This window comes from Lineus longissimus, chromosome 9 (assembly GCF_910592395.1).
Source record: "Lineus longissimus chromosome 9, tnLinLong1.2, whole genome shotgun sequence".
NCBI classification, from domain to species: domain Eukaryota; kingdom Metazoa; phylum Nemertea; class Pilidiophora; order Heteronemertea; family Lineidae; genus Lineus; species Lineus longissimus.
The window spans coordinates 3,596,085-4,118,988 of NC_088316.1; the positions used below are offsets into that span (position 1 = coordinate 3,596,085).

Consider the following 522,904-nt stretch of genomic DNA (forward strand, 5'->3'; position numbering starts at 1 on the left):
CTCAATGCTGTTGACAGTATTTGTGGAGGAGACTGCCAGTCACATACAGACATCACCCGAGGAAGAAAACTCCCTGAAAGACTACACCAAAGCAAACACCTATCTCAAAGGACCCTGTCCAATTCATCCCACTCAACAGCAATGTAGATAGATTACAGCAGCAGTCACAACCACAAGTGAAAATTTCCGCAATGAAATCTTTACAACGAACACCACTTTCAACATACTGTCGTTTTATGTCCTCTCAAAGATGAAATTTACAGCAGTGTCATTTTCAAACTCAAACCTACATTGTTACAATATAATGTCTTTTCAAAAAACATAACACAAATATAAATGCTGTTCGTTAACCTTAACATGTGTTCGTTAACCTTTAACAGACTGAACATAGGTACATTCTACTTCTCTGCTTTAGGAAGCAAATTTAGCAGCTCCTACTATAAGAAGTGAGAAGAACTTTATCAATACACGTCAGAAAGTATTAAGTACCAAAAGGAAAGTGTCCCTAAAATGCCAATTTTTCAAGCCAAACTTAAGCACATGTACAGGGCAAAAATTGTCTTCCACACAGTGATTTCTCAATAGCAGTGAATGCACTCATAGTTTTCAAAACTTTACACAAATTTTGCTCTCATAGAAATTCAAATTTATATAGCTGAAGACTTTATACAGAGTTAGAGAGACTTCAATGTGCCGGTGATTACAAGAAAGCCGCAAAAAACAACATTTTAAGATATTTGATAATATAGTTTTGAAATTTCTAATGCGAGTTTGTGATGCACAAACTACTGCCCACTCGGTCCTGTCCTTTCCTTTCCTTTCTGCACCCAAAGCAGCTCACTTAGAAGTTTACTACGTATGAGCAAAAAAGCAGGTCCCAATTAGGGACACCACAGTCATATGAAACAGTATAGCTTTTGAAAAGGCTGTCCACTGTCCAGCAATTTGGACCTATTTCAGACTACTCCACGGACAGGGTAAACCCAAGTTTGAAGAAATTTGAAAACTTGTGACAAGAATATGTGAGACCATATTCAAGAATGTAGAGAAGTTATTCTACATGTATACAGTGAAGTTTAGTGGAATATAAATGCTATGTGTGAGAGCACATTTTCTTAAAGTAAAGTTGCATTTTTATCACAGATCCAAAAGTTCTTACAATGGCAAAGCGGTACAGATACAGACATACACATTGGTAAAGACACTTAGCATATTATTTGGAACAAGTTGAAGTTTCCAGATTGTGACACATTGTTTTTTTATTCAATCCAATCAAAAGTTTTCAACAACATCTCTCAAACGAACTACACACAATTCAAATGTCTTGATCAGACATTGGGTGATATGAATAAGGCCTAGCAAATGCTTTTATCTAAAACTCCATGTACATTTACACTGGGCCTTTCTGTACAAAACTGAAGTAAAAGCAATTGCTAGACTTTATTCATATCACCCAAGGTCTCCATGCGTTCCACAGTGCATTGTTTCAATCTTTCAAACAGGAAATCATGTACACATCAGTTACTCGATAGTCCTCAACCCTTTCGCTGCGGGTGACGTGCATAAAACGTCATGAAGATGGCTCTCATGATGTGCATGTCCCACAAAAGTGTTAATCTACCAGCTCTTGGTCGCACCCTTTCTTAACATAACCGCACCCGGGTATCAAACAGGACTTTCAAACCGATAGTATAGAGGCGACACTTTTGAATAGTTTGGCCGGTTCCGATATTAGTAAGTGGTACTGGTATCCACTGTCAGCTGACAGCACAAGATGGGCCAGGCCAAAAATTGGTGCCACACTCACAGCGAAAGGGTTAACAGGTTTACAAAGACGCATCCAATTTAACAAACACAAAAACTTCTTGGAAGAACAGAAGTGTAGGCCTGATAATTTACATGCAAGATTCCGCTAGCGGGAAATCATATCACAGGAATTAATTGTAATGTTACTGTCAAAGATGAGCAACAATAGGAATTTGCAAAAAATTAAGTTGCTAGTTTATTTGTTTACAATTGCACATGCATACCATTTGCCATAATGCTCATTTCTACAATTTCACTTTTCGAAATGATGTCTTAAAATTCAGTAAACCACTTTTTCGCGAGCCTAATTGGTTTTATTATTGGAAAATACACCCAATCGTGGAAATAACTGGAAGCAAAATATGGAAAGGATGTTTCCGTGAAGCTGCAAAAATAAAGGTATTTACAGAGTAGACTGGTAATTTCTACGAGGCAATCAGCTCACTACATACAGATTTTGTCATAAAGCCCGAGTACTTGTTTTAAGCCATTGTACAAAAGTTAGTGAGAGGTTTAGCACATTAAGCATACATACATGTCAGAGAAAAACTGAAGTCGGATGATAACCTACAATTGTAGTCGATTTCAGACTATAAGCCCAGAACTTCAACTTTTACAAAGAAATCACTTCTGCAATGAACCGTACTTAGGTGGGATGGATGTACATTTCACAGTACAAATGGTTCATTTATTGAAATATCCTTTTAAAACGCGATAACCACTCCTAGTCCAAAGCATCTTATTTCCAAACGCGTTGAGTGCCAGCGACGAGTATACTCGTATTTGTAAATTCCTTCCGGTGACCGACTACCGAGTATATTCGTAGTACCGGTACCACAATGCATCGACTGGACTTAAAATCTAACATTGGCACCTGGGGCTGGAATTCACATATCGGACTAGCACTCAGCTTGTTAAGAGGAGAAAAGCAGGGCAAAGAACCCAACACAAATTCAAATCCCTAAAAGAGATATTGACAACAAACAGTGAAGGTGAACAAATGAACTATCTACAAACAAACTTGGAATGAATAGAGCGACATTATTTTTTACACACAAATATCTGGTATTCACAACGTTTTTTCTAACTGCCTCATCTAAATTCAACCAGTTCAGAGAGGAAACTCTTGCAAAATCTGCAAGAAGTAGAAACTGAATATCAGCTGTATGATTTGATATAGCAGGATGAATTTTCAAATTGGTCATTTTCAACAGCTATTTTGTAAACTCCACCATTAACCATAAACTGATTGAGAAATGTCAAACACTGACAGAAAGCTTTTGATGAAAACAATTTTGCGACTCTGCGAAAGTACATTTGACCCTAAAACCCATTTAGAAATGTCAAAGAAATTTATCTGACACCAACTGATTACTAAATTTTGGATGGAAAATATTTTGTAGAACTGCAAATGTACTCCAAATTGAAACTCAGCCAGTACCAGAATCCTTAAACCCCTTAAGAAATGTAAGCTTCTCATAATGTAAAAGAGAAGGACTTTTATAGTTGTTTTATATACCACTAGAGATGTCAGTGGTGGAGATTATCACTTTCAGAGTACGACAACGCCAACCACTTTTCAACGATGTTATTTGTTCCCCGGCATCATTCGCAGCAATGCTTTAATGCTAGGCACTGCGTCATTAGAAGGGTATTTCAGTCACCCACAGCATGCGTAGTGACACACCCCACTGACATATCAGTCCACTGCAATGAAGTTCATTAGGGGTACAGTAGTGAAGTGTTCACACCACAGTCAGTTATATCTATCTAGGCGTCAGCCGAGTTTGCCAACGGTTCTGGTTCTTTGAGATGGAGGGGGTCCCCAGCCAGCTCGGTGTCCGTGATGGTGAGGGCTGCGGCACGTGCTGAATTATCCTCATCTTCCTCCTCCATCTTCTTCTCAATCATCTCCTGAAATCAGACAAACAAACAAATGTAAGCTTCAAGCAAATACATTGGAACCTCCCTTAGCGGACACCTCTCTATTTAGGACAACCTCTCTATTTAAAGGACACTAGTTTTGATCCCAAATGGGTAGTTTAGATTCAATTTGACCTCTCTAATCAGGACACCTCTCTATTAAGGACAGCATTTTTCAGTCATGAGTCCTTAATAGAGAGGTTGTACTGTACAGTGGAACCTCCCTTAGCAGACACCTCTCTATTAAGGAGAGCACTTTTCAGTCATGAGTCCTTAATAGAGGTTGTACTGTACAGTGGAACCTCCCTTAGCAGACACCTCTCTATTAAGGACAGCACTTTTCAGTCCCGAGTCCATAATAGAGAGGTTGTACTGTAAGGGGAACCTCCCTTAGCAGACAACTCTCTATTAAGGACAGCACTTTTCAGTCCTGAGTCCTTAATAGAGAGGTTGTACTGTATTCTAACATTCTTTCCTTAGACCCAATCTGTCCTCTTTTCTCCAGTGGCTAATTGAGGTGTGTGAAAGGACTCCAACCAAAGAACTAACTTGGTCTACTGAGGAGATTGAGGCGTAATAGGTTACTGTCATATAATGAGTACAATTGGTCACCAACAGCAACGAAAATAATTTGAACTTTTCTTCCATAATTTGTTCAGTTATTGTAGTGACAATTGTATGACGTAATATCGAAAGGTATATACACGCATTTTACAGAGAATATTAATAAAAGACCACTCCGCACAAATCTTTTGAAATAACAAGGCAAGGGAGATGTATTCTGGCTCACAACTTTCTAATTTTACACCCTGAACCTTCTTGCCACACCTAATTAGTTTTGTTAATACACGATTGAAGAAGACAATGGTTACCTGGTTAACAGTTAGTTTACTTGGAAGATCATCAATACCTATCTCTTCTACATCATCATCATCAACAACCTACAACAGAACAAGGTCACTTTAGCTCCGGCCATTCTTGGAATAACATTTCTCTAGTTTATAGCTGGGTGGTTGGTTGACGCAGGAGGAGAAATGGTTGGTTGAAGCAAGAGGATGATGCACTGGCGCCCTCCTCAGTCACATTAAGACCACTGCCGCTGCGCTCTTATTGTCATATGCACAAATTGAGATGGAAGTCTTAATGGGTAGGAATGGGAAGATTTCCCTACTCTTTATAGCAAATGATGCGCTGAAAGCATTTTCACAACTCCCATATTTCTGGAATATTCCTGTTTCAGCTCTTGACACGAATTAACAACTTCGTCAATCAAAGTGAAATGGTTCAAAAATGAAATGAAATCGACACTCACCTCGCCGTTGACGTGCACATTCTCCTGCGCCTCCTGTTCATCCACATCCTTCTCATCGTCCTTATTGTCGTCTGCCTTCTTCTCCGTGGCGCCATCTACCTGCTGCTCTGGCTCCTCCTCTGCCTCCAACTCGCGAGACACGGCCGTCTCGGACGGGTCAGCGATACTACCGAGAGATTCGTCGGTCATGTTTTCATCATCCTCGTCGCTACCAATTCTGAAAGGTATCAAAAGGTCGAATTTCACAACTTAGCAACGCTGACAGAGGCATAAAAATCTCTGGGTTTTCACTTTCTTCACATATCTACCTGGTATTAAATGGGCAGTCCAGTTATAACTCCACTTGAGAGTTGAAAACTCCCCTACCACTCAACTTGGGCAACACGGACAAAAGCCTGAAAAAACTCTGGGTTTCACTTTCTTCACATATCTATCTGGTAAATGGGCAGTTCAGTTATAACTCCACTTGAGAGTTGAAAACTCCCCTACTACTCAACTTGGGCAACACGGACAAAGGCCTGTAAAAATCTCTGGGTTTTCACTTTCTTCACATATCTACCTGGTAAATGGGCAGTCCAGTTATAACTCCACTTTAGAGTTGAAAACTCCCCTACGACTCAACTTGGGCAACACGGACAAAGGCCTAAAAAAACTCTGGGTTTTCACTTTCTTCACATATCTACCTTGTAAATGGGCAGTCCAGTTTAACTCCACTTGAGAGTTGAAAACTCCCCTATTACTCAACTTGGGCAACACGGACAAAGGCCTGAAAAATCTCTTGCTATCTTATTTCTTCACAAATCTACCTGGAACTAAAATGGTCAATCCAGTTGACTCAACTTGAGAGGCGAAAATCCCCTTCATTGTATTTAATGTGGGCGTCACTGACAAAGACATAAACAGGTTGCTCAGCACGAATGAAAAGTCCGAGTCCAATTTTTCTTCACAGACCTACCGGGTAAACGGTTTTGTTTCACTCATGGCCAGTTCCACCTTCATCATGGAGGAGTTGCGGTCACTGTCTTCATCTCTCTCGTTCACCACCTCAACTACACCTGCAAACTCGTCATCACGCATCTGGAACAGAACAGGTAAATTCAAAGGTTGAAATGTTACTTAGCCTGCTGGAACTCAGTGGGTCTCCACATGGCATTGCATAAAACCGACTCTGAAGCATGATTTATTGAGCCCAAATCTCACTTAGCCTGCTGGAACTCAGTGGGGCTCTACATGGCATTGCCCATGACTGACTCTGAAGCATGATTTCTTGAGCCCAAATCTCACTTACCCTGCCTGAACTCAGTGGGGCTCCACATGGCATTGCATATGACTGACTCTAAAGCATGATTTCTTAGGCCCAAATCTCACTTAGCCTGCTGGAACTCAGTGGGGCTCTACATGGCATTGCACATGACTGACCCTAAAGCATGATTTCTTGAGCCCAAATGTAATAGCCTGCTGGAACTCAGTGGGGCTCCATATGGCATTGCACATGACTGACTCTGAAGCATGATTTCTTAAGCCCAAATGTCACTTAGCCTGCTGTACTCAATGAGATTGTTTCAAGTCAAGTTCACAACTAACCTTTCCAAGTTCCTCTTCCTCCCGATTGGAAGCTCGCGTGGCCTCTTCAATGTTCTCAGCTTCATCATCGCTTTCATCACCATCATCGCCAGAGTCTGATTTCTCCGTCGTCTCGTATTCCAGACGGACCTCCGAACCATCGTCTATCTCACCATCTTCTCGGCCATCCAAGGTGCTGACCTCAGTGCCAGAAGTTACCGAGTCCTGCACGAACATTAGATAGGATTGAATGATGGCAATGATTTTAAGATACGTGAGAGTGTTCCGCAGCCGAAACAAAGGTCTGTTTGCAGAGTGGTTGGGTCTCATTATACTCTTGTTGAAACCTTAATCCATGGAGGACACACTGGATTGCCGGTTTTACTTTCGCAAACAAAACATCAGCTGTCCTTAACAGGTATTTACAATTGGATCGTGTTATTTATAGTGTGGTAAGGCTTGCTACGGCATCATTCTCGGCAATGAAAAATTGCATGATGGATCGTAGTGCAATGCATCATGACATCATGAGACCTTTATAGTTTATTGTATAATATTTCTACAGGGTGGCCCAGAATTATTTTCCCTCACAAAATGGATACACAACAGAATTCTATTGTGGAAGGGAAGATAATTCTGGGCCAACCTGTAGTTACACATCATTCTACTGACCTGTCTCCACTTGGCCAGCATTCTCTGCGTGGACAAGGCTGGGTCATCAAGATCTTGCATCAGACGGAAGAATGCCAGCTCGTTGAAAAGAACCTCTGACATGTCGACGAGAAGGTCTTCACCACACTCGTTGAGTCTACAGAAGAATGAAACGGCCAAGTGAGTATTTCTGCGACAAAATAATAACTGAATTGATCAAAGACTATTAAGCACGTAGACTCCAGCAACAAGGCCGGTCATGGGATCAAGGCTAGATGGTCGTGATATCAGTTCGGTCACATCGGTTTGGATGGAACTAAAATCTTGGATATAAATTCATGTTATACAGTGGAACCTCCCATCACGGACACCTCTCTATTGCGGACACCTCTCTATTAAGGACAACATCTCTATTAAGGACACTAGTTTTGGTCCCAAATTGGTTGTTTCCATTCAATTTGACCTCTCTAATCAGGACACCTCTCTATTAAGGACAGCACAGCACAGCATGTGGGTGTCCTTAATAGAGAGGTTCTACTGTACATGTACACGAATATAAAACGATCGCAAAAGTTTACAGTAAATAACCTGTGACGAAGTTGCATTTCATGCCCGGGCGTGAATTTTGAACTTGCCAGTAGTCTCTGTTTATGAACTTACTTTCTTCCCTCAAACTTTGCAAGCGAGTCCTGGATCAACGTGCCCAACTGCTTGTGGAAGAAGCGCACAAACTCCTGTCCCTCGTCGCCCTGTTTGGTGAGGTCAAGGACGATCTGCCTGATGTAGCCGAGGAGCTGAGGCGAGCAGACGGTGTTCATGTGCTCCTTGAGGATGGGGATGACCTCGGTCATGATGGCCTTGATCTGCTGGTCGAGCTGATGGGTGTCGATGCGAGGGTACTGCAGAGAAATAAAGGTGTTAAGGTTCGGTGACAATTTCTTAACATCAGTGTAGAAAGATGACTGACAGATGTGAGCTAGAAATATGTCTGACAGATGTGAGCTAGAAACATAGCTGACAGCTGTGAGCTAGAAATATGTCTGACAGCTGTGAGCTAGAAATATGTCCGACAGACGTGAGCTAGAAATATGACTGACAGATGTGAGCTAGAAATATGACTGACAGATGTGAGCTAGAAAGAGGCTTGATAGATGTGAGCTAGAAAGATGGTTGACAGATGTGAGCTATTGAAACAGCTGACAGATGTGAGCTATAGAGATTATTGACAGAAGTAAGCAAGAAATATGATTGACAGATGTGGGCTAGAGAGAATATGTCAAATCTAAAGCTAAATAACAGGGAGGTTTGGTGGATGTCTGACTGCTATTTCTTGCTTCGTTTTACATCAAATAAAGTGGAGTGTTGTACAGTATGCATTTTTTTACAAAACATTGCAAGGGGCAAACCTTGACCAAAAGCAAGCAAAGAGATTGGTCATTATGAACTCACATGGACCTCGGAAGCAGAGCTCTCACTGCCTTGATCTTGGGCCGAGCTGCTCATGGCCTCAGCAGCATCTTTCTGGGTGGACTTTGTCTTTGTGGCCTGGGGGCTCGCTCCGTCTGGGTCCTTCCCACCGGCCAGGGCCAACTTGCGCTCGTATTCGCGCATACGCTGCATAGCCTGGAAGAAGATAAACACTTGTAAAGAGCAGTTTATTAGCGGCAGTACACATCAGTCTTTACCTGGAGATCTGTTTGAACAGCACTGCCTTCCTGACGAGACATTCTATTTAACTTTTGAGTCTGAATCCTTTCACTAACAGTGTCAAGTAAACCTATTTCTCTCTGAAGCTGGCCTTACTCGAGTTGATTTATGTAATATCTGGCAATGAGGCGCTTATTACCACATTAGATTAGACAAGTCGAGGTGAGAACAGCTGGAGGGAAGCGTTGCACATTAGACATGAGACAGAGCATACCATAGATAGTTTACTGGTTAATGTTGCAAAGCCCATTCACACACCAGTGATAGTAGCATTTTGTGGATCTCGAGAATCAGCTTCCCAACTGACCGAGAATCTGACCTTAATCTGATGTAGGCCACCTCTGCAAGTTGGAAGGCCTGCTGACTTCTCTGCAAGCTGGGGGACTGATTCTCTGCAGTGATCACTGAGTTACTGGTATTAAAATTCAACTAGATTATCAGGCAAATGAAAAGAAATTTCAAAACAAATGCCAGAGCGGGGCACTGAAAACCACTTAGGTGAACAAGAAGAAACTAAATGGCAGACACAAGCAATGAAACCCACAAACGTAAATGATTGTGAAAAAACCAACAGAAACATTGCCGTCATTTCAGTGTGACGAAAAGAAAGACATCTTCCTTCATCCTATAACATGTATAATGACATGTATAAGACAGCATAAATGAAGAACACAGTGTCCATTTGAATGACTATACATGTCATGGGCCACAACAGACTTGCCCAAATCTCTCCTCAAAGAAATTTAACTAAGAGCAGCGTAATACACTTAGAAACACCTCTTAGTTTCACCAGTCACTCACAACAGATCAGGACTATTGTACAGTGGAACCTCCCTTAGCGGACACCTCTCTATTAAGGACAACCTCTCAATTAAGGACACTAGGTTTGGTCCCAAATTGGTGGTTTCCATTCAATTTGACCTCTCTAATCAAGACATCTCTCCATTAAGGACAGCACTTGTCATTCTTGAGGGTGTCCTTAATAGAGAGGTTCCACTGTATCTGGAAATCTATCCTCGTACTAGTACCGTCACTACATTGGACACCGTGTGATGCAGGCGAGTGCAAAAATCGGGGTACGAAACAAAATTGGAATTTAACTGAATAGGAAATCAGAATCAGAGAGTATACTGAGAACTGATGTGGACAGTTTTTCAACAATCTTGAAAAAACAACAATCTGTGAAAACAGACCACTTACTTTATCTAAATGTATGACAGTGTCGCCAAGGGAATCTTGTGCGAACGGATTTTCCCAACCAGTGGTGGACGTGGGGGTCGACAACGAACTGACACTGTTGACATTTTCTATGTAATCATATTGGTCTTCTTGGAGGGAATCGGACTGTTGTGATAGATCAGCTTTCCGCTCACGGGAAACATTGATTCCGTTCATTTTCAAAAAACCTTGAGCCTGGAAAATACATGAGTGTAACGTCAGGCTCGTTGGAAGGGAGAGGATCGTGTATTTTAACGTGCTGAGAAAATAATTTGGATGAAAGGAGACCGTAGTTTGAATGTCATTCAGACTTGTAACCGTAGACCAACGGAGTATGAGCTACAGTATCCGAGTCATTGACAGGAAAGTTGATTGGGGGGGGGGGGGGGGGGGGTAACTGGTTGCAGGGAGGGGGGTCATTTTTGTCAATTTTGCTGACAAGATGACCTGCTCAAATGCAATTCCACAGAAACATTTGCGAGGTAAGGTTAAGTGGTACAATTATCCACAGTACAATCATACCTTTTGAGTGCAGAAAACACCTGGTAGCACACATTTAATGCACACAGAGGTTATAATTGTATCAATGTTATAATTGTACCACCTTTACCTTGTACTTTAAAACATTATTTGCAGACTAAGCTATTGTCAAGAGATCAGGAATGGACAAGATATTATTTGGAGGCCATACAGACCAAAGGTGACAATATCATTCCAGTATTTCTGGATTGGCAAAATTGGAGACACCCTTGTTTCACCTAATAAAACAACTGACTGCAATTCCCGCAAAATGATTTCTAAAGCAAACTTATTCAGTACCGGTGTGCAAGGGATAGTAGTCCTAGGGCTGATAGTCCGTGTAACAATAGCCCGCATTGCTAAATGTTTTGGTTAGGGTTAGCGGTACAATAGATCATGCTGCTTAATTGGTCAAATACAATGCTACCGGACTATGACTCCAGGGGGACTATATCCGCTGTCACACCGGTACGAAAAAAACAAGTTATGTCAATCTCTTCTAAAGCATTTATAACTACCAAAATGTAAACACATCTCCTTCCAGTGAAGCAAGGATGGATGGTGATTTTGAAGTGAATTCTTTCTATTTTTGTGATGATGCATCTATTTCTGGTTGTGGCGGGTCTCACTGTGTTACACCAAGGCCATTGACAGGTAAAATAGGCCTTTGCACAGGTGCCCTTCAACAGGCTTAAACACGCTGACACAGTGTATTCTAACTACGCATGCTTTCACTTCAACAAATCCAAACTGAAAATGCAGAATACTGTGGACCTGTAACTTTGAGTAATTCGCTCAACTCAAGCCTGTATTAAGCTGTGAAAGACAATGAACATACAGATTTTTCGTTTGCGAGCAAAGTTTTGAGCATAGCCCATTCTATGCCATGTTGAAAATCACCATTCACCTTTGCACAGAGTACAGGAAGACAGACAAACAGCTAAGAGGAGTTAAAGATTAGGGAGGATTTCATGAAAAGCACACAGATTATTGAAGCCAAAGAAAATCAAGTGTAATTTGTGAATTTGTTTGAAGAAGTGGGATGTTTCGGACGAGAATTCAAAATATCTACCAACTCTAAAAATTGGATCAGACACTACAATGACTTTTTTTTAAATTCAATGACCAAAGACTAACACGGTTTAGCTCTCGGGGTAACAAAATAACTTTCTAACGGGCTAGAAGCGCGGAGAATGTTTAGAGACATACCATATTGTCCTGGTCGTCCTCAGACGTCATTAGGCTTTCACTAGGTGTCTGTTCAGAGCCGGTGTAACCGGTTGTATTGAGCCAAATAGGACGGGGCTGTAAGACGCAAAGTGCAACCGAGATGAACAATGGACAACCGGCCATTTTTTACGTTACCAGTGCCATTTGCTCAAATTCACTCAAGGCTATTACTTAAAGGGAACTGAAACCGCCAAGCCAGTTCGTATGACCTCGTTTTCATTTTCCCGCGTATCGGGTGATCAGAACGAGGCATGAATGAAACATGGCGCCTAGCTGTCAATCATTGAGTGACGTCACTACTATGGAATTTACTACGAAAACTCATGAATGAAAGATCGTATGACTCACGTGATTCTCACATGATTCTCAATAATAACAAATTGAACTGCGCATGCTCGGGCACTGGGGGCGGAGCTACAAATCTGAACTCGAATAGGAAGTTGGAAGTTTGACTTTCTCCGGCGGTGAAAGTCGAAAAGTTGAATAAATCGCTCGGCGGTTCCAGTTCCCTTTAATTAGGCTGGTTTTATAGCTTTAGCATATCAAGTGTCACTTTTCACTCGTCACTTGACATGAAGAATGGAGAAGTCATTTCCAAACAGCAAGCTGCATGTTGTCTTACTATCAGTTTCAGAATTCCATCTCAGTAGATGGGGGAGATGGCTCCAGGTATTAGCAAATGAAAGTAACTAAAAGATGAAGCAGTTTAATTAATCTGATTGATGTGAAGCTGAGAAAGAGTGAAGCGTTATTGTTTTGTCATTTGAGACAACAGAGTTAAGGTAGACCAGTCAAAAGAAATTTAGAATAGATGAGAGGGAGAGTGGCATCACCACCAAGTGGAATCAAAACAACCTCTCGAAAGTGTCTCCCACCTCTCAGAGTCAATTCCAACCACCTCACCGAGTCAAGGCTAACCACCTCGCCAAGCAATTCAAGCCCCAGACTGAAGACCACCTCTAAACAATGGTTTTGACTGTACATCCAAGTCTGAACGGAAAGTTGCGCGTACGAGTGAAATCAAAGCACTAATCCCAACTTTTTTTCATTCAGATGTTGACTAGAGATGGAGTATCAGTTTGAAAGACAGAACACGGCTCCTTGGGTGTCCTGGCATAGCCTTGCCACAGTGAGGAAGCTGTAAGTCATATGTACATGGACCGCCTGTACGAGGGCCCAGTTATGAGATGGCCTACAATATGAGGCTGGGTTTCCTCTGAAAGGTGGTTGGCCTTGACTCGGAGAGGTGGAAGACTCTCAGAGAGGTGGCTGCTGATTCAACAGGGCGATCACTATAGTGAAATATAAACAGCAAAGCTGTGCACCTACTACCATACAATATTTTGATCATTTTGATACCAACAAGGATTTCGAGTTTTTTTATGATGATAGGATTGATACAAAATAGGCATACTAGGCGATAAAATATGTACACAGTAGAGGTCAGAAGAAACTCCACGCATAGTGTTCCGCATTAAACTCATCGGAGTACAGGACAACTTTTTGGAAGGGACGGAACAATTCTGGCGATCACAAAACAGAACCACCACAAGAACCTGGTCAAAACTTTTATGAATAATTGGCACATACAATGCCTATTCCATAACACAAGCCTCATTTGAACACATCAATCATCCATCCCAGAGCATAAGCTAAGAAACTGGAAATACTCAATTTCCTCAACTCTTGCCAATTTTTTATCTGGTTAGGAGTCATAATCTCAATCAAAAGGATGGATTTTTTAAATGTTTTGTTATGAAATTGGTTAGTGATCTTTAGAGAGTTGAAGCCAATCTACACAACAACTACACTCAGGTTACGATGAAGACATCTGGGAAACTTCCCCTACCAAAACACTTACGGCCTGCACAGAATCTGCATCCATGCTGTCGTCAGTAAGAAACCTCGTCACCAGGTCCTGAATCGAGTACAGCGCCCTCTGGCGGAGATAATCTGAACTCAACATTTGCAATTCACGGAATATCTCGATGAGGAAGTGTGGACGATTTTCGTTCTGGGAAATCAGTGTGGCGACTTCAGAGTAAATGGTCTCTCGGAGAGCCTCGAAGAGGGAGAGGTTACTGGGGACATCGGAATCACTGAAAGAAACAGACAGGAAAATGCCATTCCCCACAAATAACATTCAATCAAAAAAAAACTTTTAACGATTTCTTCAACGATCATATGAAGTAACAGACCACAGGCTGTTTTCTTTTATGCTGTGGCACATCTTTCCAACAGATCTCCTTTGCCGCAAAATTACTTCCCAATGATCATTTCTAGGTCAATTATGCAAGAATCAGCCGACTATACTACTTACAGGTCTCCAAATACTCTTCCCTTGGACTTCTTCTCCAAGAGCTTTGCCAGCGACATCCTTTCCCCTCCAGGGACACTCGACACGACACTCGACTGGCTGGCATTATCATGGAACGCTGTGCCGCAGATCTGCGAGCTCAGGCCTGGACGATATAAATCAGCAGGTGTGCCTGTCGCAGCGTTAGCAGTGGTGGGGGTGCGTTTTTTACTGGACAACTTGGCCATGGCTGCTGCTCGGCCACTCGAGGGTCCGGAGGGAAATTTTCTGCCTATCACAGCCGAGTCTTTTTCTTCGGTTTTCTTAATCTTATTTTCAACTCTAGCAGGTTTCTTGGGCCTTTAATGATAGAGGTACAAAGAAATGAGCATACTTGCATATGAGGAAATGAAAGAGTACCATGACAATAACTGATCGATATTTTTTTGGTGGATGCAATGAGCAAACCAAAATTTGATGGGGCTGATGTGAGATGAGGTGCTTCGGCAACAAATGATGGAGGGAACGTGTTTTGGCCTGAAGTCCCACCAGGGATGAAGAGCCCAAGTGAGCAATGAGCCAACCCCTGTTCGGGGACTAGACATTGGTAAAGTCTATTTAAAATGAGATTCTAGTGATCTGTGTTACACTCCTTGCTATAGTTAGTACTCATCAAGGTGAGCAAACTTTCTACATGTTCCCTTATCCAACTTACTTCTTTTTTGAATTGAGTATTTCCTCCAAGTTCAACTTGGGGACATCTTCGTCTGGTATGGTTGGTTTCACCGGGTATCTTTTAAACTTGTCACCTGTGTCAGTCCCTTTGCTCAGTGCCTTCTTGTTCCCTGACGTGTTGACCCAGATTTCCCGCCCGCCTTCCTGACTGGAGCTGGTATTGCGGGCACCTTCTGCCCCCAAACCGAACCCAGTCGGGAAAACTGGACTCAAACTAAAACCAGGGGTATGCTGTGCAAACATCTGGGTTTGAGAAGTAGGTGATGGGTAGGATGGGCTGGGCATACGGAATGGATTTCGTAACGAATGGCTTGCATACGGATTACGGAAATCTTCATCATTTTGTTCACGATTGCTACGGGTAGAGTCAGCTGGTTGGAGAAGCGCGGCCATTTGCTGTTGGAGCTGCATCATCTCGATGTGTTGCTGGTACATCTGCTGTTGGCACTGCTGCAGGGAGAACTGGAGTTGCTGCTGGTTCAACTGCGACACGGGGTCATAATACGGAGCGCGGTATGGACTGCCTGCAGTCAACACACCGGGGGTATTGAGTCCACCACTTTGGACCACTTGATTCAGGGCTTGCTGATCGCGGAGCAAAGAATGACACAACGCTGTGGTCGTCTCAAGCTGTCTCTGCAGACCACTTAATAATTCAATATTTCCTTCCTCGCGTACGATATCTTCTGGAGAGCGATAATTCTCCTGCCGGAGCTTTCGTTCCTGCTTGCCAACCTTTCCAACAGGCCTGGACCAAGACTTCACACCAGGGGCCGGTTTGGCTCCCTTTGGCAGTGAAGTGCCTGAACCCCAGGCATTAAACCTCGGCTTGACGCGCCCATCCAAGTTGTCAGGCTTTCCCTTCTTTCCCTTAGCTCTGGCTCCCAAGCTCTCAATGACCGGGGGTCGGACGCACGGGCCTTGCGTACCGAGTTCATCCTCATTGATGATATACGTCTCGTGCTCCGAGTTGTCATCCTCCTCCTCTTCCTCCTCCACCTGGATGATGCCGTCACTCGGGTATGCATCATCTTCCTCAGACGTCGTCGAGCTATCCGTATCATCGTCGTCATTGTTGCGTTTCTTCTTGTTTCTTTCCTCAACCTCTTCCAGATTCTCGGTCGTCGATCCACCCCACGTGGCTGCAGTCGTAAAATCGGCACTCATCGTTCTGAAACAATACATGAACAAATTTAAAAGACTATTCAAACGTTTTAGGAAAGAAGTGAGATAAAGCAAAAACAGATTAATCCAGAGATCTTGTCTCCCTAACCCCAACTGGCCATAATCTAATTAGAGATGATTAATTTTAGATGTTCTTGAACAGTACAATCTTAAACCACATGATGTAAACTGTAAACACTTTGCAGGCAATACATTGTAAATTTCTTGGGAAAAAAATATTTGCAATCAGCCAAACACAAATTGGCAGAACACTAATATGAATAGTCACAAACATTATCAGATTAGTTTCAGACTACTGTGTTTAACACTGAGAACTCATAAGGTATCTGAGGATTTTCCATATCTAGCCAATTGAAGAATTACCTACCCAAACGGATCTGATCTGTTCGAGTATGAAATATTATCACTCTGATTATCCTGGTTCTTATTGTAAACCTTCTTGATGCGACCCTTCTTCATGATCGCCTCGAGTTCTCGTTTCTTTTGGCGTAATTCCTCACGCAAGATACGCTGCCTCCTCATCTTGTCGTACAGATCGTCGTTGGTGAAGACCTCCGGCGGTTCCTGGAACGTTACCGGCTGCTTCACGCGGCCGCCGTTACCGCTACCGTTACTACCGCTGGCGTTACCGTTCTGCACCGGCTTGCTCTGCGGAAGGACCTCTTCCATCTGTAGTCAACGAGATTGTCATTAGGTTGGGAGACAGCTTGAGAAGTCTACTTCTTATTGACAGGAGACAACTTAACACATCCAACATCGCCAACATCCGAGTAAGAAAGCTTGTCATAAAAGTTAGCTCTTCTGTTCATTATTGGTATCCAATGCCAGCACATGGTGCCGCCTGCCAAAAATGGCAGTCGCAGCAAATGGGACAAATGGTACAGAGAAACTCCTCATTCACCAATTTGATTCGTCTGATCAAAAAGCTGACAAAAAACTACCTACCCCTTCGACGTCTGGGAACTGCTCATACAGCTTCTGTAATTGGTTTTGTATTCCCAGGAGTCTCTGTCGCTCATAGAGGAGATTATTCAGTTCGCTCTTCTGCTCGTCGACCCTGGCGTTGTACACGCTCTTCCGCATCTGTTCCGTCACCTCTCCCTCGCTCGCCATGTAGCTGGTGTCTTGCTTGTCCTCGGACAGCGATGTGTCCCCATCGACGCTCGCGACTAACTCCGCGATATCTTCTGGACGCACGGTCTGCGGCGAGGTTTGAACGGCGTTTACGAGCTGCTGGAGACGCCTTAGTCGGCCTTTGGCATCTTTCAATTTCCTGAAATTGAAATTAATCTCGATTTTTTAATCCCATTTTGACTCAATGAAAACAGGAATCACTATCAAGTCAGCTTTTTAAGTACGCAATCCAAAGCATGTATTGTTAGTGTCTGTATTCAACCACTGACTCCTACCACTTTACCAAATAGAAGAGAGATTACCGTTGGTAATAAAATATTTGACAAAAAAATCTAACAGAGCTACCATGAGGGCAATCAGGAACTGTTCTCTTTCCTCAGCATTTTTACCCAAATATTTGCACTTTTTAGTATTTTGCAACTGACCTTCAGTACTGCCAATGGATTATTGAAACAAATATTGGTGGCTTTCAGACTAATCACAAATTTCAAGACTAAATACTAGAAGAACTGACGGGTTGTCGTCCCTAATCCAAAACCCCAAGTCTGCTCTTAAAAGGATGGGATAAAACACTGGAACATCACTTCTTCCCCAAAAAACTTTAGTCCAAACAAATTCTGATGAAGAAATAAACTCTTGAATTCTCACTTGACTTTCGCCTGTATTTCTGGATCCTCCCCCCACGGCCCGAGACTCATCTGCGACTCGGTTTCCGTTTCCGTCTCCTCTGTCGTCTGCTCCGACTCCTGCCCGTCATCCTCTTCGTCATCCTCCGTGGCGCCCTCCTCCTCGACCTTCTGCGCGTACAACATACGGGCCAAGGCCTGGTCCTCTTTGAACGCCTTCAGGTTGCGCATGAGTTCAGGGTCCTCGTAGTCGCTGAACGCCGGCAGCGAGGACTGGTCCTCTCCATCTTGTTCGTGGATGAACTGAGTCCCAGACTCGTAATACTGAACTAAATCTTTGAGGTGGCCGAGACGTCCTCGTACTTCCTCAAGTTTCCTGCAATTATGGCAAAAACGAATACAGTTGAACCTCCCTTAGCGGACACCTCTCTAAAAGGGAAAACCTCTCCAATAAGGACACTAATTCTGGTCTAAAATTGGTTGTTTCCATTCAATTTGACCTCTCTAATCAGGACACCTCTCTATTAAGGACAGCACTTGTCAGTCCCAAGGGTATCCTTAATAGAGAGGTTTCACTGTATATGGATATCTTTGTTTACAAAATGACATCATTCTAATGTCATATAAAATGTTTTTGTCCCACGCATCCGGGAACCTAACACTCCTAAACAACGAAGGGCAACGTGATGTAACAATTTCAAAAAGTCTCGATCTTTTCACATCATCCGGACAAACACAATTTTTGCGCTCCAAACTTTTCTTACTTGAGTTTTGATCTCGCGTCCAACATCTCCAGAACATCATTCGCATCACCTATGGTCCCATCGGCGAGATCAGCAGCTGCAGCAGACTGTTCCATCCTCATCATCGACGATGTCACGCTGCCACTGTCCTTGTTGGAATCGAGATCTGTGAAAGTAACATGGACTCGTATCATCATCATCTTTGATACCATCATCGGAACCCTATTGGAGTTTTGCACTAGACACTCAGGTACAAGGGACTGCAGTGTTTAGCCTCATCCGACAGAACCTCATTAATTAACCTAAAATTGAGCCTCACGATTGTTGTGTACAGTAGAACCAGGAATTCAAGTTCCTTGAAAGCAATGCTGGCTCATCCAGAAATGCAATCCAGGTGGTAGCCAGCACTGTTAAAGTGATACTATGATGTAATTTACAACTTTGCGGAAATACGTCCGTTTTTAAGTGTTGATCACAAATGTAAAGCTCAAATTTTCCATTTTTGATTAGATTTATTATAAAATCGCTGAATGTGAACCACCGCCACCGCGAAAATGTTCGTGTTGTGACATCATCAACGAAAACGGCATCGAAGCGAGCCGTCCGGGCGGGATTAAACCATCAATTTCTAGAAAATGTGCATTTCGATTCGAAAACCTTACCGATTTATGAGAAAGTGACGTAGTCATTTGTCAAAAACAGCTAAAACATTAGATGGTGAAATTTGACACGAGTTACCCTTTAACCACAAGGCTATGAACTCCTTCACCCCATCAGGTAATGATTTTCATAGGTTTTGATGGTGGGGCAAATTCAAATGTTTTAAAGAACTTCGATCAGTACTTAGCACCATTATTAATTTACCATTATTAATCTGCATACACCTCTGCTGTCGAATGTTGTGCAGCTCCGAGAGGAGAGTGTCCATGCTGTCCTTCTTCTCTTGAAGGTCGTTCAGTTTGTTCTGAAGCATCTGTTTCTTTCGGTCGGCCTGTTCGACCATGATGGCGTGCGAGTCGGCCGCGGCAGTGGCTCCCTCTTTTTCTGCTTCTTTCTCCTCCTTTAAAAAGAATTATCATTTTAATAAGACAATGATACCATCTTTTATAACCACACAAATCTTTCAATCAATCAAATTGTCATGGCGCAACAATCTACGCAAAAGAGTCCTGTTCAAATGAGCCTCCTATACTTTATATGTCTTTTGCATCATTTTTAAAAGTATTTTCTAAGATCTTTCAATCAATCAAATTGTCATGGCACAACAATCTACCCAAAAGAGTCCTGTTCAAATGGGCCTCCTATACTTTAATCATCTTTTGGGTTTTTTAAAGTATTTTCTAAGATCTTTCAATCAATCAAATGGTCATGGCGCAACAATCTACCCAATAAAGTCCTGTTCAAACAAGTCCTCCTATACTTTATATGTCTTTTGGGTTTTTTTAAAGTATTTTTCCGAGATCTTTCAATCATTCAAATTGTCATGGCACAACAATCTACCCAAAAGAGTCCTGTTCAAACTATACTTTTATCTTTTGTATTTTTCAAAGTATTTTCAAAGAAATTTCTGTTTTCTTTTGTCAGTTCAACATACCTGGTCCCTCTTTGGATAATTCTGATAGATATTTTTCAGATAGTCCAGCTTCTGCCTGAGTTCCTTCAATTCCCTTGGCACGACTTCCAGATTATTATTGCTCTCATCCGACTCCTCCTGATCAGAAATCGGGGCATTCGCCGCAGCAGCCACATCGATCGGGTCGTCGCCGCCGGTCGATTCGTCATCCAACGCCTCAACATCGACCTCGGCATTCCGCTGCGCCTGCAACAACTCAACCTGTCTCCCTTGGAGGTCGCGTAACTGTCTCTGCTGGCCCAACATATTCCTCAACAGGTCACGCTGCTGGCGTAACGCTTCTAATTCGCTGTTCTTTTCATCGATTGCCGCCCGTGCCTCTGACGTCAGGATGTCCCAGTGTGACGTCTGCTGGGCCTCCATGGCTTCGATTTCGAGTTTCTTCCTCTCGACCAAACCAAGAGGAGCATTGGAACCCTGAAGAACGCAATGACAAATAATCAAACAAAACGACAAAAGAATGACATGGTTATGCGTGGACATTTTTAAATAATTATAGCTTGGTTTAAGAAATTGACACCGAATGGGAGGTTTTGGTTATTTCACCAAACTGCAAGGGTGGACAGGGTTTCCGCCAGAGGGGGGATGGGGGGGATTCATCCCCCCTAAAATATTTCAAGGGGGGGATATCCCCCCCTTAATTTTGAGCACTAAAGTTTGTTTTACTGTCAAATGAGTAATTTTCATGATTTGATTGATATGTAAAATAAGAGCATTTGGAGCCAATTGTAGCGGTTTTAGCGCCAAAAAACGTCTCAGGAGGGGTCATATACCCTTTTTAAGAAAAAAAAATTTTAGAAAAAATTTTTTTTTTGCTCCCCTCAAATATCATCCTGGCGGAAACCCTGGTGGAGCTAAAATGTAGACCTAAGCCGAGGTGTTGCCGTGCTTTTGGTCTGCATGATCTATATGGTCATGTGCCTTATGACCAAAGGGGAGTAACCACAGAACTGTCTGTGTCAGTGCATATGTTCTTTGGACAGCCACGTCAACTAACTTTTTCCAGTACAGAAGGCAGACAGATTAGTTTGATAAAATAAATTCGATATTTATGCATAAATAGTTGTGAAATCACCACCAAAGTCAACTTTTCGTTGATTAAACCACTCCGAAGGATATAAAGTAGAAGAGATGTTTTAGGAATTTTTTGAATCTGCAGTGAAAGTAAGTGCAGAACCTTTCTTTGTAAGCTTTGTGCTGCTAATTCAGTCAAAAAATGCTCAGATCAATAGGGACCAAGGACTACTAATCCCTAATCATTCTAATCCACTTGTAAAGTGAGATTACAACCAGTAGAATAAACCGTACCAATTTGTGACCTGTGACTACAAATGGCAGAACTCTAGCACATTCAAATGACTGAAGAAGATGCAAGAAGCTTGCAGGAAAGCTTTTCGTAAAAGAAACTCTACAGATGCCATAAATTCCAAAAACAAATCAACAACTTTATATTGTTATCAAGGATCTGAAAGTGCCTTTCAAAGACACTCGAAGGAAAATATTTCAAGACATTCATAACAGAAAACCATGCAGCAAATAAACGATCAACGCATGCATAAGAATTCAGACGGAAAGGAATAAAGCCCAAAAAAAACTAAAAGGAAACTAAAGGGCGGATACATATTTATACAGTCTAGGTGAGCAGAGTTCTCCACTATGATTTGTCCAGGCGCAGCACCAGATCAGAATCATTTTATCCACTTGAGCACCGTTTCATAGAGTTGGTAATGGTTTCACCGTCAGAGCAGCCGGACAGATTCATAGAGTTGGTACAAAGGGTTTCACTGTTAGATCACCCGGACAGATACAGAGTTGGTATGGTTTCACTGTTAAAGCACCCGGACAGCTTCAGAGTTGGTATGGTTTTCAGTTCATTGTTCAGAGTATCCGGACAGATTCATAGAGTTGGTATTAATATCATTGTTAGAGCACCCGGAAAGATATTGCTGCCGACCCGGACAAAACTGAAGTGAATTCTCAATTGTGTCAAACTATGGCTGAAGCACCCGGCCAAAAGAAATTGTTGTGGAGAACACTGATGATGTGTTTCTGTGTTGGAATCAATCAAGTCATGACACCCAGCAGAGCCAGTTACATGCTAAACAGAAAATGGCAGAATCCCAAAGCCAAGGGTCAAGATTCGAAATATTCGTCGCTGTGCCTAATGACTGATATGAGCAACATGCAACTTCATGTTGGGACAGAACACCGATAGAATTTTTAAAAGCATGTTTGATTCCAGCAGAGAGCTCCTAATCAAGTTTCTGAGAGAACATGTTACATGTTACCATCAAGAATAAATAAAGACTTCTGTCTTTATGAATTCTTGATAGCACATCATAAACCGTGGTAGTTCCGAATGAATTTGACCGCGTAATATGCCGATGGTTATACCAAATATTCTGACGTTGTCTTAGGAAAATTTGCCGCATTTTCTGTATCCAATGCAATGAAGTCACACTGTCAGTATTCTCCACAGGGTTTTCTCAAGGTAGGATGGTACACTTGATATTCAAGAAGTTTTGCCAGGGTGCAGCTCACGAGGTTGGGTGGTCAGCAGTTTAAGGTAGGGTGACCCTATAGAACCCTTTACAAAATTCTAGAGCAAGGTAGGGTAGCTCTTCCCTGGTTGGGTGGGCCGTCTGGACAAATAGCCTTGTGGAGAACCTGACTGTAATGGAAACTGGAAATTTTTGCCTTTTTATTTCACATACTGCAAAAATTTATACATGCATAGGCTATTAGCTGCAATTCAGCAAGTTAGCATGTAACTGTCCCCGCTGGGTGCATTCACAGGAATAAAGAGAACTACCTCTTGATCTAAGCCAGTACTCTCAAAATCGGAGATAATGCTCATGGGCGGTTCTTCATCAGAATAGTCTCCAAGGCTCCCCTCAATCCGCGGCCGGGAATTGGCATTGAACGTCAAGTTCTATTAGGAGAGACATGAAGACCATCAAAATTATTGCGTTAGTGATTCAGTTAAATAGAGTGGAACCTCCCTTAGCAGACACCTCTCTATTAAGGACACCCTCTCCATTAAGGACACTTTGGTCCCAAATTGGTTGTTTCCTTTCAATTTGACCCCTCTAATCAGGACACCTTCCTATTAAGGACAGCACTCGTCAGTCCATGGGTCCATAATAGTGACATGCGCCTGGTTTCACTGCGATGAGTCACATATTGTTTCAAAATCAATGTCGCACCCCACCTTTTCAGATTTCTAGCTGAAACACTATGCAAGGCTTTTGGCTATAAATACATACAATGAGATACCCATTTGTCAGAAACGAGCAGTTAATTTCAAGTGTCAGTGTGCATGTTGGAAAAAAATTGGAATTGTCCTGACGTGAGGATTTTAAAACGTTATAATTCTATAAAAACCTTAGCCATACATTGTAAGCTTACACTGAATAAATTCCAAAACATGCAAAATGGAGGAGTCTTATAACACAGACAACACTCAGGCCCATACACGTGAGAAACACAATTTTTTAAGCAGCACAACTGAGGCATTCAGTCACGGACCAAAAAAGGAAATCTTTCCATGCACAACTGGGTCTATGATTAAGCTTTGTGGAAATCCTAGGAGAAAAACAGCACAACAGAAAAATGTGAAAGCTCGAATTAACTCCATGGAACCATAGATATCAAACTTTCATCCTCTTTTGCAGTTCCAGGTGAAGTTTAATCCAACGTACCAGGCGACGAGCATATCTCAATCTGACTGACAGCCTCAACTTAGACAGTCCAGAAAATTACATAGGCTGACAGTTACCTGACCTTAGGTTTTGAACAGGTTATGTAAGGTAGGGAGGAAGAATATTTTGGAAAACAGGTCCGAATTTTAAGAAAATTTTCCCCAAAAGAACAGATTTTTGTGAAAAAACATTTAGGTCCAAGGGTTTCAGCCAGCCAGGTAACTGCAAACCAACATAATTTCAAGGATGGCCTGGGCCTTGCCTTACCGTTGTAGCTTCTGAGACCTCTGACTGGGCGTCCACGCCGATATCGACCGATTCCGAGTCGTCTTCTTCTCTCGTCTCCATGGCAGCTGCTGCATCGTCCATTTCCATCTGACTCGACTGAAAGTAGAGATGACCGTTCGTCAAATGCAGACACGGCTAAGGCAATCATGTAAATAAATTTTAATCAGATATTCTCGGAAGTAATCATATTCATACGTGTTAGAGATTTCAAAAGTGACACCAAACGGACAATATTCAAGTTCTATACCGACATTAGACAACAACCCGTTACCACAAACTGAGGACTGCCAACCTCTAAAATGTCCCTTTCAAGTGGATTTTGGAGTATTTTCAGCCAAATTGTCTCAACTTTGAAGCATTTCAGTGATTTTTATCAAAATTCGAAGTGACTTCTTATGCATTTCTCTTTGCAAAATCCAGGAGTCGAGGAGTATTTTTTCATTTATGTTAATCAAAAGAGTATCAATACTCCTAAAGTGAATTCGTTTGCGAGTCTGTGACATACATATACAGTGCAACCTCTCTATTGCGGACACCCATGGGACTGGGCGTTAAATGACTTAGAAAAAAATCGGGACTGAACGAACATGTCCGTAATGCGGAGGTGTCCACCTGACAGAGGTGTCCGCAAGGGGAGGTTCTACTGTAGTAAACTAAATACACAGGACTAGGAGAGAAAACAGACAAAGCAGGTATGAAGACAGATATCAAGGAATTCGATTAACAAAAGAGGAGATTGTAACTATCAAAATATTGTGAGAGATGTGAATGTAAGAAATAATGTAAAGATATAACAAGACATAACTTTAACTTTAAAGATTTACTGGGGTTTTTTTTGAAAGTTACAGGTTTTTGAGACAGAAATGACATACCAGCACCAGAACTTAACAATACAGAAATGGATGAAACAGAAAAGAAATGAATGGACTAGTGCAAAGAAGGAGCTCGGATCTAAGTAAATCCCTTAGTTGTGAGCCCTCACATTAGCTAAGCAGATGAAACTACAGTAGAACCTCTCTATTAAGGACAACTTCAGTGGCTGGACTGACATTGACAAGTACTGAGAGGTGTCCTGATCAGAGAGGTCAAATTGAATGGTGACGACCAATTTGGGATGAAAACCAGAGTCCTTTATAGAGAGGGTGTCCTTTTTAGAGAGGTATCCGCTTTAAGGAGGTTCCACTGTATATGTACAATGTACATGTAAGCAAAGCCAAAAGAAGCAGCCAAGCCTAAAGCATGAAATTGAGAGAAAATAAAAGATGGGTTTTCAGGTCCGTGCATATTTTCTTCCCTGGTCGAGCATGCGACGATGACATACCAGCATTTGCTCCAACAAGCTCACGTATCCACCCTCCTGCTCTTTCAGGTGCTCTAACAAACCATTTAGTTTCTTAAGCTGCTCCTTTTTTGCACGCTACAGACGCGGTGAGAGAGAAAGAGTAGGATTATTACTTGGCGGCAGTTTGGATTAGCGACATGTTTTCACGCCGTATGATCGGCAATGCTGGGGAGGATTTGATTCAACAACACATCGCCAGGTTTTGCTCTGAACCGTACGTTGTCTCAAAACATTGAAAGACAAATCGTGAAGGACACTGCTAGTGCTCCAACAAATGAACTCAAAGTACCCACTTCGACCAGATTGCCACACTTTCTAGCAGAAACTAAAAATATTGAATGAATGAATGAAATTATATTTTGTATAGCGCCTTTCCCACTGAATACATAGTTCAAAAGCGCTTACACTCCGGAAGAGGAAAGTTTTCAAGTTTTTTTGGAAGGTGATGGAGTCAGTTTCTTTCCTCAGGTCATGGCCTAGCGAGTTCCACATTCGAGGGGCATGCACTGAGAATATTGGGCACCAGTCATAGGCTAACTTTTGTAGAATCAGGTACAAAAGTTGCTATTTAAAATATAATAGCCATTCCCAAAAAAATTGAGATAGTTGTGGTAAATTGAAGCTGTCGGTACCCCAGATCTGAACACTTTAAACGTTTCATTGAAAACACCCCCAAATTTAATGAAATGTAATAACATGTCACATGACAATGTCACAGGTCACTTTTGATGCGAGAATCCTTCGAGGAATACCAAAAATGTTAGATTTACTCGAAAAAACCTGAAGTGGATTAGTGGCCGGTTGCATCTGAACGCTTCATTTCTACTTTTGATGTGTGGTGATCTGGATGCATTGAGTATTTAATCGAGATCGGCTGTTATCGGAGCAGTATCATCGAAGATTTTGTCATCTGTATTAAGAGAAAACGAGGTCATTCAGAGAAAACCCTGGAGAAAGTTGAGGAACAAAATCTGCGTTAAGCACAGCTGATCATACAGGGTGATACAAGTATAAGGTTAGATATATCAGACAATAAACATAACATAATTCAACAGTGCGGCAGAGCGTGGCTCTAACAAGCGTCATCTACCAACGAGGTATGGAACTAACCGATATTTTCAACAAAAAATCCATGTAATTCCTCTCCTGATCCTTTAACTGATCAATAACCTGTGTTATTTTATCAGCCTGATCTTCAATGCTCTGCGAAAACAAAAGAGACAAACGGACTGTTCAAAAGTACACAAGGCATGATTTTGAAGCTGGGAGGATTCATCCATCATGTCCATGGGTAATGGAGCCCATTGGTCTTGCTAAATAAGGCCACTAGATTAACAGAATTTTGCAGTGGACACATTCACTCAGTGCAAAACATATAAAAGCTCAATGTACAATTTAGAACTTTAAATTCTTCCAGTATCTTTCCCATTTTTTAATTTTCCGTGAGATTTTTTCACGAGACCATGTTTGAATCTACCTATCATCACAGATTAACAGAGCCCTAAAAAAGCCAATGGTACACATTTGACCAGAAACAGGCCTTAAACAATTGTGGGCTTTCACGGCAAATGTGCAAGTGCGCTCATATTGCAATTTTGTGGGACTACTTTTCATCCGTGACTGCTAATCAACCACAGCATACCGCAGATGCTAGCTACTTACAGAATCACCGGATGCCGACAGTAACGACTGCTTCATATTCGAGGCCTGCTTGATGTAACCGCGGATTTGCATCAACCGTCCGACGATGTGGTTGCTATCAGGCTGGAATGAGAACAATACGATGTCAGTGTTCTCTGCAGGGTCTGTGACTGAATGGTCTGGCGGATCTACGAAATTTGACGAAATCTTTCACGCACGTGGTGCACGTGGCGAAAAAATCGAAATTTTTCTTCAAGGTTCTTTTTTATTCACATCTCTTGACTTTGGTGAACTTTTAAAGCATTTTTCATGTCTTTAGACGCAAAATGGAGCTGTTGGAAGTAGACTTTATAGGAGTCCATGGGTCATAAAAAAAAATTCAAAAAACCCAACTTTTTTTTTCTTAGGCGCATGGCCAGGCGGCCCACCAGACCATTAAGGCTAGTGGAGAACCCTGGATTTAATGCTAACACAGTTTGGACATAACAGGCATCATGCGATCTGAACATCATGCGAAGCTCAGTAACAAGCTACAAGCTCATTTTTCTGATGACCTGAAGTTTTTTTCTCTTATTTCGATTAACTTGAAAGTTTTCTCCAAACAGCCGTAGCCCTAAAAGTGGTTTCAAGCCTACCTCTCCCTCTCCTAGATTTACATTCCTATTGTCACGTCTCTGCTCATCCATCGGCCGATTATCACGTCGGGGTCCGGACGTGTCCTGGTGTGTGTAGTTTGCAGGACGGTCTCGACGGCTGGGCATGTGGCGTTCATTGTTCCGCTCACCCTCGTTACTCACCTAGAATCAAATGAGAAAAAAATTAGGAAAATAGTTTGGTATCCGTCACCTCATCTCTAAGACTGCTCGGTGCTGTTCAGGGCAAAATGGCCTGGCTGAAGACAAGACCAAACAGTGTTGGGTGGAGGCCAACCGAGGACTATAGCCAAGTTCGACAGGCCTTGTCTCTTCGAAAATGAAGGCACTCAACAGATTTCTCAAGGCCCTTTTTAGACCCTTTCATAAACAATTTCATCAATGAGATGCAAGAGCCAACTATGTGGCTTTACCTGCTGTAAACAGAATTCAGTCAAACTGGAATTCAACAGGATTTTTAGGAACAATTCTAGATTACTTAAAGTTAAAATTTCAAGGTGCTCAATTTTTCTGAGCTCGGTGCTAAAAAGTGAGCACTCGAATTTGAGTTAAGGACCAGAGTAAAAATGAGCTCGCATAAAAGGCTAAGCCTGGATCAGGTTTTTGTTTACCTATGATAAAATTGAGCAAGATGAAGAATTTGACGCAGTAATTGACTGAACTCCTAAGAGTAAGAAACTTTTACATTCTAGTGTAAGGCATTTTATTCAATAAATTAAGGTGAGTCACTAGGCTTCACTCGCACTCACAGTTCAGCAAGATTTACCCAGCATCAAATCACTACCAAATTACATGTATTAGCCCGAATACACGTTAATTGGCTAATCAGCACAAAAAATTTAAGTCTTGCCACAACTAAACAAGCTTGATTACTGAAAATTAGATTAACCCAGATCAATCATCTCTAATTTCCTACATGAGGAGAATAAATAAGCGGAACATAAAGAGCAGGTTTCGATTCACAGAAATTATCATCACCTAAGTTTTTATAACAGACTCCGGGAATGCATTTGACCCCATTCATTAAAGTCTAGTAATAAAAAGATTTGCAACTCTAGAAATTGGACTGACTGGTATATACCTGTCAACTTTCTTGAGAAATTCGTGGGAGGCTCATACCCTAGTTGTTAAAACACCGCTGGCTACCACACAATAGTATTCTGGATGAACCGGCGTGGCTTTCATTTCAAGGAACTATAAAATTCCTGGCTCTTTAGAACAAGTTTCCAGCTCTTTCAAGGGATAAATTAATGAGAGTCAGTCGGACAAGACTAAAAGCTGTGGTCCCTTGTACCTGAGCCTCTATGTCAGGGCAAGTAGAAGATCTCACACAGGTGTATAGCCTATAGTCGACCCCATACCTCCGGCAAAAATCCAATAGGGTTACGACGCCAGTAATGACGATGATGATGATGATGATGATGATGATAATGAAGAGATGCTGCACTTTTTTTTCATACTTCAACTTGCACTTGCCCCTAGTAACCAGTCCCAAGTTGAAACGGACTAAGAAGTTGTGGCACCAACAACCCAACCTTTCGTCAACAACAATTAACACAAACCTCATCTTGATCACTGAAGTTCAGCTGTGTTTTCAGTTTTTCCAGTGCCACTCTCTGCGACGCGGGAGTATTAGCCGTCATCTTTGTCCGCGGGAATGTCGACGGGGTCCTGTGTCGATGATGGCGGTGGTCTGAACGGTCGGGTGACTCGTGCAACAACGACTGGCCCTTTTCTTTTTCCTTGTCCCGTTCTTTTTCGGGATTTTCTTTTTTGATTCGTTTGCTGCTGTCGAACATACTGCTCGGTCTCCAGTCAGAGAAATCCTGTTATTTAGAAATCAGAACTTTAGTCGCGCAATTCAGCACATGAACCGAACAGGAAGCTCTACCTCTAAACATGAACCAGGAACTATGGAAAATGACGACCTAAAGCAGAAATTTTTCCCTTATACAGTAGAACCTCTCTATTAAGGACACCCTCGGGACTGACAAGTGCTGTCCTTTATAGAGAGGTGTCCTGATTAGAGTGGTCAAATTGAATAGAAACAACCAATTTGGGACCAAAACTAGTGTCCTTAATAGATAGGTGTCCGCTAATAGAGGTTCTACTGTACCTCTAAACAAAACATGAACCAGGAACTAAGGAAAGTGACGACCCAAAGCAAAAAATTTTCCCACAAAAGCAAACTGTATTTGGCACATCTCTGTGGTATTTTGAACTTGTTAAACTTGACCCATTTCAGGTTTCAAAATCCCTAGAACCTCCTGATTTATTAAGCGCACCCTCAGGACTGATGCTGTCCTTGGAAAACTACAATATCCAATAACTTCAAAATGTTACCCAGTTGTTTGGCCTGTCCTCCTGAAGACTTGGTGCACTCCTGACACTGGTCCTGTCTTCACTGACATTGTCTGCCAAGTTGCTCTGTCTAACTTTGTAGGCCCCCTTGCCTCTCTTCCTCGGTTCCGACATGGCAGCTCGGCCCCCACTTGCCATCTTTCACAGCCTGAAATCATAAAATACACAGTCTATTGAAAAGTTGTCGCCGATGAATAACTAGAGAATAATTACAGTAGAACCTCTCTATTAAGGACACCCTCGGGACTGACAAGTGCTGTCCCTAATAGAGGTGTGTCCTGATTAGAGAGGTCAATTGAATAGAAACAACCAATTTGGGACCAAAACAGTGTCCTTAATAGAGAGCTTGTCCTTAATAGAGAGATTGTCCTTAATAGAGAGGTTGTCCTTAATAGAGGTGTCCGCTAATAGAGGTTCTACTGTTGTACATGTTTGTTATGTATTCTGGGTTCTCCACTGGGTTTTCTCAAGGTAGGGCGGTACCCTTGATTGTTGATATATTCAAGAAGTTTTCTCAGTGTGCTGTGCAACAAAGGTAGGGGAGCCAGCAATTTGAGGTAGGGTGGTCCAATTGAATAGCCTTTACGAAAATCTAGAGCAAGGTAGGGCGGCTCTTCAAAGGTAGGGTGGTAAGTTAAAGTTGCCAAGGTGGGGTGGGCCGCCTTTACAAATGGCCTTGTGGAGAACACTGGTATTGTACAGCCTCGCACAGACTGACAGCAACTTGGGGCTTTCGACTACTTTATTACAACTTTACAGCAGGCTGTGGGGGGTGCCTGTCACACCTTGGTGCAAAAACCTTTCAAAACTGCATGTACCGAACACGCTGCAACCCCGACCTGGACATATTCGTGGAGTTGGTTAAGATTTTAGTGTCCGAGCATCCGTACAGATTTTGCCACCAACATTGACGGACAACCCTGAAATCAAATCAAAATCGTATGCCTCCACTTGACTAGGCTACAGCACCCAGGCCTAAAAATTGTTGTGGAAAACACTTGATATGGAAAGGAGACCCTCCACATCGTGAAGTGCTCCTTTCATTTCAAAATGTTAGGGCTATCAACTTCCACCACTTATTAAGTATCAGTAAGTATAGTATCAATAAGTATAGTACAGTAGAACCTCTCTATTAAGGCCCCCCCCTGGGACTGACAAGTGCTGTCCTTTATAGAGAGGTGTCCTGATTAGAGAGGTCAAATTGAATAGAAACAACCAATTTGGGACCATAACTAGTGTCCATAATAGAGAGGTGTCCGCTAATAGAGGTTCTACTGTATTACATGTACAAGTAGTGCCAGTATTTTCAATTAATCAATCTAGCACGTCAGCCTACACGCATGATCAACAACAAGGGTTCCAAACGGAATCCAAACAGTTTGTGACGCCAAGAAACTTCCCCTATAGATCTATAGCACTGTTTGCTCTCTTCTCATGCATATTTAAATTGCCATGGCAACTGTAAACAATCCCCGGAACAGTCTTCCATGTGACCGCTAGCTCTACTGCTAGTTTCATTTGATAAGAAGGTGAAAATCAATATTTTCTTCTGAAGGCATGGCATTGAATCTTGTGTTTCAGCTGCAAATCTGAAAGGCAGGGCAGAAAAGGGCACAGCCAAAAAAAGGCAGAGTGCAGCTTTGAATGGAACTTTGCCAACTTGTGAAAAAAGCCCGAGCAAAGAGATAAAATTGGAAAAGGAAGGATGCTGTACCCTGGTCAGACTCTTTCGCTCAAGTTGTGAAACACCAATTGTTTGATTTTTGCAAAGAAGGCATCCTAACACCCTGCATGGCCAAGGTAATATTGGATATTGCAGCATTTCCAGGCTCAGAGGATAATTCATTTTGCAATAATTCCAAAACCAACCGGATCCTGGATCCGGTTTTTGATCCTTCTTCTACATGCAACTAAGGGGTGGGTGCCTTGAACACATATCATAGACATCAGGTGAAAAGGCACACTATAAATTCGTATGTTACATGTTATGTTTGAAGACCTGTCAGGAAACAGTATAGGGCCTTTATCAAGGCAAGTCCACTCCAATGATATTTTCACCACTAAAGTAAATTCCCAGTCCCACCGAGTCTAGAGTTATGACTTTCCTACTGCACGATTGGTGGACCTATCAAGTTCCTGAACATCATTTTCTACCCAAACACTAGGGACACTACTGTATGACATGGGTCATAATAACGCCCACAGGAATCCATTCAGCCTCACTCAAAGATAAAAAACAATACACCACAGAATCCACATATACATGTGCATGAACCTTTTACAAATTGATGTAGTCAATGTCAGTTATTTTACAAGATTATCCAGTTCCACTGCCAACACTCAGTCACACTCAAAAAGCTCAGCAAATACGACAATCAATCTTCTTCTTTAACTTACTAAAATTAGAATCTTTTTACAAAAGATGCTGGATCAATGACCGCTACTGCTTGTCAGGGCAACAATGATGTATGTCAACAATCACATGACATTTGGCTAGGTCAGAATCAAATGATGCGGCACGATAGTATTTGTACAAAGGGGCAAAGTCCACTCCAGTCTCCACTCCAGTGTCATCACAAGAATCAGTGAAGTTGAGTTGACTATTCAAAAGTCTCACGAACACACAAGAGAGAGTGAGACCTTGTAACACAATCAAGAGATTCCGTCTCTGTGATCTCACCTGTGACCTAGATTCTGCCTGTGCAACCAACAAATTAATGTCTGCAACCAAGTTAATTGTGTTGGAAGGCAAGACTGTGATCTGATTCTGGCCTGTGCAACCAAACTTTGGCTTTCTAGAGTACACTTTCATCCCTGTTTGTTGAAGAATCAAGACAATTCAATAACTAGTATAATCTCCTTACTCTACTAAAAAGAAATTACCCTTGGCTAAGGTAACTGTAAGGTATTTGTAGGGTATTGGAGGGTAAATGAGGGGGTAATTTGGCCCTGTCCAATTTACAGTACCTTAGCCAAGGGTAAATTTTTTTAGTACTAGGGAAATGCTCTCATGAAATACATAAGTAAGCACTTCTATCGTCATCACCATTTCACTCAACATTGTACTAGCCCTTAGCTTCTTTGCCAACAGACTTTGTCAGGTCAGTACAACAAGTCATGGAATTGCCATGTCTGTGTGTGGATGCCATCTGAGCGTTTCTTCCAAAAATTTTGAAGGCCAGGGATTTGGGAAATTAGCAGAGAAAAAAGCAGGGTGAAGATGGAAAAAGGGCAGGAAATAGAATTTTAGAAGAGCCCTTCTAACATTATACATTTCTCATTCTCAGTCTTAACCCACAAACAAAGTCTTCATCATGATATTGATATAGAGACAGAATTTATAAACTTGCACACCCCAGGCCCAAAGAAGAAGTGCCTGCACCCAAAACCAAAGAAAAAGTGACAGTCCGTTCCTTTTCCCTTGGGCTTTGGTCATCAATCATCTGTGCCATCACCACTTGACTCTCACTCATCCATAAAATAGCATTATGATCATCGACCATCTAATCAATGAACAGACTATCATCATCGACCAAGGACATGAAGGAAGATAATCATTTTATAATTTATCATGTTGGCCTGACACTGACACTGACAGTGACACCGACGACCACTTTTTCACTCCAGACCAAGGTATAACTATAAAGTCATTGTCAATGCCGCTTGGCTCTTGCTCTATTTATTTATTTTTCATCATAATCAATAAAAATAATCAATCTCAATGACAACGAATGATTGTCAAACATCAAACGAGGCCGACTCATGCGACTGAGACCAAGTCACGACATGAGTGCTGACTGCTCATCTTCGACTTAGGGCTAAGTCTTGGCTTTTTTTTAATTTTAGAAATGGCAGTTCTGCTCGTGGCAGTAGCGAGTAGGCCTACTTCCTATCATATCACAGTCACATTGGTAGACATCAATATCCCGACCCTTGGCCTTGGCTCCCAGTCCCATCCCTTCAACCTGAACTGCCCCCTCAGCCTGGACTTCATTATCTGATCTTTTCATGCTTTGGCTTTTTTCATTCCAATGCACACATAGTCTATAGGCATATAGGCCTACACATGCAACGAAGGATGCACATACTCAGGCCATAAATCATGAAATCGCATCACATTTTTCATTTTCGGGACGAATTTTGCTACAAAACTCAGCAAATCCGAGAGCAACAGAATATTTTTACAGCTTTACCTACACGTTAATTGACTCTAATGAATGCACACTGCTTTAACGAGCGTCGGTCTATCAAAAACGAGCAATCACAGCACAAATCACGAAAACTTGTCAAAAATCGAGGAATTCGATAGACTTGGCAGCCATATTGAAGCGCTGCGTATCGATATAAAAATAAGAGGAAAAATAGTGCTACACTAAAATACTACCCTACTAATCAAATGATCTTACATATGGCTTATTGGTACGTAAAAGTAATGTTAAGTAGGTTATATAATTTTTTCTCTTAGGTTTCACAAATTGCATAAGAAAAAACGAAAGTTAAAAAAGAATTTGACAGTGAGTGATTCGGTCGTCAAAAGTCCCGCGCTGATCGAAGTACCATTGGGTCGGACTAGGTGGCAGCAGCGCATGAGACGAAATAAGGACATTGTCACAACCAGTTCCTCTTGTCGCAACCTGATTTGTCCCAGCTGATTTATCATGCATAGTCAACAAGAAGGCTCTGGCAGCCCAATCATTTGCAGTGTTGTAAAAATCATTACATCATAATCAACAAGGACGATCAGATTGTGACTCATGATTGTCCTTCCTCATCACCTGCCTGTAAATTGATGTCCATCAGTTGTGGTGAAATTGCCAAAAGAGTGTGCGACTGTGAAATATATGGGCTACATAATATAAAATATATTTTTAATCTTTTTAGACTGTTATTGGAGAGATAGCTAGCACACCAGATCAACATTTATCAAGACAATTTGTGTCCATCCTCATGATAGGGCTCAGTAATGTTGATCTGACAACCTACCTCCCTGTTAAGAGCTCAGGTTGTGGTCACTTAAAAGGCCTACGCCGTTCGTTAAAAATTTTGAATTTGTAATTGAATTTGAAAATGTCGAATTGCGAAAACACATACTAAATATAAATTTAAACATTGCCGTTGTGTAGACTGATGTACAAATACTATGAATTCAAAGTCTAAACAGATTTGTATTCACAATAACTGCACTACGGCATTGTGTATTAGTGGATTTCTATTTAGGACCACAAGTAATTACGAACGGCATACCCCTTTATGCAAGTATCAATTTGTTTCTTGTACCCCCCCTCCTCAAGGGTAGTTAAGCTATCACCACTAATCTTTGCCGATGCTTGAGTAGTATTTATTTTTCCTTTAGTGAAAATTTGGCGAAGCTGGAAAGAATAAGGATGCTAATGTGTCGATGTCTTGTCGAACATACAGCCTTACCCAGTAAAATTAGTTCGGTTACTTTATATGACGGTGATAACTGATATATTGTTGATGGTGATTTCTTGACGAAAGAAAAAGTAGCATTGGTGAAAAAAGGGTGATGCTTGAGCCTTAAGATGTCGTTATAGGGTGATAAGGTGGCGTACCCTTGAGGAGGGGGGGTACAAGACACGAATTGACACTTGCATTAAGAGGACTACTTTCCATATAACAAAACAAAGTAGCTAATAACACGTCTTACATCACTAATCAAGCTTTATTTAAACCATCATATTAGCTTAAGCTATAGACAAAGTTATGGCACACTTGCGACAAGTACGGACTAGCACTTACATACAAGATCCCAAATTTCAGCATCGTTTGAAATTTTTTACCAAGAATATTGTACATTTAGCTCTAGAAACCACATACAAGTTAGTACACTTCCAGTAATAAAATGTGCGTAGTGGTCAGTCTTCTGGAGGCCTGGGACTACTCCAAATACAACAATATATTATGAACAACTCCCCAGCAATTTCAATTCTGCACCGTGCATCACAACCAAAATTAAGGACAACAAGAAGTATGTTTATACTGTGTAGACGATATTTCGTCAGTTTAAGTGCACATGTACCAAAGGACTTTTTATATGTGTCATTAAGCCAATGTGAAAAGGACGCACCAAAACTGGCTAAAAAGCGTCTACACAGTATATTGTACTGGGGTCTTACAGTTGCACCAAAAGTATTTGCACACGTTGTCATTGTGTTATAATGATATAAAGGTAACACCAGGACCACTCCGACTGTTTCTCCCATGCCTCTTGACTACACTTATTCATCATACCAGAGTGAGAGTTTCTTCGATTTGGTCAAGTGCGTCAATATCATCAATAAAGTGAGGTGCAAATTCAAGACACACAACAACCTATACTAAGTGTGGAAATGAAAGTTCCCTATCATACATGTGGGGAAAGTTCCCTATCACACATGTGGGGAAAGTTCCCTATCACACATGTGGGGAAAGTTCCCTATCATACATGTGGGGAAAGTTCCCTATCACACATGTGGGGAAAGTTCCCTATCATACATGTGGGGAAAGTTCCCTATCATACATGTGGGGAAAGTTCCCTATCACACATGCGGGGAAAGTTCCCTATCACACATGCAGGGAAAGTTCCCTATCATACATGTGGGGAAAGTTCCCTATCATACATGTGGGGAAAGTTCCCTATCATACATGTGGGGAAAGTTCCCTATCACACATGCGGGGAAAGTTCCCTATCACACATGCAGGGAAAGTTCCCTATCATACATGTGGAGAAAGTTCCCTATCATACATGTGGGGAAAGTTCCCTATCATACATGTGGGGAAAGTTCCCTATCATACATGTGGAGAAAGTTCCCTATCATACATGTGGGGAAAGTTCCCTATCATACATGAAGGGAAAGTTCCCTATCATACATGTGGGGAAAGTTCCCTATCATACATGTGGGGAAAGTTCCCTATCATACATGTGGAGAAAGTTCCCTATCATACATGTGGGGAAAGTTCCCTATCATACATGAAGGGAAAGTTCCCTATCATACATGTGGGGAAAGTTCCCTATCACACATGTGGGGAAAGTTCCCTATCACACATGTGGGGAAAGTTCCCTATCACGCATGTGGAGAAAGTTCTCTATCATACATGTGGGGAAAGTTCCCTATCACACATGCGGGGAAAGTTCCCTATCACACATGTGGGGAAAGTTCCCTATCACACATGTGGGGAAAGTTCCCTATCACGCATGTGGAGAAAGTTCCCTATCATACATGTGGGGAAAGTTCCCTATCACACATGCGGGGAAAGTTCCCTATCACACATGTGGGGAAAGTTCCCTATCACACATGTGGGGAAAGTTCCCTATCACACATGTGGGGAAAGTTCCCTATCACACATGTAGGGAGAGCATATACAAAGTAGACACTGGAGTACAAAACATAGGAGTATTAATGTAAACCAAAGAAGAGAATGACCAGGTCAATCTCATTCAAAGAGATCCGGTCGTGGCACAAGTCTTTATTCAGACTAGCTGAACATGGTAAAATAACTAAATTGGTGATTGCTTCTTATGCACCTCATTGGCAACATAATCAACTACCTGAGGGGAAATCGAAACAGCTAACATTTATCAATGCAAGGTTATTCCCGCCTTTGGTTTTAACCAGGCCGTTCAAAACTCCCCATTTTTATAAGCATTTTGCTAATGAATGTACAACTGGTATTAAGGTAAAGTGATACAATTTAGATCTGGTACAATTATAGTCTTCGCGTGCATTGATGTGCAATAACAGCTCTTTTCAACACTGCAGGCCAGGGGCTGTTCAGTCAAGCAATCACTTATGAAATAGTTCCAATGATTGCACCAACTGTTCACTTTGAATCAAATATGCCTCATGAGTCATACAGGTCACAAGAAAATTTCTTTCTGGTACTAAGAAAACGGTGCTGTGTTATAGCCCAGCCAATCAGATAATGTCTACTGTGCCTAATCCTCAGCAGCGTCTGCCTAGAGCACAGGCACTAGGATTCGTCATATCGTCAAGGGTAAAAGACAACACCTTTTAAACAGCTGTCAGCCTACATGTAAACAAGTACAGTAGAACCTCTCTATTGAGGACACCCTCGGGACTGACAAGTACTGTCCTTAATAGAGAGGTGTCCTGATTAGAGAGGTCAAATTGAATGGAAACCACCAGTTTGGGTCCAAACCTAGTGTCCTTAATTGAGAGGTTGTCCTTAATTGAGAGGTTGTCCTTAATAGAGAGGTGTCCGCTAAGGGAGGTTCCACTGTACTTTGTCAGTCCCAAATAAGAAATGACTGTACTTTTATGAGATTCTTGTGTTGTACGATGGCTAGCTTGGCCAATAACTGCAGATACAGTCGATTTCAAAATCCAAAAATGAAGGAACAGTATTATCAACCGTAATGGTATCAACCTCCAGGGAAAAAAGGGTCAACAAAAATCAAAAAGGGAAACCAAAATCCCATCCCTAGCTGGTACCTTACAATATACAGTAGAACCTCTCTATTAAGGACACCCTCGGGACTGACAAGTGCTGTCCTTAATAGAGAGGTGTCCTGATTAGAGAGGTCAAATTGAATGGAAACACCCAATTTGGGACCAAAACCAGTGTCCTTTATAGAGAGGATGTCCTTAACAGAGAGGTGTCTGCTAAGGGAGGTTCTACTGTAGTTTGATATCACAGAAATTGGTTGTGTGCCTTTTCCAGAGGGTCATTTGCTTACACAATACAGTAAAACCAAAAATGAAGGAACAGTATTATCAACCGTAATGGTTTTCAACCTCCAGGGAAAAAAGGGTCAACAAAAATCAAAAAGGGGAACCAGGATCCCATCCCTAGCTGGTACCTTACAATATACAGTAGAACCTCTCTATTAAGGACACCCTCGGGACTGACAAGTGCTGTCCTTAATAGAGAGGTGTCCTGATTAGAGAGGTCAAATTGAATGGAAACACCCAATTTGGGACCAAAACCAGTGTCCTTTATAGAGAGGATGTCCTTAACAGAGAGGTGTCTGCTAAGGGAGGTTCTACTGTAGTTTGATATCACAGAAATTGGTTGTGTGCCTTTTCCAGAGGGTCATTTGCTTACACAATACAGTAAAACCGCTCTAATAAGGACACCCCAGGGACTGATAACAAGTGTTGTCCAAACAACAAGTGTTGTCCTTAATAGAGAGGTGTCCTGATTAGAGGGGCCCAATTGAATGGAAGCAGTCAACTTGGGACAAAACCTAGTGTCCTTTATAGAGAGGGTGTCCTTGATAAAGAGGGAGGTCCACTTAGGGAGGTTCCACCGTATAAGGAGTCTTTATTTTGATATCGACAATATCTGAATACATTTAAGCAAGCCTTAAATTATTAAGCTGTAACATGCAAAACACTTCTTTGAAATTCCAACTCGACAAAAAAAGCTAAACATCATTAGTATAACAATCCCTCTAATTCACATTAACATTAACATATATTATCTATGGAACCAACTGAACCTCTGAATATAACATGTTTGTGGTATATTATGGTGATTTAAATATTCCTCTGTTAGACACATAGGGCCAAATTCATCAAGGGCGTTAAGCTTAAAACAGCGTTTAACTACTGAATAGACATATTCTGGTCCTTCATGTAAATCTTCACAGAATATGAATAGGCCCTGAAACTGATTAGAGAGAAGTTGCACACGTCTAACCCTTAAACGCCCTTTATGAATTTGGCCATTAAAGTTTCCGCAGACAAGAAATTCTGTAAGTGACGACAGGAGTCCAAGCAATGCAATTACGCAATTCTGTCAATCCAGAAATATTTACGTGCCCTTTATTGTCAGTTTTCAGGTTTAGATGATCTTTGAGCAGGGAAGTATAGAAAAAGTATACTATATGAGAACTATTAGTATCATGATTATCATCATGAATCCACAATTATGTGGCCACGATAATAAAAAGTTACTGAAGTTATGTCACAGGTTTTTCAAAATGCTAAATTTCGTGTTACAGGGTTTTCAAAACACATAATTTTGCAAAAAACGCAAATTCAAATGGCTGCAAATATTTCTGAGTAAACAGTAATCTGACCTGGATAGTATACATTCAGGATAGGGGCACATTTGAATGACACTAGACTATAAAGCGGCCAAGCCAATTATTTTATCCGTTTAGCGGGCCCTCCCTCATTGATTTTGCCATTTTGGGAATAAAAATAAAATTGAGTTTTAAGACATTTTTATTTTTAAAATACATGTTCATGCCTAATAATGCTGCAGGCATAATGGCACCCATAAAAAAATTGACCAAAAAAGCAATCAGATTATTTTTAGAAGCAAATTCTAAAACGGGCAGCATGAATGAGATTGAGATACAGTGTCCTTTAGAAAAAAATACATCGATTTTTTTCAAGTTTTAATTTCATTCTTCCCCTGATGACAGTTTGACTAAAAATGTGAAATGATTTTATACAGGGGAAATACCTTGGATTATCTAACTACTGGGAGAAAAATTATCCATTATTCATCACCTATCAAAAAGAGTCTTTCTATTATCAACGATGTTTTACGGCCAAGTTTTATTTTCATTTTTATTCCTCAACCTACAAACCATTTTCGGCAAATCTGTCCGCTATTCAGAGAAAATAATCGGTGTAGCCTTATGCAGTAGCGCGTCAACAGATTATTCCAACAGCCTACTCGCTCAGTTCCTTCTTGCCCTTCTGGCCCTTTTTATTGTCGGGAAATTGCTGACTCATCGGCGTCAATCCCAGAAGGAGGCTGTGACGTTCGTACTGCTTCGACGCACGGAACTGCAAATCGGTACCATGGAAACGATCCAAAATGCCTAAAACACCAAAGTTGTTTGTGAATCTGAAATAGACAGTATAGTATTCTCATCAGTATTATGATATTCTCATCAGGGTGATAATCTCTTCATTCTAATCATTATCATGATGTTCTCATCCGTATCATGATATTCTCATCAGTAATATAATATTCTCATCAGTAATATAATATTCTCATCAGTAATATAATATTCTCATCAGTACTATATTATTCTTATCAGTATTATAATATTCTCATCAGGGTGAAAAACCTCTTCATCAGTATTATGATATTCTCATCAGGGTGATTATCTCTTCATTCTAATCATTATCATGATGTTCTCATCCGTATCATGATATTCTCATCAGTAATATAATATTTTCATCAGTAATATAATATTCTCATCAGTAATATAATATTCTCATCAGTAATATAATATTCTCATCAGTAATATAATATTCTCATCAGTAATATAATATTCTCATCAGTAATATAATATTCTCATCAGTAATATAATATTATCATCAGTAATATAATATTATCATCAGTAATATGATATTATCATCAGTAATATAATATTCTCATCAGTACTATAATATTTTCATCAGTAATATAATATTCTCATCAGTAATGTAATATTCTCATCAGTAATATAATATTCTCATCAGTAATGCATGTATAATATTCTCATCAGTACTATAATATTCTCATCAGTATTATGATATTCTCATCAGGGTGAAAAACCTCTTCATCAGTATTATGATATTCTAATCAGTATTATGATGTTCTCATCCACTTTTTGGCTTATGAGACACTCTTAACTTCCAAACTCCTATCTCTAATGCCTGGCGAGAAGGCAGTTTGTACCCTATATTTAACTAGCTGGCGGCTAACCAACCGGCCGCATCGGAAAGAGGTTATCAGCGGGCCTTGAACCTTCGACCTTCTGTTCACGAGGCTGACACCTTAACCACTAGGCCATCGAGATCGGTAGATGTAGCTTACTTGAGATGATGAAAATCGTGTGCCTCTGGTGACGGGAGCAGCGGGAAGTGGTACCCGGAATGAGCGACAGTCGTGGAGAGTAGCGCCACGGAGAACCAGAGCCAAGCCGTCCCGATGTGCGAACCGAGGAGGAACGGTCCGAGCATTGGTGGGAAGAGATTGCTGAGGACGTGTTCGATCGGATGAGCGTAGATCGAGATGAAGCCAATCGGCGCGGTCCACTCGTGGTGAATTTTGTGAATGTGTTTGTAAAGTCGTGGGTGGTGGAGCATTCTGGAAGAAAAGAGAATAAAGAATTACAGTGGAACCTCTCATAGCGGACACCTCTCTACCAAGGACGCCCTCTCTATTAAGGACACTGCATCTGGTCCCAAATTAGTCATTTCCATTCAAATCGACCTCTGTTATCAGGACATCTCTCAATTAAAGACAGCACATACCAGGGTGTCCTTTTAGAGAGGTTCTACTGTAGTTATAATCAGTTTCATGTATTATCCATAGATTGGTGAAAACAGAAGAATCAGATCAAATACACTGTTACAGAAATTCCATATATGTCACGTCGTAAGCTGGTGTAACATGTTCATGTCCTGAAGGTTTATTGGGTAAGATACACGATGAATGATATGATTTGAAGCAGGCGTGTGCATGAGTTACGTCACACTAGCCCATTGACGTTACAATACACATATGGCTGACGGACACCAGCTGGTGTTCACACTCACCTGTGACTGTAATAGAAAGTAAACTCCTCGACCACGCTGCAGAAGCCTATCTCAAAAAGCACCCATTGGAACGTTGGGAGGTCGTCGCCCCGGTACGGAACGCCGCGCCACTCGTATGCCTTGTACATGAAGACGATGAATGGCGTGCTGACCACAATGATGTTGAATAAAATTTGAATGACAGCACGCCGGAATTTCTTACGATCCATCTGAAAATAAGTGGACATCATTAGTTAAAGATATCAGTATTTGTATTATTAAAGAGATCCAGTCATGGCACAAGTCTTTATTTAGACTAACAGAACGTGGTAAAAATGACTAAATTGGCCGACTTCTTATGCAACTCATTGGCTACCTAATCACCTACCTATGGAGAACTCGAAACTGTTAACATATCAATGGAATCTTATTCCCACCTTAGGTTTTAACCGGGCCGTTCAAAACTCCCCATTTTTATAAGCGTTTTGCTATAGGTTTCCTTTAACTACATGCTGTAAACTGGGTTACGTTGTGTTCATCTGTGACCGTGGTAAACACAACAAAATTTCTTCACATATGGGAAATGGGTTCGTCACCGGGCCTGCTACTGGGTTCGTCAACGGGCCCGCTATCCATGGTACTAAATTGGTGTGGCCTTACCGGAACATTCTGGTCCTCTTGTACTTTATACCTCAACAGAAAGGCGGGTTTTCCCGTCAGGTCGAGAAATACGAGAAACGAGTTGCCCAAGACGAATACGCCATTGGTAACGATCAAAGTACCTGAAAAAAAAGGGCCAAAAACGTAAAAAACTTTTCATTGTATAACCCTTTCACTGCCAATTGCGACTGGTGGAACAAAGTTGTGTCAAGCTGTGTCACAGTGCGCCAACTGCAAGTGCAGCCCCTGACATTTTTGGAAAATGACCGAACTTCCATTGTTGGCTTATATAAAACGGCCAATTGTATTAGATGGCGTGGTGGAGCATAACCAAACTGATCCATACAAGTGTAGTTCTAATAGTATACACATATTTTTTTCAATATCTGGGAAAAAATTCAGTCTGAAGACACAAAAAAAACTATTCTTTGATGATTAGCATGTCTTGCTGTTGTTGGGATATTCTCGATTCACGATTTTATGTCATTTCTCAAATTTGACACCAATTTAACAAAACAGATTCCATGCACTACTCCAGCAATTTTCTATGATTTTTTCATTGTAGAGCGCATGAAATATCAAAAATGAAAAATTGGGCCAGCACAGCACGACTCATGAATTGGGCCAGTGAACGGATTAATTACATACTCATGAACTGTATTTACTCCCTTCCGACTATGAACACCGTGCCACTTCAGTTGGCCGCTACCGGGTAATTTGAGTGATCGGCCCAGTGATTCCTTTTCCGGCCAGGGAGCAGTGTCAGTACTGTCACAAGCATCGCATATTTCTCTCCACAAGGCCAGGAGCCCTGGTTGCATCTCATTCATTGACTCAAAGTGACAAACCCAAGGTCACGCACAATGAGTCTGTGTCACGGTCAAGTCCTGAATACACGAGTAATACATACCAAGAATGAAAAGCGCTGCATTGTTTTCGAGAAACCAGTTGATGTAGAGTGATTCCCAGTGTCTTACCCAGAAATCAGCCGACGCACCCCAGAATCTCTGCATGTGCCTGAAAAGACGTAACATCAGAAAGCCTGTTCATTCACGAGAAATCTACCATGTTTAAAATCAACTGCTACTGCTGAATCGGTTGCCTTGTTTGTTGGGTGGCAGATTGTGAATAGATAGTTTATGATCCTTGAGGAAGACATTCTGCCCCCAGGGATGTTTAAGGTTGACATTTCCAGCTGGCCTCGGCCTGTAAACTTTCTCGATTTTTTATCAGTCTAAGAATAGAAATTTTGCATGAGAAAACTCTCAGAGCAAATAAAGAAGGAATTTGAAATGAATATAGCAAGTCTACACCAGATTAAAATTGTTTTTTTTCAAGTAAGATAGTGACCTATGCCCAAGTAGTGACCATTGCCATAGCAACCTCCTAGACCCAAAGAGATGTGGTTATTCAGAATACCAAAACACTGTAGTACAGAGTGTCACTGTTTACAGTGCATGAAGCACTGTGCCACGTTATGGTGGCAGCGGAGGCAATCAAAGCCACTTTTGGCAGATGCAAAATAGCGAAGCAGTCAAAATCACATTTCAGTGTGGTGTTTTGAAATACAGTGGAACCTCCCTCAGTGGACACCTCACTATAAAGGACAACCTCTCTATAAAGGACACTAGTTTTCGTCCCAAATTGGTTCTTTCCATTCAATTTGACCTCTCTAATCAGGACATCTCTCTATCAAGGACAGCTCTTGTCAGTCCCGAGAGTGGCCTTTATAGGTTCTACTGTAGAAATCAATGATGCTTCACTGTCGGTATCGGTCATCTCACCAACCACTTCACATGTTGAGCTGACATTTCACCCAAAATCATGTCTTCAACCTCGATTTTGGCCTAAATTTAGCTCCACCTATGCAGTGTTTGGTGAAATGAAACTTCCAGTTTGGGCTCAGTTCAGTCTCAATTCTTTAAACCGAAGACCAGCACAGCAGCTAAGGCAAGTATGCCAAAAAGGATGGCAGAGCAACAAAAAAAACCAAAATAATCTGAAATAATGCTGCTTTTCTTGAGCTCTGTGACACGTTTTCAACTTTGAACAAGGCTACTAACCGAACAGCACGAATGCCATAAGTGTGTTTAACTTGAAGGTAACTGAAAAAAATCATGAATAAAAAAGGTTTTTCCAGCCAGTTAAAAAAGCAATGCTCTTCCTTTGATGAAAATTTTTCAAGCCTAGATGAATTATTGAGGCCTGTTAAAAAAGTGTTATTTGAATATTGCAAGCTCTACATGAACATGAATATTATTGCCCTAATTGTTATATTTCCTATTTTCTAAATTCTACATATCTATGGAGTTGGTCAGCTTGTTGCCTGATGTCAAGTAATTCCAAGTAATTTGTCATTCTAAATCTAAGTAAAATACATTCCCAGTTGAATTCATTGCTTTGCAATTAAACTAAATTGACTTGACATTGAAATCAAGGATGCGGCAGTGCTCAGGGCAAAAAAATGAAAATCGTTCCAAGTGAAAATACTGTTCTTAGAATAGAAATACCCTTGAAACTGATATTAAAAATTCAAAGTTCTGATGAGAGCTGGAGACATAGATCTTTTCCTGTCTGCTGTCAAATTCTAACACTTTTCAAGAGAGAATGGAAATCCTCCAATATAGTAGAACCTCTCTATTAAGGACACCCTTCGGACTGACAAGTGCTGTCCTTAATAGAGAGGTGTCCTGATTAATAGAGAAGTGAAACTGAATGGAAACAACCAATTTGGGAGTGGGACCGAACCTAGTGTCCTTAATAAAGAGGTTGGAGAGGTGTCCGCTAAGGGAGGTTCCACTGTTATTGGAAATGTCACATCCACTCATGAATTACCTACCATATAACGGAGTTCCTGACAGCAGCAAAAACAATGAGAGCAGATCCAACAATCCATGCTGTTTTCTTCACTAGCTCCAACAGCTTGGTTGGCTTGTCTCCAACAACTGGCTGCCCCACCACTGGTGTCGCCACAGGAGATTCTTCAGAACTCCTCATCCTGCGAACCTTTGGGATGAAAAAGATTGCAAATATAAAGGACGTTACTAAAAAACAAGTCAATTCCACCATTCTTTATGTCTTCTTCACCAGTTGTAACAGCTCGATTGGTTGGCTTGTCCGTCACAACTTCTAAAGTCATCAATCAATCAAGAGAGCTTGCCGGACCGGGCCAGATGTTTAACCTCCTCCAGCTCTATAGACTTTCAAAGTACATGGTGCTTAGCTCAAGTAGGCTTTGAAGTGTTTTACATAACAACTGCACCTTCTGTTGACTTATTGATCAGGGCCATATTTAGTGCGGATGGGGGATGGGGCCGTTGCAGAGTTAAATGTGTTTTTCATGAAGGTGATCTCCCCCCCCCCCCACCCCGTGGATTAAAAAAAAGTCAAATATGACCCTCCATATTTATTCAAGCCAAGGTCTTATAATACTGATTCAAGCCAAGGTCTTGAACCAGATGACACTTGACAATGCACAATCATAGGCCATCCCCCCCCCCCACCCTGTCGTATTTACCTATTTCCCATTTGAGAGGTACATGTGAACTTTAATTGAAGTATTAGGGTATTGAATGGGCCAATAGGCAACCTGGACCACATTGGGTGCAAATTAATCAGAATTTAATTAGAGTCGAGCTCTCACAGAGTCTGACTGACTTGACTCTCACTTGAATGAAAACTTGACAATTATAGTGCACTGTTCACGCTGTCATCAATGAAAGATTCCAGGTGTTACCAAATCTTTTACATGAAGCACACAAATCATGCGGTATGCCCTGCCAATTTTTTTGCGTGCAATTTATAACACTAACAGCTGCATATATAGGCAGGCGCAGATCCAAGGGGGTTTGGGGTTCCAAACCCTGACTCCTCCCCACAGCAACACAAAATTTTCGAAACATGTATCATCAAGATTGGCCTGATACCTAAATCAAAATTGTAGATATAAGAATTTTCTTATGGAAGATCCCATACTCCCGCAACCGCATACCAATGTCCAGATTCTTGACCCCTGAGAACATGTGTGACCTAAGCCTACCTGTAAGCAGCGCTTGTGAATAAATGAAAAAATCTGTTACAATTTCTTTGATTCGAGGCCAAGGCGCTGGTACTGTTTGACATTACAGGGCCTATGAATGACTTTGGAAGGATGCCAATTTGGCCAATGTACAAAGTTGATCATGATGTACAGCGTACATCTACCAAACAGCAGGGTCCTATCAAATGACACTCACTGTCTCAAGTGGGAGTACTTTAGAACCGACTCAGTCAAGTGGGAGTCCTTTAGAACCGATCAATCGAGTAGCCTTGCCCCATTGTCAGATTAATGTGTGGGCGTGCCTCAATTTCATTTCTGGCACGAATTGGGGGAGCGATATTTTTCATTTTGTAAGCTTTTTCTAACGAACGCAGCCTCAGGCTAATATAGGCTTAGGCCATCTGTCATTCTGTCTTCTTCTTCTACTACTCTACTTCATTTTAGGTTGTGGCAGTTTGACTGTTTGCCCATGCATGGAGGGAAGGGTAAACGTGTTTTAAAAGTCGATGTAATGTCCAATTAACAATTAACGTGCGGTAAAGAGTTCGTAAAGACGTAAGTGGTGCTGGGGATATCATTGACGCTTCTTCTCGTAAACTATTCGCTCGTCTGACAAGTCCCGAGTGTGCGCCTTTTTGTTTAGGCCCTGCCGCCAGTGGATGTGAAAAGGACCATCCATGCTGTCATCCGCTCTTAACTCAGTAGACAGTATAACTGAGTGTGGGAGCATCATCGCCACTCAGCATCGTTCAATAATGAAGGCAGTGCATGCATGTATTTTCATGTTTGTCAACGTGTGTGTGGTGGGATTTTTATGTATGCCTAGCCCTAATATTATAGTAAGCTGCCTAGGATCTTCTGTCTGCATTGTCACCGTTTGAAAGCTAAATATAGATAGATATAGCGAAGAAGCCACAGCCGAATAAGACAGAGGCCTTAGTTTTACCTTAACACTTCTTGAAATATGATTTGAGTATATTCGAGCAGAAATGGTTTCACAACAGTCATGTATGTTTCTAGGCAAGGGTTTGTTTTGATTGCGATTTGTTACATCCTCGATGTGCACATCGAGGAATGTCGGAGGAGTTCTACGAGTAATAACAGGTGACGCCACTATCGTTCATGACGCAGGAAATACGAATAGGTTTTTAAGGAAAAGAATGCCCCTTCCGTGAGATTTGCTACTTTTACGGAAGGGGGTCCTGGGCGGGGGAGAGGGGTCCTAGCAGCCGCCTTTGGTCTTCTGGCCAGCATGAGTCATACTGGTGATAAACCATTCTTAATATCATCTGAGACTGAGTGATGGTGATAAACCACACAATGGGAACTCAAGTTAATGTGGTTATCTGAGGGATGTGGATTCATACTAGTGATAAGCCATTCTTAATGTGATCATATAAGACTGAGGGAAGGTGATAAACCACCCAATGAGAACTCAAGTTAATGTGGTTATCTGAGTGATGTGGATTCATACTGTTCATAGCATGCATTCAATGGGAACTAGAGCAGGATTCATACTGGTGATAAATCATTCAATGGGAACTCAAGTTTATGCGATCATCTGAGGGATCTGGATTCATGCTGGTGATAAACCATCCAATGGGAACTCAAGTTAATGCGATCATCTGAGGGATCTGGATTCATGCTGGTGATAAACCATCCAATGGGAACTCAAGTTAATGCGATCATCTGAGGGATCTGGATTCATGCTGGTGATAAACCATCCAATGGGAACTCAAGTTAATGTGGTCATCTGAGGGATGGATTCAAACTGGAGATAAACCATTCAATGTGATCGCAAATTATTTCAATCAACAGAGTATCAGTAATGATGGATTTTCATCACTGAGATGACCACATTGACTTGAGTTTATCCCCACAGAGATTTGAGGCAAAACGTACTAATTACAAGAAATTGAAAATAGGAGGTGTGGAATTTTTAATTTCTTGTAGTTAGCACGTTTTGCCTCAAATCCCTGTGCATGCATAGGCCTATCCCTTAGCATATGACCACATCCAGTCACTTAAGTTTACATTGAATGGTTTATCACCAGTATGAACCCTGGCTAACAGAAGCCCAACCCCCCACCCCCCCCCCCCCCCCCGGCCTCACTTCACTGATCCTACAGGGGGGCATGCCGTCATTCGTATTTCCCGCGTAAGGAACGTATGAACTAATGCATGGTAGCGTCACCTGTTATAACTGGAAAGAACTCCGACATCCCTCGATGTGTACTTTGAGGAGGATGTAACAAATCGCGATCTGTCTGCACTGAATTTTGTTCCCGATTTTTCCCGATTAAAACCTTTTAACACAATTATGACATGTAATTGGTTCCTGTCACTTGCAGGGGCAGTGACATTGGTAAAGATGCTATTAATACCCGCCTAGTAAGCGAACCAAACATCTGTTTTTATTGTCGTAATGATAGTTTATCCAACATTTTCTGAACAGTGAAGAAGTCATGTACATTTCAGTGTACATTTCCATGTACAATTTCAATATCCCTCCTCCTATACTATCCTGTAACATTATCACCAGATACCCACCAGCACCTCTTAGTCTTGACCCTCTATTTCAAATCGTGGCCTAATCATAATCTAATGATTGCATTTCCTATTCCAGTTTTAAGGGTAGGCAATACGTGTAGTACTATAACTGGCAAAGCGAGGATAGGGCATAGGCCCTTTGCCAGACAGATACGCCGGTATACCACCTAGGGTCGGACCAACAAACCTTCTTTCAATAGATCTTCATTGTAAAAGATGCCAGACAATAGCTCGAGAGGCATTGTCCCCATAGGGCTTCTGACGTGGTCTGAGTGTGGGCATTTGTTTTGTTTGGGCTGTGATTTGTCTTTGTTGAAAAGGCCTATCTAGTTAAGAATATGGTGGCTGGATTAACACGGCCGACATCACCAGACGAGCCAGATTTGAACCGTCACACTTTATGATGAGTGACCAGGGTCAATAGGCACCAGCCTCCAACTCATTCTAAGCTCAAATTTGTATTTGTCTGACTTGACTCTCTTCATTATGTAATAACGTTTCTACTTTCAGTCATTCTACTGATTTTGAAGTACACAGGAACTGGTTGGCCATCACGCACAGTTTGCCATTGTCAAAATGGTACAATGAGGTATGATGTGATCTTTGTCAGCCATGTACATTGGTCTGTCTATAGGGCATTTGCTATTACCCGCGAGCCAATTTTCGAATGTAGTCTTATTACACGTACATACTGATACTCTATCCAAGTCATTGTTTCATGACAGGAGGAAATTGTAAAGCTGCTGCACAAATACACTCTGTTTATTTCTATTAATTTCAGGCCACCTCAGAATGGACTTTGGACTACCCTCCCTTCTTTGCATATTTCGAACGCTTCCTGTCCATATTTGCTGGATGGTTTGACCCGAATATGTTGGTGATACAAAAGGAAGCATATGACAGTCCTGCCACTGTCTTTTTCCAAAGGCTGTCTGTCATTGTGGCAGACATATTGTTCATGTATGGAGTCAAGCAGTGAGTAAACTAAATGTACATGAGCATGAACTTTAAAAATGAAATTTGGGTATCAGAACTTTTTTAAAGGGGGACTATAGGCAGGAGGAGAGGGGCTAATTTAGCCATATTCAAGTGACTAGTATACACAGTACGGGCCTTTGTCATGTCAGATCCCACACTAAATATATCCCTCATACAAGCATGAATCATTTTGACCCACTGTGAGGTGTGAGAGACCACTATTGGCGGCATTGTGTAACTTTATCTTGCCTGCTTAGCTGCTGCCTCTATTATTCCTTTAAAGATCCAAGTATTCAAGGTAACTTCTGATGAAATCTTATAGGTTTTGGGTGAGTTGATCATGAACTGAATAGTTTAAGAATCGCTAAAGTAAAGGGCAGTTGTGTTATACTCTGTTCGTTCTTTGCCTCGCAAAATGTTGGGGCTTTTATGATTCTAAAGGTTTACTCTTTCTCTTGCCACATTTCGCTGACAATCATTGTACATTTCACACCATTTTCGTTAATCTAGGTTATGTGAGCAAGTTGTCAAGTACAACAAGCCTTTGGAGGTGAAAGACTTCGCCAGTCACCCGTCGTTCATCCTTGCTGTGCTTCTTGTGGGGAATTTCGGACTTTTGCTTGTCGATCGTATCCTTTAGAAAATGTTTCAGAATCTCCAGATAGTTCTTTCTGGGTGTTGATTTCAGCAACAAAGACGTCAATTTTTTTTCTGCGTTAACTTCAGTCCTGTTGCGGATATAAAGCAGCTTGTCATTTCAGGGTTAAATTCAAATTCAAATTCAAATTCAAAATAAGTTTATTTACCGTAAATCATGTAATGATACATAATGAATAGGCGAAGTCAAATAAACTTGTGCAGGTGCGAAAACTACACTATTGTGCAGACAAATACATGAAGTAGAACATAATGCAAAATGGATACTTTTTAAAAAATTTTAAAATTTTAAAATTTTAAAACCTAAAATTTTTAATTTATGCTGTGATCCCCACATTTTTTCCTCAACATTGATGTCTGCGGGCCAGAATTTCTGTTGTAAATCCTGATGCAGGGGACAGAGTATTGTAGGATGTGGTCTGGTGTCTGCACTGCACAGCAACGAAGTAAAAATGTATATTTGAAGCTACTGACGCTGGCTTTTATTGAAGTGATTTACAATTGTGTCATGTCTCTTTAAAACAGCTCTGATATTTTCATAATTTCAAGTTTATCTTTAACAAAAGCCAGATATTCATTTCCAGTATAATGGTTTTCTTTTTGGAATGCAACTGTTATCCATAGTCAACATTTGGCAGGTAAGTAGTCTCAAATGAAGTAAAACAGTTATGAAATCAGGTGGTAATTGTGGGCTATGTCATGTGGTATCTAAAAATGAACACGGTACACGGGAAATTTGGGCCGTGACTGAGTCTTGTAATGTCAAAAACTGGTGTGACGTTGCAGACGGTTACCACCTGAGTTGAGCTTTGAAAGGTTACGACGCCGGTAATACTGATACTGATACTGATACTGAAATGTAGCACCTCGAATAATCAAATTCTGGGTTTTTAGAATATCATTTGTTTTGCTTTCAGGGTAATGACCCGTGGGGTGCATTTTGGTTTGCCACACTGCTGAACTTCAAGCACATTTACTTGTACGTTGCCCCAGCCTACTTCATCTATTTACTTCGGTGCTACTGTTTCAGACAATCATATAAAGGTGAGAATTATCATTTTTTTAAGTCGAAAACATTTGTTGAATTCCTTTGAATATGGAACCCCGTAGCATTCATGTACTCATTTAAAGGTAACACACTTGCAATCCATGGATCATAGGTTCAAATTTCAGTTTGTTTGCTGTTTTTCCCTTCACTGGTCAAGTTCAAATTCAAGTGTGATAATTATTATAACCTTGAAAAAAACAAATCCGTGATTGTTACTTTCAGATGCCAGTGTCATGTGGACTTCCTTGTCTATTTCTCGGCTTTTTCTCCTGGGTGTGATAGTCGTCACAATATTTGGTGTTTCATTCGGACCCTTTGTTGTAAGTACAGCAGAACCTTCCTTAGCGGACACCTCTCTATAAAGGACACCCAATCTACTGAGGACACTAGTTTTGGTCCCAAATTGATTGCTTCCATTCAATTTGACCTATCTTACCACGACACCTTTCTATTAGACAGTCCTGAGGGTGTCCTTAATAGAGAGGTTCTGCTGTATGTGGCATTCGCTGGCTGTACATTTTAATGAGGTAGTAATCCATTAAATCAGTTGGGACATGCAGACTGTCATGTATTCAGGGTTTATTAGGAGGTTTGTTGTAAGACAAGATTAGCAATCAAGGGGTTAAATGACGACGATGAATCAACAACGTCTCCAAGATCCGTGCTGTTCTTAAGATCTCATCTGCTGGCTCTGTTAGCTTATTGCAGTAAAGCGTCCTGTGTGACGTCATTTGAAATAATCGACAGAATACCCAACGTCATCAGCAGTTATTGTTACAAATTGTTGAAAATTATATCAGATCAGTATGGTTGTCTTTTTCAATTTGATCTCGATGAATTGAAATGTAAGTTTGACTGTGTGGTTATATTTATTTTGATATTTTCTTTGTACTCAGTTCCAGATGGAGCAAGTCCTGTCCAGACTTTTCCCGTTCAAGCGAGGACTGTGCCATGCCTACTGGGCTCCAAACTTCTGGGCTCTCTACAACTTTATTGATAAGGCTGCTGCCATAGCGGGTAAGTAGGACTGTGCCATGCCTACTGGGCTCCAAACTTCTGGGCTCTCTTCAACTTTATTGATAAGGCTGCTGCCATAGTGGGTAAGTAGGGCTGTGCCATGCCTACTGGGCTCCAAACTTCTGGGCTCTCTACAACTTTATTGATAAGGCTGCTGCCATAGCGGGTAAGTAGGACTGTGCCATGCCTACTGGGCTCCAAAATTGACAAGAACTTTTAAACAGGAAATGAGAAGGTACATTTTTTCCGCCTGAGAAAATGTCCTTTAATAGCTTGACCGCAGCGATGCTTTGTTATAGCAATCTGTTCCTAGAGATACAGTATGGTTTTGAAAATGTCTTTGAACATGGAGAGCCAATACAACATTCCTTGAATTAAAAAGGGGACAACACCATACATGTACTTGTTTTTTCAGCTATAAAAGCTGGACTCCTCACTCGCGACTCCATCGCAGTTGGTACAATGACTGGAGGATTGGTTCAGGAATTCCAGCACACAGTACTTCCGTCCATAGGTCCGGCGGTCACATTTGTTCTGTCTGTGTTATCTATATTGGTAAGTTTAATGAAGTTCTGTTTGGACATGGAAATCTTAATCCATTTCCTTGGAGAGCCTGACATGACTTAACACAAAACGAATAATCTTGTTGCAGCAGCCATTTTTAAAACTTTTATCGAAATTGGAAACTCTTCAATGTCGCCACCTATACTATTAGGATGAAACAAATTCACCCCGAGTGCATTTGACGTGTTTAGAGAGGATGCGACGACCAAGTGCTGGTGAATTGATATTTTAGAATGGCTTGACGTGCCGTGCACGTCACCCACTTGGTATGGGACCATGTACATGACATGCCATGTACATCATCCGCTGACCATGTACATTACATCTGCACTGAAAGGGGGAAATACAGCCTTACCATTCTCTTTATTTCAGCCGTGCCTATATCACTTATGGCGATACCCAAATGGACCCCTAGGCTTCCTGCGGTGTTTGACACTCTGTGCGCTAGGATCGTTCATGTTCGGTTGGCACGTCCATGAAAAAGCTATTCTCATGGTTACCATTCCACTCAGGTGAGTCTTGCTAGTATTCTATAAATAAATTCAAAATGAGGTAAATATCTAAATGACATTGGACATCTTCATAGTTATTCTTGAAGGCATCATATCTGCCAGCAAGGATTGATTAAATCTATGGATCTAGGTTATACCTGTTGCCAGTGATAAAAAAAGGGCACTTTGGCAATTGGCCTAATTCAAGCCCTGTACAAAGTGAGCAACGGTTTTAGCCTAGCTTTCCAGAGTCTCGGTCTTGATGAAGAAAATGTTAAAGAAAAGCATTAGAGAGACTTGACAGTTCACTGCCAATCCCCCAAAAAGGTCCTCAGCCTCACCTTGATTGACGAAAGAAGAGGCATTTTTCATGAGAGCCAAAAAGGGGGTGAATGCTTAAGTCAAGCCATAGCAATTTGCACAAGATAAAATCTCATGATTACCATCAGAATCGATGATTCAGCGATTCTCAGTTTTTGCAGTGATTTCTGTTTATCACACATGACACTAGATGTCACCAGTATTCCACGTCAAACAATTTGCTGCACCTCGCAATGAATTTTCTTCTGTTTCAGCATCCTAGCCATCTTGAATAAGGAAGAAGCTAATGTGTTCCTACTTCTCTCCAGCACAGGCCATTTCTCCTTATTCCCTTTGATATACACCACAGCAGGTATGTTACAAGATCCACACCAGATATGTTACTAGTTCTACAGCAGATATGTTAGAAGTTTGACAGCAGATATGTTACTTGTTTCACAGAAGATATGCTACCAGTTCCACAGCAGATACGTTACAAGTGCCTTAGTAGATATGTTAAAATTCCACAGCAGATATGTTACGAGTGCCTTAGTACATAGGTTAAAATTCCACAGCAGATATGTCGCAAGTTTCAGAGCAGATATGTTACAATTTCCACAGCAGATATGTTACCCACTGCATGTTACAAGCTTTACAGCAAATATGTTAAAATTATTCAAGTTTCACAGCAGATATGTTACAATTTCCACGGCAGATATGTCACAAGTTCCACTGCATGTTACAAGCTTTACAGCAGATATGTTAAAATGATTCAAGTTTCACAGCAGATATGTTACAATTTCCACAGCAGATACATGTATGTCACAAGTTCCACTGCATGTTACAAGCTTTACAGCAGTTATGTTACAATGATTCAAGTTCCACAGCAAATATGTCACAGGTTCTACTGCAGATATGTTAAAGTTCCACAGCAGATATGTTGAAGATATTGATATTGGGTTGCTTGTGGAGGGACAGCTTCTGAACAATAAGCCATGGGGGTGCTCGGAGGCCACCCCACTATTATCAACATTCAGCTCAACTGATAATATTGCACAGCAATATCTTTTGTAAGAACATCTTTTGTATAAATTATACTTCTTTCTCTTTTCAGAAACTCCAATAAAAGTGGGTCTGATGCTGCTCTATACAATATTTGCATTTTACACGCTTGGGACTTATCATAGGTGAGTTGATGCTTTCCGCTATTGGAATGTTTTGGGACATTTTTCCATGCACAGCATGTCTGACTAACTTCCGGAGAGGTGATTCATAACTACTGATATGACTGACTTCTTGCAACTTGTTATTATAGTGAATGATCATTTTAGTTTTGATAGCTAGATAAACAATGTTATTTATCGATTCCTGTTTTGCACTTTAAAAAAAATTTCAACATGTTGAAGGTTGTGACTTTATCCGAGGCTGTCTGTCGTCCTGATTGTGACTTTGTCTCTATTGTCTAACAAAGGACAAAAAACATTCATTTCATGGTATCTGTTTCACTAAATCGCTCTGTTTCATTTCAGATCCAAATCATTGTTCCCTCTTCCACTACTTTCCTGCATCGAGTCTCTCTACATCCTTGGACTAATTCCAGTCTACATCAACTGCAACATCGTTTACAGCCTCCTCGGACTAGCGGAGAAACTACCATTTCTACCCCTGATGATTACATCTGTGTACTGTTCTATAGGTGTTATATATTCGTGGTTAAAACTTTATTGGATTGTGCTCAACTCTGGGAAACCTTCCGCCGAGAAGAAAAGGATAACATACTTAGGTGATAAAAGCAAATAAGCACAAAGCAAATATAAACTTTTCTTCCCAGTCTTGTAGCTGTGCTATTTAAGCTAATTGTTTTCGCTCAGAGTTATTTTTTCAGCACGGTCAGAAATGTGGTAAATTTCTTCCTGTTTGGCTGCATTGAGGTAAAAGACATATACAGTGGAACCTCCTCAAAGCGGACGCCTCTCTAAGGAGGACATCCTCTCTATTGGAGACCGTGGTTTTGGGGTCAAATCAGTGTTTCTATACAATGTGTCCTCTGTATTCAGGACACCTCCCTAATAAGGACAGCATTTGTCCATCCCAATGGTGTTTTAATAGAGAGGTTCTACTGTTGGTTGAACGTCTTTTCATGCCAAAATATTTATAGTACTCTAAATCGTGAGAGAGCAGTCACTTGGAAGAAATATCCTGCCCACACAGTCAGAACTAGTGCAAAAATATTCTACAAACCGTTTAGTCGAGAGTTTTATCACTGCCATTGACTTTGTGTTTATATTTTTCTTCATGAAAATAGTGTAGCCTCATATTTTGGTAAAAATAAAAACTTTCTAACAAATTGGTGTTTTTTGTCACTTCCATGTTTCATTACTAGCTTTTCTGGGAGATGGTCTCAACACCTGGCCTTGTCTCAAAATACCTGCTGGAAGTATGGCTCCCATTCCTTTTGAGCGATTTGTGGCTTAGGCTATGCCCTTGTTCTTCCATTGCACATTTTGTCTTCAATGGGTGTGACAGGACAGCAGTTGTGATGATATCAGATGGTTGTGCCCTTGTCGGTGATTGTGTCTCTGGCCACTTTATTGTAGGTAGGCTGTGACGTAAGCCCTGCAGCTGAACTGGAAAGGTTGTGGATTTAGGGCTACGATTCTGCCATGGTGTCTCCTGGTTCTGACCATAAACTAGCAATCTCCCTCAAACTGCATGCTGAACTTCCAGGGCTATTGCCTCCGTTACCTCCGCCCATATTAGACACGCGGTGTCAGTAAAGCTTATCAATGTCAATACATTGAGGGTCAAGATATCAAACTGTAAACATGTCTCCTACTCAGGATAGGAAGAGAATTGATGATGATTATAACAGCTGCCTTGATTGTTTGGAGACTGTGACCCAGCTCACGAATTGGTTGTCTCGCTGTTACCGTGTAAATGGTCTTTCAAGGGGCTGTGGTCACAACTGGTTTGGGGACCAATATGATTTTACTCTTTTCTTCTCTCTGGACCAATCCAGAGATCAGGCTTTTTTACTCCTACGCCATTTCGACAGGCGGAGTACAGTTTATTGAATACCATCGGTTATGCCAGGATGCTCTTGACCATTGTCGTTGACAATTGCTCCGACATTTTTGCCTTAGAAGCGGTTGTGTGAAGTCGACGTCTCCCAACTCAACTGGCTGTGACTATGTCCTCGGCCCTATAATCCGTACTGAGGCATGTAAATCTAGTCCTGGTGTGACGGGCAGCTGTCACGTTGAGTCATCTCACCAACATGACAGAATCCCCCCGCTCTCACTTTCAGTGGAATATCGAGACGATTTTTTTATTTTTCATTTATCGTCACAACAGGGGTCACGTTGAGTTGATTCGGGGGCGGTATCATTTTCGCCCCGACAAAATATTTGCGTGGCGCGGGGATAACGACCTTTATGTGAACTCGTGTTCAGAGACAGCCATCTGAGTTTAGGTAGCCTCCAGAAGTTTTTCCTACAACTGGCCGCCAAAATTCCCGCCTCCGATTCGAAACATCCTCAGATCGAGTTGCCCGCCTCCGCTCAGGGACTGGGCAAAGAACCATGGCCGGGTGTTGTCGTTTGCCTCAGGTTCCCGCTTGTGAAAAACCGTGCCCACCATAAAGTTCTTGAGTTTTCCCCAATTTTGTTCATTCTCCAGACAAAGCTTGTTTGTGACATACTAAGCATCTCATTGTACAGTATGTGTCCTTGCCGCAACTAATATGTGTGTTCTATTTGGCACAGTCATCACGGATGTGCTCTACATCCATGTTAATCATGATTAGTAATCGAAATAAAAAAGTGACAAAAAATTCAAAAACAAATCGCTCAAGCTAGAAAGGACTTGCCTCTTGTCTCTGTCTGATACGCTCCTGGATACATTCATCTCGACCACCATCGTTTTCGCAGCTTTATCAAGACATACCCCGGCAACTTTTGAAGGGGTTATAAGACCACTCGTTCAGGATGGGATACATCAGGCACTACGGACGCAGTGGATCGGCCTCGTCCCTCTCCCTACCCGTTACGATGCTGATGGAGGGATAAAAAATGGATGATGATTGGTCGCCTACCCTTGGGAGTTTAGTCTCTGAGTGGTGTCTGAGAATAGGCGCCCTATCAATGATCACACCCCGAAAAAGTGGGAAATAGGTTTCTGTCAAAAAGCGTCGCCGGAAAATAGGCCTAACACCCCCTCCCCCGAATCACAAGTTGAAGTTAAGTTATTTCTGTGGGATTGATATTAGTTCCTTGTTTCCAATTTATCCATTTTACGTACAATTTGATGTTTGAAGTTACTGAACTGTCATCCTGAGATACAGGTTTTTGATTTTACACCTACATCGTATACAAATATCGAGAGGCGGCCGGAGTATATTTAAAACCACTGATTACGTCAGAATTCTGAACTGTTGAGTCTGGTGGTCCTTTATAAACTGTTAAGACACATCACTTCATCTTCACTTTTGTAAATACATGTATAAGATCTTCATTCAACCATATAAACAGTCTATTCCTGTCAACGGACTATAGTAGGCCTATATATACTAAGCTTTAAAATGCAAACATTTAACAAGCCATAATTCAACTTTGCTTGTCATGCCTGGAAGTTCCCATTATTGCATCAACTCAGCCAGCTGTCACTTATCAATTTAGTCGTGTCACCACTCTATATGGCCTCTCACGACAGTTCACCTTTAAATATATTCAAATCAATACCACTTCGGGAATATTCGAGAATCACGGAGATTACCGAACACTGTATTTTCATGACGTCAACACCATAAATAGCATATTCTGATCACATGGCTCTGACGTCTAAGGTGTTGATCAACATACTCATGCGCTGAATCAGAGTGACAGTGCACGATTGAACGTTCAGACCTTTCATAAGAACAGAATAATCTAGCGTGTTGGCTTGCGAAATATTTCAGTATAAAACCTCTCAGTAGTTTGGACAGAGAGCACAACACATTTTTTGATTGTTGAAAATACATCAAAATGTCATTCACAGTGAAAGCGTACCTATACCTCGGCAAGACGGGTCATTCGGATACCGAGATCCGCAGATTTTCGTGGGAGACCAACGGCACCTTCAGCGTCCTTCAAGGAAAGGTCGCGCAGGTTTTCCCGACTCTGGAGCAATCGAACGCCAAGTTCACCTTATTTTGGAAAGGTAGGTTTATTCTTATTTCATAAACTATTCTTGCCAGTAAATTCTCAAAGCAACACATGTCTGGAATGGGACGGTCATGTCAGTGGCGGACCCAGAAATTTGGGGGCGCGCGCATCCACAGCCAGAGATATATCTGGTCGGTGAAACATGGGAGGATTGATAAATAAGAAGCATTTGCTTCTTTGTTGAGAGATGCCCGACAAAAATGCGGGGAAGGGGGGGGGGGTGCCTCGTGCGCAACCCCCTAAATCAGCCACTGTGGGGTCATCGGCTAGGAAGTAACTCATCGATTTATAACAGGAACATCGCAAAAGCAGATGTTGAAGAGCTCTTCATTAGGCCTATATACATGAAGAGCTATATTGATTTTCTTAAACAGAGAATTTTTGTATTGTCGTCATAATTACAAATACAATGTAGATGACTACACAATATGCTTTCATGAGTATAGGCTACCTGGTGTATGTCGTGATATAGTGTACAGTCATAACGTAGCCATGAAAACAAACAAATTTGCTGTGCCTTTCCGATAGCGCTTTAGGGCCTACTGTCTTTCGCTAAAATCAGTCTATCAAATTACATTGTTAAAAAAGCTGGTGGAACTTGCATGTAATAGTGAAACAAACAGGGTTAGTAAATTGAGGCGGCAAGGTTATTTAGCGTCAATTAGATATTTTACGATGCGCACAGCACGAGGCCAGTTTGAACAACAAACTTTATCCCGCCACTTATGGAGCGTTCTGATTGGTCCAGTTTCGCGCGCTTTTCGGCTGTCGCGTTGGGCTGCGACTCATTCTCCAAAGCAACGATAATATTCAACATAATATTAGTTTTGGGGTCGTTTCCTTTGTCTAGCAGTGCGTATAGAATTAGAAGTGCGTGGTCAGATGCAAGGACCGAATTATGTCACGACTGTACACCAGGCATGTGACCTTGCATATCATAATAATTGACGGGTCGTTTTCTTTCCAGATGCCGAAGGAGATCACATCGCCTTCTCCAGTGATGAAGAGTTAAAAGAAGCCCTGAGGAATGCCGAGAATAACATCTTCAAGATCTACATCGCCGGTAAGTGTGATGGAGTATTCCAACTTTCATCAAAACGTAATCCTGCACCTCATGGTTTTAGCCCATTTAACCGTAGCAGCAGGGGTGCAAAAGCCTTCGTGGTCAAAATGTGTTTTCTGAGAAACTTTTGTTTCGTTTTATCGCCGTGGCGTTCTAAAAGCTTTACTACTCCTTTCGTTCGAATAGAATATAAAAAATTATGTACTACGCACTGAATATTTATAAATTTCAACAATGCGGTTGTGTAGATGCAATTACAAAAAAATTACTTTAAATTCCAAGTTTCAGCAAGTTTGCATGCATGATAACCTTAGTTCCAAAGTGTTAGGGAGTTCAAGACTGCCTTTTCTTTTAAAGAAATTGAATTTTATAAGATCATGCAGCATTGACGCCAGTGGCGGCGTGATACGGTTGGGTAGGTCTATACATCAACCTCTACGTCCTGAAACCCCACTCCCAGGTTGTCCCTTTAATTCGCCGTAAATATTTTCGCCAACCTGTTGAAACTTGATAGGTCTTCCCAGGACTAACCACACCTATCAGCTTATTACTATAGATAACAATGCAACATGATGCATTTTTACCTCAAGCGCAAAACGAAACCATGGAAACCGACTTTTATTTCTGACATCCTTTATATGTTAAACTCCGGTAAACCAAGAAGAAATACAATAGGTTATAGATTATCGATTCATCACGAGATCAGTGTACAATTAAGTGTGATCGATTTTGAAATATTGTGTGTTGTTTGCGAATTTGACACATTATCATTGACTGGTGGGTTATCGTTAACAACGGGTGCAACCACATCACATGCCCTGGTATAGCTGTGTGTTAGAAACTGGAGGTTGCGGGTTCGTGCTAGACGGATGCGAATTCCTCCTCTCATCCATTAATCAATTTATCGTCCTTTTATCCTTTGATGTCATGTTTTTCTTGGGGTTCTATTGCAAAAACTTCTCTGAGCCAGCTCGAAGAAAATGCTGTGAAGAATTAACTACATCATTTTATTAAAAAAATAGTCCGAAAAATAGAAATGCAATTAGGCCTACATGTATACACAATGCCGTAGTGCAGTCATCATGCATACACCTTTACTGTCAACTTGATATACATCTGTCTACACAAAAACAATATTGAAATTCATATTCAATACGTATATTAGTGACGAAATTGGAAATTTTCAGATTCAATTACAAATTTAAAACTTTTAACCAACGTGGGACTCTTATATCTGCACAAAGTTGCACGAACTAAAATTAGTTCGTCTAATATAGAATCCTTTGTCATCAGGATATTTAATCCTAGGACATTTATAACCGTTACACTGCGGTACTCTGATGGCTTTTTTCCGGAGAATGGGCTTGTCGTAAAAACATGATTTTAACATCTGGTTTTACCCTCTCATCCCCTCGTGTCATTTCAGCGGGCAAGGGCACTCAGCCATCGTCAACCTCGGGCAAGAAAGGTGATGGCAACGCCACCAGCGAGGAGACTAAAGAGGAGACCGATGACGGTCCTCACCATCCCCACATCGTCTGCGACGGATGCGAGGGCTCCGTCAGGGGAGTCCGCTTCAAATGCAAAGTCTGCCCGGACTACGACTTGTGCAGGAAGTGCAAACGCCAAGGAAAACATCCCGAACATCCGATGACAGCTATCAGAAAACCCATGCCGCATCCCTGGGCTGGCGTCTTCGTCAACGGGCGCCACTTCGGCGGCCCGTGCAGTGGTGGATCACCCCATTTTGGTCCCCCGCCGCCGTTCTGCCCTCCTCCGCCATGCGGTCCCGAGGGCGCAGGCGGGCCAGGCTGCCATGGGCCACAGATGCCCGGCTTCACCGGCACTCCACCAAATTTCAATGGACCATGGGGCCGTTTCTTTCGGAGACAGATGAGGAAGTTCTGGCGGGAGCAAGGTAAACAACAGGAAAAGGGAGCAGACGGTAAAACAGCAGACGAGAAGGAACCGAATGAGGAAGAGGAGGAAGACGACGTGGAATGTTCTCCCGAAGAATATCTTCAAAATGTCGGCGAGCAAGTTGCGGCCATGCTGGACCCACTTGGTAAGTTTAGTTTCCCGTTTTAATCAAGTGGTGTAGCAGTAGAATGTATCTCATGACATAAAGTCAAGCGACAGCAGCAATTGATGTGTTTCTGTCAGATTATTTCTTCCGCAATGCAAATAAACAGGCATAAGGAGTTGCGCATATGAGTAGGCCTACTCAAGTTAGGATGGACGGCTCAGTGACATCTATACACCATCTTTTGGTGGGTGGTCGCATTATTTTGATGTTTACAATCTTTTCTTCCCAGGTATTGACGTGCAAGTTGATGTTGAACACGCCACGGCCAAGCCCCAGACCTGCGGGAAAGGCGGAAAGTGTGGTCGCGGCAACCCCATGGATGCAGGGCAGGGGGTAGGTACTATTATAGTGATTTTATCAATCTCTCAGTGCACATCGGGCACGTGGACACCTTGCCAAGTGTTTAAGGTTGGGTATATTTATAAAGAAAGAAGATGTGAAAGGTCTGAAGAGTGAATCTTTGATTGCCAACACCACGGCCAAATTGTCCGTTGCCCTTTGAGCCAGTACAGTTCACACTCCGACGCAGTGGATCGGACTCGTCCCTCTCTCGGCGCTAATATACTTTTTTGTGTTTTGAGATTCGACTAATAATTGTACCTGTCGAAACATTTCGTACAGACGAAGGCACACATCTTCAGCAGCTGCTAACATGAAGTTTACTTATTTCTCAATCTCATTTCTTTGCAGGGCTCCAGCCACAGCAACAGCGATGAGAATGAATGGACCCTTGTCACACCGGATGCGTCTGCTCCCCAAGAGGAGGATGAGGACGAGGAGCCGTCTCACAATGGCATTCCCCTTCTCGGTAAGTAGCTGTACGGAAAACCATCCTCGAGCTGACTCTAAATCGTCCATCCCACAGTTGAAAAGGGAGTATTTCGTACGCAGAATATTTTTGGGTTAACCAGCAGTCGTACTTTGAGACGTTAATTGTTTTTCGGAATTAGATGTACATCTTTTGTTGAGAAGACTAGTTTGTGGTAAATAGTGAATTTATCATACACTCTCAGAAATAACGGTTTTTTAGGTTTTTAAAAACCTTTTCGGTTAGTTTTTCAGAAGCATAACAACTTTCTTAGCAATACTCTAAAGATTTTTCGAAAGGTCCATCACACCAAAAATGATGATAAATGTTCTGATCCGTTATCATTCCAGAACCCAAGATCGCCCACGCCCTGAATCAGATGAAGGCCATGGGCTTCTCCGACGACGGTGGCTGGCTGAGTCGCCTGTTGATCGCCAAGGACGGCGACATCGGACAAGTCCTTGATGCCCTGAAGCCCTCACTCAACGCCCAGAACATGATGGGCGATCACGTGGCTTAGGATGAGGATCGACCCCTGGCGGAGGCACTCGGAACTATAGATGTCCGTTCCCTTCAGACAGCTTTAGACTGTGAAAACTCGCAGAGACGGGGACTTGATCTTGAGAGCAAAATACTTCGGATTATATCAACTCGACTACATCATTGTTTGATTAACCTTGACTTTTTGTGATAGACGTTTTTATGATATGAATGTGAAACAGCATTAATAATACTTTACATTAGAATCCCCCGATTTAAAGGGGGACTATAGGCAGGAGCAAGGGGGTCAGAGAGAGAGGCTAATATGCACAGTAAGAGGACAGGGCCGTGCTGATTCAGCATACTTATAGTCCTCCTACAAGCGTGAATATAAGTTTGATGTACTACCAGATGGGTGAGACCCCTATTGGGGACTTTGTGTAACTTAAAATAGCCTACATAGCTCCTGCTATAGATACCCTTTAACGGGCCGTTCTGAACACATGCACCATATATCCCACTTTCTCTCGATGAATATGCTATACATGTATAAGCCAATTGTTTTTCTATGTTTTTTTTTAAAATTCTGTTCTTACCGAACGACGAACCTCACAATATTTTCTCTCAAATTAAGATGTTTTCGATAATGTTGCCATGGTAACTAAACAAAACTTGTGTTTATATCTTCGAGTGATTAATAAGTATATCATTATGTCCGAGTGCCTCCATGTACAATAGTTCGTGACTTAATTACAAAATGACATACATGTATAACTAATTAAAATAGCACTACTTTTATTTACAAGATAATGGTTTGGAATATCCGAATATGGAACACTGGGATTATGTGGTGATAATTATCAAAATTGTCTGTAACACTGTGAATAACAGCCTATTAGACTTATGTGTGCAAAAGTGCATGTATTTCCTTGAGAGTGGTAAATGAATAAAATAATATTATTTAACATTATTCGTTATATTGTCGATTGTGTTACGTCATGTAAACATGTATTGTGTAGAAACAACCCAGTCCAAGGTCTGTTTCAAAAGCGCAAAATTCACGTTATCCCCTACTGTCAAGTTAAGTATCCTTAAAGCTGAACTGCATGCACAAAACCAGAGCGTCCCATGCGGCAATAGTAAGAAATTCAAACTATCGAAATGTCCTTCTGAATACGGCCTGAAACATGATAGACATCCAATGCTTCGATGCGCTTGATTTCACAAACCAGCAAGCCACAGGACGATGAGGACAGTCTCGGAGAATTATGGAAGAGAAAAAAAAATCAGAATCTTCTCCAGGGATTCGAACCCGGTAACTCGGGCTCAGAATACGAACGCTCTAACCGTCTGAGCTGGGGGGGGGGGGGGGCTTTCTTGTGAACAGCTGCCAGCAAATATATCTTATATGAATGGCGATTCTGCTTTATTTTTGATCAAGTACATGTAATAGAAGAAGATACCAAGACAAAGGTGAACATTCCTAAGAGAAAACGTAGACTCCGCATACATAATCACGCACAAAAAATGACTTTCTTCCTGCAGTTGTCCACTGGAAGCCGCTCAAAGATGTTGAACAATGATTACACACAAATGTTTGCACATTCTATAAAGGCGTACAAAACGACAGGCATTTCAAGCAGACCAGTGGTCTTGAGGATAAGAGTGTTGGCAAATAAAACCAGAGGTCTCGAGTTCGAGTCCCGATTAGAGGACCTTTTTATTTTTTTTCCTTCCAGAATTCTCTGCGAAGGTCCACATCGTCCCACGGCTTGCTGGTTTGTGAAATCAAGCGCATCGAAGCATTGGAGGTCCATCGTGTTTCAGGCCGTATTCAGAAGGGCCTTTCGGTCGTTTGAATTTCTTACTATTGCCGCATGGGGTGCTCTGGTTTTGTGCATGCAGTTCAGCCTTAAAGCGGATGGTTCGAATACACATTCCCGAGTAAGGCCGAAGCCGAGTACTCGGGATTGTTCGTGATGTGCATTTGTATCTTATACTGGAAACACCCGCTACCAGTGCACGAATCGAAGCGAGGCATTCTCTACATATTTTGTAAATCATACAAAGAACTATGGTTGGAAACCTCTATTAAAAATAACCTGTGGTGGCATTCGGCGAATCGAAAGAAAAAAGCTATTTTGTTAAATCGATAAGACTCGCCGATAAAGCGTTCACGGTTTATTTAGCATATATATGATCAGTTGCCACAGTAACGAACTGTTTGCCAATTTCTCACAATTTTTTCAAAACAAACAGAGACTTAAAATTTGCTGATATACATCAAATAATTTATAACAACGCGCAACGATTTCGTATTGATTTTAAGGATTTTTATATTTGGAATTCAACAAAACGCACCAAGTAATTACGAAGTTATCATATTGTGTGAATGTTCTATTACCCTGGGACTCTGCAGTGAACCTTGCCAAAGGGCTTAGTATCGCAATAGTCTTTGGAAAAAAGCGCAGCACAATATGCCTCAATTCTATTCGTATCACGACAATGTAACCTTTGAAGTTGTGTCTGTAAATTATATTATGTATTGCTGAACCTAATTCAACATAAAATGACTTGGAGTTTTTGAAAATTGCTTTTCCAATTCTAATACCAGTAGCTAGATATTGTTTACACCCAAAATTCAAATATACTTATTTAGAACCCTATGTTTTACATTTAAATTCAAAATTTTAACAGTGAGGAAAAGGTTGACATTTTAAAAACCATTGAGACATAATATTCATAAGCTGTGAAAGTAGTGAATGCCATATAGACAAGGGCAGCTCCATCGCCGGAAAATTCACAAATTTGGATAGTTGGCGGCCGGAATGCGGCCGCGATGATCAGAATCACGACGTTATCTACCTTGCCACAACTGGATTTGCCGCCACGATACGCAAGAAAGGAGTTTTGAAATTCTCTACCACGAGCATCTCTGTCGACGAGGGACGTTTTCTTCTACACTTGACGTTAGACGCGCTTATTGAACTGTTTTTCAATCATGATCAGGGGCGGTCCAAGACTCAGGGAAGGCACCCGGCCCTCCCTTCTCAAAATTGATGGTCATATTTAGGGAGATACCATCCTGAGATCAGGCTTTTTCTACTCCTACTGCGTCATATACAAAATATCGACAGGCGGAGTATGTTGAAAACCACTGGTTATGCCAGGATGGGGAGATAAATGCGCTTATATGGATTTCTACTATAGCTTTAACTACCCGCCTCTATTATCTATAATATCATTCAATCATTCAATCATGTGAGAAGTGAGTTGTTTACCAGTAAAAGTCAAAATCGATGCAGATTTGAAATTTCCTGAATTAATATTGATTTCAACTGCACAATTTGTAACACAATGCCTGTATAATCGCCGAGTGCCGTGAATATATGTTCCAGTCATATTTGCGTCATGGCGGTTGTTGCCATGGCAACGGATGCATAGGGCCTCTTAATCGGAAAAGGCCAAAAGGTATGATTTGAGCAAGTCTGTATACCAGCATTTGCCACCTGCTCGACCCCCTAACTCTTGCCTTTAGTCCCCCTGTTTGTAGGGGTGCTAACTTGATAAAATAAGAAATTAAAATAACACGTGCATGTATATATCTTAACCTTCGTGTTAATATCCAATGCATAAATTGTACATGTTAGTTTGAACATATAAATAAAAAAGTTTATTTACAAGAGACGTATCGTCTGTTCGAGGTAAATGATCAAAACTGCAGTCATTATCATTGTCATTATCATTGTCATTATTATCGTGCTATTATCATTGTCATTATCATGTCATTATCGTCATTAGCGCTCCTCAACTAGCAAAGGAACGTTTCGTCGGCGTTTTGGCTAATAGGGTGTTTTAGCAAATCCCCGCAACGCCAAGGTGAACGCCCATCCCATTAACCTCCTGCATTATAACTATGTTGAAGAATAGGATAGGCATTCGCGTTGACGTTTCGGGAACTTTGCGAAAACTCCCTATTATACAAGTGCTCTTTTCACCAGTCAAATTTTACACCATCCATGAATACTGAGGGCCAGTTGTGTGCTCCTCCTGTACATATTATTACCGAAGGGAGGTATACCGAGTGAAAGCCCTGAAGCCAGCTCAGGGCGAGGTCTACACAATGATGTGGCCGTGCCGATGTATCGGCGTTGTGCGTAAAAGGAGGAGAAAGGAGTAGACTTTAGGATTGACGTTCACCGCCGGTAAGTCGGCATACTTTTAGCTAGTAAAACGTTCCTATCCTTTTAACAGGCGGAGACTGAATCAGCATCAGATGCAGGTCAGGACAGTGTCATTGACGCTTCGCCTAATTGTGGACACAAAAACCACCCGTCTTAACTTCATTCAAGCGGACTATCCCTTCGGATGAACCCCTTGCTCTTGTCCAACACGAATGACTCGGTGTAACCAGCCTCTGCGTAAAGTTCCTTGCACTCGAGGTCAATTAGCCTGAGCTCGTATACGCTCATGCCCTTCCAGGCGTTAGCGGTGGCGGACCCGTTGGCGCGGGTCAGGCCGAAAGCTCCTCCAATATCGGCGTCAGCTTGAACCATCTGCGTCAAAGACTCCTCCATATTTTGCGGCATATCTTCGGCCATCAGCTCATAGATTTCCCTGGCCGCCTGGCCAGGGTTTTCGGCCATATTTTCATAACGCAACGTGAGGAAGTTCTTTGTAAACATTTTCTCCAGGCGTCGACGGATGCGAATGTCATATAACATTGAGGTGCACAGATGTCGCGCCTCTTCGCTAAGTTTTTCCGAGCGCATGTATTTTAAACTTAATCTGGAGCGAAGAATTCCCCGGGGGTCGCGCAATAAATGAACGACTAGAATACTAGGATACTTGATCAACAAGTCTACAACTGTCTCCATACTCGTTCGAATTATCTTGGCAACTCGAATAACACTCCTGTCGCAACGGAATTGAACTTCCGGAATGCACTGCTTCATGATAGTCCAAAGCTTCTCAGTACACATGCGCAACCGGTTCAATCTGTCCAAATCGTACCCAGTTCCAGTGACATTATTGTGCAAAACCTCGTTCAACTTTTGTCGACAGAGATGCGCCTCTTTTGTCGTATACTCAGCGGAGAGATTGGGACAAAATTCTGTTTCCAGTTCGTCACAGGTGATTGCAAGTTTTATGCCACTCGCTTGGTAGTTGAAACACTGGTTATAATTCTTCAGGGATTCCGAGGCATGTATGTACCCATGGCGTCCTAAAGTCTTCATGCTCAGTTGGGACAGCTCGCACCTCATGACGTGCGCGATCTCGGCCGTCAACGCGTCGCTCTCGTACTGTGGGATATGTCTAGAAAAGGGAAAAAAGAGGACAACGTATATTAATTGTATTGCTTTGTCAAAGCACCTTTGCACTATGCACCTTCTGCACCAGATTTTATACATCTTTTCGTATGAAATAAACATACTAGTATATATAATTGTATCCAGGAGGGATACATATTGGTAATGATTCGTTTGTATATACTCAGAAAATATTGTGTGCAGGCCTATTGCTCGTTCATGTTAAAGTTTTCTACGTGTTTTCTATGGGTTTTTTTGTGATTCAGTGATCGTTCGATGATTTTTCTGTTGATTCCGATATCGCCACGCGCCTGTTCTACATCCGGGACCTCTGGGTGTAAATGGGGTTCTGTGTTGGCAGAGGGAACATCGTTCGTTATGCTTGGAGAATGGTAACGCATATCAAACATACTCTACTTCGCACTAACCTGATAGATCCGTTTCTCCAGATACTGTACTGAATTGGCAGAGTTTCCACGCCCAGTTTCGGCTCGCCGTACAGATCTCTGATAGGCCCCTTGAGCGGCTCAAACCAGTAGAAAGAGGCCGGGTGTTTGGAGATGATCTTGCCGGCAAAGCTCGAACCTCCCCTGAAAGGAAACTAGCACTGAATCAAACAAGTCCCCCTTACTGTGCATTTTCGTCATCTGCAGATCCAGACCCCCCTATTTATCGTGCTCCTGCAGATGAGATTTGAAATTGAATGAACAGGACGAAACATGAGATGAATATTCATGACTATACAGGGGCGAAGCTAGCTTTTGATCGGGGGGGGGGAGGGGGCAAAATGACACTTTTTGATAATTTTCGGTCAAAATCACAGCGACTGTGCCCCCCTCCCCCCCCTCCCCCCCCCCCCCCCCCCCAACCCAGCTATACGCCAATGCATTCTTCCTCACCTCTGGTAGCCGAATACCAGTAATGGTATCGCGGACGTCATCATGTCTTTGGTACCGTGCGCCTGGATGTATTCTCGGGCGCCTTGCAGCTTCTTCTCCACACGTATGAGCTCTGGGTGTCTCTCCAGCTGGAATGTGCAAGAATTTTTGCATGAATGTTAGTTTTTTATGACTGAAATGGCTTCCAGTAGTACGGTGGCTGTAAAAGGCCACGCAAAATCATTTTTTTAGAATGCCCGAATTTATTTTTTATAACTCGAGCGCTCGACTTATAACTCGAGCGCTCGACTTATATCTCGAGCGCTCGACTTATATCTCGAGCGCTCGACTTACGTAAAGGTCACGCAAAATCTTTTTTAGAATGCCCGAGTTTATTTTTCATAACTCGAGCGCTCGAGTTATGAAAAATAAACTAAAAAAGATTTTGCGTGACCTTTACGTAAGTCGAGCGCTCGAGATATAAGTCGAGCGCTCGAGATATAAGTCGAGCGCTCGAGATATAAGTCGAGCGCTCGAGTTATAAAAAATAAATTCGGGCATTCTAAAAAAAAGATTTTGCGTGGCCTTTTACAGCCACCGTAGTAAAAGGCCACGCAAAATATTTTTTTTAGAATGCCCGAATTTATTTTTTATAACTCGAGCGCTCGACTTATAACTCGAGCGCTCGACTTATATCTCGAGCGCTCGACTTACGTAAAGGTCACGCAAAATCTTTTTTAGTTTATTTTTCATAACTCGAGCGCTCGAGTTATGAAAAATAAACTCGGGCATTCTAAAAAAGATTTTGCGTGACCTTTACGTAAGTCGAGCGCTCGAGATATAAGTCGAGCGCTCGAGATATAAGTCGAGCGCTCGAGATATAAGTCGAGCGCTCGAGTTATAAGTCGAGCGCTCGAGTTATAAAAAATAAATTCGGGCATTCTAAAAAAAAGATTTTGCGTGGCCTTTTACAGCCACCGTACATTTCCAAAACTGCATCGCAACAATCATTATAAGAGATCAGCATTGTGTGATAGGCCTATATACATATGGCGGCGCATGGTGTCAAACAGGGCTATTATCCTCCTGGCACAAATTGTCCCTTTAATTCAAGCATCAAAATACTTTGATAAACCGAAAAGAGCATTAAATCAGAAAATATCAAACGATACGGGGCCGTTACAGCCTACTCAACATTTGAGACAATCCTAAAGTCACCTGCGAGTTTCTTACACATGACCTCGACCTTGAACAAGGTCACTGATGAAACTTGAAGACTGATGACTTACATTCTAGTGGCAGTGAATTAGGTCAAAAGTTCGGAATAGTAATTATTACAAGCAGTCGATGAAAAACGACTGCGGAGGAGTGTAATTTCTTACCATTGCTCTCCAGTTAAAAGTTGCCGATGGGGCCTCAGCACTTTTGGCGTCGCCTGAAACAAAACGTGAACTGAAAACTGAGTGGTGGAATATTTTTCCCGCCCAACCAGGATGTACCCATGGAAAGCCGGATGTAGCGATGTAGCTTTATGGCCGAGTGTTTGAAAATCGAGAAGCGGAGTGTATCGAAAACGCTGTTTATGCGAGGATGGTTGCTCATAGGTACACTCCGGCTGCAGTGGACTGGCATCATAATGACGAATGAAATGGAATGCATAGGAGCATAGGAGTCGACACACGGGCAGATTCCCTCTTTAAATTCGTAGTCAAGATTACTGAAATAGGCCGCTCTATCTTCTCACTGAAACTGAGAAGGGCGACACTCCGTTCAAGTCGGGAAGTTTGTCGTTTACGTTAAATATCTTAACCACCCTATGCATCGATATTTACCTGTGACGGTGTTGCTGCGAATGTAGTAGAAGTAAGACTGAAGAAAGACGTTGAAGATGGCCACAGATACCAGAAACCATTTCAGCTTACCGCCACGCAATAACACGGAGCTGAAAAGGAAAGGATGCACAATGTGATTATTGTAAATGCTGTCAGGTGCCGTCACTGCTTTACGTTAGGAGCTCCTGTCACGATGCACAATCACATTACTGTACAGGTCGTCAGGAGCCGTCACGGCTTTAAGTTGGCAGCCACTTTTATGGCTACTGATAGTTGTTAGTTGAAAATTGTCGGTAATTTAGGTATTTCTAGGCCTGATTACGGTCAATAGTTCAACTCCCCATGCCCCAAGTTCATGAAACGGTTCATGGTATGAATGGGCGAGCTTCTCTCTGTTGGCAAGATGTAGGACATAGTATTCAGCATGACCCATTTCCATCCGGGTACGATATAAAGATCAGTTATGATATAGAATCCAACGTCTTCTGTCAAGTTTGTTCTCGTGTATACCGGTGTAGAAGTTTAAAATGTCCTAGGATAGAATGCCCGGGATACAAAGGATTCTATTATGCGCTTCAATCTCTGAGCTATTGACGGTCAGGGTCCGGCTCTATAGAACCTTATTGCAGAATGCAATAGGGCCGGACACTTTTTTTTCAGGGGGGCATTTGTTACTGTTACACCGGACTCACAACTTGGGAAGAAAGGACAACCCGCAATTTACGACAAAACTGCACACATTATTAGGCAAGCAGCTTTGCCTTACACTCCGGACGCAGTGGATTGACCTCATCTCTAGCTCTAAGAGTGATATAAAGGAAGACGAATTCGCTGCCTCGGAAGTTGCTCCGCGCCGCCAAAGGCCCACGACCTTTACAAACATTTCAGAATGAGTTTTGGTGTCATCTTACAGAGTTTTATTTTATCTTCAATGTGGTTCTACATGATAACATGGTATAAACAGCTAATAGCAATGATTATACGGTTATTTTAGGGAATACTGGAAAATCGGTCGGGAAACAATGCGTTGCATTTCGATGGTGGGTTCCCGAGGAGTAGTAACTACATTTTCAGAAAAACGAGAAAATCGGTCAAGAACCGTTGTGACCTTCTTTGCAAGTCGAGACCGGTGTAATAGTTTTAAACGTCCTCGGATAGGGGCGAGGGATCGCTTTCAACATCTCAGGTTTGCATTGAAGGTCATCATGGTCATTGATCTTTATACGACCATACAATCATGTCGGCCAACTTTTTCCAGGGATTACATTTATGACCACCACACCACTAACCTAACTGCATTGATATAAACAAGTTTGCTACTTACATGTACCGGCCTAGTCCTTCGCGTGCCATCTTACTGCAGGACAGATGTCACAACGCCATTGTGGACGGAAAATCAAGTCCAAACAATATTTCTAAAACTATGTTAATAGGCCGAGGTTGTTAGCAATAAAAAAGTGGGCCGACAAAAAGAAAAATACGCAATACATGGATTTTGTCCATACTAGTTAAAAGCATTATGAATGGCGAAGGTCCCATTGTATGATTTATGTCACGAAGTTAAATCTTATTGAGTAACGTGCCTTTTGTTGACCCTATAAACTGCTCTCCCTTAGATTTTCCAGTGGATTTGCTGAGCTTTACTATACAAAAATAAGCAATAATACGGCGCTCGTGCCGGAGGGGGGGGGGGGTCAGTGATTACATAGAGATGTTTAGACAACAGACACAGAATCGAATGATCATGTTTTAGCACGGAAAAGAGATCTTTAGAAACAGAGAAACGATCGAATCATCATGTGTCAGCATTAACTCTTTCATTCCCCAAAATGTGGACATTTTGGGTCGTTTTCACCACCAAAAATCTCACAAACATAATTGGGATACACTCATCAAAGTTCTTCAAAACCTTAATCTTTCCCCCCTCAGTTTCAATAAAACAGCAGTAATAAGTAGGTGCATATTGGGATTATTTTCTAAATATTTTGAAGAGAGGTATTTTGGCCAATTTTCACCATTTTTCACCCTAAATGAGGAGTGGCACTCTCAGTCGAAAGGCCAGAGAAATCATACTCGTAAAACACGCTAGAGTAGCTAGAGACACCTGGTGTCGTCTTGAGGAACTGAAAATACCTTAACCATTTGGAGTTGAATAGAGAGAGGTTTTGAAACAGGCCGAAGAACGAATGATCAGCATCAGATTGCAAATAGGGAGGTTTCGAAGCAGACAGAGGAACGTATGATATTACGTTAGCATAGAGAGGTTGAGAAACAGACAGAGATTGATCATGTGTAAGCCTTAAATAGAGAGGTTTTGAAACATCTGTATGCACACATCCTGGTATCCAACACTGGCGACAGCGCAACCAATGGGACAGTATTATCATTACAATAGACAGGTTTAGAAACGGACAGATTAACGTTTGTGTCGGTTTATAGAGTAGAGAGGCTCAGAAACATCTATTCATTTTTGTACCAATCTCTGGACTCACCCACTCTTTCTGCATTTCTTTGCATTGAAAGGGATTCCAATTCCATGATTATTTTTCATCTCAAATCAATCCTTCGAGGACAAAGTCACAACCAGAATGCAGGATAAGACCACTTCAGATTAAACCATGTTAATCATTGTAATAAATAGTAAATCCAATTCCAATTCCATGATAATTATTCATCCAAAACCAGTCATTTGAGCTGAGGACAAAGTCACAACCAGAATGCAGGATAAGACCACTTCAGATTAAACCATGTTAATCATTGTAATAAATAGTAAATCCAATTCCAATTCCATGATAATTATTCATCCAAAACCAGTCATTTGAGCTGAGGACAAAGTCACAACCAGAATGCAGGATAAGACCACTTCAGATTAAACCATGTTAATCATTGTAATAAATAGTAAATCCAATTCCAATTCCATGATAATTATTCATCCAAAACCAGTCATTTGAGCTAGGGACAAAGTCACAACCAGAATGCAGGATAAGACCACTTCAGATTAAACCATGTTATTCTTGGTAATAAATAGTAACTCCAATTCCAATTCCATGATAATTATTCATCCAAAATCAGTCCTTTGAGCTGAGGACAAAGTCACAACCAGAATGCAGGATAAGACCACTTCAGATTAAACCGTGTTATTCTTGGTAATAAATAGTAACTCCAATTCCAATTCCATGATAATTATTCATCCAAAATCAGTCCTTTGAGCTGAGGACAAAGTCACAACCAGAATGCAGGATAAGACCATTTCAGATGAATCATGTTATGAGTAATAGTAACTCCAATTCCAATAATTGTTCATCCCTAATCAGTCCTTCGAGGACAAAGTCACAACCAGAATGCAGGATAAGACCACTTCAGATGAATCATGTTATGAGTAATAGTAACTCCAATTCCAATAATTTTTCATCCCTAATCAGTCCTTCGAGGACAAAGTCACAACCAGAATGCAGGATAAGACCACTTCAGATGAATCATGTTATAAGTAATAGTAACTCCAATTCCAATAATGCTTCATCCCTAATCAGTCCTTCGAGGACAAAGTCACAACCAGAATGCAGGATAAGACCACTTCAGATGAATCATGTTATGAGTAATAGTAACTCCAATTCCAATAATTTTTCATCCCTAATCAGTCCTTCGAGCTGAGGACAAAGTCACAACCAGAATGCAGGATAAGATCACTTCAGATGAATCATGTTATGAGTAATAGTAACTCCAATTCCAATAATTTTTCATCCCTAATCAGTCCTTCGAGCTGAGAACAAAGTCACAACCAGAATGCAGGATAAGACCACTTCAGATGAATCATGTTATGAGTAGAAGTAATGCCAGAGTAGCATATATCCAGTAGGAAAACCATAAACATCTCAAACTGGAAACAAAGTCACAACCAAAATAGAGGGACAAGTTCACTTTAAAGTAAACTAGGGAGGCTGAAACAGCAACTATTTACTGATCCTTATGCCTATATTGATAAAATTCTGTTGAAAATGGACAAACTTGGTGTACATTTCGATCCGTATTCGTATAAGTATCCGTGATAAAGTCACTGATCTCAACTTCCATACTGCCCAGCACCTACACTCCAAAGTAGTGCTTTAAGTCTATAGAGATGACAGAGTCAGTGAGGGAAGACTAGAATGCTGCCACTGCCTTGTGAGTGTATCCAACATCATGAACAATACTATCTCTATCATGATTATTTGTGCTATTGTAAAATGTAATATAAATGTAGTTATGAAAAAAATATAACAGAATAACAATATTAACAACAAAAATAATGATTTATTCATCCCATGGTCACCACTCATAGCTTAACCTATTTACATGATTGAGCTGCCAATGTAACAAAGATTTACAGTAATAATGCACATTAGAAAGAACAATAATGATTACACCAAACAACATAGACCACCAGCAGAATTACCAAAAAGTGGAGCAGTATCTGAATCACAGTATTAACATCAGAGTATTTTATCATTAAGGCGTCTGTCCACCTGTCATGTGCCTGATATTTGGACAGACCTGAAGTGCTGCGTCCATCTTCACTCCCTTTTCAGTTGTGCGCAGACGCATTTCCTGTAGAGAATCTTTTAATAGCACAAAGACCTGCAGTGCAGTGTTAGGCCGAAGTTACATAGACCTCATTCGTTCATTTTACCACGAGTCACTTTCCGGGTTTTTCTTTCATTCCTCGGTGAATGCACGCCACAAGGCCGTGCATTCACAGGGGAAAGAAAGCAAAAGGGGCAAATGAGTCCTGGGAAATGAACGAATGAGGTCTATGTAACTTCGGCCTTATAGGCCCATTCCTCGAACTACAGTAGAACCTCTCTATTAAGGACACCCTTGGGACTGACAAGTGATGTCCTTAATAGAGAGGTGTCCTGATTAGAGAGGTCAAATTGAATGGAAACAACCAGTTTGGGACCAAAACTGGTGTCCTTAATAGAGAGGTTGTCCTTAATAGAGAGGTGTCCACTAAGAGAGGTTCTACTGTACAAAAACCAGTTTTTGATATCAGTGACTAGACGGCCAATTGAGACGGTTTTAGCAAAAGCCATGAAATGGATCTTCAAAACTACTGCCAATGTAATCATCACTCAAGAATGTAAAGGGCTAATGCCCCAGCAATAATTGCACAGCTAATACTCATTGAAAATATCTCATAGAACCTCTCTATTAAGGACACCCTCGGGACTGACAAGTGCTGTCCTTAATAGAGAGGTGTCCTGATTAGAGAGGTCAAATTGAATGGAAACAACCAATGTGGGACCAAAACTAGTGTCCTTAATAGAGAGGTTGTCCTTAATAGAGAGATGTCCGCTAACAGAGGTTCCACTGTATCTCATAACAAGAGGCCCAAGGGCCTGGCGCTCAGCTGAGTTGTTGCTGCGTTGTTCGTATATATTACATTACTCGTCAAACTCTACTAAACTAAGGATTCAAAGCCTAAGGATATTAGCTTCTGGATGTGTAACAGTGAATTACGGTAGACTGGCGCAATCTACTTCAAGCAAGCTCCACCCTTGCAATGTGTGCGCAAACAGATAACCTAACCTATATTGGACCATCAATTCTACACACAGCAACATGATTCAACCTCAGCTGTTACCATGATGATGATGATGATGATCCTTTTCGCAAATTGGTCGTCTTCTGTCTTTCTTCCATACTTCAGTGCCACCGGATGTAGTCTGCCCTTGTGGAGGGATCCTTTCAGCACCGGGACACAAGAATCCATGCGAATTGAATCACATGGAGAGACTAGCCCAATCACCCGCTTTTGGCTGGGTAGAAATGGGTAAATCTCGCAGACTGGACCTTAAACTCTACTGCCGACGTGTGAGGCCGGTCTGACAGATGAGTAAGTGGGGTCCACCTAATGCAGAAGGCACCAGTTTCCCTAACTAAAAGGGTAACATTAACAAAATGCTCTACCCAACTCTATTATTGCCTAAAGGCCTGTGTACACTAGTAAAATATTAGCAACATTTTTACATTTCCAGTTGCAACAAATGTTGCAAAAATGTTGCGTAGTGTGTACAGAGCAAAACGCGTCTTACAACATGTTGTAAAATTGTTGCAAATTAAATGCAATGCAATTCTTTGTTGCATGTTGTAAAAATGTTGCAAACTCTTCAGCCAATCAGAAATAGGATTTGCGTCATGTGATCTACCGGAGTTCATGTGACTTGAACAAGAAGCAGGTATAGCAACTCTCAAGTGAGTGTCTTGCTTCGTAGGGTGATGAAACCTTTTCTAGAAGTTTTTGTGTGACGGCTTGTCAGTCAGCCGCAACTCCTTTAGGCTGCGTATCCATAGGCTGTTCCGTGCCCTGCACAACATTCCCTTTTTACCGCCTGGCGTGCCACACGGACAATGAACCTTCGTTGGTGTTATTGATCGTTCCCATAGGTTATGCCGTGTCACATTGCGGGCATATATGCACTGTGGATTGGGAATATAGGCCCATATTGGGATTGAACATGTCCATTCTTTTGCGAGTGAACAACACGGAAGCAATGTCTGAGGCGAAATTAATTCAAGAGGTTCATCAACGGGAACTACTCTGGGATCCCGAAACTGATGATTATCAGAACCTGTAATTTGTTGCTTAAAAGTCAGGTTTTATATACATGTACATGTCAATTTGATGTTGCAAGTGAAAATACAAGTTACTTGTATTTTCATTTTCAATATTCATAAGAAATTGTCTTCTGAAATAATGACAGCGTGCGGATAAACGCGATTGACCGCTGCGAAATGAGGACTACAAAGGCCTACATGACCAAAAAGGAATATCCAATGGAGACTCAGGGCATAGTGCCAGGTCACAAGGCTGTTACGCCATAACGCCACACTACACAAGGGCATACCCTATGGATACGCGGCCTTAACAGGCAGTGGTATGCCCCATCATCCACCCTCATTTTGATCCAGGGCCTGGTCCATATTCTCTTTGGTTATTTCGCCGCCTCTTCCGTCTCTCAACAATGACAGCTAAAATTGCTGCAGAAGCACTCAAAACACATCTTCTCTCCTTGGAATCATCCATTTTCCCTCCAAAATACCTATTTCCCTTTGTTCCCACTAAAAAGTTTGCAACAATTTACCAACATGTTGTAAAAATGTTGCTAATTTGTTGCAATTTTGTTGCTAGTGAACACAGGGCCTTGAAGGGCTTGTTGCAAAATTGTTGTAAAAATGTTGGTAAAATGTTGGTAAAATGTTGGTAAAATGTTGGTAAAATGTTGGTAAAATGTTGGTAAAATGTTGGTAAAATGTTGGTAAAATGTTGCTAATATTTTACTAGTGTACACCCTGCTTAAGTCAAGTGAAACTCTTAACAAACCTTAGCAGAATGCCACCATTGAAATGTTGATAATAATGATAGCAAGTAAAAACTTTAAACAGATAGACTTGATTTTTTTAACCAACTGCCACATGCGGTTTTCTTTATTTAGTAAATTTTGAGGTAAGTATTACAGAATGAAATACTTGAATACTAGAATTGCCTGGCTCTTCTGATGATTGCACTGGTGAACACCGAAGTCGATGGGATGTGCAAAGTCATAGCTCGATCCTCTCTCTTGGTCATCTTTGAGATGTAGTCACCAAATAATGTTCAAATGCAGCTGCAGATCATTCCTGTCCTGCAAAACATGATGAGGAGATAACATTTTAATTTTGATAGAATAGGTAAGCTAGCCAAGTTTTATATCAAATACAAGGCCAACAACAACTGATAAGGCGCTAGGGCCGAATGATCAAGGAAGTTCATTGATATGATTGGGAATACATTGTGATAAGAGTGATGAATCGGCCCCGTTTGAAGCATTGTGCTATGTACAGTGTGCAAGTGTCAGTGTGTATCATATCGCATTTACTGTTTGTTGACATTTCAAATCGCTGGCGTCGATCCTCAATTACACTGTTTATGTACATTGGCAACCTTACCCGATGATATCAGAACGATGTTTATTATTGTCTTGTTTATTCACATTAGTTCTGCTATGTGACAAGAGTTATTTGTTGAGAAATCCATGATTTAAAGCCGGACTTTGACATCGTTTCTCACACCAACCAAGCTGCATTTCGCAGATCGTTTTTCAACGATCGTCGACGAACTATTTCAAATTAATCACATCCAATTAAACAATCCAAGCCTTCCCTAATGTCATCAACATGCAATAACACAAGCAGCCAAATATTATCGCCTATGAAATTGTGAATTTAATGAGAACTTACCTCTGAATTGACAGAACGCGATCTATTCCATAGCATGGTCTCCTTACGTCTGAACTGCGCAGACTCGAGACGTGACGTTCGCTGCATGTGTGATTGGACGTGGGATAACTCGCGCGAAATTTAAAATGCTCTTCTTGGGGGTGCTCACTAAATTGCGCCAGTAACACCACCTGGTGAGAAATTCATGAACTACGCCTATTGATAATGAAAGAGAAAGCTTTGCTCTATAAAACTAGATTTGATTCATGATCCCCAACTGAGAAATCAGCTGCTGGAAAAGTTTTTGGAAAATTTCGCTTGGTGCCACCTAGTGGCCAAACCGCTCATCCTGCCGGACCCACATTTGGTCTATTCAGGAGTCCTGAAGGGTCTCAACGCCTCAGAGGGAAAATCTATCGCCTATCCGCCATAGTTTTGAAACGTGCCTGTTTAACGGACAGACAGACAGACAGACAGACAGACAGACAGACAGACAGACAGACAGACGGACACTCATTCTACCATTTACTCATATGAATAGCTCAGCTTTTCAGCTGAGCTAAAAAATACAACTCAATACTATTTTGAATAAAAATAAATGATTATCTGATAACAAAAATTGCAACACAGGCAGTTGAAAATCCTATCAGATTGTCATGTTCTGCTCATGTTAAAGGGACACTATAGACAGTTGCTAGGTAGGCAAGATAAAGTTATACAAAGTCGCCAATAAGGGTCTCTCACATCTCACAGTACATGTACGTCAAAACTACTCACCCTTGTACAATGAATATATTCAGTGCTGAATCTAACATGACCCCATACCCTTACTGTGCATATGAGTCACCCGAAGATGGCCAATTGAACCCCGCTGCTCAAGAAAGTCAAGTGCACTGCAGTCATGAAGTGACTTTCATCGCAGCACGAGCAATAAACATCGCGTCAATGCACACAAGGCATGCACAGAAGCACTTTTTAGATCTTCAACATGTAAAATACATAGTTTTCTAAAAATTCATATACATGACAGCACAGCTGAACCATGTTGGAATTTTTCCCAGAGAATTTTGATATGTGAACATATAATTTCAGCTAATACTACAGGAGGGAAATTTCCAACAACAATTTTGCATAGAATGATCAATATGTTAAAACTATCTACAAACCACCAATTGCTGGTGATATAAAGTTTTGATACAAAGTCAACTTGCAAAAATACAAAAGTCAAAAAAATTCATAACTTTGTACAGTGTGTATGTACAAGCTTGTAAATATAGTACAAAGTTATTGTAATACTGTGATGAATATTGAACATTAATCAAATTGCACGGCCGCAAAACCTATCTTGGAGTAAGATGTAGAACATTCCCAACACTGCCATGGAATACTGATCGCATAAATCGCATGGCCACAAGATCTACATTTCTGAGTATGATCAAATAGAACATTCCGAAAACTGCAATGTAATATTGACCATTTTACTGGCAATATCCCAAGTTGTATCGCTCATATCTTTTGTGAGAGTGAAAATCCCTGATCGGTTGGTCTCAAAAAAGGCACTTCGTTTCTGTACGATTAGTTTAAATATGGCTCCTCCAGCAGACGTCATGACAAAAGTCGTACTTCCACCTATCATATCCCTGTGTCTTTTGCGCTTACACCTATGAATTGTCGTGTCTAAATAGACCCGTGTGTCAAATCCCCGTGTCTATTAGCCCCATCGAGCTCGATGGGGCTAATCAGGGGCTAATTTAGACCCGTGTTCAACACGGGTTTTTTGATAGGTGGAATCTGAATAGACACGGCAATTGCAAGTTCTACGATCCGGCGACAGATGGCGCGGTGTAGTTGCCTCGGTATTGCGCATGCGAAATTCCCCTCCAACGGAAAAGAAACACAGGAGAGCTCCCTACCTACAGCGCACTTGTCGCCGGGGCTATTAACCATTATCTAACACCACTGATAGGTGTAAGTGCGCCCCGGGTTTTTTGACACACGGCGAAGACACGGGTCTTGAAAAAACACGGAGTTTTATGATAGGTGGAACTACGACTATAGCTTTGACCAACGGAGCCCACCGCAGGTGAAAATGGCGACAAAATGAACTGGAATGTCAGTCTTTGAAGCAGCTTCTATTCTTTATGTGGGTTCGAAGGTGGCTCCTCTGTGTAAACGCTGACCCACAATTTTCACAAGGGTATGGCCGTAATCCGTCATGGACACGCATGTGGGCCGTCCGCGAGGTCGAATGAGCAAACCGTTTCCCACAAATTTCACATTCGTACTTTTTCTCGCCCGTGTGTATCAACATGTGACTTTTCAAGGTCGAATAGCCTTTGAAGGTCGCATCGCATAGTTCGCACGCATAATTGCGTTCATCTGAATGGACTTTTTCGTGGCTTTTCAAAGCCGCATTGGTTTTAAACCGATTTGAGCAAATTTTGCACTCGTGCGGCCTGTCCTCAGAATGCACCACCCGCACGTGCGTCATCATCTTGCACTTGTCCTTATACGGTCTCTGACACACCGGACAGCTGTACGGATGTTCGCCGGTGTGGCAACGTATATGTAGCATCAATACACGCTTATGATTAAAGCCCTTGTGGCATATCTCGCACTCGAAGAGTGACTTTCCAGTGTGTTTTGTCAGGTGGCGATCCAACTGAATCTGGAGACAAAAGCTCTCCTCGCACTGGTCGCATCGGAATCTCCTCCTGCCATCCGGGTGGATTTTTTTCATGTGAAGCTCATAATTATGCACATTCTTAAAGCTCTTTCTACACAGCGTACAAACAGGACCCTCAGATTCGTTATGCGCACGAAACAAATGCTTCACCAAGTCGCCCTTCTGATTGAACTGTTGCCCGCAATGCTTGCACGGATTCTGCTCGACCTTGGTATGGCTACGGATGTGAATTTTAAGAGACTGACCTCGCGCAAATTCCTTATTACAATGGGGACAAATGTACGTTTTAGCACACGAGCTGAACAGCATGTGTTTATCAAGGCGTTCTTTCGTAAGGAGAACCTGATTACACCGTCCGCACTTGTGCTTGCCCTTGTTATGTGTCAACATATGCTTCCTGAGAGCCTCTTCCGTCCGGTACAAAGCTCCGCAATTCTTGCAATCAAACGGTCTACGCTTATGAGTTTCCATGTGCCTTCTAACATCACTCAGAATGTGAAATCGCTTGTCGCATTTTTCACATTTCAGTAACCGATCATTGGGGTCAATATGGCTACGTCTGTGCGTGTCGAGATGACCTTTGGTCTTGAACACCTTCGGACACATTTCACATTCGAAACGCTCCTTCCCTGAACTGTGCTGAGTTGCCTTGTGACCATTCAGACCACTTCTACTGGAAAACTCCTTCGAGCATATTTTGCACTTAAAATTCTCTGTCCGATGCACTTCCCGTAAATGACTTGCCAAGGAGCTCTTTGTGACATAAACCTTATCGCATGCCTCACAAGCGAAAGTCTCCCCACTACCATGTTCCATCCGTAAATGCGCATGATAATTTTTCAACCCGACAAACTGTTTCGGACACTTTTCACAAGTGAAAGTTTTAGCGTCTGAGTGCTTCACTGCCACGTGTTGCTTCAAAGCCACTCTCTGTGAAAATTTCATCCCGCAGGTCTCGCAGGTATACTTAGGCGCGGCGTGGTATTCACAATGATGTCTCAGACCATTTCTCGTATTAAACCGTTTGCTACACTCCTTGCACTGAAACAGCCTCTTGTTCTCATGAACCAGAAGATGATTCTGTAATACGCAACTCTCGTAAAAGCGCTTTTGACATACTTCACACTCATATCTGGGTTTTCCTTTATGGCGCTCCATGTGAATATTAAAACTACCGATGTGACGGAATTTTTTATCGCAGATTTTACAGTGATGTTTTTCCTCCTCATGAAGAAGCATATGAGACTTCAGACTCGAATCCGATTTACAAATCTTGTTACAAACACGACACTGCACGCTATTCGACGCCGGACTGTGTGTTCTGCGATGAATTATCGCATTACGCCGGTCGTGAAATCTTTTATGGCAGACATCACACTCAATAGTCGGAGGCCCATGTGTGGTCATATGCTTTTTTAAATCCACTTCAACCTTGTATGTCTTTTTACAAAGACCACACTCGTGTGGTCGATCTGTTTTATGACGTTCAATATGAGTCTTGAGCTGACTATTGGACGCAAACTTTCTACTACAAATTGTGCACTGAAATCGAAGCTCTTTAAAGTTTTCCTCGTGTGTGGTCCTGTGCGCATCGTAATGTTTTTTATGCTTGAATCTTGAAAAACATATTTCGCATTGAAAATTGAGCACGTTTGAGTGGCCAATCCTATGAACCTTCAACTCATACTGTCGTTTAAATACCTTTGGACAATCAGGGCATTGAAATCTTGCATTGATTCCATTCTTGTTGACATGTGAGCTGAGTTGATTCCCCTGCGAGCTGTTCAATGTTTCTACTTTCACTTGCGGATCATGCCGCCCTTTTTCTAACTCATCGCCACCTCCACACCACCCTTCTACCTTTTGGCAGTCACCGGCATGCGAGGCTCTACCACTTTCATGCTTTACCAAATCATGATCTTTCCTTTGCGAGCTTTTAGTTGGCCAGTCCCATTTTGTTTCTCGTGAGCCCTCATTTCTGTTTTCCAAGACACCACTCTGACTACTATTAGTTCCTTTTTCAACCTTGATATTTGACAAACATGTAGTGTCACAATCGTTTCGATGTGAGTCACTATCTTTCTGATGCGAGTCACAACCTTTCCTATGTGAGTCACCATGTTTCCGATGCGAGTCACAATTGTTCCGATGTGAGTCACAATCTTTCCCATGCGAGTCACAATCTTTCCGATGTGAGTCACAATCTTTCCCATGCGAGTCTCCATCTTTCCCGTGCGAGTCAAAATCTTTCCCATGGGATTCACTCTGAGCGTCTTCACCATCATCTTTCTTCTCATCTTGTTCATCGAACTGTAGTTTTTCAATTTTCTTCAAACTCGCCCCAAATTCATTAACCACCATTTTCACAGGAGTGAGATTCGTACAGACATTCTCATTCTGAGATGACTCCATTTCTGATTCTGAAGATGATGAGTCATTGTCATTATCCTTATCAGATTTGACCTCACTGTCAGTACCTTCATCATTGTCAGATTCACTCTTCCTGTCCTTCTCGAGTTTTTTTATGTGGCGCTCCATATGAGTTTTATAACCAATAAAAAGAAGGAATTTCCGATTACATATTTCACACTGATATTTCTTCTCCTCGTGCAGCAGCATATGATTGTCTAAAGAACGCAAGGCACAAATCTTATCGCACACATCACATTTAACGCTATTCGACTCCGGGCTATGCGTAGCGCGGTGAAGCATTGCAGTGCGTCGATAATAAAATCTCTTCTGACAAATATCGCATTCGATTGTCGGTGGTCGATGTATCTTCATATGCCTCATGAGATCCTCTGCCACCTTATACCTTTTAAGACAAAGACAACACTCATGAAGCCACTCATTTGTATGTCTTTTAAAATGCGCATTGAGTCGACTTCTTGACGGATATTTTCTTGGACAAATTGTGCACTGAAATCGACACTCTTTGGTTCCTTCCTCGTGTGTGGTCTTGTGTGAATCATAGTGTTTCTTATGCCTGAATCTTGCAAAACATATCTCGCACTGAAAGTTGAACACATCGGAGTGGCCAATCCTGTGTACATTCAGGTCGTGCTGTCGTTTAAAGATCTTCGGACAATCAGGGCATTGAAAACTTGGAACAATTTCATTCTGGGCGATTTTCACAGGGGTCACCGTTGAATAACCTGTCTCCTTCGGAGATGATCTGGTGACTCCTTTTTCCGATGCAGAAGATGATGAATCACTGTCAACATCTTTATGAGATTCAGTTTCTGTATTTTGGTCCTCCACAGCTTCAGATTCAGCATTGCTTTCCACGGCCTCTGATTCAGCACTTCTATTCACAGCCTCGGATTCAACATTGCTTTCCAAAGCCTCAGATTCAGCATTGCTGTCGACAGCCTCAGATTCAGCATTGCTATCCACAGCCTCGGATTCAACATTGCTTTCCACAGCCTCAGATTCAGCATTGCTGTCGACAGCCTCAGATTCAGCATTGCTATCCACAGCCTCTGATTCAATATTGCTTCCCATGATGGCATCAGAGTCAGCATTGCTATCTGCATCTGCGTTGTTGTCAGATTCACAGACCTTATCAGATTCGTCCTCATGAGTTTTATCAAAGTCATTTTCATCAATGTCCTTATTCATCGCACTCTCATTAGATGACCTATCCCTATCGGATGCCGTCTCATTATCTGTGTCTTCATTCCAGTCAGATTCAGCCTCTTTCGTTTTCCCTTCCCCATCAGAATCACCCTCAATTGAAGAAACATCTGAAAATCGGAGAGAAAAAACCGATCCATCCACCTCATAGGAACTTCCACTCAAGATGGCATTTTCATCACATTGAACATAGGACGGGATCCCCCTCCCAAGATGACTACCGGCTTCATATTCAGATCCCGTCTCATCTTCTGAAGATGTCTGACTGCCATCATCACGTTCTTTATCATCATTGGAGATGGCAACTGTTTTCTTTTGGGTGGGGCCAAAGCTTTCTTGGGTTTGGGAAGTGTGGCCTTCTGAACCAGATTCAGAGTTAGCTTCAGACGTCCGACTTCTTGTTTTTGCATCCCTGGTGATGACAATCGTTTCTTTTCCCTCAAAAACTGAGTCTTTCCCTGAAGAAGACAATCTCCTACTTGAATTATCATGGCTACCCAGCTGTTCATTGTAACTACATGTAGGGACAACTGTTTCTTTTCCCTCAAATGTTGAGTCTTCACCTGAAGAAGACAATCTCCTACGTGAATTACTATGGCTACCCCGCTGTTCACTGAAGTTTGAGACATCAGGGCTACCCCTCTCATTTTGAGTAACAGAAGCAATCAGTTCTGATGCCGAGTCGCTCATCCCTGCAGTCACTTTTTCAACCTCACCACAATCATTTTCCGATACTTCCTGGTCAGATGTGCTTTTACTCGTACTAGAAATACTCCAGATGCTTTCTTCCACGCTGAGATCTTCATACGAACTCCCACTATAAATACCGTTCTCATAATCAGGGACATCAGAATTCTTCTCAGGCGTGTCACTATCCACATCTTCCTGATCCGAAACACTACTCCATATAATTCCCTCTTCATCAGGAACTTCAAAAGAGCTCCCACTATAAACACCAGCATTGTAATCCGGGATGTCGTCGTTTTCGATCGGAGTGCTCTCAACCCATTTCTCAGTGCTACGGAGACTATCTTTCAATGAAACAGGTCGATTTAAATTTTGTCCAACACCCTCGGCACCTGAAAGGACAGACTCTTCATCATCCCCATCAGTGCCTGAGTTGCTGCTTTCATGCGAACCGCTCCTCCGTTTGATAATGCCGATGATTTGGATGAGCTCTTGAATATCGCATTCCTCCTCTCCATTAGATGAATTGCTGGCAGAGTTGATACGTCCACCGTTCCGGATCTGTGCGAGGCTTTCTGCAGAGATGTCATTTCTCCCAACAGAGACAGAATTGCCAGAGGCCTCCTCTCTGGCATCCAAGGTATTACGATTGTCGGAACTTGGTTCTTTTTCAACTCGGCTTCCAGGAATCATTTCATTCTCACAGCATGAAGCTTCACCTTCATCTTTCCCAACTGCTAGAAGAGGTTGCTCCTCCCTGCCATCAAATACCTTCTCAGCATCATCAAGTCTTTCTCCAACTGCTGGAAGAGGTCGCTCCTCCCTGCCCTCAGATACCTTCTCAGCATCATCAAGTCTTCCTCCAACTGCTGGAAGAGGTTGCTTATCCCTACCATCAGATACCTTCCCAGCATCATCAAGCCTTCCTCCAAAAGATTTTAGTCCTACTGGCAGTGATTCATCAGAACTGGAACTTTCGTCTGAAATGTTTTCCTCATTTCCAACAACTGGTAACTGCATGATTTCTCGGCAATCAAGTGTCCTATCCTCTTCAAAAAAATCTGATGCACCACTCAAAACTGTCGCCTTGGAAACCTTTTCATCCTTATTCTTGGCGATGGCCGGATGCACCTTTGAATCTCTCTTCATCATAGAATCAGTTCTCTCCTCACTTCGAGGAGTAACATGCCTAAACCTGTCCTCTCTCCCCGTCGATACGCGACTCCCGGAACTTTCTGAGCCTTTGACATCACTCTGACTACACTTTGTAAGCCTACTGTAAGACCCAGCGCTGGGACGTTTACAAGTTTGACGTGTTCCACTGCCCCGCTGATCCGATGCTACCACTATGCTGTCCCCATCAATCCTCCTCGTCTTTGTAAATTTCTTCTTCCGCACAGAAAGAGCTACCTCCGATTCCAAGGCTTCCATAAAGCCACCTGATTCCTTCAGAGCCGGTGGCTGGAGTGCTGTTTTCATAATCTTGGTCTTCAATACGAGACTCTGGTCTTTCAAGGACCTGCTCGGTCCAACAATGGAAGCTTTCCCATTTGAGGACCCCCTGGCAGGTTTAGTGCCAGAATATTTCTCATTTTGTGACCTATTAAATTTAGCAGTAGCAGACTTCTCATCTGAGGACAAACTCATCTCAGCAGCAGACTTTTCATTTGAAGACCCGCTATGCTTTGCGGCAACAGACATCTTATCTAAGCACCTATTAGTACTAGTGGCAGAAGACTTCTCATCTGAGGGCAAACTCGTCTGAGCAGTGGATGACTTTTCATTGGAAGACCTGACAGGCTTTGCAGCAGAAGACATCTCATCAGAGGACAAACCAGGCTTAGCAACTGACGACTTTTTGTTTGAAGATCCACCAGGCTTAGCAGCAGAATATTTCTCATAAGAGGACTTGGAAGACTTTGGAGATGAACCTACTCCTGTAGGTCTAACATCTTTCAAAGACACATCCGATTTCTCTGTCAATGATTTCCGACTTGAACCATGTCCAGATTTCCCGATGTGTTCAGATGAAATAACATCACCACTCCTCATGTCCAACAGACTTTTAGAGGACTGATCTGACTCATTTCCTGCATTACACTTTACAGGGTTTTTTCCTTTTGAAGACATTTGGCCACATTCAGTAGAACAACTCTTTTTAGGGCTTTTATCAGACACCTGGCCACCACTTGCAGAGCTTGCATTTTCCTTTCTGCAATCTTTATCACCATCTTGTAATGAAGACACCGACAACTTTCGATTACGATCATCATTTTGTGCTCCATTGCGATGCGGTGAACAGCCCTTCATCTCCGGACCATCTCCATCTTCCTTCTCTTGTCTCCTCTCCACAGACCGCGACTTCATTCTAACTTGCAACTTTTCAATAACTTTTGGGCTCAACCTTCTCAAAACAACCACCAGTTGAGCATCTACCTTTTTAACAGAACAAGACGACCCTCCTTTGGAATCAGAATCAGCATTTGATTTCCCAGGGGAAGTCTGAACTCTCTGCTCCTTAGCATTCGAGGCCTTGCATGAATTGCTATCCCCAGTTCTGTGAGGAAAAGATCTGAGTTGGTCATCTTCAGAACCTGATCGTTCGCCCAACGAAGAAAAACGAACGCGGTCAATATTTTCCCCATTTTCAAACAATGGGGCATCACTATCCTTTCTAAACTCATCCAACTTTGACTCAAGTGGTGAGACACCGATAACTGGATCAGTTGCTCTCGAAACTACAATCCTAGCATCTTGGTTTCTGGATATCATTCTGTTACTTGATTTGTTCTCAGCATCTTGGTTTCCTGATATCCTTCTATTACTTGATATGTTCTCAGCATCTTGGTTTCCTGATATCCTTCTATCACTTGATATGTTCTCAGCATCTTGGTTTCCTGATATCATTCTGTTTCTTGATTTGTTCTCAGCATCTTGGTTTCCTGATATCCATCTATTACTTGATATGTTCTCAGTGTTACCAGCGTTCGACAATACCAATCCGATTCTGCTGCCTGCGTCCTCCCGACTTTCTGATTTTCTTGATGCAGGACTTTTACCTGATATGTGTTTAGCACGACCAGCTTTGGACGTTACCAATACAGTCTTGCTGCTTGTGTTTTTCGGTCCAGCAGACTGTGCCAACGCATCACTTTTAGGACTCGATAAGCTTGCGTTGATACCTACATCAGAAGACACCAATCCAACCTTGCTCACACAATTTGGCGATCTATTTGATTTGCTAGGTGTGGTTTTCTGACTGGTACTTTTACTTATTGCAAGTTTATTGCTACCAGTTCCAGGCGATTCTAATTCAATTTTGTCGGTGGCATTAGCCCGACCAGTGCCGACACTGGTGCCTTTCCTGTCTAGATTTACTTGGGCAGTACTTTGACTCGATCTGCTTAAATTGCCACTTGTTACAGTTCCATCAGAAGCATTACTGGTACCGCTGAATCTCTTGTTTCCGACACCAGAGGGCTTTTTTCTCAAAAACCCAGCAAATTCAATGGCCTGACAAAAACTAGCATCATCTTTTAGTTCGCTGAAGACCATTTTGGTTAAGCTTTCCTTCTGAGTCTTGGAGGTGCCGCTTGTCCTTTCAGCACTTTTAAGTCCTTCTGATTTTGGCATTGGACTTTTACTAGATGTGGCGGCATTGCTACCAGTGTTGGGTGACACTGCGCCTGCTTTTGCGTCTGCTTTGCTACCAGCTTTAAGTAACACTGCGCCTGCTTTGCTACCAGCTTTAGGTAACACTGCACCTGCTTTACTACCAGATTTTGGCAACACTGCGCCTGTCTTGCTACCAGCTTTAGGTAACACTGTGCCTGCTTTGCTACCAGCTTTGGGTGACGATGTGCCTGCTTTGCTACCAGCTTTGGGTGACGATGTGCCTGTCTTGCTACCAGCTTTGGGCAACACTGTGCCTGTCTTACTACCAGCTTTTGGCAACACTGTGCTTGTCTTGCTACCAGCTTTTGGCAACACTGTGCCTGTCTTACTACCAGCTTTGGGCAACACTGCGCCGGTCTTGCTACAAGCTTTGGGTGACACCAATCCTGTTTTGCTTACAGTGTCCTGCAGTCCATTTGATTTGACTTGTATGGTATCTTTACTTCCATTTGATATACTTCCTAAAACAGTACCTCCAGATTGCTCTAATCCGGCTTTCCCAACAGTTTTTGCTTCACCATCTAGTTTCCTCGGAACCGCACTTTCAGTTGGAATGCCGTTATTGCTACATGTATTAGCTCTAGGTTCCACCAATCCAACTTTGCTGACGCTGTCTGCTTTTCCATTTGGTAGGCCTTTTATAGGAATGACACTGTTGCCTGAACTACTTTTCATGCCATCGCCACCACCATCTGAGGCGCTACTCATTCGTCTATCCCGGACACCAGAGGGCGTCTTTCTGATGAAGTCAGCAATTCCATTTGCCACACTTGATATGTGTGCATTGTCACTGCCATCCGATGCATTACTAGTTCTTCTATCCCGGACACCAGAGGGTGTCCTTCTGATGAAGTCAGCAAATCCATCTGCCACACTTGATGTGCGTGCATTGTCACTGCCATCCGATGCATTACTAGTTCTTCTATCCCGGACACCAGAGGACGTCTTTCTGATGAAGTCAGCAATTCCATTTGCCACACTTGATGTGCGTGCATTGTCACTGCTATCTGATGTGTTACTCGTTCTTCTATCCCGGACACCAGGGGGCGTCTTTCTGATGAAGTCAGCAATACCATTTGCCACACTTGATGTGTGTGCAATGTCACTGCCATCTGATGTGTTACTAGTTCTTCTATTCTGGACACCAGGGGGTGTCTTTCTGATGAAGTCAGCAATTCCATCTGCCACACTTGATGAGCTTGCAATGTCACTGCCATCTGATGTGTTACTAGTTCTTCTATTCTGGACACCAGGGGGCGTCTTTCTGATGAAGTCAGCAATACCATTTGCCACACTTGATGTGTGTGCATTGTCACTGCCATCTGATGTGTTACTCATTCTTCTATCCCGGACACCAGAGGGCGTCTTTCTGATGAAGTCAGCAATTCCATCTGCCACACTTGATGTGCGTGCATTGTCACTGCTATCTGACGTGTCACTCGTTCTTCTATCCCGGACACCAGAGGGCGTCTTTCTGATGAAGTCAGCAATTCCATTTGCCACACTTGATATGCGTGCATTGTCACTGCCATCCGATGCATTACTAGTTCTTCTATTCTGGACACCAGGGGGCACTTTTCTGATAAAGTCAGCAATTTCATTTGCCTGACAAGATCTGTCATCATCATTTTGTCTGTCAAAAACTATCCTTGTAAAACTTTCCTTACAGTTTTTATCTCTCACTGTACTAGACGTCATTGTGTCAAGTGCATCCTTTGCTGTAGTTTTTGAAAAGTTTTCCAATGATTCCCCAGGTATCTCATTTTCTTTGCCAGAATTTGCACTGCATGTTGAAAGGTCAGAATTTTCCCTCCTGATACCAACTGGAACGTAATCTGCTGAAGAACTTCTCCCTGAGCCACGAATCTCACTTTCATTCCACGAATTCGCACGGTTAGAGAAAAGGCTAGCGTCTTGTTCCTGGATATCAGAGATGTCTACTGAAGCTGTTCGGTTGACAGAGTCACCTGCTGCGGCTGGAACTTTTCTTGTTGAAGTCGGTGTCATCTGACCGGAAGACACCATCTTTGGCAAAACATTCCTGGTATCCATGTCAGCATTTTCTTTCGGAACAACTGCTACAGAACAGTCCGCTGATGCAATTAGACGGCTCAAGTTAAGCTTTGACTGAACTGATGAAACTTCTTTGACCGGACTTGTTTCCTTCAAAACTACAATCCGAGTATCTTGTAAGGCAGTTGGAAGTGTCGTAGCAGACGAAATCATTTTATCCAGAGCAGACGTCTCCTGAACCCTCGGCAAAGTTTCTATTGCCTCAGAGTTGTTTTTCCTCACATGGATTTCTGTTACTTCTCCGCTTTTCCTCTTGTTTGCGATATCTCTTTCAATCAGTTCAGCCACTGTTTCAATACTACACATCGCAAGCAGACGTTCATGACAACTACTGTAAAAAGTTTCTGCACTTCTTCTCCTTTTCTGCAAGGTTTTCCGCAGAGAAGTACTAAATTTTCTTGGAGAAGTACTAGGTTTTTTTGGAGAAGTACTAGGTTTTCTTGGAGAAGTACTAGGTTTTCTTGGAGAAGTACTAGGTTTTCTTGGAGAAGTACTAGGTTTTCTTGGAGAAGTACTAGGTTTTCTTGGAGAAGTACTAGGTTTTCTGGGAGAAGTACTAGGTTTCCTGGGAGAAGTACTAGGTTTTCTGGGAGAAGTACTAGGTTTCCCAGGAGAAGTACTTGATTTCAGTAACTGTTCCAAAAAGCCCGGGTCATCCTTAATATGAGGTTGAACAGTGGCTTTGTGCTGTACACCATTTGATGATTTTGACTCATCAGACTTGTCAACAGCCTTATCACTGGTATCCGACGAACTTAGCTTTTCCTTGGTTTTTTCCGATGCCTCCTTTTCTGCTTGTGTCCCTGCCACGTCTTCTTCATGTTCTTTAGAAGGTGCCACTGGCTCAGCGTCTTTGCAAAATGCAACTCGCACAGCTCCATCAGAAGGTGCCTTGAGATCAGATTCTTCAACAGGTGACATCGGTTCAGCATCTTGTACAGACCCCTCCATTTCTTTCAACGCTGCTAATCCAACTGCCTCATCAACAGTTCCCACTGCTTCTACGACACGAACCAGCAGAAAAGCTTCTTCCTCAGAGAGCTTGGTTTCTTCATCAGCAATGGAATCACCTTCTTCGGTAGGTGCCAGCAGGTCAGCCTCTTCAACTGGTGCCGCCAGTTCAGATGTTTCTATTGGTGCTACAAGCTCAGCTTCTTCGGACAGTACCAAAAACCCTTCTTCTTCACTGCCTCCAGGTGACGCAAGGTCAGCCTTCTTGGCAGACGTCACCAAGTCAGCATCTTCGCCATGCACCACTGGCTGAGCTTCTTTAATTGACGTCTGCCTCACAACAAGATGATGTTTTAACCTTTCAATCTGCTGAGATGTCAATGCTTTCTGCTCACAGCTTCTTGTCCTTCGTCTCCTCTTGGACGGATTTGAACGTTTTTCTCGCATGGAAGCAAATCTGCTGAAAACTCTGGCTTGTTGACTTGACGTAGGCCTACCACTGACATTGCAAGTTCTATTATTTTCGCTAGAAGCAGTTTCTTCCTCAAAACTTTTAGACCTTCCTCTTAGTTTGTACGGAACTGTCAGTTTTCCTGGCAAAGAAAGTCTGTCAGGAATTCTAGATGTTGGACTGGGAGTAGGCCCACTTGTTCCACTGTCGTCAGAACTTTCGTCATCTTTGCTCATGACAAACCTGGATTCAGAGGTATTCCCTGAGAAACTAGCACTTCTGACTCGTCTCAATGTTGACGAAGCATTCTGGTTCCTAGAAGCAATGAGAGGATTCGAGTTGGTTCTTCGGGCCCTTTTCTTGCAACGCACTGGAGGTGTCTCAACAGCTTTGGCAGCCAAGTCGACTCCTCCTGTCATATTTCTTTTCTGAACTACACTACCTGAACATCCGCTTTTGTCGCCTGTCGACTTTCTCATCTTAAGAGGAATAAGAGGTAGACTTGCATCCATATTCACTTCTCTAGTACGCCTCTTACTTTGAAACCTGCCCGAGTCAGGTCTGTGGGAACATGGCTTTCTGACAGCACCTGAACACTTCCTACTATCCCTTGCCACATGCCTTGTTTCAGATTTGTTTGACGCTTCTTCAAAGTGTTCCCTGGCAGCAGACAATTCCTTCCTTTGGCACTCGGAGCCTTTTCTGTGCGACTTATTTCTGCAGGCTTTCTTTGAGGAATCTCTCCTAAAATTGCCCAACAACTCTGCATCATTAGACTCTGAAATATCTGCCTCTTCCATCTGCTCATCTGCCTCTGTCGTCTGCTCATCGGTCTCTGTCGTCTGCTCATCAGAATCTGTTGTTTGCTCATCAATGTCCGACGTCTGCTCATAAGCACGATCTGGCAACACCATAACACCCGCATCCGGAACTAGAAAATTCCTCAATGACTGGTTATCATCCGATTCAACAGTTTGTTCTTTTGAATCTTCTGATGACACGTCACCCTCCGATTCTAAAGTCTGCCCACCGTCTGAGATCCAATCATCCGATTCCTCAGCCTCCTCTTCGTCATCATTCTCAGACGTCATGGATGTATCATCCTCAACATATTTCACTGGCTTACGCCCCTTTTTACAGAGTCTAGCAAAAGCCACAGAGGTAAATCCAAACACTCGCACTTTAGGCACATCACTATGTTCTTCCACAATGTGGTAGTCGAGCATCCAAGGGTTCCTGTAACTATGACCCCTGCAAAATATACAAGTAACAGGACTAGGGGTATCTTCCCCCAAAGACAACAGTGTTTCTTCAGGTGTATCATAATAAATAATAGTACTTTGGTTTGACTCACTGGACGGAGAGGGCAAATCAATTCGATTTAGGACGACCGCACAATCTGCCAAGTTGACCTCACTGCTCGACATTTCTTTCAAACCATCACTTGCAGAGTCCGCTTGAACCGATTTCTTATGACCTTGTTCGTCAGCAAGCTTTGACGACTTCCCTTTAGGAGATTGCTTTGCCACATTCGAAGATGCATCCACAGATCTATTAGTAGCATTGCCACCTCCTCTTGATAGGGGAGAATTTCCCGAGGTAGTTTTGCCATCGTGTTTCACCTTCTTGCGTGATTTCCTACCGAGTTTAAATGCCTCGTGAATAAACTCCCCAATCAACTCCTTGTCTTTATCAGGGTGCTCATCCTCGATGTGGTTCTGGAGTAACCACGCACTACCATAACGCGCACCAACGCAAAAAATACACGGGATGGAGCTAGGACTAATTTCTTCGCTAGCGCTATCATGCGGTCTCTTCTGTGGTGTGACAAATGCAAATTCAGAGTCTTCAGTGTCGATATTCTCTCCGTTTTCCACATTAGCATTCTCCAAAGCTTCATCAACAACTTCCAGGGTTTCTTCAAACAGAACCTCAGGTCCATTCACGACCTCGGCTGACTCAGAATGAGCATTATTTTGAGGAGATTCGGCCAGCTTAGAGGCGAAAGTGTTCATATTTTCCTGCGATATGTCAACATCATCAATCTTTTTCTGCATGTTGCCACCGACTTCACTCTCTTCCTGCATGTTCTCACCAGCTTGAGGGTTTTTCTGAACTTCTTCACAGATTTCAGACTTTTTCGGCAATTTGTCATCAATTGCAGTCTTTTCCTGAATGTCTTCACCAATTTCAATCTCTTCCAGAAATTCATCACAGACTTCCGTTTTCACCTGCACAACTCCTATATCACCATGTAAGGTCGTTTTCTCATCAACTTCAGTCCATTTCTGGGTTTCCTCACCTAATGATATCTTTCTCCGAGATTGCTCACTGACTACACCAACATTCTGAGCTTTCTGGACAACTTGATATCTTTCCTTGACTTTATCAACAACATTAACCATTTTCTGCACGTTATCACCCATTTCAATTTCAGTCCTTTGCTGGGCTTTTTCATCAAATGCACTCGTTTGCTCACATTGTTCACTAACCTCAATCTTTATTTGCACTTTTTCACTGATGACAGTTTTTTCCTGGATTTGCGTTCCATTTCCGGTCTTCTTTCTCGATCTTGGTTCCGGAGCTACTTTTGCTACCTTAGACAGCATCAACTTATGAACTCTCTGATACGCTGACAATCTAAAGTTATCAAATGAAACCTTAGCCTTGGTCGGCTGACCAGATTTATCATTGGAACCAGGCAGTGATGAGGATACAACTGCACTAGAACTTTGCTGCACACTTCCAGTTTTCCCTGAAGCAATTTCAGAACCCGAGCTTTCCTTTTCTGAAGTATCCACTGGCAACTGTAAATTTGTCGTAGGATGATCTTTGACTGGTTTGCCGACTAGTTTACGCACGGTATCCATACTCTCACTCCTTATGACTAGTTTAGAAGGACTAGGTAACTGCTCTTTCGTCTTGTCGCCATTTTCACTCTCTCGCAAAGAATTCTCCACAACCCCCACAAGTGGCAACGTTGAATTGCCCAAAAGTGCACTTTGATTGAAACCAACATTTTTACCTGGACTCTGAGTAGCGGACTGATTATCAGTCGAACACACAGGACTAATACTGCAAGACACAACCATTGTTTCCGAAGAAGGTGCTAAATCAGACAACTGGATGTTGCTGCCAGCATGAGAATTAACCTGAACACACTTATACTTAGCCTTTAAAAACGAATCACAGAGTTTTGAATTGGAAATGACCTGATTGGTTATAACGCCTTGATCTTGTATATCCTTGGAGATATCCGCCCCCAATTCCTCAAACTCAGGCACTGTCTCATTGGCCTTGGTACTCGAATACGTATCAGCAGGCTCACTTATGTCAAAAAACGTAGGCAAGATACTGCTATCACTGCTGGTATCACAAGACGAAGAAGCGTCTTGGCAAAATGGACGATCTAGATCACAGTCACTGGTACGTAGTTCTTCACTTGGGGTCAACAGCTCATGGGTACAGATTGATTGTAAATTGTGCTGTTGCGTTACCTGGAGTTCGTGAGGTAGAGCCGTTGGAAGATCGTTATGAGATTCTAGAAGATTTTGACTCTTGAGACTGGATAGACGTGGGACATTTTGGGGCACCGGGATATGGCTTTCTCCTAAAATTTTATCTGAAGGCTGGTCTGGAATGAAGAAAGGAAAGACGTGAAAAGAAACTTATAAACAAAGCAATCTCTTCTCTGAACAACAGAAGTGAACAGATACCAATGCTAAATGGAACCTGAGCAGACACTAGTGCTCTTCAAATAAGAGGACCATAGTCTGCCCAAAACTCAATTCGATCCCAATTCCCTACAGTACATGTTTAAGCCTGTCCGGGTCATCCTAAACAGTGCCCACCAGGTTTAGGTCAAGTCTAAAGTAATCAAAATAAAATCTAATGGTCATAAACGAAATAAGCAGGACATTTCCACATTTCCTGACAATTTTTTGTGTAAGAAGAGAGAGCTGTTGTCTAAAATGTACAAGCATCCACCAGCCCAACTTCTCAATTTGCAGTTTAGAAATTTAGGAAATGAGCCTTCAATTCACTATTGGTTCAATACATGTGACCCGTTCTAGCAAAATCAGTCGCATGTCGCACATAAGATGAGCCTAGATGACACCAGAAGATAATAGAAGAAATTGATGTCATCAGATTGAATCACAAAAGGCAGACGATAGTGAAATGAAGAAACAGTCATTTCAACCTGCCAAGCTCAGAGCGACATGTGACTGGTTTTGCTGGAACGGGTCGCACATTGTCTCAAAGAGTACCGGTACTTCAAACCCCGACTGACAATTACGAATCTCACGGGGACAACACTGCCGATTTCATAACCGGGACAAGAAAACGATCCCAATACAGCGTGTACTGCTTTCCTTAACATCCTTCTAAATATTCTTCTCCCCTCGAGTCTAAAGGAATTACTATACCAAATCTTACCTTCCTCTCCTACATGTTTCATCCTCTCCTTCTTGGTTAGTTGTCGGTGCTTCAGTTGATAACTATCATCTATATCCATAGGCAATTCACTGTTAGTCGAAGTCCGTTCGGGGCCAAACTGAGCGGGATGACGTTCGGCGATTCGATCTTCGCTACATCTTATAACTGCAACATGATCAACTAAAACTGCAGCACTCTTATGCACAGTAGGAGTAGCCATTTTCTCAGCAGCCTCAGGATTCGAATCCCCAGAAAGATTCAAATCATTTTCACTTGGAGTGAGAGAGTCTCCATTAAGAAGAAGATGAGTATTTCTCAGTTCATTATGGAACAAGTCACCACAACTCTCCTCGGACTTGGACGGAGAGTACGAATCTAAAACGACCCAACGAGGTGAATCGTTTATCCGTTTGTCTCCAAAAATATTCACCTCGCTGGTAGCGTCAATGCTGTCGTCACCACTTGATACTTGTTCATTGAATTTGACCGACTGTTTGGCGCAGTTGTCTCTGGCGGTATGGGCAATCTCCATACTTTTCACCCTGTTGCCACATGTAATGATACTGCTTAGGTCAATTGGGATGTTGTCCGGTTGGCTGGGCATAAGTTGGCCAACATTATCGCCAATGTCACCGTCAAAATGTTTCGTGGAAAGACTACCACATGCAGGAATATTGTGCAATGAAGATGAATCATATTTTGCCTCAGTCTTGTCAGCACTGCAGGCTATAACACTAGGAGCAACAATAAAACAGTCTTGATCAGCATTATCCCCATGATCAGTGCAAACGACACCCAATAAGCCATCCCTGACAATTTCACGTCCATGTCCATCTTCTTTATGGTTAGCTGCACTGTCAAGTCTTTGGGTAGCACTGCTGCCAATACGATGTGAAGGCACTTCAAATGAGACAGTTCTATCACGAGGTTGATCAATGTTACTTCTCCATCTATTATGGCCGGCTTTCAAACCAGGCCCATGTGCCCACCTTGGAGATTCATTATGTCCTTTTTTTATTTCACTGCCTCGGTGGAGGCAACCTGAAAATATAACAGGTATCAGTTGGTATGAGCATAAATGTACCAGGCTGGTACACTCATTTGCTAGAGAGGGTGACTATCTTTGACAGCGTAGGTTTCCTCCGGGGACTCCAGTTTCCTCCTACTTAAAATCGCCCCATATTATTTCAAAAAAAGAATGCCCTAGCTGACGTTCAACTCGCAACTCCGTATTTCAAATTGAAAATCAAATTGCTCTTGGCAATATTTAAGATGATGTCAGGGGAAGTGAGGTAATTTCCTCTCGCTAATGTGCAATATCACAAAACTGTAGCCAATGTGTTGCGTTACATCAACCCTATTCTGAATGTACTCACCACCTGATTCCGAGCTGGCCAACTCTGCTTTTGAGAAGCGGTCATCGTCACCCATGCTGTACAACGACAACCATTCTTACCATCAGACATTCTAGAGTGTCCCGAGCGTTCTGAGTAAACTTTGTAACCGGTCTGAAACATAGAAAAGGACTCATTTTTACAACAATTAAAAATTATATTTCAATTAGTTATTGAACAGTGTTTTCGATGCCTCCGGATTTAAATGCGTATGATCTATCGGGATTTTATGTGGTAATCAGCATTCATTTCCTGGATGTTCAGCGCCCAAAACATCACTTTGACATGGACGGTGGAAATTGTCTATCAAGTTCGTCGAAATATGAATGTAAATTGGATTAATGGGTAGGCCTAGGCCTACTGGGACCAGTACAGTACATATGAAACCGGTACACCACGATGGCACAGGAGATAGAACTACTGTAACTGAATCCGTTCAACATGGTCATGGACTTGGCCTATGCCGCACACTAACTTGGCTGTAGGTTGTATGTGGAAGACTGTCACTCTCAATGAATGCATGATTCCACATATGACATGTAGTGATGTACTGTAGTGTACATGTATAGTACTGTAGACTGTAGTGCTATACTATTACTAGCACGCCTAAGTAGTATACTATTGGTAATTTTTCTGTCAAAATTTGTCTTATTCCGACATACATTTTGGGTAATCCGACTCAAAGATTCGTTGAAATATAGTTGATTGTTATCTTCTACAGCTAGCACGCTAGAAATTAGGTTTCTTTTGGGTAAGTTACTGTCAATTGGTGATGATAAAGTGCAAAAGTTTTAACTTTCCTCAACAATTTTCGTGTTTCGCTAGATGGCGATAGTTAATTGGGAATTCCCAAAGCCTCGTCCTAGGTAAAAGCAAATTTTTTACCTCAGTTACAATAGACAAAAAATTTTTCATTAACCTTAATAAATAAATAAATTTGTATATCAATAAATATATTTTATGATGTTATTTGTATAGATATTTATTTATATACATGTTTTTGACCTGAAATGTTAACCATTTGCTGCAAACTTGATTTCTTTTTTAATACAAAATTTTACAGTCAGCTGAAACTAGAGTAAATTGTGGCCTTGCCTCGTCACCAGGAAAACTGGGAAATACCTGCGGAGTGTTGTTGCTAGCGACGTATTTTTAGCAGGTGCGTGCCAAAAAAATGTCATATATCTCAGATAACGCATCGGAGGTGGATCCCGAATTAAGGGGCAGTGTTGACTTTAATTTCTTTGACTCACCTGAAAAGGTTGATACGTCCGAAAAAATGACAAACGGCGGTGGAAACCGTGATGAAAACTCGGTTGGGAACGGTGTTGTTGATAAACAACATGGCGGACAAGGTGATCACAAAAATGACGGCCACAGACACAGACGACGTGACAGTCGCAGTGATGATGATTACAGTGACGACAGTTTTTCTGACTCCGGTTCATGCACATCTGGCTGCAGTCAGAGGAGTGTGTCAGATAGTAGGTCGCGATCAAGATCACGCTCTTCATCCCCAAGCCCAAGACACAAAAACATTTTAGATGCCAAAGCTGCTGCTGAGCCTGATGCAGATGAGCTGGGATCCCATCATTCACGGTCGCGACATAGCAGCTACAGCTCCAGAAGTCGCTCACGATCGCGATCGTCTTCTTACGACAACAACTCGAGGACAAGGTCATCTCAGTATTCGCAGTCGAAGGAATCGTTAAAGATAGAATTGCCTGATGCTGATGGCAATAGTGATAACGACAAGAAAAAGGCTCGTCTCAGAAGTTATTCCGGCTCCGAGTCTGATGATAGTGACATGACAGATGTATCGCCTTTGAATTCGCGAGAGCCAAGCCCAAGTGCTTCACCAAGACAAGCGGTTCACGGCTCGAGTAAGGAGCACAGATCTCATGGGGGTAGACCACCTCGCTCGCCGATGTATAAAGAAAAAGGTCAGAGGCGAGGAATCGGGGAGACGAGCACGATTGACAGGGAAGACATTGACTTTGATTTACTCATGCAGGCAGTAATAGAAATGGATAAAGATCGAATGCGCTCTGGTCCCAGTGGGAAAAAAGTCATGTTTATTCCTCCTCACATACGGAAGAAGATTGAGAAGAATTACTCCTTTGCCAGCGATAAAATATCGGATATTGATCGAGAGAATCAGAGACTTCTCCAGGAGATTATGCGCCAAAATCAGGGAAGGGGAACAAGGGGCTCAGGGAATGAGCCAACTAGGAATCAGAGAATGAGCCACTCTGCGGTCAACAGGCGTCGAGAACAGAGAAGAGTTGAGGAAGAAAACTTGGTAAGAATTTTACTTGTAAGATATTTTATGCAGGAATGAAACATTTCTGGCTTTTGGAGATATTCTGTTACTCCCCTCCTAAAACGGGCTTAATTGTTGATAGAAGAAATTACTTCTGCAGATGTCCAAAGGCTTTACTTTTAAAAATCTCATGACAGGGCTGATCATGCGATATCAAGCTGAAGTGCAGTAAGAGCGCTGGCCTCGTGGACAAGCGATCATGTTGGGTACAACTCAGTCCCAGCTGAGATGCTCCTTGACACTGTTTCCCCATTGGTCATGTTCTAATGTTCACTTGAAACATAGCTCCTCTTTTCTCGGCTGCTGAATCCCTGACAAATTTCCAAAAAAACGGTCATCACTAAGAAAAAGGTTCTATGGCTAAAACCCTTACCAAATTTCTCCTTGAAGCGTTTTCAAGGGAATCTGCTCTCATGGTCTTTGACTTTGTAACCCCAGAAAGCTTTTTGTTGAGACGGGGATAATAGTAATCCCATGAAATGAAAGCACTTGTGAACGAACCACAATCTCAATCAATGTTAGCATGCACAGATTACGTACATGTCCACCATTCACTCTTGTATCAAAGAGTTTGCATGTGTTGTTTTAGTCATGAATCTTACATTTTAGTCGCGTCCAAGTTCATCGAGCATCAATAGGAGAAAACAAATGCAAAAGATTGAAAGTGAAAATCTGGTAGGCAGTAGAGCTATCACAAGTTGTTCTAAAATCACTACACGCTTTTTAAAATGCATTAATTTCGATGAGTGCTTATTGTTTATTTATTATGGTGCCAGACACTTTTGTGTTTTATGACCACACTATGACTTTTTTAAATGTAACTAGTATTTGTAACATTATAAAATGTCAGTTTTTGTTGGCCTGATAAATGGCACTGGATCTGTACGCGAGTAGAAAAAAGTTTGACTTCGCTACATATTAGTTAAATTATAGACAAAAAGGACAAACAGGGGTCCTGTTAACACCCGAAATGTGTTTTTTTGACCCTTCAAAATTTAAAAGACCCTCAAAAGATGATGTTGCACCCATTTGAAATCCAACTTTGTGAGGATCACACAGAAGACCGTGACATAAATGACAAGTTTTGAGTCTGAGGGAGTTGCCAGGACCATGAAGAAGTAATTGAAAAAGGCTATGAAGGTTGAAAGCTTTCTAATTGTTGAGGAATTAGCGTGACTTCTTTTTCGAAGTGTCTTTTTTAGAGTTAAACAAAAATCATGTGATCATGATGTACTAATGTCTGTCCTCTTTTGTGCACTATACTATAGTGGAGCCAAATTTATTGCAATAAAACTCTTTCCTCTGTAATTTCATGACTTATGAGTCAATTGAAACTGTAACATCTTCATGCATTGCAAACACTGTAGGGTTAACAAAGCTTCATAATAATATCAACAACTTTGAATTGACAAAAAATCGCAAAAGTTAACTCAAATCACAGACATTTTTCTTGTACCTATAATATAGTTTCAGTGACCGCACTCATGTTACTTGTCATGGTAACTGAAAAACAAAAGCTGCTAGTTTCAGGGCATTGTGAATGCCTTTCAAATATAACATGCACTTGGTCATGTCGCTACTGGTAAAAACAACAGGTGGTTGTCTGATCAGTTGCGGCTACCTGTCATATGCCTGTCATGTCTGCTTCGAAAATCCGATCACCGCCAGAATGGCTGGCGTGTAAATGATAATGATATTGAAAATACTGTGTAATTATGATTTATTCCGACACTAGTGACGGGGTCTCATGTTGCTGGTATTCCGATAATGATATTGAAAATACTGTGGAATTATGATTTATTCTGACACTAGTGACGGGGTCTCATTTTGCTGGTATTCCAATAATATATATATTGATGTGGAGTGACAATGACTTGCCATGGGTAGTCCATGACATCATAGAAGGGTGCCTAAATTGGCAACATTCTCCACCTCTCGTTGATCACATTACTGACCCTGGCCTAAAACTGATGGTGATTTGCTGGATGTGGCGGCAAATTCTTCTTTCAATTAAAATGGCTCTTTTAATGTAATCTTTCCAAGCAACTTGGTAATGATTGAAAACAGTCACAATCACAGCATCTGATGTGCACTCTTGTTGGCGGAAATTAACTCATATAAATGTCCAATCATTTATGTGATGAGTAATTTTAAAATACTCGTTTCAGTCAATTCAAGAAAATCAAGCCACAATAAAAGAGATTGCTTAAAATCCTTAAATCATTTTGGAAATCAAAGCTACATGTGAAATATTTTTGTTTTTCCAGAAAATCCTCAATCGTCTACAGCAGGTAAAGCCGTCCAAGGGATTGTCACGCAACGACCAGATAAAAGATTACACGCGGCAGGTGACGTACGGTGTACCAATGACAGGATCGCCAAGTCGCAGACCAACCAGTGGTTATGCTCGTAGCACAAGCAATTCATCCTGGGATGGTGATGAAGGAGCGCAGAGTTTGGTCAGTTATGAATCAAGTCCCAGCCAGAAAGTCCGTCCAATCAGTGCTAAAGTTCGGCCGCAGAGCGGCAGAGTACGACCGCAGAGTGGAAAAATGAATCGGCCAATCAGTGCCAAGGTTCGGGCAAGTCAGCGTCCTGACTGGGACGACCGGTGGTAAACTCTCGATCTTAGCAGAGAGTAAAACAAAACACTACATATCGTCATTAAAACCCATCCTGAGGAAATCGGGGGTTGATGTTCACTTCTCACTTTGTTCTCCCGCCCTGCACACAGGCCAGAGACATTCGCCCTCATTTTGTGAAGCACAGACGTACATCACCTTTGAGACGGCATCCGAGATTTAACTGCCAACCTTGTTCCCAGTACCATACTTCTATTGATTTGTTTGAATAGATATCGCACTCTGAAATCTTAGAATCGAGGTTGCATTGCGCACCTTGAAGGAGACAGTGCTTTTTTTTCCGTCAGCATGATAAAACAATCTGTGAAAATGTGAGTTTGGATATTATTGCTAAAAACGTTGTTGAAGTCCTAGACTCAAATGTAAGCAAGCATTGATTGGCCAGCGCAATTACACATACTTTTGCCTTGGCACTTCGACAAATGAGGTTGAATTTCGCGGGGGTTTTTTGTGTAGGGCTGGAGAAGCGATTTCCTCAGGATGTCATAACCATGACATTGCCTTATCCAGAGTCTGAATGTGATTGCTAAATTGTAGGCCATGCCACATCGAATCTCGGTTCTTCTTTATTTATTCTGTTAATATGATGTCAAGCTTGCTCATTTCAACTTCATGGGGTCAAACTCCACAATTATCAATTGCTTAGAGACTAGGATTTCTTGGTAATATATATCAGGGCGGCTGCTTCCGATATATTCGTTATTAGCACTAGCAGTCTTAACATGACAATGCATGATGTCTAGAAACACATTCCAAGTCAGGCTTGATAATAGAGACTTTTGGCAAGTTAAAAATTCCTATTTCATATTCCTATCGATTTTACATATGCACAATGTTGATGGGTGAAATGAAAATGATTCTTTCATGTAACTTCTGAGGAATTTTCGTGTTGTTAACATGTAAATCGGTGTCCCTATCTCATATCACGTATCAAGATTGTGCAAGATGTGAAAACACCATACGTGACAACAATTTGGATATACGTGATATGAAATTCATTTCTTGAATCACCCGCCCAAAAGTTACATATCAAATACAATAGAGTACTCGAATTATTTGGACACAGTGACTCCACTTTCAAAGATCCGACAAAATTTTGCTTGTCCGAGTTACCACCCGTGTCTTTTGTTGTTCTACAAAATACACTTTTGAGCTAAAAAAACGAATGTGTCATTTTTGTTCGGTGTGACACAATAGTATTATGGCAACTACTCTAAAGCTAAAACTTAAACCTACAAGTATAGCGTAGGTTGTTACATGCTTTCATATTTTCCAAGCTGGGATTAAGAGCTTATGAGATTTGTTAAGATTAATTCCTTCTGAAAAGGCCTATAAAAGGCCTATGAATCAGGTTGCTACAGGCTTCAGATTTTTTTATGCTGTGATTAAAAAGTTTAGATTGGTTTATCTGGTCTTTGGGTCGTACAGACAACAATTGTCAATCGTTGCCAAATTTTTCTAAGGATTAAGTCAAGAATAAGATCAGCATTTTGTAAAGTTCATTGTCAAGTTTTATTTCATGACAAAGATTAGGAAACATAAATTTTTCGACTCGTTCATAAGACCAAAGATTTTCTTTTGTGAGTAATTTTCTTTTCTGGTTGAAATAGCTAATCTGGAAATAACTTTAAAAAGGCCTGAGGGAAATGGTTTCTGGTGATGTCAAGTAAAGTCTATCACAAAAAATTGTGGTAGAATTTACTTGTTCATGGGCGTTTTATTTTAGCGATGATGATTCGCATGACAGCTTTCAGTGGCCTCTTTCTGATAGTATCATTAAAGGCCTACGCCGTTCGTTAAAAATGTTGAATTTGTAATTGAATTTAAAAATGTCCAATTGCGAAAATACATACTAAATATAAATTTCAACATTACCGTTGTGTAGACTGATATTCAAATACTATGAATACCAAGTTTAAACAAATTTGTATTCACAATAACTGCACTACGGCATTGTGTGTTAGTGGATTTCTATTTAACTGGACCACACGTAATTACAAACGACGTTCCCCTTTAAGGATAGCTTTTTTGTAATAAATTGTCCCTGACTAAGAATTTGTTGACAATAATTTTTATGCCGGCAACATGCTGCGTGTTGTGTCCAAGCAATACACATGTAGGGTTCAGTTCAATCTCATTCTGTAATGTTAGCACAAGAAAAAACATCTTTGTATTGAGTGTGTGAGCACGTGTCTGACCACTGTTAATATTAGTACTTGTTGGGTGGCGAATACATAATCATTTCAGTTTGTTTAGGAACGACAAACTTCGATGTATTGAGGGTAATAAATACCAAGTTCAATGGGTGAGCAGAATATTTTTTTAGACTGACATGAAAATGTTGGACTTGATCGAAATCTCACGACTGATCACACAGCTCGTACTAAATACCAACAAATTTTTGCCTGTGTTATTTTTCTCCATGCCGACTTATCGGCGATGAATATCAGTCCTAAAGTCTCCTCAGACATACGCACAACGACGGTGGATCGGCATGTTTTTCTCAAGGATTGGCAAATATCTGAGATTAGTGAAGAAAAAAAATCACCAAAAAAAATTTTGGGTCGGAAAATCAAAAGAAATCTTAATCTGCCATAATAAAAATTGTGAAAATTTAAGTTTTCTCAGAAAATTTGCGAATTGCCGACGTTATGTTGGAATATGGAGTCACAGTGTCAAAATAGTCTAGTCCGCTAGGCATGTGAACTGGTAGGCCAACTTGTTGCTGGCTGTGCCTAATTGTTGCCATTATTGTCTTTCTTTATCACCAAAATCTTTCGGACAATTGTCCATTGATATGTACTTCTCAAATCGTCCACAGAATATCTCTGACCGACATTTTTTTGTACATGTATATAAACTCATGAACTGTTTATGTTACCAATAGAAGTAACATGCATTGATATTGCAGGCCATCTCGCATGATGTGAAATTGTCATCTTTCTGAAGAAACCACGCTCGAGTGATTTTAAAAGTATATTTAGAATGACAATGGTCTGGCACATGTTTTGTCTGGGAAGTGTCTGAATTCATGGTTTTGTAGAGCTTCATATTAATTGGTTATGCTTGGGGCACTCATAATACCAGTAGACCAAATTATTAGCTTCCTTAAGGCCTGCGCTTTATGGCCAAATTTTGGTTGACCTAAAAAAACATTGGATTGGGTTCGAAAGGTTCTCAGCTTTTGGAAATGGGCTGTGGTGCTTTGATCCCCCCCCCCTTTCGCTCTTGACATAGAATCTGGTCAATTCACTAAACAACACACTTCAGTAAGTACATTCCACTGTGCTCTGTCAGAGTAGTAAATTCAACCTAAAAATCCTTGATACAAGTCTTTAATAACCAGACTGATTTCCTCTAGTATCGTTGCCAGGCAACTGACCCATTGGTTCAGTATCAATGCCAAGGGAATGTTATTGGAAAATCTCAATATACAATAGTGGTAAAATATTTTGGTCGTGTCACATGTGACAACTGTTGTTTTCTTGTCAATGGTGATTCTATTGAGGTTTCCGTTACAACATCCGTGCATGTGGGTCAATAAATGTCTGGTGATTGCAGTGAGCCACCTTCTCCCTCAGAGCCTGCTGTACAACATTTGCATCAGTGCAATAATCGTCTCATTAATTCGTCTCATTAATTCGTCTCATTAATCCTGGGTGTGACTGCTTTATTGTGGACCTTTGATGATGCAGTTCATCCCATAAAAAATGTTAACCCTCTTTTCTCTCGGGTGTTTCAAATGCCCTCCAATGATCTGCTCATTGATGGAGCCAAGATGACGTGTGGTTGTCAAGTGAGGGAAATATAGTCATCCCTGTCAAAATCTTTGTCAAGCAAAGTACATGTACCAAGGCATGTGATTAGATTCCGGAAGTAAAGCAGTATATTTCCTTGGGCCATCTGGCAATATTCCCAAGCAAATGCATAATGGGTTGTTATTAAATGATCTGAGTTTACAGAGGCATGGTAACTGATTGGTCCCACGTGCATATATAATGTACAGAGGTGTGTTGATAATTATGTGTAAATAAATTAGAAATGAATATCGCAAACCCTCCAGTTTGAGAAATGGTCTGCTGTGAACTGGGTGTACCCTGCGTCCTGGGTACTGACTGACACTGTGAATGATTAAATTTTCGCTCCTACATTTTTTGTGATTTTGTGAAAATTACGAGGTTTATACAGCATTTTGCCAAATCGGTTTTTGTGGAAAACTTAATAGCCGTCCTCAAATTGAATTATTTTTCCTTCCTCAACTATTAGTGATACTAAACTTTTCTGAGATTCTGTTGTAAAGACCGTCCAATCTGATGTTATGGTGACGGTCTTATTAATTAAAGATGAAACTTTTGAAGGACTCCACGAAATGTACTTAGAGTGAGATGTTCTTTCATTTTGATACTAGTGCATTAAAATTTGGTGGGGTATTACACCTATGAGCCCTTTCTCTGGAAACAGAAAATCTGGTTTTGCCTGAGATGGACATATGTTCCAAATTTGACTGCTCTTGTACAATAATAATAGAAGTTGTTCCTCAGGTACCCTTATTTATGAATTTGATTCTATCATTTTGTGTCCTTGATAATTGAATCTCCAATTCTATTTCTCGATTGCATACTGTAAATAATCAGCGTAATCTGTACATTATTCCTATTCTGAGCCTAGATATGCGTTAAAATCTTCATGTACAGGTGCGACACACTTCTGGTATCCTCCTTGATGAAAGATATTGTTTGAAGAATCTGAGTGAATAAAAATATATAAACCTATCCATGCAATATTTGTGCCTTTGCAATTTTTCTTTGCTCCATACTTTTCATTTGATTTTGGATAAGAGATTGGCATTTCAGTGTCTGTATTGTGTGGAATAAATGGCTGGTAAAACAAGCAGTGAGGTAAGTGTCCCAGCTAGGACAAGAACTAAAACGATTGTCCTTTGCCATCCCTCCCAACAAGTTGTGATCATTTTAAGGAACTACAGATTCTCAATGGGACGCAAGACACATTGATTAGCCTTCCGAACAGAACCCTTCATTGTGGTCTGCCTCAATCTTTCACTGTAGTGTCACTGTCAACTTCTATTATTCGTACAAAGACGGTTCTTGTTGGTTGTATCAATTCCATCCAAGATAACCAACAATACCCCCTCCCCTCCTGTTGGTCCATTGATTTAGGACAGCCGCACTCAGTGCAGCGAAAAAATAAAGCTTGTAGGCAAGAGAGGACACATCATCTACTATCAATTGGCCAGCACAACCAGTATTAAATGACATCACTCTTTTGCCTTCACCACATTTGGGAGCCATTTTCATGATGCAACAATAATGGAGAGCACCCTAGCCTAGTGGTTAACACCGCTGGCTACCACGCAAGAGGGCCCAGGTTTGATCCCAGGGAGAACCCATGCAGGACTGTCTGTGTATTTCTGGGTGAGAGGGTGTGGCTTGCAAGGAACTAACATTCCTGACTTTTCAAAACACAATGTATGAATATTTGAGGGTCTGTCAGATGATGACATAAGCTGTCATCCGTTGTACCTGAGGGTCTATGTATTAAGTAGAGGAACCCACAAAGGTGGACAGTAGCCTATGGTGGACTCTGCCTCTGGCGATGCCCGGGAATGGTATTGTGGGACATCACATGATGCCAAAGTGTCCTACTCGAGAGTGGATCACACAAGACCTGATGATCTGCCATCTGTTGAGCTCTGTAAGAACTAAGACAGCTCAGAAGCAGTGCAGGCCCGACACATTGAAAACATAGTTGCCAGAGCAAAGAAAGAAAATTTAGTCTATTGCCTGATCAGCTCAGTGATTTTATCACCGGTTCACTGATCCACCCGCTTACTGCTCATCCAATCACTGGACCATCTGCTCATTGATGCAAAGACGCACGATGTCACAACATCAGCAAAGTTTCCTAGCCGGCGCCTTCGACATCGTGGGTTAAAGTCCTTGTCGGTGCACGTTTGAATGTGATAAGGAAGAGTGACACTCAGCAAAGGGATCCTCTGGGGATTACGGTTCCCTCCTACATTCCATTACAAATCACTCAGCATTCTTTATAGAGCTATTAATGCCCTTGTTGACCCTCAGCTCTGAACTCAATATTCTCAGAATGATAATCTAAACACACCGTTACATTAAAGCACGCCTGCCGATTTGTGAAAAATCAACACAAATATCCTGAATCATTTATAATAAATTTTATTTGATTCACTTTTTACAGGTATCACAATATTTTAGATGAACACACACCCTACTAGAAAAGTACAATACATACAAGACTATTCACATATGACTGAGGCCAGACATTTTTCATTCCTTGGGTCACAAGAAACTGAAAAGATTACATTTCCTGCCAGTAATACTGTCTAGAAAATTCGAACTCACAAAACTGACTTAGGTGGAAAATGACTCTCTACAAACAAAAACATTTGATCTTAATCCTGTTTTATTCAAATCTTGCCAGGAGTTCAGTCTTTCCCATCCTGACAATATCAGGCCATTTCACTCGATACATACTTACACCCTCAATGGAAACATGCGTCAGGAGAAGTCGGGTTGTAGGCCCTGTTTGCATGAGGATGAGTCTTTCCTGGCCCAAGAGCAATTTTCATCAGAGTAGAAACTGAAGGGGCAAGTCAGTCGGTTAATTGCTTTGTAGTGCAGAAGCATTGTCTTTGATGCATTCAAGGATAGGACCCTCCTCGGCACTGGGATAATATGTTTACGTTCACACATCCCTGTGATCACTCGTGCCGCAACCTTCCGCAGTTTATCAAGCATATTTTCACCGGCACCAGCAAGCAGGCCATTACAATAATCCAATCTGGACATGTTACAGTTAATGTACAATGTAAACCATTGGAAAGCAAAGCTAAACAGGACTGTAGATTAGTAAATACACATGCCAATGCACTGTACCATGTTTTCATCTCAGTTAACAGAACTGCGTAATCGACCTTTACATAATGGGAAAATCTAAAAATCTGAGTGCAGAAGACGTCACATCACGTCCAAACAATGTTACCCAAATGTTCAGTGCAGCTGGGAAAATTTCTCACTCATCGTCAACACAATCAATGTCAAATGAATGACTGGTCAACATTGATACAATTTTTTCTCCAAATTAATTTCAATACTTGAATGTTTCCTATATATGTGGGAAAATCTTATCCCAATCTGTCAGTTATTTATAAATAAATGATTGTATATTCATGGTATTAAAGACTTCAGTGGCTCCTTTATTGGTATCTTAGAAATTCTGTGATTTCACCCTTTCAGCGTAACTGGTGGTAACAAAATATTCCAGACACTCGTGATAATAAGATCATATACAAACTCTATAGAAATCACCTACCCTAGCTATACATACATGTAGTCATAATATACAAATATATACAAGAAAAATTATATTCAAAGTATTTGTACCATTTCTGCTTGAAGTCCAATCATATACTGGGACCTCACTCAAATCAATCACCTCTTCATCTGTGAACATTCCAGACTAAAACTCCCATAGAAATATTTCCCCAACAGAACTTTCGCGGCTGTGATGGTATCACAAGTTTTAGCTTTAGAAATGAAAACCTGTGTGATGCAAGTGCTTTAACACCACTGGGGTAAGTACACCCCGTAGCTAGGCTATCTGACATAAACTGTTTATGTCTCTACATTAGCGTTAGCTCAGCTATGCTCATCTCCATCAGTAAACTCCATTTACAATAGTAGCGTTAGCAGTTGACGCTAACGTTGTTGCTAACGTCAACTGAGGAACCAGGGCAAGGGCACGAGTGGTTCAAAACAACTTCTGTCACTTACGTGGGCGTTAACTTTCTGTAGTGTTGGCCTTAAAGGGGTACGCCGTTTGTAATTACTGGTGGTCCAGGAAAATAGAAAAGCATTTATACACAATGCCTTAGTGCAGTTTATATTATGCATACTAATATGCTGAAACTTGGTAGTCATAGTATTTGTGTATCTGTCTACGCAACGGTAATGCTGAAATTTACATTAAGTATGTACTTAGGCAATTGGGAATTTTCAAATTCAATTACAAATTTCAAATTTTTTACAGACAGAGTTGGCCTTTAACGTAACCTGTGGCGATAAAGTCTAATGAACTTAATAACTGAGGAGTTAACGCCAAACAGAGTTACATGTACTGTCAAAATTTGTTTCGAGCAATTAGACCCTGGTTACGTAGGAGTTGAATTGCATACTGTGGGGCTTTGAACTAAAATATAACTCAGGTATACAAAGCTGTCAACACATTTAATTGAGGTACACTACACTTGCAAATGCATGTAACTAAATTCAGTCACAATCAATGTCAGTGATGAGTTACTGAGCTCCCATAACATGAATTAGAATTACCAGAACTGACAATACAGTGGAACCTCCCTTAGCGGACACCTCTCTATTAAGGAGAACCTCTCTATTATGGACACTAGGTTTGGTCCAGAATTGGTTGTTTCCATTGAATTTGACCTCTCTAATCAGGGCACCTCTCTATTAAGGACAGCACTTGTCAGTCCCGAGGGTGTCCTTAATAGAGAGGTTCAACTGTATATACAAATTTGAGGTACATGTACAGTAGAATCACCCTTAGTGGACACCTCTATTAACACATGACATCCTTTTTATGAAGGACACTTGTTTCGTTCTGAGAGTGACATTGGTAGAGTATGCTACCTGATGCCTCTGACAGCAGTTTAGATCAAGATAACCATGGCCCAAAAACTTCATGCAAAAATTAACAAATGTACTAACAACTGTAATACTTATACATGTTATCAAGTAGTGCCATGATGTTTCTATGTGTCTCCCCTACTGAAAGGGCCAGCAAAATTTGGCATAGGAGACACTCTTTACTTCCAAACTCCTATCCAGTTTGTACCCTATATCTAACTTCCTGGTGTCTAACCAACCGGCCGCAACGGTATGACTCATCCCAGGGCTTCAAACCCTAACTTAAATCTCGTCAGCAAATGCAATATTTAATCTATCACCAAGTGAAAATTAGCAAATTGGCAAAATTTTAGTGTCGCGTAGAAATTTTTACAGTTTACAACACTACATCAGCCAAACCTTAATACCAGGCGTGAAAAAAAGATATCTAATACACTTGGACAAAACGACGCGCTACTGCAGGTAGGCCCGGATGTCAAAGTCTGGCATCATAGACTTTTGTGCGTGCAGAAGGTGTTTTGCAAATCACTATCACATACGCATTACCGTTCATATAAATAGTACATGAGTGTCAAAAATACACCGTCGCAGCTGGTGAATCCAACCTGATTTTTCAGCCTCGTTTGGATAGGAACAAGGTTGTCCAATGTCGGAGATATTCACTGCGCCAACGTTGACGAGGCGGTCAGAAGATGTTCAGTGATTACCATACTTTTTTGATAACGGAGCCTGAAACAATAATCAAGGCAAATTAGCACTAATTAATACATTAATGAATTTACTCATCAGTATATATAAATATTTATAAATAATAATGGAATATTTTTTGAAGAAAACACTACGCCAGAATGCAGAATATACTGGTATTAGAGATTAAGGCAAGCACAGGTTGTTTCCCTTCTTTAAAGTCTATTTCTCACTACTTTCCCTGAAAATTTATAACAAACTGGGAAGTCATTTTGCAAAATCGGATATACACTTACATAACTACTAAAACTAGTTTTCTTTCCTTGCAGCGTTTTATCTTCTAGCATTTGCCATGAGGACTCTTTCTGGCGATCCTGAAAGAAAAAATCATGAAGTTATGTCAAGGGCGTTTTGCAAAAGTGGTCATCACTAAAATTTGGGCAACACCAAGTTTTTTCAATGCTGATTTTGAAGAAATGTGACAATTTTTACATAAAGAGTAGAAACAAAGAATTTCCCTTAGTGTCACATGCTCTCCAAGCTTTCAAATCGCTCTCTTACTTTGACTTGGATTCCAGCTATCACAAGGTCATCTCGGATTTCATCACAGGCTTGTAAGAGGACGTCGCGTTCCTGTCTGGCGATGCCCGGCGACTGGCGCGACGGATGCACGCTAGGGTCTGCACCCGGTACCTGTTCATCTGCAAATCACAGTAATTAGTAGAAAGAGGTGTCGATTTCAGAATCAGTCTTTGAAATGGCAAACTATATGCTGTATTCTTTCACCTTGTACATGTACACTTGATATTCAAGTAGGCCTACCTACATTGATGCACACTTACATTAAGTAGGTAAATTGATTCACACCTGCAAATATTGGGTCTAGTGGCCAAGGGGCTCCCTCCCAAGACTCGGGGAAATGCCCCATGTTTATGTTCATGTTCAAAAAACTTCTCAGTGGGGGAAGGTGGGTGGGGGGGGGGGGGTAACTTGCCCTAGTTTCTGAAGAATTATTTTTTCTTCTATTTCCCCCTAATTCTAGCAGAATATCTGGATATAAACACTGGTACACACCTGCGCCCTCCACAACACCGACTTCTTTCAAAGGCTTGGCAGACTGGCCCTGTTGTAACGCATGTAGTCGAACCTTCCTCCGAAAGCTCACAATGCTATCGAGCACCTGTGTCAACTGCTGCTCAGCTTCGGTACCGGTCAGAGTCTTTCTGCCGCTGAACTGGATGCCCAGAAGGTCCAGGAGGCTGTCCACGTAGGTCATCATGGCACCTATTACCCCTGGACTTCTGACGCTCACATCACCTTGCTGTAATGAAAGGACGGAGAAATGGGGGTAAATTTCACAAGAAAACCATTGGTCAGACAGGGGAGTCCTAGTAGTGCATAAAGTGCATTGCATTAGTACTACTGGTACAGGTGACCCCCTATTGGGCAGTACCCATTCACTCATTCCCTGGGTACCGACGTCACCCGTTTTAACTCACCTTACTTTTTCTGCCCAGCTCTATGTTACCCCTCCGTACCAACTCCATGACGATGTCCATTGCTCGAGGCGTATCAAAGTCATCCGCAATTGCATTCTTGAACTTCTTTTTCGTCTCCATCAGACTGGAAGGAAAAAATAGCAAGCCTAATTAAATTCATTGATTGTAACTCGATCAAATGCTGAAATCAAACCTCTGTTACCAGGTAGTTCCTTTCATGAACATTTGACACCCTCTGAAATACCTCACCTCCAATTAATTATTACCTCCCTGTCAGTGACTTCATACACACACTTCTTTTAAATACTTCCCACTCTTTAAATCAGAAATTTTACGAGCGATTCATTGAGTGAAATTTGCAGAATGCCAACAGCAGACACCAGTGTACGTCCTACAAGACTGTCCCCTTCATTATGAGCTACGAGAGAAATTCTGGCCTACAGATACCCATGTCGAAGAAAAATGGTGAGGTACACAACAGGAGCTGGAAACGACAAGCGGCTTTATCTCTGCGACAGAACTGAAGTTATACTTAAGGCAGGTTCACGGGATCTGCCCGACATGTTACAAGTCTGTGGAACGTGTGACCCTTACCTCTCCCAAAGATATGCTTCATTGATCGGTTTGACATCCAGTCTTCCGCGGACGTAGGCATCAGCGAGTTCTAAGAAAGCAGCCAATTGCCTTTGCATACTGACGGCTTTCCTCATTGATTCGTCATGGTATTCCATTCCTGTTGGGACGAATTGTGAAATGATAACTACAACAGAACCTCTCTATTAAGGACACCCTCAGGACTGACAAGTGCTGTCCTTAATAGAGAGGTGTCCTGATTAGAGAGGTCAAATTGAATGGAAACAGCCTATTTGAGACCAAAACTAGTGTCGTTAATAGAGAAGTTGTCCTGAATAGGGAGGTGTCCGCTAAGGGAGGTTTTACTGTATATGCTTTGGTGCCCTTGAAATCACATTCTTTACGAGGCAAGCCTTTCTTGATTAATTCCCATTCAATGTTTGCCCTTTTTAACAAAACGAGCAAAAGCGCCCTTTTTCTCAGCCTAAAATTACTGCACCCTTTTGAAGCGTATTTTGAGGCCTGGGTCATGGGATCTGATAAAAAATACTTTGAACTCACTATTCCTGTAATGCGCCAAAAGGCAAAATATCCGGAACTGGTTTGCCGTGTACTTCTCCAACATATCCGTCACAGAAATGTAATTTTTCAACGACTTTGACATCTTCTCAACGTCATTTTTTAAATGTAAGTGCCCGCAGTGTAACCAATAGTTTGTCCACTGGCTGCAGCAGTAGTAGGCCTGGGTCTGCGCTAACTCATTCTCGTGATGAGGGAAGCGAAGGTCGTCGCCGCCCGAGTGGATGTCTAATTGCGGTCCATACATCGTACTGAAGGAGAAGAAAATGAGAGTTGTTTATGTACATAGTTCTTGTTTCAATGGAAACAACAGAACAGATTTTACAGAAAACTATTACTATTAGATTTGACAAGTACATGTATGTACACTTTAGGTTTTAGCTTATTATCATTGTTAAGTACATGTCATATTGCAGGGGTCTCAAATACACTGTTCAGTGTGTGTGCAACTGAATTAAGGGGAGCCCAAATGAGGGGGGGGGGCAAATTACAATGGTTTTTTTGGCAATTTGAGTGGCCAAATATGCTGCTAAACACTTTTGAATCACACTAGACGCACAATAATGCAAATGAGGCTAATTTTTAAAACGATAAAACGAGCCTAAACGAAGGAAAGCAGGGCATGTCCCAAGTGTTGTAACAGAGAGGCTTGTATGCTTCTATTATGAAGCTTTTAAAAAATTGGCAACAGAAAAATATGAAAGAGGAAAAATGTACCTTGCCATCGTCGAACACTCGATGTGCCACCCAGGACGGCCTCGTCCTTTACCCCAAGGAGATGCCCACCATGGTTCGCCAGGTTTCGCTGCCTTCCACAGGGCAAAGTCACGTGGGTTCCTCTTCTCTCTATCAGCTACAAGGGAAACAATTATAACATATTTAACATTGTTGTGTACACCCTCAAGGTCAATTTACATCAGGTTCACACACCGGCAATGTTTATTTCTACTCACTTGAAGCACAGAAAAAAATGTATGCAGACAGTGTCAGCCTTTAAGGAACAAGTATTTAATGTTTACTGTATCACGAATGACTTTTAATTCAATCCTTGCAGTCTATTCAAATTAAATCAATTGTTCTTCTCACCTGTCAAGCGTATTTCTGTTTCCATGCTATGAGTCCACAACTTGCCATATCGACCATACTTTGAGACATCAAAATATACGCTACCTGAAATGAACAAATCAAGTCAATTCAGTATTAACCCTTTCCATGCGGCTGGCAAGATATCCTCGCCCGAGAAGATATTCTTGCCTGACGCTATCGACACCATCTTGTGGCAAAATTTGCCATGCTGTTTTCAATTCTAGTGCATCCTCCTACAGCAGGCCTTTGTAACGTTCCTAAAAAATGCACTCGACCAAAGCCCTGCTGAAATAGGCCTGATTTGGTGAGATTGCTTGGCCATTACGTCAAATATGCATCACTGTCCGATCCTGGCCTTCAATTGGAACATGAACCATGCAGCACAAAATTGAGCAGATCGATTGGTTCAATCACTTACCACTTTCGGTCACATATCCAAAGCCATTACTGACTATCTGTTGTACATAAGAGATTATCTGAGGAATGTGTTCTGTTACCCGCACCATGGCAAGCGGAGGCTGGACTTTGAGCAACGCCATATCACGGCTGAATTCTGCCTCGTACTGCCTGGCGATCATATTGTAGTCCATATTCATCTGGAGAGAAATGATATTAAATGTATAAGGCGAGGATGAATATGAATATGAATAGAGCCCGGAGCAAAATGAGTGAACATTCATGTGAAAATGCTGTCATTGGAACATCAATAATTTGTAAAATATGCCTCCGAGATGGTTATTTTTGGTCTGATTTCAAAAATTCAAATTTCTAAGGAGAGCGTAGGCAAAGCTCTTTCCATTTCAACTGTCAAATTTTGAGGCCTTAGATCAAGGGGAAATAAGTGTAAATCCTCCAAAAATTGAAAATATCACATCCCTGTTAATGATGTTGGCATAATACTCTCCACAAATCAACTTATCCCTGTTGAAACTTCTCAGAAGACCAATTGGGGACAAATGAAAAAGTAACTATAAGAATACAAGTCCATGAAATCTCTGATGATAAGAATAATTTGAATTTCTTAGTCATGACAATACTGTTTATTCCAAATTATTGCCAGCGTCATTCTACATTACTTTACCTCTCTTGCCCTTGCAATAATCTTGTCATCAATGTCCGTCACACCCATCGTCATGATCACATCGATGTTAAAGAATCCAGAGAGAATTCTTCGCAGGACGTCAAAGCGGACGTAACAACTGAAATCAAAGATAAGCACATTAGAAAATGCCTCCTAAGCTAGACCCTGAATGTCAGCAGAAATGCCAGTTATGTTTTGACAAAAACAGAGAAACAAGAGGCCCAACAGCCAGGAACTCAGCTGATTTACATGGGTACAAAACATTGAAAGTACCTGGTAGGTCTCTTTCAACCTCAATTTTGTTTTCAACATATTGATTTCCCATACTTTTCATGTTAGACATCATAAAAACTGCAGGGGCAGTCCCAACTGGTTCTGTCGTGTCTATAATCATACAAGTAAAAAGATAAATGACATGTAATGACCCACTGCTGAACTACAGTGGAACCTCCCTTAGCGGACACCTCTCTGTCAAGGACACCCTCTTTTCTATATTAGGCCACTAGTTATGGTTCCAAATTGGTTGTTTCAATTCAATTTGACCTCTCTAATCAGGACACCTCTCTATAAGGACAGCACCAGTCCTGAGCGTGTCCTCAGTAGAGAGGTTCTATTGTATAAGTTCTGTTATCCCACTTCAAAAAACTGTTACATACAGATGCAGACATCAACAACATTATAAACATTGCATTTGACACTCATTGAAGACTAGATCTCAATGGCCCACTTGAGCAAAAGTGCATTTGACTCTTTTGAGTGACGGCATTACTGATAGTAAGTTTGTTGACATCCTGTTTAAATATTTGCGATCAAAACTTTCTGATGACATTGACCCACCACTGCACCAGGCATGAGTCAAGAAATATTCATTTTTAAAAATGCAACCTTAACTTTCAATGAACAATGAGGAGCTTTATTACTTACTACTTCACCGTTCATTGCACAACAGATTTCCAGTCTATGTCAATTTCACCTCCAAAGGGTTCTGTAAATATTGGTTCGTGAGCTATGACTGCCACCTTTTGGCAAATAAAGTTCCTCATTATAACAGATATCCAAACCAGTTTTGACTAAAGCAGTATGGTGCTGCTCCCCAATTTCGAGTCATCCCCAATTTCGCGAAAACCCGTTTTTTCCCGTTTTCTCGCGCGTCACTTCGTTTCCAGAGAAGAAATTTTCTGATTTTTGATTTTCATTTCGTTCCGCAAAGAAAGCGCCCAAAATGCGTCCTAAACAGGCAAGCAATTCTCTAATTACGTTCAAAACACTGGGTCAATACCTAGGATCATGCACACGACACAGAAACACAACAATCAGTCGCGCATGCGCAATACCCGCGAAAATGGGGGAGCCGCTTCGGATTTGTTTTGGTCTGCATCGATCTTTCAGTGAGCGATTTCAAGATTAATTCACGCTTAAAACATCCACGCAGCACCCCAGATATTTCGTTATTGATCTCAAATTTCGTAATAAATAAGCTTTTGCGTGTATGGAATCGCTGGAAGCTAGTAAATCTGCACTTAGTGATAAGACCCGCGAAAACTGGCTCCTACATGATACAATGTAACTTATTTGCTGTCCATCTTTATCGTTCATGCCCTGCCACTCATACCTACCTAGCATGACCCAAGTGAGCACAATCATAAACAGTCGGACCACATATGTACCTGAAAGCAAAAAAACAACCTGTTGTATCAACTTGAAACTGGAAATTATAATTATACGGTATGTTCAATGGCATGAATGTTTGACCCAATAGTCACAATATGATTTTTAATTTCAGGGCGATTTTTAAGTAGAACTAGAAGGACATTCTACTAATGCTGCACGATATTGCACCGCCACGTTGTGAAAAGATTTGCATTTATATCGCCATTTTTTGATGGGAATTAACGTCATGACGAAAATGGCGGTATAACCAATTTGAATTAAGTCAAAGAAGTGCAAGAGGCAAGACAAGAGCTGATCACAGCCTTGCACTACCATGGTAAGTGAGGATAGGCTCTGTTATCATGAAACTTCAATTGGTAATGAAAGGGAGACATCTCTATACTGCAGTAGAGGCATTTCTATTATAAATGTTAGCAGACAGCTTTTTCGGTGTCAAGGTCACTTGCTCTGCAAACAGTATGGAAAAAGCCACTAATAAAAAGCCATTTGCCACACAATGATCAGAGATACAGACCAAAGAAATGTTTGCACATCATCAAATGACATCTTATGTACATAATGAGAACTTACAAAAGCAAGCATATAGCCAAAAAGCATTAAAAACAGGAAATTTGAGCAAAGTGATTTTTGCTGGTTTTCAGTAAAATGCGACCCCGGAAAACGAAACCGTACCAAGTTGCGATTCTTCCTTTTGGCAAGATAAATGGATCTTTTCGCTTCGTAAGACTATTATACATCTTTATTCCAGTGTTATGACCTTGTGGCTTTATCCACTCAGAAGGATGTTTGTGTCGTTCCGTTTGTTTTGAGAATCTAGCGTTAGTTTTCCAGTTAACATCATTCGGCGAGGCACCAATTTCCTTGTGTTCTGGTTCTGGTTTTATAACAACCGTCCTGGCGAAGTGTCTTGATCGAAATGATAAGTTTGGACGGGCTAAAAGAAGAGAAAGGCACTTTCGACAGGGGGATTCCACCCTGAACATGATTGCAATCTTTTAAAACTCGACTCCCATACGGTTTATATCACAATATATGAACAGACTCCCCTAGAACTCATTGATAATCTTCACATCTCGAAATCGTGCAATTCAGGTTCTCCCCATTTTGACCTGTGACCTATTTCGAAAACGAGGCGGGGATTCCCCTGCCCTGCATTCAACACTGGAGAGGGAAAAATCCCTGTCTGGACAAAAATATTACTCCTGAATTTACCGAATTTCTTCCCTAATTTGGTTGAAGATTTTAACAAAAAGTCATGAATACGTTGAAGATGACTATGCTGAATCACGCAGCAGTTGAAGCACTGTGTTCAGCCTCGTATCTTGAGAATTTTTTGGATTGTTTGGACTCGCTTCCAGATGACCTGCAGAGAAATGTTTCCCAGATGAGGGAACTGGATGTCCAGTACAACGGTACGCGGCATGTCCGAAAACTCGCCCTGTTTCGCCAACTAAATGTTAGGAATTGTTATTTCAAAGAGTGCCGCGACTATTCCTAAGTTAAAGGAGAATATTGTGGTTAAAATATGAGAGGAATTTAGCAAGAGAACAAGCCACATTTTCCTTGTTCAATAGAGTGGTTTTGTTGGCCCAATGCCAGGCAAAAGGCAGCAGCAGAAAAACTAAGTTGGTTACTTTAGGGTAGCAGTTAAAGTGAATTTCGTTTGAGCTTACAGTGGCAGTACCTGTCTTTCAATTTCATCTTTGCCATAAATGCCTATACTCTGTTTTGTGTCACTGAGTATTGAGTAAAAACATTGGCCTCCTTGAATTTACTTGCAGACCTTTTGAAAGACATCGAACACTATCGCGACAATTACAAGAAGGAGGCAGATGCTGTGATGAAGAAAAGGACGTTGCATCAGATTCAAAGGGCGCTACTGAAGTGTCAAGAACTGGGTGATGAGAAACTTCAAGTCGTCTCGCAGATTATTGAAAACATTGAAAACCGTAGTCGCCAATTGGAACAAGATCTGGAAAACTTGGGTGAGGCATTATACCACCATACAGTAGAACCTCTCTATTATTAAGGACACCCTCGGGACTGACAAGTGCTGTCTTTAATAGAGGGGTGTCCTGATTAGAGAGGTCAAATTGAATGGAAACAACCAATTTGGGACTGAAGCTAGTGTCCTTAAGAGAGAGGTTGTCCTTAATAAAGAGGTGTCCGCTAAGGGAGATTCCACTGTATTTGGTAAATTAACTATGATGTGGAGATAGTGTCACTACTTTAAAGTAGAGACATCCGCAAATGGAGGTTCCACTGTACTCTGAAAAATAGTGCACAATATCATGATATTTTTAGAGTAAGGTTTAAAGGGCCAACTTTGGCATGAGATATGTTGGTTTTTTGTACAAACACGGCTTCCATTCCAGCAGGACCACAACTTCTCCAAACAGGATTAATGAAAACTCTTTGAACTGTAATACAATGCACTAGAACGGGGTGTAACCTTATGCCCGCCTGAAACTCGCAAGCCATGCCCAAAACTGCCTCCCAAGACTGGTGAACATCGTTATCAGATAACGGCATCAGTGTAGTACCACCAGTGGCGGCGCATGGTGTCAAGTTGGCAAATTATCCTCCTGGCCAGGTAAATCCCACGCCCAAGTTGTCCCTTTAAAACAAGAGAAGTCCCAACTAAATTATCGTATTTTCTTATAGACCCTGCAGCAAATAAAGATATAGCAGAGCCGCAAGAGAAACACGAGAAAGAAGTCAAAGAAACTACGCCAGTCGTAGTACCCCCAGTTACTACGCCCATCGCGACGCACGTTGCAGCCGTGAAAGCGGTAAAAGAAGTCGTTGACAAGCAGGAGAGGCCTGGACACAAGCGCCAGAGACGCCAGAGGACACATCATGATAGTGTAGCGAAAGAGGAAGAGAAAAAGACGAGCAAGGTAAGTTTTGAGTAAGATTTTTCATGGAGGATGAGGAATTTTTCCGATTTTCGGAGGATTTTATATTTTCCCTCCTAAGAAGGGCTTCATTTGGCAGCTGAAATGGAATATATCTATGCCTCAACTCTCCACAGAAATTTTTCAATTTTCTAAAAAATTTTTTTGCCGTAAAGAACCATTTTAGAGGCATGGTTCAAGTTCAAATTCAAATTCTTAGTCAGATGATGAACTTCATAGCTTCGTTGTTCGAAGATTTTTGAATTCTCTGTTCAAACATTGATAATTTTGTTCTGAGCTTAACTTTCTTAAAGGATGCGAATGGCAGTTGATGGTTATTGTTAAAATTTAATTTTCTTAAAGGATGAGAAGGTTTATTGTTGAATTTAATTTTCTTAAAGGATGAGAAGGACAAGCCAAAGAAAAAGAAGAAAAGGAAAACGAAGAAGGAAAAAGAAGGCGGTCAGTCTCCAACGGAAGTGCCAATCGATCCTGATGAACCAACATACTGCCTTTGTGAACAGGTAAGTCTGCACCTCATCCTCGCATGTCAGGTTTATCAATCTCGTCTCTGAGGGTCTACCTGGGAACAAGATTTGGGGACATTATAGTCCCTCTCATATCTTCATCGTCGCGGTATTGAAAGATAGTCATATCGCCAACGTTTTAGAATCAAGGCCAAAAAAGTAGATTTTGGTGCCAGTGACATCTGAATCTTAAAATCCAATCTTAAAATCGATTTGACGCTATGTTGTCTCTCAACAGACGGCGCTTTTCCTATGCTCAGCATGCATCATGACGACATTGTACATCGTCAACAATGACATAAAAAAGCGGTGGTTTTCCTTTCCAATCATTCAGATTGTTTTCTTCAATTAATTGATGCGACCACTGGAAGAACTTGCCCAAAGAGTGGCCAAATTTATGTAAACGTCAGTCGACCCTCAGCTCTTAAGTCAATGGTTTTTTCAGCAGCAAAGATTTTCTCAGAATGCAAAAAGTTCTGTTTACTACTTAGATTACAAACAGTGACAATGCAATATGTCTGTTTGTTTCAGGTGTCTTACGGTGAGATGATAGGATGCGACAATGACAACTGCCCAATCGAATGGTTCCATTTCAACTGCGTGGGACTCACAAACAAACCAAAAGGTAGATGGTACTGCCCTAAATGTCGTGGTGATCGACCGAATATGAAGCGACCTGACTTGAAGTGATCAGTGACACTGGCATTTAACTTTAGGCCACACCAAGTTTAAAGTTGTTTGGAGAGTGGGCCAATTTTCTATGAGTATTGAATTGGTGTGGCCTTTGGGGTGACATTTTTGGTTGTTTTCAATATGGTTGCAAAGATCTTCTCATATTGCATTTAGCTGGTGCACCTGGATTGTGCTTCAACTGGTGCCAAGGATGTGACGTAATGTCTTGGGAACGAGATTATTTGTGCCTCGGCCCCTGGTACTTGGTTTATCAAGTGTAGATTACTAATTACTTGTGTCAATCACATTGAAATGTTGGAGTAAATCCGATGGAAGGTCGTGAGATGGCAGTGGCTGTCAGTTTTCTGTGGGTGTCGAAGGTTTGTTAGACCATGTTTCGGGCACCTCATTGTGTCTATAACGAATTCCATCATAAAATCTATGATGTTGTTTCAACAATAGAATCTATGACGGGCCATCATAGAATCTGTGACAGGCCATTAGAGAATCTATGACAGGCCATTATAGAATCTATGACAGGCCATCATAGAATCTATGCTGGGCCATCATAGAATCTATGACAGGCCATTATAGAATCTCTGACAGGCCATCATAGAATATGATGACGGGCCATCATTGAATCTATGCTGGACCATCATAGAATCTATAACAGGCCATTGATGGGCCATCATAGAATCTATGACAGGCCACCATAGAATCTATGACAGGCCACCATAGAATCTATGACAGGCCATTGATGGGCCATCCTAGAATCTATGACGGGTCATCATGGAATCTATGACGGGCCATTATAGAATCTCTGATGATTGATGTCCGACATAGATTCTATGTTGGAAACTTTTGCCTGTGTAATCGATCTGATGTACTTTGTAACAGGATTTCTTTGTTAACATTGCATTTTCAATTCAATATTAAAATTTGATTAGGCGAAAAATAAAGATTCGCATTGCAATTCCCTCTGTGAGGGTTAAGTTACATAAATATTCTCTCTTTTGTTTAAAAGTATGGTAAGTGGTCAAATTAGGTTCTGTCTCACAAATAACACTGCCATATAGTTTGTCGTAAATTTTTGCTAGAAGTGAAATTTAGAGTTGTTCAGATGGAACAGTTCCTCTTTAATGCGGGAGACCTTGTTCAGCGCAATGCTGGGAGGTCTTCTATTTTAAGTCCTATACTCTCTTCATTTAGTCTTCACCCTGGCGAATCCTTTCCTAACCGTGCCGAGAACCAAGCAGGCCTTCGAACTTGCCGAACTGGCCTGTCCTGGCGAAAGAAACGAGTCTTTCGGTAATGTTAAAAAAACCATATTGTTGGAGTCTTTTCAAAGAAATGGTGTTGTGTTCATCAGGTAATACGGTTGGTGAAGTGTGATTTGCATCACATTATATAGAGAGAACAATGCGTTGAATATTCGTCCTCTTGATAGCAAACCCCAGGGGAGGGGAGGGGGTCACTCCCACAGAAGGGGTGCTTGCTATGCACATCACCTGCAGCAAGGGCTGGTAAAAATCAAACTTCAAAGAGATTTTATCAACAACTTGTGCTCAGGAGCCAAGAACATAAAGTAAAAGACTAAATGAATGGAAGAATAGCTTTATCAATGATAATTTTGGTTTCACGTGTTGGAACGGTTACAATTTTCATTTTGATCTGAGGATTATTTTTAGGAATTTCTTCTAGATTGTCCGAAAAGTGGGATCGGAAGTTTTGTACATATTGATTATGTATCTCAAAATGAGTCAAATATATTTAAATATTATATGATTTGGTGTCCGTATTTGATTTCATTTTGTACTGCATTGTGACACACCTGGGTTGCACTGTAGCAATGGTTGGCATGTAGAAGACATAGCACCACGTTTTGCCGGCAGAGGTCTTTACTTTTCATCTCGACATGGATGGCGTGATCACATCAGTAATATCTGAGCAAGACTTCAGACCCTGTCCAATTGTCGAAGAAGGTCTACGTTTCAATACTATTACGGCCATGTGGATCTTTGAGGAATTTTAGGCCCGTGTTTACTGACCTTTGGTAAAATTTGGTCGATATTCAAGAGGAAAAGTTGATATCCAAATCTTCAAAGTAGATTATGGTAGATGAGCATAGCCTTGACCCTCAGGTTTTGGACTCCACTCTGCTGCCTTTGACAACGTGGGCTACAATACCTCAAAAAGTTTAGAATGGAGCTTCCTCCTAGGATGTCCTATATGGCCAATTCACCTCCCGCTGAATCACACCCAACCTCTCCTGATGTCCCCAGTCCGGAGTTGGCCAATTCACCTCCCGTTGAATCACACCCAACCTCTCCTGACGTCTCCAGTCCGAAGTTGGCCAATTCACCTCCCGTTGAATCACATCCAACCTCTCCTGACGTCTCCAGTCCGAAGTTGGCTTGTTCACTTCCATTGAATCACACCCAACCTCTCCTCATGTCCTTTCCCCGTTCTGAAGTTGGCCCATTCACCCCTTACTGAATAACACCCAGCCTCTCCTGACGTCTTCGTTCCGAAGTTGGCCCATTCACTTCCCATTGAATCACACCTAATCTCTCCTGACGTCCTGTCTCCATTCCGGAGTTGACCCATTCTCCTCCCATTGAATCACACCCAACCTCTCCTGACGTCCTGTCCCCATTCCTAAGTTGGCCCATTCACCTCCCATTGAATCACACCAAACCTATCCTGACGTCCTGTCCCCTTTCCGGAGTTGGCCCATTCGTCTCCGATTGAATCACACCCAACCTCTCCTGACGTCCCCATTCCAGAGTTGGCGCCCATTCACCTCCCATTGAATCACACCTAATCTCTCCTGACGTCCTTTCCCCATTCTGGAGTTGGCCCTTTCACCTCCCATTGAATAACACCCAGCCTCTCCTCACGTCCTCGTTCCGAAGTTGGCCCATTCACCTCCCATTGAATAACACCCAGCCTCTCCTGACGTCCCAATTCCGGAGTTCGCTCATTCACCTCCTATTGAATAACACCCGACCTCTCCTGACGTCCCCATTCCGGAGTTGGCGCCCATTCACCTCCCATTGAATCACACCCAACCTCTCCTGACGTCCCCATTCCGGAGTTGGCCCATTCACCTCCCATCGAATCACACCCAACCTTTCCTGATGTCCTTTCCCCGCTCCGGAGTCGGCCCATTCACCTCCCATTGAATCACACCCAGTCTCTTCTGATGTCCTTTCCCCATTCTGGAGTTGGCCCTTTCACCTCCCATTTAAAAACGCCCAGCCTCTCCTGACGTCCTCGTTCCGAAGTTGACCTATTCACCTCCCATTGAATCACACCCAACCTCTCCCGACGTCCCCAATCAGGAGTCGGTCCATACTCCCATTGAATCCCATGCTGACCAAGCAAACCCTTCATTTTTTAATTGATTATAAATATGATTAAGGATGAGCACTTCGAATTGGCATCCCCCAGCGATCCATTAACATTCACTTTGTTTCAAAGGTGTGACTCACTAAAATTTTTCAAAGTATAATCATGATAATTACAATAAATAACATTTGAGGAGTGCACCAAATTGAGTAATAACATAAAGAAATAAGCGTCAAGGCATCACTATCATATTTATTCATTTATGATACGCCAAAACAGTCTTAACGAGCAGCTTTGCTCGCTCGGCTTTTCTGTGCAATTTGATGGACTAGCATCCTGACCAGGAGGAGTGATACTCGTAGTTGCTTGATGCTACAGAAACCGGGATGAGCTTTGGCTCTGATCATGATGAGCCGTTCGGCGGAACCAACAAAGGTTTTTTTCAGCCTCTGAGTGTATGGCGGGACGGCGGCCCAATCAGTTTCACTGTGGCTACTAAAACAATACTCCAGCCGAATGCAATGCCAGCACAAAATCCTTTTCGCCGAAGTAGTCATGGGCTACCGTTTTAGTTCGACACAAAAAAACCAAAAAATTAACATTCGGTCGATGAGGCCACTGAGTCTGAACGAACAATTTTTGGCTGGCTTTGCTACGATTGCTCGTGAGGCTCTCTATTTTTCGGATAACTATTCACAGTAGATCCCTGAACGACGGACCCAAATGTGGAAATCTACATTACCCTCAAGTGAGCGCTACTAGTATACATGTATGGTTATTTTCTATATAGATAAAAATTCTCCGATCGTTCGTGGCAATGCAAATGCTGGTGTAAATGTAATTTATATCCGGTTGCCACTTCTGATTTTCAGGTTTGGATCATTTCGTGCTGTCCCGAAGGTTTATTAATGGATACGAACGCAAATTGTGAGTTATGACAAGCACTTTGTAATTGGGGGTCATAAATATGATTCCACGGGATTCTAATGCCAAGATTAAAAACCAACAAATTTTGTCACAAATTGCACTTGAAATTCATTTAGTCTATAGTATAGTCCTTTCATAAATGTTTTGTCCGAATCCTTGGAGGCTCTCGCTGGCGAAGCGCGAACTTCCGGGCAGCCAGAATTTCTTAGACTCGTCCCCTCGGCAGCCCGCGTCATCCTAATTTGGTCTCCTTGTGAGAACGAGGCCGGTCCACTGCGTCCGGAGTGTAGAATTTCCTAGATACATGTACTTTGCACACAACCAGGTTTTCTTATATCAGTATCATGGTAAAGAAATAATTCTTTTGTATGTATCTATGTACATTGACGCTGTGTATCAATTTTGACATTTTCCGCACTGTACGGTTTATGAACTCGACCAAGTTGGTTGAAAAGCTCAGGTTATTAGTTTTTGTATCCATCTACGCATGTGCAAATTATGAGAATTATGAGAAATATTCAGAAAAAAGGCCTTTACAGGGGAACCTCAAAATGACGATTTGGCTACACTGAAGACCTTTTTTTTTTTAGAATGCTGAAGCAAATCCTGTTTGGTTTTGAGGCAAAGAGCAATAAAAACCAAACTTCAAAGAAATCTGACCAGAACTTCGCCCTCCTGCAAAGCCTCAAACGATGTGGACATCTATTTACGGACGGACTATATGACATGTCGCATTTGAAAGCAATCTCAAGAGAACTATACTGTGTTCAGTTTTGGTCATTTTCTTCCTCGGATAACCGCGCCGGATACATTTAGCTTGGCTTAACAGTATCAACATATCGCAATTTATTTGTTCTCCACCTCACTGGCCGGAAACCACCCAGACGACAAAGCTCTGGGGGCACCGTGACGGCGGACTAACCGCTGATTTCTTCACCGAAAACGGACTGACATATTAGCGTGCATCTAAAGAATTCCGAACGCGGAAGAGGAATATGGATGCTGAGTGAGACATGCCTACACGCAGAAGCAGAGGAAAGGTTACCGTTCGCATTCCGCGCTTTCGCAATAAGTTTTTTGGATCCGTATTTTCTTTAGACAATCTCCTGTAGATCTTGTTATAACCAACACATTCAATTGCTCTACATATTGTAGAGCAATTGGCAATCGTTCGAGAAATGACCTACTAGGGTACAAGTGAAGAAGCCTGTACGCCTTTCCATGCCCCTCCCCCCAAGTATGTCCTTCACGGAACATTTGCAGATTAGAAAGGCTTTCGATCATTGGACAATACTACAAGTGCATTTTCTCACCAACTTATTGTGAGTGGTTCTTTTGGAATGGCTTTCGGTGAAGCTGGATAACTGCCTCCGATTGGATAATCCTCCATGACGTCGTTCGAATAGCCTATTTATTGGCTCATTTCTAACCAATCCCAGTGAAGCAGAATTGCATTTCTTCTGACTGGACTATATCAACCGGACATCTTCTTTCTGCTTTGGAAAATCAATATTTGTTGAGAATGGGCGAAAATGACGGAAGAATTTTAGATGACGTTCCGGATCCGGAACATGACGACGCTATCCATGATTGGCAGCTGTCACTTCTCCACGCTATAAAGAGGCGAGATATAGCATTTCTGAAAACTTTAATTGAGAATTTCCCAGGCGATTCAAACGTCTCTGAACTACTGAATAAACCAATCATTACTAAATGTAATAAAGCTGCGGAACATGAAATTTGCGTTTGCGGAAGTGGTGAAAGACGGGCAGATTGCTGCTTCCGGTTTTCTCTACCAATAATTCTTGCGGCTTTGCATGCGGAGGCAGACTTCGTGGAATACCTTTATATGAAAGGGGCTGACATTTACGCGAAGGAGATTCACGGTGAAGGTGCCCTTCACGCAATTTGCTGGGCTGCGGCTTATAAGCCATCGAGGGAGAGTAAGCTTTGCGAGGTATTTTCACGTCTCTTGGAATTCGCCGGGGAAAATAAAAAAGAATTTCTTTTCGCGGAGGACAAGAGGGGACTCCGGCCATTGGAGCTATCGGCAGAACTCGGAGCATTCAAACTCTTAAAGAAAATCATCGAAACTGAAGGCGTCTATAAATTCGTTAAAGGTGAGTCCCCTATTGGTCAAAGAGTGTTTTATGAACTTTCCGAATATGACCCTTCGGGATCAGACTCCAGGTGCCAAATCATGCCCCTTCAATTCTTACGCCGGATGGTCTTCAACGATTTGACGAAAGAGCATTCTCTGGATATTTTCGAGGGCCAGCCATTCAAGGAATGGGTGCGGCATTCATTTCGGAGCTATTCATGGCTAATTTGTGTGCATTTTGTCCTCACTGTCATCGCCATCGTAACCTTTACAATGTGTGACGAAGTTGGCCACCATACTACTTGTTCCCGTATCAGAAACACCACATCCTCGTACCTCACCTCTGGCACCAAATGGAGGTTGTTCTATTCTTCAATTGCAATCGAGTTTGTAATAACAGTGTTCATGATTGCTTTCAGGCTACGGGGGTTACGCATAGGCCACATGCAACACGGACAAAAACGTCTGCTGCGGCCAAGAACTTTAGGTGGAACGAAGACAAGAATAGCTTCGGATGAGATGTTCTTCGTTTTGTTTTTCACAAGATTATCATTTTCTGCAATTTACGCATTACTAACGTACTTTTTAGTCGATTGGAAGCACGGTGATGTTGGTCAAGTGATGCTCGTATTCAGACTTGTCATTCAGATATTGCTGTGGTGGGGCCTGCTCTATTATATTCAACTTCTTCCCGGCATTGGACACCTTGTCATCGGAGCATTCAGGTGTCTCGCCGTCTTTGTGTACTTCATCATAGTATTCACGCTATTCTTCACAGCAATGGCAGAAGGTGTTCAAACCGTTGCCTCTTACTATTGCATGGACGAACTGGGATCCATGAACAGTGGCTACTCCACATTCTTGATCATGCTAAACATGGTCGACACGCATGATCTGACACAGCGCCACCAAGCGCCGCCCTTTCCATTCATTTTCATGCACGTTCAAATCGTTTTCGTGTTGGTTATTCTTTTGTTGAATTTCCTGATCGCCCTTCTTGCGGAAGAGGTGGGGAAGATTGAAAACCACAAAAACGTAATCCAGGCCATTACCAAACTTAACGTGTCACTCCACTTCATGGTCATCTGCGAAGGCGTACGTAGTTTCGTCCCAGCCAGGTTGAAGCGAAACCGCAGACATTACGTGATTGAATGTGACGAGTGCACAGTTTAGAATGGCTCGGAAATATACATCTTAACCTCTCTGTACATGTATCAACGTGTGAAAATTATCCCGTCAAATTATCTACCATATACATGTACCCCTCTTCAAAGTTAATTCGTGGCACGTCACAAGCTTCCAAGTAATAATGAAAGCGCTTTTCACTATCCTTCTGTCTCAAAGCGCTTTAATTACACACATTTACCAAGCCTATCGAGAAACCTTTCTGGAAAACCATGGGTAGTCACACAATCTAGCGCACGAAAGGACATTTCAGGCCAGTTGAGAGTGACAAAGTGGCACCGGGCGGGTATCGAAACCGGGACCTCCTGAGACAGTTTTAATATGTCAGGGATTCAACTTGTCTTCGGCCCGTTACGGCCCATATGGAATTAGTTTTGAGAGTTTATATTCGACTATTGAAAGCGGTGGATTCCTTCGCGGGAGGGATTCATACTGGAGATAAACCGTTCAGCGTGGCCTCTTGTGATTGTGGCCAGCTGAGGGATTCATATTGAAGATAAACCATCCAGTGTGGCCTCTTTTTATTGTGGTCATTTGAGGAAGGGGTTCACACTGGAGATGAACCTACTTCCCTCTAACCGGGCTGCCCCATCAAGGAATTTCTAGCGGCACTCCATGTGCGTATCTATTTAGTGCCCCCATGATCAAAAGCTGATCATTAATAATCTCCTTACACAAAAGTTCATGATACAATGTATCTCTGTGGACAAGCGTATAGTGCTACATATACAGACAATGGGTGATATGAATAAAGACTAGCAAATGCTTTTACTCCGGTTTTGTACAGGAAGGCCTAGTGTAAATGTACATGGAGATTTAGATAAAAGCATTTGCTAGTCTTTATTCATATCACCCATTAAGAACAGTCCATCGTCACATTCTGTGTTAATCATTGATAGCAGTTGAGACAGATATTGTCCCATCCGGCCTTCCACAAGTGTTCAATCTCATAAAGAGAACAAGGAAAATATGATGTGCTTCACGACCAGGAAATCAGAGATAGATATTTCCCTATCTGGCCATTCCACTGGTGTCAAATTTTGTATCCATCCCAATCTATTGCCAAGGACAATGATGGGGACAAAGTCACAACCAGAATGTAGCGGAAAGTACCCTATTCAACTCTCATCCCGCAGCTTGTCCCTTTTCTCAAGGAGTTGAGGGGGCTATGCTGGGGCCAGGTCACAACAAGAAGAAAGGGATAAGGACATAGCATTTCGTAGCTTGTGCCCCCCCCCTCAAGGGGGGAGGACTGAGGACAATGCTTGGGTCTAGGTGTCTAATCCTTGAGGAGAGGGGGATACAAGCTGCAAATTCTTCCGCTTCACACCACACCCTCTGGTCGGCTGTGCTCCACTTCGCAAAACAAACAACACGAGTTTAATATAATCATGATTTTATTTTCTTCTTTTGATTAGTCATTAAATAGCCTTGATCAGTTTAGTCAAGGCTTGTAAATATAAAGAGGGAGAAAAGGGGGTACCTGTCCTGACATCCGGTTATAAACAATGCCATATCCAGACTTTTTTGGATAGCATTTTGGTGATCTGGATAAGATATTCAAGGGAAAAACCGGAATTCTGTTCGTCATACTTTGGAAATATCTTTTCCCAATCGCACTTTTATCCGATTCCTCGTCAATTTCTTCTTTATCCCGAATCCCGATTGTCATTTTTGAGCAATCCCGGTGTCCCCAAAAAGACCATTCCCCCTACAAACTGTACAACAATAACTTTCCTTGTTCATCATACAGAGAATGATTTGCACAGAAACAGTAGAGATAGCAGGCTTGCCCTTAAAGGGAGACCGATTAATGACAGACACTAGTAGACAGCAATCTTGCCCTTAAAGGGAGACCCATTAATGACAGACACTAGTAGACAGCAATCTTGCCCTTAAAGGGAGACCCATTAATGACAGACACCATTAGTGGTCAGGCTTGCCCTTAAAAACGTTGAAGAGGCTGAGTTTTAAGTGTAATTCGCCAATATGAGATCCTTGCCTGCCTGTCAATTCACCTTCCTCCAATTCAAAAGTGTTAAAGAGTTTGACATGATAAAACAAACATACATCAAATATCTTATATACAAGCATCAAAAACAGTTTCTTTTGATTATAGCTATTACATGTACATTTAATATATTATTATCCTGTATAAGTCGTGCATAACCACAGAGTTGGATCAGGCATCTGAAGAGTGATATAGCCATATAAAAAGGAGGCCCCTCCAGCTTAAGTCAGAAAAGGAAATAGCCGTCCTAGTCCAACACTAGGCAGATTGCTCCATCCCTCAAGTCATTTCTTTAGATTTATGCAACAGTCAATGGAAACTGTGTCCTGCCCCTCCTCAAGAATGTAGCTGTGTTTCACCTTTGCATATGAATATTAGGTGAAGAAGATTAACACAAGATTCGACATACATACTGTTTTGCAAACATTCAATGTATAATTCACTTTCTGAAGCCAAACATTTCTTCAAGATTCACTTTTAGCAGTTACGTTAAATAAAGACCAGAGCTTAGATTAGGAATATTTGGCAAGATCCACCATCAGACCAGCTTGAGGAGGGGGGCAAGGTTCAAATTGACCAGTGCATGAACAAGCCAGCAGGATATGCTTACAATTTTAACCCAAACTTGCTCTTCTCAATTTTGAGCAGAGCAAAGACTAACAAGAGGCTCAAGGGCCTGGTGCCCAGCTGAAATACATGGGTACAGTGTACAAAACTTGGAAAGTACCTGGAAGGTCTCATTCAACCTCAATTTTGTTTTATATTCCCCCCCCCCCACATCTCCTAACCGATTGGGGTTATTACTGGCCATCTACAAACAGCTGGAGACTTGACTAAAAGAAGAGTTGCAACCATAATTAAACATCACAGCTTTCTGCTGAACACAAGAATAAAATTTGGGAAAAAAAGGATATCACACGTTGCATTCACTCCATAAGGGAAACGTTTCCTCCAATATTCCTCCATTCAAGTCCACAATTTCCATCTTATACTCTTCCGTGCCAAATCATCTATTTCTGTGAAATCATTAAGTCAAAGTTAGTTTGATCAGATCAAAATAACAGATGTACAATTATGGCATAAATACTTCATTTGGTTATCATCAGATGACTAGCATATATTCCTGAACTTTGGGAGTACAATGTCATTTAGATTATTTAAAAGAAGTTATCCATTTGTACTTAGAAACCTTATAAACCTGAAAGGACAATGCTATTTTGAGAAAACACATTAATCATTGACAGTTTCTGCTGGTACCAGGTACCATTAGTGTCTGATCAGCACTTTCTGAGGTACCATTAGATAATGACACATTAATTTTCTGCAGTTTTCTCTCAATAGCCTAGTCTTTTATAAAGCGGTCAAACTCATTTACTATTTCTCAGACACACTTGTATTTTGGTATGTTACTTCCAGCTACTGCCTCATGGTTACAGGCCGTATTCAGTGTGGTAAAACTAGCATAGGAGACTGTAATTTGTTAAGAAATAATATTTGAAATAAATTTAGCATATTCATACACACAACAATAGCATCATTATCACAGAGCGTACATGATTTTGTCAAATAAATAGCCCAACTGAGATCATGAAAGTGGTCTTCCCCGCTTTAAAATCACATTCAAAATCCACTTTTGTGGCCTGTTATGTGATCAAAAAGAGACAAGGCCTCTCTGCATATAGGCATTTCTTGTTGTGTTTTTCAATTTGATACTCGATTTCCATAGGCAGTGGAAATAAGCCAAGAGTTCAACTGAATAATTATGAATATGTTATTTTAATGAACACCTCCAATGCCTGTGGTCAAAGTGCAAATTGTGGCACAAATATGGATGTGGATATAATTATATATCCCTTGAAATACCTACATCTTTTTTTTTGTATGATGACACCCACAATCAGTACAGTGAGGGGATGTTCTCAGGGGATGGATGTGGATATACATGTATCCCTTGAAATATCTGCAGCTACACTTCGGTTTTTTTGTATGATGACACCCACAATCAGTACAGTGAGGGAATGTTCTCAGGGGATGGATGTGGATATACATGTATCCCTTGAAATATCTGCAGCTACACTTCAGTTTTTTTGTATGACGATGCCCACAATCAGTCCAGAGAGGGAAAGTTCTCAGGGGAAGACCACTTTAACTTGAGTTCCCGAGTTTCTCTTAAAATCAAACCTACAACTTTTTTATACCTGAACATCGAAAGTGATGCCGTCCTAAAAATCTCTTCACCACTCCCCCTACCCTTGGAATGGGAGTGTTCCCATTACACCTCTCTCCCTACCCGTGAATGGGAGTGTTCATATTCTTTAACCATACAATGTATGTTAACACTTTGGTGTTCTGAAACGAATACCGAAAAGATACATGACATGATGGAAAATTAAGGGATTTTGGAAAACGGAGAACGTCTCTGAATATCACAAGCTGAAACGTCTTTATGACGACAAATCATCGATCGTCTAACCCCTTTAAACTTTTCATCAACGAACTTAGAACGCCGGCTAAACTAGTCGCCTGCCTCATCAGAACCTTCATACCCGGATCACTCATAGTTTTCCCGACCGCCATATCCGCCGCGTTTAAGGTTGCGCGATACGCCTCCATAACTTCACGTATTCGCTGACCAAGAAGTTCGATGTGTTGTGCGTTTGTCATGACGTTAACTGTAGCTTGCGCATAGTTGACAATCTTAGTCAAGGTGTGCATGCTAGAGTTAACATTCTCGACTAACTTCTCTCGTGTTTGCGTGGTGCTCGACACAAGCAGTTTCGAGTCAGTCACGAATTGTCTCGATTCAAAAACAAGCGACTCCTTGAAGAATTTGAACTGCTCCGGCTGAGGTTTAGAAAGTGGCCGCACGTTCCCTAAGGTTGCATCGATTTCCAACACCAATGAATCAACGTCCTGATTCGCCTGATCGAAACTTTCATCGCCCTCGTAGTTACGATCGAGAATCTCCCTAACTAACGGGTTCGTTTTCAATTTGAGAAATGGCAGTGTCTGATTGGACGACGTATTATCCGATGAATTTGAAAAGTCCAAAGAGCGACTCATTTGCGATTGGGACAAATTTGGAATGTTTAAACCGCCAGTGAGATTACTGAGAGATGCGGAATCGATTGTCCGATTCAAATTTGTTTCTGGTATTTCTGCGTTGAGCGACGTGGAAGAACCTTGATTGGACTGTGCAAGACGGAGTTGGGGGCTTTCTCGCGGTGACGAGACGGCGCTGGAGGTGCTCTGGGACATTCGAGACGAGGAACGACTATCCGTTGTGGAGACATCACGGTTGTTTTCACTGATGCTATCGGACTCACTCGGGGTGAGAGAGTGTCGTATTACTCTCATGGGGCCGGGCTTCTTCATGGAATCTCGTGGCTGAATTAGCAAAGATTTAGAGTTTGAGCTAGTCATACATGCAAAAATTGTCTTAAAGGGGTAATTGGTGAATACTGGTGGTGCAGGAAATAGAAATGCAGTTATAAACAATGCCGTAGTGCAGTTATTATGCATACAAATTTGCTGAAATTTGGTACTTAAAGAGTATTTGTATAACCCTCTACATATTTGCATTGTCGAAATTAGTATCCAGTATGTTCTCACAAAAATTTTCAAATTTAATTACAGGCATTTAACTTTATTCCAACTATGAAATCCACCCCAAGACCTATTGTACTATGGTTCTATCTAGGATTGGCATGAAACTGCATTAGACGTTCTTGGAACCTGGCACCGACTTTTACCTCCTCATAATGCGAAGCTTCTCACTCTTTAAAAGTTCTAATGATCGACATGATTCTAAATCTGTTTGAATCTTACCTGCGAAGAAGCGGATGAACCAACGGGTTTCAGAGCATTTCGAATCTGCGGGACACTCCCCAAACTCCCTCTAGGTGAGGCTGTATGTCCGTCTCTAACAGCAGGAGGACTGAGCGACCTCTGCACGTCCAAGGAGCTGCTCCGCTTGTGACCGGGTTGATCCTTTGGCTGGTTCTGGGTCAGGGAGGTAGGTGGTGTAACGGTAAGAGCATCTGACGAGGGACTGTGCCGACTGATCCTCTGTCCAAAGGAGGACTTCAGCGGCTGGCTGGTTATCTTATCAGAGCTTTGAGCACGTAATAAAACTTTCTCCGCATCCGAACAACCCTGAGGTAGTACTGAGAGCGGGAAGGAGGAACGGCGCTTCGGACTGTTTAGAGACGCACTCCGTTTCACGCGAGGCTTAGGGATAGGTTTTTCTGGATCACTGTTCACGGAACTCATCGAGTCTGTCCGTTTGATAAGAATACTTTTCAGCGGTTTGGGAATTTCGGTTTCTGAGGTATCTTTGGTGCTATCCTGATTCGTTTTATCACAAGTGTACTTGGCAAGATCAAGTTTACCGGAAGTTGGCATGACCTGTTGCGACATCAAAGTACGATGCTTCCCACCGGTTTGAAATGAACTTGACCTTTGGATGAAGGTCAACTTAGGCGGTAATCCATCTGATCGTTTTTGAACCACACGGTCAAGGGAAGATGGTCTCTTTGAATCGACGATGATCGGGTGTGCGCGTTCATCCCGGAGAGACGCCCTTCTTGTTACAGCTGAACCGCCACTCCCAGAGCCATGTTTATACGGCAAAGTCTCACTTGCAGCCTCCCGGCTACTCTGGACCTGTTGCACCCAGTTGTCAGCGTACGACATAGGCCCTGTTTTGTCAATTATCACAACTTCTTTATCCGGAACAGGCTTGTTTACAATGACCACCTTTTTTTCGTTATCGAGACCAGAGGCCACCGAGGATGTCCTCAATGGCGGAGGGGGGCGGTCTGTTAAACTGCGTCCAATATCACTCTCGATTTCCTGCAGTAAACTTGTATCACTGTGAGCCTTCACAAGGTTTTTATCAATATCCCTCTTAAGTTCATGATCAGAATGTGAAAACGTCCTTGCATCCTCTTTTGAAAACAACTTCTTATAATCCTCAACGGTTTTTTTCACAGGACTTCGTGCAGTCGAATCACTTTCTGATGAAGCTTGCCTTATGAACGGTTCCCTTACAACAGATTTCGAGACCGGAGACCCTGGCCCGCCAGAGGAAGATCGGGACGCACTTCCAGGAACAGAAGTCACCACAAAGACAGTGTTGAGTGGAGACCCAGCCCCACTACTCGATGAACTCATCGTCAATGCGTTATCGACTCCGCCTGTAACCTCATCACTTGAACTCGGAGGCGGAGGTATAACCAACGAAGCAATCTCATCGTCCAAAGACCTCATGTCCCCAACCTCCAATACCTCCATGTCTAAACTATTCGAAACAACCGTACTACTTGTTTCAAACGAACGTTCCTCCGGTGAAACGTCCTCCAATGTTATCAAAGAAATATCCTTAGGCGGTGGAGGGACCGTCAGTTTGGCAATTAACGCATCGATATCTGTCTCTGGTTGAGGTTTCGGTTGCAAGGATAATGACACTTCCGACTGCCCTGATAAGAAATCGTTGATTGTGCCGGATAGTTCGATATTTTCTGATGAGATAGTCTCGTTCCCAGAATCGGTTTCGCTGTCCCCTGGTTCTTTCTCCGGTTCCCGCGCAGCTGAAATGTAAATTTATAGCTTGTTATAAGCTAGATTTGATAAAGTTGGTCTGAAAAGCTAATGATGTGATGTAGCATAGCTGATGTGTATTCAAGAGTTTACATCGGAACTTCTCGCTGCCAAACTTGTAGGCCTACTAGGCGTTATGCCAAATCAAAATAGCTGCCTTTTGTGACAACGTTTCGTAGGCAGAGGAAGGATGCTTTCTTCATGATGAATTCGTTGATCACATTAGATAATGATAAAAAAATTCCCACTATAAGAGAAAAGTGACAGTGTGAATCTTATGTCGCTCGCCTTTGGAAATGAATTGTTCATTTCTAAAGTGATACGTCACAACTGTCAACATGAACTGAATGAAACCAAGCTTCGAAGGAGAACACCGCTGTCTTCAGCAGGTCTGTGTTCCAATACCCAAGTGACAACATGAACTATATGTAAACCAAGCTTCGAAGGAGAACATCAATGTCTTCAGCAGGTCTGCATTCCAATGCCCAAGTGACAACATGAACTATATGTAAACCAAGCTTCGAAGGAGAACACCAATGTCTTCAGCAGGCCTTCATTCCAATACCCAAGTGACAACATGGACTATATGTAAACCAAGCTTCGAAGGAGAACACCAATGTCTTCAGCAGGCCTTCATTCCAATGCCCAAGTGACAACATGAACTATATGTAAACCAACCGACAACACAAACTATATGTAAACCAAGCTTCGAAGGAGAACACCATTGTCGTCAGCAGGCCTGTGTTCCAATGCCCAAGTGATAACATGAACTATATGTAAACAGAGCTTCGAAGGAGAACACCAATGTCTTGAGCAGGTCTGCATTCCAATGCCCAAGTGACAACATGAACTATATGTAAACCAACTGACAACATGAGCTATATGTAAACCAAGCCCCGTCTTCCGACGCCAAGGATACTCACCAGCTACTTCGCCCATAGATGTCGCCACCAACACCTCTTCCTTTGTAGCTTCCTCTTCATCCGTGAACCCCGGAGGTGGAATACTGGCTGCCTCGGTGAAGTCAATGAGACGCTCCTGGTCCGGTGTCTTCGGGGGTGGGATTAAGGTCAGATCTGAAATAAAGATGCAAAATATCAGGGTATTGTAGACACTATAATAAAATTCATTTGTTAGAGCAAAAATGTTACTTTCAGTTTTGAGGTCATCCTTAGAACTGAATAAGGAAGCCTTCTTGACCTCTGTACCTTCAAAGATTTCGCTCCAAAGATAGGATTGGTCTCCAATTGAAAGGAGTGAAAGCATTGTTAATTTCGGTGTGAGATCTGAGTTGAAGGTGGATGAAAACCTTCCCTGGATGGTCTACATGTTTTTTTCAATGTGTTGGCAAGACAGTTTTAGACATGCGGTCTTGCAAGATTCTCCTAGGCCTAGGGGTAAACCCTACATAAAACAACAATCATACCAATGAGATCAGCCTCCACGTAGAGCCCTCCTTCTGATATAACCTTCTTCTTGAATGTATCATCCAGCTGGTCAAGTTGATCCGGGCTGTGGAGACCAAAGCTGGCCGCAATCTTCTTGAAGTCCCGCTCTGTTCGTGGAAGTTGGTCAGGACTGTGAAGGCCAAAGCTGTGGGGACGTTGAAGATCTGAAAGAAAAATCATGAAATCATTTCATAAAATGAATCTTTTTTTCTTCAAAGAATGGTAAAGACCGGCCATGTGATTCATAGAAACCAAACATTGCGTCAAATGCTGTCAAAAGTCTGGCATTGTTTTTTAGAATGATAGGCAAGAATGACAATGTCCAATCTAATTCAAAAATAAAACATTGGAGACAGGGCTGTCTGTCTCAAAGGATATAACCTCTCAGCTCAGAGGAAAAATATATAACTGGTTTGCAACTTAGGGTTCACCATAGGCACCACTAATGAAATCACAAACTTCCTTAAAAATTAATCAATGTTGACATCTCTTGCTTCTCACCAATACTTTCTCTATTCTTTTCTTTATATTTCATAACATTTCTTAATTTTTCTCCTCATGCAGGCATGCTTTGATTTTTATGTTTACGTTGCCATTACTGTATATATCTGTATTGTTAAATTTTGTTTCTATGCCTAATAATGGGCTAATAATGCATTGCGTCAGCCCTGGGCTTGTATCTTTCTGTAACCTGTAAATACTTTAGTTAATAAATCAAAATTATGTCTAAAAAAAAAATAGGCACCACTATTTTGGCTAGAATTTGAAATCCTAGAGCATTTAGAACCATTTTAAACCGAAGTGAATGCTGGTTTTAAGGGTGGGAGTAAGTTCTTTCTTTCCTGAGAACAGACTCTCACCGTTGTAATTGGCATTCACTTCATTCTGGAAGAGTTCTTATTGCTTTGAGATTTCAAGTTCTAGCCAAAATGGTGGTGCCTATTGGTCAACTCATAACAAGAACAGGTAATTGCTTCATCGGGTTATGGAAGTGGTACACAATTAGCACTCACCAGCATGTAGAGGGTTCAAGGATGTGGGCGCCAAATTCAAAGACTCCAATCGTTTCTTAGACGGGCTGTCCGTCGGCGTACTGTAACTGTCCGTGTCATCACTTTCCGAGTGCAGGTAGCCAGGGACTGACGTCAGGTCCTTAGCATCTAAACGATACATGTACGTCTCTTTGTCCGGCTGCAGTAGCGGATCACTCTCCCCATCCATCAGCTCACTAGCAGTCTCAGACTCCGTATCAGAAATATCATCCCGGCTATCAAGATGATTTTTATACTCCTTATGATTGTCTTTGTAATTAAAACCATTGACATCGGTGAAGTCAGTTCTGACGTCACTTTCAATACTTCTGGCCTCGTTTTGAAGACGATGCAAAGTTGATGAGCTACTCATTGAATCGTTGTCAGTATTTGAATCAGTTTTTTCACTATTGTTTATTTCTTGTGCCACGATTGTTCGATGTTTTTGGGCGTTGTCATAATTATTGACGGCAGCCATAATCTCATTGGCAAGATTGTCCTTGTTTTGGTCACATGGCGGAGAATTGGCGTTGAGGACACCTGTCGTCACGATTCCTACGCCGCACGTAATGGCGTCGGTGACCTCAAGGTGAACGGAACGAGTTGAGATGCCTAATTTGAACTGTTCGCCCTGTAAAGAATGAAGGACGTAGATTACATTCTGATCAACATGATGCGGTGACGAACAAGGATTTTGAAGAAACTGAGGACTGAATCTCTCCATCAACACCTTGGGTGCCCAGCAGTTCATGAGAGGTAGTAATCAACTGTCTATCACCCCATACATCCTTATTATGTGCACTAAGTCTGAACTTAAGGGGAGTGATAGTCATATTTACCACTTTCTCCCCAGGTTCCAGAGAGCCTGGATAGACTGCCACTGTCGATTGGAGCCCCCTGTTGGATGTTGTTGGGCACCGAACACTGGTTCTTGTAAGGGAGATCTAAGCCATTAGGCACCCAAGGTGTTGAATTAAGAGCTTAAAATGCTCCTTAAAGACATGAGGGAGCTACAGAGTTTAAACCTAATATATATCCTCATCATCAGAATAATGTTGATCAAACCCAATGAAAAAACTACAGATACATAATTACTAAAAGATGTTGAATTGTTCACCTGGTCAGGCGAAACAAAGAGAATTTTCCAAAATATACAACATCAGGTTTTAACGATGAATCCTTTGGAAACAAGATGGAGAATATTAGTTAAAGAACACTATTAGACAAGTTGCAAAGATTTCAAGGCTCTTTTATACAAAAAGCCACCATTCTTAGTCTTATCATCAGACATGCTGTAAATTCTCTTTTAACATTGCCTCTCAGCCTCAAAGCACGCTAAAATCAGAACCCATGCTTCAATAACTGTGACTCTCACTCAAATGTTATTCTTGGACTTCAAGACATGCATCATTGCTTCAGTGCAGAATAGACAGAAAAGCTTTCAGATTTTACTATTTGCTGTGAGGGAAGTGTAGATTTGGAAGATATCTGAGAGCTGATTATCTCACAAAATTTAGTGTAATAGTCAAAGTTAACAGCAATCTTTTAGGGGGTCATGCCCAACAATGAAAAATCCATAAATTCGAAACAGTCATTAGCATATTTTCCCTTGCAAGCATTGTTACCATGTAACCAAGGCTTTTAGAATGAATCATTCCCACTATTGAAGAAGAAGCAGACGTTAGCTGATAAACGACATCACATAATTTTATTTTTTCCAAGCTATCTCAGAATTCCGACTTTTCATATCAGAATTCCGGCTTTTTATCTCATAATTTTATTTTCCAAATTTTTCTTTAATTTTTCAGATAAATTCAAAAATATAAAATTACATGCTATCCCGGCCACTGTAGAAGCAAGAATATTTTGTGCGAATGAAAGATATATTTGCTGCATTTCAGCCATGCTTTGGCCATTCCAAAAGTTGCTACAGAACATGGCATACTGCACCCCCTCCCAAACCAGCTGCATGAAGTTTTATCTGAAACATTTCTAGATGTTCCCAATGGCTAAACAAAATGTCCCAATGGATAAACAAAATTTCCCCTTGTATAAACAAAATGTCCCGATAGATAAACAAAATGTCCCAATGGATAAACAAAGTCCCAATGGATAAACAAATGTCCCAATGGATAAACAAATGTCCCAATGGATAAACAAAATGTTCCCATGGATAAACAAAATGTCCCCATGGATAAACAAAATGTCCCAATGGATAAATGTAATGTCCCAATAGATAAATGTAATGTCCCAATGGAAAAACAAATGTCCCAATGGATAAACAAATGTCCCAATGGATAAACAAAATGTCCCAATGGATAAACAAGATGTCCTAATGGATAGACAAAATGGTTGCAAACCTCCATGCGATTAATGCATACCACTCAGAGAATCTTATCGGATGCTAAATAATTGCCTGAACACATCAAGTTCTATACTTGCTGAACCACCACAGCACACCAAGTTCCCTAGCACACCGAGTTTCCCAACACGCCGTGGATCTAATCTTGATCTTGTGTATTCAAGGTGGGCATTCCAACTTAGTGTGCAGCATGTCCTGGATAGTGCCTGGCAGAGGCCTGGGAAAACGTGTGCATTACAAGGAAAAAAACCTCTTTTCGGGACAAGCCAGCTTGGCACGTTGGGAGGCCTGTCTGATTCTCGGCAAGCTGGGGGAACGCAGGGTGTGAACTGCATGCAATACCAGTACAGTTCGGCAACCACACTTGATGTGTTCGGGCCTTAAACAAGGCTTACAGCTATAATGGCTCCCCCTCTCGTCAGATAAAGAAAACCTAGATATAGACAGACCGCATCCATGCCTTAATTTCAAAGGAAATCTATGAGTGACCAGGCTTGTCTTCAATTGGAATGCCCAAAGAGACTAAATTGGGCTTAGCTAATTTCTTCTCTAATATAAGGACCACACAAATGCAATGGTGCGACCTGTGTCTATAATCGCTCTTATGTGCGACAAAATATCTCTCATCTGCGGGTAAAACTGGTAATCGCTAAGTTTGATATTGATCAGAGGTTGCAGCAATCACAGATTCTTGCTACAGGTGCCTGCAATGACCATCGCAAACAAGTAATTTTTGTCGCAGACGACCATGATCGCAGGTTTTCGGGCCGATTTTGTCGCTTGTGTGCACATGCCATTGATTTGAAGAAAAATTTGAAAATCTAAACAAAACAAGTTTTGAACTTGGCAAGATTTTAGTAAGAAATCTATCTTTTGGCATTCCAACTGAAGACCAAGTCCGAGTACGAAAACCTAGCAAATAGAGCACCCGCGAGCCGATAATATTACAAGGGTTACCATGGGTTGGGTTAAATGAATGAACTTTCGGAGGAGATGGTAACTAGTTCCTGGGGGGTTAAAAGAATTATCTTTACAATGAAGTAGGTGACACCAATAGATTTTGCATTTTACGAGAGATTTTTTCCATTACCCGGACATATCATCCGATGAAATTTTACCAATAGATGTCATTTTAGTGGTATTAAATCCCGGGGGGGGGGGGGGGTCACTCCTCAAAGACTGTGTAGCACATCATATGTACAAAAGATCGTTGCCAAGGGGGTGTTTTTTTGATCACATTGGCGGGTCTTACGAAGGCACAATAAGCCCCTCATTTCACCCTGACCATGCAAAAGCTCACAGAAATTAATGAAGACACACAGGTCCATCATTAGATGTAGCAATTCCAGGTTTGTGTAACGTAATTCAATCGAAAGTGATTCACAAGGGAGTATTCCTCATCCAAGGCAGGGTGATTGTTTTTGCGTGCCACAACAGTTAGGTGCCAATCAGGTTTATTAGGCCAGTGACGCTGTGTTCAGCCGGAGCCTGGCACTCTAACCACTATGACCGCTAAATTTCCGAGCAAGAATTGTATCAAATGCTGCCCTCTTCAAAATGTTGAATCGAAAGTTGACCGCTCACCTTAATTCCTAATTCTTCCTTAATCTTTGATATGTAATCCAGATTATCATGGTAATCTGGTGGCCCCTTTGATAAGTCGATTAACCTATCGTTTTCCTTCCCAACGCCATTTTCCTCCGCGTCTGGGTTGACGATGTGCGCGTCGTCGTCAGTCACGTAACTCCATTTGTCCGGGATGACGTTATGCTTAGCGTGGTAGGGTGGAACTGAAAGGTAACAAACTTTTCCTTTAACACATGAAACCCTAAAAACCCCTTTTCAGAATCTATCAGAGATAGCTCAATATGCTTTTTTGCAATAGAAAACCTGCGAGAAAAAAAATTCGGCCATTTTGAAAAGGCCCTTTTCATAGGCAACATATGTTTACCGCGGCATAAAAGTAAAAATATACAACCTTATTCAAGCAATTTACTTGGAGTTGTCCATGTCTTTCAATGTTGATGATATTTTGAATGCTTTTTGGTGATGATTTGGTTTGAAACATGACTTTTATGTCATGGTGAACTTACGCTACCTGTGAAAAGGCCTTTTCAAAATGGCCGAAATTTATTTCGCAAATGGTCTATAGGTTCCCTAAAACCAGAGCTTGCTGAATCACCAGATGAAATTATAACTATGCCCCCTAGCTGTTTTTTTTCTGGTTGAAAAGTGTCAAAAAGTGACAAAAACGACCCCCTTTTCAGCACTCCCAGGTCAGAAGTGCTTTCCTGCTGGTTCTAATGCATCAAATGAATCAGTTCCTTCATCACCCTGAAGATGGCATTTGTGTTGTTTTAACCATTTAAGCTTTCAGAGAACTATATGATAAGAACTAAGTTTCAACATTACGAGGGAAATTTCTGTTGAAAGGTAACACTTCAGATTGCAAAATTTGCGTCTGTGTTTCATTTTCGCAGATTTTGCGAATAACCTAGCACCAAGTTCATAACCCAATATATTTCTATCTCAAAATCATTTCACTTACTGTGTTCCTTCTGCATTGAATCAAAACTTCCCGGGACGACCACGAATATATTCCTATTTTTGTCGGCAAAGAGCTTATAATATCCTTCCACGAGCGCCATGAAATCCTGAATGTCTGTGTTCATCATCAACAGAGTTGTCTGTCGCTGAAAAAGAATAAGGCGTAAACGTTGAATTAGGAACTTGGGTTGCCAAGCAAGAGAAACATAAAACAATGATGAACGAATTTACCTGACTGTGACTCGTCCCGTGTCAACTGTATCTGTCGATGATGAACTTACCTGATTTTGTGACTCATCCCATGTCAACTGTATCTGTCGATGATGAATTTACCTGATTTTGTTACTCGTCCTGTGTCAACTGTATCTGTTGATGATGAATTTACCTGATTTTGTGACTCGTCCAGTGTAAACTGTATCTGTCGATGATGAATTTACCTGATTTTGTTACTCGTCCAGTGTCAACTGTATCTGTTGATGATGAATTTACCTGACTTTGTGACTTGTCCAGTGTCAACTGTATCCGTTGATGATGAATTTACCTGATTTTGTGACTCATCCCGTGTCAACTGTATCTGTCGATGATGAATTTACCTGATTTTGTGACTCGTCCAGTGTAAACTGTATCTGTTGATGATGAACTTACCTGATTTTGTGACTGGTCCAGTGTAATCTGTATCTGTCGATGATGAATTTACCTGATTTTGTGACTCGTCCCGTGTCAACTGTATCTGTCGATGATGAATTTACCTGATTTTGTTACTCGTCCTGTGTCAACTGTATATGTCGATGATGAATTAACCTGATTTTGTGATCGTCTAGTGTCAACTGTATCTGTTGATGATGAATTTACCTGATTTTGTGACTCGTCTCGTGTCAACTGTATCTGTCGATGATGAATTTACCTGATTTTGTTACTCGTCCTGTGTCAACTGTATCTGTCGATGATGAATTAACCTGATTTTGTGATCGTCTAGTGTCAACTGTATCTGTTGATGATGAATTTACCTGATTTTGTGACTCGTCCCGTGTCAACTGTATCTGTCGATGATGAATTTACCTGATTTTGTGACACGTCCCGTGTCAACTGTATCTGTGGATGATGAATTTACCTGATTTTGTGATCGTCTAGTGTCAACTGTATCTGTTGATGATGAATTTACCTGATTTTGTGATCGTCTAGTGTCAACTGTATCTGTCGATGATGAATTTACCTGATTTTGTGACACGTCCCGTGTCAACTGTATCTGTCGATGATGAACTTACCTGATTTTGTGACTCGTCCCGTGTCAACTGTATCTGTCGATGATGAACTTACCTGATTTTGTGACTCGTCCAGTGTCAACTGTATCTGTTGATGATGAATTTACCTGACTTTGTGACTTGTCCAGTGTCAACTGTATCCGTTGATGATGAATTTACCTGATTTTGTGACTCATCCCGTGTCAACTGTATCTGTCGATGATGAATTTACCTGATTTTGTGACTGGTCCAGTGTAATCTGTATCTGTCGATGATGAATTTACCTGATTTTGTGACTCGTCCCGTGTCAACTGTATCTGTCGATGATGAATTTACCTGATTTTGTTACTCGTCCTGTGTCAACTGTATCTGTCGATGATGAATTAACCTGATTTTGTGATCGTCTAGTGTCAACTGTATCTGTTGATGATGAATTTACCTGATTTTGTGACTCGTCCCGTGTCAACTGTATCTGTCGATGATGAATTTACCTGATTTTGTGATCGTCTAGTGTCAACTGTATCTGTTGATGATGAATTTACCTGATTTTGTGACTCGTCCTGTGTCAACTGTATCTGTCGATGATGAATTTACCTGATTTTGTGATCGTCTAGTGTCAACTGTATCTGTCGATGATGAATTTACCTGATTTTGTGACACGTCCCGTGTCAACTGTATCTGTCGATGATGAATTTACCTGATTTTGTGACTCGTCCCGTGTCAACTGTATCTGTCGATGATGAACTTACCTGATTTTGTGACTCGTCCCGTGTCAACTGTATCTGTCGATGATGAACTTACCTGATTTTGTGACTCGTCCCGTGTCAACTGTATCTGTCGATGATGAATTTACCTGATTTTGAGTCTCATCCTGTGTAACTTGTATCTGTTGATGATGAACTTACCTGATTTTGTGACTTCTACAGTTTAATTTGTATCTGTTGATGATGAACTTACCTGATTTTGTGACTTCTACAGTGTAATCTGTATCTGTTGATGATGAACTTACCTGATTTTGTGACTCGTCTAGTGTAATTTGTATCTGTTGATGATGAACTTACCTGATTTTGTGACTCGTCTAGTGTAATCTGCACCTGTTGCATAGAATCACTCTCTTTACTTATCACGATGCTGTCGATATCTTCAAACTGAGCTATCAATGCCAACTGAAACAAAGAAAATAGAGGAATCATTTAAATACTTTAAGACCGTTACCATGGACAACTTATTCCCAGGGAATATTCCTTTGACTGTGAATCAACCTATGGCACAATAGGCCCATTATTCCTTTCAATGACAACCTGATTGTCGTTTATCACCGTGGGCCAACTTCGACCCTGATTTTGGAAAAATAACTGGACAACTTCCTTGGCTTTGAGTTCACTGCTAATCAAAGTAGATGGCATGGTAGAGCATGATAGAAGTTCTAACACATCTTGTTTCTTGATTTCTGAGAGAAAGTCGTGTTTGAAGACAGGAAATATCTAATTTTTTTGATAGTTTGCACTTCTTCTTTTGACTCAAAACTAGACTCACACAAAACTAGGATTGACACAAAGAAATCTAACAGAAATCTATCAAAAATACAAAAATAGCATAATACACTTCTTTACTCTCTGTATAGGGCAGAACTAGAGAAGCCTTAAAATACACACAGTTTGTCAGTCTGACCGATTTTGATTGAGTAGTATTTCAGGTAGCTTTCAGGGTCCAGGAGGTTTATTTCAAACAATAGAGTGCACTTAGAGTGAACGTGTTTGATATAAGATAAGATTTAGCAAGTTTTAGGCACAAAAAACTGAAGTTTTACTATCTGAATCACAAAACAAATAACATTTCATTCCTGACATGTTATAAAATAGGGTGGGGCAAGCTGGGCAAGGTGGAACTTGAGCATTGCCTATTGTGGACTGGGGTAAGCTGGGCAAGGTGGAATTTGGGCATTGCCTATTGTGGACAGGGGTAATTAAGCTGGGCAAGGTGGAATTTGAGCATTGCCTATTGTGGACTGGGGTAAGCTGGGCAAGATGGAATTTGAGCATTGCCTATTGTGGACTGGGGTAAGCTGGGCAACATGAGATATGAGCAAATCTTGGGTAAGCATAGGACCTGGTATTTATGAAGTTAGTATGACCTGCTACTGGTATTCATAAAGTTAGTATGTGGCATGGTTTAGGACCTGGTATTCATAAAGTTAATATGGGGCATGGTATAGGATCTGGTATTCGAAAGGTTAGCATATGACATGGTGTAGGACCCTGGTATTCATAAAGTTAATATATTGCGTAAAGTTGGACCTTGTATTCATCAAGTTAGTATGAGGCATGATGTACTCTATGGAGCTTAGACAGATAGACTACTTACACCATGCAGAAAGTCAGAATATAACACCTCCCTGATCTGAAATGATGCCGTCACCACAAAATGAGCTAGAAATTCGATTTAAAAAAAAAAGACATAACAGCCAATCTTTTTTAGCCAGCTACAGCCAATAAATAACCATATGCGTACAACACCACTGATTAACAGTTCGTAATTAGCAAAACCATGACAACTGTAACTTTGGGTTTTTGCCGATTTTCTTTGAAAACTTATTTAAGGTCGCGCACCTGTCATAAAATGTCTAGTAAAGGTTGAACACAAAATAGCCCCTTCAACAAATGTGATTTCCCTTATGGTGGCTGGGAAGGTTAAGATCTTTTTGAAATGTTGAGAAAAAATTTCTTCCCCATATTTGAATAAGATTAGTAGTGTTATCAATTTCGGTTTTACTAAAGTTGCGGGGAAGTGTTGATTTGAATTCAAGCTCAATAATAGCTGGGAAGACATGACAGCATTTACTACTATTTTCTATATCTTACAGACAGCATTTACTACTATTTTCTATATCTTACAGACAGCTTTTACTACTATTTTCTATATGAATTGAATGAATTGAATGAATGAATGAATGAATGAATTGAAAAACTTATATTGGGCGCCTTTCCGTGGTCCACCACGCTCAAGGCGCCACCCCCCCTAAATAGTCCTCAAACAAGGTAGTTTTGAGTTGCCTCTTAAATGATGTTTCTGGTAGAGCCCTGACGGAAACAGGAAGTTTGTTCCACAGGTATGGGCCACAGCATGAGAAGCTGCGGTCACCATACCTGGACTTACTTCTTTTGATTTTAAGCGCCTTGAACGTGGTGGACCTCGTACAGCCGCTTGTCGCCACCAGCAAATCTGACAGGTACATCGGACCCCCACTGCTCACTACTGTCTTGTGTACAAGAGTCAGAATTTTGTAAACGACTCTTGCCTTGACAGGAAGCCAATGGAGCTCGCGGAGCAGTGGGGTGATGCTGTCAAATTTCCTGCGGCGACAAACAAGCCTAGCAGCGGAATTTAGCACACGTTGCAAAGGAGCCAGGGTCTTATCTGGTAGACCATAGAGTATGGCATTGTTAGTGTCTAGTCGGGAGACAACCAATGCGTGCACAAGCCTTACTACTGAGTGACGATCTAGGTATTTCCTTATCCTCCCAATTTTGTAGAGGCTGGCATAGGCAGCTTTGCATCATGACCGCCAGACCCCGTTAGCGAAAGATGAGCAAAATAGGTGGAATGCCTCTCAGCTGGATGTTTATAATAGGTCAGATAAGCTGATTGATTGCACTCCAAGGCCTTCCTCCTAGACATCTGCTATTGCACTACAGACACCACCTGCTGTGTTAGGTTTACCTGTCTTACTGGGTTCATTACACTTGGTGCAATATGGGTATGTGGATTATATCGAATGCACTCAATGTGTTGCTGAATTCGTGCCATGAATTGTTATATAATGTTATATAATGATGAGTCATGGATTGGTCAAGGAACAGTTGCTTCAATGATTGTGATGCAGAGAAGCAGTGTATGCTTCTGCATTGGTTTCTATCTGATGTCCATGAAATTTTCGTTCAAAGTCACTCTACAAACCCTTGGCAGATTTGAAGCAATATTCCTGTTTGTCACTGTTACAATACACCTTGGGATTTCACCCCAGACTGACCATAAAATTCCTAGGCCAAGGTCTGCATGGTCTGTGTGTTAACAGAACAGGTAAAGATGAAACAGCATGCTTCATGCTAAACTGGACATTGCAGGATAGGCAGTATATCCACACCTGATGCATTGCAATTTTTTTAGCTTAAGTTGAAATTGGACGGATAGTTCTGACCTGGCTACAGGGAGTCTGTGTCAGTAAGTAGGCCACGCAATAGCATACATTATATAGGTCGCAGGGATGTGTACTATTTTCAAGTTAGGTCGAGATAGAGGCAAGGCTCCTCTCCTAAGAGTAAGGGTGGGGGTGGTCAAATTCGGATGGATAACAGTGAGCCCAGGGTAATCTAGTTGTACCCCATTCTGTCCCACCGCTTTGCACACGATCGCTCTTCGCAGGGCGGAACAATATATTGTTTAAAGCCTTCAAGGCCCCTACATCATTATTGTTTACAGGCCTAACTTAAAAAGCAAGGTACATGTTTTAACCAGTCTGATGAAACACTATGAAAAAAAAAAAATGTTTTTTTCACATAGGCCTACTATAAACAAACAGTCCGAAAAAGCAGTTACATCCTGCACCATGATCAACTACAATATTGCAATATAGAAACAAGCATCCGACAGGACCAATCAGGTCTTCATCTGAAGCATTGCCATTAGGCCTACATTGAGTACACTCTGATTTTGTCAGATGATGTGCCACTTACAGGCAGGAGTAACGATAACAAATTCTGTAACACCTGCTGTGGTAGGTCAGCCAGACATGCCATAGGAGATTAGGCTAGATTGCGCTAATCTCTGATCACGCCTGATTACCCTAATAACAACATCATCGGGCAATTCAAAGAGAAACTCCAACCTCACGGCCTCAAGGCATTTGCCTTTGCAGCCTGAGGTTCGCTTTTTAACCTTCGCTAACGGGATCTGGCTGTAATGTGTCATTTTCACTTGAGTCTGCATAGTCATTCCCTCATCGAGCCACACTCCCAGGTCCTTAACGCATTCAGATTTTGGAATCTGAACTCCGCTGATACTGATACTGGGAATGGATCCCTGTCGACGCGTTGACACAAAATTGACCATGTCCGTTTTTGGGGCATTAAGACAGAGCCAATTTGTTGACAGCCAAGACTGGATATGGCCTATTCCACCCTCCGTGGAGGCAACCATGGCGCTACACTGGGCGTTGTCACCACATCGAGCAGAAGTCAACAACTGATTATCATCAGCGTACAATTGATATGGAATGCATGCTCTATTCATGACGTCTCCCAATGGAATTGTATATATCGTGAAAAGTACTGGGCCCAACACAGACCCTTGCGGCACTCCATACTCCAGTGACACAGCATATATTACAGACAGCTTTTACTACTATTTTCTATATCTTACAGACAGCTTTTACTACTATTTTCTATATCTTACAGACAGCTTTTACTACTATTTTGCTATATCTTACAGACAGCTTTTACTACTATTTTTCTATATCTTACAGAAATGTGTCAGCAGGATTGTTATTTGTCAATTCAAAAGCAGATTTCTAGTAAGCTGAAGCATGGCAAAAATATCTTTTGCAGTTCACCATTTTCGTTTTTATCCTGTTCTGTCAAAGGATGTATGCAGGCATGCAAACAGCCAACTGGCACATTTTAGGGAGAAATTCGGATTTTTCTTTTTTAAATATAGGGATTTTTAGGGATAAAAAGCAACAGTCTTTTAAAAACAGATTATCGGAAATTAAAAAGAAGGCCGCGGCTATTCTTACGACGATCCCTAATGCATTTTACATACAAACTACTGGTTATTCTTACAACGATCATTTTCACCTTTTTGGGCCTTAATCCTAACCCTGACGCTCACCCTGACCCTAACACTTACTCCTAGCGCCAACCCTAACCCTAACCCTTCCTTTACACAAGTCTTATCTCCCTAGATCCTCAGTTTAATCTCTGAAATCGCATAAATCCTAAGTTACGACTAGTCGTAAGAATAGCCACTTTGTAAAAAGAAACTATTCAGTTAATTCCAGCATATATTTGAGCTCCATCTTCATGGTTTTTGGGGAAACAATCAATACCTCCGGTTTGGTATCAGTTCCTCAAACTATAGATATGGTTAAGCAACACAGTGATAGATGGCGACACCATGGACTTCGACTAAACCGTTCAAATAATCAGATCTCTCCCAAATGAAAGCGACATCATCTGGCATGCCTACACATGTTACATATTTTCCTTCAACACAACTTTTTTCATTTCACAACTTACAGCGTTTGTTTTAATACTGGTCACGACACTTATTCCACACTTCGGCCCGACTAGCACCATCGCTTCAGTTTTTCTCTCCTGAAAAAAGGAAATGGACATTATTTGTAGGAAGCAGGTAGAAGTATTTTTACATTTAAAAATGTCATTGGCTCATTGGCTTCTTGGGAGAAATCGTTGCTCTCCAGCGAAGAAGGGGAGCATGCCTCGTGCGACACCCCAAAACCGGCAGAGGGTAGCAAGAATCTCCAATGTCCACCTTTAAGAAACACCCCAATAATTCTGTTCCTCTCGTTAAAATATGGTTGTCTGTCCTGAAGATTGGCTACTTTTTGGTCTATCATATCGTCCCAAAAAGACCATTTCCCCCTATCTTTTTTTAGATGCAGCAATTCATATCGTAAAGCAGAATAGGCACTTTGGCCTACTGCAGTGGCAGATCTAAAAATTCATATGTTGTATGGAGAGGGGAGTCACAGCACCAATCAGGCATTTCCATGCATGGTGCCAAAGATTTCTGGGCATCAGAAGTAGTTATCAGCTTGTTGCAGAGAGGTGCCCCGAAAAATCATTGCTGTTGACCAAAAAGGGGAGCATGCCTTATGCCTCAACCCCCTAAATCCCCCACTTTACTTTTCTCTACGAAGTTATACGGATGAAAAGAGATTTATTAACCCTCTTACCACCAATGTGACCATAAAGCACCGTCCTCCAAAACTCCTTAGCTCTCCGACTATCTTCATATAGTGCAGTTTGGCCTGTAGTTCAGTCAACTGTTTTTGTCCTGGGGCGAGGTTGTGGTTCATTTTGACGTAATGGCCAATCATCTTGCGGAGATCTTTTCCCTTCATGCTCTCGATTAGAGAGTGCGAGACGAACTTATCCAGGCCACAGTCTTTTCTGAAAATTGGGATAATCAGTCAATTAATTGACCCGTCAACCAACAAACTGTCAATCAAACAATCAATCAATCAAAGAAAGAAAGAAAGAAAGAAAGACATCTTTTCAGCGAAAAAACTAAAGATCTAACAACAAATTTGGACCACAAAGAGTCTTCAAAGTTTGTTGACGCTATGCATGTTTATATCAACGCTGCACTGTTAAACATAATACATGCCAAGTTGCATCACACTGGCATGTGGACTCCAATACAGGCTCGTTTCAATAGAGGCTGATTTCCAGTGGGACCACCTTTGAATAAAATGTACCGGTGGCATGTGGACTCCAATACAGGCTCGTTTCAATAGAGGCTGATTTCCAGTGGGACCACCTTTGAATAAAATGTACCGGTGGCATGTGGACTCCAATACAGGCTCGTTTCAATAGAGGCTGATTTCCAGTGGGACCACCTTTGAATAAAATGTACCGGTGGCATGTGGACTCCAATACAGGCTCGTTTCAACAGAGGCTGATTTCCAGAGGGACCACCTTTGAATAAAATGTACAGGTGGACTGGCCCTTTAACAAAATATCAACTTACTCGATGCTTTTAATCGATAATTTCCCCGTAATGTTTTTACTAAGCGCGTGCTGCTGTATATGAAGAGCCGCAAGTCGAAGTGCGACGTCATATTTCAATTCCGAGGCAAAGCGTTCGTGGACTACATCATTGCAACACTGGAAGGGAAACGGTTCGAATAAATATTGGATCATGGAGCCACACGCAAAATGAAGAGAACATAGCTCTTTAGCCTCCCCCCATTACATAGAATGAGGGAGTATACAGTACAAGTATACTCAGGAGACCCTCTAAACTTGGAAGGAAGGCGAATTTTACTTACCCCCTTTCCACAGAATTTTCATTTCCCCAAAGGAAGGGAAAATACTAATTTCACCAATGATGATATTGACTACATCCGACATGCTGTTTAAATTTGGTTTTGATTGTGAATTTTCGAGAATGGCAAAACAATGCTCAGGAAAATTTTACTGTACCTGTCGGTAGAAATATTCAAATCCTGTTGTGTCCTTGTTAACCAGGTCGTAGGCGTCCTTTGGAACGAACGCCACCCTGAACAGACATTTGAAATGCTGGGCACCAGGACGTGACGCAATCTGAAAGTGAAGTACGAAAACAATTTACGCTATAGCATTCCGCGAAGATGACGTCACTGCAGCTGCTGCCCTCTATTTCTCCATCGCTGAATTACAGGCGATGTCGGACAAACATGCGGTTTCGTAATGGATTCAGGCTTTTTAACTAGGGCAGTAATATGCCTAGATTCAATCTGGCACATGTCCGAGTGTTGGAAATACTACATAATTGTTCTGAATATTTCTCTCTCTGACTCTATGGTATCATTCATGCTAAAAACAATGCAGGGTCAAAGATAATTGACTTTGAAATAAGCTCAAATGCGTAGAAATTAGTGTCGATGTCCGACTGTCACGTGACTAAAACGTCATCAATATCTTATGCAAATGACCTTGTGAGCTATAAATAGTAACTTCGCGGAATGCTATTGGGCAAAACATCCTTGAAAATGTTCTCAAAGGGTTAAGTTTGTCAACTAAATTGGAGCACGTTGGCAAGTAGGACTGCTTACCTCTGATAATGTCTCATCCTCCTTGAGAATGTTCATCTTGCCGTGAGAGGGCGACCTCATGTCTTGTAGCACCAGTGCAAAATGCTCAATACACACAATACTCAGTTTCTCTTGGAGAGAGTACAGCACATCCTGAAAGAATCAAAGGCAGAATTTGAGAGAGACTGATAAACATCTATCGTTTCTGTAATCGATGTTGTCCATCACCAGCAAATGTAGAATTTCGCGTGGGTGTCGGGGATTGAGGGTTCTAAGGGTCAAGTCCATGTTTCTCAGAAACATTTGACCAGGAGGAATACAGCACTTAGACAGGTTTTTTTTCAGTACGTAGAGGGTTGCTTGATTACCCAAGAGGTCCTCCAATTATTATTGTATAACAAGAATATTTCTCAAAAAGTTGAGATTTTAAATACAGTGGAACCTCTCTGTTAAGGACACCCTCGGGACTGACAAGTGCTGTCCTTAATAGAGAGGTGTCCTGATTGGAGATGTCAAATTGAATGGAAACAACCAATTTGGGACCAAAACTAGTGTCCTTAATAGAGAGGTTGTCCTTAATAGAGAGGTGTCCACTAAGGGAGGTTCCTGCACTTACCTTAACAGTTGTTTTACTATCATACTTGAAAGACTTGGTTTGTCCGTTTTCTAAGAAAACCTTGAGGACATTTGGCATAAATGGGACATAACTCTCGTTGTTGGACGGCTGGAAGAAAATTATAAGGAGGCGTTTAGCTGAGGAATATCTGACATGGTCGGTCCCCTAGACGTGCAGTTTTTCAGGCCGACTGGTACATTAATGTGCTCGAGGCACTCACAAATCTATTGAAGTGGGCTACTATACCACTGCTTCCTGTTCCAGTTTTTCAAGCTGCGACCTGTTCCATTGGACTTGTTCGAACAAACTGCCCCCAGCCCTTCGAGCAGAGACAAACTTGGAAAAATTCAAGACACAGTTGAAGACGCTGCTGTTGAGGAGAGAGGAAGGGTGCTTTGAGTGTTGTATTTACCCTGGAAAGGCCACACATAAATGATAATTATGACTATGACTATGACTATGACTTTGACCAGACTGACTATGACTATGACTATTATTATCATGATTATTACTTTCATCGCCTACTTACATGAGTGAGGATCTTGTCACCGTTAACCGTGACGGATTCGGCAAATCGGACTCTGGAGGGGTTGGACTTTAACTTGGCTTTCTTGGCGGCTGTCAGAATGGCAGATTTTCTGTTGGACTGAAAAACAAAACAGAACAATTTCTCATGAAAACATTTCAAGAATGTTTCTGTTTCATTTGATTCCAAACCAATCTTGACGAGCCGTAGTGTTAAGAATTTGGAGATCATCTTGAGAATTGATTGTGAGTTAAACAATCGCATTTAGCCCCAATATATTGATCCTCATGGTCCTTCAAAATTGGCAGAAATCTTACCAAATATGTCATCACAGAAAACAGTAGGGTGTCCACCTTAAAGGGAGTCTGTAGGCAGGAGCGAGGCCAAATATGTCATCACAGAAAACGGTAGGGTGTCCACCTTAAAGGGAGTCTGTAGGCAGGAGCGAGGCCAAATGTGTCATCACAGAAAACAATAGGGACTGTCCACCTTAAAGGGAGTCTGTAGGCAGGAGCGAGGCCAAATATGTCATCACAGAAAACAGTAGGGTGTCCACCTTAAAGGGAGTCTGTAGGCAGGAGCGAGGTCAAATGTGTCATCACAGAAAACAGTAGGGTGTCCACCTTAAAGGGAGTCTGTAGGCAGGAGCGAGGTCAAATGTGTCATCACAGAAAACAATAGGGACTGTCCACCTTAAAGGGAGTCTGTAGGCAGGAGCGAGGTCAAATGTGTCATCACAGAAAACAATAGGGACTGTCCACCTTAAAGGGAGTCTGTAGGCAGGAGCGAGGTCAAATGTGTCATCACAGAAAACAATAGGGTGTCCACCTTAAAGGGAGTCTATAGGCCTGAGCGAGGTCAGTCAGATTGAGTTACACAAGGTTGCTGATAGGTGTTTCTCTGATATCAGTCACATACATCAAAACCATTCACCTTGTACTAGGAATATATTCAATGCTTAATTAGATATGACCCAGTCCCCTATATAAACATTGCATTGTCACCTGAACGAATTTAACCCCACATGACCAATTCGACCCAATAGCTCCTGCTGAAAGTCCCCCATTTTGTATTCCGCAGAGTTGCCTTAAGCCATTCTAACTTCATACCAATACTTACATTGTCAGCAAAAGGTTGGCACACTGTCAGGTTGATGGACTCTTTGCAAGATCTGAAAGGAGAGACACATACATCATCATCAATCATCATCAGGTTACAGCTCTCAGCCGATATTTGCTCCTTCCATTTCAAACTGACGAAAACATCATCGTCCAACAACCCGGGCATGCACTCTGCAATGACAGCATAGTCTTGTGGAGCATCTGGTCGGAGACTGAAAACAATGTAGAAAAGGATCTTCGCTGTTTGTTAAAGATTTGAAATTGTAACTGAATTTGAAAATTTGCCTCAAGGCCTAAAGGCCTAGGCCATTCATTAATAAGTTTAACTTTTCAACTGAATTTCAAAATTTCCAATATTGCGTAAATCTGTGCTAGATATAAATTTCATTATCAGGCAGCTGATCAAAACAAGTGACACGGCAAAAGTCCTTCGAGAAGTTATAATAATGAGGGACACAAAAGATTACACATTATTTGATAGAAACAAACTAACATGTATGATTAACTGGCTGTGTACTGTGTAATCAACATGTAGCCTTTCATAGTTTGAACATCGCACCAACATCTACATTCCCGCACTGCACCTATATTTTCTTTCAAATTGTACCTATAATTATGTACGAATAAATAAAAAAATTTAAATAAAAAAAAAATTTTAAAAAAATTGTTGTGTAGACAGTAGGGCCTATACAAATAACAAGAATACCAAGTTTCAGCAAATTCACATGCATAAGAACTGCACTAATGAGACCACCAGTAATTACGAATGCCGCACCCCTTTTTGACATTCTGGATAAAAGCATAGTCGAATTGGGGAACTTTGAGGGGGTTATCTGAATCAGCTACAACTCGCAACTGGACTTGCTTTACTGGTTGAGAAGATGGTAGGACTGCCCAGGCCTCGAACCCAGGACCTTCCAATAACACGTCGGATGGTCTTTCACTACGCAAAGCTGCACCCACATACATTGGGGGACAAAACCATATCCTCAAATCTACCTTATTGATTCAAAGATACGAAAACCAGTCCATTCAAAATATAATTTGAAATTTCCAAAACGTGTATGAGATTCCATTACAAATCTACATCAAACATGTCGAATCCGCAGATGAAATATATCCTTGTAATGATGTACGAATCCTACACATCAGAACCAATCAAAGATCATTTCTGATATCCATTCCACTTCATCTTAGGTGTGACAGAATTGCACATGACAACAGACGGTATCTGGGCTGGCAAAACACTTCAGCAGTGTACCAGGTTTTCCACGGCCTCATGGAATTGATGGAACGGACAGAATATGATGGAACATAAAACCATCCCTAAAACAGTCGATAAGATGTTTTCCAGTTCAAGGGTGGACCAGCAGGAGATACTGACATGAGGTCAGTGGAGAGGGGACGAGAGATATACATCTTAGTTGGGTTTTTGTAACGTTCCACCATATTCCATTCATTCCGTTCATTCTGTCAATTTGATGAAGCCACTTTTCACCTCTCCACAAAGTTATGTACATTCAATGCACATATGACAAGCTCAAAGCTTGGTGGAGTCAGGTTTTACGGAAACATGCAAATATCATCAGAAATCACATCACAGAAGTTGTCGTATGCGATGAAATTTCTTGCGCGGGTAATCTGATTCCTGTTTTAGACCAACCCATGTCATATCAATTCCACGTTTCTGCCTTCGATAAAAAAATGTCTGGCGCTAAAATGATGAATTACTGGAATGTATCACTTACATGTTCGAGCGAATGCACTTTGATTTCATATTGATTGAATTGGGGAGCGAGACTTGTGTAAGATTCGATGAAGGACAGAGAGGATAGAGAATAACATAGCCGACACGTTTTGTTTTTCTTATTTTTCGTTTTTATTAGTTCTGAGCAGTTCAGAATCAATGTTTACTTAAACAGCCTCGTTTCCACTGCTGAGTAGAATTGGGGTTATCAAACACCAGCGCTAAAAACATCATCATCGATTATGTTGTAGTTCCAGCTCATGGCTCCAGGCAGAACGTAGCCAATGCATCAAACCACACAGAGAAGATCACTGCACGGAGGGCTCACTTGGAACAGTTGTGATTCCAGTGCATTAACACAAATTGGAAAATAACAATATCCTCTGAAGCAATTGCCTGCACCAATGAATAATTCAGCAAATCACCAAAGATGAAGATACCGACACTTTTTAGACTACTTGAAATTTCAGTCACGGATAAGTCCTTTCTGGTTGAAAACATATCAAACCTGATTCGCAATGATAGAAAATTACATCAGTATCATTTGAAGCGTACACAAGCTTATACATAATTCACTGCTTCAGAAGAATTTGAGGAATGAATGAATACGTGACAAGGCAGCAGGCGGAAGAGTTGCGTCTGCTCAAAAACTGTCATAAAGTCAGTGCAGGAATATCATACAGAGCTATAATGCATCATTCAGTGCTTCAGAAGAATTCAAGGAATGAATGAAACTGTGAGAAGCGGCAGAAGGTAGACTTGTCGTCTGCTAAAAGATTATTGTAAGCCAGCAAACGGTAGTGTTATATTGTCTGCTCAAAAACTGTCACGAAGTTGGAGCAGAAATATTATTTCAGACCTATAGAATTCAAGGAATGAATGTAACTGTGAGAAGTCGCAGAAGGTAGAGTTGTCGTCTGCTAAAAGATTATTGTAAGCCAGCAGACGGCAGTGTTGTTGTCTGCTAAAAAACTGTCACGAATTCGGAGCAGAAATATTACTCGGACCTTAGAATTCAAGGAATGAATGAAAATGTGACAAGCTGACAATAGGGCTGTCACCTGCTCCAAAATTGTTGTCAAGACAGAACAAGAATACTATAGCAAGCATATATACATAATTCACAGCTTCAGAAGACAAGTGTTATTGAAGGGGTTGAAAAGGAAGTCTGGAATTCCCCCAGGCATTTACATTGTCATCAGCAACTGTCACAACAATTACGGTATAAAACTTTTAAAATCGCCGTTGAGAGAAAATGGATGTGTTTCACTGGTGGGATTTTTCTCGCAAGAAAACAGCCAAAGGCAGTTTGTTTCCTAAAAGGATTGTTAATTCAGTTCCACAAATCAGACCTGCCGATTTCGATTTAAACAAAATTATGAAAATCCTGTCGTAAAAGAAGAGTAGAATAACATAGGATTAAAGGACGGACTCCATTCGTTGAATATTTGAAAATTTAACTCGAATTTGAAAATTTCTTACTCTGTGAATATGCACTGAATATACATTTAAACAATGCAATTGTGTAGAAGATGTACAAACACTAAGTTCAACACCTACTTTCACAAAGGGAAATTCTCCACTCTTTCCTTTTTCTATCTAGATAGAGCTGGGTACAAACTGCATCTCTGTACAAACTGCGTCTCTTTTTAACCTACACAAAGCAGAACTCATTTAACCAGTCCATTCACGACAAAAGCATTTATTTTTTCAAAACTCGTCCTCGCCAGAAAATGTTCGTTAATGGCATCTAACAAATTGCATTAAACTTTATAGTAGCAGACTTCTAAGCGCTGAAATTTACATGATGTTAATTACACCGTTTGTAAAAACGTCAGCACTCCTCTAGAGCATAACGAATAAAGAGATCTCTTTGAAGTAATAATGATAATTGCTCGAGGCTGTTCCCAAATACTGCTGCGCTGCATGAATGCTATTTCATGATGTGAAAGTGTGGCTCGTTGGAGAGCAGTTGTGCCCTCTGTTGGTGACCATTGGAATCAGGATTTTGTGAGAAAGCCAATTGCTGTAAACGGGATGTAAGCATCATAACTATCAGTATGTTAGATACCGACAAGAACCAGGTTGTTAAAGGGCTACACTGTTCGTTAAAAATTAGAAAGTTGTAATTGAATTTGAAAATTTCTAATTGCGTAAATATGCACTTTATATGAACTTCAACATTGCGATTGTGTAGACAGATCTAGGAATACTATTAATACCACGTTCTAGCAAAGTGGTATGCTTAATAACTGCACTGCGGCATTGTGTATAACTGCTTCCTAGTTTCCTGACCCACCAGTAAATACGAACAGTGTACCCCATTCAGGTTTGAAGTCCCTTTTAAGTTCACGTAACACTATACACACAGTCACTCTATGAGCAACAGCAACAGCCATTGGAAGCAGCACCCACTAAAATTCATTTAAATTCCTTGAAATAGATCCAACAGCAAAAGTCTGGACAGGAATATTTCAAAACATCTTCTGGAGTTGTAGCGATGATCACTCTCTGCCCTTTCAACAACTGAGGCGAGCACCAAACTCATCCTGAGATCAGGTTTTTGCTATACTCCTACCTCAAATCGGGAGGTGGAGTATATTGAAAATCTCGGGTTACGTCAGGATGGCAAAAACTCTATTTTGCGATAACGCTGAGAATTAGAGGAGCATTTCAAAATTCCTATTCTTAGCTCTTAAGTAATATCTCGTGATCACTCAATGAATGATACTCTGTAGTTTAAGCTACTGCTTGACATCAAAGGCCAAGCTACTCGACAAAATTTAAGTGGTGACAAATTTGGAATTGCATGAAATTTCCTTGATTTTGAAAATTTCTGTTTCTATATGGTGCAAACTGACGTGTGAAGGTACATTTTTCGGGGGGGGGGGGGAATATTTTGAATGTAAAAAAATTTCATTTTAGACCTATATTCCTTGTCGACACTATTTAAGAATTTACCCACACAGTGTAACCTTCATGGATACTTATCCTGATAATGAAGCGGCAGCATCATTGCCATAACCAGCGATCCCATACCAGATTGGATCAGATTAGGGGACAAATGCTACGATAGGCATCATCTGGATGACACTGATGTCTTCATGGGAATGATATGATACAGAATCAGTCGACCAGGCCATAATTTGAGTTGTCAGGAGTGGCTTGGGAGCCTTGATCGTAATAATGCCCGATGTCATTGCATCGGTATGGAGATGACCAGCCAATTCACCAATATGCGATTTCTGCATGTAAACCCAGAAAATAAGTTGTGCCAATTTTATTTGGCGGTTTCGTGAAACATTTTTATGTGCGAGTTAACCAGCCACAAAGTGTCAAACATACTATGGATCATACTGAAGAAACATGCCAACATTCCAACGAACATGTCAACATTCCAACGAACATGTCAGCATTCCAACAAACATGTCAGCATTCCAACAAACACATCAACATTCCAAACACATCAACATTTAAAACATGTCAACATTCCCTCAAACATGTCAACATTCCAACAAACACATCAACATTCCAACAAACACATTAACATTCCAACAAACACATCAACATTCAAACATTCCAACAAACACATCAACATTCCAACAAACACATCAACATTCCAACAAACACATCCACATTTAAAACACGTCAATATTCCCTCAAACATGTCAACACTCCAACAAACACATCAACATTCCAAACACATCAACATTTCAACAAACACATCAACATTCCAAACACATTAACATTTCGACAAACACATCAACATTCAAAACCCATTAACATTCCAAACATATCAACATTCCAAACATGTCAACATTCCTATATTATCAGACCAGCTCGTCTGAGGCATGGATTAACACCAGACTATCAAACCATTACTCATTGCACTATCCTAATACATTTTGACAGCAATCCCTAAGATATTCATCAGTTTCCCCACTTCAGTTCTGTTATCTTAATTTTCATCAAATTACGAAGCTGACAGCCTGATTTAACCAATCAGAACCGATCAGAATTTCAATAAAGTTTAATTAAGATGTGAAGTGCTATCGCAAGAAAGCACATCGCAAATTATGAACGATGAGACAACAAATTTCTAAGTAAACAATGTCATTCATCAATTATACAAACAGGAAGATTGCAAAATTCATGTAAATTTCTAGTTCATCTGACAGATGAAGCCACAGAGGGTAAATAATTGTCATCTTTTCAGACAGTCAAGGTGCGGGCCACCCTAGAAATATCAAATATAAAAAATTATGCGACACGAGTGTGAAATTGTGCATGTAGTGAAGGGTTAAAAACCAATTCCACTTTTCCCACTTTCGTTGCCTTGGCAGCAGAACAACAGGTAAAATTAACCGCTGGTTTGGCTGGCCTCTTTTGTTGATTCCTCAGCCCCCAACCAGCAGCACTAGCAGGTAATTTTGATAACCAAATACCCACTGGAGCCAAGTGCAGTTTTGCCTCTGCGGGGTCCAAAGCTGTGGAATCGGTCCTTTCAAAATGATGTCAACTCACCGTATGAGATCAATCACGTATTCCCGCGGTGCCTTTTTCACATCCTCGCCATTTATCTCGCAGATCTGATCACCGGGAAGGAGCTTTTCTTCGCTAGGACCACCTGCAAAGAATGAAATACGAGAATGGTACCGGGAAATAAGAATTGGCAATCGGACATTTTTATTTCGATGGGTTCAATGGCAGCTAAAAGGGTAAAGAATTGAAACTGGCAGTGATAACAGGGGAGTTAAAACGAATGGAAGCGTGAACCAGGTGAAAAGGGCCAGCAGTGCAATGGAAAAACACACTTAAAAGTGTTGGCAATGGGAGTGAGATTTAAACCCAGTGACGAAAATTTTCAAATGCCTCACCAATTTTTCATTTCATGGTCGATGAACTAATTCCAATTCTCACCTAATTCCTGAAAGTGGTGACAAGAACCATGAAATCAAATTTGCATTGCCTAACCTTGCCGATATTCTTCTGAAACTCGCACTGGCAAAATTTCATACGACCCAGCCCATGGACACGAAAGACAGAAATTTGATCTGCGGATGCTTCTCAAACTTCAAGCCTAATACGGCCACACAACAACCTTCGTAACAAAGGTCTATTGATTCTCCCCATGTCATCCTTCTTCGACATAAAACCAAGACACACCACCTGATCCCCTTCCTGACAAAAATGTCAAAGTTAATGCCAGGGACGAGACAAGAAGGTCGCTGGTCCAAGGATCAAGGTTCTTCTTTGATGTTTGACCTTCCTCTGCCGATGTTCTTCACCGAAGTCACCACCCTCTGTGATCATCAAAAGACAGTTAGGTTTCACAAGTCGACTCGGAACCAGGGTTCCCAACTGAAGTGAAAAATCTACCCGAGTTGCCAAACTCCTCCAGCAGTATGGTGGCACTGTTACGCACTCAACTCCGCTGACCCTCGATGCTTCAAGGGTTGATCTCCGGTCAATTGTACAGTGGCTTGGAAAGGCCATCATCTTTTTTTATTTCTGAATTGATTTTTTATTACTCGAGTGCTCGACTTATCTTCTTCTTCTTAGCGTTTGATTTACTATCTATGGCTATTCAACACAACCAGGCCTATGTCTCTTATAAACCAGGCCTATGTCTCTTGATCCTCCCTCGATCCCCAGAGCTTGGTCTCCAATGATACACTGTATGGCCATGTGGCCAATCTCTCAGAGTGGGCAATTCTGGAGTACATGCTCAACTAATAAAAAACAAACAAAACCAAACATCAATTTTATAAAAGTCTAAAATCCCATGCTATTGTCAATTTCAATGCCTCGCCATTTGAGCACCATCAGCATTTATATATTGGCTTCTCTGTTATCAGAACAGCCATTCCTTAGCTTGAACTTCCTGTTGGAAAAGCTGAAATTTACATTCAGCAAACGAGATTTGATCACCTCAATATAAAAGGAAAAGGTTTTACGAAATCAAGTACGAAGTTAACCTTTTAAAAGTCTCAAATCGCATTCTATTGTCGATTTCAATGCCTTACCATTCCTGCGCCCTTGGTAGCTTTCCCCAACCTTTTAAAAGTCTCAAATCTCGCTCTTTGTCGATTTCAATGCCCCACCAGTCGTGCGCCCCTAGAAGCTTATCCCACGGGCTCCCAGTATTATCATCTGCCCCATTCAACAACCTGTAACGTGAGGCGGTGTATCTCGTCTATCTTGTGGCATATTGAGTGAGCTTCCTGAGGGACCCCGACAGGAAATGCATCCTGCGTAGGGCATCAATCACCGGGAGATCCAGACAACGTTACGACGTCTTTTAATAATTCATGTTTCGAAAGAGACAGCCAGATTCCTAGTCTCGCGTTCACCAAACAGAGCCGTTCAGATTTTGATCCGAGAACGACGTGATTTTTTCCTCTTATTGACGTCATCAAGTCAAGTTCATTGTTTTCTATTATTGTTTCGAGACATACCAGACAATACAAACATACCTGTTCATGGCATTTCTGACAACAATCAACACAATATTTGTCTGCAAAATGCCACCTTGTTCTAGTTCTCATTCTTGAATCAAAATCTGAATGTGTCCATCTTTTGGGTGAAATCGAAAAATACAAGTCAGGGAAACTATCTACAGTTATGTGTTTTTAGTGGGTTACTATAGAGACCCAGTAGCACCAATGCAACTTAGGCCAATTTTTTGGTGCATATCAATCATTTCAATACAATTGGACTCATACTTTTCAGTCATGAATTTTCCAAGTCATGTTCAATTTTGAATTTTTGAACGTACAGAGTACTGTAGGCCATTAAGGAAGAAATGATTTTATCGATGATTCTAGAAGGCCATTTATTTTCCCGTGGAACATCCCATAATAAAGTGTTCCTATCATATCACCATCGTTCCGGTTGTTCATAACGACTTCCTCGAAATGTCCCTTGTAGTCATATCCGTCATGGTGGCTTCCATTAAAGAAAGATTGCACGCAGCAGTGTTCAAACTGCAACCAATATGTACACAAATCTTGTCGTATTCTGCTGGGAGACCAGTGGCATAGTGGTTAGAGCGCGGGGCGCATAGTCAAGAGATCATTGGTTCGACTCTTGGAAGGATCACTGCTTTTTCATCTTTGTTGTCTTGAGCAGGACACCCAATCTTGCAATAGACTCTACCTCTCGCCAGAGACCGAGTTTCAAGGCCATTTAACCCAATTGGCCCCAAACCGTAGTGGCATGTAAAAACACTCATCCTGCCCTGGTGGAGGAATACTCCCTGGATAATAACATTTCAAAGTGCAGATCGGCGCTGATGAAAAATGAGACAAGTCCTTCTGTATTGATCAAATGCAGTAATGGATATCAGTGTCATTTCTAATATTACCAATGATGGTCAGATATTTTCCTTCTTGGTTTCAATGGCATAATTTATCAAGTAGCTGTCTATTCCTTGGGACAGCCTTTCTTTAGTCGATTGCGCCCACAGCAAGGCGACATTGATGCATATAATAGGGCCATCAGTTGCCGGTCCCCCAGGGAAACATTAGGCATGATTTGGTATGTTCGATATGATCGACTTGTCAGATGGGCATTTGGTTATCTGTTGCTATATAAGGAAGAGGAGATAGTTTGAGGAATTTCTCCATTTGGTGTGCCTGCAGGGGGGGGGGTGATGCAAGTTGAGGAATGCCCTCTTAAACTAAACTTGTGTCACAAAACCACCAGTCGGTTCACCATCCATCTACCCAGAATCATTGCCAGACTGTCTTCTGTCAAGTCAAACTGCGCTGAATCACTCATGCCCAAGTGTCCAGCCATATTTTACCATGTGACAAGGAAAATGGCATCGAATGGTCGCCTATCAATTCCAAACACCCCCGCGGGTCTCATAATGACTATGGACATGGCCTGCAGGAGATAAATGTGGTCATTTTGCCAAACAGATAAACGAATAGGTCTTGAATTGGCTATTTTGGAAAATTTACATTTTTCAACTCAAGAGAGTTTATGGCCATCTCTCCCTAACATCACCAGTGTGATTGTAGTCTGGTTTATTTAGAACTCTGATAAGAGTGCCCGAGAGGCCAGAACAGCTCAAGTAACAGAAAAATCTTTGAAAAATACTAATATCTAATGGTGTAATGGCCCAATGAATCGGCTAGGGGGGGCACAGTCATTTGTGCAACTTTCAGGGCTCATAAGGGGGTCGAATTTTATACAAGAAACACAGCTAACGAGGTGAAACAATAAAAGCAAGACCAATCACGTCTAGCACGATCCATAATTGAGCGATTTAAATTGCATGCGATGATAATTGCTCTTCTGCTATTGACTAGAATCTGCAATTGCAGAAAGCTGCAATCAACATCCAACTCCGCAATGACCACGCTTAACACGCTTGTCCGGCCAATTTGGAAGAAACACGAGTATTTTGTTGAAGTTAGTTGTGGTAAAGTTAGAGTAGACGATCTGAATCTTTCATATCTTTCCCGAAAACATCCTCATTAAATTCCTTGTAGAAACATTATTTTCACAGCCATTATCAGGATATTTTTTGAGAGAAATCAATACCAAACCCAAAATGGAATCACTTTACATAAAAAAGTTAAAGTTTGGTTTCTTATATCAAAGTACTTTTACATTAACAATGAAGTTTTTCAGAACTTTCCTGTAAAAAGATTTCTCTACAACTTTAATTTTAGAAACACATTAACATTTATACCACTGTTGGATTTTTAAAGTTCTGATATGAATTAGTGACAAAAGACGAAATATCGAATGCAATCGTTTATCGTGAATTTGAAGCGCTCTCTGGGGAAGCTGGTTCTAAATTTGATCCATCACCAAATAGATGAGATCGCCTCATGTTTCAGGACGTCAGAGGGAGGCAATGACAACCAACCACCCAAGAGATCTGTTGACAATATTTGACGGCAAATACAAGTCGCTAATGCTGGCTCATACAGAGAAAGATTGAAAGATGAAAAATCAGGCTGCGTTGACTTGGCTCAAATTCCAATCAAGGCAACTGGATTTTGGAACCCAGTCAAGGCAGCTGGATTTTTCTCCAGTTATTGAGGTGTTTTGTTTTAAAGGGGTATGCCATTTGTTCACATACATTTACTGTTGGTTCAACTATATCTATTTTCTGGGTTTTTTTCAGGAGGTGACACCAATAGTCAGTCATAAAGCACACTATATGCCCCACAATGTCTGACTTAATACAGCTGGTGTGTGTATCAATTTTCCCCAACCACTGCATGTAAATTTAGAGCATGTGTGCACTGAGTTTGTCATTAGAAAATACTACAATAATGTACACATAGGTGTAGTGTTTCAATTATCGTGAATCTGTCAAAAACTGTATCTGGCGCTGACACAGCAGTGTCATTATAATGGAAAGAAGATATTCTGCAAAAATTTCTTTCAGCAAAATATTTCAGCTGTCAAAAGACAAAAATTGCCAACTCTCACAGTCTCCGTGTAAGGGTGTTGGCATTTGGATTCAAGTTTCACATTTGCTCACATTCTTGGTTTGTCTATAGAAATGTTGTATCAGAATGTTCTTCAGAAATATCACAAATATCTTAGGTCAGTGGATAGAGTATGTAGGAAGAATCACGTAAAGGTTACTGGAGGACTTTCCCTTGTGGAATTCTCAAGGGAGGTTGATTCAAATTCAATCGACTCAGGTTTCAGGCCGTTGATGGGAGTCGATGACAATATACAACCCAAGAGACAATACTAATACTACCAAAGTAGTCCCCGCGTTCGGTGTGACACAACTTTGAAAGGCACTCAGTCAAGCTTTATAAAGTCACATGTGCAAAAATGATCTTTGCTATAACGAAAGGCATTGCCACTTTGACAGGCATTCTAAAACTTTATCTTAAAGTCACCTATGCCAAAATGATCTTCACTATTTCGAATAAAACTTCAAATTATTCAAAGCATCTGTATTTTTCATGACAAATTGCTTCAGGTTTTAACATTGCTGCTGTGTACACTGATTTACAAATACTATCATACCAAGTTTCAGCAAATTTGCATGCATGATAACTACACTACAGCATTGTGTATAACTGCATTTCTATTTTCCTGACCTGCTTGTAAATACCAATGGCGTACCCCTTTAAATAATGTCCTCAAAATAACCACAGTATTGGTTACTGGGTTCTTGCACGCATGCTATCAATTTAACAAAGAAAGAACAAGGGGACCCTTTAAGGGCCGCACTCCACTTCACTCTAATCAAAGTAAATTTGATATTCCCAACAAGTATGTTCAGCTGTCGAATCAGATTAACAACAAAATAAACCTTGTTAGTTCAGTTTCATCAAATTTCCAACAAGACAGCTTTGCCTAATGAGCCTCCTAGAAACGTACAAACATGGGATCAGGGTTCCCTTCAATTATGGTAGACTCGTGATTGGTATGTCTGCATCTGCTACATGTAACCTTTAATATTGGTACATTCGTGTGTGTTTCAAGGTTACATGTAATGGTATGTCTAGGTCTGCTACAGGAGATTCCCTTCACTATTGGTAGACTCGTGTGTCTTTCAAGGTTGCGTGTATTGGTATGTCCGGGTCTGCTACAGGAGATTCCCTTCAATATTGGTAGACTTGTGTGTCTTTCAAGGTTATGTGTATTGGTATGTGTGGGTCTGCTACAAGAGATTCCCTTCAATATTGGTAGACTCGTGTGTCTTTCAAGGTTGCGTGTATTGGTATGTCAGGGTCTGCTACAAGAGATTCCCTTCAATATTGGTAGACTTGTGTGTCTTTCAAGGTTGCGTGTATTGGTATGTCTGGGTCTGCTACAGGAGATTCCCTTCAATATTGGTAGACTCGTGTGTCTTTCAAGGTTGCGTGTATTGGTATGTGTGGGTCTGCTACAAGAGATTCCCTTCACTATTGGTAGACTCGTGTGTCTTTCAAGGTTGCGTGTATTGGTATGTGTGGGTCTGCTACAAGAGATTCCCTTCACTATTGGTAGACTCGTGTGTCTTTCAAGGTTGCGTGTATTGGTATGTGTGGGTCTGCTACAAGAGATTCCCTTCACTATTGGTAGACTCTTGTGTCTTTCAAGGTTGTGTGTATTGGTATGTCTGGGTCTGCTACAGGAGATTCCCTTCAATATTGGTAGACTCTTGTGTCTTTCAAGGTTGCTTGTATTGGTATGTCTGGGTCTGCTACAGGAGATTCCCTTCAATATTGGTAGACTCGTGTGTCTTTCAAGGTTGCGTGTATTGGTATGATTGGGTCTGCTACAGGAGATTCCCTTCAATATTGGTAGACTCGTGTGTCTTTCAAGGTTGCGTGTATTGGTATGTCTGTGTCTGCTACAAGAGATTCCCTTCAATATTGGTAGACTCGTGTGTCTTTCAAGGTTGCGTGTATTGGTATGTCTGGGTCTGCTACAAGAGATTCCCTTCAATATTGGTAGACTCGTGTGTCTTTCAAGGTTGCGTGTATTGGTATGTCTGGGTCTGCTACAAGAGATTCCCTTCAATATTGGTAGACTCGTGTGTCTTTCAAGGTTGCGTGTATTGGTATGTCTGGGTCTGCTACAAGAGATTCCCTTCAATATTGGTAGACTCGTGTGTCTTTCAAGGTTATGTGTATTGGTATGTCTAAGTCTGCTACAAGAGATTCCCTTCAATATTGGTAGACTCGTGTGTCTTTCAAGGTTATGTGTATTGGTATGTCTAAGTCTGCTACAAGAGATTCCTTTCAATATTGGTAGACTCGTGTGTCTTTCAAGGTTATGTGTATTGGTATGTCTAAGTCTGCTACAAGAGATTCCCTTCAATATTGGTAGACTCGTGTGTCTTTCAAGGTTGCGTGTATTGGTATGTATGGGTCTGCTACAAGAGATTCCCTTCAATATTGGTAGACTCTTGTGTCTTTCAAGGTTGCTTGTATTGGTATGTCTGGGTCTGCTACAGGAGATTCCCTTCAATATTGGTAGACTCGTGTGTCTTTCAAGGTTGCGTGTATTGGTATGTATGGGTCTGCTACAAGAGATTCCCTTCAATATTGGTAGACTCGTGTGTCTTTCAAGGTTGCGTGTATTGGTATGTGTGGGTCTGCTACAGGAGATTCCCTTCAATATTGGTAGACTCGTGTGTCTTTCAAGGTTGCGTGTATTGGTATGTCTGGGTCTGCTACAGGAGATTCCCTTCAATATTGGTAGACTCGTGTGTCTTTCAAGGTTGCGTGTATTGGTATGTCTGGGTCTGCTACAGGAGATTCCCTTCAATATCGATAGACTCGTGTGGAAAAAACATCACGTCATTCTCATTCTCAGATTAAAATCTGAACCTCAGTCTGACAGTCGTGCCCACGTCACTCCAAAAACACAACCCACTACTTGATAAGCAACCCAGTACCCACACTAACGCAGTTCCGATGATTGGATCATGGGAATATCCCATGATGAAAAGCCTAACGAGCTAATTAACTAAGACGAGCCTATTTGGATCAAACGATATATCATCCTGTCGATGCATTGCTATTCAAAACATTACGAATGGCTGAATGTCTGTAGAGTAAACATTGCAACTTGCCAATGGTATAGGGCGAGGCCTTGCTGCGCTGTGTCTGCAGTGAGAAATAGTCCAGTCATTTTAGGGAACTGTTATGTTCACGAGTAAGACAAAATTGTCATCCAGTGATGAATGCTTGTAAAGTTAACATGGTGTAGTAGGAAGTGGTGGATTAAGGGGGCAGATAAGGCAAGTGCCCCCTTTTTCTTTGGGAATAACGATTTTTCCGGGCACCCCTCCCAAGAAGTCAATGACTTCTTCTAATTTTAGCTCTCAGATGCCCAGAAAACTCAACATTTTTCTGGAGGATGAGCCGATGAAGTTACTGCCCTCACTCCTAAGAGCAGATCATCTAGGCCCTGGATGGGGCTGCGCTTCCCATCTCTTTCTAAAATTTCTGAACCCACCACTGGTAGTACAGGAACTTAGTCTACTCTGAGCTGCAATAATTTCGCAAGCATTTCATTTTCATCGAAAAAATCATGAAAATTTATTACTTGATGGGAAAAACGAGGAAATTTTATATTCTGCTGAAGTAAAAATTTCTAAAATATTTCTAAATTTTTACGAATCTCATATTAGGAGGCCGGAAAATTTGGCAGTTTGCAATATATACAAACATTCCAAATAGCTACAGAACAAAAAAATAATAAGCAGACAAGCTGGCATGATTGCTGTAAATCCACCCTCCATGTTTCCTAGATTTCATCGGGCCGACGAGGACGGATCTATCACACTCGATCACCCTTATCTTACAGTCGGCATATTGTGATTAAAGGATGACACCACTCGGCCCCACGGTTGGTGCACAACCAGCTTCTGGGTATGTTATGATCGATTGAAGGTAAAACATTCGGAGATATGTCGGGTGGTTGGTTGTGGGCTTAGAGATATGAAGTTCGGTTTGTATTCGATGATATGATAGTGTTGACATAAATTGCTAGCCTATCCCTTCTCAGTGATCCCATTTATGCAATGATGTGTATCCCTGGAGGGTCAAGCAGAGCTAACCTAGGCAACGGATGACAACAGGAGGGCAGTGGCACGGTGGAAGGGCATCTGACTTTTGACCTGGGGGTCGTTAGACTCTTTCACCAGTCTCCTCCATTCACTCATCACAGAGACTTGTACTTGACGGCAATTCACTCGTCATGAACTCGATTTGGGGAAGCTTCCTCGACCCTCTGTTGCGCGGTGGATGGGGTCGAGGTTACCTGGACTAGGGGAGGGGGTTGTGGGTTTTCGAGGCCCTAGCCAGTGCAGCTCAAAAAATTCTCAACTGCGCAGGTTTTTTGTTCAAAGTGAATAAAACGATTGTTGGCTTATGGTGAAGGAGAGAGAGGAGGGGACCCAGAATAACATTCCAGCAGAAAACGCTTTTCAAAAATCTGATAGTGAATTGCTCCTAATATAACCCAAGTGATTTCCTTTTTCCAAATCTGCAGCCCATCGTACTACAAACGAATCAAACGCTTTGAGAAAACTGCCTCGCATCATCTTATCACGTCTCTGAGTCATAAAAACGTAAATTATCCGCCAGCTATCGCAACGCTACAACTTTCGTAACAAAAATCTCGATAATACAAGCTGTCTTGCATTAATGGCATAGTCATGTCGCATCCTACTCGAAACAAATCTCGGCTTTTGAGAACACTATCCCGCGTAATTTTTACCAATTGGCTCGTCAAAAATGGCTAATTAGCCTGCAGATATTGCAACATTGCCAATTTTTTTTCAGGCGAGAATGAATGGTGTCATTCGTTTGTCACATAATCACCCTGGATAATCAATTTTCCAGCTTGCCGAGAATCAGACTCGCCGTCCAACTTGCCGAGCTGGCCTGTCCTGGGAGATGAGAAAGTTTCTCAATAAAGTTGGGAAACTGTTGTTCAAGGAATCAATACCGAGCTGGTAGTCCTCAGTTGACCACTTGGGAAGAGTGAAAATTCAGACCAAAACCTGAGCACACTATGACTCTGATGGCACCGATCTAGGATCGGTTCTGAATATTCCATTCAAGCTACACTTCAGGTTATTCAATGCCAATTCAACATGTTTAAATATGCTAGAATATGTGCTGGTGGCACCAAGTTGGTCAAAATGTCATGTGCCAGCTTAAAGGGACAATATAGGCAGCAGCAAGATAAAGTTACCCGAAGTCGTCAATAGGGGTCTCTCACATCTCACAGTACATCGAAATTATTCACGCTAGTGCGAGGAATATACTTAGTGCTGCATCTGACATGACCCAGGGCTCTTACTGTGTATATTAGTCATCTAAAGATGGTCAAATTAGCCCCTCTGCTCCTGCCTAAAGTCCCCCTTTAACATCTGTTTTGATTTTGTACCACTTAATCAACCAGTTTAAGATCGGTAAAACTAGAGTTTATACTTGAACAAATCATACCAAAATAATGAGTCACTAAAAAAATCTTACTTTCTGTGACAAAACGGACAATGACCGGCTTTTCACTTCCGGCAACAAATCCGAAGCCTAGTTGAGGATCTCGGGTTAGCTCGACTTCCCGCGGCTGTGGCGTCTCAACGTTCTCACCCTCGTCCCTAGGATCATCGATGGTCGTTATGCGGGTCACATGACTGGAATGAGAGAATCGAGAAAATGGTTAGATCAAAGGAATGTAATTCAGATGTTGGGAGGCAGATTTGGTGTTTACACCACTTGACTGCAAACAAATTTGATGTCTGCAGCTACAATTAATTGTCCGTTATACTCATAATGTAGATTCCTAAAATCCAAAATACCGTATACAATGTAAATATGTGTTCGCAACTATAAAGTGCTGCGAAAACCACAAAACATCTTTATACACCGCAAAAACGAGGCTTCGCAGAATGAAAATCAGTTTAATAGAGGAACTGCTTCAGAAGTATGAAACATGCAGGGACAATGATGGAGGAAAATATGGCGGAACAAATTTACTGATTTCCATCGGGCCGAAATTTGTCTGGTATATGTAGTTGTTTCCAAGACTTTCTCTCAAGCATGGCCTTTCATTCTTTCTCTCCTGAGCTAGCGATCATTGATCCCTGCGAAAACATACTTTATTGACTCATGTGCAAGAGCATTTATCTGCGAACATATTGCCCTGACCGGTAAATACACCCACCCAATTCAAGTGGCCTAGTGGTCAAGGTGTCCACTTCGTGAACGGGAAGTCAAAGGTGCGAGGCCAGGTTCATGTTTACGTCTAAAAGAGTCGTAGTGTCAATTTCCTTTACTGTTCAGGAGAGGGAAATAAAAAAGTAGTGGTGCCTTCAAATTTTTCGTTTATTTGAACAAGGAAGGAAATCTCACAATCCTGGTGCACAGGGGAAAACCAGCATTTTTGTGTCCGGTGTTCGAAGAGTTAAGTCACATCACCAATTCTATCCTGTGTCGCTAAACAAGAAACATGGCTACATACATATTCCTTAGTCTTATCGCTGTTTGCCAGACTTGGCAAGAGAATCCATTATATGAATACAGTAGAACCTCCCTATTAAGGACACCCACAGGACTGACAACTGCTACCCTTAATCGAGAGGTGTCCTGCTTAGAGAGGTGAAGGTGAATGGAAACAACCCATTTGGGACCAAAACTGGTGTCCTTTATGGAGAGGTTGTCCTTAATAGAGAGGTGTCTGCTAAGGGAGGTTCCACTGTACTTATAACATGTCTGGGGCTGGTGTTCTTATCACTGTCTTCAAGATCGAGATTTAAGAGATAAATCAAGCTCCGGGATGGAATAGGAATGTAGTAGAACCTCTCTATCACATACAACCTTGTGACTGACAAATGCTGTCCTTAATAGAGAGGTGTCCTGAATATGCACTCCAGATAGCACTGAACTTCAAGGCCAATACAAATGTTTTTTTGGTGCAACGCAACGTGTCGATGATATAAAACGAAGCCATTTTGGAAAATTAATGTTCAGAACTCAATACAGTAACATGTACATCAAACAAACTGTAATGCCTCTAACAGGCAAAGTAATTAATTCCAGCATCGCAGGGATTCATATTTTAACAGAAATAGTAATTATTTCTGCGTGCAGAGCAGTAACAAATTGAGTTGAGAGCTGAGCGTCAACAAGGACGCTATTAGCTCTGCAATGGATATTGGGTGATTTGAAATGAAATGAAGAAGGAAACAGGAGACCCCGAAGGAAACCTACAATGTCGAAGAGAATCCTCTCCATCATATGAGATGTGCACGGACCGGGATTCCGAATAGATGATGGCAGGAGTGACAGGTGCGGATGTTCACTTCAATCACAAGTCTTTAAAGCTGTCATTCATTTGAAATCTGTCATTCTGTCCAACACAAAAACTACTTTGTGTTGTCAGGCTAGAAGGGGTTAAAACATTGATGTCTGTTCTATCGCATAATGAAGTACTCCGCGATAGCTAGACACAATTTTCAAAGATTTCAGTTAAACGAAATTAATTCAAACATGAGAAGAAATTAGGCCAACTTCCCTACCTTATAAATGTTTTTAAAGAAAACTTGATTAATAATCAATCAAACCAATAAATAATTAATTTTTACCTCTGTGTAAGATTAAGCCAACTCATGTCGGCCGTGAAATTTCAAAATGTATCTTCATTCTGATGCTACGCACCGTGGTAAATTGTAATTTGCTGAAGCAGCCGCGCAGTGATTAATTCATAAACCCAGTCGCCAGGGAAATTTTCCTACCTTTTGAAGAATTGCCATATTTATCAACTGACAAGCTTATTAATACCGTAAACTGACACAATTTCACGGGAATTTTATTTTCGCGGTTTTCACAAGTAATCTCAATTCAAAAAATAAAAGATGCGAAAATATTATTGGTGGAAACACTTCACAATCTGCCAAAAAACTTGGTGAAAGATTTTGATAAATAAACATGTCAATGGTTCCTGGCTGTTTCATTTGATTTCTGACAAATATTCAAATGTTTGATTATGTAGACTGGCTTGAAGTTGGTTTAAACCAACCAAGCTGTTTCTCAGCTCATCAAGTTTAGTTTTTTTCACAAAGCGCTACCTATAGGCCAAACTGTAGTTTGAAACATGCCAAAAAGCAATCCTATCCGAGGTATTTGGGTGGATACCCTGATCATAAAATGTCATCGTGATAGCTAGAAAATTGCTCTGGTTAGTGTGATTGAAACCAACCAAGAACATAATGCCCCCAATTCAACTTTGTTGAACAGGGTTTAATAAAATCAGAATGCCACGTCACGCCATGAGCCAACAAGTTCCCTGTCAATCAGTTTCCTTTCAACGGATATTTCAAAAACACCGGCTGACGGGTGACGCATATTTTTCTGTCTGAATGATTTGGACCATGGTGATGCGACTGAAACAGTTCCAATAGAAAACTTAATGAGGCTGATTAGTGACGTGTTTGGACACAAACAGCTGGATTGGTTTTCCGAATTTTCAGCAGAGCGACTAATGAAATTCCGATCAAGTAAAATATTGCGAGAAACCAAGCTTCTCAGAAGTGTGTGTGTGATCAGAATAAACTTCTTCTTCAGCACTTGATCTTGACATTTGTTGGAGGCATTAATCTCCAGGGAGTACTCCTCCTCCATCCAAAGCAGGATGAGCGTTTTTAACATGCAACTATGTTTAGGCACCAATTGGGATTATTATATGAGAAGGGTGGACAAAAAACTACCGATGTGCACTTTCATTCTTTTTCCAAACAGTGTCAGAAGCTCTTGTGAAATCTTCTCACCCAGAACATTTGGCCGTATGTCAATCTTTTCTCTTCAGTTAATGACAAATTGAATTTCACTTTAATTTACTGCAGCTAGCAGTTGCGAGGCTGCGTTGAAATAGGTTCTTTGTATTCCACTCAGTCACAAAACGCTGCTGCTTAATCAGCCAGCTTTTCCCTGAAGGTGAAAAATCTTGCTTTGAATGTCAGCACGCCACTTGATCAGTTCCTTTTTACTGCTTGTTTTGTAATTTAATGGTGTCTAGCATTTTCAAAAGATTCATTTCCTAACTTCTTTTGTATAAATTGTGAAAATACCCCATTGGCTTGCGAGGTGATCCTCAGAACGGCATCAAGATAGGTTCACCCTTCGAAATCACCCGCAATCTCTCCAATCATCCTGAACCTCTCCAAATCATGGCCAACCACCTCTCTGAGCAAATCAAGCCGTAACCTTAAGACCACCTCTAAACAAGGGTCTCGTTTGGTCCGTGTATCTAACTGACAGGTTTCTCACTGTGACCAGGAGACAAGTGATACAAAGCCAATACCAAAATCACGGCCTTCCAGCAACATGGACAATGCTCCATGCAAATCAACTCTAGTCATTCATCCTGCTCAAACACGTTCTGACTTTCAAGGAGCTGACCTCGTTTAGAATCTCTCTAAATTACTTCCTCACACAATGGGCCAAATCACCCACAGGAAAAAATCATTTGGAATTGAATTATTGAAATATCCTGCAGGAGGAAATGAAATGACAGAAATGATGGGTCCAGTCAATCTAAGTTGTGTTGTGACAGAAGTCATTGGGTCCGAGTCAATTTGAGTTGTGTTGTGTCAAATGGTCAATGTGTAGAGGTATTTTTGCTTGGGTAGGATTGGCACGCGGGATTGACGTGACACATCAAGGAATTATCTCGATCACAACTTTTTGTAGGTATAACTTCTCCGCATTTGACCATGTTTGAAGAGGAAAACTAGAATCTCTTGTGGTGTTCAGCAGAAAAAAATACAAGATGACTGCTGTATTGGCAATGTTTGAAGAGGGAAACTAGAATCATTTGTAGTTCTGAGCACATAATACAAGATGGCTGCTGCAGGAGCCATGTTTGAAAAAGGAAATTTGAACCATATGTGCAGTTAGGTTTTCTCCAATATCAACAAATGTCTTTTATGGACAAAATATGACCTACATCCTGCACATCTGTATGTAACTGTGAAGAATGAATTTTGAAGCATTACTTTTCCCAATTTGCAGATATGCACCCTCAAATGCGCGAATTCAAGAAGCAGACATTTCAACTTTAACCATTTCGGTGTGGTAGACAGATATCTAGGTTCGACTTGCAATGACGCAAGCTCTGATAGGCCAAATTTCAATGTGATGTTATCATGAAGCAATGTACTATAACTCGAGAGATGCAGTTCAAGGTGTATGTCATTGCCACGATTGATGCTGGAATGAAACGGCCAGGGGCCATTGTGCTCACCGTAAGTATTTTTAGTAGACAGTTACAGAAAGTGCTACAGTATGTAGGCCTCTCATAATTTATACATGCATCTGTGACCAGTTCAGAGCCGGCCCTGGCCAAGTGGTGAATCCGAGACTTGTGGTTCCAAGCTTGTAGAGTCTAGGTGAAAATAATAGTGAAGAAACGTGCCTCTCCATGACAATGGTGAATATATTTTTAACTTTGACCTCAGTGACCCTGACAGGTAGGTCAAATAACAAACCAGGGTGATATGTGATGTAGACACATCCACCTGACCAAAACAATTTCATCACTCGTTACACTACAGCAATCGGCAAAAAACGATTTCCAAGATGGCCGCCTAATTAAATCTATGGCACCAAATAAATCAAAAAATGAAGAAAATGTAAGATAGAACTCAGAAAAGAAAAAAGGAAAAGATGAAAAATAAAAATATTTTTGGCTGTCCTTGACCGGGGTTTGAACTCACGACCTTTGGATTGCCACAATACGAGGAAAAACCCACAAAACATGCAATTTCGGCAATATTTGAATTCCGATCTGGCTGAAACTTGGCATACAAATAGTGGCTTCTTAGATGCATCATTACACAAAATTAAAACTCTTTACATTGAACAACGACAAAACGTACCAAGAACGGTAAAGTTTTCAACTTTGACCTCTGTGAACTTGAAAGGTGGGTCAAATCAAAAACCCGTAAGATATGTGATGTATCCTTGCTGGGAGTACCTACCATGAAACTTTTATCAAAAACAAATCAGTAATAAGCGAGAAATCACACTTTTTGAGTTTTGAGTTTGGGCCCCCTGGTGGCCAAGTCAATAATCAGGCCGAACCAAAATTCAGTGTAAAAGGTCAACTGACCTAGGGGGTCATTTGTTCAAAGTTTCAAGTTCATAACTGTTGCGGTTGAGAAACGTGCCATAGTTACACTCAAACGGCAAATTTACGCCATTTGACCTCTGCGACCTTAAAAAGTAGGTCAAATCCAAAAAATTGTGCAACATCTGAGGTAACCTTGCTAGGGGTCCCTGCCATAAAAATTTCATCAAAAACAATTTGCTAATAAGCAGGCTATTGCACTTCTTACTTTTTCTGTTTTGGCCCCCTGGTGGCAAAGTCAAGAATCAGATCAGGCTGAAATTCAGCACCATAGGTTATCTGATATAGGGGGTTATATGTACCAAATTTCAAGCTCATAGCTTTGGTGGTTGAGAAACGTGCCATAGTTACACTCAAACGGCCAATTCACGCCATTTGACCTCTGCGACCTTGAAAAGTAGATCAAATTAAAAACCCGTAAGATATATGATGTATCCTTGCTATGAGTACCTACCACAAAAGTTTTATCGAAAACAAGTCACTAATAAGCGAGATATCACACTTTTTAGATATCCACATTTGGCCCCCTGGTGGCCAAGTAGAGAATTAGATCAGACAGAAATTTAGTGTCACGGGTTATCTGACCTAGGGGGTCATGTGTACAAAGTTTTAAGTTCATAGGCCTAGCGGTTAAAAAACGTGCCACTGTTTTTGAACTAGGATACGACGGACGACGACGACGACGACGACGACGACGACGGACGACGACGGACGACGACGGACGACGGACACTGCGGTATCGTATAGACTCCCCTACGGTGAGCCAAAAAGCCCAGCAGACCAAATAACGTCATGAAATGTCTCAAAGTAAACTAGTTATGTGAAAATTGGCAGTTTTCCGTATGAGAAATGTAATTATAAACCATTAGCATTCAGCGACCTTCTTAGCATTCAACCCACACTCCCTTTCGGTATTGGTAATTTTCCTAGACTCCTTTTTCTGCTCAGATAACGGCCAATAAGCACCATAACGTACAAAGGTGTTGCGAAGACGGACATAAAGGCAGGTTTATATGACATCGGGGCCCTCGTTAGAAGACTCTTAGAAGGCAATACCAGTATATCAATAACATACTGTACCAGTCCCGATATTTTTTCGTTCTCGTTGCCTCTTTGATGAGAGTTTCCTGCCCTTTAGCCGATTTGCAGGGAATTTGAGGGAGATCTGTGGAATAATAGGGTGCCAAAATCATAAACCAAAGGTCATGGGTTGGACTTCTGTAAGTACCACAAAACTGAGTCAACATTTTATTGAGAAAGACACTCAACCTGCAGTTTCTTCTATCAACCAAGAAAAAAAATTTCAACGTTAATTTTTGACAGATTACATGTACGAACTTTCTTTCCCCACTTATTTCCACAATTTCGATTCATGGTGATTTACAAAATCTGGTAAAATAAAATGCCCACAAAAATATGGTGGTTTACCGTGTCAAAAGGGGGGGATGTAAAGTCAACTGATAACTTTTTACTTTGGCGAAATATTTTTTAGAAACCTCCAGTTTTTTGGTAAAATAGGTAGATGTCGCCAGAACTCTGGAATTTGAAGATAAGAAGAAATTCTACTCACTTTATGTAATAGGGTTTGCCACCCTTGTCTGTCGCTTCCTCCCAGCCATAGGGCAGACCATTACTGGCATCCCAGTGGTCCGAGGGGGGCACCCAGTGGCTGGTTTGGGTGTGGTGGCTAGAACGATAGGAAAAGAAGGAGAAATTAGCAAGGTATTTCAAGATTCCCAAAAGTTATGAAGAAGGCGCTGTTGTTGTCACGCTGAAAAGGAACTTTGCATGATCAGCATTTTTGTCCGAGGATGATATCTTGGACATGCTGCAGGTAACTAAGCAGTATGTTGTTGATGTCACACATTCACATGAAGTATTTCTGGCATCCCCTACCAGATCGTTTCCAAGAGGTAAATGGTTTGCAAATCATGCTAAGGTATAGTTCGACCAAAACGTTGAGGATATGAAAAATAGCCTTTCAAATCCAACAAAACCTTTTTTCCTAACAGCGAACATCCCCAATTTATTGATTAACACGATTAACCAATTCCGGAAAGGTAAACAAGAAACCAAGTATTTGGCTCGATATATCTTTATGAAAATGTTTGCCGAAGATATTGCTCGAGGTCCTATCCCAACCTAATCAAGAATGCCTTTATCATTTTTATGGTCGGGAGATAAATCTTTCCTAGGAGGAGTGCTGCTCAAAACACAAAATTCTGATGGTTGCCAGAAATGTTTTCTATTGCCACATAAGCCTACAGCTGTACAGTGGACAATACTTCAACAACAGAAGACACAAATAGTTTTAGATTGATACAAACAGACGTTGTGTAAAATATCGGGTGTCCAAAAAAACTGTCAAACTCTTTGACTTGTAATTATTATTGTTAGTGCCACCAAATTTTGGGAAATTTCTAAGGGACCAGTATAAAGTAATTGTGAGCAAGCTCAAAAAATATCTATAACATTGAAATGATTTGAGATATTACTAGTCAAAAGCGTAACTTTTTTGTTCCTGGACACCCAATTATATGAGAATAAAGACTAACCAAAAAATGTTTGTTAAAAAATTGAAATTGATTTGAAAAATTTCAATGGCGTAACTTTCTAAATATAGATTTCAACATTGCTATTGTGTAGACAGCTTTACAAATACTGTATGTACCGAGTTTCACCAAAGTTGCTTGCATGATGACTGCACTACAGCATTGTGTATTTTCCTTACCCACAACGGCGTAACCCTTTTTAACATGTTTACAGAATTACACTCTAACGTCTGATTGTGTGGAGAACAGCCCTCAGCAAAAACCAACCTTGAGTAGTGTCGTCTCAATATTTATTCCGATCATATATTTGGTTGTCCTTGGGTAATAAGATGAAAGCTATTTTGCTCACATGCTATCGCTAAAAGCAATAAGCGATGTTTCTCTTATAAGGATTCCACGTTTTTCATACCGAGTAGCATAAAGCTTCATATCACATAAGTTTACAGGCCTGTAATTAGCAAGGGGGAGCACCAGCCACCCCAGACATTGTCAAAAGACATGTTTCCGTGCAGGTTGGGCCCTTTTGAAACAAAAAGGCAAAAACAGCCCTGGTTTGAACAGAGTATCATCACTGACGTTGGATCAGACGGTATCTTTTCTTGAATGTACATTGGCTATTAAAATAATAAGGCCTCCCTTATTTTGATGTCTTGAACCCCACGGGACAGTTAACCGGCCTTGGGAATCCACTTTACATTCCAAACAAACCACTGAGCTGCTGTTCAGGTGCATTTATGAGTGGTGCCTTATGGAGAAAGATTGCTGCTAATACCATGTAGTTCAGAACAAAAGGAATCAAGTCAAACATCCCCTTTATGAAGGACACCTCTTGATTATGGACACCAGTGCGAAGTCCCATTCTGAAAATATCCCGAGGCTTTTCCCGAATTCTTTGTTCTGACAACAGGTGTGCTATGGCAAGGCACCAAGACTGATACATACAAGTCCTTGGCAGTCTACCTAAATAAGTACCGTAAATGTTTTCTCACAAAATCTAGCCGTATTTTTCTAAGGGATCTGCCGACGAGGAAATGCAAAGGACTAAAGGAGGAAAACTGATGACGTGTAGTGTACCTTTGGATAAGAAAATACTGCATAGTGTCATATTTGGCGAGCGTTTTTTTGGCCGATTTTGCGAACCTACTAGTTTTTCGAAAACATAAATTGCAAATAATTCTTTTTTAATCGTAAAAAAACAAAGAAATTTTGTTATTCACCAAAATAAAAGGGCACTAAGGAGCTCTACACATAATGTAGAGAGTGTAGGAGGCAAAACGCTCTGTAGGGGGCAAAATGACACTTTTTGAAAATTTTCGGCCAAAATTATGGTCAAAAACACATTCTTGTTGATCCCTAGAGGGCACTTTCACCCTGTCCCTCCCTCGCCCCCTGGGGGTTTAACCATCCTCTCTGCGGCCAAAGAAACCTGTCAGCTTTTTTCACATCAAGGTTCATTGCGGTGCGCTTTTGACAGAGGATTCCAGCGAGACTAAATTTTCGTCGATAAGTTCAACCTAATCTTAAATCAGGCAGAAAGGTTAGGCTAATTCTTAGCTGATCAGAACACACGCATGTCGGACTAAATGTCGCGCAGCATGTCGGACTAAATGTCACGCATCAATGTCCATCAACGATGGTAATTACTCCTCAATGGAAAGTGTGGGATGAGCCTGTCAAGCTGAAACAATTGTTGATCAGATGACTTGTAATTATACGCTGCTAATTAGTAGAGTTAACGAATGGACGTGACGAGTATGTGAGGAGATAGATCAGGAAAGGCTAAAGGTGGCAGGTAGTCTGTCAAAGCCTGTCCCATGGTGCAGATAGCGGACTGGGGTAAAGGAAAAAACTTCCCTATTGGTCATGTTGGATATGGATGGATGCCAGTTCACAAGTTGTCTTTGAATGTATTTGGAGAATGTATTCATGAATTGCAGTAGAACCTCTATATCACGGACAATCTTGAGACTGACAACTATCGTCCTTAATAGAGAGGTGTCCTTTTCACAGAGGTCAACTTGGGACCAGATGTGTTGTCCTTAAGAAAGAGGCTGTCCTTAATAGAGAGGTGTCCACTAAGGGAGATTCCACTGTAGTGTTACATACACTAACATCAAAGGAAATAACCAAGAGGCCCATAGTATGATTTCAGTCAAGTTTTAAAGTCACCACCAAAGACTTTATTAACATATCAAATTCCACTCAAGAAGAACTAGGAACGATGTACAAATATATGAATGAATTACACAACTTTATATCAAGTAAAAGTGGCGACAAGGCAGAAATTCCGGCGTATTTCGGCCTCAGAAGAACCAAGATTCCATTGCAATTATAAATGCACTGTCCAATTACTCTAGACTCACTGATCTAAGACCAGTTGGTTACTACAACAATGACGCAAACGCCTAACTGGAACATAGAAACAAGACCAACGAATGACCCTCTGCTTCCAACCCACTGTCTATCCAATCTTCAAACACTTTTAAACGGCATAAATTGACCATGAGTTATATGGTTATATCTAAATATCTAAATAGCATTTACTGAATATTCAGAAATAGTCTTAGATCTGTGACACTAGAGTATATACATGCCGTTCCCACAAAGGTCAGCTGTCACTTGAAATGGAAAAATCTCAACTATGTAATGCATCAGTGGACTCTAAATGAAAAGTCACCAGATTTGCATGGTTGGATAACATTAATTAAACTGTCATTGGCCAACATCAAAGGAGTGCTGTTCACTTTTAACACACTCTGGTGTTTTTAAAAGATAGGTAACTTCTTCTTCTTCTTCCTCTTCTGTGTTGAGACGTCGACATAACGTAACCTTTGTATCATATCCTCAGGTCATGTGCCTTGACAAAATCGGCTGTTTGCTGGAGGTCCGTGGCGGTTAATAATAATAATAATAATAATAAAAGAATTTATATAGCGCCGCTTTAAATTAAATTGTCAGCGGCGCTTTACATTATATACATAGATATAAAACAATTTAACCATAAAACACATTGAATAAAACACTATCTAGTGGAAATATAGGTTAAAAAGGTGGGTCTTTAAACATTTTTTAAAAGTTGCCATTGTTTTGGACAATCTAATTTTTTCTAGCACTTTGTTCCAGAGCTGTGGGGCGCTGACACTGTACGCCCTATCTCCGGCTGTTTTCTTCTTGGACTTACAGTGAGTAAGTCTCGGTGCCGCTCCTGCCCTGGTTGTTCTCTGGGTCGAAAGAAGCGGCAGCCGAAGATAGGCAGGGCCACCGTCATACACAGCTCTGTAAGCAAAGGTTAAAAGTTTAAATTGAGTTCTAGCATGAACTGGTAGCCAGCCGGTTCCCCAAAGCTTAGTCATTGAATAAAACACTATCTAGTGGAAATATAGGTTAAAAAGGTGGATCTTTAAACATTTTTTAAAAGTTGCCATTGTTTTGGACAATCTAATTTTTTCTAGCACTTTGTTCCAGAGCTGTGGGGTGCTGACACTGTACGCCCTATCTCCGGCTGTTTTCTTCTTGGACTTACAGTGAGTAAGTCTCGGTGCCGCTCCTGCCCTGGTTGTTCACTGGGTCGAAAGAAGCGGCAGCCGAAGATAGGCATGGCCACCGTCATACACAGCTCTGTAAGCAAAGGTTAAAAGTTTAAATTGAGTTCTAGCATGAACTGGTAGCCAGCCGGTTCCCCAAAGCTTAGTCTTCAGTGAGTCAGATCCAAAAGTATTGTCTTCTTTTCATCAGGGGACAATCCTGCAGAATGTGCCGAGGCGTTTGGTTGCCAAGTCCACATTGGATGGAGCCATAATTGTAACAATTAATAGTGCTCCTTTGAGGGGTCATCACAGGATGCAGAGACCTACGAGAGAATATCAAACCCAGTGATAACTGGTATTAACCGCAGATGAGAGATCTTTCTGACGCCTCCGTAGCAGCGATTATAATCACAAAGAGCTAAGACTGAAATTGCTTGCTGGTGGTGCTTTACATGTACCTACTATTTATGTGGATAAGTATATGTTATCATTCAACCAGACATGCTTCAAGCCGTGTATAAAGTTCACCCCACAAAAAAAAGTCAAATTATCAGATATTCCATTGATATGAAAAGACCGACACTGATTTGCCCTAACTATTTATTCTCATTTTTTCATTCATACTGTCAGGGAGTTCAACCAAGTAATATGATAATTATACACACTTTTCAACTCTATGATGAGGCCAGTTAAGTTGGTGTCTTGGTTCTTGTCAACAACCAAATTCAATTTTCAGCCTGAACCAAAACAGATCATTACTTTTACATAACTTAATTTTTTACAAAATTCATTATTTTGTGGATGAAATGAAGACAGATGAAATTTGAAGTAAAACCCTCACCAATTTCCTGAAAGTGACCGACAAAAACCATGAAATCTAATTGCATTGGCCTTACATGTATATCAATAGGTTGATCATAAACTAATATGTACATGTATATCATTTCAAAGGTTGCCATTCATACAATATCCTTACACAAATGACAAGAAATTGTTGCTTCAGTTGAATGACTGAGCAGAAAATGATTGAGGAGCACTCCTTCGGTGTCAAATTGGTATTCTTATGCATTTTTCTTTCTTCATATTGAGAGGGAGTTGAGTGAAATTATCAAATTTCACTGTTCCACACAGCCAAAAGTTCATTTTCAGGCAACATACTGTACACCGCCAAATTTTTGTGGGCCTTTTATTTCCCGGAATTTTCAAATAATCTGGATTTGAAGAAAATTGGTTTTGATATGAAAAATCGAATAAGATATTGAAGTTTACATACGGAAATTTTTTCGTAAATTTTTGCAAATCCTTAAAGTTATATAAAGCAGCGAAATTTTTTTCTATATGAAAAATTGAATAAGATTTCGTAATCTGCCTACTGAAGTTCACAAAAGAAAATTTTTCGTAAATTTTTGCAAATCCTTAAAGATATATAAAGCAGCAAAAAAAATTTTTATATGAAAAATTGAATAAGATTTCATAATCGGCCTATTGAAGTTCACAAAAGAAAATTTTTTGTAAATTTTTGCAAATCCTTTAAGTTATAAAGGAGCAAAAATGTTGCGGTTTACAGCACCCATGTAATACATGTAGCAAAAATTCATAAAGTCTTTATGAATTCTTGGTAATAGGAAACTATTCTGGTTCACCCCATACATGCTTTTTTTCCCTTCCTGATTTTGTGTAACATCTAGTCTGGTGAATGGAGAAATGATGTATTTTGATCAGCACATCACATAAAATGTCAGAGTATCATTTGCTACTAGTATTTCCAATTTCTCAATATAAAGCAAGAATGATTTTTTATACAGTTGGAAACAATAGCCAATAGACAATATCGTATGTATACTGTATATAAACTATTTATCTTCATGTTTACTAAGGCCATGCCAATTTAAGACCTAGGACACTAGACGTGGAGGCAAATTTGTCTTCGATGGAGGAAAGGATCAAAACAAAAATCTCACAAGACCCTACAACTTATTGATGCAAACAATAGCTGCGCTTACACCACGAAATATTGGTGGACCAATTGCACGTACACCACCACATTGCTGCGACAAATTGGTTCGGCAATCCATTGCCGATACAAATTGCCGGGCGAATTTGTCCCATCAAGCTTGATGGTCCAAATTCGCCCGGCTTGTTAAAAGCTCGGCTTTGTCGTGGTGTACGCGCAAATGGATCGGCAATTAGCTAGTTAGATAGTTCGGCTCCAGGCGGCGCTTTCGAAATGGCGCTTTCTGCTTATTGTTTGCGCGCCATCTGTTGCCGGATTTTATAACTAGCTGCAGCGGTGGTGTACGCGCTTGGTGGATTTTCGATGGTGCAGCATTGGTTCGCGAACCAAGATTGGTGGTCCATTTTCAGGTGGTGTACGCGCGGCTTCTATCATGTCAGCACACTGGACTTTCGTTGACACTATCAAATTTCTATATTTAGAGTTAATTAAGGCATCAACTGTAGGTCATACCACAGATGATTTGAAGCTATCAGTTTTTATTTGACAAATGAAACTTAAGCAAGACAGGCTTTTCTATACATTTCATGTCGACAGATGACTTTTTGTCCTTTGAAAACAACTTTTTTTCCATTTTGTTAGTGGGTCCGCTATCCAAGGTAAAATATTGCTTTGGCCTATGTCCAATATCGATGACAGAATCCTAAAGCAAAGTCCTATACATTAGGTATCAAGTGTACGTTTGTTCCACTGTTCCTTGTTCCTTGTTCCATTATCTTTGTCTGGTAACACAAAACCTTGCATGACATTTATTCCCTCTTTCCAAGCCCAGTATCAAACGCTGATCAACATATGACAGGTCTTCATATCAATGCCATAATCCAATTTCTTATTGCGCACTTGGACAGTCCAAAACCAGCAGACACGGAATAGATAGATAGACATGGTCGTGGGGTACTAAGGCATCAAAAGACACTGTTGAAACAGTGGCCAACATTCAGTTGACAGAAACAGGTCCAAAATCAATTTATATGTCAGAAAAAGATGGTTTAAGTTTACCACGGTTGGTCGTCTGTTATCAATTCAATTTATTGCACAACTATCAAAGGATACAGACAGTATGGCAGTACACACATGAAAAAATACAATACACACAAAGACAGTCAAAAAACCAAAAAAACATGTATATGGCTGTTAAAAATATCATACAGCCATAATGAATTGTTAAAACATAGTTTTTGCTCCTGAAGAGCTGTTTGTCTTTCTTCAAAGGCTCAGATGGGCAGCACAAAGATGCTGTTATATTGCTTACAGAGAGAGAGTGGTCACCATTCAGTATCAAATTTCTAATCTCCATGACGTCTGTTTCCAACAAGGCCTACTTGATTGACAGAAAAAGGGCCAACAGTAATTTGTCTGTCAGAAAAAGATGTTTTAAACTTACCCATGTTACCATGGGTAGGATGAGGGGCTGCTTCTGTTGTCTGCAAAGCTGCACAAAGATGTCATTAGATCGCTTAGAGAGAGAGAGTGTCCTACATTCAGTATCAAATTTCCCATCGTCATGACGTCGGTTTCCAACGAGACCCGCTTGATTGACAGAAACAGGACAGCATTGGAAACTAAATCAGTCCATTAGATGAATAATACGATCTGATTTGCGTTATTCGATTTATGGGACATATGTCACCGCCGAGCTAGCGATATGCATCAGCAGCCTGTGGAGAGAGATAGGACGGAAGTCTGCAATTAGTTTGGCATGATCGACAGCCGATTCTGTAAGCTGTCAAATTTTCGCGAGCGATTTATTTTTGTGACTGGACTGTCAAACGCAAACTTAAAAAGAGTGAAATTTCCAACTCTAATGCATAATAAATTTTGGCATCAAAGCAATATTTGCTCCTGTTGCCAAGTGAGGTTTGTGAATTTGCCGATTTTTAGCGTCGCGAAAATTTCAAATGTCAAGGTTTACAGTAATGGGATAGGATAAGATTGGATGGAGACAGTAAAAAAAAGGAAATCTTCACGGCCATTAAAGTTTGTGGTTTTGTGAAATCACTTTTTGGCTCAATTTTGATTTAGTGCTTTGAGAACATTGTGACAGTAAGTTCCATAATGTTTTTTTGGAGGCATTTATCAGTTTCGCGAATTGTGCTAGTCATAAAAAAACGTAAAAGTAACCCGCAAACTTACAGCATACTACCATTTTGATTACTATCAATTTAAAATTATGAAAGAAAAAACTCCAATGCAACTCTTTTAAACAACTTAAAAACTATTCGAATCAGATCAGATCTGATGTGAGTGATAGCAGTTTCTCTGAACGATTTAGAAGAAGCTTAAAATCTGGGTAAGATTGAATTTTTACATGATTTTGAAAAAGACTATCTTTTTAACAAACCAAGCAAGGAACGGTTTGTGGAACGAATGATAACAGTTGCATTTTACATAAAATCAAATCTAGCATCCTCGAAAACCGGGGGGGGGGGGAGGGGGTGGATAGGTGCACGATTGATGCACGCCCGCCCCCCTTAAAAGTCTTTGAAATTGACCATGAATTTTAAGAAAACAGCAGGAATTTTGATGAGAAATCGAGTGCACGCCCTCTCTTTTTGTGGCTCCTGTATTCGCCCCAGCCACACACCATCTATACAGGTTTCGGAGAGTCAGAAAGCAAAGTCCCAGCTCCCGCATCGCTCCGAACATCTCTTCTCAAGCAATACCAGCCTAATGACAGATAAGTGGGTATCAAATGGATGCTGAGCCATTAGAGGAAGGGTATTCATTTCACTCGCATTCTGTTCAAAAACCGTCAATTTAAAGGGCGTACTCAACAAATGGAGAGGGGGGCATACGCAGCATTACCCAGCGTCATTAGTGCCAAAACCTGAAGCAAAGTGGCAATAATTAGATGAGATTAATCAAAATAATCCCTTCCAAGGTCTCTCAATTATCTGTTTTGAATAGAGTGCTCATGAGATGGAAATAACCAGCTTTCTCTAGTTGTTCTATTGAGATGTCACTTTAAAGGGCATACTGTAAACATGAAAATGTCTGTGTGCATTTTATTTTGAATTTTTCTGATATGGTTCAGTCCTCTTCTTCATATCAGAAAAATTAAGGAAGTTTCAACTGGGATTGCCAATCCCAGTTGAAACTTCCTTAATGAACACCTACATATGTATGTTAGCAGGACACCTACAGGATTTTGGTCCCAAGTAGGTCGTTTCTATACAAGTTGACCCCTATAATAAGGACCCCACCCTTTTCAGGACAGCAGAGATGTTCTAATGTACAGTAGCCATTTCAAAGTGGAGATGTACTAATGTACAGTTGCCACTTCAAAGTGGAGATGTTCTAATGTACAGTAGCCATTTCAAAGTGGAGATGTTCTAATGTACAGTAGCCATTTCAAAGTGGAGATGTTCTAATGTACAGTTGCCATTTCAAAGTGGAGATGTTCTAATGTACAGTTGCCATTTCAAAGTGGAGATGTTCTAATGTACAGTAGCCATTTCAAAGTGGAGATGTTCTAATGTACAGTTGCCATTTCAAAGTGGAGATGTTCTAATGTACAGTAGCCATTTCAAAGTGGAGATGTTCTAATGTACAGTAGCCATTTCAAAGTGGAGATGTTCTAATGTACAGTTGCCATTTCAAAGATGTAACATCAGCTTTCTGCTCTTAGACATTGTGGTTGGGGGGAGAGGCCTTGAAGTTAGGAAAAAGCTGGAGGATGAAGATACTCCAGAAATACTGTTTCCCCAATGTCACCCAACAGGTGAGGAATTGAATCTTCATCTTGAACCAAGACATGGCATCGCAGATCTTTACAGGCCACATCTATCACATTGTACTTTCTTGTGCCAGAGGTAAATAGAAATAAACATTGTCGCAGTGCATTTATTTTTGAAAAACGATGAAAAATACATACTCTGGGCCCCAGCTGTTTGCCCTCCTAAACTTGTTCTGAAACTTGAGCATATTCATCCACACATCTCAGAAAAATCTGAATAACATCCGCCAGTAAATCCTGAGTGTATCCCAAATTTTCAAAAAGTGCCAAGTTGCAGCAAAACTTCCACGTAAAGTATCAACCAGCCAAATAACAAAATGAGACTGTAAAAGTTCAAAAAATGGCACAAATGTTAACACAGAATGCTCAAGCTCGGACACCAAGCTGTATTCCTGGAGTGTCACCAAAAATGCCCAGAATGTGCCTGTCCGTTTGTGCTTAACAGTTTCATTAGCCCATCCATACATGTTCTTTAAGTGCCCTGAATATATGAATACATGAATAAAACCCAGGTACAACTTTACAATGCTCGGACACCTCTAAGCCTAAGTCTGTTTTGGTCTGTCATTGAGGAATTAAGTCCTCTGAGCTTTTTATTAGAATTGGCATTCCTGCGGTGCTGCAGTGAGGCGTACTGCAGGGCCAGATGTCCCCCCACCAGCTTTCCCTTTATTTGAAACAATTCGGCCTAGTTAATTAATGTGACAATTAGGCCCTCCTGATCACAATTCAAACTGGTCTAAGAAAGTGAGTGTGGGTGTGACTGCATAGTCGTGTATCCAGGACTAGGCTGTTCGAAATCACGTTAGCTTTAACGGCGCCGTTAAGTCTTAACGTGAAAATGCTAATGGGATTAACTGAAAGAGATAACATCCATAAGGATATTTAACGCAACCGTTAAGGATGACGTGACTTTTGTGCTTTTGAACAACCGGGCCCAGCTGGTGATTGGTGATTATTTAAAAAGTTCCTAGTTTGGCTTGCACAGCACCCGGGAAGGGGGGGGGGTCACTCCCAAAGAGGGGTATCCAGCTTCAATCAACACCTTTTTTTGCAGGGTGAGAAGTACATGTATTAATTTGCAAGTTAGTGGGCAGTTTTTGCTGGCCTAACAAGCTTTTCCTTGGTGCCAATGTTGTGTTTTTAGTTCAGATCAATGCAGCACAATGTTGGTTTGGCAATTCCATGGGGTTTTGCAGGCAAATCTCCACTGAATGGGGGCTCAAGTCTTCCTACGTGGGGGCCTGCTGCTTTGATAGAAGGAGAAATAACCACGCCTTTTTCTTGGACACTGATGTGCATATCAATGTCTATGGAAGTTATCCCTCCCCCTCCACGGGTACAGCACCCAATAATTCTGAAATGAGAGGGAAAATGTCCTGCCACGTATTATAAATATCCGGCCACAAATTATTATCTTCTCTTTAAATTCTCTAAATTGGGGTTCAATCTTGTCCAAATGTTCAAAAGAACTCTCAATGTATCGAACTCACACTTGAGTCTAAGTGAGATTTCAATACATTGAAGAACTAGTATAGTCCTCCATGTGAAACACCACAAGTTGTCATTACAGATTAGAATGGTCAGATTAGGGACATCGAATACGCAGTAGTCAAAACCATTCCGGATTTCACCTCACCCAAAAGTAAACAATTTATTCCTGCCTACATAAAAAGTCTAGGAAGGTCTAAAATCGAGTAATCTCAAATATTCTATGTTATTTGCGATTACCAAATCAGCATACAACTTAAGTGTATGATTCAACAGTGGTGTGTTGTTTTACCAGATAACAAGGCCTGCCAAACTATAAACTGAATGAGGACCCAAACAACACTGTGGTCTACAAAATACTGTCACAATTTGATATATGCAACTTATAGTGGAACCTCCCTAAGGGGACACCTCTGTGGCAGGACCCTGATCAAGGACACAGATTTTGACCTCACGTTGGAAAAATTTCATTCAATTTGACATCTCTATTCAGGACACCTCCCTAAGGAGAGAATTTTTGTCTGTCCCAAGGGTGTCCCTAATAGAAAGGTTCTACTGCAGTAGATCATCCTAATCTTAATGCTGTTAAGAAACTTAAGGTTACTGTAAAAGATAACATGAATTTTGTGACATGCTGATTGCATTTTTTTAGTATAGTCTTCCAGTGTCAGAACCAGGGAAGTGTGGGGTACTTCTAATACTGACCACCAACTTATGGATTATCAATTAGTCTTCTGTGGGCTATTTCGTTTTTCCTGCGTACAACTTAAGATGAAAGTGTAAGACCTTTTAAATCCATGTCTATAAGCCTATTACAATCGAAATAATCCATAACTTGAGTTTGGCATTATTTAAACAGTGGGGCGTCCTTCAAAGGCAAAGACATAATAATTATACTAGCAGGTATATACCCATTTTCTCTCAAGTGCAATAGTGATGATTCAATTCAACTAAGATGTGTTTAACTGTACAAGATGTACAGCAAATACATGCATAATCTGGTTTTTTCTTTGATGAGATTGAATTTTAGATTGGTCGAGATTGAGATCCACGATAGGAAAGGGATTGTCCAAATTTGATCTAATTATCTTGCACGCCAACTACAACAAAAAATATCACACATTTCCACAGATTTTAAGTTCAAGTTGAGGTGAAAATGTTTCACCACTTCTCAGCATAGGTGCTAATTTTTTTCCCAAAGGGAAGAATTTTGTTGTAAATTAAGTTTAACAGCGGCTAATAAATTCTTCATGACACAACCTGGTTTCATTCCATTTTAATTGGTAGACCACACCAAGTAATTAGAGCTTGTGTCCCAAAAGGGCTTGAAGAAAGTCTGCCAGATAACTCGGCGTTGATGCGGGGTCAAAGACGTCGACGAGATTGTTTGGAAGAAGTCAACAAATCTGCTTCTGATAGTAGCAGTGCTTCCTGGCACAGAAGATCACAGCTGCAATCGCCGACTCCAACTGCCACTCAAAAATCAGTGCACGGCTAATATAAAAAAATGTTGATACTTGCAGTTCGTGATTGGCGACTTAACACCGACAGTAAAATCAGCTCGTCAGCATGAGCATACTACACAAAAAAGTAATCGGCAAAAGGCGGCAAATATTCTCATAGCATGCTGCCACCATTAAAAAAAAAATCTGAATATGATTTAGTTATCCTTGTTATCATCCTTTTATTGTTACCGCCTGTCTATTCACAAATTAAAATGGATGATCTCTCCAGAGAATTTGTTGAATTTGTTTTCATCCACTACCTAGCTTGGAATCCATCATTCTGATGGAATATTCATTAGCCACTAGTTCCTACCGTCCCATAGGCCTTTTCGAAGAAGATGAATCAGTGCCAAAACAAATCAAATGTGCACACTCTGAACACATCAAAAGGCCGACTTTGGACAACAGCCACGGTGACCCTTTTGTTCTAGGTGAAACACATGACAGCACCCCAACAAACTTCTTCGAAAAGGTCGATTAATGCCAAAATCCACATGGAATTTATGTCTGATTGATATACCCTATCCTCTGGGTGTACTCGCAAACAAGGGCTTGTTGGATATGTTGCCGAGTCAAAATTTGAATATGTAGCATAGTTTCACCGATCTATGCAATTCTAACCATATATTTTCAACATAGTCATTCGATGCCGGCCTTTTCAAATGAGATAGTTTGGGAGCTGACCAGACTTGCGCTTCACCTGGAAAAAAGGGTCAAAGTGGCTTAAAGTGATACTATGATGTGATTTACAACTTTGCGGAAATACGTCAGTTTTTAATTGTTGATCACAAATGTAAAGCTCAAATTTTCCATTTTTGATTAGATTTATTATAAAATCGCTGAATGTAAACCACCGCGTCCGCGAAAATGTTCATGTTGTGACGTCATCAACGAAAACGGCATCGAAGCGAGCCGTCCGGGCGGGATTAAACCATCAATTTCTAGAAAATGTGCATTTCGATTCGAAAACCTTACCGATTTATGAGAAAGTGACGTAGTCATTTGTCAAAAACAGCTAAAGCATTATATGGTGAAATTTGACACAAGTTACCCTTTAAGGCATTGCCGAAGTATTCTGAGGCCTTATGAGGGTGCACATTTGTTTTGTTTTTTTGGCCCTGGTTTGTCTTTGTTGAAAAGGCCCATTCAACATGCTCAGCAGGAGAGACAGTGGGTTGACACCAAATCATCCACTGGTCATGACACCATGTTCTTCTAGCTTTTGTTTCAATAGCATTCCGCGAAGTTACTATTTATAGCTCACAAGGTCATTTGCATAAGATATTGATGACGCTTTAGTCACGTGACAGTCGGACATCGACACTTATTTCTACGCATTTGAGCTTATTTCAAAGTCAATTATCTTTGACCCTGCATTGTTTTTAGCATGAATGATAGCATAGAGTCAGAGAGAGAAATATTCAGAACAATTATGGCGTATTTCCAACACTCGGACATGTGCCAGATTGAATCTAACTGCCCTAGTCAGAAAGCCTGAATCCATTACGAAACCGCATGTTTGTCCGACATTCCCTGTAATTCAGCGATGGGGAAATAGAGGGCAGCAGCTGCAGTGACGTCATCTTCGCGGAATGCTATTGTTTAGTAATCAATCAACCAGTCCTAGATCGGTTAAACTAGAGTAGGCAACTTTCACCGCTCTGTGAAATCAAAAATAAGGTCATGCTGGACTATGACGTCATGCCCACAGGACAACTTGGTGTCACCAATAAATGAACTGAGAAATAACGGTGTCTTACCTTTCGCCAACAGAAAGATCTATATAATCATCATTGAGGTCAAAATCCATGGTAACGGCCTTAGCTAATTAACTCCAAAATCAAAATCCATGGTTACAACATAAGCTTATTAATTCCAAAATATTTGTGAGCGCTTCTCCGAACATCCCACAATGATGAGTGAAAAGGAAAAGATATTATTCCATTTTTAGACGTGTCAGGTATCCAGCATTAAGAAAGTGTCCACAGATATATTGAAGTAAAAGCTGGGCAACATTCCCAAACCATGATACATAGCTTTCCCTGGTCTTCACTATGTGAGCGTTTTTATATTTGAATTCCATAGAAAAATAATCATTTGCCATCAAATAAGTATTTTCTGCCTTATTTTGCTTAAACAGAATTCACCACACATTGACATTCCTGACGATGGGCAGTAGGCCCATAGGTCTTGCTAAGGTAAGGCCTAAGTGACAACTGCACTTCAGTAGGAACTACCAAAAAAATGCTTAGTTGAAGTCCATTAAATGCACCCTATTGGGTAGAGCACATACTTATACTAGGCCTTCCCTTAACTTCTCTGTCGTATGAATAGGAACATTACTTGTACAATATGTATGATTATGCATAACCGGAATCACTCGGGCCTATGGAAGGCATGTTGGGGACAGGTCAAAATGAGCTAAAACTTGACAAAGCATGGTGAAGAATAGGCCTAGGTATGATCAAATACAATGTTTACAATGATATAGAACTGATTTAAAGACCTCTCACTCTTGTAGGTCAACAGGCCATATATTTTGATTATGTGAATGAAGGTAATGGGATGTAAGAAGTGGTTTTGATATGATAAAGGGTCCTTGATTATATTGACTCAAACAGCTAATGAATTTTGGAGGTCAAGAAGCATTTTTCTGATGACTGAACTAAAGAAATAAAGTGACAGGTAAATTTGATTAGCCTGAATTCCCACAATAAAACCAGAGACTTCTGACATCGTTTAATTAGTTTGTCCGGACTTACCCTATGCTGTACAGTAAAAAAATTTAAACTCGTAACTGAATTTGAAAATTTCTTGTTGCGTAAATATGTACTGAATATGAATTTCGACATTGTCATGGTGTAGACCAATATACAAATTCTATATCTACCAAGTTTCAGCTCATTTGCATGATAAATTCACGACCATCTTGCATAACCAGTGGTTTTCAATACTCTGCCACTTGCTCTTTCAAACCCCTGGTAGCATTGGGTATAACTGCACTTTTATTTTCAAGTATATATGAACGGCGCACACCTTAAAGCGAACTGGAACCGCCAAGCCAGTTCGTATGACCTCGTTTTCATTTCCTGCGTATCGGGTGATCAGAACGAGGCATGAATGAAACATGGCGCCTAGCTGTCAATCATTCAGTGACGTCACTTCTATGGAATTTACTACGAAAATTCATGAATGAAAGATCGCATGACTCACGTGATTCTCACATGATTCTCAATAATAACAAATTGATCTGCGCATGCTAGGGCACTGGGGGCGGAGCTACAAATCTGAACTCGAATAGGAAGTTGGAAGTTTGACTTTCTCGGGCGGTGAAAGTCGAAAAGTTGAATAAATCGCTCAGCGGTTCCAGTTCGCTTTAATGGAGACTATAGGAAGGAGCAGGGGGATCAAATTGGCCATCTTCAGGTGACTAATATACATAGTAAGGGCGCTAGGTCATGTTGACATCAGTGAATAAAGAGGTGTCCTCAATAGAGAGGTTATAAATTGAATGGAAACAACCACGTCTGGACCAAAACTAGTGTTCTAATAGAGAGGGTGTCCTCAATAGAGAGGTTAAATTGAATGGAAACAACCACGTCTGGACCAAAACTAGTGTTCTAATAGAGAGGGTGTCCTCAATAGAGAGGTTAAATTGAATGGAAACAACCACTTCTGGACCAAAACTAGTGTTCTAATAGAGAGGGTGTCCTAAATAGAGAGGTGTCTGCTAAGGGAGGTTCCACTATAGTATAGTTACATCATTACCACATCAGCCAAGCCATGAGGCCAACAAACTGAAGTGCTTCCCAACTCCCTCTTAAGCACGGTTCGTTACCTCTTGCGACATGTTTCCCCCTCGTGGCTGCGCGCTCATTAGCGTAATTTTTCACAATCATCGCAACAATCTAATATCGCGCATCGCCTAATTGCTCTCTGCAAGAATCTCCACTGACCACAAGTGCTTCCAAACTTCTACCGGCCGTCGTAATCGTTAATTTTGGTGTGAAAAATGTGCCGTCGTCTCGGTAATGCACTGCCAATCAATGAATTAATCGATAAATGAAACGGCCAGGGGCCATTGTGCTCACCGTATACATCTTTTAGTAGGCAGGATCATGCTTAGTTTAGAGGTGAATATGGTGAACACAATCAGGCATGAAGACTTTTTTTAGATGTGTATTGATGTCAAGTAATAAGACAGGGCAGTATATATAAGTTTATGATCCAACCAATAATTGTCTATGACATCAACAAGATCAATATCGTGTGATTGCTAAGAGTCCCTGCAATAAAAAATTCATCGAAAAAAAGTCATTAATAAGCGAGATATTGCATGTCCTACTTTTTCAGTTTTGACTCCCTGGTGGCCAAATCAAGAATCAGATCAGGCCAAAATTCGGTGTCAGAGATTATCTGATGTAGGGGGTTACATGTACCAACTTTCAAGTTCATAGCTTCAGCAGTTAAGAAACGTGCCATAGTTACACTCTAATGGCCAATTTACGCCATTTGACCTCTGTGACCTAGAAAAGGAGGTCAAATCCAAAAATCGTAGGACATGTGGTGTATCCTTGCTAGAAGTCCCTGCCATAAAAATTTTATCGAAAACAATTCACTCAAATAAGCAAGATATTGCACTTCTTCCTTTTTCCATTATGGCCCCCTGGTGGCCGAATAAAGAATCAGATCAGGCCAAAATTCGGCATCAAAGGTTATCTGATGTAGGGGGTTATATGCACCAAGTTTCAAGTTCATAGCTTTACTGGTTAAGAAACGTGCCATAGTTTACACTCGTGCCATAGTTTACACTCTAACGGCCAATTTACGCCATATGACCTCTGTGACCTTGAAAAGTAGGTCAAATTGAAAACCCGTAAGACATGTGATGTATTCTTCCTAAGAGTACCTACCATAAAAATTTTATCGAAAACAAGTCACTTATAAGCGAGATATCACACTTTTCAGATATCCACTTTTGGCCCCCTGGTGGCAAAGTTGAGAATCAGATCAAACTGAAATTCAGCACCAGAGGCTATGTGATATAGGGGGTTATATGTACCAAGTTTCAAGTTCATAGCTTTAGTGGTTAAGAAACGTGCCATAGTTTACACTCTAACGGCCAATTTACGCCATATGACCTCTGTGACCTTGAAAAGTAGGTCAAATTGAAAACCCGTAAGACATGTGATGTATTCTTCCTAAGAGTACCTACCATAAAAATTTTATCGAAAACAAGTCACTTATAAGCGAGATATCACACTTTTTAGATATCCACTTTTGGCCCCCTGGTGGCAAAGTGGAGAATCAGATCAAACCAAAATTCAGCACCAGAGGCTATGTGATATAGGGGGTTATATGTACCAAGTTTCAAGTTCATAGCTTTAGTGGTTAAGAAACGTGCCATAGTTTACACTCTAATGGCCAATTTACGCCATATGACCTCTGTGACCTTGAAAACAAGGTCAAATTAAAAACCCGTATAATATAAAATGTATATTTGCTATGAGTACCTACAACAAAAGTTTTATCGAAAACAAGTCACTAATAAGCGAGATATCACACTTTTTAGATATCGACATTTGGCCCCCTGGTGGCCAAACAGAGAATCAGATCGGACCGAAAATCAGTGTCAGAGGTCAGCTGACCTAGGGCATTCTGTGTACAAAGTTTCAAGTTCATAGCCCTAGCAGTTAAGAAACGTGCCACTGTTAGGATACGACGACGACGACGACGACGACGACGACGACGACGACGACGACGACGACGACGACGACGACGACGGACACAGCGCTATCGTATAGACTCCCCTTACGGTGAGCCAAAAATTATTATGAAATTTATTGGGTACTGGGAAATACTTTTTGTTAATGTGTTGATAATTAGTCACGGTCTATCGCTGTGAATGGATGCAACGTTAAAAGGATATGGCGAATAAACTACCTGCAGTGGAATCACCCTTTGGGGACACCTGTCTATTGAGGACAATTTCTCTAATACAAGCAACACATCTGGTCCCATATTGGTCGTTTCCATTGAATCAGATATCTTTCATTCGGACACCTCTCTATTAAGGACAGCATTTCTCCATACCAAAGGTTTCCTTATAGAGACTCTACTTGTTAAATCAGCAGTTCTTTGGAAGCTTCGAATAAGACTGTGCATGCATTAGAGATTTTTATTCAGACCACGCCAGGTTTTGATTGGAGCGGCAAATATATGAGGTTTTAAATAGCAGCTCATATCTATTGGTCTCCTTTCCAACAAATGGGGCGGTGTCAGTTTCGGCGGAAGATGGGTTTTGTTGGCGATGTAATTGCGTCTGGCGAAATGGGTGAAGTAACTCGTCAGGAGAGCAAGAACAGCATACTGATTTTCCTCGAAACTATCAACCGCAGATCTGGGGGCCAATCGAAGTTTGGCAAAGTTGGCGCATATGGACAATTAAATGAAGAAGCAGTCACAGCAACAGCCAATTTCCTCCTCAGGTACTAGCACAAGCCCCTTTAAATTTGCTGGGTTGGGGAGGGGGCGCAGTGTGGTATTGAAAGGCAAGGACCACTGAAAAGATCATCACCTCAAGGACAAATACCCCTGATTGGTAATCAAATCTCCCCGACATGTCGTGATAATTCCACGGAGGAACTGACACGTGCCATGCAACATGTCTCTACCACGCTGATCAAATAAGTCCAGGAAATGAAGGGTATTTATATATAATTCAACAGTTGCCCTGGAAATGACCTTTGACTTTGTTGATCCAGATGGAGGCGGGAGGCACTTAGTTCGAAATTACCAAACAAAGCGGTTATTGATTCAGGGTTTGATAATCATTACAAACAGTACTACAGTTACAACTAGTTTTCAGTATTGACCTGGCAGAGCCTGAGCAATCTATCCAAATGGTAGTACACACCACGTACCTCCATTACCAATATTAGCCCAACGAATTACACCTCTCATCTCTCTTCTGATCCCCTATCCTATGTCGCAAGAGTGTGATTTTCCACCGTAATAAGTATTGCCAGCAAATTATGAGAGACTCGGTGAGAATACTAAACACCTGCCCATGAGAGATATGTGTAATTTGCTTGACCAATACTTTCACACCAGTGCTACTAATCACTTTGGTATGATTCAGGAGACCGTTGAAATTACTCTTTTGGTCAGAAAAACTGACGATTGTCGTATGAGAGGCCCCGAGCAACTGATCAAACTACTTTTTCTGGTAAGTACTTGACTTGACTACAAAGCTTGTGTATTGAATAAACTTGGAATCATTGCTATAACCATAGGGGTGCAGCTAGTCGAGGGGGGAAGCCCCGAAGTCACCTAAAAGTTTGTTTTTGACCGCGATTTTGGCTGATAAATTTCAAAAAGTCTCAATTTGCACACGTCACACACCTCGAGATCCCATTGCCTCCCCAAGACCAGAAAATTAGCTACGCCTCTGAAGAAAGTTAGAATGGCAAACCAATGTTAGAATGACAAATTACTCTCTCCCTCCCTTCCTCACTGGTCCTCCCACCCTATGTCACCAGAGTGTGATTTTCCGCCGCAACGAGCAATGCCACCAATTTATCACCAAGAATACTAAACACCTGCTCCTCGGGAATATGCGTAATCTGCTTGACCATACAGCTTTCACACAAGTACCACTGACCACTTTGTCATGATTTGTGAGAATTACGGCTTGGCAATGACTCTGGAAACGTCAGCGCCTGTCGCCTCTGAGGTCCCGGGTTGGATTCCTGGTCGGTCTCGGTACACTCATGTGATAGAGAGGGCGACTCTCTTCGACAGTATAGGTTTCCTCCGGGGTCTCCGGTTTCCTCCTACTTACATTACAATCACCAGATATCGTTTATAGAGCTATCATGTCCTCGTTGATGCTCAGCTCTCAACTCACTATTCAAAGCATCACTCACACTGCACTACGTTTCAATTCAGCATTTGTTTCGCAAATAAATAAAAATTGCAAAAAATATTTTTTATTGGAAGAACCAAAAATCATATTTTTGAAAAGAAATTTTCGTAAATGGCAAAAATACGACAGTGCAAAAATTTAGCAGTTGACAGTAGTATTCTGTGCTTTTTCCAGTTTTTATACCCTAATGGTTTTGTGATTAGTAGGCGCACCGCAGTCATCATTTATGGGTGACCTGTGGTCTGCAGATTCCCCTAGCGATCAACACTTGTTGACATAGCAACCATGTGTTTGCAGGTGATAAATGACATCTATTGTGGGCAGTCAGGTATGGCAGCTTGATGGTCGATGGAATGAGAAGTTGGTTTTTCAGAAGTGATGACGTGCAATGATAGTGCCAGACACATATTTTATTTAGGTGAACTCAACAGATTTTTCTGTGCAAGGGTTAATTTTGTAACGCTGTTTGTTTTCATTGTATTTATTGGTGGCTCCAATGAGTGCAGTTGTTATGCATGCAAATTTGCTGAAACTTGGTATTCATACTAGTTGTATATCTGCCAACACAACAACAATGCTGACATTCATATTTAGTGCGTATTTACATATTTGAAATCTTTTCAAATTCGAGTTCAGTTTTCAAATCTATGAACGGACGTAGCAGGCCTTTAATGTACAGAGCAATTTTAGCTCAAGAGCATACTTTCACATAGGCTAGCTCTGCCACCTGAGCACAAATCTTAGCCCCAAAGAGCTCCATACATGTATCGATCCCTACAACACAGATAAGCTTAGAAAACTTCTATAATTTCCACACACTCCCCTCTCAGCTCTCACCACAAAGCCGGCCACGTTATTGACAGCATCTCTTCTTAGCTCTCACCGCAAGCCCAAGCTGATCAATTCACGAAACTAATCCTCTTCATTCTATCCCCCCATTGTCTCGTTGGGGCGTCTAACTCATCAATCCCATGATCCACTCGAAGAAATCGAATTCTCCGTCAATTGAGAAGAAATCGCTACAAACCCCGTCAGCCGTGTCTTGAACGGATAATTCCAGAAACTTCATTGACTATTTTTACGGTCGGTTTGTCTTTATTGGCCAAAAGGTCAAAGCAGTTTTCCACATTTTTCAGTTTTTGTCGCAGTTATGACCTTGTAAATTTTTAACTGGTGACAACTATTTATTGTATACAATTGTGACCTGCTCTTGCAAGATTATGGGCTTGGTCCGCGCCCATCGGGATATATGCCAATAGGGATGGAAACTCTTCCAAATGGATGGTGCCCATAAGGCTATTTTATTTGTTGTCATTTAAAGATGCTCAAAAAAATTTGAACGTCATCAAAATCCATTCACTTATTTCTTTTTTCGTCATATTTCTGATTGGTAGCGTCAGTAATCCTTCGAAAAATATCACAATATGGCTATAATTAGCTGTTGCAGTAACCCGAGGCATATAACCTGAGCTATAACTGTAAACCCTTGCGAGCGAGCCCCCTTTAGTCTCCTTCATTAGTTTATCAATAGGCATCCGTATTATCACTAACAAGCAAAGAAAAAACTACTTTTTTGTTGTACTGCTTGGAAATATGATTTGGAGAAAAAGAGGAAAAGTGAAGAAAAAAGGTCTTCTAAAATATTTAAGTAAGCCTATAAGTAATATGAACTTCACGTGCGGTCTTGGGGTAAATTTAGACTACCCGTAATTGAAAAGAGGCAAATTTGTCAACTTTTAGCTTTGCTCACATTTAATCAGTTGACAGCACTCTTTTGTAGTTTTAAGTTGACTTGAAGTTTACTAGCTCAAAGCAAATCAGAGAGCTGAATTAAATTTGCATTTCAAAATGACTTCACACATACGGTTAAGTTGTTACAACTATAGCCGTGGTACAATTATGGCCTCTGTGTGCATCAATGTGTACTGCCAGCTGTTTTATATACATAGGGACTATAATTGTATCTTGGCTATAATTGTAACACTTTACCTTTACTTACATGCATGTGTGTGTATGTGTACATCTACCTAAATTCTTATTTCACACACTAAGCACGTACACCCAGTCACCTCGAAAATCATGAGCAGCCCGATATCATAATCCGCTTCAGAGATAAATCAAGCTCACATCCTCAGTGTCATGGTAATGAAATCGTTGCAATGTAAGGCGGGGTCTGCGGACAGAGTAGACCGGCAAATATCCTGTGAGTGATTCCTGACGAGGCCACAAAAGAAGATGAACGGACGAACTGATTGATGGAGCTTTGATGTTGACAATACAAGGGCAATGATGCGGGCAGTAAACATTTCAGTTACTGCGATGATTGCAAGCAAACTTGGTTCCGAAGGCGCTAGATCCACCAGGGCTCAGTGGAGAGTGATAGTGCATCACTAGCAAACCTAATTGCCAATGGTCAAAATTGACCTGGTAGCAAAACAAATTGCCTGTAGTCACAATTGACCTAGTATAAACCTAATGGCCTGTAGTCACAATTAACCTAGTAGCAAACCTAACTGCCTTTAGTCACAATTGGCCTAGTTGCAGATCTAACTGCCAGTGGTTGCAATTGACAAAGTAGCAAACTGCCTGTAGTCACAATAAATCCTTTATCCAACCCAATTGCCAACAGTCATAATTAACCTAGAATCAAACATTATTGCACATAGTCACAATTAACCTAGTATCAAATATAATTGCCCCCAGTCACAATTAGCCAAGTATCAAACCGAATTGCCCCAAGTCACAATTGACCTGGTAGCAAACCTAATTGCCCAAAGTCACAATTGACCTATTGGACAGGCTGCTACCCAATCATCAAAATTACTTTAAACCACCAAATTTTCATGAACGTTTTATTTTCACAGACCTTGCCGATTACCTAAATTCACAAGAAAAAAAACATAAAAAATAATTTTTATTTGAAAAAGGGAAATAAATTTTTAATCTGGCAAAATAAAAACGGTGACTACTTTCCCCCGCAATGGCAAAATTAATAAGGCGTCACCAATATTGTGGTTTACTGCATCTAGGTGGAGTTTGGAAGTTTTCCTTAACTACTCTAACTTTCTGAACATTCCGTCCATCTTATTACAAACTCCAACAATAATTACCTTATTGTCAGAAAGGCTCTCAAGGAAATTCTGTTAGTCACTAACGAACTAATCTAATTAATCACTTGTTGACAGGAGTGACTAATTGAGTTCCTCAGTCTTGTTTTAACACTTTCCCTCCACAGGCCAGACCACTCTGACCAATCGTAACCCACAATGAACCTTAAGGAGGTGCCAAAAAGATCTACACCAAGAGTACTAAAGAATATCAAATATAACATCTGTTTGAATATACAGTAGACCATCCCCTAGCGGACACCTCTCCTTTGAGGACACCCTCTGTATTAGGGACACTGCATTTGATCCAAAATTGGTAAATTCAATTGAATTCGACTTCTGTAATCAGGACACCTTTCAATTAAGGACATTTGTCAGTCCCAAAGGTGTCCTAGATAGAAAGGTTCTGATGCATATCATCAAGGGTTTAAGACAAATTTGGGCTCTCCTTTTGAAAAATTACAAGATTTTTTATATCTCACTTCCTAGTTCTTGGTCTTTACTAATTCTTAATCATGATATCGTGGAAATGACTGACAAACTGGGTAACCATTATTTGAAGTTGCATCCCTGTTGATGAATTGGCGTTAGCAGTATAAACACTGGCGTTCAATCCTAACGCTACTTCTGTGTATCAAATTTACTGAAGGAGATAACGCTTAGTTGAGCTAATGCTGGCATTTGTCTCTGATGCCAATTGAGCAACTTTGGTCAATCAAACTGCAAATTTTTGAAAATGTACCTTTAAGATTTAATAACGACAGCTCTAATTATTTTTCAGCAGCATTATTGTCTTTATTTCTCATTAGGGGAGAAATATGACATCTTAGATCAATTTTCATTTTTCAAATTGCAAGCATTTGTTAAGTACACTTCAGATCAAGTAGCTACAACTTGCAATACATCTAGGAACGACCGTGTGTATAACATGTACTAGAAGGAATGTCCAACTGAGAGTGGAATCGACTTGAGATAATAAGGCAATAACTGTCATTTTGAGAGGAAATAATAAGCCTTGTAAGAGGAGAATACATCAGAATAATGAACAACATATTGTCCCTTAAATCATGGTTTGGAAAGTGAGATGGCTTTGCCGCTAAAGCTCAACACCAACTAGCGATTTGAATCGCTCTGACCATTGATTACAATCGCTTCGACCTGTGATTATAATCGCTGCTATGTGTGTCAAAAAGATCTCTCTTCTGCGGGTACAACAGGTAATCGACACAACCTATTCTCCGAGGTGATCCAAGTGCATCTTATACCTTGTAATCAATATTCTGCTCGCCAACTCAGAACTATTGAGTAGTGCACGTCCCCCAGCTAGCAACACGTCAACCGCTCAATGGTACATGCCCGCGGTAGTTTAGCAACTCCTCGTCTTGCCTCAAGAACAGCGTAAAAAGGTCGCCTTTTCCCGATAATTATCAGGTTTCATATCGTGACACGATCTCAAGGAGAGAAATTGCGTATGCCAATCTCGCGGCAGCGATGAAAAAACTTTAACTAACATGGCCAATTACTTAACGACCCTTCACTGTACTTGTCCTGACAGGATTTCATATCAGGTGTTTGTGATATCGGGCTTTTAAAAAAGGAAAACTTTTATCACATTATTTTTGGCAGTTGTGAGAGATACACGTAATTTGCAAGAAGAGAATTTGCCAGATCAGAAAATGATACCCTTTTTCAATAGCTTCTTATGCAATGATGACGGAACATTTTTGCATCGAACTTTTAAAAAACATATTTTCAAACATTCTACTCTCCGATGGATATATCATTTTTGGTCACCAATATTTCCCAATTTTTTTTATATTAACCCTTCTAATACGCCAGTGTTAAAGCCCAGTACAACACCGGTACCATTTTTGATTCACGAGGTTGACTATAAAGTCGAATTCCAGACATCATAGCAATTCTGATCAAATCTCTACAGGCTCAATGAGTATGACAAATCAGTTCAAAAACATATTCAATGCTTCACTTGGAATAATGATGGCAAGTAAAGTGTCAATTCTGAAGAGAAATTGCATCGTTAGTACGCGAAAGCTGTCTATGTCGATTTATATCCTTTGAATCAGTTCTGAAGAGGCAAAATATGAACTGCACCTGCAAGACTCCAAGTTCATTTCATCTGAAGACTAAAAGATATGAATAAGGAAGCAAAAGTACAGTCCAAATCACAATTGACATCCCTTACATCGCATCAGTGGTGCGCTATATTGACACGCTACCTAGCATGTAGGTCACGCGTAATATACACGCAAACTTTGCAATACGTAGAGCAATAAATGTGCCAGTGACGCAGAACTCAACGCACAACTTGCGCGTACCTGATGCAAAGCAGAAGGGATGTCAACTATGACTTGTACTGTACAGCATCTACCTAGTGTTAGGTTTCAAGTTCTGACAATAGGGGGCCTTTTGGAAGACAACTCAGCTTCTTTAAAGGTTATTGCCAAAAAGGAATAAGGCAAGATTGGTTGTTGCTCGATTCTTGGCTCTACCGTATTTGAGACAAACTTTGGTACATATTTCTCCTCGAATGGCCGGGCTGCAGCGACAGTGGAGAACAGCCTGCAAGCACGCTGGAAGTTTAAGAGTCTACTCAGGGTATAACCTCCGTAAGTGCCTAGTGAAAGGCCCTGTGAACTCAGGATGTTGAGCTTATAGCTAAATACAGAAAGAACAGTCAAGTCAGACAATTTCTTATTTCCGTCCTTTCTTATCGAATAAACGCCAGCGAAAATCATCGTAAAAGACTAGCTGCTGGTTTTTTGTATGATATATTGGTCATAGCATTATAGGAGAACAGAGTCGGCAAATTGCTTTCCCCGTTTTTATGAAAATAAGCCATTTCGTTGATAAAAATGGACGACTCTAAATAAAACATTACGCTTTTTTACGTCTTGATGATTAACAAAATGATATATTGGACCTGGCGTTAACGGAAGCTCAAGCAACTTGGCAATTATTTCCCATCTGTTCATTTTTGTCAATTACATCATCTGATGGTGAAAGGGCATTTTTCATTTCAAATCTAATCATTTCAAGACTGTGACAAAACTCGTTAGTCCATTTGATAAATTGCGCCCCAAGAGTGCTATTACACGAAATGGACATGTTTCAGCAAGAAAATAATACAATTTTAATACCACATGTAGGATCTGAATTAAAGTTTTGATGCTGTTTAATTTGAAAAGTGCAACATGTTTATTTTGACACCTAGTATATATATGTAAAGTCATCACCAGATACAGGTCAATAATATCTTAACCTAATGTGTCAAAAAAAGAATGTGCAGCTCAACGACAATTGTTGGCTACTATGACACTTTAAGAACTTTAATACGAGATGTTCCCCGATGCTTTTTGGTTGGCTAAGGCTTCTTATACATACACTTTCCCAAAAGTGACAGACTTGCAACGTCATGCATTTGGTAATGCATCATTGAACACTGCATCATGACACCAGCTGACTAGTATCCATCTACCGCAGCAGACGTCACTGCACGACGGATCAGATTACCGCACAACCGTAATGAAATGGTTAACATAGAGACGCTCCAACGTAAGCTGCTAATGAGAGTTGACAGGAAACAATGCATCATGGGGGATCTGGCATTAGCGATGGAAGGAAACGGTGATAATGGAAACGATGCTTGAAAGACGCACGGGGAGATTGAAGTCAAGTATTTGCCGATATGTCTACTTGGGGGGCCTCTTTCTTGTTGCAATAACTTTAGTGAATGCTCATTTGAAGATTGAGAATGCAAACCTTGCCAGAAGCGTGCTAGGAGAGAGGAGACTAATACTTTCCAACACCTCCACTAGGGGTCTCTTTCTTGCTGCAAAGACTCCCATAGATATGGCCTATAGTTTAAGGAATTGATACCGAACAGGAGGTAGTTGTCTCGCCGAAACTGCCAGGTTGGAGCTAAAATGTAGACCAAAAGCGAGGTGTTTCAATGTTGAAGCCCACAGAGATCCTTGTGAAATCCTAACACAAAACTGAATACAATCCTAGCACAAAATGTTATCAGAATTTTTTACCTGGGTAAAACTTTTAGAAACCCAGGATATTCAAATTCTTAAAGTCTTTCTTTGATGCCAATACCTTCCGATAACTGATAGCGATAGGTAGTGTCATTTGAATCGATAATCCCGGCGACATTTACGGTAAAATAATGGCCATCTGGCTCGGCCTGTCAGACAAAGTGGCCCATTACCTAAGATGATGAGAAAAGAATACATCAAAAGTGAAGCCGCGAGCCAAATGGATCAGTCCTCCTTAAAGGCAGAAAGCAGTTGATCTCAACTTTGAAGAAGTAAAGTACAGAAATTAGCTGGTCAGAAACTGTGACATTAACGGACCTCATAGCAATCGATAAAAATATCATCTGAGCTACTAGCTAAAGACAACTTTGGACCAATAGGCCATGTTCATGACCATCATACTCTACCAAGGAAGCGCCTCAAGCCCAGGTTAATCCAGCACCTGTAGACCCCCATTAGCATTTCCAATATCATTTGCTCCACTGCCTTAGGTTGTTTTATATCACAGCCCATCAACAGACACAATGAGAAAACCACATTAGACTGAGTAGATGAGGTCACTGGCGCCAATTTCCTTAACCTCGTGGAACCCATTACCTGAATACAAAACCCATTTTTCTTGTAATGACCAAATGTTGGTTACCGGGTTCTTGCAGTGACCTTTACCTATACCCTATCAAGGACGTAGCTAGCTTTTTGGTGGGGGGGGGGGCAAAGGATCTCAAGGGGGCAAAAATGACACTTCTTAAAATTTTTCGTCCAAAATCACGGTCAAAAACACATTTTGTGACTTCTTGGGGGCATTACTTGCTCCCCTGCCCCCTGGCTACGCTCATGCCTATGTATTAATATTGCTGTCTCCACTAATCCAATGGAGGCGGACCTTGCAGCCTCTCAGTCTAAGCTAGCTAGCTACCTTAGCCCATTGTCGCAGACATAAGTCACAATATAGAAGGGTTATTATTATCCTCTTAAGGCCATTTCACCGCAATGTCTCAAAACCTGACTTACTGACTCGACGACAATATCCCATCATCTCTGTCTCATCGTGAAATCGCATTAGGGAAAACCTCATAAACCTTAAAGGATTTGGGGAAAATATCCCCAGAGTTCAGGCCGGTCAGCTACATTTCTCACATACATCTGAAATTCTAAATTGCTGCACAAACAAGCAATTTATCTAGCTACGACCTGAAATTTAAATCACATGCAACAACAAATGCTTTTTCGCTTTGGTTTAACCCGCAGACAAGACGAGGGACCCTTTCGTCGCAAAGCAGCAATTATAGCAGGCAACTGCAATTTATCCAATCAGAGGGTGCATTCCAGCCACAACCGTTATGTTTTTATGGCTCTGTCGCAGGTCAAAGCGACTAAAATCCCTCGTCTGAGCGGTGCTTAACTCACAGATCGCCAGGTATTGTCGCCAGGTAATGTCATGTTGTGGGAGGTTATTGCCCCTTTATGGCCATCATATCAATCTGATGTCTCTAAACCACTTCTGCTGGCTAGACAACAATGCCTTCTCTGCTGAACAAAACACTAATTAACCTTTTCATTTCTGGAAAGTACATACTGTCAACCCCTAAATTTTCGACCTCTTTATTTTTGCAACTCTGTTCAATGATTCAATTTAAATAGTATATAAGTCTCACAGTTTTCATTTAAATTCTCGCAATCGTGCTTGCTTTGCCAAACAACTCTGTTTTCTAGACCAGTATTGGCAATAAACTTTCAATCACATGGCAAATCGAGTGTCGCAAGATGTCACGGATGACAGGTCTGAAGAAGGTAACGATGTCTGACAAGGTAACAATATCTGAAGTCACTGTGATGTCATGCAACACTCCATTTGTCAGATGATCAGAAGTTTATTGGCACTGAAAATACTGACTTGACTGATGGCAAAGGAACATATAATATCTTCTCACTTTTTTCGAAAGTGGCAAATTGGGCCTGGAAGCATTACATTCTGAAACTATATTAGGTACATGTATATGCCAGAGTTGATTTAGTTAATGGCAACATCACTGGGATGCAACATGAGTACCACACCAAAAGCTTGTGAAGATGTCTTACTCGGCACTCACTCAACATAGAGGTCATGCTTTGAACGTTTGACAGCAAATGGATATAAAATATCTCCCCACTTTTTTTGGGAAGAGGGGAGATAAAAAGCAGCAAAATGTTGCTATTAGAAGAGGAAAGGACCCGAAGACATATCTTACCGCATTACCTATGTCACAGTAGATTAGGTAATGGCAACATCACTGGGAAGCTATGGGGCGTACCACGTCAAAAGCTAGAGCAGACGTCTCGTTCAGAATAGTGGTCGTGATTTGAAGTGATGTCACCTTGGGACCATTTCATGCTTACTCTTACCACTGAGAACACACCAATTGATACCTTGGATAGCGGGCTTACCTACCACCTGAGGCCACACCAAACTAATAGCTTGGATAGCGCTCACAATCCAAACTGGTGTAAGTAAGTGTACTGTACAACAAGGTGACATATTCCCAATTGCGAGGCAGCAAGCTGCAATTTCTACTCAGTAAATCAAGCGCATTTGAAGTTTCCAATGACACTGACTCCTAATCCCCTTTAGTCTTGCCCATCTGCATGGCCAATGGAACACCATTAGAGTAAGACAGAATGCCATAATTGTTCAAGGTGAGACCTTGCCTTAAGTGAGAGTAACCATGGATTTCTACGAAGTGCTAAGTGCGCAGATCTCATTTCATATAAGACATATCACTCAGGGTGGTAATCCGCTTTAGCTCTGCCCATTTGCAGCCCATTTTCCTCCAGAGGAAGTAATCTAGAGCTAGGAGGAATATATTGACTTGTTTTAGACGGTGACCTGGCCTAACTATTATTAGCCTGGGAATTCTAAGTGTGTGGATCACTTTCATTCTCCCACTTCAGGATAATGGCTTGGTTTGCTGAGTGCCATGGCCAGAGCCTCCAGTGCACCAGCGCTTTGAATACTGTGCTCTATCTGCCCATTACGGGATAAGGGTCGAGTCTTACCACGCACTGGAATAATATGGTAATAAAGGTAGTCTTATTCTACCTGTTCATAGGTTCTGGACGGCAAGACCAAACTGCGAAGATGGAGGCTAACCTGAAGCAGCCCACAAACGAGTGATTTTAGTTGCATCGATCTGTGACAGAGCCATGTCAACATGATGAGTAACTGCAATTTAACCAATCGGAGGCCGCATGCCAGCCACAATCATCATTGTCATGGTTCCGTTGCAAGTCGCAGCAACTAAATTGCTAATTTGCCCGCAGCATTAAAGGCTGCATCCCAAGCTGTCACATCATGATGAACAAGTATATATTGTCAAATGCAAAGACGTATCAAGTACATGTACTTGCAAGCTTACACTGGCAAGGACAGTGCTTTTCGTTGGCCAGCTAGGCATCTTCTAGAATGACATGTTTTTGCAATGGCTCATTGGGAATGAACGACTGGGCCTTTTTCAACATGGATTTCACCAGGCAAACATAAGGAATGATTGCTTTTTGACAACATTACTCAACTTCAAAACTACCAAGAATATTATTTTACACCCTGTAATAGAGATGCTTGTTAGAACTCGCCTCTTCATATGCAACCAGCTGGAAGGTGTGATCAAACATATCTTTGAAGTGGCTGCTCAGTACTCTCACTGTATCCCTCAGACATGTCCAGTGAAGCTACCATTGGCAAATTCACTATGACATGGCTGATAGATCAAGAAGAAATCCAAATAGTCCCAGGCAGGGCAGATCAAGGTACATAAACTTTACTAAGTCACCACACTGAAACAAGATAGTGTGATACCACCTGTCGATAGGATCTGAACGCCAAGATCAAACTGTGGAGAAGGAGGCCAACCCAAAGTGATGTTGATGTTACTGCAAAAGCAAAGAAGCTTACAGAAATCTAGTAATGATTTCCCTGCTAGACCTCGCCTGTCCCTGAAACCTACTGTGAGTGTGTGTGATCACGTCTGTCTTTGAGGTGGCTGTTTCTCTCACTGCACCCTTCAGACATGTCAGTGAAGCTACCATTAGCAAATTCACTATGACATGGCTGATAGATCGAAAGGAAATCCAAATGAGCCCCTGGTGGGGGTGGAGCAAGGACTTGAAAAGACAGCAATGTTGATATTTGTGTCAAAGCATAGAATTGTACCAAGTTCTTGTAACAATGGCCTTGTTAGACGTTGCCAGTCGCTGCTACTATAAATGGTACCCTCAGACATGTCCAGTGAAGCTACCATTAGCTAACTTACTCAGAGGACATGGCTTCTTGATAGATCAAGAAGAAATTGTAATGGCCCCCAGGGAGGGCACATCCAGGCCCAACATTACTATTCAGAAACAGACTTCGATTGGTGACACAAGAGTTATCCGAGAGAAACAAATTAAATTTCCCTCGAAAAAGTGGCATAAAATTGCCTTAACTTGCAATCATTTTTTGTTTCCGATCAAGTGCACACAATAATGACGTGATGTGTTCCATCACACCGGTTTGAATTTAAAACCGGTTGTTGCATCGTTGGTTACGGAGCGTTTGAAATATTTTTAACATCACAGAAATCCTTCATTGAATTTTACACTTCATTCATTCGAATTTGTGATTTAGCGGTAAGAAGTTCATCTACCAAGGAAGCGCCTCAAGCCCAGGTTAATCCAGCACCTGTAGACCCCCATTAGCATTTCCAATATCATTTGCTCCACTGCCTTAGGTTGTTTTATATCACAGCCCATCAACAGACACAATGAGAAAACCACATTAGACTGAGTAGATGAGGTCACTGGCGCCAATTTCCTTAACCTCGTGGAACCCATTACCTGAATACAAAACCCATTTTTCTTGTAATGACCAAATGTTGGTTACCGGGTTCTTGCAGTGACCTTTACCTATACCCTATCAAGGACGTAGCTAGCTTTTTGGTGGGGGGGGGGGCAAAGGATCTCAAGGGGGCAAAAATGACACTTCTTAAAATTTTTCGTCCAAAATCACGGTCAAAAACACATTTTGTGACTTCTTGGGGGCATTACTTGCTCCCCTGCCCCCTGGCTACGCTCATGCCTATGTATTAATATTGCTGTCTCCACTAATCCAATGGAGGCGGACCTTGCAGCCTCTCAGTCTAAGCTAGCTAGCTACCTTAGCCCATTGTCGCAGACATAAGTCACAATATAGAAGGGTTATTATTATCCTCTTAAGGCCATTTCACCGCAATGTCTCAAAACCTGACTTACTGACTCGACGACAATATCCCATCATCTCTGTCTCATCGTGAAATCGCATTAGGGAAAACCTCATAAACCTTAAAGGATTTGGGGAAAATATCCCCAGAGTTCAGGCCGGTCAGCTACATTTCTCACATACATCTGAAATTCTAAATTGCTGCACAAACAAGCAATTTATCTAGCTACGACCTGAAATTTAAATCACATGCAACAACAAATGCTTTTTCGCTTTGGTTTAACCCGCAGACAAGACGAGGGACCCTTTCGTCGCAAAGCAGCAATTATAGCAGGCAACTGCAATTTATCCAATCAGAGGGTGCATTCCAGCCACAACCGTTATGTTTTTATGGCTCTGTCGCAGGTCAAAGCGACTAAAATCCCTCGTCTGAGCGGTGCTTAACTCACAGATCGCCAGGTATTGTCGCCAGGTAATGTCATGTTGTGGGAGGTTATTGCCCCTTTATGGCCATCATATCAATCTGATGTCTCTAAACCACTTCTGCTGGCTAGACAACAATGCCTTCTCTGCTGAACAAAACACTAATTAACCTTTTCATTTCTGGAAAGTACATACTGTCAACCCCTAAATTTTCGACCTCTTTATTTTTGCAACTCTGTTCAATGATTCAATTTAAATAGTATATAAGTCTCACAGTTTTCATTTAAATTCTCGCAATCGTGCTTGCTTTGCCAAACAACTCTGTTTTCTAGACCAGTATTGGCAATAAACTTTCAATCACATGGCAAATCGAGTGTCGCAAGATGTCACGGATGACAGGTCTGAAGAAGGTAACGATGTCTGACAAGGTAACAATATCTGAAGTCACTGTGATGTCATGCAACACTCCATTTGTCAGATGATCAGAAGTTTATTGGCACTGAAAATACTGACTTGACTGATGGCAAAGGAACATATAATATCTTCTCACTTTTTTCGAAAGTGGCAAATTGGGCCTGGAAGCATTACATTCTGAAACTATATTAGGTACATGTATATGCCAGAGTTGATTTAGTTAATGGCAACATCACTGGGATGCAACATGAGTACCACACCAAAAGCTTGTGAAGATGTCTTACTCGGCACTCACTCAACATAGAGGTCATGCTTTGAACGTTTGACAGCAAATGGATATAAAATATCTCCCCACTTTTTTTGGGAAGAGGGGAGATAAAAAGCAGCAAAATGTTGCTATTAGAAGAGGAAAGGACCCGAAGACATATCTTACCGCATTACCTATGTCACAGTAGATTAGGTAATGGCAACATCACTGGGAAGCTATGGGGCGTACCACGTCAAAAGCTAGAGCAGACGTCTCGTTCAGAATAGTGGTCGTGATTTGAAGTGATGTCACCTTGGGACCATTTCATGCTTACTCTTACCACTGAGAACACACCAATTGATACCTTGGATAGCGGGCTTACCTACCACCTGAGGCCACACCAAACTAATAGCTTGGATAGCGCTCACAATCCAAACTGGTGTAAGTAAGTGTACTGTACAACAAGGTGACATATTCCCAATTGCGAGGCAGCAAGCTGCAATTTCTACTCAGTAAATCAAGCGCATTTGAAGTTTCCAATGACACTGACTCCTAATCCCCTTTAGTCTTGCCCATCTGCATGGCCAATGGAACACCATTAGAGTAAGACAGAATGCCATAATTGTTCAAGGTGAGACCTTGCCTTAAGTGAGAGTAACCATGGATTTCTACGAAGTGCTAAGTGCGCAGATCTCATTTCATATAAGACATATCACTCAGGGTGGTAATCCGCTTTAGCTCTGCCCATTTGCAGCCCATTTTCCTCCAGAGGAAGTAATCTAGAGCTAGGAGGAATATATTGACTTGTTTTAGACGGTGACCTGGCCTAACTATTATTAGCCTGGGAATTCTAAGTGTGTGGATCACTTTCATTCTCCCACTTCAGGATAATGGCTTGGTTTGCTGAGTGCCATGGCCAGAGCCTCCAGTGCACCAGCGCTTTGAATACTGTGCTCTATCTGCCCATTACGGGATAAGGGTCGAGTCTTACCACGCACTGGAATAATATGGTAATAAAGGTAGTCTTATTCTACCTGTTCATAGGTTCTGGACGGCAAGACCAAACTGCGAAGATGGAGGCTAACCTGAAGCAGCCCACAAACGAGTGATTTTAGTTGCATCGATCTGTGACAGAGCCATGTCAACATGATGAGTAACTGCAATTTAACCAATCGGAGGCCGCATGCCAGCCACAATCATCATTGTCATGGTTCCGTTGCAAGTCGCAGCAACTAAATTGCTAATTTGCCCGCAGCATTAAAGGCTGCATCCCAAGCTGTCACATCATGATGAACAAGTATATATTGTCAAATGCAAAGACGTATCAAGTACATGTACTTGCAAGCTTACACTGGCAAGGACAGTGCTTTTCGTTGGCCAGCTAGGCATCTTCTAGAATGACATGTTTTTGCAATGGCTCATTGGGAATGAACGACTGGGCCTTTTTCAACATGGATTTCACCAGGCAAACATAAGGAATGATTGCTTTTTGACAACATTACTCAACTTCAAAACTACCAAGAATATTATTTTACACCCTGTAATAGAGATGCTTGTTAGAACTCGCCTCTTCATATGCAACCAGCTGGAAGGTGTGATCAAACATATCTTTGAAGTGGCTGCTCAGTACTCTCACTGTATCCCTCAGACATGTCCAGTGAAGCTACCATTGGCAAATTCACTATGACATGGCTGATAGATCAAGAAGAAATCCAAATAGTCCCAGGCAGGGCAGATCAAGGTACATAAACTTTACTAAGTCACCACACTGAAACAAGATAGTGTGATACCACCTGTCGATAGGATCTGAACGCCAAGATCAAACTGTGGAGAAGGAGGCCAACCCAAAGTGATGTTGATGTTACTGCAAAAGCAAAGAAGCTTACAGAAATCTAGTAATGATTTCCCTGCTAGACCTCGCCTGTCCCTGAAACCTACTGTGAGTGTGTGTGATCACGTCTGTCTTTGAGGTGGCTGTTTCTCTCACTGCACCCTTCAGACATGTCAGTGAAGCTACCATTAGCAAATTCACTATGACATGGCTGATAGATCGAAAGGAAATCCAAATGAGCCCCTGGTGGGGGTGGAGCAAGGACTTGAAAAGACAGCAATGTTGATATTTGTGTCAAAGCATAGAATTGTACCAAGTTCTTGTAACAATGGCCTTGTTAGACGTTGCCAGTCGCTGCTACTATAAATGGTACCCTCAGACATGTCCAGTGAAGCTACCATTAGCTAACTTACTCAGAGGACATGGCTTCTTGATAGATCAAGAAGAAATTGTAATGGCCCCCAGGGAGGGCACATCCAGGCCCAACATTACTATTCAGAAACAGACTTCGATTGGTGACACAAGAGTTATCCGAGAGAAACAAATTAAATTTCCCTCGAAAAAGTGGCATAAAATTGCCTTAACTTGCAATCATTTTTTGTTTCCGATCAAGTGCACACAATAATGACGTGATGTGTTCCATCACACCGGTTTGAATTTAAAACCGGTTGTTGCATCGTTGGTTACGGAGCGTTTGAAATATTTTTAACATCACAGAAATCCTTCATTGAATTTTACACTTCATTCATTCGAATTTGTGATTTAGCGGTAAGAAGTTCATCCATCTGATGCGACATGATATAGGGGCCGAGTCATGAGATATGGGCTGTCAGGGTAGGGTGGCACATTGGATAAGGCCTATCGTAGCACATAATCAGTTTGGGTTTGCATGGTGCACCACCAACCACACAAAATATGGAACTAAAATACCTTCATTGAAGCTTGTCTTTTTTAGGATATACTAAACAGTCTGGAAGCAGTGACAGAGAAATAACACCATCTCGAAACCTTGATTTGTAATGCAAAAGCATTGTTGATATTTCTTTTCCATTCATACTTACACAACAGGGAATTTTCAAATTCAAGAATATTTGTTAAATCTTTGAACAAACAGGCCATGTATAACCCTCTTTCTACCAAACTCCTTATTGATTGGCTATCGAATTTTCTCAAAAGATATTCCTCGAAGTTGCAATACGGAAAGTGCAACTACCCCAAATTGCTGCACATAGTTAACCCATCTTGGCTCTACGCGGATGTGTATTATGTCATCTGTTCTTTCCTACTTATGCCATCATTTTGAGGCTGAGTTTGCTTATGGCTGTGATAAGTTTAGTCTCATGGGCATAGACGATTGAACCTAACTTAGTAGCATGGATAGGAAGAGCTTCTGCAGCCTTTGGGCAGCTTCAGATAATATGGAAGAGCAAAACCAGCATCAGGATGAAGGTTCGCATCTACAACTCGGTAGTAATCTCAGCCCTGCTGTATGGATCTGAAACACTCGGGCAACCACTCGGGTAGATGGAGACGATTAGACGCCTTTGACTCTCGATGCCTCCGTAGGATTCTGTGGTTCCACCGGACAAGGAACACAGTATATCCGAGCCAGGACTTGACAACCACCTGTTTCTCTGCTCCTGCAAAAGAGGGGAGAGGTGGTTTGGCCATGTATGCCGAATGGCACCAACCAGACTACCAAGAGCAGCTAGTGATGGACTGGGATCCGAGTATGATGGGTGCGACACGAAGAAGGGGGAGACAACGGATGAGGTGGATGGAAGCAGTCGAGAGCGACGCAAGACCATCAGCGTGGATGGTGACCTGTGGGTGCTGGCGACCAACCGATTAAGATGGAGCCAAATGATTGCACTGATGATGACCTAGGTCGCAACGTTGCGGAAAGTGAGTCAGTAAGTAGCCAGGGGTTAAGCCACACATCATAAGGTATCATTAAACTGAATAATTGAAATGTGCGATAGATCCCACTCTTGTTAAAATATTCCATGAACACCCATTAAAAGTGTCGACATTACCATACCATTTGATCATGGCAAAAACCTGCCAATTTCACATCATTTCAACTTTTCAAAACCTGCCGCAGGGAAAACGCCACACGCAGAAACCGCTGTAATAGACGCGTATCATTTCAAACCTTTGAACTGCTAATTTGATTTAAATAGAAGAAGAGAGTATTCTGATCAAGGGGTGAGCTTCTGAGCCGCGGGAAATCATCGTCCAGGTTTATGCTGCACTAACCTGTTCAGTACCTCTGGTTTGGACGTCTGTTTTCAAGAAATTAGTTTGAGTTTTGCACCATAGTGATTGTAAAATGTGACCCGTCACAGCAAAACCAGGCGCATGTCGCTCTGAGCGTGGCAGGTTGAGACGGACTGTTTGTTCATTTCTCTATTGTCTGCCTTTTGCGAAATATGAGCACTTTAATTTCTTCCATTATCTCTTGGTGTCATTTGGATCATCTTCTGTGCGACATGCGCCTGGTTTTGATTTGACGGGTCACAAATATATTGCCATCACTAGTTGATGAGTGTTAACTGTTGGTGGGTTCAGCACATCATTGTTGATTATGTGGCTCTAAAAATGCTAAATTTAAAGAATGCCAAAGATGCCATGTCACCAAAATGTGAAATGAAATGGTTGCAAATATATCCAGGTTTACCATACATCTTCAAGTAAAGATTAGCCCCTTTCACAGCATGAATATATCCCCATCACCTGCAAGTGACATGCACAGCACATCATGCCCTTCTATTTTTGGATTCCAATTCATCAGCACTCAGCCACGGCCTCTTTAAACATGCCAAACACACTCTGGAAACATTAGTTTGATCCAAACACAATAGATGGCAAAATTTTTGAACATTATATGCCTTTTCAGATAAAAGTAAGCAATGTTCAGCATTGGCTTTCACTAGTTGGTGCCAGTGTAAAAGAAATGAAAGTCCCCCGGAATCTAAGTCAGGTCCTTTTGTTAAAGTGAATAGAGTCGTCGAGTTCCTTTGTTGAAGATTATGTAGCTAACCCTAACCAAACCATTAACCACATTCGTTGACAATACACAGCTATTGTATGGGGTACTGCATTCCTAGGACGTCCATTCCTTTTACACCGGCCCAAAAAAAGACTACAACAAAAGCGTTAGAAACTTGGAATGCAAGAATGAAGACTTTATCGAGCAAATTTCGATCCGTTGCGAGCATTTGCCCAAATCTGACGAAGGTATTGTAGAGATTATCAATGGCTGTTTACTTCCGATAAAAGCAATCTGACAATACTCGTCACCTCGGCATTGATTTCCAATGACTGCCTGAAGCATGAGAAACGTTTCCCAATACAAGGCCAAGGGCAGATCAAAGACTCAGAGAAAGAGGGGGTCAGTCACCCTCACTTCTCAGGACTTTATGGTCAAATTCAAAGATTTTTCAGAAATGATTAAGGGGACAGGGCCGAGATTACCCCCTTGAATCTGCCTCTCAAGGCTGGCAAACATCCAGGTCAGTATCATACAAGGCCTGCATGACTTCAGCGTTTAAATGTGGTAGAGAATCTCAAGAGCCACTGACTTGAAGGTGAAAACACTACCTATATTTGAAATCCTTGTGACCCCGAACCAAAATCAATCTTAAATCCTCTAAAACATGGGGTGATGAGTAGAGAAAGTGAAGCTTTTAGAAACTTTAAAAGCAGTAATTTATCAAAATACAGGATTTCATAACTAATCTCACTGAAATTTCAAATGCTGATGAATAACAACTACTCACTGCCACAACTATTTACTGCTCATTCAATTCATTTTCGGTAAACTTTCCAGCATTCATGAATAGAGATTTGCCAGACAGGGTTCCTTTGTGATCAATAATGATCATTGATACCATTAATTGATACAGCAGACAAACATATCTATTACTGCCTCCAAGCAATGCTTTAGTGTCAAGCTAGTTTCCGTATCTGATAAACCAGTCAACCCAGACTGCAACAGGTTGGAACTGCACCTAGGAACCCTGAGGTCTACCAGTATAGTGATCATACCCAACAGATTTGCCAGACATAAATCCTTTGTGAATTATTATCCATGATAATAATTGACAGGGCAGACAGACATATCTAATAAGGCCTCCAAACAAGACCTTAGAGTCAACCTAGTTCCTGTATTTTCCTGAAGGCTTTGACATGACAGAAGCGACACTTAGGCGCATCCGATAAACCAAACCCGGATATCACCGGCTGCAACTGGTAGGCACTGCACTGAGGAACCCGGGGTCTACCGGTATAGTTATTCAAAGCCTAAATGTTTGCAAGACAGATTTCCTTTGTGAATGATGATCTATGATAGTAATTGATACAGAAATATCTGATAACATCCCCAAGCAAGTCTTTTGTATGTCCGATGTTAACAACAGACGGTATTTTCCTCTTGGCTTCTGCTAGCAGTTTATAAGTGGCAAGATTCACCTCCTTATACCAGCAGATTTGCTATGGGCAGCACTGTCTACCTGATCAGATATTCTATTTATAAATCCACTCAGTTGATTTCAGGGCCCTAAGCAGTGCTTAAGCAACCAGCGTCTCTTTTTATATGGAGTCAGAGGCAAACCAGGTAACCTATGTAATTCTAGCTTTAAGATCGGTGCTCAAAAGGAAGTAAGTGGTTATATACTGCCTCTACTGAACTGCTCCTCCTGCCTAAAATAGTACTGGGGATGACGAGGGAAGGACGTAGCCCCTTTAAGCCATTCGACGTCACCAAAAATCAAAAATCAATCTGAGTCGTCACAACATGACGATTGTGATGAGGTTGCGTGAGTGGTAAAGTGAATTGGCTAAAATAGTTCTCATCAAAATAAACTTGCATTTCGATACTTCTGCAATCTTTTCTGCATGTATTGTCTTTACATGAATGTTTGTAGCTGATTTCATCGTTGCCAATGGCGAATATGCACTGGAGTTTGAGTCGATTCTCTTCAAGAATCGATTCGAAGTTGCGAGTGATATACCAGCTGTGTGGTCAGAATTCTGAAATTTTGAAAAGTATATTAGTGCATTCGTTTTTCACGACAGCAATTACTTTGGACACTTCGGGCAATATTTTTGTGCATCAAGCTACAAATTGCAGGTCTGCCGGCAATGCCTTCGAATGCAATATCCCGTAGGCTACTGGTAAGCAAAAAATGTCAAGACCACAAAATAAATGGGGTGATGTGGCTGTCCATTAGTGTCAAAGACACCGCAAAGACTGTCATAATCTGTCTGCTACTATGCTGTGGGTGGTGTTGCTGATGTCTTCCAGCCGAGGTGCAATATCTCATCCTCAGAGATTTAAATAAGGCTACACCAAATTAACGCCTTGGATAGCGAACCCACTTAGAAATCTATTCCCTAATTTGGAAAAGGTGTTTTTATTCATAACACCCACTGATTAGCATCTAAAGTCACCTTTTGACACAAATTAAAACAAAATATAAAGAAAACCCCTCTTGCTTGGGTTTGATTTGTCAAACTGATAGTACAAATCATCTGTGGTGTGACCTAGATACCATAACTAGGTCATGATAGAGAAATTTGACAGTATCAACTGAAGTCAAATGTGCTGACATGGTGTTGTTCACAATACCTTGCCAATTATAAAGTCTTGTGATGAGTTTTTAATTTTAATTTTTCGCTTCCTCCAGCAAAGAATAGTTGTCTCCTTGCCTGCCATCCAAGGTATTAAATTGGTGTGGCCTAACAACTGAATGGTTTCCTAATGGTCAAGGCTTTGCTTTGTCACTAAAGGCAATGGGTTAGATAATTCACTGAAATGTTTTCTTGTGGCTTCTGCTAATAATCTTCACTGCACGGTTCTTCTATCTGACCCTTTCAGTAATCATCGACAAACGCTAGCTACTTTCTGCTTCAATGCCAGACCACATGGTCATCAGAGCTTGCTTCAATAACACCAGCTCTTTGACTTGGCAACCAACCCAGACCCATGGATCATCCACATTTACGGCATCCTGAAATTCACTTCTGCATCCTTTACAAAACCTCAGAAAAAGCACTAAGTACCCTTTTAACCAGGGGTTTGAAATATCCAAAGACAGAGTGTATTGAAAACCGCTCAGTTATTCAAGGATGCATTTAGGGGAGATTGGTGGCATAGTTAGCTCATAACCAGGATGTCGAGGGTTCGACACTCGGAGGTATCTCCCTGTTTTGTCTTCGTGTCCTTTAAACAATGCACTTAACCAACTTGCTTCTCTCCAGGTATACTCCCCAGGGAGTCAAGAACAACATGACAATGTTTTTTAAAACGTAGTAATTTCAGGAATGGGTCATTTAATATACCTGTAAGTATAAAAGACCCAGACTCTTTATTCCCGATGGCAAATACTTGAACCAATTTGACTTAGACAAATTGGAACCATGAACTCTGGCAAAATGCTCTTGGGAACATTAGCAAAATACTCCCAAGCAATTTCTCAACTTCATTTGGGGAATCAACTTTGAAATTTCATTGTAATGGCAATGCGACACCCCTTGAAATCGAGACCCTTGAAAATCTAGCACATGCCTGTGGTCATCCGCACATCTCCGGTCATCGATTAGCTCCTTAGCTCTGGTCAGTTCACTTTGCTAAAAGCTACGGTATCCCTCCGTTCCTTCTTGGTATCAAAAGGCAGTCACTTTGACATCTGAGCTGGCTATCCCCAGAGGGCATTTAAATGGCAGCCTTTCTGCCCTTCCCTTTGAGGGAAAGGCACTTGTGGTGACAGAAAGTTGACTCTGCCCCAAGGAGGAAATCGGAAGTTCGTACAAAGACAGTGCTACTGGTATGTTCACAACTTCTGGAAAGTGGGTTGGTAAGCTAAGCCCAGAGCGCTCACAATGATCTGGACAAATGCTATAAGAGGGTGTAATCATACATTGCTGGATTGTAATCTCCATGTCTTTTCATGCCAACTTATCGGTGAAGGATGGATATACGCACAACGACGGTAGATCGGCATGTGTCTTTTCAAAAAGGACATATGCATGGACTATTGCCTCCATCCTTAAGGTCTTTACGCCATATTAGGGTGTAATATTATAATTGCTAGATGGGAATCTCCATGTATTTTTAAAAAGGACATGCACCCTTTAGTCTCAATCTGTGCAAATTAATTACACGCTCGCGCTATTAAGCAGCGACGGGAGTCAATATTGGCAGCAAGAATATATCAAGCAGGGTCGTTATTGGGTTGAACTGCCGTAACTGCAGGGTATGAGAGATTATCAATGGAAAATTGGTTTGCATACGCACAAAGATGCCAAAGAGCTTGTGGCTTTATGGGGAAATCACGTTCATTTTAAACATTTGTATTCATCTGCGTCCAATTATTACCACATCTTCTGTGAAGAAATGTAATCGTTGTTTACGTTTAACGCAAATGAGCAAATTGTGAATGGGTGTAGAAGCCCTGAACAGTCGGGCTAGGATTCCTGAATGGTTGTTGCCAAAACAAGATATTTTACCTGGACATACACCTCCAAATTTTGACTTCTTCAACTCAGAGGCGCATTGATGCAAGAAAACGCTTTAGTCTCCAACTATCTCTTAAAATGGTGCTTGTGTTGTTCTTAAGCATTGTTAAGCTAAAGCTGGTATAGAAGGGATAACCTGCTGGAAAAGTCTTGTAAATCAAACAATTTTTTTCTGCAAGCTGCTGTTGATTCTTCTGAAAACCCTGAGCTTTGCCAGGAAATTTCATGACGGCTGCCTGCAGAGAGTCACAAAGTTTTCCACCTGGATGGGAAATTGAAATGTCAACAGAACCAACTCTCTTCTGTTTTCATTTGGATTTTGTATCCCTAAAGAAATCATCCACTGACTTAATGTTTTGAGAAGGTGATGAAAGGGTATTCTGAGACAGGGGCTATGACTTTTTTGCTAGTTGAGAATGGTACTGACTTAAACGGGATTTTGTACGAGCAACGTTTCGGTCTCCTTTTTACTCCTTCTCAGGTGGTGAAAATGAATCTTCTAAGTTCCTGTTCAAAGGTCTGGCGCAGAGCAGTCAGCTCAATTTGGCCTGATGAACACCTAGCTTCAGCCGAGGTGATGCTGCATATAGAATCTCAACTACAATTACACAAGAACCCAGCAGACCAACTGAAACCAAATGAAGTTGTGTCAGGTTGACAAGGTGAAGTGTTTACACTGTGTCAACCACTAGTCTAAACCGTGACACACAAAATACACCTAACTCAATACCAATATTACAACCATCTGACAAATATCCAGCAAGTCAACAAAGTAAATTCTCAAATAATCCATGATGCGTGGTGGTTATGTTTTAAAATATTGATCAACACTGTGAACCATATCAGCAGGGAAAGCATTCTCGGCAAACATACGTTTTTCAAATGCACGGAATCCCTGGAGTGCATTTAAACTTTTAGTGAAGCCATGACGATATCTTGCAAGGGAAACTTCTTCTGCAAGTTCTGTTTGCCTCGCAAACAAGTGATCTGAATCACCGCAACATGCAATCTTTATTACATGCAACAGAAATGATGTGTTTGTGGCGCTCTCGGTCAATCCCAGGTGCCTGGGACAAGAATCGGTCATACATGTAGCAGCGATCTGTAATCGATATCGAACACAGCAATTACGGTTTTACCAACAGAGGAGAGATCTTCTTGTCGCAAATAGCAATGATTACAGTCGTAGGTCGCGTTGATTTAAATCACTGGTTTGTGTTGCACTTTAACGTCAGAAAACCCTAGAGTACATTTTAACTTTTTTGAAACCATGACTAGCTGTTGCTCAATGATGCTTTCAGAATTTTCTTCCACGAGTTCCCGATGGAAGTAGAATGAAAGCTAAAATAAAACTAAATTCTACAATTGCTTTTGACACATATCAAAAATGTGTGGCATAATGTTTTGATGATAAATATGTAAGACATCACATGTTAATCACTGGCCTTGGAGGCACGCATTTTGCGGTGTTTTTTTCTGATGCATGCGCTAGGTTGAAGAGTGTGCCCAGGGGCAGAGACGAAAGAGTGTTTTCACGGCCAGCCATGTTGGAGGGCAGAACTATGATTAGTCTTGCCAAACTTAACTGAATCAAATGCTGTCATGGTCATTCGGGCTTGCTTTCTTTTGCCTGTCCCTCCAGCATCGCAGGTGAACATGTCGCGTGAAATCACTCTATTGGACCTTGTTCAGTAGCAAGAGGGTTAACAACTGAAATGTATTTTCCACCACCCATTTAAGGCCAGCTGCCCACACCAACAGTATTCGATTAACATTGACACAATCAGACCTAATAAAAACCTGAATGAATGCCCTCACCACAGGAAGCACCCAAACTCCAATTTCAATATTGAATTCGTAACCAATGTTTAATATGGTGGTCTGGCAATATTTGCATCCAGCGACGTGATTAAGTCCAATAATTGTACTAGAATGACCTATAGTCCATTTCAGTTAGACAAAGAAAATGTACTTCCGTCTAGAAAACCTCAAATAACTGGGAAAAGTTGTCAGTATTTCGCTTCTAATGGCTCATTCCTGGTCATGCTTTGTCTAATTCAAGCAAATTAAGTATCTTTAATTACTTTGAACATTTGTGATTTCAGATGAAATCGAAGATTTTTTCAACTTCTACACCTTTTGTGCGTAATAACAAAAAATCTAAGTGCAGTTTCTCACGAAATAGACTGTAGCATAAAATGTTTGAAGAGACCTGATTAAATTTTTTTTCCCTTCCATTTTTCCATCAGCCAATATAACATAACCAGTTCTTTTTAATTCAATTTCATTTTCTTCTGTCAACCTCTTTCTAAAAGACTGCAACCACAAAGTATGGTACGTTTGAATCTAATTTTGATTTTTTTGTGCTGGAATTGTCATAGGATAAAATGATGTTCAGTACTCATTCCGCTGTCTGGGTGACTCAAAACTGCTTAGATTTAACTCCTGCCTTAGGCTTTTACCCTGCCGTTCAAAACTCCCCATCTCTATAAGCATTTTGTGACAGGTTTCCTTTAACATTAATTATTGCCCATATGAAAATACAAGCATTGCTTTTAGACTGGTCTGGCAAGCTTCACCGATCATTTCACCTAAATGTTTTGTCTAGGTGTCAATATCAAGTGCTAACAAAAGGTGTGTTTTTAAACAAGTTCCTTCTTCCTCTGCCTCTGCCTTAATTGAAAAGTGCTGTTTTTACTCGGGGAGGGCACTTTAATGCACCCTTCAATTCACTTTTCGACTGGTCTGGCATGCTTTGTTGATTATTTTCATTTAGTGCTACCATTCAGGGAATTTTCTTCTGTTCCAATCAGCAGGCACTCATTTTACTCAGGGAGGGTCAAAGTGTCCACTGTGTACAAGAGTGTCATAAGAAGACCCTACTATACCAACAGGAAGAACAGTCCAAAGGCCTGATTCTTTGTTGTATGGGTTGGACATGAGCACATTTTAATGCCAATGGGGTATGGGTGATTGAAAAAATATCCAATGAAACGCCCTGCATAACAAAAGAATATGATCAATAGATTCTACTACCGGGAAATATAGCTTGGCGTGTCTGTACACAGTGGTGTCCGCCAGGGTTAGGTACATCATTATGGCAACAATCAGAATGGAGACATGGCCATTGGGAAACATGGCCAAGATGAACTTACAGGATCAGCCGTACGCAGTAGAGAGAAAAACAGTAACTCTTAAGAGCAGCAGACCTTTTTTGTCAAAGCATGAATGATCAGAAACGAATCACCTTTTTTCATCTTCCTTTCTTAAACGTTCATATCCCAGCAACCTTTCAACAACAAATATTCATTATAACCATTATTGACCCAAGTTACCAAGCAGCGGGAAGGAATTCCATTTTAGTCCATATTCATTGCCATTATTTCCACATTGTGTATACAACTGACTGCAACTAGCATAACAATATTCACTGTCAGAACGTGAATTGGTCATGAGAGATTTGAAATTCATTAGCAGGATTGATATTAGACATGTTTATTTGTTAGTTGCATGACAGTGCCATGGAGTTTTGATCGAAAATTACTGGACTATGTTTCCTGTTTAATTTTTCTCCATTAATGTGGACTGATGGTATTTAAGAACATTGAACATGAATCGTAAATGCTTGTATATCTGTATTGTTTGAATACATTGTTTCAAATTGATCCCGATGGCCCACTGGTACCGTTAAGGCGTTTGTTTCGTGAATGGAAGGGCAAAGGCTCAGCCAAATTGATATACGGCGCAGCCGGATGGTAGGCCATCGGAAGTTAAATAGAGGGTACAAAATGCCATCACACCAGGCGGATAGCAGTAATAGAGAGAAGTATGAAAGTAAAGCCCAACCTCCCCAATTCCTACATCTCCACTGTAGGAATTTATCTCAGTCATGAGATGACCCCGATAAACATTCTCCAATCGATTATATTTGTAGTTGCGATCAAAATCGGTTAACTGTTTACCATTATAATCAGATTCATTTGCATGCAGTCTTTATGATTCTGACCACAACAATAGTACCAATATGTCCCCTGCCTCCGTAGCAACCAAGCAACTGACACAAAGTCGTTCCTCCATCGATCCATTCATTCTTCTCCATCAAAGATGCACAAGCTGTCGGATAAAGACATTTATCATTGTCAGGCCACAAAAATTTAATACCTTGGATAGTGGGCCCACCTATGAAACATTTCTGGACCGCTCACTTTGGTTTTTTTATAATCTGTACAAATCATTTCTTGGCCAATGTTGATCAAACCACACCTTTTTTTTGTAACCTCCATCTCTGAATATCCTTTTATTTTTGCAAATAATCATGAAAATAAATGAAAATGAAAAAAACCGGTATGCGAAAAAGTTCTGTTCCCATTTTAACAACAACATGTAATTCATTTCAAAAAACAATGGCACTGCATCCAAAACAAGCCTAAAATGGCAATTTGTCGCTATTTCCCTTCAAATGGTTCATTCTTATGGTCATGCTTTGTCCGATTCTGACAAAGAAAGCATTTTTAGAAAGATTAGCCTTCAAAGTTTTAGATGATTTTTCAAATATTTCATATTCCGTGCAAAAATCATCAAAAATCGGAGTGCCAATTCTTCGTGAAATGGAGTACGGTTAATAATTCAATAATGCAGTCACATGTTTTCCAGACACCCTATAGCTCAGAATCGTAGGGTTGTTGGAGCCTGAACAAGGCCACTGATGCGAAAGAAATCATCCACGTATTGTAATGTATCTTGCGATATCTTTCACAATAATATCATAGACATTCTGTCAGAACATCATGACAGGCACGGCATTGTTGGACAGCGGAAGAAATTTACCTGAAGGGTGCTGTGCTCAGAACATGACAGTGAGACAAAAGTGTGACATGTTTTAGGAGGGGGCTTCTTATACATGTCCTTTGAGCAAAAAGAAGAGGTTTCGCACACTGTAGGACAGAAAACCAGAACCCAAAGAGCTGCTAGTAGCCTAGGGTTCTCTCGATTCTTTCCAACCGGTAGCCTTTTCTGCTCCTGTGCTAAGAGAGGCAATGACAGGTTAAGAGAGTTGCCCAAGGACACAAAACCAGTTTTTGATTATAGTGAAAATATTGAACCAATGACATTTGTGTCATGTGCCCAACACCTTTATTATTACTCCACACAAAGAGATTTCACATGTTTCAACCAGTTATATTATATGACTGGTCTTCTCCTTAGTCAACACTTTCACTTGTACGAAGGTCAAGAAGGCCTCCTATTTTAACAATGAAGGCACAGGCATGATATTTTCCTTAATAAATCCAGGTTAAAGGTCTCATGTCATGTTATTCCTCCGTCACCCCTACAAGTGACATGTTTGATACGTATAAATCCGATGATCGCCAGAGCTTAAAACAGATCATCGGAGCGGAATTCAGATCAGCGATGTGAAAGTTAGAAGTCACGTATCATGTGATACAGCTTTAGCTCTCAATAAAATTGTATATATTGTTAGAGGAACCAGTCGGAATGCATTCACTGGACTCAAATTTTAAAATGTCAGTTGGTTTTGGTGGATCAGGCAGCATTGGATGGTTCGAGTAGGAGTTCCAGGGGTACTGTGAATTGAAAAGAAGGTGCATTGTCATGTTTTGTTTTACAAAACAGTCCTCTAAATCTGGAAGAACAAAAAATTTGTGAACATGGCGAATGCTCATATATGAAGACTTGACAAAATTTCTTCTAATAATGGTAAGATGTAACATTTCCATTGCAGAAACTGAGCACTAAACAAGTTTTTCATTTTGATATAGACAGTATCCATCGCAATCAGGTCAAAGATTCTGTTACTTTCCGCTTCCTTACATGGGAAGAATCTGCAACAAAAAAAATGGTCACAGTCTGGGGAAATCACCATTTGGTGTGTCTGAGCTCGGGGCTGTTGAAGCTTGAACAAGAAGCATCAGTGTGGAAGGACGGGCCATGACGATACAGTGTAACCAAGACACCATCGCTATATCCTGCCCTTGAGTCGCGGACCTGCTGAAGCTTGGCAAAAGAGCACCGATGTGAAGGAATGGAATCATTGAATGCCTTTGAGAACATGAATAGCTTTTGAGCAAGCATACCACAACTTGGCTATAGATAAGCATTAATGAGATGACCACCATTTGTAACAGGGAGAATAAGACCCATTGTAGCTTGAAGAAAAGACCATGCCGAAGGATGGGACTGGTCCACGGCGAGTTGCATGACACCATTAAGCACCAATGACACAACCAGATATAGCCTGGCAAAAAAACCAATGAGGTAAAAGAAAGATCTAATGGAATGCCATCAGAGACACAATGGAAATATCTGCAGTAATTTGTGTACGAATAGAAGATGGACTGTTTTTAGTACATTAACTTATTCCTGAACGCCTCTGGTAATTGCATTCTTGTAAGCAGATTCTTTTTTCATAAACACAATGCGTTATTGAATAAACCTCATTAGGGGTTGGCCATAGACACCACCATACTGGCCATAACTTAAAATCCCAAAGCAATAAGACCTCCTTCAAAATGACGTCAATGCTAATTTCAAAGTTGGGAGGCTGTTCTCTGGAAAACAAAGAACAGACTCCCACCCTTGAAATTGCGTGGCATTTACTTCATTTTTAAAGAAGTCCAATTGCTTAAAACATGCATTTACTTTGTTTTGAATGAGTTCTAATTGCTTAAGGATTTCAAGCTCTAGCCAAAATGTTGGTGCCTTGGTCAATCCTTGATTGGCCATCAGCTTTCATTTTGCCTTGAATGTCTCTTCATCATAAAGCATTAGCCAACAGAATAGCAAAATTATCACGTTTAGTCGACAAGCTGATATTTATGATATTTGTTGGTTTTTTCGAACGAAACCGGCTTCCAGTAGGATCATGACTTCTCCAAGCAGGACAACTTACAGATCATTAAACTGCAATAAACAATGCACTAGAACAAGATATAACCATAAGCCTGCTTGAAATTCACAAGCCATGTTCAAAACTGGCTTGAAACACCGGCGAAAATCTGTATCAGAGATTAGCATTAGTGTGATACTACGAGTGACGGGGCATGGTGGCAAGCAGGGGAATTATCCACCTGGCCAGTCAAATCCAAAGCCCATTAAGTTGTCTGTCCCTTTAGTAGCAGTAACATGAGCTGCGCGTACACCACGAAATATTGGTGGACCAATTGCACGTACACCACCACATTGCTGCGACAAATTGGTTCGGCAATCCATTGCCGATACAAATTGCCAGGCGAATTTGTCCCATCAAGCTTGATGGTCCAAATTGGCTTGTTAAAAGCTCGGCTTTGTCGTGGTGTACGCGCTAATGGATCGGCAATTAGCTAATTAGATGGTTTGGCGACAGGCGGCGCTTTCGAAATGGCACTTTCTGCTTATTGTTTGCGCACCATCTGTTGCCGGATTTTATAACTAGCTGCAGCGCTGGTGTACGCGCTTGGTGGATTTTCGATGGTGCGGCATTGGTTCGCGAACCAAGATTGGTGGTCCATTTTCAGGTGGTGTACGTGCGGCTATTGACTCTAAAGCCTTACTCAAATAAGGCTTACTCAAATAAGGCTTTACCTACGAGTTGTCTATCAACTGTATCATCTAATGTCTGACAATGTTGAACTTGGCAAGGTATAGTTTCACTCTAAGCCTTATTAGATTTGACAAGGAGAAGAGCAAAGAAAACAAAGGCAGATTATTAAGCTCTTTATCTTATTAATAACATCAAAGTTAGCGTAAGTACCAGCTGTGTCGCACCTGTCTGGCCCAATTACCATGGATACCGTTCAAACGACACTACAGTTAGAACCTACGCATTTTCCGATCTCTTTTCTTGACAATGCGATAATTTCAGAAAAAATATAATTGTCACTACATGTATTTTTTGGGCTTATTACAAATATCTTTCGAATTTTAGAATTTAAAATTATTTATTTGTGCTTTTTAGTTTTGAGACTTTATGTTAACTGCACAATTCACGAAAACAGAATGCCCACGAAATTATAGCTGGTTGCAGCATGTCGGGTAATTGAGACCTAGTGAGATGTTAGGAGGGAAGGGTTGTGAGGAGAACGCCAAGGGTCAAACATGCAGAATTTAGTTGACCGTGTTGATCGAATTCCACGCACTGGTGGTTGGTCAGTCCGTCACAGACCGTTATTATGTGACATTCACTTATAAAGCATTGCCGTTGGTTGGTCTTGCCAGAGTCATGGTCATCAACGACTGTGTGGAAGTTGCAACTAACTGATGTTGACTAAAAACTGTAAAATGATGTACAGTCTGGGCCTATATTGCGTGTGAGGCTTGAAACCACCTAGAACAGGCTACCATGCAGAACACAAAGGAAAATGACTGCAAAGTTCAAAGCTTTAGAGTTCAACTGTTTCATCACCATTTACATGTAGCTGAAAATTGCAAAGGACACCAAGACTCTCCGTTATCGGAAGAGCTACGAAACCCTCCAACATCTGTCCTAGGTAAATACAACATCCAATACAAACACTCCAACAAAGTACACCAAATTAGTTCTCAAGGAATTCACTCAGACAGATCAAAGTGGGCTAATGATGAGATGCTGATTGATTTGTATTGAGGAGGGTCACGAGGGGAAATGAAAACGAGAGGAGACAGTACACCAAACGCTGGAACACAAAAATCATATGAAATTGACACAGGATGTTGGTACTAATTGCCCAACTAATTGCCTTTTCCTTGGTTTTGTGAAGGAAAACATTGATTATTCCTTGTTGTTGTACCAGTGTTGTGTGGTTTTATTTATCAAGGTCCATTATTTCTTTCTTAAAGGGGTACGTCGTTTGTTCACATATATTTACTGTTGGGCCAACTATATCTTTTTTCAATTTTTAATGGAAGGTGGTACCCATCATTCCAATAGTCAGTCATAAACCATGATATACAGGCATGCTCGAGTGTTATTTGTATACAATTAGTGCGTGTATCAATTTTCCCCACTACTGCATGTTAGCTATGTGTATGAATGTGGTCAATATGTCATATGTATAAGAATACTAGAAGATTGGTGTATTGTTTTAATCATTGCAAATCTGAAAGGAATGACTTTTATTTTTTGCAAATTAAAATTCTTCGTGAAAATGAAATGCTCCCTTAATATTGGCGGTTTACAGTAACTTTATAAATCACATAAAAACACTCGTGTACAATTAACTACAATCCATTATCAATACATCACTATAATTGTCTTTTCACATCACCAGTAAATTAAATCAATGACGGCGTCGTGGACATTTGCGATAAATGGAATCGACCAATCATAGCAGGTGACCTGGACGACAGGTCAGTCTCGATCAATTAATCTGGGCAAGATCTGCGTCACACTCAACTTGAGTATGAACCGAGTTATGAAATAGACGAGTATGTACTGTGCATTTTAGAGAGTGAATGAAATCAACAAGTACTGTTTCATGATCTTTTTGGCGGATTATGCAAATCTTTATCCTTATTTCAATAGTAATTTTTCACAATTTTTGTACATGCGAAATTGATATTATTTGCGAAATCCACAAAAAAAACCATCAGATAATTTGTTGGTTACAGTGTTCTGTTCATCAGTGGCACAAAAAAGGCAATAGGTGTATTTGACTGACTTTTCAGAAATGTCTGTATTCAACTGACATCTCGGAAGTGGGAGTATTCGACTGACCTATCAGAAGTTAGTGTATTCAACTGACCTCTTGGAAGTTAGTGTATTCAACTGACCTCTAGGAAGTGAGTGTATTCAACTGACCTCTCAGAAGTAAGTGTATTCAACTGACCTCTAAGACGTGGGTGTATTCAACTGATCTCTCAGAAGTGGGTGTATTCAACTGACCTCTCAGAAGTAAGTGTATTCAACTGACCTCTAGGACGTGGGTGTATTCAACTGATCTCTCAGAAGTAAGTGTATTCAACTGACCTCTAGGAAGTGAGTGTATTCAACTGATCTCTCAGAAGTAAGTGTATTCAACTGACCTCTAGGACGTGGGTGTATTCAACTGATCTCTCAGAAGTGGGTGTATTCAACTGACCTCTCAGAAGTAAGTGTATTCAACTGACCTCTAAGACGTGGGTGTATTCAACTGACCTCTAAGACGTGGGTGTATTCAACTGACCTCTAAGACGTGGGTGTATTCAACTGACCTCTAAGACGTGGGTGTATTCAACTGACCTCTCGGAATCGGGTGTATTCAACTGACATGTCAGAAGTGTTTCTAAAAATTCTTTAGGTCCATCAACGGAAAAATTACAAAATGCCTCCAAATTGACACTATCCCTCATCTTCATATCACACTTACCTAAAATGAAAAGAAGGGGGAAAAGTGTAAGCAAAAATGTTAGAAATGCAAGAAAAATGTAAGAAATGTTAGTAAAACACGTTAAAATGAAATGGTCCAGGGACCATGTGCGACAAGACCAAACAAGAGGCGCTAAGATGCTGAAAATTTTGGAACGTAATGATAGGTACATAATCTAAAAGAGGGTCCCTAGATATATGTCCTCACAAGTTTAGAACCTTCTAGCTCAAATAGAAACGAAACGTGCCACCTATCGGTGATTTATTGAAATTTGACCTTTATGACCTTGAAAAGTAGGTCAAATCAAAAACCTGGGCGATTTGTCATTCAACCTTAATAGATACACCCACCATAAAAATTTCATCACTTTACGTACAACCATTAGCTCTAAAAAGGCAAAAAACCAATTTGCAAGTTGCCACCTGGAAGCCAGAAAGTAGGTCATATCGCGAAAAAGAAAACGTCTACATGGGCATATTGCCCAAAGCTACCATCACACCAAGTTTTAGCCATCTAGCCCTAGAGGTGATGAAACGTGCTCCGCAAACGGACGATGACGGACAGTGGATGCCACGGTATTGTATATGCTCCCCAGAGGTGAGCGAAAAACCTGTCTGTTAATGTCAGAAAAACTATCAGCATACATCTTTGTATAAAAAATGTTAGCAGAAATCAAACAGAGCAAATGGAATTGTCAGAAACATAAGGCAATCGTGAAAAACCATGACCAAACATGTCCCATCATCCTAATGGCAGGAGGATGTTTGTGAAATGACAGAGTTTCACAGCAAAAATGGACCAGAAAGACTGGAATTACGAGAAACGAAAAGCCGATATGGAAAAAAAAAAATGATGACAACACTTTGTAATTTTGTTCTCAGTAGGATGGCCAGATAAAAGGGCCATTAGGGTTAATCCTCAATCAAAAAGTTACGTTGGATCCACACCTTTTCTTGAATAAAAACAATTGAGAAAGTTTGCAAAAATGGACCTGGCAACAAATGAATAAATTTTTATCAAAATGTCTGGAAAAATACGCCCTATTTGTGTAAACAACTTGTGCGTTGCAGCGAAGCAAAGTGCTGACAAAAAAGACTGCTGCACTGGAAGGGGGTTAGCAAAAATGGACCAGATAGTGTAGAATTATAAGAAACATAAGCCGGTGAAGAAAAATCATCAACACATCTGGCATGTTTTTATCAAAGAGATGGTCAGATGAAAGGATTTTCGAAAAAATGCCGCAACTAGAGTTTTATTCTTGTTCTACATTTTCCATTGAAAATGGTGCGACAGAAGAAAACTCATCCTCCTGTTACTTTGATGTTTCTTTCTGCGAAAATCTTAAAAGCAATAGTGCCATTGCAGTAATGGCATTCTGTGTCTTCATCTTCTCCCGTGTTTGCCCTTCAGCTGGAGGCACATGGCCACAAGAGCACGTCGCGAAGGTCACTAAAAACCTTTATAAAAGGACCAATGGCATTATTACCAAGTTGTTAGCTGCCCAGTCACCTTACACTCCACGGTAGTGGTTCGCATTATAAAATTGCGCAGAAATTGAATAATTCAAAATCCGAATGAATTATCACGCTTTCCCTGGTTTCAATCCCCCCCTCCATGCAGTGAGCACCATCCTAGAAGGTGCTTGATAACCCGGCTTCTGCGACTACATGTACAACCGAAATGACGTTGTGGTCATGTTATCGAGGTGACGTTAAGTTAGACTTCGGCAATTGTGTATAAATGTGGAATCCCTTTGAAGAGGTTCAAAGCAATACTGTATAAATGTGGAATCCTTTGAACATATTGAATGAAGAGGTTCAAAGCAATACTGTATAAATGTGGAATCCTTTGAACATGTTGAATGAAGAGGTTCAAAGCAATACTGTATAAATGTGGAGTCCCTTGGAAGATGTTTAAAGCAATCCTGTATAAATGTGGAGTCCCTTTGAAGATGTTTAAAGCAATACTGTATAAATGTGGAATCCCTTTGAAGAGGTTCAAAGCAATACTGTATAAATGTGGAATCCTTTGAACATGTTGAATGAAGAGGTTCAAAGCAATACTGTATAAATGTGGAGTCCCTTGGAAGATGTTTAAAGCAATCCTGTATAAATGTGGAGTCCCTTGGAAGATGTTTAAAGCAATACTGTATAAATGTGGAGTCCTTTGGAAGATGTTTAACACTTTCAGCGCCCAGCCATATTTAGCGTACTTCCCCCAGGGGCCAAGGTTACGCCCCTTTTTACCCTTTTTCAAAATTATGAAAACAATAGAAGGAATAAAGATAATTACATGAAATTTTCTGTGTTGGTTCTTCTTTGTTAGATCTCTTTACAATGCTAATTTGGAATGATAGTCAGCAAAGCACTTGATTTTGCACAATGGTACCCCACACATAGAACAGTAATATCTGGTGTCTTTCCGAATACCCACTTTTTGGCATACTCTCGGCTACATCTGCCCCCGTCATCAATCTTCGACCCGCCATTGCGCCTATTCGAATGCAGACAATCTTGGCTATAAATAGCACATTGGCTGAACATCATACTATCACTTCAAGCGCTGTATAGTTAAATTGTTTTCCCCTATACTGCGCTGCTAGTCGCCTCGAAGACAAAGCGGGAAATTTAAAAACGCGACGTAATATTACGTCGGATGGCTCAACCGTGTGAACTTGCAAGACGTAAAATTACGTCAGATGGCGCTGAAAGTGTTAAAGCAATACTGTATAAATGTGGAGTCCTTTGGAAGATGTTTAAAGCAATACTATATAAATGTGGAGTCCATTGGAAGATGTTTAAAGCAATACTGTATAAATGTGGAGTCCCTTGGAAGATGTTTAAAGCAACTGTGTATAAATATGGAGTCCATTGGAAGATGTTTAAAGCAACTGTGTATAAATGTGGAGTCCTTTGGAAGATGTTAAAGCAATACTGTATAAATATGGAGTCCATTGGAAGATGTTTAAAGCAACTGTGTATAAATATGGAGTCCATTGGAAGATGTTTAAAGCAATACTGTATAAATATGGAGTCTATGGAAGATGTTTAAAGCAATACTGTATAAATGTGGAGTCCTTTGGAAGATGTTTAAAGCAATACTGTATAAATGTGGAGTCCCTTGGAAGATGTTTAAAGCAATACTGTATAAATGTGGAGTCCTTTGGAAGATGTTTAAAGCAATACTGTATAAATGTGGAGTCCCTTGGAAGATGTTTAAAGCAATACTGTATAAATGTGGAGTCCCTTGGAAGATGTTTAAAGCAATACTGTATAAATGTGAAGTCCATTGGAAGATGTTTAAAGCAATACTGTATAAATGTGCAGTCCATTGGAAGATGTTTAAAGCAATACTGTATAAATGTGGAGTCCTTTGGAAGATGTTTAAAGCAATACTGTATAAATGTGGAGTCCATTGGAAGATGTTTAAAGCAATACTGTATAAATGGGGAGTCCCGTGGAAGATGTTTAAAGCAATACTATATAAATGTGGAGTCCTTTGGAAGATGTTTAAAGCAATACTGTATAAATGGGGAGTCCCGTGGAAGATGTTTAAAGCAATACTATATAAATGTGCAGTCCTTTGGACGAGGGGATGCATGAATCTACCTACCTTTTAAATTCTGGTTCGACTTGGACAAGCCTCGGACGCCGTTTCGGAGACAGACAATTACACGCGGATGCATTTGCGTGCCTATTGCCCATAGTGATATTGTGTAATCCAAATCAGTAACAGTGCCATTGTATTCCAATGCAAAACTTAATGTTTGCTATTGAATTCAAGAGAATCATTCTCATGTCCTCACAAATGTCGACGTATCCTTATAAATCAGGAGAAGTTTATATTCCAGCATTTATATTCATCACAGAGCACTAGACAACCGAGAAAGTGTAATTGACAAGATCATCTGCCTGTTATCGAAACACTAGTATCTCATAAAAAGGGGAGACCATAAAGAATCTTGGTTTTCCACCTACATATTCTGTTCCATCTCCAAAACTCGGAGCCATTTGAAACTCAAAAATCCAGGCTTAGGATTTACATGTCCAATGTCCAATTGAGAATGAACAACATTGCAGAGAGGGGCCAGAGGGGGTTTGAAAGCCGATGTCTGAGACGCATCCAAAAGCATAGATGGCTATTGTCCACATGATGCCATAAAACCTGAAGTTACCTGATACAATTTAGGGAACCGTTTCCGAATAATTATGCAGCATCCAAACCATTGATATCTTGCTCTTAATCCTCCCTCCTTTTTCATTCAAATCAGACCACAAATGAAAACGAAACCATTGATGCCAGATGTCCCCAGAGAAGCCATCAAAACTCTTATCACTTGCTACAATTCAGGAAACTATATCTCTGAACTTTCTTGGAGCATTCAAAACCATTGATACCTTAGTCTAAATTCTATCTCCTTTTTTGTTTGAATTCGATCACAAAAGAAAACGAAACCATTGATGCACGATGTTAGCACAGAAGTCATAAAAGCTGTTATCACTTGAAACTATTCGGAAAAACTATGCAGCATCCAAAACCATTGATACCTCTCTCTTTTTCATTTGAATAAAATCACAAAGAAAACCAAACCACCGATGCCAGCTGTCCGCACAGAAGCCATAAAACCACTTATCTGCTGATACAATTCAGGGAGCCGTCTCGGGACAATTACGCCGCATCTATCATCCTGTGGCTTATCAGGAATAGTATTCTAATGATTCAAGATAAAACATCCCAATATTTCATCGAGAAACGTAAATGTCAATTTTTTTACTCTGATAATTTTTTTTATAAAATGTTCATGTGTGGGTATTTGTCTGTACTGTTTTCTCTACATTGCCTGGTTCTGCATGGTTTTAGTTCGAGGCTGGGTAATACAACAGTCAACAACCATCTAGAAATAGCTCACTGGAATATCGTTGAGCTTTTTATAGATTGACAAAAAATGACGGAGCTGATTTTCAATGTGGAGTTAATTATTGCTTTGCAGTTGAAAAAAAGCGATTGGTGTGTCCTGGGACGGAATACATCACTCTACACTGCAGGCATCTGTATCACTCTTAAAATGCAGGAATAAAGTGATTTTATGCTTACATTTAGTAAAGGGGTTTCCCATTTTGTTACTTCACCACTAAAGAGGTTCCCCATACTGTTACATGATTTTGACCAATTATGAATTTTGCCCTCGCCGATTTAGGCAAATTGACCACCATGCAAGTTGTTTCATGGGGGCGATTTTATCAAAATTTGCACGGATAACCCTTTGATAAGACAGTAGAACGATGAGAATGTAGGCCTTGTATAAAGACAATAGACTGTGTATTGGACTAGGCCTGAATTCTTTTAATGGTGAGGTGAGGGAGAAAATTTGGTAATGCGATAAGGTTGTGTTTGTGAAAAGTATGATACGCAGAATAATGCTTGAATCAAATTGCTTGGAGCTTTGTAGGTTAGGTTTTTTAACACGCAAAATAGGTACACAGAAGAAGAATTGGTGTGAAAAAGTACTGTTTGCTCACTGATGCCTGACCCACGACAGCAGTGTAGTCAGGATCCCAAACTATTCTATCATGTCTGTACATAAACTGTTGCATCGATACTTTCGGCACACACCGTACATTTAGTAATAAGTGATTTGTCCTGTACTATCACAGTCCAATGATTGATTTTTTTCTTTGCGATGGCTCAAAACAAGGATGCGCGATATTTGCGAAATAATTGATGATTTACCCGGCACGAGATCGAAGGCGGGGATTGATTAAAGTTAATGTGTGCAGTCTATGCTTGGTGTGTAGTTACAGAGATGATCTGTTTTTATTCCCAATCAACATTTCTGCTCAGATTAGTTTTGCTACACAGGCAAAATATGCAAATGTCAGATCGACATCATTCTGATGTTATTCCACGCATAACATTTGGACATTATTCTTGCAAGATATCAATGTGACGACATTTCAAATGTTTTCAGTTTTTGTTATTTTAAGTTCCTTTTTGTTTGAGATATTAGTGAGGGCAACAAAGGAAAATTGGAAGAAAAGTTTAATTGTGTGCCATGACTTTAAGGGAAAATCAGAGACGCTCTAAAGAGCTCAAGAAAATAAGTCGACCATGTTGACAACGAACGTCCCCAACTATTTGCAAAAATTATAAATTGTAAAAATTATCCCAATTCATGGAACAACTACAGCTGGAATGCTGACTCGCAAAGAAAATCGCTGATACAAAATCTGTCATACAGATCCAAAAATCAACAAACTCTCATAATAAAATCCAAAGAAATTATTGAAAGAAACATCGAAAAATCACTCGAAAACTCCTAAATGTCCTCAATTATCTGAACAAACAGTAAAAATCTAACATTGGCAGTCACAATAGAACACAGAACTCAATCTGAGAACTTAACGAGCCCATCCGAATCACAAGGTAAGAATTTCAGCAAAAACTCAAACTCTCGCAAAATGCAAACAAACCACAGAGAATTATCCTACAAATGTTGCGATTTATCCCAAGAACGCTTGCAGAAAAACATCACACACACTCCTCTGATGAATTAAACATTGGTACTATGGTGTTAGCAGTAGGACTCGCAGCGCTTAATCACACTGTCTTTCCCAACGATCGGTGCTGCCATCACGCTATGCTAGCGGTTACGTCGTGCTATCGTAGCATAGCATGTCACTTCGATGATTAGTTGGTATTAATCCTCATCGTCGCTTGCTCCAAGAGTCACATATCGGAGGAGGAACATGGGGTATAAATATATCTGTGCGTGATAAAGGTCTAGTCCCTCTGTCATGTCTGGTGATCACTATTTTTGATTAATTTAGTTTTCTCGCATTTATTCAAGAAATCATATTACATACTGTACAAGCAGCAAGAGTAACAACTATATACAGTGGAACCTCCCTTAACGGACACCTCTCTAATAAGGACAACCTCTCTATTAAGGACACGAGTTTTGGTCCCAAATTGGTAGTTTTCATTCAATTTGATCTATCAGGGCACCTCTCTATCAAGGACAGCACTTGTCAGTTCCAAAGGTGTCCTTAATAGAGAATTTTTACTATAGTTTACTTGATAAAAAACGATTGTTATTTTCTGGCGATCATATCTGTTTTTAATTCTGAGTGACAACAAATCACTCTATTGACTTCATACAAAGCTTTGGTTAGGTTACACACAGAGTTTCCATCAAGCTACACATGAGCTTCCATTAGGCTATAGAGCTTAATACAATAGGTTACATACAGAGCTTTCATTAGGGTACATATGAGCTTACAATAGGCTACAGATAGAGCTTCCATTCAGCCTTATACAGAGCTTCAATTAGGCTACACAGGGAGCTTCAATTAGGCTACACATACTCCATTCAGCTTTATTGAGAGCTTCCATTTGGCTATACACAGATCTTCTATTCAGCTTCACACAAAGCTTTCATTTAAGGCTACTTAAACAGCTTCCATACGTTTTCATTTGTAGAGCCCCTGTAAGTCCGTGGACCTCCCAAGTAACCCTCTTAACTCTTTCACTGTGGGTGACGTGCACAGCACATCATGTACATTGTTGTATATCATAGGCCTATATGTGACATCCACAGCACGTCATGCCCTTCCAAATTCACCGACACCGACACCGACATTCACCCCTCTAAACACGCCAAACACACTCGGGATCACGAGTTTCATCCTAATTGTAAAGATTGCGACACTTTTGAATAGTTTCGACCGTCCCGACAAATGTCAGATCTACTATTCATATTGGTATCGACTGTTAGCACCTGGTGGTGCTGGCTAAAAAATGGCTGCCACAGCATAAGGGTAGATACACAGTGATCGTCTACCTCCAATCCATTTTCTCCTCGCATTGTCACACAGCTAAAATGAACCAGTTGACATCCATCACAAAATCAATACTTTCTAGAGGCATGGACAACCAGTATGAAATATTCATAATTTTCAACAAGTTGATTGCTCTGAACTGACAAAGTAGTGTTGACACTGCTGCAAGCGTTGTTAGAATTTTACACATTTAAGAATTTAAATTATTCAAATGCAATTAATATTCGGTAGCTTCTGGAAGTTTCAGACAGCTCTCAATTGAACAGTACTGTACACTAAACAATTTCCGCCTCTTTTATATTTTTGCGATAAGCAAAATTTGTGACCTCGTGAGTCGCGATGCAGAGATCTTCTTTTTGATTAAATGGCTTAGACGAGCTGCTCAATCAGTGCTACAGGGATCAGTGGTACAGTGGCAGGCCCAAAACAAGTAATGATGTTGTTTCCTTGCTAGGAGCATCTACAATAACTTTTTTATTGAAAAGGAGTTAATAAGGGAGACATCACATATTTTATGTTTTCACTTTTGGCCCCTGATGGCCAGGTGGAGAAACAAATCTGACTGAAATTCAGTGTAAGAGGTCATCTGACCAAGGGGTTCACGCGGACACTGTGGTATTGTTAAGACTCTGCTACCGTGAGCCAAAACGTCATGGGTTTATACTGTTACAGTTAAGGATGTCAGGATGTCTTGGAGTAACATGTCTTTGGAGTAATATGTCATTGGACTATGTCGTTTCATATCCTGACACTTAGTTAACACCAGCCAATCCTTTCTCTGCAAGTCGAGATTTGGGGATATTGCCTGATGTTGAGAATCCCAAGTGGCCAGTCACAGATGCAGTGCCTATAGCCACTTAATATGCCGATCACATATAGGGCCCCTATTGGATTTTTTACAATATGATGTTCTTTGAGCCATGTTGTTATACATTGCTTATAGTGAGTGTGCATATAAGGCCAGACCAAATAAATCGTTTGTTTGCTGTAACATTACCCAACCTCTCAAGATAGGGCTTGTTACAAATCTAAGAGGTAGGCCAATGAATGCGGACAAATATTTTTACCTGGTTTATTTGCAAGAAATAATAGTTTGGTTGGTGTATAATGTTGGACAATGTTGGAAGTGGGTCAGCATGTCGGAGGGTGTCAACTTGAATAAAATTTTGCACTGGCTAACCCCAATAAAATCTTTGGATTCAGGGCTGCTTTTTGATGTCGGTCAGGTTGGCAAACAGACAAATCATTTGGTCGGGCCTAAAGCGACTGTTCTGTCAAGCATCTGGCAATTTTACGAGCAATACTTCATGTGAAATCTTCATCAAGAACGTATCAGATGACATCAAGGGCAATAACGTTTGCATCTGACTATCTGAGGAGAAAAAAACCCATGTAAAAACTCGTAAAAACAATGTTATCACAAACATAAGTGACAGTTAATATTATACTGTTTTATCTTCTATTGTATATTACGTTGGAAACTATTATATTTCACGATTGGGGAGCAGGGCTTTTCAATTTCTATGGACTGCCTGCTTGGGCCAACAGACCCTTCTTTTTGTTTTTGGTGTTTTTGTCTTGTTTTTGTTTTCCCAAATACATTTTAACCACCAAACACATTGTGAATAAAAATGAAAGTTTTTTCAACCTCAAAATCTCACTTCTTAGTTCTGAGTATAGCTTACACTTGCTAAAGTGGGTTTAGGGTCTTCACAATCTGTTAAAAAAAAGCCCCATCCTGAATACAACAGATACTTCCGGCATGCATTTTTTGCCTCTCCCACATTATCAATTTTTCAGAATCTTGCTTAAAGATGGATGTCCATCCTTCGAATCATTGCCATTTTTTGTTCTAACATTCTCCTATCATTTCCCTTTGGGGAGGCAAAGGCATATGAAACTAATCATAGCCATTGCTCCTCATGATCAAAGAGTGAAATTTTGTTTATTAATCATTTTGATAATATTCTGTCTGAGCGTTAGCTAGCTTATACGATAACCATCCTTTGTGATCATGTTTGCATCATTCCCCGGTGAGCATTCTGGCCCCATTCACAACCCTGATTAGGAAATAAAAGCAGCTGGTCTCCAATCTCCGCAAAAGCCAGAGTTGTTTAGTTTGAGCAGGATGAACTAATCTGATAATTCTGACCAATTCAATGGAAGTCAGGATGGGATGAGGCACTGGCTGTGTGAAGAGAGAGAGAGAGAGAGGGCAATTCAATGGAAGTCAGGATGGGATGAGGCACTGGCTGTGTGAAGAGAGAGAGAGAGAGAGGGCAATTCAATGGAAGTCAGGATGGGATGAGGCACTGGCTGTGTGAAGAGAGAGAGAGAGGGCAATTCAATGGAAGTCAGGATGGGATGAGGCACTGGCTGTGTGAAGAGAGAGAGAGAGGGCAATTCAATGGAAGTCAGGATGGGATGAGGCACTGGCTGTGTGAAGAGAGAGAGAGAGGGCAATTCAACAGATGCCAGGATGGGGTTGAGCACTGGCTGGGTGATGAACCCATACAGAGAGCGGGCAATTCAATGGATGCCAGGATGGGAGTATAAAAATCACTGGCTGTGTGAAGTATGCGTCACAACCAATGGATGCCAGGATGGGAGTATAAAAATCACTGGCTTTGTGAAGAATGTGTCACAATCAATGGATGCCAGGATGGGAGTATTAAGCACTGGCTGTGTGAAGAATGTGTCACAACCAATGGATGCCAGGATGGGAGTAAAAAGCACTGGCTGTGTGAAGAATGTGTCACAACCAATGGATGCCAGGATGGGAGTAAAAAGCACTGGCTGTGTGAAGAATGTGTCACAACCAATGGATGCCAGGATGGGAGTAAAAAGCACTGGCTGTGTGAAGAATGTGTCACAACCAATGGATGCCAGGATGGGAGTATTAAGCACTGGCTGTGTGAAGAATGTGTCACAACCCGAATGGATGCCAGGATGGGGTTGAGCATTAAGCACTGGCTAATAGCGATGCTAAAAATGTTACTGTTTGAAGAGGACAGCAACTCCAAAGGTGCCAAAAGATGTCCTATGCCTTTAGACTGCTCAAAGACAAACAACCACTTCACTTTCCGAATTTTTTCTCACCAACCCATTCTCGTTCTTACTACTGGCTCGAAGTTCCACTAAGGCAAGTGAATAATACTTTCTCGGTTACCATGGCGATGTCACAATACACAGAGGATTAAGGCGCTGCCATTAGAGGGTAATGCTAAAATTGAAACTTGAGCAATAACGGGCGCACACAAGCAAAGGTTTTGTACATTTGGTCATTTTTCTATGATTATGTAATCATGCATCATGAGACAAAATTGCAAGATTCCCCTCTCTAACATGTCTAAAGCACCTCGCAAGCAAGAGTTTTTTATCACCATGACCAGTGATAATATCTCTGCCATGACGGGCATGAGCGAAAAAACATTGTAGGTCAATGGGTAAAACAGTTCTTCCAGACCTGTGTATCACCAGCAATAACTGATCCTTGTTGCCAGCATCTGTAACAACCATCGATATGTCGAATGCGACAATTATTGCAGGTCCCTGCAACAAAAAATTCTCGATGTGGTGCACTTCAGGCTCTACATCAAAGGAGTCTTACTGCATGATAACAGCCAACTGTTTATCGACTCGTTTTTTTGATTTAACTTTCAAAAACACAATGGTTTCTTAACTTGAGTTCTTAACTTTCACTGGTTTATCAACACAAAGAAATCAGAAGAAACTGCAAGATTTGTCATAATTTTTTTTAAACTTTCAAAATTTTTTGAAGTCAAGATGAAAGTTTGATTCTGAACTTTTATGAAACATGACACTTTGATGGTTGTTGTTGTCTCAAAGCTTTCTGTAACATTATCAGCAAAAGTTTTCAGACTGAATCTATTGTTTTTTTGTGCTTGCATTTTATTTCCCAGTGAAAATTAAGCAGGAAGTTTGAAAGTTGCGGAAGAAAAGAGGTACTTAGTATAAAATAAGAAACAATCTTAAAGCAACAAGTAAATGCAAAATCTGAAAATAATTTTTTCCCAAACATACTTCATTAGGCCACGAAAATAAAGAGATATTACAGTATTTTCCCATTCCCAAATCTTCTCTTCAAATGTATTAATTACGAAGATGAGTATGACAATTTCTCCTGAGTTGTTTGAAGCATCCAATTTCCGTCTTATTATTAGATTCATATTGCAGAGCTAAGAATAAAAGGAACAGACAGTTTCGAATAAATTGTTGGCACTTCAAGTTACATTATAAATATTCACATATGTCATGTCATTCAGATGAAAAAGAGGCCACACAAAATAATGGCCTCTCAATTACATCATTTGGGACCCTGCTTTCCTTAATTTGGGCTTATTTTACTGTCAGTAATTTCATCAACCGCATAAAAATTGGTCCTTTGTCATCTTTAGCTTTATTGGCATAATCATGATACATGTAACTTGATTTGTGATGTCATTTCAATTCAAAGTGTCAGGAGCAGATTCGACCATTTTAACCTCTAGAAAACGCAGTGGTGGGTCGAAAACAAAAACAAACAAAACTATTTTTTGTAATTTTGACCACCTTTTATTCGGACACTTTCATAATTTGGCAGCAAATATACTGTTAAATGGTGTGTATTTAATGTAATTGAGAGGCCTGATTCAAAAGGATGATCTCATAGAAATTTTATCCCTCAGACAATAATTTTTTGAAATTTCAGCTTTATGTATAAAAGGGTTAACAGTGCAATGGATGTGGAACAGTACCCTCTTAGTCTTATTTCTTGAAGATAATGCCAAACATTTTTTATCAGTTTTTAGCAATCTCCAATATCCTGTTTTCCCATATTACACAGAAAGTACTTTTTCCGCAGCAAAAAGATCTGAAACATATAATTGTTTCTTTTTTCTATTGGATGAACGTCTCAAATGTCCGCCTGAGTTTATTGGTTCCCTATCCGTTGGGTCCAATCATCTAAAAGACGCATTGCCGGCTTGATATCAGCCAAGTGTTTTTTTGCGTTTGTACATGTTGTATCGTGCATGGCCTGGGGCTTCTACAAAAACATCTGACGTGACAAGGATTTTTTACCCATTTCTCATACGATGAACGCCAAGTTGGCAGTTTCTGCAATCTCTTGTTTTGAGGTGGAAGTATGTTGTAACCCTAATACTCTAAATCCACAATTCTTTTTGGTGTGTTAATTTGGGGGATTTGGCCAAAAAATATTGTTCACGAAAATAAAAATCTTATGAATTTATAATTTGATTGAAAAAACCTTCCAGAAGTTTCACAGTCCCCTAAAATAAAAATTGTAAAAATTTCATATTTTCTGATGAAACGCAAAACAATTAAATATGTGAATATCATTTTCTGGTTCACAGTATCTCTCTTGTTTTCACTTTTATGGACTCTTAGAAATAAAGATTTTTGAGCTTACAATGTATAAAAACATGAAAAAAACCTTTTGCGGTTTTTCAGCAAACACGTCTATGCACCTCTTAGAGGTTTTTCTGGAAAATAAGCATGTGAAATACCACAATGTCTTTTTTCATTTCCCAACAGTTGTTAAATTCTTCAGTTCTAACCAAGGAGACTCCTGAGGAAAACACTGCCCTGATTAAACCAAGTTTCACAGTTGACATCTTCAGTGCGGATTATATGCTAAAAGGGGCAGTCAGACTTTTAAGCGAACACCTCAGCCTTCAGAAGTTAGTTATTTGCAAATTCATTGAAAAGCCCAAAACCCAGCAGTAGCAAATGGGTAAACAAGTACTACCCTGTGCTACATGTACATACAACTTTCCTCCACATGCCCCCTCAAAGCCGCCTCCAAACCCACTTGATGAGGCAGCACGCATCACAGACGGCTCTTAATTAGCAATCAAAATCTGCTTTAACGAGGCGTGAGATTGAGGTGCCATATTGCCAGAACGCAACCGCTGCGCCATATAGATTAAAATTGATTTCGCATCCGATCAAGTTATTTGAAAATACCGCAAGGGATTGTGGCCATGATGGGACCAATTAGATTACTTGTGTCAAAAGAGGGAAACAAGAGGCTGAAGGGCCTGGGGCTCAGCTGAAATATTCTCCAAACCAGTTATGGTACCAGTATAATGGACAAGATGGTGGCAAAACTATGAGTGAAATGTGACTGACCAAACGCAATCCCATTTGAGGCATTTGGATTTCGAAGTAACAAGATCATAAAGTTTATTGCACTACTTAATGGTCATTACATATGGAATGTAATGATCAAAAATCATGAAGTTAGCAGACTGATGCACCTATAAAATGAAATTCCAAAATAGCTGAGGTAAAAAATTGCTCAGATTTGAACACCCTTTTAGTCATTAATCAAAATATTACAGTTACACTAGGTTCGTCAAACTAAGGCGAGGCTAATTTTCATTCTGAGAATAAGCATGATAAGACTGACTTTTCCATTGAATCCTTCTTTTATACCTGTAAGAATCTTGATTACCTTTCTTCATACTGGATGGATTAGATGTCAATCACAGCTTTGGAAACACAATCAACTGAGAAGAATTTTCATAGGATATCGATGATAATCATTCTCATTCTCGGAGCAACATTGGAAAATTTGTAACTTATGAAATATTAATGAATTCGTAATGAAAAGACAACGGGGGGGGGGGGGGGGGGGGGGTTACTGAATCAATCAAAAACGAGTAGAGCACATGCCAAAAGATATGCCAAAATGACGCATTAGAGTGATTCTGTGGAAGGCCTCATTTTGCGAACTTTTTTTTCTTCAAATTTCCCCGAACAACCTATATTTGCAAACAAGTGAGAAAAAAATTGTAATTGACAAAGATCTCAAGAAAAAAAGGGAAATTTTTGAGTTCGTCATAACTAAGGAAGGCACAAAATGGTTTAGAGTAGAACAATTGGATACCCTTTTTGCAAAAAGGAAAGAACCATACCCTGCTAAATGTCATTTCCTTCATGACCATATTCCCACATCACACCCTCGCGCGCCACCTCACCTCACCTCACACGCACCACCGCCTTCCGAGACCATCACATCTTGTTCAAGTCTTTGAAATATTAATTACCAATGTGGCCGACTTTGATGTGACTCGTGTCTAATCATGCAGATCAGTGGGTAAACAAGCCGTATAACTTGCTTTGAGACAGAGACACTTCGTAATTGGGTTGTCTGGCAACGTATTTTCCAACTAACACGGACAATATATATGTATATATGCGTATGTTTATTCGTACAAAGTACAATAAATACATGCTAAGTGCATGGTGAAAACGCAGTGCGTTGACAACAATTATAGAGCCACAATTATTTACAATAAATTCAAATTTCTAGCTAGCTACGAACAGGTAAATTAATGAAAAGATATGAATTTTAGCACATTCGACATGAGGCACTCCGGCGGTAGACTCCCATCAACCAAGGAAATCACCTAAGATGTACATAGATATTCCAATATCTCATTTATCTCCTCGATTGCTGGGAATCCACCACCCGAATCCCTCATGTGGAGCAACTCCTGAAAATATAACTTATTCTGCACTACTTCGTCGTAAGCCAAGGCCAGGGCTTATAAAGAAATGTCTTCTAGGGCCATCACTGAGGCTTAAGCGACTACTACACACCATATACACCGCCAAGTTTTGCCGGCATTTTATTTTTTCTTTATTTGAGCAGTGGAAAACAGAAGATAATCCGCCAGAACAATAATCGAGAAACTTGCATTTTTTCTGAAATTTTCGAAGAAGAAGATAATCTGCCCAAAAAAATTGTGAAACTTGTATTTTTTCTGAAACAATCGTGTTTTTATCACTAAAGTGGAACCTCCATTTAATGGACACCTCTCTATTAAGGACACCTTCTCTATTAAGGGCAACCTCTCTAATAATGACACTAGTTCTGGTCTCGAATTAATCCATTCCATTCAACTTGACCTCTCTAATCAGAACATCTCTTTATTATGGCCAGTCCCAAAGATGTCCTTAATAGAGTGGTTTGACTGTAGATGAATATTTCATAAATCATTGGGGTATTCCAATACTGCTCTGAAGGGAGAATTCTTTGACCAAATATTTGACATTCTGTCAGAAATCCAATCCAGTAGTGCAAACTGTGATGGTAATACAGTATTCTAACAATATTACAGAACAATATTCCGCCCCCTCTGGTAAGAAGAAGTGTTCCTCATTCTAGAACATTATTAGCTCTTAAAAGAATATTGGGGAATTTGTAAGATGCCAGTAATGTAGGAGGAAACTGGCGACTCCACAGGAAACCTACGTTGTCAGTAGAGGTCAACTCTCTATCACATGAAGACGTACACAAACCAGGTGTTGACAAGTCAATCGTTTTCTTTTATTGTTTCTACATGTAGGCATACCAGACATAAATGAAATGGCCAGGGCCATTGTGCTCACCTCATGTGGAGGAAAGATGGATAAAGAGCATGGTCTTGTGTCATGAAGTGTTAGGTTTGATGTAGGTCCAAGCAATTACAATTTCCCCAAAATGGCCAATTTACAGTACATTCGACCTCTGTGACCTTGAAAAGTAGGTCAAATCAAAGAAGACCCGGGTGACACATTGAATAGTTGTTAGAATTAGATGAACCTATGATATAAAATTGGTGCCAATCGGGCAAGTCATTACTAGGAATAATGGCATTTTGAAGAATTTAGGATTTGGCCCCCTCCCTGGAGGCCAAACGGCAAATCAGATCGCACCAAACTTCGGTACCTGAGATCACCTGACCAAGGGGTACATGTGTACTTAATTTGTGATCAATAGTCATTGCAGTTAAGAAACATGCCATAGTTACGGCCTGACGGCGAATTTACGCCATTTGACCTCTGTGACCTTGACAAGAAGGTCAAATTAAAAATCTGTGTGACATATACTGTATGGTGGTTAGATGTACCCATGATATCAAATTGGTGGCAATCGGGCAAGAAGTTAAGGAATAATCACATTTTTAAGGTTTTTGGATTTTGCCCCCTGGTGGTCAAGTGGTGAATCATATTGGACCAAACTTTGGTCCCTGAGATCACCTGACTAAGGGGTAAATGTGTACCAAGTTTGGTATCAATAGTCATTGCAGTTTAGAAACGTGCCATCGTTACATCCTAACGGCTAATTTACACCATTTGACCTCTGTGACCTTGAAAAGGAGGTCAAATCAAAAACCCGGAGGATATATGATGCACCTTTGCTAGAAGTACCTACCATATTTTTTTCAAAATTTCCCGACTACTTTTAAGGGAGATATTGCATATTTTCACTTTTAACGTTTGGCCCCCTGGTGGCCAAACCATGAAACGAATCGGACCGAAACTTGGTCTCCCAAGTGTCATTACATAAGGGTACATGTGTACCAAGTTTCAACTCAATAGCTCTAACAGTTACGAAACGTGCCCTGCTAACGGACGACGGACGACGACGACGACGACGACGACGACGACGACGACGACGACGACGACGGACGACGGACGCCACGGTATGGGATAAGCTCACCTCTGCTAAGAGGTGAGCTAAAAACACACTGTTTATTCACATTTTTAAAAAAACAGGCGATGTGATATCCATCGTCAAAATGCCCCCTCAATCTCGTTCTCGGATAAAAATCGGAACCTCTCTACAGGGTGGCCCAGAATTAATTTCCTTTGGACAATAGAATTCTATTGTGTATCCATTGTGTGAGGGAAAATAATACTGGGCCACCCCGTAATGTCAAAGACTTGGTCAACTCTTCTTCTCTTTTGTGGTGACAAGTATTGACAAGAGCTCAATTGATTATTTCTATCTTTGAACTCCCTGGTTGCGGCCATCGATGATCAGGGAATTTTCCATTGATGATCAGGAAATTTTCCATCAACGATCACAGAATTTTCCATCAATGATCAGGGAATTTTTGTAATCGCCAGTGGCTAGATTAATTAGACATGCCTTTTAAAGTCAATATTCTGGTCATCTTTGATGTGAGGAGTGGTTTGAAAGTGTGACGAGTTGACAAGAAGTGGAACTGGAATCATTGCAGTTTTCTCATCAGCTGACCTGAACACCAAGCTGTGTACTTCTATGATTTGGGATTTGATTACTGCTGGATAGATGATGAAGCTGATGAAGATTTATGCTGAGTGTCAGAACTCCATCTACACAGACCAACCACACTTTCATTCAGTCACATTTTAACTTGGTACAGCATTGCCATCTATTTGTAGGGCTGTCAACATGTTCTGTGTAGCTATCGTAATGTTTGACGCAACTCCATCTATACTGTGACCAACCTACGCATTTGGTACAGATCCCGACTAATCTTTAACATGGTGTTACTCCATCTATACTGCCGGGGCCGACCTATTCATTCAGGTCTAAACTAAGTCTCGATTTCCCTACTTAATATTACACATGGCCCAACTCCATCTATACAGATCTGCAAAATTCATTTCTTCGATGTCAAACATGTGTCTAAGGAATGGATCAATAGGATAACTATAGATGGTGACACAGAAAGGTACTGGGTGTCTCACAGGACAACATGGTTCGCAATCCTGGATAAAGAAGGCATGGAAATTATTATTCTGAATCGGTCACCAGAACTATTTTTAAACAATCGATACAATATTTATAGATTGAGCTACGGAAAAGCATAATATTTTACGGATGAAATTCATCTTGGGCAGTCTGATCGATAGGTGGTGCTCTCGTTCTCCCTAATTGCATCAACGGAATTGACTTGGGATGCTTAGGCTGCAAAGAAGCTCTCCTAGAATTCTTTGAAGTCATAGTTAAAGGGAATTTATAGGCAGGAGCTAGGGGGTCAAATTGGTAGTCGTGATGTGACTAGTATGCACAGTTAGCTAGGGTCTGGGTAGTAATTGATTCGGCGACAATTATATTCATCAGACAAGCATGAATAGTTTCAATGTACTGTGAGACAGGAGAGACCCCTATCACCAACTTTGTGTAACTTGATTTGACCTACCTGGCTCCTGCCTATAGCCTCCTTTTACAATTGGGATCACCAATCCTACATCAACAACCGTAGAGGCTATCATCAAATGTTACACTTTAACCCTGGCTACAGAGACAGCCAGAGATAAACCACTTTGTCTCCGCTTTTAATGTAAATAAATCAATATGTCACTCAACTGGCTTTAAAATTCTCTTGGAATCAAAGATGAGCTTAACTTCGGTTGAGCAAGGTCACCTTTGACGAGGATTACAGAAATGTTGTTGGTGTACCCAGCTTCACCCTGGCGAATCAGCACCACATTTCCTGAGGGTATTCCTCTCTTCGAGTTAGGAAATGTCATCCATAGCCTAGAGCTTACCTTGCAAACCCACAGAAAATGATACAATTTTTCATCGAGATCACTCAAGAGTCAGATTGCTCAAAAGTATTAACATTTGGTGAGCCAATAAAAACAGCATTGATCTCCCAGAATAAGAAAGAATATAAGTATTTGTCAAGAAGAGGGCGAGGCATTTGAAACCGGACTCCATAGTCCAATGTCCAAGTAGGCCTGGGGGGGGGGCTTTGGCAGGAGATGAGGGGGGGGGCAAATTGGTTGTCTTCAGGGCATTAGAAGGCACAGTTAAGGGACCAGCATGTGTCAGATTCAGCAATAATCATACTCCCGTGCAACAGTGAATCGTATCAAGGTTCTGCGAGAGGACTGACTCCTATTGGCGACAGCGTAGCTTAATCTGATCTACCCTGTTCGTACCTATAGTCTCCCTTTAAGACCCAACATCAATTGACCTACGTTAGGCCATCAATCTTAAAGGATTGTGTCATCACCGGCAATGAAGTAATGCGGTAATCTCCATACCAGTATAGAATATGATAGAATACACATTTATTGACATCAGGATGAGGTGTGAGGACGAAAATGAACCAATTAACTCCTCGCCCAATGAATCACGCGAAAACGATAGAGACGCCCTAATGTCATTTCTCTATTGATTAATTTCAGTAAGCTATGATAGATGACACACACCTGCGCTGTGCGACAAGATAAGTAGTTTCTGATACACATTATTTCCCCATTAGCATTGTCTTATTGGCAAGAAAGAATGAAAGATACATTTGCGAGCAATAATTTCGAACCCAATTAGTTCATTCGTTGGGATGATGTCTTATATTTGCAAGGACACATTTCAACAGATTTGGTTGAGATGGATGGGGGGCGGGAGGGGTGAATTTCTAGATAAAACATTTGAATAATGCAGTCTTATTTCTAATAGATTATTTTCCCATTTTGATCATCTTGCAATGCCTAATTGCAACAACAGATTTTGCTCAAACATCTCAAATGTTTGAATTTAGAGTGGCTGATCCAGAAATAAGGAAATGGGGGAGATTCGTGCCAAATAGGTATTTCAGGGCATCAGAGAGTTTAACTTATATTAGAAGACATAAGTATATTTGATTCTTGTTGAGAGATATCCTCAAAATCATTACTGGACAAATTGTTTGGGTGGCCACCTCATTACCCCCCTAAAGCCCGCTACACACGAGGGATTTCTCACCAACTTAGTTGGAATTTTAATTCATAACAGGAATCGGCCAACTCAAATATTTCGTGTGTTTGCAACGCAGACCAGGTAACTGATACTTTGCCGGATTGGTTGGAGTTGCTGGCTGCACTACCAACTTGTTCTATTTCTCGATGGCATCTTTTGTTTATATAAGGAATTTTTTGTTTATATAAGGAGTGTGCGGGTAGAAATGTCCCGTGTGATTCAGTCAACAACATAGTTGGGCCATATTTTGACTCTTTATCACCAGATTAGTATTTAGAAAGATGCAAATGAGCCCCGAAAGCAGGCTTAAGCCCTCTTCACATGAGGGATTTCCCACCAACTTAGTTGGTTTTAAAATTAAGAACAGGTGCACAGGTGACTGGAAGTTGGCCCAACTATGTTGTTGACTGAATCACACGGGAAATTTCTCCCCCACACTCCTTATATAAACAAAAAATTCCTTATATAAACAAAAGATGCCATCAAGAAATAGAACAAGCCGGTAGTGCAGCCAGCAACTCCAACCAATCTGGCAAAGTATCAGTTTATACCTGGTCTGCGTTGCAAACACACAAAAGATTTGAGTTGGCCGATTTCTGTTATGAATTAAAATTCCAACTAAGTTGGTGAGAAATCCCTCGTGTGTAGCAGGCTTTATACATATCCGGCAGCTGCAGAATCTTGCATCATTTTGAGAAGAGAAGGTCGATGGTGAAGATGGATCCCTCACATGCCTCAGTCCAAGATATACTAAAAATGATTGAATTAATTCAAGCTCGGCCAGGGATATGGGATTGCACCATCAGAGATTACAGAAACAAGTATCTCAAAACTGAATTAATAATTGAGGTCGCAAATGAAATGGGAGAAGGATGGACAGGCAAGTAAACACATTTTTCTATATCTCTATTTGACTATATGTGACCCGTCACAGCAAAACCAGGCGCATGTCGCACAGAAGATGAGCCTAAATGACACCAGGAGATAATGGAAGAAATTGGTGTGCTCATATTTCACAAAAGGCAGACAATAGAGAATTGAACAAACAGTCCGTCTCAACCTGCCAAGCTGAGAGCGACATGCGCCTGGTTTTGCTATGACGGGTCACATATTTTTATTTAATTACAGCATTACATAGAATAAGAACCCTACTTGTCAACACGTGTTGTACATGGCATGTCCGTTTTTTTACTAACACAATCAAATGATTAGCACTTAATCATACTAAAGTATGGTAGGATGGAGACATCCCCAACCCTAGCTACAACCTCATTTGGTTCTCTTTCTTCTGACTCACTAATTTATTTTCAGATGAGTTTGTCAAAACCAAATTCTCTAACCTGAGAACCTACTACACGAGGGAAAAGAACAAAGTAATCCAGTTTAAAAGAAGTGGATCCGGAACAGGTCAACTTTTCAAGTCCAAATGGCCATTCTACGATGCCCTTGATGCCTTTCTGAGGCCATCTACAACACCAAAGAGGACTATCTCAAATCTAGTATGTGTCAATATTCTATGAATTTTCATGATGTATCCTGATACTGCCTCAATCTTCCTCAAAGTCTTCTATCATACTGGGTTCTTCTTCATCAGTTTCTTCGGGATATGATCCAACTGCATGTTGCCACTGCCATGGGACCTGCCCATTGGTTACAAAGTAATCCATGTATTCTTCTCTTATCTCCCGTGCGGAGAGTGTCGTTCTATTCCCATTGGCTTGTGGGATGTCTTCAAAGGTATGGAGGTGGGCCGTCTCCCTCCATTCTCCAGGAACAACTGCGTGGTTGTCATCCTCATAATCTATCTGACCAGGGCATGCATACCCCTCTGATTTCTCGCACAAGAAATTGTGGAGTGCACAAGTAGCCAAGACAAGATTCCCTGCTTTTTCTGGCTGTACGAGTATAGATCCTTGGAAGATTTGAAATCGATGGGCCATTATCCCAAAGGCGTTTTCACTGATCCTTCTTGCACGAGACAGCCTGTAGTTGAATAGTCTTCTTTCGTCATTGAGGCCTTTACCTGGGAAGGGCTTCATGATGTTTTTCTTCAAGGGAAAGGCTTCATCACCAACAATCACAAATGGTACCTCCTCGGTTCTTTGGGGGAGTGGCCGAGGATTGGGAAGTCCTAATGAATCATTTTCAATTCCCGCATTTAGACTGCATTCACGGAAAACACCGCCATCACACGTCCATTGCATCCAACGTCTATGTAAGAAAAGCGGTAGTTCGAATCAACAACTGCCATAAGAACAATGCTGTGCTGGCCCTTGTAATTATAGTAGTAGCTCCGACTATTAAGTGGTGCTCTGAGGACAACATGCTTCCCATCCATGGCCCCTATGCAATTCGGAAAGTCCCAGGAATCACTGAAACCTTGCGCCACCTGCCTCCATTCCTCTGGGGTTGATGGAACCTGAAAAGAGATAATGTAAAATACGATGCATCAATTAAACTAAAATTCTTTTTTTCAGGATACAGACGTGGTAGATTTAGATGAGGGTGAACCCAATACAGCTGATCAGCCTGGATCAGGTCAACCACACACAACTGATGGCGATATCTCTACAGCAAGGAAGTCTACTCCTCCTACTTGCCGAAAGAGAAAGCGTAACTCTAAACAGGAAGATGATGTTATGATGGCAGCCTTGCAGTATTTGAAAGAACCACCTCCTACCCCCAGTGCACCTCCACAAACCGCACCCGAGGAGTTAGATGGTGATAGTTTATTCGGAATGACAATGAAGAATCTAAGCAAGAAGATCAAGGAGGGTAGATCGAAAGATATGCTAAAGCTTAAAGTACAGCAAATGTTCATTGAAGCACAGGTTGAGGAGGATGATATTCCATTACCAAATTTTCCTTATAGAAGGCAAGGTAGGCCTAGCAGCGCCAATTTTGCACCCTATCCGTACACACCAAGTTCAATGAATCGGGCTTCACCAGTCCCTTCAAATATTTCAAGTACCGGTAGTGATGGCAGGGGCAGCAATCGACCCTAATTTGATATGACAAAGTATATGAAAAATTTCTCATTGATATGAAATGTGCACTTAGAATACTAGTAGATTAGATTTATACTTTAGGAATCAGAATAGAGGTTTATCAATAACCCTATATATAAGGTTAAAAATCAACCATTTACGTACTTGCAAATAGTCATCCTTGAGACACTCATAAATAGCTTTGCACACATCTGGGACTACTTCACCAATGAAAACCAGAGGTTCTTGTAGGTTCCACCTAAAATATAAAATGTAAAATGTAGCAAAATGTAAGTTGTAGATTATAGAATAGATTAAGATTCATAATAAAATATGCACATTCTTTCAATAGAAATCTTACTTATTTTCTTTGAAATTCAAGGAGCAGATAAGAATCAAACTCAAAATGTAATTTACCCTGTGAAAGAAACCGAAGTGTCAAGGCCAGTCGTTCTCCTGCTGATATACTGTCCCTCATGTTGGTGTCATGACGAGAAATGAGAGGGGTAATCTTTCCTAACAGCTCGTAGAAGAAGTCGGGAGTCATCCTGATGTAAGCCTTGAAGTCCTCTTCGTCTTCTTCGCAGAGTTCCATGAAGAGAGTCCCATAGGCGCCAAGGCTGTACCTTCTCATAATCCACGGTTTTGCCCAAAACCTCCTATTATCCCATCGATTTCTCCTTTTCCTCTTTTCACTGATAAATTTTACAATAATCATAGATAAAATCTTCTTTTTCTTCCTCTCATTGTACACACCAAAATCATTGGCAGCCATGTTTCTAGATCTAAGATTTCCCCGCCAGAAATAATAGATATTTGCACTCAGCCTTGACCAAGGTTTTGGCCTAAAAATAGTGCAGATTGCTGCGATTATGTCTTTCGTGTGAGTGGGTGAACGACTCTCAACTTCCAGTCACCTGTGCACCTGTTCTTAATTTTAAAACCAACTAAGTTGGTGAGAAATCCCTCGTGTGAAGCGGGCTTAAACCTACCACTATTTTAGGGTGGCCTTTGATACCTGCAAATCCAGCAATTAGAACATCAATCCTATCTCCAAGATGGGCATATCAGTTAAACCTCATAAACAACATACATGAACTTACCTGGAAAGAAGAACAGGGAAAAACTCATAAAACATGATTTCTGAGAAGAATTCGTTTCAGTCCTGAAAGGGTTAATACAAAACAAAAGACGACAAATTAGCCTTGGTCAAGCAATCCAGCAATCATTGTCAACAATCACCATGGGTTCAGATGACCCCAGCGAAGAAGCCCCAAGGGCTAAGACAGTAATACAACTCGGCCAGTGAGTGCCAGGGGACAGCTAATGGCTTGGGCATGATGTCAGAGCCATGATAACCAATGATCGCTAGTCTGGCCAATAACTATGATGTTGTTCCTTGCTTTGTGACAATGAATACAGTTATCGACTTGGCAGGAAAAAGGTAGCGGGGGTTTTGCGTGAGGAAATATAATTATCACCTCTGTGGTCGAGGTGAAAGGATATAAATGAAGGTCTCTGATGTGAAATAGACAATAAGGTGTCTTCAAAGCCAACCCATCCAAGTCCAGTGAATGGTCACGTCAATAGGTTTACTAATGGTACAATAGGTTTTTCCAATGGTACCAAAATAATGGTCATGTCCATAGGTTTACTGATGGTACCATGTGAATGCTCATCGAGAGCTTTCCAGATAATAGTCATGTGAATAGGTTTACTAATGGTACCATCAGAATCCGCTCATTGAGAGCCTTCCAAATAATGGTCATGTCAATAAGTTATTCAACAAATGAGCTATTCAACAAATGGAAGGCCTAAAAGTCCTATAAAAATAAGATGGCCATGCATAGGCTATTCGGGGCCTATGGTGGGCAATTCAAGCAGGGACAGAACCAGGTCATCAAATATAGTTTTGCATTCCAGCGCAAGGAGGCTCATTTGACACACGAACTAAAACATCAACTCTATTGAGACTTCCAGTCATTATTTGATGAGCAAATTGCTTTCCGTATCGAGAATACTGATCAATTATTTCTTTAACGTTGCTGAATATTGAGCAATGTTTTCCAACATTGCAGAAATAACAGAACAGGCGGTGTAGAACGAGAAGAGAAGTCTTTAATTATGGAAAGAAAGTATCGACAAAATGCAGGGACATTTGCTTTTACAAACTTTACAGTTCAGCACATATTGGGGTTACCGGACTTTTGACTAAGTCTTTGGGCTGGGGAGAAGTCTGTCGCAAGTTACTCATGTATCTCACAAGTGCATGGGGTCTTCATCCTGCCCTCTGGTAGGCACAAGTAGTTACTTCGAATCTCGAGTTGTCGTATTTAAGTCTTTGTCTGCAATCACCATTTTTGTTCTCATCCACAATTCATGCCAAAAACAACCCCCCTTCAAACTATAAATCAATGCACAGGTGGAATCTGCAATAATGATAAATGGTTATAGCAAAGGGTTGTTTTCCGATATCGTTAATGGGCCTGATTCATCCATTTGGCCTGAGCGCATCAACTAGTGGCAGGTGCATACGTCATCTGTAACAATACAAAGCCCTTCTCAATATTTCAAAGGACTTCACCATTATTGGCATAACTGAAAGCCATCTGCCTTTGACAAGAAACGTATCTTCCAAATCAATTATACAGTTTTCCGATGACCACTGTCCCATCCCTTACGATCTTCAATAACCTTCTCTCCGGCCCTATTATCATAGTTTCCTGGCATCTTAAGTCACTTCTATAAGCATTGAAAGTAATGGCAAGATGTCTGCACATGACACATGAGAGATTTTCCTGAAGCAATTATTCGGTAGTACAGGGATTTCCCTATTATAGACCTTTCAAACACCTTAACAGAATAGACTACAAGAATCTGCTCGATGTGAGTGTGGAACTGGACCCCAGACTCTGGGTCCCCAAGCTACAGACATGCTCTTTAACATGCTTAAAGGACTAGACAGCATCTCCGTCAGTTTGTTCTTCTTCTGTTTCATTAGTGCATGTAAGCTTTTTTTCTGAAAATATTCCATGTTTTCTTATTTTGTTTGAACTTTCAGAGAAAAAGAACCAGGCAAATGAATGAATTCCCACCGACCGAGTGCACCCCAGGTCAAATTCTTGCTGCGATCACCAATTCTTGTTGCAGCCACCTGTAATGACCATTGCAAACAAGCTATTTTTGTTGTGAACATGATCACTGGTTGTTGATTGCGGAGTGCTTTAGTGAACAAACTTGGATATTGACTAAAAATACATTGATCACCACGAACTAAGCACTTGCCAATATAGCCAATGGGACTATGACACACCACAAATTACTGACCTGTATAATGTGGAATGGAAATGGAAAAACAATCATTCATTTTTCTCTCGAACATTTGCCACATTTTATCTAGAGCCAAAAATCATGATGGGTTTTCGAGGCGATCGGTCATAATATCACAGAATTCATGGCCGAGGAACTGTTGTGGTAATATTCATGAGAGAATGGTTCACTGTGATAAGCCGCGAGAGTGAATGGAGTAAATACTAATATCAGAAACTCCTTTATTACTTTCGTGATTAATAACAAGTTGATGCATATGACAATGTCAACTATGCAAATGTCCTCAATAAGATACATTTCAGATGATTTGGTTGAATAGTAGTTGAACCTCCCTTTGCAGACACCTCTTTTAGCAGGACATCATCTCTATTAAGGACAGAGATTTTGGTTCAAAATTTGTCATTTCCATTCAATTTGACCTCTGTATTCAGGACACCTCTCTTTTGAGGACAGCATTGTTAGTCCGAACGGTGTCCTTAATAGAGAGATTCTGCCGTAAATATGTAACATGTAAGGTTTTCTCAATGTATTATCATGATTATGCCTCTGCAGCACTTGTATTTTGCCAAAAGGTATGCAAAACTTGCAACCAGTTGTTTTGACAGCGAAGAAACATGTGCACAATTCAGGATTTTTTTCAAAAGTGCGGTGGCATTCCTTCCTTAGATGTTTTCTGTAAAGAGTAGTTTGTATTCAGAGCTTATCTATTAACAGTTGTATTTAAAAAGCAGAAGTCATGTTAACGCATCTGAGTGGGTGTGGAATTTTAATCAAGAGTTTCTGACCTGAAGCGTTCCCAGATTAAAATTTCAAATATCTGAATTCGTTGCTTCTAAGGAGGGAGGCTTCTATGAACTTATGCCACTGACAGCGCTAATCATCTTGCACTGTTAAAGAGCTTGAAGGGAATATCTCTTGCTTAATACCATGTAAGGTAGAATAAGGTAATTGTAGCCCCTGCATTGTTTGATGCATGGGGATAACAATCAATATTATAGGCAGGGGCTACAATTAAACCGTGGCTACAATTACCCCATTCTACCTTATGTCTATTTTACTCAGCTCGGTTGCTATAAATGTGTGTATGAATGAAACGGTCTCAAATTGCTGCACAACTTATTACTATGTATTAGCTGTGGCACTGAGAATACCACAAGAGCTTATTTTTATCGACAGTCTCTGCCCGTCAATCCAAATCTGACAATAGGGGGACCCACTGTATTTAGAAAACTGGAGTCAGAATAGAGTTTAAAAAGTTAAATGAAATCCACCGAATTCCCTTCTCCCACCCAGAACTTTTATGAAATAAAACAACAAGTTCCTCTTCAAGAGTCAAAGCACTGCAAGCATTGTAAATTGTAGCCAGCAATGTCATCTGAACTCGCCATATCTTCAAGCCGCTCAGCCCCGCCATAATGGAGTAATTTCCTGATCTATTGAATGCTCCGGAATTTATTTTTCTTAAAGGATCAGAACTGTAATGATCAAAAGAAATCAATGTACTTTATTGCTACTTTTTCCCGGTACTTCTATAAAGCGAAACATTTGACCTTCACCTTACGATTTCTTCAAGCCTCACAGCAAAGAAAACAGAGCTCAATATTCATGGAGGCAACGTGATGCAATTGCCTTTCTTCTCCAGGAAGGCAAAGTTTTCTTCCTCAATTTCCATTAGCAGTACGTTCTTTTTCCCAAAACAGGAAAAGTGCCCCTTTCAAAGACATTATCATGCCCTTTTGCAACATACCTAATTGAGCTCTGGTGGTAATTTTTGAGCCCAGATAATGCTCTGGGATAGGTAAAACCACTGACAAGAAAGTGTTTCATCTCAATGTCACCAACAAATCGCTACAAAAACCAACATGACCTTACTCAAGCCATTCTTGCGACCTCGACCTTACGATTTCTTCAAGCCTCGCAGCACTGACATAATGGGGTAATTTCCTGTTCTAATGAATGCCCCAGGATGTATTTAAATGGCACGAGAAAGAAACCAACGGTGATACACTCGGGCTCGCGTGAGCCAGTGGTTGGCTTGGCGCAGATGATGGCCATGACGGGTGTAAACGGATTACTTGTCGTCTGAAAGCAATCATGGTATAAGTGGGCAAGGATATTCTGCTCCATGCCCACATCATCAATTTGGTGGGTTTCTTTCTCTCAGCATCATGATACACTCGTTATGACGACATGTAAAGTAAGATTATCCTGCAACTCTGTGATTTCGTTTAAAGGGGAACGCCGTTTGTAATTACTGGTGCTGTGGTGGTGCAGGAAATAGAAATGCAGTTATACACAATGCCGTAGTGCAGTTATCATGCATACGAATTTGCTGAAACTTAGTATTTATAGTATTTCTACATCTGTCTTCACAACGGCAATACTGAAATTTATATCTATTACCTATTTACATTATTTACTATGTACACAATTGGAAAGTTTCAAATTCAATTAGAAATTTCAAATTTTTAAGGAACAGCGGGAATTGATTCCGACTCATCTTCCAGTTAATCAAATTACAGTTATCTATTCGCATTTTCCACATCACTGAATTGGAAAAAAATCTCAGAATCGATGAATAAATCTTTATTAACAGGACTCCTTTAAATTCTTATCCGGACATGTGCCAAAGGGGAAAATTATGAAATCATATTCCAAGCCGAAGGCTATCGTTCCTGACTTGGAATATGACATAATGATTTCCGGCTGCATGCACACTTCCAATTACATGTACTATGTTCAGATATTTGTCTACCAGTATCAAGGGTGATTCATCTATGTGGAACTGTTCTCCTTGGCTAGAGATGGCTATTCTTCGGTCTCAAGTGTGTTGGAATTGTAATAATGTAAACCTCTAAATATCCCAGGTGATTTATTTTCACAAATGACCGAGACTGAATGTTGTTCATTGGATAAGGAGTAAGTTAATAAGTAAGGAAATTTCATAATCTGCAAAAATAAAAATTGTAAAATTGTAAAAATGTTGGATGTTGGATGTTTTTCAGAAATTTTTGTGAAGAGCAAAAAAATTTCAGAAAATCTTGCAGTTAACAGTTTTCACTTCATATAAAAGTGCTATTACTTTTTACGTTGTTGCAGAGTGCTTATGCATGATATAACAATCACACAATGCACTGATTAAAATGACTTTCTTAAGATATCTAACACAAAACTCACAAGAACAATACAAATGACCCCAGATAAAATACTCGCCATGATCTACGGCCACAGTTGGCCATAATATCAAAGATGAGATCAGATCTACGTGGCTTTGTTTCCATGACGATTAGCTTGTTCTAGCTGACATCTTGCGTTCATAAAGCAGCTAACACTCAGGTGACAGGCCTCGAAGGGGGATGACATATAGAGTGTGACTTCGACACCCAATTTTTATTGCCTGGCTGGTAATCTTACCTCATCATCGCATTTATCTCACAGCAACATCCCAACGGCACAGGCTTTTAAGAAGATGTGTAACACAGTCATGGTCATGCAGATGGAAGATTTAATGATTCGTACATCTCGACATACATTGTATTCTTTCATTCGACTAACTGACCACCAGACTGTGTGCGCAGGTTCTCGTGGTGATAGGTTAACAATGATCTAAACCATACATGTACACCAGTGTGACTGACGACGTAGCACAGTTTCTTTGCAATTATTCATTGGCTGTTGATGAGAGAAAAACCAAGCTTTTTGATTGCCAACAAATAGCACCCTTCATTGGCTACAGTATCACGAACGATACGAGACAGAACCGACAACAGTTGTAATGAGTAGAGAGGTAATTAATGACCAAAACCACGATTTATACCACTACGTGACTGTGTTAAACATCTACTTGGTAATTATTCACTGGGGAGTCTGGTTGTGGATGTGACAACACAAAGTGAATGAACAACCAAAAGAGCTACTCTAGTTTCACTGATGTAAGACCATTTCTGAATAATCAGAATATTATGCGAATGGTTGGCCATTCAACATGTTCAATATGGTTAGAAAATGAGTTGGCACCACCAAGTTGGCTGATGGTCAAAACGTCATATTCTGGCTTGGCCTTTGATAAGTTTGAGGAGATTTCCCAGTGAAGTAGTCTTAGATTGGTGAAACTAGAGTCTATTGGGAAACACTATGCCTGTTTTAAGGGGGTGAAAAGTAAAAAACATATACTTAAAGACTAGCGTTCTGTTCCCACAGAGGATTGTTTTTTCTTTATAACTTGCACCCATATTTTGAGAAATATGCAATGTATGCAGTTTTCTACAGATAACGTAATTCATCAAAACATCACAACAAATGGTGCTTGCACCTTTGCATCCACAACCATTGATTTAATAGTCACCTTGTGACAAGAGTACTTTTCATCTTGTCTTATTTTCCTTGCCTATTTCACATAGGCTGGGCTCACCCAAGATGTTATGCTTGAGGTCTCACTTAACAGAAACAGCATAAAGACATGACAACCAAATGGCACATGCACTTAAAGGGTCCACAACATCAGATTTGATAGCTGCCCTGTGGCGAGAATGCTACTTTAGCTGTTTCTGTCTACCCTTTCCGAGACACTCATTCTGATTATGGACTCACTCAACCATGTCAACTGAGGCATTCTGATTAAGATCTCACTCAAACGAGATGGCGTCAAGACGAACACTTCCTATGTCACAAAAAAGTATCATCTAAAATGCTTTTAGCGAGATTGCACTGATACGAATTCCTTTTCTTTCTGCGTCTTTTAATGATAAAGAAATTTTTGATAGATTAATCAAATCAAGGAAATTGGGCTTCGTCATCAATTTTTAGTTTTGCTTAATCTTCAACAGGATTCAAACATGACTGCTCATAAGGCATCTGTCCAGAGCTGTAGGGATCAAGACAAACAATGTGCAAGGAGCTGTTCATTTATTAAATATGCACAGTTTTCAGATTTTTCAGTCCCCCCCCCCCCCACCCCCTTGTACGCATGGGGACACGTACTGCCCAGGTACAATTTTATATACAAACACGATGAATTAAACAATCTTTAGTCAATATTGTTGTCAGCAGTCAATCGACTGTTTATACTCTAACCTGAACATCTTATATTTTTTGATACTTTGTGACATCTTAAGTGAATAAATTTATTCAATAATCTTTTCAACCCCTCCTCTTACCTGTGTGCACACGTCTGCAAAACAGACCTCAAATTTTAAAGTTTTACTGAATGTCTAAGCAACTTTACTTCCTAATTTGTAAAAGTTAATTTATGTTAAAACTTGCTCATCATTAGGAAACAACCATGCGATTATTTAGGGGCTAAGCAGACCCTTGTACCCACTATCAGGATAAGCCCCAACATGGTAATAAGAAGACGAAACATTGTCTTGTTTACTCAGTGTTCTGGTAAAAAATATAAAAATGGCCACCATATTTATTCAATGGCCACTATATTTATTGCTGCTATCCCACCGTTTTCTTATTCATGATCCAAGCAACGACAATAAACTCTACTATATGGGAAGATCAATGCGCCAAAAATGCATACCAAACGCAAACCTTGTAGCAAATTGGAATAAGTGACCAAGCTTACGAATCACAAACATAGCAAATGGCAAACATGCTCGCTCTCTTGGAAAGCTATCTATTAAAGTGCCTTGATTTATCACAACTTCGGCCATATTCATCTATCTTCATTTTTCAAGGAAGAGATATTTACGAGTAAACAAGGATGACTCTGAGTTCACAGACGACTGTGAGCCGCAAAATCTTTGCCCGTTTTTTTAAAACTTCTGTGATGATGATGTCGAAAAACAATATACCAGGGTAATTATCATCATTTTCATTTTGCAGACTATAAAATTAACATTGATTTTCCAATCAAAAAATATTTGTTGCCGATTTGTTTCTCGTGAATGAAGGTTTTTCGCAAAATCCGCGAAAATTAAACACCCATGAAAATTACTGTACACAACTCACACTACCCAGGTTCAGCCAATCTTTGCATAATGTCGGTGTGGCATGATGATCTTACTAATTCTCAATTTGAATACGGAAATTCTCGACTTGAATTATCAGCTAGTGCCAGATGTACACTTTTAAGCCTAATGCACAATAAATTTTCTGATGATGGGGAAATAGCCAGAATGAAAATAGAAGCTCAAAACTCACATGGGGCAAAAATCACAAAATTATTAGAATCGTGAAAAATAAAGGGGTTTTATACAGGATATTAAAGTTTGAGTATGCAGATGTGCTGCACAATATTAGGATGTACTGTACCTTCAAAGTATCTTTGTAATCACTACACTTTCAACGTTTGATGTGGATTTTAGGTAATTTTAGAAAAGCCATGTTTAGACACAACTTACTTGGTGCAAATAGAAATAGACATTCAAACACTACTTCATAAATAGAATAATGTTTATCAAGGATGAAAAGTTTCAGCTCATTCATAACTTTTGTCAAGCGACAATGAATAAAGCTTCATGTTATTGTGAACAATCAGGACTCCTTGATCCTACTCTTTGGTGCCGTCTTCAGAGATTAACCAATCATAAGGGTGCATGTCAGTCCTTTTCTTCATCAATGCGATGAACAATAGGTGAGGATATCCCAACCCGTGATTACGTGATGGTTGCTTTCAACGCCTTATTCGTAACTGACAGGGACCAGTGATTCAACATTGACAATAAGGCTGCAGTATATCTGGGAATATGGCTTGGAGAAACCTACCAGTCTTGAAAGGCAGTGATATTCTTGCGCGATTGTTTGAAAATGATCCAATTGGCAATTTCGACTCTAACCGCGTATCTATGTGGTCAGGGAAATTTGCCTAGCTGCTCTGATCAATTCTCGAAAGGAACTCCAAGTTTGTAAAGAACCTATCAAGTGAACATGATCTAACTGGTGATTTCGACGTAACTTTTAAATGTCTGGTCAAGGAAATTAGCAAAGTTACTCTGAACAACTTCCACGATGAACTCCACATCTGTACATGGTCTAAGTCAGCAGGAGGACTTTTCCTTCATAAAATCTATCTTACTCGCCCTAACGAAGTACCTTTGGACTATCCCGGTTGTCCTGGGTGTTCCCGGGAACATCCTGACGATCTTGGTGGCAAGACAAAAGCACAATCGTAAGATGTCTCCCTGTGTCTACATGACTGCGATGGCAGTGTCAGACACGGCTTTCTTACTTGATGTTACTTGGTACTACTCCCTTTTTTACCAAGGACACCTTGATGCTATCACAGATGTTAAAGCAAGGAAATTAATCATAGAGTGAGTAGAAATAAGACTAAAGCAAAATTCACCAATTTCCAGTTCAGCCAATCTGGTGGCCGAGTGGCAAAATCTTCTTAAAGGACCGTTGGCATTTGGATTTATTACCAAGCTCTCGGCTGCTGAGTCACCTTCCGTTTACGGTTGCAGTTCCAATCCAACCACAAAATGGAAAAATTTAAAAACTGACGAAATCATCATGCTTTTTCGGTTTTATTAATCTCAACTGGACCCAAGTCAGGCCTCTAGTATGCAGAGATAATTTTTGTGTGGATTGATGCACTGCGACGCTCTGCATGGAAACAAAAATCTACACGACGCGTCACGCTGTTGGCGTTTGATTACCCCGCTTCTGCAACGACAATGGAAATGACATTGCGTCATAATAGCAGGGTGGTGGGCAATGTCCAAACTCAGAGTGCACTCACGTGTCGGGAAATGTCTTTTCCTTTGTGCATGCCAACAACAAGTATCGCGTTCAATTTCTATTCTAAAAACACCTCAAATTGAATTTTACCTTTCATACTATAATCTATCTTAAAACTGCGATATCATTTCTCTAGGTTTCATATATTCATCATGTTTACCTTGGCCAAAATATCAGGCCTGTACTTGGCCGCGATGTCCGTAGACCGGCTCATTGCCGTGAGATTTCCCATGGCCGCAATTAGACTCTGCACCACCAAGAGGGCAAAGGTCACGGTACTCCTGATTACCATTCCCATCGTCTTGATCAATATTCACATCTTCTTCGTTTTTAAATATGTGGAGGACCTCAATTCAGGTAGGTGAGCAAAGAGAAGAACAAGAGCTCAAACGGAATTATTATTACTAGTGTTGCGAGTTGATATTGACAGAACTTGAGAATTTTAGGTCAGCCTACAGTGACATTCCGTTCAAGTGAACTTTTTATTGCAGTTTGATGATTTTTAAGTAAGTAAATAAATAAGTAGGTCTACATAGTGTCTTGTATAGTACCCATTCGAAGCCTCCTGCTCACAGGCCCTTTCACAAAAAGTACGCTGCAAAGAGCAGGGTCTTCGGCCCGGTCTTAAAACTGGTCCGTGACATAACCATTCTCATGCACTGGAGAGTCAAACGAGTTCAACATTTTGCCAGCGTGGCCTGGAAATCCTAACTCCAAATGTGACCAGTCTTTAATATGGAACAACAATCTGCCCCTGGTCTTGAGACATTAAACTTCTGCCAAACAGCCAGGTGCCATTTCCTTCCTCAAGACTTGTATGCCAACCCTACCTAAAGAAGTCAAAGTCCTCCTGGAAAACCAACATATCTCACGTCCAAGTTGTCAATTTAAACATTTCAATCTTATTTCAAGTTTTTTTGTTCTTCCAGGAGTGCGCATAATTTTGTACGACGACTCTGTATCAGGAGCAGTTGAAAAGGTCTTCTCGACGTATATGGTCATCGTTGGAACAGGCTTACCATTTTCTATCATACTCGGGGCGAACCTTCTTATAATAATAACCGTGAAGAGAGCGTCGTTTGAAAGAGCTAAGCTCAACTCAAACACGTCAAGGGCAGAAAAAGAAGAAAGAAACCAACAACACCTTACAATTTTGTTACTTTTCATCAGCTTTGCCTACGTCGTCACTACACTTCCGTATCGTCTGTATGATCCTATATTAAAATTACCACAAATCAAAGCGATATATGACATGACTCAGCAATATTGGAAACTTCGTTACACCCTCGGAATCTTCTTCACAGCAAACCTTTGGTTTTATAATTACGCAGTGAATTTTTACCTCTACTGCATTGGAGGGGGAAAACGGTACAGAGATGATACAAAGGCTGTGATTGGTCAGCTATTTCCATGTTGCAAATGAAGATTTTTAGCCCAAAATGCAATATCCTTTTCCGTTTTCTTGTTGCACAAGGATCTAAGTCTATATGACCTATCCGACAGACAGGTCAACCAATATCAGACAACCTTTCAAAGAAATATAAAACCACAAACTTGATAGTAAGTCTCGATCGTGGTACCTTTGGACTATTCAAGTCGCCTGGGTGTTCCTGGTAACATCTTCACGATCTTAGTGGCAAGACATAACTTGTAGTCGGAGACCAGTTGCTCCAACAGTAATGTTGATGAAAATGTCAAGCCTTGCAACCTTTATTCTTTCAGCAACTCGGACTGAGAGTAGTATGGCGCTGCTAACCGGTCAAACTGTATATTCAATCGCGGTTCCCAGTAGGACTGCTGCTAATCCTGTCTATTGTGTCTTCTGGCAGGGACAACCGAAATAGGCTACAGACAGGCTACAGGCTTCAGACAGACACGAAATGCCACTATGGCTGCAGCTAGCCAGACGACAGGACTTGACAAGTATGAAAACGTTTTCAATGGTCATGAAAATGTCAAGCCAATAAACCTCCAGCCAAATATATTGTGTGGCAAATATCATTGAATGGTTAAAGGCGTAACAGCAGACAATTAATGGCAGACAGGCAAAACCATTTACAGACAGGGGAGTCCTAGCAGTACATGTAGTGCATTGCATTAGTACTACTGGTACAGGTGACCTCCTATAGGGCAGTACCCATTCACTCTTCCCTGGGAAAGGAGGTTACCTGCAGTTATAGTACTCCACTTCACACTGTTCTGAGAATAATGCCATTTTTGTGTTTCTTCTCAGTGACCAATGACACCAACTATTCAAGCAATGGAAAAATCAATATCAATGCTAATTCACCATTTATTCTTCCAAATATCAAGAAATGTCAACATGTACATGTTCAAATTGTCTTTATGACATGGAAGACAATGTCAGTCTGAGTACTGAACCAAGATATGGGGTGAAAACATCAAAGTCTAGTTTATTGAGAGGTAATATCGTTTTCGTGATATTTTGAAGAATTACTGCCAAACCAGCATTGATATAAAAATTTCGCTTTAACACCTATCAGATTATGTATCTATCATCAATATCCCACATTTTCAGCGTTATTTCATGCACAGTTTGCGGATGTAGACCACTTTAAAAATGCAGTTTTGTCCTTGCAATCATGCATAAGCTGATTATATGCATACAAATTTCAAATATTTAACAAGCGGCGTAGGCCTTAAGATAAGATTCTCGGCAAGCTGGGGAAGAACATTTTCCGATCCATGAAATTACCAACTAAAACTCCCATAGCACGACTTAGAAGGAATCAGCAATGACTATTACTTAGGAAACAGCTATTATTGAAATTAGCTTCTTTGAGGTCTTGCGGCATGTTTCTCAAATGAATTTAATTTGAATTGCAATCACTGCGTCTCCAGCAGTTATATTTAATATGAAAATCAGATGCGATACCAGTGACGGGTGCATTGGGGAGTAAGAAGATCTAATGTGATAAAGAAGAAATATTTTACGAGACAATGTTACTGGACCGAGACCTGGAAGTCAGTTGATCTTTATCAAATCTTATGACATAAATTGGATGATTTGTAATGCAATGCAAAGCAGGAGAAAGCAGAGACAATGGAAACCTGAACTGTCAATGACTAGGGTGGATGCAAGACTTCAAGAGAGAGGGGCACAGGGCTCTATTTTCATGACTTGATAAGTCCTATTACTAGTCTTGAGACACCCAAGCACATCATTGTCACTATTTCTATCTTGTTTAGGCTAACAGGCATGTAGTCTGTTTAATCCCCTGTATTTTTGTCAGTTGTGATGTCAACTTGGTTTGAGATTTGACCTCATTTTGGCAAACGATGCGCCTTTTTGACCATCATGAGAGACTTTCACCACCTCTCTTATTATGCCTATCGTGGTGTTCTTTCTCATCCCGTTTGTTTTACCAACCAGAATGTTTTATATGGCGCCAAACGAAGAACTTGGCACCCTGAATTCCACTTGTTAAAAGCACATATCAATTGACAATAAACTTCTGAACAAATTACGATATCTTTTCACATGTTTCTGACCATTGAGCACTGAATTTTACATCATAACATTTTTTAAAGGCATGTCAGAGAAAATGTGAATTTGGCAATTCTTTGAGAACCTGTCAGCCAGAAAATTTACATTACCTCTCTTTCTTGAAGCTGTTGAATGTATATCGTATTTCTAACAAAATGACCAAAATGATACCTCATTTATCACTGAAATCACAAAGCAGAAATCCTGTATTTCATATGCCATTCTAGGGCAGATCATCTGCATGAATAAGAGGGGTTTTAGGACCTCATTAAAGTACTGTTTCCTTAAGCTTAAAGAAATTTGCATAGCAACCAAGGCAATCAACAAAAGCACACATCCATCGGCAACAAGCCCCTAAACAAATTACTAAATAATTTCATGCGTTTCTGAGCAAAAGACACAGAAATTGCATTAGCTGATTTTTTTAGGAAAAAAATTAGAAATTCTCGTTTCTTTGATAATGTGTTTGTGCAAAGAATTGAATTTCCATCACAGACGGATTTTTTTTCTTCTGAAAACAATGCAATGCCTCAATAATGGGGAGGAGGATTTCAGACATGAAATTTTCAAAATGCCACTAATAATAGTCAACAACACCCATGTCTGATTATATGTTTGTTTTTCCCAATTTTTGCTGCTCAGAAAATTCTTCAAACAGGTCAAAGGAAGCAATGAAACGGCCAGGGGCCATTGTACTCACCGTCTAGATATTTGGTGGTTAGGAATTGAACATCCTGGTTAAGAAACATTCCACATGACTGTTTAGTATATAGGTCAAACCAAAGTCAGTATGACAGGTGATGTATCGTTGCTTGAAGTACTTACCATAAAAATATCATCGATAACAAGTCATTAATAAGCGAGATATTGCACTTCTTACCTTTTTTAGCTTTGGCCTCCTGGTGGCCAAGTCAAGAATCAGATTAGATCAACATTCAGTATCCGAGGTAACAGACATGACAAGTCATGTGTACCAAATTTCAAGTTCATAGCTTTAGCAGTTAAGAAACGTGCCATAGTTACACTCAAACGGCCAATTTATGCCATTTGACCTCTGTGACCTTGAAAAGTAGGTCAAATCAAAGATCCATATGATATGTGATGTATACTTGCTAGGAGAACCTACCACAAAATATTTTATCGAAAATGAGTCTGTGATAAGAGGGATATCACACTTTTTAGGTTTCCACTTCTGGCCCCCTTATGGCCAAGGCAAGAATCAGACCAGACCAAAATTTGGTCTCTGAGATCATTTGACCTAGCCGTACATATGTACAAGATTTCAAGTCCGTAATCCCCGGTGGTGACAAAACGTGCCGCTATTACCAAACAGTGATCCCAATAGCGAACTTTGACCTCTGAGTGTGACCTTGAAAAGTATGTCAAATCAAAAACATGGGGTATATTTTAAGCCCCCTTATGAGATGCATCTACGGTAAAAATTTCATGGTTCTAGCTAGCAGCGTTCATAAGATATAACCAAAAATAGGTTTTCAAAGAGCGCCACCTATATGGCAGACAAGCAGTCAAATTGTGCTAATTTTCATTTTGAAAGAAGGTCTTGCCTTGGGGTACCCACACACCAATTATGAACCTTCTAGGTCAAGGGTTAAGAAACATGCCACTCTTTTGTCAAAAGTTAACGACAGAATTAGACGACAGATGCTACGGTATTGTAAAAGCTCCCCTAACGGTGAGATAATAAAGACATTGGCTCTCGTAAATCATACACTTTCTGTAAATTTCAAATTATTAAACATTCAAACTTTTCAAAGGGATAATCTTTTCCTAATGTTAAATGTGTCGATCAAACTTAAAATGCCAAGTTGAATTTATATCCGTGTAAAATTCCTAAACCAATAGAATTTGATGGTGAAATGACGTTTCATGTGCTGCTTTAATTTACTATTGACAGAGATCAAATTGCTCAACTCTGACGGAAGTTTCAGGTAAATAACATCCTGGCAATTTGAGTTGCCATGGTAACATGCCAATAAACCAATAAGTTACAGCGTACATTACTTTTGGTCAGAATTTAATCTTCCTTATACCGGAGGCAAAGTCTACTGAAACGCTTTTCAATATTGGATGAGAGTCCTTAAAAAGTATCTTCGACATTTTAAAGACAGAGAGAACGGAAGGATTTTCTCTTGAAATATTTCTTTATACAGGGTGTGTCAAATAGAATCGAAGCTAAGAAGTTATAACTGTAACTGATTGCACTTTTGTTGAATCTAACCTGCCTTTGGACGAATCTGCCATATAAAGTGATTGGCCTTTTATTGAAATGATCTGCAGTTTGGTGAATCTGCCATAAAATTCGATTGCCCTTTCGTTGAATTGATCTAAATTTTGATGAATCTGCCAAACTACTTGATTGCCCTTGTGTTGTGTGTTTGTGCTCATAAATACATTGTCAAGATTTCAACAGATAAGATGGCAGCCAATATGGATTTGATGCGGTGACCTACTTTTACAGATATCACTTTCACAAGTGCTCTTACTAGATTTCAACACGTAACGGGCCAGCAATCTTTGACTTTGACACAGCGAACCACATTTCGATAGGATTCTCACTGGTGCCTATATGTACCCACGCACCAAATTTGCAGTTGATACGTTGCTCAATTACTTCAGACAAAGGCAGTAGTCACAAAATTATTAAATCTTGGCCCTTGGGTGCTATCTTCAAATTAAATCTAATATTGATTGTGGTGAAATTGGCATGACTGATGCGCCTTTGATTTCATTTGAAAGATAGTCAATATCCACAGCTGAATTTTATCTATTTTTCTCATCCAGTTATATTCTTGGGATAAGATCTGGGCCTTGGTTGAGGATGTTGGCAGTAAAGTCCATGATTGCCCCTGCTAACAGATCCGATCTCTTCCCGTCCTGCAACCTCGGGTGATCTCCGAGATCCGTGGACAAATGTTTCCTGTATATCCCCAGGTATCGCCTGGAGACCTACGGTGGCAGGAGCTTCCTTGTCGAAGCAGTGCGACTTTGAAATGAGCTTGGTGTTGACATTCAAGATGCCAATATTGCTGCCATTTTCAGGCTGGGCTAAAACCCCACCTATTCAGACAATGTTTTTGAACCGCATCAGAGATATTTTTATATTTTGCATCACTCATATGTAAATGTAAATTCAATTTTATCCAGGACCCTGTTCGGCAGGAATAAAATTTACCATGAGTCTCCAGTTCCAATTGGCAATCCAAATAATGACAGCTTTAAGCTACAGTCAACCTGGAAAATCAGCGCCATATTTCCCGAGGCCATTCCTTGGTGCGGCTCAGTTTGAGGATTTCTCATGTATGTACATGCAGTGCCCACCTGAGATCAACCTGTAAAAGAACAAAGCAGTAAATGACTCTTGGATTGATCGTACCTTAACAACATTACTTAAGTGTTTCTTGTTTAATCAGATGAACCTCTTTTGTCTACATTTCATCTGCAATTCTTATACTAATCAAAATTCGACAGACTCCAAAATCAAAACTGCTGACAATACATTGCCACCAAGCAAGTCACTGTCCTCATCCAAAGCAGAATCTGATGCGCCATACACAATAATCAACCGCTGGATATTGACTATCTTTCAAACCAGCGGAACAATCAAATGCACATCAATCATGCTTCATCAGCTCATAGACACAGATTCCAATTTCACTGGAAGTCAGTGAAATGTTGATTTCGGTGAATAAATTGAGACCAGGGGTGTGCAGTATATCGTAAACTGTGATTCATTTTTGACAATTTGCTAAACTTTCTGACAAAATTCTACTTTTGATGGTCTTCATTTTGATGGATTAGGAAATTGCTATTGGTTTTTCCAATCAAAAACATATTATTGCGATTTTAATTTCTATGGATCTTGGTTAACCCTTTCGTCGCTACTGCAAAATTTGGCAGTGTATAGTACTTCTGTCCCACATCTGGTATAGACAGTCCCAAGGGTGTCCTTGATCGAGAGGTTCAGGCCAATAACCAGGGTAGCAAGACCTTCTCAATTACAAAGGAAAACTGGTATGCTTCTGTAACAGAGGAAAAACACCAAGGCCCTGCCGGGGATTGAACCTAGAACTTCTGGCGTACAAGGCCATCACTCTACCGTCTGAGCTAAAGGCAATTTCCCTCTAGCCTGGGCTAGTAGGAATGATGCCACCACTACATTTTAATACAAAAAAATCCTTAATACAAATGTCTGAAAACTGCCGGCTTCGGTCAATGGATTGGGAAAACCTGTAGCTTAGACATGTTGGAATCAGACTCTGACGCTAGGAAGCAAAGTACATGTTCAACTAATTGTTTCATAAAAATTCTATTCAGGCTATTAGCAAGAGACTCCTCATTTCAAAGAGACCCTTTACTAAAGGAAAACTGAGATGCTTGAAAAAAGCAGAGTTTCAATCAAGAAGTCTGTATACTGCCAAATTGGGCGAAGGGAGATGATGACTAACATGGTGGATAAACATCATGGGCGTCAGCATCACTTTTACAATGGAAGAACAACCCCCTACATATGATAACAACACCGAGGCGAAACAATGGTGATCCTTCTGCGAGTTGAACCCACGACCTCCTGATTATGAGCCTGGCACTACATACATAGGACTGATCTTACGTGAAAGAAGTTAAATGCCTGAAACTTGCTGTGTTACTCATGTAACAAGATCATCTTCTCCATATTAACAAAAAAAGCTTTGATCAGCCACGTGTCGTCGTAGTCGCCAGGCATATCAGGTTTTCTTGTTGTGATTTTTCCCACAACAGGCAGATTCATATGAAGTCAAGGGGATCTACATCCGCAACATTTTGGCCCTTCAACTGCTTCGCTTCCGCAGGGTTTTTGAGGTGTACTGTACCCCTGGCATGCACCCGGTAAAGAACGGGTGGCCTGGATCCCAGTTTTGCTTAGGAAATGTTTCATTGTAAAAGAGCTAGGGTTACCCAATCTTGAGACGAGGTGTGCATTGGGTTGAGTGCAGTGCTACCATCTCATTTTTTCAGGTTTAACCAAGGAAAGAATTATAGAAATAGAACTTGGGGAAAATTTGGCAGTACAGATTACTGCCAGTAGTACGCAGTGAACGGACCCGGTATACACTGGGTGCGGCTGCGAAAGAGTTAATGTATTGCCTCAGATATCTCTGGTAATTTCTTACCGTGGGTTCCAATTATTAATCCACAGACGCGGGTATATCGCAGGTGGCCATTTCTCCCACTTCCTAAGGCGCAGGTGCATAAGTACATCATACCTGGGTTATAAATGCTTTTCCATTTATAATTCATATAGACCATTAGCAGAGAGTGGAGCACAAATGTTGTCCAGCTAAATGCCTTCTGATAGCAATAATCATAAAAGCCTCCAGGAAATCATTGAATAGTTTAGTCGCAGAAAACGATACGTGCCACAGCCAACATTTTGGATTTAACCACACCATGGCAATGCCAATAAAATGACTGATCTGTCCTGCGAATTTCACAGCATTTGGGTTGACAATAAGACTGTTATGATAGAAAATGGCCGAAATATTCCAATTCATTTTCAGTTCAATTCCAATATTTGAAGCCCTTTTTCTCAAATTGGCAAAAACGGATATATCTCATTTAATTAAAAGCCTCGTCATGTTGTGTAGGGTAAAAGATTTCCAAGATGGCCACCCGCCAAATTTAAAAAAATTAAGAAAATGTAATATACAAGTGAAAAGGAAAAAAAAATTTTTTGCCCTGAAGTGGGATCAACCCCACAACCTTCGGAGTCACACCAGAGCGGGAAATTCAAATCAAGTAAAAACTAGGTCAACTCAGATTTTTGCTCAGTAACGCTAACTGGCAGTTTCAATCAAAACTATTCCAATTCTATATCCAAACCTACCTGCATGCATACTTCCTCAACTTTATTTCAAGCCTCTATCTATTGGAATAAAGCGCCAAAAAGTTTTTTTGTGATTTATAACTTTGGCCCCCTGGTGAGAAGATTTTAAGTCAAACTGTGCTACATTTTCTGTCGGGCAATTTCTTTGCTGTTCTTCCTCACGGCCAGATTTGAAGTTCGTAGGTCTTACTGTAACAAAACGTGCACCATGTTGACGGATGGAGGGACAGACACCAGATTTGAAGTTCGTAGGTCTTATGGTCACAAAACGTGCCCCATGTTGACGGATGGACGGACAGAAGTACCTAGGTCTTATGGTTACAAAACATGCACCCATGTTGACGGATGGAGGGACAGACACCAGATTTGAAGTATCTAGGTCTTACGGTTATAAAACGTGCAGCCATGTTGACGGTTGGAGGGACAGACGCCAGATTTGAAGTATCTAGGTCTTATGGTCACAAAACGTGCCCCATGTTGACGGATGGACGGACAGAAGTACCTAGGTCTTATGGTTACAAAATGTGCAGCCATGTTGAGAGATGGAGGGACAGACACCAGATTTGAAGTATCTAGGTCTTATGGTCACAAAACGTGCCCCATGTTGACGGATGGAAGGACAGACACCATTCTAAATAGTTATTTTACCAACTTTGCTGACTTTGTCAGCTGAGCTCAAAATGTCAAATTCAATTTTAAATTTCATATTTTGATATATTCTAAATTTTGATATAATTTTAAATTCCATATTTTGATATACATATTTGATTGAAGGCCATTGACTTTAAACAAAACTGACCTTTAAACGCCACACCACAATGAAAATGTTACCCAAAGAAACCCAAGTGCCAACACCTACCTTTACAGCCACTGCAGCCAATAAATGCCATCGTCCTTCATCAGTTCATCCATTGTTACATGCTACTCTCTAGCCGTAAAGATTGCTCCAAGGATGTGCAACGTCATTATTGTGTTTGTTTAGTCTCACAAACGGCGTATCATCCGCTTAATGGACATTGGTGACATGTTCATTATTTTGTTTTATTGGTGATCGAGCTTTCTTTGTCGTGTAAGTAGATTCCATGTTCTGGGGCAACCAAATGAGCCACGCTCATCTGGTCGTACACTGATCTTCAAAAATATAAGGACAGTAGCGATTTTTGCTCTGAGCTTAATACCATTGTCCGTTAGCATAGCACATTGCGTAACCACTTGGGTGATGGATTTACTATTTGTATGCATGTAACACAAGGGAATATTTGATTGAAGAATGAATTTCGGTCTGATCCGATTCTTGATCTGGCCAACATAGATGTACCATAAAATGTTGGTGATATTCTGGCCATTTGTTAACAAGCTTGAGCATTTTCTGGGTTTTTTAAAAACATTTTGCCCCCTGTTGAAACTTCAAAGGCCAATGCCCTGCATTTAATATTGGTGATTTGTAAATTGAATTTGAAAATTTCCAATTGCATAAATAAGCCATTGTGTTGACAGATATAAAAATACTGTATCCACCAAGTTTCAGCTTAGTTGCACCACAGCATTGTGTAAAACTGCATTTCTATTCCCCTGAACCACCAGAAATTATGAACGGAGTACCTGCAAGGCCATGGGGGTTTCAAGATACGAAGGCCACTGGTTACACTTAGCATTAGTGACCTTGAACTGCGAGCGGAGATGATCTCCCATCAGCCCAGAGGCAAGCCCTATCAGCACTGTCATCAAGCAAGTCAGGCGTGACGCATCAGCCCCAAGGCAAGCATATTCTTTCCTTGCAGCACTATGTCAAAACTGTCTTCAGTAAGCTCTGTTTCAAACAAAAATGTTCAAATTTACTCTATATTTAAAGGGGTATGCCATTCATATTTAATTGTTGGTCAGCAATATAGATATGTAGTTATACACCATGCCTTAGTGCAGTTATCATGCAGGCAACTTGGCTGAGACTTGGTGCCTACTTCAAACTAAACTAAACTACCTACTAAACTTCCCGCAAAAAAAGTTCCTCCTCAACCAGATAAGTGACTCTGGTAACGAAAATTATGTCTACTGCTCTTAACGGAAATGATAGTTCATGAGTTGCCTCCTAGGTGGCAGGACTGAAGAAAGCAAGCTAGGCCACCTGGGAGTGAAAAGATGAACTAAAATAATAACTCTCAGCATTTGATATTCTCAGTTCATTGTGGGAATTGTATATTTGATTTGTGATGTTGTTACCTAATTCATCATGATAAGAGCATCTTTACTCCCCCCCCCCCAAAATGCTGTCACAAATGATTGCTTTTTGGATTTGGCCAAATGCCTCCTATAATAATTGTCTTGGTTTTTTATCAATTTTGCAAAACACCTACCTTAATGGACCACAAACTCATCTTTAAATCAACTTACCTAGAATGATAAATAGAGGCATATTAAACAATACAGCCATGTGAAATAACAATATAGGAAACATTTTGAACAGAGACCTCAAAACATGCAAAGAGAGACCTAATGTTAAAGACCTTAGCTCATAAAATAGACATTGCCCCAGAGCAATTATCATGCACAAATTCACAGAAACTTGGCAATTATCGTATTTTTATATCAGTCTACACAATGACATTGTTGACATTCAAATTAAGTATACTCTTACAGAATTAGAAATTTTCAAATTCAAGTACAATTTTTGAACCAAAGAGTCGACCTTTAAATATATATCAGTAACCCATATTTCTTGGACCGAGAAGAACTTTTAAATACCATACCCTGGCAGCCCTACTGTAATAAGGGACTTATCCTTCGCAGGTGAAAATCTAAACAATGTTCTTTTAAAGGAAATCAATCTAAGTGTTTTACTCTCCTTCTCAGTTGAAATATTTTTAGAGTTTGTCCATGCGTTTGACTGTTGGTGCACAAGAAAAGGGCGGATTCAATCTAAGTGTTTTTCTCTCCTTCTCAGTTGAAATATTTTTAGAGTTTGTCCATGCGTTTGACTGTTGGTGCACAAGAAAAGGGCGGATTCAATCTGAGTGTTTTTCGCTCCTTCTCAGTTGAAATATTTTTAGAGTTTGTCCATGCGTTTGACTGTTGGTGCACAAGAAAAAGGCGGATTCAGAAGTCTGAAAAAGAAGTAGCATAAAGAGGAAGAGAGACTGCCAAGGCGTTTTTTTCAGATTTCTGAAATTCACAACTCATTGACTGATCAAGGGTTGATATCGATGAATTGAACTGCTCCTTTTTAAAGGGAGTGAGATGAAGAGTCAAATGCGAACCAAGAATCTTGATAAGTCAGGATGAAAATTCAATGTCAATTTCAGTTTTAAGTAAAAAGGGGTGAGCGCCTGGCGCAGCATTCCTGACAGAGTTCCTGCTGGTTTAGATCCGATGACGATTAACAGAAAAAGGTTCTTTAACGTTTTTGATTGATGATTTATTATAAAACACGTTCTGCAAAAACAAATATACAAACATGAGGCAATGAAACGCATACGGTATTGTGAATGCACATTACAAACGAATCAAAGAGAAATCGAAAGGAAAGTAATCATACCTAAGAGTGCGATTTTCATGTTATAATGGAAACAGGACTGACGTCTGCGAATGATTCTAAAAAATGGCGTTAACCCAACCGAAATACGGAACGTAAATAACAACAAAGACGGCGACGTGATGACGTATCAAAGGAAATGACGTAATACAAAAGGGCGGGGAAAAGAATCCCCAAAAATGTACAAAGTATTCAAAACACCTGCATTAATAATGACTACGGAACTATAAAGGCACTTTGAGATAATCAGTGATAGTGTTAAGCATGTGAACAAAAAGGATGAATAATCTTTTGTTATAAAACAAAGAATAAGCAGAACATAAGTTTTCCATAAGTTGAAAGAAGGAAAAAAGTTGCAGTTTGCATTATAAAGACAATTTCAAAGACTCCACGATGACTGTTTTGAATGCGAGCTTTTAAGAACGAAATGAAAAAATAGCCATTAAAGATGAAACACACAATCATTCTTCCTTTTGAACTTTCTAGCAGAGAAAGAAACTATGAAATCAGATAACATCAATCATGTTCTATCTACACCTGGAGAAGTAGGTTCCCAACTTATTGAGCTGACCAGCCAGATAACATCAAATCATGTAGGATCCTGTGCTATCTTTACTTGGAGAAGTAGTTTCCAAACTTAGCTAGCTGGTCAGAGAGCTACATCAAATCATGTAGGATCCTGTGCTATCTTTACCTTGAGTAGTACTTTCCCAACTTAGCGAGCTGACCAGCCAGATAGAAATGAGGTGACGTGCCAAAATAAATTTTGTTTTAAAGTTCTCAAATCGTAAAACTAAAGCAACTACAGTAATCTAATATCTTGGCCTATAAACTGACTAAACATGAGCATTTAAGGACAAAATCCCCAATAAAGGACAAAATCTCCAATAAAGACCTGGCTTACACAGATTGTAATCGTATCCCCTTGTCTTGAATCCTGTGATCATGTCGCTTTACTAATTGACACCAAGTCATTCGCGGAACGATCTGATTACAATCGGTAGACGATATACTGCCTAGCCCCCGAGGACAATCGACGTGATTGTTATTAAGCAGCGGTGCGATGTCGTCTAATGTTCGTTCCCTATCACATCTGGTACCTATTGCCGCTAAATGGTTTCCTGATGCACATAACCAGTGCATTATCAGATATACTGAAGACTCTGTCCATCAATACTGATAGTGATCAATCGGGCGAGGTTCTTCAATGTGCGAGTTGTCGCAAAATCGGGCAATAGCTCGAAAATTGGGTGCAGCTTCATCAACAGGACAATGGGGTGCAGCTTCATCAACAGGACAATGAGGTGCAGCTTCATCAACAGGACAATGAGGTGCAACTTCATCAACAGGACAATGGGGTGCAGCTTCATCAACAGGACAATGGGGTGCAGCTTCATCAACAGGACAATGGGGTGCAGCTTCATCAACAGGACAATGAGGTGCAACTTCATCAACAGGACAATGAGGTGCAGTTTCATCAACAGGACAATGGGGTGCAGCTTCATCAATATGGCAATGGGGTGCAGCTTCATCAACAGGACAATGGGTGCAGCTTCATCAACAGGACAATGCAGCTTCATCAACAGGACAATGGAGTGCAGCTTCATCAACAGGACAGTGGGGTGCAGCTTAATCAACAGGACAGTGGGGTGCAGCTTCATCAACAGAATAAGGTGCAACTTCATCAACAGGACAATGAGGTGCAGCTTCATCAACAGGACAATGAGGTGCAGCTTCATCAACAGGACAATGGGGTGCAGCTTAATCAACAGGACAGTGGGGTGCAGCTTCATCAACAGGACAATGCAGCGTCATCAACAAGACAATGGGGTGCAGCTTCATCAACTTGACAATGAGGTGCAGCTTCATCAACAGGACAATGGGGTGCAGCTTAATCAACAGGACAGTGGGGTGCAGCTTCATCAACAGGATGAGGTGCAGCTTCATCAACAGGACAATGGGGTGCAGCTTCATCAACAAGACAATGGGGTGCAGTTTCATCAACAGGACAATGAGGTGCAGTTTCATCAACAGGACAATGAGGTGCAGTTTCATCAACAGGACAATGAGGTGCAGCTTCATCAACTTGACAATGAGGTGCAGCTTCATCAATTTGACAATGGGGTGCAGCTTCATCAACAGGACAGTGGGGTGCAGCTTCATCAACAGTATGAGGTGCAGCTCCATCAACAGGACAATGGGGTGCAGTTTCATCAACAGGACAAAGAGGTGCAGCTTCATCAACTTGACAATGAGGTGCAGCTTCATCAATTTGACAATGGGGTGCAGCTTCATCAACAGGACAATGGGGTGCAGTTTCATCAACAGTATGAGGTGCAGCTCCATCAACAGGACAATGAGGTGCAGCGTCATCAACAGTATGAGGTGCAGCTTCATCAACAGGACAATGGGGTGCAGCGTCATCAACAGGACAATGGGGTGCAGCGTCATCAACAGGACAATGGGGTGCAGCTTCATCAACAGGACAATGGGTGCAGCTTCTTCAACAGGAAGCATCAGAGTGACATCTTCTAATGTATGTTCCCCATCACATCTAGTACCCATTGCCGCTAAATGATTTTCTGATGCACATAACCAGTGCAATATCTGATATACTGAAGATTCTGCAGATCAATACTGATAGTGATCAGTTGAGCGAGGTTCTTAAATTTGCGAGTTGTGGCCGAATCGAGCTATTGTCTGCAAATTGATGAGCGATAGCACAGCTTGATCAACAACCAATAGGTATACATATGATTGAGATAGTTCAACTTCAACATGGCTAACGTGACAACGGGCTAACGTGGCTAAATCTACATTATTAAATCAAATAACAGTGGTTATGACTCGGACATGAGTGGCGCAGTCAAATCGGCGGGTGTGAGGGGCAAAATAGCCCGATCCTGCGACAACTCACACATTTGGGGGACTTGCCCGACTGGTGGACAGCAAATAAGCATGCATAACAATGGTCCTTTTGCATCGTGTATTTCTTTTTTCCTGTGCCACAAGTTAACACAGTAGAACCTCTCTATTAAGGACACCCATGGGACTGACCTAGACTATCCTTAATAGAGAGGTGTCCTGATTATAAAGGTCAATTTAAATGGAAATGACAGGTTTGGGACCAACACCAGCGTCCTTACAAGAGAGGGTTTCCTTAATAGAGAGGAGTCCGCTAAGGGAGGTTCCAGTGTACAATAAACACAAACGGCATACCCCTTTAAGGCAACCAACCAGCTCTTGGTCCAGGTCAAAGCATTCGCAACAGAAGGTTCATGCTTGGAAGCAAAAGTAGAAGAGACATTTTTACGCCAATGAGCGCAATAACGCCAAGGCTGAACGAATCTATTCAGAGGCTGCCATGGAGTCGATTTCTTGGCGATACGAGCAGAAAAAGTCAACGAGACTGTAACATGCAATGTACCTTTGGGAAACGCATCCAGGATCTTTAATTAAAGCAGATTTTTTTTCTTTGGGGTGTTTTTCAAAGCTTTGAAATTTACCTCCATTCAGGGGTTGACAGACTCTGATAAAGGTGTCAGCGGTTAATTAAGCTTTTGATAAACTCACGACTGAAATTAAACCTATCTGGCTGTACCACCTGATACATGTCAACCTTTTAGAGATCCAAATATACAACAAACTCATTATTTCAATAAAGGCTGGTAGCAAGCTCTTTGGTCATGGGGGGTTGACAATAAACCTCTTCTGTCCATGACCATCTGAAAATCAGCCAAAATCTGCAAGAACAACGTTTTTAGTGACCCTTGGAGAGGATTTGCTTCCCCTTCTAAGTGTTTTTTTACTGTAAACGGTGAAATGTTTGCAAAGCTAAGAGATGGCGAATTTGCTCATTTTCAATAGACCAGAGACCGTAAATTGCATTACTGGCCAAAATTCAATGTTTATTGCATTACAGTTGAAATTTGCATACCTTTTCACTTCATGTCTGACAGTGCATTAAAAATGAAGCGCTGGTCAAGATTTTATGCATTTATTTTCTGACACATAACATCTAATTAGCAATAATTCCTCCAAACAAGAGGCCCAAGGGCCTGGCGCTCAGCTGAGTTAATATCATTAATATCTTCCCGGTGTTTAGTTCATTATGCATGAAAATGGCATGCTCCATGGTATTTAATATCCTTTTGCGTTCACTACGGTACCAATGTTTTTGGTTGACATAATTATGCCACTGTTCATTCCTCAATCCTGACCACAATTCGGGTGAAATCATCGTATGAAAATATTTACCGAAACATGAAGTTTATGCCATGAATGAGGATACTCATTGTCATAGCCTCGTTTACAAGTACGAAGTATTTTCCCGCGAATATTCAAAACTGCTCGGCTCCTTGCCAGTTAAATAACACGTGACTATACACAAAATAGAAAACTTTGATGGAAATTGTAAATCATTTTTTTATCTATCAGGGGAAACAAGCTGATGATGATCAAATAAATCATTCATGAGAAATCGTTTTGTTGCTGAAGCTTGCATGACGAAGTTAATGCTAAACCTTTTCTTGTGCTCTACTGCGCCACCGTAGTTTTCTATTTAGACCAGCGATGACGTCATTTCTGGTGATTCCCTACGTTGTCCAATGAGCGCTTTTTAAAATGTGCCATTTGGTATTGTACAGTATGCAATGTATTTTTTCAGCGCTGCCAGTTGCCGAAGAGAATGCCGTAGCTCCCTCAATTTCCAATCAATTTTTATGGGAGTGACATTATTGTATTGCTTAGAATGTCTACTTTTTACTCTTGAAAGAATCGTAGAACTAAAACATAATAGGCGAACAGAATCATGCCGATTCACTGCACATACTGTGGGAATTCTCCACTTCAAAATACATCGGCGATGTCATCGCGAACAGAGCATGCACTTCCGATATCGTTTTCACAGAAATGTCGCCAAATATTCAAGAACTAATTTCTGAATTTAGTCCCTAAAGACCTTATGACTACCACTGAAACGAACTAGTGATAATATCGCCTACCAGACTACTTTTTAAGCAGAAAATTGGGTACTTGAGTGTCATTGAGCTCCAAGATTATTGCACATAGCGTAAACAACATGCCGCCATTTTGTCTCCGCTTCGGTATTTCGTACGCCGCTTATAATGCACCTTCTCAATTAAAACCAACATAATAAGGCCTTACATCGTTGATTGAATAGGAACACCACACAAAACACAATAAAGTGGGGGTACAATCGATTACGAAGCTGAAGTGAACAGTGATTTATTCCTGGAGCTACTGCTTTTGTTGTGTAGCTGCCATGTTTTGAGAACTGGCAAATAGGAGACTACATTGATGGCTGACGTCATCGGGCGGGAATTTGAATCGGCAGAAATAATTAAAAGGCAGGTAGCGCCCTCTCCTGTTAAAATTTTGAACTTTTTCTCAATAAAATAGATTTTCAAGAATTTTATCTTAATATTAGAGCATATTTCGACTAATTCTGCTGCTCCTAGGCCGATATAGGCCAGTTTCCTTCATGCACTCTCGCTCGCAGGAAGTAGGTCGAATGGCGACAAATTTTGTTTTGAAAGTAGAGTTTGACCAGAAGTATCCAGAAATGCAAAATTGAAGTCTCTAGGTCTTACGGTTACAAAATGTGCACCATGGGTTTAACGGACGGATGGATGGATGGATGGATGGATGGATGGATGGATGGATGGATGGATGGATGGATGGACAGACGGACGCCACTGAACAACTTATTTGACAAGCTCGGCTGACTTAGTCAGCTGAGCTAATAAAAAACTGGAGCAGAAAACACCATCTCCCAGAACACACATTTTGTCGACTAATGCTACTGCTCTGATAGAAGAAACACGATAAATTTTTCATGCAACATAATAAGATTATGTGTTAACGCAATGGAACTCAAAAGAATACCTTTGATGTTAAGCAAGCGTTATTGAAAATGACAGACTTCTATTTCCGTCATTTTTCAAATTTATCAGCGCTTCAACGAAGGTATGTCATTTTAGTGATTGATACTGTCATTCTCGATTGATTTCCAAATGATGCAGCGAGAGAAATCAACCAACAGTTTGTTTTTCACACATAAGGCGTTTTTTTACTAAGTACCTTCTTATTTCATATCCTCCAGAAAAATTCCTAAAAATTAGCTATATTTCAACATGAATTTTGTAGTATTACTCGTCAGTAAATGGATAACTCCATGACTGAGCAGAAGTTTGGCTCCGAACATCGGCTCAAGTAGAACGATGTTTTGATTCAGCATTTTCAGGTCAGATGAGATGTAAATTGTGGGCGTCCACGGGCGTTTGAAGGGAAAAGCTGTGGGTGTCCACAGGCATTTTGGAGGGCTAAAGGGTTAAACATGATTAACCCTAAATAAGTGGTTCTGACTTTCGTTGGATCTATTGTTTATTTTGCACCATAAAAAGAATATGCTGCTGCTGCTGAAATTTTGTTGCGTAGCAAAAGCGTCTGACCACTTAATGGTTAAGTTTATTCATCTTGAAGTGAATTTTCCACCAATACATTACTTGCAGATTCCCTCGCAGACGTCTGACTATCTGGTCGGTCAATCTGCGTCATATCGTATCGGGTTTTCTTCAATCTTGAAAACTTATTGATATTGCATTTCTAAATTTAGTTCCTTTGATGTGCAAGTCAATAGTCATTTCCTTGCGAGGAATTTCCACGCATCATTTAAATGAAGATTTGTGATATTTCATCAAGAATCTGCATAATTAAAAAAAAATCTTGTATGCTTTTTGTAAATCGACAAAATCATAGATATTTGAAGATCAGAGTGGCTATTAAGTCATTCCGAAATATCTTAGCTGACAGTACCCAAGATCTGAAAACCAAACTGTTTCATTACAAGATCAAGTCAGAAGGTACCCACTTTTGTTGGTCTCAAGTCAAAAGAAAAGCAACTTTTGTTCTAGTTGCCATCCAAATGCTAGGCAGAGATATATACTGTTTACTTCTGAATTAGGAGTCTAGTAGGACAGCAGGCTGTGGAATCAGTAATGGAGTTTGTTAGATTCATCCAGCTGGGTAAGCGGCCTGAAATCGTCAACCATCAGCAGTTGGGTTTATCTTAATTGATTCATCATCTGCAGGGAAATAGCCAGGAATACAAATGAAGCTATTGTCAATTTGCTCAAATCAGGCCCCATCAGGTATCGTCTACAATCTCCAAATGCTATGGATAGATACCTCTGGAGATCCTTATTAGTACGCCAGGAAAACTGACAGGAATCAGCAACATTTGGAGTGGGATTGATCTTGATTGAATCACCTGCGGGAATAGCCAAGAATACAAATGAAGCTGCTGCAAATTTGCTCAAACCTGGTCCTTTCAGGTAGTGTCTTCCAACTTCTAATGCTACAGATAGATTACTCTGGATATCCTTATTAGTAAGCGAGGAACAGCAACACTTGGAGTGGGGTTAATCATTGAATCACCTGCAGGGAAACAGCCAAGAATGCAAATGAAGCTGTAGTCAATTTGCTCAACAGGCCCTTTCAGGTACTATCTTCAATATCCCAATGCAACGGTTGGACTTCTGGACATTCTAATTAATAAGCCAGAAAAAACGACTGGAACCAGCAACATTTGGAGTGGGGTTAATCTTCCTCAATCCACATGCAGAGGAGGGGGGGATAGCTAAGAATGAAGCTATAGTCAATTTGTTAAAAACTAGCCCCACCAGGTATTGCCTTCGAACTTCAAATGCTAAGACTAAATGTAGCTATTCAAATGACAACTGGTCACAAGTTGACTGGCTGGTGCCGGATGGCCAGTTTACCTTTTCAATCTCAGCCACGTTGTGACCAAATCCGATATTGTCTTCTGCATCCGGAGCAGGTGATTTATTGACAATCATCGTTGATAGAACTGTCACAATATCCCCTTGATAATAAATATTCATAGTATTTGTGTCGTCCATCGATCATGTTCAGGTATCGTAACGAGGTAGGACATGTCGCGGAGATATATCAGGCTGACTACCTTGACAATTCTTGATCACAACTGGTTTTTACGTGCTACGCAAACAAGTGATTTCTGTTGCTGCAACCTGCAACGTAGTCATGACAACACAACAATTAATTGTGATTTAACTTACTTGGCACATTTAACTTACAATCATTGTGTTGTCATGGTAACGTTGCAGATTGCAGTGATAAAAATCGCTTGTTGGTTCAGGAGCTTTGAGTCTGATGTTTTGACTCAGCTGGTAGCTTGTTCCAAAGTAAATCCAGTAACCAAATGACCTGCCACATTCCTGCAGTGGCAATCGGTCACTTTGTCTCCCATCATTTTCATCACCCATTATTTTTATGTGACATGCTGCCATTAAAATGAGGCAGCAGCAACATACATGAACCAATCAGAATTGCCAGATTGGTTCAATTACACCAAAGCATCACCCCAATCACTGCAGCAGTGCCATGTCAATGGTCAGAAACACCTCTGAGGGAAAAGTAAGCTTTGATCCCGGGCATTCACAATTTCACTTCAAAAAAAAAAATTTACGTTGTGTCCTGCCATTCTGTTTCGAATTTTTTCCAAAAATGAAAAGGCGCAAAATTTTTGCAGGTTACAGGATGAAATAGTAAAGAGTTCAAATTGGATTGCATCCAAAACATCGCATGCGCCATAATCCCATGGCCTTCTTCCAGTTCTATATCCATTTTCAGTAAATCGTGTTTTCCACGTTATCCTATCCAGACAGTCTAATTAGCATCATCCTACATGTTGCACCTGCAAATTACATTGGAAACTTCACAGATTTTAATGAAAAATTGAAAGAAGCTATGTTTTTGCTCATTACCAGCACTTCACATTTTGTAGTTGACAACCTTTTTATTTGAAGTGAAAGACGTCACTGCAAAGACTAAAAGATATCGTGTTCACTGCTAAAGTTTTTTGGTTAATGCAGTCTACCGTTGAAATTTTCACACTTTTGAAGTTTGACAAGTTTGACAGTGAATTCTTTAAAAAACGAATGGTTTTACAAAGCGTTTATGTTCATTTAATGCTTCACTTAGTGTTAGTGTTACATGAAGTGTTACATGAAGAATGGAAGACAAGCATATAATTTCAAAATACATAGATTTTGTTGTCAGTTTTCATTCACTTTTTTCCACATTTTATGCCTCTACGTCTTCTTACTGTACTATGCCATGCTAGAAATCACAGTCATACAATCAAAGCTGTGTGACAGTAAATACAGACTACAGTAAAAAGTTCATTTTCTATATATCATATGCCACTATTCACAAGTAGGACTTTTTACCTCGAATCCTTGCTAATTTCATTCCGAAATAAAAGACCAAATCGTGCTTTGTGTCATGATGACATAACGTAACTAAGACTTAGTAATGACATCGCTTGAGCTCACCATAACATGACCATGACCTTTCAGCAACTGCAGAAGAACAGTGTAGAAAAAAACGGCAATATTTTTTCCAACATGAACGATGCAACAAGAGCCAGTAAGATATTTGCTCAGCCAATGATGATTACCTATGAGATGTCACCATCCAAAATCAATAGACCAACATGATAGGATCCCAGGTAACAAAGATTTGACGTGAAAATCTTTAGATACTTTTTAACAAGATATCTTGGTTGCCTCATCTTGAGGCGTGTGGAAGCAGTTGATTATCGGTGTTCACCCTCATGTAATGGAACCTCTGCCTTGTCATTCAGAGATCTCCTGGTAATTTCTTTCTCATGAAATGGAGAATGCTGACCTCGTCTTGCTTTTCATGGTCTTCTTTGTGACCAGGATGTCAGATTGAGATGGACGACAATCATGCCGGTGATGTGACCGGAATCGTACATCATTATCTCCAGATAATGATACTCGTTTGTTTTGCAGGCACTCTATGATATGTTCGGAGGAGTACTGCGACCTTTACCAAATGAACAGATTATACTGAGTGTTTCAAGAAAAATTATACACTTTATAAACAGCTGTGAATTGTTTAGTTTTGGACAGCTGGTAAATCTGGCAGGTGCCTTCACGGAAATCCATTGCCCGATTTTAATACTGGGTGTCCCAAAATAAACAATACTGCAGTCAATTTTTAACTAATTTATAATTTTTTCACACACTCTGTATAGTAAATACTGCATGATTCGGATGAGAATAAAAGGTTGGAACGCTGTCATGCCTGAAGTTATATATCCGGATATCTTGAAAGTCTTCTGGGTTACTGTTGGCAACAAAATTTTCATGCCGTTTCCTATTCTGTGATTTGCAAAAATTTCTGAAAAAACAAAATTTTCACGATTTTTATTTAGGCAGAATACAAAATTTACTTCAGTTATTCCAATAAAGAGATATCTTTCATGATTTTCATTTTTCGCAAATCTTGGTTATTTGCAGGATCCGCAAAAGAATAAATACCTGGACAATTTTTCTGCTTACAGTATCAAAATATGGATTTTACAAATGCATACATAATCTCTAAGCTTTAAGGCAGCATTTACTTTAAGTTTTGTCAATTTTTTTTGCTACCTTATATTTTTTAATTTCAACTCCAACGTTATGAACCAGCAAGACACCAACATCATCGCATAGCAATCTAAAACCTGTGTATCTTAGCATAGCCACCAGCAGTCTAAAGAAACCTAGCGTATCACAGTTAAAAAATTGCTAAAATTCCCTCAAGTGCTTTCCACATCATGGCAACCTCGGTTCTCCGGCTATAAAGAAACCTTTGATCTTTTAATGTCGGTGAAGTTGTTTCTGTCACAGGCAGCTGCCCACTTCGTGATTGGGTTTGGATGGCATCCTAACCTTTGCAGCGCTAGGGGGCGCCACTCAGATGCCGGCTTCTCGATTCGGAGGAGGTGGTGCGCTACACCCTTGAAGCATTAGGGGGCGTTGTACAGATCTACTTCTTCCTAGTGACTTTGTCTTCGGCCAGACGTAGAATCCAAGCAAGCTACTCGATTATTCGTGCCAAGTTTCTCGATTTGTGGAGTTCTTTGATTGCCCTGGCACCACACCGAGCACCAGGAAACTTAGGCTTTACATCTCTAGAAAAACTCTAAAGAGCAAGTATTTTTAGCTCCTTGAAAGCCACACCGGTTCCTCAAGAAATAGAATCAAGTGTTCTGCCCGCGATTGAACCGTGGCCCTAATGAGTTGTAGCCAGGAGTGTCAATTACTTGGCTATGATGCTCCTCCTAGTCAAAAATAAATAGAGACTTATCTTTCCAAACATTGGACCCTGTTCCTGATTTGTTGTCAGCTCTAACATATCCTTGACATGCTCCCGAATAGCTCATGTCGTTTCATCTTTGTATCCTAGTCACTGTGTAATGACAACTTGCTTCCTGCATGCTTTCAGGGCTAATCAGTTTCCTGAAACCGATTTTAAAAATATTCTAAATAGGATAGTGTTGCTTCCTGGAATGCATAAATGCAGGCACACACTCATTACAATTTATTCATTTTTTATTATTTTGACATGTTTGATATGGAAAGAAGATTTTAAAAACGTTGTGAAAAACCAACATGACTTTGAACTTTGTTAACAGTATCAACAAGAAACCAGTAAGATGTTTTTACACCAACATAGTTTAAGTATGTATTATGCCTTCAGGTATACATGAATACCATGCGATATATTGAGAAATTTATTCGCAAAGTCAGGTTACTGTTTGAAAACCACCTGCAGAAGGAATCTTATAACTATATTTTCTTCTATTTCCATTACTCAGGTTTGCTGCTTACTTAATATAACATAGCACATAGCACAATGGCAAAATATGATAAGAAACACAGATTTTTGCTTTTCTGTTATTATTTTGACATGGAAGAAAATAACTTGTTCTGCATGTGAAAGCTGTAAATTTTCATTAAAATTGCCCGATTTGATCTTAACATCTTATTCTTAAGACAACTTGGTTAGAATGCTTCAATAAATAAACATTAGGTAGACTGACAAAGCCCCTTCCTTTACAAGAGGGATGGGAATGGGCCATCCTCCAAACAGCTATCCTGAAAACAGATCAACATGCGGGCAATGCATAGCTAAATACATTACAAAGCCGGGCCTCCGTCTGCGCAGAAGGCTGGTGTAGGGTTAGAATTCCAGGCCCTTTCGACCACACCAGCTGACGTTAATGTGAGCTCATTTCGTCAGCCTTGCGCACTATTAAAGCATTAGGGGAAACTGAAAAGTCCAGGGGCAGATTCAAAAAGGTATTCAATAAATACTGGGTCAACTGAAGTCTACTGAAGAGGTCTGCACCAAGTGAAAGATTTCAGCAGCGACCAAGTGACTTACTTGTCATTAACAACCATGCCCTGAAGGTTTTCTGCATTTTAGCACTTTTATTTTTATTCTTGACACATGAGCGGCAGAAGCAAGATGTTGTCGCTATCTGGTACCTGCCGCTTCCAGCTATACCAAAAGAAGAAGAAAATGATGAAGACAAGGGTAATGTCATCCATTAGACAAATATTTTTTATTTGTTGGATTACGAATCCCCCTGGGGTCATTTTCCGGAGAGTGGAAAAAAAGTCCTGACAACCGTTTATGACACACTTTTCTCCCTGACCATAAATTAGAAAGAAATGAAAATACAGTTTTCCCGACGACCAATTTCAACCAATTTTTTGAATGTCCTTGTATGATCTGAGGCTAATATTGATAAATAATAAGCATGTTTTTATTTCATTTCCCCTGCCCCACAAAGATTTGGAATCTGATGGAATTTTTTTAATTCCGACCCCACATAGGTTTTGAGATTGAAGAAATATATTTTTGTTTTCAATTTTTTTATTCTCGTCCCACCCACATAGGTTTTGGATCTGAAGTTTCGTAATCCAACTTATTAAAAAAGTGCGGCCTTACCACCGAGAACCTTACTTTCCATCATTTGATTCCATCAAGAATGCATTCAAAGATAGCATCACTGTATGAAAACTGATGCAGAAAGATACCGTCGTCATGCACATTATCAGCCACAAGCAAACACCTTCGGGCAACTGTAAATCACGAAATAAGAAATGAAACAGAAACGTGATCATTCCACCTGAGGCTTAATCATATGAAAATAGTTATCATCTGCCATGTTCATCAAATAGAGATATGCAATGTGGAACCTCCCTTTAATAGCAGACACCACTGTCAGCAGGAGACTTTCTCTATTAGGCATAGTGATTTTGGTCCCAAATAGGTCAGTGATATTAAATGTAGGTTACACATGTAACCTCTGTAATCAGGACACGCCTCCATTAGAGACAACATTTGTCAGTCCTAGGAGTGTCCTTAATGGAGAGGTTCTACTGTATTTAAATCATTTATAGTCAAAGTTAAGTAAAACATCTTCTTAACATTTCAAGGCAGAATAGTATAAGAAGCTGCAGTAGAGACTTCTCAAAACGAAGTGGTTGTTTCCACGACCAGAGATCACCAACCTACATATAACATTAAACGTAGAATCAGTGTTCTCCACAAGGCCATTATCAGGGCGTCCCAACCTATCTTGATAGCTTACCACCCTACCTTGCTCTAGAATTTTGTAAATGATTCTATAGGGCCACCCTACATGAAATTGCTGGCCACCCTTCTTTTTGTTGCACACTGGCTTCTTGATGATATCAAGGGACATTCAAGGGTACCACCCTACCTTGAGAAAACCTCGCAGAGAACCCTGGCCAATATTGGAGCTTGCTTCACGAAAGGCATTAGGCATAAGTAAAGACATTGTATTTCATACTCCATAAATATCAGTATCATTTTATAACATACTAGCAATGTCGTATAGGACAGAAACATGTAGTTTTCTCTCTCGAAAAGTCTGCCGCAAAACTAACTGTAAATAGATGGCCAACCGACACTAAAAGATCAGTATATGATATTTACTTTAAAGTAACTAATAGTAATAGATGCCAAAGCAACACTCAAAACTGAGCACATAACATTTACATAACATAGACTTCTATATTCCATGAATACGATTCCAAAAGTGACATTTGGATCGTGGATGCAACTCGGTTATATGCGCTCGGTTTTTAAATCTGGTCAGGTAAACAACCCCAGCCTTCTCAAAACCACATCCAAAAATAGAATCACTGAAAATGCAATTGTTGCAGAAACGCATTGGGGCACATAACAGTACCAGCTAAGAGCAAAATACAAAGAAATAGACAATAACATGGATAAGGAGAAAATGCTTTGTTAAAAACATAAACAATGAAAATGTCACCTATTAGTGGGTACAACGTACACCGTTGGTATACAGATGGTCCAGGAAAAAAGAAATGCAGTTATACACAATGCCATAGTGCAGTTATCATGCATACGTTTTTACTGAAATCTGGTAATTACAGTACAGTAGAAGCTCCCTTTTATTAAAGGACACCCTCGGGGCCGACTAGTGCTGTCCTTAACAGAGAGGCATTCTGATTAGAGAGGTCAAATTGAATGGAAACAACCAATTTGGGACCAAAACTACTGTCCTTAATAGAGAGGTGTCTGCTAAAGTTTTAAGGTCGAGTACTTATTTTCCCTCAGTTATGTCTCAATCATCAATATTTCCATTCTCGAGCGAAAAAGGATCATACGACTTCCACTCACTGACAAGAACAAACACATTTCATAACTAAAGAGCTGGTGTAACTCGTCGGACACATGCAGCTTCCATTTCCCTAATCAAGATAGCGGAAATATTTTGACGACATGGTACTTCTGTGCTACATGAAAACACTTTTAGCCTGACGCTCCGAGAGATGGATACGCGTCAATGGGCATCACCTCTTATTGTCAACATGAGGTAAATTTGCAAAATCTAAGTCACAGAGGACCTTTGCAGGTAGAATGGTGCATCATGCTGTGGTTAAGATGTCACTTTCAAAGAATTACTGCAACATATTCGTTGCAGAAACAAAACTGGGTTATGATATCAGCTGGTATAAGAGCACAAAATGAGAAACAGAAGTAGAAAATATTGGATTTGTTTGACACAAAAATAATGTAAATGTCATCCAATACGACGCCGTATTTTTCCTCCGTTATGTCGAAGTCATCAATCCTTCCATTCTCCGGGCCAAACTAGATCATTAAACTTCCCCTCCGCACTCGACAAGAACATTCATACTGACTGAGCCATACTGATGTTATTCCGAGACGACATGCAGATTCCATTTCCTTATCAAGCGAACGGAGATATTTCGACGATATGATACTAGTGTACTACATGGAAACACTTTTAGTCCGACGCTCATGGTGTTTTTACATCACTTCACCTGAGGACAGACTATGTGACATTTGGTATTGTCTGTCACTGTTGACAAGGAGATACATTCTCTTATTTGTAGAAGACATTGTCTTGGTAATGATAACATCTCAGGACTTCACACTTTGAAAGGTTTATGCCTCATTTGAATGACAAAGCAAAGTGGGGGGTAAGAGCCTTGCTTAAGGACAAGGAGATGAAGTATAGTGTCAAACTACAAAATTAAACATGTTAAAGGCCTACGATGTTCTTTAAAGATTTTCAATTCGCTATTGACATTGAAATAGCCAATAGTCTAAATACGTACTAAATATAAATTTCAGCATTGCAATTTTTGTAGACAGATACGCAAATACTATAAATATCAAGTTTCAGCAAATTTGTATGCACAATAACTGCACTATGGCATTGTGTATAACTGCATTTCTATTTTCTTGAACCACCAGTAAGAACAAACAGTGTACCCCTTTCAGATAATAAGCCAAAACACTTTAACTTCACCATTTAGCACCCTCTTTAGCAAGAGCAAACAGCGATGTTGAGCAATGGAACAAACCAATTTCCTATCCTGTTGACAAAACTTCAATCTGGATGATTAAAATAATTGATTCTGCCATCAACATGTTCAAAGTTACTCTATCCCTCCGAAATTTAATGACTGCAGTGTCATTTCCGATTTCAATCTTTCGAGCACGATCTACGTCATTTGGAAGTCTTATCTATCTGCTGGATCTTCAATCTGAGATTAAAATATTGTAAACCATGAAATTTTCGCAATCAAATTATCCGCGCAAACTTACAAAGCCTGTGACAAAGCCTGTGGGTTTTTCAGTGAAGTGTGAAACCCTTAGATGCTTTCAGAATCTAAAAAACCATTAGATTTTTGTTTTGTTGAAAAACCTATACAGGGTGGCATATTTGTGATGGCTAAAAAAGGTTTTCAAAAGCTCAAACTCAAAATTTCTTGAGAGGAAACTCATTACCTGTATTTCTTTAAACTGACACCGTCCCTTTTCCATTTTTCCCAAATTAAAACAATTTTGCCTACCTACCCGATCTGTCTCGAAATCCAGAGTCGGGTAATTGCATACCAGCATAATTTTATGGGCAGCCTGAGGATTTACCATTCAGAAAATAGTCACCCATAAGGCAAATGTTTTCAAATGTCAAGAGTCACTATCACATCTTCTTGTCTCATTTGCCTCTAACCCTAACAAACAACATCTCTTTATTCCAAACCGCTGCCTTTCTATTGGTAATCCGTGAGATAATTATCCGCAATAAAATATCTGTAAAACCTGTTACTATCGAACCAGATTAGGTTACATCGGGCAATTCAGTGCACTAGACTAGTTTACATGCACAAAACTGCTTCTAAATTTCAGATACGTGGTCTCAGTCACAATTTATGGATGTATCTTCCATTATGAAATAATATTTTATTAAAACATGAATTTCTTCCGCATAAAACATGTATGTAAAAGGGAAATATAGATGAAGTTTCAGTTCAATAGTCAAAATCATGTGGTCTCAGGGGTCAATTTAATCTGCCATTGCCGTTGTCAATCGATGCGTCAAGAATTCTCCAAAACGACCCCCAAAACTTCAAACCCTGAAATTATCACTCCCAGAGATAACATGGATAATATCTGTTTCACCCAGAATTCTTACATAGGTACATGTAGTGGCATTTCGGAATGAGATTGCAAATTGCCAATGTTGCATTTGGTTTGTCATGTCAAGGAGAGACCAGAAAAGTACTGTTTAACTCTGTTTTCAGGATTGTACACACCAACAATCAGCTTTTTGGTCTAAAAGGAGTCAGTACTAATTTGCAGTGCTGGAGGGGATATCAGGTTTCATCAACTGACTACTCAAGCGACTAAACATCCACCAGGCTCACCGAGATAACGGCCATTTCACCCCTGACTGCTCTGTGGAGGCATCTTTGTAATGAGACTGTCGATGGTCGGTGCCCATGATGCATTATAGGCATTGTTTTCAATAATGTAAGCAGCATTTGGTATCGTGTGAAGAAAAGGTGAGAAAGAACCTAAGGACTACCTGGCTCAACAGCAAAAGGTCAACTTCATTCATTTACAAATGTATACATTACTGCTACTACCGTTTGCCTCGTTTTCATGTACACACCAACAACCGTCCTTTTGGTCTAAAATGAGTCAGCACTTGGCTTGCAATGCTGGAGGGAAGATATCACGTTGTTGATCAACTGACCTCTCAGGCAACTTGATATCACCGCTTGGTGTGATAACAGCCGTTTCACCCAGTATCACACTGTGGTGGCATTTTGGAATGAGACTGGATTGCCAACGACCACGATGCTTTCGGGCAACGTTTCCTCAAAACAAGTCAGCATTTGGTTTCCCGTAAGGGACGGACGGTATCATAGTTGATTAACTGTTCAGGCAAATGGTATCCTCGACAACTCACTAAGATAACAGCCAATACAGCCTGGATTTCCTCTGTGGCGGTATTTGGGAATGCGACTCTGTATTCAACAGTCATTATGCAATTATCTTGGAAACTGTCATTACGTTTACCGACCCTTGAAGATAAAACCATTTGTACCGCTCTAAAAGCCTTTCAGAGCGGTGGTACGAATTATCAAGATTTTGTCTTATAATCCTCAGATAAAAAAATGACGGAGAGCTCATACCCGATTATAATGCTCGACTGTCTGTTCAGGGATTAGGCTCACGGAACAGTAGGCCCAATCTTGGGAGAACCTGAATTCGAATTTGGTTCTTTGGGGCCTGTCAACGTAATGGTCTTCTAGCTACTGTTACCTAAATGTACCAAGGGTGTATAGTACCCCCAGGTATATGGCACGGCTTAACCCGCCGGCCATGAGGGAATTCCTTTATGGCCCAGTGGTTGGCACGTTGGCCCCAGAGTGGAAGTTAAGCAACGTTGAGCGCGGTCAACCTTTGGATCGGTGACCGGCGCGTCTGGCAGACCTTCCCACGCGATGCGAGCTCTGGATTTGTAGTTCGGTACTGAGATGCATGAAGCGCTAAGTTAAGGATCGCGGACGATCCATCTCTGTCCGAAGGGGGGAATGATATATAGTACCCCCAGGTATATGGCACGGCTTAACCCGCCGGCCATGAGGGAATTCCTTTATGGCCCAGTGGTTGGCGCGTTGGCCCCAGAGTGGAAGTTAAGCAGCATTAAGCACGGTCAACCTTCGGATCGGTGACTGGCGCGTACAATACAAAGGGTTAATCTCATTCACGAGAACCTCTATAGGGTTTGGCTCCATTGTACACATCAGCAATCACCAGCAATCGTTTTTTGGTATAAAACGAATTAGCATTTGGTTTGCTGTGCCGGAGGGAAGGCATCATGGTTGATCAACTGACCTCACAGGTGACTAACAATCTGCAGCCACTCGCCAAGATAGTTGCCATTTCAAACCGGATTGCCTCTGTGGTGCATTTGGGAATATGACTCTATCCACGAGTATTCAACAGGCATTATGAAATTATCCTAGAAACAGTCTTCTATCTTGGGAGAACCAATTCTCAGGGCTGACTGTTATCTACCAACATGACCAAGGGTTAATTTCATTCATGAAAGCCTCCATAGAGTTTGACTCCTTGTCGCAATTGTACACATCAGCAATCACCAGCAATCACCAGCAATCGTCCTTTTGGTCGAAAGCGAGTTAGCGTTTGGTTTACCGTGCCAGTGGGAATGCATCATGGTTTGTCAATTGACCTTTTAGGCAATTAAAAATCTGCAGCCGCTCGCCAAGATAGTTGCCATTTCAAACCGGATTGCCTCTGTGGTGCATCTGGGAATGCGACTCAGTATTCAACAGTCATTATGAAATTATCTTGGAAACAGACTTCTGGCTAGGGAGAACCACTTCTCGGGTCTGACTGTTACCTACCAAGGGTTAATTTCATTCACGAGAGCCTCCATAGAGTTTGACTCCATTGTCGCAATTGTACACATCAGCAATCACCAGCAATCGTCCTTTTGGTCTAAAGTGAGTTAGCATTTGGTTTGCTGTGCCGGAGGGAAGGCATCACGGTTCATCAACTGACCTCTCAGGCGACTAAATATCTGCAGCCGCTCGCCGAGATAACAGCCGTTTCACCCCAGAATGCCTCTGCAGCAGAATTTTCGAATGAGATTGTGGATGATACATTGGTGAAGAAATGAGCACAAGAAATTGGTGTTCAACACCGTCAATAAATATATAATTGGGATTGTCAAAATTATTGGGGATGGTAAACCGCCATATTTTTATGGGTGTTTTATTTTCACGGATATCCTGAATAACCTAATTTTCATTGAAAAAAAGAAAGTATAATCCATTAAATAATGTTCTTTAAAAAACTTCTGAATGTTTCAAATGAATTTTGGCAAAAGTAAAACGGCATGAAAGTTTGGTGCTTTACAGTATTAAAACCACAAATTTGGGTATTATGAGCGTATCAAATCCTCTAGTTCCCTCTTTATCCAATTATCCCGACTCCCCATCATTCATAGCCACTACACTCAGCCTCCATTTAAACCAACTGCTGCACTTAAACTAAGCGGAGTCCGTTAAATATGAGCATTTTTGCATTTCGTCTTGTTTTTAATGATTCCGATCAAATCCGCTAATATCCACTCAGCGTCAGCCAAGCTACCCAGGACTCCTTGTATCCTCGTTATTCACAGTAAGAATCACTCCGCCTCCAATCGCAGCGCAAAAAGACAACCATTATGTAAATCAGAGCTTGTATAGCAGCAATAATCACACATCTGAGCACCAATCTAGTGACAATCATCTCCTACGTGGCATTTTTTATCACAAACGGAACATTTCTTCACGGAAAGGAATACAAAAGTAATATTGACAATGCTCTGGTATAAAATTGGTAGTCGCCTTTTCATTTGCTGACAACATGCCGACTCAGCATTTTTCCGAAGTGATGTGTTATGACAACAGAATGACTCGGAAGTTTGTGACAGCAAATTGCTGTGGCATCTGATACCAGTGAGTGGCTCAGGGAGCGATCAAGGAGGATACCGCGGTGACGTCACATCACGTGATCCCGACCCATATTAGTGATCGCTATGGCCAATCAGAATCAGTCTACTGACAGCACCAGCACTGAACACATCTCCATGTCTCACTGTCTGGTGCGCTCCTGTACACAAAAACACCAATAGACATGAAATATTGCAATACCTAGTGTGGATTCTTCCTGTGTAAAATAAAATTTACAGAGCAGATTAACTTCCATGAATAAAAAAGGACGTTTGGCGTGGCCAAAGTGCGGAAATAATGTCTCCGCTAAAATACACTACGAAATACACTAGGCAATACACTACGCAATATACAGTAGAGATGCAGTTGAGTTTGTTATTGTTTTGACTTAGAAGCCCGCCCATATCATAATATATTCATGTATTCATGAAGTATGAACTCATTTCTGTCCCATACAACTCTAAGAACAGTCAATTTCTCCTTAAATCATCACCGAAACCGCGATATCCGCAGGAAGATTTCGTTCTAGTGTCCGAAAATGCATGATCTTACAGGGGCGCTAACTCGACAAATAGAGGGGATCTATGGGGATCTATGCGAGTTTTAGGTATTACAGGTCTCGAACTTGTAAAATCTGTAAACATGCCTCCACATCCCATTATGATAATGAAGAGATTGCCCCATATCTGGGAGACTGTTTTGAAACCATCGCTAATTTTGGAAGATCGGTGCCGGCTATTTGGTTTAAAAAACCTTATTTTTCCCCATCAAAACAGCACTTTTCATTATTCAAATGATAGCTTATTGTCTGAAGACTTATTTCATAGCAGAAAAGTACTAATAACTCTGACTTGATGCGAAATATCTAACTTTTTTGATGACTTGATTTTCCCTTGGCCGTGGATCGAGTTTGTTTACAATATGCAGCGCCATCTTGGAAAAGCCGTGACGTCACCGCGGTATCCTCCTTGGGGAGCGATACATGTTTTGCAATTTGATGCTATCTGCGGGAAATCTAGGGCATCTTGTTTCACTTTATGAGCATTTTGTGGTGCAAAAAGGAACCGAATTGATTTGGGCTTGAAAAAACTGGGGAGATATTGTATTACCATTCATCATCATTCCATCCATATGTCAGTCCAGAGCATGCTCCGCACAAAACAGTGAACTCTTCACTGTCTCCATTTTCCGCTTACACAGTGGACAGTTCACAGTTGGCCAGATGCTTTCGCCGTCTATTATCCGCTTCTTGAACTAACAACGAGTGGGCCCATACGTGAGACAAAAAGTTACCAGATTGTGACTCGTGGCTGAGAATGATAGGACCCTGACCCCTGATCACTGCCAAACTTTATATGTGAGACAAAAAGTTACCTGATTGTGACTTACGGCTGGGAATGATGGGACCCCGACCCATGACCACTGCCAAACTTTATATGTGAGACAAAAAGTTACCAGATTGTGACTCGTGGCTGTGAATGATTGGACCCCGACCCATGATCACCTCGTGGCTGGGAATGATAGGACCCTGAACCATGATCACTGCCAAACTTCATATGTGAGACAAAAAGTTACCAGATTGTGACTCGTGGCTGTAAATGATAGGACCCCGACCCATGATCACTGCCAAACTTCATACGTGAGACAAAAAGTTACCAGATTGTGACTCGTGGCTGTTAATGATAGGACCCAGAACCATGATCACTGCCAAACTTCAATTCTGAGACAAAAAGTTACCAGATTGTGACTCGTGGCTGTGAATGATAGGACCCCGACCCATGATCACTGCCAAACTTCATACGTGAGACAGAAAGTTACCAGATTGTGACTCGCGGCTGGGAATGATAGGACCCCGACCCATAATCATTGCCAAAATTCATACTTGAGACAAAAATTTACCAGATTGTGACTGGCGGCTGGGAATGACAGGACCTAACCGCCCCAACCCCTCATACTCCTGGCACATAGGGGAAAAAGGTCTCTTATTGTGACATGTTGTTGGAAATGATACCACCTGTAGCCGCCCATCCTCACTGCTAAAATGAAATAAAAGAGTCAAAATTTCAAGTTTTGTCTATTCGGCTACAGTCAAAAACTATATATAGAACAAATTAAAAACACGTGGTCATTCAACAATATTCCAGATTATCATATCTCATTAGTATGTGAGCCAATCACGTCGCGTCATTCACGACCACGTGCCATGCGATAATTTTGACTATTCCACGGCATTATTCCACGGCTGACGTCATCGATGACGCGATATTGCAAATGGCGGCCATTAAGATTTCGACGAAATCGGCGATAAAAAACAGCATATTTACGGCGTTTTAAGCCAGGAAGTTGCACAGTGATACTGTCAGGGTCTTGAATTACACCCACAAAGTAGGTAGGTTGCATTGGGTGGGACAGTGTTACATCCACGAACAGAAAGTACAAGGCATTCAAGTTGGGCCTGGACTCGCTTCAAACAAACATCATCTGCTAATGTAAACACACACTGTCTACAGTACATAATGTACACGTCTTGGCTCCATACATGATTTGCGTATATCCGCCGATTAAAAATCACTTTGACAGTGGTTTGGGTCGCTGTGCAAAACCTGATGGGCCGATTTCTTCAAGGTTTGGTTTAAAGTATGAGGTATCATAAAATACTCGCAAAGCCTCGTGAAATAATTTTTTACCTGACAAATAATTTTGACTATTCTATGGCTTGACATGCAATATTTATATAATATTCAATGGTATTCTTCGTTGCGCAGAGAATGTGCGCAAAAGCAAACACACAGTAGAACGTTCACTGTTTAATGCGATATCGACAACAGTGAAATGCTCTACTGTTGTATAGTAGAGAGTACGTTGGTCAGTCAGGGTGCATGTTTCCCAACCCTTCATCTGTTGACTTGAAACTAATAGTATGCCAGACCCCCTAGGTCAGTTGACCTCTGACAGCAAATTTGTTCTGATGTGATTCTAGGCTTGGCCACTAGGGGGCCAAACCTGAAAACCTAAAAAGTGCAACATTTTGCTTTTTAATGAGTTATTCCTTTCTATGAGTTGGTAGTCGGTAGGTTGAAGAAGTGAAAGAGTTAAATCCCACTGTGGTGAAATATACAACCAACAAAATGTACGTCACCAAGTCAACCAGCGATCATGATCATCGTGTCCTGAGACCATTACAATCAAAGCATGTCGACAATCTTTGATCTGTTTTCATATTACCTGTCTGAGAACTGCCTTTATTACCTGCAAGAAGGCTTTGACTATTGGAAATTTCTCTGGTAGTGGTCTTATGGTTCGAATTTCTCCGATACCATATGAATCATATATATTCCTGTACTGCTCTTGCATCCCGTACAAGCCTGGGCTTCACATACTTCAGGAATAACACTGTACTGGCGGGTCTCTGGGCTTAACTCAAACTAAAATGTAGACCCAAACCCGAGATGCGTTTAGGTTTAAGAATCTCATCTCCCTTCAAAGAGTCTTGATTCTAGTACAGAGACCCATGCCGTGTATATTTCAATTCTTTCACACCTCCTTAATCTTCAAAGGTGAAAGCCATTTGTGTTTATTGTGTTTCTTGGGGAACAGGTAAATAGAAATGAACATTGACATAATGAAGTTATTATTATTCATACAAATTCGCAAACACAGCATCTAATATGCTTAAAGTATTTGTATAATATCAATTAAAAGAAAATCGAGACTACTGCAGTCAAAATTAGAAACGACATATTGACAATCTCATCAATAACAGCTATTTGACCAGGTAGCTCATTTTGTATAGCGTATTCCTCAGACACCAACATGACTAATGAGAACGTGATCGCACCCCAGTCAGGAGCAAACACTTTTTAAAAAACATGTTGTGACTTCAGTGATTTTAAGTCGAAAACGTAAAAAACTTCAAACCCTGCGGCAGTGAAAGGGGTAAAGAATAAACACACAACATTAAACTACATATGAAGGGTACTTAAAATTAAAATTCCTTTTCCTACACCAACCAACTTCAAAGAAAATCCTATCTTGACTAATCTCCATTTTTGAAAGACAACCCATCAACTCAAACTAATATTCCGTTCTGATCTAATCCTTAAGTGGCGCTTTGACAAACATGTTTGATCTCTTAAATTGCCAATGCTGGGCACAGAATCCAACCTCGGTCACAAAGGTGACACATACACAGTGAACCATTTCTTATAAGAAGAGGGAATGGTTTTTATCCGGATAGCCCAAATGTTTCTGTCATGATGTGTGAAACAGGAAAAAATTGTTGAGAAAATTGGGACCGAAAGAATTGCATAATTCATGAGAAAAAATTTGTTAACAGAAAGAATCGCAAAAATATAAAGGCAGGGAAATTTGGTGTTTTACAGTATTTTGTTGCTAGAAACTGAATCACGTAGGAGGGGGAAAAGGGGGTACCTGTCCCAGCATCCCATTATAAAACAAGAGGCCCAAGGGCCTGGCGCTCAGCTGAGTTAATATCATTAATATCTTCCCGGTGTTTAGTTCATTATGCATGAAAATGGCATGCTCCATGGTATTTGATATCCTTTTGCGTTCACTACGGTACCAATGTTTTTGGTTGACATAATTATGCCACTGTTGGAACATTCTCATGGTTTATGGTATGCACCTGTTGATGGGCCATATGAATAAAAACTAGCATAAGCTTTTACTCCAGATTTTGAAGTATTTAGTATGCTTCAAAAATTGGAATAGTTTAGTTCTTGTGAAAGCAAAGGATTTTTAGAAATCAGTATTTGCTACCAAAACAAGTAAATGCTAGACTACATATGAACGAAAATGTAGGATGAACCTTTTACTTGGTAGTATAAATGTATTTTCTTGGAACCATGTAGCCTTTAAAAGTCGAAGTGAATGGTTGGTTGTTCCTCTTTGCCGGACTGCATTCACATTTTGTTTGGTGGACATGTCATGCAAGAATTGGTCAAACCATACATCCATTTATGGAGAATCAGAGTGCATGGATTCCGAGTCATTAAAAATGTCTAAAGAATTATTCTTGGGTCATGAAGGGAAACCTGCGTTGTTTAGTATGAAAGTGAAAAATATGACAGAGTTAAGAAAATTATGTTTTATTGAACAATAGTAAGTTTTGATTGTCTGCTTGGCTCCTTGCCAGTTAAATAACATGTGACTATACACAAAATAGAAAACTTTGGTGGAAATTGTAAATCATTTTTTTATCTATCAGGGGAAACAAGCTGATGATGATCAAGTAAATCATTCATGAGAAATCGTTTTGTTGCTGAAGCTTGCATGACGAAGTTAATGCTAAACCTTTTCTTGTGCTCTACTGCGCCACCGTAGTTTTCTATTTAGACCAGCGATGACGTCATTTCTGGTGATTCCCTACGCTATTTGGTATTGTACAGTATGCAATGTATTTTTTCAGCGCTGTCAGTTGCCGAAGAGAGTGCCGTAGCTCCCTCAATTTCCAATCAATTTTTATGGGAGTGACATTATTGTATTGCTTAGAATGTCTACTTTTTACTCATGAAAGAATCGTAGAACTAAAACTTAATAGGCGAACAGAATCATGCCGATTCACTGCACATACTGTGGGAATTCTCCACTTCAAAATACATCGGTGATGTCATCGCGAATAACAGAGCATGCACTTCCGATATCGTTTTCACAGAAATGTGGCCAAATTTTCAAGAACTAATTTCTGAAAGTAGTCCCTAAAGACCTTACGACTACCACTGAAACGAACTGGTGATAATATCGCCTACCAGACTACCATCGTCATCGAGCTGAGTGTCATTGAGCTCCAAGATTATTGCACATGGATCGAGTAAACAACATGCCGCCATTTTGTCTCCGCTTCGGTATTTCGTAGGCCGCTAAAATGCACCTTCTCAATTAAAACCAACATAATAAGGCCTCACATCGTTGATTGAATAGGAACACCACACAAAACACAATAAAGTGGGGGTACAATCGATTACGAAGCTGAAGTGAACAGTGATTTATTCCTGGAGCTACTAGTACTGCTGCTTTTTTGTGTTGCTGCCATGTTTTGAGAACTGGCAAATGGGAGACTTCATTGATGGCTGACGTCATCGGGCGGGAATTTGAATCAGCAGAAATAATTAAAAGGCAGGTAGCGCCCTCTCCTGTTAAAATTTTGAACTTTTTCTCAATAAAATAGTTTTTCAAGAATTTTATCTTAATATTAAAGCATATTTCGACTAATTCTGCTGCTCCTAGGCCGATATAGGCCAGTTTCCTTCATGCGCTCTCGCTCGCAGGAAGTAGGTCGAATGGCGACAAATTTTGTTTTGAAAGTAGAGTTTGACCAGAAGTATCCAGAAATGCAAAATTGAAGTCTCTAGGTCTTACGGTTACAAAATGTGCACCATGGGTTTAACGGACGGACGGACGGACGGACGGACGGACGGACGGACGGACGGACGGACGGACGGACGGACGGACGGACGGACGGACGGACGGACGGACGGACGGACGGACGGACGGACGCCACTGAGCAGCTTGTTTGACAAGCTCAGCTGACTTTGTCAGCTGAGCTAAAAAGGGCACCATTTCAAACCCGGCTTTTTCTAATCTAGGCATCTTTCCCAAAAATACCAGCCATTTTGGTCTATCACGGTGTTCCAAAAAAGACCACTCCCCTCGCATAGATCACAAACCAAGTCACCGACCTGACAATAAAACACAAATGGTCATGCAAATATTCCATCGCAGTCCACTCGAACTCAAGTTAGCTTTGATCACTAAGACCCAGCGCTTTTATTCCTGTCGTTAACCCTGGCAGCAACCACTTGAAGCACCGAGCAAAACATCACACAGAAAATCGATCTCGGCACGAGTCAATTTTCGTGAGACGTTTTTAACAACATGCCTTGAGCCTGATGGGGTCTTCACCGATCTGTAAGCGCCACTTATCGCAATTTTAAGAGTTGAGGGTGCTACTTGGGAGGCAGTAGACCCGTAGGAGCGAGCTATAAAAAAATAATGGCAAGTGAGATGGGATCCTTTTACCAAAGTAATGACACAGGACTGATGGGTGTGAGACAAGGCTAGCATTTCAGAAGATTTGGATTTTGATTTTGGTAATCTCCCTGGGATTGGACCCCGACCCCATTCCGTGGTGGTCAGCAGTGTTAACCACTAGGCTATGTCACTCCTCATCATTACCACAGAATCGAGAGTTTTTGTGATGGTCTTTATCAATCACAGAAGAACACTACACTCCCTGAGCAGACGCTGGAGTGAACTGACCCTTGAATCATAATGTCAATACCAGAGCACCAGACCATAGAATGGGATGTGCCCTGCCAGCCAAAGAACTGATCGGACGGTACACAAATTCTCAATCAGCGTTGCTCCGACGTGAAGATGGATTTCTTGGCTCGGCTGGTTGCTGTTCCTCTACGATATCATCTGAAGTTGTCCCAAAAGGTTCATCAAACATGGTAAATGGATTTACAGAGGAAAGCCATAATTTGAAATCATTTCCCACATGCTTTATGAGCCATGAAAAACAGATTAAGAAATGTAGACCTTTGCCCTGATCTAAAGTCTACGCACAGGGTACTGCCGACGCGGAAAACACACTAACCACAAAGCTCTGTGGCTCTGTGGTGGAACTCCCTATATTTTTGTCACAGATGCAGCATCCACGCAAAACAAAAAATGACATCCTCATGAGCGCCCAGGAAGACCTAAGGGAGCCTATCAATATGATCAACTTGCTTGCACTCTACTTCTCAAGGAAGCTGACCAGACGTAACCGACACAGACTCTCAATCAAGTTTGCTTTCATTGATTTCTTGGCTTGGTTGAATGCTGCTTCCCTACAATAACATCAGGGTCATCCCAGAAGGTTCATCAGACAATTCCCCAGCCAGAACATGGATGATTGATTTGCAGCAAAGACCACACTGTTCTATAGTTCATACTGGATCACATTGTGATGCCAGCCCTGTTGCAAAAAGAGCCACAAAGATTCCTGCCCTCTGCTCCGATATCACGAAATCTTCTCATTATTTGTCTGTCATCAATTACAGCACACAACAAGGAATTGCATCTCAAGGAAGGAAGCCCAAGAGATCTAATGAAACTGTTCTTTGTCTGATGTGATGTCAACATGATGTGCTCCGCTTGCCAAGGAAAACAAAGATTCTCAATCAGAGTCTCTCGGCCATGTTGGATGGATTTCTTGCCTTGGTTGAATGCCATTACACTCATGGTTGTCCCGGTAGGTAGATTCCAAATGGCTACAGCAACGATTCTCCTGCATCTAGATGCACCTATACAAGAACTCCAAGGAAGACCAAAAGGAGCTCATCAACTTGTTGTTTGCTTGATGTGATGTCAACTGGATGGCCTCTGCTTGCTAAGGAAGACCCTGATTGTCAATCAGTGTCTCTTGCCCATGCTGGAAGGATTTCTTGGCTTGGTTGAATGCCATTGCACTTAGGGTTGTCACGGTTGACAGGTTCCAAATGACTGCAGCAACAATTTTCCTACATCTAGATGCACCTATACAAGAACTCCAAGGAAGACAAAAAGGAGCTCATCAACTTGTTGTTTGTTTGATGTGATGTCTACCGGATGTCCTCTGCTTGCTAAGGAAGACCATGATTGTCAATCAGTGTCTCTTGCCCATGCTGGAAGGATTTCTTGGCTTGGTTGAATGCCATTGCACTTAGGGTTGTCACGGTTGACAGGTTCCAAATGACTGCAGCAACAATTTTCCTACATCTAGATGCACCTATACAAGAACTCCAAGGAAGACCAAACGAAGCTCATCAACTTATTGTTTGTTTCATGTGATGTCAACTGGATGTCCTCTGCTTGCCAAGGAAGACCATGATTGTCAATCAGTGTCTCTTGCCCATGCTGGAAGGATTTCTTGGCTTGGTTGAATACCAATGCACTTAGGGTTGTCACGGTTGGTAGATTCCAAATGGCTGCAGCAATGATTCTCCTGCATCTAGATGCACCTATACAAGAACTCCAAGGAAGACAAAAAGGAGCTCATCAACTTGTTGTTTGTTTGATGTGATGTCTACCGGATGTCCTCTGCTTGTTAAGGAAGACCATGATTGTCAATCAGTGTCTCTTGCCCATGCTGGAAGGATTTCTTGGCTTGGTTGAATGCAATTGCACTTAGGGTTGTCACAGTTGACAGGTTCCAAATGACTGCAGCAACAATTTTCCTATATCTAGATGCACCTATACAAGAACTCCAAGGAAGACAAAAAGGAGCTCATCAACTTGTTGTTTGTTTGATGTGATGTCAACTGGATGTCCTCTGCTTGCTGAGGGAGACCCTGATTGTCAATCAGTGTCTCTTGCCCATGCTGGAAGGATTTCTTGGCTTGGTTGAATGCCAATGCACTTAGGGTTGTCACAGTTGACAGGTTCCAAATGACTGCAGCAACAATTTTCCTACATCTAGATGCACCTATACAAGAAGTCCAAGGAAGACCAAACGAAGCTCATCAACTTGTTTGTGCTTTGCCTGACAAGAAAGCTGATCAGATGCAACCGGATCAGATTCTCGATAAGTGTCTCTTTTATCGATTTCTTGACTCGGTTGAATGCTGCTTCTATACAATAACATCAGGGTCATCCCAGTAGGTTCATCAAACATTTCCCCATTTGGAACATGGATGACGGATTTGCAGATGCACGCCAAACCACACAACCAAGTTCTGCTGGATCTACAGATAATGCCAGCCCGTTCACAATAATCTGGCACAAGAAATCCAGCCCTCCAGTATCATGCAATCCTCTCGTTACTTTGTCTTAGTCACAATTTACAGCAACACAACAAGGAACTGCATCTCCAGGAAGGAGGACACAAGAGATCTAATCAAATCGTTGCTTGTTTGATGTGATATCTACAGGATGTTCGCTGCTTGCCAAGGAAGCTGATCAAATGCGACCGAAATCTTTGTCTTTGATATATTTGACAGATTTCTTGGCTTGGTTGAAAGCTATTTGTTTGTTATCACATCTGAAACAGCGGAGGGTTAGCTACAAGCGGACTGCATAGGTGTTAGTCTAGTGGTTAACACTGCTTGCTATCGTGCAATTGTGGAGGAATTGTGTTTTGGCCTTGTATGTCCCAATAGGGATGAAGACCCAAAAAAAAATCATCTGCGGTTAAAACCAGAAACCGCTGCATTTGATATTGATTGAAGGTCACAGCGTTTATTTTCCAATGGGTGATTTTTGTTGCAGGTTGCAACGACAAACACGGCAGGTCTGTGGGGAGCATTAGCCTTGTACGCAGTGTTCCTTAACCAACCAAATTAGAATTCAGCCATGGTTTACTCATTAGTGTAATCCGAGGAAATGTCACCGCTAATATGAGCTAATTTACTCAATCGAGACTATTGTCATGGAGATGGTGGTTGGTAGAATTCACGAATGCTGGCCAAGACTACATGGGTAAGATAGGTTTGAAGACGTCTGCCAATAGTTGTGGTGTGACTATGATTCTCCTTGTTTGTCAATAGAGCTGACTGTAGCCAACCTGTTAAAACATTTTTAGGATAAATACTGAACTGATGATTCAAGCTGAGAGTTTAATAGCAGATATCATCAACATTTTGACAAATTGGAGAGCTGTCAAGATGAATGTCAATAATATTTTAAAAGGAACAACTTGGGCAAGGTATATTTTTGCCCAGGAGGATACCTGGCCCCTATGTGTAGTATTACACTAATGCTCTTCCCCAAAAACGATTTCTGCTACTGTTGTGAGGCAGTTTTGGAAATGGCTTGTGAATTTCATGCGTGATTTGTTTCCTGATATATTAAGATTGTAATGAACTGTGCACGGAGGAGGAGGAAATCTCTCTTACCTTCCTTATCTACGCATTAGGACCAAACTTTAGCCAAAGCCCATGGGGCATCAATCGAAGAGATTGACCAGTGCCAAAGGGAAATACCAAAGCAATCTAATAGCAATAATCATCAATACTTCTCGATCTTGATGAAGCCAATTCGCACCCAGCGCTGCCGGAGGTATTTCCGATTACCCCTTGATGATGGCAACAGCCATCGGCCTGTCTGCCAACTGACTAACACACGTTACAAGGCCAAGAACAGTGAGTGCTCACTCAGTGTGTGATTTGAAGCCTCTTGAAATGTATTTTCCCCTTTTTTAACAGATTTAGAGAAATTTCCCAAGTGCTTCTCAAACGGTGTGGCCAATTCACAACAACATGTTACACCCTTTGATGTATTTCTCTTTTTCTCTTCTTCTTTTTTTCATATACTGGGAAGGGGTCTGTTACATCATACTGACCATAATGCCCAGGGCCTTTCAGCCAGGAGGGGGAATCCATGCAAGCTATTCATGTTAGAATTTAGAAACTCCTGCTTTCTACTGAAAGGTTTCAGGATACGCTGTGGTTAAAGAGTAAAGTTGGATGATGACCTCTACCACATTTGCAAAAATTGGGAAAATATTAGGCTTGCGGAAATAAAGGGGTCAGTGGTCAAAACCAACTGCTTAATAAATCCAAATGGCTCAACTCTGGAAGTTAATTAGGCTAGTTTGTGACCCTATCTCAATCTGTAAATCCCCTCCGCCTAGCCCATAATTCAACTCATTTAATCAACAGCAGTTTCAAGCCAATCGGCTCCCCGAAGAAGAGATAAGATGGTCTGGAATGGCGACATTTGTCTGTAATGAACCTACTGATGATCCGCTTGGGACTTATTATACGGATAATCAATTTCGAATCAGCAGTGCGGAATAACAAAGCTCAAACATTAGGACCACGTAAAGCGAAATAGCAAATGACTTCTGAAGTACCCAAGCAGCCAAAATATCTGGCCATAAACAGAGGCAAAAGTGTCCATGCATGGTTCATATGGATGGATCTATGATGATTATCAATATACCATGCTTTACACACGGGTCCCATCATAGATTCTATGGCCCATGGTAGATCCACCGATGGCCCAATGAGGGTGGGTCCCATCATAGATTCTATGGCCCTGGTAGATCCATTGTTGGCCCAATGAGGGTGGGTCCCATCATAGATTCTATGGCCCTGGTAGATCCATTGTTGGCCCAATGAGGGTGGGTCCCATCATAGATTCTATGGCCCTGGTAGATCCATTGTTGGCCAAATGAGGGTGGGTCCCATCATAGATTCTATGGCCCATGGTAGATTCATTGTTGGCCCAATGAGGGTGGGTCCCATCATAGATTCTATGGCCCATGGTAGATCCACCGATGGCCCAATGAGGGTGGGTCCCATCATAGATTCTATGGCCCTGGTAGATCCATTGTTGGCCCAATGAGGGTGGGTCCCATCATAGATTCTATGGCCCTGGTAGATCCATTGTTGGCCCAATGAGGGTGGGTCCCATCATAGATTCTATGGCCCTGGTAGATCCATTGTTGGCCAAATGAGGGTGGGTCCCATCATAGATTCTATGACCCATGGTAGATCCACTGATGGCCCAATGAGGGTGGGTCCCATCATAGATTCTATGGCCCATGGTAGATCCATTGTTGGCCCAATGAGGGTGGGTCCCATCATAGATTCTATGGCCCATGGTAGATCCATTGTTGGCCCAATGAGGGTGGGTCCCATCATAGATTCTATGGCCCATGGTAGATTCATTGTTGGCCCAATGAGGGTGGGTCCCATCATAGATTCTATGGCCCATGGTAGATCCACTGTTGGCCCAATGACGGTTGGTCCCATCATAGATTCTATGGCCCATGGTAGATCCACTGATGGCCCAATGGCGGTGGGTCCCATAAACCTATGTAGCAAAGTACAAACCCATTTGAGTGACAGATCAAAGATGAGTCCATGGTAGATACGACCATGGGTTCCATGCATGGATCTATGATGGGGATTCTCCATTATCTATCCATGAATTGGTCGATGGATTGAACGTTGATGATTGAAACACAATCAAACGTCATGTTCTCGTGCCTCTGCACAGTTTGCACCAACAAAAATCATTCGTTAGTGCCAAAGGAGCAGCCAATGAGAATCAAGAATCCACAATTTGTATTTTTCAACCATGTTTGAATACTTAATGCGGAGAAGAAATCAACAGAGCTCACCAAATTATTCTTGATCCCCAATTGCCCTACACGTTACCAAATACAGTGCAACTCCGACAACTTCAATCACAGCCAACCAAATTGTCTAATTCTACTGTTTTATCGCCTGAAGCTTTCGCGCCACTCAATCACTATCGCTGCTTTATCTCACAATTGTATCGATTCATCAGCTAGCGAAAAAGCCCGAGGGACTACTCAGAGATCTCTGCAGACATTCCGTCATTTCTTTAGGACGTCTTGCTGATTGTCGATAGCACTTATTTCGGCTTTATTTACTCAACCAATTCTCCAGGTCTCCTTGAAGCAATTGGATGAGGGGATTCTAGAATTGGAAACGAGATTCTGTATTCTTAGCAGCATTGTTGGATTCAATGGTAAGGAGCTCTGCTGGGACTGATCGAATTACCATGAAGAAGAAAACCAGCAATGGGAGTTCGAACTGTAGTGTTAGGTCTAGTCACCTAGATTGTTGGTCTATCAGCTATGAAGCTCCTCCTTGCAGCAATTGGATGAGAGGATTTGGAATTGGAAAAGAGATGTCTGTATCCTTAGTGCCAACGTTGCTCGGAAAGACGCTCTGAATGACCATGAGGTAAGCCCACAAAGCAAGCAATAGGGGAACTGTTGTCTTAGGTCACCTGCATTGTCTGCCTTTCCGCTATGGAGCAATGGCACATTTCAGTCTTCAGACTTCAGATATCAGACTGTAAACACCACTTCCTCCCATAATACTCCACAAAATAGCTCATAAAGCCTGTCGCGTTTCGTCAAAGACATGGTCGGATCATCCCTAAGGAAACAAAGCAAATAATGAGAGGCATAAAAATAAACAAACAGAATAGTTCGCCAAGAGAAACTTCAGCAGACGTCATAAAAAACAATATTCATCGAGATGTTTTTGAAAGCATCAGGACTGCATTGACAATGCTTAATGTATTTGGATGGCAGAATCCCCCCCCCCCCCCCCGGCAGTTATGTTTAGGAATCAACTTATTTTATTCGTGCATACGTCATTGGTGAAATCGACTCCCTATTATTTTCTTTAAATCCTGTCTGAACCATTGATATCGTGATACCTATTCATGACAGCTTAGCATTCTCCTCTTCTCCGTCTGATAAAATCTCCTCATTAAAACCTCACCTAGCAACCTTAAGCCTTAAAGGGGTATGCTGTTTGTATTTAATCATTTAAGCAGGAAAATAGAAATGCTGTTAACGCCGTACTGCATCATGCAGGTTTTTTTGCTGAAAGCATTTGTATACAGTCCAAATCACAATTGACACCCATCCTGCTTTACGTAAGTGACGCCCAACATACGCACAAGTCGCGCACCAGTGATGCGCTTATCTCACAATGTTTTGCATCAATTAAATTGACCTACGCGTGACTTATGCACGACCTATGTGCTGGTTAGTGCGTCAATGACAAGATTTATGGGATGTCATTTGTGATTTGGACAGTAACTGTCTACTCAACAATAATGTTGAAATTTTAATTCAAAAACGTATTTACACAATTGGAAATTTTCAAATTCAATTAAAAATTTCTTATAAACAGTGTAAGGCATTTAAGTGGTGTTGGAATTAGGCGTTTAATTCTAAAACACCTTTATTGCAATGGTACATGTATATGTAACCCTGTTCTTCCTCCCTCTCCCCCCTTGCTGGCAAAAACCCTGCAGGTAGGCTATCAACACCTTATATTATTGTCATTAATAAATCCCAGTGAATCACTGATAGCGTGACAACTATTCTTGCCATGTCTGATAAATCTTCTCATTTTCCCCTCATTAAGTCTCGTTCGCCAACCTTGAGCCGTGTGGCGTTGGGTTTAACGACGTGTAATTGACGGTGCTTGACAAAAATCTGTCGTCAGAATTGCTGGAATGATAATGGAGATTGACATTGAAGTTGAAATCCAGTTTTATCGAGTTTGTTCTCATATATTGCAAACAAAGGGGGTACATAACACCTTCTTCATGCCAAGGCTGGTACTACATGTACGCATACCTCTAACCCCACCCCCAAGTGATAAATTTGTGATTTGGAAATTAACACACAGCCGGATTGCAATCACAACGTCGGCAAAAATCCCATTCACACCTGGTTTGAGAGAAGCAAGCAGAGTTAAGTGCCTTGCTTGAGGACACAAAGACAAACCAGCATTGATTCTCCCGCGTGTCGAACCTACGACCTCCTGAATATGAGCTTGGCGCACTAACCACTATGCCACGGCTCTCTAGTGCGTGGGCTGTCAGAGTGCCACAGCGAAAACCACAGCACCTCTGAGGTCTCCGGGTCGATTCCCAGTTGGTCCTGGTCTAGTCATGTGATGGAGAGGACGACTCTCATCGTCAGTGTAGCCCTTGAAATTTCCGCGGGGTTTCCGTTTTCCTCCTACTTTACATTATAAATTGCCAAATATTGCTTTTATGTTATGGAGCTTATCATGATCTAGTTGATGCTCAGCTCAGAATCCAATATTTTATCTCCAATACATTATCAACACAACATTAAACCAACTCCACACAGCTCAATGTTGTCAGCCTGTGAGGCTTAATGAGGGAAAAATAAGCAGATTTATCAGGCTATCACGAAGGTGTAGCTGTCAGGTAAAGAATAGAGTTGTCAGTGGTCCAATCAGTCAGCAAGATTTAAAGCACCTCCTCGACTAACAGCTCTGGATGGTAAGGAAATCATTTTCTCCAATGAAATATTATAGTAAGAAAACCAATTTAAGTCGCCCATATTTTTAACGTGACATTTTAAAAACCAACACTACACAGCACAAGGTTGGCGGGCATGACTTACTGACATGACTGAGGGAAAAATGAGACAATTTATCAGGCAGGAAGAAACTGGCTGTCATGAAAATAGTGAAGCTGTCACTGTATCAATTAATTATCAAGTAAATATACCTGCATCGTTGACTATTTCAGCAATGGCGAATTATGAAAATAGAATATTAGGTTAAAGGGAGACTATAGGCAGGAGGAGAGGGGCTAATTTGGCCATCTTCAGGTGACTAGTATACACAGTAAGGGCCCTTGGTCATATCAGACGTAGCACTAAATATATCCCTCGTACAAGCGCGAATCATTTCGACCTATACTGTGAGATGTGAGAGAACCCTATTGGTGGCTTTGTGTAACTTTATCTTGCCTGCCTAGCTGTTGCCGATAGTGTCCCTTTAACATCAACTGCAAAGAGGATATATCGAGGAACGTAATGGCGGCAGCATCAGGAAATGCAACGCAGCCACATCACTTGTGAAATCTGGTGCCATATTTTCTGATGCTAAAATAAACGGTACTTGTGATCCAAAGTCGCAATTACACGAACCCATAAAATAAAGTGCCTGCAAGTATTTCCTGGTTATGGTATGCCCCCGTGGGATTGCAGAAGATGATGGAGCTGGCCTGCTCACAACACTTGACCAGATTCTTTCTTTTGTATTTGGATCCGCCACCCCATGGTAACAAACTCTCTAGACTCGACTCCTAGGTTTCCAAAGAAATTTTATGAAGGAGTCTTTTGTGGTGAGCACTTGTCAGAAGCCATCTAAATACTGCTATACTGTGTAAATATTCAGGTATAAATATAGTTATCACTACAGCATCAGGACATATCTATTTCGATTTGATATATATACATTTTTTTTCAGTTCTGTGATTTTTCTGATACTATGGTGGTAGTATAGTGGCTTATGTGTCTCCTTCAGCGGTCATGAGGTTCCAGATTCAAATCCTTTACCTCACATCCCTTATTCCAGCCAAGTGTACAAATGGGTAGAGATTGGAAATATCCAAATGAGGAATGAGATTATTCCTGTCCATTTTGTGAGTTTTTCTCAAAAGATTTTCCCAGAGCAAATCAACAGACATCCTCCACCTCTTGGTCTGTACTCCCTTTAAATATAGCCGGTGTATATCTGATAAGACGCAAAAACCTTGGTGGTCAACTGATCATTTATTCGCGGCGATTCTCATGGCTATGGCTAAGCTAATAAGACGAAACCACCCAAACTAATTACCAGTAAGCGCCCATATCATGTGTGCACTTGTCAGAGGCCACCTAAAAGCCTTATTAATCCCCCACCACTTAGCCAACACCACCAATCATGGCCTCGCACGCTGTATCAGAAATGGATCATTTGTACTTTGATTGTGTGTGGCTAACCTCACGCTCGACAAAAATGACCATGTATCACTAGGAGACGGCCAAAGAATAATATTTATTCTGCCGAGAAACATTGTTGTCTCTGTGCTTTGTCAGATGTGCAAACTGCTAAAGCAATTTGCTTCTCATATTTCGTCCGACTGACTGGCAGTATTGATCAGTTTTCTACATTTACCTTAGCAGAATAAAACAGACTTTTGACCCAGTGTTGACAAGGCTTCAACCGTCTGAGCATATATTGCTATCATCATGCCAAGTTTCAGCCAGTGATTACAAACATACTCCTAACGGACGATCGATGACAGTCGATGGACACCAACGTATAGTATTTAGGATCCCATCCAGGTGAGCTAATAAGATTAAACATGCAAGTTCCTACATTGATCAAATACAAACACTTTCAATGAATCAACCCACACCAACTATAAACATAAGATCAAACATGTAATCCCTTTCATTGAATCAACCTATTTAAACCAACATAAGATGAAAACATGTAAACCCATTCACAGAATCGGCCAATTCAAACTAACATAAGATCAAACATATAAACCCATTCACTGAATCGGCCCATTCAAACTAACATAAGATCAAACATGTAAACACTTTCATTGAACAAACCTATTCAAAGATAAAAAGAAAAAAACATGTAAACCCATTCACAGAATCGGCCCATTCGAACTAACATAAGATCAAACATGTAAACTCGTCACTGAATCGGCCCATTCAAACTAACATAACATCAAACATGTAAACACTTTCACTGAATCGGCCCATTCAAACTGACATAAGATCAAACATGTAAACCTATTTACAGAATCGGCCCATTCAAACTGACATTAGATTAAAACATGTAAACCTATTCACAGAATCGGCCCATTCAAACTGATATAAGATCAAACATGTAAACCTATTCACAGAATCGGCCCATTCAAACTAACATAAGATCAAACATGTAAATCTATTCACAGAATCGGCCCATTCAAACTAACATAAGATCAAACATGTAACCTATTCACAGAATCGGCCCATTCAAACTAACATAAGATCAAACATGTAAACCTATTCACAGAATCAGCCAATTCAAACTAACATAACATCAAACATGTAAACACTTTCACTGAATCGGCCCATTCGAACTAACATAAGATGAAACATGTAAACCCTTTCATTGAACAAACCTATTCAAACTAACATAAGATTAAAACATGTAAACCTATTCACAGAATCGGCCAATTCAAACGAACATAACATCAAACATGTAAACACTTTCACTGAATCGGCCCATTCAAACTAACATAAGACGAAACATGTAAACACTTTCACTGAATCGGCCCATTCAAACTAACATAAGATCAAACATGTAAACACTTTCACTGAATCAGCCCATTCAAACTAATATTCATAACACGCAAGGCCTTCCAATGAATCGATGCACTGCCATTCACAGAAAACAAATTGCATTATTTCCAAATCGATTGTATGATTACCCAAGCAAAAGCATTTCACACTATACGTCGAGTAGCCCGTAAAAGCAAAATCTAATTTTCCCAGACGTAATTTGATACTTATTCCAATATCCAAGCACTTTCTTGATGTTTTTGCTTTACAATTTCTATGGATAAATCTTTTCACATCAGTGAGTCCAGTTACTCTTAGCAATATCGTAAACATGAAGGAGCTTTGTTAAACAAGGAGAAGGCAGATTATGTTTGTTAATTCTCTTCTTGTTTCATAACTTGCACTTAACTATTCTTCAAGAATAGTTTGACATTTTTCCTACTTTGTTTCAACTCTCAGATACGGTGCTCCAAAAGGGCATCCTGGGACCAGGTTTTCGACTCCTTCGTATTTTAGTGCAGTCGGGATAACAACCAATGAAAAGGCGTGCTTGGATGACGATGCTGCAACATATGATTGCGGCGCTATGATTGGGCACTTTTTTTCTACCGCTACAATCTGTCTGAAGGGTATGGATTTCACCAGGGGTTTGAAATATCAACAGGCGGAGTATATTGAAAACCACTGGTTATGCCAGGATGCAAAAGGGGGGCAATGTCATGTTGAGGCAACATAGGAGTACTTTGTGAATTTTTAAAACTACAATATCATAATCTAAGCAGCAGAGAACGTCCATCAACTCAGAAATGCTTGTAGATCCTTTGGTTCATTTGCTTCAAAAGAAAGTCAGAATTATTCATACTGTATGAGGACAATGACAGCAGAATGATCAACGAGGTTTATTGCATTCCTGCGAGAGCAGTATAGCATCTTATGAAATTCTCCATGCAAGGTGTAACCATGCAGAAAACCAAGGCCATCTTTAATACCCTACCCTGCTGCAGTATGAAAATCTCCTCTCAAATTGTGATGATCAGGCGTATACCAGACACAGCAAAGGTCATTGCATTCAAAGTAAGACAACACTTCATCTGAGGTATCTTTTGGAAAAGCAATATTGATGATGTGAAGTTGGAAGGTTTTGCACAAGAAATTCTGGACACTCACTTCAAAAGACTTGAAAACTGTCAATATTTCCTGAAAGCGACGACAGCAGAAAGATCAAGGAGGTTTGCTACGTTCCCGGGAAAGCAGTACAGCATTTCATGAAATTCTCCGCGCCAGGTGTAACTGCGCGCAATGTAAGTCCCATTGCTCCAGAGGAAATTAAGCATCCAAACAAGGACATGTCAGTTGAATGTTCAGTCAGACTGCTTGAAAAGTAGCCCATTCGTGAGTTCCAAATGCAGAACTTGACATTATTTCTGATGTACTGTCGATCAAAATTCGACGTCTGCCCCTAATTTGCAATAAGCCAATCAGAAGACTCCATTTTAGAGTTAGTTTTAGCCCACAAATTCTGCTTATCCGAATTGGCGAATGAAAGCAACATTTGAAAACCATTTATGCAAGAATTGGACACGCTGCGGAAATCCCCTAAAGGAGCACGACGTTAGCCCAAAATCTCCATAATTCATGGAGGTAAGCGTTACAGGAATAACTAATTAGGTTTGAGGCTCCATCATCTAGGAAGCCGAGCAGTTTTGGTTGACCTGGAAAGACCGGAGCCCCGAACTGGTAATGTAACTTGCCACAGTGCATAAAGAAGAGACTATTTGAAAGAGAATGCTTATCAATGAAACCGCTATCCTCAGCCCGGAGCATCGCTTGCTTAACTTGTCCAGAATCATGCGTATTCACAAGCCATGCCTTGGACCGACTCAGTGGTCTGCCCTGCACAAAGAGCTGGGATATCTAGATATAAGGCAAATCTGGGGGCAAAGCATGCTATTGAAGAATATCATTACCAGATGAACACAGTGTTTATCGAACAACACCAATTTTCCAACTACCTTTCAAAGTTCAAGACAGCTGACCACAGTGAGTTGAAAGGGCTGCCTGACTTGTCCAGATTTGCCTGACTTGTCCAGATTTGCTTCTCCAGGGTAATCCGTTTCAGGCAAAGAATCCCTTCACAGACAGTTTCAGAGGTTCAAACTCGGATAATTCCAGGCAAATCTTAGAAATTTTTGACCAATTTGAGATATGATTGATGGACAAAACTGACTATCTTGAGAAAAATTATCGATTGGACTCAATGGCCTTTTGACCTCGGCAAATAAGGCTATAACTTGTCACTCCTTAAGGACTAATGTGAACTCTAGTACACTTATGAACACTTCATGGAGCAAATGACAGCTTGTTGAATGAGGTATGAGATTTCAGGCCACAGGGGAAAAGCAGCACTCACAACCTTGTTCTGACAAGGTACTGGCCAGCAATAGGCGTACACAATAGTGCACACCGATCAATCTCTCTGACAGCACACCAAGTGTCAGTGACAGGTTGACACACACAAATTTCTTATTTGTTTCCTCTTGTTCTTTTTCTGCGTTCGCTCTGCACTCGGCGGTGTTATTCTCCACGGAGTGTTCCTCCTCCAAGGTTGGATGAGCGTGCGATAAAGCTGATAAAATGACAGCAGGTCCAACACGTTAAAATCAAAACCCAAGGAAAATAGAGCGCATGGTGCGAATGCTCTGGAATCTGCAAATATGATTCTGTCCACCCGATCTCACATGTTAGTTCTAAAGAAGGACTGAGAAAACATCACACAGGGCTGAAATTTCTTGAACATAAAACACCGATAGAGTCATCAATCAGTTTGAGCACCACCATGGGAAGGAGTGTCAGCCCAGGCATAACATTGTGCACAAGGGACTTCTACTTATTTGAACTTAGACACTTTTTTCTGCTTTAATCATGTTAAAAATAAATTTTCTTCCTTTAGAAGTTGTTCTCTATCTGACAGATGGTCTTGAAGGCAAGTACTCTACTAGGAACAACTTGGTCTCTGTGCACATTTTTAAAAAGTTTTCTATACTGTTAGGGAATTTCGGCCTTACATACTATCAATACTTCGTCCAGTTTGATCGAGGGACTGGCACAATATTGCTCAGGACTCCTGCTGAGCTGCAAAGGTCTGACACTGTAGGGCTCCCAAAAAGCCGCAATTGGAAAATGGGTGAAGAACTTGTCTTTGCAAAACATGGAATTTGTACATGATAAAAATGGAATTCGGTGATTTTAAAGTTTCAAAAATCAGATTAAATTGGGTTTTCAGCATTTATTCATAGAATTTGCAAGCTTGTCAAGCTTTTCCTCTGAAAAGGTATGATGAGTTATGCTTAGCACTCCGTCCATTTATCTTAGACCTTATGGACTTGGCTGCAACAAAGTCTATATAGCCTCATCCCAGTAGGTCCAGGTCTAATCAACTTCCCCCAACAGGAACGTCGAGTTACACTTGGCATGAAGAACGTGAATGACAAATCGCCAATGATAAGCACTTCGCATGACCCCAAGCAATTATTTGATCGACTGCTGGCTCGGAGGTGATTGTAAATGAAAAACTTATTACACACATCGCTGGCAATAGCGGCAGAGCACGATCGATACACAGGAAACAGCATTTGATGAGGCACAGGAGATCAATGAGAGTATTTTGAAAAACACATGTTATGTGGTCATTGATTAGCGCGGTGGCTGAAATAGATTAGATTTTATAACTTGAGAGGGCGATGCGATACATCATCCGACAGCGATGGTTATTGTTGGAGCCGCATTTCTGACAGCTTCAATATTCACATCGATACACTCATCAGTCACTGTTGACACTGGAATAATTCAGAATATTAACGATTTCGCGTAATCACTTTTTCAAGCTTTCACTGCGGTATCAATCTGTCCATCAAATGCTTGTTGACCTAATTATTTTTTAAGCTAAAAACATAAAAAACTTTCATGGTTTAAGAAAATCGATACAACCAATTTGTTATATTGTTTTGTTAATCAGCTATTTCCACAAAACGAACAAATCAAAAATAACATGCGCTGGAAATTTGCATTATCCAAAGGCCAGACAATGTTGAGTAGTCACTTTGAAAAGAAAGCAATGTTGAGTAGTCACTTTGAAAGGAAAGCAATGCTGAGTAGTCACTTTGAAAGGAAAGCAATGTTGAGTAGTCACTTTGAAAGGAAAGCAATGTTGAGTAGTCACTTTGAAAGGAAAGCAATGCTGAGTAGTCACTTTGAAAGGAAAGCAGCAATGTTGAGTAGTCACTTTGAAAGGAGAGCAATGTTGAGTAGTCACTTTGAAAGGAGAGCAATGTTGAGTAGTCACTTTGAAAGGAAAGCAATGCTGAGTAGTCACTTTGAAAGGAAAGCAATATTCAGCAGTCACTTTGAAAGGAAAGCAATGTTGAGTAGTCACTTTGAAAGGAAAGCAATGCTGAGTAGTCACTTTGAAAGGAAAGCAATGTTGAGTAGTCACTTTGAAAGGAAAGCAATGTTGAGTAGTCACTTTGAAAGGAAAGCAATGCTGAGTAGTCACTTTGAAAGGAAAGCAGCAATGTTGAGTAGTCACTTTGAAAGGAGAGCAATGTTGAGTAGTCACTTTGAAAGGAGAGCAATGCTGAGTAGTCACTTTGAAAGGAAAGCAGCAATGTTGAGTAGTCACTTTGAAAGGAGAGCAATGTTGAGTAGTCACTTTGAAAGGAAAGCAATGTTGAGTAGTCACTTTGAAAGGAAAGCAATACTGAGTAGTCACTTTGAAAGGAAAGCAATGTTGAGTAGTCACTTTGAAAGGAAAGCAATATTCAGCAGTCACTTTGAAAGCGAAGCAATATTCAGCAGTCACTTTGAAAGCAAAACAATGTTGTTAGTTTGTTTAGTGTTATCAGAAGAGTAGCGGCACTTGATGATACACACTCTTCCCTCCAACATTTCGAGCAAAACATGTTGTCCACTCTTTGTCAAGCTGTCAGTTCTTATCTGGTTGGCGATCAACCAGCTGTTCCTCACAGGGGCACGTTTGCACTCTCACCTCTGGTAGTCTCCTTCCTTGCATCGTCCAAGTGCTTTCTTCCCCCTCCTCACGCTCATGGATTCCTCTGCTAATGGCCTCTGCGACATCAGCAGCCATAGTTTCAAGTTGGCAAAAGGGGTGGCTTTCCCCACAATTAACAATCAGCTTTCTCATTGTAACGAATTCCAGCATGACCTGGGACGTATATCAGTTCCATCTGAGCAGGACTGTGTCTTAGCAAAGGGAACCAGTCCTTCTTAATAAGACCCCTCTGGAGTTTGGCAGCAAGGCCGACCGAATCTTAGTGAGGATTTGCAAATTTGCCTACTTTTAATCTACCTGAACATTACTCTGACAACCAAAGAGCATCCGATCTCCCCTCACCCTCCCCCACCCCCACCTTATATTACGTGCAGACAAGTTGCTCATTATCTCCCTGTCACTCATCAGTGGGTATTGATTACCATTGCATGTGCTCCTCGGTAAACATCATCTCAATCAATTACCCAGTCCACCATAACCTGGTCAAGTCACCAATACATTTGCAAACATTTTTACACAAAATGTACACAAAATTGTATCAAACTTCTGGTGGATCTTAACCAAGATTACAATCCACCCTTACTTGACTGATATCAACACAACATTTACTGACATTTGTACACAATATACAGTAAATTCTTTCTAACTCTGGATGAAACAGAACTTAGCCAGTTCTTATAGCCTATCTGAGCTGATTAATTGTGTCCTTTCCGTGAGATTCCCGATGATATATCGGTTAATGCACGCCTGCTTGATTCATAAGTCAGTGAGTCTAATTGGCATAATCGTGTTCATTACACTTATTATACACTCATTTAGTTTGCCCTGGGCCATTGTTTAATGGCACCAATTAATTGGAGGGCGAGAATGCAATTTATTATTGCAGCAATCCATTCGTCAAATTGTACAATAGATGCAATGTAAGAATGACAGAACAACATTCAGAAAGATCTGTGTAGGTATTTCAACAGTTACATCAGGTTTTCTGTTAAAACCTGATCGAGAAGTCTTCATTTTGCCCTGAAGTGGGATCAGACCCACAACCTTCGGAGCCACGCCAGAGCGGGAAATTCAAATCAAGTTAAAACTAGGTCAACGCAGATTTTTGCTAAGTTATGCCAACTGGGTAGTATCAATCAAAAATATAAAAACTTACCTTCATACAGACTTCCTCAACTTTATTTCAAGTCTCTATTTATTGGAATAAAGCGATAAAAAGCCGTCTTTGTAATTTACGCCGTTGGCCCCCTGGTGAGAAGAATTTAATTCGAGCTGTGCTAAATTTTCTGTCAGGGGCATTTCCTTTGCTGTTCTTCCTCACGGCCAGATTTGATGGTCGTACGGTTACAAAACATGCACCCATGTTGACGGATAGAGGGACAGACACCAGATTTGAAGTGCCTAGGTCTTACGGTAACAAAACTTGCAGCCATATTGACGGATGGAGGGACAGACACCAGATTTGAAGTGCCTAGGTCTTACGGTTACAAAACGTGCCCCATGTTGACGGATAGAGGGACAGACACCAGATTTGAAGTGCCTAGGTCTTACGGTAACAAAACTTGCAGCCATGTTGACGGATAGAGGGACAGACACCAGATTTGAAGTGCCTAGGTCTTATGGTAACAAAACGTGCAGCCATATTGACGGATGGAGGGACAGACACCAGATTTGAAGTGCCTAGGTCTTACGGTTACAAAACATTCACCCATGTTGACGGATAGAGGGACAGACACCAGATTTGAAGTGCCTAGGTCTTACGGTTGCAAAATACACCCATGTTGACGGATGGAGGGACAGACACCAGATTAGAAGTGCCTAGGTCTTATGGTTACAAAACGTGCCCCATGTTGACAGATGGAGGGACAGACGCCATTCTGAATAGTTATTTTACCAGCTCTGCTGACTTTCGTCAAACACTTGCCTACAAACACCAAACGCAAAACTATGCATGGTCAGAAAACAACACAGCTTCCAAATATTCAAAGGTTTTGTTGTAGCAAGAAACACTAGTTCAGGATGTAATAAAATATTGGTTCGGAGGGCAACTTGTATGAAGTATCCTGGGGGAAACTGGCCACCTTAGCCCTGGTGGTGGTAGGCAACCAGTCAAGGAGAGAAAACTCTGATATCAAACCGGGTAGTCTCGGCTCGTCAGCTGGGAAATGGCAACGAGACTAGGAGACGAAAACTCCAAAATAAACCTGACCGAAGATGGAGTGTACCGGTCATACTGGCATCCAACCGGCTGCACATGCAACAACAGTTTAAATACAGGCCACTTTGTTTCGTTGTGGCGTCAGACCTATGGTTTGCTAACAGGATTCCGCAACAGAATTGAACGCAGAAGAAGAAGATGAAGAGTTTGAAATACGTCTATTCCGATGCATGGATAGCATCGTCCATTGGTCGTGCTGATGAACAAATAAAGTAGAGAAATGGTGACGATATATATTTCTCTTTATTTTTAACTCAGTGATATTTTCACAAACCTGACATCTTTATATGAACTGACATGACTGATAAAAAAACCCAACCAACTGCAGAATATTGATAAAAGAGAAGCTGCTGGTAGAATTAACTATGTCTACAACCACCAATGCAAAACCATGTTTGGTGAGAAAACATCACTTCCATCCAAGCTATTAACTCTTTTATTGGCCTTTTGCCACTCTGGTTGAATAGCTGGGGTGCAATATTTTAAAGTGATGCATGTTTTAAAGAAGATAGAGTATGGCGTATTTACTCTGACTGCTCTGCTCGAACAGAGGCAAGCTTCAGGCTAAAATGACGAACCTGCCATTGCTTCTGACAATGAGCAAACTTGGTGGATGCTGAGGATGATACATTCAAGTAGATAACTGTGTAAGACGCTATCTAGCCAGTTGAAGGGGGCCTGTTATAAAGGCCTATTAGTGCAATAGGGCTATGTGAAAGAGCTGCACCAAAATAGGCTGAATAGCGTCTCCAAAGTAACTTCGGACTTACGTTGCTGGCTTAGGATGAATATTTAATGCCCTTGTCCGTTAAGGCTGCATATCTATAGACATCACTTGTGGCTTTTTTTTACCTGTTCTGTGTTCATGCGTGACCTTGTGATGCGCCTCATACCTTGTTCGGCTTCTTGGACACTCCCAATGGTTGTACCACTAACCAGGCAACATGCTTTGGAGACAAAGCAAACTGCAACACCACAGGTTCTTAAGGGTACTGCAAAAAAACTAAAACCATGCAATTGAAAGGGTTGAGTTGACCACTAACCAATTTCAGCTACATACCACTAACCACCCCCTAACAACACAAGATCATCAGCGGCAGAAATAGACATGATATTACAAAGTCAGAAACCGTTCCCATCCCTAACCAATAACATTGCACCCTAAAAGGATTGAGCAATCTTTGACAGGTCGACCGTTAATGCATGAAGTGACCGTGTGTTGACATCCCGTAGTCAATAATCGTGCAGGAATCAGATCAAGTCGAATCAAAGATGGCGGATAATATCATCTGGTGGAGAGCGATGTTCAATCGATGCAGTATCCGTGCAAAGAAGCATCAAGAATAAATACTCTAGTTTCACCTATCTAAGACCAGTTGGTTTATTAGTAGCGGTTACTATGAAATCGAAACAAAGTCCAAGCTGGAAAATGACGTCATGAGCATGCGACAATAACTACCTTAAATTCAAGTGCTTATATAAAGACGTCCATTGCATTTCAAAATGTCTGTCTCGTTCAAAAAAACTTTCATCCCTCTCAGCACATGGTGGTTGTTGCCGATAAACATGAGCCAATTTGAAATACTGATTCACATCAATGACAGGCCCCTGAGGGACTACACTTAATGACTGTATTTAGGGGAAACAAATTGACAGTGAATTGGCCTCTAATCCTGCCAGAAGCAAGAAACCGTCATTCAAATGCATAGTTTAACCTACACTCTTAAAAACAAAGGCTTTTGAGCTTTTGAAAAAGCCAACACAAATATGCACCCCAAAAGTGTTTTATCCGGCAGGGAAATCAAACACCTTCTGAATTTTTTTCACACGTTAAAAAGTATTCAGCGGTTTTCAATTTTCTGAAATTTTGTTTTCCAGATTTAAAAAAAGCTGTCCTGTATTAACCGAGGAATCTTTACTAACACCTACAAATGTACCATCTTAACTCTTTGACGTTAATCTACGTTCTGAAAAGTCATCTTTTGACTGCCAGAGACGTAGATTTACATTATACTTTCAGTTGTAGGTAAGAGGACATTAGATGGCTCCCTAATAGATCAGCCAAGTGATCTTGGCCAATGAGAGTCATGCTGGAGGAACTACAGATAAGGGATGGGTTAGACATTAGCAGAGACAACCAGTCAAAAAGTTTCAAATAATGCAAAGCGGTGTCGTCAAGTTTTGTTAAAGTCATATTTTCCGTGTTTCATGGACTTAAAAATGCCTTTTTAAAACAGGTTTTTGAACCATCTGGGGTAATTAGGTTTTAAATGACAGAAGGAGGTCTTATGGATTCCTGAAGGAAAATATTTTTTTCTTCTTTTGAACATGGCAGCCCCTAGGTGGCGTGTCACTGTCTTTAAACACGTCTTCCTGACACATTGAAAACAGACAACTAAAGGAAGAAACTGCTGCCTGATGCAAAGTAGGGCAGTCGGCCTTCACCCATATCAATCCTATTTCTACTTGAGGAATTCCAACAGCAGTGCACAACACCTGCCCTAAAGTGTCGAGTTAACGTTGGTGAGTTAAAATGATATGGTGAATTTCATTACTGTTTCATCGCTGTACATACATCCATTATCATCTGATAGCGCCAAGTAAAAAATCAATTAGGCAGCCAGAATATTGCCAATGAAGTAAAGCACCTGATGAATAAAAGAGTTAAATATTCGAAAATGCACGCGTGAAGCAACGCATTTATCATGTTTATACAATGTAGTATGGTTGATGTGTCACGTTAGTCTGTGCTCGGTATGTTCTCAGGATAGCGAGTGGTTGATCATATCAGATTTCAATTTTGATAGACTACGGGTTTTGAATTTCTATTCTAAACCTAGCCATCATACACACATCAGGGTTGACATGTGAGTGAAAAAACATTAACTTTTTCATTTCATAAAGTCATCATTGCAAATCGTTTTTGACAAAACATTATTTTGCTTTTTTATCAGCTCAGTTAGAACGAAACTGCCATTTCAAAAAAATGCACTGCAAACCTTCTCAATATTTTAGGTCCGTTTGTGACAGGAAAGCAGTGTCATACATGGCATAGGCTGAGCTCACAATCAGGAAGTAGCGGGATTGACTCTCGAAAGGATCGGCACCGTTAAATTTGTATCCTTGCTTCTCTTCATCCAGGAAAAGCTACACACTGGCAGAAAAATGTGGTAGTCAGTCCTCAGCGCCGCGCAAAGCAGCAGTTTGCAGTTACTCTGAGGGAGTTTATCGGCCAAAAGCTGTAGATAGGTGACATTGAGAAGCACTTTGGGTAATGTTGGACAAAGTGCTTTTAAAATCATCCTAATTATCATATGTTGCAACAGTTGGGGCTTAGAAAATTTCTTGATTTTCTTCCGTCATGACCATTGATTGATAGAAAATACTGCGCCATGGGTTCAACTGTACTTAACACACTTTGCCATCCTCCTGATACTAAACAATACCCTATAATTAGCGCAGGTGATGTGAATGGCGGGTGGAGTTGATCGATGCATTTTATTTTTTCACCAACAGCCAGTACAGCTATGACATGTACTTTATTTACAGTAATACCTCTAACCTGATGATATACTGTAAACTGCAAAAATTTTGTAACCGTAACATTTGGCAAATTTGCCCAATTTCACTTGGAGATAGACTAAATATTGCATTTGTTGGCGAAATTTAATCGAAAAATTTAATTTGAAATTTAAATTTGAAATTTAATTCTAAATTTAATTCTAAATTTAATTTGAAATTTAATTTGAAATTTGATTTAATTTTACACACAAATGTGACTCGCTCTACCAAAACTAGGCGCTTGTCGCATCTGAACTCGACAGGTTGATATGGACTTGTTGTTCATTTCCCTATTGTAGACCTATCAGTTTGTAATAGATTTTCACAAAAGGTCTACAATAGGGAAATGAACAACAAGTCCGTATCAACCTGTCAAGTTCAGATGCAACAAGCGCCTAGTTTTGTTAGAGCGGGTCACAAATGGTCTTACGGCCTTCTAAATATGCCTTAACTGAGCCGTTATGAAAAGCTCTATCAATATGAAAATTAAGAATACAAAATACAGCAAAATCAAGTTGCTTGGGATTTGAACCACAGACCTTTAGATTGTCGGTCAAATGCTCTACTGATAGATACATCGAGGTTCCTCGATTCTCTGTACAAGTGTGAACTGTAATATGATCGAATCATGTGATGAACATTCAGAGGTAGATTTATGTGTTAGGCAATCAGGTTCGTCCCTCACATATGAAAGACCGGTTCTTCTGAATATGATTCATGCCATTACTATGCTCGTCTACACCTTGAATAAAGCAGCATGCTCAGAAGAATTTACAAATCAGCCACCTCTATTAGCGAGATACTGAGTGGAGAGCTTGCTTTACCTGTAGGCAGAGCCCAGCAGAAATCGTGTTTTGTTTTCAAAGTGGGCACTCTTTTTTTTCAAATATTTAGGATGGGTATCACGAATAGTTTCTGGAAAGGAGACCTGGGAAAGCCTACACCAGCTACACACATGACGTGCCTTTCAATGTACAATGTAATTTCTTTGCCTATGGTGGGGACATGTTTTTTTCTTGCCATAAATGGCCTAATTCGGTAGGGACATATTGTCAATTGAAGTTTTAAATCAGAATTTGAAAGATTAAAATATGTGTCTGAAATTGCTATCTTTACCAGGAGGCAACACGTTTTGGGCTTTCAGACACTACTTGATGGGATTTAGGAGCAGAGATAAGTAGGTACAGTGCTTTTTGGCACTTGACAGTTATGATCAAGAATCTGACAATAAAACCAAATGCAGTGGAACTTCCCATAGCAGACACCTCTCTATTAAGGACAACCTCTCACTTGAGGACACTAGCTTTGGTCCCAAATTGGTGGTTTCCATCCTAAACAGGACACCTCTTTATTAAGGACAGCACTTGTCAGTCCCGAGGGCGTCCTTAATAGAGAGGTTCTACTGTACCCCACTTTCCAATAATGCACTAAGGGTGTCCTTAATAGAGAGGTTCTACTGTATCCCACTTTCCAATAATGCACTAAACTGGCCTTGCCAAGAATGTCAAAATGAACATAAAATGGAAATTTTAAGAAAAAAACTGAGTTCAAATTAGTTATTTTAGAAATAACTACTCATTAAAAGCAAGAAAATGATGCAAAAATATATTTTAGCTTACTTTATATAAAAGATCCTCCCAGCCGAAGTGACGCGTGCTTCCCATCCATCTGGTAGTCCTGTATTCAGACTGGTGACACCGATATCACTTCCTGCCATGATGTCTATGCGTAATCCACATAATCCGACTCATGTTACAGAAAGTATAGCATACCGGTAATCATTTCATATCCAAATATGAAGTATCAATTATGACCCAGTCGGTCGAACGCACTCCACTTATTCATAAATGTATTCCTCTGTGATTTTCCTGCAAGTACAAAATACAAATTGGGGTAATTTCTTCCCAATTAAAAACCCTAGAAAAAAAGACAGTGTAACCGTGGCATTTCCGTGAGCATTTTCTTTTCTCAATTTTTATGAATGCACCATCAGACGCAAACTTCAACGCAAACAAAAGCACTCACTTCAAGTCTATCACCGAGTGAAAAATCGAAAAGTCCTGGGGACATTGTGCTCACCTGGGAATGATTTAGTGGTACCGGTAGATGGAATGAGACATGTTAAACTGACTTTTTAATATGACAAAATGTGGCACCATCAATGACACTTTTAGAGTTTGACCTCTGTGGAATTGATAACTAGGTCAAAATTGACCGAAATTAGGTCAACTTGTACAGTTGAGGAGCACACATTTTGGATGTTTTCCTCGTGAGGCATCCATTCTCCCGGGCCTCAAGAAGCACTATCCAGGGCAGTCTGCTCGGTAAGTTGGAATACCTGAAAAGATTCTCGGCAATCTGGGGAATTAATTCTACTGTTCATACCAACAGACATGTCAGATCCTTGAAAAAAATCACTTTGGCATTTGATCAATGTTGCTGATACAAACATCATTACTTTTTATCAGTGTCACGACTACTATTGGATATTTTTGCGCAAACTCTGGTAAAAGGATAAGGAGAAAAAGTCATTCATCGGCATGAATGACATGACTGAAGAGATCACATTGTCACACAGGATCGGAAAATCATCATCAAAGGTAACGGCCGCTTAAAAAACTTTCGTGACCTTTGCAGTGATGGCATTTGGCCATGTTGGATCATGCAGATCAGATGGTCGATCGGATGGACATGGAAAGGGAAGGCGTCACCAAAAAGCATGAAGAAATCATTTTGAGTCGAAATGCCATTTGATTAGCAAAAGTAAACAATATTTTGAGATATACAAAAGGTCTTATGACGTAGGCATTAAGAAGTTGACTTTCACATGTTACAGTCAAACAGCTTAGGCCTTTAAAAGGGTACACTGTTCGTAATTACTGGTGGTCCAGTTAAATAGAAATCCACTAAATACACAATGCCGTAGTGCAGTTATTGTGAATACAAATTTGTTTAAACTTGGTATTCATAGTATTTGTATATCAGACTTCATATGGCAATGTTGATATTTATATTTAGTACGTATTTCCGCAATTGGACATTTTAAATTCAATTACAAATTCAACATTTTTAATGAACGGCGTAGGCCTTTAATGGTGTGGTGACATCAGGTGAACCATGCACGAATGACAACATACGTCTATCCCATCTATCTCGTCAACAAAGAATAAATTGATCGATGTCAACCCCCGCTTGCACTGACAATGTCGGTTTATGAACGTGAGCCACATGAGAATTACATTTTCCGGTAGTCAATTAATTAACTTGATGACATTTATCCCGTTAACCCTGTTGGATCATGAAGATGGATGTAAAAGGGCCTCTTATTTAGTATGTATGCAACGAAAGGGGGGAGCATTTTGTAAATTTGAGGCCGATTTTGTACTAGAGGTAGAGCATTAAGGGGGGGGGATTAAAAAGGTGATTTGTGTTTTTTATTCGCCATGACATGTCATATCAGTATCCCCATAGAAAAAGTAACTGGGATCCCGCTGGGACCTAATCGGGATCCCAGTCTTGTCCCGTTAGGAATTATGGTCGGGATTATTTTGGGATATGATCCGGGATCCCACTCACTTATGAACTGGGATCGCAGGTGGGATCCCATTGATATCCCAGTGGGATCCCACCAGGACATTTTTTCTATGGGGTACGTATGAAAAAGATGAGTTATTTACGGTTTCGACATTTTTCTCTCAAATCTTGATAAAGGGAGAGGATAAGCAATGACTATCTTGTTATCACGACGATCTTGATGTTTTTTTTGGGGGGGGGATTCTTGCGCAGTTTTTTGCTTCGTACGACATTTTGTGAGACCTGGGCCATTTCAATCGCACACAGACCTGGCTGCAATAAGCCATTCAAGATACTCTAAACCACAAAATTTTTGCGAGCGTTTTATTTCTGCAGATTTCACAAATATATTTAAATTTGCAAAACAAAAAAAAACGCAATAAAAAGTATTTCGATTGGAAAAAGCGACAGAAATTTGTAATCCGCTAAACAAAGAATCCTCAATATTTTAATTTTTTGTTTGTGAACTGCAGAAAAATAAAATGGCGCAATACTTAGGTAGTTATCAAAATGTTCATGAGCTAAAAGTTAAATTTGTTAATCCAGTTGACTCGGCACTTGGCAGCCAGGCACTGGCACAGGCCCAGATCTACCCTGTGATTAGCATTCGCCGCATACATGTACAACTGACTCATAGCGTCTACGGGCTTTATCGATTAGCTGAAATATTTTAGACAACAGATGGGTAGGGTACGTCACTCCCCCTGTTCAAGGAGCTCAAGTGATTATGGGTGCACATTTATGCGAGCACTTCAATTGTCTAGTCCTACTTGTGCTACGAACGTAAACTACACGTTTGCCTTCTCTACATGTACTGCAGAGAAATCACTCTACAGATCCGCAGAAATTGACTAAGAACCGTATCAAAGGAAACCTATAGCCAACGCTTATAATAATGGGGAGTTTTGAATGGTCCAATTAAAACCTAAGGCGGGAATAAGCTTCCATTGATAAATTTTTGCAGTTTCCAGTTCCCCTCAGGTAGTTGATTATGTAGCCAATGAGCTGCATAAGAAGTAAACACCAATTTAGTTATTTTACCACATAAAGACTTGTGCCACGCATGGATCTCTTTAAGGTTTAAAGTTAAAGTTTTGGGTTTATAGTCTGATATCAACTATGATTGGTTATAATATCATCCCACTTTTAACCCCGGCCTGTCCTGAAACCTTTCAGTAGACCACAGATGAGCTGCTCAACCAGCGCTACAACCTGAGCATTTCTGACCGGTACCCATTTATACACCTGGGTGCAGAGAGGCAAGTAAGACCACGAGACCTGCCTACAGTCTCACGCCGACAGTGGGGATCGAACCCGGAATCTCTTGACTGCCAGTCAAGAGTCCCAGCCACTACACGAGAGCGGCGCCTACGTCATGACAAACACATCACAATCATTGCGTCCTATTACTGGACCGGCGCTGGGGTGAGCACCGGATCTTGCACCATAAAGCGCATACCCAGTCTCGCGCCAGGCCCCAGTAACAACGGAGTCAAGTAGTCGCCAAAAAACTTAAAATAGAACATGAATTTGAAGGTTTCCAATTGTTTTTATCTGTTTTTAGATTTCAACAAGACTGTCATGTGGACTGATTACTATGATGCCCAGTTCCAAATTTTAACTTGCATGATAACTGCACTAGGGCAAGATCTAAAATTTCTACCTGTCCCACAAAAAATGAATTGACAGGAATGAGCATGGATGGCGTAGACCTTAGTTTAAAAGCACAGATGATACAAATTAATGCCAAGAATGATTGGAACAAAAATGTATGACTGTTGTATGACATAGAGTAGCTTTCTGCCGACTAAATCAGCTATAAAAAGTTTTGTAACCATAACTGTTTGTTGATATTCTGATGACCTAATTTAGGTGTTATTGGTAATCACAAGAAATTATTCTGATTGATTTCTGAACATATTGATGAGTTTTTGCCAGTTCCACTGTGGGAGAGGCTGATCCAAGATAACATTGCTGCAAAGAGGGCAGGGACAACTTTCACATTTGAAAATTGCAGGAGAGCTCTGTTTATCACTGTGAGGGGCTGAATCACTATCCATCATGTCCATATGAGACAATAAATGCCACCAATGAATATTCATAGGTTGGAGGTTCCAGGCCTATCAATTAGACGCGAGTATGTTTTTAACTATCAAGTACATATTTGGAGAGATATTGAAGAAAATATTTGCTGTGGCAAGTCTACAGATATAAAGAAATTATTTGATGAAAAAAATTAATTTTGAATTTTGCTAATTTGGCAAGAGCAGTGTTTTGAGATTTTTCTGCCAGTTGGCTGAAAAGAGTGGAAATATCAATTTGTCCATTATCAAAAAATTTCCGTGGTCAACTACCAGTTTACTTTTCACCATTTACTTGCCCGACTGTCCGGAATATCATATCAAAATTTCAGATCCACTACCCCACACAGTATTTGATGCGTCGCGGTCAGACATGGACAATTTAACTGTTAAAAGGCTTAAAAAACAATGGTGATCTTGTCTCATACATTACATCTCTTTCCATGAGGAGTGATAACTGCTCCCCAACTTGCCCCAATGAATGATTGTAAATGGGAGTGATGGGGCTTTAGTGCATGTAATAGGATAAACATGTTTCTTTTATGCTCAGCATAATATTATTAAGTTCAGCATAAACACAAGCCATTTGTCAGCAAAATCTAACCTCATAACATCGTAGCCCCGCTATCAAGAACACCCCTAGGACTGACAAATGGTACCCTTAAATCGTGAGAGGTGTCATGATTACTGAGGTCATATTCAATGGAAATTACTAATTTGGGACCAAAGTGGTTTCCTTTGGGAAGAGTGTCCTATCAAAATAGGCTTTGCACTCAAACAATATACTGTATAAATCCACTAGGACACCCTCGGGACTGACAAGTGTTATCCTTCATAGAGAGGTGATTAGAGAGATCAAATTGAATGGAAACAACTACAGTAGAACCTCTCTATTAAGGACACCCTCGGTACTGACAAGTGCTGTCCTTAATAGAGGTGTCCTGATTAGAGAGGTCAAATTGAATGGAAACAATCAATTTGGGACCAAAACTAGTGTCCTTAATAGAGAGGTTGTCCTTAATAGAGAGGTTGTTCTTGATAGAGAGGTATCCGCTGACAGAGGTTCTACAGTAATTTGGGACCAAAACTATTGTCCTGAATTGTCAAAAGAGGTTGTCCTTGATAGAGAGGTTGTCCTTGATAGAGAGGTATCCGCTGACAGAGGTTCTACAGTAATTTGGGACCAAAACTATTGTCCTGAATTGTCAATAGAGGTTGTCCTTAATAGAGAGGTTGTCCTTGATAGAGAGGTGTCTACTTAGGCAGACTCTAAGTGCTGTACTCATGTCAATCAGTTTGACAGCCTTTTAAAAACCACACTGACATGACTGACAGGGCAGAATCCTAGCAGTCGTGTTGTCTTATAACTTTGTTCAATTAATTTCACCACTCGACTCCATGAAGCACTGTACATTCTCTAATTAGATCACCAATAACTGAAGTGATTTGAACTACTATATGTTACAGTTGTAAAAACTGATGCCTGGAGCAATGAGAGCCCAATTTATTCTATTCCGAGGGTTCTATCAACAATTTCATTGCATGACATTTTACAAGTTACATGCAAGTACAGTAGAACCTCTCTATTAAGGACACCCTCTGGACTGACAAGTGCTGTCCTTAATAGAGAGGTGTCCTGATTAGAGAGGTCAAATTGCCATGGAAACACCCAATTTGGGACCAAAAAAGTGTCCTTAATAGAGAGGTTGTTCTTAATATAATAGAGAGGTTGTTCTTAATAGATAGGTTGTCCTTAATAGAGGTGTCCTCTGAGGGAGGTTCCACTGTATGCACTTGGTTTTAGAACACATCACGATTTGTGCAAGAAAGGTTTATTGTTCAAACATATGGTGTAGACAGTGATATAAAACACAACATAATAGACTGTTGTGTGCATGTATTTCAGTTCGCAATAAAACCATGATTTACTGGTGAAAAACACAAATTCTCTGAAATTAGTTTACCTGCCAGAAAATAGAACATGAGGAGGCATTGGAAAATTGTCATCATCAGGTTTTGAGCTTCACTTTTAATTGTGTTTTTCTGCTGCTCTGACCCTGTCCACAAGTCTTGATGATAATTAGTGAGAGAAAAAAAATATGTAAAAAATATGTGTTATGTAAAAGAGATCGACTGTTTTGGTGCAGGCTCAAAATTAGGTGAGGGCCGTGACAAGAACCATGACATCATCATTTAGTGGCCTCACTGCCTCCTGATTTCACTTTATGTACAGTAGAACCTCTGTTTTAAGGACACCCTCGAGACTGACAAATGTACTCAATAGAGAGGTGTCCTGAATAGAGAGGTGAAATTGAAGGGAAACAAGCAATTTGGGACCAAAATTAGTAGCCTTATTAGAGGAGTTGTCCTTAATAGAGAGGTGTCCACTAAGGGAGGTTCCACTCTACTAAAAGTAAAGATGGCTTGGCCAGCCAACATTACTACCGTTTAAAATCATGCTTTTACTTTTAGGTCAAGGATTTTAGAATAGGTATATCATGAGGTTTCCTAATGAAACCTTTTCCCGTTATATGTGATGTACATAGCCTTTAAAAATACTAGTGTGGTTCAGCTCGAGTAAATTGGTATAGTAAAAGACCAGTAAATAGGCTAATGGAAACTTATAGTGAAGATGTAAATCAATAAATGCATGAAGAACAATAAAAAAATGTTCTGTCATTGTCAACAGGAAAAGTCAATCAATAAGTACAAAGGATCTGTGACTTTGATACAAAAACTTCCTCAAGTCACCTCAATAAAATACAACTGTATGATGGAGAGCAGAAAGGTCAACTTGACTCACGCTCGGACCATTTTTTTAATGTAACTTGCAGTATTTAGTGGAACATCCCTTAGCGAGAACCTCTCTAATAAGGACACCCTCTCTATTAAGGACACTAGTTTTGGTCCCAAGTTGGTTGTTTCTATTCTTTTGAATCTCTAATCTGGACACCTCTCTAGTTTAAAGGACAGTACTTTCTACTTATGTGACAGTCCCAAGGGTGTCCTTAGTAGAGAGGTTCTACTCTACATGTACAGTAGAACCTCCCTTAGCAGACACACTCTGTTAAGGACAACCTCTCTACTAAGGACACTAGTTTTGGTTCCAAATTGGTTGTTTCCATTTAATTTGACCTCTGTAATCAGGACACCTCCCTGAAAAGGACAGCATATGCCAGTCCAAGGGTGTCCTTTGTAGGGAAGTTCTACTGTATACTCTCATCTCTGCATCTGTGTCATAAAAAGTACCTGCACTAGAAAAATTAGAATTGGCTCTCTGCGTATTCTTCTTTCAAAAAACAACACAAGACAGCAAGAGTAATTCATAAAGTGATGGAGGCCCTATTCCACAGATTTATCAAGACACTAGTTAAACTCTTTTTTAAACAAATCCAAATCACCATAGGCTAGGCTACTAAACTATTCACAATATGCAAAACTCCTAATCATTGTTCAACAAAGACAATTAGTATAAGCCACCCCCTGGGCCGCGCCACCCCCATCAAAATCGAATTTACTTTCCCTAACAGTTCGCTAATCCAATCTTGTTCGAATATGCTCATACCACACCGGATGACTGCACAGCACGTGGCCATATGCAAATAAGTAACGGAGTTCACAAATCTTGAGCCGTCAAAATTAATTAAAATGAAACAAACATTACGAAAACATAACGCACAGACAACACGAATCGCAGAAATATGAAACATACCAAGAACTTTTAATCCTCGTAAAGAAAACAAATATCCAATGTTCATGTTACGAGAAATAAGACGTATTTGTGAATCTCATATCGCCGCGAAATGCGACCAATGCTGGATTTATTGCGGTCTACTTCCCACTTTCGGTGACGTCATCGTGGTGGTCACGTGGTACACAAGTCTATGGTAGATTTTCATTTCTGATTTCCTGGTTTTGATAAAATTCGTCGAAATAATAACACTTTAGAAGTAAATTATTTAGAATTTATACGTTATGTCGATAGAGCTGTACTTTGTGCGTATTCGTACCAAGTTTTATAGCGATCGGATGAATAGTGATTGAAATATCTACGTTTTACTTCCAGAAAATTTCCCAATCCGGATTTTGGTGTGTGGATTTTTCCTGGGACTTGGGTGTTTTTCTGGAGTCTGGCCAAGTGACTTCGTTGAACCATTTTCCTTTGCCCTGCAGCGGAATAATCACGCCCTCCTGGTTCTATGAGGATGTCTGATCCTTCCCAAATCAACATGTATAGTGTTCCATTGTCGAGTGACAGTGATTCAGGTGAGTTCTCACGATGTGGTTACAGCGGCAGCGTAACCGGTATTGTCCAATAAATAATACTGTCATAACAACCAGTGTTCCTTTCCATTCACCTTCCACCTGGGTGCAAGATGTGTATTGTTATGGTCAAATCCAAGTATTGTGACAAACTTAATCTTTAAGTTTGCTGCTGGCCTCTTCTGCTTGATATAAAAAGAGGTTTGTATGGAAAGGACAAAACTTGGTCATGACAGTGACTCATCAACTTGTCTTAATGTTAATTTAGTCACTGCTACACAGGTAATGGCTCCTTGGCAATAACACTATTGCAGTTTGATGTTGATATTACAGATCTCGATGGCCTAGTGGTTAAGGCGCCCGCCTCGTGAACGGAAGGTCGAAGGTTCGAGGCCTGCTGGTAACCTCTTTCCGATGCGGCCGGTTGGTTAGCCGCCAGCTTGTTAAATATAGGGTACAAACTGCCTTCTCGCCAGGCGCCTGGCATTAGAGATAGGAGTTTGGAAGCAAAGAGCGTCTCATAAGCCAATAAGCTGGCTGGCCCTTTCATTAGGGGTGACACTATAATAAACAAACTTTACTTTTATAATCGTTCTTCCTCTTTCCAGATGCTCTGGCGCATAATGACTTATCACAAACGAATCAGAATGACACGAATCTCAACCACACCATAACACATAGTGAGTAGGAATTGTGCAGTGGTCAACGTGAACCTGTACAGTAGATCCTCTGTATTAAGGACACCCTGGGGACTGACAAGTACCATCTATTGGAGAGGTCAAATTGAATGGAAACTACCACTTTGGGACCAAAACTAGTGTCCTTAGTAGAGAGGTTGTCCTTGATAAAGAGGTGTCCCTTAGTGAACACCTCTGTTAGAAGGATATCCTCTCCAATAGCGACAATAATAATCTAAGTTAAGGAATCTTCGGGTGGCTTTCTTGAATGAGAAATGTTTTGGCCTTTCTGAAGTTCAAGATTCTTAATCATGTTAATGTATGTTTTCTTGGTATGATTCCTCTCTCCAGCTCTTCAAGTTGGGCAAAAAGTCCACTCGGCGCATTATGCAGGTACATTTTCTGTGGGGACTGATCCATGAGGTTTACTGTAATTCGATTCTGGCTAAAATAAAGGATTGAACCCTACTGACTATTATCGTTTATTTCAGGTTTAGATCCTGATGCAAACCCAGATGATGAAGAGGAAAAGCAGAGGCTGATTACACAAGTCATGGAGTTGCAAAATACTCTGGATGGTGAGTTTGCTGAAAGCTGGAAACAAAAGTTTTTTAAGTCTATAGTAGAACCTCTCTTTTATGGACATCCTTGGTACTGACAAGTGCAGTCCTTAATAGGGAGGTGTCCTGATTAGAGAGGTCAAATTGAACGGATTCACCCAATTTGGTACCAAAACTAGTGTCCTTATTAGAGAGGGTGTCCTTAATAGAGAGGGTGTCCCTAGAGAGGGTGTCCCTAGAGAGGGTGTCCTTGATAGAGAGGGTGTCCTTAATAGAGAGGGTGTCCTTAATAGAGAGGTGTCCCCTAAGAGAGGTTCCACTGTATATGCTAAGCTATTTCAGCCTTGATGTAATCAATTGAGAAATCCTAAACTTTACCTTATTCATTTCTCCAGATTTATCACAACGGGTGGATTCTGTCAAGGAGGAAAACCTGAAACTCAAGTCAGAAAACCAGGTGCTTGGCCAGTATATTGAGAATTTAATGGCGGCTAGTAGCGTATTCCAGTCGACCAGTCCAAAGACGAAAAAGAAGTAGGTACTTGAGGTAAAGGGTATCGGTTCTTCTACTATTAAGCATGCTTGGACAGCTTCAGTCTTGATGTACAGCATGGATATTATAAATGTTGTATTCACACGGGCAATGTCAACAGAAATGTATCTGTTTCCCAACCAACTTCCTAATTTACTGAGAAACATGTTGTTTCCCAACTTACAGAGACAAATGTGTACTGTTTCCCAACTTACTGAGAAACCGGTTGCTTCCCAACTTACTTAGACACATGTGTATCTGTTTCCCAACTTAACGAGAAATGTGCTTCCAGTTCCCAACTAAGGGACTTTGCATCAGTTTCCCAACTGACTGAGAAAACAGGTGCATATGATGTAGGCCTCCCAACTTCCTAAGCAGGAAAGCGAGGGACAATTCTTAAGTGTTCTAACAAAAATGGAAATAAGGCAGATCTCTCCAGGATGATCACGGCTGGCCTGCTGCCTCTACTTTAGATATTTAGCATGCTTTGCACATTGTTTTGTATAACTAGTAGCATAATGTTTTGATATTGTCTGTAGATTTTAGCATGTGTAGCTCTTTATTTAGCATGTTTAGCCGATTATTTTCAGAGAGTATCGCTCACTAAGTTGGACTCCAGGCTTGGATTCCTACGCGCGTTCAGTATTGGGTGGAAACCTCATGGCAGCCATACCCGAGAACAAACCTGAGTAATGGTTTATACATGTGGCATAAACATAACAACCTCTGGAAGTGGGCCTCCTCTTTCGGTGTTCTCTACAAGGCCATTTGTCAGGGCGGCCTACTTGGAAACTTACCACCCTACCTTGCTCTCGAATTTTGTAAAGCCAAGGATCTCTGTATGGCCTGGCTACCCTACCCTACACTGGCAAAACTTCTTGAATATCAAAAGTACCACCCTACCTCGTTAAAACCCTGTGGAGAACCCTGCTCTCTGTACAAGGCAATACCTTTAGGAAGTGGTAATTGAAATGTCGTCTGCTTTGAAAACTTGGGTTGGAATCCTACTGATTTCCATGTCGCGTATAATAATGCCTCTACTCGCTCTCGGAAGTGGTTGTTGAAATGAAATTCTTTCATTTCGTTGCTCTGGGCACTCTTACTTCCCTGCAGGCTTGTTATAGTTGCTGTGTTTTCTGGAAAATAATGCTTCTCAGTTATACTGCTGTAGGAGGGAAACTTGTTGGATGATTGGAACGGTCAAAATCTGTGCTTTTTTTCTGTGTATGCAATGGTCTAAATATCTTCAGCTTCTTTTTGCTTTGGTGTTGTGTATTTCAGCTGTTGCATGATGAAATCCTGTGACAATACTTCGAACTAGGGATCATTTTCCAACTTAATTTGAATCCTTGCTGCCCAATGGAGAGACCTTGAAGATGACGTCATAAACCCCCCCCCCCCCCCCCACATTTTGGAAGTCAAATGTAGCTCAATGCTCCACTCGTGCACTTTGTTGTCAGCTCAACAGTAGCAGACGTGACGTGCGGTGACGTCAATTATGACGTTAACTATGACGTCACCACACTTGGTACACTTTGTCGGCAACATCAGGGACATGGATCAACATCAAAATTCTGTAGATAATGATGGCCATTGGGGGAAGTTAACATGGGATCACTGTTAATATTTGAAAGTGACCAAGATTCCAACAGTTTCTAAACTGACTGAATGTTGTTTAAAGTTGAACTATCAGCAATACACCATCAGTGGAAGTCAATAAATTATTCATACTTTATTAGTCATTAATACATTTATTTAGAGGAAGGGGTGATATCAAATATCCTGACAGTTATTTTTTGGAACTGACCATGAACCTTGCATTCATTTTAAACATCTTGTTTAAAAAATATTTTTATAATTTCAGATCTTCGGGGAAGAAAAAGACGGATAAATAGTTGAAAGTTTTCAAGGACTCTGAAGATTGCTTCCTGTGACGTTGTAATGGACAATTTATTACCGGTTATGGCATTTAGTTGCATTTTATCACGGTCAAGTTCTTAATGTTGAGATGCTTGTGGCTCAGTGTTATGCAGATGAATCAGCTGAACAGATATAGACAGTGTGATGAATCAAATTGATATTTCTGGTTACAGGCTGCAATAGACTTGCCGGAATCCTTGGTGACAGGTGAAATTGAGAGTTAAAAGGAAGTGAAAGGAGTATATTGATGGCTTAGTAAGGATTTTCAGTCTCTCAGTTTTCTCTTGTCAGTTTCTTTCCAACTGCCCTATTCTCAGTTTGTTGTCAAGTGAATAAATGACAGAGTCGATCACATGTACAGCACATGAAACATGTCAAGGGAAAGGTGTGCCTAAAATTTGTCAAACAAAGGAATCTGATGATACTGTAGACCATTTTTGGCAACCCTGTAACCTACATATTAATTTGATTCCCTCATTGGTTTAGAAAAGTGCACAGTACCATCATGCCAACTTAACTTAAAACAAGCGAGCCAAAAGACTCTGTTGTGGACCTGGTCCTGCCATTTACGTTGCTTCTACAACATAAATATTGGGCAGCTCCCCTGACATTTTTACGTGTTTTCCTAAAATTTGCGTAGGTCTGTGCCATCCTGTAGCCTTTCGAGTTTACTGGCATAACAGTTTGTCTGGTGCAAATCAAACTAAATAGTCACAGGTTCAAATCGATTTTGTGCCAAATGAATTGTAAGCAATTAGTTAATTAATGAGGTTGTTAATTTGTCTGTGTGATGGTACTGTGCATTCGTGACTTAAAACTTTAGAGCAAAATTGCTCCTGGAAAACCAGGAAATTAATCTTCTGGACATGAAAAGGGATTCACAGACGGAAGGACCATGGAACGATTTGTAAATGTACTACATGTAGCCAGACATTGGACAAGTTCATTGGATTTTTCTGGAATATTTGCCGTAGTTAAAGGATTTGCCTTAGTTAAAGGCAGACTGGGACCACCATTGGTTTAATACTCTATCTAGTCAATATAAGTTGACGTATCATTAGCTTCATTGTGATAATTTTTTTGTGCGGCACAGCTTTTTTTTCAAAGTTTGAAAATGTGCTGGTCGTATGTATCACTGGTGTACAGGCTTACTTGTTGGCATTTGCTGATTTGTGTAAATGTAGCTTACTTAAAACACACAATTGCTCACACCATATCAAGAATAAACTTTATTGCATGTACATGTAACTCTGGAAAGTGACCACCAGTAACATGCTAGGCCAAGCGCCGTCAAGAATCGAAGTTGACCACCCTGTCATCTTTTGGTGAGTTGAAAGCAGACCGTTGACTCGGACATTATCAAAAGCTCTGTAAACAATAATGGGGGAGTTTGATCTATTGCGGGGAAAATATTGGAGCCCCAGAAATTGCCTATGCTACTGAAAATTTGCCCACTCTATCACACACCTTTTCAAAACAATATTGGAGGTCTCTCGCTAGATTGAAGTATTTTATTTGAGCTTTAAAATTGTTTTAATACCGTAACACTTTTAGCCTTCCTACTTCTCTTTCGCCAGAAGCATTTTCTGTATATCAGCTTTTGTTTTGATAATAGTATTTATGGATATACATATAAGCTATAGTCAAGTTTGAATAATGTTTTGTAAATAAGGAATTTTTAAGTTATTTGTAAAATGCGTGATGACTTTAATACTGGTCGTGTACGTAAATCCTAAAATCTTCTCCTTTGAAGGAGGCAGAGAGGCACAATGTCAGCAGATCACCATGGTAAAAGGTTGCATATTTGACCAATTATTAGCAGTGCTGTGAGCCAATTGCTGCAGGATACATTGGATGAAAAGATCTGGTTCATAAAAAGGACAATCCCCAACATTACATGTAGCTCACAATGTCTCGAAATGTGTATTCATTACTAGTATCAAGAATTGATTGATGACTAGTCTTCATTAATTCTTGCTAGTATTTAGGAGTCAGTGTGCCAGTTTGGTTTATCACAGGATGTGAAAATAATTGAGACCTTATTTTCCCGGTAAACAGAGAATTGGGGTGTTCATAGCATAATACAATGTCAATCCAACAAAATCGCTTCATGATAGGTTGCTGGAATCTGTGAAATCATGTCTGATTTTAAAATCTACACCCCAAATTTCTATTTCTCAATCTATTTGCACTCTCTGTTGTCCTTTTTGGTGCAACTCTATCAGTGAAGTCAGTTTATCACTTGTCTATTCAACTTATCAGTGTACATTTCAGCTGCAGTGTCACTTTGATCTATGTAATGCTTTCCATTTACCAATAAATGTCTGTATGTCTACAAAAAAGAATTTTTCATTGTTAAGTTCATCGTTTATTTCACCATGCTGGCCTAAGGTGGCCGTCCAGGAGAGTTGATCCAGTGATCTCCACAGCTTGGTATTCAGTCCTGCCTCATCTCACCACACCTTTTGCTGTTTGGCTTAGAAGTTTGGGCAATCCTGCAGTGAGCTGTAGTTGGATGGAGTTACTGCATGTACATGTGCAGTGGCCAAGTGCTGTGTTCATCACGTCAAGTCCTGGCCTAAGGTGGCTGTCCAGGAGAGTTGATCCAGTGATCTCCACAGCTTGGTCTTCAGTCCTGCCTCATCTCACCACACCTTTTGCTGTTTGGCTTAGAAGTTTGGGCAATCCTGCAGTGAGCAGTAATTGGATGGAGTTATGGCTCAGTGCTGTGTTCATCACGTCAAGTCTCTTTAAGTGGACTCCTAGATGACATATCCGTTATAAGGTGATAAATGATCATTGCCTCCCTCACCTCTGGGGGGGTCGGATGTGATCCAGCTGAGAGTCGTAAATGCCTTGTGCCTGTTAAAGTCATTGCGATCTCTTCAATAGTGACCTTCCTTCTCTGTGGAAAAGGGAGACATCTGATGCTCCCTTTGTTTTTGAGGGTGTCGCCTCCCTCTTGGTGTCCATGAACATCCAACTTGGGATTGTATCTACCTTGTGCTTGTTGAAGTCCTTGTAATCCTTCCTCTTCAGTAGTGCCTTTTTGCTTCTCGGTAGGAAATGGGGAGACATTTCGTGCTCTCTTTGTTTGCAAGGGAGTCACCTCTCTAATTTTGTGGAATTCAACAGTGCCCTTGAATCCACTAAAATACGAATTCATCATCATCATCATAATCGGCGTCAAACCGGATTTGGATTTTTGCCAGATAGTCCACTATAGGCTACTGTCTACCAGTGTTTACCTGCCCTGGTATCAACACCCAGATACAAGGGCCCACAGCTTTTAGTCTCATCCAACAGAACCTCATTGGGTGATATGGATATGAATAGACTAGCAAATGCTTTTATCTAAAACTCCATGTACAATTACACTAGGCCTTTCTGTACAACATTGAAGTAAAAGCATTTGCTAGACTTTATGCATATGAGCCATTAATTCATCTCATATTGAGCCTCAAACTTGTGAAGAGCCAGAAATTTTAGTTCCAGACACGTCAGTTCGTCCTGGAATACAATCCTGGGTTCTCCCCGGGCCCTATGGTGTGGCAGCTCGCATGTGCAGTATTTCCCCATAGGCTGTGAGTCTCTCATGCTGTGACAGTTTGCTCAGGCAGTGTTTCAGAGTCCTGTCCTGGTGTTGCTTAATGTGAGGGCTTTGATGGTGGACACATCAGGGAAAAAAGCACAAAACAGGTGATGAAATTCAAGACAATATTCTCTTTTGTAAAATACAGTTTAATGGTGGTGAATTTGATTATACATCATTTTGTAATATTCCATACAAAACATGCGACAAAGATGATGGCAGACTAATATCTGAACAAATTAAGATACTTCTGAGAAATGCTAAAAATGTTTGATTTCTTGGAGACCAAAGAAAACTCCAGTATTCTTGAAACAAAAATTGCCTTTACTCCAAAAGGTCCATTGTCAAGTGAGTGACAGTAACCATGATTGTAATTAAGAGGATTCAATGGGTGATTTCAAAGTTGGTTTTGGTTTTAGTGTTGGGTGTTAGTGTCAGTTTTATTCTTAATTTCTACCCCTAAAAACTTATGTCTGGATAAGACCAATTCGAGGTTTTAGTTTAACACCAACACCTGGTTTTATCTAAACACCTAAAACCTGGGCTGAAACTAAGAAGAAGTTTTATTCTGCAGGTAAAACTAACACCAAGATGGACAGAGATAAAACCTTGGAAAAACCAAACATGCTGTTGTTGTCGTTGTTACTGTTGTTTCCCTATTGTAACCGCTTCCGATCTATATAAATTTGGTCATCTTCTTTCACGCCCATCATCATTCCCATCAGCGTTCAAAATACCAGCAAATACTTCTTGAAATGGTACGAACAACATGATTTTTTTTCCCTAACACCAACACCAACTTTGAAATCCACTTGGTGTTAATGCCTAAGGTGTTAGTTTTATTGGTAATACAAATGCACTACAAATCTTCCAAATATAACACCGAGCTGGGATTAAGATCAGACCTTGGTGTTCCAATTGGTTTCAGTGTGAAACTAAAACCTAATTTGAAATAGGATAATGCTAAATCTGAGTGTCAAAACTAACACCAGAACTGATTTCATTTCTGGTGTTGTGGAGAGTTTTAGTTTTAGTCCCGGTGTTAGTTTTTGACACTAAAACCATCCCTTAGTTTTAAGCTAAAACCGGACATAATGCTAAAACCAACAAACACCGACTTTGAAATAGGATGAAACTAAAACCCGCTTCATTTCAATGTTGGCTTAATCAAGGGTTTTAGTGTTCCATTTAGTTTTAAAACTAAATCTAAAAACTGACTTTGAAATCACCCATTGTCAGACCCTGAAAAACTTTGTCACATTGTACCAAAACCAATCTTAAACATAGGCAGACCCCAAGCCAACACATATTTGATAAATCATGCTGGTCTTACTATTCTAGTTAACCATGTTGACTCACTTGTACAAAACATTCCTTGGACTCGTCGAAGACAAAACCCAGAGATAAGCAACTGATGAGATACAGATATCGGAAAGCTGGTTTGGTACAATTGTTTCCCACTGACTTCCCTCCACCACGGGCACTTTGCCTTTACCAACAACTCAAGATTACAAATTCAAGGGATTCCAGTCATGCCATCCAAGTGTTTGCAAAACTAACTACATGTGTGTGTCCAAAGATGGTCAATACATTCTACATGATTTACATATGTAGAAAGATCAATTTGGATCTTGCAAAAGATAGAAATATGCCTTTTACACAAGTACCCCTCAACTGCCTCAACTGTGTTGACACAGTATGGATAACCAAGCCACTTGCCTGTATGTTTTTTGAGTCGTACATACAATGTTTTTTAGAATTTACAAATATACATTTGAATAAATAGAAATAATGTCCTAAAGTTTACTATGGGCACATACTGAACAAGTCATCCTATAGATAAAGCTTTTGTGTTTACAATCACCAAAGTATTTATTGGCATAGGTGCATCAATAGCACACACAACATGTACAACAACGTTTCATCTTCAGACGCAAAGGAACACAACGTGTAGATTATGTTATGACAAAACTATTATTTTCCAGTAAAAGTTGCATTTCCTTTTAGATTAATGTGCCAGAAAAACATAAAGAAAAGAAAACGTCACCCGGATATTTCGATGGTACGGTTTGAGAAGTTGAGTGCATAACGGATTTGACCTATGAAGACGATCTCCTTCAAAGAAAACACTGCGTTGCGCTCAACTGCCTTCTTTGAAGGAGATGGGCATTATAGGCATATATACGCGTTAGATTTCTCAAACCGTACTAGCGTCATATCCAGGACCGAAGGGACGTATGTTGCCGGAGGGACACAACCTGTTGGGTTTACTTTCCAAAGGGAGATGCAGAAAAGATCGAATTCCACATTGTTGGCCGGACTCTTTCGACCACTCAAAGAATACTGTGAACCCTTTATATCTGTAGCCCTAAACGTTCATGAAAACATCGTTTTCAGATTTTAGCCTCATTTATTTCTGTGAATGGATATATCTTCCAAATGATAAAACCATTAAGGTAAAACATTTTTGCACTCCGAAAGTTTGCGATTGCACCTTGTCATGCAAAAATGGTAAAAACATTATGCTTGTAAAAATAAAGGGTTTACAGTAGCAATGACTTCAAAAGCTCCTTCTCCCCCTGTTGCAATTTGAAACGAGTCTTGAAAACTCTCTTCACCTCCACTGCTCTCCCTAACAGCTTCCATTTTCAGACAATTCGGCACTTCTGAGCCTCACACAAGCTTTACCAATAAGATGACTAAGATGATTATCAATTTGTAAGTCCTAATTCTCCACGATTCTTCATAAGTGGTGACCCACGCGATCTCTTGGAATTAGTCGTAGTTCAGTTCCGTGCTTGAGAAAAACATTACCTGAAAAAATTAAGCAACGCTCGTATAAAGGCCAAACAGAATAAATATCTTGTTTCTTGTCACAGTCCAAAAAGTAATTGAGGGTAGGACGGTCAAGATAACGTTTTAATTTATTCATGATTATATCATTTTGGTTTGTGGTTCTCTAGAATGTACAATGCATTCAGCCTACCGAGAGCTAGTTCAAGCAGCAGGGCTGCTGTGAGGTTTGAAGTCAAAAGCATATTCAGTCATTTGGAATATTTATATCAGTACTCCAGCTAAGTTATATGTGAGTGTGGTTCCTGCCTCCTCCACATATATATACTTAGTTGTCTTTGTATTTGGAGCCACTGTGTTTTTTTGAGGTGATAAATGGAATCAGAGGGTACCTTTACATAGAAAATGAATTGAATTTGGACTAAGTATTTTTTCAATTCTTTTCCCCAGCGTTTCCAGGTGGGAAACCAAAATGGTCTACCAGTTCAACCCTTTTTAGCCACTATATCCCTGTAGAATAGATTTGAAAAGTCATCTCGCAAAGACCTACCTGCACTTTGTGCTGGGTTAATTCCTATTCCATCATTAGTTATGATTGCACTTGTTGCTGGAGGAACTTTAAACTGAAAGAAAGTAAAGGTATTGTCTGATAACAAAAAGAAAGAAAAGTATGGTTAGATAACTGGCTTCTTATTTTAAATCTGACAGCCATACGCCACTGAATTTATTTCCTTTGGCTATTCATAATGAATGTAATGATCAAAAGGATTGCAGAATTTCTGCCCTATTCATTCATCTTTCACACTGGGAGGGCCACATTCATCATAGCCAGACTGTATTTGTTTGGCCAGGGTTATAGTGATAGTTATACACACCTCTTCTGCTGCAAACTTGAGAACTGCAGTAAATGGGGTTGACTCTGGAACACTTAGCCTGAAAAGTTGAGAAAAAGTTTTCAAATAGCCAAACATATTTGTGCAATATTGTCATGCAGCACTTTGAGATGCGTCTAAATTTAACAAATCCAGTAGACCAACTCATGTTTCTCATTACTTTTACCTTGGACTTCAGTCCTATTCAATCAAAGGACTATGAAGAGCCATGAGGCGTCGATGGACTTCAGTCCTATTCAGAGGACTATGAAGAGCCATGAGGAGTCGATGGACTTCAGTCCTATTCAAAGGACTATGAAGAGCCATGAGGAGTCGATGGACTTCTGTCCTATTCAAAGGACTATGAAGAGCCATGAGGAGTCGATGGACTTCTGTCCTATTCAAAGGACTATGAAGAGCCATGAGGAGTCGATGGACCTCAGTCCTATTCAAAGGACTATGAAGAGCCATGAGGAGTCGATGGACTTCAGTCCTATTCAAAGGACTATGAAGAGCCATGAGGAGTCGATGGACTTCTGTCCTATTCAAAGGACTATGAAGAGCCATGAGGAGTCGATGGACTTCTGTCCTATTCAAAGGACTATGAAGAGCCATGAGGAGTCCATGCTGAAACCAGACCATTTTGCTGGACCATTCCACAACCATGGCCACGGCCATGTGACTGTCCCGCATCCGACCAGTCCATGACCACCATGGCATGCATGCATGGTTGGCATCATCATCTGGCCTAAAACCTCAGCCCAGCAAAACACATCTGGTTGATTAACGGTAACATTAACAACAGCATACGTGTGACATGTCATGTGTAATAACATACATATATCACTGCATGAAGAAGTCACACGTATGCACAGAGACACAGAGACAGAGAGACAGAGTCAGAGAGACAGAGACAGAGAGACACTCGGACATAGTCAAGAGTGAGAATCAGAACTCACACTTTGTATGGTAGTTTTGGATCCGACGTCAGAGTGATCTTGAACGTACATTTGGACGCCCCACTTTTTGCCCTGAAATAGAATACATCATGATCAACAAATGGAAGGCATCAAATGAGAAGTTAAAATTACAAATCAAGCAAAAACAGCGAACATACTGAGCCATCTTTTCAGAAATTTTGCCACACGGAAACCGGAAGCACTTGACTGCCACCAGCGGCGAAGAGCGTAACCGTCTGAGAAAATAAACCAGCTGGAAGAGTAGGTCGCGAAATTAACCAGCTCGAAGAGTCGAATGGCAAGAGATCGTCTCAAAATTAACCAGCTCGAAGAGTCGAATGGAAAGATAACCAGCCTGAAAAAGTAAAACCGTGCGACAGTTTCAATTGATCACTTAGCTCATCATGTGCTGCTATGATACACATTTACTGATTTAGCTGTTTGCTGCAGCTGTACTCTAGTTAGTCAGGGATTTGAGAGAAAAAGTTAATTAGGGCAACAAATAATCCTCTTTTTGGCAAGAAGAACTAGGGCCTACCAATGCATGATTTTATTGTGGTACATGTGTTGGTATTTCTTCTCATTCTGGCAATGTTTTTAAAAGCTCTCTTGCCTACTAAACACTAAGTGCCTCAAATCCCTGTGAACATGAAGTCAGTGCCATACCGCAGCCGCAATCAGTCCTTGCAGCTCCCAATGCTAGTATCCTTATATTACACTGCTAGACCCATAAAGCATGCATAGTTACCCTTTATCTTTATATATCATACACTTTATGTCTCCAAAGCCACTTCCCCTTTAAATCGTCTAAATATCACAAATTTCAGTTCCATATATCACCACCAGGCGGCCTGTCACCAATTGTTCTCTTTATTTCTGATAACGTTGCATTCATTGATTGATAAGCGGACAAAGGTATTACAAAGTGAGTGTTCCTATATTTGATGTGTACAGAAAGTATGTGTTGTTTATAAAGGTATGTCTATTTAAGAGAAATAGGTTGTAGGCCTATTAATTGATGAAGTTTCATTTACTGAGCCGGTTTTGAATTTGATGCGGGCCATCTATATCATCAGTGTGTATTGTATGTGAATACATTGTATAGCGTAATGCACAATGTCCAATGTGCACAGCTTTCGCTATCGCATGCTGCTGCATAAGAAATGCGTGTGTAAAATTGGCTATGGTTTCAAGTTCATAATTGATGATGGATCAATGGATTCTTCATGCATTGATACAGGAGGTGGGAGAATGTATTGTAAATTCCCTGGACAGCCAGCGCAGTTCAGTCACAGCGGTTTTGCCGGGGACGCCACAACCACGTAGCAAATTTTTAAGAGGAAAGTTATTCCAATATGACCCCGCCCTGCACCATCTCCAGATCCCATAGCTTGGGGCAGGGGGAGTGTCCCCTCTGTGGTCATCAAAAAACTTGTTTTTTACTCTGAATTTGGCAAATTTGACCCCTGGATTTGCCAACAAAATTTTGACCTCCTTCTATCTTGGGGATAGTGTATCGTGAATGCCTCCTAGAAGCCCCCCTCCCCCCCCCCGACAATTCCCCCCAGTTAATTGTCCCCCAGTAAAATTGCTTGACTTGTGATAAATACCCTAAGGTCAGCCTCATTACCTACCATCATGACCAGGTTGAACATTCCCGCGATCCGGCTGGTAATCATTTCCGGCCTGTATTCTGTCGTTGTTTTTTATTGCAGACTAAAAGTCCCAAATCGTTCCAGCCCAGTCTGTTCCGTCAATTCGATAAGGCCCAATGCGGTTCATATTGCTTGGGATGAGATTTATTGAATGCGGAGGATGCAATTCAATGATGCAAAACTGAGCGTCCATCAGCGTCCAAAATCTGCGTTAAGGTTTTACCAACTAGCTATGACTATGTATGATGGATTCTGTGAAACTCAAGAGTCAAAGATTCTTTGAATCAATGTGGAGAACTGATCATTCACCACCATGAAATGTATAATTCATAAAAGGAAGATCTCATGAAATTTTTCTTAGGGCAATTTGACTGGGGGCAATTTTACAGGGGGGGGGACAATTGTCCATGCAGAAATTGTCCTAGAACCATTAAGGACAGCCTTGGGTCTAGCTTGGGAGGTGTCCTGACTAAAGAGGTCAATTTGTATAGGAATTACCAATTTAGAATTTTAGGACTAAACTCACTGTCCCTAAACAAGAGGCTGACCTGCTAACAGAAGTTCCACTATCGCTGAATCAAACACAACCTAGGTACTTTTTCAAATGTGCATATCAGTCAAATCCTGCCTCCTCCATCAGACTCGTCAATGGACACTGCTAGCCTACCTGATCTCTCCAAGCAGAACTCCCAACGACCTTCAAATATGCTATTAAGCACCAAATCACCTTGCTAGCCTGTCATTGCGCTATTATCCCTTATTATAGTAATGCTTTGATTGCCAATACTACACTTTAAAGCTGTGTTCACACTTGCGTTTTAATACGAATTGAATACGAATTAAAACCTGAATTCGTATTAACTGTTCAGACTGAAATCGTTTTGGAATGATGCCAAATCGGTTTATCGAAAACGGTTCCAGCACCGTATTGAATTCGCATCAGAATTCGGATCGCCCGATACGCATTTGGTGTGAACAACTCAATGCGCATTAACAAGGCTGCCCTCCTGTGCGCATGCGCATTATTATGGGCCCCAGACCACACAGTCTGGGGACCATATTGATATTGCTGGAATTCTGCATTCTATCTGTTACCAAACTTTAGTGTGAGTGTTCTCTGAAACAGCTGAACAAACCAAAAATCTTTCACCCCAAACCCACCAAGCATACCCCCATCCAAGGGACGTCACTAAAGACTTTTCAAAATTTCGGCTCATTTTGATGTTATTGACGCTTTTATGCTGAGATTCGTCTGATCGTCTTCTCCCAACATGCCGAAGTCGCAATTCAATCTGACATGCGCTGTGACATGCGCAGAGGCGAGACGCTGATACATTAGCATAAGCTCCGCCCCGTCATAATGACGTCATTATTCTCAGGAGTTGGTCGAGCGATGGGACGATGGAGGTATTATAAAGAAACCCAATTCGATTCATGGACTATCGCAAAACGATTTTTCAAAACTCAGAATATTTCGATGCTTTAGATGCGTTTTTATGACTCCAGCTCCTCCCTCTCTGGGAGCTGGAGTTAGTATTGTTTTCGCTCAGGTTTCTCGTCCAATCACGTGACCTCTCCAACACTCGATAATGCACTCTTTTCGTCCACGTTTTAGGCCAATCTTCGGCATGAACATGAAATCTAATAAGCGCAGTACTTAAATCAGATGTTTCTCTCGCCTTGAAAACATTCCTGGGTAAAATCCATTGAGATTAGCCGAGTTAATCTACTTTTTCCATGATTAAAATCTCTGCCGCTGAATTCTATAAATAGAAACTATTAACATCGCGGCAGTGTGGTTCCCATTGTGCGCCCTCCCACTTCACACCATGTCTGCAAGTTTTACGGAGAGGGAGGGCGTGCGGTAAGAAGAATGGCCAAAATGACGTCACGTTTTCCTGGCAATGCCTCTTGCCGGACCAGTCAAGCATTGGGAAAGCATCTTTAATTCTCAATGCTATTTCAATTTCATCTCAAACATGTCTTTTTACAGACCCACCCCTTACACAGACAATGGGTAACATCAAGTCTTCTGTTTTCAAAGTGTTGGAGAAAGTGTTTTAGGCCTACCTCAGTAGCTGAACTGATAAAACACTGTCCAAGATCAGCAAAGCAGCAACTGAGAATGGTGTCAACAATGTTTTTAACAGAAACAAGCCTCAAACACTTTCCCCAACACTTTCAAACCCAAGACTTTACCTCACCCAGTGAGTGATGCACTCTGAACTATACTTACCAAGAACTGTCTCCACCCTCATTCTCTGGCTAGGATAATGTAATCCATACAACAGTTTACTATCGCTAGGATAACCCAATGCTCCCTCCATCCAATACTCGGGGGCCCATTTAATTTGCTGTTAAGCAGATTTCTCAATCTAGTGTTATTTCCGTTCTAGCACATGGAGAACACATGATCTGTCATTTCGTTGTCAATAGTGCATGTAGTGTCAGATTTCTTCCGTTCGTTCTCCTAATGGCCAATAGGCGGCGATACCGGTTAATGCGCATTGGCATGTTGTGTGTGAACACCCCAATTAATGCGAATTAACATTGATTCGTATTCCGGGGCATGTATTCCGGAATGCGCATTCAATACGTATTCAGTGTGAACGCAGCTTAAGAGAGATGTCCATAAACTGGGTCGTTCATCAGCACTTATGAGAGTTTCCCTTCAAGAAATTTGTCAAGACTTGATACGATTACAATTATTTTATTTGCACAACTATCACCAGTACAGACACCTTATATATTACACAATATGATAGAAACATTACCAGTACAGACACCTTATATATTACACAATATGATAGAAACATTACCAGTACAGACACATTATATATTACACAATATGATAGAAACATTACCAGTACAGACACATTATATATTACACAATATGATAGAAACATTACCAGTACAGACACCTTATATATTACCCAAATATGATAGAAACATTACCAGTACAGACACCTTAGATATTACCCAAATATGATAGAAACATTACCAGTACAGACACCTTATATATTACCCAAATATGATAGAAACATTACCAGTACAGACACCTTATATATTACCCAAATATGATAGAAACATTACCAGTACAGACACCTTATATATTACCCAAATATGATAGAAACATTACCAGTACAGACACCTTATATATTACCCAAATATGATAGAAACATTACCAGTACAGACACCTTATATATTACCCAAATATGATAGAAACATTACCTAAAAAACATTTACTGAGTGATAAAATCACGTTGGTTTGTAAAAGATTATATTGCCATTGCCCCTAAAGATCTGTTCGGCTTTCACCAAAGGCCCTGGAGATCAAAATATCAGTCCTAAAATAAAATCTCGAAATATTAAAATAATATGTGGCTGTTTACCCAAAATATTGCCTGTCTGGCATCCATCAGTCATGTTGTCAGTCAGAATCTGCCTCTGTCATTTCTGGCCTACTCAATCAGCCTATCTGATCCTACTCTGACCAGATTCCAACATCCTTTTAATATTCTATAGATGACAAAATCTCGTGGCTGGCCTATCATTCCCCTATTATCCCTTGTAGTAGTGGCATTTAGGGGTCTTGTTTTTGAGTGGCAATACTTGTATGCACTTAGAAACTCTTCCGTGACCAGGTTGTTAGAAGCTTATAGTGGTATAAATGTAAATTGGTTGAGGAAATTGCTGTTTAGAATTACCGAATGTTACAGGAGGGGAGCAATGTACACTTTCAGGGAGGGAAGAGTGCAGGGGAGATTGGTTATACAGTGTGGCCCAAATCATCAGAACCTTGTCCAAAAGAGAACCAAAGCATCGGAACCCAGTCTAAAAGATGCCCAAAGCTTCAGAACCCTGTCGAAAAGAGGCCTCAAGGTTCATAACCCCATCCAAAAGATGTGGCAGTTGTTGCAGAGGTTGACAGATTGTTGCTTTTTCAGTTTTCCAGTCAAATCTGAAATAAATAGAAGACCTGCATGCTATTGTTTGTCAGTTTATGTTTGAGTATCCATGACTTGGGATCTGGACATTGTAAAACCACAATTTGCAATTCACTACGCGCTAAAGAACGCGTGGCGTTGACTCACTTTCGTTCAACCACGGGAAGTAAACTCGCAAAAAATCCTGCCAACTTCTGAGCCGTCAAGTCCTAGGGGAATAAGATGATCTTCTTTGAAGTCAGAGGCCACTAAAGTGGTATCTAAAAACTGTTCAAAGTTGCCTAAGGTCTACAGGGATGCTTGATGAAGCATGGTAAGCTTTGGGATGGCATTTCTGATGGAGTTGCATTTGTATTACAAAAACAGTGTACTATTAGGCTGGGGTTCTTCATCATTGGTGTTTTTTCTCTCAAACATGTGAGGGCAATGCTGTTTGGACAGGAGTGACATTTGGGTAAGAAAATGTACCTGCATAATGCGCCGAGTGTACTTTTTGCCCAACTTGAAGAGCTAGAGAGAGGAATCATACCAAGAAAACATACATTAACATGATTATTATTTAAGAATCTTGAACTTCAGAAAGGCCAAAACATTTCTCACTCAAGAAAGCCACCCCAAGATTCCTTAACTTAGATTATTATTGTCGCTATTATACACTCGCAAAGCCTCGTCCGCCATGACATTTCTGAGTCCAGCAAAATTCCATATTGGACGACCTTAAACATCCACTATTTGCTATATTATGCAACCAAATGTCTTGGCAAAGAAATCAATCCAAAGGAAAATAATGAAACAATTTGTTTTTAATGAAATATACTATAAACTTCATTTTTATTGGATTAAAACCTTTTAGGATCCGTTACGACATTTTTTTGGATCCGTTATTGCTTTTTTGGATCCGATACGATGTGATGACTTGAAATCACATGATGTGAATCGAGTTTACGCTATTGGCCAAGAATATTTGGTAGCATAATATTGGAGAGGGTATCCTTCTAACAGAGGTGTTCACTAAGGGACACCTCTTTATTAATGACAACCTCTCTACTACGGACACTAGTTTTGGTCCCTAAATGGTGTTTTCCATTCAATTTGACCTTTCTAATCAGGACACCTCTATTAAGGACAGCACTTGTCAGTACCGAGGGTGTCCTTAATAGAGAGGTTCTACTGTAGTTGTTTCCATTCAATTTGATCTCTCCAATCACCTCGCTATAAAGGATAACACTAGTCAGTCCCGAGGGTGTCCTAGTGAGGTTTATACAGTATATTGTTTGAGTGCAAAGCCTATTTTGATAGGACACTCTTCCCAAAGGAAACCACTTTGGTACCAAGGACAGCACTAGTCAGTCCGGAGGGTGTCCTTAATAGAGAGGTTCTACTGTACTAATAACTAGAATAGCCTGAGCCATCTAGTGTGTGCACCTCGTCTCCAACGATCGGCGGCGAGAACGTGCACAAACAAATACTGGTCTCTTCTTCTATAGTCATAACATGAGGGTCATGCTTATCCATCACCATCATAGTCCCTTTAACATCTTCATCTCTCCCGTACGTGTGCTCCGCCCGGTCGTCATCCCAGACGTATTTACCCACGCCCCCAATGTAGTATGCACTTTCCAGTAGGTTCTTGTACTCCAAATAAGACTGTTTATTGGGATATCCAAGGGTGTTGGAAATAGCCACAGAATAGCCATCTTTCTTTACTAGAAATCGCCTGCTTTCTCCGTTTCCCCACGCCACGTTCAGGTCAGAGGCAATGACTTCTTTCAAAGATTTGTGGACGTATCTCGGCCTTGAGGTGTTCCCTGTGGCTGGGCAGTACACGACCATCAACCTCACTGGCTCTAACACAGTAATGGAACAAGTGGTATATCCTGAATAAAGAACGATTACAAAATAAAGAATAAAGGATAAAGAAAGAATGAAGAGTATTGAAAGAATAATGAAAATCAAGGATACTGGAAGATTTACGAATAAAGGAGTAATCGTCTCTGTCGCCAACACCGCAATGGAAGAAAAAGAAAAAAGAATGAAGAAAGTACAGTAGAACCTCCCTTAGCGGACATCTCTCTATTAAGGGCACTAGTTTGGGTCCCAAATTGGTCATTTGTATTCAATTTGACCTCCCTAATCAGGACACCTCTCTATTAAGGACAGCACTTGCCAGTCCCGAGGGTGTCCTTTATAGATTGGTTCTGTAAGTAATAAAGAATAAAGAAAGAATATGTAATCAGGAATCAGGAATAAGATGACCCATTACATAAAGACTATAGTTGCTTTTAATACACGAGGACGGTTCTAGCCCTCCTCACCTCGAGCCACTTGAAGCCGGATCACCTGTAACTGACTTTGCGCTGTCTACACGGAGACGGATCAAATCGCCGGCCCCAGGTCAGTTCAGGCCACTTAAACCACTAACCTGTCGCATGGTGGCGCGTGTTTTCATGAACTGCTATATACCGCACTACTCGATTTTAGTACCGTGCGCAAAGTGACTCGAAGCCAGATCGGTTCTACACGAGAGATTAAGCGTCTTGAAGTGGCTCCAACCCGCCTCAAGTGACTCGAGACTGCAGTGCTAACGCGCCTCGGGTCAGGTCACTTGGAGACGGTTCTGATTTTGTTCTACACGGTAAAAATTATCCTGACCCGCCTCGAGCTGGCTCAAAGCCGGTTCCAACTGTCCTCGTGTAGAAAGGCCTTATGTCTGTTGACTGTGCTTTAAGAGAGACTGGCATCATGCCTAGTCTCTGGCATCATGCCTAGTCTCTCTTAAAGCACAGTCAACAGACACCACTATACCCCCTCGCCGAAAGGTAGTGCACTGAAAATGACTGCATCACACTGCTTTTGACTGAAACCCCCACTGCATATGACTGTCTTAGGCATATCATTTTTTCTTAATGTTTTAAAACCACTGATTTTGACTGAAAGACCACTGCAAAGCACTGCCACTTGCATATCATTATGAACGACGTATTTCAAAAACACTGCCTATAGGGCCGTTTAGACGACAGAAAAAAGGCCCGATGAGATCCGATCGAATCCGAATGCGGTCTAAATTTCCCTGGTGTAAACGCAAACCGATCGGGTCTCATGTGGTCCCATCGGGTCTTCAAGTGGTCCACCTCTTTTGCTTGTTCCATCGGGGCTAATCCGGATCAAATTTGGTCGTCTCTACGCGATCGGGCCTAATGCGGTCTCATCTGGACTAATTTTTTTACCTACACGCATGAGTATTGGATATGGTACTTCGGCAATACTTCCTTTCATTATAAACACGTGTATTTTCGTGGGAATTAATGTCCTTTTGATTGTCAGTTTTATAGTATTTTCTCTTGGCTTATTTTCATTATTCCAGTATGGTGAAGGATAAGTTCACGGACACGGTTGTTTTCGATCTCATACATATTTGGAGTGATCAATCCATTCAGCGGAAGCTAGACAGCAGCTACCATAAGAATGAGCTTGCCTAGTACCATTATAACCCGCATTGTGGCGCTAAATCGGTGATGCCACCGCGACATCCTGCGGATTATTGGTGGAGCCAAAAGAAATTAGTCCACATCAGTCCTCATTGCTGTTAGCGTCTAAATGGGTACATTAAAATGAGACCACATCCGGTCTGGAATGGGGTTCGATTGGATCGGATCGGAATGCGGTCTTATGCGGTCTTTTTGGAAAGTGTCTAAACGGCCCTTACGACTGAAAGACCACTGATTTCCACTTCTCCAACTCTGATCGAAACCCGTGGCATTTTCAACATGACTGAAAACCACTGCTTTATGACTGTTGAGATTAAGACTTGATGGCAGTGTAAAGCAGTGGAAATTGCAGTCAAATTCAGTGTTAAATATCACCCATAATGCAACCTGAGACAGGAAGCTAGTAAGGCTGAAAGGGTGGATGTCGTCCTGGGTGCCGACAAATGGTACCCAGGTTCGAGATCGACTGGACAATAAGCACCCTGGGTGCCATTACACTAGACAAACAGCACCCAGCTTCTTTTTGCCTGGCTTACGGATCTTAGGGACGAGGACGTTTCTTGCAATCTCGTTTTATTTCGCGCCGTGGTAATTGCGGCATTAGCAGTGCGCGAAATAAAAAGAACAGATAAACAGAAAAAAATGCGTTTAGGCCTATGGGTTCTTTATCTCTCTAATGAGATGGAATTGATGAAAGAAAGGTTTTTAGAGCGCGGTATCATGACACGTGACCTCCGTGATCGTGGGGCCAACCTCGTTGTAGGTATAGAAAAGTGTAGAAGAAGAAGCTGGGTGCTGTTTGTCTTGTGTAATGGCACCCAGGGTGCTTATTGTCCAGTCGATCTCGAACCTGGATACCATTTGTCGGCACCCAGGACGACATCCACCCTTTCAGCGCTAGTAAGTTTGAATTTGATAGTCAAACATGGTAACCGGAAAAACGCCGACCGACCGACCGAGCGACTGACGGACTGACCTGCGAACCTACCGTCATATACAGTATCCCTTTCGCTTTCTATAGCACATGTATCTGTGTAGTGCCCAGCGCAATGGACGTGATGGAGTCCGACGTGTCTGACAGCAGCATCTCCAGTCAATTATACCGGGAAAACGAGCCCACGCGGTAATGAACTGATAACGATACTCTAAAGATATGCTTTGTCTACATGGTCAGTGGATATAAAAACATGATTTGGGCCTAATCTATGCACTGTAGTTTTTCTACTCGAGTGTCTCGACCGATGCAATGCATGAACTGCAACGCGCAATATGCATTTGTTGTCATTTGAACAGCGCACGTGCGCTTGTTTACAATTTTATTTCACATGACCTGCTGCTGTCCGACACGTCGGACTCCATCATGTCCATTGCGCTGGGCACTACACAGATACATGTGCTATAGAGAAGCGAAAGGGATACTGCATATGACGGTAGGTTGGCAGGTCAGTCAGTCGGTCGGTCGGTCGGTCGGTCGGCGTTTTTCCGGTTACCGTCAAACATTCAAGAAATCATGGTAGCTCTTCATATTTCTCGATATTTACCCGAATTTCAATATGAGAAGAGGGGAGTTTTAGTCAGTTTGAATTGGAACACATAAGGAGCCAAATAAATGCAAAAAGGGTAATTTAGACAGACACTGAAGTTGTATTTTCAGCAAATCAAGAAGGCTGTAGGCCCTATAGGTGTTGTAATGTATGCATACACCGGCAGGCAGAAAATGCATGCTGCATACCGTCTGCAGACTGGGGGTTTTCTCATGAGTCAATAGAATCTAAGGTTTGGAATTAGGGGACCATATCAGTAGTTGCTTTGCGCCAACTTTTTTTCAAAGTTTGTTTTCTTATACATGTATTTGAATTACCTGTGAATCATCTTGCAGGAAGATTATTTTTGGGTGTGCATGACAGATGACGTACTTAATACAGAACATGTATATTGTATCCGCCTGTTGTGCCTCGTGCGCCTGGTTGATTGACCGGCAAGGTTGGGTTCGTTTCAAAGGGAGAATTTCATGATAAAAAGTGCTGAATGACATGGGTAAATATAATTAAAGATAACAGAATGAAGAAACCCAGGGAACAGAAAACCATTGTATATCAAACACCCACCTTGACAGTTCTCCTCTGTCTCTTGATGTTAAGTGAAAATACCGGCCTCTTTGACATTCTAAACAGGTGTTGTTAGGCCAAATAAAAAATGTTTTCAGGCAAATGTTTATTACTACAGTCCTGGTCACAAGATACATCCTAGCTGATTAGCATCATGTAGGCCCTACGTGCTAAATCCGTGCGAGTCACACATACATGTAGCGTGCCAGTGGATGCACTTGGTTCACAGTTAAAGGAATTTAGGCCTACACCCCAACTCGTGGTGTATCGCAAAGCCTGTTTGCACAACGGCCTAGATAATCTTTGTTCTTCCGTTTGGCATATACCTGAAATGGCCTCTTATTTTTTAGTGTGAAAATCACATGGCAACTGTTGAGATGGTCCCCTAATTCCAGATCTTAATTTTAATACAGAAGTTGGCTGAAAGCGACTGCTGATATGGTCCCCTAATTCCAGACCTTAGATTCTATTGACTCATGAGAAAACCCCCAGTCTGCAGCCGGTATGCAGCATGCATTTTCTGCCCACCGATGCATACACTGCAAGATATCTGCATGTATCTGCATGCATCTGCTGTAGGCCCTATAGGTGTTGTAATGTATGCATACACTGCAAGATATCTGCATGGGAGCTGCAGTCAACAGCTGATGTTGTGGGCAACAATACACTCACACTCAGAAACCACAAACTCCCACCCCTTCCTGCTACCTTAATACTTCTGGGGGCTAAACTTTAGAATTACCGATCGGATGTTCTTCCGCACTATATAAGTTGTGAATCGGTTTAAAAGAGATGGTTGCGCGTAGCATGTTGCATGTTGACTTACTTATTCATTATTCCGTATTCATTCGCGCCTTGGACCTATACTTCCGATCGGGAATTCTAAAGTCGTTCCCTTCTGGGTACTAAATGGGGGCTTACTGGACTTTGCGCAACGAAACGAAACGAGCGAAATGGGGGAGCGACTATTATGTTTTACCCCGGTACTCTAGCCTGAAAATTTGTTCGGACCTCGATCGAAGATGGTACGACAAACAATTAATTAATCAAACCCTTATGAGGTTCATTCATTTGAAGTAGAGAGGGTAACGTACATTGTGCTTGCATGCATTGCAGAGAACGACTTTTGAGTGATGACCCACACCCACCCAGGCAGCTGAGACACATGTCTTGTTGGACATGCCTACCGATTTTTACTAAATAAAAGCATAACTTCATCACACTTTTCGGGGTTGAAAATGTACTCAAGTAAATTACCAAAATTACATGCCAAATTCGCACATGACCTGTTATTTCTCAAAGCTTGGAAGCTCAAATGTCTGAATGTAATGTATGCGCGTAATGTATACTCTCAGCAAGCGAATAGTTGTGATCGTCAGTTTTTGATACGAATCGTTTCCTGTATGGCCGTTACAAGCCATTGTCTGAATATGGTGTGAACCTGTTTACCGTTCAATGCTGCTCCTTGTGACGCTGTACCCGCAAATGTTCAATGAAAAAAATGCTGGATAATGACTTACACGGCTTGTTCGCATCGTAAACATAGTGGTATTCGGGTAAACTGAATTGGGTTTGGCCTAATTTTACAACGATTACTCCCCATGTAACCATGATCTAGGATGGACAGGCTGTGTATGATGAATAGGAAAAGTCACCTAGGGACCGTTGCGTAGAATACGTTTTTGGCGAAATATTGCGCAAAGTCCAGTAAGCCCTAAATGGGGACCTGTTAGCAAAAAAAAAAAGGCTTCGGTTTGATAAATCACTCCCATGAGCCGATTTTGGACAATTCTGGATGGACTAGTGGTTAACCCTTTAGCTCCTAGAGATTTTATTTTTAAATACCGTGGTTCCTTAGAGCATTTTCACAAAAAATGACATGTATTCGTTTTTAGCTCAGCTGACAAGCTGAGCTATTCATATGAGTAAATGGTAGAATGAATGTCCGTCTGTCTGTCTGTCTGTCTGTCTGTCTGTCCGTTAAACAGGCACGTTTCAAAACTATGGCGGATAGGCGATAGATTTTCCCTATAAGCCATTTAGACCCTTCAGGACTCCTGAATAGACCAAGTGTGGGTCCGGCAGGATTAACAGTTTGGCCACCAGGGGGCAAAAAGCCTAAATCACAAAACAATTTTTTGGCGCTTTATTCAAGCAGATAGAAGCTTGAAATAAAGTTGAAAAGGACCGCATGCATGTAGGTCTTGAAACTACTAAGAGTAGTTTTGATTGATACTACCAGTTGGCGTTACTGAGCCAAAATCTGTGTTGACCTAGTTTAAGCTTGATTTGAATTTCCCGCTCTTGTATGACTCTGAAGGTTGTGGGTTCCAATCCCACTTCGGGTCAATTTTTTTTTTTTTTTAATTTTTACTTTTTTCACTTGTAAATACATTTTCTTTACTTTTTTGAATAATTTGGTGGGCGGCCATCTTGGTTTTTTTTTTCTATTTTAAAGCCTTTGCTGTATCCAGAGTGACATGAATTTTATGGTTGGTGTACAATAAGCCTCCTTTACATGATATCACATGGGCTTTCTATTTGACCTACTTTTCAAGGTCAGCCTGGCTCAGGCACTTAGATTTGACTAATAAGTGGCATATTTGTCACCATTTAAAAGTCTTTTTACTTTGGTATGTTTGCCTGATATATTGACAAAACTGAGGTTGAAAGAGATCTATCGGGTACTTTCCATGTTCATATATTTCAGCTGAGCGCCAGGCCCTTGGGCCTCTTGTTTGGAAAAAGAGATAGAAAAACTAAAAGATAATGTATACTACAAGTTGTGTTTATTTTGTTCTATGGAAGGTCCTCTACACATCTGAGGGTTTTTTTCACAAAAATGGTCATAGAAGTCGGTCAAATAATATTTCAAATCATGTCTCCTGGACGCCCAGATCCGCCCGACCACGTGTACCCCCACGCAGACGACAAAAAGACGCTAAAATAATCACAGCATGGACCATGTACATCATAGCAGTGTTTCAACACATAAACCAATGATCAATGCACGTAGCAGTGCTGCAATACATCTACTATGTAGTGCTTAGTGGTTTTGCAAGTGACCCTTATAGGCCCTTTTCCAGACCCCCTCCTTCCTCAATTCCTCCTCCAATATCTAAGTCTGGACCTCCAAAGTCATCAACACAACTATCTGAATTGTCGCTGTCTAAATCCAGCTGCTGTAACACATCGTCGACTCCAAAATAAGCCATTGTCCTGCCACACAATAGCTCCACAATGGCGTGATTTGCAAAATGTCAACAAACCTTGGTCCCAAACTTCAACTGAAAATTACACACTATCGATACACAGCAACATGATAAAAACTTGCATGCATTCAATGCAGTATACTTCCTGGTACCTGAAAATGAGGTTGGTCTCACTCCACAGTTCCCATGTATTTTTCCATTTATGATTTATGGGGTCGGGTGGTTGTGGGCATCCAGTGAGAAACGGGCAGGGCGGTTCCGGGGGTCTAGGAGCTAAAGGGTTAAGGCGCCCACCTTGTAACTGGAAGGTCGAAGGTTCGAGGCCTGCTGGTCACCTCCTTCCAATGCAGCCGGTTGGTTAGCCGCCAGCTAGTTAAATATAGGGTACAAACGGCCTTCTCGCCAGGCATTAGAGATAGGAGTTTGTAAGTATAAAGAGTGTCTCATAACCCGAAAGCTGGCTGGCCCTTTCATTAGGGGTGACACTAATTAATTATATTATTATAATAAACAAAAACTTCACGTACCAGGCATTGCCAAGAAGTCATCGGCTTCAAGCTTTCTGGCAGATTCACCTTCGAACTCGACGGATATTTTCCCAGCTATACAGTAGTAGATGTGATCCGTGTTTTCGAATGCAGGTGCGAGTTTCCCCTTGTAGTGTTCAGGCAGCCTGATCTCGTAGATGATGTGGCCCATCCCATCTTCTAAAGGCACCAGGCAGTACCCTTCCATCCCCGATGACCCCACGGGAGACGGCTGGAGCGTGGAAATCGTTCGAACCTTCATGATAACTATATTTGGCAGAATGGTGTTAAAAATTAATGTGTTTGCGACTGACCACTGCAAAATTGCAAACAGGTATTTTCACAGCCCCTAGCTGTACCCTATCAAGTTGCCTAAGTTTTTCATAATAATCTGGCATTTCATTTGCAACAGCCTGCTATATATTATAGGGGACAGTCATTTGGTAATATCACTATTAACAACACTTGTTTTGTTTCCATTCATTTGGACCTGTATAATCAGGACACCTCTCTTTAAGGACAGCACTTATCAGGTCCAAGGGTATCCTTAATAGGGAGGTTCTACTGTATGATCACCTGAGAGTTTGTGTGCTAGTGGGTAGAGTAACCATTTAGGAATTTGCATTTTTGTGACACCACTTAATTCTGCATTCGAGCAGGTCCAATTGGGTGTTGTTGGTCATTGATCAAACTCTAACCAGACCACTGCACCCACAGAACTTCAAACAATACGGGATGCATTATTATTGTGGTCTCTGAGTTTTATTGGTGAATTAACTCTTTACATGCGCTAGCCACCGCTGGTCGGCGCAAAAAACTGTCGTAAGAATAGCCACTTTGAAAAACTTACGCTGTTCTCCCAGGAAAGCGACTACAAGCTACTCCAAATTTAATGTATCGTAATTTCTTATTGGCTGGCTCCATGGTGACCCTATTTGAATGGCCAATAAGAGATAAGCGTCTATTTTCTATTCAGGTCACTCCGTTCTAACTTAGTATTCATGAGGCATGAATAATAACAATGTAATTTAGTATTCATGAGGCATGAATAATAACAATGTATTGGTGGGGTTCCCGGAACCTGGAAGTTGACCTCGTCGGCCATTTTTGAATGTTTCTTTAATCTTTTTTTTTGATCGACGTGCCGCATTGTTCGGGACCAGCTGGGTTTATTTATGATGGATTTATTTGATTCGAGCTCCGGATCAGAATTTGAAGGTTTTGCAGATTCAGATATCAATGTTTCGGTAGGAAGTGATGATAGTGACTGGGACTTAGATTTTTGGCTCACCGTAGGGGAGTCTATGTAATACTGCAGTGTCCGTCGTCCGTCATCTGTCGTCCGTCGTCGTATCCTATTTCAGAAACAGTGGCACGTTTCTTAACCCCTAAAGCTATGAACTTTAAACTTTGAGCAAATGACCCCCTAGGTCAGATGACCTTTGTTACTGAATTTCGGTCCGATCTGATTCTTCACCTGGCCACCAGGGGGCTAAAACCAAAAACTTAAAAAGTGCGATAAATCGTTTATTACTGATTTGTTTTTGCTAAAATTTTTATGGTGCGTACCCCTAGCAAGGATACATTACATATCATACGGGTTTTTGATTTGACCTACTTGTCAAGGTCACAGAGGTCAAACTCTAAAATTTCACCGATAGTGGCACGTTTTGTCTTTATTCGTCCTATAGTCCTTAAATTTGGTATGTAGACACCTGTTACGTAGCTCTACATGTTGACAAAAAATCAGGTCAATGTGGCGTAGTTTTCAAGGTCACAGAGGTCAAATGGTGTGAATTGGCCGTTTGTGTGTAAATATGGCACGTTTCTTAACCACTAAAGCTATGAACTTTAAACTTGGTACACATGACCCCCTAGGTCAGATAACCAGTGACACTGATTTTTGGTCCGGTCTGATTCTTAACTTGGCCACCAGGGGGCCAAAACCAAAAATTTGAATAGTGCCATATCTCGCTTATTACTGATTAGTTTTTGGTAAAAATTTTATGGTAGATACTCTTAGCAAGAATACATCACATATGATACGGGTTTTTGATTTGACGTACTTGTCAAGGTCACAGAGGTCAAATGGTGTAAATTGGCCATTTGAGCGTAACTGTGGAACGTTTGTTAACCCCTAAGGCTATGAACTTGAGACTTTGTATAAAGGACCCCCTAGGTCAGCTGACCTGTGACCCTGAATTTCAATCCGGTCTGATTCTCGACTTGGCCACCAGGGGGCCAAAAGTGAAAACCTAGAAAGTGTGATATCTCGCTTATTAGTGATTCGCTTTCAATAACATTTTTATGGTAGGTTCTCCTAGCAAGGATACATCACATATCATATGAGTTTTTGATCTGACCTGCTTTTCAAGGTCACAGAGGTCAAATGGCGTAAATTGGTCGTTTGATTGTAACTATGGCACGTTTCTTAACCACTAAAGCTATGAACTTGAAATTTGGTACACGACTCCCTACGTCATGTAACCTCAGACACCGAATTTCGATCTGATCTGGTACTCAACTTTGCCACCAGGAGGCCAAAACTAAAGTAGGTAAAAAGTGCAATATCTCGTTTATTAGTGACTTTTTTTGATGATATTCTTATGGTACTTACTCCAAGCAACGATACATCACATGTCATACCGACTTTGGTTTGATCTATATACTATACATGTACAATGTTTCTTAACCTGGATGAATTCCAAAGCACCAAATATCTATACGGTGAGCACAATGGCCCCTGGCCGTTTCATTATTATAAACATTTTGTGTCGGATGAGGACGATAGCGACAGTGATTTCTCTGGCTTTCCTTTACGGCGATTTGTAGAAAAAAAATTTCTCTCCAAGTTTGCAGGCCTTGTTCTCAGTTACTTTTCGTTAGAATTCAAAATAAATCACATGAGTTTATGCAGAATTTAATTCTTAGTTACTCCCCAAAATTTTAGCCCTGTACTATGAACAGCAACGGAGATATCACTTATGTAAACACTACCTGAAATACGGCCGCGTCAGTGACGCGCTCCCGGGAAACTATATCAGAATGATGACGCTGTGTATTCAGGACTTTGACGCTATGACGCACGCGGGTCTAGCGTATGTAAAGAGTTAAACCTGTTTTTGGCCCATCCCCTGATGTGCCAAGTATTATGTGTGTATGGGGGAGGAGGACTACGTTGTTATATTGTCAAATTGTTCTTAAAAATTCATGATACAAAGTTCACATTCAATATTATACAATAGAACCTCCCTCAGCGGACACCTCTCTATTAAGGACACTAGTTTTGGTCCCAAATTAGGTGTTTCCATTTAATTTGACATCTCTAATCAGGACACCTCTCTATTAAGGATAGCACTTGTCAGTCCCCAGAGTGTCCTTAATAGAGAGGTTCTACTGTAGTTGTACCCATCTTCACAATATTGTTAGCCTGACCAATCAAAGTAAAACAAGAAATCTGCAAAACTTCTTCTCAAATCAGCAGTGATATATGAACTGACCCACTTTGGATTATCAATGTTCAACCAACTAGTCGGAGCCAGGTTACCCACCTGATATCAAGAGAGTTGTTCTTAAATGTAAAGTAAAAGATGAATTTACAAAGGTTTCAACACTTACCTTGAAAGATTCAATGGTTAAAGTTACAATCTCAGATCGGAAATGATGCAGTTCGATCGCGTTCTACTGTATTATATCATTGTTAGCATGTCAAAGTAGGCCTATTCTAAAAAGTGTCTTCTCAACAGAAGTGCTGGGTTTAATAGCATGCACAAATGAACACATCTCACATATGATCTAGCCTGGTCTATAGAAACTACTTCTATTATGATACTAGCATTGTACCCGTGGCGCAGGCAGGTTCAAATGGGCTATACCTTGAATAGATTGAATTGCAATGAAAATCGAATGCAATATCAAAGGAGCAATATCGAATTAAAATTACAAATTAAACCAACCATTTGTCCACAGACTTGGACCTAGCTGTGGCGTGCTGTATGCGTGCATATAAAAGTATATCAATTGGTCCGATAGAGATGATGAGGCAATGTCAATATGCCTCGTTCCTTAGTCAGCAATATGCTCCTTTTTATACGGAGAAGAAGGAGAACCCAGATAGGCCTTCACATGTCGGCCTCCAAATGGCTCGAACCAATTATTCACTATCACTACTATAACTTTAAAATGCGTGCTCCTCCTACATGTAGCATGATCTAGGGCAAGGCACTTAGTCGACAGGCAAGCTAGAAGTTCAGCACCGTGAGCAGCTCCTTGATAAGTCCATGCCAAGTTCAGAGTGCCTCTTCAGATACATCAAGTATTGAAAGCTGTGGTGAGTGCATAAACTGACCATGGTAACCTTCATTTGAAAATCCCTTTATAATCAAGGGCTAGCATTGGCTAACACAGCACCCATAAACAATAGCCCACCAATTTGACCCCAGCTCCTCACTGCGGGAAAACCCAAGTCCAGCAACCAAAAGTACCAAAAATACATTTTTGTTTACATTTGAACTGCACACATGCGTTTGTTTACAATTTCTTTCCCCACAAAATCTCGAAGATCAGGTGACCTGCAATCGTGGATTGAAAATAACATTAACCTTGGTTCAAAAACAGGTACAGGCTGTTCCAATCATCCCCCTACAGCCAGCTGTTCAACAGGTAGTGTTAGTCACCCCACAGGGAGTGCAGGTAATTGATTAATCCCCTGCATAACTAAACGGCAATGGCTTGGCTTCTGCGAGTGGTGAGGAGAATTGACAGTGTCCGATTAAAAAACCCTCATTACTGCTCCGCTGAAGTAAATTTCCGAAAATAAACATAACGTTGCATCAGGATAACATATCACCTGCAAACGTGCAAAATTTCGAGACGAAACTCTACCCCCAAATGGCACTTTATAGTATTATGATATATTATGATATAGATATGATATGTTTGAGGCCAACTAATCTGATGAACATGAAAACTACACCAAAAGATGTACTGTGACTATCATTTTGTTAGGACCAGTTACTTGACCTAATGGTCCACACATTAATAATATAAGCAACAGATCCCTGCTATTTACTCAAAGCTTAATAAAGACTTGTTAGTGGTTAAGAAACGAAACCGAATAGGGCCTTTCCAAAGGAGACTCAAATGACTATTATTATATTGGGCTTCTGTGAAGAACTTTACTTTGTCCACAATTACAATAATAAAATTCCAGTTTATTCACAAACTCCACTCAAAAGTTTCTTCGTCATTTTAAATGCTCACTGTGGTCAAGGTAATGAAGAGCAGAGCAGCTCGTATCTACTAAGTCTTTAAGCTAAGGTCAGTAAAAAACAAACCTAAAAGAAATCTGTTCTGTAGTTGGTGCAATCTACTTACTCTTTAAGCTAAGGTCAGTAAAAAACAAACCTAAAAGGAATCTGTTCAGTAGTTGGTGCAATCTACTTACTCTTTAAGCTAAGGTCAGTAAAAGGCAAACCTAAAAGAAATCTGTTCAGTAGTGGGTGCAATCTACTTACTCTTTAAGCTAAGGTCAGTAAAAAACAAACCTAAAAGAAATCTGTTCAGTAATTGGTGCAATCTACTTACTCTTTAAGCTAAGGTCAGTAAAAAACAAACCTAAAAGAAATCTGTTCAGTAGTTGGTGCAATCTACTTACTCTTTAAGATAAGCTCAGTAAAAAACAAACCTAAACGAAATCTGTTCAGTAGTGGGTGCAATCTACTTACTCTTTAAGCTAAGGTCAGTAAAAAACAAACCTAAAAGAAATCTGTTCAGTAGTTGGTGCAATCTACTTACTCTTTAAGCTAAGGTCAGTAAAAAACAAACCTAAAAGAAATCTGTTCAGTAGTGGGTGCAATCTACTTACTCTTTAAGCTAAGGTCAGTAAAAGGCAAACCTAAAAGAAATCTGTTCAGTAGTGGGTGCAATCTACTTACTCTTTAAGCTAAGGTCAGTAAAAAACAAACCTAAAAGAAATCTGTTCAGTAGTTGGTGCAATCTACTTACTCTTTAAGCTAAGGTCAGTAAAAAACAAACCTAAAAGGAATCTGTTCAGTAGTGGGTGCAGTCTACTAACTCTTTAAGCTAAAGTCAGTAAAAAACAAACCTAAAAGAAATCTGTTCAGTAGTGGGTGTGGCCCCGAACAATACTGATTAAACATTTACAAATTGACCACAGTCAGGTTTAGTTTGACAAACATTTTCTCCCAATCAGCGAACCAATGCGACAGTTCCAGCCAGATAAATCTATGAAGCCAACACATATTCCAGCTCTCGTTTATATGCCAATCGCATTCAAAATTCCAATTTGCATAATTCAATGGAGAATTCCCTTGTGGGTGTGAGAGGATCGTTGGGGCAAAGGATGACATGATGGACGTCTTAGTTGTGTGTTTGATCAATTTGATTGCGATGCTGGACATTACTCTGACATATCCCATCAGAAGAGCCAAGATTGTTCGATTTTCCAAGCATCTATTATCTATTCGTGAAAGATGTGTCGGACCCATCTTCAGGCATAGCCAGTGTCAGCTCGACATAAAATGCTTCTGATATTGTAAACCATAACATTTTCAAGGGCGTGTTTTATTTCACAAGTTTTGAAAATAATAAAATATTTTTATTGGATAAACTAAAACAAAATTCATCATAATCCGCCAATATGAAAATCATGAGAAAATCTGTTCTCTTTAATTTTCCTGAATTTCAAAATTCAGTAAATCCTTGGTACCATGCACCGCTAAATATACAGGAGTACTTATGGGCTTAAAATTGGTAGTCTTTAAGTGACTAGTATGCACATTTATCAGATTGGGGGCCTGGTTGTGTTCAAATCAGCTATACTTTCATTCATCATACAAGCTTAAATAGTTTCGATGTACTTTGAGATAGAAGACACCCCCTATTGGGGACTTTGTGTAACTTAATCTAACCTACTAATCTCCTGCCTGTAGTCTCCCTTTAAAAAACTCACTCCTAGCAGTCAAGACCCAAAGGATCACATCTGGCCTGGTGAGAAAATCACATTGGCATCTGAGGTAATGCACCAGCCAACAATTCCCTCTCCTGGGAGTCAATTCTTTCCGGTAATAATTTAGATGGATTCAGCATGGTCCATCGTTTCCGGTGACTCTATCACAGTATTAGCCTGCCTCAATAGATCCGTGCTACCATGGTGACATGAAGCTTAGCATGCGGTTTGATGCTGTTGCTCTGCTTTGTTTCATTAGCTATCGTAGCCATGATGTTTTCTGGTGAAAGAGACAACACCACCATTAGATTCCTAATGCATTACGCAATTGACTTGACAATGTTTGACCACACTTGACATATATCAGTATCAGTGATGTTTTCTGGTAGACACAACACCACCATTTAGAGTCCTAATGCATTACGCTATTGACTTGACAATGTTTGACCACACTTGACATATATCAGTATCAGTATTACGATATGGTAAACCTATTTGATTTTGCTTGAGGTATGTTGTCCACTTTAGGCTACAGTCCACCTATTGGTGGGATATTTTACTTGCCCTGCCATGGACACTCAGGTACGGTGGTCACAGCTTTTAGTCTCATCGATAGACTCTCATAAAAACATCTCGTATTGAGCCTCAAACTTGCTGTATAGAGCAAGGAATTTTTGTTCCTTGAAAATGAAAGACGTGCTGGTTCATCATCTTTACAGGTGTACACAAGGCAACTCTGTGTGGACTAGAGAGAGTAGTATGCACTGTCACTTTGACGTTGGCGAAAGAAAAGGAGCAGACTTTCCAGCAAAATAGAAGTGGAACCCCTAAGCAGACACCTCTATTAAGGACACTTGTTTTGGTCCCAAATTGATTGTTTCCATTCCATTTGACATCTAATCAGGACACCTCTCCATTAAGGACAGCACTAGTCAGTCGCGAGGCATCTTCTTGCAAACAGGGCCTACAACACGACTTCTCCTTACACATGTTTCCGTGGGAGTAAGTATGTAACGAGTGAAATGGCCTGATATTGTCAGGATGTTCCCGAGGATGTCCTTAATAGGGAGGTTCTACTGTGCACTCAAAAACCTTATGAATGAGGAAAAAAATTGATATTCAAATCCAGTCAGTCTTTGGTCATTGGCCTATCTTCCGGGAAGTCATTTCCGATCTATGACGAGTGTCCCCAAATTGAACCTTTCTCATTTCCGACTCCTGTATGTTTTGTGGCAGAGTCGCTCATTCCACTAAAATAATAATTAGCGATCTCATGCGTAGAATATGTAAGTGATAGTGTCATCGCCAAATTGGACTTCGGGGGAAACTTAAGGAGCGTTGGGCTTGAACCTGATCGAAATTTATATTACATTGGATGAAATATCTACATTTATCAATGTCAAACCTGGCGATTAATGTTTATACCCGCAGATGAGATATCTTTTTGATGCGCATCTTTTTGTTGCATCAGCACCAGTGTGAAGTGTTGGACGCTAGCCACATTGGAGTTTTTGCTCATTCTCTCAAAATGAAAAAAAATGACTCATAGCCTTGACCTTCTTGCACTTTGACCTTGACCTGTTCTTGCACTTTGACCCTGACCTGTCCTTCTCTGTTGTGGTAAAGCTGACCTTGACCTAACTCCCTGAGTGAGCTTAAAGGACCAGTGGCATTATCAAGGCCATTATAACCAAGCTGTTGCCCTACATTACAGTTTCCATCATTAAATCACCAAAAATACAGAAAAGTCCAAAATCTGGCTGAATTATCATGCTATTCAGTCCCGACTAGACCATGTGCAGCAATCGTCTTTGTATGGGTCGATGCATTTACGACGCGCTGCGTGGAGACTAGATTCTTCACCATGATGACACTTCCAGAAATATAGGTTAGTAATGAAACAGGGTGAAACAAATGAAACAAATTCATTGAGGGAATAATACTGGTACTTCTTTAAGCTCCATTTTCTTATGTACCTATTGAGGTAATGGGGGCTGACTGTTGACCACCTATTGTCTCTAGTTTCCCTATTACATGTACTATCGCCCCAACGGGAGCATTATGGAGATCAGATCCAATCTCACTCCATCTGGGAGCAAATACCTGAACAAACTGCCCAATATTTGAACCCACTAAACATCAGATGACCTATTCTTCACAATGTGTGACAGCGATCTGCCACGCTGATGATGGCCATCTCTCGGGTGTCGCGCCATTTAATGGTAGAGGGCTTAGTGCGTGTTGTGACTGCTGGATTAGTTTGAAAGGAGAGCTAATGGTAAGGCATTACTGAGTGGTCTTGCAGCTTGGGACTAAAGTGTAATTGTGGGTGTGTAAGCGCACTTTGAGGTCAGTGCATCGTAGTTAGCATGCCGACCAGGTTCAGTGGGGATATAGGTTAACTCTTTTTCTACATGCATCTAACTGAGACAGTTACTGGCAGATTGGTAGTCGGATTGGTTTCATATTACTGTGGGATTGGGTGGCGCTGGGTAGGTGCCTTGCAATTTTCAGCCTGATTTGATATCCAAGATGGCCGCCAGGCGGCCATCTTGGATTTTGCAATTGTAACTGCTGAAAGAGTCGCCCAACGTCTTCAATTTACTGTGGCATGATTGGTTAAGTGAGAGAGGTCCACTGAAATGGCCATGACCAGTCACTTTAACAGAGGTACCTGATGAGTAATAACTTCAGAATCACTCCATTTCAAATTTGGTGCACTTTCGGTGGGATTAGCCACGCCTTTTTATGCCCTTGTTGTAGTTTGGCATACTTCTCAATACTGGAGGCCTGAATATTCAAAGAAAGCCTCCTGGTATTGTACAAAATAAAGTGCTTTACTTGTTCCCGGTATGAAAAGTTTGTAAAAATAATTTTTAGGGCGTCCAGAGTCTGAAGTTACAAATAATGAACATCAGAATTACTGACGCCCTCTGTTATTACCCAGAAAAGTTTTCTCAACAAAATTACGTAGTACGTCATCAGATCTAGTCATATTCTACTTAAAACGTCATCATCCTTTGTGTACTAGTTTGTCCAGGGCGCGCGTCCAGGGCACAGGGTACACCGTGCAAAAGGCCATGAGGTACGGCAGGTATCTCGGAAGTGAGGACAAGGGGAGTGCGGGATGTTGCAATAATTTGTAAGGCATCTATTTGGTGCTACAAGATATTCGCCATCGCTAAATGACAGTTGTAGTTGTGATTTGCACTCACAATTATGCTATGGGTGGTTAAAAGTCCCCAATTCTAATATCGCGCTCTCGTTCATATCATTTCCGAACACCCTGGATGTGCCCTGCCATGCCGTTCCTTCAGCTGTCAGGCATTGGCTGTCACGTACATGTACAAATTTGGCTGATTGTTTCGATTCATTTCTGGTTAAAAGGTAAGTTAAATAGCGATTTGTTCGCCCCAACACGGTCAAGTACACTAATTATGTCTTTTAGAACATGCTGATACTACTCATTCGCCGTTATTGTATGGAAATAAGCCTATGTGCATGATATTTTGTTGGCCACTGATGCAGTGCCGTGATGCTGGGCCGCCGGCTACTCCACGCTCAAAGACGTCGCCTAGTGTGCATGGCAAAGCATGGTGTGCATTTGTACACATACTTCAAGGGCAGGTACGGATTCTGCAGGAATGCAGGCCGTCCAACACCCTGATTGATAGCCAAAGCAAATGTACGGATTCTGCAGGAATGCAGGCCGTCCAACACCCTGATTGATAGCCAAAGCAAATGTGATGATGTTTATTTAATTTTGAATTGTGGGAAATTCATGGAACTGAGATAGATTCCCCAGTGCCAGGTCCGTTGGAACTCGACAACCCAGGGCCAGGTCCAGTCTCAATATTGAGTGTAAACATACCAAGATGCAGTTCGCGTAAAGTACTGGGAAAAGCAAGTGTACTCGCCTTCTAGAGTGTTATTTCCCAAGATTCACTGCGCCGACAGCACGTGAAATACCAGGTATACTCGATCGTGTTATCGAGTTGTCATTAAACTTAAAGAACACCTGTGGTGCTAATCATGCATCTGGCTGATCGAGTTTAGCAACATGTCCATGGTATTTTCATCACGAAGAAATATGCATCCATAGGGTCATGGAGACATTCAAACTATGTCGCTGTCAGCTGGATTGATGCTGGGTGCAAATATGATGAGCAAACTTTGTTTGAAGGATATTGAATACTACTAGAACTATGTCACTATCTGTAAAAAGTAAGATCTGATGAGCAAACTATGTCACTCTCTGAAATGATGCTGCGTGCATATCTGTTTATAGATTACAATTCAGTGAGGATGTCAACATTATATAACAAACACTCATTACTCTTTCAGCGCTGCCCGGAAACAGTATACAGTTCGTCAATAGATTTACCCAAATTAACAAACGGTAAGTATCTTGCATCGTCACAGTGCTACTGCATACGACACTGTCACAGATCCTGCAATAGGAATAGTAGCAGGACATGCAAACTATGTCGCTATCAGCTGGATAGATGCTGGGGGGAAATATGATGTGCAAACTATGTTGAAGGACATTGAATACTAGAACTATGTCACTATCTGTAAAAAGTGTAATGATGCTGAGTACAAATCTGATGTGCAAACTATGTCACCCTCAGAAATGATGATGCGCGCAAATCTGAGATATAGATTCAGTGCGGATATAGATTCAGTGCGGATGTCAACATTTTCTAACAAACATTCATTACCATTACAGCGCTGCCAAGAAACAGTATACAGTTCGTCAAAAGATTTACCCAAATTAGCAAACGGTAAGTATCTTGCAACGTCACAGTGCTGGGAATAGTAGCCTTGTAAGCAACTGGTACCCTAAAACCTTTCACACAGACGTTCTATCACCATGTACAACAAATAATCATCCACTTCATTCCACAAGACTGTCCCACTAATAAAAAGACTTACCACAGAGTACCATATTAATCCTGCTATGCTTATTTCAGAACAAATGGCAGAACAAACTTTGGCTGAAGTCAGCCCTCAGAAGACCGGGCCAATCCGTGTACGTATCCTCACACCAACAAAAAAGGCACGAACTGCAGCTGGTGCTCCATATTATCGTGCAACCATAAAGGACAATACATCAACCCGTAAGTTGCTGGTCTGGGGGAGTGCAGCAGAACAATTTGAACGCAAATTTAGTGAAGGTAACGATTATGTTATCACTAATTATCATCCGCAAGTGCCCAAAAAGCCACAGTACAATTCAGACCCAGTGGAGATACTGTTGACACAAAGCAGTGATGTGCAGCCATCCACTGAACTCCTCAACCTGCAAAAAGTGAAACCAGTAACATTGAAAGCAGCCATGGCCCTGCCACCTGACACCGTGGTAAACCTGTTGGTCAGTGTGGTCCACCCAATGACAGTGGAGCAAGTCAAAGGGAAGGACATGCGTGAATGCCGTGTAACAGACACCTCTGGCCAGGTGACCAAGTTGACACTGTGGGCAGCAGATGCCCAGCGCGCCATCATTAAAGGGTCCATAATCCAATTGACAGACGCAAAAACCAAAGATTACCGCAAAGAGTTCTCCATCGCCACGACAAGGTCTACCGTGGTTGTGATGGACGATGATATCCCTGATGAAGCAGCAGCACCTCTCAAGGACTACATGGACACGGCAGAAGATCCTACCGATGAGGACCCAGTTACTATTGATACACCAATGGACACAATGGAAGATGTCATCAATGGAGACGCACGAGAGTACAAAGTCGAAAACGCAAATGTTGCCTTCGTGTCATTGGATCGTCCGTTTTACATGGGGTGTGGAACTGCCAGATGTAACAAGAAAGTGACCGTCGTAGGCAGTTATGTTAATTGTGACAACCATGGCCTTCATGGCAACCCTGAACCAAAGTACATGATTTCGATCAAATTGGAGGATGGTACAGCACAAGGCCATGGTATCTGGATAAAGCTGTTTGACCAGCACGCCACAGCAATTCTCAAAATGCCGGCACCAGAGTTCAGTCGACTATCCAACGAAGATCAGCGCTTCAAACTCATAATGTTGCAGGGCAAGACGATCGATGCTACCATCTTGAAAAGCATCGGTGAACGCACCAATTACACCTTCAGGAAGGTTCAACTGGTGTAACATTTAAGTAAGGCCCTCAAACTTATAATGAATCTCATCATCACTGATCACAGCTGATGCAAGCTGATAACCAACATTAACATTTATATCTGTTTGTTGCTGTTGCATTGCCTGAACTGACAACATCACACCAAGTTGAGATTATAATACAACAGACTTAGAGATAGAAAGACACTTAAACCACAGGATAAAACTATATCAAGGTGAAATTGACACTCTTAACAGATAACATATCCCGTTCTGTCATAAGTTTTCCATTAGTATCAGTGGCAGTGCTAAAAGTAAAAGGAGTATTCATTTCACTCTGACAGATTCACACAACTAAATAATCACCCATGAATAAATTTATATATGTCATTTTCCAGGACCACCACCTCCTATTGGACTGCCCAACGACTACCAACAATGCTACCGCAACGCCATCATACAGAGCCTACGTCAGACCCACGAAATTGCAGCACTGCTTGAAGACTCTTCATCGCAATACACAGACACGCTAAAACGTCTACTCGTGGCAACAGATCCACGACAGCTGCACCAACAAGTCCAGATGATTGACATCATCACTAACGCTGCATCTGCCTTCAAACCCTCTGAACAACATGACTCTGAAGAATATTTATCTCATTTCTTGCAGCATGCTCTCAGCCAAAACATGACGCTGACCAGTTTATTCCCTGTCATCATATCGTTCAACCATGTATGTTGTAAATGCCACTCATCCACCCAACACAATGAAACAGATCAACTGCTGCGAATATCACAGACAATAGGCACCGTATCATCATATATTCATTCCAACAACTCCGAAATCATTCATCACACCTGCACCAAATGCCACGCATCATCAGCCACAAAAACCATTGGCAATATGTCTACCTCACGCATCCTAATAATACAACGCAAACTCCATCATCTGCCATCCAGCAACACTATTGTGCCAACGTTTCAGGTTGAACCCACTTTGCACCTGACAAATACCACATACCAACTGTATGCTACAGTAGTGCACACAGGTCCCAACATGAACAGCGGCCATTACACTGCAAACGTATGCCACAACAATCATTGGTACACAATAAATGACAGCCAAACACAAGAAACTACATTACACACTGTCCAGCAGCAACCACCATACCTCCTGTTCTATCGCCGGTGCATGTCCAGCACCACACCACCTACAGCATTGGACTCAATATCACTGCACCCTCCTAGAACTGGCAAAACCACGCACACACCTACCAGTACCATCACTCCAGACACTAACCACAAGGCACCCCGATCCAAGACCACAGAGCATGCCCAAGCAACGGTGATCAAAGAATCGATACCATCTGGCTGTGCAACACGTCCTATCCGCTCTACTGGTACTGCACCCACCACATCGCCCATGCTTCATGATGATGCATCGCCACAGCCAACATCACAACGACGGACCAACCACCCAAACAGAACAACACAAAAGCGCCAACCACCGTCCACAGCTGTCAGATCAAACACACCACTATTGCCGTCCACGATCAACCACCATCCAAGTAATGCGCCCCCAACCTGTGAAACAATTCCCAATGGACCAACGTGCAAGCGATCAGTGCCAACTCCGCCGCCAAGAATGGGCATAACAAAGGCAGAAGGAACAGCCATCCTTGATGCTCTCAAATCAACCACAACAAACCAACAGCGCACATACAAAACATTGAACGCTATGTACCCAGGCCTCACCCGATATAGATACAACAAACTCCTATCTGCCACCAAACAGCAACCACAGAGCACCCCAAACCCACAAGATCATAATAGCTGCACAACCAACTCTGACAACAGCATCAACACCATGAACACATCAGCAACCAATACCATTGACAAAAATATCTGTGAAGCACTGCGAACGCATTCAGCAAACCAGACAACCTACCGCATCCTCAGAGAGGCATACCCAACATTGACATATCACCACTTTAAAAAACTCAAATCACAAATACAAACACCCGCCCCACCAAATCATCACGCCGCCCAATTTCGAGACAAAATCACAACACAACACCACAAAATATGCACCATTTGCCGTGTCATCAAACACCACAAAAACGGGTCAAAAACACGCAATAAAGCAGTGATCACATTTGCCCACCAACATCACCTCACATCAGATACCAAGCCATGGATATGTTTCCGTTGCATAGCACCACTCAAAGACAGCAAAATACCTGCCAATTCATGGACAAACATGACTTCTGGCCCTGTCCCAACAGTGTTAGCATCCCTCAACCTCATGGAAAAACGCTTGATATCGCAAGTCCATCCATTCATCACCATATGTGCACTACCATATGGCCAGCTGTCAGCAAAAGGCCAGATCATCAACTTCCCTGTTGATAACCAAGACATTTACAAAGCCCTACCACGACCACTAGCCCACAGCAACATCATATATGTCTCACAGAACCGTGCCCACCAAACACACACCACTATTTACCCTGTCAACAAAACAAATGTCTTCAACGCACTCCAATACCTACAACAGCACCATCCACTGTATAAGGACATCACCATTTGCCGTGACACTGCTGATGACACAGAAACAGCGCCTGACAGCGACAACAACCTTGCAGATGCTCTGATTACTGAATCATCAGTCGTACCTCAGCATCGCACCATTCCACTCCTAGATGTTAAAAAATATATATCAGAAAATCTGAAAGACCCATATTACAACATACCTAGCATTACATCTTCTCCACTTAGTATCTTCACAGCTACAGACTTGGAGGCACAAGCATTCCCATGGTTATTCACTTCAGGAGCATCCAGCTGGCACAAAGGTCATGCCCTATCAATAACGGACTACATACAGACCCGCCTAAACACTCATGCATCACCCTTTGCAACAGACATTCCATACATTTTCTGGATGCTCAATAATTTTGAACAACATAAACTACAATCGGCAATATCCATTGCTGTGAGAAAACACTCTAACAGCAGTTACAGACAAACAACGGTACAGCAATTACAACAGAATACAACAGACAAACGATTCCTCCACAACAGCTGGTCATTCCTCAAACAAATACGTGGCACCAACCCCTATTGGTATGCTACAAAACTAGACCTGTTAACCCTTTACCACAACTTAGGCCCACCAACATTCTTCCTCACTCTATCAGCAAATGACATGGGCTGGGATGATATGATAGATGCTATCATTCAATTCAACCCCAACTGTATGATTCCGGTGCCCACGGTATCTGAATTGACAAAATCCCAACGCCAGACCCTGATAATCAACAATCCAGTACCTGCTGTCCATCATTTCTGCTTCCGTTGGCACCAATTGCTGCATAATGTCATTCTCGGCCCCCAACAACCATTAGGTCATGTGCAAGATTATTTCTGGCGCCTGGAGTTTCAGTTACGTGGCGTACCTCACGTCCACAGCCTCTTCTGGATCACAGATGCACCTAACCTCCTTACCACCAAAGGGATACATGATGCCCCTGCATTCATTGACAAATACATATCATGCCAGTTACCAGCAGAAGAAACAGACCCTGTACTTCACCATCTCGTCAAATCCCTACAAGCACATAATCACACCCCAACCTGCACCAAAAAGTGCCCAAAAAACCAGTGTACCTGTCGATTCAATTTCCCCCAACCCATCACAGATGATACAATCATAAAAAATCCCTCAGACCCAACAAAACATAAACATTTCTACAACTTGAAAAGAAGATCTCATGAAACCATGATCAATGCATATAATCCCACAATCCTTTGCACATGGGAGGCAAATATGGATATACAAATGGTTGGGGCCGCTGTTCCAGCAGCATACTACATCACAACATACATTTGCAAACCAGAGAGCGGTGATTTAGCGAAACAAATCAAAGCAGCCACAGCATCATTATCAGCACAGACACAGCCATCTGAACACAAGATCCTACGGGTCATTGGCAACAAAGTTCTCAACAACAGACAAATTAGTGCACAAGAGGCAGTCACGCGCCTAGGAGGCCACCACATGAAAGGCGCATCACGTGTAGTCATTCACATCAATACCTCCCGTCCACGAGACAAAATCTCAATACTAAAACCTGCCGCTGAGCTAACTGATCTCAATGCTAATGACACAAATATTTTTGTACAAGACATCATAGACCACTACACTAAAAGGCCACACACTACTGCATTCCACAACATGACCTTATTCCAATTTGCAGCCCAATATCAATACTACAAAACCAACCCTCCAAAAGGTGCCATTTGTTTACAACACAACGCTGGTTACATACATAAACGCACCAAGAATGCTTGCATCAAAACTCATACCAAAACAATCGAACAAGATGGCGACGACTACTATTATAAGATCCTACTGCTACATGTACCCTTCCACTGCCCCCAAGAACAACTCATCCCATCAGGCAAAACAGCATATGAAACACTCGGCACACAACAACAACAGGTACAAATGGCTGACTTGCATGATCATTTCTTACACGAAGTACAAACGGCCCTGGACGTCATAGAAAACCTTGACATAGATGCCGTGCTACCCATAATAAACCACACCACAGCACCAGCCACAACTGCCACCATTCTTGACATCACAGACGAGCCCACCACACGCGTACAGCCAGACTACACAGTCTATCAGAATGATATTCACGACATTGATATTGAGAGTAATAACTCACCAGACCCAATTACTGACAACATAACACTTACAGATATCCAGACACAGCTCCCGCAAGAACAGTACTTACATCTGATGAAGCATCTTGGTGATGAACAAACACACATGATACAACTACTCGCACAATACACCAAAGAACTGCATGCATACCACACCAAACTGTCGCCAAAAAAACCACCACCCCTGCGCCTCTTCATCACTGGTGGCGCTGGCACAGGCAAAAGTCACACTATCACTGCTTGCACACAATACCTCCTACGATCATCACCACAGTCACTACCAATCCTCACAGCACCCACAGGTGTGGCAGCATACAACATCAATGGCATCACATTACACAAAGCTCTCAACCTTCCCGTCGAACACCACAAGTCGGCCAATTACCAACCACTCAAAGGGGAAAAATTAGCAGACCTGCGCAAACTGTGGAAAAATATCCACTACCTCATTATTGACGAGATTAGCATGGTCTCCATCAAAACATTCACAATCATACACCAACGCCTCACAGAAATCTTCGCAACAGACAACACTGATCAACTCTTCGCCGGCATCTCAATCCTAGCATTCGGCGACTTCTTCCAGCTAAAACCAGTCATGGGTAAATACATCTTTGCAACCCCAACACCGGACACCACCATACACTTGTGGAAAGATGTCTTCACACTACTGGAACTACAAACAAATTACAGGCAGGCCAGCGATCAGTCCTACGCACAACTCCTAAACAGATTCCGCTTAGGCCTCCACACCACACACGACATGCAAACTTTACATGAGCGCCTTCTCACCCCTGCTGCCCTGAACCAACCACCATTTCATACAGCAATCCGCTTGTACCCCACCAACAAACAGTGCCACCAACACAACCAAGCCAAGATATCAGAACAACACCATCAACATACACTGCATGCCACTGACAGCATCACCAATAACTGTACACCACCAAAAACCTTGCAAGAATTACTACCTACAGATGAACGTGATTGCGCTGCACTCGTACACACTCTGGTACTTGCGCCTGGTGCACCTGTCATGCTGATCAGAAATGTTGATACAACCGCAGGCCTAGTCAATGGTGCAACAGGTACTGTCACAGAAATCATACCCAATACAAACATCAATAACAGCACAGTCCTCATCACTTTCCACAAACAACAAATAGGCAACAAGTACAAAACCTCCACAAAACACCCAAACGCCATACCAATCCAACCAATCACTGCAACATTCTATGGCAAATACAACACAACCATCAACAGAACTCAATTCCCATTAAAGCTGTGCTACGCAACTACCATCCATAAAATGCAAGGCACATCTTTAGACTCAGCAGTCCTTGACCTAGGACCCAAAATGTTTACATCAGGCATGGCATACGTTGCACTATCCCGTGTGCGCAACATGAGTGGTCTAGCCATAACACACATACAAAAGAAATCACCAGGTTTCGCTGCATCCAAATCTGCACTTCAAGAAATGAAGCGCCTGCGTCAAACAACAACATTACGCTGATGCCACTATTTTGCAACCTCCAATAATGGGCAGACAATTACAACATGTCGTGACACAGACCCGTGAAAAAATCGCTTAAGCCACAGACAATAACCTGCCTAATAATCTAATTAGCACAAAAACCAAGAGGTATGAAACAATATGTCAATAACCTTGTAAATACGTTCAACAACAATTGCCGGTATCATCACCCATGGGATCGTACCAAGATACTTACACGGCCTCTCTATAATCATTTAACCATTGCCCTCGTCATCCATCCATTTGGCACCTATACTTAGCAACTTTTACTATTCACCTGCACCTTCTCTTCCCATCATTGTCAACTTGTATATATTGCCAATCATCATTCTTTACAATAACTGCACATCAGAACAAATCAACGAGTGCACGTCAATATCCATGAAAATTAACTGCACGCCTTAAAAGAGCAATAATCCTTGACTCGCTAGTAACAGTGCAATGCCAAAAATTATTGAGGCAAAGTCCACATAGCTAGAACTTGCTACAACTCACATACTATTATTACTGTTGATTCTGTTCGCCATCAAATTAGTCTTCCAACAAAATATTTACTGCCAATTCTGTCTGTATGTAATTACTTGCAATTAATGATATGCTGCTGATTCTGTTCTTTTGTAATAAAGGTCAATATATTTCTACAAAACATCATCCTCCACTCTCTTCATTCATCATCAGACAGTCACAGTGTTTCGCCACATGTCATCCACCAACTCCCAGACTAACGGACCATCTCAAAAGTATCATGACGCCCACGGCATTTGGCAACATCAACCCAAGGAAGAACCAGCAAAAGTTGATAACCAAGGACGCATGCAACATTCAAAAGGACAAGCAGGAAGAACGACTTCAGTTTGCCATAAATCTGTTCTACCCAGAACAAAATCCTGGTGAAATGATCTGAAGCACTCGCCACTATGATAATGGACAGAAAAGATACTTTGACTAGTTCATCTGTCTATCCCCTACTGAAAAGGGTTGGTCCCTCTACCTGTCTTTGTATGGAAACCCTGACACATTTGGGGAACAACCACATATTACACTGGCCCAACTGAAAATGACCAAAGCGTTCACAGGGATACGCTGGCGATTATAAGATTATGACCAAACAACCAACCAGGGCCTTACCAATTAAAATATCTGCAGATTGCTTAAAAAGCAAGACTCTAATCTTCTGTATACAGAACTAATACCCAATCACACCACGCCCTGTGTTTTTTAAAACACTTTTCTTGTTTCAAATGTTTCTTTTCAATAGCGTGGGCAGAAAATAACAGTGTGTTATCATTAAAATATTTAATCCCCAATATATCATACCCTTGAGCCGTTTTGTGACCAGTATTCACCAGACAAAGCCTTAATCCTTTGCTCTCATGTGCATGTGTGTACTAATCTATCTGATAATCTGCTATTTTTCTGCCAGACTGTCTTTTGTGGGCGGTATCTGTAGTACTTAAGCAGATATTATTTGATGATATACTCTGGGGACATATTCAGCCACTTAGATTCTTTGACATGCTCTAACTTCATCGATCTAAGACCGGTTGATTTATTACTATGAATTCGAAACAAAGGTCCAGCTGGGACATGGCATCATGGCCATCGGACAACTAGTCATGTCTATCTAAACTGAACATGTTAAATGGCATCGAAGGACCATATGGATAATTTCTGATCTACAATATGATAAATATTGTCATAGACTTATGGATAGTCCGTCGACCAGGACAAATTGCGATGGATGACAGCATTGGTCAGCAGAACAGGACTGTCCATCTTAGAATTGATTGAGAATGCATCAACTCTTACCAGACCTCTTACAGTCCAAATCACAATTGTCATCCCTACATTCACGTCATTGACGCGCTACCGAGCACGTAGTTAGCGCGTAACTCGCACGTAGGTCGCACGTAATTAGCGCTAAACATGAGAGATAAGCGTGTCACTGGTGCGTCATTGGCACGCAACTCGCGCATACGTTTTGTGTCGATGACGCGAACCAGGATGGATGTCATTTTTGATTTGGACTGTAGATACAGAACAATCAACGACTAGGACCTAATTGCCTCGGGCAGACTCCCAAAAGTAACTTATCAATGTAATCCAATGGCGACTAATCCTAGCCATCTATCGGACTGCTGCGGCTGATGAATTGCGCAGCGGATGGGACTAGATTAGCTTTCACATTGATCCTGGCTCATCAATCTTTTGTGCCTCTGAGCGCTGAAACAAACCGCACTCGCCGATCTCTGCTGTTTCTGTAATCAAGATTTGTGATGAAATTTCTGGCTCATTTCACCTTACCTAATTGGATAGAAGGGAAGTTTTTAAAAAGTTGTGAAAACTTTCATTCTTTTGGCTGATTTGATTGGTTGGACACAGGCGCCAGTGAATCTGCCTTTAAAAATGTGGCAGTCTACAGTAAGCTTCTTTTCTCGGCTATTGGTGTATTAGTGGTGTATTAGATTAGATTTGTTCTGTCAAAAAATGGTAAATTATCAAACAAGAAAAATTTTTGGTTTTTGAATCCCCTTCAAACCTAGGTGTTCAATCTTAAGCACCTCCGAGAAAAGGAGAAAACCTTCCACGCTGATCTGGTATAACCGTAATCAAGAATCAGGATGAAATTTCTGACAGGATTCACCTTTTTAGACTGGTTAATGAGAAAATACTCTAGTTTCGCCGCTACAAGACCACTTGATTTAATTACTTAGAAATCAACGAAAAGGTCAAACCGGAACATGGCATCGTAAATTCCTAACTTCTCTGCTGGGCCAAGTTGAATTCGTTATCAGTGCACAGAGAAACTAAATGTATGATGCACAGTAGTACATGGGCAATATGCGCCTGCCTAAAGACAGTAAAGTCATGTGACTGTGCCAAAATTGGTAAACGTCGAACACTCTCACAAAAATAGGTTACTAATAAAACAAGAAAAGGACAAATCCAAATCCATTAGGGAAATAAGACTTGTATTTCTTTGAGAAGTTTGTGACCGTGCATCCACAAAAATAACACTAGTAAAATTTCACGGCAAACAGTTGTTGATGAATGTTCTCCAAATGTTAATCTGTCTCTGCCCCGGGTCTCCATGCGTAATGGAGGCGCCTTTTGACTGAGTTGCTTCATCTTTCTAATAATCCATATTTCATGAGGCGATGTGATCCACATATCTCTATGCTAAGCATGCTTCTGAATAAATATTCAATAGCAGTTGACCTGACGGGGTGAGCTGAACTTGGGGGACTGCAGAGGCTGTGTCTAGCGGGGGAAGTGGGTGCGGCTACACCTTAGAAAGAGAAAATGGAAGAAGGGTTTTCTGACAATTGACGAAACCCTAAAGGTCTTTGAGTTTGTTAAAACCTCTGCGTGATTTTATTTCCCTGAAAAACCTCTACGGGGTGCTTATCTGTGTTGGCTAAAAACCCTAACAGTTTTTTTCAAAAGCTCGCGTGTGTACTGCTCTCCTGGCAGCTTCAAAGACAAGTTTTTCATGCAGGTAAGTACAAAAAAAAGGGGCAGAGAGCAAACTGCCCAGCTTTACCTCGATCCTGAATACAGCTCTGGTGATCCATGCGATGTCTTGCAAGGGACAAAGTAGGAGGAAACCAGAAACCCCACAGAAACTTACCCAGTCAAAAGTTGCCCCTTCCATCCTCGTGCGGAAGGGGACCAGTCAAGAAAGGAACCCCACAGCCTCTGGGTAGACAGGTATAGAAAAATCCTTGAGGTAGTTGTAAATAATGGCATTTGATAAACAGAAACTACCATTACAAAATGTTTGTCACCCATTTGAGAGAAAAAAGGTGATCTATATTGCTGCAATTATCGACAACATAACAATTTTCTCAAGATCTAATCTTCTCTCTTACCCAAGATCATCGCAACACGACATCTCCATGCAGACATTTACCAATAAACATCTCCGTTCGATCTTTCAGATGGAAACCCTGCGTCGCTGCCTGGTTAGGTGAGCTCATTGCTACAGCAGACGAGAGTTGGCTTTCATGTCAGTAACACTGATAGAAGTGTGGTCTGTTGGATTAACTGGCCTGAAGACACAAGGAATGCTGGACTCATAACAATTCTAAAGGTAAGCTGATTTATTTGATATTCTTAAACTTTTCTAGGCAAAGTGATTCGATTTGATTTTGATATTATCATGTTTCATGCAGAATTTCCTGAACGATTTTCACTTAAACGTCTCTTGGATGGTGTAAAAGACGAGTTTTAAAAATGGAGTTGATAGCTTAGTGCAGTTTTTGTGGAAGATATTTTTGTAATGTAAAAATATTGGAACTCTTCAATTTGAAAGGTTAGCTGATTTTGTTAGATATTCTTTAGCTTTTGGAGGATTTTGTGATTTTATTTTCATATCATCATGTTTCATGCAGAATTTCCTGAACAATTTCCACTCAAACATCTACAGTTACTTCATAATGGTTCAAAATAGGGAATTTTAAAAAGCGTTTGATAGCTCAGTAGAGTCTTTGTAGAAGATTTGTTTGTGATGTTAAAAATATTACACTCTTCAAGGTAACATATTAATTTCAATTTATGTCATTACACATGTTACATGTACATTTTATGTCAAATTCTTTCAACTAGATGAAGATCTAGTAGATGATGTTTCAGTTTCAGTTTCTTTCTATTCTAGAAAGGGGATCTTTTTTTCTCGTGGGCTCAATTTAAAAGAATTGGGGATCTTAAATCTTTGATTGTTGTTTGATATAAAATGAGTTTCTTGTGGTTAAAATGTCAGTGTAAGAATTGGATATTTGCAAGAATAAATAAAGTCTTTATGCATTCTTGTTGTTATTGATCATTGGCAGGATATGGTGTGTTTTATTGAATATTTTCTTTCAAAATCGATAGGTTTTGGACACTGAGTTTGATGACTACTCAAAACATGAACACAACTTGCAGTGACCTGCAATAGTTATCACATGTGACAAAAGTATCTAGTTTGCAGGGGTCATTGGAGATGTCTGCAACAAGAATCGGTCGTCACTTCGACCGCTCATCACAGCAATAATTATTGCAACAGCGATAATCATTGAAGTCGCGGTGATAAAAATCTGGTGTTTGCGTGTCACTGGACCATAGGAGCATTGCTAGAAACTGGTGAATTCCGCCTGTCAAACCCAGATATCAGTCTGACTGTCATGCCCTGTAGCAATGTATAAACAACTTCCATATCTAAGATTTCTGCCTCCTACAGATTTTTTAATCTCCGGTTCTTATTTTTCACATTCAGCATGTTCAGCTTATTAATTTCATTTCTGAGCTTTAAAAAATTATTAAGTATTGATCTTTTCTAGCTGCTTTGAAGATGTTGTATTGTATCGGGATAATGTCAGTGACAGATATGATTTCGTGTATGTTTTTGGTTGAAGTTGGATGCAAGCTGTTGATCATTATTTGGTAAGCACATGTGTCATGACCTTAACATCTCGCAGAGGAGAGATTTGTGTGTCACAGCGCCCTGCGAAAATTACCACTGCGATAAGCGACAAAAAGATTGCTTGTCTGTAGGCAAAGCCGGTCATTGCTGGGATAAATATCGTGAATGACAGAAGTATCTACTTTGCGAGAGTCATTGTGCTGTGACGGCTCATCAGTGCAATAATTATTGCAAGTTGCAAGTGCACCAACTGCTGCGTTGAAACATATTTTGTCTCTTAAATTTATTTGGCCTGGAGTCTGACAACTGAGATTAAATTGTCGCCGATGAGATAATGATCGAGACAATTCTCACAGCTTTGAATAAGCCGCCCATCTCAATTCCATAATTGATTTTATTAATTAGTTTCATTAGATGTTCGAAATGGCTGTCAGATTTCCGAGCCCTGCTGTCATGACTGTTAATCCATTTCATAGTAGGAGTGTTTGAAGTTTCAGATTTGGTGCCATGCTTCGTACCCTTTTTAGAGAAAAAAATTTTTAAACTTTATCACGCAAGTTTTTTCATATTTAATCTACATCTTTCTAATATTTAAAGGGACTCTGATGTCTCCGCAAAATTGGTGCATGATAATTTGCCTCCCGACTTCTAGGGTTGCCAGAATCTTATGCAGTGTACTTAATACAGCAGACTATTGATATATTGGATATTAACACTTTAAAAATTTAGACAATGGCAAAATGTACTGCCGGTACCTGTCTGTTTTGGCAGAAACATTGCGACCAATCTTGCTTTGCAGTTCCTTCAAAATTAACTGGATGGAACTAATGCACTTGGAGTGCCACGATTACCAATCAACCACTTATTGAATGTTCCGTGTTGCGTTCCTCAATTGTACCAATAAGGTCAAAAAAGGATGCAATTTGACTGAAAGAAAACACTCATTGCTTATGAACATGATAAAAACATGACTTATGGTTTTCTGAAGTATCTTGTCTATCAGTGGAAAGTGAGCAGTTATATTTGCTCCGGAGTAGGCACACCACTCACCTCACCCATTTAGCCATAGGGTTCTGCCAGTGGAGTCAACTAGCAGGATATTAATCTCGGCCAAAATAGAAAGCCAAGCCGACTTGAGAATATACAACATTCTAGATTGGCTTTTCTATCACTCGTGATACAGATACATTAGGGCTATAAATTGGAAGAAATCCTAGATCGAGTTTCATCTGGCGTTGAGAGAAATTAAGCCGTGGTACTGAATTCAAAATATCCAATGCCCCGCGGCAAATTTCCCGCGATTGAGAGATCGGATATCTTAAATGACAGCCATCCAACTAAAGGTGGATGAAAGAAAACATCCACGAGGGATCGTCTTCAGAATTGAATTACGGAGATGAGCACAACGAAATGACAGGTATTGAATTTAAGAAATGGCTGAAGGTGTCTGGTGATTGTGGATTTAAAGGGTGAGAAATTTTAAAGCCAGGGTTGAGATAAATACTTAGATGGATAAAAAAGGCAGTCACCACCTGACTTCAACCCTACATTTCCTTATCTTACAACCCTATTCTCATTTTCAACTCGGCTGGGTGAGCTTATGTCGTCAGTCTTGTCCGTCGTCTGCCGTCCGTCGGGCCGTGGGTCTGTCGGGCCGTCCATCCATCCTCATTTTACCTGAACAAGATCAAAATGACAAGACCCAAACCATACATTTCCAGACTTCACCAACCTAACGACAAGAGCCAATCCAGTGTATTTCCTCATTTTACCTGAACAAGATCAAAATGACAAGACCCAAACCATACATTTCCAGACTTTACCAACCTTACGACAAGAGCCAATCCAGTGTATTTCCTCATTTTACCTGAACAAGATCAAAATTATAAGACCCAAACCATACATTTCCAGACTTTACCAACCTAACGACAAGAACCAATCCAGTTATTTCCTCATTTTACCTGAACAAGATCAAAATTACAAGACCCAAACCATACATTTCCAGACTTCACCAACCTAACAACAAGAGCCAATCCAGTGTATTTCCTCATTTTACCTGAACAAGATCAAAATGACAAGACCCAAACCATACATTTCCAGACTTCACCAACCTAACAACAAGAGCCAATCCAGTGTATTTCCTCATTTTACCTGTACCAGATCAAAATTACAAGACCCAAACCATACATTTCCAGACTTCACCAACCTAACGACAAGAGCCAATCCAGTGTATTTCCTCATTTTACCTGTACAAGATCAAAATGACAAGACCCAAACCATACATTTCCAGACTTTACCAACCTTACGACAAGAGCCAATCCAGTGTATTTCCTCATTTTACCTGAACAAGATCAAAATTATAAGACCCAAACCATACATTTCCAGACTTTACCAACCTAACGACAAGAGCCAATCCAGTGTATTTCCTCATTTTACCTAAACAAGATCAAAATTACAAGACCCAAACCATACATTTCCAGACTTTACCAACCTAACGACAAGAGCCAATCCAGTGTATTTCCTCATTTTACCTGAACAAGATCAAAATGACAAGACCCAAACCATACATTTCCAGACTTTACCAACCTAACGACAAGAGCCAATCCAGTGTATTTCCTCATTTTAACCTGAACAAGATCAAAATTACAAGACCCAAACCATACATTTCCAGACTTCACCAACCTAACGACAAGAGTCAATCCAGTGTATTTCCTCATTTTACCTGAACAAGATCAAAATTACAAGACCCAAACTATACATTTCCAGACTTCACCAACCTAACGACAAGAGCCAATCCAGTGTATTTCCTCATTTTACCTGAACAAGATCAGAATTACGAGACCCAAACCATATATTTCCAGACTTTACCAACCTAACGACAAGAGCCAATCCAGTGTATTTCCTCATTTTACCTGAACAAGATCAGAATTACGAGATCTAAACCCTTCATTTCTTCACTTTACAACCCTAAACCTTGAGAGCTAACCAATGTATTACATCCTAATCCAAAGAGTGCATCTTTGTTTCTGTTTTTGCATGAATGATTGATCTGTTTTTTCAGTATAATCGACTCCACACAGAGGATGAGTAATGGTGCGGAAGATTCACTGAAGTCAATTTTGCTGATTTGTTGCTGGGCGATTGATTATTAACCATTTCTCTACCAGACTTTTGTGACTCGTCACAGCTGAACCAGCTGCATGTTGCTCTAAGCTTGGCAGGTAGAGACTGACTGGTTGTTCATTTCACTGTTAGTCTACCTTTTTGAAAATCAGGAAATATGCACAAGACTTGCACATTTGCATTATCTGGATGACCCATCCTCAAACATGTCAAACTGATTGATCTGTCTCAAGGGTTGTCCAGCTCACAGATCTGATAATCCAGTGGACAGCTACAAGTCCATTACCATGTTTGTCTTATGAGTAACAATATATTTGGAGAACACTGACTTGTGTCTATGGGTGATATGAATAGAAACTAGTATATGCTTTAACTTCAATTTTATCCAGGAAGGCCCAGTGTAAATGTACATGGAGTTTTAGATAAAAGCATTTGCTAGTCTTTATTCATATCACCCATGTCTTTTCAGTCTTTCCAAGATATTTCTTGCAGTTTTCTCATTTTAAGAACTGGCCAAGAGAGATCATCCTTTGTACCTTCTGCAAAACATGTTCTCGACAGCTAGTCCATTGACTGTCCTTTGATTGCCAGTTCATTAGACTTCTTTTTCCCTTCCTCTTACTAACTTATTGGAATCAAGGTCCTTTCTATATGTACACAGTCAATAAATACGCACATGACTTGCATATTTGCCTAATCAGGTTCAACCATCCTCAAACTGATTGATCCATCTCAAGGGTTGTCCAGCAGATAGATCTGATTATCCTGTGGATGGCTACAAGTCCAGTACCATGTTCGTGTTATAAGTAACAAAGTCTTGGGAGAACACCTGTGTCCATATGTCTCATCAGTCTTCAAAGATATTTCATACAGTCGAGTGGCGTAGAGTCCAGTGTCAGTTGCACTTTCTGCCATAACATGTTGTCAACTGCTAGTCCCTTCACTGTCATGTGATTGTCAGCTCATTTGATTTCCTTTTCCCTTTCTCTTACTAACTTATTGGAATCAATGTCCTTTCTATAGATACACAGCCAGTAAATACCCACGAGAGTTGTATATTTGCCTTATCTGGTTGAACCATCTCAGACTAATTGATCTGTCTCAAGGGTTGTCCAGCGCGTATAGATCTGATTATCCAGCTGCTGCATTTGTCTTATTAGTAACAACGCATTTGAAGCATAATCCTGTTATTTTCACTCTACCAACTATCCTTTATTCTGTGGAGACGTTCTCACAGTACATTGATGTGGAAAACTGGCCAGGTTCAAACGGGTTTCTTTAAAGTGGTCATTCGCTTGAGCTTTTTGCCAAATATTTGCATTCTTTCTTCTGAATCTTTTTCGTCCAGCGGGGCCGATTTTTCTTCCTCGAGAGACATTCTGGCTGCTTATTGATATGGGCAACTGGTCGCACTCAGTCATTCCTTTGAACTATTTGAAAAGCATTTTTGCCAAGTCCTGAGCCTTGTTTGTCTTACAGGAAAAGCTTTTTCTTCCCTGGGAGACATTCTGGTAGCTGATCGATGTGGGCAAATGGTCCACAGTCAGAGTAGTCATTCCGTTGAACTGTTTGAAAGACTTATTCTTGACCTTTTAATTTTTATTTGACATCCTAACACAACCTCGATTGCTCTAAAAATCAGTAAAAAATACAGCCGTAAAAACAGCACCTTGTTTTATCAGCAGCAGTCTCAACCTTTCAATTGTGATGTGGTTGGTGCATGGAGTTGCACATGTTCTGTTGGATTAGATGAAACAATGTAATGGCAGAAAATAGTTTTCAACCGGTTTTTTAGCAGACATTTTAATTGTTGGTGTATTGGAATTGAAATTAACACCACATTGGCGGGTCACGGTATTTCGAGATCTCGATTTATATCAGAGACCTGCCAGTGCAGTGTTTATTTCTTAAACCCATTGGTAGGCCATTACTATCTGTCAGTCTGTATCATTCTAGCTGAGCATCCAGTATTACCCTTTGGAAAAAAATTCCTGCTCTCCATTGATCTTGAGAACTCGGGCAGAGACAAACTGGATATTGGTCATCTGAATTTTTTCCAAATATTTACATTGGCTAATAACATATCGGGAATCTTTCATCTGATTTATTCTTTGGGGAGGCGCTGTCAGTACAGTGATGTTGATAACTGGCCTAGTTCAAAGCAGTCGTTAATCATAACTTCCTGCCAGACAGTTCCGTTATCTCCGTGACCATCAGACTATTATGTTCTCCTCCCCCACCCCACCCCCCCCCCCCCCCCACTGCATGATGAAGAGGGTAAAAGCTGCTACTGACATTTTTTTCCTCTCTCCCGAATCCTGATAGTTATTTTTGGACAATCCTGGAATACTGTAAAGACCTTTCCCCTCTTCTATAGCTATGGCTTTCCTCTTTCTACCATTATTGGTGTCGATATTTGTTCCTTGTACGCTGAGTTATCAAGGACTAGCAAGGTTCCCCACGTTTGTTCTGATTGATCTCTCATGGGCTATAAGTCTTGTATCAGATTACCCGGTGGATACAAGTTGAGGGCCATGTTTGTCATATTGCTATGAACAATTATCTAAGATGTTGTCAAGAGATACTGTGTCATGATTGGAGGTGGCACTTCTGTCTATGCTTGTCTATCACCGGAGCGTGATTTTCAGAGGATTTTGGGGATTTTCCAATTTTTAGCTTCGTGATCATTTCACATTACATGATAACTAACTTTCAATTCATGTTATCAAAAATTTATAAGGCGAGCTTATTTTTGATGTTATCTCTAACTTCAAATCACAGCATTGTAGAACATTATTCCAATCGTCTAGTTGCTTTGATGCCAGTCCAGAATGATGGGAACTGCATTAGTTACAGTATACTGGCATGGTTATTGCTTTGCGTGGACGCTGAGTTTCTCCCTCTGGTGTCCTCTGTCTTCTGTGGTTGGGCTTTTTGTAAGGATTCCTCTACCATAAGGTAGACTGCCTGTCAGTGCTTTCACTTACTTAATTAATTACTTACTTAGTCCTCCTTTTGCACATAAGTCTTCAATCTTCTGTCTCCACCCACCTGGGTTGGCAGCCTGTCTGTGGATGTTTCCCCAGGTCAGACCAGACTGCCTCATGTCCATTTTTTCTGTTTGGCACAGGTGAGGGCAGGTCAGGACTTTCAGCTCTTCAAATTTGTCTGCCAAAGTTAAGGAGTGACATCTACCCGATTTGTTTTTCGGTGTGTTCCAGCTTATAGATTCGTTTCCTAGGAGGCCAATCTCTCCCTCCCCCGGCTTGCTTAGCAGTCCACGCACACTTCTATCAAACATTTGTCAAAGCCGCCTGGTAATACGGTGGTTAGATCACAGTTTGTTAGCTTGGAGAAAAACAGCGTAAATGATGTCCGAGCTAATGGAACATGCTTTGGATGGTCCAGTTTCGTGTTGGAAATGGGATATTCTTTTAGGGTTGGTGTGTCATCATGTGAGAAAGCACGCAAAGTGCTGAATCAAAGGTAAAACCTAGGAGACTTTGCTTTTGTGACCGTTGGTTGCTTTGCGCTGTTATGGTTGGGCAGCATGCATTTGGTTTTGCGTGCCTCAGTGTTTGACCAAGGAGAGGTGTCCACCTACACACAGTTGCCTATTTGACAACTTGCCCTTTATCGCTCCACAAACGAGTAATTTCTGTCACTACAACTCAGCAAAGACAATATGGTGATTGATTTCGATATAAAATAGTCAGCGAAGAAATGAATTAAAGGTAAATCCCTGGAGACTTTGCTTTTGTGAGCTTTGGTTGCTAAGCGTTTCATGGTACGGCGCAGGTAACAGTGATAGAAATTTAGTGGGTTTTTTTACTTTTATTTGATCGAAAATGACTTGTATGCACATTTGTCTTTAGTACACCAACCTCCACAACTTCTGTAAGTGGGCAGCCATGCAGATTTATTGGTTTCATATTCTAAAATAGAACTCGAATAAAACCCCATTAGCCAGCAAGAAAAATTAAGAACTAATCAAGTTTTAAAAAGAGTCTTCCTCTAATTGGCAATTCTATCATCAACACTTCTCCAAATTCTGGTTCTCAAAGTTTTCATTACTCGCAAATGCATCGCCAATAGCAAAAATCTTTTTTAGCATTCACAGCAATGTTTACAGAAGAAACCAGTTAATTGATTAACTTCTTCAGATTGCTTGGTTGAGAATGTTGCATGCCACAACAATTCCTCAGACATGTTAGAGGAATGACGTGCGCCATACTAAATCAGAATAAAGCGGCCCTGTTGTGACACAGGAATCTAACCAGCGCTATAAATGAAATGTTTTGCCAAAAATACTGCCAAATTTTCTATGCCAGACATGATATTGGCTGTATATCTGATTTAGAGTGTTTGATCAGTTGATAGAATACATCTTGAATTATGATAAATGGTAATTCAATTCAAATTCAGTTATACTATTCCACCATCTGATCTGGTGTCCTCAAAACTGCTCAGATTTATGAATGAGAACGTATTCCCTTTGGTTTTTATCAGGCCATTCTAAACTCATTATTTTTATAAGTATTTCATGACAGGTTTTCTTTCAATCCTGGTTTAAGATGATTAGTCCTTGAATTATATCAACTTCCTTTGCTCATTTTTAAAAGTGTATAGGTGTGGAATGAGTGAAGCGAAATACTGTGCCCAGATTGGAAAACCTAAGTCGTTGATTGGCAAACATTTTTAAGAATTTGACCAATTCCAACCAGAAACGGCTTGCGAAGGAATTAAATCAGAATAGGTTACAACAAACATACTATGCATCCCAGCCTGTAGAGGTCTTTCAGAATAATAAAACCCCCCAAAATCTTTTTGAACTGGTGAAAAACCTCCAAGGTTCAATTGCTCAAAAACCCTTATCTCTAAGACTCTAGCTTCTAGCAGGACCTTGTCCCCTGACGTTCTACTTCAGCTAGTTAGTTGCTTTGATCTGTGGGGAGATGATCAGACCTGCCTGGAGATATATCCGCCTAATCACATTTGTTCAGATTGTTAACTGTGCTGCCTGCTGCAGTCTCTTGGGTGTTGATTACAGCAGAGCTGGTCACTGTTGTTGAAAATGTCACCTGAGAGAACTGAGGTTATTGTGGGTCAGCGATTGGTATCTATGATCATGTTTTGATGTGTATGGTGACTTCTATGTTTATAAAAAGGCTGATAACATGGCAGGGAGTGCCAGTGCTCTCAAGAGACTGTGACCTGAGAGCAGCCAATGTTGTAAACGCCTGCCTGGCCAAGAACGAGAGTGAGACACCGACTTGGTCCATGGCAAGATTGCTAGAGAAGGTCAACAGGGGAGATGGTGCAAGTGTACTTCTACAGGGAGAGATAACCACAAACTGCCTGGCCAAGAACAAGAGCGAGACACCAACTTGGTCCATGGCAGGATTGCTAGAGAAGGAGGTCAACAGGGCTGATGGTGCAAGTGTACTTCTACAGGGAGAGATAGCCACAAACTGCCTGGCCAAGAACAAGAGCAAGACACCGACTTGGTCCATGGCAGGATTGCTAGAGAAGGAGGTCAACAGGGCTGATGGTGCAAGTGTACTTCTACGGGGAGAGATAGCCACAAACTGCCTGGCCAAGAACAAGAGCGAGACACCAACTTGGTCCATGGCAAGATTGCTAGAGAAGGAGGTCAACAGGGGAGATGGTGCAAGTGTACTTCTACGGGGAGAGATAGCCACAAACTGCCTGGCCAAGAACAAGAGCGAGACACCAACTTGGTCCATGGCAAGATTGCTAGAGAAGGTCAACAGGGGAGATGGTGCAAGTGTACTTCTACGGGGAGAGATAGCCACAAACTGCCTGGCCAAGAACAAGAGCAAGACACCGACTTGGTCCATGGCAGGATTGCTAGAGAAGGAGGTCAACAGGGGAGATGGTGCTAGTGTACTTCTACGGGGAGAGCAGACGGGTATCAACTCAAATAAAAGATTGGTACGATCACCAGTAGTGGGGTCAGAACTCTTTTGACATGCTCAGGGAAGAGGGCTGGCGTGGATGCCAGAGCCACTACTCATCTTACACCTGGACAAGAACTAGAACAGAACAACACCATATAAAGTAGATTATCTAAACAGGTAGATGAATCCGCTATTCCAATTCTTTTATTGCAGAGTGTCCTCTAAAGTAGAGTAAAAGGAGTTGCCCATGATCATAAACATCTTTCTTCGTTTGAAATCGATTGAGTAGAAATGGCAGACTATTTGAAGCCTCGGCAAAATCCCTTGGAGATATGATACTATCATTATGTCTACTCAATTAGAACTGATCTTTCCAGTAGAGCCCTTGGTGATTTTGTGCTCAGTACTTCAAATTCTTGATTAGTCTGCTTGTGATTACTGGAAGAAGTTTTGGTGATTGAAGTTTGATATCATGAATGTTTGACTCCTTGATGAGGTGACATTTGAATGGAAGCCTGACCTTTTCCTTGCAATTTGACCCTCTTCTGGCCTCTGGCCATCTTGAAAATCCTTTTTTGGTTGGATACTGTTGGCCCTGTTGATAATTGATAAGGGGACATTCAGATGTGGGTGTGGCCTGCCAGAGCCCTCCCGATAGGTCAAACACATTTGATCTAACTAATGGTAGACCCCATGATGAGGTGACATTTGAATAAGAGCTTTTATATCAGAGCCTTCCCTCCAGTTGAGTGATAAGTTAAGTGATAAACTGATAAGTATTGAATATACTTTGATGAATCTGACACATTAGCCGCACGTACACCACCTGAAAATGGACCACCAATCTTGGTTCGCGAACCAATGCCGCACCATCGAAAATCCACCAAGTGCGTACACCAGCCCTGCAGCTAGTTATAAAATCCGGCTACAGATGGCGCGCAAACAATAAGCAGAAAGCGCCATTTCGAAAACGCCGCCTGGAGCCGAACCATCCAACTAGCTAATTGCCGATCCATTTGCGCGTACACCACGACAAAGCCGAGCTTTTAACAAGCCGGGCGAATTTGGACCATCAAGCTTGGTGGGACAAATTCGCCCGGCAATTTTTATCGGCAATGGATTGCCGAACCAATTTGTCGCGGCAATGTGGTGGTGTACGTGCAATTGGTCCACCAATATTTCGTGGTGTAAGCGCAGCTATTGTGAGAGTGACCTGCGAGAAGGCTCCCTGGTGATAGATCATGTTTGATCTAACAACTGCAGGTCTCCTTAATGAGGGGACATGCTGATGTGAGTGACCTGCCACAACACTCCCTATAAGACGATACACTTTTAATCTTTGATGAGTTGACATCCTTATATGAATGTGACCTGCCAGAACCCACCCCCACACCCTTTTAAATCCTTCTACTTTGATCTGACTGCTGTTGAATTCCTCGATGAGGTGACATTCATATGTGAGCGTGACCTGCCGAGACCCCCCAAGCAGATCCATCAAACTAATTTGAAAGCGCCAAGAGTGTCACCTCAACATGAATGTTTTCACACAGAAGCGTGACTTTTGAATCTAACCTGGAAATACCCTCCTTGTAGATCTACTGAGCTCATTTGAAAGCGCTGACGAACATCATCTCGCCATTGATGATCCTACGATATTATCGATGGTCAATGTGTCTCATCTGATTATTGATATTTACATGGCCAGGGATGTGTAGAGTTATTTGATTTGCAATCTCGAGGGTGTGCAATCAGCGCTTCAATCATTCTGTCGATTGTGTTGGGACTGGCCGGGGTGGCAGACGTGCAGCAGACGTGCAATGTTTACTATTGCATACAGCTTTCAACATTTGACCTTATTACATTCGGTAAGTTACAGTTGGATGAGGCTGGATTTACAACATCCTTCCCAAATCTGCCTCAGCCTCCTTTGTCAGTTTCTTGACAGTTGTATCGTCTCTATCGATTAAATGACACAGAGGAGAACATTCTTGATTGCGTGAGATTTCCTTTCTTCGGTATCCACGCAACTTCTTGCCGTACTTCTCTATTGGCATTCTCTGGAACATTTGTGTGTCATGTTGAAGTGATCCTAACAACATTGACCTGTCTTAAAGGAAACCTGAAGTGAAGCGCTTATATAAACAATAAGGTTTGGATGGCCCAGTTAATCCTTTGGCAGGAATTAGTTCTCATTCAAAAATTGGAGCAGTTTCGAGGACCACAGACAGTGGCCGAGTACTCAACTTAATTTTCATCCCTTGAAAAGCACCTCTACTCATGTTTTGTATCAAGGAATCTAAGTAAAACCATTAGCCAAGATTCCTGCTGGCAGTATTAGTTACATAACATTATGGATGAAATGTTATGTTACATAGCATCATGAATAAAAGGTTATACGTTACATAACATTGTGAATGAAATGTTATGTTATAAATACTACTTTTTGATGCCAGCCAGGATCTTGGCTGATGGTCTGATTTTGATTGTTTGATAAACTTCATTTTGAATATAAAGTGGAACCTCCCTTAGCGAAACACCTCTCTATTAAGGACAACCTTTCTGTTAAGGACACTAGTTTTTGTCCCAAATTGGTTGTTTCCATTCAATTTGACTTCTCTTTTAAGGACAGCACTTGTCAGTCGAGAGGGTGTCCTTAATAGAGAGGTTCTACTGTACCTGAATGGTGATACTATTCATGGGATTAAAATGAAGCTGAGTAAATCATATAGTGCTGGTTATGTTCTTATGTCTGTATAATGGCAGGGCCTCTTTAATACTGTTCTTCAATACTTATCATGAAACTACTCAACAATGTCTTGTGGATACTCTCTTGTTGCCATGACTATGATTAAGATAAATGTACTGAATGACGAAGATCAGTTAGGTTTTTTGTGTGCTACATGGAAGGCTTTCCCAAGAACATCAAGAGATTTGTTCAGATACGAAAACTTTTTTCTGAAAACATGCTCTCAGAACTACTTGGCAGGCAATCATGTGGGTAATACCAGAAATGCATAAGCGAGCGTAGCAATGTTTTAGCAAGGACTAGGATCAAGACGAATGTTGAGTAAAACCTCTCTATTAAGGACACTCTTTGGACTGACAAATGCTGTCCTTACAAGGGAGGTGTTTACAGAGGTTAAATTGTATAGAAATGACCAATTTGGGACAAAATTACTGTCCCTAATAGAGAGGTTGTCTTAGGCTTTCTCAAGAACATCGAAAGATGTGTTCAAAAAGGCCTACTAACCTTTTGCTAGAAAATACTTTCTGTTAACTGGCAAATTTTGATGTTCGTTGATTGGAAAAGCTGAAAGAGAACTTTTCTAATCTGCCAAAATAAAAATTGTGTTAAAAATATTTTCCCAAATATTTGGCCCATAGAAATAGGTGGAAGAATGTTATGGTTTGCAGTAATTGTTGTTTTTTTGTGGTATACATAGAGTATGTAACGCAAGAACCTAGAAATATTTGTTCAGATACAGATACAAAAATATGTTGCTCATCAGAATGTTCATCTTGAAAAACTCAACTACAGCTTATAACTCTCTGAACTTGCGGCCACCAGAACATATTGTGAACAAGTTTTCACCAACGCATGGCACTTATGACGATAAAGAAGAAATATGTTTTCCTACATCAAAGGATTAATGAGGAACAAGCGCCATTAGTTCGTGTCCTGGGATTGGCTGTTTGTGTGTTTGCAGACAGACAACGGCAAAGTGATCTATATCTGTGTTTTTTCGTGTGATTTACTTTTTGTAAGTGATCTGTATCTGTGTTTTTTCATGTGATTTACTTTTTGTTGTATGGTCTGGATGTTGTATCACTTGATTAAAAGTTGTACCACCATTCAAATATTCCCCAAAGGTGTTTTTCTTGAAACGACTGTTAGCAGGATCTTGCAGCCACCCCATCGCTGAAGGTCATTAGTGAGGTTTCATGATCTTATTCCGAGAACCAATAAATGATAATTTTTCACATTTAGTTGACCAGATACAGTTCAATGTATAAAGTCTTTTGACAAGTGGAGACAGCGATGTAAACAGTCCGTCAAAACACTGAAAACCGTGAAAAACCGTCTGTCCCGTTCTGCAGAATCACGGTCGGGAATGCGAAACCCATTTCTATATATCTATTAACAAGAAAGGGAACAAGAACCATTCTCAGTTAATTGGTTTCGGAACAGGATAGCGAAACCTCACTATTGTTAGGATTACTTCGTCAGATCTGATGAGAGATGTTGATAACCAGTCTAGGACCTGTCTTAGGAAGTTTTGAAACCAATTAAAAGCATGCATTGATCGACACTTTCCCAATAGATTGATGGAAAGATTGGTCCCATGTCTTTGATTTTTATGGCGGGGCGAGACAATTTCATTAGCCAAGAACTGTTACCCCTTAGCAGCCTTTCAACATGTTAAATTTTTGCATTTGTGAAGTTGTGAAGAAAATGAGAACGTACATGTTTTTGTCAGCGGTAAAAGCGAGAAAGCCGAAACACTGATTGTGCATAATTCACGTTACAGTGTGGCCTACCAGATACAGCAACCTTAGTGTAACGTATAAGAACCTTATTATTGATAGTCTAATATCAATACTCAGTGACCTATCTATCCATAAAACCCGACCCTAATCGTTTCATAACCCGGGGGCCGTAATATCATCTGCCATCTGCCGGCAATAACGTCTTTGATTTCCCGTCAAATCATCCGATTGACATCGTTTCACTTGAGGCGCGGGGAATCTGTGTCGCCCTGCGACCTGTTCCTTCAGCAACGATCAATTAAGGCAACCTGTCAATCAATCATTGGGTAGCTAATGGAATACTGTCAATCAGGTTGGTCTTATCTGCAATCAGTTAGACGGCCAAGGTTTTGATCCTGTACTGAATGTTGGCAGCTAAAAGTCTTACACGCAATGATATTCTAATTTAAGGTAACTTTTATGGCCAAAATTGTTTTAAATATGATTTATGATATATGAAATGTTGCGACAAGATCAGGATACAAGTCCATTACCCTTCAATGGGCGAACAGATTTTAATGGGGGGGGGGGTTATAGGCAGTAGCTAGGGGGTCAAATTGGTGGTCTTCAGGTGACTAATATGCATATTTTGGCGACTAGGTTATGTTATGTTATGATTCAGCTATAGATAAATACCTCATACAAGTTTGAGTTGTTTGATGTACTGTGAGAGAGAAGAGACCCCTGTTGGTGACTCTGTCTACCTTTATCTGACCTACTAGGCTCCTGCCTATAGACCCCCTTAAATGAATCTAAATGCCCAAGTTAAAACTCCAGTCCATGGGGGGATACAAGTTTTAAACAGACATGTTAGTTCCCACTATTGTGAAATCCTATTGCAATGATGATGACTAAATGCATTAGCTTCATGTGCACAAGACCATGAATGATACTCCATATTCGGATTATTATTGTCTGCAGGTGGTAGTGCGATTTACTAAATGGAGTATTGATGGATAATACTGATAAATTGCCTCATCTCTCCGCCATTTTTTTGTCGGTCAATGTCCCCGAGTGCTCCAAGCTAGTGCACGCTATCACTCAATTACCTGTGATGCTAGAGCCAATATGATCAACAAACTAGCTGATTGCTAGCTCATAGCTGTCAGATGATTTGGAGATGAATTTTTTTGGAAGGTTTGACTTGATCGCAGGTGGTTTCATTATATTGGTAAATGGTGCGATATGCTGCTAATAAAAGGGTTCATTGGCCTCTATCATATGAACCAGCTGTACCATTAATGCCGGATTAAGTCATATACTGGTGCGCCATATGGCCTAGTCCAGTTGACCAAGGTCAAATACAGTACCTGTCAACAGTAGCATCCCTCATCAAGTGGTCAAATTGGTTTGAGCTGCATCAGGAAAGCACCGAGGCATATATTAGTATGCCATATGCAGTCTAGTTGATCACATCGTCAAATACAGGATAAGTATTCCTCAACAGGGGCCTAATTGTTTTGAGCTGCTGCATCAGGAAAGCACCAAGGCATATCCTAGTATGCCATATGGCCCAGTCCAATTGACCAATTACACAAATACAGGAATTGTCAAAAGTAGCAACCCCAATCAAGTGTCAAATTAGTTTGAGCTGCATTTGGAAAGCATCATGCCTGTTCCCTGAAGATGACAATTTGCAATGGTCATTAAAGATACTTTCAACAAAAATCTGTGATCACTGCGGTGGACGAATTATCCCCAAACTAAAGATATTTGTTGTACAATACAGCAACTATTATAGCAGGTCGCAGCGACAAAAATTGCTCATTTGCGCAGTGCTTTTGTTTCAGGTGATATATTTATCAGAAGTATGGGAAGTATGTCGGTAGTCAGAATACAGTGGAACATCTCCTATTACAATTCTATTCATTAGCGTGAGTGCCTGGTTCCCGCACATTTTACACTTATGTCAATTTACCCAGCGAATGTTGTACGTTTGTCACATGGCGTCTGCGACATTATCGGGACAAATTACCCTTCACTAATGGAACCTGATCAATAATAAAATGCACACAACATGCATTATTTTGGTTTCTGCGATAACACCACTGTTCAGTTGTGGGATAACCATTTGGTAGACGCATCAGCTGCTACCAGGCAGTGAGATTAGATTAAAACAGCTCCCTGTGCCACAAACTATATGATAACTGGAGACTGCTACTTGCAGGAAGCAAGGTTTCCCGAAGGAACGGGAGGAATTCAATAAAGAAGAGGAAGCATGAAAACATTATAATCTGCGGTCAAGGTATTTGATTTGGGAGTCAATGGTGGACTTTCTCTATATAATCATAAAACTCTCCAGTGATATTGGGATTATCAGTTTATCAGCGATAAAGGTTACGAGGATAATTTTCCATTTTCATATTGTTTCATTGCAAAGACCTTGATATCATCGAGCGGTTTTGTATGGTAAGTGGTTGTTGAACTCTATCATGTAATACTGTTATTTCACTCATAGTATCTCAACGTCAGTGTGCTACATGACATTTTGAGGTTTTGAATTTGTCAACGCAACAATACCTGGATAGGGAAACATGCCATGCAAACAAGAAAAACACACACAATTTCGACATCTTATAACGACAAGTTTTGAAAGGTTGTCCACGACCTACTTACCAGTCATACTTATCCATAAAGGGTTGCCACTGCAAAGGTGGTGATGCTTGTCTACCCAACTATCATGTTGTTATCAGTTATGATCGTCTTGGGTGAAAGCTATTTCCCTGGTTCGTATTTCTGTTGGTCAAAAAGGTTTATCATTGACTAGACTACTGCTTCTTTCCTTGAGTACAAGTCAAGAGCTACAAAACTAGCATTCTAAACGGCCGAATGTTCTCTGTTCTTTATTTTTGCAATTTGCAATGGAGGTTTTTCATGTAATCCGGAAAATATAAGACGGCCATGGAAATTGGTTGGTCACCGTATCAAGTCTCTAAGACTGCACGTGATATCTGTATGATTTGGTGATCAGATTTTCTCTCTGAGCTGATTGCCACGACTTCATCATCAATTCCTATTAGCCTCATCTTTGCCATCCCTACTATTGTTCGATCAGGTTGTATTGTTGTGGATGAAAACAATTTCCATGGTCCATAGTTTCAGAGGCTGAAAAGATTCATCATTCTCCAGTGCAGATGTCTTCAGGTTCAAGCAAATAGCTACAAAGAGAAACTATCAGGATGTGTTATAGGCTGAAACAGTTTTGTATTCTTCTTCTTCTTCTTCAGCGTTTGCTCTGCACTTGGAGGGGTCATTCTCCTAGGAGTAATCCTCCTCCAAGGCGGGATGAGCGTATCCTGCGTGCCACTACGGTTAGGCGCCAATTGGGTTTATTGGCCTAGTGGTCTGACTTTGGCGAGAGAGATAGAGTCCACGCAAGCTACTCATTTTTCTCACTTGGTGGGGTCTTAGCTTGCCCTGGCATAGACACCAGGTACAAGGAACCTCGGTTTTGAGTCTCATTCGAAGGACTGTGAAGAGCCAGGAATTTTAGTTCCTTGAAAGCCACGCCAGTTCATCCAGACATACGATCCTGGGTTCTCCCCGGGATCGAACCCGGGCCCTATCGCGTGGTGGCCAGCAGTGTAAACCACTAGGCCATGAGGCTCCTTAAACAGTTTTGTATGATATTTGAGACATTTTCTTTATTTGATTGTGTTGCTAAAGACATTTGATTTGCATGTTCCTTAGTTTCAGTATGAATAATTCCTTAGCAACGATTGTCTTTTGGCACAACCAGTTCCTTGGTCAATAGATATGTGTAAAACCAGCTGGCAACACTGTTCGCTTGTAGTAATGTTTAAGGGTCGTCTCTATCCCTTGATTCAAATATTCCGCAAAGGTGCATTTTCGTGGGCTGTGACAATGTACCAAACTACTACATTATTTCAAGAACAATATGCCTAGTTGAGGCAATGACCAACATGGTATGAAAATATATAACAAATCATCCTTGCTCCAGGGAAAGAAATTCGACAGTGTTGAGATATAATTTCCATTTGTCCCAAAGTGATCTTTTGAGGACAAAGTCACAACCAGAATGCAGGGATTAGTTCACTTTCAGGAAGAACTGCAAAGCAAATGTTACTGTGTGAGAGATGTACAGTAGAACCTCTCTATTGAGGACAAGTCCTGTCCTTAATAGAGAGGTGTCCTGATTAGAGAGATCAAATTGGATGGAAACAACCAATAATGAGACTAAAACTATAGTGTTTTTATTAGAGAGGTTGTCCTTAATAGAGAGGTGTCTACTTAGGGAGGTTCCACTGTAATTGTTGATGTGTTATACGTCATCTTTTGATGTTTGAGACGTGTTCCCTCTTAGCTGATTGTCACGCGACCATTTGAAGCTAATATGCACACATCTTCCACCCGACTAAGAAGAAATCTAATGTTAAGCGAAGGGTACTCTAAGGTACTGAAGGGTGTTATCGTGGGCGTCTTTGAGGGTACTTCTAAAAAAAATTATCGAAAATGGCAAATTTTCCCTTTGGCCACCCTTCAGGTTACCATTTACAAGGCCATTCAGCTCAAGTAGATTCATATTGTCTGTGATTGCATTTGAACTGCGTCAGTGTTTGGAGAACTAACTGCTAACATTATTGTCACATTCTCAGCATCACTTGAAAAATTTGTGGAAATTGAAAACAGCTTTCTGATTTCTCTATCTCTTCAACCATTGACAACAAATATATAAGTACACATCTTAACATAATTGCCACTAGTCATATAGGTTCCCCATAATGGTTCAAAAGAATTCTGAAAGTTGTACACTTGCAGTATTCTATTGCTGTACTATTGACATGATTGAGCAGTGATGAATTTGTTATTGCGTAGTTTATGAATGAGTTTGAACCACTCAAATGTTACTTGTCATATTGAAATTCTGGTTTATTAAATTGCATTTTTAATCAGGATCAGTTCTAGGTTGAAGCTACACTTAATTTTGATCCAAGACTTACAGTGAGTTGTGAAATTGCAAATATTGGGATAAGACATCTTACATGTGTAATGGCTACAGTATCAGTCCCACTCAATGGTCCTCAAGTTGGTTTGATTCCTGAATGGTACAGGAGTGATAAAGGAGTTCATGAATTGCCAGAAAATGTGTCGTATTTGTGAGATCAAGTCTCAAGAATGTCACCCTGAAATGTATTTTCACCTACTCCATTGGCCACATGGCTCATCAAGCCCGAGCTTATCCCGGTTTTCTGTGGCATTAAGTGACCAGGAGGATCATGCCCCCTGGACAGAATGCCAGCCCATCAAAGTTTAACAAAGGAACCACAGGGCTCAGCTAAAACACAAACTAAATCTGCTGAGAGAGAGAGCAAGAATGTAACAGCAGAAGAAATTTCACAAGCTTCAGAAACATGAGAAATTCAATTGGTCATACCAAGGTCATACTTTAGTATGTTACATTACCACTCAAACAGGGATGGCATGCAGCAGGACATTTTCACAAGTGTATTGAACACAAACAGACAGATTCAAGGTAGACAAACATGATGCAGAGACCTAGAGGAAGTTCCCAAGTGTCTTTTATCCAAACTCTATCATAAACTCAGTAGCCAAATGTGCTGCATGAAAGTGCTAGAACATATCAGCAGACCAGATTTCCTAAGATATGGTAGACATGCAAAATTCCAGTTACTCTCACACTTGAGTATGTTACATTACCACTCAGACTGAGAGTGAAGGAGGCAGAAATATGTCACAAGTGCGGGAGCCGTGTATAGTGGCCTGGTCCTTTGCCTAATATCAAGAGGTACAGCTGTGAGCATTTCTGTAGTACACGGATGGAAGAAAGTGTACTGTAACCCACCAAATTCATTTGTGCAGCCTTTTTTCCCACGGAATTGTCCTCAAATAGTTATTTCTTATTCAATTTCAAAATCTGTATGTTGGTGAACTGTCTCTTTCTAAAAACATCACAGGAGATTGTTGTACTTTCTCTGGCGGGCAGGAAGAATTCGGAAGACACTCAAAACGAATGGCTTCTGTCAAGGAGGATACCGCGGTGACGTCACATCACGTGATCCCGACCCATATTAGTGATCGCTATGGCCAATCAGATTCAGTCTACTGACAGCACCAGCACTGAACACATCTCCACGTCTCGCTGTCTGGTGCGCTCCTGTACACAAAAACACCAATAGACATGAAATATTGCAATACCTAGTATGGATTATTCCTGTGTAAAATAAAATTTACAGAGCAGATTAACTTCCACGAATAAAAAAGACGTTTGGCGTGGCCAAAGTGCGGAAATAATGTCTCCGCTAAAATACACTACGAAATACACTAGGCAATGCACTACGCAATATACAGTAGAGATGCAGTTGAGTTTGTTATTGTTTTGACTTAGAAGCCCGCCCATATCATAATATATTCATGTATTCATGAAGTATGAACTCATTTCTGTCCCATACAACTCTAAGAACAGTCAATTTCTCCTTAAATCATCACCGAAACCGCGATATCCGCAGGAAGATTTCGTTCTAGTGTCCGAAAATGCATGATCTTACAGGGGCGCTAACTCGACAAATAGAGGGGATCTATGGGGATCTATGCGAGTTTTAGGTATTACAGGTCTCGAACTTGTAAAATCTGTAAACATGCCTCCAAATCCCATTATGATAATGAAGAGATTGCCCCATAGCTGGGAGACTGTTTTGAAACCATCGCTAATTTTGGAAGATCGGTGCCGGCTATTTGGTTTAAAAAACCCTATTTTTCCCCATCAAAACAGCACTTTTCATTATTCAAATGATAGCTTATTGTCTGAAGACTTATTTCATAGCAGAAAAGTACTAATAACTCTGACTTGATGCGAAAAATCTAACTTTTTTGATGACTTGATTTTCCCTTGGCCGTGGATCGAGTTTGTTTACAATATGCAGCGCCATCTTGGAAAAGCCGTGACGTCACCGCGGTATCCTCCTTGGGCTTCTGTGAGTCATCAGGGCAAATCATGACCGGGCCTGGGCCAGCAGGAGCAAATATGTGACCCGCTCTACCAAAACTAGACGCTTGTCGCATCTGAACTTGACAGGTTGATACGGACTTGTTGTTCATTTCCCTATTGTAGACCTTTTGTGAAATGTGACCAAATGAGTTTGTAATAGATTTCACAAAAGGTCTACAATAGGGAAATGAACAACAAGTCCGTATCAACCTGTCGAGTTCAGATGCGACAAGCGCCTAGTTTTGGTAGAGCGAGTCACATATACGTAATGCATCAAATGAAAAATGACAAAAAGGGTGCATTTTCAAACGTAATCATGGAAAATTATTAACCTTTGGTTGATCAGTACCATGAAGAGGACAACATACAATCGAAATTATAGCACACAACATATGTTCACGACTGTCTTTGATCGGCGCTACAGAGGAATGCGTCTGGTATTGAGTGGTTGGTTTATGTGTTTGACATGTCTAATCACGATACATACTCTATGGCACTCCATGTGACAAGCAAGACGTTTGGTCAAAGCTTCAGCTCTCTGCACGAGATTACGAGTCCAGAGCCGTCAGGAATGAAGAACTGACTTGGAACAGTTGATAAATTACTCCTGACTTTGCTTCATAATATTGACCCTGGAGCAAAAACTACAGGAACGATTTGGTTCAATTTTTCTTGTTGACGATTCTCCATCTACCAATATCGAGTTTGTGGAAGAATTGTTGTTAATTCTTTTTGGCCCATCCTGTATTAAGTATAAAACCTTTACAAAAATAGCCCTAGATGCCAAAAGATTAAAAGGTTTGAAGTTGCTAATTGAGGCAGGTATACCTTACACGGAAATATGTTCGCGAATGAAATTTTCTGCAGCATGTGCTCCAGAACTGCCCACTCTGGTACCCTACCAAGTCAGAAACAAGTCATGTAGCTTACCTCCAAAGACAGAACCACTGGGCTGATAAACCCAATTGGCGCCAAGCCATAGTGGCATCTAAAAAACAATCCCGCCTTGGAGGAGAAATGCCTCATGGAAGACCAAGTAACACCAAGCGCAGAGTGAATGCTGTGGAAGAAATAAAGAATTCTCCAACGAGGAACGTACCTGCACAACAAAACCTGCCAATAGGGGGCCCTGCAGGCAAGTGGACCATGGCCATTTCCCCGGGTCAATGGTTATTGAATATTTCATCCCTTAATTACTCTACATGGGGAAATAGCATCAAAAATGTTTTTTTATTGGTTCTTAATTCTATTATGATGAGTTTAGGGAGAAAATCAACAAAACTTAATTTGAATGGAAAATGCACTGGAAGTGTACCTTTTAGTACTGGTGCTGCCATCTGGATTTTTAGTTCTGCAGGTTCCTCGTTGCTTCACCATAATCTTTGGTTCTGAATGACTGCTATAAATTAGTAAGATTTTCGTCCCGTTGAGCACATTATTTTCTCCTAAAGATTACGGATGAGGTTGCTTGGCTACGTCTCCGTGAAGTTTGTTGCTGGTAAACATGCCGTGTCCGCCGAAAAGATAAAGTAGTTTGATTTAAACAATGTCTTGTTTTTGTTTTTAAGAAAAGTCGCTTTCTGAGTTATAGTGAGGATTTTTGATAGGGCATGGTGGGTTCTGGTTGAAAAGACACTTGCTGATGAAAAGCGGGTGCAGTGTGCAACATTTTTCTGCGACATTTCCGAGCATCTTTCATTCCATCTCATTAAATTAATGAAATGGCTTTCTCTGAGCCTGGTTTCTTTACCTAATCAGCTAAAGCCTGGTTTTGCTTCTGCTCTACATGTTCTGTTAGCAGCTAGACGGCTAGTAGAACTGTGGAACTCCGTCATGTTGAGCCGTCCAGATGTAACTCATCTTTGCATTCCTGCCCATCTGTATTGAAAAAAAACGAATTAATTTTGACCGACTTTGGCAGAAGGGGACAATTGTGAAAAAAATTTAACATTAGTATGAGATGATTCCTTGCGAAGTTACCTTTAAGATGATGTATGATACATGGCAGTCTTTTAAGGATTGGCCGAGAATTGACTTTAGAATACACGCTCTAAAAAGTTTAAAGCAGAGAATATTTTCCAAAGATAGGCTACTAGTAGGAAAAGCATTTGAAGGAGCATCTTATTTGCTGTATTACAGGGCTTTAGTGGTCTCTAAATACCTCTAACCCCAGTTGAAGTAATACTCAGCATGCTCTGGATAATCATAGAATCAATTTTTTTTTAAACCGAAACTTTTTTTCTTACTTTTCACCTTTTTATCCCTTTTCCTCAAATCCTTTTGCCAGAGCCAGTCACAGGTACCTTTGTGGCTTACTCATATTGGGCTGTATCTTATAGGTGGTAATGAACCATGTAGTATAAACAACCAAGACCCTATTCAGCCGTGGCTGATGAGAATTGATCCTGTGGGGTGTCAGCGAGCTGATACCTAGATCGCTCTTCCACTATATGTGGTTTCGTCCATCAACTACAAAGGCATAGCCCTGGCATATGAATTTTTATGGCGTATGATTTTTGTAACAAAAGCAGCTTGCAACTCTATGTCCATGATCTTTCATATATTTTTCCCTTTAAGGGTTCATAGCATTTGAGATTTGAGGCACAGCCACCCAAGGTCAGGATCTCATTGGAAATGCTTGACTGCATAGCCATGCATTTTCAATTTGACCAGCAGGAGCAAGGCGATAACCAAGGTTGGCAAGTGGTTCATGCCCATTGGAGATATATGGCTTTTCTGCCTTGCTGAATTGTAAGATTTAGCACCCCGAAAACAAGCAATTGGAATTGCTGTGACCGCCAATTGTGATAAAGCATGCAACAAAAATTGCTCATTTGCGCTGGTCATCACATATGACGGTAACAAGAATCAGTGATCCCACTGCTCTGCGATTAATGTAAAACCCTGCGATTATTGGTTTTACCCAAAGACAAGAGATGTTTTTGTCGCACAAAGCTGTGATCAAAATCGCAGGTTGTTGTTTCAAAAATCACTCATTTGCAGGGCAGCAGGACCTGGGTAATAGAATCCGAAGCTTTTAGTATGGCGGGTGGCTTGACTTTTTGGGGGCACCGAAGTCTGCAGGACACAAAAAATTGGGTAGCACAACTCTTGTCAGAACTTCTGGTCATCCTTTAGATGTGCCAAAAAGCTACATTCATATTCATCCTGGCGATAAATGAGGAGGCATTTCTAATCTCAGCCGCAACGAGGCAAGCAAAATAACCCCACACCAAGGGTCAACAAATCTGCCACAGCTGAAGTCCCCTTGCGTATTATCCAATGAGCCGGTTGTCAGTTTATCCATGGGGGACATCACCGGGAACCGTTGCTTATTGGATATGGTATCAACTCTGTGATCTTGCAAGCGATCAATGCCCATCATGCATGCTTGGGTTAGTTTGTCAATATATGGGCCTCTCGGATCACTTTCCGTAAATGATGTAACCGGTAGTGATATGCCGGAGCCTCTGTGGTGTAGTGGCTCCAACTCTCGGCTAGCGGTCAAGAGATCCTTGATTCGATTCCCTACTGTGGGCCTGGTCTCTTTGTGTTATGTGCCCATCTACATCCAGGTGTAAATGGCCTGGACGCAAGGGCCCAACGCGCCGCGTAGCGGCAAAAAAGCGAAGCTGGCGAAACATTTATAACGGGTCACCGTCACTTATTATTGGACTTATAGCGCATTTACGGGGTTGCAACTATTTTGCTTTATAGTGTCACCAGGAAAGAAAAGCATGCGACCTAACGCCGATCTATTTGTATAAAGTGATAATTGGAAGGTATATAGTAGGAAATATCAATAAAATAATCATTCCATTTCGTCTTTTGAGGGCATTTTTGATTGTAAAAAATATATGTGTACGTCACCGTAGTCTCTGCAATGATAATTTTATCAGAGCAGTCTCGCGCAAGTAGAAGTTCTTTACCTGTTAGTTCTTCACTTATTAGTCTCAACGTCTGGCGCAAAGCCAGACGTTTTCCATTACGATTTCACTACGATGTTTGACAAGAAGGAGCAGTGCGCGAGATATGCTAATAAGCAGACTTCCCTCGCTTGAGTTTCTGAAGAATGTTCCATATCGCGCGAAGCTCATCACTACTGATTATGACAGGCGTGCAACGGTAGGTATCTGCTCCCCAACTTCCACCCTAATACGGTACAATAAGTTACCATTTGATGGGAATGGGACAATGCCCTCACTGTGTATGGAGTCATAGGGATAAGAAGACATTATTCATTAGTGTTGGTACAAGTGATTTTGCCCAAAAAGCATGCGCATTCAAAAAACAAAATATGCAAGGTATCACGTACATGACCATGACGACGTGCAGAAAGTGCACTGGCCTATGGCTATGTACTAGCAAACATGGTAAACATGAACAACATCATTATTCATTGGCAGTTCATTTTACTCCGAGCTTTTCCTGAAACATATAGCCATGATGATTAGGCCTACCATGTACCATGACCAATAACAGCACTAGATCATGTAGATGTCAACAAGTTCACATGAACCGTATAATCCTGCATGGCGCATGTGGGGCATGCGTCTAAACCAAAGCCCCAAAATCACTTGTTTTGGTCTATTTCAGTTTCACTTGTGTTTCCCCCGTCTCCCAGTCCATAATACATTTACAGTTTACAATCCCCGATCATGGCCCAACAAAAGGTCATCGGTTGACTAAAGGAACACAACTGTTCAATGTATTTATAGTTGAATGCGATCAAACTACGTCTTTTCAATCGTGGATTGTAAATTTAACCCCATGGGCCTAGGGAAGGCCCTATAACAATACTTTCGACACAGTTATTATCTCCGCTGCCTCCACCATGTTACACACAGTGCTCACTGCTGATTCTAAAATGCGCCACCTAGTCAAAACAGGACATATGTTCTTCTAGGAATAGATCTCTTTCCAATATTTCGTCATTCCACTATCGTCATCACCTCATCATACTTTCATTGACATTACAGGCACACATCCACAGAGCACTCTTCAAATCATCTACACAGTGGTTATCCAACTAGGATTATAAAGGTAATTTCTTAGCCCCGCACAGTGGGTTTCAGTCTTGATAAAGGGGCACTATCCAAGATAAAGTTACAAGAAGTAGTCAATAGGGGTCTCTCACCTCTCACTGTATGTCCACACTATTCACGCTTGTACGAGGAATACATTCAATGCTGAATCTAACAACACCCAGTGCCCTTACTCTGTATATTAGTCACTGGAAGATGGCCCATTTCACTCCTTCCTTCTACTTCACCTATAGTCTCATGGCAAACGCCTCAGTTCTATGATATCACATTCACTTTCAGCTGTCATGCAACGCAACAACTGTGCTATCTGCCATCGCACATCAACGAAGAAGTGCAGCCGCCCACATTCCACCTCACGTCTGTCCGACCAGCTGCAATCCTCGAGGACGCCCCACTGTACCACGATTTCACTACGATGTTTGACAAGAAGGAGCAGTGCGCGAGATAGGCTAATGAGCAGACTTCCCTCGCTTGAGTTTCGAAAGAATGTTCCATATCGCGCTAAGCTGACCACTGCTGACCATGACAGGCGTGCATTGGACTGGTACTGGTTGGAATTGAACATTGAATATGCTGGTGGTGACGCTTTCTGATGAGAAGTTGGTCGTGACTGATGCAGTATCCTTGGACTTGTCCACAGCATCGTTCAATCATTGCTCTCTGAGCTGCCTTGATTCTGTACTTACCCAAATACTAAGACCAAACGCCTGTTGACTGTGCTTTAAGAGAGACTGGCGCCATGCCTAGAGATATGACTGACCCCTATTGGCAAATTTGTATGACTTTATCTTGCCTACCTAGCTGCTGCCTATAGTCTCCCTTTAACTGCGGAACACTTCAAAGTCGATAAAATGCCATGTTCCACCTTTTAATGTGTTCAGACCGCCATTTTCAAAATAATCAAGTCCGGACACTGCCTTCTAGTCTCATAATAAATTTTGCTTTCCTCAATAATAACATTTCTTCTTCTTCAATGCTTTCATCATTCCAAACCTCTCCTCCTCGGACTTTTACAGGGGTACAGTCATGGCAATCAAAACCCAAATACTGAGACCAAATGCCTGTTGACTGTGCTTTAAGAGAGACTGGCGCCATGCCTAGTCTCTCTTAAAGCACAGTCAACAGACACCAACCCCCTCAGACTCAGAAACCACAAACGCCCAACCCTTCCTGCTACCTTAATACTTCTAGGTACCGGTCAGAAATGCTCAGATTGTAGCACTGGTTGAGCTGCTCACCTGAGGCTTACTGGTGAAAGGGTCGACTTGGGCATGGGATTTACCTGGCCAGGAAGATAATGTACCGACTTGACACCATGCGCCGTAACTTGTACTATTACACTGATGCCGTTATCTGATAACGATGTTCACCAGTGTTGGAAGGCAGTTTTGGGCATGGCTTGCGAATTTCAGGCAGGCCGAAGGTTCTTGTCCATTGTTTATTGCAGTTCAAAGAGTTTTCATTATCCTGTTTGGAGAAGTTGCGGTCCTGCTGGAAGCCGTTTTTGTACAAAAAACCAACATATGGTATGCCCAAGTTGTCCCTTTAAAGTGTAAAGTTGGATGAACCTATTTCGTAATTGATATCAGACTATGAACCTAAAACTCGCACTCTTAACTTCAGGAAAGAACTTATGGAAAAAGGGAATCACCTCATACTCGTAGTTGGAGTCGGGTGGCTGCTAATGCTGTCTAATATGAGCAACTCTAGTACTTGAGAATATAAATGGCTTCTCTCGTTATTACCATATGATATTACCACTGTACCAACAACAAGCTGCGTTATTCATATATCACAGTATTGTATTAGCTGGCTGACAACCGGAGTAAGGTCATTCATATGGTTTTATTGCCCTCAAATATGACTGGGGCTGAGTCATTTTAACCCTCTCGTAAGAACATGATACATTCTTTCAAAAAATAAGGGGTTTTGAGGTTAGGGTTTTTCTGCCATACAGATATGCACCCCCTGAAGGTTTCAGGGAAATTAAGAAACCTGTGAGCTCAAAATCATTGAAGGGGTACACCGTTCGTATTACTAGTGGTCCAGTTAAATAGCAATCCACTAATGCACAATGCTGTAGTGCAGTTATTATAAATACAAATGTGTTTAAACTTGGTATTCATTGTACATGTATTTCTATATCAGTCTTTACAACGGCAATATTGAAATTTATATTTAGTACGTATTTCCGCAATTGGACATTTTAAAATTCAATTACAAATTCGAAATTTTTAACGAACGGTGTGCGCCTTCAAAAGGGTTTTTCATTTCTCTGAAAAACCTCTGCGGGTTGCATATTTGTGTTGGCAACAAAAAACCTGAAAGGTTTTTCATAACCTCAAGCTCCCATTATGATAACAACAATTGGGTTTTATGAGCTGTATTACTCTCCCGTTATCATAACAGCAATTAGGTAAGTTGTATTACTTTCTCCTTGTGATAACAGCAATTAGGTTTTATAAGCTATATTACTTTCCACCTATGATATATTTGACAAGCTGACAATACTAACAAATGAAATCAATCAAATTGTGACACACACGGCCACTCTGCTGTGATGTTCGGCTCAAAGCTTGTCAATATCATTCAGCATTATCCCTGATTATTATGGTCGGACATGAACACCATGCAGAGGATTGGTCTATCGTCAGTGGACAAGCTATTGGGACAGGATGGATGTATTGTTGCTGCCCGTTTAACCCTTTCACTACCGCAGGGTTTTGGCATTTTTTCCATTTTCAGCTAAAAAATTAAAAAAACAGTTTGTTAGTGGAATTAAGTCAAGCTTTATGCATCGAATTGTAGCCATAACCCTTGGCTACACTACCATACCACTCTTTTCAAGAGAAATATGTTTCCTGTGATAAAAAAACGTAACTCACCCTCACAAAAAAAGGAGGAAAAAGGATTTGTTCCCAACTGGGGCTCGAACACACTCTGCTCAAGCCATTGATGTTCATTGTATCTTGTGCTGCAGGTAAAAATTAATAAACATTGCCAGATTATAAGCACCCTGCAGAAGAGATTTTTGTGGCATTGGTCTGCGATGATAATTGCATGAGACAAAAATATCATGTTGCATGAGACAAAAATATCATGTAGATGGGGCCATCCGTATAATGTCATTTCTGTCACCTACGATAACTGCTAAACTTGTTGATGACTGGATTTACCCATAGAAAGTGACCATGTTGTTGCTAATCAATGCCAAAGTATATCACAGTCATAAAAATTTCCCCTTTTTTAGCTCACCTCTTAGCAGAGGTGAGCTTATCCCATAACGTGGCGTCCGTCGTCCGTCGTCGTCGTCGTCGTCGTCGTCGTCGTCGTCGTCGTCGTCGTCCGTCGTCCGTTAGCAGGGCACGTTTCGTAACTGTTAGAGCTATTGAGTTGAAACGTGGTACACATGTACCCTTATGTAATGACACCTTAGAGACCAAGTTTCGGTCCGATTCGTTTCATGGTTTGGCCACCAGGGGGCCAAACGTTAAAAGTGAAAATATGCAATATCTCCCTTAATAGTAGTCGGGAAATTTTGAAAAAAATATGGTAGGTACTTCTAGCAAAGGTGCATCATATATCCTCCGGGTTTTCGATTTGACCTCCTTTTCAAGGTCACAGAGGTCAAATGGTGTAAATTGGCCGTTAGGATGTAACGATGGCACGTTTCTAAACTGCAATGGCTATTGATACCAAATTTGGTACACATTTACCCCTTAGTCAGGTGATCTTAGGGACCGAAGTTTGGTCCAATATGATTCACCACTTGACCACCAGGGGGCAAAATCCAAAAACCTTAAAAATGTGATTATTCCTTAACTTCTTGCCCGATTGCCACCAATTTGATATCATGGGTACATCTAACCACCATACAGTATATGTCACACAGGTTTTTAATTTGACCTTCTTGTCAAGGTCACAGAGGTCAAATGGCCTAAATTCGCCGTCAGGCCGTAACTATGGCACGTTTCTTAACTGCAATGACTATTGATCACAAATTAAGTACACATGTACCCCTTGGTCAGGTGATCTCAGGTACCGAAGTTTGGTGCGATCTGATTTGCCGTTTGGCCTCCAGGGAGGGGGCCAAATCCTAAATTCTTCAAAATGCCATTATTCCTAGTAATGACTTGCCCGATTGGCACCAATTTTATATCATAGGTACATCTAATTCTAACAACCATTCAATGTGTCACCCGGGTCTTCTTTGATTTGACCTACTTTTCAAGGTCACAGAGGTTGAATGTATTGTAAATTGGCCATTTTGGGGAAATTGTAATTGCTTGGACCTACATCAAACCTAACACTACATGACACAATACCATGCTCTTTATCCATCTTTCCTCCACATGAGGTGAGCACAATGGCCCTGGCCATTTCATTCTCGGTGCCTATTAGCAAATCCAGTGAAGAGACTAAACTTGATAGTGTTATGAGCAGATCCCAACCTCATTATTGCTGTCTTCTTGATCAGTACATGTAAAAAGACGTATAAAGCGTTTCCTTTTCTTGCGGGGACTATGATCGCTATGGAGAATGCCATATCAATTAGGCGAGTGCCATGGGCAGGCGGGTACTGAGGATTATTATCATAGATACAGACAGAAGTAGGAGGCTATATTCGTAATCAATAAGGTCGCGTTTACAGCCGTGTAATGGCTAATCAAAGGGGAGACAATTTTGCATGAGGGAAATGTCTTGCCTATTCTTTAGACTCTTCGAACAAAGATAGCGTTATAGAGATGGTTTTAAGCCAAAGTTGATAAAAAAACATGCTTGTGACATGTACTCGATGACAAGTGACTACATGTATCCTATGTAAACCTGGCCTTAAAAGATTTATATCCTTTTCTCCCCTTGCTTGGACATCCTTCCGACAACCTAACAGCTTGGTTGAGGTCAGAGGTGCAAAAATAGCATACGTAAGCCTTCGAATTACTTGCTAAGTCTAATTGGTAGTGCTTACACCAGCTTATGAGACTGGCTGTTTGGGCTTATCCACGATTCAATTAATTTGGGATTGTTGTCCCGTCAGGCGTGGGTGACGGGTTTCATCTAGGGGTGACAGCAGAACTCTGACATTGATGAACTCTCATCAACTACAGTTTTGGTCAAAATAACATCCCTCATCCCAAGCACTTGCACGAAATGTCAATTCGTAATAGCGTAAGTGCAGCACTTCTAATACAGGTCTGCCGTGAAACTAGATGGGACGAACAGTAGAACTCCCTCAGCGGACACCTCTATTAAGGACACCCTCTTTATTAAGGAGACTAGTTTTGGTCCCGAATTTGGTGTTTTCGTTCAATTTGACCTCTCTAATCAGGACACCTCTCTATTATGGACAGCACTTATCAGTCCCGTGGGTGTCCTTAATAGAGTGGTTCTACTGTAATATCCTCCCACAGCAGGGTTTTTGATCGCTAGTGTAATTTAGAAGCAATCCAAAGGTCCATGCACTTTAAGTGAATGTATTTAAGAAGCAATCAACAGGCCAGCTTGTGGATGAACTCCACCTTTAAAGCACTGTCACTCATAAATAAAAAGGCAAAAAATATCTTCCTACTTATTCCAGCAATAAACATAAATCTTTTGAGTGGCACTCTCCGATATGTCATAGAAACGTATTTCCATTACCGGATCGCCTAGGAGAATATGTCATCCACTCTCATTTGTCTATACCGCATAATATCTTAGAAACATTACTAAGCGGCAGCCGGTATAAGTCGATTATTTACGAGCGTGCATAAAGTCTGATTTATCGAGCATCATGGATGCCGGCCTGGAACAATATTGCTTGAAGGAAGGGTGTGATGACTTCATAGATCATGGCATTGTCTTCCTATTGTCTGTATGTGAGGCAGTAATGGGGTTCGTGGCTGAGTTTACCATTAGATTAGGGAAAGTAACAATTTAGCCACGGATTCATTTAATCTTAGTCTGCACAACCAGATTGTTGGCCTGTTTGCATTTAGAGGACAAAGATGATTCTGGTGTATCTAGACTGGACCCGTTAGAGTCAGCTTATGGTCAACTTTGAATCCATACGAGTCCATTTAGTTGCTGTTTACACGAGAAAAATTTAGACCCTTTCTGATTCAATTTGGTCTTATCAAGGCTTTTTCTGTGCATGTAAAAATGTCTCTAGGGGATAAAAGATCAGCTCATCACATCACACCTACCAGAACTTTTCATGATTGACTAATGTAAAATCAACCTGCCGCAAACGCAGTGCAACAGTAGTTACCGTTGACATTTGACGAATTCTCGGCTGTCCAAAGTGTGTGTTTTTAGTTCCAATGTGGAATCAGCTCTATTAACTATGGTGACAATATCACCAGGGTAGGATATGCAAAGCGAGTGTTTTCGATTTTTTTTATCTTCACCGGTAACTAGGGTGACAGTAGCCAGGACGCTATAGGATGGAAGATTGGCTCATGGCATCACATACATCAGGACATTTTACTATTGTGCTGGTGACTTGGCTTGCCAAGCTTCTATGGTAACCACTGCATCTAGAAGGTGTCGGTGAGTACAGCCTGTGTTGCCAATTCCTTATGCTTCTTGCTTTGACTGGTTTCGTGGGTCTGTATACAAAGGCTTGACATTTACCATGTTTCCTGAAGATTCAAACAGGGGAACTTGAATCTGAATCATTACCCTTTTAGGGTCCCTTTTATGTTGCATTCCTTTTGGCAGCTCAAAGGTCTTTAAAGTGTTGGTAATGTCAATAGATTTTAAGCTTGATGGAAACATTCAAATTGCGACAGAATGCTACTGCCTGTTCATAGCCTGAAACTAGCTTTTTAATAAGTTCATGTAAATTTCGACATATTTCTCACTGAAAATGTCTCAATGATGTTTTGAGGCTCTTGTGCATCTCTCCTTCTACTAATCTGTGTAAGTGTAAACTTAGATTTGGATCAGATATGACATCCTTTCATAGCTTAATAGCCTTCAGGTAAATGTGCTCTTGCGATGAATTGTTGACTTGTCACCGGCAGGCACGGATCCAGGGGGTTGAAAAAAGGGCATATGTATTCATAAAATGCCCTACGTTTTTGGAAGTATTTGCGACACAAATGTATGAAAAATCTATTATTTCCCAAAAATGAGTTGGTGTAGGGGGGTGAACCCATCCCTTTTTGATCCATGGTGATTGGTGGACGAACTTATATAATTGCAAAATGTGTTCGAGCATAGCTTTCCAAGTCCACACTCACAACTTGCTCTTGAGACTTAGCAAGTAGACTTCTACCTAGATCAGATCTTAACAGCCTATCTATAATCTTCCATTTCCCATAGTACCGCCGTGTAGGAAATTGAACTTCGAGAAGAAAATCTTATGTTCTCATACAGATTGGAAAATTGCATTGGATTTCTATACTGCCGCTCAATATCTGTTTCTGTGTATTTTATCGTGAAAGTGCTTGTAGTGATGACATATTGGTGTACTCTGATACCTTAGGTAGTGACAGTTGTCAAATATAGCCCTTTGTAGAGGGCAGTATGGATTTTTCTTGCCCACAGGATATGGTATTGTCCGAGGTCCCTGAATGTGATCATTGATAGTTGACCTCAAAATGACAATTTCTCACCCTTTTTCATTTCAGAGAGTAGCAGTGACTGAGCGTACAACATGGATCCATGTCTCTTCGTCCAGCCGACGATAGAGGAGATCAAACTCCATAAAAATCACTACCAACAAAGCGTTGTTTCGTCTTTTTTTGAAAAACTCGACCAAGTTTCATCTTCGTGGCACAACCATTCAAGAGGCAATAAAATCGGGGTTGTGCAAGATTTGGATCTATTAAATGGCGACCCGCGATTGAGTTACCCGTGTCTCGCGCAACCTAGCAATCAGAGGTCAAGGTCACCAAAGTCGTTTGGTAAAGATAATGGGACGAGTTTGCAGCGGAGGAGCTCCTTGTCCGATTTGGAGGGACGGTATTCTTTTCGTAAGAAAAGAACTGCGGCACAGAAAGTGGTCGGCATAAGCGATCGGGAAATGAAAGCAGTGATAATGGGTGTAGCTAACGAGCTGTCAATCATTTATGAGTATCATATCTCAGTGTTGTATGGTTTGGCCGATGTGGAACTTTTGGCGGAAAATGCAGTTGATTGCATGTTCCATCATTTGAAACAAAACGATGTACAGTTTTGTTACAACGATATGCTGAAATCTGTGATAGAGGCAATGCCAAAGACCAAAATAAAAAAGTTTGTTTATCTACGCACAAACGATGGAAAAGCAACCCTCGCATGGAACGTTGTGAAAGTTTACAAACAGGCAGGCTTGAGACTATTGGAGGACAATCGCGCCGTATCAGAGCTACCCCGTTACAAGTTCTTTCGGTGTTTTTCACCATTTGGACAATCGTGTAAACCGGACATCTACGGATTCAGGGGACCCATGATGATGTGGGAGGAAAATAGGCAAGTTTATAAAATCTTAGACCAGGATATGACGACGATACAACACGGGCAACACACGCAGATGGCGCACACGACCAAGGATATGCACCAGTTATACAAACCGTTTCATTGCGTATGTGATCTACAGGATCTGATTGGCTATCGCAACAGCCTATTAGACACCAGGGTCGAATCTTTCAACATGTTCTTACAAACGTCATACAGCCTGAACAACAATGTCATGGCCGTCTTGCGGCACAAGAAACCTCTTACGCTCCGGTTAGATTTGTACGGCGCAAATCTCTCAAGGTGCGACCTATCAAAATTAGCGATAAACAAATTCTCGTTCAAGTTGGACAATGTGCAATTACGCAACAGCATTCTGTTAGATGTTGATTTTTCCGGTCTGATCATAACAAACGTTAGCTTTGTTGGTGCTGATTTGTCGTTTAGTAATCTTAGCAATGTGACGTTCTGTAAATGTCACGCCGGTAATTTCGAAGGTGCTAAGCTCAAGTACGTTCTGACGGAGAATACTGATCTTCCAGTGGAATTGTCTGCTTCTAAAACCGGGATTAGCTCAGCGATCAATATGCACGATTCAGGAGGTGAGCAGATGTAAAGTTTTCTATATATTTTTTTCTTCATATCTTTATGTCCATTGATTTGGGAGACCTTACAGAAAACCAAAATTTTACCCCAAAAGCTTCTACAATGCACGAACACGAGATGAAAATCGAAATATCGTTGAAATTCATATTTTATTTGTATTGGAAATTTTCAAGTTCAAGTTTAAATTTCAAATTTTTATACAAACCTTTAACAATTACATGCATCTGATTGCATTGTTAGAACATTTCCTAATGCATCTTAATTTCTTAAATCTCTACATTGATACCCATCCTAAGAAATTAAAAGATTTTATAATTTCGGATTGATCGGCATGTTTTTGTGTTTTTTATCTGCTGCCAGTCTTGATAACTAATCAGAGAGTTTAATAACGTCTTATGAAAGAAAACAGGCTGAGGCAAATAGCAGAAAGAAAGTTATCTCAATTTGCAAACGACTCATTGAGTTCCAACAGCACTTTTTTCTATCTGAAGGGTGTAATAGAGCTTTTCAAACCTTATAGAATTAGAAAAAAACTTGGCATCTTTAGTGCTGATTCAGATGCGCATGTAGCTGATAATGTTCTCAACAAAACTTGATCGAGCAACACACTGTCCAGTGCAAGGTTATGAGATGCTCTGCTTCTATATATGCAGTCTAATGATCAGGCAAAAGCAAACTTCCACCGGGTGCTTTTAAGAAAACAGTTTGTGATGCCTTTCTTTACTCGGCCTTAAGGGATTTATAAGAAGTTAAGCAGTGTCTCCTTTGTTTTAAAGTACTCTGTAACTGAATACAAAATAACCCACCATTAACCTCCCACAAGTAGCTTTGTTCAAAGTCCCAGCACATCACATGTGATAAATAATTCAAAGATGGCAATGAAGTTCTTGAAATCTGCAGGCTTTTCATAAGTAACTTGATAGTTATATGAATATTTCAAGATTGAAGGCTGAAGGAGCCCTGCAGGAGACTTTCATACCATTTGATACGCTCTTAATGTGTATTATCGTGAAATAAAAAGCCCCTGGGTGTATTCTAAGCATGCTTTGTGGTAAATAATTTATGATTTCCCGACAGAATACTTTCTAATACTCCCATTTGAAAAGAAATGTCGAGTACCATGAAAATTGAAGACTGCCCAGCCTTAATCTCAGCAATTATACTGGAGTTCTATTAATATTTTTCTGTCAGCCCTGTTTGACGAAAACTCTGAACTGTACACATTAATACAGGCTCTGGCGGCAAATCACACTTTGTTTTGGTTTATTTGAAATTGTAGCACTGGTTCAAGACTATCACAGCCTCATATCTCACTTTCTGCTGTTTAGGGTCGCTCAAAACATACGCACAATTCTCAAAACCCCCTCCCACTAAACACATGAACCCATAACACATCTGTGTATGTACGCTAAGGCGAGACTTTTTTATACCTTGGTTAGCGTGCTTTTTCATCAAAGGACAAGCTTAGGAGGGTTGAATAAAAATGAAAATACATTTTTTTTACTCTCACGGAAGACTTCTGTAGAGGCAGCTCAGAGGAGGAAGAAATAAAATTAAAATTTTATTTCAAAATAAAAGTTTCTGTTTCAATCTTTGCGTGGCATTGTGGGGAGGTCTCGCACAACTCTAGTCTGGTCTCACTACACAGTGCGGATATTGAGTGCGGCGGGCTTGCTAAATGACCCCCCCCAAAAAAAATTTGTTCACATTTTCAGTTCATCGCCTTGCGGCGGGCACGCTAACCAAGGTATAAAAAAAATCCTGCCCACTGTCCTATGCACCTACGCCAAAGATTGTCAATGAATGGTGAATCCAGACAGTAACAATCCAACGATGTAACGTTGTAAAATTCTAAAATGCCCTCCCCTTATTGGATGCGTACTAAATGAACAATACCTTATGAATACCTGAATCAAAATGATCAAACATTGTTTTTTTTCCAGCGGTTGTGAAACTGATCCGTCGAGAGCTGATCCAGAACCATGAGTTCAAAATCCAAACGTTTTGCGACGAGATGGGCGTGAGTAAAATGAGTGAGTTGACGAAGCTGCAACCAATCACACTACAGAAAGTACCGGAACCGGGAGACGGTCCAGGTTTCAGGTACGTCTAAATAGTCGGAATTTGCCACTAAAGTTGTCTCTTATTCTTGCCTGTGCTTTTTTTGCCATGTAATTATTGTGCCGTGTTAGTTTGTTTAATTATTTTTCATTGGTGGGCAGCTTCATTGGCCCTTTTTCCCCCTTAGTACGAGTTATTGGCTCACCGTAGGGGAGTCTATACAATAGCCATGATAGCGCAGCGTCTGTCGTCCGTCATCGTCATCTGTATCCTGTTTCAAAAACGGTGGCACGTTTCTTAACCGCTGGGGCTATGAACTTGAAACTTGGTACACAGGACCCCCCCCCAGGTCAGGTGACCTCTGACAAAGAATTTCGGTCTGATCTGACCGTTTCATTTTTAGCTCACCTCTTAGCAGAGGTGAGCTTATCCCATACCGTGGCGTCCGTCGTCCGTCGTCGTCGTCGTCGTCGTCGTCGTCGTCGTCGTCGTCGTCGTCGTCGTCGTCGTCGTCGTCGTCGTCGGCGTCGTCGTCGTCGTCGTCGTCGTCCGTCGTCCGTTAGCAGGGCACGTTTCGTAACTGTTAGAGCTATTGAGTTGAAACTTGGTACACATGTACCCTTATGTAATGACACCTGGGAGACCAAGTTTCGGTCCGATTCGTTTCATGGTTTGGCCACCAGGGGGCCAAACGTTAAAAGTGAAAATATGCAATATCTCCCTCAATAGTAGTCGGGAAATTTTGAAAAAAATATGGTAGGTACTTCTAGCAAAGGTGCATCATATATCCTCCGGGTTTTTGATTTGACCTCCTTTTCAAGGTCACAGAGGTCAAATGGTGTAAATTGGCCGTTAGGATGTAACGATGGCACGTTTCTAAACTGCAATGACTATTGATACCAAATTTGGTACACATTTACCCCTTAGTCAGCTGATCTCAGGGACCGAAGTTTGGTCCAATATGATTCACCACTTGACCACCAGGGGGCAAAATCCAAAAACCTTAAAAATGTGATTATTCCTTAACTTCTTGCCCGATTGCCACCAATTTGATATCATGGGTACATCTAACCACCATACAGTATATGTCACACAGGTTTTTAATTTGACCTTCTTGTCAAGGTCACAGAGGTCAAATGGCGTAAATTCGCCGTCAGGCCGTAACAATGGCACGTTTCTTAACTGCAATGACTATTGATCACAAATTAAGTACACATGTACCCCTTGGTCAGGTGATCTCAGGTACCGAAGTTTGGTGCGATCTGATTTGCCGTTTGGCCTCCAGGGAGGGGGCCAAATCCTAAATTCTTCAAAATGCCATTATTCCTAGTAATGACTTGCCCGATTGGCACCAATTTTATATCATAGGTACATCTAATTCTAACAACCATTCAATGTGTCACCCGGGTCTTCTTTGATTTGACCTACTTTTCAAGGTCACAGAGGTCGAATGTACTGTAAATTGGCCATTTTGGGGAAATTGTAATTGCTTGGACCTACATCAAACCTAACACTACATGACACAAGACCATGCTCTTTATCCATCTTTCCTCCACATGAGGTGAGCACAATGGCCCTGGCCATTTCATTTCATTAGTGGGCAGCTTCATTGACCCTTTTAACCCCTATAGTACCAGTTATTGGCTCACCGTAGGGGAGTCTATACAATAGCGCAGCGTCCGTCGTCTTCTGTATCCTGTTTCAAAAACAGTGGCACATTTCTTAACCGCTAGGGCTATGAACTTGAAACTTTGTACACAGGACCCCCTAGGTAAGGTGACCTCGGACAATTAATTTTGGTCTGATCTGATTCTTGACTTGGCCACCAGGGGGCCAGAAGTGGAAACCTGAAAAGTGTGATATCTCTCTTATGAGTGACTTGTTTTCAATAACATGTTATGGTAGGTTCTCCCAGCAAGGATATATCACATATCTTACGGGTTTTTGATTTGGCCTCATTTTCCAGGTCACAGAGGTCAAATGGCGTAAATTGGCTGTTTGAGTGTAACTATGGCACATTTCTTAAATGCTAAAGCTGTGTACTTGAAATCTGGTAGACATGACTCCCTACGTCATATAACTGCTGACGACGAATTTCCATCTGATCTGATTCTCGACTTGGCCACCTGGGGGCCAAAACTAAAAAAGTGCAATATCTTGCTTATTAGTGACTTGTTTTCCATGATATTTTTATGGTAGGTACTCCAAGCAACGATACATCACATGTCATACCGACTTTGGTTTGACCTATATACTATACATGTAGCATGTTTCTTAACCAGGATGAATTCCTAGCCACCAAAAATCTATATGGTGAGCACAATGGCCCTTGGCCATTTCATTTCTAAAAAAAATAAGATGGAACATTTTGCGGTTAGCACTCATTAATTAAGTAGGGGTAACTTTTTCACAGCCGACAAAAATGTACTTTTTGAGGCAATTTACTTAAATAAGCAGGTCAAGTCTCTTCAAGACTGTTTCTTCTCACATTCCTTATGAGAGGCTTTTTTTCTGATCAGTAGCTACGAATAAACGTGGGTGAAAAAAGGATATCAGTTCTATCCTCTCAGGGATACCACTCAGGTATGTTGAAACAGTCGGGGGAAAAACCAACACGATTGCCTGTCTTATCTCATTTGTAGCAATCCCATGAGTCTGGGTTAATGAAATCGACACCCCTTACACGGCTTCTTCCAAAGTCGCTCAAGCTCACGTCACGCACTTCCTCTCGAGCAAATCAGGATTCCATTATCGGAAAACTATAGGCAACATGTTTACAGTATTGGAAAAGACCCGCAATGTTGTAGTGAATTAAAATCTGAAGTAAACTTAATAAGAAATGCCTTAATAATTTAGATGTTCTTAGGAATGGGTTTCGCTGCCAACATTGATGATAATTACGTGCATGAAGAGTTCTTCATGATGTCTTTAGCGAGAAATTCTCTAGAGGCTGCTGTATCATGTCTTCAGTTAATTGGAAAATGAACTCACGTCTCATTTCTTAACCGTGTGGGGCCTTGGGGCAAGTTTGCTAGCATAATCGAGAGAAATTTGGATTTACTCGACTCCAGTTTGACATGTCGTGGTTTCTTTAGCTAATGATAAATCAAGTGAAGTACTTTAAGGATTGTTGTCTTTGTTAATGTGGGAGTTTAAAAAGTGAATTCTGTCTGACACATTTATTTGATACTTGATGAATAACTGTAAAAATTCTGTTAAACTGAAATCTTTGAAACTGGTTTTTACTATTGAGGAGACAGCATGTTTTAACCCAATACATCCTGAACTTCAGTGCAACACTCAGCACTAAGAATGAGCTTAGTTACGTGTGTGAGAGGAAGAGCACACTGACTCTGGTATTTGAGTAGGAATAGAGCCTGACAACAGGAAGTAGTGTTTATATTGGACGGAGTGACATATTTTGTCGAAAAATTTACAAAATTTTAATCATAGTTCTTACAGCGAGTGTATGCTTTGCAAAGGGGACAGTCTACATTTATCCACACAACCGAGGATGTGTGTATGTCCTTGCTTATGAACATTTATCACGAATCTTATATGTAGCCCGTTCTTTGGCAATGACTTGTTACTTCTGAAAATGAGGCTCCATGTTAACCCAGTCTTTTGATCAGGATCAAAATTTACTTAGCATGACGTTACCGCAGGTGCCGCATGGGATTAGCAATGTCATATTGAGAAATTTGATATCAGTCTATCTCGTCACCTTATCATGCGGCCTTATCATACCCCACGGCAATAAGCCTGTTAAGTAATGGCGTTACTTTGTGCGTAACCTGCTTACCGTCAACCTAATAAAATGTGATCCATTCTGGCATGATCACCTTATCATTTCTGTCTTCGTGATTGAATATTGAAAAATAATGATCATGTTCAAGGACTACACACAGGAGAAGATTTTGATATTCTTTGCAACTGGGCCATATTTAGGTTTTGGTCATGGGGCAGTACGAGTGGGAACTCTAAAGGATGCAGAGGGGCACATTTGTGGAAATGTTAGCCTATTATTGTGGCAGGTTTAGCATGTTTTACTGTTCCTTGCTTGGGGTAAACAAGAAATTTTTTTCAAGATCTATATTATCATCCAGACAGCACCATCAGTGAAATGCCACATTTCCTGTTTACGACAGCACCAAATGTCATCTGCTCATAATTATTCATAGCTTTATGCAAATTTATGCCAATTGAAGCTAAGGATGATGACACAACGCCCATTAAAGTTTCCTCAAGTCAAAATTGTGGTTTTAAAACACTCGAAAATTGAGAGTTTGGGATTAATTTGAAATGGGGTGTTGACAGACATTGTTGCCTTTGCGAACTGCCAGAGGCTGAAAATTGCGATTTTATTTTTAGGTGATATAAGGCGTTAATACTGGTCATACCTAGGTCACACCTTGTTGAAATGAGAATGACAGATTAACCACCTGATTGGAATATTTTTGATTAAAAAGTAAGATTGCCATATATTGGTGTCACGGGTCAGGGTGCGCAATGCTTTTTGCTGGACCTTCACCTGTGATTGTGATTTTTGTAACTCTATGTCTATCTTCGGTCTTGCCTATAAATTAATGTCGATTACAAATTGAGGTGGCCTGATCTGAGAGGTGTCTGATCGATTTTGCCCTTGATGTCCCATTGCGGACTGTAACTGCTGAACTAGTCATCTGTTGCCTGTGGCATGATGGTGTAGTGGGAGAGCTAAACTCACTTAACACAGCCCTGTATTATACCCCTGTGATGCAATAATCAATATTTTCCAAATCACAGCCTCTTTTGTTCTGCTTGTTCCTTTAGTTGGCTCCGCTATGCGTTGCCCTTGCTAAGGGTGTTTTAATGCAGAATACCTGATTACGTCGGGGATAAGTTCCATAACTAACCAGAAACAAGATTAACAATAGTTGTCAACATCTAACCAACATCCTGAGCGAAAAAGAGTACCAAAGATAAACATTCCAACTTCTTCTAAAAAAATCCTGTGTGCAACAAGTCCAACAAAACCGTCGTAAAAAACGCATAATCTTAGCTGATTACTATTCATGACATGTTGCTCTGAGATCTTTTGAGTCTACGTGGGCTTCTTGATATTCCTGGCACGTTCTGAAAAAATAAGGGTATTCAGCCGAATACCCATTTGGACATCCTGAGGTTCATGTGAACTCGATTTGATTAGTAGTAGTGCATCATGGCCATCAAATGAACTCGTCAGCCAAATCTTGAAAAAAGACTACGAAAAACTGCTAACTATTTGTGGGTGTGGATTACTGCGAATAAAAAAGAGTCCTGAAAGATGTTTGTGATCAGAAAAATTGAAGGAGAGGAATTCGTAACCCACTCCTAAAAATTGCAAAAATGCTTTATCTTAATAAAATTTTTGAAGAAAAAAAAGATAATAAAGTTAAGAGCACTGGGACTATACATTTGAGGTAGGCAAAATCGCGGCTTTCTTGTATTTTGAAAATCCCCTTTCCCAATTCTATCCAATTTTCTTGACAATGTTTTCATAGCTATGCTGAATTTTTTTGGCAATCCCTGCATCCTGAAGAAAAGACCATTTCCCCTTTATATTCTTCTTCACATTCTTAAAAGTGTGCATATTAATGATATAGAAAACTATTAATCAAGAGCGCTTATCATTCATTTATGCAGCTAGTCCTAAATCACTTCTCTCCACCTCAGCATTTATCATTCCAGGCACAAACAGGAAAAACAGGTCACAAAATCCGCCAACAACTTCCTTAGTTTTATGCAAATTTAATCCTCGGTGAAACAGAGTGCTCCGCCGTCCTTACATTCAGCTTATCTTTTTCTAGCAGAAAAAGGAATGTTTCATGATTGGTGTCTTTCTTGTTGATCTGTTGAGAGATTCCCCGAGAGATGCTGTGCGTGACGCGAAGGATTTGTTAACTGAGATGATGGGAAGTGTCGTTTTTTAAATCAGGAGATGCGCCAGTTCCAGATATTTGGAGCCAATACTTTGAGTTGGAAAGTAAAATGCTGTAGGCCTACACCCAGAAATGATGGTGTGCAATCTATTCTTCGTTTTCACTTTTGCAAATAATCCTTGAAGTTCTAAAAGAAGTCACTGATACCGGGTTGCCAAAATGCTAATTTAATCAAAACTGCAATCTTGAATGGCCATGGATGTATTCCGGGTTAACATTATTCGCATCCATTTACTGTGCTGTCCACAAGGTGAGACCTTTTTGACAAGTTGCTAGCAAAAAAATGAACCCTGAGCTAACCTTTTTACGGCATTCATTTCATTCCATGAAATAGCTCGATGATTTGATTCTATAAGCAAGAATCCCTACCATAAAAATTTTCCCTGGCCCAAAGGAAATATTGCTGATTTGCATTTACACATATAATTGCATTTTTGGCATCTTGGTCATTTTGTCCTATGAATGTTTTTTTGACGAGATTTTATTAGCGGGAATCTCAGCAGATATGCTGCAGCACTTTTTCCAGACTAAATTGCTGATTTGGCCTAATCTGTGCGACAAAAACTACCGTTTCCAACGACGTTTTTTTGCCTCTGCTCACTTTGCCTTGCAGGACATTTTGATTTGATCATATTAACAGGAATTGCTAAGGAAATGAGGGAGATTGGTCTTTTTCAGGTAGCTGGGATCGCTGGACACCTCTTTAACTCCCGATGATTATTTAAGCAGGAGCCAGAAAATTGCATCAGGTTGCAGCCCATATCGATGTTGGCCAAAAAAACCATCAAGCACTCAAAAACCTTATAGGAGTGCAAGATAACGTATTATATAAATTCTGGCTGGATTGATCGAGACTTCTGCATCGGGCAAAAGGTAGCCAGCTTCTCCAATCAGAACATCTTTCAAATGAAGGAATGATCAGCACGGTCCAACTGACCTGATAATACCCCCCCCCTTCGCATTTCTCTTACTTAAGCACCACCTAACGCATGGACTAAAGATGTAATTCGCCAAAGCACAACACCAAATCAAACAACTGCTTGTCCTATTCTATCATATTCGACACGTCAATTTGAAACCCAGACAACTTGGGTACAATCAGGCTCAATCATCTAGCTAATCTGATCGGCGCATCATACAGCGTGTCCATTATGTAATTATATCCCCCATCTCCGATGTGGCTCATTTCCGAGCACGACTTTGCCGCAATATGGTTTCTTTCTGATGTGAAATCAATGTCTATTGTCCAGGTGTTCACTCAGGGGTCAAGGTTATTCCCTTAGAGCAGACGACGATGTTGTCGACATGTGATAGATTGAATCAAATGATTGAATGTTCAGATGGTTGACTGATTGAAGAAGCAATAACACAGTGAATAGGCTGAAAATTTGCTTTAAACATACATGTACCTGTGGGTGCAATCTACTAACAAGATTCATCAGTGATTGGCTCACCTCGTGAGCCTATGCGATGAAATGGCGTCCGTTGTCGCCATTGTCCACTGACAGCGTATGTCAATGCGGCACATTTCATAACCGCTTGAGGTCTGAACTTAAAACCTGGCACACATGTATGACCATATCTCGAGACCAACTTCTGTCAGCGTAACCCAATGGACCTTGTAAGAAAGAACGAAGTACAGGTTCCAACGTCCTTAACACTGTTATTATAAATCAGTCCGATCCCGAACTGATGAAGTAATTCCAGTCTGCCTCTCAAGCAAGGCAGTTCGACACTTAAATTCGATCACGTTTGAATTACTAATCCCATCAAAGACATGCAAATAGGATCTGATGCAGCGCAATGTGCGTCAATAAATAAACATGAATCCGTATTGCATCAAATTATTCAAGCAAATCAAACCACTTTAGATTTGATTTGATTTTCTCTGAGTTTTAAAAAAATCTGATAGGAGCTATTAAACATCTGTTGCCGTGGTTACAAGCAAATAAACAAAGTTAGAAAAATACTATTCATCATAACATCAATGTTCGTGAAAAGTATCCCAGATATAAATTGCCTTCACTCTACAGTGGATTTGAGAAAAAATCATGCTTCACCCAAACTAAGGAAATCACTACAATTCAGAGGACCCCCCTCTCTTCACTGAACCCATTCAAAGTGCATATTGACTTTTCATCACTGCAGAATTGAAAATGGATATATAATTACTGTTAATTTGCTTTACCCAAATGAAAAGTGTGAAAAAAGTCAAATGGATGCCACTCACATGCTGTGGAACTTCCCTTAGCAGACACCTCTCTTTTAGTGGCTCCTCTCTATTATGATCATCCTCTCTATTGAAACCACTAGTTATTATTCCAAATTGGTTGTTACCATTCAATTTGACCTCTTTAATCAGGACACCTCTCTAGTAAGGACGACACTTGTCATTCCCAAGGAGGTCCTTAATAGAGAGGTTCTACTGTATAGGAAAACATCTTGGAAGTCTCGTCCTTAATGGAATATGTCCAACATGTATATAACCTTTCTTGATTGGTTTGAACATTCGAAACTACATTAAAGCTACAAATCGACAATTTAACTTTCTAATTATTTTGCTTCGTCTGATGTTGGAAATCAGATTCCGGCTGATTGCCCACAGTAAAGCAGACAGAGCTTTGTGACGGAAATGAACATTGAAAGCATGGTCGACGTGGAGAGAACTGCTTATTGGTCTGGCATCCAGACAGTAAAGGACCAGTGTCTCCGCACACTTATTGGCTCACCGTAGGGGAGTCTTTACAATACCGCAGTGTCCGTCGTCCGTCGTCGTCTGTCGTCGTCCGTCGTCGTCGTCGTATCCTGTTTCAAAAACAGTGGCACGTTTCTTAACCGCTAAGCCTATGAACTTGTAACTTTGTACACAGGACTCCCTTGGTCAGATGACCTGTGACACTAAATTTCGGTCCGATCTGATTCTTAATTTGGCCACCAGGGGGCCGAATGTAGATATCTAAAAAGTGTGATATCTCGCTTATTAATGACTTGTTTGGAATAAAATTTTTGTGGTAGGTACTCATAGCAAGGATACATCATATATCATACGGGTCTTTAATTTGACCTACTTTTCAAGGTCACAGAGGTCAAATGGCGTAAATTGGCTGTTTCAGTGTAACTATGGCACGTTTTTGAACCTCCACAGCTATGAACTTGAAACTTAATACATATAACCCCCTATACCAGATAACCTCTGGTGCTGAATTTCGGTCTGATCTGATTCTCAACTTGGCCACCAGGGGGCCGAATGTGGATACCTAAAAAGTGTGATAATTCGCTTATCAATAACTTGTTTTCAATAAAACTTTCGTGGTGGGTACTCATAGCAAGGATACATCATATATCGTACGGGTTTTTAATTTGACGTACTTTTCAAGGTTGCAGAGGTCAAATGGCATAAATTGGCTGTTTCAGTGTAACTATGGCACGTTTCTCAACCGCCACAGCTATGAACTTGAAACTTGGTACATATAACCCCCTATATCAGATAACCTCCTGTGCTGAATATCGGTCCGATCTGATTCTCAATTTGGCCACCAGGGGGTCGAATGTGGATATCTAAAAAGTGTGATATCTCGCTTATTGATGACTTGTTTTCGATAAAACTTTTGTGGTAGGTACTCATAGCAAGGATACATCATATATCATATGGGTTTATAATTTGACCTACTTGTCGAGGTCACAGAGGTCACAACGCAGACACAGATATGGCCGAAATTGCATGTTTTGTGTTTTTCGTGTTGTGGCAATCCAAAGGTCGTGAGTTCAAACCCCGGTCAGGGACGGCCAAAAATATTTTTTTATTTTATTATTTTTTATCTTTTCCCTTTTGTCTTTTCTGACTTGTATCTTACATTTTCTTGATTTTTGGCTCACTGTAGGGGAGTCTTATGTAATACCGCAGTGTCCGTCGTCCGTCGTCATCGTCCGTCGTCCGTCGTCGTATCCTATTTAAAAAACAGTGGCACGTTTCTTAACCGCTAGGGCTATGAACTTAAAACTTTGTACACAGCACCCCCTAGGTCAGGTGACCTCTGACACTGAATTTCGGTCCGATCTGATTCTCAACTTGGCCACCAGGGGGCCAAATGTCGATATCTAAAAAGTGTGATATCTCGCTTATTAGTGACTTGTTTTCGATGAAACTTGTGTTGTAGGTACTCATAGCAAATATACATCTTATATCATACGGGTTTTTAATTTGACCTACTTTTCAAGTTCACAGAGGTCATATGGCGAAATTGGCCGTTAGAGTGTAAACTATGGCACGTTTCTTAACCACTAAAGCTATGAACTTGAAACTTGGTACATATAACCCCCTATATCACATAGCCTCTGGTGCTGAATTTCAGTTTGATCTGATTCATAACTTTGCCACCAGGGGGCCAAAAGTGGATATCTAAAAAGTGTGATATCTCGCTTATAAGTGACTTGTTTTCGATAAAATTTTTATGGTAGGTACTCTTAGGAAGAATACATCACATGTCTTACGGGTTTTCAATTTGACCTACTTTTCAAGGTCACAGAGGTCATATGGCGTAAATTGGCCATTGGAGTGTAAACTATGGCACGTTTCTTAACCAGTAAAGCTATGAACTTGAAACTTGGTGCATATAACCCCCTACATCAGATAACCTTTGATGCCGAATTTTGGCCTGATCTGATTCTTTATTCGGCCACCAGGGGGCCATAATGGAAAAAGGAAGAAGTGCAATATCTTGCTTATTTGAGTGAATTGTTTTCGATAAAATTTTTATGGCAGGGACTTCTAGCAAGGATACACCACATGTCCTACGATTTTTGGATTTGACCTCCTTTTCTAGGTCACAGAGGTCAAATGGCGTAAATTGGCCATTAGAGTGTAACTATGGCACATTTCTTAACTGCTGAAGCTATGAACTTGAAAGTTGGTACATGTAACCCCCTACATCAGATAATCTCTGACACCGAATTTTGGCCTCATCTGATTCTTGATTTGGCCACCAGGGGGTCAAAACTGAAAAAGTAAGACGTGCAATATCTTGCTTATTAATGACTTTTTTTCGATGAATTTTTTATTGCAGGGACTCTTAGCAATCACCCGATATTGATCTTGTTGATGTCATAGACAATTATTGGTTGGATCATAAACTTGTATATACTGCCCTGTCTTATTACTTGACATCAATACACATCTAAAAAAAGTCTTCATGCCTGATTGTGTTCACCATATTCACCTCTAAACTAAGCATGATCCTGCCTACTAAAAGATGTATACGGTGAGCACAATGGCCCCTGGCCGTTTCATTTTAAAAATGACCTCCTAATTTGTTTTAACCACCTTAAAATGCTACATTATGACCCCAAATGCCTTTAAAATGCTTCTGAAGTCCTTGAAATCTTCAAAATAGGACCCTTTGACAAAACTGTAAGAGCAGTTTTCCCAGTGCACGCGAAAACGCAGCGAAAACAGAAAAAGGCATTACTGATGACCTCCCCTCCCCCTCTTAACTCAAAGGCTGTGGAGAACACTGAAGACCCTAGTGTGACCCGCTGCAAACAAATGGTGACGGGGTTAAAGTTGACGGGCAAAATATATATTCCCGAGTAAGGCCGGAGGTGAGCTATCGGAAATGTTCGTGATGTGCATTTGGATCTCCTACTGAATATACCCATTACCCCCATTGCACGCTACTCTGTTGATGCCGTAGGATGCACTTCGAGTAAAAGCGTCCAGCCATCAGTATATACGTATTTTACATGTGCATCCCTGTCCTGAGAGAAGGAACTATACTGTAGTCAGTATATATGAATTAGAACCACCGTGTTTATAATTCTAGATAAACAGAAGCAACCAGTACCAGTAGCAACCGGTACTTTTTACATGTGCATCCCGGTCCTGAGAGAAAGAACTATACTGTAGCCAGTATATATGAATTAGAACCACTGTGTTTATAATTCTAGATAAACAGAAGCAACCGGTACTTTTTACATGTGCATCCCGGTCCTGAGAGAAGGAACTATACTGTAGCCAGTATATATGAATTAGAACCACTGTGTTTATAATTCTAGATAAACAGAAGCAACCAGTACTTTTTACATGTGCATCCCGGTCCTGAGAGAAGGAACTATACTGTAGCCAGTATATATGAATTAGAACCACTGTGTTTATAATTCTAGATAAACAGAAGCAACCAGTACCAGTAGCAACCGGTACTTTTTACATGTGCATCCCGGTCCTGAGAGAAAGAACTATACTGTAGCCAGTATATATGAATTAGAACCACTGTGTTTATAATTCTAGATAAACAGAAGCAACCGGTACTTTTTACATGTGCATCCCTGTCCTGAGAGAAAGAACTATACTCTAGCCAGTATATATGAATTAGAACCACTGTGTTTATAATTCTAGATAGACAGAAGCAACCGGTACTTTTTACATGTGCACCCCTGTCCTGAGAGAACGAACTATACTCTAGCCAGTATATATGAATTAGAACCACCGTGTTTATAATTCTAGATAAACAGAAGCAACCAGTACTTTTTACATGTGCATCCCGGTCCTGAGAGAAAGAACTATACTGTAGCCAGTATATATGAATTAGAACCACTGTGTTTATAATTCTAGATAAACAGAAGCAACCAGTACCAGTAGCAACCGGTACTTTTTACATGTGCATCCCGGTCCTGAGAGAAAGAACTATACTGTAGCCAGTATATATGAATTAGAACCACCGTGTTTATAATTCTAGATAAACAGAAGCAACCAGTACTTTTTACATGTGCATCCCGGTCCTGAGAGAAGGAACTATACTGTAGCGAGTATATATGAATTAGAACCACTGTGTTTATAATTCTAGAAGCAACCAGTACTTTTTACATGTGCATCCCGGTCCTGAGAGAAGGAACTATACTGTAGCCAGTATATATGAATTAGAACCACTGTGTTTATAATTCTAGATAAACAGAAGCAACCAGTACTTTTTACATGTGCATCCCGGTCCTGAGAGAAGGAACTATACTGTAGCCAGTATATATGAATTAGAATCACTGTGTTTATAATTCTAGATAAACAGAAGCAACCGGTACTTTTTACATGTGCATCCCTGTCCTGAGAGAAAGAACTATACTCTAGCCAGTATATATGAATTAGAACCACTGTGTTTATAATTCTAGATAAACAGAAGCAACCAGTACCAGTAGCAACCGGTACTTTTTACATGTGCATCCCTGTCCTGAGGGAAAGCACTATACTGTAGCCAGTATATATGAATTAGAACCACTGTGTTTATAATTCTAGATAAACAGAAGCAACCAGTACTTTTTACATGTGCATCCCGGTCCTGAGAGAAGGAACTATACTGTAGCCAGTATATATGAATTAGAACCACTGTGTTTATAATTCTAGATAAACAGAAGCAACCGGTACTTTTTACATGTGCATCCCGGTCCTGAGAGAAGGAACTATACTGTAGCCAGTATATATGAATTAGAACCACTGTGTTTATAATTCTAGATAAACAGAAGCAACCGGTACTTTTTACATGTGCATCCCGGTCCTGAGAGAAGGAACTATACTGTAGCCAGTATATATGAATTAGAACCACTGTGTTTATAATTCTAGATAAACAGAAGCAACCAGTACTTTTTACATGTGCATCCCGGTCCTGAGAGAAGGAACTATACTGTAGCCAGTATATATGAATTAGAACCACTGTGTTTATAATTCTAGATAAACAGAAGCAACCAGTACCAGTAGCAACCGGTACTTTTTACATGTGCATCCCGGTCCTGAGAGAAAGAACTATACTGTAGCCAGTATATATGAATTAGAACCACTGTGTTTATAATTCTAGATAAACAGAAGCAACCAGTACTTTTTACATGTGCATCCCGGTCCTGAGAGAAGGAACTATACTGTAGCCAGTATATATGAATTAGAACCACTGTGTTTATAATTCTAGATAAACAGAAGCAACCGGTACTTTTTACATGTACATCCCTGTCCTGAGAGAAAGAACTATACTGTAGCCAGTATATATGAATTAGAACCACTGTGTTTATAATTCTAGATAAACAGAAGCAACCAGTACCAGTAGCAACCGGTACTTTTTACATGTGCATCCCGGTCCTGAGAGAAAGAACTATACTGTAGCCAGTATATATGAATTAGAACCACTGTGTTTATAATTCTAGATAAACAGAAGCAACCAGTACCAGTAGCAACCGGTACTTTTTACATGTGCATCCCGGTCCTGAGAGAAAGAACTATACTGTAGCCAGTATATATGAATTAGAACCACTGTGTTTATAATTCTAGATAAACAGAAGCAACCAGTACCAGTAGCAACCGGTACTTTTTACATGTGCATCCCGGTCCTGAGAGAAAGAACTATACTGTAGCCAGTATATATGAATTAGAACCACTGTGTTTATAATTCTAGATAAACAGAAGCAACCAGTACCAGTAGCAACCGGTACTTTTTACATGTGCATCCCGGTCCTGAGAGAAAGAACTATACTGTAGCCAGTATATATGAATTAGAACCACTGTGTTTATAATTCTAGATAAACAGAAGCAACCGGTACTTTTTACATGTGCATCCCTGTCCTGAGAGAAAGAACTATCAATTCTAATTATAGTTTAGTCGCAGTCATCAAGGGTTAATCATGCTAATTAAGGAACTGGCACGGATATCAGCCGGGATCAAGTGAGATTGATTGAATTCCTCCAGAGGGCATTTCACTTTGTAATTATTCAAAGCCAGATATCAGAGACTTTCATATCGGCAACAGTTGGCTGTGTGGAATGCATGAATAGTTTAGTCACAGTATCAGATGCTAACCCTTTCTGGTGCTGCTGTTGATGATGACATGCCTTTAGGTAACAGTGGGGTGGGTGAGAGTTCCGGACTTCAGACTGCATTAGAGTGGCCATTGTGATCTAAATGTAGTTGTTGTTGTGTCGGAATCGCTGTCTGATTATGGTAGATTTGATAGTAACAATGAAACATCCTTTGTGACATGATGCAGTGTCAATAAAAACCCTGTAGCCATCCCGGCCCTCCCCGTCAGGAATCACAACTAGTTTAGGGTCAAATTAGTCATGTTAGTGTTGAGGGCGAAGAAAACAGGGAAAGTTACCAGAAAATCATGTGGTGTCAAAGACCAAGCCCTTGAAACCAATGCCAATTGTCGACTGAGTGTTGATAGCCTGATGGGGGAGGGGTTACAGGGTTTACGTTACATAAGCTGCGCGTACACCACCACATTGCTGCGACAAATTGGTTCGGCAATCCATTGCCGATACAAATTGCCGGGTCGCCCGGCTTGTTAAAAGCTCGGCTTTGTCGTGGTGTACGCACAAATGGATCGGCAATTAGCTAGTTAGATGGTTCGGCAACAGGCGGCGCTTTCGAAATGGTGCTTTCTGCTTGTTTGTGCGCCATCTGTTGCCGGATTTTATAACTAGCTGCAGCGCTGGTGTAAGCGCTTGGTGGATTTTCGATGGTGCGGCATTGGTTCGCGAACCAAGATTGGTGGTCCATTTTCAGGTGGTGTACATGCGGATATTGGCAATAACAGACAGGGCGTGGTTACTCAATTAGCGTTGTTTGCAGAAACACCAGTATTAAATCTCACTTCACATGGTAATTATTATTTTTGGGGTTGCTCCAATAGCGTTAGGCACAGACTGGCGTCAACAAAATGCTTCCATGACCCATTCAACAGCAAAAAAATCACCACTCCACTATTTACGCTTCCAATACTGGATATCTATATCTGTCAGTGATTTATTGATGGGCTCGGGAAGCAACAGCTGAATGAGCCCATTCATAGATTACCTGATCGCAAAATCCTGTCCTGATTTCGGATATGTTTCTGTTTTTTGTGAGCCCATTATCGATCAATTAACATGATTAATGATTTTCAAATCCGCAACGGTTTTTTTTCTCTCGGAATGTCTTGTTCAAATGAGATTGCGGTTCAAAAACATCGTCAGAAAAGTTGGGTTTTTAGCCCACGCCTAATAAATAGCAAGAGTCTTAGAATTTTGAATATCAACACCAAGCTCATTCCAAAGCCTTGCTCCTTGGACAAGGAAGCTTGAACAAAGAAGACAAACCTCCACGAAAAAAAACATGTTTTTGGAGATGCCTTGAGAGCAGTGAGGAACAGCTGGTGAGACATGATCGGAAGACCAGATGGGTCACTCTTGGCCGGAACTGGAGAGGATCGCCAGGGACAGAGGACGATTGGGGAAAGTTGTTAGCAGTCTATACTCTCAGAGGAGTGAAGGAAGTAGAGAGTAGTAGCCCGCTTTCTGAATTGGAGAAAACGACGTCTGCCCATGCGACATGGAGTTCATGACTGTGGAGCTCATACTGGGGAGATGTACCTGATTGGCAACCCTTAGGAACGACATCTGGCCTGAAGGAACTTGCTTACAAAACCAGCTTTACGGAGACAAAGAACAGCGCCAGAGAACCGCTGAGTTTGTCATCAGATTGAAGTTGACTGTCTAGCGAATGAGAAGAAGAAGAAGAAGTAGCCTTCCTCCACTACTAAGAGCACAGGACATGGCCCTTCTCCTGTCATCGAGACATTCCATCAACCAAGTAACTGCTTCAATCTGAACGGTAAATAGTAAATATTGATTAATGACAAACAGGAACATCTGGTGAAGCTTAGTTCTTCCTAATTTGTTTTGACGGATCAAGTCACTTGAGGCGGTCTGGAGAACATTGAAAGCTCCTTCACATATTGGCTTTAGGGCTGAACAGAGGCGGATGTGGTTATTATTTTGAGGAAAAGTCGGGGAGGTGAGGGTTTCTTGAGGGGTGGACTGTCTCCCTGCCACTGCCAGGCCTGAGGTTATGCTGGGTATGTTTGAATCTAATGATACCAAGCCAAAATCACTCCAGCATTGTATTGCCCAGTGTTTTGGGTCTTTGGCAGTTTGGGAATATCGGTATAAACTCCCTTACATATTGGTGCTGGTGAAGAACATGAGAAAATGGTTTCACCTTTTGAGGATAAGTCAGACAGAAAACTCCAAGAAACTGTTTCCGCCTTAACAGGTCAATTGTAAATATTGATCAAGGATGAGCAGGAACATCTGTTGAAGCTTATTGTTTCTAATTTGTTTGGACAGATCAAGTAACTTGAGGTGGTTGGGCGAGTGATTGGCAACTCTTTCTCATATTGGCCGTCTAGCAAAGAACAAGAGGTAGAAGCGTTGGTTTAACCTTTTGAGGAAAGGTCAGCAGGGTTTCACGGCGGTTGGTCGGTCCCCCTGCCACCATCATTGTCAAAAGCTCCCAGTCCTGGGTGATGTAGGTTAGAATCTAGTGTTACCAGACCTGAATTCCTCCACCAATATCCATCGTTTGGTCGTGGGCAGTATGCCAAACATTGGTAACTTTCTGACATCGGCGCTGGGGGGCAGAACAGATGATTCTACCTTGTGAGGAAAAGTCTGCAAAGTGAGGGTTTCCTATCGGGTGATTTGTACCACCTGCCGCCATCCGGTCCAAGGCTCAGCTAGCAGTCCTGGGAGATGTGTCCCGCTCTTACGTTCGAAAGAGGAGTGGGGTTAACCTTTTAAGAAAATGTCAGCAAGGTGATGGTTTCCTAAGGTGTGATATGTTCGACCTGCCACCATCAGGTCCAAGGTTCAGCTTGCAGCCCTGGGTGATGTTAGGGAACACCCTATTCCAGGAACGACTGGATACTTTTAACCTATTGAGGAAAAGTCAGGGAGGGGAGAATTTTCTCAGAACGGCATCAACCACCTGCCATTACGTTCTGTCCTGTAGGCTAAATTAGTTTTACTTTGTAACTTGTCAGCAGCCTAGATATTGAACTCATCTTCTATTTTGGCTTTCGGTTATTCAACCCCAAGATCTGCAACCATGGCTCGTCAATTCCCAAGACCAATCCCACACAACCCACATTCTTGCAAGGCTAATTCATCCGACAACGTATAAAAACCTCAATTTACAACCTCTTATTTCCTAAGTACGCAGCATGATCACTCTTCGTTGTCAAACAAGTCCCAGTGGATTAAATTCTTCTTCGAAAATGCAAGAAAATTGCCTAACTTTGAAGTCACGAAATTTTAATGGTATAGCCATTTCAATTTAATGTTCCATTTAGAAAATGTGGAAAGCTCAATTTTGTTACGTTATATTTCTTAACACTCCATTATTGCAACATGGGAATGTATTTTTGGGATTTGGTGGTTACCATGGTAACTCACTGTTGAATCGTGTTCATTTGGAAATCTAATCTGGTCCAAATCTTTTTAGTGGAGTTAACATAATCTACTTATGTACAATTTGTCGAAATTGATTTCAGTGTGTTCTCAAAAAACCCAAGATAGAATTTAACCAAGACAGATTGGATTAATTCAGCAAATTTTTGGCCCCTCTTATCTTAACAGAGAAATTGTTTCTAAAAGACTTGGCCTGCAACTAAAAATTCAGGGCTATAGTAACTATGTACCCTGAAATAACTTTTTAAAAATTGAAAATTACTGGCCACTAGGTCAATGAAAGTACTGAGTTGCACTGACTGGTCTAGAACCCAAGACCTTCTGATCACAAGTCAGACACTCTTCAACTGTGCCAATGTGCCTTCCTAGAGTTACATAAGTAATATTATATTGCTTCTAGTTTTTACCTATTCACCAGTGAGAGTGCACAAACTACACTACACTTGGCAGTTTCAGGTCAGTGAAAGTACCAATTGGTTGCACTGACAGAGCCTCGAACCAAATACCTTCTGATCACAAGTCAGACACTCTTCAACTGTGCCAATGTGCCTTCCTAGAGTTACATAAGTAATATTATATTGCTTCTGGTTTTTACCTATTCACCAGTGAGAGTGCACAAACTACACTACACTTGGCAGTTTCAGGTCAGTGAAAGTACCAATTTGTTGCGCTGGCCTTCTGATCACAATACGGACACTCTTCAACAGTGTCAGTGTGCGTTGCTAGAGTTACATAAGTAATATATTATACTGCTTCTAGTTTTGACAATATTCCAAAAACTTAGAAATTCCCTTGCATGATATTCTTTGATGTATACATACATTGAGACCATGATAAATTAGAGACGCTCTGCAATCAATTTTCTTCATATTTAAGCCATAGAAATGATAAAAGAGATGTCGAAACCATTAATTTTACTGACGTTGACCCGAAATCGATAAAGTGGATATACAGATGGGAATTCCCGTTTCAGATGATACAGATGCAGTCCACGATCATAGCAGCGTAAAGTAATCAAAACTAATGGTGAAATCTGATGTTGAAATTGGCCATGTGAGGAATTTGCAAAAATCGAAAGCAATTTGCAGAGCTAGAGATACTTGATTTTAACTTCAGTCAGTTTCATTCAGGATGGGCTTGATTACGTTCACTAGATCTTTGTCGGTAGGTTTGCTGTTTTTGGATGTTGCAGGCGCTTTTGAAATCTTTCATGCTAGAAAAACTGTCTCGTTTTATGGCATTGTGTTGTATGAGACTTACACATGGTATTGAGTACTTAAGACATCAACAAAACAAAACATTATACATGTAGGATCTAACAAAGTATAATACGATTCCTAAGATCTCTGCGACAAGTGCCGAGACAGAGCGCCGCATCCAAGCGTTTGAGATGAAGTGCCTGCGGAAACTACTTTGGATTTCATAACTGCAACGAAGAACCAATGTGTCAGTTCGACAAGAAGTGGAACGCACAAGACACTCCTGGCCACCGTAAAAAGACGGAGGCTCAACTGGTTTGGACATGTATGCCGACATGACTCGCTTGCAAAGACAATCTTGCAAGGCACTGTCGCTGGAGGGAGGAAGCAAGGAAGACCAAGGAAAATGTGGATGGAGCACATAAAAGAGTGGAGCAGCCTCACAACACCTCAACTTATCCGGAAGGCCGAAAACAGATCTAATTGGGCTGAATCACTGCTGCCAGCTGCCATGGTGCCCCTATGATTTTATGTCATGGGTCGTCTTCGTAGTAATAGTAGCAAGATCTCTGCAGAATCATCTTGTAGCCTTTTCCTCTCTCTGTGCTCCTATCCTTATTAGTATTCAAGTGATATTTTTAACAAAGCCAGTACAGAAGCCCAACGGTTCTGCCATTCTCTGATTAGTGTGTTCACACCCGCTCAGTGTTCGAGGCAGAAATCAGTACTTGGCAGATAGGTCAGACTGGCATTTCATTATCACAGACAATAGCTGATTAATTAAGCTAGAGGATAAAAGAGGACCACCGAATGGGCCAATTTCAGGAGACAGCTGGTTAGATGCTGGGTTGCAAAAGGTTGAGACAATTTTATGACAGAGGTTTGTGATTATAGAGATGGTGTTTGTGTTGGTGGAGCAGGCTGATTGCTTTGCTGTTGAATCCCACCAGTTGTTAGCGCTCCAAAGCCCCAAGCAGTGCAGATGAAACGATTGCGAGACATAATTTAGTTTAATCCAGGGTTAATATATTATAGTTTGCATTAACTGTAAGCAACCATAAATACCTCATCAGGGCTGGTCCCATGCTGCAGAGCTATTTCCTAATTTCCCAAGGGCTGACACATTGTTTCAACATGGATTGTTACAAATTGACGAAGTAACCAGTGTTCTAACCCCACATGAATAGTTTGTGAATGTAAACCAATTTAGTTATTGCTTTGGAAAACTCGCCACCAGCATAAGACCTTTTACATAATGGGTTTTCAGTTGCGTTTTAAAAGTGTCAATGTTTTCAGAATCCTCTATGTGATTTATTATTCCAACAATGAGTATTTTTCATGCATGGAAACCTGGGATTTCATTAAGCGAATGTTGGATTTGTATTACACTTGATTGCAATTGTTGGCCAATCTCTTTTCCAGTGAATAGTTCATTATTTCCACAGAAAGTGGATTCTATGAACATTGTCAAAGATTGTCAACATCACGTGAAATCGTTTATGGTGGAGAGGCTTTGCATGTTGCCAGGCTTTTATGATCAAGTTTGAGACTCAGCACGGAGATTGTCCTGCTTGTTATAGTTTGCGGCAGATAAGCCTTATAGATTAAGCCAACAAGTCTGTATTTTAATGGCTTAAAGAGAATTTTGCACAAGCAATATATTGCCCTTCCTGCGCTTCAATCGGTATCATAGCAATTGATGCATCATCAAGTCAAACACGAGTTTCTGATTAGACCCGTATTGCGGGCCCCCGCTTGTTCATCAGCATCAGTTCATCAGCAGGCGCAGTGGACACCAAATTGCCACGTCAACATCATTTGTTAATCACAGGACTTTCGGAAAAAGGAAACAATATCGTGGATTTTCACCGCCCGAGAAAATGTAAAAAGTAGGCTGAATCATTGGTTGTGCGAAATCCCCTTTAAAGCTGAAGGCTTGTTCTGTTCCTCTGGCAAAGAAACTACTTAAAAATGTCCTGCAGTTGACAGGGGATATCTCGGACATGATGTTCTCTGTTGTTTTTGCAGTGGGACTAAAGCATTCTGCAAACAAGCGATATTTGTCGCCTCAACCAGTGATCATGATCAGATACGACTGAAGTCCTTTGCAGAGGTTATTACAGGTGCCTGGCAACAAGAATCAGTAATTGCTGTGACTTGTTATCAGTATCATGCCCAAAAATTCTAATTCTAACTGCCGAAGAGCAATTTTTCATTGCTCATTGCAGCAATAATTGTCACAGGTTGCAGCAATCACAGTTGCTTGTTAAGTCTGATGGAACTCCTAATTGGTAATAAATATTATGGCCCTAAATTTCCCTCAAATGAAGTCTTAGCCATAACCTAATTAATAAATAACATCCAGTCATGATAATTACTGAAGTGACGAATAAAATTCTCTCGAGTAGAGTAATTGAGTCATTTCAATTCTTATTTCAATTCTTATTTATGGAAGTTTTATTGCCGAGTTTCCCCGCAGTTTAATTGAATTTCCTCAAGGATTAAATTAGATTTGAACGGTAACCAAATCAAGTTTTGTTTACGGAGAGGCAAGTGTTGAAAGTCTCCACTGGATGTTAGAATTGGTTATGAGGGAGAGAGACTAGAGACTAGTGGCATAGTGATTGGAGCGTCGGGCTCATAATCAGGTTGAGGGCTCGACATCCAGGGCGGAACACTGTAGTTTCGTCTTTGTGTCCTTGACATACTTGAGCAAAACACACAATCCTAAATTGCTTTGTCCTTCAAATGGGACATGTTTTTCGAATTTCAGATGAACCTATGGTGACATGCCATTCCTGATTCCAGTGCTCTAATGATTTTTCAGTGATCCTGTTTTGAGAAGTTGTAGTTGTGCTGGAAACCGTTTCTTTATGAAATACGTGAAAAGAACTGCTTTGCAGAACTTATACGATGCAGTGCTACTTTTACTCCATCAGTGATGCTATCTGCAGGCACAATGTTAAATCGGTCAGTGATGCCATCTGCAGACATAAGAAGGAACTTGACTGTTGAATCATGCTATCGCCGTGTGACAGCTTATCCACTTTTTCAAACCAACTACTCGGGTTTCGCACCCCTAACGTCCACTGCAGTAAGCCTGTGTATGTGCCCACGATGGAGGTAAGTTTCTTGATTGATTGACCAGCAGCGTCAATGGCAATAGTGGCCTGAATAGAAGGCCTAAAATTTCCCCCATTACGGGCCTAGAAATGTGCACTATGTAAAGATCTGGCTGGACGTTAGAAGTGAGTAACTAGAGTATATATATATATCTGCAGCAAGAATCAAAGTCAAGATTACCCACCTACCTACAGCACAAGGTCTCACACCATTCCAACCCCAAGACCTACTGCCCAACATACCTACCCTGCAGCCTATAGGATTACCAAACCTCAAACCCACTACCATCTGGCACCAGTGGTTTTCAATATATACCCCGCCTCTCAACAACACCACCACTATGACATAAACCGGGGTCACCAAGATTATGACCCACTACCTCAGCCTGAGCACTACACCACTCAAACAAACTAAAAATCGGGAATAAGGAACCAACTTCAGGCTGGTATCAGGAGAGTGCTTCCATCTCGACTAGGTCCAATGTAACATTAGTTTACCTCATATCAAAAAGATGGCTCTTGTAGAGTTATTGGAAATGCCTAGTTTGTTATAATCGATCTGCCAAGTTGTGGTTTGATAGTCCTCAAATCACAGAGATCTCAATTTTTTAAAAATGAGCACAGGTTCAAGATGAGAAAGAGATACTTATATTTTCGTTTTTTTATACCTTATTGCTTATCCATAATTGCGAGCAGTGACTGTGTGACTTTATGAAATAGTGTATAAAGAAAGATTTTGATAGAGTGACCCCTCACACCAAAACAGGTAGTGAAGTCACCAGGCCTAGTATTGAGTGACCACTGACAATATTAATTGAGTCAGTTTTGATCCACTTTCAGATTATGACAATATAAGCCTCATAAAGACCATATCTAAGTATTTTATTATTAATCAGTTCAGCAAAAACACAATTCAAAATACACTTCAACCCTTCGAACCCTGCTTACGGCCTGTAACTTGATATTTCGACATAGATGTTTTTATTTGATTTCGCAAATACCTGAAACTACCCCCAGGGGCTCAGGATTCAAGGTGTTACGGCAAGGTCTCCAGTATTTAAAGAAAGTGTCAAATGTGTTTTCCGAACAGTGTTGGTAAAACAAACTTGTTTGTCTCCAAAATGTGTCGGTAAAAACTTGTTGTTCTTCGGATTATATTACATAAATATTGCTCGCCATGGACGGTAACATGCCGAATGACGCCTCGCCGGGCATCGCGCCTCTCAAGGCTTTGCAAGGTCTCCAGTAAGAAAGTGTCAAATGTATTTTCCAAACAGTGTTGGTAAAACAAACTTCTTTGTCTCCAGAATGTGTCGGTAAAAACTTGTTGTTCCTCGGATTATATTATATAAATATTGCCCGCCATGATGCAATGTCTCTCGAGGCTTTTTTCGTACCAAAAGTCATTGTTTATATTAAGAATAGGCCTACACTTATTTGGGTAATAGAAACACCAGGTGCGGCGGGCACACGAGTTTCACCATCATCCAGGAGGGGGCGCGTTAGTTTATATCAGCTATTCATGTAGAGATGCCAACGTCGGAGAAAACACTGGTCGCGGCACATATCAACTTATATGCGATCAAAACTCGACAGAAAAGCTCGTAATGTCAGTGTGTATTTGGCAGTATCGTATAATTGTCAATTTTGCCACGAGAAACGACACACTCTTGGCATATTATATACTAAAAAAAGTAAATATTGCCTGCCACGGAGGGTAACATGCTGAATGTCGTCATGCCGGGAGACATGGCAAAATGTCGACCGGCTGGAGCGGGCAACATTACGAATACCACACGGTCACTTGACGTGTATCAGCCAATCATATTCAGCCAGATCAACATTTTCATTGAAAGAAGCATTCTGGTCAAAAATGGAAAAAACTTTTGACTAGATCAGTATGTATCTATAATCCTGTGCTTTCAATATTTAGCTTTTGTGTATTAAGTTGTTTTCAATGTTTAGCTTTTGTGTATTAAGTTGCTTTCAGTGTTTAGCTTTTGTGTATTATGTTGCTTTCAGTGTTTAGCTTTTGTGTATTAAGTTGCTTTCAGTGTTTAGCTTTTGTGTATTAAGTTGCTTTCAGTGTTTAGCTTTTGTGTATTAAGTTGCTTTCAATGTTTAGCTTTTGTGTATTAAGTTGCCTTCATTTTATGTTTTATTTCGCTTCTTTGTATCCGACACTTCTTTACCTTCAGCAATTTTCCATCAACTTCCTGGTTTCCTGGTGGCAGAACCAAACCTATCGGTCATGATTTAAGTTTAGAACAGCTTGTAAGTGTACGTAGTTTTGTAGTTTGGGCACTTTGGAAGTGTATGTGGTTTTATTGCTGTATAATGCTTATTAGTGTGGGTTGAAAACTTTCAGTTGAATTTATTTCAAAACACCTTATAGGCCAAACCAATTTGATAACCGTGAAGAGCGAGCGAGTAGGCAAACTTTTCTTCATCGGAGGAAGTGAAAAAATAAAATGAAAAGCTCACAAGACTAGCTTGTACAACATATTGAAACAAACCCATGTTATCGCATGTGTGTTTAGTTGACATAGCAAACGTTTACTATTATCACCTGATTATGGTGTCTAGGTAACACCACTGTTGATTTGTTTCATAATTTTAATTCTTAATGAATTTTAAACAACAAGTTTGTTACATTACCTCCCAGGCACCAAGCATTTCCACATCAATCAAAAGATTGTTTTTCCTGTTTAGCCAGATTTACTGTGGAACTGCTTGGTGTTGCATCGACATTTTATAACTGTTCTTGCTATTAAACATTGTCTGTAATTTAGTCTACATTTTCTTCTCTTCTTTTAATCGTGGCTAAAGTTTGTATGTGTAGCAGCAAATTGTACAGCCATAGGGCTGATAATGTCCTCATATGGGGACCTTAGCTCTGGCTGTATATGTAAAATATGTTTTGTTGAGAATAAAATATAACTAAACTGTACCACTGATAAATTATAGCATGCGGTTTGAAAATGACAGATGAAACTCAAGCAAGTGTTATTTTTTATAGTCATGTTATCAATTTTTAATAGTCCCAATATGTGACTTTTGGTGCATGATCACTAACCCTTATTGCAAAGGGGAAGATACTTCAGAAACTGAGTGTGACCCAACTATATTTAGACGCAAGAGGTGATAAAACAAGATGTTATTGTCTCCCAAGATGTGTCGTTTTCAAGAAACATTAACCAATATAGCCCTTTTACAAATTAATTTAACCTTGGAGCCTGAGGTTGACAGACATAACCTTCCACCTATGAGTAAGCTTTTTTCCTACCCAATACCACCTTATAATACTCATGGGTCCAACTTCAAGGTGATGAACCTCATATACAAGCCAGATAAAAGGCAATTTCTAAAGGGGCTTTAAGAAGTTGAACCAAAACACGAAGCGACTCGTCGCAAGTAGTAGTCTCATGCCTGTAGAGGTCAGTTAAAGGCCTAAGCCAATAGGTATATACAGTGTCGTAATGCTGAAACCTGGCAGTTATAGTATTTGTGGATTAGTCTTTACAAATTTCAAATTTTGAACCAATGGCATCGGCTGTTAAGTTTGATTTAGGCCAGAGGGTGATTTTTGTCGTGAAAATGCAAACTACCCTCGTGAAATGGGCCTTTTGTACAGATGCCCTTCAGTTGGCTAGATAGCGTCAACTTAGTATTTAATCTTAATCCATTTCATATCACTCTTATGGCCTTGGCCTTTGACTTGTGACCCCTGTCATGTTCATGCTGACCTTAAACTTTCACCTTTCTACTTTCAGGTCACAGACAGTGAAACTTGAAGAAATCTTCTACTCGGACCGAGAAACTGGCCCACGGGAGCGCATGTGCGTCTTGGTCGAATGCAACCCATTCAAAGATGCTGCTCGACAACAATTCATCCACCGCGTCATCAACACGTGGATGGAATCGCTAACGGAACTAACACGCGGCGGCAGTCTCAATCATGGTTTCGAATTCGACATGGCCGACGAACATAGTATAAGATTGTCTGAATTCTCGTTTATTTTTTACGCCGAGTTACGCAAAGTTACGACGTCGCTCGCACAGGCAGTGTTTTCCGACTTGTGTTCAAGCGATACATCCGCGCTGCGTGAGGATCCACGCTATGTCCACTATGTCGCACACTGCCTCGAACAACAGGACGTTCTCATCATGATTAATGACCACACCGACGTGACACCAGCTGCCATTACGCGTTACGTCGAACAATTATTGAAGACCCCGACCTATTCTAGCTGTTATATTTTATTCATCACAAAGTCAGAGTGCTGCAGTCAGATGAGGAAGAACTTCGACAGTGTTTTGTCACTGCAGGCCTCCTGACTTAGTGTCGGGCGAAACCCTGGTATTATGCGGCCTACAGTCACAAGGGAATTTCTGGTTTGATGTCATTATCACCAAGCCTGATTTGTTCTATTTTCAGCAACATACTGTATGCACTTGAGATAAAAGACCAAGAGAAAGCAGCATTTTTACCATCAATTACTGCCACCTTTTGTACTGTGTCAATACTTGCCCTCTTTTGCTGAAAAGACTGAATACACTTATATACGGTATATTCTTGAAGGAAAGCATTTACATATATCCCAGGGTTGCCCAAAATAAGGGGGTGTATACTATTTTATAATTGACCTACATACATGTACATGTAAGGTATTGGAGGGTAAATTATAGTTTTATTTCTTCGGACTGGAAACTTGTATTGAATGTTTCCTCAATTAGGGCCGTTTAGACGACAGAAAAAAGGCCCAATGAGATCCGATCGAATCCGAATGCGGTCTAAATTTCCCTGGTGTAAACGCAAACCGATCAGGTCTCATTTGGTCCCATCGGGTCTTCAAGTGGTCCACCTCTTTTGCTGGTTCCATCGGGGCTAATCCGGATGTATCCAGATCAAATTTGGTCGTCTCAACGCGATCGGGCCTAATGCGGTCTCATCTGGACTAATATTTTTACCTACACGCATGCGTATTGGATTTGGTACTTCGGCAATACTTCCTTTCATTATAAACACGTGTATTTTCGCGGGAATTAACGTCGTTTGGATTGTCAATTTTATAGTATTTCTCTTGGCTTATTTTCATTATTCCAATATGGTGAAGGATAAGTTCACGGACACGGTTGTTTTCGATCTCATACATATTTGGAGCGATCAATCCATTCATCGGAAGCTAGACAGCAGCTACCATAAGAACGAGCTTGCCTAGTACCATTATAACCCGCATTGTGGCGCTAAATCGGTGACACCACCGCGACATCCTGCGGATTATTGGTGGAACCAAAAGAAATTAGTCCACATCAGTCCTCATTGCTGTTGAGCGTCTAAACGGGTACATTAAAATGAGACCACATCCGGTCTGGAATGGGGTTCGATCGGATCGGTTCGGAATGGGGTCTTATGCAGTCTTTTTGGAAAGCGTCTAATATAAAAGATTATCACTGTCTAAACATACCCTAGTTCCACCGATCCAAGACCGTATTTTGCACATGTTGCCATTCAAAATTTCAAATCTAGATTGACAGTGGGTAAGCAACACCAAGTTGTCCGATGTTCATGACCTCATGTGACGGCTTGCCCTGCCTTGTCGATTTACTTGGTAACTTATAAAATGGTCTTAGTTTGGCGAAACAAGAGTATCTACTCAACTAGTCTAGAGTTGGCACTAAGTCATGTTGGATAAGATGACGGCCTAGCAAGGCCCTGCGTAGTCAGATTTTCTACAATAACTTTCTTAACGATAATGAGCATTTTAGGAAATTTCATTCACCAGCTAAGTCGGTGCCATATCAAAAATGTCATCTAGTCATAGCAATTTTTTATATGTTAAGACTGACACAATTGAATGGTATTGCAGTCTATCTTCTTTTTGTTCGTATCACTTTGACTTCTAGTTCATTCCTATCATGGCCATAAGAATGTTTTTCTTGGACCTATATGTAGTTAGGATAATATTTACTGTGGTTAGATTGCCTTGCATCTTTTACTCTTGAGAGTGTCGTAGTGCAATTAATTTTGGTGCTAATTAACACTTTCGTGGCCCAACCATGTACCTATTTGGACAAAAATCCTGTCTTCCAGGCAGTTGGACCTCAAGGTTGGTTGGATCTGCTCTAACGGGTTTAACGAAATGAACAACACAGATGCAATCTTCAGAGAAACCAAGGAACTTGTGCTGCAAAGGGGTCATTTATAGTGTGGGGTTGTAGCTTTGTTTTCTCTACCGATTCGAATGGTCTTGGGGACCTTTGGCAAAAAATCTTGTCCGGCTATCTCTGCTTGAATATTTTCTCTGGGGGTCTGAAGAGGGGTTGTTGGTTCGGTTGTGAAAGTGTTAGGCAATATGTTAAACTGTAACTTAACCTGCGAAATCGTTCATTTGATCTTGAATTGTACCGATAAAAAAGTTATTTTCTACACGATCTTATTTATTCGTCAACTTCTGCATACATGTATTCAATTTTTTCGTATTTGATTGAACAAACAGGTGATTTAGTTGCAAAAGAGCAGGTCTCAGAATCAGGCAACTGTTTCATTGGATGTGTATCATTGTTGTTTATCTTTTTCAGAGGGGAGACATGATACTTTCATGTCATTAAAAGTGGTCAGAGGGGAGACATAACTCTTTCGCGCCATTAAAAGTGATACTTTGTAATCATAATCATGAATGTTAGGGTAGTTTCCTCAGAGAACTGATAATATGGATAGGAGTAGGAACAAAAAATGAAAATTTTCATATCGAGTGATTTCATTGTGAAAAAGTCATATCAACATTTAGTTGAGAAGATTGTGACAAAAAACCTAGTTTTATCCTTGAGCAATGAACTTATCATATCATCATTTGAAAATTGTGCCATTTCCGCGATATGTATTTACTTAATTATAGAATTGCATAGTCTTTACTTTTATGGAGACTTATCATAAAGGTTGTATGTTGCCTATCAAATAAATATCATTTGATTGTAGTAAATGTTCCTTTGTCATTTTAATCAATCGAGGACAGGCTGATAGGGATTTTGCAATTCATATAGGGACAAGTAGGGGAACTTATAATCAGCCTATCAAAAATGTCTCAGTTTTTTGCTGAGAACCTTTATTGAGGATATTTGTGGTGACTTAAAGAGACAATATAGGCAGCAGATAGGCAGGCAAGATAAAGTTACACAAAGCCGCCAATAGGGGTCTCTCACATCTCACAGTAAGTCGAAATGATTCATGCTTGTACAAGGGATATATTTAGTGCTAAGTCTGACATGACTAAGGGCCCTTACTGTGTATACTAGTCACTTGAAGATAGCCAAATTAGTTCCCATTTAAGAAGTGATCTGGCTTCAGCATCAAGGCCGTTTGGGGCCTGGCTGCATTGCTGTTGGCATTGAAGGAAAACAAGTTGAAAGAGGGTGGTTTGAAGGTTGTCCATTGCAATCTTGGCAGTCAAGTCAAGCAACACCATGATATAATCGAGGAGACAAACTGAATTTTTTTGACAAGCCAAAAATGATATTCCATTCATTTAATCAAGTATAGATTAATCCGTACTTGATTTAGTTTTGTTACCTATTTTCTCAAAATTGTCAAAAAATGCTATACAATGTATCTTGTTTGCAGGGAAACTCTTCATGTGGATAACTTCATATGCTCCAAATGTGACTTCCTCCTGGTGTGCATGATGGGTCCTCACATAAAATGGTAATGCCTCAACTGAATAAAACTAGGACCTGATCAGGATCTCCGAGGAGAACCCTTATTGCCAGTACTGGTAAAATACTGCTGGCTATCACGCAATAGGCCCAGGTTTGATCCCGGGAGAACTTTCAAGAAAAGAAAATACAGTAGAACCTCTCTATTGAGGACACCTTCAGGACTAGCAAGTGCTGTCCTTAATAGAGAGGTGTCCTGATTAGATCAAATTGAATGGAACTACCAATTTGGGACCAAAACTAGTGTCCTTAATAGAGAGGTGTCCGCTAAGGGAGGTTCCACTGTACCTGGCTCTTTACAGTCCTTTGAATTAGACTTTTTTTTTTAAACGAGGTTCCTTGTATCTGGTGGTGTCTATGCCGGGAAAAGCAAAAGACCCCTCAGGTGAGAAACATTGGTAGCTTGCGTTGACTCTACCTTTTGCCAAAGACGGAATCACTAGGCCAATAAATCCGATTGGTGCCTTACTTAGTGGCATGCAAAAACTCATGCCTTGAAGGAGGAATACTCTGTGGTGAACACCTCAAAGTGCAGCTCCAACACTGAAGAAGAAGAAGAAGAAGGTCAGGGTCTGAATGAGTTTTGAAGCTATTAAATTTCAAAAGTGAACAATGATTTTTATAATCCTAGTATATGACAAAAGGAAAGGCAAGTCATGAAGTAGAGGAGTCTGTATGGTGTATCAAGTCTCATATATGGGATCTCGTCTAAAAGGTATAATATAAAGAGATCGCTTTCCTCCCACTTTTTTATTCTGTTATTCATGCTGTAAACATGTTTTTACATGATAAGTTCATTCTAGAATATATAACACAGAAAAAGCCAAAGGCTTGAAACACTGTAAAATTAATATCCACCTGAAATATCACACAACAAAACATAACAATAAATAACATATACCACACCTCAAAACAAGTGAATAATGTAATATATAAGCATATGATAATGTACTCTGCTGGCTGTGAGCCACCCTTAGGTCCAACTTGGGAATCCCTCGCCCCAATGCCGGTCAGGTTACAAAATTTCACTCTGTCCATCATCTTGGTCCTCAATGTATTGACATTGCTAAGCTAAGCCATGTCTAATATGGGCGGAGGTAATTGAGGCGATACCTCTGAAAGTTCAGTATGTCTGTCCATATGTTACTGTATGCATTACCGCTCCCGTAGTTCCGCTACTGAACTCCTGCTGCAAATATTTTGTGTGATAAAGGCCATCCTGAGATTCAGGGGTTTTTTTCACTCCTTCGTCATTGCAAAACATTGACCCCTGATTTCCTCAGGTTGGGCTCAAGAGCTAACAAAGAGGCGACGTTTGTCATTTCCATACGTTTCGGACCGGATTTATATAGTTTTATGTTCTACATTTCTGTATTCCTATAACGTTCCCTGGACCAGACACACTGCCATGGAAGTTACCTGAAGGGATGGTATCTATGGTACTAGTCTGTGTCCGCCTTAACTCCATCCTCAGATGCAACAGACGCTAATTGTAAAAAATCAGTGCAATCCATCAAATGATTTTTAGCAAGAAAAGGCCAATTTTGGGTGATTTCAGTGTTTTTTGCAAGAACTTGCATGGCTTATATTGGTATGGTACAGCATCATTTTTAAATCAATGCCCCATCAGGAATGTGTCGGCACCTATAGTAATCGAAGATACTAGCCTGGCGTTTCTGACGGTATAGTAGCGAGATGACCAGTGATACATGGCCTTCAATATATTGACATTGCTCAGCTTCCAGACAACGCGCGTCAATGGGTGGAGGTTACGGCAATACTCTGAAAGTTCACAATGATGATATTGGTGTCAACGCCACAAGAAAGCTTTACCCTTTCAAGCCTAGCCAGGGATTAGCAAGCAGTATATATCGTCATCGCGTCGAAAGGTCAAGCCATTTACCTGGACCCTTTGGGAAGTCTAAGGTGTCACAAAGATGATATTGTGTAACGGCTTAATGATTACGTCGCCGACTGATTCAGGCTTTGTTGCGACAGAAACCGTGGGTTGAGCCATTGGATCTTTCGAATACAGTCGCCATTTCCAAATGGCTTTTCTGAAGACGCCTTGGTGGAAGATGTGAACCCTAGATTGCCGTATCCTCTTGAGCTAACCTAGATGGACTATAGTGGGATTAGCGAGCTAGAAGTTTCGTCATTATTGGTCACTTCAAAGACGATGTTGCAAACTAAAAGTGTTGTCAACAAAGTAAGCAATCCTTGGCGTTTTTTTACGTCGTTTGGTTAATGAGACATCTTGGTAAAAATTCTAAAAATAGCAAAGTACAATTTTTAGGTCTAAGACCACAAGAGACTGGTCTTGCGTAATCCTTGGTCAGTTATTAAGGCCTAATTTTTATGACGTTGTCTTGTGGGCTAAGCTGTTTTGTGACGTTTGCTGGTGTTTGTCTGCTGTCTTCGTCTTGACGTTTCGGAGGCCATCCAAATTATATCGATGAACAAGAATCATTTGTACTTTCACGAACTGCGGATAGAACGTCATCCAGATGCCTGACATAGCCTCGAACCCCTGCCATGCCTATGATCACGATAATGCAATGCCACGTACGTATTTGAGGCCGACCACAATGAATCTTGGCCGTGGCGATCTAACGTCGTTATATCGGCGGCACGAGTGGTTTTTCAATTTTCTCCGCCTCTCGGCGATATTTTTTATTATATGTGACGTAGGAGTGATAAATACCTGAATTTCAGGATGACCACAATGACGTGAGATGTGGTAGACGACGTTCACAATTTTGAAGTTATGGGGAAAAAACAAAATCGCATCAGCCCACCGCAGAAGATGACTGTGGACTTTGCCGTTCCAGTCCTCATCATAAAGCGTTAATTGCCTGTAGCCCTTTTCTAGGTGGGGAACATTTCTACACTTTAGCCTTTGTCCATAACTGAACTATGAAAATGTAGACCCACTTGACTAAAACAAAAAAGTGTTTAATTCTGCAATGGAGAGGTTCCACTGTTTATCAACAAAAACATGCATAAAAATGCACTATGCTTCATCATGTTTATTATGTACTACAAGATGTAAATCATACTATGATATAACACACAAAAGCGAGTCTTACGTATTTCATTGTACTTATTAGTGCATAGCGTGGTAACCGCAAAAGTAGCTTGTCGACATCCTTTTGACTTCTTATTTATATGACTACATTAGGTCAAAAATACCACACCTATGTAGCTCATATTCACTGCGCAGCGTCAAACCGGAAAAGGGAAATGTATCAATGTCCATCATCATTCTCAAGAAAGCTTGTGTTATTGTGTCATTGTCGTTCAAATATAGAAGTAACAGAATATATCCTAAACCATTTTCTTTGACTTGCATCGTCGCTGCACTTCGGTCATAACACTCCTTTGTCAATGGTGTCGTCGTATCGGCCGAGACGTAATCAGAAAACAAAGCTCGTGTTATGTCAAGCCATTCTGTCTTGTGTTTAAGAAAAATGTGCTTTATAGTGCGTAACGGCAAAGAATAACTCCGTACATGGAGATCGACTACCTTCTTATTTTTGCTTTTTAGCTCACCTCTTAGCAGAGGTGAGCTTATCCCATACCGTGGCGTCCGTCGTCCGTCGTCGTCGTCGTCGTCGTCGTCGTCGTCGTCGTCGTCGTCGTCGTCGTCCGTCGTCGTCCGTCGTCCGTTAGCAGGGCACGTTTCGTAACTGTTAGAGCTATTAAGTTGAAACTTGGTACACATGTACCCTTATGTAATGACACCTGGGAGACCAAGTTTCGGTCCGATTCGTTTCATGGTTTGGCCACCAGGGGGCCAAACGTTAAAAGTGAAAATATGCAATATCTCCCTTAATAGTAGTCGGGAAATTTTGAAAAAAATATGGTAGGTACTTGTAGCAAAGGTGCATCATATATCCTCCGGGTTTTTGATTTGACCTCCTTTTCAAGGTCACAGAGGTCAAATGGTGTAAATTAGCCGTTAGGATGTAACGATGGCACGTTTCTAAACTGCAATGACTATTGATACCAAATTTGGTACACATTTACCCCTTAGTCAGGTGATCTCAGGGACCGAAGTTTGGTCCAATATGATTCACCACTTGACCACCAGGGGGCAAAATCCAAAAACCTTAAAAATGTGATTATTCCTTAACTTCTTGCCCGATTGCCACCAATTTAATATCATGGGTACATCTAACCACCATACAGTATATGTCACACAGGTTTTTAATTTGACCTTCTTGTCAAGGTCACAGAGGTCAAATGGCGTAAATTCGCCGTCAGGCCGTAACTATGGTACGTTTCTTAACTGCAATGACTATTGATCACAAATTAAGTACACATGTACCCCTTGGTCAGGTGATCTCAGGTACCGAAGTTTGGTGCGATCTGATTTGCCGTTTGGCCTCCAGGGAGGGGGCCAAATCCTAAATTCTTCAAAATGCCATTATTCCTAGTAATGACTTGCCCGATTGGCACCAATTTTATATCATAGGTACATCTAATTCTAACAACCATTCAATGTGTCACCCGGGTCTTCTTTGATTTGACCTACTTTTCAAGGTCACAGAGGTCGAATGTACTGTAAATTGGCCATTTTGGGGAAATTGTAATTGCTTGGACCTACATCAAACCTAACACTACATGACACAAGACCATGCTCTTTATCCATCTTTCCTCCACATGAGGTGAGCACAATGGCCCTGGCCATTTCATTGTTATTATAATAGCTACAAAAGCAATATTCTCTATTTTCAGTGACCAGCGCTGACAGAGCCGGAAGGTAATGTTCACAAAGCAATGGCGTCTCGGACGACATAGGCTGTAACTTCGAGCTCAATACAATACAAATACATATATGGTCGTACTTTGTATAACCTGTCAGATACTCAGTAGGTGATACAAAACATCATATACCTCTCATTTCAAATAACTACAATAATAGTAGCTGAAGAAATTCCAAATTTCGACCAAATGTTTGGAAAGTCAACTTGCAAGTGTACAGAGCAAGGAGCGAATGCGACGCTTATGATTTATTTAAAGCGATAAGTCACCGGATTTAACATCCTGCAGGAAGAAGGGACTGGCGTTTCCAGTGATATACGACACGAATGGGTTATCTTCATGCAAACATCTTTGAGACGCAATTTTAAATAGATGTTACGTCCTGTTAACGGGACACGTCATCATCGCACACATTTGAGAAAAAAACATGAACATGTATTAAAGCGACTGATCAACAGCCGCGAATTCAGCATGGCAACGGAAGAGCTGACCTTTGTAACTAATACACAAATTCAGCTTGGCCGAAGGTTTGGAAGATTCGCAGCAGTACGGTGGTGGTGGTCTGAAGGTTGTACACATACTGCGTCTCACATTTGATCCTGAATAACTTCCAGAATATCATATAGATTTTTTACCAAAGCTTTAGCATTTTTTAGCTGAGATCAATTGTTTTGGTTTCAAGTTTGTTTGATCTCATTACCCGCTTTAATTCGCCGTGACCATTTACATTGTTCTTCACTGTACCCGAGAGAAGATTTTATTGGGTGTTACTAGTCACCAATCAAATCCTTCCGGGCACAGTAATGTATTCATGTTTTGAAGTTGTGTTGGGCTTGATTGGTCTGACAAGGAGGACCAAACGCCCCTGTTTCTCCACCATCAGGACTTCAAAACAATCAAGGATAGTTTATTAATTTGCGCTCTGTGAGTTTGATTGGTACTGATAAAACCTGCTCCGTCGGCTGCAGAAGTGTCGATGCTTATTCCGCACTAACTGATGCAGGTAGTGAAATCAAATCTAATGGAAACGCAGCTATACCTGTGGCGAGACAGAAATTCAATAAAAATTGTTCATATTTTAGGACTAATTCAAGATTAAAAGTACTTAATATGTTTCTGTCACCTAGAACGAGTAGCTTCTTGATGTCATTTTGGCGACAAAATGACTAACCCTTCATGTCAATGGCCGATAAAGCCTTGCGTTTCCCACGCCGAGTAGGTCTCACTGTAGATCGACAAGCCCATCATCCACCTCTACAAGATGTGTACAGCGGATCGGAGCCTATTCATTCAATTTTGCTTATCTCACTGATCTGACCTTTGTCATTAATACGTGTCAGCCTCCTCTTTTAGAAATCGCCAAAGGTTACAATATTGCGCAAACCTTATAATCGGATTTGACCTACGAAGGATATACAGCTAAGGCAGAAAGGAGAAACCTTCACGCTGACATTTCGGCGGGGAAAAATGGAAGTTGCCTGTACATTCATATCCACATTGACTGATCCTTATCTGGTGACGGGAGTCCGATAACATCGTTTGAACGAGAAAAGGCCGTCATCAAGCCTTCCTTCACACCAGCGTTTCATGTGTTGTGTTTATCGTGGTCCCTTTGGCAACGCGGCGTAAAAAATAAACCAGACGATTCTTTTGTGATTGAATTGCCACTCAAACGAGGGATTTAAATCGCATGCGATGATAATCGCTCGTATTCGATTGTGATCTCGCAGGTACATGTACCTGCGGGAAGAACTGGTCGATCAACCTAGCATTTACCGGTTTTACGAGAGACTCGGATATTTTTTGCCGTACCTCGTTTGTGCGTGGCGCTCAAAGAATATTACGTGTTCGTCTCTGCTACTAGGGCGTTTTCGCAAATCCCCGAAACGCCAACGCGAACGCCTATCCCTGAGTTCGACCTCCCGATTACGATGTCGAACAATGAGATAGGCGTTCGCGTTGGCGTTTCGGGAGATTTGTGAAAACTCTCTATTAGAACAGATAGGGATTACGATTCAACTCAGCTGACGGACGTATTCACGTCGCCTCCAGGCTTGTTGTAAGGGTTGTCATCGTATTTAGAAGGGCTCACGGGTTAATAGAACCTCCTTGGTTTTTGTAAATTGATTTTCGTCAGTACCAAAAGTAAAAAAAGGACAGTTGCGTAAAGCTTCGTAAACATCCGTCCGTTCATGAATAAAGTTTCAAGATACACGGCACAGATAATTCGTCAGAGAGAGGTGTGTTTTGTAAACAAATTACGCGAATGTATGTTGTCTGAAGTCGGCATCGCAGACGAAAATATCGTCTGTTAAATCCAACATGGCCGCGCTATGACGTCACATGACAACAAGCGGAAACGTCTGCAGTCGGAAGCGCGGTTTTTGCCCTCGGCGAATTCTTTTAGATATATCGGAGATGGCTCTACACTTTTCAAGTTCGTCTTTGATCAAAGTCTATGTGCCTGGATGCACATCATGGGACCGCTGAACCCAATAATGTTTGTTGCTCCTATTTCCCTTTCATACGCCCACAGAGCCTGAGGCGTTTGGTAACTTTTTCAGATTTTCCGATATACATGCGTGTACTAGACTAGTATACATAATCGACATCAACAGATTCTATATCATATGCTTCGACGCAGTTTGTTTAAAACGCGTTGTGTTGTGTATTCACCTTTGTTTTTAGTTTGAAGGCGAAATGTAGGCAGATGATTTTTGTGTAAACTTCCAAACACTGCCAGTTGGCACATGGTCGCAACAGGCTTCAGAAATAAGGAACCACAACGAAATCAGTACTGTAAAGAGCTGAAAATGCGTTAAGTTTTCTTTATTTAAAAAAGCTGCAGAGTTGAAAACAATCTTGACACTAGAGGCGCTGATTTTGTTCCTTCTAGTCAGTTACCACCATCTTGAAAAGCAGTACCGTGGATATTGAAAAGAAAACATTTTCTTGATTGCAATCAGGGTATCGCATCACCATTAGGCCCGCGAAAATGATTGCTGCCCTACGCTGCGTTCATAGTTCTCCATAAAATCACCTGAAAACACGCCACGGAGTGTTGAGTTTTATTTACAACGGTCCCATTTTGTTATTTATTGTGAAAATAAACGGTTTTATAAAAGAATCCGGCACTTATTAGGCCTGAATAAGACTTACAGTCCGAACTGGTGACGCAGTGGATGACATAGGATTATCAAAACCCTGAATCTCGGGATGCCGACATCCAAGATGGCGGCAATTGATCAATTCCAGTGTCTGAAATTTAATCTAAATTAAATTTAGATCGCGGCAGTTTCCCGCTGTAGTGGAACCAGTCCACACAGTTGCTTGATATTAGATCATGCGAATTTACTGAACTAGAATATTATACTGTTCTAGAATTATGTTGAAAATGCTGCCATCGATTTTATCTCTACAATGTACCTGCAGTAAGTTGAAATACAAATCTTTGCACTGATCAATTTGATGTAAACAGAAGTGTCGGTTTGCATTGAATACGACATTGATTTCAAAACGTCTGAGGAAAAACACTGGTATCAAGTCTCTAACAAGTAGCGAATAATATGACATATTGGATATAGCGTGTTTGGCGAGTGGGTTACCCTAATTGGCGAGGCACCACAGGCAAGTGTTGTGGGTATAGAGGTAAACGAACGTTTGCCAAAGACGAAATCACCAGAACAATAAACCAGTTGGCGCCTAACCATAGTGGCACGCCAAAAGCGCTATATTACATGAATAATAACTCCTCCAAGTGCAGAGAGAACACTGAAGAAGAAAGAGAAGAAGCGGGAAACAAAGCTCTTTAAACGGACTGCATGGTGGTCAGGTTGATTAAGATCAAACAAGATCTATAATATTACAACCATGCTCTGTGCCATCATCTCGTGCCAAACAAGTTTAAAACCTTCGACCCACATGTGCAGCTCACGTGCCAACTTGTCACGTGTCGCAAAGTATCAGTGCAGCAAACAAGTCATTCTCAATTTCTGGTCGATTCTAGGAATTTTCGCATCAATGATGGCATAGAATAACTTATTTGTACCCTTCAATGCAGAACGCCGCTGTAGCAGCCAAAACTTCCCCCATGGACTCTACCTTTGGCCAAAGACGGAGTCACCAGGCCAGTAACCCAATTGACCCCCAACCGTGGTGGTACGCAAAATTGCTCTACTTCCTGGAGAACCCCCCCCCCCCAAGTGCAGCGCGAACGCTGATTAACACTGATGACGACGAAATTGCAAACAAAACGGGCTGCGTGGTGGTTGATAACGCTGAAAGGGTGGATGTCGTCCCGGGTGCCGACAAATGGTACCCAGGTTCGAGATCGACTGGACAATAAGCACCCTGGGTGCCATTACACTAGACAAATAGCACCCAGCTTCTTTTTGCCTGGCTTACGGATCTTAGGGACGAGGACGTTTCTTGCAATCTCGTTTTATCTCGCGCCGTGGTATACATGTACTTGTGGCATCAGCAGTGCGCGAAATAAAAAGAACAGATAAACAGAAAAAAACACGTTTAGGCCTAAATGTCTTTGAAGATCCGTAAGCCAGGCAAAAAGAAGCTGGGTGCTGTTTGTCTAGTGTAATAGCACCCAGGGTGCTTATTGTCCAGTCGATCTCGAACCTGGGTACCATTTGTCGGCACCCAGGACGACATCCACCCTTTCAGCGTTAATAACTATAATCGTACAAGCATGCTCTGTGCCATCATCTCGTGCCAAACAAGTTAAACCTTCGACGCTCGTGTGCAGCTCACGTGCCAAACGCGTGAATCATCCGCAGAAATTGTGCAGCACGATCATAATGTTGACGTCATGGAGGCTTACGAAGTCGTGTGAATAAAATCAAAAATTACTTGGAAACCATATCAGCTCTGATGCAAAAAAAATTAACACTTCTGTGTCAATTCTTGGGATTTTTGCAAGAAGGATGGGATGAAATAATTCATGGAAATATAGAACGCCTGTGTCTCAGTCTCGAAAATGTCCCCGTTGAAAAAGTGCCCGGCCCTTTTGTAATCTTTTGAACAAAGGATTCTAGTGTGTCAATTACTGGATCCACTCACCAATAGGATTCCAAGCCCGACAATAACCGATTTCTACTACCGCATCGATGGATAGGGCCTTAACAACTGGGCACAGTAGTACTAGTAGGCAAAAGGGGTGGGATATCTTGTCTTCGTTTCTTCAAATTGGTCATTATAAGCGCGCAGCAGAAAAGCCGAAGCGCTACTATGGTTAACGTGCATACGACGTATCCAATGTAAACAATGTTTCTCAAGTCCATGGATTCGTTTCAAATGGCTTAAATTTGACTTAAAATGGCCACCAAGAGAGATAAACGCGCGAATGAAGCAACTCGACTATTCTGAGCTCCGAGAGAGAACCACATGAATATTCACGCGGTTTTTTAATCACACTTCAATTTCAGGGGGTTTACCCCCGACATATGTGTTTTGATTTTTGAAACTTTAGTAATAATATCCAAAAGATGCTTAAAATGGATATAATCCCGAATTAATGAAGCAAAAGACGGGCAGGCGTTTCGAGAAAAAAAATGTTATTTTGAGATTTCAATAAACCTTTTGAACGAATTCCACATGGGCCGTGGTGGGATCCGAAGACACCTCAAGGAGGAATGTATGTTTTTATGGGGTACCATTGGTTTTGCAGATCTTCTGTTTTTTTCTAAAGAATAATCAATATTCGCTAGCAGGCTTTTTATGCTCCCAGGTAATATGTAAAGAGCAATCTCTAGTGAACTCACACAACTGTCCTTCTGACATATATAGCCAGTACATTGGGGGATGAGTCCCCCAAACCCCCTCCCCCGTTCTCTGAAAGTGACAGGTTTTAGTCAGTACATTGGGGGGAAGCCCCCCCCCCCATTGGACTCTAAAAATAGAATTCCTTGGAGACGCTGAACAATAAGGCCCCATAAAAAAATAGTCCCCGCCCCGGTAGCTGCCTCATATCTGCTGACACAAGCAGCTCTTTGTGGTGAAATAATAATTGAATGCATGTCATGACACCAAGGAGCTTTTTCTCATTTCTGAAACAGTTGCATGGTTGGAATGAATTTCCAAATCAGTCCGTCAAATCTCTATGCAATGAAAATTGAAATGTCACAACTGTCTCCACCGACGTTGTCCTGTATGTCCTAGCAGACGATTTTTAAATAAATGATGTGATTGATATACTTGTAGATTGGAATGAATTATTCCTTCAATGATATGAAAGTTGAAAACCCTCGAGTACGAAAATGATGAGGCAAGACACATCATGCATGTCATAACACCCTGGACCTTTTTCTCATTTCTGAAACAGTTGCATGGTTGGAATGAATTTCCAAATCAGTCCGTCAAATCTCTATCCAAATGGAACATTATGACCACTCTATATTTGTGCAGTAGTGTTAAAACTGACTTTTTGAAGTAAAGTACGTAAATCGAGAAGAAGAGGACGTTTACTTCGTCTGCAATGAAATGTCGGAACTGTCTCCGCCGACGTTGTTGTCCTGTATGTTCTAGCAGACGATTTTACTGCTTCAGGACAGTGGCGCCGGTGTGAATAAATCTGCTTGCGTGAATGGTCAATGGCTCATGACGTCATGAAATAATTGCGTCAACAACGGGAATCATGGTAACTGTGGTTGCGGTGCGTCGTGAAAGCAGGATCGGCAAGCGCGGCCCGTATGGAATGCAACAAATTGTACCGGAACCGGAACTGTCATGGGTCTGCACAAATTTTTTCAGATTCGATGGACATGATGGATATATGAATTTTGTTTACACTTTACACATACACGTTACCATTACACTCACTACGTTGTGTGAGTTATGAAGAGGGTTCTATGTTCCTCGAGTTCTTTGTTCATCAGTCTGGTGTTCCTCAAGAGTAAAGTGTCTTCAAGTCTCTTGGCCAGCAAAAACCCTTTCCAACCAATTTTTTATGCATTAACCATTCGGCAACATGTTGGTGGGGGAAAAACCTGATCCCTAGATCCCTGACCCCTTGAATTGGTTGCCCAGGTACGACCACAAGCAATTGCCTCAAGGAAGCCACCAGTACGACCTCGTGGGAGTCTTGCCAATATCATGCCAGTGAAAAGGAAGGGTAATGATGGTTGAGGGTTGCAGTTAGGGTACCATCAAAGGAGTACCTCTTCCTCGCTCTGTCAAAGGACTGCACCATCATGAAGGTTTGGGGGTTCCACTCGAGCGCCCCAGGGTAAGCAGCTCGGAAGGACTTATTAAGAGGCCAATAGGGGGTTTGAGGGGCCTTCCCCCCAATGCACTGGCTAAAACATGTCAGAAGGACGGGGGTTGGGGGGGGGGGGGAAGGGCTCTCCATGGCGACAGTTGCGCGAGTTCAATAGAGCTTGCACTTTACATTAGAATCTGCCAGAGTCCCAGACTACGATAGTCTGGACACCTTTCGGGGGGGGGGGGACATTTTCCATTTCTTTGCCGGCTATTATGACGATGGAGTTGAGTTACTGCTAATGCGATACACGGAGAAAAATGTCTATCAAAACAGAAAATTGGCGGAAGGAACTATAGCAGGGTCCCAACCAGGGGGTTTGGGGGGTTTCCCCCCCAACTTAAAGGCGCTGCGCGCTTACTAGGGCACTGCACTGATAATATTATTGTAATATGAAAAGTTCCGCTGTAGAGAGTCATGACTATTCATGACGATTACGTTGTTAACTCTTGAATAGATATCCCAACCCTTTTATGGCTGCTAAGGCCTACTATTGTGTTCGGCTGTTTTGGTGAGTGAATCCAGTACTCTCCGAGCTATTGACTGATGGTCATGGCCTGGAAAGAACTACATGTATACAATAGTCCGCCAGTAAATGATACGACAGGACAACTTTCCGTGGCGGACATTTTCGACTGCTACACCGACTAATACAGAGAGGTTCTGGGTGGTACATTGATATGTCGGAGTCTTTTAAGACAGAAAATCAACAGGTGAGTATGTAAATGGTACCATACACCCCCCCCCCCCCCCCGAGAGATGTTGCTCATGTTGTGCCACGCGTTCCGCCCACAACATCCCCCCCCCCCCCCCACCCCCATGTGTCTTGAAATGTTCACATACATCTTCCATTCGGGGGGGGGGTTATAGGTGTTGTGAATCAATCTGAAATAGAGTATCGACTAGGCCCACTGATTACGTCGCTTGACTTTATTGTGTTGTAATATGTGTCCCTCCGCCATAACCGACTACGGGATAACTTTGTAAAGAATAAAAGCATTTGCTAGATCTGAGTCGTTGTGTTAGGTTCATTCCGTGACCACCGTCCTTTCGTCTTGAGAATTTCCATATACCCATTGTCATAATCCCTGACTATTTGATGCCGAAACCCGGGAGTAAGGTGAGATGACAGGATGGTAGAATAATAGGATGCTCCTCTGCATAAGAAAGACTTGACAATTGCAACCTTCCCTTAACCCTCAACAATCCATCACTGCCCAGAAATGGTGATAAGCGAAGAAGTGAAGAAGTACGTGGTATATTACGACCAGCTTCTAAAGCACACAGTTCAGAGTGATAATACTCAACCTGACTACACTTGAACAACAACAACTTTGCCTGAGATAGTTCCTCCAAAGACAATGGTCCTACATGTACCACAGAACTCTGATCACTAGGCCTACTAGCTTTCAACCGTTCAATGAACCTCATCACATAACCAGTGATTCTCATAGATTTACCAAGAGTAGACCACCTTTCAACAGGGATGACCCGCTGTGGTTGAGCCACAGAAATCAGCGAAGAAATAGGTTCCTGTTCACACTCAGACTCTGGATACATCATGACCAATGCAGTTTGAACCTTTACCTCAGGAGAAAGTCCCTCAACCACCAATGAGGACCAAACTTCCACAGCTGAGAGTATAACAGTAGGGTCGGGCGGGGGCATTCGGCAACTAATTTCAAATCAAATTGAACTCTATCCCAAACTTTTGTATGTACATATGTATTCATGTACATTGACGATGTGCACTGATTTCGACATTTTCTCCTCCGTACTAGTGCTTATATCTGGATGAATTGTGATGAAGACTTCAATAGATATCCCAACCCTTTTATGGCTGCTAAGGCCTACTATTGTGTTCGGCTGTTTTGGTGAATGAATCCAGTACTCTCCGAGCTATTGACTGACGGTCATGGCCTGGAAAGAACTACACGTATGCAATAGTCAGCCAGTAAATGATACGACAGGACAACTTTCCGTGGGGGACATTTTCGACTGCTACACCGACTAATACAGAGAGGTTCTGGGTGGTACATTGATAAGTCGGAGTCTTTTAAGACAGAAAATCAACAGGTGAGTATGTAAATGGTACCATACACCCCTCCCCCCCCCCCCCCGAGAGATGTTGCTCATGTTGTGCCACGCGTTCCGCCCACAACATGCCCCCCCCCCCCCCCCCATGTGTCTTGAAATGTTCACATACATCTTCCGTTCGGCCGGGGGGGGGGGGCGGTTGTAGTGTCGGGCGGGGGCATTCAGCAACTAATTTCAAATCTAATTGAACTCTATCCCAAACTTTTGTATGTACATATGTATTCATGTACATTGACGATGTGCACTGATTTCGACATTTTCTCCTCCGTACTAGTGCTTATGTCTGGATGAATTGTGATGAAGTCTTCATGTCATGTAGGCCTATATCTTCGAATGTGCCAAGTTTCATTAAAAAATATATATCAGAAAAAAAATCGGCCCCTGTCCAGCTCCCAAAATCATCGAAGGGCTCAAATAAAGGACTTTTCTTATAGGATATGCAAATCTTTCACTCGATATACAAATCTTTCACTTGGGTCCCAATATCGACTGACCAAAACCCAAACTTTTAGGAAATTGGCCTAGTTTTCACACACACTCTTAAAATTGAATAGTAAAAATATCTATTTGATTGTTATTTTTACCTATAAGTAGACTACAGGCTAAAAATATATGTGCAATTGACGACAAACCCACACGTGATTTATTAACACGACGCATACATTTAGGAAATTGCTTGCACGAGGGGATGTAATCTATCTGAAGAAATGATACATCATTGCAGAAATAATGTTATCATATTTGTATGAGGCAAATTTGACATCAACGATGATAATCTGCCTATCAGAAAAACAACCCAAAACGCCATAAAATCTCAAACTTGGACTATGCCGAGTGAGGCATTCTCCATTATTCTCTTTGCCCCTATTAGCTTCAATGTTAAGACGTCACTGTAAATTATATATTGCGATTGCGTAGTGTAATCAGACAGAAATGGCCGCGACCACAGATTCGTATCTAGCGGGAGAGATGCCCCCAGAAGTCACAACAAATGTGTTTTTGACCTCGGTCATACTGCCAAGAGAGCCTTTTGCCCACCCACGACAAAAAGCTAGGTATGCCACCCGATAGGTTAATTCTTGAAACAGGATTTAAGTTTGACATCAACTACGGAAGACAATATGACCCGACTGCAGAGTTTAACGAAGGTCTATCCTAGAACCGTTCAGTAGAACTCAGATATAGGCTACGCAGCTCAATGAGCGCTTCATCCTAATCCAGGATTTCTGACCGGTACCCATTTGTATACACCTGGTTGGAAAAAAGCTATTGCACCAAGCGACCTTCCAAGCATCCTGACAGTATCGGGCCATTTCACTCGATACATACTTACTCCCTCATTACTCTCGGAAACATGCGTAAGGAGTCGTCGTGTTGTAGGTCATGTTTGCAAGAGGATGCCTGCCTAGAGTCTCATGCCGACTGAGGATGTTTCAAGCCCTTCGTTGGCCTTGATCTGATTAATCAATGATATACATCTGGACTCAGGATCGCACAGTGAAGCTTCCCTGAAATATTACCCACATAGGATTATATTACCTTGACCTATACTTACACATAAAAAGTAGGTCGCATTGACCTAAATCGTCGTCATAGTGTACATGTCACAGCAGTGAAACGACCTCTCAACATCTTCGGGGAATTTGCTGATTGCAGTTTTCATTCCACTAATACCAAGAATTGATAAAGTCATTCATTTGTGATTATACCCGTATTAAAATAAAATAACGCACAGAAAGTGAGAGATATAGATACCGATAAAACGTGGTAGAATATTTGCGGCAATCGGCACTCGTCAGAACACAACAAAGTCGCGATTGTTTAAAGGGGTGCGCCGTTCGTAAGAACTGGTGGTCTAAGTAATTAGAAATGCAGTCATACATGTACCCAGTGCCGTTACAGTTATCATGCATACGAATTTGCTGAAACTTGGCATGAAATTTATATTTAGTACGTATTTGCGCTACTGGAATTTCTCAAATTCAATTACAAATTTCAAATATTTAACGAACGGCATAGGTCAAGGACAGTGAACCTGTGATGATAAATCGGACTCGCGTAAACGGGATCCTCGCATACATTTGGCCGGTCTTACTATAAACTACTGCTGCAGAAATATATATCCAGACTTGACCTCGCGGGGCGGCCACTTATGAAACGTTGTGTTTTGATGACGATAATTAATTTTTGTAACGTCGATACATTTATGACTCACTATACTTTATGACGTTGCACTTCAACTCTACCAATGAACGAGCGGTATTTCTGCAGATGCTCGGCCAATCAGGGATCGCCATTTCAGCAGGTGCTGCGTGTGACTCGCGGTAGGGTATAAATCAGAGTGCCAACGCGAAAAGTAACATAACGAAGAAAGCAGTTAAAGCGATCACTTCAGACCCAGCAAGCACGACAGTGTGTCCAACTTTCAAAACGTTAGTTTCTTCAACTAAACAGCAAAAGCAATCATGAAGACGATTTTATCCGGCCAATGTGTTTCCGACGTGAAGCGGTCTTCGCAGAACAACAGCGGAGCGGAACCCACTATCACTGGCAGCGTGAGCGTGCACCAGCAGGGGCCTGGCGGCAGAATGATGAAGGTACGACTCATTGGGAAAGTTTACGTGTCGAATATACGGCAATACATGGTGTTTTACCAGGATAAAAAATACAGCAAAGCCTGCGCTTATGTCAACTTGAAAAATTGCTCAGTACAATTATCGGACGATGTGACGTTAAACGTTATCTCAAAGGACTGCGATGGTACGAGTCTCACCCTGAGTTTACCCGATAAACAGGAGGCACAGAGATGGATCGATGCTTTAAAACACAAGGACAGTCAAACTCCCTCAAAGGGCTTAAGTTCTCCTGCACGTTCAAACTCGGGGCTCATGCCAATGCTTGAAGAAGATGAGGAAGAAGAGTAGGCGTAACCTATAAGGTTTTTCTAACAAGAAAAATCCGAGGTTGTACGACCGTACCCAAGGCTCAAGACCGCCAGAAGCGAAAGAGATTATGGAGATTCAGAAACATTGTTCAAATTGCTTCAGTACAAAAACGGCATTTGAAGTTGATGGGACTTGGTGTTAAAATTAGGTTTGACGAAGTTTGTAGACTTATTTCTTTAGACCTCCGTATGGTAGGAAAGATCAGCGACATTTTAACCCTAAAATCACCCTGAAGAAGGTACAATCAAGAAATAATGAAGAATAAGAATGTTGAAGCAATACTACAGCATTTTGTCGAGCATTTGATGCCAAAATCTTAAAGAAAAAGCTTTTGGCCATTATGAAGTTCCTAATTCTTGGTCTTCATTAATTTTTTGTCCTATCAATACAATTATATTTCTATGGAAATCAAACGGCATTGACACCATATGATGGTGCATTTCAAGTGAGTGTTTTAATGGAAAGGTGATGTTGATATTGAGTAAATTGCATTTGTTATATTGAACGATAATGATAAGCTTAGCAAAAATTAGTAACTTTGTTTTGATATTACTGGTAACATTCATTTTGATATAAAAATATTCAACCTTATTGCGCAGACGGCCAATACATGTGAACTCGTTTCAATCTATTGAAATCGAAAGGCACTCAATATCGTACTGGTGTTAAAAAGGGTTTTAATTGAATTGAATTGAATTGTTATTATCACCAATTATTTCTCTGCATGGGGATAACCGATTTTTATGAACGTGTGATTAGGTTCATAAAAAAGAAGCGGAACCTGAATTTTCTGGGGTCCTTTGAGCCTTCGACCAAAGCCAAAAACAGGCCAAGTTTTTGAATTTGTGACAACATTTTAGTGGCGGGCGAAAAATCTTTTTCATCGACATAACATGAGTAAGGTGCTTAGTTCTCATGAAACAAACTTTCCCGCAAAAATAGCTCCTAGACAAAATAATTGTGTTGGCATCAGTAACAAAAAAAAATCATGTTGATGAGTTGTTCGAGTGAAGTGATGAACTGCTCTGATAACGTTGAACATTCTCGTGATTAAAATCAGTATATTCAATTATGGTGCAACTGTTTTTGAGGGAACTTTATAATTATGTGATGTCAATACCTTATTCATCATGACAAGAGCATTGTTACTGTCCCCCGTTTGTTGTCACGAGTGACAACTGTTCGGATTTGGCCAACGTTTGTAGATGCCCTTACTTCGGCGGGCTTCGGGCCAGCAATTGTCGGGTACCGTACGTGCTGTCAAAACTAGATGATGTGATATGACTAACTTAATACATGTAAATAGATATTATTTTTTCAAATAAAATTCTGTAAAATCGATATACGAGTCTTCCTGTTTATGAAATGTCGTTGCATATTCGCCCAGCTGATTGATGATCGCTGGTATGACGAGGCCGGATTGCTGCAAGATCGCATCGCCGTTAGCAAATGGATTAAATCTATACATGTATAGATTTAATCCATGGTATGCTCTTAGGAATTTGTCGGCAGTCAGAAAAGTATCTCCGTTTTGCGAGTTGTCGCCAAATCTATGAGTTTTGCCCGTCACGCTCGCAGATTACGCCCATCATTCCTAGTGATGTCCGCCGTAGCTACATGTTGATTTACAAGTTGCTCCTAGATTTAGCTGCGTGTCTTTTCTAAAAGTTGGTTTGCCCAGAAACCCAAAAATCGGCGCATGTCCAAGTCAATTTCAACAAGTAAATCCCAATTTGTTTTGTAAACACCACGGGTAAGATTTAGCGAGAGATATATCGCACCTTGTTTTACTGATGACCAGAGCGCTGTATTAGACACTGTACATTACGTGTCAGTTCATTGATGTTCATAGGTTTTGGTAACACAGTACCTCACCAAATTTTATATGTGTTTAGAATAACACTTTACCAACATCACAATAAAATGTTACATCATTCCGATTCCAACTGCCTGAGAAAAAAGGACTACTATACAGCACATCCGTCAAATCGTCACTCGCACGGCCCTATTAAGTTCTAAACGGACCAGTGAGACGCTTAAACATATCAAAAAGCATAATTCTGTGATGGCCTGACTCTTTTGATAAGGAATCAACCACAGATTGATAATTAATTCCACTTTGATCCATCCCAGCCATTTATTTACCACTTGACATTTTAATATGCTCTACACACTTCCGGTCGTGGATGAATACATGTCTCTGCCCTGATTCTAGCATTGGGATATCTTCATGGGAGTCATGTCAATACGTTTAGTTACCAATCTATCGAGTTGCATTTAGATCCGTGGTAACGCCCTATTACCATTATTATCATGATCAACGAGGGTTATCCACAGGAAGCAAGAGCATGATGGACTATACACTTGCACCCTAACATCAGTCGTCACAGTTTAAAAACTACGTTTAGTTTCTAACGTCCAAGAATTCGCCTGCGTGGGATTAAATTCCCTTTCTATAAATTGTTAAATTGTTATCGTGTTCCTTTTTACGAGAGGCGGGGGTATACATGTACCCCCCCCCCCCCCCCGATAACCAGACACAGGTCGTCAAATCCCCCCTGTCACTTCCGATCACATATGCTTGAACAAGCCTCGCTCTAGGCTAGAACCCTGTATTAGACACTGTATACATTTCGTGTACATTGCTGTGAATAGGTTTTGGTAAAAAAGTACCCCTACAGTGAATCAATCTTCACCGAATTTTATATGAGTTAACAAGAACCCTTTATCAATATCATAATAAAATTTTACAACATTCCAATACCAGTTGCCTGTGAAGAAATGACTTTTGTACAGCATATTCTGCTTATGGACGTCCTGCCAGGAATTGTGTGCGCCCTGCAAGTGCAGTGCGAACAATTCTGAAGGGAAATTACCCCTTCGAAAAGAAATTGCATTCACAATACCAAAATAAATAGCAAAGCCGGGGCTTCCATCTGCGCAGTAGACAAGAATGTCATCAGCATTGTAGAGCTGACGTAAATGTGAGGTTTGATAGGTTTACTCCAGCCTTGAACTAAGACTAAAGATGCTGTGACCACAACGTCGATGATGTGCTGTGCACAGAATGCCCAATTCATTAGAACTTCACATCGTGCAGCAATATTATGGCATTTTAGCATGAACTGAAAAACAAAGGATTGACATCAAAGCGAACAAGAACGATCCGCTTGTCACGGCGGAGATAAGTAACGAAAAATCCAATTTCATGAAGAAACAGGCTGATCTAACTATCATGATGAATGCTTGGCACGTGCTATTTGCCGCGTGATGTTACACTCGAAGTAAGCGCTTCACGCTGGAAAAAGTTGTAGTCAGAACCGTGGGTCATATCAGAAGGACACGTTCCTGCCAGTTGATAAGTTGTTTTAGCTCATTGAGAAAAATCCTATTTAAAGAATTAATCTAACTGTCATGTTGAATGTAGGTGCATGACACGTTCCGCCTTCTGTCACTTGAGCTCGCCGTTGTCAGGAATCGACGTTTTGCTGTAAACTCTAAACAAAATTGGTCGAGAAAAAAGCATTGGACCAGCTTTTTGATCTCCCCTAACAAGTTTTAGGAAGGGCTCACTGTAAACAGTCCAACTCACCTTGGTCCAACAACTACATTGTATCTCTGAGGTGTTGACGGCCAAGGCATGAATATGTACGTATCATAACCGGACGATATACAGGGCCGGACACTGTCTCCAGGGGGACATATTTCACTGCCACACCGGCTTTGGCATGACCCTGACCTGATTTTGTCGCGTGGCGATTCATCCAATATTCTCTACGGGAGATCCCGTAAGTCCAAGTTGACCCAAAATAATATCACCTCATTTGGGCTGACAATACCCCATGGAACGGCAGACGCAGATTCAACTTCCACGTTGGTGTGAAAGGTCCCTGGATAAAGTGCCGTGTGAGAAACGAGTCTAATGTGCGTTGGCCTCTCTGAGGTATTGCCGGTCGTGGTCTCAATGGAACCATAGCTAAAAGTACCTAAAACATCCCAACACCGTAGGGAAGGAAACCTTTTCCAAGGGGGACATTTAGACTGCAACCGCCACGGCTCAATTTATTTGTTTTCCTTGAGATGGCGCTACAGAAATAAGGCGAAGCGGGTAGAACGTGCGTGCGATGGATTCCGCAGATATCTTAGGTCAAGATGGTTTGAGTGCCTGGCCGGCGTAAATGAGGACAGGTCGGGCGGTAGTCCAGGACATAGACGTCATATTCGGATGCTATCTCGATCGGAGGCCTTTGGTCCTTGGAACCATATGCCATCAACCTTGATCCGAGGCCTTTGGTCCTTGGAACCATATGCCATCAACAACCAGATGTGGTCGAACGAATTCCCAGCGGGGGGGGGGGTTGCTACTGAAGCAGCAGTGATTAAGTCGTCTCATCTTTTGATAAAAAAATCCACGAAGAGAAGGACAACAACAAAATTGATCACAGGCCAATTGTGCCGAGTTTGCATGTACACGTATGGTGCTAACGTATGATGCACAGAAAACCCGTGCAACACGACGTGAAACCAACTGTCAATACATCTCAAAAAAACATTGTGTCAATTTTACTTAACTTTATTTGAAAACAATGAAATTACAACTTTTATCATACCGACGACAGCAGTGGAGTGGGACATGTCAAAACCAGCAAGACATGTTCATCACTTTCGTAGGTGAAAACACAATAACCTTCACCAAAACATCACTAAATTCATATCAATTTTGTATTTGAAATAAAAATTAACAGTCGTATTTTTCTTTGAAAATGAATAAAGCAGGAACAGGTTGTCTGTCCTTGCTATACAAAAATAAGCAAAATTTTTAAAAATCTGTTCTAAATTACCGTAATTACTGTAAATTCTATCAGTCACTTGACATCGGACCATAAATCGTCTGCATTTTGTCCAACAAATACGGCATTATTTATCTTATTTACGAACAAGGTTTATTATTTGTACAATAAATCTTCCAAAAACGCGATAATTCGGTGCATAACAATGTTAATGAGTTAACACTAACCGCACTGCTGCACGGCGACATACGACAGGCCAGCCTGTCCGGCCTAGTTAATGACGTCATTCCGTCTAGCCTCAATAAAATTTATTTTAAAAGGTTTTTGACATCAACACAAACGCTTCGAAGCTGAACTGAGTAATGCTCACCTGAACATATTTGAACTTTTTTTCACCCGTTTTGAGATAATTTGATTAAAATTATTAAACCGGGATGGCGTCCTTAACCTGGCTCTAAACATTATTTCAAGCAAACCTGATAAGCACGACTTTAACTTTTCCGCAACAAATCGCCAACGGATGGAATACCCATAACATGCTCTTATCAAAAACAAATCTATGTACACTATATTATAAAGTTATAAAAAATGCCCCAGTGGAGATCACGTCTACTACTTTAGAAACATTATCTTTAGCTCTGGAAAAGTCTGGAGCTGTGGAGGAATTGACTGTTTTGTGAGTTACCATGGTAACAGAGGAAGATGACTAGAATGGTTGGTGACGCGATATCAGCATCTGGGTATCCCTTACAAGGGAAAAGATGCCACGTTCTATGGATCTGGAATAATATTTTTACGCATGTATGCGACATTATCGTTACTCACACACGCGACAACTTCAAAGACCTCGACAAATATAAAGTTTCAGACTCACCATATTTGGGCATAGCCACTACAGTCAGCTAATTAATAGTCAGGTAGTATTTGATATAATGAGGATTGTGCACCGAAAATATTAAAACCAGACGGATTTTAAATTAATAACGATTCTCCACTAGTTGAAGAGCGGAGAGAAATTTTCTATGTTTTCATTCATACGCCATGTCAATAAAACCTGAAGTTATATCAAGTCGAGTTGTTCATATCACCTTTCAACTCGGTTGAGAGTTCTATCGCTAACTAGAGACACCATTTGTCACAATAAGGATGAAGATACCTCTAACGAAAAGTATATATGGAAGCATATGAACTAAAGGACCATTGACAATCGTTTTAAATTATGTCATGTTACAATACTTGTTGTTAACCCATTACGCCACAAAGAATCGTATCGTGTGGTTATTTGACAGGAGTGTCACAATTGTCACTATCATTTATGTGCTTTCAAATATAAAAAAACTGATTAAACAGGATGGAGTTATTGTGCTGGGATTGGCTAAATGGGTTAACGTTCAAGAAATGCAACCAAATACACAACATTCAAATTATCGATTTTGAAGCATGATTTTCAACTTTACAAGAAAAAAGCTGTATTACGGTAAATCTGTAATTTACAGGTGATCAGTAAACAGCGTTTTATGTTCTTCTAGAGTTGATACCACTTGACAAAATAACACTTAAGTCCTAGGAAACTAAACGTTTGGCCAACAGTCCCTCATCCACAACAAAGATAGAAAAGTCTGGAAGCGTTCCCTACTACACAGCCCAAGAGCACCAGCATCAAACCCCCTATCGTAATTGGATATCGTCCCATTCGATGTAGATCTCCGTCACGATTTGATCGTTCCGTTATCCACCCAGGCAGCAGTAACTAAAGTCAGTTTTCAGTCATGAATGACACACTCAAAGTCACAGCACCAAGTCCCATCAAAATATCAAATCCGAAAGTCTTTCTGGCAGTGAAAGCAGTTAGCACAGGTGACGTTGACGTTAGACGTCGATCGCGTCAATGTCTATTCCTCTTCGCTTTCTTCTAACGTTGGCATGAGGGGTGACCGCGGGATCACAGGAGATTTTGAGCCGTTTGGGAGAGTTTTATAATTGTCCTTGGGTTTTAAAGCGTCAATCCATCTTTGTGCTTCCTGTTCATCAGAAAAACTCAGGGTGAGACTCGTACCATCGCAGTCTTTTGAAATAATTTTTAACGTAACATCGTCTGATAATTGCACTGAGCAATTTTTCAAGTTGATGTAAGCGCAGGCTTTGCTGTATTTTTTGTCCTGGTAAAATACCATGTATTGTCCGAGATTTGATTGATAGGCCTTTCCTAGGAGTCGCACTTTCATCGTTTTGCCGTTGGGACCAGGCTGATGCATGCACACATGCCCAGTGATCGTCGGTTCGGCCGCGTTGTCCGTGTGCAGCAAGCAGCGTTCCACATCTGGCACCAATTGTGACAAGATCTGCTTCATAGTCAGATCGGAGCTCCTTTCTTCTAAAAAGAACAGTCAAATTTGAGTCGTTTCAGCAACGATAATTCCACTTGAAATGGAATCAAAAGTTCTCAACTGCACACTGTATATGTAGAAGTAGAAATTTGAGTTATCTTCAACGAAGGCTAAAAATCGACAGTTTCGTGAAGTAGAATTCGCAAGAATCCTTCTTAGAAATAGGACAATATCCGTATTCAATTCGTAAATATCGAGTAGATCCACGAACTATCGCCTGATGATCAGCTGTAAATATCGTCTGCTCGCTGGCTGTTGACTGATCGTATTGAATGGTTGGTTGGTTCTGTTAATCTGGCCTCGTGACAGCGTTTATATACGGCGATAAAAATAGGTCACTTGTGAGTCATAGCTTACCTGTAGAAATGAAATGCGCTGATTGGCTGATGTTAGATATCTTCCTAGAAATCGTGCACCTATTGTGAAGCGGTAGAAAGCATTGCTGGAAGCCGTTGAACAGGTTGTTCCGCGGATTCCATGTTATATAGTAAAAAAAATAGCAAATAAATATGTACGTTGTCAGTTCAGGAAAGCTAGTTCTTGTTAGGATGGAACGTATGTTATTCTTGACGCATGTCACAATCTTGAACCAAAACAAGGCCATATTCTACAACACATTCCAATGGTTTTTTTTCGCTCGATTTGCGGATGTAATCGGTTATCAGTAATCCTTTATTACTTGCACTTGATGGGTGCTAACTTTTCGGGTTGACCTATGAATAGTAAACATGATAGGGCATATGCTAGCGATCAGCTGGTACGACACTAGGTGGGGCATGTATCATAATGATTTAGTCATGCTAAATCCTTATTTTTTAGTCACGACATTTTTCGTATCAGTATATACCAGTTCTTCTGCAGTGTCAGGCCGCTTTCTGTTGTGTATTTATTCCACCAGATAATAGACAAGATACTGATACCCGCCACTGATATAGGTCACTCCATTGGTGGGTGCCCAGCCGGTCTTCTGTGCAATACTGCACGGCACGGCATGGCATTGCCTGATTTGGAGGCACAAAAAAGTGTCTAGCTGGAATAGATTTCTGTTGTTATAAAAAGTGTTGCTTTGGCATGTCCAACAAAATCCAATATCACGAATAGTTTTTACTTTTGTAGCTTTATTCTATTCTTTCCTGGTTTGAACCCGCGAGCTAAGCTGTCTCATGTAGCTTCTGTGTGTCAATGAAACTTGCAATTCTGATTTAGTATAAACTTGTCGAATAATCCCTCCCAAAAATATTGTCCTTTGCCCTCTCCCCCTCCCCCCTCGTGATACAGGGGGAATACCCCCCCCCCCCCAAAAAAAAACATTAAAAAAATCTGCACCAAAGTAAGGAGGTGACCTGGGAACTGACCACTGACCTCCGACCCACATCCATCTAAACTTGGTCATAGCCGCTGGCCCAAAACATCCACCTAAATAGGGTCATAGTCGCGTACAAACCTAACTGGCCCTCCATTTGCGATCATAAACATGCATGTTTATGTTGTTGTGGACATATGCCCTTGTCATCAGCCTACACCCTCTGATCAATAGCGCAAATGATGATTTACTGAACCAGATCAAATATGGATACGATGAGGCCGATATCAAAACAGACCAATCGAAACTATTTTTAACCATGGTCCGAGTTCCGTCTCGTGTTGTTGTGGGAGCCTGAGTGTAGGCCTACATTATCCTTGACCCACTTGAGCTGCAGTCCCACTTGATTAGATTTGTAGCAAACTGACTTGCCCTCAGATGTTCAGTGTACAATTTGTGATTGTGTGATGAAAGTAATCAGATCAGTCAACATAATAGACATCCGAGAGTTTACCCGGTGACCTTATTTGGTGAGAGAGACAGAGGTGTACCCACAATTCTCATAAAAGATTGCGCCAGTCCTTTGATGAGAATTGTTCAAAACTTCCAAAAATGTCAACTTAGACACCTAACATGGCACTTTTTGAAATTTAGAACCGTTCAGATGAAATCTCTGGCCTTGTTTGGTAAGAGAGGCAGGAATAACCCAACATTTCTCATTTTTTAAAAACGTGCTACTCTTAGAAGAGAACTGTTCTGAACAGGTGAGAAACCGGACTTGGCACTTTTGGAATTTTGGAACCGTTCAGAGGACGACTCTGGCCTTATTTGGTAAGAGAGGCCGAGCGACAAAAGACCATAAGTCCGCTGATGAGAACTGTTCTAAACTTCGACCAGGTAAGAAATCTGACTTGGCAAACACGTGGATGTGTGGCTAGGCTGTCAAGGCTTGGGCATCTCTTTATTTGATGACTTGATTTTCGCTTGGCCGTGGATCGAGTTTGTTTACAATCTGCAGCGCCATCTTGGAAAAGCCGTGACGTCACCGCGGAATCCTCCTTGGGCATCTCGACCCTCAATGGTTGACATTTATACTCATCTTCCAGACAGTATGGGCAGAGGCTACGAGCATTACCGCTGGAAGGTCAGTATGGGCGGACGCTACGGAGGCAATAACGCTGGAAAATCAATATGGGCAAGGGGCAAGGGGCACTGTTTCTCCATACACAACCATGCCATTCTCCATGCCAGAATCACAACAAAAGTTTTCAAAGTGGAAATTCCTTTACAGGCCCTTGGGCTGTGTCATTGTCATACGTATACGTGTAGGCCTACATTTCGTCACATACCGCTGTGATAATGAAAGATCCACCTTTTAACGCTTTCTCTGTTCGTCACCTGATTACTAATAATGCGAATGGTACGATATTTTCCTACATCTTTACCGTTTCCATGGATTCTTAGGATTCCAGCATTTTCTACACGATAGCCGAATTGACGTCAGTGTCTCCATGGTTTCTCCAGGGCCTTTGTATACTAGTTGTTAGTCTTTCGTGATCTTACCAAAGGTTAACGCCCTTGCTTATACTGTATCATGGCATCTTATTGTATCGCCTGAACAATACTCGACACCGTATTACTATCATCCTAAAAATAATAAAAATCTAGGTCTACTTTTGAGGCCGAAAAGCTCCATCTAGCGCGGCAAGACCCGGGGTAGGGGCACCCCCCTGCACTCTACGACCAAAATTTCTCCCAGCGCAATATCAAGATGAAAAACCAACCTGGTCGGGGGGGCAAAAACATGTCAAAACTTGGAAGTGTTGTTGAAGTGGCGGATCCAGAATGTTCCGGTGAGAGGGCGCGACCCACATATCGAGGACAAGGTGCGATCCTCGATCTCCAGGGTTTTTACTAGGGCTATGAGGACTAAAGAAAGTACATGTAAATGCATATTGATCAGCCAGTTACTCATCTTGACCCTAAATCTATTGGTGAAGAATTGGGGGTCAACCCCAATTCTTCTGGCAAACTAAGGCACTGTTGTGAAACCAACACTTATTGCTCCATAAAGCCATCGCCAAGCTTACGTATAAAGTCGTATAAAACAAGTATTAAGTAATGGACAAAATCATAAGTGAAGGCCATGCAAGCGGAGTACCTGGAATTGCTATTGAACTTCTAGCAGTATGCCTTCGTAGCCACCGCCCATACGTGGGCGCTCGTTGTCTGGCAGCTGAGCAGTGTCAATAGATTGAGGGTCAAGATGAGTACCTGGCTGATCAATATATATGTACATGTAAAACCCTGCAGATCGAGGATCGCAGCACCTCCCTATCGCACCTTGTGCTCGGTAGGTGGGTTTGCGCCCTCTCACCGAAACATTCTGGATCCGCCACTTCAACACTTCCAGAATGTCGTCATATTTTTTGGCGCAGAGAATTAACAACTTTAAATTGTACGTTACTAACAGTTGCTATTAAACGTAAACAAAGCAAGAAACAGACATCTTAACAAGCAACAAACTAACACCTTGACACTTACTCTGGCCGGCCGCCAGCCAGCATTTTTCTCCCAATCCGACATAATATTTATACGAAGAGTTATCGTGTTCAGTGGATAGTCATATAGCATCTCTCAAAGCTCAAAAGCACCATGGAGGTTGTTGCATCCTCAAATACCAGGGTCAGGTGTATGCTCCTACCCTCGCACACATCACTGAGCTCGGGAAATGCTGAGTGAAGGGCACTGAACCCCATGCATTGGATGAACCAAAGAATCTGACAGCTTTGAGAGTAGACATCATTTTGCCACAACAACAGCCACTTTTCCGAACTCTGTGGTCATGGTGGTGACACTATGATAAAGTTTATTGTGTTATATCATACATGTATATTATTTATGAAGAACTGGCCAAAATTGCTTATAGTATGATCAAACAAATGTTGGCTGCTGGTCAGCTTGGAGTACACTCCGGACGCAATGGATCAGCCTCGTCTTGTTGCCAGCCCGCGTAGAGGAAGGACGATCAGGATGACGAAATGGGCGTATGTGGCTCGGGAGTCTCTTAGTCCGATATTTTTATTGAATTGATCTGCCCGGGTGAACGTTTCTGTCCCTACCCGAGCAAAAATTACTTTACATGTACATGTAACTGAAAAAAATGATAACCTGACCCCCTGACCCGGTGGCGGCTCGGTGCTTTCCAATTCCACTGTCTAATGAAGGATGTATTGGGTTTCTTGTGCTTATATTTTGGTTTTACTCATGGTAGTTTAATGTATAACAAGAATTTAACATGCCTTTCTTTTACATATAAACACTACCCGGTACGCGTCCACTTTCTGTAGAAGGATGTATACTTTGTGTTCCAGTTGTGTTCAGGGAAAACGCCACAATTGAATAACGATGAATAACCTCAATTTATTTGCAAATGTAGTACATGTAGTTTTTTACCACGACAGTTATATTGTATGAATAGTTTATATCAAAAACATGATGAAACAAACATTGCCAAATGACCTCTTTCTGTCATCGAGTTCTAACTCGAGGTCATATCAGGAGTTACATGTTCGCTTCAACCGGCTAAATACCGTCGACAGAGTATATCATTAAGAGTAGGCCAAGTTGTCATTGCAGGAACTATGGTCCCGGTAAAATAAGTCAAGTTTCAAGTGTCAAGTTTTGATACCCAAACATACTTGTAACGTAAAGTCAAAGTCTGTTTAATTTTGTTTCAGAATAAAACTCATGAACCACGAAGTGATGTTTTTATGGAAATTTCTGAGAGAATTGATGGTATCGGAAGAGGTCACAGTTTCATCCACATTATGAAATGGTCGGTCGTACCTTTCTCAGGACGAATCAGTGACGAGACACACACAGGAGGAAGTCACGCATGTCAATAAATTTGCCCAGAAGAATATAAAGAAGATAAAGAGGAAGATGTATGCCTATCTGTGAAGATGCAACTTCAGATAAAAACAGTATAGCATCTTTAAAACTGTCGATCGTCACGGCGTGTGATGTCAAATCGCACAACCAGTATTACATCCTTACTCCATTATGTACATGTACAATGTACTTGCAAAACACAATCATGCACTTTTCGCTGTTCCCAAATTCCGAATTTCTTGACATGATTATTATCATGGCGAACAAATACCCCATTAATGAGTGTCCTACTATAGTACAATAACACGCCATAACATGACACCATTACGAATTAACAGGGTGTAGAAATCTTCACGAATTTTTGAAAAAATCAATTGATGAATATCAGATTCAAGTGCATGGCACACATATTTTTTCTCTCAACACAGTTCCGTGTCAACTATGAATTTAATTCAAACTTACAGGTTCAGGAAGTTCATTTCTTCTCCGGAATTTCCAAGACATCAAAACAAGACCATGCAGGGAGGACATGATATCAACAATAGAAACGGTTTCCCACACCTTTTCCCATAAAAAACCGAAATATGTTGCCTTAATACGAGAAACCGACATAAAAACTGAGACTCCCATCATTGTTGCACTTACCACGGACCTAGGTCCGTGATTGGTGACAAAATTCAGTTACCAACCAGCCATCTAATTTCGCTTCAATCAGCGCTATCAGAAAAGGCAGGAACCATGTGCAGCCACTTGTAGCATGCACTACACTAATCAAATGATTTTCGCTAGTTTCTGCGATGTGGTTTTTGATATAGTTTGCGAATTTCAGGTAAGCCTGTGGTTACGGTCCGTTCTCGTTAAGTCGTGTTTATTGCAGTTTCATGATTTTTTTTAATGATCCTGTTTAGATAATTCACGGTTTAACTAGAAGTAAAAACCAGCAATTTGTCCTTTGATGGGAACTAGGAATGTAAAAAAGAGTGGCATCTTCCTCGAATCATGGGACATAAATGTTGCTTAGAACTTTCGCCGGTATAACAGTTCTTGAGTACAAGTCGTGTTTCGTCATGTGATGTCTATTCATGTATTGATCCGTTATTACTCAACACGTTTACATGTGTTAATACACGCGCCTCACCTAAACACCTGTTAAGCTTTTTTGGTATTAAGACGGATGATCTTTCAAAAATGCGGCCAAATGTGATAACTTGTGATAAACACGTATTGAATACAACTCGGAAATATATTTGTAATATTAACAATAATCTCATTCATAAGAATGCAATAACAGGAAAGACATTCGTCATAATTCTGAACCGATGATGAATGGTTATTTGTGTGAGTTATGGAGAAGATAAGTTGTGAAGAAAATCATAATGAATGTGGAATACAACCCGAAATATTAAAGGTGAATATCGTAGATGTTGCCATATCGAGTTTGAAACTTCTTCGAAGCAAATCTGTTTATCAATATTGAAGAAGAATAAAACCTCGCCAGAACCGTTGTAGTATCTGTGGGTTGTTTCCCCCACAGTCGGCCTCGAATGGTTGTTGTTCAGTTAGTGGCCGCCTAATTCGCAGATTGAGAAACAATATAGGAAACACTGGTATATGGGAAACGGTGAAAGATATTACACCGTGATCATGACCAAGTCCAGGGATATCTGCTAGTGGATATTGTTGCCGTCCTGAACCCCTCCGTACAGCGATACAACACGAACGTGCCTACGACAACGTCATGGTGGCCCAGGACTGTCGCGAAGGACTGATTGCGACGGACTGATTGCGACTGCGGGATGTCACTTGACTAACCCAATGCAACATACAGTTTATAATATATATAAATAAAGATAGGGCATCACTAGTGTTGTTCCGGTGTTAGTAAATGATCAACAAACTTCTTGTAACGAGCGTGATTGAGTGTTCTCTGAAACCTCTGATAGAATTTCCCCCTGAAAATGTTGTCAGTCGAATGAAAAATACTGCTTTCCTTGGGCAACGTACGTCTTGAATGACAGTTTGTAATACAATACCAGAGGCCAATAACCAGGCCTATGTCTTGTATGCAAATCAAAGGCCTGGGTATATCATTTGAAATCGTATTATCAGAGCGGTCTTTCTTGATCAACACTAATCCGTCAAACGAGGTCACGACTTCACGTCAACAGCACAATGCACGCATATCCGTGTTAGCAGAAAGAGATAGGTCTACTAATTTTTTTACAAACCCAATAATATTTACTAGACGAGCTGACGTTATGCGTCATCAAATCGTTTCGAAGTACGGGCCAAATATTTTTCAAATTACAAAAAGGAACTTTTTGGCAAGAGTGATAGAAATTATGCTAATACTGACTGTTAACGCGCAGATCTTTTCAGCTAATAGGGCCTATATAGAAATTCATAAATACTGTTTTGACTGTTTGGAAACACCCAAGTTCTTCGATAAAACAACTTTCGCTCGGCGGAAGTCGCGCGCATTATCACGGACTTGCAAAGAAGTCCGACCGTGGCAATATTGAATTGAACATCAACCATGCAGACATTGATCCCCGTTTTGCCAGTGGTCGCCAATTCGGGTAGTTTCGCTCCTCTTTTCCAATTCGGGTCCGCCGTGTAGGTTGTGCCGTTTCTGAAAACAGATTTGCGCAGAAAAGGACACACCTGACTTGTTGTTGCTTTCTTCGATGAACTCCCAAACAAGCTGGATCTAGTTATTTCCGTGAAAATCCCGACCAAGGCAAATAAAGTCGGCTCGGGAGATTTCGAGGGATTTGTTGCCCGAATTGCCGGCATCAACTCGCAAAACGGGGACCCTTGCCTGGTTGTCTACGTCTCTGCAGGCGGAAACCCTTTGAATAATAATGAGACCTGTTCGCGTCAGCAGGTTCACAGAAGATTCCCTCGTTTTAATTTCCTGTACGAAGTGCGGATGAGCGGGATCATTGACTTGTCAACGTGGTTACTTTTTAAAGATATCTTTATGCTCATGGCATATCAGGCACGTTTTGTGGTGTAGCTTTCGCTCGTGTTTAGATGACGTGTTGATACGAAAATAGGATTTATGTCCGGCTCCAGTTCAACCCAATCCCATCCAATAGAACTTAACACATAGTACATTTTATATTTGGATTGCTTTTGATGAATAACTTCTTTCGTATAAAAAACCAAATTTTTGAGAGTGTTTTTTGTTTGTTGTTTTGCTGATCCAAAGGAAAATGTCGATCCTGACCAGGCTATATACCAGGGTACAGCGGTGCGCCGATTCAGTAGAAATACGAAGTTAGTGATAAGAAATAAACCTTTTCGACATGTTGTGGACAAGCACAAAGAATTGTTGAACCGATTTATGGTAGCATTCAAATGTCAATTTGTCATTCTCCAGGCAAAAACGACGTAGTTGTCCGGAGTTAGATACTCGGGCCGCCATCAACGCTCCTGCCCGTCAACCAATTTTCTCGGTAGGCGAGATAAGAAAGTGAATTAGAATGTCCGTCGGGTCCATGATTATATCATATCTAATAATTATGCTATGACGTATAGAGTTTGATATCGAAAGTTATTTGAGGAACATTTTCAGGTGTCTAGTGTCCAATCAATGCAGCATTTCTCCTCGAAATCATCGTAAGGAAGGCGTAAACTAAAATGTAAACTGATGTTCTATCAAATGAACCAAAGTATCTTTAAATGCTCTCATGTCAAGTGACAACGACAGGGTCTGAAAGTTAGCCCACGATGTCCTGAGGCCAGTGCCCAGGTCGGTCCTGGCCTCTACTTTCTAGTTGATAACTTTCCGAACTCTAAAAATACGTTATGACTTACGTTAGTTCAACAACTTTAAAAAGCTTACTTCTTTTTAGGAAAAGTGCACTAGACGCGTTTGTCACAAGTGGAGATGTAGATTTTTAGATTTAGAGACAGGAAACTGATCCCGAAACGTTCGGTACGCACAATAATTATCCGACTTTGGTACATATTGAGACAGGATATACACACATTCGTGGTATGAATTTGATTTTGACACAGTGAATAGAATCATAAGGTATGTCAAAGCGTACATGTGCCATGAAATAATGATCAATATAGTTTACATTTCTTTGCACACATTTCTTCTGAATCAACGTGTATTTTGAAAAGCGTAAATAACCATTTCGTCTTAAATGTAAGCAACTATCGTGTATGGTTTTTCAGTCTTATCGTAAGAATCGCCATTCAATGTTTCCTATCCTTTATACATTCGCCATCTTGGAAGACATTTTCAACTGCTACTTTTGGCGTTTTTGTTGGCTTTATTTTTGTTCTTGTGAAACTCGCTCCCAAAAAAACTCTCAAAGTGCGGCCAATAAATCGAAATTGCGAGGATGCGACAATGGTGAGAATGGCATTTCATTGCCAATGCGGTCAAGTACCGAAATCGTCCTCTATCAAATGTAGGGCGGTGAACTTACCAGACGGGACACTAATCAAAATCCACCCGGGTTATTTTTATCCATTGGCATCGATATATTGGCTCGCGGCCACTAGAATCAGGTCCATCTGGCCGTCATCCAAGACAGCACTCTGGTGGCCCGGCCTCTCGGATTTTTAGCAATGTTCTATGGGCACCTTGTCATTAAAAATTAACCTTTTTCACACTGCTTACGGGAGGTTATCTAGTATGGGCCTCAACTCAGAAAAATCGACGGAATACCCATTAGGGTTATATAACAGGTTTCGTCAGTTTTAAAAAACCGTAGGCCCGGCGACCGTTGGTGTCAAAACATCAAAGTTGATGACTTTTAAAATAGATGAGGATGGAATATTATTTTTCCTGGTGTTCAAAAAGAACGAGTCTGTTGAATGGCACTTCCGGTGTTTTATAATGAAGACACGCCATGCTTTTGATGGAGAGATTTGAACGGAAGCAAGATTATTAATGGCCGGAAACCCTTGGTGGGACTTGAAACGACATTGTCAGTCTAAAGTTTATCTGGATATGCCTGATCTCTTGGGTCCACGATTTTCGGTTTTAAAGGCCTACACCATTCGTTAACAATCTGAAATTTGTTAATGAGTTAGTCAGTTATTCCAAATGCGTACGTACTCTGTATAAATTTTAGCATTGCCGTTGTCTAGACAGATATACAACTTCTATAAATACCAAGTTTCAGGCGGCAAATTCGTAGACACGATAACTGCACTAGGGCATTGTGTATAACTGCATTTCTATTTTCCTATACCACCAGTAATTACGAACAGTGTACTTCTTTAAATATAGTACAGATATTCTTACTACATTTGAAAACTTGATTTTGAATATTCCTACTGGAATCAGGCCGATTTATCAGCGGTGTACGACAGAGGAGGGATACCGACACACGCCAATAGATCGACGTGGCTGGACTTAGTATTGGGACAAAGTCTCGCAAAGTCTGTTAAAATTATACGACCAGGATAAAGATGTAAGACAGTATTTTTTTGCCAGACCATCTGCTTTGCATTAGTACCGTGCATGGGCTTTTGATCAACCTCGAACACGAAGTTTTTTAATAATCAATGAAGAAAGTCCGAATCTGAAGATGCACTTCGATATGCGTGGCACAATGAGCATTTGGTCAAGAGAGAACATTTTTCGAAGTATTAAAAGCACTTTGCTAACATGACCTGGTATACAAGTATGTCTCTTTGTATCAGAGAAAAAATTGCCAATATTACAATGTTCGTCTGTAGATAATTGTTTTATCAGAGAACAACAGAATATTCTTGTAAACAAAGTTAGGCTTTCCCCTCTGCATATTAAGTTAAAAACGGGATCATTCAGTAGTTTTCCATTAATCAAGCCCGTGTTTCCATAATTTTATGAATCGATCCAGGATGTGCAGGGCCTATGATCTGACTTGAACCATCAATAATAGGCTTGTTGATAAATACTTCAAATGGTCTCTCTCTGTCCTGTTTATAAGAGATTTCCAGACGATGCCATCTATTTATAGATCTCCAATGTCCTTGTGTCAATTGTTGGCAGCAAATCGAGGTTAGACAACGGAAAACATGTTACAAAAAGCTAAAATGGTCTGTAGGGCCTACTGTCATTGGTCCCCAAATTAACAATGTCAATTGGCATCATCTGTGACCATGCAGGAGTTTTCAATAAACTCCGCCTTTCGACTTTTCTGTCTAAAGGCGGTTTCAGACTAAAAACAATTCAAAACTTGTTACTATACAAGATATACCCTAAGCGGAGCTGACGTTGCTGTTTGTCTCTAACGCTGATTGAGCAACTGGGGCTGAAAGGGTGGATGTCGTCCTGGGTGCCGACAAATGTTACCCAGGTTCGAGATCGACTGGATAATAAGCACCCTGGGTGCCATTACACTAGACAAATAGCACCCAGCTTCCTTTTGCCTGGCTTACAGATCTTAGGGACGAGGACGTTTCTGGCAATCTCGTTTTATCTCGCGCCGTGGTACTTGTGGCATTAGCAGTGCGCGAAATAAAAAGAACAGATAAACAGCAAAAAATGCGTCTAGGCCTAAAGGTCTTTGAAAGCACATTTCGGATGATTTATTCAGAAAAGGTATATAGGAGGGATATATCCGAAATGTGCTTATTGTTCAGTCGATCTCGAACCTGGGTACCATTTGTCGGCACCCAGGACGACATCCATCCTTTCAGCGCAACTGGGCCCTGTTCTTTATAGAACAGAGGCTCGAAGTTGTCTAAAAACACTCTCTTCCAGTGGTTGAATAGCACCTCTTCAGCAGTGAGGCCGTGGCTTCATTTGGTTCTCAACTAATTTACTAGTTTATACTGCTTGACCCGGGAACCCCGACCAGAGTTTTCCTGCAATGTGCATTATGGCTCGGCATACACATACTACAGTACTGTCTGACCGGTTTATGCCTGTTTCGCCTATTCCTGTTTCGCCTATTCCTGTTTCGCCTACAAAATTCCTGTTTCGCCTATTCCTGATTCGCCTATTCCTGTTCCGCCTATTCCTGTTCCGCCTATTCCTTTTTCGCCTATTTCCTGTTTGGCCTATTTCCTGTTTGGCCTATTTCCTGTTTCGCCTATTCCTGTTTCGCCTACTTTCCAGTACCCCTACAATAAATCGACTCTCCCACGGGGAACCTTAGGGATGCATGTCCATTTTATGGCGAAAATGTGAGGGGACAATTGGATGATGTTAACGATGTGATGACAATTTGACTAATCAAATGCCATCAACTTTGTTAACAAACCATGCCATGACCTTTTGAAAGAGTCACCTTGAAAGCGGGGACAGTCGGGACTTATTTGACCATAGGACCATAGGACCATACTGACACACAGTAAAAACTAATAGATTAAGTAGAGTAAAGCAGTCGTTTATTTTATGAAAACTGAATTCATGAGTTTTTGATAAAAATACATAATATTTGTACATTCTCATAGTTATTTGATCAAAATCAGCTGTAAAACCCATGTCATAATATACATGTAGGTACAGCACATATAAAGTCAAACAAGGTGGAAAATACATATCATGATATTATGTCAGACAAGGTAACTGATGGCATCAATGTAACTCATTATGTCCCTCACTCCATTGACGTATTGTTCTTTGAGGCGTAACATGCGTTCGTCAATGCGTACATATGTGGCTCTCCTCGTGTTGGGTCGGTCAGTAAGGGACGGTTCATATTCCTACGTCTGTGGGGAGGTTAGCAATACATTTGAATAGGCGAAACAGGAATAGGCTAAACAGGAATTAGGCGAAACAGGAATAGGCGAAACAGGAATTAGGCGAAACAGGAATAGGCGAAACAGGAATTAGGCGAAACAGGAATTAGGCGAAACAGGAATAGGCGAAACAGGAATAGGCGGAACAGGAATAGGCGAAACAGGAATACACCGTCTGACCGAGACCAAGCCGGTACGAACAGCTGATGGGAACGCCACAGCCTTTGAAGTAATGCCGCCAATAAGTTCCCATATTATTGAACAGGGACAGGTTAATTTTGACCCCAGTACGGTACGTTGAGACGCCAATCAGTAGTTAACTACCACTTGCTTATAGCATCAGCTCATTAGCTATACCTTAGTTGTACTCGAGGTGCTTAATTCGATAACGGGCGAGGTGTTGTGATGATAGGAACCGGCCAATTTCGATCCCGAGCAAAGTATTCTGAGGCGCTTTTATGCGCTAGGTTATTGCATTAGTTCATCAGGTAAGCATGCTAAAATGACCGCAGTTGGACTCACGGTGCTTTGAACGTGAGTGATGTCTCCCAAGTGTTGTGTTGACTGGCGAAAATAAATACTAATAACATTCATGTGCCAGGGCCGTATTTAACCTTTTGGTCCAGGGGGGGCAGTGGGATAGATCGCCGAGGCGATCTGCATGCGCGTGTAAACAATGAAGCACCCACTTTGTTTGGCTGTTGAAGAAAAACCCCAGGCGCATCCGAACAGGGGGGCCCTCCCCCAGAAAAATTTGAAAATAAAAGGTCTGAAATGGCATTTTCCTGGCATTTGGAAGTGTGAATCAATAGAATTTTTACTCTAAAAAAGGACCACTTTTATGAAGTATTTTACGAAAATACCACATTTGGACAGAAAATGTTAATTTTCATAGTTTTAATTGTGCAGGATACCGTTAACAAGCAATAACAAGCTAGTCTTTACCTAATGTTGCATCATTGTGTATAACCATAGAAGACCAGACGAACTACAACTGGACGGATTCTTACAATTTTGAACATATTGGAAAGTATTGATACTCTCATCTATACTGAAATCAAATACAGTAAACTCTTGGTATACTCTTAGTTATAAAATAATTTCGGGTGTTAAGAATATGATGCCCTTTGGCTGTTGTGTCCGAAATCCGGTAACAAGAAGAGCAAGGTCCCGTTATATTTAGAAGTTCGTCAAGATTACGAAACGTTTCTATGAAAACAATCAACAAATCTTTTTTGGAACAAAATGTCATCCCAAATACACTATTTCTTGGCTATTTTCACATAGCAGTTAACAACAACATTGACTTAACATCACCATATGGAAATACAATATGTTGTCCTTGCCGTCTGTCTTAAATGCAATGCAATGATAAAAGGTGCCATTTCATACCGTAACCTTTCGAATTCGAAGTATCAGCTTGCTGTTTCCATTGATTGGGCGGGAGCGCTGATTGCATTTCACGGAAGTATACAGTTGGTCGGCTTCCTATAGCCACGATCGCGACGACTTGTCTTCGGTCAAGATCGGTGAACGTGGTCGGTCACAACGGGGAAAGGACGGCCCGACTTACCGATGTAGGTCAGGAGAAGATTGAACGTACAACGCGGGTAATCGGCATGTTTAGGACCTTCCTGCTTCACATTCTACTTTTCTCAGTTTTTGATTAACGTGATAAACGACGTATTGTTAGTTGTTCTGTTGGTACCTTCATCAGAAGGCGAGAAAGCTGACCAACTAGAGCCTATACTTATGGACAATGTCAAAATTAATAAAATAAGATCAAATATCTTGACGTCATGTAGCGAAGACCTGCAAAACATCACTGAAAAGTCACTGTGAGCGGTACTATACAAACCCTTAACCATCCTGGGCTAGTTAGCATTTTATGTAACAAAATCCACGTGTCGCATTTCAGTTTAGCCAGAAATTTAAGAAACAAGACACATGTTGTATAATGTCCGGATTCTTTTGTGACGTCATGCAATATAGCCATTCAATTATTCTACAAAAGGCTAATTTGCATGTAATGACATAACCTTCACCTGTGATGTATTTCATGTTAAGCAAGAAATTAGAAAACCTCTCACAGGTTTCTGCTGTGACGTCATAAGGTTCCAAATAAGGTACATGTATTCAGCTGCTAATCGAAATTTTCTAAGACATCTGTCAGATGCGCCACACCGGAAGTAGAGCAATTCACTCATTTAGCGGTGCTCCCAGACATCTCCGAAAAATTGTATTTTTCATGAAGAATTCAGTCGAAAAGTTGTTTGTTCACCCCTCCTTCCAGTGACGATTGCCCCCCCCCCCCCCCCGGCAAAAAAAACTAAATTGCTGGTGATCTAAATGTAGTAAGTGTTGCGAAACCTGCCTTTTAGCACCAATGAGAGTCAGGGAGACGACTTCGAGGAAAGGGATGACATTATAAGAAATTCTACAACGATCCAAGGGATGCCCTCTGAAAATGCGGTGCCGATTCTCCAGGGTGAACATGGTATCGGCGAATCTAGGTAATAAAGGTACAGGAAAAAAAGGTACAGGAAAAAAGGTACGGAAAAAAAGTACCGGAAAAAAAGGTACCGGAAATAAAAGGTACAGGAAATAAAAGTACCGGAAATAAAGGTACAGGAAAAAAGGTACGTGAAAAATAGGTACACAATGGCATAAATAGGTAAAAAAAGGTACACAATATTATTTGAATTCTCTCTTTTTCTATTCATAACTTTAACTTTATTTGTTGCGTCGGTATTGCATTGGCCTTAGAAATAGGTATATCAAATTTCCAGTATACCGTTATGGTTTTCAATAGTCAAAACACGGCTATAAAGATCATGATGATTGTAAAGATTCTAGGCCAATTCCCTCCGCAAAAGGGTTAACTGATAAATGTACCAATGTTCAAGTTGATAGAGACCCAGTAGTTACGAAATGTGCCCCGCTAAAAGACGACAGACACTTCGCCATAGCAAAAGCTCACCCACCCCCAAAAAAGATTAAGACATAGGCCGAGTCTGAACCAGTTGAAGAGAATAATATTCTTTGAAAAATTGTGTGACTTTTTTTACCTATTTATGCCATTTTGTGTACCTTTTTTCCAGTACCTTTTTTCCGGTACCTTTATTTCCTGTACCTTTTTTAACCGTATACCGGTATCGGCGACTTGATGAAACGTAATCTTATGTAATTTCCCAGGTATAGACTCATAATAATTTACCTTTTTCAGAAGATTAATCAAGGATTGAACACATTTATGGATTCATTAAAGGTTATATCAAAGTTTAGTATTCTAAAACCCGCTTCCTAATAACATACTCGTGTGATATACATGTATAAGGCACCAATGAATTTCATCAAACTAGACACTACATTTAGTGGGATTCTTCTTATCAATTACATGTATGTCTTGTAATTTATACCCAACGCAGTCTATAGATCAGCCGACCATTTCCACGGCAGTCACGTTCTTCTAGGAGTCTTGTTAGAGTTTCTGGTGATGTCAGTTTAGCCTTCAAGACCCAGCGGACCTATAGATCCCATGTTGGCTGCAGCGGAAAGATCCAGGCTATATTTGGATTATACCCACCTCAGCCTTCAGCAAAGCCATTGCTTTAGAGAGCAATATTTCCCGTTTGGACTCCTTGGCAAATAGACCTCGAGTGGGTACATGCTTGATTGACTGTGACTGAACTGAATGTCCGAGGAGGGAATGTGTAATATTAGTTCTGTGAAGGATCTGACCTCGCATTGTATCAAGAGGGTAATCAAACCTTAAGGTCATATCAATTTATTTGAAGTACTGGCGAAGCGCCCGCAAAATAAAGATGCCCTACGGTGAATCCTACACGATGATATCTCGTCAATGTAGCCTTCAAATGCTTAGTGGAATCATGCTTTATCTTGTGCAGCAGAAGAACAGCTACCTGCGGTCCTCAAGGAGGGAATGATAGACGATCTGTGCGCAGTCTCATTTCATAGCGAAGGCCCTGGTTCCTGCACCACAGGTCTGTACAGGAATGTATATCACGGAATAAAAACATATACTTTTCAAAACAAAGACTATTTTGTTGAAACCTTAGTGATGATAGATTCCATTTTTGCACTAAAACAACAATAAGTATACGTGTTTCACAAGTTGCGTTCATTTAAAAAAAATGACAGCAACCCATGTTCTTGACGTGTTTGCCAACAACATTCTCAGTGTTTACCTCATAACAACAAAGAAACCAATTAGCAAAAAGTTAGCAAACAATTCAACAGAAGTCCATTTTTTGGTGATAAAAACGGGTTACAACCAACTGTTTGGTTCGCATTGTTTAACCTTGTTCGCTTTCAGGAACCTTTATCATGTTTATATGCTCTATTTGAGTATGCTCTTTATCACTGCCAAGGTAACTCCTTGGAACAATTTTTCAATTCATTTCCAGGAAGCAGTACCTGGATGTTGCAATACAGTAATCAACAGATTTTACATTTTTTAAAATGTTACTTGCCTCATATAGGTCAAAAGGGAGATACACATGTTATAACAAGTAATCATGACGTGTTTGCCAAGTTTATCATCCCTTTTTACAATCATTTTGCTAGAAACTAAAAATTAGTCAAAGAGTTTGCAACATTTTGTTAGATTAATACTCTGATTTCTCTTAAATGCCTAGCCCTCCATTTTTGAAATTCGTTTGGAAATGTTCTGTGTCCAGCGCACGTATCTTTACGTTCAAGAGTGAAACTTTAGCGTGCTTTCGTAACATTACCCCCTTAGTTTCAAAAGGGCAGAGGTGTCATCAAAAGGTGTCACCTTTCTGTGAACCCTTATTAATCATCAAGGAAAAAAAGAAGGTGTGCACCCTTTCCTTTGAAGAAGCGGGACGGGGGGAGGCCACGCAAAAACCCACGATATTTCCTGCTAAGCCTACGCCTGATTATAAATTGGTCCCCCCACGAGATCAAAAGACATAGGGGACGACCCATCGCATCTTGATATCACATTTGTTTACGCGCATCCTAAGATTAGTTCTTTTTTCGTGAGGCGAGGTACATATTGAAACAACTAGTGCCAGGATGCATGGCACGTTGTTTATGACGGTCTAGCGACTGTACATAACTGCAGCGATAAACTTCGGTAAAAAAACCTTTTTAAAAATGCCCGTGTATTTTATAGGCTCGACTTCCTTCCAGCCTTTTTTAAAGAGTGTATGGAATAGACGGTTTGATAAAGTCTTATTTCACAAATTAAAACAAAAGTATATTCTTTACTGAAATTCTATAGCTAACGGTTTTATGTGAACCGTTTTTGTATTTAAGTCTCTCTGCATAGAAATGATTGCAAGTGGTGATATCCGATCCTGTGTTACACGAATCAGTGTCTCCTTTGGAGTAATGTCCTACTAAATTGTCCGATTTGGGATAATGCAAGAGACTGGTGATCATAGATTTTCTTTTAAGTTGTAATCATCAATGTTTTTATTCCGCGAATACTTCCTTGGCACAGAATACAGCAGTGTAGCAGGAATAGATGTCCCTGGTAAAGGCATGGCGTGACTTGATATCAACAGCAAATTTCAAATTTTAAATAGAATGTTCTCTTTGCCGATTTAATCAATATCCAAGCCTCGCAATTGGTAATTGTTGCTTAGTGTTCGACTAGCACAGTTTACTAGCGTTCTTTTGATAAACGGAGCAACTTGAGCTGGTCCTCTAATTGGGAGATAGGGATTCTATAGGAACATGACAAGATTCTGTGATCTTGAATCCGCTTATGGGCAACGCACTGTCTTCAACCCTGGTCTGAGGAAAATCTGATTATCCTTCGTTACCCGAGTTGTCATTCATGACGCCAGAAGCATACGCGATTCCCCCTTAATTACAGTGTACTTGCAAATTACCCGTGATGCGAGTTCCCTTTCTCGGCAGCGCTATGCACTCAAACACAGTATCATCAAAAATCTATTTCTCTCTTCGAAATTGAAAAAAAGACTACCCGTAGGGGACACTATCCTCGGTATCAACCTGAATTTCAGGGCAAAGTTTCGCCGAGAATGGCCTTGTCATCCAATTGTAAGGAGACAATTTTGCTGTTCTATAGGTCCAGCTAGTACAGATTTCATTCCTAATAACATTATCTTGATAGAATTAGAGAGTGATGCACTCATATCGTCATAACAGTACCGGATGAACCGAAGCCATATGACTTCATCACTCCCATTGTGTCTTGAAATGTAATAACACCTAAACATCTTTTTCAATATCACGACTATAGATAACATTTGCAAGGTTAAAAAAATATGGTTCTTAAAATATTATCTGCATTGTCATTCTTTCCTAATTAATCAAGAAAATGCACCAATCTTGGTGCAGTTTTAAGTTTGTGATCTGAAGCCGTATGCCATCTTTATCTTATTTTTCCTCGTGACACAAGCTGCTTTCCAAAAATCCATCATTTTTACAGTCTTAGAACCCCATTGAGATTTTTTAGCAAAATGGAAAAAAACAATGGTTTTTGAGATTGCTAACATGAGCTCACGAAGAAGAAGAGAAGAGGACACTAATCAACCAAGTTCCCAGTATATTTTTTCATTGAACCAACATGTAATCAAGACGTTAACAGGGCTGGACATCTCCCTTAGGAAGAGGTAAGATACTGTTTTGATCTGATGGTGGTGTAATGACGTCACATTATAAATAGAATATTATCTCCAGTGATAATACTACCATAGTATTACTAGTATTACTTTTAGAAGTTTCTATGCCGGTGTAATGTTTTTGAGTGTTTCTGTTTTTGAGTGTTTCCCCTCATTGTTTGGGAACGCTCAAAAATAGATTGACGAGTTTTTCTGTGTATCCCCCCTATTGAAAAGTCATGGTCTCTCTAGCTGCCTATTGTTTGGAAACACTGAAACATGCGGAACAACCACAGATGTTACACCGGCTCGGATCACCGGGGGAGAGGGGAAGTGGGCTATTACTCTACTCCCAGGCTGAGTTTACCTTCCTACCACGTCGCACTCTCTCAAGGATGGGTGCTGGGGTTGGTCGCCAAATAAGGATTGATTTGTTGTCCACTCGTCATTGGATGGTTCTTTAGCCTTCTCTTAGCATACTAGAATTAATATTTTTAGAAGTTTCCATGCCGGCTGAGATCACCGGGGGAGAGGGGAATGGGGCTAGCACTCGTCTTCCGGGCAGAGTTTACCTTAGTTACCACCACATCGGTCTCAATCAAGGATAGGTGCTGACGTCAGTCGCCAAATGGCGATTGATTGGTTTTCCACTCGTCATTGGAGTGTACCTGATTTAAAAAATAAATGTAGAACTGAATGGCCTAAAAATCTTACGGGAGGTTCCAGAAAGAATTGGCCCCTGTTGGGCAGAGACATGTATTCATCCACGACCGGAATAGAGCTTATCAAAATGTCAAGTTGTGGTAAATACATGGCTGGGATGGACCAAAGTGGAATTAATTCTCAACCTGTGGTTGATTCTTAATCTACAGAGTCAGGCCATCACAGAAATATGCTTTTTGATAATATATTTAAGAAAATGTGGTCTCACTGGTCAGTTTAGAACTTATACTTTGACAGGGCCATATCAATGCGCCATTGACGTTTTGATGGATATGGTGTACGGAAATCTCTTTTTCTCAGGCAATCGGTATTGGAATGTTTTTAAACTTTATTATGCTATTGGCAAAGGGTTCTTCTTGACACATAAAGAATTTTGTGCAGATTGATTAGTCCAATGTGTACTTTTTTACCAAAACTCATGCACAACAATGTACATGTAATGTACACAGGTTTTAATAGAGGTCTCTGGCCTGTTCTAAAAAGATAACTCTCATTTTTTTATTTCTGAACTGTTCATGAGTGGTTAACCACCCAGGTATTAAGTACTGTTCTGCTATCAATGATTTATTGATTCAGACGTGAACCAGGTGTAATAAAGTGCTTCTAGGAACCGTCCCCTTCAGTTATTCTTACCTGATCAGGTACTTTTATAAGAAACCTCGATCCAAAGAGTCTGAAACATATTTCAACATAGTGTTTTACATTGGGAAACATCACAAAGTCGAACTGCGTACCGAGGTTTGCGCTTGATTCGTTGCCAAGGTGAGTTAGGGTTATCCGCAGCCACTTTTTCCCAATCAAAAGTGTGAGTGGCTCATTTGTCTAAGAAGACGATGTTAACACGGTTGTTCGAGATGAAAATAACTCTAATGTAAATTCATCACCGGTGATCTGATCGTTTTGTTTCTAGGAAGAGCCGCGGATGCTGAAACAGAGCCCTCCTGTTTCGAGTGTAGTTTGGACAATCTAATAACAAATTAGTTCACAAGAAACGCTTTTAAGATACACCGATATTTTAATTCATGTATTTTTCTGTTAAAAACCTGGCATACTGAAACATACCCTTCTATTTTGGCGCAAAACAAGCTAGATATACAAGGAAATACTTTGAGGCGCACTGGACTGGGCGTTTTTACTCTGCCATTTTGTTTGGTACAACCGGGACCACAGATCAGTTAATTCTGTCTTTGGATAAATAACTATCGTCAAAAAATTATTATTTTCTTGCAAAAACAGACCTTTTCTGTAAAATATTAACTCACGACAGAAGTACAATGAAATTCAAAAAGCATCATGATTGGCGTTTTATCAGCACTCTCTCAGTGGCACACCCCGTATCCGTAGCTGGTCGAATAAATACTTCTTTGCAGCAGTTCCCCTATACATGTAAAATCAAATGTCTATTTGGAGAAAATGTTTTCAATTCTTGCAGAAGCACTTGATTGAAAACATCCTGTTCGGAGTGGAGGAAACCGTCAATCAAAAGCAATGGTAAATCAAAGCCAAGACCACAGAGATAAATCCTCGGACGCTCATGGAATTGTAGGGAGTCGACATACATGTATTTGTATCCGCTTTTTCCTTCAATTTGTACATGTATATAGGATGTAGGACACCGAAAACGCGTGCTATCCCGACCTGTACGCGATACGGACGGTACGTCGGTCTCTAGAGGGGTATGAACCTATTCTTCATGCAGCTGGTCTGAAGCGGCGGCTTGTGGTGCTTCGTCAACGCTCTCTTATAGGCAATGTAAAAGAGGTTATTGTATCAGAGTCCTTTTTAGTATATAAGAGCCGCCCAACTATCCAATCTATTGAGGAGTTTCCTTTATGGAATTGTGGTTGACGTTTTCGGACCAGTCACCGAAGTTACTGAGCGATGCCGAGAGTGGTTGAACGGTTGATTAGTGGCCGAGAGAAATTTAACAGTTCTTACCACTTAGTAGCACTTTGGGGGGGGATTTGACTGAGAACCTGAAATGTCCTTAATGAAACGTCAAGCAGTTTGCGGAATGCTGATTATTGGGTCCCGCCATAGCTGTGATTGTTCCCCCTATTTCAGTGTTGACAGACTGCTCGAGTCGTAGAGAGACCATGACTTAATAGGGGAACAGAGAAAAACGAGTCAATCTATCTTTCAGCGTTCCCACTCAGAAACGGAAACACTCAATAACGATACACCGGACTTGGAGCTTTTTTATCGTAAGATCATTAGGATAAGCGCGGCCTACCACCCAGGCTATTTTTACCTGAAAGTTGCTACATTTGTAACTGTTTCTAGGTATTTCTGACATTATCACTGTTTCTTCTACTGATATTATCAGCGCCTGCTCTCTGATCCTGAACAAATGGATCAAGATGATAGGCCTACTATTCTAATTTGCCGTGACGGCTGTATTTTGGAAACGGACTCCCCCGCCCTTAAAATCCTTGCTTCGCCTCATAGTGCTGTGAAGGTCGCTGAGAAGAAAAGCGGTGTGGCATAAAATCTTTAAAAATCTAAAAAAAATTAATTTGAAATTTCTAATGGTATAAATACAACCACCCAATTACATTATAATCCAGATACATGTATTGACATCAGTAACCAGAAAATCCTGTCAACTGTATGTGCTTTTTAACTGAAAGAATTTAGTTCTTCCCTTGTCTCCTGGGTGGCCTGGACTAAATAAAGCAAACTTGGCCATCTAGGTGAGAAGTGGAGAACTAAAAGAACTGTTCATAGGCTTTAGAGGTCTCGTGATTTAAGTCAGTATATCCAGTTGATGTGCATTAATTTTGGTTGGGACTTTATTATCATAAAATGTTGACACCTAATTCGTCATCAATAATAGGCCTAGCATTTTGACTTTGCCCCCGAAATGTTGTCCCCCAATTCGTCATCAAAAATAGCATTTTGACTTCGACCCCGAAATGTTGTCACATAATACAGCCTTTTTAAGTTGCGGCACGGCCTAAATGGTCTACACTACGGACGCAGTGGACCGGCCTCGACCCTCATCCTCACTCCATAGAGGAATGACGATCAGGATGACGAAATTGACAGCATATAGGAGTCTAAAACGGTCGTGAGACATTCGCTCTTATAATTTTAGAGTAATCTATTGGAAAACCTGTCATGTTCCACCCGTTCCATGAAAGTGTGGGATTCTCGGAGTAGCCTATATACAAAAGCCGGAACGATAATTATCCTTTTGATGACGGCTTTCATTGTTTCCTATACATGTATACGTTTACATACATTTATAACTGTACATCACAAAGGACTTCGACACCTTGAGAGCAGAAATTTCCAGGAATGTCCTTTCTTTACCTTAGCACACAGTGCTGATTGATCTTTTCCAAATATAACTAATTGAATCGATCGAATGGAATAAACTTCAGACCGGATATCAGTAAGAACTGAGAGCGAATAATCAATAAATGTTATTAGATTGAGTGATATTCGGACGAAGCTAATCAATACTCTCCGTTCGGTCTCGGAGCGATAATTGGAGATAAATAGTAATGAACCAGTTTTGCAAATAGGCCTACATGTAGTAAGGTAGGATAAGGCTGGGTTATTAGCCGAGGACGAGGGAGCGGTATCATAAACATGGTGGTGGTGGGGGGGAGGGGGGCAAAAAGATACTTATTGAATCTTTCGGCAAAATCATGGTCAAAACACGGGTTTTTTTGTGACTTCTGAGGGCATTTGACCCCTGCCCCCGACCCCCCCCCCCCCCCCGCTAGCTACGACCCTGATATACATTTACAATGATGGTGAAACTGGCAATCTTCATCATGCATCCCATCGGGAACACGAGAGACATCTATCATGAGAGATAAAAACTATAAATGTCACGCAACTTTGGGCCGGTGTAGAAGTTTAAAATGTCCCAGGATAGAATGAATGTCTAGGGGACAGGGATTCTAATATGCGTTTTATTTCAATCTCTGAGGGATTGACATTCATGGCCTCTAGAACAATTTACCATGGCATAATTCGTCAAAGACGTCAGAATACAATAGTGCTGGAAACTTTTACCAGGGGACATGTCCTACTACTAAAGGCAGAAAGGATTCGTCAAAGTAACCAGCTGCGTAAGGTAAAAATAAATTAGCGAAGGTTTACATAAATCACGAAGAGTATGAAATGACACAGGGGTTGTACTTCTTCGACTACACCATTCAATCATAATGCAGTTTTGCGCGCATTTGAATTTCCCGCACAAAAACCTTTCTGCTGCCACTCGATAATTATAGGTGGCAGCGCTATGATTCCCGCCAAATTTTAATTGGTTTATACGTCATATCAACAGTAACACTGCCGAAGCACGTGGTTTGTCAGCTGTGTGTCAAAATAGCTGTGAGCACCACCAGAAAACACCGATTTCTCAACTAAACTTGGTATTATTTTCCTTAGATATACATTCTATTTGGAGCACAGCTACGACAGATTCATTTGAATCTAATTTTGAATCAAACTGATTTAAATAAAACGTGCATTAGGTGAAACTTGGTGAACGTTTTTTTCTGTTGACTGTTTTAGGCCTGTTGTAGGCCTGTTGTAGGCCTGTAAGTGTTGAGTGTACTGCATGCATGGCATGCATGCATGTGTTCCGCGCATTTTACCGATCTGCGCTATCTTAAGATTGCGCTGCGCATTCTTAGGATCCTATAATTGCGCGGCAATCTCGAGATCGCGCAAGGGAGTTGGGGGGTCTTGCGAGCCAATGAACGAATGATGAATGATTGTCCTGCAAATAATATAACTGACTTATCATGTTCTCTCCGAGAATTTGCAACATCAGACTGCATAAATTATGATGAAATATATGAACTATGGGTTGCCATTCCAACAATAATCTTCCGCACGGCTCATGGGCTTGAATTTTGTGAAAAGTCCCATCAACTTCTGCAATGTTACAAGAAACGAGGACGGGAAACTTGGTGTGAAAGAAAATGGTGTCCCCTACGTACTACTATCACGAGACACTAGTCTCCCTTGTCCCACAACAACAGGTAAAACTATAGTAGTAGAATTCGTTCTATTGTTCAATGATTGTTGAGGGATTGTTAGATTTATGGTAAGGGCCGGTGTAACATCTGTGGTTGTTCCCCATGTTTCAGTGTTTCCAAACAATAGGCAGCTAGAGAGACCATGACTGTTCAATAGGAGGGATACACAGAAAAACTCGTCAATCTATTTTTGAGCGTTCCCAAACAATGAGGGGAAACACTCAAAAACAGAAACACTCAAAAACATTACACCGGGGTAAGGGGCCGTTCATAATCAATGTGAATAAAGGACACTTAGTGCGAAAGAAAATGTTGTCCCCTACGTTATTCATTAGACTATAATCCCACCTTTGGTGACAAAGAAAATGTCGTCCCTTGTGGAGAGTAAGTCATATCATATTCGTCAAAAAGTGTCATACTGATGTAATACTGTATTATATCAGTCTTCATGTCCACAGATTCACTGTTCCAATCCTTGTGACATTGTTGATGAAAAAGGAAGAAATCAAATATATAGAAATGTTTATATTAAACTCATCTGACCAGGTCTACAACATGCATGTACACAGTTCGGGATCCCAAGGCTAACTGAATTTGGAGGGAAACTCAGTAGACCAGGAAAACTATACAAACAATAATAGCTGATAAAGCACATACAATGAAATGACATAAGGCTCAGGGACCGTGAAGGCCCAAAATAACCTGAGCTAAACCATTGGTCATAGCAGACTTAAAGGGGGAATAAACTCTTCAAACTGTTCAAATTGAACCTGTTACACTGAGATCTGTTCACATTATCAAAGGCATGGCCGCATTAATTACCACTGCTAATTAGGCTTCTGAGATGATGGTCAGTAAATATTGGTCAAAGTGTCATAGTGAGATCTGTTCACATTATTAAAGGCATGGCCGCCTTAGCGGCTTCTGAGATGATGGTCAGTATAAAATATTGGTCAAAGTGTCATAGTGAGATCTGTTCACATTATTAAAGGCATGGCCGCCTTAGCGGCTTCTGAGATGATGGTCAGTATAAAATATTGGTCAAAGTGTCATAGTGAGATCTGTTCACATTATCAAAGGCATGGCTGCATTAATTACCTACCACTGCTAATTAGGCTTCTGAGATGATGATATGTTCATATTTGACTTGACACAAGCCAATTTTAGCACTTACTAATTATCATGATTAATATTCATTGATAATTTTTGGTGAAATGATCACTATGACAGAACGCTAATTTACATATAATTACCAATTACCAATTATCAATTATCATTAATTGGTGAATAAACTAAGTTCCATGACAATATTGTGCGACTGTAAGTGTAAATATCATAAACATTGTATTGTGTAATCATATATATCAAGGAAATGTAAATACTATTGGGATGTTATTATAAATAAAATAATTATAAACGTATAATAAAATCTTAGTTATTAGATGTATCTCTTTATTCATTAAGTAAATCCGGATGCAAGATTACAACCAAATGTACTTGATCAATCATTAATTTTCAAAAGCATTGCTCTCAGGTTGGATGTCCATCAGCAAGCTGTGTTAGGGGATAACCTGAAATATAAAACAGTATTTATAATGAGAAGATAACATAAAACCTTACATGTAGGCCTAAGTGTCTCCCTTCTCTAACGAATGCCTGAGCATGGAGGTATCTTAATAATACCTCCATGGCCTGCAGTTATCTTAATAATACCTCCATGGCCTGAGGTATGGCCTGAGGTACAAAATACAAATCAACCACTCGACAGTCAACTTTGGCCGGTATTAAATTAATTTACTTTCAGCATCCCATAGACAGTCACATGACAGTAATGTGACTGTTGGTGTAGCAAAAAATTAGGTGAAAAATAAAGCTACCAATGGCAATGCAAAGCTGAACATAGTATCATCATCTCTAAAATGCGCAATCGGCAAAAAGCGCACGCTCACCCTTGCGCGATCTCGAGATTGCCGCGCAATTAAACGATCCTAAGAATGCGCAGCGCAATCTTAAGATGGCGCTGATCGGTAATTAGCGCGGAACACATGCATGTACCCTGTCGACAGTCACAGTGTCGACAGTCATTATCCATTATTTTCCATATCACCCTGACTATGGACAAAACTGTATGATTTCCATTTTTATGGCATGTGCATTTGCTTGCCAAAATCCTTATAATATTCTTGTGAAAGCCTTTTTATTTGGGCAGTGGCCATTTCACACAAAATACGCCTTTTTGCTCATCATCAAATATTTGTCTTTACTTTCAGCAACTTCTTCCATCTAGTCATCAATAAACCATGTCGATAACATCACCAGCATCCTCGACACCACTTCACAGCCGCACCCGGACAATGACCAATTCATACACTGATGACGTCTTCCCACGTCGCGTCGGATGTGGACGGGGTAGAATATTGGATGCCATTATGGCCAACCAAACGGTATGAGAATCAGTGACGTTTTTCCCGATTCTACAGTTGCCAATGCTATAGGTGCTTGTCGTCACTTTCCTAAGCTTTTCTCCTGGTGTTTCGTAAGGCCAGTGGAATTTTATTTCATGGTATTCTCCAGCCCCTTTTCGTCCCTCATCATCAGTAGTAACTTGATGTAATAGCATCCCGCGAAGTTACTATTTATAGCTCACAAGGTCATTTGCATAAGATATTGATGACGTTTTAGTCATGTGACAGGCGGACAGGACATCGCCACTTATTTCTACGCATTTGAGCTTATTTCAAAGTCAATTATCTTTGACCCTGCATTGTTTTTAGCATGAATGATACCATAGAGTCAGAGAGAGAAATATTCAGAACAATTATGTAGTATTTCCAACGCTCGGACATGTGCCAGATTGAATCTAACTGCCCTAGTTAGAAAGCCTGAATCCATTACGAAACCGCATATTTGTCCGACATTGCCTGTAATTCAGCGATGGGGAAATAGAGGGCAGCAGCTGCAGTGACGTCATCTTCGCGGAATGCTATTAATCAAACTGTAATGGTGGAGGCTCAAAATTAAGCGAGGGCGGTGATGGGAACCATGACGTCAACTTTCATTGGCCTAAACCACGTCCTGCTTTGTAGAAATCATTAATATTAGTAGCCATTATGTAGTTAACCAGCATATTACATTATCTATCCCATGCTACTTTCTCTTTGTAATGTTGTTTTCCTTTGAACTCCTCTTTCCTTAACTCATCTTGTTATAGTAGAGTGTCTGAACTATTTTCATGCTTGCATTTAGTACAGATATTGTGATAGTGGAAAGTGCTTTTTGTCATGTATGCTGTCTGGCCTGTTCCAAGGAACTGGATTGAGAGATGTGACAAGGATAAGGTCAACTGATGACGCGGTCAGTTTTCTTTATTTTGAGGCATTGTAACCTGGATATTTTGGGAATAGTCAGAATGGTAAAATTTTACCAGACTATAGATTCATGCACTTGATTGGGAACAACGTTTACATGACGTAGTGTTGGCCGTCGTCACGTCACCATGCATTTTACATTACTGTAACGTGACGAGACGCGACGTTTTCGTAAACGTTGGTCCCAATCAAGTGCATGGATCTATAGTTTTGGGACAATTCATTTCACCAAGCCCTCAACCAGTCAGGCAAGAATACCTTTTTTTGCAAGTTGTCCCTACGTCTGGCAATCTTTGCTACTTTCTTCTGCGCCCACTCATGTCCACAGACGTGTCAGGACATGTTGTGGAGTTTCAGAGTGTCGCCCGAATTGGTGAAAACTCCCTTAACTGGCCACAACTCCCAAAATTGGCGACATCTCGCAGAACGAGGATCGTAGCCTGACTGTCAACCCTTCTCAAGATCTCAATCCATTCCTGGACACTCTATCATGTCTTTTTCTTTTCTAAATCATGCACGAATTTCCTTCTTCTTAGGCTGGTGGTGGTAAAACCTCTCATACGCCCAGTCCAGTCAAACGGCCTCGCCAACACTCCAGCAGAACCTCGCCCGGCAGTCCGAAAGACATCCAATGCAACTGCAATCGCCCGATAAAATACATCATCTGTCGCGCTTGTGGTCACGTTTTTCAGGGACGCATGCGGAAAGAATGTCCACAGCATGACAAGTGGATTCATTTGATGGACCTTGACTCGTGCCCGAAGTGCCATGCCAATAAACTTAGTGAATTTGACGGTGCTTGCAACCAGAGAGACTAAAACTGATCCATAAATGTGCTTCTAAATGTTGCCTGCTTTGAAAAGGCTTACTCAGTGTGTTCGAAATTTAAAGTTAATGGTCATGGCAGCTAACATAATCTCAAAATGTACAACTTTACAATCCTGTCAGGTCCGTCCATGAGCAGGGCACATTTCATAACCGCTGGGGCTATCAACCTGAAACTTTTTCTTTTTGCAAAGTTTCACAAATAATTTGGGATTGAATACTTTCAGGCTGGGGAATCTTCCATTTTGGAGGCCAAAATTTGGGTCCTGAGATTTGTGCAAAAATGTAATTAAATTGTCGCCAAGCCCAAGGATCAGACAAGTACCAGCCTACTATTCCTCCTACGACAACACAGCCCTTTCCGGTACCTCTCCATCTCGATGGCAATACTTGATTCATGCATCCCAATTGGTATCCTATCCAACCAATGATAAAAAAGCCAGCTTAAACTTGCAATCAATGGCCTTTTCTTATTTGTTCTCGCTTACTGAACTCATACTTGTAGCGTTCGTTTTTTTCCATGAGCATTTGGAGCTGATTCCTTGTAATTTATGCAGCGCAACCTGAAGACGATAAGAAATGCTTGAAAAGCATCCGAGCTCTCTGAAAGCAAAAACTTGTTTGAGATTTTGTATTCTGCCATGATACATTACATCAAAACTTAATGAGAAAAAGACTGGTCTTTATGTATCCTTAATGACATGAGTTGTACAGGGCTGTCGATTGCAGTGGCTGCTATGGAAAACCAAAGTTGTGCTGACTTTTATGTATCATTGGAGCACCATCAGTAGATGTTTTTGTTTCAAATTGTTTGAGATTCATTTGTAATGTTAAATTGCCATTGGTATAATTGATTAATTTATTGGGTGGTATAGAGGGTAATTGGTACCGGTTTTCAGGTAAGCATGCTTGTTCTTTGTTGCAACATGCTTGAACAGGTTATCCAGTACCTGTACAAAACACAAAGTGGTTAATCAGTGTTTCTACCAGGATTGCATTTAAAAAGGGCACAAAAAGAATTCCAAAACAATTCGTATTGGAGAAAAAAAATCATTTTTTAGTGTATAGAATTACCCTAACGAGTGAGATGTTTTTTGCCTCTGCAGGTAAATTGGAAAATCACCACATAAAGCTCCATATGGCCCTAATCTTACAATGTACGTTTTTAACCATGAGATGTACATTGTAAGATTAGCAGATTGATTTAAAAGGTCCTATTAAAATGGTACCATTAAAATAGTATAAACAATTTTCGTAAGCATTTACAGAAAGGTAATACATGCCCCCTTTTTCCAGTCGACTCAAAGGGATATGTGTGCCCCTTTCCCCTGGGAAGAAACCCTATTTGTAGAGAGGAAATATCCCTTAGTTTACTGCATTTTATTTTGAAGTAATTTTAAGGATGGCAAGGTAATTGCATCCATAGATTTAGTCTTGTTAGTATGACATGGATGGCTTGTTAGAATCTCAGCGATTGATAGAAGGTTGGTTCAGTGTTTTGATTGAAATATTCTCATGTCATATCAATTATTATTTATTTAGAAACGTCAACATCTCCAAAGACGCTCTCCTGTAATGATGTCGCCCCGCTCTACTCCATCACCTCCCGCTGATTCTCTTCGATCAACACCATCGCCTCGTCTCGATTCGGACATTGAAGACCATGTGACACCAGCCTGTCATTGTAATCGACCAATCAAAATTGTGTTCTGTAGATCGTGTGGCGAGATGTGGAAGGGACGGGTCAACTTGCGGTGTTCATTTCATCCAAATTTGATTCATCTCATGGACCTGTGTGTGTGCCCAAAGTGTAAATCCACCAATATTCATGAGCATTGATTTAAAAAGCCTTGAGCTCCCTATTTCACAAGGGATTGTCACACACCGAAAATGGACTGTTTAACTTTACTTTGTACCAAATTACTTCAATGAGTGTTGAGATGAGAGTTGATTCTTTTGCTGAACAAAATTACATGCTTCAAATTTGCACTTTTATGCAAGCATGCGAGTGCAGTTCTTCTTGGCGTTCGACTAGTCAAACATTCACACTGTTGGTCCTCAAGAATGTGGCAGTGTGACGCTAATCTGCTTCTGGTCCCCTTAGTCTTTCTTGGAGAGATTTGGACTTGGGCCAAGCCTCCCCTCCGTTGATAATGAGAGGACATTATTCCAGGATGTGTTCTGGCCTCTGTTCAGAGAGACCACATTCTCAGACGGCTGATTCACATAGGTCCAGTTTTCTCAAATTTGGCAGTGTCCACTTACAAATGTAGACAGAATATGGCAACTTGTTCTTCTCTCGACAGTTTGTTGATGTTGTCTGACTTGGACTTGGACTTGTAGCCACCATTTCTTGCTACCCACTGGGTGTGGAAGTACAGTACAAGAAGCTACAGCCAGGGGGCACAATCAATCTGCTACACTTGGTTGTGTTTCAGAAATGACAGTCATATCTCTCACCTCAACACTTATTTTCAGCAATTTGATGGTTGGAAATACTGATTTACTGGCCATTTTGGTGACCCAGTCTCTTTTAGAATAGAGAGAAAATATGTATAGTTTTGTGCAATAATACTCTGTGAAATGATATGGTCAGAAAATTGTCTTGGAAACAAATGATATTATTCACAGTTTGTAATGCTATATGTACGTGTATTTGAAATTTTATCATTCATTTTGTATAAGTTTTTGCATTGAATCGACATTAGCTACATGTATTACCTCCGAGAAACTGCTAGGAGTTTCATATAAGCATGATATTAACCATGTATTGGCTGTTTTATTATTGAGATAGAATCAAGTCCTACAGGCAAGCATTTCACTGGCTGGCGCACCTTTGTTAAATTTTTGTATAAAAGTGAAGCCAGAGAACACCACAAGCAAGAAAGTCGCAGTCATGTGCAGTGTAAGAAAGCGTACGCCTGGGGGGGGGGGGGGGGGGGGTAGGGCAAGGCAAACCAGGAGTTTGAGTCTTGAGCTGATGGTTTCTGATGTGAAAATGAAGAGTTTTGTCACAAAACGAGATGTAAAGCCCTTGGTAATTCTTGGTGCTCCATATCCAACATTTTGGAGTTGACCTTACCATGGCATTGCCCTTAGAATGACTTGACTGTCCTCCAAACTTCAAATAAGTCGGACCTGCTGTGAAATTCAAGTGCAATTTCTGTTAAATTCCAAGCTTTGAAGCCATTTTCCCTCAAATTGCAGAAACCAATAATACTCTGTGTGTGTCTTAGGTTGGAAGGTGCGTGTACAAAAGGCCTACTTTACATGTAAGAGGCCTATGTGAAACAGGCCCACCAAAACCAACTAAATAGTGTCAACACAGTATCTTATTTTGTGAAGAAATTGCTCAAATTTTGTGCCTGAGTAGGTTTGATGTGACATCTCCATTACTGTTAGTGTTAGTGTTTTGTAGATGAAAATTTATTGTTACTTTAAAAAAATAGTCTATTGCACTGTGTTCCTAACCTATAGAAGATGAAATACCGTATTTTCATATCAATTATCCATGACAATCAAAAATTTTCTAAGGAGTCTTTTATGGCAAGAAACATATTTTAGGAGGGAGACAGAGCCTTCCATGGGTCCATGGGATGAAGTGACTGAATGGTAGTATGGTAGTATGGTAGTTGAAAACTTGCATTTGACCGTTTCTTCAGTGTTAAATGAGATCATCATATATTTCTAAAGCAATCTACAGTTGATACTGCTGCATTTGATTTTTGTTACAAATAAAAATCTGCATTTATTTTCAAGAAAATCGTTTTGTTGATATGTTTGTTTTGAATCCTTCTTTCAGTACCAGTAGTGTATGACCTGTCATGCTGCTGACAGTACCCACAAGGAGAATTCCCCTTGGGGACAAGTAAAGTCCTAACAGGTCTTCGTCCTCACCTAATGGACTTTCCAACAACCTCTCCCAGCCCACATGCCATCCACCTCTCCAAGCAAGCCTGGTCTCCCTCTGGGCTGGATTTGCTCGGTGAGGTGGTTATCCTTGGCTCCTAGAGGTGGGATCCCACCCATGAATAAAGGATACTTCTGTCCTTGTACTCGAGCAAGGACAGTGGATGTGACAAGCTGTCCTATTTGGTTGTTCCATCTCCAGGTGCTGCGTGAATGTGACTAGCTGTAGACTGTAAGACCGAGCCTGTCCTGATTGGTTGTACAATCTCAATGCTTTCTCTGTAGATGTGACAAGCTTAAGTTTCTGCCGTTAGACAAAGCCTGTCCTGGTTGGTTGGTTGTGCCATCTCCAGGCTTGCTCCATGGATGCAAAAAACTGTGGTTCCTGTAGGACAGAACCTGTCCTGGTTGGCTGTGCCATCTTCTGGCTTGCTCTGTAGATGTGACTAGCGCAGCTGTAGTTTCTGTGAGTCGGAGCCTGTCCTGCTGGTTGGTTGTGCCATCTCCAGATTTGCTCTGTAGATGTGACAAGCTGTGGTTCCTGTCAGATAGAGCCTGTCCTGGTTGGTTGTGCCATCTGCTGGCTTACTCTGCAAGTTTCTGTGAGACAGAGCCTGTCCTGCTGGTCGGTTGTGCCATCTCCAGGCTTTCTATGTAGACGTGTCTAGATGAAGTTTGTCAGACAGACTGTCCTGGTTAGTTGTGCCATCTCCAGACTTTCTCTGTAGATGTAACCAGCTGAAGTTTGTTAAACAGAGCCTGTCCTGGTTGGTTGTGTCATCTCCAGACTTGCTCTGCAGATGTAACCAGCTGAAGTTTGTC

The 522,904-nt window shown here is 40.9% G+C and overlaps 15 protein-coding genes and 1 long non-coding RNA gene across 35 annotated transcripts; 8 read left to right on the top strand and 8 right to left on the bottom strand.

Annotated features, from left to right (window-relative positions):
* Positions 1–216: 216 nt before the first annotated feature.
* LOC135493154 (pericentriolar material 1 protein-like) lies at positions 217–34,601 on the bottom strand. Of its 8 annotated transcripts, none has more exons than XM_064780141.1 (27): positions 34,465–34,601; positions 30,250–30,415; positions 29,469–29,732; positions 27,889–28,050; positions 27,275–27,376; positions 25,592–25,687; positions 24,250–24,366; positions 23,094–23,213; positions 20,243–20,698; positions 19,513–19,708; positions 18,670–18,814; positions 17,928–18,281; positions 17,091–17,418; positions 16,513–16,814; positions 14,941–16,131; positions 14,250–14,585; positions 13,791–14,028; positions 11,909–12,004; positions 10,163–10,375; positions 8,705–8,878; positions 7,916–8,154; positions 7,277–7,412; positions 6,626–6,829; positions 5,997–6,118; positions 5,042–5,258; positions 4,602–4,670; positions 217–3,720 (listed from the first exon to the last, which is right to left on the bottom strand). In XM_064780141.1, exons 2-27 carry the CDS (start codon positions 30,403–30,405, stop codon positions 3,577–3,579), a joined length of 6,177 nt encoding a protein of 2,058 aa, XP_064636211.1. In that variant the 5' UTR covers positions 30,406–30,415; positions 34,465–34,601; the 3' UTR covers positions 217–3,576. The 8 variants fall into 8 exon arrangements, with proteins under 8 accessions (XP_064636211.1, XP_064636210.1, XP_064636212.1 ...); XM_064780140.1 differs by having other exon boundaries at positions 34,461–34,594; XM_064780142.1 differs by lacking the exon at positions 25,592–25,687 and adding an exon at positions 26,723–26,815 and having other exon boundaries at positions 34,461–34,594.
* A 1,330-nt stretch (positions 34,602–35,931) lies between these two features.
* On the bottom strand, positions 35,932–48,493 carry LOC135493357 (fatty acid hydroxylase domain-containing protein 2-like). 2 transcript variants are annotated; one of them, XR_010448222.1, is made up of 8 exons: positions 48,404–48,493; positions 46,258–46,424; positions 44,329–44,435; positions 43,419–43,540; positions 42,780–42,988; positions 42,055–42,327; positions 39,024–41,094; positions 35,932–38,655 (listed from the first exon to the last, which is right to left on the bottom strand). XR_010448222.1 is itself a non-coding variant. In XM_064780660.1 (7 exons), exons 2-7 carry the CDS (start codon positions 46,413–46,415, stop codon positions 40,917–40,919), a joined length of 1,047 nt encoding a protein of 348 aa, XP_064636730.1. In that variant the 5' UTR covers positions 46,416–46,424; positions 48,404–48,493; the 3' UTR covers positions 35,932–40,916. The 2 variants fall into 2 exon arrangements, 1 of the variants encoding a protein (XP_064636730.1); XM_064780660.1 differs by having other exon boundaries at positions 35,932–41,094.
* A 1,219-nt stretch (positions 48,494–49,712) lies between these two features.
* Positions 49,713–57,390, top strand: LOC135493815 (probable dolichyl pyrophosphate Glc1Man9GlcNAc2 alpha-1,3-glucosyltransferase). Its single transcript, XM_064781397.1, has 13 exons — positions 49,713–49,848; positions 50,518–50,596; positions 50,789–50,982; positions 51,496–51,614; positions 52,213–52,280; positions 52,560–52,686; positions 52,913–53,010; positions 53,587–53,707; positions 54,123–54,262; positions 54,644–54,783; positions 55,338–55,435; positions 56,177–56,249; positions 56,592–57,390. Exons 1-13 carry the CDS (start codon positions 49,778–49,780, stop codon positions 56,860–56,862), a joined length of 1,599 nt encoding a protein of 532 aa, XP_064637467.1. The 5' UTR covers positions 49,713–49,777; the 3' UTR covers positions 56,863–57,390.
* Positions 57,391–59,925: 2,535 nt separating this feature from the next.
* Positions 59,926–65,665, top strand: LOC135493610 (sequestosome-1-like). Its single transcript, XM_064781081.1, has 6 exons — positions 59,926–60,258; positions 61,231–61,326; positions 62,753–63,391; positions 63,642–63,745; positions 64,103–64,220; positions 64,571–65,665. Exons 1-6 carry the CDS (start codon positions 60,084–60,086, stop codon positions 64,738–64,740), a joined length of 1,302 nt encoding a protein of 433 aa, XP_064637151.1. The 5' UTR covers positions 59,926–60,083; the 3' UTR covers positions 64,741–65,665.
* A 2,633-nt stretch (positions 65,666–68,298) lies between these two features.
* Positions 68,299–74,237, bottom strand: LOC135493404 (uncharacterized). The gene is made up of 6 exons (XM_064780734.1): positions 74,044–74,237; positions 72,720–72,829; positions 72,270–72,322; positions 70,909–71,036; positions 70,438–70,599; positions 68,299–70,016 (listed from the first exon to the last, which is right to left on the bottom strand). The coding sequence occupies exons 1-6, from the start codon at positions 74,070–74,072 to the stop codon at positions 69,044–69,046; spliced, it is 1,455 nt and encodes a 484-aa protein (XP_064636804.1). The 5' UTR covers positions 74,073–74,237; the 3' UTR covers positions 68,299–69,043.
* Positions 74,238–77,023: 2,786 nt separating this feature from the next.
* LOC135493538 (uncharacterized) lies at positions 77,024–100,238 on the bottom strand. The gene is made up of 3 exons (XM_064780938.1): positions 99,551–100,238; positions 80,976–98,747; positions 77,024–80,380 (listed from the first exon to the last, which is right to left on the bottom strand). The coding sequence occupies exons 1-2, from the start codon at positions 100,152–100,154 to the stop codon at positions 83,068–83,070; spliced, it is 16,284 nt and encodes a 5,427-aa protein (XP_064637008.1). The 5' UTR covers positions 100,155–100,238; the 3' UTR covers positions 77,024–80,380; positions 80,976–83,067.
* Positions 100,239–102,074: 1,836 nt separating this feature from the next.
* LOC135493442 (cilia- and flagella-associated protein 97-like) lies at positions 102,075–110,682 on the top strand. 2 transcript variants are annotated; one of them, XM_064780797.1, is made up of 3 exons: positions 102,075–103,246; positions 103,877–103,942; positions 105,535–110,682. In XM_064780797.1, the coding sequence occupies exons 1-3, from the start codon at positions 102,119–102,121 to the stop codon at positions 105,883–105,885; spliced, it is 1,545 nt and encodes a 514-aa protein (XP_064636867.1). In that variant the 5' UTR covers positions 102,075–102,118; the 3' UTR covers positions 105,886–110,682. The 2 variants fall into 2 exon arrangements, with proteins under 2 accessions (XP_064636867.1, XP_064636868.1); XM_064780798.1 differs by lacking the exon at positions 103,877–103,942.
* A 1,420-nt stretch (positions 110,683–112,102) lies between these two features.
* LOC135493472 (probable cysteine--tRNA ligase, mitochondrial) lies at positions 112,103–122,880 on the bottom strand. The gene is made up of 13 exons (XM_064780834.1): positions 122,454–122,880; positions 121,727–121,777; positions 120,111–120,228; positions 119,448–119,625; positions 119,030–119,113; positions 118,661–118,796; positions 117,926–118,194; positions 117,386–117,524; positions 116,792–116,915; positions 116,367–116,613; positions 115,854–115,993; positions 115,589–115,666; positions 112,103–115,334 (listed from the first exon to the last, which is right to left on the bottom strand). Exons 1-13 carry the CDS (start codon positions 122,762–122,764, stop codon positions 115,302–115,304), a joined length of 1,908 nt encoding a protein of 635 aa, XP_064636904.1. The 5' UTR covers positions 122,765–122,880; the 3' UTR covers positions 112,103–115,301.
* Positions 122,881–122,955: 75 nt separating this feature from the next.
* On the top strand, positions 122,956–127,662 carry LOC135493372 (inhibitor of growth protein 1-like). The gene is made up of 5 exons (XM_064780685.1): positions 122,956–123,193; positions 123,563–123,766; positions 124,446–124,681; positions 125,080–125,202; positions 125,737–127,662. The coding sequence occupies exons 1-5, from the start codon at positions 123,037–123,039 to the stop codon at positions 125,893–125,895; spliced, it is 879 nt and encodes a 292-aa protein (XP_064636755.1). The 5' UTR covers positions 122,956–123,036; the 3' UTR covers positions 125,896–127,662.
* Positions 127,663–134,820: 7,158 nt separating this feature from the next.
* LOC135493223 (uncharacterized) lies at positions 134,821–345,490 on the bottom strand. Of its 3 annotated transcripts, XM_064780332.1 has the most exons (22): positions 345,419–345,490; positions 337,672–337,920; positions 184,700–184,816; positions 177,477–177,637; positions 167,032–167,134; positions 160,759–160,810; positions 159,643–159,759; positions 159,114–159,221; positions 158,519–158,650; positions 157,908–158,027; positions 157,453–157,589; positions 156,656–156,872; positions 155,976–156,053; positions 152,047–152,082; positions 150,744–150,848; positions 148,443–148,587; positions 147,479–147,684; positions 143,515–144,163; positions 142,480–142,665; positions 141,977–142,129; positions 139,281–141,043; positions 134,821–138,839 (listed from the first exon to the last, which is right to left on the bottom strand). In XM_064780332.1, exons 2-22 carry the CDS (start codon positions 337,767–337,769, stop codon positions 137,910–137,912), a joined length of 5,613 nt encoding a protein of 1,870 aa, XP_064636402.1. In that variant the 5' UTR covers positions 337,770–337,920; positions 345,419–345,490; the 3' UTR covers positions 134,821–137,909. The 3 variants fall into 3 exon arrangements, with proteins under 3 accessions (XP_064636402.1, XP_064636403.1, XP_064636404.1); XM_064780333.1 differs by lacking the exon at positions 152,047–152,082; XM_064780334.1 differs by lacking the exons at positions 337,672–337,920; positions 345,419–345,490 and adding an exon at positions 199,715–200,359.
* Positions 272,196–275,531, top strand: LOC135493854 (growth hormone secretagogue receptor type 1-like). Its single transcript, XM_064781474.1, has 3 exons — positions 272,196–272,959; positions 273,523–273,743; positions 274,316–275,531. Exons 1-3 carry the CDS (start codon positions 272,655–272,657, stop codon positions 274,807–274,809), a joined length of 1,020 nt encoding a protein of 339 aa, XP_064637544.1. The 5' UTR covers positions 272,196–272,654; the 3' UTR covers positions 274,810–275,531.
* A 68-nt stretch (positions 345,491–345,558) lies between the features above and the next one.
* LOC135493642 (short coiled-coil protein B-like) lies at positions 345,559–352,003 on the top strand. Of its 3 annotated transcripts, none has more exons than XM_064781130.1 (7): positions 345,559–345,593; positions 345,773–345,972; positions 346,578–346,649; positions 347,138–347,224; positions 347,602–347,740; positions 348,329–348,427; positions 349,603–352,003. In XM_064781130.1, exons 2-7 carry the CDS (start codon positions 345,906–345,908, stop codon positions 349,631–349,633), a joined length of 495 nt encoding a protein of 164 aa, XP_064637200.1. In that variant the 5' UTR covers positions 345,559–345,593; positions 345,773–345,905; the 3' UTR covers positions 349,634–352,003. The 3 variants fall into 3 exon arrangements, with proteins under 3 accessions (XP_064637200.1, XP_064637198.1, XP_064637201.1); XM_064781128.1 differs by having other exon boundaries at positions 345,573–345,656; XM_064781131.1 differs by lacking the exon at positions 348,329–348,427 and having other exon boundaries at positions 345,573–345,656.
* A 1,358-nt stretch (positions 352,004–353,361) lies between these two features.
* Positions 353,362–358,082, bottom strand: LOC135493973 (ubiquitin-fold modifier 1). The gene is made up of 5 exons (XM_064781680.1): positions 358,033–358,082; positions 357,875–357,946; positions 356,919–356,976; positions 356,594–356,666; positions 353,362–356,064 (listed from the first exon to the last, which is right to left on the bottom strand). The coding sequence occupies exons 1-5, from the start codon at positions 358,038–358,040 to the stop codon at positions 355,994–355,996; spliced, it is 282 nt and encodes a 93-aa protein (XP_064637750.1). The 5' UTR covers positions 358,041–358,082; the 3' UTR covers positions 353,362–355,993.
* A 669-nt stretch (positions 358,083–358,751) lies between these two features.
* On the top strand, positions 358,752–463,750 carry LOC135493971 (uncharacterized). Of its 6 annotated transcripts, XM_064781678.1 has the most exons (6): positions 358,779–358,850; positions 396,094–396,245; positions 430,756–432,165; positions 434,113–434,272; positions 458,966–459,041; positions 460,541–460,707. In XM_064781678.1, the coding sequence occupies exons 3-6, from the start codon at positions 430,782–430,784 to the stop codon at positions 460,559–460,561; spliced, it is 1,641 nt and encodes a 546-aa protein (XP_064637748.1). In that variant the 5' UTR covers positions 358,779–358,850; positions 396,094–396,245; positions 430,756–430,781; the 3' UTR covers positions 460,562–460,707. The 6 variants fall into 6 exon arrangements, with proteins under 6 accessions (XP_064637743.1, XP_064637748.1, XP_064637742.1 ...); XM_064781673.1 differs by lacking the exon at positions 458,966–459,041 and having other exon boundaries at positions 358,752–358,799; positions 460,541–463,750; XM_064781672.1 differs by lacking the exon at positions 458,966–459,041 and having other exon boundaries at positions 460,541–463,750.
* On the bottom strand, positions 362,218–373,683 carry LOC135493972 (uncharacterized). Its single transcript, XM_064781679.1, has 3 exons — positions 373,662–373,683; positions 372,812–373,078; positions 362,218–365,353 (listed from the first exon to the last, which is right to left on the bottom strand). The coding sequence occupies exons 2-3, from the start codon at positions 373,071–373,073 to the stop codon at positions 364,863–364,865; spliced, it is 753 nt and encodes a 250-aa protein (XP_064637749.1). The 5' UTR covers positions 373,074–373,078; positions 373,662–373,683; the 3' UTR covers positions 362,218–364,862.
* A 27,038-nt stretch (positions 463,751–490,788) lies between the features above and the next one.
* Positions 490,789–495,076, top strand: LOC135493737 (uncharacterized). Of its 2 annotated transcripts, none has more exons than XR_010448286.1 (2): positions 490,789–490,936; positions 493,780–495,076. It is a non-coding gene; the product is annotated as an uncharacterized LOC135493737 (long non-coding RNA). The 2 variants fall into 2 exon arrangements; XR_010448287.1 differs by lacking the exon at positions 490,789–490,936 and adding an exon at positions 491,098–491,183.
* The last annotated feature ends 27,828 nt before the right edge of the window (positions 495,077–522,904 follow it).

Bases quoted from the DNA above. Each gene is read 5' to 3' on its own strand.
- LOC135493372 (XM_064780685.1), top strand. From the start codon at position 123,037: ATGAATACGTTGAAGATGACTATGCTGAATCACGCAGCAGTTGAAGCA. The intron at 123,767-124,445 runs GTGAGGCATTAT...ATTTTCTTATAG, and splicing joins ACAAGATCTGGAAAACTTGG to ACCCTGCAGCAAATAAAGAT. The intron at 124,682-125,079 runs GTAAGTTTTGAG...ATTTTCTTAAAG, and splicing joins AAGAGAAAAAGACGAGCAAG to GATGAGAAGGACAAGCCAAA.
- LOC135493972 (XM_064781679.1), bottom strand. From the start codon at position 373,073: ATGAAGGTTCGAACGATTTCCACGCTCCAGCCGTCTCCCGTGGGGTCA. The intron at 365,354-372,811 runs GTACGTGAAGTT...TTCTTTATTCAG, and splicing joins TGACTTCTTGGCAATGCCTG to GATATACCACTTGTTCCATT.
- LOC135493154 (XM_064780141.1), bottom strand. From the start codon at position 30,405: ATGGCAAGTGGGGGCCGAGCTGCCATGTCGGAACCGAGGAAGAGAGGC. The intron at 20,699-23,093 runs GTAGTTCTCTTT...TGCGTTCTTCAG, and splicing joins GTACTGGCTTAGATCAAGAG to GGTTCCAATGCTCCTCTTGG. The intron at 12,005-13,790 runs GTAAGTGTTTTG...TGCGTCTTACAG, and splicing joins ATGCAGATTCTGTGCAGGCC to CCCCGTCCTATTTGGCTCAA.
- LOC135493442 (XM_064780797.1), top strand. From the start codon at position 102,119: ATGTCATATATCTCAGATAACGCATCGGAGGTGGATCCCGAATTAAGG. The intron at 103,247-103,876 runs GTAAGAATTTTA...CTTACATTTTAG, and splicing joins GAGTTGAGGAAGAAAACTTG to TCGCGTCCAAGTTCATCGAG. The intron at 103,943-105,534 runs GTAGGCAGTAGA...TTGTTTTTCCAG, and splicing joins AGATTGAAAGTGAAAATCTG to AAAATCCTCAATCGTCTACA.
- LOC135493404 (XM_064780734.1), bottom strand. From the start codon at position 74,072: ATGGCACGCGAAGGACTAGGCCGGTACAT. The intron at 72,323-72,719 runs GTAAATATCGAT...GTTTTGTTTCAG, and splicing joins TCGCAGCAACACCGTCACAG to GCGACGCCAAAAGTGCTGAG. The intron at 70,017-70,437 runs GTTAGTGCGAAG...TCCCTTTTCTAG, and splicing joins TGGAGAAACGGATCTATCAG to ACATATCCCACAGTACGAGA.
- LOC135493642 (XM_064781130.1), top strand. From the start codon at position 345,906: ATGAGGATGTCTGATCCTTCCCAAATCAACATGTATAGTGTTCCATTG. The intron at 347,225-347,601 runs GTGAGTTTGCTG...TCATTTCTCCAG, and splicing joins GTTGCAAAATACTCTGGATG to ATTTATCACAACGGGTGGAT. The intron at 348,428-349,602 runs GTAATGGTTTAT...TTATAATTTCAG, and splicing joins ATACCCGAGAACAAACCTGA to ATCTTCGGGGAAGAAAAAGA.
- LOC135493854 (XM_064781474.1), top strand. From the start codon at position 272,655: ATGAACTCCACATCTGTACATGGTCTAAGTCAGCAGGAGGACTTTTCC. The intron at 272,960-273,522 runs GTGAGTAGAAAT...TCATTTCTCTAG, and splicing joins GCAAGGAAATTAATCATAGA to GTTTCATATATTCATCATGT. The intron at 273,744-274,315 runs GTAGGTGAGCAA...TTGTTCTTCCAG, and splicing joins TGTGGAGGACCTCAATTCAG to GAGTGCGCATAATTTTGTAC.
- LOC135493538 (XM_064780938.1), bottom strand. From the start codon at position 100,154: ATGCCCAGCCAACCGGACAACATCCCAATTGACCTAAGCAGTATCATT. The intron at 98,748-99,550 runs GTAAGATTTGGT...TCTTCATTCCAG, and splicing joins GAAACATGTAGGAGAGGAAG to ACCAGCCTTCAGATAAAATT.
- LOC135493472 (XM_064780834.1), bottom strand. From the start codon at position 122,764: ATGTTCAGGGTGGAATCCCCCTGTCGAAAGTGCCTTTCTCTTCTTTTA. The intron at 120,229-121,726 runs GTAGGTATGAGT...CTTTGATTTCAG, and splicing joins GCTCACTTGGGTCATGCTAG to TTGTTACGTCCGCTTTGACG. The intron at 117,525-117,925 runs GTGAGTTCAAAG...TCGTCCCAACAG, and splicing joins TTTGGCGCATTACAGGAATA to GAATGGAATACCATGACGAA.
- LOC135493815 (XM_064781397.1), top strand. From the start codon at position 49,778: ATGACATGTAATTGGTTCCTGTCACTTGCAGGGGCAGTGACATTGGTA. The intron at 53,708-54,122 runs GTAAGTAGGACT...TTGTTTTTTCAG, and splicing joins TAAGGCTGCTGCCATAGCGG to CTATAAAAGCTGGACTCCTC. The intron at 54,784-55,337 runs GTGAGTCTTGCT...CTTCTGTTTCAG, and splicing joins ATGGTTACCATTCCACTCAG to CATCCTAGCCATCTTGAATA.
- LOC135493357 (XM_064780660.1), bottom strand. From the start codon at position 46,415: ATGAGGAGTTCTGAAGAATCTCCTGTGGCGACACCAGTGGTGGGGCAG. The intron at 43,541-44,328 runs GTATGTATTACT...CTTTTTTTTCAG, and splicing joins TGCAGCGCTTTTCATTCTTG to GTACTTTGATCGTTACCAAT. The intron at 42,989-43,418 runs GTAAGGCCACAC...ACTTATTTTCAG, and splicing joins AAGAGGACCAGAATGTTCCG to ATGGATCGTAAGAAATTCCG.
- LOC135493971 (XM_064781673.1), top strand. From the start codon at position 430,782: ATGGATCCATGTCTCTTCGTCCAGCCGACGATAGAGGAGATCAAACTC. The intron at 432,166-434,112 runs GTGAGCAGATGT...TTTTTTTTCCAG, and splicing joins CAATATGCACGATTCAGGAG to CGGTTGTGAAACTGATCCGT. The intron at 434,273-460,540 runs GTACGTCTAAAT...TTCTACTTTCAG, and splicing joins GGAGACGGTCCAGGTTTCAG to GTCACAGACAGTGAAACTTG.
- LOC135493610 (XM_064781081.1), top strand. From the start codon at position 60,084: ATGTCATTCACAGTGAAAGCGTACCTATACCTCGGCAAGACGGGTCAT. The intron at 63,392-63,641 runs GTAAGTTTAGTT...TTTTCTTCCCAG, and splicing joins GGCCATGCTGGACCCACTTG to GTATTGACGTGCAAGTTGAT. The intron at 64,221-64,570 runs GTAAGTAGCTGT...TTATCATTCCAG, and splicing joins CAATGGCATTCCCCTTCTCG to AACCCAAGATCGCCCACGCC.
- LOC135493973 (XM_064781680.1), bottom strand. The intron at 356,667-356,918 runs GTGTGTATAACT...ACTTTCTTTCAG, and splicing joins TCAAGTTTGCAGCAGAAGAG to TTTAAAGTTCCTCCAGCAAC. The intron at 356,065-356,593 runs GTAGGTCTTTGC...TAATTTTTTCAG, and splicing joins TAACCCAGCACAAAGTGCAG to GTAATGTTTTTCTCAAGCAC.
- LOC135493223 (XM_064780332.1), bottom strand. From the start codon at position 337,769: ATGGCAGGAAGTGATATCGGTGTCACCAGTCTGAATACAGGACTACCA. The intron at 159,222-159,642 runs GTAAGTAGGCGA...ATTTTCTTCCAG, and splicing joins GTGACAAGATCCTCACTCAT to CCGTCCAACAACGAGAGTTA. The intron at 138,840-139,280 runs GTAAGATTCAAA...TTGCTAATTCAG, and splicing joins GTTCATCCGCTTCTTCGCAG to CCACGAGATTCCATGAAGAA.